This window comes from Panthera onca, chromosome X (assembly GCF_046562875.1).
Source record: "Panthera onca isolate mPanOnc1 chromosome X, mPanOnc1 haplotype 2, whole genome shotgun sequence".
NCBI classification, from domain to species: domain Eukaryota; kingdom Metazoa; phylum Chordata; class Mammalia; order Carnivora; family Felidae; genus Panthera; species Panthera onca.
In genome coordinates this window covers 85,546,727-86,045,509 of record NC_138357.1, presented here as the reverse complement: position 1 = coordinate 86,045,509, position 498,783 = coordinate 85,546,727, and the positions used below count along the sequence as shown (strand labels likewise).

General features: G+C 39.6%; 1 protein-coding gene and 1 pseudogene across 2 annotated transcripts; one reads left to right on the top strand and one right to left on the bottom strand.

Moving 5' to 3' along the window:
• Positions 1-112,460: 112,460 nt before the first annotated feature.
• On the bottom strand, positions 112,461-396,330 carry SHROOM4 (shroom family member 4). Of its 2 annotated transcripts, XM_081793784.1 has the most exons (10): positions 396,033-396,330; positions 271,043-271,194; positions 159,468-159,602; positions 154,611-157,107; positions 148,461-148,522; positions 129,348-130,145; positions 124,371-124,520; positions 123,318-123,498; positions 118,348-118,617; positions 112,461-117,056 (listed from the first exon to the last, which is right to left on the bottom strand). In XM_081793784.1, the coding sequence occupies exons 1-10, from the start codon at positions 396,147-396,149 to the stop codon at positions 116,787-116,789; spliced, it is 4,632 nt and encodes a 1,543-aa protein (XP_081649910.1). In that variant the 5' UTR covers positions 396,150-396,330; the 3' UTR covers positions 112,461-116,786. The 2 variants fall into 2 exon arrangements, with proteins under 2 accessions (XP_081649910.1, XP_081649911.1); XM_081793785.1 differs by lacking the exons at positions 271,043-271,194; positions 396,033-396,330 and adding an exon at positions 164,515-164,954 and having other exon boundaries at positions 112,463-117,056.
• LOC145714746 (U6 spliceosomal RNA) lies at positions 171,813-171,912 on the top strand (annotated as a pseudogene).
• Positions 396,331-498,783: the final 102,453 nt, after the last annotated feature.

The following is a 498,783-nucleotide window of genomic DNA, read 5'->3' as shown; positions in this document are numbered from 1 at the left end:
TGTGTGTGTGTGTGTGTGTGTGTGTTCAGTCCTTGGAAGTACAATTTGCACTCCGCCTCAGTTTTTTGCATTTTTGAGCTTTTGCCAGATCGCAGGGGGTTGTTGTTGGGTACAGGGTTTGGGGTGCTTCGGGAAAGGTGTGTGATGAGAGACGGCTGGAGCCCCGGCTTTCAGCAGCCTGCAGATGTAGCGTCTAGAACAAGGCAAGAGTTCCCAGGGAAGCGGCGCCTGGGCTGCGCGCTCCGGAGCGAAGGTTGCCCTGGTCTCCGCGGTGATTTGGGAGTCCGCCTGGCTCGCCCTGGCCATGGGAGACCGCCCTTTGCTTTTAGGTGGACTTCCCAGGCATTAGCAGGACTTTTTACTGAACTGGTTACTGTGTGTGTGTGTGTCTTGGGCTGGGGGAAATTCACTGCACCACCCACACCTTGTGTGTGTGTGTGTGTGTGTGTGTGTGTGTGTGTGTGTCTTGGGCTGGGGGAAATTCACTGCACCACCCACACCTTTTGCACCTCCTGATAGCACTCTGACGTTAGAGATGTAAGATTCTCTTGAGAAGAGTCAGGCCAGTCCTTGCCGCAGCACCCTTCCCACTACACCGGGAGACTTTAGAACATCCCTAGACTGTTAGTCACGTACACACACATACAAACCATCATCTCAGTCAGACCTAGACTTCAGACGCCAATATACTGCAAAACTGCAATTAAAAATTGAGAACACCACCCGTTAAGCCACTGCTGTGGGGGGGATGGGGAAAGTACCTATAAACCTAATTTGAAATATGACAAGTGAATTTATCTCTGACACACATAATACTGCAGTTGTGGATGGCAGCTCTCCTTCTGCAGCCCCTCCTTTCATCATCTCCTCCTAGACCATATCTTCCACTAATCCCTCTTCTTTTGCCAAATGACACTGACCCACCTGGAATTTTCTAGAACCTGCAGCATTTTTCTGTTTCCTACATCACGTACCAGCAGTAAATAATAGGACAAAAGACAGTCTCACCTAGCCCCCTCCAAAGACCAGAATCTCTGACCGGATCTGCATTTCCCAGATTCTCACTGCAGCATCACAGCCTAAGCCCACCCTTCTGGAGAAGGGTTACATTCCTAGGCAGCTAGTAAGCTAGTGCCAGGACCATCCCTAACCTCTGGGGCTGGGGAAACCCTGGGGAGGTGAGCACTGTCTGTCAAGACCCTCACTGATGGCAGGCCTCCTTCCAGTTAATTCACACAAGGGGCTCATCTTCTTCACCCTCCTTGGGCTTTTTCTCCTCTCTTCTATTCCACACTTAAGCAGCCAAGCTGCTTTTAACCCTTAAGAGTTCAGGACTGAAGCATACAGATGTCAGATCTGACCAGCCATTGCACCTATGCTTGGAACTCACTTCTCAGGCTTTCAGACTTTGGTGAAATCTCTGTCCTTGGAAGGGACCAGTATCTCACATTTAAATCTTATTTTAACCAAACCCTGGCACATAATTAGAAGGGCTGAAGGCAGAGAAGTCACTGAGCAGGATGGCCTCTTGGGTTAGAGTGACAGGGTGGGGTTTGGCATAGACCAGGTGTCATCAAGCAGGACACCACCAGGGGACAACTTGGAGCTATTGTTTTATATATGTTCATTGATACTCTTGTCTATAATTCTATACTCAATCACAAGGAATCCAAAATTTATGATGTAAACTCTTGCTACAAGGTCAGTTTGAAGGTAAATGCTGAAATAGTTGTTTGTGTATGGCTTTTGCTCCATTAGGGTGGGTTATATACTGCCTGGATTATAGTATGATTAATTTAAAGACATTTTTAGTACATCACAAACCGCCTTATTGCTTTATGTTATTGCAAGGTTTTGTTTTGTTTTCTAGTCTCTCCTCAGCCCAAAATTGAATACAATGCTTATATAGGACCACTGTGGAGGAAGGTTAGAGTTTACTGGTGCCTGATTTGGGGAGGCAACTTTGCTATTTCTTATGTATACCTTCCTCTCCACCATAGTCTGCCAGTCACTTAACAAAGAAAGCTTTACTGAGATGCTTGTGGATTTTCCTCAAAACCTAACCTGGGGCTGAGGCCATAGTAAGGATCCAGGAAATGTCTGTTAAGTGGATGATTCATTGCAGGTTACCGGTTAGGGTGTGTTTTTTTCTCCCTGCATGGCTTGTTAGTAGTATTTGATATTTCAAATGATTGATGATCTCTTAAGAGGCTTTTTTCTAATTGAACAATACTGATATAAAGGCCAAGAGCTGCATAAGAATAAGAACGATGACCATTTCCATAGAGGCTTGAGTGGACATGGTTCTGGATGTCCCAGGGCAGACATGGTCCTTAACATAGGACTCTGGCACATATTATATAAGTTACTCAACTGGGATGGATGAAGGATGGATCAGTACAGTGAGCTCAAATCTTATTTTTCAAATTTTTAATGTTTATTTATTTTTGAGAGAGAGAGATAGAGACAGAGACAGAGACAGAGTGCAAGCAGGGAAGGTGCAAAGAGAGAGGGAGGCACAGAATCTGAAGCAGGTTCCAGGCTCTGAACTGTCAGCACATGGGGCTCGAACTCATGAACTGTGAGATCATGACCTGAGCTAAAGTCTGATGCTTAACTGACTGAGCCACCCAGGTGCCCCTCAAATCTTTGAATATGTAATGTGCTACCTCATCCTCATGCCCAGCATTTATCCTAATTATACCCAAAATAAAGCTCATCCAAGCCAGCACAGAGATCCTTTGATTTTAGGCATACTGGGAGTTCTGGAGAGGTAAAGGAAAGAAAACCTGAGAAATGTGGCAAAATTAAAGCTCTTATTTATCCTTTTTTTCCCTTTTCATTTCATTTTTGAATGAGAGAATGACACTACGGAGCTAGAGTGGAAGCCCTTTTTTCCTTGACCAACAGCTTCAATTTCCCTACCACTCCCCCTTTAGAACAATTTAGTAAAAAAAATAGGTGCCTCTCCTGAGTCTTAGCAGCTGCCAACCTCCTCCATTCCTGCCACCTCGGCAATGTGCAAAGCCAAAATAGCAACCTTTATAATATTCTACCAAATAAAATAAAGAGATGGGATGAGGAACAGCATTTACAGAGAAGGTAGAGGATTCAGACAATTAATTTAGATGGGATTAACATGCAAACCTGTTATCCTTTGTTTGCTCTAGTCTCCTAGGATTTAATTGATACATGATTGGGAATTAAAAAGTTAATACCTTGCATTCATATAATGCCTTTTGATTTTTAAAGCACTTTCACATATATTATCTCACTTCAGCCTCACAGCAAATGTGTGAGGCAAAGCAAGTCTGGACTTCCATCCGACACTCCCACCCCCTAACCTTTTACAGATGAGAAAACACAAGTCCAGTGAGATTAAGTGCTATGTCTTAGGTCACAGAGATAATTAATGGTGGAACAGACTTTTAGAACTTGTGTCACTCAACTCCCAGCCAAGGGAGACCAGAGCTAGTGCTGAGTTGGGGGTTGGAAGACAGGGGCTGTGTAAATCCTCTCTATCGCAAAGTGGGAAGTCTGCCTTAACGCCTGTCTATTGCTCAAGCCTGTGAGAGGAGCAGTATTCTTACATTTTTACCTCCAGGTTTCTCAGCTCTCATTCTCTCTCTCTCTCTGGATGGTAGTTAATGATATGTAACCAAGCTCACTATAGGAGGTTCCTGTTTAGAGGAACCTTTTTGAATATGGATGTGATATAATAATCCACCCTGAGTGTACTCATTTTATTGGTTCTGTTTTTATATATTTTTTTGAAGTGAAGCTCTCCACAGTTAAGATGCATTTACCACTAGTCTGAGGTATATACAACCCTTTTACGTGCCATGGAGAAAGAAAAGAGGGGGCAGAAATATTATACACAATCCCTTCCCTCAAGAATTATTAGAACTTGGTGGTTGAGATAAACCAAATACAGGTGAATAAGCCATCCAAACACAGATCTTAGTTTGTGATCATGACACCACACTTTGTACTTGTATGTGTGAGATGGGACAGTGGGGACAAAGTATGACAGTGTGGAAAGGAAAGTGGACAAGGAGTCAGGAAATCTGGCTTCAGATTAAGTTTCTACCACTAAACTCACAGCATGACCTTATACAGATCACTTAATATTGTTGGGTCTCAAGTTTTCTCATCTAAAAAATTGGGGGGAAGTGGTAAAGTTGAATTTGATCAGCGAGCTTTAAAGTCTGTTTTAGCTTTAATTACTGTGAGTGAATTAGGGAAATCTTCTTAGAAGGGAGTATATCTTGAAGTGGGTCTTGAATGATACAATTAATGTGGGTCTGGGAATAGAAAATGAAAGACATTACAAGCAAGGAGAGGAGCAAGAATTGAAACTTGATAGTGAGAATATGCCAGGCTGATTGAGGTAGACAGATCATACCAAGAATTGATGAGAGATAAGGTGAGAGCAGAGTGAGTGGTGGGAAGAAGGGGAGATGTAAAACGCCTTGGATGCCAGACTGAAAGGTTTGAAGATTTGATTTTAAAGGTAATTAGGAGCCAATGAAGACTGCTTGAATATGGGGGTGATATAGTAGAACCAACTGGTGAGAAAAATTATCCTTGATGGTATACTTGGTTCTAGAAGCACCTACAAATCTATGTTGTCCCCCTTGAGCTGGTATCCAGTTAATCCAGGGTCATTTGTGAAATCATGATTCTTTCCTGATTTTTGCTGCAAACTCTAGTTTTGGGTCTGCATTGCCAAGGCTGCTGGCCTGACCTGCTTAACCACCTGCCTATACATTTGGATTCAGGCCATAATGGCTTATTTGGCTTCCATGGACTCAACATGCTGATGGAATTCCTAATTTCAAATTCTAACTGATGATGAATGAACATCATCTAACTGATGATGAAGGTCTTCTTAGGCAGGCAGCAGTGGGATGGTTGTGGACCTGAAAGCAGATTAAGAGATCTAGGACAATTTGAAGGAGGATAAGAAAATGGATCTTTGCAGAATCTTTGACTTACTATGGCTTAGATATGGGAGAAAGCTGATGAGAAGCAGCCATCAAGTTCTGAACTTCCAAGGATCTAAACTGAATTTGGATTAATAGGAGAAAACAGTTTGCTTTAAGGCCACAGAGAAAGAAGTGATAGAATGTGGTGTGACAGTTCACAGGTGTGTGTGTGGGGGGGGGGGGGTGCTAGGGTGGGGGTGAGAGAGTGTGTAGAGCTTATAGGATTCCTGAGGTGATGGTGTTTAGAAAGACTGGAAAAAATCCTGTCTTAGAACCCTCATGGTGTGATGTCAATAATGGAGGCAGGCAGACAACTGAAATATTCATTCTCATTATTGGAATGTGTGTGTTTCCTTATCCAGAAAGACAAAAGGGTTATTTTAATAAGAATTGTCCCTGCACAGGGGCACCTGGGTGGCTTGGTCGGTTAAGCGTCCGACTTCGGCTCAGGTCATGATCTCACGGTCCGTGAGTTCGAGCCCCGCGTCGGGCTCTGTGCTGACAGCTCAGAGCCTGGAGCCTGCTTCCGATTCTGTGTCTCCCTCTCTCTCTGACCCTCCCCCATTCATGCTCTGTCTCTCTCTGTCTCAAAAATAAATAAACGTTAAAAAAAAAAAAAAAAAAAAAAAAGAATTGTCCCTGCACAAATTACTACCCCACCAGTCTTCACCAACACTTCTCTCTGGCGCCAACCCATGGTGGGGTCAGGAGAAGGGGAATGGTAGAGGAGGGAGAAACAGGCAGGGAAAAGAAATTTTTAAAAAAGAGGTTGACGGGCAGAACTGTTGTGATAAAAAGAGTTGGGGATAAAGGCAGCTTTCCTTTCCTCCAAAGACTCACCTACTGTGTTCTCAGATACCCCTTTTCCTCTTCCCCTATTTCTCCCTTACCAAGATTTAGCTCAAAATGCACAATTCATTGGCTCTGTGATAACAGGGAATTTCAGGGAAGAGTCTCTACACAACTGAAGTGACTTGCAAGGGCAAGGTGTCATATGATTCGGTTTTCTTGGACGAAGATTAAAGCATTAAACAGTCCTTTCCAGGACCTCTCCATCATCATTCACCTTTTAGTTTTAAGTCCCTATCCTCTAGTTGTAACCTTTGGGGTCACTGCCATTTCCGATACGTCTTATTCCCTTTAACCACACTCCATATGCCAGAATGAGGCTGACTTCCCTCTACTTTTCCTCTATCAGCTTCACAGGTCTCTGCAATAACAAGGCCCTTTCCCAACTGGGCTTCAGAGTCTTGACCTTAGGGGCAAAATTTGAGCTGCTTGACCATGGTTTATACCCAAGGTTTCTTGGGATTGCTTCATTCATTCATTAATTCATTCCTCAAGTAATTATTAGACAATTACTATGTGCTGGACACTTGTTTGCATGCTGCAAATTTACCAATAAATGCATGCCATCTCTACTCAAATAGCACTTATTGGATAGGAGGTGGGAGAAATATAGACATTAAACAGACAAATGAGTCCATAAACAAAATAATGTTTTAAACAATGAGAAATGCGGTGAAGGAAACAAAATAGGATGATATGATAGAAACTGTCTAGAGGACTACTTTGGTCAATATATTTACTCATCTACTTAATCCTATGACATATCCAAAATAGTTTGCAATTACTTCATCAGTATTGCTATTGATAAACCTACTAAAGTTCAATATTTATTTTCCCACCAACTTTTGATTTGGAAAGTTTTCGAACATTCAGAAAACTTGCAAGAATAATACAGTGAACATATATGTTCTTCATTAATAACCAATTGTTATCATTTTGTTACATTTGCATGATACCTATAACTCTTCTCTCTCTCTCTCTCTCTCTCTCTCTCTCTCTCTCTGTCTTTCTATCTATCTCTCTGGCTGAACTATTTGAAAGTTAGTTGCAGACATCATGACACTCCACCCATAAGCACTTCAGCATCCATCTCATAAGAACAAAACCATTCTTGTACATATACAATATGATTACCATACTCAGGAAGTTTAACAATGATGCATTAATATTATCTAATATATAACACATTATCAAAATTTCTCCAATTGTCCCAATAATGCTCTGTATAATTTTTTTTAAATATAGAGGATTAAATCATAGATTGTGTTTAATTGTTCTTATCTCTTTAGTCTCCTTTCATCTAAAATCGTTCCCAGCTTTGGAGTGCCTGGGTGGCTCAGTCAGTTAAGTGTCAGGTAAGCATCTGACTTCAGCTCAGGTCATGATCTTGTGGTTAGTGTGTTCAAGCCTTGCATCAGGCTGTATGCTGACAGCTCAGAGCCTGAAGCCTGCTTCAGATTCTGTGTCTCCCTCTCTCTCTGGTCCTCCCCTGCTCATGCTCTCTCTCTCTCTCTTAAAATTAAATAAACATTTATAAAATTAAAATAGTCCCCAGCTTTTGTTTTTCTTGAAATTGACATTTTTGAAGTGTATAGGTAAGTTACTTTCAGAACTGTCCCCCAATTTGGGTTTGTCTGATTGTGGAAGACATCTCCAAATAATAAACTTTCAGCTGAGTCCTGAATGAAAAGAAGGATTCAGCTATGAGAAGACCTGGGGAGAGTGATTCCAGACAGAGAGAATAACAAGCACAAGGGCTGTGAGACTGGGACAAGCTCATTATGTTTGAGGAAGAAAAAGTAGACCAGAGTGGCTGCAGCCTAGAGATGGTGGGGGGAATGGTATGAGATGGAGCAAAATAGGCAGGATTTAAATCATGATGAGCTATATAAGTCGTGGAAGACTTAGGATTTGATTCTAAGTGCAGTGGTAAGCCACTAGGTGTTTTAAGCAATTTGGTGACATGATTTGATTTAAATTTTCTTTTAAAAGCAGTTTTTATTTTCTAATTATTTTTTATTTTGTATGCAATTTAAAGAAACAAATAGTTATTTATAACAGCTGTCATCCCCCTCCCCCATTATCAATTCGCCAGAAGCAACTTACTCTGAACTCCTTTAGCTAAATAACATTGTTATAAAGCTAATTTATAATTTTCAGGTTAAATATTCTATGGAAAAGAAAAGTTTAGCTCATTATTACCATTAGCCCCCATGCACACACTTCCCATTCCACCACTCTGTCAGTACAGTTACATTGCAATTTTGATTACATCAATATTCAGAGTTTATATTTTTATGAACATGGAAATCCTATTCACAGATGAGCTATGTAGCATACTATGATGACTTTTCTTTATTGTACATCTGTGTTTTTATGGAGCTGATAATTGTCTTGTTTATTCAATTTATTATTTTTCTATATATTTAAAATTACTTTATCTATAACCTATTCCCCAACTGACTAACTCTTCTCCCAATGTGTGAAGATGGACAGTACTGAAAGCATTGGCTCTTCTATCAATTTCATCTTCTGGGAGACATCCTTCTGAATTGCCTCAGTATGGCCTAATTGTTCTTTAGATTTGTGGCACTGCTCCCACCCTGCCATATCTCTAATAATTTTGAATAATTTTGAAGACTCCTAACTTTTGAGAAGACTAGTTATTTTGCTTCCTGATCTCGTGTAAGTTATCTTTTTAATTTTTCTTCTTTATAAGTTGTTAGGTTCTTTGTTTTGCCCTTATGTGTGCAACGTCACATGGCATACATGTGTCTATTTTCTTCCATTGCACTGGGAATTCTGTGGGCCCTTTAACTCTTAGAACTATCTTTTAATCCTGAGATGTTTTCTTGCATTATTTTTTTTTTCATGTTATTCTCTTCAGTTCTTCTAACCTGTTTTTCTGGAACTCATTCTTACGTTGGACTTTCTGGACTGATCCTGTAACTTGCTTATATTTTATCTTCTATTTCCCTTCTCTTTGTCTGTTTGTCTGCTCTATTTCTGGGATATTTCTTCAGTTTTATATTCTCCAACCCTTTTGCAATACTACAGTGCATTTCTGACACTAACTACCCAGAGTTAGCATAAACTTCACTGGTTAAGTGAGTAGTTCCCAAAAAGATTGCCCACATTTTAAATGCTGGTCACAAATTCAGGGGTCATCGGGACATTCACATTTCTTCCCTGCTGGCTACAAATTTAGGTGTTCCCATGACTCAGGTTTGATTATTCTCTAGAACAAATCATAGAACTCAGGAAAGTGCTATGATTATATTTTCATTACAATGGATGCAAATCAAGACTAGCCAAATGAAGAGACCTGTAGAGTTAATTCTGGGAGGGTACCTAAAGTTGAGCTTCATGCCCTACCTGCACACCCCCCCCCCACAAATGGAGTCAGGATGCACTTTCCTGCCACATCAATGTACTCACCAACCAGGAAGCTCACCTGAAACTTGGTGTCCAGAGATATTTTATGTGTGTGGGGCTTTATTATTAGACATAATTGATTAATTAATTGACCATGTAATTGAACTCAATCTCCAACCCCCTTCTTCTCCTCAGAAATCAAATTGAGCTGATACCATCTGGCTCAAAGCCCTGGTTGCATGATTGGTCTTTCCAGCATGGCCAGCCCCCATCCTGAAAGTATCTAGGTGCCCACCTTGAGTCACCTCGTGAGCATAAATTCAAACATGGTCCCAGAGGCCTAACATGAACCTCAAAGACAGTCCTATAACTCAAGAAATTCTCGGGGTTTAGAAGCTCCCTTCCAGGAACCTGTGATGAAGGCTAGACAAATTCCTTATTACACAACTCTTTATAGGAAATTCAAGGAATTTTTAAGACTAAAATTGTCTTCTCTCAGCATCCTATTTTAAAAATATCATCTTGTTCTTGTTTGGTGGATGCAATATCTTCTTTAATCTTTTTAATGTTAATAGTGGTTATTTTTCATCTGTTTCTTTTTAGTTTTTGGTTTATTTGTTGGTTTATATCTCTATCTTTGATATTGGAAGCATTCCTCAGATAACTCATCACCCTTGGTTATCTTCCCATATTTATTTATTTTTATTTTATTCATGTTTATTTATTTATTTTGAGAGACAGAAAGAGAGAGAGAGAGAGCAAACAAGTGCATGAGTTGGGGAGAGGCACAGAGAGAGAGAAAGAGAAAGGGAGAGAAAATCCCAAGCAGACTCCACACTGTCATCACAGAGCCTAACATGGGACTCCATCTCATGAACCCATGAGACCTGAGCTGAAATTAGAGTTGGATGCTTAACTGAGCCACCCAGGCACCCCTCTGCTCATATTTCTAAGTAGGCTCCTAAAAAGTTGATTAGAAAATCAGAGTGCTTAGTGAGACTTATAGACTATGAGTGCAAGTTTTATTTTGTTGTGTAACAAATTACCACAAAGTTTATGATTTAAAACAACACATATTGATTATTTCATAGTTTTTATGTATCAGGAGTTAAGCCCAGCATAGGATGCTCAGGGTCTCACAGGATGAATAACGGTGTTGTTTAGGATGCATTCCCATCTGTAGATTTAACTGGGGAATGATTTGCTTCCAAGCGCATTCAGGATTTTGGCAGAATTTATTTTTTTGTGGCCATATTACTGAAGGCCCTGGCTTTTTGCTAGTTGTTGGCTACAGGCCACCCACTGTTCCTTAAAGCTACTGGCAGCTCCTTGCCATGTGGGATTCTTCATCATGGCTTCTTATTTCATCAAGCCCACAAGAAGACACCCTGACTACAGTCTGCTAGGGCAGAACCTTATATAATGTAACTTAATAGTGGGAGTAAATACTATTACCTTTTCCATATTCTGTTGGTTAGAAGCAAGTCACAGGTCTCAACAACATTCCAGGGGAGATAATTACACAAAGGCATGAACACCAGGAGGATGGATCACTTTAGTCTACTATAATGGGATTTACTACAAGATGATCTGGTTGGGTTTTTCATTGGGTAACCACTTCTACAAGCATCTTTAGACCTTTTTATCATTTTTTTTATACTCCCAAAGAAGAATATTTCAATACCTTGCCTGGAGGTTGTAAGTCTGGTTGCCAGAATTCTGAGCACCAAGTGGGGTAAGGGGCTAAGAGTCTCAACAATCAATATGTAAACTTCTTAATTTTCCTGTTTGTTTTTCATAGAGTACCTCTGCCTCAACTGTGCTCAATGTTTCCCCAGTCCAGAGACCTTTCTTTTTACTCTCTCCAGACAATAAATCTCACATATTTGATGGGGAGAAGGGCAAAGACAATCAGCCAATTGTGTGAAGTTGTAGACAGGATCTTGGGATCTAACCACTTAATAAAATTTTAAGCAATATTATCCTTTTCAGCCTCAATTTCATCCCCCACTTCCAGAAATACTGGTACCACCAATTGCTGAACCTTTGGAAATTTTTTGTTATGAATTATGTTGCTTATCAACTTTTCCCAATATCAGTCTTGGATTCAATTTCCTCAGGTCTGTTAAGTCAGTTACCCTTGTACTTCTATTTTCTAGCTTCAAAAATTGTATTGTGATCATCATCTCTCCTGAAATTACCATCATTTTAGTGAGATTTGCCAAAAGAATGGAGGTAAATGTGTGTCTTCAAATTGTTCTGGTCAGTAGGATGTCATAATTTGCATGTTAAGATGATTACACTGACCTTTTTGTGAAGAATAGACTATCAGGGAGCAATAAGAAAAGTTGGGAGAACAATTAGGCAGCCAGTCAACAGATATTTGAGAGAAGAAATAAATAGAGCTTGGTGGTAGATTGAGAGTGAGGGGGAAAGAGAGAGAGAGAGAGAGAGAGAGAGAGAGAGAGACAGATGTCATTGATGACTCTTAAGTTCATGTAGTGGGATGGATGGTGCATTTCATCTATCTCTTGATTCATGGTTTCTCAGGTTATTTCCAGGACTGCTATCAGCTTCTTGTCTCCCCTCACTACAATTGCTGTTATGACAAAACTAACTTAGAGAAAACCTAACATTGACAGGAACACAGTTACCATGATAAGGAAACCCTAATTTAACCACCACCAACAGCAATAACAGCAACTATAACAGCTTCCATTTATGGATTGATTACCATAAACCAGGGTCCATGCTAAACACTTTTCATATATTAATTCATTTAATTTACCCAATAGCCTTGTGAGGTAGATACTCATCTGTAGTTCACACCATTGAATCCTACAAGTGAATGCTTTCCAAATCAATCAAGTTCTGGGAAGGATAGTTTCACTACAAATTTTGTCAGGGTCTCTAGAAGTGATAGAAAGGCATATTACATTAACCATTGCCATTCCTACTCATTTTCTGTCCACTCCAAACCTGTGGTAGGAGGCATCTGCTTTTTATCAATACTATCTTCCCCTCCCATTAACCACTTCCTCTCATTATTGCCTGAGAATATTATTTCCTTTCAAAATGCTCTCTTGCACTTGCATTCTTTCCCAAGAATACTGACTTTTCTTCCAACTGCAGCTTTATTCTACTCCAGAAATTTTTCATAGGAGAAATGGAAACTTGGAGTGGAGTTGAGAACTTTGCCCAATCTGCAAGCTTCTTTGAAGTCTCATAAACAAAAGGCATAAGGATGGAAATGTCTAGAATTGTTCACCTGGACATAGCCTTGATGAGAACAAACAAGCGGAGTGAAAAGAAGTTATTTTAATGCAATTTGAAAATTTTCTAGAGCCTTTTTTGAGGAATGGAAGAGCTGAAGGTACTGGGAGCAGATAGTATACACTAAAGTAACTTACCACTAATCACTTGGGGGTGCTAAGTTTAGGGAGAATCCTAGGAGGATGTCTTAGTCAGCTTGGGTTGCCATAACAAAATGCCATAGACTGGGTGGCTTAAACATTGTAAATTTATTTCTCATAGTTCTGGAGGCTGAAAATCTGAGATTAGATTGGTTGGGTTCTGGTGAGAGCACTCTTCCTGACTTGCAGATGGCTGTCTTCTTACTGTGTCTTCATATGATGAAGAGAGTGAAATAACAAGCTTTCTGGTGTCTCTTCTCTTATGGTCACTAATCCCATCACAGGCCCCTACCTTCATGACTTCATCTAAACCTAATGATCTCTCAGAGGCCCACTTCCAAATAACATCACATTGGGGGTTAGGGCTTCAACATATGAATTTTGGTGACATACAAATCAGTCCACAGCAGAGAATCAAACTGCATTGCCAGGTCCTCAGTAAACTTTCTCTGTGGTATTAATTAATATGGTGAGAACATAGGGCATTAACAACAGTGTCAGTCAGCAAACCTCGATGAGATTTGTATGAATATCCATGTTTTCCTTGGTACCATCAGCTATGGTAGTGTCTGTAGAGCTGACTCACTCTTTGCCTTTAATTACTTTCTTTCTGCTGAGTTCGGGTTGGATTTTCACTACTGTTCTGTAAATCTCTTTCTTCTGTGGTATATTAAGCTTCATCAAGACACCCTCTGGTATGATGATAAAAGAGGTGGCTAGATTGACTACATACTGAAATATCATAGACTTCCCTCTCTTGATAAAGGTTCTTTTTTTGTGACAAGTGAAGGTGGGTGAGCATAAGTCAGAGGATAGAGCTCTTAAAAGAGGTTTGACTTCTTTGGAGACAAGAGTGAGGAGGGAAGATTTTGTAGTCTTGACATCACACATGTGCCCTCTCTCTCTCCCATGGAAACCAAAACGTGTGAATGAGACTGAAGAAGTCAGCTAATCCTCACTGCCCCCTCCACTCCCACCTCCATCACTAGCCTAAGGGTTAGTGTTTTTCTTCTTCAGTGTCAAGAATGAATGTACTAAAGAATAGAAAGGGATATCACAGTGCCATAAATAACTAAGTAACTTAGTTTCTTGGTTATTGTAGTTCTGGTTGCTGCTATAGAGTCTTTCATTATTGCTCTAGACACCTTTAGAATAGAGTTCATATAGTCATTAACCATGAACCCAGATATTTGGGATCCGAGTTATCCATGGGTCTCAATGCATGCATGCAACTCTGTGGAGATTTTTTTAAATTACGATTTTATTGGTTTAGTGCCTTTCTAGGCAGCCAACCACACTTATCCTTTCACCAAACTGCTATTAATCATCTTCCATATGCCAGGCACTGTAGTAGTATTGAAGGTATGAAGATACATAAGATACAATTTCTTGCCTTTGTTTCATTTATAGCTCTACACACAGATCTTTCTTCAAGACAAAGGCACACACAAATCATTGAAATACAGAATAATAAGTGTGATGACTAGATGCCTGGACAAAATGCTAACTCAGAAGAAGGATAGTTTCTCTTTGCTCCAGGGAAACTGGGGAAGTGTTCATAAAGGAGGTGACATTTGAGTTATGTTTCAAATATGGAGAGGAAGGGAAGAGTTCTTGTAGGCATGAGGAACAGCATTTGCACAGACACAGAAATATAAAGGGGCATAGAGTGGTGAGGGTCTTGCAAGAAGTTCAGTTTGATTGAAGCAATGTCAGATGATCTTGCTAGAAAAAGGAAATTAGAGTGAATTAGGAAGGACCTCCCTATGCCATGCTAAAGCATTTGGATTTAGCATTGAATATTTGGGGGGCAGGGACATGATATATTACTGGCAATTTACAAAGTTCACTACAACAGCTATGTGGAGGGCAATTTGGAAGGAGGCAAGAATGGGTACTGGGAGACCAATTAGAAGACTGTTGCAAAAATCCAAGTGAGAAGTGATAAGGGTCAGAACACTTAGATGACTTTATGGAAGATGGTGCCATTAATAGAGATTAGTTGAAGAGATTCAGTAGATAGTTGAATAAATGGGTCTAGAGTAGGGGAGAGATGTGTAGGCTGGAGATAAAAAATGTATATATCATCAATGTGATAGCTGAAGCTAAGGGAGTGGAGAAGATTTCCCTAGAAGAGTTTGTGAAATATGAAAAGAGCATTATGAATGGGACCTCTAGAAACAGCAGCCTTTAAGGGATAGGCACAGAAAGAAACATTGTTGAAAGAGCAGAATGAATAATCAGAAAGATAGGAGGAAAACCTGGAGAGATGGAAGGTCTGGTCCACAGTGTCAAATACTGCACAGAAGTAAAAAAAAAAAATGATAACAGGAGCAGGGCCCACTTGTTTCTGTATTTGAGGTATTGGTGACCTTAATGAGAACATATTCAGTAGAATGGTGCCAGAAGAAACCCAAGCCAAGTGGGCTGAGACACAAATTGCAGGGAAGGAAGTAGAGACTAAGAGTACAGATTGTCCCCCCTTTTTACTTTGAAATACAAACTCATAAACATTCCAATAACAATGAATCTTGCCTGAGGGTCTGTTGTACACTGAGCCAGAATGGCTAGGAACAGATGCCTTTTGACTTGTATGTAATATTTAGTATTTCTTTTTGTATATTTACTGTTTTATACTATATATATATACGTATATATATATGTATATATATATATACATATATATATATATATATACATATATATATACGTATATATATATATATATATATATGAGGGTATCTTTTGTTTCTGATAAGATAAGCAATCGATTATAGTTTTAGATATCCCTTTCGGAGAGTAAGGCCCACAGACCTACTGACACTTTTCGTTCTAGAAAAGCTCCTATCAGCCTCAAAGCAGCCCAATCCTTAGCCCAGGGGGAATGTTATTGTGCAGTGCATGAAGCTCTCCTGGAAACATCTGAATTTACACATGCTGGAAACACTCGTCTTTCTGTGTACTTTTACTGAGCATAAAGACATCTCTGCAAATCAAGCCTGGGGAGTGCTCCTGAGTCTATCAGAGATCCTCAAGGCAGTTATGAAGACTAAATTTTGAAATCCATGGAGGCACCATCTCAGGCAGTGGTAGTCAATCCTTTTTTCACTGTAGCACACCCAGTGGGTGTGTTCTGACTTTCATTATTAGTAACAGTTATTCATTGATACTGAGCCAAGGAGTAAAATAATGATGGGCCACTTTTGTTAAATAACCACTGTTCTTAACATTTTACATCAGTTAAGTAAATTGTTATGTACCCAAGATACAGGTGTGGAAACTAAGAGAAGTTGAGTAACTTGCCCTGACAGATGACTGTCTTAAGAAGTGTGGTAGTGAAAGAAGGGAGAAAGTGAAAGGAACAGGCATGGATAATGCAAGTTTAATTTGCCATTCAACTGAATTCTTATCTGAACCCAGTCTTGAAGAAGATATAGGCTGTGTTCCTCACCTAGTATTGGGGAAACACCGGAGAGGGTAAGAGATGAAAATGGTAGGTTCCCTAACTCTTGAGTTGCTTATGGGCTGTTTGATGAGGAAAGAAATAAACACATGGAAAAGTAAATAATAGGTGGCGCCTTTAAAGCTGAGTTGTAAGGCAGTTGCTTGGAACTTGGAGTGCATTTTATATCAGAAACTTGCTAAAGATGGGTGCTTTTATAGATGCATCCATAAATCCAATTTGTTCCATAGCATAGCTGAAACTCTGTATATTTGTTATGAAAATTTATATGACAAATAATGTACTAATAATTAAATAAAATAAACTATAAAATTGAATGAGTTTTAGTGCTGGTACTTTAAGAGAAGCTAGTTTAATTAGGAGTGGGATAAAGTAAGATGAAGGCTTTAGTAGAGATTCTGAATAGGACTTTTGGCACTTTCAAGGACTTTAGAGGATGTTGCACAGGTCTTTTTTTTTTTATCATGTCTAGTTTCACTTTAAAGCATATGGCTCTTCGTTCTTTAATTTGGTTGCATCAGCACTGCTCTTAACATTCATCAACCATAATTAGAGCTTTTGGTTGAAACACAAATGGAACAAAGAATAAAATGTTCAGGCCACCTTAGATTCTTGGCTACCTAAGAGTGGTAAACTTTTCACCTTTTAAACATTTGGCCCCTAGTTTCCAGCCAGCCTATTTTCTCAATCCAAGGACCTAGTTGTGTATCTGCCCCAGTTTCTGCCTTCAGTTTTTCCCCCCTCCCATTTTTTCCCACTGCCTTATTCTCTCCTTTCATTTCTCCATTCATCTCCTTTCATCACTTCTGGGGTGACTTCTACCCATTTTGATACCTAGCCTCTGATATCTTTTGTGAAATTTCCAAGAGCTGTCCAACATGACAAGATCTTTGCTGCTCCCACTTTTCTTGAAGTAGCAACAATTGTACTTGTAACTTCCCACCTGTACCCATTTTGACCCTAATTTAAGCAAGAGAAGATGAGGGAGTCTTTCTGGGTCACTGAAAAAGAGCTAAATGAGCTAGAAGAGAAAGAGTAACTGAAGTTGAGGTTATGAGAATGTTTATTTTAAAAATCCCAGAAGAAGAAATATGAGAGGTAGAAGAGAGACAAAAAGGAGGGAGCACAGTACTTCTAAGTGGAAAGGAAAAAGACGTATGATAAGTATCAGAGAATATGGCGTACTAAGGCAGGGAAGCTTTATTATTCTACAGAGAGGTCTTGATGTGCATGATAAAACTGTTCTAAAGGCTAAAGAGAGAGTATCCACGACCCAAATGAGGAAGTAAAGTGCTGACAGAATTTGTGGAGATTCCAGTGAGGTCAAATGATCACAGATGGTTTCACAGAAGAATGAGGGTATAATCTTGGTCTTAAAGGATGATTAGGACTCAAATAAATACAGAAGGGGCCTAAACAAAAGCAGTATTGTGAATATAGGCAGCAAATTCAGATTTAAGAGAAGGTACTTCCAACTGAAATGGAGTCTCTTTGGGGAAGTAACTGATGGTAAAGTTATAAAGGTAGAATGGGGCTCAATTGTGACCTTAAGTGCCAGGTCAAGGAGTTTATATTTTATCTGATATGGAACGAGGAATTCATGATCTTTTCTTGAGCAATAATAGTGGTATGATCAAAGTGGAGGCTTATGAAACTTGGATCAGCTGTTGTTATGAGGATAAATTAGAATGGGCAGAGGATTGATGCCATGGGATCAGATAAGAGGTTGAGGCCCTGGCCTGGGTTGATATTATAACAAGTGAGAAAGGGAGAAATGCAAGAGATGTTACCAAGTAAAAATTAATAACTTTGCAACTAATTGGGTGGGAAGAAGGGCAAAAAAATGGGAGTAGTTAACAGTGGCCATGAGGTTTGAGTCAGAGAAAATGATAAGTTGTAAGAAAGGAATTTATCATAGGAAAACAGTTGCACACATACAGAAGTCATTCACGGTGGCACTGTTTGAAATAGCAAAAACTTGGAAACAACCTAAAAGTCTGTATTAGTCAAGATAAACAATGAGAGATGTCATAAACGATCCTAAAATCTTAATGACCTAACACCATAAGGATACATTGCTTGTTCACATGGCATTATAATGTGGTCACTGAGGAGAGGGATTATCCTTGCAGTCATTTAGAGATCCAATTTCTCCCATCATGTAGTACCACCATCTTCCACATATTGTCCCCATGGTCATGATAGAAAGGAGAGAGAGCAGAGGAATTTGTTATAGATTTTAGTGCCAGGCTTAGAAATAGGATGTGTTCTTTCCATCCATATTCCATTGGCCAGGACTAGTCATGTTGCCCACCTGTGACTTTGTGTGCCCAGGAGATAATAGAGTGGTTTGCTGAACACACCAGTGTCTCTAACACAAGGTCCATTATTAATGGGAAATGGGTAAGTAAACTATGGATGTCTTTTCTATGGAATACTATTCAGCACTTAAAAAAAGAATGAGATGTATCTATGTGGACTGACATGGAAAGATCTACTGAATATTTTGTTATTGAAAAGAACAATTTGAGAATGATACATTATGATTTAACACTGAGATTTTTAAAAAAGAACTGAACTATGCCCTATGTTTTCTATAAGTTCATATTTTGTATATGTATGCAAATGTGTAGAAAAGGATATAGAATGATACCAAAACCCAAACTATCAACAACAGTCATTCCTGAGGAGGAGAGGAGTAGACCTTGATTGTTGATGGTATAAAAAATTGACTTTATTTTTAACTTTAAAAATGTTTACAAGGAAAATGAATTCATGTATTATGTGTATGATTACAATGTATATAAAAAAGACATATGGAAAGAGCCTAAATGTCCATCAACTGACAAATGGATAAAGAAGATGTGGTTTATATATACAATGGAATACTACTTGGCAATGAGAAAGAATGAAATCAGGCCATTTTCAGCAACATGGATGGAATTGGAGGGTGTTATGCTAAGTGAAATAAGCCAGGCAGAGAAATACAGCTACCATATGTTTTCACACATATGTGGATCTTGAGAAACTTAACAGAAGACCATGGGGGAGGGCAAGGGGAAAAAAAGTTACAGAGAGGGAAGGAGGCAAACCATAAGAGACTCTTAAGGACTGAGAACAAACTAAGGGCAGATCGGGGGTGGGGGAGAAGGGAAAGTGTGTGATGGACAGGAAGGAGGTCACTTGTTGGAATGAACACTGGGTGTTGTATGGAAACCAATTTGACAATAAATTATATTAAAAAAGACATATTTGGAGTAGGTTTGTTTATTTGTATATTTGTGTCTAAAAAAGAATTTCAGGTTTGAGTTTAGTTTTTAACTTGTTGAGCTTAAAGAGCTAATGGAATATCCAGGCTGGTAGTAGTGGTTGGGGTCTGGCAGGCAGCTAAGATACAGGTTTGGAGTCCTGGGAAGAAGCAGGGATTAGAGATGTTGACTTGAATGAACTTTATTTGAATAAAGATGAATACTGAAGTCATAACGGTCTAAAGAACCTTGAAGCACTAGGCCATGACAAGAGGAGACATCTGTGGCAGAATGTAAATCAATACACTGCTTCCTTCATCAAGAAAGCTTTGTTACCAAAAAATGCCAGTGAACTAATCTATGTGCTTAGTGATGTGAGTGATTTGCATTCTGGATAAGCTTCTTATCTCATTGTGGACCAGTAACTAGTGCTGATGGGTATTGGTACAACGACTATAGTTTGATCTGTGAAAGAGATTATGAACTATGTGATCTATGAAAAAAAATCTAGAGAGATAAGGGATTTCAGTTGTGAGTCATTGGATGTGACCACATTTGAAGGAGATAGGGAGAAAAGAGAACGAAGTAATAAGACACTACACTAAGGCATAGTGTCCCTGGAGTCAAGTGTCAGAAACTTTCAAGAATGGAAGGAGAGTAGGGGCGCCTGGGTGGCTCAGTTGGTTAAGCATCCAAATCTTGGTTTTGGCTCAGGTTATGATCTCATGGTTCATGAGTTTGAGCCCAGTGTGAGACTCTGCACTGCCTGTGTGGAGCCTGCTTGGGATTCTTTCTCTCCCTCTCTCTGCCCCTCCCCCACTCATGTGTACACACACTCTCTCTCAAAATAAATAAACTTAAAAAAAAAGAATGGAAGGAGAGTGGTCAACAGTGTCAAACGCCACAATGAAGTAAAGAATGAAAGAGGAAAAGCCATTGGAATTGACCCTGTGTATGTGTGTGCGTGTGCAGATGCATGGGTGCACATATATGCTTGCTTATGTTTGGGAAGACGTACAATGTTATTGAGTACTTATTCTGTGTCAATAACTGTGCCATCTGCTCTACCAATATTATTTCATTTCATGGGTTTACTGATGAAAGTAGAGGAGTATAGAAGAGTGGTGGGGATAGAAGCCAGAGTGCTGGAGGTTAAGGAAAGGGAAAGTAGATGGATATAGGCAGTTGTTGCAGAGAAGATAAGTGATACAAAGAAGGAAATAGAATGTTGGGTATAAATGTAGGGAGAATGGATTTCTAGGGAGCTCACTTAGAGTAACTTTGGTTTCAGTAAGGTGGCAGGTAAGACTGAGTAGAGGGGGCTTGTATGAGCAGAGAAGGTGTATAACAGATACTATGGTGAATGCGACAGGGAGCTAAAAGCTGTGTATAAAGTGACTTCAGCATCAGTTTATAACCTCTTTTATCAAGGCTTAGAATAACAGAAATCACAAATGCAGAAGACAGGGGTTACTTGTGCATTGGCAGAAGTTTAAGGTGGTTGAAAAATTGGTGCTAACAAACCCCCTAGCCACTTTCTTAATGTTGAATTTACAATAGCTTAATTTTGTTTCAGGATCCTATTTCAAATGGAAAATTGTGACAGCCAAAAATCCCTCCTCTAGATTGGGATGTCATTGGTGCATTGGTAGAAAAAGCTTTGGAGGCTTCCAGGTTGCCCCTTCCCCAAATAAATCTGAAAATAAAACAAAATAATGTAAATCAGGTCCATGGAGACATTGTCTCTGCCACTCCATAAGTGGCTTTAATACAGAAAGGATGGATGGGAGCCTGTCTGACCTACAAAGAGACAGAGAATTGGGTAGGACTCAATGTGGGGTGGAAGTATCACATAGCACAGCCTAGGGATAGGGACAATTGGAAAGATTATACTCGGGAATGGAAGACCAAGCCTGGGTGATTAATAGCAATAGAAAGATGACAGCTGCTGAGCTCAGGGATCATAAAATTCCCAATAGTGTTTGCAGTGTGACTCTCAAATAATTTCTGTGCAGATTTTGTCCAGCTAGTAAGCATTGGAAACTTCAGACCTTCACAGGTTCTTATCCCCATCTAAGCCCTTGAGTAGTTTGACATTCTACTGTGCTTTCTTTTTCCCTCTCTCTGTTTTTCCATTATCCCTTCTCTTTGTGTCATTTTTTTTTTTTTTTTTTTTTTTTTTTTTTTTTTTTTTTTTTTACTTTTTTGTCTGGCTTCTTTTCTTTTTTTTTTTTTTTTTTTAATTTATTTTTTAATATATGAAATTTACTGTCAAATTGGTTTCCATACAACACCCAGTGCTCATCCCAAAAGGTGCCCTCCTCAATACCCATCACCCACCCTGCCCTCCCTCCCACCCCCCATCAACCCTCAGTTTGTTCTCAGTTTTTAACAGTCTCTAATGCTTTGGCTCTCTCCCACTCTAACCTCTTTTTTTTTTTTTTTTTTTTTTTTTTCCTTCCCCTCCCCCATGGGTTTCTGTTAAGTTTCTCAGGATCCACATAAGATTGAAACCATATGGTATCTGTCTTTCTCTGTATGGCTTATTTCACTTAGCATCACACTCTCCAGTTCCATCCATGTTGCTACAAAAGGCCATATTTCATTTTTTCTCATTGCCACGTAGTATTCCATTGTGTATATAAACCACAATTTCTTTATCCATTCATCAGTTGATGGACATTTAGGCTCTTTCCATAATTTGGCTATTGTTGAGAGTGCCGCTATAAACATTGGGGTACAGGTGCCCCTATGCATCAGTACTCCTGTATCCCTTGGATAAATTCCTAGCAGTGCTATTGCTGGGTCATAGGGTAGGTCTATTTTTAATTTTCTGAGGAACCTCCACACTGCTTTCCAGAGCGGCTACACCAATTTGCATTCCCACCAACAGTGCAAGAGGGTTCCCGTTTCTCCACATCCTCTCCAGCATCTATAGTCTCCTGATTTCTTCATTTTGGCCACTCTGACTGGCGTGAGGTGGTATCTGAGTGTGGTTTTGATTTGTATTTCCCTGATAAGGAGCGACGTTGAACATCTTTTCATGTGCCTGTTGGCCATCCGGATGTCTTCTTTAGAGAAGTGTCTATTCATGTTTTCTGCCCATTTCTTCACTGGGTTCTTTGTTTTCCGGGTGTGGAGTTTGATGAGCTCTTTATAGATTTTGGATACTAGCCCTTTGTCCGATGTGTCATTTGCAAATATCTTTTCCCATTCCGTTGGTTGCCTTTTAGTTTTGTTGGTTGTTTCCTTTGCTGTGCAGAAGCTTTTTATCTTCATAAGGTCCCAGTAATTCACTTTTGCTTTTAATTCCCTTGCCTTTGGGGATGTGCCGAGTAAGAGATTGCTACGGCTGAGGTCAGAGAGGTCTTTTCCTGCTTTCTCCTCTAAGGTTTTGATGGTTTCCTGTCTCACATTCAGGTCCTTTATCCATTTTGAGTTTATTTTTGTGAATGGTGTGAGAAAGTGGTCTAGTTTCAACCTTCTGCATGTTGCTGTCCAGTTCTCCCAGCACCATTTGTTAAAGAGACTGTCTTTTTTCCATTGGATGTTCTTTCCTGCTTTGTCAAAGATGAGTTGGCCATACGTTTGTGGGTCTAGTTCTGGGGTTTCTATTCTATTCCATTGGTCTATGTGTCTGTTTTTATGCCAATACCATGCTGTCTTGATGATGACAGCTTTGTAGTAGAGGCTGAAGTCTGGGATTGTGATGCCTCCTGCTTTGGTCTTCTTCTTCAAAATTACTTTGGCTATTCGGGGCCTTTTGTGGTTCCATATGAATTTTAGGATTGCTTGTTCTAGTTTCGAGAAGAATGCTGGTGCAATTTTGATAGGGATTGCATTGAATGTGTAGATAGCTTTGGGTAGTATTGACATTTTGACAATATTTATTCTTCCAATCCATGAGCAGGGAATGTCTTTCCATTTCTTTATATCTTCTTCAATTACCTGCATAAGCTTTCTATAGTTTTCAGCATACAGATCTTTTACATCTTTGGTTAGATTTATTCCTAGGTATTTTATGCTACTTGGTGCAATTGTGAATGGGATCAGTTTCTTCATTTGTCTTTCTGTTGCTTCATTGTTAGTGTATAAGAATGCAACTGATTTCTGCACATTGATTTTGTATCCTGCAACTTTGCTGAATTCATGTATCAGTTCTAGCAGACTTTTGGTGGAGTCTATCGGATTTTCCATGTATAATATCATGTCATCTGCAAAAAGCGAAAGCTTGACTTCATCTTTGCCAATTTGGATGCCTTTGATTTCCTTTTGTTGTCTGATTGCTGATGCTAGAACTTCCAGCACTATATTAAACAGCAGCGGTGACAGTGGGCATCCCTGTCGTGTTCCTGATCTCAGGGAAAAAGCTCTCAGTTTTTCCCCGTTGAGGATGATGTTAGCTGTGGGCTTTTCATAAATGGCCTTTATGATCTTTAAGTATGTTCCTTCTATCCCGACTTTCTCAAGGGTTTTTATTAAGAAAGGGTGCTGGATTTTGTCAAAGGCCTTTTCTGCATCGATTGACAGGATCATATGGTTCTTCTCTTTTTTTTTGTTAATGTGATGTATCACGTTGATCGATTTGCGAATGTTGAACCAGCCCTGCATCCCAGGAATGAATCCCACTTGATCATGGTGAATAATTCTTTTTATATGCTGTTGAATTCGATTTGCTAGTATCTTATTAAGAATTTTTGCATCCATATTCATCAGGGATATTGGCCTGTAGTTCTCTTTTTTTACTGGGTCTCTGTCTGGTTTAGGAATCAAAGTAATACTGGCTTCATAGAATGAGTCTGGAAGTTTTCCTTCCCTTTCTATTTCTTGGAATAGCTTGAGAAGGATAGGTATTATCTCTGCTTTAAATGTCTGGTAGAACTCCCCTGGGAAGCCATCTGGTCCTGGACTCTTATTTGTTGGGAGATTTTTGATAACCGATTCAATTTCTTCGCTGGTTATGGGTCTGTTCAAGCTTTCTATTTCCTCCTGATTGAGTTTTGGAAGAGTGTGGGTGTTTAGAAATTTGTCCATTTCTTCCAGGTTGTCCAATTTGCTGGCATATAATTTTTCATAGTATTCCCTGATAATTGTTTGTATCTCTGAGGGATTGGTTGTAATCATTCCATTTTCACTCATGATTTTATCTATTTGGGTCATCTCCCTTTTCTTTTTGAGAAGCCTGGCTAGAGGTTTGTCAATTTTGTTTATTTTTTCAAAAAACCAACTCTTGGTTTCGTTGATCTGCTCTACAGTTTTTTTAGATTCTATATTGTTTATTTCTGCTCTGATCTTTATTATTTCTCTTCTTCTGCTGGGTTTAGGCTGCCTTTGCTGTTCTGCTTCTATTTCCTTTAGGTGTGCTGTTAGATTTTGTATTTGGGATTTTTCTTGTTTCTTGAGATAGGCCTGGATTGCAATGTATTTTCCTCTCAGGACTGCCTTCGCTGCATCCCAGAGCGTTTGGATTGTTGTATTTTCATTTTCGTTTGTTTCCATATATGTTTTAATTTCTTCTCTAATTGCCTGGTTGACCCACTCATTCGTTAGTAGGGTGTTCTTTAACCTCCATGCTTTTGGAGGTTTTCCAGACTTTTTCCTGTGGTTGATTTCAAGCTTCATAGCATTGTGGTCTGAAAGTATGCATGGTATAATTTCAATTCTTGTAAACTTATGAAGGGCTGTTTTGTGACCCAGTATATGATCTATCTTGGAGAATGTTCCATGTGCACTCGAGAAGAAAGTATATTCTGTTGCTTTGGGATGCAGAGTTCTAAATAGATCTGTCAAGTCCATCTGATCCAATGTATCATTCAGGGCCCTTGTTTCTTTATTGACAGTGTGTCTAGATGATCTATCCATTTCTGTAAGTGGGGTGTTAAAGTCCCCTGCAATGACCACATTCTTATCAATAAGGTTGCTTATGTTTATGAGTAATTGTTTTATATATCTGGGGGCTCGGGTATTTGGCGCATAGACATTTATAATAGTTAGCTCTTCCTGGTGGATAGACCCTGTGATTATTATATAATGCCCTTCTTCATCTCTTGTTACAGCCTTTAATTTAAAGTCTAGTTTGTCTGATAGAAGTATGGCTACTCCAGCTTTCTTTTGGCTTCCAGGAGCATGATAAATAGTTCTCCATCCCCTCACTCTCAATCTAAAGGTGTCCTCAGATCTAAAATGAGTCTCTTGTAGACAGCAAATAGATGGGTCTTGTTTTTTTATCCATTCTGATACCCTATGTCTTTTAGTTGGCGCATTTAATCCATTTACATTCAGTGTTATTATAGAAAGATATGGGTTTAGAGTCATTGTGATGTCTGTATGTTTTATGCTTGTAGTGATGTCTCTGGTACTTTGTCTCACAGGATCCCCCTTAGGATCTCTTGTAGGGCTGGTTTCGTGGTGACAAATTCCTTCAGTTTTTGTTTGTTTGGGAAGACCTTTATCTCTCCTTCTATTCTAAATGACAGACTTGCTGGATAAAGGATTCTCGGCTGCATATTTTTTCTGTTTAGCACACTGTAGATATCGTGCCAAGCCTTTCTGGCCTGCCAAGTTTCAAAGGAGAGATCAGTCACGAGTCTTATAGGTCTCCCTTTATATGTGAGGGCACGTTTATCCCTTGCTGCTTTCAGAATTTTCTCTTTATCCTTGTATTTTGCCAGTTTCACTATGATATGTCGTGCAGAAGATCGATTCAAGTTACGTCTGAAGGGAGTTCTCTGTGCCTCTTGGATTTCAATGCCTTTTTCCTTCCCCAGTTCAGGGAAGTTCTCAGCTATAATTTCTTCAAGTACCCCTTCAGCACCCTTCCCTCTCTCTTCCTCCTCTGGGATACCAATTATGCGTATATTATTTTTTTTTAGTGTATCACTTAGTTCTCTAATTTTCCCCTCATACTCCTGGATTTTTTTATCCCTCTTTCTTTCAGCTTCCTCTTTCTCCATAACTTTATCTTCTAGTTCACCTATTCTCTCCTCTGCCTCTTCAAGCCGAGCCATCGTGGATTCCATTTTGTTTTGCATTTCGTTTAAAGCGTTTTTCAACTCCTCGTGACTGTTCCTTAGTCCCTCGATCTTTGTGGCAAGAGATTCTCTGCTGTCCTGTATACTGTTTTCAAGCCCAGCGATTAATTTTATGACTATTATTCTAAATTCACTTTCTGTTATATTATTTAAATCCTTTTTGATCAGTTCATTAGCTGTTGTTATTTCCTGGAGATTCTTCTGAGGGGAATTCTTCCGTTTGGTCATTTTGGAGAGTCCCTGGCGTGGTGAGGACCTGCAGGGCACTTCCCCTGTGCTGTGGTGTATAACTGGAGTTAGTGGGCGGGGCCGCAGTCCGACCCGATGTCTGCCCCCAGCCCACTGCTGGGGCCACAGTCAGACTGGTGTGTGCCTTCTCTTCCCCTCTCCTAGGGGCGGGATTCACTGTGGGGTGGCGTGTCCCGTCTGGGCTACTTGCACACTGCCAGGCTTGTGTTGCTGGGGATCTGGCGTATTAGCTGGGGTGGGTATGCAAGGTGCACGGGGGCTGGAGGGGCAGGCTTAGCTCGCTTCTCCTTAGGTGATCCACTTCAGGAGGAGCCCTGTGGCAGCGGGAGGGAGTCAGATCCGCTGCAGGAGGTTTGGCTCCGCAGAAGCACAGAGTTGGGTGTTTGCGCGGAGCGAGCAAGTTCCCTGGCAGGAACTGGTTCCCTTTGGGATTTTGGCTGGGGGATGGGCGGGGAAGATGGCGCTGGCGCCTTTGTTCCCCGCCAAGCTGAGCTCTGCCGTCCGGGGGCTCAGCAGCTCTCCCTCCCTTTGTCCTCCAGCCTTCCCGCTTTCCGAGCAGAGCTGTTCACTTATGACCTCCCAGACGCTAAGTCGCGCTTGCTGTCGGAACACAGTCTGTCCGGCCCCTCCGCTTTTGCCAGCCAGACTCGGGGGCTCTGCTTGGCCGGCGAGCCGCCCCTCCGCCCCAGCTCCCTCCCGCCAGTCCGTGGAGCGCGCACCGCCTCGCCGCCCTTCCTACCCTCTTCCGTGGGCCTCTAGTCTGCGCTTGACTCCGGAGACTCCGTTCTGCTAATCCTCTGGCGGTTTTCTGGGTTCTTTAGGCAGGTGTAGGTGGAATCTAAGTGATCGGCAGGACGCGCTGTGAGCCCCGCGTCCTCCTACGCCGCCATCTTCCGTCTTTGTGTCATTTTTAAAAATAGTTTTGTTGTGTACATTTAAGTTTGTAAGGTACCCAGAGAAAGAGCAGTTCTGGACAAAGTTGTGAGTTAAGACAATTAATTGGCTATTTCAAGATTGGACTGGGGAGTCAGTCCTGCCACTAATTGGCTGTTTAACCTTGGATGAGTGCCTTCCCTTCCTGGACTTCAGGTTCTACATTTTAAAAATGAAGAGGTTGAATGAGATCAGTTAGGTTTGTGCATTGTAAGCAAAATCTGGATTCCTATGTCCCCCTGTATTGAGACCCAGCCTCAATAGATATAGAGTAGAGCCAGGTATTTGAAGTTTTAAACAGTGACCTAGCTGATTCTAACACATACCTCCAATAGAGAAACATGGGGAATAGATGATTGTTAAGGACTTTCCAGTTGTAACAATACATGACAAGATGAGAGATAGAGGAAGGGAAGGAGGGAGAGAGTGTTAGAGACAGAGAGAGAGAGAGAGAGAGAGAGAGAGAGAGGATATCTTTCACTCTGCAAAAGAAGCTATCTATTGTTTACAAAATTCAAAATCAGGGGCCTGGGACATTAATGTAAAATTTCTACATTTTCAGTGTGCAGATGTGTTTTGAAAGACTTAGCAGCTAATGCATATAGACATTCAACTGCCTTTCCCAAAGAAATAGCAAAATATGAAACAAAACAGAGCATAATAAAAGCAGGGCCTTCTTGGGGGCTGAATATACAGATGTGTCAGTCATAGGCCTAGCCCTCCTCAAGGAGCTTGAGGTTTATGCATCTTCTCCTAACTTGCTGGGAAAGGACTCCCAGAACCACTGACATTCAATTATTAAGACTTATTATGCTTTAAAGTGTTATTCTGCCAGGGATATTTGCATTTTGAGAAGCCTATGCCAAAGAACTGTATTTCAAACTAATGTTTATGGGAAAATTTAAGGAATGATTGCCTATCATGAGATTGAAATCTTGTTTTTGGATGCCTGTGATGGTGTGGGGGGAACTAAATGAGAGTCTACCGTGGAAATAGATGCCTGCTATGTGCATTAAGCATAGAGAAGAGGGCCTTAACAAACAGTGGGGAGAGGGACTTCACATAAGCCCTGTGTGGTGCATTGTTACTTCTGATGGTAGCTACTAGAGATAGGAGTTTAAGAATGTCAATATGGATGCTCCAGGGTGCAGAATTTCTTAGCATAGACTTTAGTTAGTGGGAGAACTGAGAAGGTCCCTGTATCCAAGTTCCATCCTTTTTTGGAATGAATTCTTGGTGAGGCAATATTCTGTAGTCATTTCACTGGAAGGAAAAGTCCATCCCAGCCAAGTGGACTCACTGTTAAAACAGACCTATAGGCTCCATGTCTCCCGTTAGTTCCCAAATACCCAAGATGTGAGCTTGGGCATGAACTAGTGCCAACAGTGTGGTTTGGACATGATTAAAACAACTGAAAACACCCCCCAGGGTTGGCTGTTTGCCATTGTGGCTCTGATGAACTTTGAAGAGGAGATTCTCCCCTAGGGCCTTCTCATGTTGCATATAGTAGCTATATAATCTCTGGATGAAGAACTGTCTTACAACTTTTTATAATTGGAGGGGCAAGTTTCTTGTTCCAAAAAAGCAACCCTACTTTGTGCTTTTCCATAGGCAGAGCTGCAGTCTCTTAGCTACCATAATCCCCTATTTAAAATGCAGTTGCTCTGGAATTGTTCATACCTTATTATCATCTAAAATCTCTTGAGCTGCTTTTAGATGGTCTTTGAGAGTGAAGCTCTACTTTAGGATTTTTGTGCAGTGATCCTTAGTATGGTCCCATAGACCAGCAGCATCAGCATCACACAGGAAGTCATAAGAAATATAAATTCTCAGGATCTACCCAGACCTAAAACTCTAAGGGTGTAGCCTAGTAACCTGTTTTAACAAGTGCTCCAGGTTGTACTGATGCCTGCTATGGCCTGAGAACCCCTGATATAATGGAAGAAATTTGTGCTTTGGGGCCTGAGAGACCTGGGATTGAATCTGATCTCTATACTACCTAGGTAACCTTGGATAATGACAACAGCTAATATTTATTGAGCAATGATGTACTATTTACCAGATAATGTGCTAAGCATTTTCAAGAGACGTGTGTGTGTGTGTGTGTGTGTGTGTGTGTGTGTTTACAATCCCTATGGAGTTATATATATTATTTTTACCCTCACTTTAGAGACAAGGAAGCTGAGGCTCTGAAAGGTTAAGTGAGTTGTCAGATCTCACAGTGATGGAACTCAGCTCAAGTAGTCTGGCTCCAGAGTCTGAGCTTTTAAACTTGTACTTAACTTGAGTCTCAGTTTTCTCATTTGCAAAATGGGGCTAGTATTATCTTAATTTGGAAAATTTAGAGGAATAGAGGTCATATATCTTGGACCAATTCTTAATAGGTAGTCCAGCTCAGCCCTGCTGAACTGATGCTTTTAGAAAGAACTTTCTGTAGAATCTGTAGTATAGATGGTGCTTTTCCATAAAGATGCCACCAATAGTGTAACTAGGGCAGCAGGAGAGAGCTGCAGCTATAGGAAGAGCCCCTGAGGTGGCACAGAGCCTATCTCATGCTTAACAAATTGCAGCTTTAATTCAGGCTAGGCCCCTTCCCCCTTGCCATCCCTACCTTTCACCTAGGCCTAATGGAGCTAAAGGAATCAGCCCTCTCCATGGAAACTCCTCCCCCGCAGTGATTCAGGTAGGCCCCAAGGGATCACCTTACTGGGAAGCTGGCGCTGTGCTGCACTCCTCCCATAAGTGAGCTTCAGTGGGAACAAGATTGATGAAGAAGCCTCTCCCCCAAGCCTACCCTGAAAGCAGTTTAGAGATCCACACCCTGTTAATGGAAAAGAAAGGTGATGTGGGCCTCAGAAAAAAAAAAAACAACACCTCTTCTTTTTTTCATCTTCCTTATAACTTCTATTTGGTCTGGTGGGAAGATACAAGATAGATTCCTTCCTATGCTTTCTATTGAAAGGTTACCATGGAGACCAGGCCCAGCCTCTGCCTATGGCCTGTTGGCAGTCAACAAATGGCTCTTAGGCTGCTTTCCTCATTATTGTGGCCTTTCTTCCCAGTGGCTCTCCCTATCTTAATTTTGCACACAGTAGGTGCACAGCCCTTTCCTTAATTTGATCCTTATTAGTTGAGCATCTACAATGTGCCAGGTGTTTCCTACATTCTGGAAAATCAGAGGTGAATGAAACAAATAAATGCTTGTTGAACAAAATTAAATCGAATCTGAATTTCTCAGCCCTGGGCAAAAAACAGAACTAACTCAGTACTGAAAAGGATCCCAACTGATTTTCACAATAATTTATTTCATGAATATTTATTAAGCACATCCTCTGTGTGAGGCACTATTCTAGCTACTGAGGACACAGCACTGTATAAGGCCTTTGCTTTATTAGAACTGACTTTCTTAAAGAGGAAGACACAAAATAAGTAAATATATAAATAAGATATGATATTAGATGGTGATAAGTGCTATGAAAGTAATGATTTAGGAAGTGACCAATGTTGGAATGGTGAGTTACTTTATAGGAACTTTTTTAACTTGTTTTAATGTTTGTTTATTTTTGAGAGAGAGACAGAGCACGAGAGGGAAAGGGCAGAGGGAGAGGGAGATACAGAATCCGAAGCAGGCTCCAGGCTCCGAGCTGCCAGCACAGACCCCGATGCAGGGCTCAAACTCACGAACTGTGAGATCATGACCTGAGCCAAAGTCAGACGCTTAACCGACTGAGCCACTCGGGTGCCAGAATGGAGGGTTACTAAATAGAATGGTCAGAGAATGATATTTGACTTGAGACCAGAAAGATGAGAAGGCACTGGTCCTGAAAAGATGTATGGGAAGAACATTCCAGGCATGGGGAAGAGTATTTGCAGTCTCTAAGCTGGGAATAGTTTGGCTTGTTCAAGAAACTGAAAGAAAATCAGAGCAAGGTAGAGAATTAGTTAAGAGTGGTAGGTATGGATTGAGTCATCCAGGGCCTGGTAGGTAGAAAGTGTGGATTTTTGTTCTCATGTGAAGTCTTTAGAGAGTTGTAAGCAGTGCACATACATGATATAATTTATGTTTTCATGGAACACTCTGGTAAGCTTTGTACAAAATGGACTGTGCAAGGGAAAAAGTAGATTCTGGGAGATCAGTGGAATAGAGCTGGCAATGTTCCATTTAATTTTTTTAAAGTTGTGACCAGACAAGTATGCAGTATAAGCAACAAAGTAAAAAGACTCAATTTGCATGCCCTGAGTTTAAATTAGTGGCTCGCAAAAGTGTCATGCTATATTCATTATGCTGCCTCTTAATCTTAGTTAACTGGGACCCTCTCAGGTTAGAGCTGAGACCAAAAAGATCTCTCTGATTTACAACCCCTTTTCTGTGTGTGTGTGTGTGTGTGTGTGTGATGTCAGTATCTTCTCATCTAGTTCCCTAAAATTAATTCTGGCTCTACCTAATATATAAATATATATTCCAAGGAGTAAAAACAGTAAAATTGAAAATTTAAAGTAATAACAAGAGTATGTTTATGTTTTCAGGAACAAAACCCCAAAACCCTGTTTATGAAATCTTGGATTTACTAACCAGATAATTAGGAGATAATTATTCACATTACACGTTCCTTTTTTTCCTTTCCCCAAACATTCTCTAACCTGTTGTTTTAAATAGCAATTTCTCTAGTGCAGTTAAAGTTTTGTTTACAGATAATGAACCAATCCTTACTAATCATTAATTGTGTGGCAGTGGGGCTAGAGGGCAGAGAAATTCAATTCAATTCAACAAACATTTATTGAGGTCTACTTTGTACAAATAAGGAAGAAGGTAGGTTCTAAGGAAAATACAAAGATAAGTAAGGTTAATTCCCTGCCCCTGGAAGCATGAAACATTGTGAGGGAAGACATCCAGTACACAGCTAGTTATAACATGAGACAGCCTAGAATAGAGGTCTGTAAAACGTGTTCTGAAACATGGAAAGAGCAATTTGTTCTGACTGGGAGAGGTGGGAAAGGCTTCAGAGAAATGAATTTTCTTTCATTTATTCATTCAACAGCCTTCACTGAGCTTTCACTATGTGGCAGAAACTGTGATAGATGCTGGGACTACCATGACGAGCAAGACTATAAATAAGCCATTATGATTGAGTGTGATCAGGGCTATGAGAAGAGGAGTACAGAGGAATGGCATCAACTCTAGCCTTGGGTAACGTTGGATGGGCTTCTTGGAGGTGTCATGTAAGCTGAGAGAGAAGAGTACAGATTAGCTGAGTCAGAGCTGGGGTAGGAATGGAGGACTGTGTTCTAGGCAGAGGAAGCAGCATGTGGTAAGGCTTTGAAGTATGCATAAGGAGGGAAGGAGTGAGACAGAGAGAATAGGCTGGATGAAAATAACAATTTCCTGCTATTTTATTGGGTAAGCCATCATTTGAATCTGCAACAAGAGATTTTGTATAGCTGCTCCTTAGCAATCAGGTTCTTTTCCACTTAGCAACACTTAGTGAATCATCTTTGGTTAAGACAAAGAAATATCCAATAGCAAACAATGAAGTAACTCTACCACCATTCTTGTATTTCCAACTAGTCTTGGGTAGGTTGGGAAAGAAGTGTAAGATGACCATTCTTAGGTGCTTGTTTCTCCCATGGCAGCATTTTATCTAGTCATTTAGCTTCAGATAATGTCAACAGGATGCTACAGGACAACTACACACACATACAATTTTTTTTTCAGTGATTTTAACCCCAAACTAATTCTTGTGTATCTTCTAGAGGTGATTGCTTTCATTTGGTAGGGGCAAAGTTAACCCTTTAATGAGGCTTTCAGAGTTAATGGAGGTCTTATCACATATGATATGTTGTTCCAGAGATAACAAGGACAACCATTACTTTTACAAATTTCAAAAGCACTGTCTCATAATCATTTATTACATTCTAAGATTTCAAATAATTTCCACAAGTACGTTTCACTGTGTCAATTGGAAACAACAGAAATTTTTAAGAATTTTTTTTGTGAAATATAACACACATACATAAAAATGCATGAAACATAGATGTGCAACTTAACACATTATTTTAAAGTAAACAACTGGCTAACCCCACCCAGTAAAGCCATTGGAAATATGAATTTGGAGTGACCCTTTTTATTATGTGTAAGAGGAAATTCAGCCCTGTAAGATGCATATAAACTCTTTAACATAATATGCAGATATTTATCTGTTTGAAAAAAAATAAGAATGCTTAAAATTGGCTTTGTCCTAAAATGTGAGGTCACACTTTACATGCAACAGAACTGACTTTGTGCAGTAGAAGTATATCAAGGGGTTTTTCCAGCAAGGCAGATTGTTTGCAAGATACAGAGTATTCTGATTTCCAATATTACCCGTGATCTCAGGATGCTCTCTGGAAGGAAAAGGTGGAGGGAATAAGCAAGCTGTCCCATCCACCATGTTCTCCCAGCATATAAGCAACCTTCAGCCACCATTTCTGGGAGGTTGCCATTCCCCCTTTCTACCTTAAGGCTGTTCCTTGGAGAAAAAGATCAATTTGTATTTATCTGAAGAATAGTGGGATTTTCCACTGTTTTTTTTTTTTTTTTTTTTTTTTTTTTTTTTTTTTTTTTTTTTAGCACCTGCTATGTGTCTAGCCCTATTCCAGGCAGTGCTATGGGAAATTGCTCTTTACCCTCAATGAGTGCACAGAACAGGCCACAATCTATATAATCAGACTCCCAGAGCAAGATAGATGCCATAAACAGGGCAGTTGGGGTCCTAAGAAGCAGGGCATTATTAAGGCTTGATGTGATCTGGAGTACCAAGTGTTAGTAGAGACAGAGGTAAAAATAAATTCTGCTAGTTTCATCATATCTCTGAAGAGAATTTTATTTTTTAGCTCACTCTCAACTTTCTTTAGGAGTATTCATGTATATGCATGTGCACGTGTACACACATACATATTTTGAATCATATAAAACATTTGTGAACACTCACAATATGCCAGGCACTAGGCATGGAAGGCACAATGATGACTAAGGCTGTGTCCATTTGGTTCTCCACATCAGGCACCTCTTAAAATAGCTGTACCCTGAGTACTTTTTAGCTTGAATTTTCACCACATGCTTCTCTTTTTACTGGTCCCAGCCTCTTCAGGCCTCCTTTTTCTGGTTTTTCTTTCCTTCATCTTTTCTTCATCACTTCTTTTTACCATTTTTCCCACCTCTTGCTTGTCCTTTTTACTTTGAGACTGTCGAAAAATGAATGCAAATATCTACAGCTCATCCCTGTAGATGTCTCTGAGCTGCCCCTTGCCTGCTACAGTTGCCCCGACTGTGTTCTACCTTGGAATCCCCTTCATGGCCGTGGTCCTGCAGCAGGCAGAAAGTCAGCACTGCTAATTTCTTCTCCATTTAATCATTGTTACTATCAAACATTCCCAGGGTGTCTATAAGTCCCTCTCCAGTCCCTTTTTCTTCTTCCCCTCTTCCTCTCTACCATGTTTGTTAGTTCTTTATCTCTCCACCCCCACCACTTTAGCATCTATAAATCTTTTATTTTCCACTGGCAATGAGCTTTCAGGCCATTATATTCTTTTCTCTGGGGTTTTATCTAGTTCTTTGATTTCTAGCCTATTCTCAGCCAGATATCAAATGTGATCTATGTCTGGACAGCTAAAATATATATAGTGTCTATTTTCACTGCATGGATTTCATCAGGTTACATGTTTCCATGTACCTCAGAGTTGCCTTCAGAGAATCAAGCCTACTCTTAATTATACACACTACTTGAAGTTATCATTGGTCCTGATAAGCTCTGAATTCTCTCCTTTTGGTTTAGAGATGTGTTTAAGAATTTGTTTTATAGTTACCTCTGTTCCTAATTCTATTTTTCTTGGACTGATATTAGAATGAGTTTGCATTTCCTGAGCACACACGAATTGTTGGCAAAGGGAGAGGGGAGCCTGGTGGTTGGGAGTGGAGGTGCCTGGATTCAGCCTCTGCAGTTGGGAGGAGGGGCAAACTAAGGCTAAAAGACCACAGATAATTCACAAAATAAATGATCCACAGGCTGATAATAAAGTGGCGAATGTGCTTTAAACACTACAGCAGGCTTCAAGCCATGATTAAGTGTTTTTTGGAGCTGTTCTTGTCGCAGCTGTGAGGCTGCTTTTCATAACAGAGAGGAGCAGTACTGCAGACACTAACTGAGCTGCAGAGGCCAGCCTTTGAGGGGCCCCCAGTGGGTCTAATGCATAGTGTTTAAAGGGTGGGGCAAGCCTCAGGCTATCAGAAAAAGTGGATTGAAAATCAGAAACCAAAAGGGTAAAGGGGTCCTCAAAGCCAGGGTTTCTGGAAAATTAACTTATTAACTGTAGATTCAATTTGGGGACTGGAAGGTCCAGAGATCTGGGTTCAGCCTCATCCACATGGACTAAGATTTGGAGTAAGACCTTTAGAATGAGGCTATAGAATAGAATTTAAGAAGGAAATGGAGACAGACAGACAGGCACCCTGTTGTAATGCTTGTACTAACACAGAGAAGTAAGAGGGAGTGGGAAAAGGAGAATACAATTATAAAGAAGTACTGCAAGTCAGAGGTTATACAAAAGCTTTGTGTTTAGCCCTAGCATTGCCAATGGGTTGCTAGTGAGGTTAAGTCCCACCAAGTGGTGGGCTAAAGCTTCAGATACTCGTGTTTAATCAACTTTAAGATGCACACTATTCCTTTATTTGTAAACAAGATGGATCTTACAATCAATGGCATTTTACAATGGCCCTCAGCCATTTTTCATTTTGATGTTTTTGAAATTTAGATGTTACTTCCATTTGATGCCATTTTAGACTAGAAATGCACTACATGCCTTGCCTAAGTCAAGATGGCTCATGATGAGGACAGGGCTAAGCTGCAGTGACTCTAGCTGTGAGGGGTTGAACTAATGAGGATTGCTATCCCTTTAGATTTTTGACACCTACATCTCACTGTTGGCTGGAATAGGGGTTATTGTCAAACCACACATCTATATAATTCTTACACTGGCTGGTGTGAAGACAAAGATGCCAATACTGCACTGTACAGCTGGTTCTTGGAACTCAAAGGCAGTCCCTTACATTCATTCCTGGTAAATTTCATTTTGTTTCATTTGACTCATCGTTCTGTTCATTCACTCAGAAAAAAATTTAGTGTACAGGTCTTGTGCTGGATGCTATCATACAGACAGTGTCTGACCTTCATATATTGTGAAAGGAATAGAGAATAAAATGACTGAAAGATAAATGCTAAGTTAGAAGTGTGTTTATGGTTATGTAGAAACACATAAAAAGGGTACCCAGTCTGAGCTTGGGTTTGGGAGGGATGATCCTAGAGTCATAGATTCACTTAGCCTCTTATTAGTTCTGTGATACCACTGTGCCTTATTCTATCAATAAAATGGAAATAATAATATTATCCACCAATTGAATTGTAGGGAAAAATGTTAATGCATATGGAGCTTTTAGCATACTTTCTTGGGCATGATAGGGGTTATGTTAGTGTTAAATAAATCAAGGAAAGATCAGCAGCAGCATAAGCTTGAACATTTGAGCAACTTCTTATAAGATGAGAAGTTGTTTTAAAGGGGCAAGATAAAATCTTCCAGGCAGTAGGAATAGGAAGAACATGGTACATTTTGAAGAATACAACATTCACAAGGAGAGTATAGACAGCATATTACCAATGATAGGGGAGGTTGTGACAGGGAGGGTGTCAAAACATGGGACTAAGCCTTGTTTGCCATGGTAATGGGATTGGAATGGATCTTAAAAAAGAGGAAAAGCCTTTGAGGAATTTTAAGTCATAATAATCTACATTTCAACTTATGAGGTAGTTGTATCCCACCTTACAGATGATGAAGTTAATGCAATGAAAAATTAAATTACTTTGCCCATAGTCATGTAGCTAGTAGTAAACTGTGCTTGGATTTAAATCTAGGCTCCAGAGTGTGCATGCTTAACCACTACATCATACCACCTCTATGAGAATACAGGCAAAAAGTCAGGTTTCAGGTGAAAATGGTAAGCTTAATTTTTGACATGTTAAGTTTGTGATATTTGTAAGGTATTCGATGCTCATGTCCTGTAGGTAATTGGATATATGGATGGGGAGTGACAAAAAGAAATGAGCTTGATATTTAAATTTGATAGTCAATCATGATAGGATATAGAGTGAAAAATTATAAATCTGATAGTGAAACCTGGGAAACCCCAAAATCTATCAGGTAGGCAGGGGAAAAGGAGCTCACAGTGTTGACTAAGAATAAACAGCAAAACAATTAGGAAGAAATGCACAGAGTGAGATAACAGTCAAATAAAGATAATTTCAAGAGGAAAGGTAAAGTCAACAGAGTCAAATGCTGCAAGAAGATCAAATAAATCAAAGATATAAAATGATTATTTGGGATTATGGAACTTCTGCTTCCAGTAAGATGCAGTAGACATACTTTTCCTTATTTCCCCCAGTAAATTATGTATAGAACAAAAATAAGACTCTACAAGGTGAAAAGAAGACCTTAGAGACCTTGGACCCCAATGAATGATACAGGGTGAGGCCTCTGGGTTTACTCTTCATATATCTCAGATTGGATTTTGGATAAGCCAGCAACAATGGACACAGAGTGTCCCCCTCCTCCCTAAAAAAACCTAGGAAAGCCTGCTGTCTTCAGACAAAAGACTGAGAAAGGGAAAAAGTAGCAAGAGAAAACTCCATCTAAACACCACAGAAAAATCTGTGGCCCCACCCTTATCGCTGTCAGCAAAGACCAAATAGGAAGTCCAGACTTATATCTGGTAACAAGGCATCAAACCCTTAACCACTGCCTGCCAAGGAGGTGTCAGAGAATGCTGAGTGGGGATCTGGGATTTTCATCCTCACCAATAGGTAACAAGAACCTTCATCCATGGTGTCAGTGAAAATCACAAGGAGAGCTTAGACTTTCATTTCCACCTCGTGGTACTGAGGGATACTACCCTGTACTTGGGGGAGTAGTGTCAGAGAATGTCTTGTGGACAATTGAAACTTTCAACAGTGCTCCTCCTGATTATCAATAGAGGACTATGGAGAACTTGGACTTTAATTCCAGCATGTCAGTAATGAGGTAGCATCCACTCTTCCACACCAGAGTAGTATTAGAGGAGACCTGCAAAACAAAATATTTAAATAAGAATCAGTCTCATAACAAAATTCCCAAATGTCCAGGTTTCAATAAAAAGTGACTTATCATATCAAGAACCTGGATAATGTCAATTTGAATGAAAAAAGACTATCAGCAAACACTAACAAGATGACACCAATGTTATAACTATCAAAAATTTTTAAGTAGCTATCATAATAGTGTTTCAATGAACAATTACAAACACGTTTGAAAGAAATAAAAAAATAGAAAATATCAGCAAACAAATGGAAATTCTCAGCAAAGAAATGCAAGATATAAAGAAACACCAAATGGAGACTTTAGAACTGAAAAATACAATAACTAAATTAAAAGATTCAGTGGATGGGCTCCATATCAGAATCAAAAAGAAGAGAAAAGAATCTGTAGACTTGAAAATAGAACAACAGAAAATTCCCACTGTGAATAATAGACTAAAAAGAAATAAAGAGAGCCTCACTAATTTCCATGCCATTGGAGTTCCAGAAGGAGAGAGGGAAAAAAGGGTGAGACTGGAAAAGTATTTGGAGAAACAAAAAGGGTGAAATTTCCCCTAATTTGGCATAAGCTATAAACCTATAGATTCAAGATGCTAAGTGAACATAGCACATAATAAAAGAAATGCATGCCAAGACACATCATAATAAAACTTCTGAAAACTAAAGACAAATAAAAACAATCTTGAAAGCAGCCATAGAAAAATGATGCATTTCCTAAAGGGGGAAAAAAAAACAATTAGAATGACTGTGAAATTCTCAAAACAAAACAAAACAAAACAAAACAAAACAAAAACCATGGAGGCTGGAAGGAAATGGCACAAGATTTAAGAGCTGAAAGAAAACAACTGTTGTATCAGAATTCCATAGCTACTGAAAATATCCTTTAGATATGATGGAGAAATCAAGAGGAAATCAGAGGAAAGAAACTAAGAAAATTTGTGGCTAGTAGACCTATTTACCTTAAAAGAATGGCAAAAGAATTTCTCAAAACAGAAAGGAATTTATAAAATAAGGGATCTTGGAACATCAGAAAGAATAGCAGAAAGAGCAAAAATATGAGGAAATACAATACACTTTCTGCTATGGACTGAATTATGTCCACCCCCCCCCCCATTCATATGTTGAACTCCTAACCCCCAGGTCCTAAGAATGTGATTGTATTTAAAGATAAAGACTTCAAGGAGATAATTAAGGTAAAATGAGCTCATATGCGTGGACACTGATCCAATATGACTAGTGTCCTTACAAGAAGAGATTAAGACACAGATATGCATGCACACAAATGAAAAACCATGTGAAGCCACAGTGAGAAAATGTTCATCTGCAAGTCAAGCAAAGAGGTCTCAGAAGATCTCAAACCTAAAAATGTGAATTTAAACTTTTAGCCTCCAGGATTATGAAAGTATAAATTTCTGTTAAAACCACCCAATCTGTGTTATTTTGTTATTGCAGCCCTAGTAACATGCTTTTCTTCTTATGAATTTATACATTATGTTTGGTGGTTAAAGAAAAATGATAACAACACTGATGTTGTTCTCAATGTATATAGAGAAAATATTTAAGACAATTATATTGTAAATAGAAGACAACAAAAGAACATAATGGGAAGTAAGATTTCTATACTTAACTGTAACTGGAAAAATGTTAACACTAGTAAAATGTGTTAAGTTATGCATGTATAGTGGAGTACTAAGATCAGTCACTAAGATGCTATACAAAAAGATCAAAATTAAAAATGAAACTAAACTAAAACTGTTTAAGTAACCTAGAGGGATGCTAGGGGAAAAACAGAAAACAAAAAACAAAACAAAACAAAACAAAACAAAAAAACACCAAAAAACCAAAACCAAAAACAAACAAATCAAAAAACCAAAAACCAAAAACCAAAAAACCACAAAAAAACCAAAAAACCCAAAACCCAAAACCACCCCCCCAACCCAGTACAATAGAAAAACAGATTTGTTAAAAATAAAATCATAGGCTTAAATCCTAACATACCAATAATAATATTAATGCAATTTTTAAAAATGGTTTCAGGAGTAGAATTTAGTGATTCATCACTTACATATAACACCCAGTGCTCATCCCAACAAGTGCCTTCCTTAATTTCCATCACCCACTTAGCCCATTCCCCCACCCAACACCACTCGATTAACCCTCAGTTTGTTCTCTGTATTTATGAGTCTCTTATGGTTTGCCTCCCTCTCTGTATTAAATGCAAACTGTCTAAATACATCAATTCAGAGACAGATTGGCAGAGTAAATTTTAAATTTTTTAAAGCATTCATTTTTTGAGAGACAGAGAGAGACAGTGTGAGTAGGGGAGGAGCAGAGAGAGAAAGACACAGAATCCAAAGCAGGCTCCTGGCTCTGAGCTGTCAACACAAGAACCTGATGCGGGGCTCGCACCCATGAGCCATGAGATCATGACCTGAGCTGAAGTCAGATGCTTAACTGACTGAACCACTCAGGTGCCCCGGCAGAGTAAATTTTTAAAAATGACCAAAATTAATGGTGTCTGTAAGAAACTTGTTTAAAATAAAATGATATATATAAAATGAAAGTAAAAGTATGGAAAAAGATATACCATGCAAACAATAATTTAAAAAAAGCAGGAGTGGCTAATTTTAGATAAAGTAAATTTCAGAGCAAAGAAAATCACCAGAGAAAAAGGAATATTACATAATGATAAAAACATCAATCCACGAAGAAGACGTAAAAATCCAAAATATGCATTAAAAAACCAAAAAGAAAGCAAAAATTGATAGAACTGAAAGGAGAATGTGAATCAAAAATTGATAAAACTGAAAGGAGAAATAGACAAATCCAGAATTAAAGTTGGAAACTTCAATACTCCTGTCTTAGCAATCAAAAGAACAACTTGTCAGAACATCAGTAAGACTATAGAAGAATTGAACACACCATCAATCAACAGAATCTAATTGATATTTATAGAGCACTTCAGCCCAAAACACATTCTTTTCAAGGGCTCAAAGAACATATACCAAGACAGCCCATAGCCTGGGCTATACAGCAAACCTCAACAAATTTAAAAGAAGTGAAATTGTGCAAAATGTGTTCTATGATTGAAATAGAATCAAACTAGAAATCACTAACAGAAAGACAAATGGTGTTTATTTCAGGGGTACAAAGTTGCCTTAATATTCGAAAATCAATCAATATCATCCACCACATTAAGTGGCTTATGTAACAAATATCACATGATTGTATCAAGTGATGCTAAAGTGCATTTGACAAAATTCAACATTAATTAGTGATAACAACTCTCAGGAAACTAAGAATAGAAGAAGACATTCTCAAATTGATAAAGAACATATACAAAAAACCTACAGCTCACACCATACTTAACAAATAATGGCTGAATGTTACCCTAAGATCTAAAACAAGGCAAGGATATCTGTTCTCACCATGACTATTCAACACATTACTGGGAGTTCTAGCCAGTTCAATAAGGAAAAAAAAAGACACACAGATAGGTAAAGAAGAAATAATACTGTCTCCATTTACAGAGGACATGATTGTCTATGTATAAAATCCCAAGAAAGCTGCAAAAACTCATGGAACTAATGAATAAGTACAGAGAAGACACAGGATATGATATTAAATACAAAAATCAATTGTATTTACATATATCAGCAAATGAGCATGTAGAAACTAAAATTGAAAATACAATACCATTTTTAAAATCACTCAAAAATGAAAATTGAATACTTATGTTTGTATCTAACATAGCACGTACAAGATTTGTTTGTTGAATTTACAGACTGCCAATGAAACAATTTTAAAAAGATTTAAATAAATGGAAATATATATGCCATTCATGGATTGGAAGATTCAACATGGTAAAAATGACAATTCTCCCCAAAGGGTTATAAAATTTTAATGCAGTCCCTATCAAAATCCCAGCAAGACGAACTGGGAGGGAAGATGGCGGCGTAGGAGGACGCTGGGCTCACCGCGCGTCCAGCTGATCACTTAGATTCCACCTACACCTGCCTAAATAACCCAGAAAACCGCCAGAGGATTAGCAGAACGGAGTCTCCAGAGCCAAGCGCAGACGAGAGGCCCATGGAAGAGGGTAGGAAGGGGGAAGGGTCCGAGGCGGTGCTTGCACCATGGACTGGCAGGAGGGAGCCGGGGCGGAGGGGCGGCTCGCCAGCCAAGCAGAGCCCCCGAGTCTGGCTGGCAAAAGCGGAGGGGCCTGACGGACTGTGTTCCGACAGCAAGCGCGACTTAGCGTCTGGGGGGTCATAAGTTAACAGCTCTGCTCAGAAAGCGGGAAGGCTGGAGGACAAAGGGAGGGAGAGCTGCTGAGCCCCCGGACGGCAGAGCTCAGCTTGGCGGGGAACAAAGGCGCCAGCGCCATCTCCCCCGCCCATCCCCCAGCCAAAATCCCAAAGGGAACCAGTTCCTGCCAGGGAACTTGCTCGCTCCGCGCAAACACCCAACTCTGTGCTTCTGCGGAGCCAAACCTCCGGCAGCGGATCTGACTCCTGCCCGCTGCCACAGGGCCCCTCCTGAAGTGGATCACCTAAGGAGAAGCGAGCTAAGCCTGCCCCTCCTGCCCCCGTGCACCTTGCCTACCCACCCCAGCTAATACGCCAGATCCCCAGCACCACAAGCCTGGCAGTGTGCAAGTAGCCCAGACGGGCCATGCCACCCCACAGGGAATCCTGCCCCTAGGAGAGGGGAAGAGAAGGCACACACCAGTCTGACTGTGGCCCCAGCGGTGGGCTGGGGGCAGACATCAGGTCGGACTGCGGCTCCATCCACCAACTCCAGTTACACACCACAGCACAGGGGAAGTGCCCTGCAGGTCCTTACCACTCCAGGGACTATCCAAAATGACCAAACGGAAGAATTCCCCTCAGAAGAATCTCCAGGAAATAACAACAGCTAATGAACTGTTCAAAAAGGATTTAAATAATATAACAGAAAGTGAATTTAGAATAATACTCATAAAATTAATTGCTGGGCTTGAAAACAATATAGAGGACAGCAGAGAATCTCTTGCCACAGAGATCAAGGGACTAAGGAACAGTCACGAGGAGCTGAAAAGCGCTTTAAACGAAATGCAAAACAAAATGGAAACGACGACGGCTCGGATTGAAGAGGCAGAGGAGAGAATAGGTGAACTAGAAGATAAAGTTATGGAAAAAGAGGAAGCTGAGAGAAAGAGAGATAAAAAAATCCAGGAGTATGAGGGGAAAATTAGAGAACTAAGTGATACACTAAAAAGAAATAATATATGCATAATTGGTATTCCAGAGGAGGAAGAGAGAGGGAAAGGTGCTGAAGGGGTACTTGAAGAAATTATAGCTGAGAACTTCCCTGAACTGGGGAAGGAAAAAGGCATTGAAATCCAAGAGGCACAGAGGACTCCCTTCAGACGTAACTGGAATCGATCTTCTGCATGACATATCATAGTGAAACTGGCAAAATACAAGGATAAAGAGAAAATTCTGAAAGCAGCAAGGGATAAACGTGCCCACACATATAAAGAGAGACCTATAAGACTCGTGACTGATCTCTCCTTTGAAACTTGGCAGGCCAGAAAGGCTTGGCACAAGATCTTCAGTGTGCTAAACAGAAAAAATACGCAGCCGAGAATCCTTTATCCAGCAAGTCTGTCATTTAGAATAGAAGGAGAGATAAAGGTCTTCCCAAACAAACAAAAACTGAAGGAATTCATCACCACTAAACCAGCCCTACAAGAGATCCTAAGGGGGATCCTGTGAGACAAAGTACCAGAGACATCGCTACAAGCATAAAACATACAGACATCACAATGACTCTAAACCCGTATCTTTCTATAATATCACTGAATGTAAATGGATTAAATGTGCCAACCAAAAGACATAGGGTATCAGAATGGATAAAAAAACAAGACCCATCTATTTGCTGTCTACAAGAGACTCATTTTAGATCTGAGGACACGTTTAGATTGAGAGTGAGGGGATGGAGAACTATTTATCATGCTACTGGAAGCCAAAGGAAAGCTGGAGTAGCCATACTTCTATCAGACAAACTAGACTTTAAATTAAAGGCTGTAACAAGAGATGAAGAAGGGCATTATATAATAATCACAGGGTCTATCCATCAGGAAGAGCTAACAATTATAAATGTCTATGCGCCGAATACCGGAGCCCCCAGATATATAAAACAATTACTCATAAACATAAGCAACCTTATTGATAAGAATGTGGTCATTGCAGGGGACTTTATCACCCCACTTACAGAAATGGATAGATCATCTAGACACACAGTCAATAAAGAAACAAGGGCCCTGAATGATACATTGGATCAGATGGACTTGACAGATCTATTTAGAACTCTGCATCCCAAAGCAACAGAATATACTTTCTTCTCGAGTGCACATGGAACATTCTCCAAGATAGATCATATACTGGGTCACAAAACAGCCCTTCATAAGTTTACAAGAATTGAAATTATACCATGCATACTTTCAGACCACAATGCTATGAAGCTTGAATTCAACCACAGAAAAAAGTCTGGAAAACCTCCAAAAGCATGGAGGTTAAAGAACACCCTACTAACGAATGAGTGGGTCAACCAGGCAATTAGAGAAGAAATTAAAACATATATGGAAACAAACGAAAATGAAAATACAACAATCCAAACGCTCTGGGATGCAGCGAAGGCAGTCCTGAGAGGAAAATACATTGCAATCCAGGCCTATCTCAAGAAACAAGAAAAATCCCAAATACAAAATCTAACAGCACACCTAAAGGAAATAGAAGCAGAACAGCAAAGGCAGCCTAAACCCAGCAGAAGAAGAGAAATAATAAAGATCAGAGCAGAAATAAACAATATAGAATCTAAAAAAACGGTAGAGCAGATCAAGGAAACCAAGAGTTGGTTTTTTTGAAAAAATAAACAAAATTGACAAACCTCTAGCCAGGCTTCTCAAAAAGAAAAGGGAGATGACCCAAATAGATAAAATCATGAATGAAAATGGAATTATTACAACCAATCCCTCAGAGATACAAACAATTATCAGGGAATACTATGAAAAATTATATGCCAACAAATTGGACAACCTGGAAGAAATGGACAAATTCCTAAACACCCACACGCTTCCAAAACTCAATCGGGAGGAAATAGAAAGCTTGAACAGACCCATAACCAGCGAAGAAATTGAATCGGTTATCAAAAATCTCCCAACAAATAAGAGTCCAGGACCAGATGGCTTCCCAGGGGAGTTCTACCAGACGTTTAAAGCAGAGATAATACCTATCCTTCTCAAGCTATTCCAAGAAATAGAAAGGGAAGGAAAACTTCCAGACTCATTCTATGAAGCCAGTATTACTTTGATTCCTAAACCAAACAGAGACCCAGTAAAAAAAGAGAACTACAGGCCAATATCCCTGATGAATATGGATGCAAAAATTCTCAATAAGATACTAGCAAATCGAATTTAACAGCATATAAAAAGAATTATTCACCACAGTCAAGTGGGATTCATTCCTGGGATGCAGGGCTGGTTCAACATTCGCAAATTGATCAACGTGATACATCACATTAACAAAAAAAAAAGAGAAGAACCATATGATCCTGTCAATCGATGCAGAAAAGGCCTTTGACAAAATCCAGCACCCTTTCTTAATAAAAACCCTTGAGAAAGTCGGGATAGAAGGAACATACTGAAAGATCATAAAAGCCATTTATGAAAAGCCCACAGCTAACATCATCCTCAATGGGGAAAAACTGAGAGCTTTTTCCCTGAGATCAGGAACACGACAGGGATGCCCACACTCACCGCTGTTGTCTAACATAGTGCTGGAAGTGCTAGCATCAGTAATCAGACAACAAAAGGAAATCAAAGGCATCCAAATTGGCAAAGATGAAGTCAAGCTTTCGCTTTTTGCAGATGACATGATATTATACATGGAAAATCCGATAGACTCCACCAAAAGTCTGCTAGAACTGATACATGAATTCAGCAAAGTTGCAGGATACAAAATCAATGTACAGAAATCAGTTGCATTCTTATACACTAACAATGAAGCAACAGAAAGACAAATAAAGAAACTGATCCCATTCACAATTGCACCAAGAAGCATAAAATACCTAGGGATAAATCTAACCAAAGATGTACAAGATCTGTATGCTAAAAACTATAGAAAGCTTTTGAAGGTAATTGAAGAAGATATAAAGAAATGGAAAGACATTCTCTGCTCATGGATTGGAAGAATAAATATTGTCAAAATGTCAATACTACCCAAAGCTGTCTACACATTCAATGCAATCCCAATCAAAATTGTACCAGCATTCTTCTCGAAACTAGAACAAGCAATCCTAAAATTCATATGGAACCACAAAAGGCCCTGAATAGCCAAAGTAATTTTGAAGAAGAAGACCAAAGCAGGAGGCATCACAATCCCAGACTTTAGCCTCTACTACAAAGCTGTCATCTTCAAGACAGCATGGTATTGGCATAAAAACAGACACATAGACCAATGGAATAGAATAGAAACCCCAGAACTAGACCCACAAACGTATGGCCAACTCATCTTTGACAAAGCAGGAAAGAACGTCCAATGGAAAAAAGACAGTCTCTTTAACAAATGGTGCTGGGAGAACTGGACAGCAACATGCAGAAGGTTGAAACTAGACCACTTTCTCACACCATTCACAAAAATAAACTCAAAATGGATAAAGGACCTGAATGTGAGACAGGAAACCATCAAAACCTTAGAGGAGAAAGCAGGAAAAGACCTCTCTGACCTCAGCCGTAGCAATCTCTTACTCGGCACATCCCCAAAGGCAAGGGAATTAAAAGCAAAAGTGAATTACTGGGACCTTATGAAGATAAAAAGCTTCTGCACACCAAAGGAAAGAACCAACAAAACGAAAAGGCAACCAACGGAATGGGAAAAGATATTTGCAAATGACATATCGGACAAAGGGCTAGTATCCAAAATCTATAAAGAACTCACCAAACTCCACGCCAGAAAAACAAATAACCCAGTGAAGAAATGGGCAGAAAACATGAATAGACACTTCTCTAAAGAAGACATCCGGATGGCCAACAGGCACATGAAAAGATGTTCAACGTCGCTCCTTATCAGGGAAATACAAATCAAAACCACACTCAGATATCACCTCATGCCAGTCAGAGTGGCCAAAATGAACAAATCAGGAGACTATAGATGCTGGAGAGGATGTGGAGAAACGGGAACCCTCTTGCCCTGTTGGTGGGAATGCAAATTGGTGTAGCCGCTCTGGAAAGCAGTGTGGAGGTTCCTCAGAAAATTAAAAATAGACCTACCCTATGACCCAGCAATAGCACTGCTAGGAATTTATCCAAAGGATACAGGAGTACTGATGCATAGGGGCACTTGTACCCCAATGTTTATAGCAGCACTCTCAACAATAGCCAAATTATGGAAAGAGCCTAAATGTCCATCAACTGATGAATGGATAAAGAAATTGTGGTTTATATACACAATGGAATACTACGTGGCAATGAGAAAAAATGAAATATGGCCTTTTGTAGCAACGTGGATGGAACTGGAGAGTGTGATGCTAAGTGAAATAAGCCATACAGAGAAAGACAGATACCATATGGTTTCACTCTTATGTGGATCCTGAGAAACATAACAGAAACCCATGGGGGAGGGGAAGGAAAAAAAAAAAAAAAGAGGTTAGAGTGGGAGAGAGCCAAAGCATAAGAGACTGTTAAAAACTGAGAACAAACTGAGGGTTGATGGGGGGTGGGAGGGAGGGCAGGGTGGGTGATGGGTATTGAGGAGGGCACCTTTTGGGATGAGCACTGGGTGTTGTATGGAAACCAATTTGACAGTAAATTTCATATATTAAAAAATAAATAAATAAATAAAAATAAAAATAAAAAAAAAAAGAAAAAAAAAAGAAAAAAAAAGAAATTGTGGTTTATATACACAATGGAATACTACGTGGCAATGAGAAAAAATGAAATATGGCCTTTTGTAGCAACGTGGATGGAACTGGAGAGTGTGATGCTAAGTGAAGTAAACCATACAGAGAAAGACAGATACCATATGGTTTCACTCTTATGTGGATCCTGAGAAACGTAACAGAAACCCATTGGGGAGGGGAAGGAAAAAAAAAGAGGTTAGAGTGGGAGAGAGCCAAAGCATAAGAGACTGTTAAAAACTGAGAACAAACTGAGAGTTGATGAGGGGTGGGAGGGAGGGCAGGGTGGGTGATGGGTATTGAGGAGGGCACCTTTTGGGATGAGCACTGGGTGTTGTATGGAAACCAATTTGACAGTAAATTTCATACATTAAAAAATAAATGAAAAAATAAATAAAAAATAAAACAAAACAAAAAAACCCACAAAATCCCAGCAAGATTTTAGATATTAGACATATTTTTTATAAAATATATATGGAAATGCACAGGCTCGAGAATAGTTTTTCAAAATCTTTGTTTTTATCTTTATACAATGCAATACTACTGGGCAATAAGAAAGAATGAAATCTGGCCATCTGTAGCAACGTGGGTGGAACTGGAGGGTATTATGCTAAGTGAAATAAGTCAGGCAGAGAAAGACAGATACCATATGTTTTCACTCTTATGTGGATACTGAGAAACTTAACAGAAGACCTGGGGGAAGGGAAGGGGAAAAAAGTTACAGGGAGGGAGGGAGGCAAACCATAGGAGACTCTTAAATACTGAGAACAAACTGAGGGTTGATAGGTGGTGGGGGGGAGAGGGGAAAGTGGGTGATGGGCATTGAGGAGGGCATCTGTTGGGATGAACACTGGGTATTGTATGGAAACCAATTTGACAATAAATTATATTTAATAAAAAAAAATCTTTGTTTTTCATGGCCCCAAACTGGAAACAACCAAAATGTCATACGCAAGTGAGTGGATAAACTGTGGTATATTCATATGATGAAATAATATTTAGCAATAAAAATGAATGAGCTATTGATACATAAAACAATTTGGATGGATCTAAAAGGAATTATGTTGAGTGAAAAAAGTCAATCTCAAAAAGTCACATACTGTATGATTCCATTTATATAACATTCTCAAAATCACAAAATTATATAGATGGAAAACAAATCAGTGTTTACCAGGAATTAGGGATAATGAGGATAAGGAGGGAAGGTTGGACTATAAAGGGGTAGCATGAGATTCTTATGGTGATTGTATAGTTCAATATCTTGATTCTAGTGGTTATGGCAGGAATCCACACATATGATTAAGTCACAATAAACTGTCCATACATCTCATAACCAGTAAAGAAATCGAATTAAAAATCAAAAATCTCCCAAAAAACAAGAGTCCAGGGCCAGATGGCTTTCCAGGGGAATTCTACCAAACATTTAAGGAAGAGTTAACATTCTATTCTCTTAAAGCTGTTCCAAAAAATAGAAACGGAAGGAAAACTTCCAAACTCTTTCTATGAGGCCAGCATTACCTGGATTCCAAAACCAGACAAAGACTCCACTAAAAAGGAGAACTATAAACCAATTTCCCTGATGAACATGGATGCAAAAATCCTCAACAAGATATTAGCCAACTGGATCCAACAATACATTAAAAAAAAATTATTCACCACAAACAAGTGGGATTTATACCCGGGATGCAGGGCTGGTTCAATATCTGCAAAACAATTAACATGACCCATTACATCAATAAAAGAAAGGACAAGAACCATATAATCCTCTCAATAGATGTAGAGAAAGCATTTGACAAATTACAGTATCCTTTCTTGATAAAAATCCTCAAGAAAGTAGGGATAGAAGGAGCATACCCGAGTTCATAAAAGCCATATATGAACAACCCAATGCTAATATCCTCAATGGGGAAAAACTGAGAGCTTTGCCCCTAAGGTCAGGAACAAGACAAGGATGTCCACTCTTGCCTCTGTTATTCAATATAGTATTTGAAGTCTCAGCCTCTGCAATCAGACAACACAAAGAAATAAAAGGCATCCAAATCGGCCAGGAGGAGGTCAAACTTTTACTCTTCGCAGATGACATGATACTCTATATGGAAAACCCTAACGATTCCACCAGAAAACTGCTAGAACCGATTCATGAATTCAGCAAAGTTGCAGGATATAAAATCAGTGCACAGAAATTGGTAGCATTCTTATTCGCCAACAATGAAGCAACAGAAAGAGAAATCAAGGAAGTGATCTCATTTACAATTGCACCAAAATAATAAAATACCTAGGGATAAATCTAACCAAAGAGATGAAAAATCTATACACTGAAAACTATAGAAAGCTCATGAAAGAAATTGAAGAAGACACAAAAAAATGGAAAAATATTCCATTGCTCCTGGATAGGAAGAACAAATATTGTTAAAATGTTGATACTACCCAATGCAATCTACATATTCAATGCAGTCCCTATCAAAATAACACCAGCATTCTTCACAGAGCTAGAACAAAAAATCATAAAACTTGTATGGAACCAGAAAAGACCCTGAATAGCCAAAGCGATCTTGAAAAAGAAAACCAAAGCAGGAGGCATCACAATCCCAGACATCAAGCTATACCACAAAGCTGTAATCATCAAGACAGTATGGTACTGGCACAAGAACATTCAGATCAATGGAACAGAATAGAGAACCCAGAAATGGACCCACAAACGTATGGCCAACTAATCTTTGACAAAGCAGGAAAGAATATCCAATGGAATAAAGACAGTCTCTTCAGCAAGTGGTGCTGGGAAAACTGGACAGTGACATGCAGTGGAATGAACCGGGACCACTTTTTTATGCTGTACACAAAAATAAACTCAAAATGGATGAAAGCCCTGAATATAAGACAGGAAACCATCAAAATCCTTGAGGAGAAAGCAGGCAAAAACCTCTTTGATCTTGGCCACAGCAACTTCTTACTCAACACGTCTCTGGAGGCAAGGGAAACAAAAGCAAAAATGAACTACTGGGACCTCATCAAAATCAAAAAACTTCTGCACAGTGAAGGAAACAATCAGCAAAACTAAAAGGCAACCAACAGAATAGGAGAAGATATTTGCAAATGACATATCAGATAAAGGGTTAGTATCCAAAATCTATAAAGAAGTTATCAAAATCAATACCCAAAGAACAAATAATCCAGTGAAGAAATGGGCAAAAGACATGAATAGACACCTCCAAAGAAGACATCCAGATGACCAACTGACACATGAAAAAATGCTCAACATCACTCATCAGGGAAATACAAATCAAGACCACAATGAGATATCACCTCACACCTGTCAGAATGGCTAACATTAACAACTCAGGCAACAACAGATGTTGGCAAGGATGCAGAGAAAGAGGGCCTCTTTTGCACTGCTGGTGGGAATGCAAACTGGTGCGGTCATTGTGGAAAACAGTATAGAGTTTCCTCAAAAAATTAAAAATAGAAGTACCCTATGACCAGCAATTGCACTACTAGGTATTTATCCAAGGGATACAGTTGTGCTGTTTCATAGGAACATATGCACCCCTAAGTGTATAGCAGCACTATCAACAATAGCCAAAGTATGGAAAGAGCCCAAATTTCCATCAATAGAAGAATGGATAAAGATGTGGTATATATATACAATGGAATATTACTCGGCAATCAAAAAGAATGAAATCTTGCCATTTGCAACTATACGGATGGAACTGGAAGGTATTATGCTAAGCGAAATTAGTCAGTCAGAGAAAAACAAAAATCATATGACTTCACTCATATGAGGACTTTAAGAGACAAAACAGATGAACATAAGGGGAGGGAAACAAAATAATATAAACAAAAATAATATAAAAACAGAGAGGGGGACAAAACATAAGAGACTCTTAAATATGGAGAACAAACAGAGGGTTACTGGAGGGGTTGTGGGACGAGGGATGGGCTAAATGGGTAAGGGGCATTAAGGAATCTACTCCTGAAATCATTGTTGCACTATAAGCTAACTAATTCGGATGTAAATTAAAAATAAATAAAATTAAAAATAAATTAAATTAAATTAAATTAAATTAAATTAAATTAAATTAAAAAATTAAAATAAATAAACTGTTCACACATGCTGTACCAATGTCAATTTTCTAATTTGGTATTAAGTAAACTGTAACCACTGGGGGGGAACTGGGTGAAGGATACATGGGGTCCCTCCTGAAATATCTTTGCCATTTACTGTGAATTAAAGTGTTTCAAAATAAGTCAAACCACTTTTGAAAAAAAAATGACTGTGTCCAAGTAATCATTGGAGACCTTCAAAAGGACCATTTTAATAGAGAGGGAGATGTAAAAGGTACAGAAAGAGAGAGAAGATAATGGATCAAGGTTTTTGAGGAAGAAGAGTGTGAGATTAAGAGCACAGATGGAGAAATAAACCTTTATTAGGAGACACCTCTTCCTCTGAGGAATGCGGGATCAGGTTAGGGTAGTTGCCAGTGAAGTTTCTCGGTACAGGAATAAAAAGTTGGGAGAGTTTGTGTCCTGATGACCTCTGCTTTCTTAATGAAATAAGAGGCAAGCTCATCTACTGTATGTGTTGGGAAATATGGTGGGTAGAGGACTTGAGATGCTTGGTGAAAATTTCAAATAGCCACTGAGTGTATTGGGAAAGGAACTTGATTAGGGTCACATAGGAGGATTATCTGACTGTTTGAAGATCAAGTTAAAGTTGGACATCAAGATATTATACTGGTAGTTATACACATGCTTGTGTGATTTTTTTTTCTAGTCATACTTTGCCTAAGATAGGTGAAAAAAGGGCAGGTGACCCACATAAGAGTTTGGTTATTAGAGTGCAGTGGAAGGACAAGATGGAAAGGGAGTGCAGAGACAGGATAGTGACGAGGTGAAGTTATTGCTTGGGGGGGGGGTCTATGCTGGTTAAAGAAAGTAACTTAATATCTCAATTAGATTTAAAAAATGATGTCCTAGGAGTAAGGGAGTGAGAGACTTAGAAGGATAGGAAGGTATAATTAGACAGTAGGATATTTGAGTTCAAAGTTTCAGAAATGGAGTAGTTCTAAGTGCTAAAAAAGTCCAAGGTGTGGTTATAGTTGAAGGAGAAAAGAGAAGTTAACCAGAATTAAAGAGAGAAAGAAACTGTGAGAGCACAAGGTTGAATGCTTTAGTGACTACTGAAGCCCTCCAAGGGTGACAGGGAGGCTTATGTGAGAAAAGGAGAGGTTAGGATTCTGAAGTCTTCAAATGAATGTGAAAGAATGACCAAGAGGTTTTTACATGGTACTGACCACGTGCTGAAGATATGAACCTCAGAAGAGGAGGATTTTTACATGAGGAATAATTCTTTGAAAGCTACAGTGGAGAATTAGAGATACTGTTGTATGACTATGCTGTTGCAGTCATACTGTTGCGTGACTATGGCACACTTCAAAAGGATTTAAGGAGAAGTGGTGTTCTTAGAGGAGATTCATCTGTGCACTCATTCATTTCATTCATTCAATACATATAGATCAGGGACTATAAACCCTTGTCTGCCCAGGACAGTCCTGATTTTGCATAGTTTGTTGACATAATTGTTAAAAATGACCCCTGTCACTTCAAAGTGTCCCAATTTGGATAAATTATGTGGTCATTCTTGTTAGACAGCATTTATGACCTGGTTGAGAAAAAAGATTTTTGTAGCTCCTTATTCTGTTTTCCATCATATTTGATATCCTATCATTTGCATGCATGGGGATGGTAATTCACCCCGTTGGAAATCCATCAAATTCTACGATCATCCAGCCTCATTTCTTCAGTTGTGGAAAAAATATCAGGAGAGACTGCCTGGCACTCAGACATGCCCTGCTTATAGCATTTCCCTGAGTTAGTAATCCCATAAATAGGAAAAAAAATAGCCTGCCATCGCTAATACTTGGTGAGTTCTGCTATGTTTTTTCCTTCTTTTTTTAAAACAATGTGTTTTTAAACCAGTCCTTTAACAATACATTTTGAAATGTGGAGCTGGATTAACATCAAATGCACTGACTAATAGTTTTGCAGAATCCTTCTTTCTCCATTTTTTTTAAAGTCAAAATTTATTTGCATACTTTAAGTATTTGGATTTTCTTCCAGACTTTGTTCCCTCTCATCATTCCCCACAAAAGCCTTTAATTTCCTCCCTTTCTTACCTTGTAATATACTTAATATTTGCAACCCACAATTTAACACATAGTTGATATTAAATAACTTCCATATTTTGTTTTCTTGCTTTGGGGACCTTGCACATGCTATTTCCTTTGACAGGAATATCTTTCTGTCCCCTTCCTCACTGTCTCTTTTTGCTTTGTTAATTCCTACTTGCCCTTCAATCCTTACCCTAGCCATCACCTCCTCTCAGAAGTCTTTTCGGTCTCCAGGAGGCATAATATTGTCGCCTCCTCTATGTTCCTATAGTACTGTATGTTTCACTCCATAATAACCCTATCCCATGACCGTAACTGTAGTTAGTTGTCTGTGTCTCTCAACAGTCTGTGAGCTCCATGAAGCCAACAACTGTGTTTTGTTCATAAGTGGATCACTAGCACCTTGTGCAGTGCTTGCCACACAGTAGATACCCAATAAGTATGTTAAATGAATGAGTGACCAAAATTTCTAAACCAAGTAGTTTAAGATGTTGATTTACAACTATGAATATACAAAGGGAATCATGGAGCTGAATATTTTAAATGAGAACTGACCTGAAAAATTCGGGGCTTTTGGTAGCCAAATTCATTTGCTAGAGCTGTTTTCTCCACCCAAATGGAAGTCTCCTTTGAGAAATAAAATATATAAATATCCAAACAGAGCTTAAGTAAATAATATTTTGGAACAAACAAGTTTTGCCAGACATATCTGTAATGTATGTATCGTTTCCTAAGAATACTTTATCACAATTAAAAATAGCATTTGTAATAAAAGTAAACAGAAATAAAAATTGTAAGGCAAAAACATTCTTGTAATTGAATCATGAAGAAACATCCAATTTCCTCAAGTGCCTTTTAAATATTATTATAGCTTGCATAAATTCATACCACTCATTTTTTTGGTTCTCTGTTAGGATATTTCCATTTAAAAGTTTATTTATTATTTATGGATATCTCACCTACTAAAAAAAAAAAATAACTTGTACCAATTCATTTAAATATTAGTCAACTGTTGATGCCTAGGATGGTAGCTATTACATTAAAGTAAAACCTGTCACTGCAGCGTCTTGGTGGCTCAGTCGGTTAAGCGTCCAACTTTGGCTCAGGTCATGATCTCGTGGTTCATGAGTTTGAGCCCCGCGTGGGGCTCTGTGCTGACAGCTCAGAGCCTGGAGCCTTCTTCAGATTCTGTGTCTCTCTCTCTCTCTGCCCTATCTGCCACTCATGCTCTCTATCAAAAATAAAATAAACATTAAAAAAAAATTTTTAAAGTAAAAAAAAAAAAAAAATTAGGAATCAATCCTCACTAATCTCTCACAGCCTCACATACTATGGAATACATAGAAGCATCTCAAAATGTACTTTTCAATTTATAGATGATGCTAGAGCATCATTTTAGCTGCAAGTTATTTGATGCTGTTTCCATTTAATTAATTCAGATAATGAGATGAAGAGCCAATTTCTTTATTGCTATGATGGCCCAGCCTTTCTTACAGGCATTTTTCTCTCTTATTACCCATTTTAATATATATTTACTTTGTGAATCCTGGAGATGGGGGTGGGGTGAGGGATTGCATTTAGTTCCATTGTCTCTTTGTCCCAATTCTCCTCAATTCTGGATTCATACAGATGGCACTAGTGACCAATTGTATGGAGATGAACACAGGTTCCTGGCCTAAAAGCCCAGATCCCATAGTAATTCACTGGGCAAATTCCTCTCCTTTCTGTGCCACAGTGTTTTATCTGTCAAAGGGAGGATTCAGTTAGCTGATTCCTTAGTTCTAAAATTTATCTGATTCTCTCCTTTGTAAGCTTTATTTCTAATCCCACAATATGCAGCTGTCCCTGGGGCCTCCAACTTACATCAAATTCTGTCACGCCTCAGATTTGAATAGGAGCAAATAGATCCTCAGGAAGCATCCCAATGTATGAATTATTAATGTTTCCACCACACAGTCTCTGTGTGAATATTTACTTATATCACTGGGTATCTAATCCTGACAACAAATCATTTGAATGGTTTACTGATGTTTTCTCTTCCCCTCAGTGATTCTGCACGTGTCTTCCTTTCACCTTGAGTATTGTGCAATTCTTTCTTCTCCCATGAGACTCTGACACTAAACAGCACAGAGAATGTCAAGATTTGAGTCCCTCCTTTAATATGTTTTTCCTATTCTCCTACATATTGTTGCATTTTTTCCCTTCCATCCTCTATCCTCCTTCTTCCCCAACCCCTTGAAGTCATTCCCACATCCAGAAGCTTGTCTCTTGCCCTCCCCCACTCCATAGATCCAGCAGCTGTAGCCACAGTTATGCTCAATGAGGTTCTTAATATGCTCACTGATCTGGTTATTTCCCAGAGGAAAAAAAAACTTTCCAAATATCTCAGCTCTGTACTATGGGGCTAGGCCATCAGCTGTTGCATCCTTCACCTTCTCTCTGGTCTTGGCTATCCAGTATTCCACTCACTCTCATACTTCCCTATGTGCCTCTTATTTCCCTTCCTCTACCTCTCCCTTTTCCCTATTTTCTTTCCCACAACAGTTGCTGCAGGCTTGGTTTCAGCCAATACTTTTCTCTGTCTACTGTTTGGAGAAGACCTTTATTCCCTCAGACATCCTCTGAGCTAACTACCCTTTATCATCTCTACTGGGGGTGGGTGCCAAAACATTGACTTAATTAAAGGTGTAATAAAGTCAAGCTGCAGAAAACACTTAGAATGGTAATTCTCTGGCTTGTTACAAACCACTCTCTGTACTGTCTTGCAGATTGGAAACTGGGGCGGGGGGGGGATCAAGTATACGCTTCATTTCTTATTCATGATAGGACTGGGGGGGGTGCCCAATTCAATTAGTATATGCCTTTATGTAAGCAGAGGTATCACAGCCAGCTCAGAGGGGGCTCTGGCATGATAAACTCAGTTCCAAATATGTGGGGAACTTAAGTTGAATGTCTTTGGGTGGCATGCAGTGAGGTATTGGCATGTCAGATAGAAGTGCCTTTAGGAGACAGAGTCTGGGCCAGATTCTTGTCTGCTCTATTTGGCCATCCATTAAAACCAACACTATTAAAACTCATTCACCAAAGTGACATGACAAATGTTGTTGACATAATAGTCACCTACTTGGTCAAAAAACAAGGCAACAAAAAGTAAGTGAAGTGAAAGGTAAGTTGGACAGTAAGGGGTAAAAGGAAACATTTATTTTGACAGCCCATATCAGGACAAATCAACAGGTTTGTTGCTGGAAGGACAGCAGGTTCTCATGGGGCTTGCTCAGGTCTAGAATATTCTTACACTCCTTACTTTGGATCCCTGCAGTTCAAAACTAGAAAATGTCACGCCTCCTCTCCCCTGGACTGTGTTCTATCCCCTAAGAAAGAGGAAACAGGAATCTAACTAAGTTCAGACTTCCTTAAAGGGGACACCCCCATCATGAGTTAGCTGTGGCATTTGTCTTTGGCATGGTACTTATCCTGTGTGGTAAACAGGGTAAACTGAGAAGAAATTTAATGCCCTAACACCAATCGTTGTGAATTCTGTAAAATGAGGTTGAAGAAGTTTAGTCATAGGGAATCTCTGAAAAGATTGACTCTGCCGATCTTTTAGACTCAGGGACAGGGGTGAGGAAGTGGTTTGTGACCTCTATGCCCCTAGGCTGCCACACACCCACCTCTCTGACTTTGGGGTAAAGCAGAGGAAGAAAAGAGATAGAAAGAAATGCTGATTTCTTCTGTTGACACCAAATCTCTTTTCTTACTTTCTATCACACCTCCCCTAATCAGTCACCTTCACAGGAAGAATTTGTGCTAATGGCCTGGTAGAATTCGGAAGGCAAATACCTCATTCTAGCTAACCAGGCCTAACATAATGGAAGCAGTCTAATGTACATAGTTTAAGAGATAGATGACTTGTGTTTGAATTCTAGCTCCATCATTTTCTTTGTTATATGATCTAGGGAAAATTGCTTAATTTCCTTGTGTCTCGTCATTATCTGTAAAATAATATGATAATATTAATGGCTACCTCATTGGGAGTATTGAGAGAATTAAATAATTTAATAAACGTAATATCCTAAGAAACATGCTTTGTGGGGCACCTGATTGGCTTAGTCGGTTAAGCGTCCAACTTCAGTCCAGGTCATGATCTCACAGTTTTGTGGGTTGGAGCCTGGTGTTGGGCTCTGTGCTGACAGCTCAGAGCCTGGAGTCTGCTTCAGATTCTGTGTCTCCCTCTCTCTCTGTCCCTCCCCTGTTCTCTCTCTCTCTCTCTCTCTCTCAGAAATAAATACACATTAAAAATTAAAAAAAACATGTTTTGTAATTAATAAACTCTATATGAGAGTTTGTTACCAATATTCATGAAAGAACACTAAAACAAGTGCAACTGATCTTAACCATTTATAAGTCACTTCACCTTCCTGTCCTCAGAATTGTTACCATAAACTGGGAGGAAAACCTCATTTTCACATGATAACTTGAGGACTAAATGAAATAATACATATCAAACATCTGGTACCTAAGAGGCATTTAATACCTGGGGAATCTTTTTTTATTCCCCCATCTTTTACCTACTAAGAACCTATGCTTTAAGCCCTGGCAAATCCCATGTCCTTAAGCCTCAAGATCCTTTCTCTAACTTGCTTTCACTAAGAATTCTAAAATCAAGTGATCTCTGCCAACTCTATTCCATTTCCATTATTTATTTAGGTAATGGTATTATTATTGCCATTTATTATGCATCCACTTATTGAAATGGTACTACAGTGGCTGCTGAATGGGGCTATGCCACCTTCTCTGAGAAACCTTCCCCAACACCCTCCCTCTGCCCACCCCTCCCCCTAGTTAGTTCTTTTCTCTATGCTCCCTCAGCGCTGTATGCATGCTTTTACGTCTATTATAGCTTGTTGAATGAATGAGTGATGAAAGAAAGACAGAAAGACAAAAAGAAGCTTATCTCAGGTTCCAGAATATGCAGACATCACCCTGCCACTAATGACTAATGGAATTGATGATCAAGCCACACTACCTTGCCAGGTTTCATCCATAAACATGATTCATGTCTGTTTCTGTTTGATTTTCAAGATGAAATTGTGGATTAAGTTGGAAGCTGATTCTTATTATATAGATATTTATGATACCTATTCCTTGCCAAGCACTATGCTACTAGGCACACTGGAACTATAAAGATAAATAAGACATGGAAATCCTGGGAAGATGGCGGCGTAGGAGGATGCTGGGCTCAATGCGCGTCCTGCTGATCACTTAGATTCCACCTACACCTGCCTAAATAACCCAGAAAACCACCAGAAGACTAGCAGAACAGAGTTTCCGGAGCCAAGCACAGATGAGAGGCCCACGGAAGAGGGTAGGAAGGGCGGAGAGGCAGTGCGGGCTCCATGGACTGGCAGGAGGGAGCCGGGAAGCAGGGGCGGCCCGCTGGCCAAGCAGAGCCCACGAGTCTGGCTGGCAAAGGCGGAGGGGCCGGAAGGAGTGTGTTCCGACAGTAAGAGGGACTTGACATCTGGAAGGTTATAAGCTAACAGCTCTGCTCCAAGAATGGGAGGGCTGGAGGACAACAGGAGGGAGAGTTGTTGAGCCCCGGATGACAGATCTCAGCTTGGCGGGGAACAAAGGCACGTGCCAGCGCCATCTCCCTCACCCATCCCCCAGCCAAAATCCCAAAGGGAGCCAGTTCCTACCAGGGAACTTGCTTGCACCCTGCAAACACCTAACGCTGTGCTTCTGCGGATCCATCCCTCCGGCGGGTCTGACTCCCTCCCGGTGCTGCAGGGCCCCTCCCGAAGCAGATCTCTGAATGAAAAGCAAGCTGAGCCTGCCCCTCCCGCCCCTGTGCACCTTGCCAATTCACCCCAGCTAATGCGCCACATCCCCAGCACCACAAGCCTAGCAGTGTGCAAGTAGCCCAGACGGGCCACGCCACACCACAGTGAATCCAGCCCCCAGGAGAGGGGAAGAGAAGGCACACACCAGTCTGACTGTGGCCCCAGCGGTGGGCTGGGGGCAGACATCAGGTCTGACTGCGGCCCCACCCACCAACGCAAGCTATTCAAGACAGCACAGGGGAAGTGCCCTGCAGTCCCGCACCACTCCAGAGACTATCCAAAATGACGAAACAGAAGAATTCCTCTCAGAAAAACGTCCAGGAAATAACAACAGCTAACGAACTGATCAAAAACGATTTAAACAATATAACAGAAAGTGAATTTAGAATAATAGTCATAAAATTAATCGCTGGGCTTGAAAACAGTATAAAGGACAGCAGAGAATCTCTTGCTCCAGAGATCAAGGGACTAAGGAACAGCCAGGGGGAGCTAAAAAATGCTATCAATGAACTGCAAAATAAAATGGAGACAACTACGCCTCGGATTGAAGAGGCAGAGGAGAGAATGGGTGAACTAGAAGATAAAATTATGGAAAAAGAACAAGCTGAGAAAAAGAGAGATAAAAAACTCCAGGAGTATGAGGGGAAAATTAGAGAACTAAGTGATGCACTAAAGAGAAATAATCTATGCATAATTGGTATCCCAGAGGAGGAAGAGAGAGGGAAAGGTGCTGAAGGTGTACTTGAAGAAATAATAGCTGAGACTTTCCCTGATCTGGGGAAGGAAAAAGGCATTGAAATCTAAGAGGCACAGAGAACTCCCTTCAGACATAACTTGAATCGATCTTCTGCATGACATATCATAGTGAAACTGGCAAAATACAAGGATAAAGAGAAAATTCTGAAAGCAGCAAGGGATAAACGTGCCCTAACTTATAAAGGGAGACCTATAAGACTTGTGACCGATCTCTCTTTTGAAACTTGGCAGGCCAGAAAGGATTGGCACAAGATCTTCAATGTGTTGAACAGAAAAGATATGCAGCCGAGAATCCTTTATCCAGCAAGTCTGTCATTTAGAATAGAAGAAGAGATAAAGGTCTTCCCAACAAACAAAAACTGAAGGAATTCGTCACCACTAAACCAGCCCTACAAGAGATCCTAAGGGGGATCCTGTGAGACAAAGTACCAGAGACATCGCTACAAGCATGAAACTTACGGACATCACAATGACTCTAAACCCATATCTTTCTATAATAACACTGAATGTAAATGGACTAAATGCGCCAACCAAAAGACATAGGGTATCAGAATGGATAAAAAAAACAAGACCCATCTATTTGCTGTCTACAAGAGACTCATTTTAGACCTGAGGACACCTTTAGATTGAGAGTGAGGGGATGGAGAACTATTTATCATGCCACTGGAAGTCAAAAGAAAGCTGGAGTAGCCATACTTATATCAGACAAACTAGACTTTCAATTAAAGGCTGTAACAAGGATGAAGAAGGGCATTATATAATAATCACAGGGTCTATCCATCAGGAAGAGCTAACAATTATAAATGTCTATGCGCCGAATACCGGAGCCCCCAAATATATAAAACAATTACTCATAAACATAAGCAACCTTATTGATAAGAATGTGGTCATTGCAGGGGACTTTATCACCCCACTTACAGAAATGGATAGATCATCTAGACACACGGTCAATAAAGAAACAAGGGCCCTGAATGATACATTGGATCAGATGGACTTGACAGATCTATTTAGAACTCTGCATCCCAAAGCAACACAGTATACTTTCTTCTCGAGTGCACATGGAACATTCTCCTAGATAGATCACATACTGGGTCACAAAACAGCCCTTCATAAGTATACAAGAATTGAAATCATACCATGCATACTTTCAGACCACAATGCTATGAACCTTGAAATCAACCACAGAAAAAAGTCTGGAAAACCTCCAAAAGCATGGAGGTTAAAGAACACCCTACTATCGAATGAGTGGGTCAACCAGGCAATTAGAGAAGAAATTAAAAAATATATGGAAACAAACGAAAATGAAAATACAACAATCCAAACGCTTTGGGACGCAGAGAAGGCAGTCCTGAGAGGAAAATACATTGCAATCCAGACCTATCTCAAGAAACAAGAAAAATCCCAAATACAAAATCTAACAGCACACCTAAAGGAAATACAAGCAGAACAAAGACAGCCTAAACCCAGCAGAAGAAGAGAAATAATAAAGATCAGAGCAGAAGTAAACAATATAGAATCTAAAAAAAACGGTAGAGCAGATCAACGAAACCAAGAGTTGGTTTTTTGAAAAAATAAATAAAATTGATAAACCTCTAGCCAGGCTTCTCAAAAAGAAAAGGAAGATGACCCAAACAGATAAAATCATGAATGAAAATGGAATTATTACAACCAACCCTCAGAGATACAAACAATTATCAGGGAATTCTATGAAAAATTATATGCCAACAAATTGGACAACCTGGAAGAAATGGACAAATTCCTAAACACCCACACGCTTCCAAAACTCAATCATAAGAAATAGAAAGCTTAAACAGACCCATAACCAGCGAAGAAATTGAATCAGTCATCAAAAATCTCCCAACAAATAAGAGTCCAGGCCCAGATGGCTTCCCAGGGGAGTTCTACCAGACGTTTAAAGCAGAGATAATACCTATCCTTCTCAAGCTATTCCAAGAAATAGAAAGGGAAGGAAAACTTCCAGACTCATTCTATGAAGCCAGCATTACTTTGATTCCTAAACCAGACAGAGACCCAGTAAAAAAAGAGAACTACAGGCCAATATCCCTGATGAATATGGATGCAAAAATTCTCAATAAGATACTAGCAAATCAAATTCAACAGCATATAAAAAGAATTATTCACCATGATCAAGTGGGATTCATTCCTGGGATGCAGGGCTGGTTCAACATTCGCAAATCAATCAATGTGATACATCACATTAATAAAAGAAAAGATAAGAACCATATGATCCTGTCAATCGATGCAGAAAAGGCGTTTGACAAAATTCAGCAACTTTCTTAATAAAAACTCTCGAGAAACTCGGGATAGAAGGAACATACTTAAACATCATCAAAGCCATTTATGAAAAGCCCACAGCTAACATCATCCTCAATGGGGAAAAACTGAGAGCTTTTTCCCTGAGATCAGGAACACGCCAGGGATGTCCACTCTCACCGCTGTTGTTTAACGTAGTGTTGGAAGTGCTAGTATCAGCAATCAGACAACAAAAGGAAATCAAAGGCATCAAAATTGGCAAAGATGAAGTCAAGCTTTCACTTTTTGCAGATGACATGATATTATACATGGAAAATCCGACAGACTCCACCAGAAGTCTGCTAGAACTGATACATGCATTTACCAAAGTCGCAGGATACAAAATCAATGTACAGAAATCAGTTGCATTCTTATACACTAATAATGAAGCAACAGAAAGACAAATAAAGAAACTGATCCCATTCACAATTGCACCAAGAAGCATAAAATACCTAGGGATAAATCTAACCAAAGATGTACAAGATCTGTATGCTAAAAACTATAGAAAGCTTTTGAAGGTAATTGAAGAAGATATAAAGAAATGGAAAGACATTCTCTGCTCATGGATTGGAAGAATAAATATTGTCAAAATGTCAATACTACCCAAAGCTGTCTACACATTCAATGCAATCCCAATCAAAATTGTACCAGCATTCTTCTCGAAACTAGAACAAGCAATCCTAAAATTCATATGGACCCACAAAAGGCCCCGAATAGCCAAAGTAATTTTGAAGAAGAAGACCAAAGCAGGAGGCATCACAATCCCAGACTTTAGCCTCTACTACAAAGCTGTCATCATCAAGACAGCATGGTATTGGCACAAAAACAGATACATAGACCAATGGAATAGAATAGAAACCCCAGAACTAGACCCACAAACGTATGGCCAACTCATCCTTGACAAAGCAGGAAAGATATCCAATGGAAAAAAGACAGTCTCTTTAACAAATGGTGCTGGGAGAACTGGACAGCAACATGCAGAAGGTTGAAACTGGACCACTTTCTCACACCATTCACAAAAATAAACTCAAAATGGATAAAGGACCTGAATGTGAGACAGGAAACCATCAAAACCTTAGAGGAGAAAGCAGGAAAAGACCTCTCTGACCTCAGCCATAGCAATCTCTTACTCGGCACATCCCCAAAGGCAAGGGAATTAAAAGCAAAAATGAATTACTGGGACCTTATGAAGATAAAAAGCTTCTGCACACCAAAGGAAAGAACCAACAAAACGAAAAGGCAACCAACGGAATGGGAAAAGATATTTGCAAATGACATATCGGACAAAGGGCTAGTATCCAAAATCTATAAAGAGCTCACCAAACTCCACACCCGAAAAACAAATAACCCAGTGAAGAAATGGGCAGAAAACTTGAATAGACACTTCTCTAAAGAAGACATCCGGATGGCCAACAGGCACATGAAAAGATGCTCAACGTCGCTCCTCATCAGGGAAATACAAATCAAAACCACACTCAGATATCACCTCACGCCAGTCAGAGTGGCCAAAATGAACAAATCAGGAGACTATAGATGCTGGAGAGGATGTGGAGAAACGGGAACCCTCTTGCGCTGTTGGTGGGAATGCAAATTGGTGTAGCCGCTCTGGAGAGCAGTGTGGAGGTTCCTCAGGAAATTAAAAATAGACCTACCCTATGACCCAGCAATAGCACTGCTAGGAATTTACCCAAGGGATACAGGAGTACTGATGCATAGGGGCACTTGTACCCCAATGTTTATAGCAGCACTCTCAACAATAGCCAAATTATGGAAAGAGCCTAAATGTCCATCAACTGATGAATGGATAAAAAAATTGTGGTTTATATACACAATGGAGTACTACATGGCAATGAGAAAGAAAGAAATATGGCCCTTTGTAGCAACATGGATGGAACTGAAGAGTGTGATGCTAAGTGAAATAAGCCATACAGAGAAAGACAGATACCATATGGTTTCACTCTTATGTGGATCCTGAGAAACTTAACAGAAACCCATTGGGGAGGGGAAGGAAAAAAAAAGAGGTTAGAGTGGGAGAGAGCCAAAGCATAAGAGACTGTTAAAAACTGAGAACAAACTGAGGGTTGATGGGGGTGGGAGGGAGGGGAGGGTGGGTGAGTGGTATTGAGGAGGGCACCTTTTGGGATGAGCACTGGGTGTTGTATGGAAACCAATTTGACAATAAACTTCATATATTGAAAAAAAAAAACAGTACTGGGTAGCTTTGAATACATGAGGGAAAATATGGTGGAGGGTAGAAATTGGTAAAATGCAAACAGAAAAGTGGTCAGGGACCAGGTCATGAAGGGCCTTCAAGACAAGAAATTTGAATAATATTCTGTTACTGATGAGGAACTGTCATAAAGTTTATACAGAGGTAATGACAACATCATTTGTGTGTTATAAATACATCATCCTGGGTGCTATGTAAAGGATGGGGAGCGGATGGATCTAGACTAGAACATGAAGACCATTAGGTCAAGGCCAGACATGGTGGTTGCTACATTAATGCACGGGCAATAAGACTAGAGATAAAAAGTTGAATTTGAGAGATAGTCGGGGAATAAAATCAATAGGACTTGGTGACCCGATTGAATTGGGAGGGTAATAAGGGAGAGCAACTACGGATGACTTACAGGCTACTCTTTTGGAGGGTTAGGTGGAAATTGTCATAATCTATTGAAAATGAGAATACGAAAGAAGGAACAGGATTGAGGGGGTATAGATGATAAGACCTGGTTTGTAGATAGTAAATTTGAAAAGCCCAAGAAACAGCTGTGTGAAGATTTTCAGCAGGCTTTTGGATACACAAATATCAAGTTCTAGGCAAAGTTACTTAGATGTAAATTTGGAAGACATTTTAATATTTATATCACTTCAACAAGAGGGTGAATTTGATTACCTAGGGAGAGTTCATAGAGGAAGAAACAACAAAGAGGGAGGTCTGAGAATACCCAATATTTTAGAGGCAGGTAGATAAAGAAGAGTCTAAAAGATAGAATATCAAAGCATAGTCTGAGAAGTAGGAGGGCACTCAGGAGAGAATGGCATCATGAAAAGCAAGACTGAGAGTTTCAAAAGGGGATTGGTCCACAATGTCAAATTCTGCAGAGTTTCTCACAAAATTAGAACTGGCAGATAAGAGGTCATTAGGAGTTTTACCACATGGGAATAGTAGGGACAGGAGCCAGACTTCAATAGGTTGAGAAAGGAATAAAAGGAAGGAGTAGAGAGACTATGAGTGTAATGAGTAATGAGTGTAAATAACTCATTATTCAAAAGTGGCTATAAAAGGGAAAAGGAGGATGTTCCAATTCCAAGAATGGTAAGTAAGAAGCTCAAGAAAACTCTCACAGAAAAACATCTAGTAAGCTGATCAAAATTAACAAAATCTCTGGACGTTGATTAACAGGCTTAATAAAGTTGAGATACATTTATTTTTAAAATGTTTAGAAATTCAATAAAAACAGTAGGAAGACATGGCCTTTGAGCTATAGACTGCAGCCATCCCTGACAGCTCTTCCATGCAGAAGAACTATTTCATCAGGCTCAGCTGTCAAGTGGCAAATCCCATTTGCCCAGACCCCTGGGATGGAAAAGCTATTTTGTATGCTTTTGGCAGTTGATAAACATCATCAGGTCCTGTTTTCCACAGCTCTGTTATGTAGAAGGCCTATATAGAGTAGGTGACAGTAGCCAGGAGGTGCCTGTTCTCCACCCCTCAACTCTCACTATGTAGGCAGGATCCAGGCAGGGCATCTGGTGAACAAAACAGTCCCGTGATTGTGTTATGAGAGAAATGCTCCAAAGCACTTTACAGTCTAGTGGTAGCTTCCATCTTGCCAAAATTTCCAAAGTATAAGACCTACTCCAGGGAGAATCAGTAGCCAGAAAACATTGTAGATCCCATCCTTCCCACTGATGAGCTGCAGAAGATCCATAGTAAGTAGTGTCAGAAGCTGGGAGTGGTATCAATGCCTCCTGTACATGCAAATGTGCATACACACATCACTTGCTACAAAGAGATCTAGATAGGACATCTAGTGAATAATGGGTTTTACATTTCCCATTCCTACCCTAACCTCCAGCTCCTGATTTATAACTCAGAGGTTCTTCTTAAGGACAGATCTGAGAAAGCATAAAAGACTGGTAATACTGTGTCCCTGTCGAAGAACCCAACCACAATTGGATCAGACTGTGGAGCAATTTATGCTTCAGAGCAAGGTTGAAAATAAAAGAGCAATCAGCTAACAATTAATAGAGACTAACAGCTAGGTATAATACTAATAGAAGCATACCAGACAGAATTTTAACAAGCACATCAAGGAAAGACACAAAGAGAGACAGGCTAAAACCAGGGTCATGCATGATGATCAGGAAAACTGTGTGCATGCCTAAGGTTGTATCCTCTGGGGAGCAACAGAAACTCTACATCAAGGGGGAAATAGACTTCACTGAAATAGTCCAGCCAAATCACAAAATAAGCAAGCAAGCAAGCATCCAACCAACCAATAAAATCCTAGAAGAAAGAGGGAGAATCTGTAACCAGAGTTGTCTTAATATATTATCTAAAACGTCCATTTCAACAACAACAAAAAAATTGAGACAAGCAAAAAGAAACATAAAATTATGACCCATATACAGAAAAAAATACAATAGAAACTGCTTTAAGGGAGCACAGATCCTAACTTAGTAGACAAAGACTTCAAAGCAGCTATTACAAATATGTTCAAATAAGTAATGGAAACTTTGCTTAAAGAATTAACATAAGCTATGATCACAATATCTTATTAAATAATCAATAAAGAGAGAACAATTATAAAAAGAACCAAATATAATTGCTGGAGATAAAAAGTACAGTAAACAAAATGGAAAAAAGTTACTACAAGGACTCAAAACTAGGCTTGATATGGCAAAAAAAATAATGAATTTGAAGAGAGATTAATAAAGATTAGGCAATCTGAACAGAAAGGAAAAAATAAAATATAGGGATAGGGATTCAGATAAATATGGCACATAATTAAGTATACCAACATATGTATAGCAGGAATACCAGAAAGAGAGGAGAGATAGAAATGAGCATAAAAGTATTTAAAGAAATACTGACTGAAATTTCCTGAATTGATGAAAACTATCAATCTACACATCCAAGATACTCAATGAACTCCAAGAATAAATTCAAGGAGAGCCACACACAGACATATCAAAATGTTGAAAGACAAAGTGAAAATCATGAAGTCAGAAAGTGAAAAATCATATTATGTACAAGGGGGACACAATAGATTTAACAGGTGGCTTCTCATCAGAAACAATGGAAGGTAGGAAGCAGTGGTATGGCATCTTTAGACTGGAGAAAAAAAACTGTCAAGCAAGAATATTATATACAGTAAAACTATCTTTTAAAAATGAAGGGGAATAACAGTGGCAAGAGTGGACATCCCTGTCTTGTTCCTGACCTTAGGGGCAAAGCTCTCAGTTTTTCCCCATTGAGGATGATATTAGTGTTGGGTCATTCATATATGGCTTTTATGAACTCGAGGTATGCTCCTTCTACCCCTACTTTCTTGAGGGTTTTTTTCAAGAAAGGATGCTGTATTTTGTCAAATGCTTTCTCTGCATCTATTGAGAGGATCATATCGTTCTTGTCTTTTCTTTTATTGATGTGGAGAATCATGTTAATTGTTTTGCAGATACTGAACCAGCCCTGCATCCCAGGTATAAATCCCTCTTGGTCGTGGTGAATAATATTTTTTAATGTATTGTTGGATCCGGTTGGCTAATATCTTGTTGAGGATTTTTGCATCCATGTTCATCAGGGAAATTGGTCTATAGTTCTCCTTTTTAGTGGGGTCTGTGTCTGGTTTTGGAATCAAGGTAATGCTGGCTTCATAGAATGAGTCTGGAAGTTTTCCTTCCGTTTCTATTTTTTGGAACATCTTCAAGAGAATAGGTGTTAACTCTTCCTTAAATGTTAGGTAGAATCCCCTGGAAATCCATCTGGCCCTGGACTCTTGTTTTTTGGGGACATTTTTGATTACTAATTCGATTTCCTTACTGGTTATGGGTCTGTTCAAATTTTCTATTTCTTCCTGTTTCAGTTTTGGTAGTGTATATGTTTCTAGGAATTTGTCCATTTCTTCCAGATTACCCATTTAATTGGCATAAAATTGCTCACAACATTCTCTTATTATTGTTTTTATTTCTGCTGTGTTGGTTGTGATCTCTCCTCTCATTCTTGATTTTATTTATTTGGGTCCTTTCCTTTTTCTTTTTGATCAAACTGGCTAGTGGTTTATCAATTTTGTTAATTCTTTCAAAGAACCAGCTTCTGGTTTCATTGATCTGTTCTACTGTTTTTTTTTGTTTTTTGTTTTTTGTTTTTTTTGTTTCAATAGCATTGATTTCTGCTCTAATCTTTATTATTTCCTGCTTCTGCTGGTTTGGGGTTTTATTTGCTGTTCTTTTTTCAGCTCTTTATGGCATAAGGTTAAGTTGTGTATCTGAAACCTTTCTTCCTTCTTTACGAAGGTCTGGATTGGTATATACTTCCCTCTTGTGACTGCCTTTGCTGCATCCCAGAGTTTTTGGGCTGTGGTGTTATCATTTTCATTGGCTTTCATGTAGTTTTTAATTTCCTCTTTAACTTCTTGGTTAGCCCATTCATTCTTTAGTAGGATGGTCTTTAGTCTGCAAGTATTTGTTATCTTTCCAACTTGTTTCTTGTGGTTGATTTTGAGTTTTACAGGGTTGTGGTCTGAAAATATGCCTGGTATGATCTCAATCTGTTTGTACTTGTTGAGGGATGATTTGTGTCCCAGTATGTGATCTATTCTTGAGAATGTTCCATGTGCACTGGAGAACAATGTATATTCTGGTGCTTTAGGATAAAATGTTCTGAATATATCTGTTAAGTCTACCTGGTCCAGTGTGCCATTCAAAGCCATTGTTTCCTTGTTGATTTTTTGATTAGATGATCTGTCCATTGCTGTGAGTGGGTTGTTGAAATCTCTACTATTATGGTATTACTATTGATGAGTTTCTTTACGTTTGTGATTAAATGGTTTATATATTTAGGTGTTTCCACATTTGGTGCATAAATGTTTACAATTGTTAGGTCTTCTTGGTGGAGAGACCCCTTGATTATGATATAATTCCCTTCTTCATCTCTTGTTACAGTCTTTATGTTAAAGTCTAGATTGTCTGATATAAGTATGGCTACTCTGGCTTTCTTTTGGTGACCATTAGCATGATAGATGGTTCTCCATCCCCTTACTTTCAATCTGAAGGTGTCTTTAGGTCTAAAGTGGGTCTATTGTAAACAGCATACAGATCGATCTTGTTTTCTTACCCATTCTGTTACCCTATGTCTTTTGATTGGAGCATTGAGTCCATTGACATTTAGAGTGATTACTGAAAGATATGAATTTATTGCCATTATGTTGCTTGTAGAGTTGGAGTTTCTGGTGGTGTTCTCTGGTCCTTTCTAATCTTTGTTGCTTCTGGTATTTATTTATTTATTTATTTATTTATTTATTTATTATCTTTTCTCCCCTCAGAGAGTCCTCCTTAAAATTTCTTGCAGGGCTGGTTTAGTGGTCACTAACTCCTTTAATTTTTGTTAGTCTGGGAAACTTTTTTATCTGTCCTTCTGTTTTGAATGACAGCCTTGCTGGATAAAGAATTCTTGGTGGTATATTTTTCTTATTCAGCACACTGAATATATCTTGCTACTCCTTTCTGGTCTGCCAAGTTTATGTGGATGAGTCTGCTGCAAACCTGATCTGTTTTCCCTTGTAGGTTAGGGACTTCTTTTCCCATGCCTCTTTCATGATTCTCTCCTTGCCCGAGTATTTTGTGAATTTGACTATGATATGCCTTGTTGATGGTCAGTTTTTGTTGAATCTAATGGGAGTCCCCTGTGCTTCCTGGATGTTGATGTCTGTGTCTTTCCCCAGGTTAGGAATGTTTTCCGCTATGATTTGCTCACATAACCCTTCTACCCATATTTCTCTCTCTTCCTCTTCTGGGACCCCTATAATTCTGATGTTGTTCCTTTTTAATGAGTCACTTATTTCTCTAATTCTTAAATCATGCTCTTTTGCCTTAATCTCCCTCTTTTTTCTGCTTCATTATTCTCAATAATTTGTCCTCTATATCACTGATTCTCTGTTCTGCTTCATCCATCCTAGCTGCCGTGGCATCCATCTGTGATTGCAGCTCAATTATAGCATTTTTTTAAATTTCATCCTGACTAGTTTTTACTTCTTTTATCTCCACAGAAAGGGATTCTAATCTAATTTTGACTTCAGCTAGTATTCTTATTATCGTGATTCTAAATTCTGGTTCAGACATCTTGCTTGTATCTGTGTTGGTTAAATCCCTGGCTGTCATTTCTTCCTGCTCTTTCTTTTGGGGTGAATTCCTTCGTTTTGAAATTTTGAAGGGAGAAAAGGAATTAATGAGGTAGAAAAATTGAAACTAATAAAATATTAAAATTAAAAATTCAACACACACACACACACACACATACATACACACAAATCGAATAGATGATGCTAGATCCTAGGTGTGTTTTGGTCTGGGTGTTGAAAGTGGCTTTACAGATTAGAGAAAAAAAAGGGGAGTGAGAAAAAAAAGGAAATCATTTGAGAATTTGAAAAAATGAATATACTGAGGTAGACTAAAATGAGATAATGGGGCAAAATAGAATTTGAGAAAATATATGCAAAAGTAAAGAATATAGTAGAAAAAAATTAAAGAAAAATAAAATAAAAAATTAAAAATAAATATGAATTTTTTCATTTTCTGTATTTAGGAAAAAAGAAAAGAAACAAAAAAGAGAAAAAAGATTTAAAAAAGAAAAAGAAATGAAAAGAAGAAAAAAAGAAATCGTTTGAAAATTTGAAAAAGTGAATACACTGTAGTAGACTAAAATAAAATGATGGAAGTAGAATATAATTTGAAAAAATTACATAAAACAAAAAATATAGTAATAAAAAGTAAATTAAAATATTTTTAATAGAAATTGAAAGTAAAAATGAAGTTTTTCTCTTTCTGCATTCAAGAAAAAGAAAAGAAACGAAAAAAAGAAAAAGAAAGAAAAAAAGGAAATTGTTTGAAAATTTGAAAAGGTGAGTACACTGAAGGACTAAAATAAAATCTTGGAAGTAAAGTAGAATTTGAAAAAATTTACACAAAAGTAAAAAATATAGTAATAAAAATTAAAAACAGATATTTTTAATAAAAATTGAAAATAAAAATAAATTTTTTTCTCTTTCTGTATTCAAGAAAAAGAAAAGAATTGTAAAAGAGAAATAGGAAAAAGAAAAAAGAAAGAAAGTAAATTGAATAGTTGAATCTGCTAACAGATTGAAGTAGGACTGAAATTGCTTCGTTTTCCCCTAGAAGTCAGTCTATGTTTCTCTTTATAGTCCATAAAGCAAGCCGGCAGTGAGACCTGTGTTCTTGAAGAGTGAAGTTGGCCCTGTTGGGCGGGGCTCAGTGTAACAGCTCCGCTCTCCACTAGATGGTGCTGCTAGCCTACTAGGGTGGATTGTTGTGGCGCTCGTAGGTGCGTATGTACATGCGCGGGATGGTGAAAATGGTGCCACCTAGCTACCCAGTCTGTTCTGGATCAGCAATTGCGCACCCGTCCTCTGTCTTCAGATCTAGTCCACTCCCCGCTTTTTCACTCTCCATGACCAGGCCCCTGGCAGTACCTCTCTCCCAAGTTTTGTATCAGATGTGGCTGTTATTCCCAGCCCATTACTTCCAAAGGACTGTGGCTTTGACCCATTCTGCCCCTCTGTGGGAGGGTCTCACCGAGCAATGGCCGAACAATGGCCGAATTTTGGGTGCACCGAGAAATGCTTGCTGCACCCTGCTGCTGCCAGAGCTCTGAGACTGCAGCCAGGTGCCAGCCCACCCCAGAATAAGTTCTCCAGACAGTGTAGCAGCAGCGTTTCAGGGATTATGGAAAATCACAACATGCATCTGGCACCTGGCTTCACCCTTAATGACTTTGTTCCAGCACCAGAAAATGTGGTCGTTCTCTGGGGTCTGCTGGGACCAGGTGGCTTTAACAATCTCTACCAAATGTCCTTCCAGCAGTGGAACGGCTTTTCCCTGTGTGGTCTGAGAACCTCCCAGGCCCCACTCTGCTCATGGAGATTTGCCCTTCCCACCAGAGCACTGCCAGGTATCGAGCTTCGGAGTTGCAGACTCTGCACTCCCCTTGTTTACAGTCTTAATGGAATTTAAACCCTCTCCTTTCTCCTTTCTCCCTTTTTAGTTTAGTCCCTGCAGCTGTTTCCAACTTTCCATGTTCTCTCTAGCTGCTTTTGGGGAGGGGTGCTTTTCGCGTTTTCCGTCCCCCATATCCATCTTCTCTCTGCCCACAAAAGTGGCTCCCTGCCCTCCGCAGCTTCTCTCTCCCCAAGTTCACCTCTCCACTCCACATACCTGCTGAATTCTGTGGTTCAGGTTGTGCAGATTGTTGTGTTAATCCTCAGATAAGTTTTCTAGGTGTGACATAGGACAAAATCAGTGGTGGCCTCCATTTCCTAACCTTTCCAATGGGTATGTCAGTGCCATTCTGTAAGGTTGCTTTGAGGAACAGGTTGCTCCCCCACTCATGCTCTCTCTTTCAAAAATAAAAAAAATTAAAAAAAATAATTTCTTCTCCTCACAGCTTGTGGACAATTGGGAATTCTATAGCCTTGGGTTGCTGGTGATTTTCAGTTGGCTTGAGTTAGGGTAATTTTTCCACATGTGTGCTCACCATTCCTAAGAGGTAGTGATCCCTTTGGGGTGCTACCATTGGGATGAGGACAGATAGAAGGGAAGGAGGCTATATCTTAACTCTCTTATTGATATTGGTCCATTGGTCACTGCTAGACTCTGGAGATGTCTTCATTGTTTAGTCTCTTTTATCAATATCAGTCCAGTTCTGGGAAGATAGCAGTGAATAATTGTGAAACACATGGTCTGGGCATCTTGCTAGGACTCTGGCTTCTCCCCATTTGCTAGTACACCTCCTTTCCTCTCTAATGAAATGTCATTTTAGTTTTTGGATTTGCTAAGGAAATTGTTAATCTGCCTGATATCTTCTTGGAAATGCAATTGTTAGAGGTTCACAATTGAAAACATGACTAGGATTAGCTCCTATTCTCAAGAATCTTGAAACTGTAAATCCTAGTAGTCAGGACCAAAACTCAGGGAGAGGAGAAGAAAAACCTTTTACTTTTCACATGTCTCCAAATATCTTAATGTACAGCTGTCACCTAAAATAGAAAACCAAAAGATTTTCTCTTTTCTAGGTTCTAAATGTCTGCCACAGGGATCTGAGGGACTTCCTAAAGATGATCTATAACTGAAGTAGGGTGAATTCTTTCCTCTGAGATTTTGTCTGTAACTCTCAGGTAGGTCTCTGATAACCATCTGCAAGAGATTCCAGGAGAGCCACACTATTTCCTGCTCAGGCCATAATGGCTGCCTGACCCAGGAGGCAAATGAGCATGTTTGGCTGCCAATTTCAGGATATTCTCCTTTCTTGCAGTGGTCCTGGGGCAGGTAATGCAGGTTAGGATAGGCCACACGAGGCCAAGTTGCCTCACCTTCAGTATAGTGACTTGATTCTACTGGCTTTAGCTCTTTCCCATGATTTCCTAGAGGGTAGTAATCTCCCTAGAGGATCCATGGAATTGAATTAAAACTGGGACAATAAGAGAGGATGAAAATTAATGGCGGTTGCTTGGTCAAAACAATTCTTGGGCCCAACAGAGAGTGTGATAGAGGAGTGTGAACCAGACATTCTTGACTCCTCTCTCTCTCATACCTCACAACTGTGCTTCCCTTACAACTGCGTAATTTTCTACCTCCAAATTTTCTCATAAATTGATCACTTTTTTAGCCTTTTCACTATTACCACTTTGTTCTAAGCTACTGTTCACTCATTATAGCCTCTGTATTCATACCCCTCTTTCTACCATTGCCCCTCTACCATCTGTTTTTCTTACAGTAGTCAGAGGAATGTTTTTATTTCTCAAGTCAGATTATATCACCCTGCTCAAAATCCTCCAATGACTTATTATCTCATTCAGAGTAAAAATCAAAGACCTTATAGGGGCTTACAAACCCCTGCATTATCTTTTGCTCTATAACATTGAGTCACACTCACTCACTTTGCCTCGCACTCACTCTGTTCTAGCCATCTTGGCTTCCTTGATTGTCCTTGGACATACCAAACTTGCCCCTGCCACAGGGGCTCTGTACCAGCTGTTTTCTCTACCTGGAAAAAATCTTCCCCCAAGTACTTAAATAATTAACTCCTTCACATTCATATATTAGTAAAAATAATGCCCTTTCAGTGAGATCTTCCCTGACTTCTCTATTTAATGTTGCAGCTACCCCATACTCTTTTTTTTCTCTTATCTATTTTATTTTTCTTATAGTACTTATTGACGTTTAGTATACTCTGTTATTTTATTAATTTGTTTATAATCCATCTCTTCCCTACAAAATAAGATTTATTAGGGTAAGAATTTTTGTTGTTTTTTTTTTTTAACTATATATTTCTAGCACCTAGCACAGGGCCTGGCATTAGTAGGTGCTCAATAAATATTTGTTAAATGAATTTTCTTAAAAGATGCCCATGGTTCAGAAAAGTGTTTCTTTCCTTAGCTGGGTCTTAGTTTCCCCCATTGATAACATAAGAGGGTTGGAATGGATGGTTTCTCAGGTCTTTTGCATCTCTATGACAAAGTCTAGAGATCTGGGTATAAAGCAGTCTCTGGAGCCAGATTTCTTAGGATCCTTTACCTACTACTTTGAGAAAAGTTACTTTATCTTTCTCAGACTCTTTGTTTTCTTACCTTAAAAATGAAGATAATAAAAATAGACCCTGTCTCCAAAGGTTGCTTTGGAAATTAAACAAGATCACCCATATATAAGTGCTTTAAGACAGTACATTACATTCAATAAATATTAGCTAGTGTTTTTAGAGCGATCATTAGCAAGTAGCCACATTAACAGCCTTCTAAGGAAGGCCTAAGGGCTCAAAACCAGCTTTAGTAGCTGATGGTATAAATAAAAAGCAAAACACCCTCCATAATAACAAACTCACCTGAGGTTCATATGCAGCTCATATGCAACTCATATGCATACAGCTGGTCTCTTCCCCTTCCCCCAGCCCATTACTAAGACAAGAACAGCTTGTTCTCTTGTAACCTGATGTCCCTGGATAAGAAGGAGGGGGAGAGAGGCAACCTGTGATTGCCATGGCCACCCACTGCATCTCAGATTCCACAGAGGGAAACAGGGCATGGGGGCTTATTCGCAATCACCCACAAATCTGACCATGAGTGGTTTCAACCCAGGGTGTATGGAATATGTGTGGTCCCAGTGTCAGGGACTCTTCACAGAGGTTCTGCTAAGAGGGTAAAGGATGATGTTCAAAACCATCATCAGCAAACATGATTCAGACAGCTGGCCTGGTCTTTGGGGCCAGAGATGCGTGGGCTTGTGAGAGTAAGAGGTTGTGGATAGGTTACCAGAATGGCAACTAGAAAAGGTAACCAATGAATAAGTCTAATAGTAATGATGATAATATTAATAATAGCTTACATTTCTTGTGTATTTATTGTGTACCAGGTGCTTTATACATGCTTTCATTTAATTCTCCAATGAACTCAGTAATTCTCAAACTTAGCTACACATTGGGGAACTTGAAAAACAATATCAGTGTGTAGCCTTCACTGTACCAATTAAATCAGAATTTCTAGCAGAAGTTTTTTTTTTAATATCCACAAATAATCATAATGTATAACCAGGGTTGAGAACCACTGTATGAAAGGTATATATAAAAAACATTTTACAGATGAGAACAATTAAGTTCAGAAAATATGCACCAGGTCACCCAGTTAAGAACCAGCACTAGGCTACACTGCCCTGCATTCAGTACCACACACTGGGCACCACAAGGAAAAGGCTTGCACTCTGGACTTGGAGTTAAACTCAATTTTAAAAGAACAGGTGCATTGTGATAGGGCCAGGTGTGGCTTGGGATGAGCCTCTTGTACCACATAGGCATCCTGAGCTCAAGTCTGGGATGCCATATTCCAGAGACTGGTCATGCAGTACCATGAAAAACTGCTGCTGTTTAGGGACTTCCTGTCTCAGTCAAATACCTACCCTAGTGGCAATTGTCGCAAAGATATCCCACTGCCATTCACCCTTCCCTGCTTCCTCTGCCCATCAGATCCAGGCTTCATGCAACAGCATCAGTATCATTAGATAATTATTTCCTTACGTATGGTATATATACCACTGGAGGTTCACAAGGCTATTTAGGTGGTAAACAGATGAATGTTTTTATTTCAATAGTTATGTATTTATCTTAATACATATATTATTATATACATATATACGTACATATGTATGTATACATACATATATATTATTGTATACATTATATATATTATGTATACATTGTATACATAATATATAGTATTATATTCATACATATGTACATATATATGTATGTATATTTATTATATACATACATATATATGTACGTATATATGTATACATATATTATTATATGTTACACATATATAATATGTGTATATATATGTGTATATCTCCAATACATACAAGCCATAATTTCACAAATATTGCTTAGAACAAGACTAAATTGATTTAAAATATTGCAAGTGACTTGAGTCAAAGAAAAATATTAATCAAATAATCAGTGAAGGCAATTGGCACAAAAATAGGTCTCTAAAATTCAGAACAGGAGAGGTGAATGGTTGGAGAGGAAAAAACACTGCTTAGCATCATTCATTCATTCACTCAATCATTTATTCATTCAACAAGCATTTTCTGGATAACAAGTATGTACCAGGAATCATGTTAGTCACAATATAGATGAATGAGAAATGGTTCTTGCCTTCAAAGAGTTCACATAAAAGTAAATATACACTGACAATTCAATATAAATAAGCACAGGGAATAAGTAGGAGTTATAAGGGTGCACAGATTATGGAGACATGGACAGAGAAGATTTCCAAAAAGAGGTGACTTAGCCATGTAAATGGGAGAGGAAGAGGGGGCCAAATTGACACTAGGAACAAAGCATAGATGTGAGAAACAGTAGGGTATAAATGTCTAATAGTTGGTTGAGGGAGGTAGAAGTTAGACGCTCAAATCCTAGTTCAGCTTCTTTCTTTCTTTCTTTCTTTCTTTCTTTCTTTCTTTCTTTCTTTCTTCCTTTTTCTTTCTTTCTTATGCTATGTGTCAGTGGGCAAGTTACCTAACCTTTCTGAGCTTTAGTTTTTTCATCTGTCAAGTGGGAAAATTACTAGTACTACTTTCTTAGCATTAACTGTAGAAGGTTAAGTGATATCTATCTATCTATCTATCTATTTTAAAATGAAATTTATTGTCAAATTGTTTTCCATACAACACCCAGTGCTCATCCCAACAGGTGCCCTCCTCAATGCCCACCCTCCCCTCCATCCCACCCCCCCATCAACCCTCAGTTTATTCTCAGGTATTAAGAATCTCTTATGGTTTGGCTACTTCCCTCTCTAACTTTTTTTTCCTTACCCTCCCCCATGGTCTTCTGTTAAGTTTCTCAGGATCCACATAAGAGTGAAAGCATATGGTTATCAGTCTTTCCCCATATGACTTATTTCACTTAGCATCACACTCTCCAGTTCCATCCACGTTGCTACAAAAGGCCATATTTCATTCTTTCTCATTGCCAAGTAGTATTCCATTGTGTACATAAACCACAATTTCTTTATCCATTCATCAGTTGATGGACATTTAGGCTCTTTCCATAATTTGGCTATTGTTGAGAGTGCTGCTGTAAACATTAGGGTACAAGTACCCCTATGCATCAACACTCCTGTATCCCTTGGGTAAATTCCTAGCAGTGCTATTGCTGGGTCATAAGGTAGATCTATTTTTCATTTTTTGAGAAACCTCCACACTGTTTTCCAGAGTGGCTGCACCAGTTTGCATTCCCACCAACAGTGCAAGAGGGTTTCCATTTCTCCACATCCTCTCCAGCATCTATAGTCTCCTGATTTGTTCATTTTAGCCACTCTGACTGGCATGAGGTGATATCTGAGTGTGGTTTTGATTTGTATTTCCCTGATGAGGAGCGACTTTGAGCATCTTTTCATGTGCCTGTTTGCCATTTGGATGTCTTCTTTAGAGGAGTGTCTATTCATGTTTTCTGCCCATTTCTTCACTGGATTATTTGTTTTCCAGGTGTGGAGTTTGGTGAGTTCCTTATAGATTTTGGATACTAGTCCTTTGTCTGATATGTCACTTTCAAATACCTTTTCCCATTCCATTAATTGCCTTTTAGATTTGTTGTTTCCTTTGCAGTGCAGAAGGCTTTTATCTTCATGAGGTCCCAATAGTTCATTTTTGATTTTAATTCTCTTGCCTTTGGGGATGTGTCAAGTAATAGACTGCTGCAGCTGAGGTCAGACAGGTTTTCCCTTGCTTTCTCCTCTAGGATTTTGATGATTTCCTGTCTCACATTCAGGTCCTTTATCCATTTTGAGTTTATTTTTGTGAGTGGTGTGAGAAAGTGGTCTAGTTTCATTCTTCTGCATGTTGCTGTCCAGTTCTCCCAGCACCATTTGTTAAAGACACTGTCTTTTTTCCATTGGATACTCTTTTCTGCTTTGTCAAAGATTAGTTGGCTATATGAGCCTCTATTCTATTCCATTGGTCTATGTGTCTGTTTTTTTGTGCCAATACTATGCTGTCTTGAGGATTACAGCTTTGTAATAGAGGCTAAAGTCTGGGATTGTGATGCCTCCTGCTTTGGTCTTCTTCTTCAAAATTACTTTGGCTATTCGGGGCCTTTTGTGGGTCCATATGAATTTTAGGACTGCTTGTTCTAGCTTCGAGAAGAATGCTGGTACAATTTTGATTGGGATTGCATTGAATGTGTAGATTGTTTTGAGTAGTATTGACATGTTAACAATATTTATTCTTCCAATCCATGGTCACGGAATGTTTTTCCATTTCTTTATATCTTTTTCAATTTCCTTCATAAGCTTTCTATAGTTTTCAGCATACAGATCTTTTACATCTTTGGTTAGGTTTATTCGTAGGTATTTTATGCTTCTTGATGCAATTGTGAATGGGATCGTCTTCTTTGTCTTTCTGTTGCTTCACTATTAGTGTATAAGAATGCAACTGATTTCTGTACAATGATTTTGTATCCTGCGACTTTGCTGAATTCATGTATCAGTTCTAGCAGACTTTTGGTGGAGTCTATCGGGTTTTCCATGTATAATATCATGTCATCTGCAAAAAGTGAAAGCTTGACTTCATCTTTGCCAATTTTGATGCCTTTGATTTCCTTTTGTTGTCTGATTGTTTATGCTGGCACTTCCAACACTATGTGAAACAATAGCAGTGAGAGTGGACATCCCTGTCATGTTCCTGATCTCAGGGGAGAAAGCTCTCAGTTTTTCCCCATTGAGGATGATATTAGCTGTGGGATTTTCATAAATAGCTGTTATATCTCATTTATAAATCACTTTTCATGGTGCTTGGCACACAAAGTAAGTCCTGGTCTTTGTTCTTTCCTGGGTTCCTCTTTAGAGAACAGCATGTGTTTATAATATGAACTGAACTGGTCTGTATTACTCTCATTCCGTCTCCACATTCAACAAACTTTTTTTTCCCTTTTTTTTTAATATATGAAGTTTACTGTCAAATTGGTTTCCATACAACACCCAGCGCTCATCCCAAAATCAACAAACTTTTAAAGAACATCTGCCATGTAGCAGAACTTTTACCTATTTTATTTTCACTTAATTTGCACAACAGTCCTGATGACAGGATGACTGTGTGAAGAAAAGTCAAGTGAAAACGGCAGGGCTGCTACGCTACCTTGAGTTCAACTAGAGCAGCCATGCTTTGCTTTTTCCACAACACTTAAGATGCAATGGGTGTCACGTTTCTTTTTTTTTTTCTTTATAGGTAAAAAACCATGAAGAACTATTTTCCCAAATATGTGGGAGGAAAAAGGAGCTAAAGACATAGGGTCTATATGCTAGGAATTTGCTCTAGTGATTTCTGCTAGACTGTGAGTCTGGAGGCATTGTTGGTATTTTTCATAATTTAGTTGTTTTGTCTCCTCCCATATGTTTTTTTTTAATTTGGTAAAAACATAACATAAAATTTACTTTCTTAACCATTCTAAGTGTACAGTTCACTACCATTAAGTATATTCACACTTTTGTGGAATAGATTTACAGATGTATAGAAAGTAGTACTATTAATTTTCCCACTTGACAGATGAAAAAACTAAATCTCAGAAAGGTTTGGTAACTTGCCCACTGACAAATTTTTTAAGCAAACAAAATACTATCTGAGTATGTTCATTTTGTGATGATTTCCTGGTGTGTTAAGATTCTTTCACTTTTCTGTGTGTTATACCTCAAGAAATTTTTTTTTCTTTTTTTAAATGGTAATATTGAGCAAAACCTCAGTGTCTCTCAGTTAACTTATTGGTGAATACTCCAGCTGGCTATAGAATTGGGAGATAATATTAAGTTTCTTAATTGGAAAGCTAGAACAGTATTTTCTAAAATGTTATATACAATTTAGGAGAGTCATGAGATTTGTTCAATGCTTAGACATCTTAAGTAACATAAAAGGGAATATAGAGGTCTTCTGGTCCAAATAAGTTGGAATAGAGTCATTCTCCCTACTCCTACTTACTAGGTACAACTATAAATCATGGAAATGAAACTCGTTATTCCTGTGGTCCTTGAGACTCCCTGTTCTCCACTGAGAGACATTGGGTAGCCAGGGAATGTCCTGCAAGTAGGATCCCTCCAGAACAAATGACCCATCCTGGAAGTTTCTTTGTGTTCAATGGTGTAGTAATCCCTTCTCTCCCCCTCCTCCCAAGAATGGCCAGGCTTCCCTGGGAGGAGGGATTCTGCCACAACAAGTGACCAAGTGCAGAACGTGTTCTCTCATGGAGACTCCCTTTCCCCACCTAGAGGCACCACGCAACCTCGCCTGAGGAAACACCTTCTGCCTTCACAGCCCACCAGCACAGACCAGTGGGAGCCCCAGAAGCACCAGATAGCCTAAGCAGATCAAAGCAGAGCAAAGGCTCTAAAAATTAAAATGTTAATGAAACCACAACACATAAAAGTAGGCCAGGATCTATGTGCTAAACCTAAACAAGGAGATTGCCTGCTAAAATAAAGGATTTATATAGAACTAAAGTTTCCTAACACAATAGCCAAAATATTCAGGATACATTAAAAAATCACCTGTCATACCAAGAACCAGGAAAATAACTCGAATGAAGAAAAGACAATCAAATGACGCCAACACTGAGATGAATCATGTTGGAATTATCTGACAAAGATTTTAAAGAAGCCATTATAAAAATGCTTCAGTGAGCAATTATGAACATGATAGAAACAAAAGACAAAAATAGAAAATCTCAGCAAAAAAATAAGAGTTATAAAAAGAGTCTAAATAAAACTTAAAAATATATTAATAGAAAAAAAGCCAGCAGGTAATCATGTTGAATGAAAAAAAAGCCAATTCACCCAAGTTACATACTGTATGATTCCAGTTATTTAAAATGTTTGAAGTGTGTCATAGAAATCATGTATCATAGAAATTGGGAATAGTTTAGTGGTTTTCAGGGCTTAGGGTTTTAGTTCTGGGGAGGGTTACTGAAAAGATAAAGAGCAAGGTAGCAGGACATTGAGTAGAGTATTGCCTTGCCACACACGTAAACATTTCATTTAAAAAATGGGGGTATCCATCAAAATTGGCAAAGATGAAGTCAAGCTTTCGCTTTTTGCAGATGACATGATATTATACATGGAAAATCCGATAGACTCCACCAAAAGTCTGCTAGAACTGATACATGAATTCAGCAAAGTTGCAGGATACAAAATCAATGTGCAGAAATCAGTTGCATTCTTATACACTAACAATGAAGCAACAGAAAGACAAATGAAGAAACTGATCCCATTCACAATTGCACCAAGTAGCATAAAATACCTAGGAATAAATCTAACCAAAGATGTAAAAGATCTGTATGCTGAAAACTATAGAAAGCTTATGCAGGTAATTGAAGAAGATATAAAGAAATGGAAAGACATTCCCTGCTCATGGATTGGAAGAATAAATATTGTCAAAATGTCAATACTACCCAAAGCTATCTACACATTCAATGCAATCCCAATCAAAATTGCACCAGCATTCTTCTCGAAACTAGAACAAGCAATCCTAAAATTCATATGGAACCACAAAAGGCCCCGAATAGCCAAAGTAATTTTGAAGAAGAAGACCAAAGCAGGAGGCATCACAATCCCAGACTTTAGCCTCTACTACAAAGCTGTCATCATCAAGACAGCATGGTATTGGCATAAAAACAGACACATAGACCAATGGAATAGAATAGAAACCCCAGAACTAGACCCACAAACGTATGGCCAACTCATCTTTGACAAAGCAGGAAAGAACATCCAATGGAAAAAAGACAGTCTCTTTAATAAATGGTGCTGGGAGAACTGGACAGCAACATGCGGAAGGTTGAAACTAGACCACTTTCTCACACCATTCACAAAAATAAACTCAAAATGGATAAAGGACCTGAATGTGAGACAGGAAACCATCAAAACCTTAGAGGAGAAAGCAGGAAAAGACCTCTCTGACCTCAGCCGTAGCAATCTCTTACTCGGCACATCCCCAAAGGCAAGGGAATTAAAAGCAAAAGTGAATTACTGGGACCTTATGAAGATAAAAAGCTTCTGCACAGCAAAGGAAACAACCAACAAAACTAAAAGGCAACCAACGGAATGGGAAAAGATATTTGCAAATGACACATCGGACAAAGGGCTAGTATCCAAAATCTATAAAGAGCTCATCAAACTCCACACCCGAAAAACAAATAACCCAGTGAAGAAATGGGCAGAAAACATGAATAGACACTTCTCTAAAGAAGACATCCGGATGGCCAACAGGCACATAAAAAGATGTTCAACGTCGCTCCTTATCAGGGAAATACAAATCAAAACCACACTCAGATACCACCTCACGCCAGTCAGAGTGGCCAAAATGAAGAAATCAGGAGACTATAGATGCTGGAGAGGATGTGGAGAAACAGGAACCCTCTTGCACTGTTGGTGGGAATGCAAATTGGTGCAGCCGCTCTGGAAAGCAGTGTGGAGGTTCCTCAGAAAATTAAAAATAGACCTACCCTATGACCCAGCAATAGCACTGCTAGGAATTTTTCCAAGGGATACAGGAGTACTGATGCATAGGGGCACCTGTACCCCAATGTTTATAGCGGCACTCTCAACAATAGCCAAATTATGGAAAGAGCCTAAATGTCCATCAACTGATGAATGGATAAAGAAATTGTGGTTTATATACACAATGGAATACTACGTGGCAATGAGAAAAAATGAAATATGGCCTTTTGTAGCAACATGGATGGAACTGGAGAGTGTGATCCTAAGTGAAATAAGCCATACAGAGAAAGACAGATACCATATGGTTTCACTCTTATGTGGATCCTGAGAAACATAACAGAAACCCATGGGGGAGGGGAAGGAAAAAAAAAAAAAAAAAGAGGTTAGAGTGGGAGAGAGCCAAAGCATTAGAGACTGTTAAAAACTGAGAACAAACTGAGGGTTGATGGGGGGTGGGAGGGAGGGCAGGGTGGGAGGGAGGGCAGGGTGGGTGATGGGTATTGAGGAGGGCACCTTTTGGGATGAGCACTGGGTGTTGTATGGAAACCAATTTGACAGTAAATTTCATATATTAAAAAAAAAAATACTGACACTAAAGAAGAAAAATTATGATATTTTCTTGGTGGGAAGAAGAACTGGTGTAAAAATTGATTTGGGGATTCTGTATCAAGCGTCCTGGTGTTTAGCTCAGTTATTTGTATAAAAATGACTCCTTCTTTTCAAGCAATAAAAGCTCAATCTCACATTCAAAAAAAAAAACTGAGAACAAACTGAGGGTTGATGGGGGGTGGGAGGGAGGGCAGGGTGGGAGGGAGGGCAGGGTGGGTGATGGGTATTGAGGAGGGCACCTTTTGGGATGAGCACTGGGTGTTGTATGGAAACCAATTTGACAGTAAATTTCATATATTAAAAAATAAAAAAAAAAATAAAAAAAAAATAAAAAATGGGGGTATCCAATGCCACAGAAATATTGAAAAATATCAATCCTGATGATGCTAAATCTCCATTTGGACTCTTGCACTGCTGGTGGGAATGCAAACTGGTGCAGCCACTCTGGAAAACAGTGTGGAGGTCCTTCAAAAAATGAAAAATAGATCTACCCTATGACCCAGCAATAGCACTGCTAGGAATTTACCCAAGGGATACAAGGGAGTGCTGACGCATAGGGGCACTTTTACCCCAATGTTTATAGCAGCACTTTCAACAATAGCCAAATTATGGAAAGAGCCTAAATGTCCATCAATTGACGAATGGATAAAGAAATTGTGGTTTATATATACAATGGAATACTACTTGGCAATGAGAAAGAATGAAATATGGCCTTTTGTAGAAACGTGGATGAAACTGGAGAGTGTTATGCTAAGTGAAATAGGGAGAGAAAGACAGGTACCATATGTTTTCACTCCTATGTGGATCCTGAGAAGCTTAACAGAAGACCATGGGGGAGGGGAAGGAAAAGAAAAAGAAAAAAGAGGTTAGAGAGAGTGGGACCCAAAACATAAGAGACTCTTAACAACTCAGAACAAACTGAGGTTTGATGGGGGGTGGGAGGGAAGGGAGGGTGGGTGAGTGGTATTGAGGAGGGTACCTGTTGAGATGAGCACTGGGTGTTGTATAGAAACCAATTTGACAATACTTTTCATATTAAAAAAAATAAAGAGGACAACAGGAAATCAAAAAAAAGAGCAGGTTAAGGAGTGTTATGTTAGTGAAATAAGTCATACAGAGAAAGACAGATACCATATGTTTTCACTCTTATGTGGATCCTGAGAAACTTAACAGAAGTCAATGGGGGAGGGGACCAAAAAAAGAGGTTAGAGAGGGAGAGAGCCAAAACATAAGAGACTCTTAAAAACTGAGAACAAACTCAGGGTTGATCGGGGGTGGGAGGGAGGTGGGGGTGGTTGATGGGTATTGGGGAGGGCACCTTTTGGGATGAGCACTGAGTTGTTGTATAGAAACCAATTTGACAATAAACTTCAGATATTGAAAAAAAATAAAATAAAATTTACATCCAAATTGGTTAGCATATAGTGAAACAATGATTTCAGGAGTAGATTCCTTAATGCCCCTTACTCATTTAGCCCATCCCCCCTCCCACAACCCCTCCAGCAACCCTCAGTTTGTTCTCCATATTTATGGGTCTCTTTTGTCCCCCTCTCTGTTTTTATATTATTTTTGTTTCCCTTCCCTTATGTTCATCTGTTTTGTCTCTTAAAGTCCTCATATGAGTGAAGTCATATGATGTTTGTCTTTCTTTGACTGACTAATTTCACTTAGCATAATACCCTCCACTTCCATCCATATAGTAGCAAATGGCAAGATTTCATTCTTTTTGATTGCCGAATAATACTCCATTATATATATACCATATCTTCTTTATCCATTCATCCATCGATGGACATTTGGGCTCTTTCCATACTGTGGCTATTGTTGATAGTGCTGCTATAAACATGGGAGTGCATGTGTCCCTTCGAAACAGCACACCTGTATCCCATGGATAAATGCCTAGTAGTGCAATTGCTGGATCGTAGGGTTGTTCTACTTTTAGTTTTTTGAGGAACCTCCATAGTGTTTTCCAGAGTGGCTGAACCAGCTTGAATTCCCACCAACAATGAAAAGAGATCCTCTTTCTCCGCATCCTCACCAACATCTGTTGTTGCCTGAGTTGTTAATGTTAGCCATTATGACAGGTGTAAGGTGGTATCTCATTGTGGTTTTGATTTGTATTTCCCTGATGATGAGTGATGTTGAGCATTTTTTCATATGTCGGTTGGCCATCTGGATGTTTTCCTTGGAGAAGTGTCTATTCATGTCTTTCACCCATTTCTTCACTGGATTATTTGTTTTTTGGGTTTTGAGTTTGATAAGTTCTTTATAGATTTTGGATACTAACCCTTTATCTGATATGTCACTTACCATGACCAAGTGGGATGTATACCTGGTATGCAGGGCTGGTTCAATATCCGCAAAACAACTAACATGATTCATCACATCAATAAAAGAAAGGACAAGAACCATATGATCCTCTCAATAGATGCAGAGAAAGCATTTGACAAAACACAGCCTCCTTTTTTTGATAAAAACCCTCAAGAAAGTAGGGATAGAAGGATCACACCTGGGGATCATAAAAGCCATAAATGAAAGACCCAATGCTAATATCAACCTCAATGGGGAAAAACTGAGAGCTTTCCCCTAAGGTCAGGAATGAGACAGGGATGTACACTCTCGCCACTGTTATTCAACATAGTATTGGAAGTCTTAGAATCTGCAATCAGACAACACAAAGAAATAAAAGGTATCCAAATCAGCCAGGACAAGGTCAAACTTTCACTCTTTGCAGATGACATGATACTCTATATGGAAGACCCAAAAGATTCCACCAAAAAACTGCTAGAACTGATTCATGAATTCAGCAAAGTTGCAGGATATAAAATCAATGCACAGAAATAGGTTGCATTCCTTTATACCAACAATGAAGCAACAGAAAGAAATCAAGGAATCGATCCCATTTACAGCTGCACAAAAAAACCATAAAATACCTAGGAATAAATCTAACCAAAGAGGTGAAAAATCTATACACTGAAAACTATAGAAAGCTCATGAAAGAAATTGAAGAAGACACAAAAAAATGGAAAAAGATTCCATGCTCCTTGATAGGAAGAACTAAAATGTCGATACTACCCAAAGCAATCTACATATTCAATGCAATCCCTATCATAGTAACACCAGCATTATTCACAGAGCTATAACAAACAATCCTAAAATTTGTATGGAACCATAAAAGACCCCGAATATCCAAAGCAATATTGAAAAAGAAAACCAAAGCAGGAGGCCTCACAATCCCAGACTTCAAGCTATACTACAAAGTTGTAATCATCAAGACAGTATGGTACTGGCACAAGAATGCACACTCAGATCAATGGAACAGAATAGAGAACCCAGAAATGGACCCACAAACATGTGGCCAACTAATCTTTGACAAAGCAGGAAACAATATCCAATGGAATAAAGACAGTCTCTTCAGCAAGTGGTGCTGGGAAAACTGGACAGCGACATGCAGAAGAATGAACCTGGACCACTTTCTTACACCATATCCAAAAATAAACTCAAAATGGATGAAAGACCTCAATGTAAGACAGGAAGCCATCAAAATCCTCGAGGAGAAAGCAGGCAAAAACCTCTTTGATCTTGGCCACAGCAACTTCTTACTCAACACGTCTCCAGAGGCAAGGGAAACAAAAGCAAAAATGAACTACTAGGACCTCATCAAAAGAAAAAGCTTCTGCACAGCGAAGGAAACAATCAGCAAAACTAAAAGGCAACCGACAGAATTGGAGAAGATATAATGTGCAACTTTTAAACCAAAGGAAGAAAATTCCATCTATCCTATAGAAAGCAGGAAAGAAGACAAGATAAATGGGTCGAAAAAGATTTCCAATGTGGACTTCCTCTAGGTGTTGAAAATATCCACTGTGTCTTCATGGGTAACAGTGGCTGGAGTGAAATAGAATTGGGACACTCAACAGAACTGAGAAGCTAAGGTGCTGATTCATGACATGTCTGCATGGATCCCACTGCCAGAGATGAAACATTTTATCTTCTCTTGAGACGTCTGTTTTTGGGTTTTCCCATGCTCCACACTCTTTGCCAATTCTCATAATTTATGGGTAATAAAAAATAAACAGATTTCCTAGAGGGAGAAGTAAGGAAAGGAGAATCTTCAGGGGAATACCAGGTCCCTGTTAAGGAATGATCAATAAAGAGGAGCAACAACACTATTTCTATATATATCCATGGGCTGAGCTTGCTTTACTGTGCAATAAGGTTTCAGGGAGAACTGTGAAAAAGTTTTAAAATTGGAAAGTCAATAATAGGAAGAGAATTGAATAAGGAATCATGATTAGAATTGGAGGGTAGGAAGAGGATAGGTGATGATGCAGGGAGGTGCTTGCCTTTGGGTGGTGTCTGGGGATTATAAGGGATTATCATAGATGAGATTGGTTGCCCATAAACTCTCCAACATTGGTGTACATTGTTTTGTACCCAGAATGAGCTGAATTGTTAGATGCTAAACTACCTGATACCAGTACCTCCAGAACCACTACTCCGACTCCCTTACCCTAGCAAACTTGCTATGTTCGAAGCAGCGATAAAGCCCCCTCCAGCCGTATTTCTCATTCCATCTCTTTTCTTCCTCTCTCATTTCCCACTTCTCTCTCACATCCCTATATCACATTACTACCTACTACTTCTTGCATTTAGGTCACTAGACCAGATATACTTATTGTAACCATTGGTCAACTCAGAGGACTTAAGCAAAGGTTGCCACCTTGTGGTTGGAAACCAAAATAACCAAGATGGGACTTGGGTAAAACAGATGTTATTTGAATTTGGGGTCTCATATTTGAGAGTGCGTCAGAATCACCTAGAGGGCTTGGTAAAACACAGTGTTGGACCCAATCCCCATTGATCCTGATTCAGTAAGTCTGGGTTAAAACTCAAAAACTTGCATTTCTAACATGTTCCCAGGGAATGCCGCTGTTGTTGCTTCAAGGAGTACAATTTGAAAACTGCTTTAGACAAACCTCATTCAGGATAGGCAGACCCCAATTTGACCATCCAAGATTAGTAAAATTAGAGTTTGAACCTAGATCTATTTAATTCCAAAATGCATTAAGTTTTTGCTACACTATTATTAGGAAATTCAGGTGGTACTGCTTGGTCAGCAGTCTGTTTTGTATTCTGTGTCTCTGAGAAGGGTAATTATGTAGTAGAGGAAGAAATGGTATCCATTATTCCTGCGTGGATTAGATTTACCATGGTATTATTAACAATTCCCCTACTGTTGGACATTTAGGTTGCTTCCAAATTTGCACAATTATTATTTAAAAACTGTAAAGTGAATTTCTTTGTTAATAAACACTTCTCTTGCTATTTACTAATCACCTTTGATAGAATAATTTTGATACATTTTTAGGATGTTAACGGTCTCCCTTCTCATGAGGGATGAGGGTAAGTGGGTACAAGGGGAATGTAGGAACTAAGAGTACTATTCCACCGAATGTACTACTATGAGCAAAACTGGACATAGGCTCTTGCTTTTCTGGAGATTAGAGTCTAGCATAAGACTCAAACATTAATCAACTAGTCATACAAATAAATGTAAAATTGCAGCTGTAAAAGTGCTATGAAGAAAAGGTCAATAGTGTGGTAGGCAGTGTGACAGTGCTTGGAAATTTTGTTCCCAGGTTATAATGATAAACTTAAAAATTACTAACATTTTAATAATTTTATTATGATTAATATTTTTATATAATTTCCAATTTATCTTTGTATACCAGAATTTTAATATATAATGAAGATTTTTGGATTTGGTCTTAGCTTTGGCTGAATATTGATTTTGATACCTGTCGAAGCAGCATTTGGCCATATTGTGGATTAGGTGGACCTCTACCACTGACCTGGCTTGACCATGTCTCTCTGTGATGGACAGATTTTGAGGTGGACCCTTACGATCCCCATCTCCTGGTATTCACACCTCTGTATAATCCCCTTCACTTGAATATGAACAGGAGCTGTGGCTTGCTTCTAACCAATAGAAGATGACAAAGATGATGGGATGTCACTCCTGTGAATACATTATGTTATGTGAGACTCCATCTTGCTAGCCAACTTATTTTAGAGTCTCTCTCTCTTTTCATTGCTGGTCTGGAGGAAGCAACCTGCCATGGTTCCTAAAGCCACAAGAAAAGGAACTCTGACAACTTGAGTGAGCGTGGAAATGGATCCTTCCCTAGTTGACCCTTTAGATTAGAGCCCAGTTATGATTATGACCTTGATTGCAACCTTACAGAAAACTCACCCAAACTTTGCCTTGACTCTTGACACATAGAAACTGTGAGATAATGAGTGTTGTTTTAACTATTAAGTTGTGGTAGCATTGTAAGCTAATTCACCTTCCTTGCAACACTTCAGTTCCTCTGATACATATTCCACCTTCCCATTCTTTTATATGCCACTCCTTCTACCTGGGATCTTCCTCCACGTTCTTTACTCCACTTCTGCCTGGACAACTCCTTTGGGTCTTAACTGAATCATCACTTCCCTTGGAAATCTTTCGTTAACCTCCATTTTGTGTATTTTTCTCCGTGAAAAATTTGAGGTGGCAAAGTTGGCTTACAGGTTTTAAGCCATCGTCATAAGATGTGAAAAATTCCCACATAAGTTTTTTTTAAAGAATAATGAAATTAATAACTAAAAGTTAAATATAGATTTAAAGGTTATTTTGTTTAGTGTTATAAATATTAATATCTCAAGTAAGTCTACAGTTTAGAATTATAATATGCTTGGATCTTTGTTTATGAAAATTAAAGACATACTGGCTCAAAATTGATATAGTATTCTTCCTAAGGTTATCTAGTGAGAATTTCTCTCAAAATTTATATTAGCTACCAATATACTTTATTATTTAACTGTTTTTAATGCTTTTAAGTTTCATGGAGATAAAATTAATAGTTCTTATAATTACCATTAATTTTTGATGTGTTTTTATTTAGCAATACTAGATACACATTTATCCTTCAACTGATTGATAGAATTAAAACACATATAGCATATGATGGTATTCTCTTTGCATGTTACCTCTAGAATGTTATCTACATTTGATGTGAATATTAAGATATTAACAATAAATCCAAATGACTTCCTTTGTCCATATCATTGTCATTGCTATGCTAAGAATCAACTGGACCACTTTCTTACACCAAACAAAAAATTAATTAAAAGTGGATTAAAGACATAAATGTTAGACCTGAAACCATAAAAATCCTAGAAGAGAACACAGGCTGTAACCTCTTTGACATTAATCATATCAAATGTGAGATGATAAATATGTGTTGTTGTAAGGCACTGTTTTTGGTAATTTGTTAGATAGCAATATATACCTAATATAGTAGACATAATATACCCCAACATCAAAGCAGGTGTTTTAAATATCATTTCACGGTTTGGTTCTGTATCCCTTGAGCTTTAACTTTCCAACAAGAAAAGAGTGTGCCCAAGAGAGTGGCAGTTACTTTAGCTAGGGTCCTTAAATGAAAAGATTCATGAAGCCACCTGATCCCAACCAAGTTCAGCAAAGCTGTATGTAGCAATTAGCCCTCATATAAGATGAACAGGAAATGTTTGTTGTAACAAAATGAAATCTAGGAGTTATTTGTTTCTGCAACAAAAGCTAAGTAATTCAAAGTTGAAGATGATATTTGGCTATTCAGCCTTTAAATATCAAAGCCACCCTCTTGCACTGTTGGTGGGAATGCAAACTGGTGCAGCAACTCTGGAAAACAGTGTGGAGGTTCCTCAAAAAATTAAAAATAGATCTACCTTATGACCCAGCAATAGCACTGTTAGGAATTTGCCCAAGGGATACAGGAGTGCTGATGCATAGGGGTACTTGTACCCTAATGTTTACAGCAGCACTCTCAACAATAGCCAAATTATGGAAAGAGCCTAAATGTCCATCAACTGATGAATGGATAAAGAAATTGTGGTATATACACAATGGAATACTACTTGGCAATGAGAAAGAATGAAATATGGCCTTTTGTAGCAATGTGGATGGAACTGGAGAGTGTTATGCTAAGTGAAATAAGTCATACAGAGAAAGACAGATACCATATGTTTTCACTCTTATGTGGATCCTGAGAAACTTAACAGAAGACCATGGGGGAGGGTAAGGAAAAAAAAGTTAGAGAGGGAGGGAGCCAAACCATAAGAGACTCTAAAGGACTGAGAATAAACTGAGGGTTGATGGGGGATGGGAGGGAGGGGAAAGTGGGTGGTGGGCATTGAGGAGGGCACCTGTTGGGATGAGCACTGGGTGTTGTATGGAAACCAATTTGACAATAAATTTCATCTTAAAAAAATAAATATCAAAGCCAAAGCTCAGGAATGATGTCACCAAGACAATGAAGTAGGAGACTCCAGCCTCTGTCCTTCCACAAAGATCAATAAATTACCTAGCAGTCCATGAACAAAAACAGCTCTGAGAGACCACCTAAGTCCACTTAAGAAACGTCAGCAACACAGTGGAACAAAAAACCTGAGAATAACCACACCAAAAGGGAAGAAAGAACAGCTTAATGAAAATACTTGAATTGCCTGACAAAGAATTCAAAATAATTTTTCTAAGATTCTCAGAGAGTACAAGAGAACATAGGTAAACAATTCAATGAAATCAGGAAGCAATACAAGAACAAAATGTGAAGTACAACAATAAGAGAAAACATAAGGAAGAACCAAACAGAAAATTTGAAGCTGATAATATAATGACTGAACTGAAGAATTTAATAGAGAGCTTCATCATCAGACTGGAACAATCAGAAGAAAGAATCAATGAGCTTGAAAGCAGATAATTTGGAATTATCCAGTCAGAGGAGCAAAAATAAGAAAGGATGAAAAGGAATGAAAAAAGCCTCTAGGACTTTTGGGACACCATTAAAGGAAATAATCTATGTATCGAGTCTGAGAAGAAGAGAAGAAAAATGTTTATTTAAAGAAATAATTGCTGAGAATTTCCCAAACCCGAAGAAACATTTGGGCATCCAAGTTCATGAAGCTAATGGGTCACCCCATAATTTAAATCTAAATCAATCTTCTCTAAGACATATTATAATAAAATTATCTAAAATTAAATACATAAGAGATTTTAAAATCAGCAAGAGAAAAAAATCTCATACAAGGGAACCCCCATAACACTATCTCAGCAGAAACTTTCCAAGCCGGGAGAAAGTGATATGATCTATTTAAAATTCTGAAAGAGAGGTGCCTGGGTGGCTCAGTCAGTTAAGAGTCCAACTCTTGATTTCAGTTCAGGTCATGATCTCACAGTTCATGAATTCAAGCCCTACATTGGGCTCTGCTGACAGTGCAGAGCCTACTTGGGATTCTTCCTCTCCCTCTCTTTCTGCCAATTCTCCACTTGTTCTGTCTCTTTCTCTCTCAAAATAATAAACATTTGCAAAAATTAAGTGCTGAAAGAAAAAACTGCCAACCAACAGTAATTTAGCCAGCAATGCTGTCCTTCAGAAATGAAGGCAAGATAGACTTTCTCAAAAAACAAAAGCTTACAGTTTGTCACCACTAGACAGGACTTACAGGAAATGCTAAAACTTGAAGACATTGATGAAAGAAACTGAAGGGGATGCAAATAGATGGAATGACATTCCATGTTCACAGATCAGTGTACTTAGTATTGTTAAAATATGCATACTATTCAAAGTGATCTATAGGTTCAATGCAACCCCTATCAAAATTCCAATGGCATTTTTCACATAAAGAGAAAAAAAATCCTAGAATTCATATGGAGTCACAAAAGAGACCAAATAGCCAAAGCAATCTTGAGAAAGAACAAAGCTAGAGGAGCCATCACACTTCCTAATTTCAAACTATATTACAAAGCTTACTATATCAAAATAGTATGGTATTGGCATAAAAACAGACACATAGACCAATGAAACAGAATCAAGAGACCAGAAATAATCCCATGGATATATGATCAACTAATATTTGACACAGCAGCCCAGAATAATCAATAATCATAAACAGTGCTGGGAAAATTGGATATTCACATGCAGAAAAATTAAATTGGACCCCTATATTATACCATTTACAAAAATTAACTTGAAATGATTTAAGAACTAAAACATAAGGCCTAAAGCCATAAAGCTTGTAGAAGAAAACACAGGCAGTCAGCTCTTTGACATCAGTCTTGGCAGTGATATTTTTAGATTTGACACCAAAACCAAAGGCAACAAAAGCAAAAAATAACAAAGGGGACTGTAGCAAACTAAAATCTTCTGCACAGCACAAGAAATAATCAATACAATGAAAAAGCAGCCTATGGAATGCGAGAGAAAATATCTGCAAACCATATATCTGATAATGGATTAATATTCAAAACATATAAGGAACTCATACCACTCAATAGCCCAAAAACAATCTGATTAAAAAATGGACAGAGGGCTTGAATAGACAGTTCTCCAAAGATAACATACAAATGTCCAGCAAGTACATTTAAAAGTGCTCAATGTCACTAATCATGAGGGAAATGCAAATCAAGACCACAGTGAGATATGATCTCACACCTGTTAGAGAGGCTATTATCCAAAAGACAGGAGATAACAAACGTTGGCAAGAATGTGGAGAAAAGGGAACTTTAGTGCATTGTTGGTGGGAATGTAAATTGATGCGGCCATTATGAAAAGCAGTATGGAGAATCTTCAAAAAATGAAAAGTAGAACTACCATATGATCCAGCAATCCTACTTCTAGGTATATATCCAAAGGAAATGAAAACACCATCTTGAAATGATATATGCACCCCCATGTTCACCACAGTATTATTTACAATAGCCAAGACATGGAAACAAACTAATGTCCATTGATGGATACTATGGATACAATGGATAAAGAAAATATGATAGAGTTATATCTGTAGATAAGATATGAATCTTATTAAGCCAAAAAAAGAAGAAAAATATTTCCATTTGCAATAAAATGGATGGATCTTGAGGATATTATGCTACATGAAGAAAGTCAGAGAAAGACAAATTCTGTACGATCCCACTTATATGCGGAATCTAAAACCATCAAACTCATAGAAATAGAGAGTGGAATGGTAGCTGCCAAGGGATGGGAAGCTGAAGAAATGGGGAGATGTTGCTCAAAGGGTACAAACATTCTGTTGTAAAATGAATAAGTTACAGATATCCAAGGCAGAGCATGTTGATTTTAGTTGATAGTGCTATTTTGTATACTTGAAAGTTACTATGAGAACAGAGCTTTAATGTTTTCAGCATAACAATAGCAACAACAAAATGGTAAATGTGTAAGGTGAAGAATGTGTTAACTTACTTTATTGTGGTAAGCATTTCACAATATATAAATGTATCAAATCATCACATTGTACACCTTAAGCTTACATAATGCTATATGTCCATTATATCTTGATAACTTGGTTGTGGGGGGGGGCGGGGAATGAAAGCCATAGCTGAGCCTATAAAGCAGATTAGGCCAGATAATGAGGCTGACGCTGAAGCGATGCATCCTTAGACATAGGAGCATTAAGAGCCTCATAAGTATTGGAAAGGGTTTTGGAAATTATTAAAATTATTTAAGCATGAAAAGGGGTGACATAGTCATATTTAGATTTTGGCAAGTTCACCCTGGCTACAGCATGAAGAATAGACAATAGAGGGCAAGAGATGATATAGGGAAAATAATGAATGTTGTAGTTTAGAAGGTAATAATTGTGGAAAGAGAAGTGAATAGATTTAAGACATATTTAGGAAATAGAATTGATAGCACTTGGTGATGGATTCTATATGGGAGGAGTGTGAGAGAGGAGGATGTGTAGAATCACTCTAAGATGCCTGGCTTTCCTACCTGCCCGGGTAGAGGTATCATTCACTGAAATATAAAGAACACTGGAAAGAATTAGGTTCAGGAGGGAAAGATCACATGTTGCATTTTGGACACACGGGGTTTAAGTGTCATTGAGCCATCCAAATAGCTATAAAGCTTTGGAAACTAAGAGAAGATCTAAACTATAAATATAAATTTGAAAGTCAGCTTTATGTGGGGTGAGGCCAGGCACCTGTGGTATCTTGAAAGATATTCCAACATTTAACAATTGCGTCAAGAAGGAAAAGTTAGCATAAAGTATATCCAGAATATGAAGCCCACGGCAAAGGCGTCATGAATGCATGTCTCTCATAAAATATTACTACCCTATATTTCTGAAATGTTTACAATGAGCCACTAGGCTAAGTGCTAGTGGTGTAAATTAGTTTCTGCCCTCAAGAAACCCATAGCCTAAAGAGACAGAAAACATAAACACTTATCTTACCCAAATATCATATGCTGTTATCAGTATAATAAAAAGATATTTCTGAAGGAGGTGAAGACTTAGTTGACACCAAAGCACAAGCTGGAATTACTTAAATGGGGGAAGTTGGGGCAGGGATTTTCAGGCAGAAGAACTTATGTCTGTGAAAGCAGAGGGATGAGACTGTGTGGTATTATTTGGAGAACTGGCTGGAGCTAAGGATGAGTATGAGGAGGTGTCAAGAGTCATAGCTGGAGGAGTATACAGGAGATAGATCACAAAGTGTCTTGTATGCAAGGAGTCAGGGCTTTATCCTGTGGGCAGTGAGGCCAATTAGAAGAAGTTAGCCTTGGACGCCATTTGGGGGCCAAGTTTGGAGAGGGTTGTTATGTGCACGCTATGCTCAGAGCCTGGAGCCAAGAAGGATATTACTTCTTCACTTTAATAACCACATAAGCATCCCCTTCATAGAATTGAGACACTAGGTCTCAGAGTGAGGGCAGAGATGGTTCTAGGCATGTGTGTTGAGTGCCATTCCAGCAAGGTCCAGAAGACACATGATTTTCTTCATTTTCAGATTTTTTAAGCTATGTTTGGTCAAAACTGGATTTGTTTACAGAAGGTTTTAGTAACTGTGTGATTCTCACAACAGGCTTACTTATTAGCTACCAGGGTCTGGGAAAGTGACCAAAATTGTAGTCTAAATGCATAGCATTACCTAATTTATCCAGTCTCTTTATTCTCCTCTATCTGCTTCTCCTTACTCTTACCACTACTTTTCTAAGAGAAAACTAAAGCTTTCCAATTGGTAAAAAGGCATTTAAATACATAGTAATTTATGAAACTTCTAAACAGGAGCTGTTTAAGCTTAGCCAAAATAGGAGTTTTCTGTCAATTAGAAGTTATCATTTGATGCATCTACTAATGGGTTTGGTCTGCTATTATGCTTTTATCGAACTAAAAAATGTGGACAAATCAGGGTACAAATTGTTATTTTTTAGGCACTTTAACTTATTCACATTTAACCTAATGCATTTTCTTTTTTTTTTTTTTATTTTTTAATATATGAAATTTACTGTCAAATTGGTTTCCATACAACACCCAGTGCTCATCCCAAAAGGTGCCCTCCTCAATACCCATCACCCACCCTGCCCTCCCTCCCACCCCCCATCAACCCTCAGTTTGTTCTCAGTTTTTAACAGTCTCTTATGCTTTGGCTCTCTCCCACTCTAACCTCTTTTTTTTTTTTTTTTTGTTCCTTCCCCTCCCCCATGGGTTTCTGTTATGTTTCTCAGGATCCACATAAGAGTGAAACCATATGGTATCTGTCTTTCTCTGTATGGCTTATTTCACTTAGCATCACACTCTCCAGTTCCATCCATGTTGCTACAAAAGGCCATATTTCATTTTTTCTCATTGCCACGTAGTATTCCATTGTGTATATAAACCACAATTTCTTTATCCATTCATCAGTTGATGGACATTTAGGCTCTTTCCATAATTTGGCTATTGTTGAGAGTGCCGCTATAAACATTGGGGTACAGGTGCCCCTATGCATCAGTACTCCTGTATCCCTTGGAAAAATTCCTAGCAGTGCTATTGCTGGGTCATAGGGTAGGTCTATTTTTAATTTTCTGAGGAACCTCCACACTGCTTTCCAGAGCGGCTGCACCAATTTGCATTCCCACCAACAGTGCAAGAGGGTTCCTGTTTCTCCACATCCTCTCCAGCATCTATAGTCTCCTGATTTCTTCATTTTGGCCACTCTGACTGGCGTGAGGTGATATCTGAGTGTGGTTTTGATTTGTATTTCCCTGATAAGGAGCGACGTTGAACATCTTTTCATGTGCCTGTTGGCCATCCGGATGTCTTCTTTAGAGAAGTGTCTATTCATGTTTTCTGCCCATTTCTTCACTGGGTTATTTGTTTTTCAGGTGTGGAGTTTGATGAGCTCTTTATAGATTTTGGATACTAGCCCTTTGTCCGATGTGTCATTTGCAAATATCTTTTCCCATTCCGTTGGTTGCCTTTTAGTTTTGTTGGTTGTTTCCTTTGCTGTGCAGAAGCTTTTTATCTTCATAAGGTCCCAGTAATTCACTTTTGCTTTTAATTCCCTTGCCTTTGGGGATGTGCCGAGTAAGAGATTGCTACGGCTGAGGTCAGAGAGGTCTTTTCCTGCTTTCTCCTCTAAGGTTTTGATGGTTTCCTGTCTCACATTCAGGTCCTTTATCCATTTTGAGTTTATTTTTGTGAATGGTGTGAGAAAGTGGTCTAGTTTCAACCTTCTGCATGTTGCTGTCCAGTTCTCCCAGCACCATTTGTTAAAGAGACTGTCTTTTTTCCATTGGATGTTCTTTCCTGCTTTGTCAAAGATGAGTTGGCCATACGTTTGTGGGTCTAGTTCTGGGGTTTCTATTCTATTCCATTGGTCTATGTGTCTGTTTTTATGCCAATACCATGCTGACTTGATGATGACAGCTTTGTAGTAGAGGCTAAAGTCTGGGATTGTGATGCCTCCTGCTTTGGTCTTCTTCTTCAAAATTACTTTGGCTATTCGGGGCCTTTTGTGGTTCCATATGAATTTTAGGATTGCTTGTTCTAGTTTCGAGAAGAATGCTGGTGCAATTTTGATTGGGATTGCATTGAATGTGTAGATAGCTTTGGGTAGTATTGACATTTTGACAATATTTATTCTTCCAATCCATGAGCAGGGAATGTCTTTCCATTTCTTTATATCTTCTTCAATTACCTTCAAAAGCTTTCTATAGTTTTCAGCATACAGATCTTTTACATCTTTGGTTAGATTTATTCCTAGGTATTTTATGCTTCTTGGTGCAATTGTGAATGGGATCAGTTTCTTCATTTGTCTTTCTGTTGCTTCATTGTTAGTGTATAAGAATGCAACTGATTTCTGCACATTGATTTTGTATCCTGCAACTTTGCTGAATTCATGTATCAGTTCTAGCAGACTTTTGGTGGAGTCTATCGGATTTTCCATGTATAATATCATGTCATCTGCAAAAAGCGAAAGCTTGACTTCATCTTTGCCAATTTTGATGCCTTTGATTTCCTTTTGTTGTCTGATTGCTGATGCTAGAACTTCCAGCACTATGTTAAACAAGAGCGGTGACAGTGGGCATCCCTGTCGTGTTCCTGATCTCAGGGAAAAAGCTCTCAGTTTTTCCCCGTTGAGGATGATGTTAGCTGTGGGCTTTTCATAAATGGCCTTTATGATCTTTAAGTATGTTCCTTCTATCCCGACTTTCTCAAGGGTTTTTATTAAGAAAGGGTGCTGGATTTTGTCAAAGGCCTTTTCTGCATCGATTGACAGGATCATATGGTTCTTCTCTTTTTTTTTGTTAATGTGATGTATCACGTTGATCGATTTGCGAATGTTGAACCAGCCCTGCATCCCAGGAATGAATCCCACTTGATCATGGTGAATAATTCTTTTTATATGCTGTTGAATTCGATTTGCTAGTATCTTATTAAGAATTTTTGCATCCATATTCATCAGGGATATTGGCCTGTAGTTCTCTTTTTTTACTGGGTCTCTGTCTGGTTTAGGAATCAAAGTAATACTGGCTTCATAGAATGAGTCTGGAAGTTTTCCTTCCCTTTCTATTTCTTGGAATAGCTTGAGAAGGATAGGTATTATCTCTGCTTTAAATGTCTGGTAGAACTCCCCTGGGAAGCCATCTGGTCCTGGACTCTTATTTGTTGGGAGATTTTTGATAACCGATTCAATTTCTTCGCTGGTTGTGGGTCTGTTCAAGCTTTCTATTTCCTCCTGACTGAGTTTTGGAAGAGTGTGGGTGTTTAGAAATTTGTCCATTTCTTCCAGGTTGTCCAATTTGCTGGCATATAATTTTTCATAGTATTCCCTGATAATTGTTTGTATCTCTGAGGGATTGGTTGTAATCATTCCATTTTCATTCATGATTTTATCTATTTGGGTCATCTCCCTTTTCTTTTTGAGAAGCCTGGCTAGAGGTTTGTCAATTTTGTTTATTTTTTCAAAAAACCAACTCTTGGTTTCGTTGATCTGCTCTACAGTTTTTTTAGATTCTATATTGTTTATTTCTGCTCTGATCTTTATTATTTCTCTTCTTCTGCTGGGTTTAGGCTGCCTTTTCTGTTCTGCTTCTATTTCCTTTAGGTGTGCTGTTAGATTTTGTATTTGGGATTTTTCTTGTTTCTTGAGATAGGCCTGGATTGCAATGTATTTTCCTCTCAGGACTGCCTTCGCTGCATCCCAAAGCGTTTGGATTGTTGTATTTTCATTTTCGTTTGTTTCCATATATATTTTAATTTCTTCTCTAATTGCCTGGTTGACCCACTCATTCGTTAGTAGGGTGTTCTTTAACCTCCATGCTTTTGGAGGGTTTCCAGACTTTTTCCTGTGGTTGATTTCAAGCTTCATAGCATTGTGGTCTGAAAGTATGCATGGTATAATTTCAATTCTTGTAAACTTATGAAGGGCTGTTTTGTGACCCAGTATATGATCTATCTTGGAGAATGTTCCATGTGCACTCGAGAAGAAAGAATATTCTGTTGCTTTGGGATGCAGAGTTCTAAATAGATCTGTCAAGTCCATCTGATCCAATGTATCATTCAGGGCCCTTGTTTCTTTATTGACTGTGTGTCTAGATGATCTATCCATTTCTGTAAGTGGGGTGTTAAAGTCCCCTGCAATGACCACATTCTTATCAATAAGGTTGCTTATGTTTATGAGTAATTGTTTTATATATCTGGGGGCTCGGGTATTTGGCGCATAGACATTTATAATAGTTAGCTCTTCCTGGTGGATAGACCCTGTGATTATTATATAATGCCCTTCTTCATCTCTTGTTACAGCCTTTAATTTAAAGTCTAGTTTGTCTGATATAAGTATGGCTACTCCAGCTTTCTTTTGGCTTCCAGGAGCATGATAAATAGTTCTCCATCCCCTCACTCTCAATCTAAAGGTGTCCTCAGATCTAAAATGAGTCTCTTGTAGACAGCAAATAGATGGGTCTTGCTTTTTTATCCATTCTGATACCCTATGTCTTTTAGTTGGCGCATTTAATCCATTTACATTCAGTGTTATTATAGAAAGATATGGGTTTAGAGTCATTGTGATGTCTGTATGTTTTATGCTTGTAGTGATGTCTCTGGTACTTTGTCTCACAGGATCCCCCTTAGGATCTCTTGTAGGGCTGGTTTCGTGGTGACAAATTCCTTCAGTTTTTGTTTGTTTGGGAAGACCTTTATCTCTCCTTCTATTCTAAATGACAGACTTGCTGGATAAAGGATTCTCGGCTGCATATTTTTTCTGTTTAGCACACTGTAGATATCGTGCCAAGCCTTTCTGGCCTGCCAAGTTTCAAAGGAGAGATCAGTCACGAGTCTTATAGGTCTCCCTTTATATGTGAGGGCACGTTTATCCCTTGCTGCTTTCAGAATTTTCTCTTTATCCTTGTATTTTGCCAGTTTCACTATGATATGTCGTGCAGAAGATCGATTCAAGTTACGTCTGAAGGGAGTTCTCTGTGCCTCTTGGATTTCAATGCCTTTTTCCTTCCCCAGTTCAGGGAAGTTCTCAGCTATAATTTGTTCAAGTACCCCTTCAGCACCTTTCCCTCTCTCTTCCTCCTCTGGGATACCAATTATGCGTATATTATTTTTTTTTAGTGTATCACTTAGTTCTCTAATTTTCCCCTCATACTCCTGGATTTTTTTATCTCTCTTTCTTTCAGCTTCCTCTTTCTCCATAACTTTATCTTCTAGTTCACCTATTCTCTCCTCTGCCTCTTCAAGCCGAGCCATCGTGGATTCCATTTTGTTTTGCAATTCGTTTAAAGCGTTTTTCAACTCCTCGTGACTGTTCCTTAGTCCCTCGATCTTTGTGGCAAGAGATTCTCTGCTGTCCTGTATACTGTTTTCAAGCCCAGCGATTAATTTTATGACTATTATTCTAAATTCACTTTCTGTTATATTATTTAAATCCTTTTTGATCAGTTCATTAGCTGTTGTTATTTCCTGGAGATTCTTCTGAGGGGAATTCTTCCGTTTGGTCATTTTGGAGAGTCCCTGGCGTGGTGAGGACCTGCAGTGCACTTCCCCTGTGCTGTGGTGTATAACTGGAGTTAGTGGGCGGGGCCGCAGTCCGACCCGATGTCTGCCCCCAGCCCACTGCTGGGGCCACAGTCAGACTGGTGTGTGCCTTCTCTTCCCCTCTCCTAGGGGCGGGATTCACTGTGGGGTGGCGTGTCCCGTCTGGGCTACTTGCACTCTGCCAGGCTTGTGTTGCTGGGGATCTGGCGTATTAGCTGGGGTGGGTAGGCAAGGTGCACGGGGGGTGGAGGGGCAGGCTTAGCTCGCTTCTCCTTAGGTGATCCACTTCAGGAGGGGCCCTGTGGCAGCGGGAGGGAGTCAGATCCGCTGCCGGAGGTTTGGCTCCGCAGAAGCACAGAGTTGGGTGTTTGCGCAGAGCGAGCAAGTTCCCTGGCAGGAACTGGTTCCCTTTGGGATTTTGGCTGGGGGATGGGCGGGGGAGATGGCGCTGGCCCCTTTGTTCCCCGCCAAGCTGAGCTCTGCCGTCCGGGGGCTCAGCAGCTCTCCCTCCCTTTGTCCTCCAGCCTTCCCGCTTTCCGAGCAGAGCTGTTAACTTATGACCTCCCAGATGCTAAGTCACGCTTGCTGTCGGAACACAGTCTGTCCGGCCCCTCCGCTTTTGCCAGCCAGACTCGGGGGCTCTGCTTGGCCGGCGAGCCGCCTCTCCGCCCCGGCTCCCTCCCGCCAGTCCGTGGAGCGCGCACCGCCTCGCCGCCCTTCCTACCCTCTTCCGTGGGCCTCTCGTCTGCGCTTGACTCCGGAGACTCCGTTCTGCTAATCCTCTGGCGGTTTTCTGGGTTCTTTAGGCAGGTGTAGGTGGAATCTAAGTGATCGGCAGGACGCGCTGTGAGCCCCGCGTCCTCCTACGCCGCCATCTTCCGGAACCTTTCAATGCATTTTCAAGTTGGAAAGATTTTTCACTTATGACCTTTTCTCAAATTATTTCCCCTGCAAAAAAACCACAACCAACTCAGCACCTGAGGAAGTGAATTCCATTAATTACTCTTGTTTAGATACAAAATCAGTAGCTGGGAGGAAAATGGGAATTCAAAACCATATGGTTTTACTCAGTTAACAGCAGCGAGCAATTCCTGGATGAAGGGCCATATTTAAGAAACTTAAACAGTTGACAAATAGAGCGTGGTCTCTGAAGGTTTACATTGCCCAGTTGGAGAGAAATTTTTGCCATAGCTCTTTAGCCTGTGGCCATGTTTGAACCATGCACAAAATAGGAAAGATTTCCACGTGATATAAGTTGGTTGTCATTATCAAGAGTGGAATTCAACCTTTCTGTTTAAGTTATTTTTAAATCCAACTTCTTCAGTGACAAGGGATTGCCATCACTTTGCTACACATTAAAAAAATCCCATTACAAATTCCATTTAGTGAGAAAATCAGAATATCTCTGCTGAAAATTAATGTAAAATATTTTAATTATTGCAATAACAAACTTAGCCTCTTGCTAATAGCTGTGGAATCAAGGAAAAATCTGTTTTGCTGTGATGTACTAGGGTAAAAAATGATTATATATGTGTGTGTATTTTTATACATAAAATATTATGTCATTGTTTAAATCTCTTTCATTAGGACAAAAGCCCCATGAAAGTGGGGCACTTTGCCTATTTTGATTACTTCTGAATCCCCTGAGCAAAAAAAAATACCTGAAATATTAGTTGAATAAATGAATGGATGACATTACACACTTATATCCCTTTTGTTTAATTTACAAACAGGAAAAATGCTGTTACATAAAGTCACAGAGCTGTTGTAAAGATTACATTAGAATTTTTGTTTAAAAAGTTGTGTATTTAGGGGCACCTAGGTGGGTCAGATGGGTAAGAAGCTGACTCGTGATCTAGGCTCAGGTCATGGTCTCATGGTTCGTGGGATTGAGCCCCATGTTGAGCTCTGTGCTGACAGAGTGGAGCCTGCTTGGGATTCTCTATCCCTCTCTCTCTGCCCCTTACCTGTGTGTTTGTGTGTGTGTGTGTGTGTGTGTGTGTGCTCTGTCTCTTTCTCTCTCTAAAAATGAATGAATGAATGAACTTTAAAAATTGTATATTTAGACTTTACCAATAGTGGAAGTAAAGCTATGTGAAAAGTAAGGAATTCAATAACACTTAATTTGACCCCAAATCTAAAGAGGTTTGAGAAAAGTAGAGGATTTCTTTAAACCACCCTCAAATTCAAGCCCAAGTAATATACAGGTGAAATAGTTCTTTCCCTACTGTTTTTGGAACTATAGGTGGTCATCTTGCTGGCAACTAGTAGATGACATTGTTCTAAAACATTTTCTCTGCAGGCCCCCCAAAATCTTGACTTGGTGCACAGAACGGATGGGCAATGAGGGGAATCACCATTTACTGAGAACCTACCACATATCCAGCTTTACTAAGGATCTCATTTGTTTCCTATTTTGGCTTTATAATAATAGTTAATACTCATTGAGTACTTACTCTATGTAGGTACTTTACATGGATTAACTCAATAATTCCTCACACCAACCCAGGGAAGTATTTTTGCCACCTCCAATTGACAGAAAAGGATACCAAAGGCACACAGAAGTGAAATATGCTCTAAGCCACACAACTTGTAATTGGTGGGGCCAGTATTCAAATCCAGGTGGTGTGGATTCCAGAGTGCAGGTTTTAACCTGCCTCCCTAGAGGATAATTATTAGCTTTATTATTACATAGGAGCTAAGGTTTGATAAATCAAGTAACTTTCCAGAGGCACCTGTGTGGCTCAGTCGATTAAGTGTCTGACATCAGCTCAGGTCATGATCTCATGGTGTGTGGGTTTGAGCCCTGTGTTGGGGTCTCTGCTGTCAGTGTAGAGCCTGGAAACTGCTTCACATTCTGTGTCTCCCTCCTTCTCTACCCCTTTCCCATTCACACACACTCTCTCTCTCTCTCTCAAAAATAAATAACATTAAAAAATAAAATTAAAATAAAGTGACTTCCCAAGGTCATATTAAGAGAGCTATCTGGCTCCAAAGTTGAGGGTGCTTTAGTTTTCCTTATATTATTTTGCTTTAATCTCACCTCAATACATATAATAAATCTAGCAGCTAATGTTTATTGACTACTTTATGGAAGGCATTATTTTAAGTGTTTCACATGGATTATCTCATTGAATCTTCATAACAATTTAGGTGGTACTTTTTTAGTCCCTTTTACAGCAAAGATTGAGAGGGTCAAGTAATTTATAAAGGTGACATAGTAAGTTGGTGGAGTCAAGATTTAAAACCTGGTTTATTTGCCTAAAGAACTGAAGTCCTTAACCACTCTACCATACTACATGCCTAGAAAGATTGTCCCTATTCCCCAACAGGGCCTGTCCCTATTATTCATGCTGAAGTCAGGAGACAGAGTTGAGACTACTCTTACTCATTGTCTTGCTTGGTCGGCCAGATCTGAAAGGGGAATAAAGTTATGACAGGCTCCCTCCCAAAATTCAAATGATGTGAATATTGTACCCTTTGGACTCAGGCACGAACTACATGCTTACCATCAATTCAGACTTTGTCAAGAGGAATGAGACTGAAAAATAAACAAAGGGTTTTTTTTTAACACCTTTACTGAGAAACCATATATCATACAGCTCAGCAATTTAAAGTATACAAGTCAACGGTTTATGGTACATTCACAGAGTTGGGCAATTGTGATGACAATCTAATTTTAGAATATTTTTATCATCCCCAAAAGAAACTGTATGCCCATTAGCAATCGCGGCTGATTCACCCCAGCTCTTGAGCCCTTGGCAACCATTAACCTGCTTTCTGTCTTTATACATTTGCCAATTTTAGACACTTCATATCAGTGGAATCATACAACATGTGGTCTTTGGTGACTTACTTCACTTAACATGTTTTCAGGGGTTATCCCTGTTGCAGCATCAGTAATTCATCCCTTTTTATGGCTGAATAACATTCTGCTTTATGGCTAGACAAAAGTTTATCCATTCCTCAGTTGATGGAAATTTAGGTTGTTTCCACTTTTTGGCTCTTATGAGCCAAATGCTGTTTGAGCATTTGTATACATGTGGGTTTTTTTTAATGCCTGTTTTTTTTTTTCATACTAAGCTTTATCTTTTTAAAAAAGTTTTTATTGTTAATTCCGGTTAGTTAACATACAGTGTTATATTAGTTTCATGTGTACAATATAGTGATTCAACCCTTCCATACATCACCCGGTGCTCATCACAACAAGTGCACTCCTTAATCCCCATCACCTATTTCACCCATCCTCCCACTCATCTCCCCACTGGTAACCCTCAGTTTTTTCTAAGAGTATGTTTCTTGATTTGTCTCTCTCTCTTTTTTCCCTTGGCTCATTTGTTTTGTTTCTTAAATTCCACATATGAATGAAGTCACATGGTATTTATCTTTCGCTGATGGATTTATTTTGCTTAGCATTATACTCTCTAGTTCCTTCCATGTCATTTCAAATGGCAAGATTTCATTCCTTTTTATGGATTGTATATACATATTGTATATACATTGTATATACATATACCTCATCTTCTTTATCCATTCATTAGTCAATGGACATTGGGCTGCTTCCATAATTTGGCTATTGTAGCTAATGCTTCTATAAACATAGGGGTGCATGTATCCTTTTGAATTAGTGTTCTTGTATTCTTTGGGTAAATGCTTGGTAGCGCAATCCAGGGGTTACTGGATTGTAAGGTAGTTGTATTTTTTTAAATTTTTATTTAAATTCCATTAATATACAGGACACTTTGAGCATTTGTGTACATGTGGGTTTTTTTTAATGCCTGTTTTTTATTTTCATGCTAAGCTTTATCTTTTTAAAAAGTTTTTATTATAATTATAGTTAGTTAACATACAGTGTTATATTAGTTTCAGGTGTACAGTATAGTGATTCAACACTTGCATACAACACCCAGTACTCATCCCAGCAAGTGCACTCCTTAATCCTCCTCATCTATTTTTCCTACCCCCACCCACTTCCTCTCTGATAACCATCAGCTTGTTCTCTATAGTTAAGAATCTGTTAAGGGGCACCAGGATGGCTCAGTCAATTGAGCATCTGACTCTTGATTTCAGCTCAGGTCATGATCACAGGGTCATGGGATCGAGCTCTGCATCAGGCTCTGTGCTGAGCATGGAGCCTGCTTTAGATTCTCCCGCCCCCCTCTTTCTCTCTCCTTCTACTCTTCTCCCCCACTTGTGTTCTTTTCCTCTCTAAAATAAAAAAGTCTGTTTTTGGTTTGCCTCCTGCTATCTTTTTTTCCCCCCTTGGCTCACTTGTTTTGTTTTTTAAATTCCACATATGAGTAAAATCATACTGTATTTGTCTTTCTCTGACAGACTTATTTCACTTAGCATAATATACTCTAGCTCCATCTTCATCATTGAAAATGGAAAGATTTCATTCTTTTTTATGGCTGAGTAATCCATTTTATATATATACATATATATATATATACATATATATATATATATATATACACATACATACAATTATATATATAATATGTATATAATCCATTATATATGTATACCATATATATATCATAAAGTGTATATATATATACATATATATATATATCACTTCTTTATCCATTCTTCAATCAATGGATACTTGGGATACTTCAATATCTTGGCATTGTAAATAATGCTGCTATAAACATAGGGATGCATGTATCCCTTTGAATTAGTGTTTTTATATTTGGGTAAATACCTACTGGTGCAATTGCTGGATCATAGGGTAGTTGTATTTTTAACTTTTGAGGAACCTCCATATTGTTTTCCAGAGTGGCTGCATCAGTTTGCATTCCCACCAACAGTGCAACTGGGTTCCCCTTTCTCCACATCCTCACCAGCACCTCGTTTCTTGTATTGTTGATTTTAGCCATTCTTACAGTTGTGAGGTGATATTTCATTGTGTTTGATTTGTATTTCCCTGATAATCAGTGATGTTGAGCATATTTTCATGTGTCTGTTGGCCATCTGGATATCTTCTTTGGAAAAATATCTATTTATGTCTTCTGCCCATTTTAATTGGATTATTAATTTTTCTGGATGTTGAATTTTATACATTCTTTATACATTTTGGATACTAGCCCTTTAGTGCATATGTCACTTGGAAATATATTTTCCCATTCTGTAGGTTGCCTTTTAGGGTTTTTTTAAATAGTATTTTTGAGAGAGAGAGGGAGAGAGAGAGAGTGTGTGTGTGTGCAAGTGAGCAAGGGAGCGACAGAGAGAGGGAGAAAGAGAATCCCAAGCAGGCTCTGAGCTGTCAGCTCAGAGCCCAACATGGGTCTTGAACTCACAAACTGTGAGATCATGACCTGAGCAAAAAGCAAGAGTCGGATGCTTAACTGATGGAGCCACCCAGGTGCCCCAGCTTTTAGTTTTGTTGATTGTTTCCTTTGCTGTGAAGAAGCTTTTCATTTTTATGTAGACCAAATAGTTTAATTTTGCTTTTGTTTCCCTTGCTCAGGAGACATATCTAGAAAAAAGTTGCGGCTGATGGGGGGTGGGAGGGAGGGGAGGGTGGGTGATGGGTATTGAAGAGGGCATCTTTTGGGATGAGCACTGGGTGTTGTATGGAAACCAATTTGACAATAAATTTCATATATTTAAAAAATAAATAAATAAATCACCAAAAAAAAAGAAAAAAAAAAGAAAAGAAAAAAGTTGCTATCGCTGATGTCAAAGAGGTTACTGCATGAGTTGAACACTTGTTTTCAGTTCTGTTAGGTATATGTCTAGAAGAAGAATGCTAAACCACATGGAAACTCTGTATTTAACATTTTAAGGAACTGCCAAATTGTTTTCCAATGTGGCCACAACATTTTACATTCTGACCAGCAATGTAGGACTGTTTCAATTTCTCTGCATCCTCACCAACACTTGTTATTGTCTTTTTGATCATAGTGTATGAAGTGGTATCTCATTGTTTTGATTTGTATTTCCTCAGTGTTGAGCATCTTTGCCTATGTTTATTGCCCATTTACATTATTCTTTGTAGAAATGTCTATTCTGATTCTTTGCCCATTTTTTGGTTATTTTTATTATTGAGCTGTAACGGTTCTTTATATGTTATAGATAAAAGTCTAATATTAGATATATGATATGTAAATATTTTTCTGATTATATGGATTATATTTTCACTTTCTTGGTAGTATTGTTTGCAGCATAGTTTTTACTTTTAATGTACTCCAATTTATATTTTCTTTTGCCACTTGTGCTTCTGGAGTTCTAAGTAATCATTGCCTAACACAATATCAAGATGATTTACTCCCATGTTTTCTTTTTAGCGTTTTGTAATTCTTTTGTGAATGTAATTATTTAAATGTTTTATTATTTATTTATTTATTTATTTATTTTTGAGAGAGGGAATGTAAGCAGGGGAGAGGCAGAGAGAGAGAGAGGGAGACACAGAATCTGAAGCAGGCTCTAGGCTCTAAGCTGTCAGCACAGAGCCTGACATAGGGCTTGAACCCATGAACTGTGAGATCATGACCTTAGCCAAAGTCGGATGCCTAACCAAGTTACCCAGGTACCCCATGTAAATGTAATTCTTACATTTAGGTTTATAATCTCTTTTTAGTTGATTTTTGTGTGTTGTAAGGAAGGAGTCTAACTTCATTTTTTTCTATATGGATATCCAGTTGTCCCCCCCATCATTTGTTGAAAATCTATTCTTTATTTTTTATTGTCTTGGAACCATTATCAAAAATTAACTGATCATAAATATAGGGCTTATTTCTGTACTCTCAATGATATTCTATTTACATGTCTACCCTTGTATGTGTACCACACTGTCTTGATTACTGTAGCTTTGTAATAAGTTTTGAAATTGAGAAGTGTGAGTTCTCCAAGTTCTTTTTAAAGATTGTTTTGACTATTCTGGGTCCCTTGCAATTTCATATGAATTTTAGGTTTGGCTTTTCAATTTATGCAAAAAAGACAGCTAAGATTCTTTTAGATTGAATGTGTAGATCAATTTGGGGAGTATTGTTATCTAAAATAGATTTTAGTCTAAGTACTTTTTTAGATTTTAATTTTTTTCAACAATATTTTTGTAGTTTTCAGTATAAAATTGTTACATTTCTTTCATTAAATGTATTCCTGTTTTGTTCTTATTGATGCTATTGTAAGTGGAATTGTTTTATTTTTTATAATTAAAAAAAAGTTTATTCTGAGAGAGAAAGAGTGCACATGTGCTTGAGTGCATGAGTGAGGGAGAGGCAGACAGAGAGGAAGAGAGCATCCCAAGCAGGCTCTGTGCTGTCAGCATGAGGCTCCATCTCAGAACCATGAGATAATGACCTGAGCCAAAATCAAGACTTGGATGCTCAATGGACTGAGCCACCTAGGTGTCCCTATTTTCTTTTTATAATTTTTTAAATGGAATTGTTTTCTTAATTTTGTTTCCAAATTGTTGATTACTAGTGTGTAGAGACACAAGTGGTTTTATGTATCAAACCTGTATCCTCAATGTTGCTGAACTCATTTAGGCAGGTAGTTGGGAGCAGCATGAGAAGATCAAGAATATGCTTGGGAGTAGAAAAGAATGAATTGAATAAATCAGGACTAGAATATAAGGTTGTTACCATGTACTAAGTTTATGATAGGTTAGTGCTTCTCAGCCTTTAATATACATATAAATCCTCTGGGAATCTAGTTAAAATGCAGACTATTAGTGGGCATGGGGTGGAGCTGGGATTCTGCCTTTCTAATCATTTCTCAGTAGACAGCTGGTAACTTTCATTTATTAGTTTCAAGCCACAACTATGCAAGGTACATATTATTATTCCCATTTTACAGATAAAAAATGAACTCAAAAGTTGAAAAAATAACCCAGGTTCATATAATAAGTGGCAAAACCAGGATTTGAACACATTTCATTTTAATGCCAAAACTGGGCTCTTTCCACTCTACCACACTGGATACCTAGAATAGGAGATCAGTTGGAATTTAAACAATGTGTAGACTGAGGGAAAATGTATGCTTTTAAGTGTCAGAGTTGGTTCCTGGAGTGCATTTGGGTCTAAATGAGGTTATTTAGAGAGAGCTGGTCAGTGAGAACCTTGCTTTCCAGGTTGCGAAGAGGGAAGGTATAAGACTGGACTATTAGGTAGAAGATAGTAGAACTCAAGATTGGAGGAGGTGTAGAAGGTGTCTCAGCTCTCTGATTAGGCTAGACTCCAGAAGTGGACTCTGTATACTACTGAGGTCTATACTTGAGATTACACTTATTGTTGAGTCTTCCTGAATTCTGAATTATTTTACTGGGGATAATGAATGGTATAGCATCAATGCTATCCCCAATGGGCCAGGGTAAGAGTTTAGGGATGTGGGTAAGACTCTGGTCATACAGTTACATATGAAGGATTATTGATATGTGACCAAATTGTTTTCCAATATTTTTCAGCAGAATATTAGAGAATTTCCATCACTTCAGTCAAAACACGTGAGATAATTTCTTTTTTTTTTTGTCCTTAGCACCTTTTATTGAAGTATAACCCTTGATGACCATCTGGCAGACATATCAATGTCAGCCAAGAAGGGAATGGTGGAGGACACAATTGCAGAAACTATAAGATTCAGAAAAATAATAACATGGCATAGATGACCCCCAACAGTTGTACAACAAACACTGGTTCTTTATAGAAACTGTCCCCTGCCCCACCCCCCTCTAAAGATCTACTAATCTTCCAAGAATACAATAGTCTGTTAAAGAAATACTATTGGCATAGACAACTCCTTTGGCAAAGACAGTGGGAGTCACCAAGCTCCAGACAGGAGGGAGTGGCCGTAAATGTGCCCAGCTTCCTCCATCTGGGACTTGGTACTACTGACAGAGCAGCACCTTCAGGGAGATGGGGGGTTAAAGGTTATGGCTCTAGTGCCCAGGGCAGCTTTTTGACACGAGGTTAAATGGAAAACAGAACCTGACTCTGGCCTTGAAAAAAACTTTTTGTCTTTCACCCTCTCAGTTCCTCTGCTTCCAGTCTCTCCCTTTCTAGAGCTTTTAGTGTGTCTGCCTCTTTCTCTCAGATTCCCCTTGAGCATTTACCACTATACCCTGGCTGGGTCTGCAATTGGTGGGACTCAAGGAGACTCAATTATCTAGGTGGGGGTGGGGGAGCGAGAAGGGACAAGTGATAGTAACTCTTGTACTGATTCCTCTCTCTAGATCAACCTATTACCCACTGGGGCCTATATGAGTATCTGAAGAGAGACGGCAAAAATTAAGACCAGTAATTGTCTTTGGGGAAATCCCTTGGCCTGCCTTCCAAACTGCTTACTCCTGGCAGGCCTTGCAAGAGGGCTGAGCCCAGGAAATGAGAACAGGGGAGAGACACCACATCACAGCTCTGAAGCATTATGAGGCACGATGGCACTGCTGCCTCAGCAGCGCAGGGCATTAGTTCCCTTTTGGTACTTCACCTGTCTGCCAAGCTTCACTGATCAGTATAGGTTGGTGGTTATTATATTAAGTGTTTTAGAAACTACCCTTCTTCTGTGTGAAAGTGAGCAAGCATCCTTGTGTTCTTGTTTCAACTTTAATTTCAGGTGGGATAAGGGACAAAAATAATACAATCAATAGTACTTTTTTGTGTGAGAAATGTAATGTACAACCAATGTAACACTGACTAGAAAAACCCAGACCACGGTCATCATGCCCAGGCAAGTGACCACTCTTACCTCGGCCTGTGTTCCCAAAAAGCTATTCTGGCCCCAGAAAATCTTAGAATGATGGACTACATTGGCCTCACCCCCCAATATAGGATGTCTCAACTTACTCATTGTTTATCCTAGAGTCTGCTTAAGAAAAAAAAAAGATGGCAACCATAGCTTCTATTCATAGCACTCCCCCACCTTCCTCAAATGTGGCTTGGGTAAGCCTAGCCTTTTACGAGCCATCGGCCTTCCTGAATAGGGTAGACTTCTCCACTTGAGGGGAGAATGGCAGGTTGACATTTTAACAGTGGTTCTGAGAGCAGCAGTGTACTAAGAGCATACCCAGGGCCCCCCTCAGGACACCCTGCTGGCCAAGATTCTTCCATTGTTTCCAAATACAATGAAAAGGAAACAGAAGCTAGAGACCACTATTTGTAGCAGCAGCAAAGTTCTTTGGCAAATCCTTTGGTTGAATGAGGCATCCCTGCTGCTACAATTAACCTCTAAGGATCCTGAGGAACTCAGCAGTAACTAGAAGAGATGCCCAGGTTTGTTGGGCAGAGCTGTGCAGTATGAACCGTGGGTGCCAGTGAGCAAGGAATGGGGAATTGAGCTGGATAACAGGCCAGAGTTTGGCCGCAATTCCCTTCCTGCCATCACCCACCTGAGGGATTTTCCGGGACAGAAACTGGCTAGTGGTGTCAGGGAATTGGCAACAACAGCAGCATTAGTTGTTTGTGTGCCTAAGATCCTGGCTGGATCATAATTTGCTCTGGGGGGCTGGCCCTGGCTGGAGCTTCCAGCTACCATGACTTTCAGTTCCCTGAGTCAGGCCACAGGCTGAGAAAGCAATTGTGAGATAGAGGATCTCCTCCTGAGCTCACTTCTACCCATTTCCTTAGATGGGAGATAGTAGAAAAATGGGTGATGAACTTTTGTCAGTTTCAGATATCTTTGGTTTCGAGAAAAAATAAGTAAAAAACTGAAATCCATTGGGGAATGCTAAGCTTATGGTCATTGCTGACTTCAGTATAGGGCCAGGCCATAGTAAATTAAGTTTAAGGTGAGAACTCCTTTCTTAGACACTTGTAGTGTTTGGTGGGAAGAATTTAAGGCCTTGGCATTCCCTCATCTAGCCATGGTGAATCCAGGCTGATCTGCAGAACACGCTTTCCTTCTAGGATTCCTTTTCCCTTTCCACCTCCCCTCTTCTCACCTTATTAGTTACAAAAGGAAAAAATAAATCAAAAAATAAAAATAAATAAAATCAAAAGACCATTTAAAATACAACAAAGAACCCTTCATCCCAATAATGAAATGGGTATCCAGAAGTCAGCTTTAGTAGAGCTATTAATGGTCCATAGTGTGAAGCCCTTAGGGTAGGCACCGGTGACCACTGGCAATGAAAAGGCAAGATGGAACAGGAAGTGGTAAGCCAGAAGTATGAGGACAGGAGGAAGGCCACACTAGTTGGAGTAGGCCTCTTCCCCCTCAACCAGATGCTGGGGCCAGTGGGGGTGGATCCCATTTGTTTAAACCTAGCTTCGGCAGGGCACCTAGGGATTCCCGATCTTTGCTCACATTCTGTTTAGTGTAATTTCTCCTTCTGTGCTTCCCACTGTAAAGCTTAGGTGAGGCCCTTAAACTGGTGGGAAGTGATGCTCTCAAGACAGCCAGATCTCTGTGGGAAATGGCTGGGCTTTGAGCCTTGGGCAGAATGGAGCTGCACAGGCAGCTTCTCTCTGAGCCTTGAGAGGCTGATTGGGGCATGGGTGGGTGGTGAGTGCATGGTGTCTTTGCAGTCCTTGGACCAAGAAGAATGAAGGCACTTTGTTGGTTCTGTGTGTGGTGAGCACTTGCCTGTGCAAACCGTGGGAAGGGGAGTGTGGTTGTATGATCACCCTTTGCTGCAGGCAGCTCCTAGCTCTTGCATCTATTCCCTAGAGTAGAGGCTTGGGGGCCTCAGCAGGAACTCCTAGCTGGTTGGGAGCAATGCTAGGTAAGGGGCAGTGAGAGATGTACAAGGTAGAGGATATGGAACAAACTGCTAACTAAACTGCTATCTACTTGCTAACAAACTGCTAACGAAGACTGAAAGCACTTCCCGTTGTGGCTGGGCGGGGATGGTGTGACAGTCTGCTGGTGGAATTAGAAATTGCTGGGCCCCAGGAGTAGGCTCTCCCTGAGACATTTGAGCTGTTCTTCCCCAAGCTTGATTTTCTCTTCCAGCTCTCGCTGTTCGATGATGAGAGCAGATTTCATCTTCACAAAGTGCTGGTAATCTTGGAGCTGGTCCTGAGGCAGGTAGCGGGAGACCATGCCAAACACCAACTTCTCCCGGCGGTCCACATGCTCCTTCAGCTCCTTGGCATCTGCCAACTGCCCTGTCAGCTGCTGCTTCTTCTCTATCAGGACCAACTGGGGAATCAGATAGACCAATTAAGAGCCATCCCAGTTACTAGTCATCTCACTAACCCACTGCTCCACAGTGGAGCACAGCAGCTCCCCACTCTACTAACTGATCAGTCCTATATTTCCTGCCCTGAAGTCCACCTTCAGGCAAAAGCCCTTCTGTGCTATGGCAGGGGGAGGATAAACACAACAGTGATACTGGGCGGGGCTATATGCATTCACCTCTTTCCATCTCTAAGCTGTCTTTAATCCATGGACCACCCCTGGGGTTAGGGTGGGGGAAGGCTCTGACAAAGCCAGCTCAGACCCCTTCCACCTGGAGAATAGGTATCACTATGACAGTGCTTTCAAGATGGTATGTGTCTCTGTGTGGGTGTACATGTGTGAGTGTATGTGTCTGTGTGTGTATGCACATGCCTGAGTGCTTCTTATTGTGGATTCAAATTTGTATCCCAAACCACTTGTATATGGAAAGGTGATGTAGGTTTGGTTCTGGAATGTACACAGTATGGCCCAACCCATGAAAATGACAGACTCCCAATTTCAACTACTTGGTGAGACCTCTTCCTCTAACTCAGAGAGAAAGTGAGGTAAAATTGCTGCTGCTGCTACTACCACTACTAGTACTAGTACTAGTACTACTACTACCACCATTATTACCATCAATACCCCCACCACTATTCTACTACTATTACTACCACCATCAGTACCAATACCACTACTACTACTATCACTGCTATCACTACCAATGCCACTACCACCACCACTACTGCTATTATTACCACTATCACTGCCAATACGCACACCACTATTGCTACTACTACTATTACTACCACCATCAGTACAAATACCACTAATACTATTATTACCACTATTGCCATCAATACCACCACCGCCATTACTACTATTACTACCACTATCACTATCAATACCACCATCACTACTACTACTGTTACCACTACTACTGGCAGCTAGAACTGATTCAGTGTTTACCCTATTCCAGGACCTGTTTTAAGTAATTACTGTGGACTAATTTAATTCTCACAATCCTATGAGTTAGGTAATGTGTTCACCCCATTTTTGAAGAGACTGAGGTAGAGTACAGTTGAGTAAGCTGCCCATAGTCACATAGCTAATTATTGGTAGAGCCAGAATTGCAAGGCACTTAAAAGCCAGTGCCCGCACTCTTAACATTATGCTTTACTGTCTCCAAGACAAGCCAAACTTGAAAGAGGGGGCCCTGAGAAGAAACCAATGGCATTTACCTCCATCTATACCCCAGAGACCCCAACTCTACCTTCTCCTGGTTAGCTTCTGAATCAATGCTGTTGAGAGCATTCTCCACTCGGGCTAGTCGTCCAGAGAGTGACAGCAACAGGTTGACCACTTTGTCCAGGTCCCCGATAAACAAGCAGTATTTTTCAAACTCATTGGATTTACAGACAGCTTTCAGGTTGGCCTCCACCTCCTCCCCAAGGGCAGAATTGGCACTGATGTCCTCTAGCAGTCCTCGCTGGGCCTCCCGCAGGACCGACAGTTTTCTGCCAATGCTTTCAATAAGCTGTATCTAGGAGAAATAAACAGGAGAAGGCAAAGGATGAGAATGGGGACTGACAGAAACTGATCTGTGCTTGTAACCTCTGTTTTGGGATCCATGGAACAGATGGCAGGCTCTACCCATTACCAGAAACAAAGGAAACCCAAGCAAGTCATGAGCAATTCAAGTTTTTTGAATAGCCACCCTCCCTCTCATCTCTTCATATCTTGCAGGAGTCAGTCACCACCAAACTTCTTGGCATTAGATAAGTGATACCCATGGGCTAATTCTCATTTGCCAGATGTAACTTAATAAACACTTGCTGAGACTATTTTTTAATAGCTTAGTCTTGTTTAATTTATACTTACTGAAATCTGTATTTTCAAAATAAATTTGAACCAGCATATATGTATGTATATATCCCCCTACCCAACATCCCCACCAGCAACCTTCAGTTTGTTCTCTGTAGTTAAGAGTATCTTATGGTTTGCCTCCCTTTCTTTTTATCTTATTTTTCCTTCCCTTCCCCTATGTTCATCTGTTGTGTTTCTTAAATTCCACATATGAGTGAAATCATATGATATTTATCTTTCTCTGATTTATTTCACTTAAAATAATACACTATAGTTCCATCCACATTGTTGCAAATGGCAAGATTTCATCCTTTTTGAACACTGTACACACACACACACACACACACACACACACACACACACACCACATCTTCTTTATCCATTAGCCAGTCAATGGACATTTGTTTGGGTTCTCTCCATAATTTGACTATTGTTGATAGCACTGCTATAAACATTGGGGTGCGTGTGCCCCTTTGAATCAGCATTTTTGTATTCTTTGGATCAATACCTAGTAGTGCAAATGCTGGGTCATAGGGTAGTTCTATTTTTAACTTTTTGAGGAACCTCCACATTGTTTTCCAGAATGGCTGCACCAGTTTTCATTCCTACCAACAGTGTGAAAAGGATCCTCTTTCTCTGCATCCTCACCAACACCTGTTGTTGCCTGAGTTGTTAATGTTAGCCATTCTGACAGGTGTGAGGTGGTATCTCACTGGAGTTTTGATTTATATTTCCCTGATGATGAGTGATGTTGAGCATCTTTTCATGTGTCTGTTAGCCACCTGGATGTCTTCTTTGGAAAAGAGACTATTTAATAAACAGGAACTGGAATGCTTGTGAGAGCATAGGTTGGAAAAGTATTGTCAAATATTTGCCTATGGCTTCATTCTTTCCCCTTCAATCCACTGAAGTACCTCTGGTGTGTATGACACTGTGCCGGATCTTCCTTCCCTCCCTCCATTTGGCCTCTGAGGCCTTTTGGTTAAGACTGTGAGTTCTGAAGTCCCAATGACTTCAGCTTGGACTACTAGCTCTGCCAACTTCCTGGCTGTGTGACATGTGTGAATGTCTCATGGTGTTTTACTTTTTTTATCTGCAGAGTGGGTACAAATTGTAATAACCACTTCGCTGAACTGTAATAAGGACTGAACGACATGATGCATGCAAAGGACTTAACATGGACTAAGTGTTTAATCAAGGCTGGCTGCTATTGTTATTATGCAGTCTGACCCTGCCCTACCATTCCAATCTCAGGGCTCCAAAACTTTCATGATTAGCTTCTCGTTCTCCTCTGTGTTCACCACACTCACCCTGGTGTTCCTGATTTGCATTATGCAGTTCTACCTGCTCTCAATCTCTTCCTTCACTTTGGCTATTCCCATTCTTTCTTCAGAGCCCAGCTTTGCTCCCACCCTCCCTCATGGAAGCTTCTGCTTCCCTTAATGAGTCTTTCTTTTCTGAACTCTCCTGCCTTTCAGAAATAGGACCTATAGTGTAATTTGAAGTGGCTCATTCCCTGTTTCATGTGGGTACGTCTGATCCCTCTCCTATTGATGGTAAGTTTCTTAAGGGAAGCACTGCCTGTGTCTTCTGATTTGTCTTCCCTGTAGGTATAACCAGTTCTGGAACTCCACTCCCAGGAAGGTAGTGTGGTAGAGTGGATGCTGCTGCTGCTGCTGCTGCTATTGTTATTATTATTATTACCAGGCACTCTGAGATAATAGATGATTGTCTACTGCAAAGTCCTAACGAGAATTGACCTGCCCCAGCAGATCAAGCATCGCATCATGGTTAAGAGCATGAACTCTAGTGCAAGAACTACTTGGGCTTGAACCCTAGTTCTGCCACAAAGCACTGGTGTGACCTTGAGCAAATTACTCAACCTTTCTGTGACTCAATTTCCCCATCTAATTTTTTTAATGTTTATTCATTTTTTAGAGACAGAGAGAGAGAGAGGGAGTGAGAAAGAGAGTGAGAGAGGGAGAGAGAGAGAGAGAGCATGAGCAGGGGAAGGGCAGAGAGAGAGGGAGACACAGAATCTGAAACAGGCTCCAAGCTCTGAGCTGTCAGCATAGAGCCCGACACAGGGCTTGAACTCACAAACCACAAGATCATGACCTGAGTTGGAGTCAGGCTCAACAGACTGAGTCACCCAGGTGCCCCTCAATTTCCCCATCTAAAAAAATAGGACAACAATAGCACCTACCTCATAGTATTGTTCTAATACAGGTTACATGCTTACAATAGTATTCTGTATCTTGTATGTATATACTGAAGTCTGCTTCAGTGCTTGTTTTATTATTATTCCTGCCCATGTACTCTGGGACCATACATAGGTTTGTAGTTTTCTAGCATGTGCTCCTTTCTAGTAGGTTATTTAGATATGTCCAAGGTGACCAAGACCAAGAGAGCCTGATCTGGGTCCAGGGCCTATTATCATATTTCAGAACTGGCCAAAGGTCAGGAGATCACCATGATCTTAAATCTAAAGTGTCATAGGTTTACATTTAGGGGAAATTCTAAAACCTACTAGGAATTAGGAATCAATGATAGAAACAAAGCAACACAATTAGATACCAAAGACTCCCAGTTATATACCTACCCTCTGCTCTCCCAAACAAAAGTCAGTGCCAGGGTCAAGGGAGGGGTGGGGGCCAAACGGTCAACTTGGAAAATCACCTACCCATCCCAGCTCTTCAGTTCCCAAGATCTAGAAGGATGCAAGAAAAGAGAGCCCTTTGTTTCTTGGCACCTGGGCTTTGCAACCTGAACTTCAACCCTGGAGAAAGTGTACTGGATAGATCTGAGGAGTCATCACAGACCCTGTTTGAGTTGAGTTGCTTTTCTAGGATATTGCAAATAGGTGACCTTCTTCACCTGTCCTCAGAGACAAAAACTGTCCTAGCCGCCCCTCCCCCTCATCCCCCCCCCCCCCGCCCCACCCTGATAATCACTTCAAATCACTATCTGCTGTTCTGTCCTTTGACATTTCTGATCATTTTTCTCTTTTCCTGGTCAGACTCTTATTAGGTTTGCTCCTAAAGAAAGGTCCTGAGTAAGCTGGGAGCAGCCTTGCCATGCTCAGGGAACACGGGATCCAAGGAGGTAGGCATCTGGATCAATAAAACTTTGATACCACCATGATTTCAATTACTTCCCTGACATTTTGCTTTGAAAGTGGTGGGGGTGTCTCTTGCAAATGGCCTTCAGTTTTCCTACAGGTCATATCCTGAATGAAAATTATGGGCAGAGGAGCAGTTTATGTTGAGTTCAGTTGTCCACAAAGTGGTAAATTGGGCCTTTGGGGTTGCCATGGAAATCCTATTTGCTTATGAAATAAAATGAATAAGTACAGGGAGGGCAAAGTGATTCCAGGAATTTGATTAGAAAACCAGCCTAGCATAACACTCTCCAGTTCCATCCATGTGAAATAAGCCATACAGAGAAAGACAGATACCATATGGTTTCACTCTTATGTGGATCCTGAGAAACTTAACAGAAACCCATGGGGGAGGGGAAGGGAAAAAAAAAAGAGGTTAGAGTGGAAGAGAGCCAAAGCATAAGAGACTCTTAAAAACTGAGAACAAACTGAGGGTTGATGGGGGGTGGGAGGGAGGGGGAGTGGGTGATGGGTATTGAGGAGGGCACCTTTTGGGATGAGCACTGGGTGTTGTATGGAAACAAATTTGACAATAAACTTCATATATTGAAAAAAAAGAAGAAAAAAAGAAAACCAGCCTAGTGATGCTTAGAGGAAGAATGGGTAGGCTTCAGAACAACATAATTTCTGTTGATCATTCTAGTGCTTTTAAGAAATTATTGATTATTCTTGCAAATAAATACTAAAGTTTACCAGGCCATAATTTCTCCTTCTCTTGCTTAGTCAATCTATTTCATCTCCCAGAAAGTTACAGAGAATACAGTCAGTGGCTGGATTGGTTAGAACTCATTGGCAAAAACTCTGATGTGCCACGGGAGGTGAGTTACTTGCAAGGCTGGCTTATTTCAGAGGGGGATGTCATGATACAGTAGAAAGTGAGACAGTCTTGACTTCAAGTCCTAGATCTACCACTTAGTCTGTAACCCTGGGCAACCTAATCCTCTCAACCAGTAAAAAGGGGATCGTTGTCGAATTATTTTAAAGATTCAAGAGACACAGTGATGATGATTATGATTTCTACTACTATTATTACTAGTATTTGCTGGGTCAAAAGGAGACTGGAGAAACATTTCTGAGAAACACAGAGAAGCTATTTTATTTCCATACTGAAAATATGGGAATATACCAAGTTGTTCTGGAGAAGCGTAGAGGACAGGTCAACTTCCAGATACTTAAACTAAATGCTGAAAATCTAAGTCATATCAAAAAAATGTCACCTTTTTTTGAGCCAGTTCATGGTCAACTTCTTCCTCTCCCAGGCCAGTCTCTGCCATCTCAGGTTGGTCTTTCAACTTGTTCAACAGCTCTGCCTTGGCCACCGAAATATTGTAATAAGCTGAGTAAGAGGTGGGGATCCCTGGGGCCCCTGGAGGAGGTAAGAAGTGCTGAAACTCTTGTCTGTGGAAACAAAGAATGACCATTTGAGCACTTCTGCTGAGAGGCTCTTGACCTTTCTGCTTCTTGATTTCCCCATCTGTAAAAATGGGACCCTGCTTCACCAATGGAGCTATGAAATAAGGAAATAATGGACCAGGAAGCACTGTTGACATGTAAACAGGCCACATGAAGATTACCTAGAAGCCAAGTCAAGGCCAACTTTGAGAACTTGGGAGGCTATTTCTATGCCCCTGACTATCATAGGTAGGGGGACTTCTTTAGAGATGATTTGGTTTGTTCATCACCCTACTAAGATCCAGAAAAACTGGCAGGTCCCCAAAGTTCTGGGCTTCTGATCTTCCATGATGCCCCTGGGTTTATGGCCCCAGTGTATGAATCCCCAGGGAAGGAGGCAGTGATAGGGATATGGCTGAGACCTTACCTCTTCATCCTCCAAGACTGCTGACCTCCCTCCTACCCATCCCAGATCCCTGCCTGCTTCTGCTCTATCTAGTCAGCTTGCTTACAAAAGCACCCTGTGGCTTTCCTGGACACTCTCATTATTTCTTCTTTCCTGATGGTGCCACTCCTGCTTGAAATGGCCCCTCCACTGCAGATCTCCCACAGCAAAGAGGTCACCCATGACCTCAGCAGTGGTCACCATGTTGGAGGCCGGGGTTAAGACCTGTGCCAGGGACTTGTCACGGCCTACCACATATCTCATGAGCTCTTCTGAGACTGCCTGTGAGGCAGGCCTTCGGCCTGGGAAGGGATAGGATCTCTCCACTTCTGGCATATCCCCAGTGGCCCCAGTCTCCTCCATGGTTGCAGAATGAAATGGGGAAAAAATGGGACCAGTGGCACCCAGGGGCTTGACAAGTGGAATGGCAGACCCTGTTGTCTTGGATTCACTGAAGCCCATGGGACTGAGGTGCTGCTTCTCAGAGCTCCAGCCCATGAAAGAGAACTGCTCCTCAGGAAAGAAGTAGCTCTGGCTCCATGCTGGCTTGGGTTTGGACTCTTCTGCCATCAAGGCTTCTGGTCTGGTGTGAGGAAGGAAATAGAAAAGCTTCAATGTCAGGTTTCAGTGATGGAAGGGCAATAATTCCACCCATGGTTTATGTGAGAAGGAGGCCAACACCCCAGTATATTCTTGTTGTCTACCAGCCACCCCTACCCTCCACCTGCCTGTGTCACTGCCCCTTTGCTAACCTCTAGTTGAAAGGAAAAATAGAAGTAACTCATTAGTCATTTTTGCAGCTACTTGCAGCTCTTAGATAAAGGTCAAAAATAATGGTTAAAGGGCTCCACAGCTATTTACTGATTCATGCTATGCTGTCTTCTAATTCATCACACAAAAGAAACTTGGGCATGCCAATATTCCTCATCTGAGGTATTCATTTTACATGTAGGTTTTTAAGCTAATAACACTAATAGACGAGCAATACTAGCTAATATTCACATAGTGCTTACCATGCCCTGGAAGCTGTCTTAAGATGTGTGTGTGTGTGTGTGTGTGTGTGTGTGTGTAGATATATCTATAAAATGTAATGCTCATGACAACCATTTTATAGATAAGGAACATGAGAACTGAGAGGGAAAGTGAGTTCACCAATGTCACCAGCCAGTAAATGACAGATCCAGGATTTAGACCTAGGTAAGCTAACTCCAGAATCTATGTTTTTAGACATAATGCTATATTGCCAAAGGGACAACTTGATATAATATAAAACTTTGCATGTAAGGGCTTTTATGGCTGGACTATATCTATATTAACAGACAAGAGAACATTCTGGAGGGAATATGAATGTATGAACTTAGGGAATTCTTACTTATAAGAAAAATATATTTAGGGTATGTGTGAGAGTTCTGACTCAGAAGTTACTAAAAACACAGAATGAAGAGGAAAAAGGATGTGGCTGTATGCCAATTATATCTCAGTAAAACTGGAAATATATATATGTATATGTATTTTGATGCACCTGGGTGGCTCAGTCAGTTAAGCATCTGACTTCAGCTCAGGTCATGATCTCATGGTTCACTCTGCTGACAGCTCAGAGCCTGGAGCCTGTTTCAGATGGTGTGTCTCCCTCTCTCTGCCCCTCCCCCACTCATGCTCCATCTTGCTCTCACTCTCAAAAATAAACATTAAAAAATTTAAAAAAAAACACCTGGAAATATTTTTAAAAGGGTGTGCTAATTATAGACTGAGTTCACAGCAGACACAGCCCTGCACCATATTACAGTGTATCATATTAGGCACTATATGTCCTAGTGTTCCTTTCCTCATAATCTCCACTAATAGGGCAGAGGGTACAGGAAATCTTTGAGAACATATTCTGCAGTTGATAATGAACATTGAAGCAAAAATCAAATTCCTTCTGCAGAGCACTGAGAGGAAATGCATGGAGTTGAGGAAGCAAACTATACCTATACTTGAACCAGTTTTGAGACTTAAGCAACACTTGGAAATTTCACTAACCTGCTCCTACATGTATCATAGTGTTTTCTAACTGAATAGTAGGTGGGTTACAGAGACACTCTGGTTTGACTTGGCTGAAATTAGGATGTCTTTGGGGTTTTTTGCATTTTAGATTCAAAATATGTATCTACTCGTTCTAACACTTCTCCCTTACAAAGCCTTCTTTTTTAAAAAAAATTAATGTTTATTTATTCTTGAGAGAGAAAGAGAGAGCGCACAAGCAGGGGAGGGGCCTAGACAGGGAGACACAGAATCCAAAGCAGGCTCTAGCTCTGAGCTGTCAGCATAGAGCCCTACACGGGGCTTGAACTCATGGACCGCAACATCATGACCTGAGCCAAAGTTGGACGCTTAACCGACTGAGCCACCCAGGCACCCCAAAATCTTTTTTTAAATTTTTAAAATGCTTATTATTTTGAGAGAGAGAGAGAGAGAAGGAGAGAGCACAAACGGGGGAGGGGTGGAGACAGAGGGAGACAGAATCTGAAGCAGGATCCAGGCTCGAGCTGTCAGCACAGAGCCCAACGTGGGGCTGGAACTCATGGACCTCGAGATCATGACCTGAGCCGAAGTCCGACACTTAACTGACTGAGCCACCCAGGTGCCCCTCCCTTACAAAATCTTAAAGCCACTTCCTTCTGGTTAGAACTCTATGTTCTGCAAGAATCTGGAATAAGATCTCAAGGAGCCCAGAGATCCTATGAGGATGCAATGGGCACAGTGAACCAGACGGCCTGGGTTCTGGCTACCTGTGGTCTTCTGCAGGTTCCTTTAGCCACCTGTAATTCCTCATTCTAAAAGATGTAGCACACCAATGATATCTATTTCATAAGTTGGTTGTGAAGATTAAATCAATCAACACATAAAAGTGCTTACTTTAGAACAATGCTTGGCACATAGTAAGCAGGCCAAAAATATTAGCTATGTTGGGAATAATGCTGTTCCTTAAATCTAAATCATTCAAAGAAGCATCTGTAATTGATTTTTTGCAGCCACAAGCTAAAGCTGTGTGCAAACAAATGTTTCTCCTCGCATCCCAAAGTCATCAAAAGAAATAAATCTCTGGAACAAGTTACAAGATCTCTAGTAATAGCAGTTTCTTTCTCTCTGGCCAAGGGGCCAAGGTACATGAAGGAGGTACATGAAGGAGGAAGGACTAGGAGGCTGAAAGGGGCAAGTCTGGGGCCTGGAACTACTACCTCTTGTACACACTGCCCTACAGGGAACAAGAGGGCCTGGTAAAGGCTCAGCCTATTGCAAGAACAAGATCTCTCTGAGAAAGGCTGCCTAGAATAGCAAATTAAGCATAGGTTTTAGAGTAACAAAGATCTAACTTTGGAATCTTTGCTGTGCAATTCTGAGTTAGTCTCTTATCTTTCTTAGCTTTAGTTTCCTCATCTGTCAAATGGGAGTAATTAATGGCCCGCAGTCATATAAAATGACTACCAGTGTCTGGCACACAGCAAATGCTTAATACATGTTTGACCCTTCATTTTTCTGTTCTTTCTTCTGAAATGTTAAGTGCCTACTGTGTGCTAGGTCGCCTTCCCTTCTCCCTGCTGTGACCAGTAACAATCACAGTCACTTTCCACAAAATGTTTTCTAATTACGGTAAGAACGCTTCTGGCTAGATGGATAGCTTGAGAAGCAGGTGCTAGGGATCTGATAGATTCTCACAGTATCTAGGAGCCAGGCCCTGTAGTGTCTTACTGGTAGCACCTTATGCCAGAAAACTTCTCACTTAGCTCCAGATAGCCCAGATCTCAGTAAAGGATTTGTGTGTCAGTAAAAGACACGATAACAAGGTTCTTCTAAATGTTTTATTTATGTTTGAGAGAGCGTACAAGTGGGGGAGGTGCAGAGAGAGAGGGGGACAGAGGATCTGAAGTGCACTCTGCACTGACAGCACAGAGCCCGATGTAGGGCTTGAACTCACGAACCTCAAGATCATGACCCGAGCTGAAGTCAGATGCTCAACTGACTGAGCCACCCAGGTGCCCCAACAAGGTACTTCTTTTTTTTTAATGTTTTTATTTATTTTTGAAGGAGAGAGAGACAGAGCATGAGCCAGGGAGGAGCAGAGAGAGAGGGAGACATAGAATTTGAAGCAGGCTCCAGGCTCTGAGCTGCCAGCACAGAGCCTGACGCGGGGCTCGAACTCACAAACCGTGAGATCATGACCTGAGCCGAAGTTGGACGCTCAACCGACTGAGCCACCCAGGCGCCCCCCAACAAGGTACTTCTAATAGCAACAAATCTCAGGCAAGTACCTTCTATACAGGGATTTAAAGAAAGCACTTCTGGGATAGATACCAGGCCCCCCCACCCCCCACCCCCATCAGAGCATTGCTTGAGCTCTCAGCAGGATGACTGGCAGAACTGAGGCCCAAGCTCCTCTGCTTCGGAACCAAGCAGACAACCAGGTGCTACAGGGCATGCAGATGAGCACTGGCACAGGGAAGCCAACACGAGCAGTCCTGGGGCTAGACTACACTCCTGCTTTGGTCTCCCTGCCCAGGCAGCTCACCCAATCAACTACCACCTATTGCCCACTGAGGCAAATGCAAAGAGGCGGGGGGACAAGGGTGGGGGGAATAGAGAATGTGGAAGAGGAAAAGAGTGCCCTTACCTATTATAAGGAATAAGCAGGGCATAAAGGGCCCAACTCCAGGTATACCTTTGCTGCTGGGGGTGAGGGAAGAGCTTAGAAGCCCAGGCAGGGCCTAGAATGGAGGTAGGTCAGGTTGTGAGCTGGCCTCTTATTCTAGAGAGCAAGCAAAAGAAAAGGCAGAAAAGGGCCTGAGCCAGGCTTTTGGGAAATGCCATAAGGGAACAAGGGTTTATGCCTTCTGGCTCAGGGGTGCCTGGGTGGCTCAGTTTGTTGAACATCTGACTTTTGATTTCAGTTCAGGTAATGATCTCTCGGTTTGTTAGTTCGAGCCCCACATTGAGCTCTGCGCTGACAGTGCAGAGGCTGCTTGGGATCCTCTCTCTCCTTCTCTCTCTGCCCCTCCCTTGCTTTCTCTCTCAAAAATAAATAAACTAAAAAAAAAAAAGTAATGCCTTCTGGCTCACAAGCCTGAAACTGATGCATACCTTAAAGACAAACTGAGGAAAAATAGTGTATTTTGATAGTGATATTTAAGAACACCAGCAGCTACTATTTACTGAGTACCTACTATGAGCTACACGTGGGGCTCTCGGCTTTATACAGATTATCTTCATATTTACAACTGTGTAGAATAGGTATAATCATGCCCATTTTCCTGGTGAGAAAAATGAAGCTGGGAACAGTTTAATTCATTGATCAAAGGTCACACAGCCGGGAGGTGATATTGCAAACTCATGCTGCAGCCTCTTTGGGGACCTTTGTTTCATAAGCACTTACTTGGAGGAATCAGTGGTCTCCTTCTCTGATGTTCTCCAAAGGCCACCAATACCATAATAGCAAGGGGGCTGAGCCTTCTCAGGTTGAGAGCCCAAGTGTCCCCTTATTGGAGGCAGGAAATTGCTGGAATGGAGACCAAAGGACTCTTGCTCTGCTGAGAGGCTTTCTGATCCCTGCCTTGAATCCTCCAGGTGGCCAAAGCCCGGGGGTTGTGGCTGCTCCAGGACCTCTTCAGGATTGAGGGCACTGGTACCAGTGGTTTCTGAACTGAAATACTGGGGTGGCAGCTCCTCCTCCTCCTCCCCCTCCTCTTCTTCCTCTGCCCCTTCCTCCTCTTCCTCCTCTTCTTCCTCCTCTTCCTCCTCCTCCTTCTGCTGCTGTTGCTGCTGCTTCTGCTGCTGCTGGGCTGCACGGAAAAGCCTGTACTTCTCCCAGTTGGGAGGAGGAGGGCGAGGAGGAGGAAAGGCCTTCTTCCTGGCTCCCAGAGGATCCGGCTGGGTCTCAACCTTAGTAAAGAGCTCTCTCCTATGCTGCCTCCAGGCCAGGGAGCTCTGGGGCTCCAAGCTTATATGGCTTTCGGAGAAGGCACGGTTGCGCAGTGGGTGGGGCATGGAGGCCATGGAGCTCCCCTCCTCATAAACAGAAGTTTCCTCTGTTTTTTTTGAAGAGTGCTTGAAGTCTGCAAGGAGGTCAAGAGAAGAGACTGCTCGGTAGCTTGACAAGCCCAGTGCTGGGTTCTCAAGGCAAGGATCGAACGGAGTTGCCCACGAAAAGCTAGCCTTGGAATGAGCCATTTCTCTGCAAAACAGCAAGATGAGGATTGTGTAAAACAAGCAAGTTGCAGGTGGCCCCCTATTTTGGATAAAATCATTTGTGTAAAATTTACAACGGCCAAAAACAGATGCAAATATTCATAGTAGATGAAATAATAAGAATAGTAATACTAACACATAATATTGATAGCTAACACTTATTGAGTGTGTACTACGTGCCAGGTACTGTTTTAAGTGCTTTCCCAGTGTTAACTTAGTTAATACAATAACCCTAGGAGGTAGCTATTATTATCATCCCAATTTTACAGCCAGGAAAACTGAGGCATGGGCAGTTTAAGTAACTTGCTCAGGGTTGTAAAGCTAGTAAGTGGTAGAGCTGGGATTTGAACCTGGACAGTCTAACTCCAAAGTTGGATACATGCACTACGCCCACTCTGTAGCACTCAGATTGAATGTGCTGTGTACTGGGGCTTACAAATCTGGTTATCCTGTTATATTGTTTTTGTTTGCTTTGTTTTTAATCACAAAAATTTTAAATATTTAGAAACATACAGAGATTGCTATAATAAATATTCATGTTCCCACCTACTGCCCAGGATTAGCACATTTTATTAAAAAAAAATTTTTTTACATTTATTTATTTTTAAGAAACAGAGTGAGACAAAGCGTGAGCAGGGGAGGGGCAGAGAGAGAAGGAGACACAGAATCTGAAGCAGACTCCAGGCTTTGAGCAAGAGGTCAGCACAGAGCCTGATATGGGGCTTGAACCCACAAACCATGAGATCATGACCTGAGCCGAAGTCGGACGTTCAACCGACTGAGCCACCCAGGCACCCCGGATTAGCACATTTTAATACCATGCCATCTATACTTTATGATTTTTTTAAAGAAATGCTAATAGCCTTTGTTTCACTCCCCACTTCTATTCCCCTGATGCCTCTCCAGATGCAAGCTATATCATGAATATGACATGTTTTCTGTCCAAGCTTTTATATTAGCACCAAAAAATATCAAGCAGGAAATTTACAAATGCTTGCTACTTGGGGTTTAGAATAGATCCTCCTAATGCAATTCTCCTCAGAATTCTCAACAGGAATTTTTAACAACAGCATTTTTTATTAACCTGCAAAATAAAGTAAGATATAATATTAAAAAGTATTTTGCTACAGAAGAAATGAGGGTAAGGGATTAAGCATGTTATAAAGCAATTATAATTAAAACAGTGTGTTACTGATTAATATAACAGAATGAAAACTCCAGAAACATATCAAGCTATCTATAAAAACATCATCTATAATTCACCTTCCATAACAAGGAGATAAAAAATGATATTAAAAAAATGTTTTGAGATAACTGCAGAGCAGTGACATTTAGAGCTGTACCTTCTATTATATACCAAAATAAATTGCAGCTTCAAGAGTTAAGGGTGTGTGTGTGTGTGTGTGTGTGTATTTTAATAGATATATGTGTATACATGTATATATAGTATATGTTTATAAGAAAAAAACACTGAGAAAATTAAAAAGACTATCACTTGTGGGGCGCCTGGGTGGCGCAGTCGGTTAAGCGTCCGACTTCAGCCAGGTCACGATCTCGCGGTCCGTGAGTTCGAGCCCCGCGTCAGGCTCTGGGCTGATGGCTCGGAGCCTGGAGCCTGTTTCCGATTCTGTGTCTCCCTCTCTCTCTCTGCCCCTCCCCCGTTCATGCTCTGTCTCTCTCTGTCCCAAAAATAAATTAAAAACGTTGAAAAAAAAAATAAAAAAAAATAAAAAAATAAAAAGACTATCACTTGTGAGGCAAAATGAGATTCTTATAAGCAATAGAAAAAATATTTAAAGAAAGAAGTACAGGTTTATTTAAATATATACAAAAATATGCATAAAAAGGCAAACTTCTGTCTAATAAAGAGTGACCAAAGTCAAAGGACATCTCTTTAGGCTCAGAGTATAAAGAGTTAAGCCCTCTATACCAGAAGATCTGGGCTTCCTGCTGTAGCCTGTGAGCAATCAGCATCATGCTAAGTAAGTACTGCTTAGTGACAGGAAATTCCAGCAGTTTAATTAAATCATCAGACAGAATACCCATTCAATAGTCATGTTGAAAACCGAGAATATTTCTTTAAGAAATAATAATATACATAATGATAGCCAAGCTCAGATAGAATGAAGAACAAAATCTCTTTCACTTAGCTCATCTCCAGTCCCCATCCTGGCTAGCTCATCACTCACATGGATCAGAAATTCACATCCATAATCTCATTTGGGCCTTTGGCCACCTATAGTTCCTTAGGATTATAACAACTCCTTGTGTGCAAACTGTTCCACCTGGCATTTCCTCCATCAGGAAACAAACAAACATGATGGTTATTGTAAAGTAAAAGGATGACAAATGCTATAAGCAGAGGCCTTTCCTGACCACCTTATCTAAAATAGAGATGACTTATCCTTAATTATCCTTTTTCTGTTTTGTTCTTTCTCAGTACATACATCCCCACCTAATATTATATCACATATCTAATTTTACTTGTTTATTTTGTGCTCTACTAACTAAAATGTAAGCTCCATGAGAGCAGAGATCTTGTGTGTCTAATTTATCTAGTACCTAGTGCCTGGTACACAGTGGGTATTTAATAAATATTTGCTTAATAAATAAATTAATGAACAGAAATACCATATTATCCAGTAATTCCACTACTGGGTATTTAGCCAAAGAAAATGAAAACACTAGTTTGAAAAGATATACGTACCTCTATACATTCACTGCAGCATTATTTACAATAGCCAAGTTATAGAAGCAAGCCAAGTGTCATCAATAGATGAATGGATAAAGAAAACAGATAAAAGGATAAAGAAGATGAATGGATAAAAAAGATGGTATGTGTACACACACACACACACACACACACAGAGGAATTGTACACAGCCATAAAAAAGGATGAGATCTTGCCATTTGCAACAAGATGGACCTAGAGGGTATTATGCTAAGTAAACTAAGTCATATAGAGAAAGATAAATATCATATGATTTTCTTCATATGTGGAATCTAAAAAACAAAGCAAACAAACAAAAAGCAGGAATGGACCCATAAATATAGAAAACAACCTGATGGTTGCCAGAAGGGTGCAGGTGAGGGTGGGGGTGAGCTTGATGGGCAAAATTGGTAAAGGGAAATGGGAGATACAGGCTTCCAGTTACCTTTGTGAGCATAGCATAATGTATAGACTTCTCAAATCACCATGTTGTACACCTGAAGCTAATGTAACATTGTGTATCTACTATAATTCAATAAAAAAATAAATGAATTCATGCCAAAAATAAAAAAAAAACAACAGCCATGATATTCATAGCATAAAAAAGTTGAATTAAAGGCAAAAATCAACAAATAAGACAAAGAAGGGTGCTATAAATTAGTGGTTAGAATGCATGATTAAGATCTAACTACTCTAAATCTTTATGTATCAAATAACATAGCATCACAATTCAGAAAGCAAAATCCATAGGAAATGCAAAGGCAGAAAAAAGGAGAAATAAACTATGAGACTGTTTCAGCTGATGACAGACATGACAGTCAAAACAAAGATAATGGGAACATTTCAACTTCTCTATTTTCAAGGGTCCATTTAACCTTTTTAAAATTGACTACATATTAAGCCAAAAAGTGAAATAAGTACAAACTATAGCACCTACTCATAACACAACAACACTAGAAATTAGTAACAAAAATGAGAAAATTTTCTATGTATTTCTAGTACATAGAAAATAAAAGGGAAAAAATATTCTCCTTTCTAGTCAAAGAAGAGCTCTAATCTGAAATTGTAGAATACCTAGAAAATAACAACAAGGAAAATATCAGAAACTAGAGAATATGACCAATTAAAGCAGTAGTCAAAGGAAAATCTGAAGCCTTTGATGCTTACATTAATAAATAAGAATAAATTAAAATCACTGAATTAAGCATTGAGCAAAAGAATCAAGAAAACAGCCACAAAAATCAACCCAAACAAAGCAGAAAGAGAACTGATGGCAGAAATTAACATACTTGGATATAAATGATAGAATTAATAATTAAAGCCAAAAGCTACTTCTTCAAAAGAAAACATAAAACAATAAAAAAGATAAACCACTTGCCAATCTAATTAAAACCCTAAACACACAAAATTAGAAATGGAGAAATAACCACAGTTACAGAGTAAATGAAAAGAATAGGAGAATAATTTGCTCTACTCTATGAAAAGAAATTTGAAAACTTAGAATGGTTTTCTAGGAAAACAAAAATTACCAAAACCAATTGCCAAAGAATGGGGGTATCTAAACCCACCTGTTAACCATTGGAAAAAATGTTGATAAATTTGACAAAAAAGCACACTCACATGGTCTTGCATTAATTCTATCAACCTTCAAGGAACAGACAACCTCAATACTATTTATACTTCCTAGACTCTAGAATCTATTGAGGGAGAAGAAAAGAATCCTGTGTAATGTCAATACCCAAACTCAACAACTAGAACATACATAATGAAAAACTAGAAACCATTTTCACCTAAGAATATGAATGCAAAATCCTCACCATTTTTTTCTATTTAAAAACATAAATATTAGGACATTAGTACATATCAGGAATTTATTTATAAACTACCAACATATATTGAAAGTGCATGCTCAAAAAATTCTTTCTGAAAAGGGTGCATGATCCAGACAGTTGGAAAACACCAGTCTGGAACAGTTGTTCCTAATCAACGTGGCTCCTGATCGAAATTACCTGGAGAGGTTGTTTAAAATGCAAATTCACAGCCCCTCCCCGCCAAATTTGGACTGAGTACCTCTGTGGTGGCGCATAGGAACCTGCCTTTTTAACAACTGCCCCAAGGGATTCTAATACAAGTGGTTCAGGGACCACACTGTGGAAACAAAGTTCCAGGGTGAAAAGGATGGGAGTGCCGTGGTCTGGGGTGGAGGTTTGGGGGCAGAGTTATTTGTTACAGTTAGGTTGGTTTCCAATCTATACAGCCTGACTTCCGTCTCTCACCACACACATTCCCACATCCTTTCCCTGCCTCTCTCCCCCTTCTCCACCTTCATTTCCAATCTAGATCTTATGAAATGCAGGTGGTGGCAGCCACATCTCCAAAGGCTCCTGCTGGGCCTATGTCCTGCAGCTGTGGTAAGAATCCTGCTGCATGATAGTACTCAAATTTACCACTCTTTCCTTTTCCCTCGCAAGGGCACAGGAAAGGCAATAGAGCAGAGTGGAAAGAACAGTGTCAGAAAGACTTGGGTCTGAGTTCCAGTAAAAATTTAAAATCTGGCTCCATAACACAGAAGCTGCATGACCTTGAGCACAGTAATTTATCTCAGTTTCAGTAAAATATTTATCTTGCAAAGCTGCTGTCAGGATTAACTATATAAAAAGGACCTAGAAATGATGCTGGGCACATGGAAAGATGATTAATAATAACAGAACTATGTTTATTGTTAGAACAAAGTCCCTAACTCAGGGCCACAGCATATTGTTGTGCAAGTCGTGCAGTGTACTACCTTCACTGCTGTGTGTTTCAGCCTTTTTCCTCATTCTCATCAAAGGAATTGGACTGCAAGGTCCCCTGGTTAATGTTTAGCCCTGATCAATAGCCAAGAAACCAGGAGATCTTGGGTCTCAGCTCAGCCACATGTCTGCCTAGCCAGGAGGCCCTCACCAACCAAGGATTTTAACCCGAGGCTCATTCACTCACTGTTCTCATCTACTAAAAACGGACATATAATAAAAGGCAAGTTGAGGCTTAAGAGCAGTGTGAAAATCAAAAGGATTAGATATTCTAAGTTATCTTGTTTGGGCACCCATTGCTTATGTCAGCCTTACAGAATTTACCTATAGGTAGCCAACTCCAGAATCAGTTGGAAGAAACATACAGTGCCCTTCTAGACATTTGGTGTCCCAATTCTTGGCACTGTAACCTTATCTGGAGGCACTGGGCTCTGGCAAGGCAACTTGGAAATTTCTATTCTCTGCATCAATACTGATTTTAAAGGCACTCCCCTCTCCCTACTTACAGGGCCAGCATGAGCTTTGCAGAGTCACTTCTGACAGGGGAGCAGAAGTGGGAATGACTCCACAAAGGGAAAGAACCTTCAATGGAATCAGCTGGGTCAATGAGCACATATTCTGTGCAAGGTGACCAGATCAAAGGGGAGCAAAACCGATATAGCCCCTCCCTTCCAGGCACTACAGATGAAGCAGACTGGTGAACAGAAGGCTGCCATTGAAGTGTGTCAGGCTCAAAGAAGGATACTGGCCCCTAGAGGTCCTATTTTCAGCAGGCTCGAGCTGTCTATATGCACAGATATCTACATCTGTGCTTTGGGACCAAGTGGAGTGGAGTGAAGGATAAGGAGTTTCATGAAGGGAAAAAGAACTAGAGTTTCTTTCAAGTGTGTCTTAGGCACTGTTTCAAGCACTTTCATGTATGTACTTCTATTAGTCTTCCCATCAACCCATCAAAGTCGGTGCCATTATTGCCAGTTGGCAGATGAGAATCCCAAGGCTTAGAAGGAGTATATCATTTTCCCAGCTAGTAAGAAACAGTAGTGTCCAGACTGAAAATTGCCTTATCTGACTCCAAGGGACAATCCCATCGAATCAAGGACTCCTAAGGTGAGGCAAAAGGTACTTGCACAGCAGTCATCTCCAGGTGTCCATGGAGACATTAGCTCTTTCCATGGCATCATGAAAGCTAAGTGTAAGAAAGGGCATTGTTGACACCAGCAAGGAGACTACATCTCAAAAACAAAAGCAAGTTGCCTGCCAAGACCTGGGCTGTTCTTCTCTTTTCCTCTTGGCACAGGTTACCTTTTCTTCTGATGAATAGATTTGCCCGTTTTGTTAAAATCTTTCTTTCTTTTTTTTTTTTTTTTGAGCCTAATAATGACTGAAAATGAAACCCAGTATTTGCCGAGATTGAAAAATCTCCCCTGCCTCTTCCTCAGCTCTTCTGAAGTTTTCTTGTTTGGAAATTTTATTTTTAAACCCACCACAATAGCTTGGCATTCCAGGATCTCGGCAGCAAGGGCACACAGGTCAGCCCCTCTCCCCTTTCCCTTTCCTCAGCAGCCAAAAGATAAGGCTGCTCCAAGAGAAACAGCCACTCCCAGGTTATTGCTGAAGGAAATATTTGCAAGATCCAGGAAGTGAGACACAAGGAGGCTTGCACAGGGAGGGGAGAAGGGCCAAAGAGTTTGTTGTTGCCACCCTTCTCTGCCTCTGGCATCACAGAACTTAAAGTAAAGAACAACTCATCTGGAAATGACAAATGCAAGTAGCAAGACTCGTCCTGAACCTTCTACAGCCCCGCAGGGGGCTGTTGTAAAGTGTCCTTTGAAGACATCAGAGAAGTCATTGGATTATTGGGACTGTCCTGGGTAAAGACTAGCTCCCTTTCTCCAATGGCCCCAACTTCGAATTTTGAAGATGTCTTCCCATTACTTCTCTGGATTTTACATAGTGTCATGGACATGGTGGCAAGGGATGATAACAATCGGTCTTGTTTACTGAGAGTCCATCATGCATCAGGCACAGGGCTGGACAGCACACAGACCTGATTTCATTTAACTCTCAAGACATCTTCTGGAATAGGTTTTCTTTTGCCCATGTTAGAAATGAGGCTCAGAGAAGTTAAACAACGGGGTGAACACAAAGGGAATAGGGGCCAGGAGAAGTAACAGCTGAGGTCTGACTCTGATGCCCACACTTTTGCTAATAAAACATGCTGCCTCGCCAGGGTTCTGATAACCCTCTCAAGAGATTTAATAAAAGGCATTTTAGGAATAAATAAAACACTGTCAAGGGACCTGAATGGTCTGATATCCACGAGAACAATTCCGCTGAGGATCAGGCTGGCCAAGGCAATCAAGGTTCTATTCTCTGATATGCAGAGGTTCTGAAACTTGGGCATGCATCAGAGCCACCTAGAGGGCTTGTTCAAACACAGACTGCTGGGTTCTATCCCCAGAATGTCTGATTTAGTGAGTCTGGGGAAGGGTGGAAAATTTTTGTTTCTAACAATTTCCCAGATGATGATGGTACTGCTGGTCTGGGACCACACTTTGAGATCTACTGCTCTAATCATCATTACCTACCAGGTTCCCAACTCATCAGGTTATCTTAAGAGGTATAAAGCCATTTGGAAAAAAAAAAAAACTTCTCAAAACTAAATTCATTCAATTAACTATATATATATATATATATATATATATATATATATATATATACACCATCCATGTGACAACTGGGCTGAAGATTTACAAAATAAAATAATGGGAATACTGGAGGTCCAAAAAGTTCTGGGAATCCTGATGTTATTCAAGGAAATTTGGTGCCCAACCATGGTTAAGCAATGGATGGGTCAGGGAAAGAGAGGGAGTGTTGTCTATTTGAGTCCTCATGTATACCAGATGTTAATGTACTGAATTTTAAAGAATACAATGGGAAAGTTATAAAGAACATGATTCTATCTTGTTTAAAAGTTTAAAAGGCATTTTTGGGGCACCTGGGTGGCTCAGTCAGTTAAGCATCCAACTTCAGCTCAGATCATGATCTCGCGGTTCGTGAGTTCAAGCCCCACGTCAGGCTCTGTGCTGACAGCTCAGAGCCTGGAGCCTGCTTCAGAATCTATGTCTCCCTCTGTCTCTGCCCTTCCCCTGCTCATGCTCTCATGCTCTCTCTCTGTCTTTCTTTATTTCTCTCTATCTCAAAAATAAACATTTAAAAAATAAGAAATAAAAGACATTCTTGTTCAATTATTAATGAGAATTATTATTATGGAGTAGTTCTCTGGGATGCATGTATTTAACATTTAAGAGTAACCTTAAAAATTCAGGAAATGTAGTAACTGGTCATTTTGCAAAGGATATGAATTTGACTTCAAGGCATCACAATACTGGCTTATAGGACAAGTCACCAAAGAAAGGAGAGAGCCTAGTCAACAACTTGGCATTTCAATGTGGCTTGGTGGGTTTCTATTTGCCATTGAGGTACACAGGTGCAGTAACTGTGGCAGAGAGAAAATGTGCTTCTTTTGAATAATGGCACTGAAATGCAAATTATCTGCAAGTTAGTACTGGACACAGAAGTGATGGAAAGTTCTTAAGAAAGTGATGCTTCTCAGCTAGAAAATACAATGTTTATTTGTGGGGTTGGGGAGGTTCTATGTTGGGGTGGTAGTGACAGATTTGGAAATTCGCAAAGGTCTGGTGATGTACACCCTCAGAAACATCAAAGCTCTTACAGATTTAAATAAGCAGAAGTTTTGGTTGATGGAGAATTCTATCAAACTGAATTCTAGGTAACAGTGAGATCAAATGTGTTTAGTAAGTAATATTGTCTATCTGTCATTAGTATGTGGATCTTTCCAAAGTCTTTGATCTTTAACTTCCCAGGCCTAAATCAAACCAACCAGTTCTCTTCTTGAGATTTTCTTTTTCATTATAAAAATCCAGCAATTTGACATATACCCAAAAAACACCATGCACATTCAATTCCAGCTACTTACACTTTACCAGTTGCCTTTCTGAATTTTCTTTGTGTATGGCTACTATCAGATTCAACATGTGATTTAGGATTTAGCCCTTTTTTGGTTAATATTATTACAAATACTCATTTCTGTGCAAGACCCAATATTTGTACACCTGCCATTGTTAATGGCTATATTCTGTTCCACGATGATAATATATTAGCATGGTAAATGTTTTCTCCGATTATAAATAGCACTACTATGAATATATTTAAACAAATCATTTTTTCCTTTCTAGGTTATTCCCTTGGGGGTCTGCTGGGCCAAATAGTATGAACAAATAGCTTTATAACTTCTGTCACATATTTCTGATTGCCCTCCAGAAAAACTGAACCAACTTATACTGCTCCCAGAAACAGTTTCCCCACAGCCTTGTCAAGATAGTGTTTTGTAATTTCTATTGATCATTTCCATTAATTGTTGATAGTTTAATAAGCAAGTTGTGATATGTGGAAGTTGTTTTTGTTTGCATGTCTTTAATTGCTACTAAGCTTGTACTTTTCCATGCAGTGATTTTACTGCCTTTATGTTCTCACGTGTAAAGTGCCTGCCCAGTTTCCTTGCTCTTTTATGAAGCTGAATCTGAAAGCTGACTTTCTATATCTATATCCATTCTTTATATTGTTTGGACAGTCAACTGTTATCAGTGATGCTGGCCGCAGATATTTTCCTCATTCTGTTGTTCAGCTTTTTATTACATTTTGTTGTACAAAGGTCTCCCCCCCCCCCACTTTCATATATTTAAAATCATCCATCTTGTCTCTAATGGTATCCTCCATTTAACAGACACAAATTTATCTTCTATCTAAGCTGAAATAAATATGCTATCTCACTGTCTGCTTTTTGGAATTTACTACAGAGTAAAGTGTGTACTAGTTATCTAAGTTAATCATTCTTGGGTGCCTGGGTGGCTCAGTCAGTTAAGCATCCGACTTTGGCTCAGGTCATGATCTCATGGTCCATGACTTTGAGTCCCGTGGTGGGCTCTGTGCTGACAGCTCAGAGCCTGGAGCCTGCTTCAAATTGTGTGTCTCCCTCTCTCTCTGCCCCTCTCCCACTCGTGCTCTGTCTCTGTCTCTCAAAAATAAAATAAACGTTAAGAAATTTAATTATTCTCCATAATGATACCTACAATTCCAACATTAAAGAAAGAGTGATTCCTTTCCCCAGTTCAGGGATGTTTCCAGTGCTCTATATTCTTAGAATAGCTTGAATCTATTCCTAGAATCTTTAAAAAAAAACATTTCACTGTTTTCCTGTTTTCAACCCACTATCATATGGTTTTGATAATTGTCACTTTATGACAGGCTTTAAAATCTGATAGGGTAGGTCTACCATCATTGCCTTTTTAAATAAATGTATTCTTTGGTATTACTGCCTACTTGTTCTTTCAGATAAATTTCACTATGAATTTGGCAAGTTCTATAAAGTATCCCACAGTGACTCTAATCAGTAGTGCATTACATCTATATATTAACTTAGGGAGTGTTATAATCATTGCTATATTTAGTCTTCCCAAATTGAAGCAGAGTACAGCTATGCATTTATTCAGGTCTTTATTTCTCCCATTAGAGTTTTATAATTTTCCTTGGATAAGTTTTGTGTGCCCAGGATTAAATTAATACCCAGATATTTAAATTCCCTTTGTCACACTTTTGACAAATCCTTCCATGCCTCGGAAGACTGCATTCTTCTTAGATGCAAAGCCTTCCTGAAAAGTGTACTCTTCCTAATACAATGAGATTCAACTCTGAATTATCCATTTTCTTTCACTCAGTCAGCAAATAGGAAATGCTGTCCTATTTGGTTTGTGGTTTGATAAAAGGAAGGAAGAAAGCCCTAGGCTGAGAACTGAAACAACTGGGTAGTAGTCCAGTTTTGTTACGTACTTGCTTTATAATCCCAGAAGCAAAGGGCTTTGGAGTCAGATACCTGTTTGACCTTGGGAAAAGGACTTTAATCTATCTGTAAGTTCCCTTGTCTGTAAAATTGGGTCAATAAATGCTAACTATCTTGTAGGGTCATGATAAATAATGAATAATGAAAGGGAAATGCTTATAGCAGTGACTGACACATAAGAAACACTTAATAAACGTTAGCTATTATACCTTTTGTTGTCGTTGCTAATAATAGTATAATACTACCTTTCCTGAGTCTCAGCTTCCTTCAGTGAAATGGGAAAAAATAAGGCTTAACTGCATAGGGTTGTTGTGAGGATTAACTGTAAATGTAGCCATGTGTACAAAAACACTCTACACACTTTAAAGCTCTGTGCAAAGTGGTAAAATGGAAAAGATCACAGGAAGCAATTGTAGGTACAGAAAACCAAAAGAGATAATCTGGAAAATACTTTCTTTTGGCTTTTAAATACATAGCTTATGTATATAGCTTTTTCTCCCAGCAGAGCTACTCACCGCCGGTTTTCCCTCCTGCTAATATTATAATGCATTTGCATTCTCTGCACACAAACCAAATAACAGTGGAGGGATACAACCAAGAGTGTAACTACCTGGAATTAAAATTCATTGCAGGCTTCCAAGCAAAGAGAGTGGCTCAAGAATATACATTTGATTTTCCCACCTACACCCATCATTCCAATTGAGACAGAAACGACATAAGAAATGTTAAAAATTTGTGTTGTGGTGGTTGGAGGGGTAGGTGAGCGGAAACTCCATCAATATTTCTCTTCTTAAGTGTCATCTCTGCCCTTGACCTTCTCATCTTCCCTGAGGTCATAAACTGTCATCCGTCTTAAGAATCCATACTCTTTTTCCTTCCATTGACCTCTCTCTTCTGGTTTTAAATTTAAACCAGTCTCCCAGATCCTGACCAAACCTTCACTTAAACCAGTGGTTCTCATCAGTAGCTGGAATCAGAATCACTTGCAGGGCTGTTAAAACACAGACTGTGGGCCCCATCCCAGTTTCTGATTCAGTAGGTCTGAGTGGGGCCTTGGAATTTTCATCCCTAACAAATTCAGAGGAGATACTGAGGGTGTTGGTCCTAGGAACACATTCTGAGAACCACCAACTTAAACCTCATTGCTCTCTCTAATTACCACCCCATTTATCTCCTTCCTTTCCCTGGCCAACTTTTTCTTTTAGAGCATTTTGAAGTGTTCAAATTCTTCCTTTAAAATGTTTTTCAAATCACACGGTCACCCTAACACATATTCATTGTATTAAAATTAATGAAAGGAAACTGAAACCTTCCTACAGTGCTAGTGGAAATGTGAAATGGTACAGCCACTTTGAAAAACAGGCTGTTCCTTGGAAAGTTAATAGAATTACCATATGGCCCCCAAATTCCACTCCTAAGTATGAGAGAACTGAAAACATGTCCACACAGAAACTTGTACATGAATGGTCATGGCAGCATTATTCACAACAGCTAAAAAGTGAAAATAACACAAATGTCCACTAAATAGATAAGTGGATACATAAAAAGTGGTATATCCATACAGTGGACTATTATTTGGCAAAGAAAAGGCATGAAATACTGATACAGGCTACAACACAATGAACCATTATAGCACACGAAGTGAAAGAAGCCAGACACAAAAGCCCTCATATTGTATCATTCCATCTACTGGAAGTGTACAGTATAGGCAAATCCACAGGAACAGAAAGTAGATTTGTGGTTGCTTGAGGTTGATGGTGGGAATGGGGAGTGACTGTAAATGGGCACAGGGAATCTTTGTAGGGAGATGGATAGGTCTTAAAATTGGATTGTGGTGATGATTGCATAGCATCATAAATTTACCAAAGCTCACTGAATTCCACACTTAAAATAGGTGAATTTATGATGTGTAAAGCTCTATACATTTTTCTTCTATGAATACCCCTCACAGACCATCATGCCATCTACTTGCTATGCCCACTGCTTTACTAAGTTTGCTTTCTTGAAGGTCACTTGCGATTCCCAATCGTCAGAGCCAGTAGCGATTCTCTCTGTATCTTCTGTGATGGTGCACTGGCCAACCTCTTCTGCCACACCAGCTGCTTGCCCATTCAGTTTCCTTTACTGGTTCTTCTTCCTCATCCTACTCCCTGCCTGGATGATTGACAAACCTCCTGCAAAGAATCCACCTGTCTTCCTCACTAATTTCAAGTTCAACATATCTCAACTCAAGCTTATCTTCTGCACCAAGCTAGCTCCCCTCTCTCACCTGTCCCAGCTACTTCAATAACTTTCTCCAGGTCACCTAGGGCTCAGAGTGTTGTTGTTTTGCCCAGAGTTATTTTTGACTTATTACTTTTCTTTCCCAAATTCCAGTCACCAGTTCTCTCTACTCTTCCCTCAAAATGTGTCACTTATTTGTAAGCAAATCATTTGAACAATTCACTTGAGAAACAATGCAAATATTAAATAAACACACAAAAACATTTCAAACTAGAATAATCAAAGTAAGCCAATTAAAATTATAATAGGTGCCATTTATGCCCATTGCATTAGAAACATTTTCCACAGATGGCAAGATTTGGGGGAAATTGGTATCCTTATATATTGCTAATGGCAGTGTAAAATGCCTCCTGGGAAAACAATTTGGTGAAATCTATCAAGAACAAGAAGAATGTTCATATTGCTTCAACTAGTAATCACAACTCTAGATAATTATTTTTAATGAGATAATTCAAAATGAGAAAAAGGTTATAGCTACTCCAAATTTTTCTGCAGCATTACTTTATAATAGCAAGAAATTTGAAACAACCTAATTATCCAACAATTTGGGAATGATTAAGCAAATCACAGCACATTAAGCTGGTGAAATATGCAGCCATTAAAATTTATAACGATTGAGGAGGCCTGTATAGTAACATGAAAAATTGTTTGCTGAGTAATGCTTAGTGGGGAAAAAAAGAAGCCGGACACACAAAAATCGCATCTACATAGTTTTTATATAACTATGCCAAAAAAATCTCCATACCTATAGATAAAAGTTGGTAGGGAAATAAAAACAATCAGGGTGTTTGGGTGGTAGGAATAAGGCTACTTTTTCTTCTGTTTTTAATTTCCTGTAATTTTGTTTTCACAATAAACATCTCTGCGCCCCCCCCTCCAAAATATCACACATATTTATCTGTCTCTTCTGCTTCATTCCTACTGCACCTCCACCTTCCCAATCCAAGGCCCTCCTCTTCCATGCCTGGATCACTTACCCTAATTTTTCTTCCTTCAACCTATCTAGGCTACAAATGCAGCAAGGTTGCCTCAGTCCCACATTTATCACATCATTTACCTGATCGATAACCTGCAGTATCTTTCGTATTTGTGATACTATAATAGTTTTCAAGGCCTACCTATCCTGGTCCAATATTTCACTCTTCACCCCTTTCCTCTACTGTTACTGCTGCTGCTGCTCCCCGGTATTCCTCTTTATTATTACAACTAACATTTACCGAGGGTTTACTGTGCCAGGTTTTGTTCCAAATGCTTTGTACATATTTTCTAATTTAATCCTGGCAACAATCACCTGAGCTATGTACTCTTACCCCATTTCACAAATAAAGAAACTGATAGGGCAGAGAGAGGAAGAGCCACCCACTTGCCAAGGTTACACAAGCTAGAGAAAATAAGAATCTGGATTTGAACCCAGGCAGGCTGATTCCAAGGCCAGAACCGTTAACCCATGAAGTTTATTTCTCCAACATACTCTGCTTAGCTCCCCTGGGTTTTTCCTCCTGTAGGTCCCAGCCTTCAGTTTTCTTACCCTCCAGCAAACTTAAATAGAAAACAATTTATCATGTATTGGCTCCTTACCACGTGCCAGATACTTCTTGTTTAAACCATGTATTTGACACTTTTCATCTTACAACAACTCATCAGAGTAAGCAAAAGCTAAGTTTAAATCCTGGTTTGTCCCTTTGATAGCCATGAGACCTTCAGTAAACTACTATAACTTCTCTGAGCCTCACATCTTTCTCTGAGTCAGTGGTTCCCAAAGTGTGATCCCAGGACCAGCTGCATGAGCATCACCTGGGCAACCTTGTTAGAAATGCAGATTTTTACTTTTATTCCATACCTACTGAATCACAGTTTCTGGAAGGGGTTGGGGGGTAAGTGTAGGATCCACCTGTCTGTGTTTTAACAAGCCCTCCAGGTGTTTCTAAAGCACATTCAAGTTTGAAAGCCACTGTTCTAGTTATAATACATACCTGACAGGATCTTGGAAAATATAAAACATAACATAATATGTGTAACTTAGCTTGCAGCACATTGTTTTGTAAGTGGTAATTTATGATTATTGCTACTTAACTTTGTGTGGGTTAGTCTTCCTTGCTCAAGCTGTGGGTGGACAGGCATTGTGCTTCCTGATGCTCGCTCTCTAATACTCCCCTGCTTGCCTAGAAAAAGGCAGTGCGTACACTAGGTTTTGAATAAAGTCCTCTTACTTCACAGGCTGACTGGGAAGAGAACCATTTTGTAGAAGCACTGTAGTTGAGTCTAGTGTCTCTAAAGGTAGACCACCTGGGTCTAATCAACTTACTACACCTGTGGGATTTTAGGCAAGTGAATTTATCAGTTTCTTCTGCCAGAGAGACTAATAATAACTACCCCTTTAGGTTATGGTGATAGACACAGTTGACCTTTGAACAATGTGGGGGTTAGGGACACCAATCCCCACCCCCCATGCAGTTGGAAATCCATGTATAACTCTCGACTCCCCCAAAACTTAACTATTAACAGCCTACTGTTGACTGGCAGCCTTACTGATAACATAGTCAATGAGCTCATATTTTGTATGTCTTAGGTATCGTATGCTATATTCTTATGAGGAAGTAAGCTAGGGAAAAGAAAAATGTCATTAAGCAAATCATAAGTTGGGGGGGTGCACCAGGATGGCTCAGTCAGTTGATTTCAGCCCAGGTCACGATCTCATGGTTTGTGAGATTGAGCCCCATGTGGGTGTAGGACTCTGTGCTGACAGTGTGGAGCCTGCTTGGGATTCTCTCTCCGTTTCTCTTTGCCCCTCCCTCACTTGCTCTCTCTCAAAATAAATAAACATTTTGAAAAATCATTAAGGAGAGAAAATATATTTAAAGTACTGTATTGTATTCATTGGAAAAAAAATCCATGTATAAGCAAACCCATGCAGTTCAGACCTGTGTCATTCAAGGGTCAGCTGTAAATATTTGTAAAGTGCTTTGGTGCCTAGAATAGAGCAATGTGCTCAAGAGATGTTAGTTAGCATTATTATTTTTGTGTCATTTCACCCATTCAATGGTGGAGGAGGCTCTGTTTCCTCAGTTGGTAAGCCAACGGCAAATACCTCTTGAGGGACTTCTCTGTGTCAGGCGCTATGTTAGGCACAGAGGATAAGTCTCTGTGGTAAGAAGATAAGGCTGAGATGTGGTCTCCTCTCTCAAAGGTCTCAGTCTAATATGGGAAACTCAGCAGATCCACAGCAGGGAATCAGACCAGCCAGAGAGTTCCAAAGGCCTCAGACTTCTGAGACAGGATGCTGAGGGATCCTTTTGAAAGGTTTCCTTTGGGATCCTAATCGATGAAGTTGTAAGGGGAAAAGCATAAACTTTGGGGCCAGACAAACCTGGGTCCAAATTCTGGCTTCATCGCTTATTGGTTGTGTGACCTCATCTATAAAATATGTAATGAAATGAACTGTTGTGGGGAATAAATGAGATTATGGGTTAAAAAAGATCCAGTCCAGTGACTGACACTTAGTAGATTATTCAAAAATGTTGGGTTCCTCTCTTTTCTCATGGCCAACCAGAAACCTGATGGGTGCCCCATACTTTGGAGTCAAAAGAAAGCCAAAATTATTCCTGCATGTACCACCAAATCACAGGGGGTCAGAAGACCCGGGATTCTAGTCCACTTCCTTGGTGCTCTCTCCATTGGTGCCCCCACAGAGGCACAACTAAGGGCCTTCTTCCTCCTTCATTTCTAGAGTTTGAGTCAAAGAATCAATATAATTTCAGGGTATCTTGTATAATTTGACCCAGAGAAGAACTGGCTAAAAGAACATATCAAGGAATTTCATGAAAAAGAAGGCTGCCAGGCTGATTGATGGAGAGCAAACTGGAAAAACTAACTGTCCACTCCTTCTAGTCACCTATGGCAAGTGGGCTTATCTCTGGGGAGCATAAGCACTGGGTGCCAAGCTCCTCACATTACAGGAGTAGACTCTCTACTTTTTTTTTTCCTTAAGGGTTTTGCCCAAGCAACTCTCTTTCCTTTAGTCCAGGCCATATGTGCCATTTGCAAAAATGTCCCTACCTTCTTCCAGGAATTTTAATCTATCATTAGCATGATCTGCCCCTGGATATGCCTTAAGTTCTTCACAAAGCCCTGTAAAAAGAAAGGTGGCAGAGGCCAAAAACAGGTGGCTCCAACAAAGGAGGCAAAGGCACAGTGGTAGCTGGACAGTCTTATCTCGTCTCTGTCCTTTCCAATTAATTGTTCAGTGGCTGCTGTGGATGTGAGCATACTTTATGCCGTCTCACCTATATTTCAGCATGATCTGCTCCCACATGTCCTTGTGGCTGGGCAAGCCTGCCCCAGGCCTCTGAGCTGAGGGGCACACTTCCCCACAATACTATGGGGAATACTATGTATTCCAAAATGTCATAGTGATCAGTTTGGTCTGTAGCCCAGCTGCCTGGGGAGCAGGCTAGATTACATCTGTGGTATGAAGTTCTTGGTATGGACACACCAGGCCAGGTTCCTCAAAGGAAACTGAGCAAACAGAAGATCTTAGCAATTTCTATAGAAGTCTCAGAGACATCAACACACCCTACTCCCTGAGTGATCACTTACCTCCCTGACTGGCTGGTCTTCCTGTTTCCTGTTATTGGTTTCCATTTATCCCCAGGAAATTCCTGCAAAGCAAAATTGTGATAAATTAGGGAGCTCTGAGCATCCAGGTATCCAGATGTCTTCAAAAATGTGAAGAGGTCAGAAGCCTGTCCCTGGCCAGACCCCGCTCCCCGCACTTGGTTTCTTCTACTTTCTCACACAGGCTAGAGAAATATGCACCTGGAGTGCTGCCTTTCTGTCCAGAGGCCTGGTGAACTGCTGGGGGCATGCAGAGACTAAGAGAGTACTCAGAGACCTGGATCATGTGCTCTAGAAACTCCGTGTTTCCCTCTCTTTCTCCACTCCCCTCCCAAACCATCTTGTAAACCAGTTTAGCACGTTTGCTGTTTGCTCTGGCTCTTGTGAAGGAGGTCTTTTTGTTTATTCTGCTACATGAACCTGCTCATTCCTCTTGCCTCTTCTAACATAGAAAGCATCTTCTTCGAAGCCCTGGCCCTTGAGGGGGCTTTCAGGCCTGAAGCCCCGTGCTGCTCTAACCTTTTCCCAAGGTGAGGCACACACAGAGAATGCATGCCAGCACATCTTTGTACTGCAGGGGCCCTTCCTTCTCCTCCCAGATCCACTAGTAGAGGCTGAGGCGGGCTCATCTCTGGGGAACACGAGTGCCAGGTGCCACGGTCCCCACATTACAGAAGCATGCTCTCCACCCTGGCCATTTTTTCCTTAAGGGCTTTGCCCAAGCAAACTGTAGCTCAAGCCATATGTGCCATTTGTAAAAATGCTCCTCCCTTCCTATTCTAGCTCCAAACCTGATGCAAATTTGCCTTTTGACATTCTCCCTGACTTTGCATCCAGCATTCTCTACCTGGCAACCCAAAGCTTAACTCAACAGGAAAGCACAATTTTTCCTAAACCTCACTGATCTCCCAAATTCCCTCTTCCTCCAATGCTGTCATTAGTCCTATTCAAAGTTTTATTAACCTTTGCCCCAGTAAAAAAAAAATTTTACTCCCTTTTGGGGGTAAGATACTTAGTGTCTGTCATACTGGCTACGACACTTATTAGCTGTGCTGTCTGAGGGAAGTTTTATCACCTCTCTGAACCTCAGCTTCCTATCTAGTAAATAAGGGCTATGCCATCAAGCTTTGCTGGCTTCCCGGGAGTGAGTACAAAATGGGATATGCATAGAGAATGCCTAGCACAATGCTTGGCATGCGAGAGGCTGTAGATGTTAGCAGTCACAAGAAAGATGAGGTTTTATAGCTTTCCCAAGACCAGAGCGGTCCCTGCCTGTACTTGTCATATTAGAGCAGCTCTGACCACTTGTTAGACTTCAAACTCTGCCTCAACACCCTTCTGAGATGTCCCTGCCCTCAAAGACACTATTACTCATTCAGGCACAATGGAAGCCAGGATTTCCTGTCCATGCCCTGTGGAAAGTGCTCAGTAAATAGCAGTGGCCAAACCAAAGTCCTGTCCCAATTTGCAATCTCCTTTTCAGCTCCCCAGTATCACCTTACTTTGTTTCCTTGAATCACTTAAGTTGGTGTAAACTGCCTGTACTCTATGGACCAATGAGGCAGTGATCCCTACAGCTTGTCGCAGATGGGGTTCAATTGTTGCCCCAATCGAAGTTATACTGCTAGAAGGCATCCTGCCATACTGGAGAGGGCCTGGGCTTTCCTTTCTTTTTCTTTTTGCATTCCAATTTTGTCTTTATTTGATTGGCCCAGGTTAAACTTAATGAAAATGCTAAATATTAACAAGGTTATGGGGAAGACAAGCACTGTTTCAGGAGGAGAATTTGACAATATTAACCAAGGCTTTTATTTTTTTACCTTTTAAATAGTATATTCTATTTTTTTTAATATAATTTATTGTCAAGTTGGCTAACATACAGTGTCTACAGTGTGTTCTTGGTTTGGGGTGTAGATTCTCATGATTCATCATTTATATACAACACCCAGTGCTCATCCCAACAATGCCCATCATGCATTTTCCCCTCTCCCCTTTCCCCCCATCAACCCTCAGTTTGGGCCTGGGCTTTTCAATTAGCTTATGGAGAGGCAGTGTAGCACAACTAGAAGCTTGGCCTCTAAAGCTAGATGACATGGATTCAAATACCACACCTGCCCTTCCCTAGTGGTATGACTTCAGGCAAACTACACAGTTTCTCTTTAGCTTATCTCCCCCAGCTATTTAATAGTGAGATCATCATAATAACAGTACCTATTTCCTGATTGCTTCCAGGACTAAATGAGTTGATACATATAAAGTGCCTAGAATAATACTGAGTGCAAAGTGGATACTCAAATGTCAGTTACGGTTATGTTGTTCAAGTTTTGCGTTTGCCACTTGCTAGATGTGTCACCTCTGTGAGCCTCAGCTTCCTTGGCTATAAAATGGGGATTGTATGGGTGCCTGGATGGCTCAGTCAGTTGAGTGTCCGACTTCAGCTCAAGTTGTGATCTTGCAGTTCATGAGTTGGAGCCCCGCATCGGGCTCTGTGCTGACAGCTCAGAGACTGGAGCCTGCTTTGAATTCTGTGTCTCCCTCTCGCCATGCCCCTTCCCTGCTTGCACTCTGTCTCTCTCAAAAATAAATAAACACAAAAAAATAAAAAATAAAAAATAAAAAATAATTTAAAAATGTGGATCCTATTATACCTTAATCTCAAACAATTGTTAAATGAAATAATCTGATAATATGTGAAAAACTAACTGGCATGAAGTATGAGGAATGTAAGTGCATGCTGATTTTAGTTCTCTTAAAGTACTAAGGAGATAATTAGCTCCCTAACCTCTTTCAGGGGCCATAAGGAGCAGAATCTCAACCCTACTTCAGACAGCCACCGACCATCACAACCACCTTGGTCATTTGACCTGGGGTGTCCTATCCCATATTGTAAGTTTTCCTATGTCTGGCATGTACATGTGTGTGTGTTCAGGTGGCAGGGGAAGAACAGGCATGAAGTGGCTCCACATATCTGAAAGCCTAGTGTATAAGCAGACTTGCTGAGCTGGTCTCACTGGCATCGGGAACCCATTGTGTCCCCTTCCTTCAGAGTACAAAAGGAGAGGTATGGTGTGGGCACAGGCACACCTGCATTGCTGCTACCAACTGCTGCAACCTTCACATTTCATCTCCTTCTCTTATGGAGCTACCAGCTCTGGGCCAATACTCCTGCAAGCCATCATGTCCTTTCCCCCAACTTCAGCCTACTTCCTCTACTGTCTACTCGCAGGACCTTCTTTCAGCAAACATTTCAAACTATGCTCAAATCTCCCTTTAGTTTAGGAGACAATAACTCACACTCAAAAGATGATAACTCTCTGGTAGTCACTGTTCTAAGCGCTTTACCCATGTTCTACCATTTAATCCTCTCAACCAACTTATGAAGTAAGTTATTACTTGCATTTTTTTTCACATGGGGAAGCTTAGGAATTTGAATGCAAGCAGTCTGGTTCCAGCATCAGTGATTTTTTAAACATTATTTTATATTTCCTCTCCTCTTTGCTTCAACATTTTGTCTTAAGTATTTCCAAGCATCCAGAAAAGTTGGACAAGTTTACAATCATCTATATACCCACCACTTAGATTTTGCAATGATTATGTTACTACATCTGCCTGATTCCATACCTATTCACTCCTCTACCCATCCACCAATCTATCTTACATTCTTGATGCATTTTTAAAGTGAAAAAGAGATTTATACCCATAAATTTGAAAACTTAAAGAAAATAGACAGATTTTTCTTGATGAATTACCAAAGCTCACTCAAGAAGAAAAAGATAATTGAAACGACCTGTATCTATTAAAGAAATGGAATTTGTAGTTTAAAATCTTTCCACAAAGAAAACTCCAGGCCCCAATGGCTTCGATGATAAATTCTACTAAACATTTAAGGAAGAAATAATACCAGTAGTATGCAAACTCTTTTTGAAGATGGAAGAGGAGGAACAACCTCCCGACATATTTGGTAAGGCCAGCATCTTGTCATGAAAACCAGACAAGGACATTATAAGAAAACTACAGACTAAAATCCCTGATCATCATAAACACAAAAATCCCTAACAAAATATTAGCAAATCTAGTCTTGTTCTTATTTCAAAAATCAATCAATAGAATTCACCGTATCAATAGAGTAAAAGAGAAAACTATAGGATCACTCCACTAGATATAGACAAAGCATTTTAAAGAATCCAGCATCTGCTCCTGACCAAAGCTCTCAGCAAATTAAGAATGAAAGGGAACTTCCTCAAGCTGTCAAAGGGCATCTATGAAAACTTATAGCTAACATCAAACTTAATATGGAGAGATTAGGAACAATGCAACACTAGCCACACTTACTATTTCTACTAAACATTGTGTTGGAGGTCCTAGACAGTGCAAGAAGGCCCCCCCTCCCCTAGAAAATGTATACACAATAGAAAGGAAGATAAAAAACAATTTCATTTGCAGATGACATGATTGTCTATATAGAAAATCTTTTTAAAATCTACCACAAAGCTACTAGAACCAGTGAGTTTGGCAAGGTTGCAAGATACAAGACCAATATACAAAATTAAATTGTATTTCCATATAGTATTAACAACGAATTTTAACTTGACATTAAGAAAACAATACCATTTACAATAGCATCAAAAACATGAAATTCTAGGGATAAATAGCTAAATATTTGCAACATTTGTATGCTGAAAACTATAAGTTGTATACATCAATATACTTCAAAAACATCAGCATACATATTAAATAAAGTTTGATATTTGTTTATAATATTTTTAGGCAAAATTTACTTGCAGGGAAATGCACAAGTATTAAGTGCACATTTGTTGAGTTTCAATGAATGCATACACCTGTGTAACTCAAATGGTTATCAAGATACAGAACACTACCACCATCTGACAAAGTTCCCTCATGCGTTTTCCTGCTCAATCTCTGTGGCACCTTCAGTAGGTAACCAGTGTTTTCTTGTTTCCCACAGAATAGCTGTTATAGAATGTTACATAAAAGGAATAGCATATACTCTTTTGTGTAAGGCTTCTTTCACCCCTAAGTTTCCTTTTTTTTTTTCTTCAAAGAATGTGTATTGAAGAACTCCACACACTAAGTCATTCAGGAGTGTCTGCCTCTGCAACAACAGTTCAACACAGGAATTAACTTCTGATTTGAGTGCACCAGCCAAAAGGTGGTGCTAGGGAAGCCATGGGGAAGGAACCTGGCAGTGAGCTGGTAAGGACATAGGGGATCCTCTCAGGAGTCCCTTAGGGGATTGGTGGTAGCCTGTGTTTGGGGGTGGGGGGTAGGTTATAACCAGAGTATAACAACAGCTAGTCTAGACCTGGGCCTCTGACAAAGATAGGCTGGAGAAGGGCATAAGGATTTGTTCTTTAGAAAACCTGGGGGACATTTACAAATTTTGCAGGTCCAAGTAGATTTTTAAGCAGGATTTGGAAGGGAATAAGTGCTATTTTCTGTCAGGCATTAGACCTGTTTGATCTTCACAACTGATCTATGAGGCAGCCATTATTTTCCTCTACTTTAGAGATGAGGTAATAAGACTTCTCTCAGTACTAGCCATTTTATGAGGTAAAAGTTCTGTTTTTTTCCCGTTTAAAAATCATGTAACTGTGGGGCAACTAGGTGGCTCAGTCGGTTGAGCATCTGATTCTTGGTTTCGGCTCAGGTCAGGATCTCACAGTTTGTGAGTTCAAGTCCCACATCAGGCTCTGCACTGACAGTGTGGACCCCACTTGGGATTCTCTCTCCCTCTCTCTGCCCCTCCCCTGCTCATGTTCTCTCTCTCTCTCTCAAAATAAATAAATAACATTTTTAAAAGGTCATGTAATGCAAGTTTTGGTGGTTGAATGACTTACTTGCTCAAGGTCACTCAGATACCAATTTTACAGTCAGGATATACATCCCAGTTCTGTCCATTTTGTGAGGCAAATGTCATTTTCATCTGAAGATGGGTTAACTGCAACTTTGGTGGCTGAGTGTCTTACCCCAGGTTACTAAGCTACCACTTGGGGAAGCCAGGGCTATACAGTTTAAAGGAATTGTAATCATTATATTTTCCAATGATTTGCCTCACTTTCTCTTCACCAAGAGAATAATGGAAGGAAAACTATCCAAGAACCAAGTTCTCACCTGCACTGTCAGCTTCCTGGGTTTCCAAGTGTTGCTAGGTGCCAAACTGCCATCCTCAGGGCTACTGTGCAGGGGATTATGATAGCAAGCTGAACACCGGATGTATTGGTGATGGTGGCACCGACAGTTGTAGCAGTTTGGCATCATATTTCTCTTTCGCAAAGCAGGGCAGATTTCCCCAGAACAATACATGCAAGGGTCATGGACTATGGCTCCCTGGACACTGCAGGAGTAGGAGCAGGTCCTGTGGTAGTCAAAATCCCCACAGTGCAGTGACTTACAGCACATGGATGGTTCTAGACCTTTGCTTGCAAAACATTCTGAGTATGTAGGAGTTTCTGACTGAAGGGGTGACACCGAATGATATGATTTGTCTGTGGCATGATATGGTTGGTCTGTAGAATGATATGATTGGTCCATTGGATGGCGCCTCAATTCCCTATAGCTGGAGCTCATTGGCTGGAAGTTTTGGTCTATAGGTTTTGGTCTCTGGGTAAAAGTCTTATTGCTATGAGTGGTTAAACCTGGCAAATGTGATGTAGATAAAGATTTGCTACTCTCTTCAAAGAACTTTCTTCTGTCTGCAAAGGGAAGGAGGATGGCTTCCTCCCCAGCTTGGGCAGTAGAAACCTTCAATTCCTTGCTGTCACTTGGGTTAGAAGGGCCTTCCATGGATAGTGCCACATGTGGCTGTAGGTTGTTCTCTGGAGACCATCTCCAGTGACCTCCACAGACTCCATGGTGAACATTTGTTTTCTCAGAGTCTGAGGAGGACAGGTCCGATGCTTTCCACCAGGTGTTCAGGCCAAAAGAGGGCTGGCCAGGCCTCTGGCCGGGGCTTATTTGTCCCTCTAAGACTGTCCTAGATTCATGGCTCTCAGTGGCTTGGGTGAGGCACTCTGAAGACCTAGCCTTGAGTATCATGCTCTTGTTGAAGAGCTTGTCCCTGGGGCTAGGTGGTTTTTTATATGAAGATAGAAGACATGAGTTCGAGGCAGAACGTGGAGTACTTTCTAGGGGCTCCTCAGTCTCTTCCACTGGCTCCTTAGTGTCACACAGCTTTGACAAGGGATTCTTGCTCTTCTGGAGCTGGGCCTTCCTCCTCTGAATCTCATTACGCAGATTGGTAGCAAAACGCTCACTCTTACGCCGGTTTTGGATTGAGCGGCCCCGGGGCCCTCTATTTCGTCTCCCACCTACCTGGCCACATTCCTTGGGTTCACTGTCCCCTTCTTCAGTAGCCTCCATGCTGCCAGCTACTTTAGTGGTTGAATAACAATCTCTGGTTTGTTGAACAAGGGAGCCAGAGGCAGAGGGCTGCTGGCTGGCTAATTCACTGCTTGCTCTACAGGCTCTGTTTGGGTCCTGGAAACTTATCTCTGGAGGGTGTCCATCAGCCTCTCCATGTGGGGAACTGCTTGCGCTCTGGTGTCCTGAACCCAAAGACCTGTCATCCACTTGCCTGGTCTTTCTCTCTTTGCTAGGCTGGTCCTGGGCTCTTCCTGTGGAGGAACATGGACTTTTCTTCCCTGTGTGGCTGCTATGCAAAGGTGACAGAGTCCACTCATGCCCATCCTCCCCAGTTGGGAGCTCCATTCCCTTGATGCCCCTCATATCAAGGTGTACATGCTGTAAGTGGGATGCCAGAAGCTGTTCAGGGGCACTATGACGATGCCCCGTGGGTCCTGTGAGGTGTGGAGGGCTGCCAAGAGAAGCAGCCTTAGTTGGTTCTGCTGAAGCCTTCTTGAGTGGGCTGGAATCTATGCTGGAAGCTTTGTCATACACTTTTGGGAATCCAATGGCTTTGGCTGAGGCCTCCATCAGTAGCTGCTCAGAGTCCTGCTGGCTGGATTCAGGACCTTGGCTGAGCTCACAGTTCTGATGGCCCTCATTTGTCACTTGGTCTTGCCCGCTGAGGCAGCAGAACCTGTTAGGGTTCCTTAGGGATAGCACGGTGTCTAAGCTCACTATCTCCTTCTGCTGCAAGGAGTCCACATGCTCAGAGGTCCAATGCTGCTCTCCATTAAGGAGCTGGGCTCTGGAGGCCTGAAGACTGTCTCGCCTCACTGGAGGCTGTGGTGGGCCTCTGGTAGCCTTGACAGGCCCAGAGTAGTGGGCCTCCTGTGGACGGGATGACATCTGGGAGCTGGGAGTCAGGTGGCCCCCATTGGTGGTGCGCCGGCTACCTCCAGAGGTCTCAGTCACATTGGGCCGGCCACTGGCAGCTTTTGTTGGCCCCGGGCCTAGCATGATGCAGTCTGCAGAGCCTGGCTCTTCTGGCTTGAGGGAAAGGGCACAGTCAGAGGCATTTGAGCTGGTTGAGAAGGAGCTATAGGCTGAGTCACGCTGGTTGGGGTACATGTTCTGATCCATGGGCAAGAGGTGGCCCTCATAGGAAGCTTGGCCTGGTTGCTCCAGGCTCTCCATGCTGCCAATGGAGCTGCTTTTCTCAGTGCTGCAGTGCCGGGAGAGTGGACACCACTGCACACACACGTCACTGCAAGACACAGGGCACACTGGTTAGTTAGCCAAATTACCACATCCCTCTCCCGCCATGGCCAGCCCTGCCGTGGGAGAAGGCAGAACAACCCAGAGGCACCCGTGCCACAAATAAGAAGGAGATAAGGCAAAAAAAGGAAGAAGGGAAACAAAGATATGGATACTGGGGCGCCAGAGAGACGTGGTAAAATGGGAGACAAAACAACATATGGAAACAAGAGAGGGCAAGATCCCAAAGAGTAAAAGTGTAAGAACTCCACTGGGGCTTATGCTCTGTTTCCCTGCTGCCAGTGAGTCTAGAATTGCTTCTGGCCTGTCACTGTCCTTAGGAAGTCAGCATGTGGCTCTCTGCCAGGAGAGACAATCACAGAATATTAGTATTAGAGAGAGACTCTAAAGGATTGATTCAATTTCAGCAAGCCCACTTTGTAAATCACTGGCTGTCAAATTTGAATGTGCATCAGAAGCACAGGGAGGACTTGTCCAAACAACACAGGTTTTTGGGCCCCATCCCCAGAGTGTTAAGTCTGGGTGAATCCTGAGAATTTTTGCCTTTGACAAGTCCCCAGGTGATGTTGGTACTCTTTGTTGGTCCAGGGACCACACTTTTGAGAATTGCTGGAGTAAAGCGAGCCCTGCAAAAGGAAGTGATTTTGTGGAGGTGATTTTCTCAAGATCACCCAGCTGTAGCTTGTGACCCAGACAGGGCTGGAATTTAGGCAGCGTCTGGTTCTCTTCTTGGTAGTAGTGATCCTGACCATTTACCAAGGACCTACAATGTGCCAGGCACTTTACAATGTCTCATTTCAGACTGAAGGGGACAGATTATTATCCCCCCACCAATAACTGAGAAAACAAGCTTAGCAATGTAAATTGACAAACTCACATAGCTGCTAAAGAAGCAAAGCTGGAATTTGAACCCAAGCCTCTGTGAGTCCAATGTCTTAGCTTTTCTGCTATACTATTTGTTAAACTGGAATAATAATAATATCTGTATTAATAATAATAATAATATAATATCAGGTTGCTTTATGGGTGGCATCAGTTAATAAATGTAAAGCTCTTGTCGCAGCCCAGGCCCTAGCAAAGGTTCAATACACAGCTAGCTGCTGCTCTCTTACTTTTTGTTTTAATTGATATTGTTATCAGCACCCTCTGTATCACTAGTGTTGATATTATGGTTGGCCCTGCATACCCATCACTCCCTCATCCCCCATAGCAAAGCCAAACCAGGGAGACCAAGGAAGGAACTGGGATAAGACACAATCTTGAATTTTAAGTACCATTTCCCACAAACAAAGCCAAAGTGAGCCAAGTCATGTCAGTAACTCCCTATGCCTAGAACCCCTGAGGTCACAGACTGTTCTCAGAAAGGCCATAGTTCAGAGACCCAGAACTGAGAGGTGGCAAGGGCTCCCAAGATCCCCAGATCAGCCTCCCTTCATACTTGCTTCCTGCCTTGCCACTTAGCCACTCTGCTCACGTGACTTCTGGACTAAGAATCCATCAATTCCTTGTTAGTAAGGCAACCTGCCACCCACCCTACCACCCTTCCTGCTGCAGACAACCACACCCCCACTCAAACAGAAGCCAAGCTAAGAATGTGTTTCAGTGTATTCTTCCAGAACAGAACTGCCTCTGCCCAGAGCTCCTGTCTTTTGGTGCTAAATAAAGTCATTGACTGGGGGCAAACTCAACCCTTAGCTTCCCTGAGCCTCATCACCAGAAATTCCTTCTTAGAGGGAAGTTCTTGTTGTGGAATGGAAAAGATAGCTGAGGCAAGCAGCCCTTTGGGCTCTGAGTTTGCAGAAAAAGTTCTCTTCCCCTTCTGGGCAGCTGTTTTCACAACAGACAATACTAGGCCCCCTGAATTGAGAGATCCTCATGGCAAATAGACCCTGTTCTTCAGAGAGGTGCCCATTCTGAGGGCTTTGGCCCTGTGACAGAGCTGATGAACTCTGGATGAGATCAGTGAGTCATTGTAGCTAGAGAAGAGAACCAGAACTGAGCCCCAGTGCCCTCCTGAATTGAGACCCGGGGGAATTAGGAGGAACTAGGAGAAAAGACTGAAAATGAGCAGCCACTGAAATAGGATGAAAAGTAGGAGAGTGTGGTGTCTTGCAAGCCAAGTGCAGTATTTCAGGGAAATATTTTCTAGAAGGAAAGGGACTGTCCCAAAGTCAGAGAATTAGCAGTAAGTAGCCTAGGACTAGAACCCAGGTACTATGGATTCCCACTCCATTTTCCATTATAGCACTCTGGGCTCTATAGCATGCATCTGGGACTAGAGCAGAAGGGTAGGAGTGGCCAGATGGTCTACCCTCCAGTTCATCTTGAAGGGGAGGATTCTAGACTCACCTTGTGTTGCAGCTGGAATGCCAGGACAAGCTGAAGGTTTCAGAAGGGAAATGCATGGTGGTAGCCACTTCAGGGCATCCCTCCAGCAGCTTGGCCACATGCCATGAGTGTGGCCTACTGACAGGGGCGTTTCTCCTACATCAAGGAAGGGACAGGAAGTCAGCTTAGGGAAACAGAGCTGAAATCACTTCCCATGCAGCTTCCACCCCCACCCCCTCTTTCCCTTAAATGAAGTAAAACATCTTGCAAGGAGCTGGTATGGGAATCTTAGTGGCCCTCTTTGGCTCCCAGCACTCAAATCTCCTTCGTGCTGAGGATGAGGCATGGATATACAGAATGTCAGTTTCACAAGGCTATCTTGCTCATGGATGTATCCCAGGCACACACAGCAGTGCCAGACCCATAGTAGATGCTCAGTAAGTATTTGTGGAATAAATGAGTACTGCTGCCCAATCAACAGTGAGCCTACCCTAAGTTGTCTTTGAGGAAAAAAATCAATCTGGACAAACTTCCCATTTTTCTCTAAGAAAAGAATAGGCAAGGGGTGCCTAGGTGGCTCAGTTGGTTAAGTGCCCATCTTTGGCTCAGGTCATGATCTTGTGATCAGCAAGTTTGAGCCCCACATCGGGTTCTGTGCTGACAGCTGGGAGCCTGTATCCTCCTTCAGATTATGTGCCTCTCTCTCTCTCTTCCCCTCCCCCGCTCACACTCTGTCTCTCTCAAAAATAAATAAACATTAAAAAATTTTTTAAAGAAAAAAATAGGCCAGTGATTGAGAAGTTCAAAGAAGTCAACACCAGGATGCAAATCCTCCAATTTTCACTTGTTCCTGTGATAAGCATTTGTTATATGTTTACTTCTTCACAATGTACCGTCTGTGTATAGCTCTGGGGATACAGAGATGAATCAAACATAGTCTTTGCTTACAGATTAGTGGGAGAGAGAGCTAATTCGAATAAAGTATGGTGAAGGCACTGAGGGAGTGAAGGATAAGATGGGCACAGAGGTGAGATGCCTGAGTTTGTAGGCAGAGGGGGACAAGGAGCCCCAACTCCTGCCAGGGAAAACAGCACGAAGTGGTGAGTGATGCAGTGCTGGGCTGACAGAGAGACTGTCTGCTCTGCATGGCGGGGGTACATAGAGGCATACAGGTCTGAGGCCAATGCCCTGGAGGCAACCACAAGGTGTCTGGTGCTGGAGGCTTCAGCCATACTCTTGCACTGACTGGCATAGGCAAGACCCATTCCTGTCCTCTGGTATAGTCCCCGTGAATAGATGCCACCCTTACAAGTGGAGAAGAATGACATGGGGAAGAGCACACGTGGGACCTGGGTAATTCACCGGAAGATAAGGAGAAGGTTGATGAGATGGGAGGGGGGGAGGAAACAGAAAAAGAATGAAAGAGAAAGAAAGAAAGAAAAGAAAGAAAGAAAGAAAGAAAGAAAGAAAGAAAGAAAGAAAAGAAAAGAAAGAAAGAAAAGATAAGGGTGAGAGAGGGAGGGAACCTGGGTGGCTCAGTCAGTTAATTGTCCTACTTCAGCTCAGGTCATGATCTCACAGTTCATGAGTTTGAGCCCTGCATCGGGCGCTGTGCTGACAGTTTGGAGCCTGGAGCCTGCTTCAGATTCTGTGTCTCCCTCTCTCTCTGCCCCTCCCCCACTCATTCTCTCTCTCTCTCTCTCTCTCTCTCTCTCTCTCTCTCAAAAACACATAAACATTAAAAAAATTAAAAACAAAGAGTGAGAGAGGAAACAAATGACACAATGGGAGAAAACTGAGAGATTATAGAGGAATACATAGTAGAGAGAAATGGGTGATAGAGAAAGGGATGAATGACAGAGTAAGAGGAGGATAAATTAGTAGATGAGAGACAGAGACAGAGAGAGAGAGAGAGAGAGAGAGAAAGAGAGAGATATGATAGCCCCTTTAATTTATTCAGTCATTTACTGTGGCAGGCTCCATGCTAGACACTAACAGTGCAGAGTTGACTAAGATAATGGCCCCTGTTTTGAACAAGCTTGTAATCTAGTGAGATAAATCAGCTCTCTACCTCCTAGGAGCAGTAGTGGATAGACTTGAGCTGGATTCCATCCTGGCTGGGAATGCCCCTCACCCTAGTGGAAACACAGAAAATCCCAGCAGTACAAGGTTCTAGAGGCCCAAGGCCTAAAAAGGCAGTCCTGAGGAGAACAGCCTTGCTAGGGAAAACAAGGGTTGAGTGGTAACAGGCCAGACATGGACAAGGAGGTGTAAGAGGAAGGGCAAGGGAAGCTGCTTGTCAAAGGTCAGGAACCGGAGCCACAGGTCAGTAGCGCTGGCTAGATTTATGGGGAGGGAAGCCAAGTGAGGCCCCCACTTTTAACTATAGTGTTCCATTATGGGTTTCAGAATGCCCAGCAGGGAATCTAGAGGTACAAGAAGACCTTAGAGCAGGAGGAGGTGGGGTGCCTGTTCCAGAGTTTCACACACAAAGACATGTTGGTAGAAATCTTTCCAGCTAATATTACCTGGTAGTCATCCAATAACAACTGTAGATAAAGCAGCTGACAGAAGTACTGTGTATTGCTACATACTAAGAGTCATGTGTTTCTACTAGGTACTATGCTTCCAGGCGCTGAGATACAGTGGAGAACAAGGCACCTCTCTTATTTTGGGCCCTTTTTCCACATCCAGGATTTCTGAAGAGTCCAGGGTTTAAAATGTGAGTGGTCAGCCTTGATACCACCTTCCCCCAGCCATCTAATCTTTCATTGAGTTCTACTGGGTCTTCTTTTATATCTTTCTGGCTTTGCCTCTCTCTCTCTCTCTCTCTCTCTCTCTCTCTCTCTCTCTCTCTCCATTTTCATTGATTCTATTCTACATAATTACACTTCTCCACAGAACCCACCACCAACACCTTCTGTTCTAGTCCAGGCCCTTAACACCATAATGTCCAAAATACTGTGTCAGTCTGCCAGCCAGTCTCTCATTGTTCCATCTCCAGTCATTGCTTTTGGGTCATATCACGTCAAACACCAATTGAATTGTGGCACTCACCTATTCAAGAATCTTCCCTGACTCCCTGTTTCTTCCCCTGTCCTGCATCAAATATAAACTGGGTGAGATGCTCAAAGCTGTCTATGAGCTATCTTTACCCACCTGGCCCAATCTCCCATATCTGTGATCCAGTCATGTCCTGTAAACAACTTTGCACCTTTGCCATTGGTTCTCCAATAGAATCTAGCACAGGCTCTGTAGATGGACCACCTTGGTTTGAATCCCAGCTCTCCCACTTATGAGCCTGTTATTTTGCACAGGTGACTTCACTTCTCAGAGCTCTAAAATGGGGATAAAATACCTAATTCGTGGGGTTGTAAAGATCACATGAGACAATGTATGTTGACTGCTTAGAACAAGGTCTGGTAAGCCCTCAGCCTATCTTAGTTATTACTCTGACTATTCTCTTCACCTGGAATCCCCCTCTAATTTTGTCAATCTGCATCCCACCTATTCTTTAAGGTGCTGCTCAAGTACCATGTCCTCCAGGGTGCTTGCCCTTAGTAATCTAATCCTCACAATTTATCTTATAATAATATTATGTTTTATATTGCACATCATCATTTCATGTATGACAGTCTCATCTCACCAACTGTATCAGGCCAGTAAGGAAGGAAACTAACATGAATGAGATGGATCTCGGTTCATATCCTAACTCTACCAATTTGGATGTGTGACTGTATGCAAGGCACTTAACCCATCTGAGCTTTGGTTTTCTTATCTGAAAAAGGGAACAATAATCCTTACCTGGCTAGGTTATGGTGAGGATTAGGGATAATATTTTCAAAGCATCTGAGACACAGCCTGATACATAACAAGTGGTCAATAAATAGCACATACTATAATAAAGGTTATCAGTTCAGACTTGTCCTTCTGGATTGTTCAAAAGTACTCCCACCAGATTTGTCTATCTGCTATCAAGGTTTGGCTACACCACTCCTCAGCCACAATTTGAAATGTAGCTAACAAAGGCATCTACTCTCTAGGGTCTCTCCAGGAGTTGGAAACAATCCCAAAGAGACAGAATCAAGGCAATAGGGATTTGGGACCACTGAGAGAAAACCACAAGTTATGGGAAGGAAAATCCTAGCAGAGGAACTGTAGCCAGAGCTGGAGACTTCTAGCCCTAGTTTGGAAAAGGAGAGGAAACTATCAATAGGTTCTAATACTCAGTCTAGTATTATTACTAAACATCCCTAGACTTGGAGACAGTCTACACTGACATTCCACTCCTAGCTGTGTTACCTTGGACAAGTCACTTCTCTGAGTTGTAGGTTCTTTGTCTGTAAAACTATGAAGAGAACCCCTTACTCACGAATTATAGCCTGGATTAAATGCAACTCTGTGTGTGAAACCACTCAGTGTAGTACCTGACATGCCATTAACTTTGCAAAAACAGAACAGGGACCATTAATTGACCACTTAGATGTGCCAGGCACTAAGCACTTTGTATATATTAGTTGATTCAGTCCTCACTCCAACCTTATCAGTAAGAGCTATTATTATCCTCAGTTTACAGATGAGGAAACAGAGACGCAGATAAATTGCTTTGCCAAGAGCACACATAATGAGGATGAGGCTCAGAACCTCCAGCCCTTTCTAGGATACCACAGGACTCCTCCTCCCCAAAGAGGGACTTGACTCAACAAGCTTGTATATCTGAGGCTTCTCCTAGCTGTTTCTACAAGAAGCAGTCATAAAGGGAAAGTCTTGGTGGTCCTTGAGTTTAAACCATACCCTCTTCGGGCAGTGGGGAAGAGTGATGAAGAGAAAGAAGTGGAGAGTTGAGAAAAGCCAACCACCAAACATGCAGCTCCAGGCCTAGCCATGGAAGGAATGGCATCAGTGCCTGCCCTTTCTCCTAAGACTGGCTCAGGTACTGTCATTAACACATACCATACCATTCATTACTCCAAAGTTCCTTTCTTAGAAAGCAAAAATAAAGGGATACTGAAGAAAGAAAGCAGAAGGGGGAAGAGAGGCAGCAGCCATGGCTACCAGCAGCACCTACCATGGAAGTTGCTCCTGGTGGGGAGATGGCTTAGGAGAAAAACTGGGTATCCAGCCAGCTCAGGTGCTCAACAACCCCTCCAGCCAGCTCCTAGGGCTTCTTTCTGCAGGCTGGATCTTCCCTTAGGTGAGACCCATCTGCCTTCCTGTTAAGACCTCCTGAGATGAGGGACATTCAGCCCAAGCTGCTGAGTGTGATGCAAAGGGCTCAGGCACAGTCAGGTCCCAGTTCCAAGAACAGAGAGGAGTCGCATTGAAGGCAGGGTATGGCCATCAACCGTTCGACTCAGATGCAACCACAGCCAGAGGAAGGAAAGCCAGTGTCAAGAGCAGGACAGGAGTGAAGACGCTGCTCCAGAAACCAGCCAGTACCCTGGTGGCAAAGGGAAGGATGAAAGGCAGTTCCAGAAGCATAAACAATCCCCCTGTTCCCTACTCCAGCCTCTTCTGAGCCCTGGCCCACCCCCTTCCACAGCTCAGGGGCCAATAAGGAAGCTGGGCCCCCAGCCACTGCTAGAACTCAGGAAAGGAGCAAGGAAATGATGTTTGGGAAAGATAAAGCGAGTGTCTAAAAAGAATTTTTAAAAATACACGTAAGTAAGAGAGAAAAATACCCCAGACACATACACTTAAAAGAATTCCTGTGCTTCCTGAACTGAGCTGACCCCACCCAGCCATCTCCGTGGGTCCTCTGGGCCCCAGAAAAGGAAAGCCCAGAGCAGCCAAGCCTAGCAGACTCCAGGTCCTGAAGAGCAAGTAGTAAGTACTACAGCTTATTTTACATGGCTGGGGGATAGTGACCTAGAGATTTTCCAAGGTGAATGTCCTGCTGAGCTATACAGACTTACAAACCAGTCTCAGTCATATTTACAGGGTCTGCACTTCCTATGGGCACCTGGAAAGATCCAAAGAAAACTTCATTTTGCAACTGAGATAGTGGTGCTTGGAGTCAGCATCCCTGGCCCTGCCATGAATTCTCTCTGAACTCTGACAACTTACTCCCATTCTCTGAGCTTCTGTTTCCTCTCTGCAAAATAAAACATTGGACTCCATTGTCACAAACAACCCTTCCAGCTATAGCATGTTATGATGTAATAGTCCTAGGCCCCAGGCTGGGGCTTCAAATGATGTCCTCACTGACCTATGTGATAGCCAGAAACCAGAGTGGCCCCACATGATTTTGCTGTATATCCCAAGCCCAAAATCAGGCATCAGGGTTTAATTTCTCTCAGGGATTTAGGGTTGGGGGTTTCCTTTTGTAATACTCCTGATCCCCACTCCAGGTTCCCTTGGCGTCTGGTCCTAATTCCAGCAATTTCTGGCCCAAGAAGGCTTATGTGAGCTCCCTCAGGACAAGAAGTATGCTCAGGCCATTTATCTCTGGGGAAATCATGCCTGGAGGCCCCTTCCCTTCTCTTTCCTCTGTACCACCTAGTGAAGTCTGGGTTGACTTTTTGTCTACTCCCTAAAAGACAGGTGCCATCCAAGTAAGCCCATAGGCCCTCCTTTGGTAGTTAGTACTGTATGGGCAAAGTCTGGGGATTTTATGGGTGTATAATATGGCTTAGAGTCTCAGCTTTACCATTCACTACTTGTTTGGTCTTGGGTATGTCACAGAGCCTTCATTTTCTCATCTGCAGGCATTCAACAAATGGTACCTTCTGTTAATATTATCTTCTACACAAAATAATAATGGGAAAAGTACTGTTAATAGCATGAAAAATGACTTCTTCATTCCAAATGAAGATTAATGAGAAAGGGCTAATTTAAAGAAGGTTCAAAACAGATGGTTACCAGAGGGGAGGTGGGTGGGGGGATGGTTTAAACAGGAGATGAGGATTAAGGAGTGCACTTGTTGGGATGAGCACCGGAAGACATATGGAAGTGTTGAATCACTACATTGTACATCTGAAGCTCACATAAGGATGTATGTTAACTACCTTGGGATTAAATAAAAATTAAAACATTTAAAAGAAGAAAATAATGTTCAAAAGCCAAACCTATACTCTAGAGAAGAGCTTCTCAAACTTCAATGGGCATATTAATCACCTGTGATCTTGCTAAAATGCAGATTCTGTTTTAGCAGGTCTAGAGCAGGCTCCAGATCTAACTTTCTAACAAGCTCTACAGTAATGCTGATGCTGCTGGTGTGATCACCATCCTTTGACAATACACTAGGGAATACAGTACCATTAACAGTATACTAAAGAATAATTCTTGGTCTGAAAAAGCATGGGGATAAACAGTTTCTTCTCATGTCATTCCTCAGGCCTGGGTGCCCAGCCTTCCCTAATCTTCTGGTTATCAAGTACCTTCCTCCTTTCACTCAGCAACCCAGTGCAAAACAGTGCTTTCCTGATGAGATCTGCTGATCCCCACATCCTAAAAAAATAAAGAACAATGAGTTTGATAGGAGTTGGGTCCTTTCTGTAGCCAGGTGAGGCTGAGAAAATTATGAGTAGAGGAGCAAGCATGTTCATGGGACTTCCTGAGGTATAGGTGGGGCAGGCGGAGGAGATGCGGAATCACCAAATGAGGTGATATGATAAGCAGGTGGGCACAGGTGGAATATACTTGAAAAATTCTTGGGCAAAGGAAGATAAAATAGGAACACGAACAGTGTGGCCAATTTGGGATTTGGAAAAGAGGCTGGGGGTTGGGGTGAGGGTAAAAGGGGAATCCTCTCACTTATCAATGCTGAGTTCCAGATTACATTATCAAATATAACCTCCTATGTTTGGGGGAAGGTAAAGATGACTGCTTCTTTCCCAAGCACTCAGAAAATAAGAACTTGGCATGGATGCAAGATGAGGATGGGCACATGAAGGTGAAAGTGGCAGATAAGCCAGAAGCTAGCTCCCAGAAGAGTCCTCTGGTAAACACTTGTGAGAGATGAGGAGAGGGAGATGCAAAAATTCTGGATGGGGTGCCTTAGTGGGCTCTTGCCCCAGTACCTTCTGGCAGCATTACCCATCTCTGATTCTGGCTCCCAGCAGACCCATTAAGCAATACTTAGAGGCACACAGAGAAAGAGAACCATGGCTTTGCCCCAACCCAGGGCAAGAAGGAAAACATGGCCTGTGTTGCTTGGGATTGTGCTTAATCTGAGGTCTGGGATATAACCTATTGCAGGCTCTTTCCTCTTTTGAAAGTATTTAGATAAGAAGAAGCACAAAAGAGTGTCCTTGATTAGCTTTGTTTACTTTCTGTGGTTTTTCCAGCCTCCCCCTGAACAGTACATTCCACTTGCCCCACATGAAGGAGTCCAAGCTTATTCTGGCCAGCTCTGCAGGAAGGGAAGCCTGCATACAGACCGGTGGACAGAACAATGCATGGCTTGTTTATCTGACAAAATAGGGGAAAAGCTGCTTGATCACCATGGAAGGATACAGAGCTATGAAGGTCCACTCACACCCCACTGCTAGTGGGGGACCTTGCGGCCTGGTGATCCAGGGCCCTTTCTTATTACAGACCAAACCAAGGGGGAACGTGTGTGTGTGTGTGTGTGTGTGTGTGTGTGTGTGTGTGTGTAATTTTAAAGACAACTTTTACAACAGTGGCTTTCTTGTCTGTCTGGGAAAGTCATAGTTTCGGCCATCTGAAATGTGGGTATTTTACATAGAGGGTCTTTGGTATACTTCTGTCTCCCCACATTCCCTACCTCCTCCAACCTTCCCTCACCTCTCTGAACAGTCAGGTCAAGCTCTTTCATGTAAATATGCTGGATCCACCTCTCCACCCTCCATCTCGGGGTCCATCCCTGGCTAAAAGGAAACCAAGGGCAGTGAATAAGAAAGGGAATGTTGCAGTGGAAATAAAGACTCCCTCAAATGCTGTTGTATGTGTCAGGGGGTACCTTTGTGCTCTCCAATTAGAGAATGATAACTTTATCTGATAAGGGTCTTTATATTTGACCTTCTGTTTTCATGTATCAATTTTCACATTGAAATCTTTAAAACAGGGGGACACCTATTTTTTTAAAGAAGGCTGGAAAGAGGCAACCTATGACTGATGCAAGAGAGTTTTGCAAATATTAGGGGTTAAAAAATGCTTAGTATTTTAGAAGCACAGTACCTGTAATTCTCTTTCAGAGTGGGATAGAGAGTATATTTTAGTTCTATGTACAGTCTAATAAGACATAGCCATCATAGACTGTTTCTTGTCAACGATCCCAAAGGCAAGAAGGTTGACGGTTCATATTTCACAGCTTCTAGAAGCAAGGTGAGCAAGTCAAGAATCTGAATAATGAAAGAGAGTTTTTCTCACTTCCCTGTATGTACAAAAGCTAAGAGTGCAACACCAGAGGGCTGAGGGAGACTTCAGGAGAGAATATAGGGAAAATGACAATAGGTTCACAGAGAATCATCTGTTGAGCCAGTTTCTGGTGTGATGCCCAATTTCCTAAACCAACACCCAGAGTGATAAAGAAGGTGGAGGATGTTTGTCCTCCAGCTCTGGTTTCTATTAGTAATATTTGTAGTATCCCTTGGGAAGGAAGATATGGGAATAATACAAGATTTCCTTTCTTTTCCCTTTAAGCCAAATATCTTCTTCAGCTTAGACTCAGTACTGGAGATGCCACTTTTTCAAGAGGATGGTGAAACCCACAAAGGTTTTTCCTAAAGTTAAGTCTCAAAGCCCTTAGAATTACTTCTGGCCAGTCTTCAACTCATCTCCACTACGAAGGACATGGAGCCCTACGACAATAGCCAACAATAGTGAGGACCCTGGTAGAACCAACAGTACCCACTCCCTCTGCTTTGTGCAAACATGAAAATGAGGAAGGGTCAATGCTCAGCAGAGCTGGACCACAGTGAGCCAGGTGGAAAGCAGTGGGAGATGAGGTTGGGAAAATGCCAAGACCAGATTGTAGAGTTTTCAAAGGCCAAAGTAAGAGGTATGCATTTAATTCTCAGTGCAATGGGAAGCTGCTGGACATTGTTAAGCAGGGGACTAGCATGATCTACATTTTATAAATATCTCACTTGGCTGATGAATTTAAGCAGGATGAGAGTAGAATCCAAGCAACCAGTTAAAAAGGCTCTCATAGGTAAGAGATAATAGTGGTTTGTTCTAGGGAAGAAGCAGTAGGGTAGAGAAAAGAAGTTTGATTCGAGAGATCTTGAAGAGGTAGAGCTGACAGTACTTGTTGATGGACTGAATGTGGAGAGTGAGGGAAAAAGAAGAAGCCATGATATTTGGGTCATTTGGCATCTGTACCTTCTTAACACAGAGTTCATTCCTGAAATTGACTCATTAGTAGTATATATATATTTTTTTAAAAAAGTTGGCAATCTTCACCATTCTCTTATTCAAGCATTTATGGAGCTTCCATCCACAATTTAAGGTGCTTGGAGAGGTACTACGGAACATGCCAAAATGAAGATGATATAATCCCTGTGCTTAAAGAATTTACAATGTGAGAGGGGATGAATAGAAATACCTAAGTAACCACTAAACCCTAACCGGAAAGTTATGTCATTGAAGGAAATGCTAACAAAATGAGGGTTTTAAAAAAAGAGAAAGCACAGGTTAATTAAGGAAGACTTCACAGTGCCTCTGGGCTAAATCTTGAAGACTCAGTTTATTTATTATTTTTAATACAATTTATTGTCAAGTTAGCTAACTTACAGCGTATACATTGTGCTTTTGGTTTCAGGAATAAATTCCTGTGACTCATCACTTACATAACAACACTCAGTGCTCATCCCAACAAGTGCCCTCCTCAATGCCCATCGCCCATTTCCCCCTCTCCCATACCCCACCACCGCGTCAGCCCTCAGTTTGTTCTCTGTATTTAAGAGTCTCTTTTGGGTTTGCCTCCCTCTCTGTTTGAAACTATTTTTTCCCCTTCCCTCCCCCATGGTCTTCTGTTAAGTTTCTCAAGTTCCACATGAGTGAAAACATATGATATCTGTCTTTCTCTGATTGACTTATTTCACTTAGCATAATACCCTCCAGTTCCATCCACATTGTTGCAAATGGCAGGATTTCATTCTTTCTCATTGCCAAGTAGTATTCCATTGTATATATAAACCTGGCATGACGTCTCCAGTCTCCTCCAGTTTAAACCCAGGCGCCCCAGTCTCGGTTTAAACTGGAGGAGACTGGAGACGTCATGCCAGGTTTGCATAAGTAAGAGTGGGAAAAGAAGGAATATGCTGAATGAAGCACAGTTTATATAAGGCACACAGGAAGTAAAGTTAAAATGATGCAAGAAAACGGTGGGCTTTAAGTGTCAGTGTATTTACCTCACATAACCCAATAGGCAAGAGAGAAGCTTAGGAAGATACAGAATAGGAGAGCAACATGGTAAAAGCAGTATGTTGGGAAGGTTATTTTGGTAGTCATGTGTAGGTTGAATTGTGTGGATAAATACTGAAAGCATGAAGTGAGGAGGCTTACACAATAGATACAATAAAAGGTAGAGCTAGAACATGACAGTGGGGATATGACAGAAGGGAAAGATGGAAAGAGAACACGAGACACAGAACCAACAAGGTTGGACTACTCATTAAATATGAGAACGGGGTTAGCATGATCATGAAGCACGTGGAAGAAAAGTGGTAGTGCCAACCTAGATAGGGAAGTTGGGGCAAGAGCCAGAGAAATGTTTGATTTTAGACATGAATTTGTTTCACACGCTATCAAATTATGTAGATAGACACGCCCAGCAAGCACCTCAATGTCTGGGCCACAGCGCTAGAAAGAGGTTAGGGCAGGGTATGGACATGTGGTCATTATTCTGAGAGGAGGCAGCTGACATGCTTCATTGGCTATGACTGCCCATGGTAAATGTGTGCAAAGGAAAGACCATGGATGACAGGTCCCTGTAGAACAGCTAGAGTTTAGGTGGGAGAAGAAGACATGCTAATCAAAGAGACAAAACAATAAAAATGTCATTTTCTTTTTTTAAATTTTTTAAATGTTTTTTAAATTTATTTTTGATATATATAGAGAGAATGCATGAGTGCAAGCAGGGAGGGGCAGAGAGAGAGGGAAATACAGAATGCAAAGGAGGCTCCAGGCTCTGAGCTATCAGCACAGAGCCCAACATGGGGCTTGAACCGAGGAACTGTGAGATCATGGTCTGAGCTTAAGTCAGATGCCTAACCGACTGAGCCACCCAGGCGCCCCGTCATTTTCAATGATATTGGTAATATATATTTTTAAACTAAGTGTCAGTAAAATTTCAGGGAAATGGGCATTCTTGTACATTCCTGGGTGGGAAGGGATATGGGTATACATTTGCTAGAAAGAAATGTGCCATATCAAGAGACATCAAAATGTTCCTATTGTGCTTGCTTCAGCCAACATACATGAAAATTGGAATGATGCAGAGATTAGCATGGCTCCTGCAAAGGCTGACATGCAAATTTATGAAGCACTCCATTTTTTCTCTGCTGGAATTAGACAGTATTAATGGTTGTGCAACCTTGTGAATATACTAAAAGCCACTGAATTACACACTTGAAGGTAATGCATTTTATGGTATGTGAATTATATCTGTTTTAAAAAATGTTCCTACCTTTTGATACAGTCTTTCCACTCCTAAGATTCTACCCTAAGAGAGCAATTAGAGATGCACACATTGATTTATGTACATGAAGTGTCATCTACTGCAGAGTTATTTATAAAGGTAAAAACAGGAATATCCTAACTGTCCAACATTTAGGAAGAGTTAAGGGAGGTATTGTACATCTACATGAAGGAAAAATAATCTGCCATTAAAAGCCATGTTTCTCAAGACTACTTAATGATCCTGGAAAAGGCTCACAATATAATGGCAAGTGAAAGAAAAAGCATCCAAACCTGTACATAGTATCAGCCCATTTCAAAAAATATATATGGATGTACATATATATTCATATACAAGCCTACACATATTATAGGGCTGAATGCCAATACATCAATATCTTACCAGCAGGTGTTTGTCTCTATGTGGCAGAATTAAGGGTCATTCTTATTTTTTATACCTTTAAAAAATTTCAAAGCTTTCTACACTACACATGTATTAGAGCTGAATGAGAAAAAGTTTTCAAAGAAAAAAGACACCATTCTACATGGGCATATCATTTACCCTGACAACCATCTGATGCAACTGTCTGATACATTCCTAAGTTAGGAATATGCAATACTCATAATACTTGCATAATTGTAATACTCGTATACTTAACTATTTCAAACATCTGTATTTTGCCCTCAGATAAATCAGCCTAGAGCCCACCAACCTAACAAAATGCTTCCCCAACAAATGCTTTGCTCTTTGGTGGTGGATTCCTCTGTCTATTGTACTAATTAAAAAAACCTCCATCTGACAGGTTTTTTTTTACCACAATATTAGCAATGGGAGCTGTTCTTTGCTGTCAGAGGTGGCCAGGGCTGGAAGAACAAGGGGCAAGTTAAAGGAAACCAGGCAAAGGAAAAGAAAGGTCAAGTCAAAGTCAGCATCAAGGCTGTGCTCAGTGGATTGAAAAAAATTGCTACTCAAGGCCTTGTTGGCTATAGTTTTTTCCCAAGTGCCTCATGAACTTGGTGGGACAAAATTGCATGGAGAGGGGAGAGCCACAGGAAAATCTGGTGGGGGTGTGTGGCAGTAAGTACCATCTGTAAAGCCATCTGATTGCTAATATTTGTACACCACATTCACAGTTCACACAGAACTTTCATAGACACCATTCCATTTAATTCTTAAAACAACTTTATAAACTCCACTTCAGGAAAGAAGAAACTCAGGTTCAGAGGTGAAATAAATCACAGAAGGCTTGAACTGAAGTTCTTTGCCTCCAAATTCCTGTGTTTTTTCCCTGAACAGTGGTTCTCAAAGTTTGTTATATAGATCAGCATCAGCATCACCAGAGAACTTGTTAGAAACGAAACTCTGGGGCCCTACTCTGGAACTTCTGGATCATAAACTCTGGGAGTGGGACCCAGCAATCTGAATTTTAACAAGCCCTCCAAGTGATTCTGATGCATACCCAAGTTTGAGAGCCATTGCTTTAAAGAATGCTACCATATATTTTTTAAAACAGATTTTTAAATGGCTTCTTTAAAATACTGGCTGCTGATGCTTTGACTTAAGTGGGTTTTTGTCTTCCAGGGCAGGCTGGGAGACTCTCTTCAACTGTCAGTTGCTGTATACACAATATAGGGGGCTGCCTGAATAGAATGCGGGCTCCAGGGGTGGGTGGGAACATACTACTTCATGGTGAGGAAGGTCCCAGAACCAAGAGGGCAATCCCCTGCTCACATCTTCCCTGTTTGAAGGGGATATGAGCTGGAGAGCAGCTGCCATATATTTATCTCCTCTTCTGAAGTTTCACTTCATAAAAGCTTTCACATGGTTCCACAATGTCCTGCATGAGCCCCTGGGAAATTTCCTGATCTGATGTCTTTACAATTACAAACCTCTTGTTGACCAAGCTTTTCATTTCTTTGGTTTTCATTTTTTTTTTTTACAGGATTTTCAAACAACAATTTAGAAAAAAAATGCAGCAATTGAAACAAAATTATTTTCTTTCTGGGTAACATGAACTCCCCTACTCATGCCTCCCCAACCCACTCCCTATCCAATTTCCTCACTGCAGGTAACTGTTCTCTCTCTCATTCTCTGTCTGTCTCTGTCATACATACATACACTCATGCACTCAATCATACACATTCCTTTCCCTTGGGATGGAGAATAAACAGATCAGGTATTTTTTTTTAAAAATTGGACTTGACTTAAACCGGATTTTAAATTTTGTCAGGGTAATGTTTGTAAAATTGAAACAAAACTCATACATAAATATAGATTTATTCTGAAAATGCTAAAGCTAAAAGAATCATGGAATTAAAATTATAAAGTATTCAAAATTCTAGCAATGAACAGAATTTGTTGTTATTCCCTTTTCTTCATAGGTACTCGCACTAAATTCATTCATTCATTCATTCATTCATTGGTTAGTTATTGAGAGCCAAGCAAGCACTATTCTGGGGTGCTGGGGACAAAGCAATGAAGAAAACAGACAAGATCTCAGTCCTCATGGGGTTCAACTCAAAAAATATGAAATATATGTCAGGTCGTGGTAAATGCTCTGAAGACAGAGAAAGCAGGGTAAAGGTGGACTGACTGACAGGAGTGTGTGGGGGCCAATGCTATTTCAGAGAGTGTGGTCAGTGAAGGCCTCTGTTGGGAGGTGATACTTGAGCAGTGGCCTAAGTCAGGGAAGTAGTCAGGCACATAAGAATGTGCCTGGGCAGAAGGATCAGCAAAGGTGATGGTCCTGAGATAGGATCACTTTGCCATCGTCCAAGAACAGCAGGACAGTCAACGTGGCTGGAATGGAATGAGCAAGACAAAGAAGGGGAGGAAATGAGGTTGAGGAAGGAGCCTGGGGCCAGGTGAGTGGCTCATTCTAAGGACTCTGGATTTAATTTTAAGAGTGATGGAAATAAACCTTGTTTCTACTATGTGTCTAGTGGGGGCCAAATAGTCTAAAAGTCTGCACTATGATCCTTGCCTTCAAGAGGCTTTCAATCCAGGGTGCCTGGGTGGCTCAGTCAGTTAAGCGTCTGACTAGATTTCGGCTCAGGTCGTGATCTCATGGTTCCGTGAGTTCAAGCCCTGCTTCTGGCTCCAAACTGCCAACCGCTTGGGATTCTCTTTCTCTCTCTCTGCGCCTCCCCAACTTGCACTCTCTCACACTCTTTCTCTCTCTCAAAAATAAACAAATAAACATTAAAAAAAAGAGAAGCTTTCAATTCATCCATTTGAGGAAACAAGCCAGAATTACAGGAGACTTGAGAAGGGGTGGGGATTCTTGATTCCTCACCTATACTTGGTCCTAATCTTAAGGAGCCACATTTAGTAGAAAAGAATTCCAAAGGAGAAAGAGGCTTGCCTCCTATGCCAATTTGAGAAGATTCTCCCACTTCATAATTTGGGCATTGTAATCTCAAAAACACAATGTTTACTATGTGTTCCAAATATTAAAACATTTTATACTCATAACAACCCTACGAGGCAGGTACTACTATTGTCATCCCCATTTTACAGAGGGGAATATCAGCAGCTCAGAGAGGCTGAGTAACTTGCTCAAGATCACAGAACTAAAAAGTTAGTATTGAAACCCAGGGAGTCTGGCTCCAGAGCCCACATTTTTAACCACTATTCTCACCTGCCTTGCCTACAGATAGAGACAAAAGGATGGTGAGGGGAGGATGATGAATCTAAAGTTGAGAATTAAAGGGGAAGTCTCTCAAATGTCCCAGACGACCAAGAAGAGTGCTGGAGGTGTAAGGAGACTGGGGAAAAGACCCTGAACTAGCCATGGGGGGAGAGCTAGAGGAGCAGGCTGCAGGATATTGCATCCATGTTGGGAGTCTGCAAGGAGTGTGAATACACAGTGTTCAGGTAGGAGGGCTTTGACATTGGAGATTATTCCTGTGGGACACTGAGATACCATGGGACTTTGGGGGATCCTGACCTTCCCAGTATAGAATACATAATGTCTAATAACCTGCAGGCAGAGAAATCTACATAAAGGACGTCATGCTTGAGGTTTGGTCTTGAAGGAAGTGTAGGGATTGACCCAGATGAAAGGAACTTCTGTAGAAGAAATAGCATGTGAAAATTATGGAAACGTGTGGGAAAAATGGCGTTCTGAGGATAGGATGTGAGAGGAGAGGTGGTGAGAGGTAAGGCTTGAGAAGCAGGCTGGGCCAGAACATGGAAGAACTAAGTTGCCATGTTAATGAGTTTGGACTTTCCCCACAGGCACTGGAGGGCCAGTGTAAGATTTGAAGCACGATGGTGGCAGGACCAGATTTACATTTTGGAAAGATGTTATCAGTTGATGTTTCATAGGGAGAAAAGGGGCAGGTGGGCCACTCAGGAAATAATGTTACAGTCCAAGTTATCTGTAATTCAGGGATAGAGTGGAGAGGTATATCTGAGAATTATCTTGTCTGGGAGGTAGAACCAATAAATCTTGGTGCCTGATTGGACAGATGTGAGGAGTAAAGAAGAGGAGAGAGTCCAGAATGTCTCCCAGATTTCGCACTTCAGTAAATTATTCAGCCTGTCACCAATACCAGAAGAGTGGAGAGAGAAATCAATCCAATTTTGGACAAGTTGATTTTTAGTTATTTCTTTTTTTAAAGCAATACTCACAGAAGGCAAACCATTCAAACAGTACAAAGGCATATACAATAAAAAATGAGTCTCCCACACTCCTGGGGAAACCACTATTAACGGCTTCTTATTTATCCCTGGGTAGCAGTATGGTACAATAGTATTAAAAGCATATGCTCTATAACCAGACTGGATCTGAATCCATCATTGCTAGCTGTATGGGTGCTTTGGGATAGTTATTTAATATCTGTGCCTCGGTAACATCATCTGTAAAATGGGAATTATAATAATAGAGCACAAAAAGCATACTAGAATGCTGTTCAGAAACTTGATGCTTTTGCTAAACAATATATCATGGAGATAATTTCATATCTGTATGTGCTTTTTCACATATTTTTAAATAACTGCATAGTATTTCAGCATGCAAATTTTTTTCAGTTTATTTTACTCTTACCCAATTAATGAATATTGAGATTGTTTCTTTTTTGCTATTACCAATAATGCTGCAGTGAATATCTCTGTACATCTTCACATACACAGATGATTATATCTGTTAGATAATTCCACTACAATTATGGTTCACAGAATATGCGAATATTTGTGATAAAGTCTCCTGAAATCCAAAGAGGTTATGCTAATTTGCACTTCCACCAAGAATGCTTTTCAATGCATTGAATTGCTTTACAGCAATGCTTTTCAAACTTTCATGTACAAACAAATTGCTTGGGGAGCTCATTAAAATGCAGATTCTGATTTAGTAGATCTGGGTTGGGACTGTGTTTCTAACAAACTCTGGGTTGATACAGATACTGCTGGTCCAAGGATCACAGTTTAAGTAACAAGGTAGATAGCAAGGTGTGAGAGTGCATTTCTCTGCATGCTTGACAAAAAAATAGCGTGTGCTAAACGCTCTGATTTTTGCCACTGAGATAGGTGAAGGTTGTATCTTAAGGTAAGAGTTGTTGCTTAAATAAATATTCATTTCTTTAATTATGAGTTTTGTTGAGCATCTTTCCATTTATTTTTATAAGCCGACTTTCTTTTTCTGTGGACTGCCTGTTTAGGTCCTTTTTTCTCATTTATAATGGTTTGCTGGTATTTTCCTTAGTGATTCTCAATCTGAAGAGCTCTTTATATATAAGGCCTTTGCCCATACCAGATGCAAAACATTCTTCTCAGTTTTTTGTCTTCAGATACTGTTTATGTATTTTTGCAGTGCTGTACATTCTTTTATGTAGTCGAATTTAACAATGTTCCCCTTTTTGGCTTCCTCTGTGTCTTGTTTAGAAAGACTTTTAATATTTCAAGATAAAATCATATATTAAAAATCATGTACTAAAATATGTCTTTGGATCAATTTCTAGACCCAATTATGGTCCACTGATCTGTCTACTCATGTGCCAGTTGTAATTAAACTGTTTTAATTACTGTAGTTTTATAATATGTTCCAAAAGGACTGGTCCCTTTCTCCCTTATTACTCTTCTTTTTCAGACCTTTCCTGACTAATCTTACAGATGTATATTTCCATATGTACTTTGGAATCATGGGCATGTTGGATTAGGGCATGTTGGATTAGGATGTGTCTGGGAGACAGTTTTGTGGAGACATGTAATACGCGGTTGAATCTGGAATATGGGAGTGTGGTCTTCTCTGGATACAGATATCTGACAGTTATCAGCGGTACCTGAAGTCTCTTGAGAAAAGTTCATAGAATGAGAAAGAGGGTCTGAGATAGAACTTTAGGTTAGTGGTTCTCAGGGTCCAGTACTCAGACCAATAGCACCAGCACTACCTGAGAACTTCTTGGGCCCTGATTGGATCAGAAACTGTATGGGGAGGAGGGCAGCAATATGATCTTTAAATCCTCCAGAGAATTCTAATGCACACTGAAATTTGAGGACCACTGTTTTAGGGTATACCAGTAGTTAGGAGACAGATTAAGGAAAAAGAGCTGAAAATAAGCAGTAGGAAGAAAACCAGAAGAGAGAGATGTTTAAAAATCAAAGAGAAGAAATTTCCAAAAAGAGGTATTCAACCAGGCTAATATTTATTAAGCAACAAATACTTCCAAAGAGCTCTATACATATCATCTCATTTACTCATATGACTCCATAAGGCTACAGAAATCTTTCAGATGAAGAAATTGTGATTAGGTAAATTGCTAAAGGTTGGCCAGTTGGTAAATGTTTTGGCACCAGTGCTATTATATACTAATGGCTACGTACCTTCCTCTATACTACACTGCTGAAAAACTCAATTGGAAAATTGCCAACTGGAAAAGAAGGAAAGAGGCCCTTCATCTTTTTTCAATCTTGAAGACACTAATTCATCTTGGAACTACACAGAGAAGAGGGTTATGGTAGTGGAAGAAGCCAGAATGCATTGAGGAAATGGGAGGGGGAAAAAGGGAGACAAGTAGTATAAGAATACTTTTCTTTTTTTTTTTTTTTTTATTATTTAATATATGAAATTTACTGTCAAATTGGTTTCCATACAACACCCAGTGCTCATCCCAAAAGGTGCCCTCCTCAATACCCATCACCCACCCTGCCCTCCCTCCCACTCCCCATCAACCCTCAGTTTGTTCTCAGTTTTTAACAGTCTCTTATGCTTTGGCTCTCTCCCACTCTAGCCTCTTTTTTTTTTTTTTTTCCTTCCCCTCCCCCATGGGTTTCTGTTATGTTTCTCAGGATCCACATAAGAGTGAAACCATATGGTATCTGTCTTTCTCTGTATGGCTTATTTCACTTAGCATCACACTCTCCAGTTCCATCCATGTTGCTACAAAAGGCCATATTTCATTTTTTCTCATTGCCACGTAGTATTCCATTGTGTATATAAACCACAATTTCTTTATCCATTCATCAGTTGATGGACATTTAGGCTCTTTCCATAATTTGGCTATTGTTGAGAGTGCCGCTATAAACATTGGGGTACAGGTGCCCCTATGCATCAGTACTCCTGTATCCCTTGGGTAAATTCCTAGCAGTGCTATTGCTGGGTCATAGGGTAGGTCTATTTTTAATTTTCTGAGGAACCTCCACACTGCTTTCCAGAGCGGCTGCACCAATTTGCATTCCCACCAACAGTGCAAGAGGGTTCCTGTTTCTCCACATCCTCTCCAGCATCTATAGTCTCCTGATTTCTTCATTTTGGCCACTCTGACTGGCGTGAGGTGATATCTGAGTGTGGTTTTGATTTGTATTTCCCTGATAAGGAGCGACGTTGAACATCTTTCCATGTGCCTGTTGGCCATCCGGATGTCTTCTTTAGAGAAGTGTCTATTCATGTTTTCTGCCCATTTCTTCACTGGGTTATTTGTTTTTTGGGTGTGGAGTTTGATGAGCTCTTTATAGATTTTGGATACTAGCCCTTTGTCCGTTGTGTCATTTGCAAATATCTTTTCCCATTCCGTTGGTTGCCTTTTAGTTTTGTTGGTTGTTTCCTTTGCTGTGCAGAAGCTTTTTATCTTCATAAGGTCCCAGTAATTCACTTTTGCTTTTAATTCCCTTGCCTTTGGGGATGTGCCGAGTAAGAGATTGCTACGGCTGAGGTCAGAGAGGTCTTTTCCTGCTTTCTCCTCTAAGGTTTTGATGGTTTCCTGTCTCACATTCAGGTCCTTTATCCATTTTGAGTTTATTTTTGTGAATGGTGTGAGAAAGTGGTCTAGTTTCAACCTTCTGCATGTTGCTGTCCAGTTCTCCCAGCACCATTTGTTAAAGAGACTGTCTTTTTTCCATTGGATGTTCTTTCCTGCTTTGTCAAAGATGAGTTGGCCATACGTTTGTGGGTCTAGTTCTGGGGTTTCTATTCTATTCCATTGGTCTATGTGTCTGTTTTTATGCCAATACCATGCTGTCTTGATGATGACAGCTTTGTAGTAGAGGCTAAAGTCTGGGATTGTGATGCCTCCTGCTTTGGTCTTCTTCTTCAAAATTACTTTGGCTATTCGGGGCCTTTTGTGGTTCCATATGAATTTTAGGATTGCTTGTTCTAGTTTCGAGAAGAATGCTGGTGCAATTTTGATTGGGATTGCATTGAATGTGTAGATAGCTTTGGGTAGTATTGACATTTTGACAATATTTATTCTTCCAATCCATGAGCAGGGAATGTCTTTCCATTTCTTTATATCTTCTTCAATTACCTGCATAAGCTTTCTATAGTTTTCAGCATACAGATCTTTTACATCTTTGGTTAGATTTATTCCTAGGTATTTTATGCTTCTTGGTGCAATTGTGAATGGGATCAGTTTCTTCATTTGTCTTTCTGTTGCTTCATTGTTAGTGTATAAGAATGCAACTGATTTCTGCACATTGATTTTGTATCCTGCAACTTTGCTGAATTCATGTATCAGTTCTAGCAGACTTTTGGTGGAGTCTATCGGATTTTCCATGTATAATATCATGTCATCTGCAAAAAGCGAAAGCTTGACTTCATCTTTGCCAATTTTGATGCCTTTGATTTCCTTTTGTTGTCTGATTGCTGATGCTAGAACTTCCAGCACTATGTTAAACAAGAGCGGTGACAGTGGGCATCCCTGTCGTGTTCCTGATCTCAGGGAAAAAGCTCTCAGTTTTTCCCCGTTGAGGATGATGTTAGCTGTGGGCTTTTCATAAATGGCCTTTATGATCTTTAAGTATGTTCCTTCTATCCCGACTTTCTCAAGGGTTTTTATTAAGAAAGGGTGCTGGATTTTGTCAAAGGCCTTTTCTGCATCGATTGACAGGATCATATGGTTCTTCTCCTTTTTTTTGTTAATGTGATGTATCACGTTGATCGATTTGCGAATGTTGAACCAGCCCTGCATCCCAGGAATGAATCCCACTTGATCATGGTGAATAATTCTTTTTATATGCTGTTGAATTCGATTTGCTAGTATCTTATTAAGAATTTTTGCATCCATATTCATCAGGGATATTGGCCTGTAGTTCTCTTTTTTTACTGGGTCTCTGTCTGGTTTAGGAATCAAAGTAATACTGGCTTCATAGAATGAGTCTGGAAGTTTTCCTTCCCTTTCTATTTCTTGGAATAGCTTGAGAAGGATAGGTATTATCTCTGCTTTAAATGTCTGGTAGAACTCCCCTGGGAAGCCATCTGGTCCTGGACTCTTATTTGTTGGGAGATTTTTGATAACCGATTCAATTTCTTCGCTGGTTATGGGTCTGTTCAAGCTTTCTATTTCCTCCTGATTGAGTTTTGGAAGAGTGTGGGTGTTTAGAAATTTGTCCATTTCTTCCAGGTTGTCCAATTTGCTGGCATATAATTTTTCATAGTATTCCCTGATAATTGTTTGTATCTCTGAGGGATTGGTTGTAATCATTCCATTTTCACTCATGATTTTATCGATTTGGGTCATCTCCCTTTTCTTTTTGAGAAGCCTGGCTAGAGGTTTGTCAATTTTGTTTATTTTTTCAAAAAACCAACTCTTGGTTTCGTTGATCTGCTCTACCGTTTTTTTAGATTCTATATTGTTTATTTCTGCTCTGATCTTTATTATTTGTCTTCTTCTGCTGGGTTTAGGCTGCCTTTGCTGTTCTGCTTCTATTTCCTTTAGGTGTGCTGTTAGATTTTGTATTTGGGATTTTTCTTGTTTCTTGAGATAGGCCTGGATTGCAATGTATTTTCCTCTCAGGACTGCCTTCGCTGCATCCCAAAGCGTTTGGATTGTTGTATTTTCATTTTCGTTTGTTTCCATATATTTTTTAATTTCTTCTCTAATTGCCTGGTTGACCCACTCATTCGTTAGTAGGGTGTTCTTTAACCTCCATGCTTTTGGAGGTTTTCCAGACTTTTTCCTGTGGTTGATTTCAAGCTTCATAGCATTGTGGTCTGAAAGTATGCATGGTATAATTTCAATTCTTGTAAACTTATGAAGGGCTGTTTTGTGACCCAGTATATGATCTATCTTGGAGAATGTTCCATGTGCACTCGAGAAGAAAGTATATTCTGTTGCTTTGGGATGCAGAGTTCTAAATAGATCTGTCAAGTCCATCTGATCCAATGTATCATTCAGGGCCCTTGTTTCTTTATTGACTGTGTGTCTAGATGATCTATCCATTTCTGTAAGTGGGGTGTTAAAGTCCCCTGCAATGACCACATTCTTATCAATAAGGTTGCTTATGTTTATGAGTAATTGTTTTATATATCTGGGGGCTCGGGTATTTGGCGCATAGACATTTATAATAGTTAGCTCTTCCTGGTGGATAGACCCTGTGATTATTATATAATGCCCTTCTTCATCTCTTGTTACAGCCTTTAATTTAAAGTCTAGTTTGTCTGATATAAGTATGGCTACTCCAGCTTTCTTTTGGCTTCCAGGAGCATGATAAATAGTTCTCCATCCCCTCACTCTCAATCTAAAGGTGTCCTCAGATCTAAAATGAGTCTCTTGTAGACAGCAAATAGATGGGTCTTGCTTTTTTATCCATTCTGATACCCTATGTCTTTTAGTTGGCGCATTTAATCCATTTACATTCAGTGTTATTATAGAAAGATATGGGTTTAGAGTCATTGTGATGTCTGTATGTTTTATGCTTGTAGTGATGTCTCTGGTACTTTGTCTCACAGGATCCCCCTTAGGATCTCTTGTAGGGCTGGTTTCGTGGTGACAAATTCCTTCAGTTTTTGTTTGTTTGGGAAGACCTTTATCTCTCCTTCTATTCTAAATGACAGACTTGCTGGATAAAGGATTCTCGGCTGCATATTTTTTCTGTTTAGCACACTGTAGATATCGTGCCAAGCCTTTCTGACCTGCCAAGTTTCAAAGGAGAGATCAGTCACGAGTCTTATAGGTCTCCCTTTATATGTGAGGGCACGTTTATCCCTTGCTGCTTTCAGAATTTTCTCTTTATCCTTGTATTTTGCCAGTTTCACTATGATATGTCGTGCAGAAGATCGATTCAAGTTACGTCTGAAGGGAGTTCTCTGTGCCTCTTGGATTTCAATGCCTTTTTCCTTCCCCAGTTCAGGGAAGTTCTCAGCTATAATTTGTTCAAGTACCCCTTCAGCACCTTTCCCTCTCTCTTCCTCCTCTGGGATACCAATTATGCGTATATTATTTTTTTTTAGTGTATCACTTAGTTCTCTAATTTTCCCCTCATACTCCTGGATTTTTTTATCTCTCTTTCTTTCAGCTTCCTCTTTCTCCATAACTTTATCTTCTAGTTCACCTATTCTCTCCTCTGCCTCTTCAAGCCGAGCCATCGTGGATTCCATTTTGTTTTGCATTTCGTTTAAAGCGTTTTTCAACTCCTCGTGACTGTTCCTTAGTCCCTCGATCTTTGTGGCAAGAGATTCTCTGCTGTCCTGTATACTGTTTTCAAGCCCAGCGATTAATTTTATGACTATTATTCTAAATTCACTTTCTGTTATATTATTTAAATCCTTTTTGATCAGTTCATTAGCTGTTGTTATTTCCTGGAGATTCTTCTGAGGGGAATTCTTCCGTTTGGTCATTTTGGAGAGTCCCTGGCGTGGTGAGGACCTGCAGGGCACTTCCCCTGTGCTGTGGTGTATAACTGGAGTTAGTGGGCGGGGCCGCAGTCCGACCCGATGTCTGCCCCCAGCCCACTGCTGGGGCCACAGTCAGACTGGTGTGTGCCTTCTCTTCCCCTCTCCTAGGGGCGGGATTCACTGTGGGGTGGCGTGTCCCGTCTGGGCTACTTGCACACTGCCAGGCTTGTGTTGCTGGGGATCTGGCGTATTAGCTGGGGTGGGTAGGCAAGGTGCACGGGGGGTGGAGGGGCAGGCTTAGCTCGCTTCTCCTTAGGTGATCCACTTCAGGAGGAGCCCTGTGGCAGCGGGAGGGAGTCAGATCCACTGCCGGAGGTTTGGCTCCGCAGAAGCACAGAGTTGGGTGTTTGCGCTGCGCCAGCAAGTTCCCTGGCAGGAACTGGTTCCCTTTGGGATTTTGGCTGGGGGATGGGCGGGGGAGATGGTGCTGGCGAGCGCCTTTGTTCCCCGCCAAGCTGAACTCTGCCTTCCGGGGGCTCAGCAGCTCTCCCTCCCTTTGTCCTCCAGCCTTCCCGCTTTCTGAGCAGAGCTGTTAACTTATGACCTCCCAGGCGCTAAGTCGCGCTTGTTGTCGGAACACAGTCTGTCCGGCCCCTCCACTTTTGCCAGCCAGACTCGGGGGCTCTGCTTGGTCGGCGAGCCACCCCTCCGCCCCGGCTCCCTCCCGCCAGTCCGTGGAGCGCGCACCGCCTCGCCGCCCTTCCTACCCTCTTCCGTGGGCCTCTCGTCTGCGCTTGACTCCGGAGACTCCCTTCTGCTAATCCTCTGGCGGTTTTCTGGGTTCTTTAGGCAGGTGTAGGTGGAATCTAAGTGATCGGCAGGACGCGCTGTGAGCCCCGCGTCCTCCTACGCCGCCATCTTCCGGAACCTCCAAGAATACTTTTCAAGAGCCTAAGCAGCTGAGATGTGAAGGGAAAGACACTGGTAGTTGGAGGAGGATGAAGGTTAAGGTCACGTGATGTTTTTAGGAGGGAGTGCCTACCTAAAGATACTTACATGTAATTGAGACTAGTTTATATTGGGAATAGCATTCTGTGGGTCTAAAACAATCTTTGGTCTTGATCTACCTATGCTGTTCAACTGCCAGTTGAATCTCTACATATCTGATCAATCACCTCAAAGTAAATAGAAAACCGAAAAAACAAACAAACAAACAAACATTGACACCAAGCCCAACTCTTCCTAATTTATCTTTTTTAAAAAATATCTTGTTTATTTGTTTGCTTTAAATCTTTAAAGGTCTGACTGGCTCAAACCTCGTAACCAGTTTACTTCTCCTCTCCTTTAGCCTGTGTATTCAATCAGTCACTAAGTCCTGGCTTTGAAATGTCTCCCCCATTAACTCTTCCTGTCTATTCCTACTGTCACTACTCTATATAAGCAATCACACCACGTGGCCTCCTTACATACAATCCAACCCACACCAATCTTCCACAAACACCAATTTCATTCTTATTCACCTACTCACAATCCTGCAATAGTTGTCTCTGCATAATAGGTAAAGTTTGCTTTTCTGGGCTTTCTATAGATTGCCCAAATTTTCCTCTTACTGATTCCCTACATAAATCTTACGTTGGATGGGCTTCCTTAATAGTCCCCAAACCTACATTTCTCTCTATCTTCTCTTTATGCCTTCCCACATACCATTTAGGAATTTGGCCAAGCTCCCCCTCTTTTTGTTTTTTGTTTTGTTTTAGTTTTAGTTGTTTTTTTTTTTTTTGTTTTGTTTTCTGGTTTTTTGTTTGTTTTTGCAAGCTCCTTGTGGTGTTCTTCCAGCGTTCACAATCACTTGTTGTTGGTTATCACTCATTTTGACAATCATCTATTTCCTTACTCAACCATTTTACCTATACATGTCTCATCTCCCTCCCCTAGAGTTCAGGGCTAGAGCATACTTCTTTTTTTTCTTAATTTTTAATAGTTATTTATTTTTAAGAGAGAGAGACAGAATGTGAGCGGGGAGTGGCAGAGAGAGAGAGGGAGACAGAATCTGAAGCAGGCTCCAGGCTCTGAGCTGTCAGCACAGAGCCGGAGGCAGGGCTGGAACTCATGAGCTGTGAGATCATGACCTGAGCCCAAGTTGGATGCTTAACCGACTGAGCCACCCAGGCACCCCTAGAGTATACTTTTGCTATGATCACCACCACATTGTTTAACATATTGCTAAGTACGTGCTAAATACTCACACTCAAAAATATTTATTAAATCAGTGAAATTGTATCATGGGAACTTGCTATTTAAAGAGATATTTGGTGAGTTACTGTGTAGAAAATGTCTATTTCTTTTTAACTTTCAAATGCCATATTAAAAACAATATACATTCACTGGTAATGTACCTGGTATCAGATATTGTTCTAGGCATTTTCTCATGAAGTACCTGTTTAATCTTTACCAGATCCCCATCAGGTGGGAATTACATCCCTGAATTACCCATAATGACAAGACTACATGATGGTTAGAGGCTTGCCTAGTATTTCCACTATTTTCACTGAGTACTCAGAGTTTATACTTAAAACCCCCAAGTCCATTGCTCTATTCTTCATAACACAGATTCCTTTCTTTCTATTTTTATTTTTTTTTAATTTTTTTTAACGTTTATTTATTTTTGAGACAGAGAGAGACAGAGCATGAACGGGGGAGGGGCAGAGAGAGAGGGAGACACAGAATCGGAAGCAGGCTCCAGGCTCTGAGCCATCAGCCCAGAGCCCGATACAGGGCTCGAACTCACGGACCGTGAGATCGTGACCTGAGCTGAAGTCGGAGGCTTAACCGACTGAGCCACCCAGGCGTCCCTATTTTTATTTTTTAAACACGGTCCCATGGTTCTTAGTTGAATTATAAACAATATTTTTCTAGAGTCTTGGTATAAGAAAAATTCTAATTAACAAAATAGGTAAATAATGAATATATTTACATCTCATTTAGTGTCTAATTACAGTTCCTATGAATAATGAGAGAAAGTACTTTTGTGTCCCCAAAGTAAACCTGTGCCACAACGCAAAGGGAGATGAGATGCAGCAGGGTGCTGTATTAACATTCATAATTATGCATCTTATGTTCCAAAAATGAATTGTTGTTTGACAGCAAGGGAAAATGACAATAATAAAAATTATGGCAAAAGCACATAAGGTTAATCAACATATAATCAACTCACGAATTTTCACATTTTAGATGTTTTCTTTTATTGGTGTTTATGATTTATTATTTAGAAACACCGTAAACTAATCTACCAGAATATATTTCCCTATTAAAGATGCCTGAAATGAAAACATGCACACATAAAGTGAATTAATTTTTTATGACACATAGTAGATATATCACTTAAGGGAGATTTTGTTCCACAAATGCAATAACCTACACATAATGAGGTGTCAACTTCTTCAGTGATACTTAGTCTAAAACACACACACACATACACACACAAACACACACTTTGGGGCAATTTAAACCTATTGGGGAAAAAAGACTAGATTAAAAACTCTTTTTTCTTTTCAGTATCTCCTAATGCGTGCTTTATTAAACAGAGCACACCCCAAAGAAACAGGAGGAATGCAGAATACAAATGACAACATTTTCCCATGGACTGAGACTGACCCAGCTTCAGGTCAGAAAAGAAGATGCCTTCACCTGTCAGATGGCTACTGAATATCTTAAGAAACCAACAGCCATCAGTTTAGTTGCACAGACCCACACCTAGAACTTTAACTCTCACCCTATCCAAGAGCTAATTAACTCAGTTTATTCTCCTTTTGAAACTAGCAAGCATTCCAGGTCAAGGTAAAGCTAAATCCTGGGTGATCGAGAAACACTCAATTATCCTCTCAGGCCAGTTTACACTTGATTTTTCTCTGGGCTTTACTGGGATGCAAGGTTACAGCTGAGGATAATACTCACAGGGTGAGGCAAGGGAGAAAGCATGCACAGCCTAAGGATTTGTAAAGTCATACAAAGATTTCTTGAAGACCTCAACTAAAATATTCAATTTAAGGCCTCTGAAGGTATTACTGAGACAGAAGCAAAGTAGGTAGGTAGGCAGAAACCAACGGAGGTGTTTAGAGAGCAAACTATATCCAGAGTCAGACAGACCTGGTTATAAGATAGTATATGTGCTAGTCACCTCATTTATTTGTCCCCCAATCTCTTCATCTGTACGATGGGGGTATGCTCATCCCAATACCTCATAAGAGAGCTGTGATGATTAAATGACACTATGTACTTGAGAGCTGCTAGCACTGTATCTGATCCATAGTGAGTGCTGGGATAGAAGGACAGAAACTAACATTTAAAGCATGTTTATTAAATCTGAAAGGAATCATATTTCTGCTTCAACCTCTTCAAACTTAGGTGAGAAGGCTCCTTGGTGGGACCTTATCACCTGACTCCAAATTCCTAAAGAGAACGCCATTCTTCCCTTACTAGTATTAACATTTTAAGCCAACTACTCAGGAAAGGAGTAATACAGCACTATCCTATGGAACTATGGAACTATGATAGTCCCAATGACCGGAATTCATAAAAACTCAGCAATGTTGATACAGGGAAAATTGATGGGTTCTGGAGTCACACAGAGACTGGATTTGAGTCCCAGCTCTGATGCTTATTAGTTATTTGGCATTAGACAACTGACACATCCATTCTGAGCCTTGGTTTCCTCAGATGATACAGACTTTGTAGAACTGTGGTGAGAATGTAAGTTGCTATCATTATTATATTCTCATGATCACACAGGGTCTCAGGCCAAGCAAACTAATCAGATCCTGTGATATAATACACAAGCAACACAAAGCTACTTTCCATGTACAGCTGTGACAAACCAATGGCAATTGCAAGTGACTACCCTGATAAGCAACTTGGAGGGGAGAAAAAATTATTTTTACTGTGGCATGAAAAGGGGCCTCTAGAAATTCTTCTTTGGGGGGGATTCATCATAATAGTGATCCTGAATCACATATAAGAGATCAGTAATACTCCTTATCACTTCATGAGTGTCCTCTCCCACTCAACCTTAAATTTTCCTTTATCAAGCACCAAGCTTCTTCCAAGAAGTACAGAGTAGCAAGTAGCAAAGAATCACACACACACACACACACACACACACACACACACACACACAGAGAGAGAGAGAGAGAGAGAGAGAGAGAGAGAGAAAGGGAGAGAGGGAGAGAGGGAGGGATAGGGAGAGAAGGAAGGATTGTCACAAGAAAAAAATCCTAATCTAATACAAAATTCATGCACCAAAACTAGTTTTTAATTTTTATTCAAAATTTATTCCATTCTGTTGGAAGGGGCATGGGTACTTTAAGAAATGTATTCCTGAAGTGCAAAGAGGGTCAACTTCAGGTAAGTAACTTTCACTGTATGTAAATTTACGTCAAACAAATTTTATGACTGAGAAAAAGAGAAGGGCAGGTGATGTTCTACTCCTTCCCTTAGAGAGAAAACCTACACTGTATAACTTCTCAAAGATTATTCAAAGGCATACATTAGCTGTATACTTAACAAAATTGAAGGATATACTGCACCCTCATCACAGGGGAAAATAAGAAAGAATATATCTTTGTATTAGGAGCCAGAGACATAATCATTTTTAGCTGAATAAGCATGCTAGAATGGCCAACCAATGCTTTCCCTTTGATTAGTTGGAAAGCAATCAATGCACTCTTGCTAGATTGGAGATTTCACTCAAAATAGAAACTGGCCTGAAGTCCAGAAAGCTGGCAGTTCAGAGACAAATCCCCAGAAGGGATCTTGACACTTGAACTAAGATCCAGGTTTGGCATACTCATCAGGACCTAAGTTTAAGACTAGAGCTTGAAGAAGCTGTTAAGTAATAAGAGCTGGCAAAACGTACTGACCATCTTTAGGATTCATATGTTTCTTTCATCAGCTAAAAGAAACACCTTTGGTACTTGAGGTTTGTTTAGGTTAGCTGTTTTTAATAATGACATTAGGTTTTTAAGAAGACTATTTTGGGGAGGTGTAGTTTTAGGTTTACACCAAAATTAAGAGAAAGGTACAGAGATTTCCCATATATCCCCAGTCTCCACACATGCATAACCTCCCCCCGTTATCCACATCCCCCTAGAGCGTGGTACATTTTTTACAATTGATGAACCTACATGGATACATCATAATTAACCAAAGTCCATAGTTTACACTATGGTTCACTCTTAGTGTTGTATGTTCTATAGGTTTGAACAAATGTGTAATGCCATGTATCCACCATCAGAGTATCATACAGAATAGTGTGATATTCTACCCTAGAAATCCTCTGTGCTCTGCCTTTTCATCCCTCCCTCCCTTCTAACTAACCCCTGGCAACCATTGATATTTTTACTATCTCCATTTTCTTTTGCCTTTTCCAGAATGTGATATAGATGGAATCATACAATAATGAGACTTTTCAGATCAGCTTCTTTCATTTAGTAATATGTATTTAAGTTTCATGGCTTGACTGCTTATTTCTTTTTTTTTTTAAATTTTTTTTAACGTTTATTTACTTTTGAGACAGAGAGAGACAGAGCATGAATGGGGGAGGGTCAGAGAGAGAGAGGGAGACACAGAATCGGAAACAGGCTCCAGGCTCCGAGCTGTCAGCACAGAGCCTGACGCGGGGCTCGAACTCATGGACCGCGGGATTGTGACCTGAGCTGAAGTCGGCCGCTCAACCGACTGAGCCACCCAGGCGCCCCTTGACTGCTTATTTCTATTTAATACTGAATAATATTCCATTGCCTGGATATACTATGGTTTATTTATCCATTTACCTACTGAAGGACATCTTGGTTGCTTCCAAGTTTTGGAAAATATAAATAAAGCTGCTATAAACACCCATGTGCATGTTTTTGTATGGACATACATTTTCAACCCCTTTGGGTAAATACCAAGGAGTGCAATTGCTGTATCATTTAGTAAGAGTATATTTAGTTCTGTAAGAAACCGCCAAACTGTCTTGCAAAGTGGCTGTACCACGTTGTGTTCTCACTAGCAATGAATGAGTTCCTGTTGTTCCACATCCTTGCCAACATTTGGTATTGTCAGTGTTCCAGATTTTGGCTATTCTAGTAAGTGTGTAATTATATCTCACTGTTGTTTTAATTTGCATTTCCCTGATGACATATGACATGGAGTTGTCTGTTCAGGTCTTTGGCCCATTTCTTAATCAGTTTTTTTTTTAATTTTTTTTATTGTTACGTTTCTTTATTTTTGAGAGGCAGAGAGAGACAGAGCATGAGTGGGGTAGGGGCAGAGAGAGAGGGAGACACAGAATCCGAAGATGGCTCCAGGCTCTGAGCTGTCAGCACAGAGTCTGACGTGGGGCTCGAACCCACAGATCGTGAGATCATGACCTGAGCCGAAGTCGGACGCTTAACCGACTGAGCCACCCAGGTGCCCCTATTTTTTTTATTGTTGTGTTTTAAGAATTCTTTGTATATTTGGAATAACAGTCCTTTATCAGATGTATTGTTTGAAAATATATTCTTCTAGTCTGTGGCTTGTCTTCTCATTGTCTTGACAATGTCTTTCACAGGGCAGAAATTTTTTATTTTAATGAAGTCCACCTTATTAATTATTTCTCTCATGGATCATGCCTTTGGTGCTGTATCTAAAAAGTCACTATACCCAAGGTTATCTAAGTTTTCCTATGTTATATATTAGGAGTTTTATACTTTTACATTTAGGTCTATGATCCATTTTGAGTCAATTTTTGTGAATGGTTTAGGGTCTATGTCTATATTTTTTTAGTTTTATTTTTGTAAGATATTTGATTTTTAATAAAGACATTTATTCAAGTTAGATATTTATTTAATTTTGAATTATTAAACATATGTGGAATTAAGGTTTATAAATATCAAGATGAGGGATTATAATTGAGACTTCTGCTTCTATGAAAATGAAGTAAACTTTTCCCTATTCCTCCCACTAAGTACAACTAAAAGCTTTGGATATTACATGTAAAACAAACATAAGAAGACTCTCATCTGGTTTCCTCTAATACCATTCATTTGGAGAAAATATTTGCAAAACACATGTATGAAAAAGGACTAGTATCTAGAATATATAAAGGATATTTAAAACTCAAGAGTAAAAAATAATCCAATTAGACGAGTCTTGATGTAATGAAGAAGACTTCTACTACATTAAGAAAGCAGACTGGCTAGAAACTCAGTAGTAAGTTCCTTTTTTTTTTTTTTTTTTTGCCTTATGTAGCCAGGTTTGAAACTGAGGAGCAACAACCTGGAAATGCTAATGGACACAGATAAAATAAGTCCCAACAGAAGTTTCCTCTCCCTATCCAGAGAACCAGGAAAGGGGTAGCCTAATAAGAAAGAGAAAAATTTAGACAATAATTGCTCTACTCCAGCCAAACACCACAGAAAAACTGTGGCCTCATCTCCACTCATGCCAAAGGCTGAGTGGGGAGCTTAGACCTCTGTCCTGTCCTGGTCTTTTCTAACATCATCATGGCCAAGATGGTGGCAGAAGAGGCTAGACATGAAGACAAGACTTTAATCCATGCTGGGTGGTAACAAAACCTCCTCTACTCAAATTGTCAATGGAGACCATGTGAGGAGCATGGGCATGTACCCCCACCTTGTGGTAATAAGGAACCACTCCCTCTCCGTACTGAGGTGGTGTCAGACGAGACTTAATGGACAGTCAGAACTTCTACCACTGCCTAGCAGTAAGGAGGCCATATCCTTCTGTGTCAAGGGAAGCCTCAGTGGATATAGCAAGGAAGCATCCTACCCCTCCTAGTAAGGGAGGTATCAGTGGAGACTGATTAGTAGGAAAAGGGAGCCTCCTTCCTTGTTATTAATAAATGCCAAATAGGGAACCTGGACTTCTACCTCCATGTGGCAGTAATGAGGCAGCAAACCTCCTTTCCCTGCCAGAGTGGTGTTAGAGGAAACCAGAAAATATAAATTTTAAGTATGATTCAAAGTTTCATACTATAATACTCAAAATTTCTAGATTTCAATTGAAAATCACTTGTCATACTAATAACAAGGAGGATCTCAAACTACAAGAAAAAAGAGCATCAGAGGAGACCATTATCAAGATAATAGAAATGTTAGAATCATATGACAAAGGAGCCATCATAAAAAAAAAAACATTTCAATGACCAATTACAGATATACATGAAACAAATAAAAAAGTATAAATTTTAAGCCAAGAAGTAGCAAGCCTTGGCAAATAAACAGAAGATATAAATAAGAATAAAATAGGTTTTTAGAATTTAAAAATATAATATGAAAAAAAAAACCTAAGTAAACAGTCTACAGCAAGATGGACGGGACATAAGTATCAGTGGATCTAAAGACAGAACAACAAAAATTACCCAATAAGAAAAGCAGAAAGAAATTAGACTGAAAAAATAAAGAGAGACCCAGGGACCTGTGGGGCTATAATGAAAGATCTAACATTCACAGCACTGGTGTCCCAGAAGGAGAGAAGAAAGTAGGACAAAAAGAAAATATTTGAACAAACAATGCATAAAACTCCCTCAAATTTGGCAAAAGACATAAACCTGCAAATTCAGCAAGCTAAACAAACTCCAATAGGATAAACTCAAAGAAATTCAATACCAAGACACATCTTAGCCAAATGTCTGAAAGCTATAGATGAAGTCTTGAAAGGAGAGAGAGAAAGAGTGAGAGAGATGATACCTTTCCTGTATAGGAAAGGTAATTTGAAAGGCATGATTTGTCATCATGAATCAATGCAAGCAGAAGGAAGTGGCACAAAATTTTCAACTGCTGGAAGAAGAGAACTGTAAACTCAGAATCCTATATCCAGGGAAAATATCCTTCAGGAATGAAGGGGAAATAAAGACATTCTCAAATAAAGGAAACTAAGGTAATTCATCACTGGCAGATGTACTCTTTTTAGAATAAGCTTCCTTTAGAGTGGCTAAAGGAAGTTCTCTAAAGAGGAAATGACAAAATAAGAAATCTTGGAATACCTGAAAGGAAGAACCGACTTGGAACAGTGTGGGTGTGCGTGCACACACACACACTAGACTTCTTTCTCTTCGGTTTTTTAAATTATGTGTGATGGTGGAAACAAACATTATAACAATGTCTTATATGGTTCTAAATGTATATATTTGAGTAAATATTGAAGACAGTTTTATTATAAGTGAAGGAGAATAAATGGATATAAAGAAAGATAAATTTTCTATACTTAACCAAAACTAATAAAATGACAATACCAATAAACTTAAATAGGTTATGTATAAATAACATAATACCTAAAAGCAATCACTAAAAATCTATATGAAGAGATATATCTAAAAACTATAGATAAATAAAAATTTAATTCTAATCCGTTTAAGTAACCTAGAGTAAGGTATGAAAAAAGAAAACAGAGAAACGAAAGACAAAAAGTACAAAGAGAAAACAAAATGAAACGTTAGATAAAATCCTAACATATCTGTAATTACGCCAAATGTGAATGGTCTAAATACATCAATTAAAAGATGGAGACTGGCAGAATGCATCAAAATACATGACCCAACTCTATACTGTACAAATAAATTCACTTGAAATAAAATAATATAGGCAGGTTGAAAATAAAAGGATGGAAAATATATCATGTAAATACTAATCAAAACAAGGAAGGAATGGCTATATTAATAGCAGATAATGCAGGTTCCAAGTGAAGAAAATTACTGGAGAAAGAAAGCAACACTGCAAAATGATAAAAGAGTCAATTCACCAGGACAACATAACAATCCTAAATGTGTATATATCAAACAACAGAACTTCAAAATACATGAACAAAAACTCATAAAACTGGAAGGAGAAATACATAACTCCATAGTTATACTTGAAGACTTTAACACTCCTCTCTCAACAGTTAATAGAACAATTAGACACAAAACAAGGATATAGAAGAAGTCAACATTACCATCAACTACAGTAGGATGCATATTATTTTCAAGTGCCCATGGAACATATGCCAATATAGACTATATCCTGGGCTATAAAACAAACTTGAACAGATTTAAAATAATTGAAATCATATACAGTATATTCTCTGAACGCAATGAAATCAAACTAGAAATGAATAATAGCAAATAAATAGAAACTAAACAACATAGTTCTAAGTAATCTATGAATAAAAGAGGCACTCTCCAAAGAAATCACAAACTACATTAACTAAATGAAAACAAAAGCACAACATATCAAAATTTGTGAGACACAGTTGAAACAGTGTTGAGGAGAATTTATAGCACTAAGTGTTTGTATTTGAAAAGAAGAAAAGGCTCAAATCAACAATCTAAGTTACGATGGCAAAAAGAAGAAAAAGAAGGGTAAGAGAAACTCAAAGCAAGCAAAAGGCAGGATACAGTAAAGGCAAGACCAAAATCAATAAAATTGAAATTAAAAAATTAGAGAAAACCAATGAGAAAAAGCTGATTCTTTGAAAAAGCTGATGAAATTGAAAAACCTCTAGCAAGATGGATAAAGAAAAAAGAGAAAATGACACAGGGGCTATCACTTATAGACTTTGTGGACATCATAAAGACAATGAGGGAATACTATGAGTAATTCTATATGCATAAATTTGATGATTTAGGTGAAATGGACCAATTTCTTGAAAACTACAATCTACCACAGCTTACCCAATATGAAATAAATCATTTGAATACTCCTATAGTTATTAGGGAAATTTAATACATAAATTGAAAATTATCAGAAAAGAAATTCCAAGGTGATATGGTTTCACTGGAGAATTCTATCAAATGACTAAAGAAGAATTAGCACCAATTCTACACATTATATTCCAGAAAATCAAAAAGATGGAACACTTCTCAATTCATTTTGTGAAGCTAGTGTTATCCTGATATAGAAACCAAAGATAGTATAAAATATAAAACTACAGACTTCATGAATAATGACATATTTAACTTAAAAATCCTTAACAAAATATCAGAAAATAGAATTTGGCAATATATAAAAAGAGTTATATTGGCCAAGTGGAGTGGAGTTTATTCCTGTGATATAAAGCTGGTACAACTTCCAAAAATCAAGTCAACATAACACCATATCAACAGGCTAACGAAGAAAACTCATATAATAATACTGATGCAGAAAAGCATTTGACCAAATCCAACATCCTGTCATGATAACAACTCTCAGCATATATGGAATAAAGGGAAACTCCATCAACTTGATAAAGAGCATCTAAAAAAAATCCTATTGTTAACATCATACTTAATAATTAAAGACTGAATGCTTTCCCCCTAACATCAGAAACAAGTAAATGATATCTACTCTTATGCTCTTATTCAACACAGGAATTTATAACTGGAATTATAAGGTAAGTAAAAGCAATAAAAACCATTCAGATTGCAAAGGAAGAAATAAAACTGTCCCTATTTGCAGATGACATATGTAGAAAATGCCAAGGAATATAAAAACAAATACAAACAAGCCAAAGAAACTCGAATAACTCATAAATTCAGCAAATTTGAAGCACACAAGATCAACACACAAAAAGCAATCACATTTCTATACACTAACAATGAGGATATGGAAAAGAATTTTTAAAAATAGCATTTACAATTGCTGCAAAGTAAAAGAAATACTTAGATGTAAATGTAACAGAACATATATAGGACACTCATGTTGAAAACTGCAACAGTGCTGATAAAACAAAGATCTAAATAGAGAGACACACTGTGTTCATGGATTGGAAGACTCAACATAGTAAAGATGTCAACTCTCTCCAAATTCATATACAGATTTAGCGCAATTCCCATCAAAATATCATCAAGATATTTTGTATGTATAGACACAATTATTCTAGAGAGTCAGAGGAAATAGGAACAAACCAGAAAACCCAGAAATAGACCCAGACAGATATGCCCAACTTATTTCTGACAAAGTTGCAAAAACAATTCGATGGAGGAAAGATAGCCTTTTCAACAAATGGTGCTGTAACAATTGGACATCTACTGGCCTAAAATTGAACCTCAATATAAGTCTCATACACATAATAAACCCTCAGAATGGATCATACATTTTATGTAAACATAAAACTATATATGTTTTAGAATCAAAAAATAGGAGAAAATCTGTAGAACCTAAGATTATGCAAAGAGTTCTTAAACTTGACACCGAAAGCATGACCCATTAAAGGAAACATTGATAAATTGGATTTAGGTTACATCATTCATTCTTTATTAACTGTTATCACAGACTATTACATGTTAGGTGCTGCAACTTTAAAGCTGATTAAGATGCAGTCCCAGCCTTCAGAAAGTTTATATTTTAGCAGGGAAAACAGATACTTAACCTGGTAGTCATGATGACATGTGGTAAGTCCACAGACGAGAGAACCATGAGCAATTCTATGGAAATGAGTAATGGCTTGTAATATACAGTAGGGCCCTTTATCGCTGAGTAGGGGCTTACCAGGTAAAGGAGTGGGAGACTATCCCAAGCAGAGAGAACAGCATCTGTAAGGCCAAGAGTCGTGAAAGGATACTGTGTGCTCAGGGAATGGTTAAGATGTTCAAGAGGTTAAAAGCATGAGATGTGAAAGAGGATATATTTGAGGTAGAATCAAAAGGATTTTCTAACTGGTTTGATAAAAGTGAGATGGGTAGCTAAGATAAAGGAGGGATCAAGATGCTTCTCTAAGTCCTACTTTAGGGAAGTAGGACTATTCGATGAGATTGGGAACAGGAAAGCAAGGGGGGCTCTTATTTTTGGGGTGGGGGGTAATATCAGGACATGATGAGGTTTAGAAGCTGTGTTTCTGGACAAAAATGTCCTTTGGACAACTGGAAGTATGCGGTTGGTATTCAGAAAATAGTTCCAGGCTCGAGATGTAAATGTGAGTGGCATCAGTCTTAAGGTAGTTGAAGCCATGGCAGTAAATTATGTTACATATTGAAAAGACAGACTGAGAAGCTGTGTGTGTGTGTGTGTGTGTGTGTGTGTGTGTGTGTGTGTGACAAAAAGAAATTGATGGAAAAAAGTCGAATGTTCTTTTTTGACTACTTGCCAGTCTTCACAAAAGTAGTTTAGATTCCCCTCAATGCATTAACATTTAGAGAACTCTGGATTGAATAAAATAAAGAGATGAAAAGGCTGTAGTTCATCCATTTCTCAGCGATCACTGCCAACTCCTTTCTCCTCTTCAGTCTCAGTGTGGCATCTCTGGGGAGGTAAGGATCTGCTGAGGTCAGTAAAGAAAATTCCATAGCTTTCTTTAGTAAATTATAATTGACTACAGAAAGTAATTTGGAAGTCCTCTAGAAGACCTAGCTAAAATACCCCCTGCTACAAATGATGCCATTTCCTCGTATACTCTCCTTAATGGGGGAAAAACAACAGACATCATGTTGTGTACATCACATAATGTGTTTTCTGGTATGGACAGCATGGGAAAGTAGGTTTTTCAGAAAAATTAAAAATAAAGTGGCTGATGGGAAGTCTTAGAGTTGACAGCAAAAAAGGAGTGGATAGAGGAGACATGGGACTGTAGAAAAGCAGATTTTTTTTCCTGCCTAAAAGCACTTATTAAATCATGTCTTCCTGTCTTACAAAACAAGTATATAAAAAATCCAACACATAGCTTATTTACTTTGCAAGGCAAAAATCCTTCGTGAACATTCAATTTGTTGTGAAATAAATTAAGTTGAAGTGTTTTTTTTAAACTATCCATGGCAAGTAGCTATTTCTAAGGGGCTGAAAACTTTATCTTCTCTGGATTGAATAATCTTGATTATTTTACAAAGCCTTGACTTAGATGAGTTTTCTTTCATTAATCATTTTATAGCACTTCCTGGATTGTTCATCAAACTCTCTGCACTCATCTTTAGCTGTTATGATAGGATCACTTTAATTCTATGATCAAAAACTGTGTTTAAATATTGTTCAAAAAATCCCTTGAAGAAAATATTTCAGAGAAAAAAAGTGTCAGACAGTGTTACTAAGGAAGATAAACTACCTTGGGATATTAATTAAGTCCAGTTATTGTATTCAAATTAATCTGGTGTCTCCTAACTCCAGTTTAAAAAAACAGCAAAGTAGAAGGAAAGAAAGAAATACAAAAGAGAAAAATAGAAAATATTTCCTGCTTAAGGAAAGAGAGAAAAGAGATTTTTATTTATTTAATGAAGTTACTGTTTTCCTTACAAATTCTGTCTGGTATGGAAGGAGAAAAAAAATGATAGAAGGAAATCTAGAAGCAAGGAAGTTGAAAAAGTAATATCGGAGTTTCTCACTGGTTAGCTCCAACGGCTAAGGCTAGGGAAATAGCTTATCTATGGCCAACATAGTGTGAATTACAGCTAATCGCTGAGAAAGGCAGATTGGGTATTTTGGATACTGAGTGAATACCAAGGATGAGAACATGTTGCCAAAGAGCTTTTTTTTTATTTTGTTTGCATTAAGATTTGGGGTTGAGTTGATAAAAACCAAGTAAAGGAGTATCGTACCTGGCAGTGGCTTAGCTATTTATTCTTTTTAAAAATTGCTCTAAAATTGCTTGTGGTGTTAACCTCAGCTGTTCTTTTTAAGATTTTTTTTAAGTTTATTTATTTTGAGAGAGAGAGAGAGAGAGAGCACAAGTGAGCAGGGGAGGGGCAGAGAGAGGGGTGGGGGAAAGAGAATCCCAAGCAGGCTCTGCAGTGTCAGTGCAGAGCCCCACATGGCACTCAAACTCATGAACTCTGAGATCATGACCTGAGCCGAAATCAAGAGTCAGACATTTAACCGACTGAGCCACCCAGGCACCTCAACCTCAGCTGTTCTAACATTAATATTTATTATTATTTCAAGAGAAAGGGCATAATTTTCTCTTTTCCCAATGTGGTAAAACAGAAAGTTTGACTTGTCTGTAGATATTAAATCTGGAAAAATAAAGAGGAAAGACAGCTGTTACCTCTTAAGATGCTAAATCTCAAGTATCTTATCTATATGCTCTCATTTCATCCCTAGAACCCACTGAAAAGATGAGAGACCTGCCTCAGAGATATTAAGGAACAGTTTTAACCTGTCAGCCTACTACTTGGATTACATTGGTGTTCTAAGTTTTCTTCCCAAGGTGTCATTCATTCATTCATCAGTTGTATATTCATCAAATGATATATTCCAGGCTCTGGAGTCATGTCATGAAATTAATGGTGAACAGCAAAAGGTTCTATCTTTAGGGAGGTTTACCTGTTCTTGACCAACTCGCCAAATTAGTTTGAGTCTTCTCTAGTCTGTTGGCCTCCCAGTCCACATTCTGTCACCTGCCTAATCAATGGGATTCTCAAATTTATATCCTTGTGGTCAGTGCAAATATGATTCACTCAACAGGAGGAAAACAAAATGTTCAACCAGACTTTTCTCTTACACAATCAACCAAATTAATGTAGGAAAAAGCTATTAGGTCATATCCAGTCCATCCCTTTGGGAACTGAGTAAAACTGCTCCTTGTATTATGCCACATTATTTCTCAACTACATTGTCTTGCCTAATTGTAAATAATTATAAATGACTCAGTGGCAGGGTTTCCACTATTTCCTCTCAAAGGTTAGCCCACAATCCAGAAATTTTCAGTGTCAAGATGGTTTATCTGATAGCCTAAATAGCCCTTGTCTTGATTTATGCTCTCATCTGCTCTGATCCCAGTCTATACAATTCTTTATTTGTTGTTACATTTATACCCTTGAAATATAGCTACATGGCTATCATACCCTATTCCCTCCCATCTCTAAGAATCCATTGGGTGACTCATGATAACTTTGGCAGAGGAAACTCTGCATCTCTACCACAACTTCTAGCCACCTCAGTATTTCCTACCCTATGCAGAGAAAATCAATACATACTCTGTAGAAACCGTACTTTGAATTTTGAATTTTCATCCTTTCCTGGGTGAGCAATTTACAGTACGATATTTTTCATAATGCTGGGCAGGGGCGGTGAGAAGCAATTCCCAATCGGCCATGTGATCATGAGGATATACAACTGATACACTTACAAACATTCTGTTTTTTCACTTTCAGTATTCAATAAATTATAAGCTACTCAATACTTTATTGTAAAATAGGTCTGATGTTAGATGATTTTGCCAACCTGTAGCCTAATGCAACTGTTCTGAGCATGTTTAAGGTAGGCTGGGATAAGTTATGATGTTTGGTATGTTAGGTGTATTAAATGCATTTTCGACTTACGATGGGTTTATCAGAACATAGCCCATCATAAGTCAAGGAAGGTCTGTAATTTCTTACAGTCCTAGGGTCAGATATTCCAGGTTTCTGTCCATAAGCTGCGCAGTTCTGTGAGTGTCCAGAGACCACAGATTACGTTGAACTACCTCCTCTGTCATCTCTATTCTTCTATTCCTCTAGGGTACAGAAGCACCTCTTTAACCATTTTTTTCCAACTACATTTTTTGAGCACAGAACAGATCCAATTTCTCTAAAAACCATCTTAGAATATTTTGTTGACTCTGAGAGTTCATTTATTTACTCACATATCCAACTTTTATTGGAAACCAGCACACACCGTGTACAAGTCACTAGGTATACCATGTGAATCTGACATATTCTTCTTCTTCAAGGAATCTGCAGTCTAATAAAGGAGATAAATAAATCCTTCTCTTCATCTTCAACTTATACCCCAGCCCCTTTTCTAAAAAATACTATTTTCATATATAATTCCTTACCTCCCATTTACCCTTTATTGAAATTGTGCCTCTGCCCCTAATGTTTTTTTTTTAATGTTTATTTATTTTGGAGAGAGAAGAGATACAGAGTGTGAGCAGGGGAGGGGCAGAGAAAGGGGCAGACACAGAATCCAAAGGAGGCTCCAGGTTCAGAGCTGTCAGCAAAGAGACCAATACAGGGCTCAAACACACAAACTGTGAGATCCTGACCTGAGCTGAAGTCAGATGTTTAACCGACTGAGCCACCCAGGTGCCCCACCCCTACCTAGTATTTTAATGAAGCCTCTTCTGCCAAGGTGAAATAACAATCTAATTAGCAAACCCAATAGCCTCTCTTCAATATTCATACAACCTGAACACAAGAGAATTTAACAGTATTGATCAATGGCCTGTTCCTTCTTGAAGTCTTCCCCCTGCCCTTGGTTTCCATGACACCACTCTCCCATATATCTCCTCCTATATCTCTTATTGCTCTTTATTTCTCTTAATTTATACTCCCTTTCTCCTCTCACACTCAGCTGATGACTTCCCTTCCGTTTGGTTAAAAAAGAGAAGCACTGAGAACATCCCCATCACACACACACACACACACACACACACACACACACATATATAATCCTTTTTTTAAAAAAGTCAAAGTTCACTCCCCTACTTCTGCTCTGACCTCCCGAAGAACCTTACTGCTAAAATTATCCCTTTTTTAAAAAAGTTTATTTATTTTGAGACAGAAAGAGAGAGAGAGAGAACAAGCAGGGGAGGGGCAGTGAGAGAGAAAGAAAGGGAGAATCCCAAGCAGGCTCCCCACTGACAGTTGGCTTGAACACATGAACCGTGAGATCATGACCTGGGCCAACACCAAGAGTTGGAGGCTCAACTGATAGAGCTACCCAGGTGCCCCATCCCTTTTTTTCTATACCATCAACTTCTCCCTCACAACTAGATTATCCCATTAGCAGTCACATAATTAATATACATTATTTAAAAGAAAATATCACTTTCTTGATCCCAATTGCCTTCCAGCTAATACTCTACTTCTCTTTACCCCGTAACAACTAAACACCTAAAACGAGTTACTGTCTTCATGTCTCACTTCTCATTCTTTAAAGAAACAATCCGTTCAGGATTTTGTCTCCAGCATTTTATTGTCAAGGTTACTAATGACCTCCATGTTGCCAAAATCAATAGTCAATTCTCAGAATTAATGTCTCATCAACATTTGACACAGTTGACTACTCCTGTTTCTTTAATCAGTTTCTTCACTTGGACTGTGGGATACCACTCTCTTAGTTTTCCTCCTACCACGCTGGCCACTTCTCAGTTTATTTCTCTGGCTGCTCCTCATCTGCTCTATCTCTAAATCCTGAGCTCAGTCCAAGAACCTCTCCTCTTAGCTGTCTCCACTTAACTCATTAGCCATCTCATCTAGTCTCAAAGCTTTACTTCACAGAGGGTGACTCTAAAATTTATATATTTAATATTGAATTATTTCCTGAACTTTAGACTCAGTTATAATTTCTTACTAAACATTAGCATGTAGCTCCCCAATGAACATCTCAAACTTTACATATACAAAAGACACCTATTTATTTCTTACTTCTTCATACCACTCATTAAACTTGTTCCTCTTACAGTCTTTCTCTCAGTAACTGGCATCATCCAGTTATTTAGGCCCAAACCAAGGAAGTTTTTATTCCTTGCCTACCCACTCCATACTATAACTCTGCCCAAGTCACACTGAATCCATTAACAAGTCTTCCAAAACAAATCCCACATACAACTACTTTTCTCTATCTCTATTACTAAAACCCAAGCCCTAACTCATAACCAGCTCTTGCTTGAATTATTGCAATTAGCCTTCAAACAAATTTCCTCTGCTTTCCTATATCCCTCTTATAGTCTATTCCTTATACAGCAACCAGGGCATTCATCTCCAAGTCCAAAACAAATCATACCACTATCCTGCTTAGAACACCTTCCCTCCACAATTAGAATGAATTTGAACTTTTTACAAGAGCTTATAAGGCCCTAGGGGATTGTGTCCCTGACTACCTCTTCAACTTAATCTGCTTTTATGCTTCTTTTTGCTTACTACACTCCAGTTTCAGTAGCTTTCTTTCTGATCCTTGAATATATCAGGTATTTCCCATTTAAGGGCCTTTATATTTTATTTCCTTCTGTCTGGAATGCTCTTCCTCTCAGATCTTTATATGGCCGCTTCTCTCTCATCATTTAATTCTTAGTTCAAATATCCTCAGAAGGCCTTTAGCTAGTTCAGGGAAGGCCCCTCTGAAGGCCCCCACCATACCCATATTCAGCCATTTTATATGCTTTTATACTGCTTTGGTTTCTTTATAGCACTTATCACTATTATATATTTACTTGTTTATGATTATTATCAACTTCTTCTATCTCCATTAGAATATCAAATCCACGAGGGGAAGGACTATTTGTTCACTGCTATATCCTCAGTTCCTACACGAGTACACCTAACACTGAATATGGCCCTAATAAATATTTTTAGAAGGAAGGAGGGAAGGAAGGAAGAAAGGAAGGCATGAAGGCAGGAAGGAAGGATTCCTCTGCCTATGCTCAGCTCTTAAATATATGTTACCCAAGATCATGTCCCCGTCCTCTTTCCTTCCCTTCTACACTATGCTTTTTGGAAGATCCTCCACCCCTGACCCATGGCTGCAATTACCATCTATCCAAATAACCCCCAGTCTAATTATTGAATCCTTGTTCCTTTCCTGTGCCCAGGAATTAGAGTTACAATCACCTGATGGACACTTCTACTCAGAGGTCTTACAGATGCATAAAACTCCACATGTCTAAAACTAAACACATTATTTTCCTTCCTTCTGATATGATACATATGAAATACTGAGTCAAATGCTCAGTACCTAGTAGGCACTCAGTAAGTGCTAGTTCTTGTAGCTCCATCTAGTCTATTAAGCAGGATTTTTTTGATTCATCTTTGACTTATATGTATTTCTTTTATTGAACCCACCACCTCAATTTTCAAGTATTTGGAAGTCTGACAACCCAACACCCCTGATATTCTCAGCTTTTAATCTTCACTCCAGTAACCCTGATTGCCCTTTCCTGGCACACATTCCTTCAATTCAATTAGCTATTCAATGAGTATTAAGTTTGTAACCCTGTTAGGCACTATGATGGCTATGCTAGAGATATAAGGATGAGTAACACATGGATACTGATCAAATTTTACAGGGGGAAGTAAGCAAGTAAATAGGCTATACAATATAGAATAGACAGTTCTAGATAGAGGAAATTAAAGGATGTTGTTTAGGGGAGGGAAATTTAATATAGTCCAAGGATGAAAGAGCTAAAGAAATAGTCTTACAAGGGATTAAAGCCTTGGTCAACTCTTGAGTGTTAAGTAAGAGTTAGCTAAGCAAAGAAGAGGGAGCAGGGGTCATTCCAGGAATAAGGAGCAGAATGTGAAAAGACACAGATATGAAAGATGATGTTATAGTTGGGAAGGTACACACAGTTGAATATGGCTATAGCATACACTAAAAGCTTGTGTAGAGATAAATAAGGATGATATTTAAAGGGCCTTTTTCAACCAAATTAAAGAGTTTGGATTTTATACTGAACACAGTAGGGAACCTTGAAGGGTTTTAGTGAGTAAGAGTTTCAAGACCAGATTTACATTTAAAAAGAAAACTCTGTTTGCAGAGTAGAGAACAAATTCAGGAAGAAGAAAACATGGCAAGACTGGAGGTAGATAAACTAGTTGAGAGATTACTGCAGTGAACAAACAAGAGAGGAGAAATTTGAAAAATGGTGAATAGGTAAAAATTGCCAAGACTTGATCCACAGATACAAAAGGATGTAGTTAAAAAAATGAGTACACTTTGAAGTAGTAACTTATACAGGGGTAAGTAGGAGGAGAATCACGTGTTGGAGGTAGAGATTAATGAGTTTAATATACATGTGTAGAGATTGAGATAATCAATGGAGATATCTAGAAAGAAGTGGGATATATGGGAGAGTAGCATAGGGTGAAATGAGATTTAGAAGTCTTACTTGCTAAGTAAAATCATGAGAATGAATTAAAATCACCCAGAATGTGTAGTGTGAGAAGAGTAGAGAACCTTGGGCTGAACTTTGGAGAATATAATACTTACGGGAAAGGTGGAGGAAGAGAAACCACAGAAAAAATATAGACAAGAGAAACCAAAGAAACAACAGGGGAAGCACAGTGTTACTGGAGCTAAAGTGTTGGAGAAATGGATAAAGTACACCAAAGATGGCTGATCGGACTAAAACAAACTCTGGCCTCTAGCTTAGAGACCCCTCCTCCAGTTTTTTCTTCCTTTGTTTGCTCTGCATGTGAAAACCCCCACAAATATGGAGGCTGTTGGCTATAAATTACCATCCCCACTTACATTCTGGGCTCAGACCTTTGGAGAAACAGTCTCCTCTGAGACCACCAGTGTTAAATAAATCTCCAATCCACCAAGGTCTCTGAGTGCCACTTGGTTTTTCTGCCAGCATTCCAGCCTGATTACATAACATACTTGGTTCCCTGACCAGGAAACCCAACTGTGCTGGCTTATTGTTGCCACCAGTCTGGGAGAACAGTAAGGCAGTGAAGGAATGATGGATCACAAGGGAGAGCATGCACCCTGCCTAAATTTTGGCAGTCTCCAGCTCTGTCCCCTTCAGGCCGGCCCCACTCTGCCACTCCCACCAGACTCCAGGAGACATGGCAGGTGAGGACCTGGACCTGACATCAGAACTGGTAATGCTGGGGCCCAATCTAGTCAGGACCACTTGCAAGAGTGGAAGGGGGGTTGAGGAGGAGGAAGATGGCAGCGTAGGAGGATGCTGGGCTCACCGTGTCCTGCTGACTACTTAGATTCCACCCACATCTGTCTAAATAACCCAGAAAACCGCCAGGAGACTAGCAGAATGGACTCTCCAGAGCCAAGTGTAGACGAGAGGCTCACGGAAGAGGGTAGGAAAGACAGAGAGGCAGTGAACGCTACACGGACTGGCAGGAGGGAGCCGGGGCGGTGGCAAGGCAGAGCCCCTGAGTCTGGCTTGCAAAAGCAGAGGGGCAGGACGGAGTGTGTTCTGACAGCCAGTGGGACTTAACATCTGGAATGTTATAAGTCAACAGCTCTGCTCCGAGAGCGGGAGGGCTAGAGGACAACGGGAGGGAGAGTTGTAGAGTCCCGGAGGACAGAGCTCAACTTGGTGGGGAACAAAGGCACTCGCCAGCGCCATCTCCCTCGCCCACCCCCCAGCCAAAATCCCAAAAGGAACCAGTTCCTGTCACGGAACTTGCTTGCAGTTTGCAAACACCCAACGCTGTGCTCCATCCCTCCAACAGGTCTGCCTGTTGTGCGGATCCATCCCTCCAACAGGTCTGCCTTCCCCCCAGTGCTGCAGGGCCCCTCCTGAAGCAGACCACCAAAGGCAAAGCAAGCTGAGTCTGCCCTTCCCACCCCTGTGCACCTTGTGGATCCTCCCCGACTAATACACCAGGTCCCATAGAAGTAGCACCACAAGCCTGGCAGTGTGCAAGTAGCCCAGACAGGGGTCACACCACTCCACAGTGAGTCCTGCCCCTGGGAGAGGGAAGATAAGGTACACACCAGTCTGACTGTGGCCCCCAGTGGTGGGCGGGGGGCAGACATCAAGTCTGACTGTGGCCCCGCCCACCAATGCAAGTTACACCAGACAGCACAGAGGAAGAGCTCTGCAGTTCCACACCACTCTAGGGACTACCCAAAATGACGAAATGGAAGAATTCTCCTCAAAAGAAACTCCAGGAAGTAGCGACAGCTAATGAACTGATCAAAAACGATTTAAGCAATGTAACAGAAAAGGAATTAAAATAATAGTCATAAAATTAATCTCTGGGATTGAAAAAAGTATAGAGGACAGCAGAGAATCTATTACTACAGAGATCAAGGGACTAAGACACAGGAGTAGCTAAAAAATGCTAAAAATGAGATGCAAAATAAAATGGAGGCAACCACAGCTCGGATTGAAGAGGCAGAGGAGAGAATAGGTGAATTAGAAGATAAAATTATGGAAAAAGAGGAAGCTAAGAAAAATAGAGATAAAAAAATCCAGGAGTATGAGGGGATAATTAGAGAAATAAGTGACAAAATTAAACGTAATAACATAAGCATAATTGGGATTCGAGAGGAGGAAGAGAGAGGGAAAGGTGCTGAAGGTGTACTTGAAGAAACCATAGCTGAGAACTTCCCTGATCTGGGGAAGGAAAAAGGCATTGAAATCCAAGAGGCACAGAGAACTCCCTTCAGATGTAACTTGAATCGATCTTCTGCATGACATATCATAGTGAAACTGGCAAAACACAAGGATAAAGAGAAAATTCTGAAAGCAGCTACAGATAAACATGCCCTAACTTATAAGGGGAGACCCATAAGACTGGTGGCAGATCTATCTACTGAAACTTGGCAGGCCAGAAAGGAACCGCAGGGAATCTTCAATGTGATGAACAGAAAAAACATGCAGCCAAGAATCCTTTATCCAGCAAGTCTGTCATTCAGAATCCAAGGAGAGATAAAGGTCTTCCCAAAGAAACAAAAACTGAAGGAATTCATCATCACTAAACCAGCCCTACAAGAGGTCCTATGGGGGATTCTGTGAGTGAAATGTTGCAAGGACCACAAAGTACAAGAGACATCACTACAAGCATGAATAGTATAGACATCACAATGACTCTAAACCCATACCTTTCTATAATAACACTGAATGTAAATGGACTAAATGCTCCAACTGAAAGACATAGGGTATCAGAATGGATAAAAAAAACAAGACCCATCTATTTGCTGTCTACATGAGACTCATTTTAGACATGAGGACACCTTCAGAATGAAAGTGAGGGAATGGAGAATTATCTATCATGCTACTAGAAGTCAAAAGAAAGCTGGAGTAGCCATATTTCTATCAGACAAACTAGACTTTCAATTAAAGGCTGTAACAAGAGATGAAGAAGGGCATTATATAATAATTACAGGGTCTCTCCATCAGGAAGAGCTAACAATTATAAAAGTCTATGTGCCGAATATGGGAGCCCCCAAATATATAAAACAATTACTCACAGACATAAGCAGCCTTATTGATAAGAATGTGGTAATTGCAGGGGACTTTAATACTCCACTTACAACAATGGATAGATCATCTAGACACAGGATAAATAAAGAAACAAGGGCCTTGAATGATACATTGGATCAGATGCACTTGACAGATATATTTAGAACTCTGCATCCAAAAGCAACAGAATATACTTTCTTCTTGAGTGCACATGGAACATTCTCCAAGATAGATCACATACTGGGTCACAAAACAGCCCTTCATAAGTATACAAGAATTGAGATAATACCACGCACACTTTCAGACCACAATGCTATGAATCTTGAAATCAACCACAGGAAAAAGTCTGGAAAACCTCCAAAAGCATGGAGGTTAAAGAACACCCTACTAAAGAATGAGTGGGTCAACCAGGCAATTAGAGAAGAAATTAAAAAATATATGGAAACAAATGAAAATGAAAATACAACAATCCAAATGCTTTGGGATGCAGTGAAGGCAGTCCTGAGAGGAAAGTACATTGCAATCCAGGCCTATCTCAAGAAACAAGAAAAATCCCAAATACAAAATCTCACAGCACACCAAAAGGAAATAGAAGCAGAACAGCAAAGACACCCCAAACCCAGCAGAAGAAGAGAAATAATAAAGATCAGAGCAGAAATAAACAATATAGAATCTGAAAAAAAGGTAGAGCAGATCAACGAAACCAAGAGTTGGTTTTTTGAAAAAATAAACAAAATTGATAAAACTCTAGCCAGGCTTCTCAAAAAGAAAAGGGAGATGACCCAAATAGATAAAATCATGAATGAAAATGGAATTATTACAACCAATCCCTCAGAAATACAAACAATTTTCAGGGAATACAATAAAAAAATTATATGAAAACACACTGGACAACCTGGAAGAAGTGGACAAATTCCTAAACACCTACACACTTCCAAAACTCAAACAGGAAGAAATAAAAAGCTTTAACAGACCCATAACCAGTGAAGAAATTGAATCAGTTTTCAAAAATCTCCCAACAAATAAGAGTCCAGGACCAGATGGCTTCCCAGGGGAATTCTACCAGACGTTTAAAGCAGAAATAATACCTATCCTTCTCAAGCTATTCCAAAAAATAGAAAGGGAAGAAAAACTTCCAGACTCATTGTATGAAGCCAGCATTACTTTGATTCCTAAACCAGACAGAGACCCAGTAAAAAAAGAGAACTACAGGCCAATATCCCTGATGAATATGGATGCAAAAATTCTCAATAAGATACTAGCAAATCGAATTCAACGGCATATAAAAAGAATTATTCACCAGGATCAAGTGGGATTCATTCCTGGGATGCAGGGCTGGTTCAACATTCGCAAATCAATCAATGGGATACATTGCATTAATAAAAGAAAAAATAAGAGCCATATGATCCTCTCAATCGATGCAGAAAAAGCATTTGACAAAATTCAGCATCCTTTCTTAATAAAAAGCCTCGAGAAAGTCGGGATAGAAGGAACATACTTAAACATCATCAAAGCCATTTATGAAAAGCTAATATCATCCTCAATGGAAAAAAACTGAGAGCTTTCTCCCTGAGATCAGGAACACGACATGGATGTCCACTCTCACCACTGTTGTTTCACATAGTGTTGGAAATGCTAGCATCAGAAATCAGACAACAAAAGGAAATCAAAGGCATCAAAATTGGCAAAGATGAAGTCAAGCTTTCACTTTTTACAGATGATATGATATTATACATGGACAACCCGATAGACTCCACCAAAAGTCTGCTAGAACAGATACATGAATTCAGCAAAGTAGCAGGGTACAAAATCAATGTACAGAAATCAGTTTCCTTCTTATACACTAATAATGAAGCAACAGAAAGACAAATAAAGAAATTGATTCCATTCACAATTGCACCAAGAATCATAAAATACTTAGGAATAAACCTAACCAAAGATGTAAAAAATCTGTATGCTGAAAACTATGGAAAGCTTATGAAGGAAATTGAAGAAGATATAAAGTAATGGAAAAACATTCCGTGCTCATGGATTGGAAGAATAAATATTGTTAAAATGCCAATACTACCCAAAGCTATCTACACATTCAATGCAATCCCAATCAAAATTGCACCAGCATTCTTCTCAAAACTAGAACAAGCAATTCTAAAATTCATATGGAACCACAAAAGGCCCCGAATAGCCAAAGTAATTTTGAAGAAGAAGACCAAAGCAGGAGGCATCACAATCCCAGACTTTAGCCTCTAGTACAAAGCTGTAATCGTCAAGACAGCATGGTATTGGCACAAAAACAGACACATAGACCAATAGAATAGAATAAAAACCCCAGAACTAGACCCACAACAGTATGGCCAACTAATCTTTGGCAAAGCTGGAAAGAATATCCAAACAGTCTCTTTAACAAATGGTGCTGGGAGAACTGGACAGCAACGTGCAGAAGAATGAAAGTAGACCACTTTCTTACACCATTCACAAAAAGAAACTCAAAATGGATAAAGGACCGAATGTGAGACAGGAAACCATCAAAACCCTAGAGGAGAAAGCAGGAAAAAACCTCTGTGACCTCAGCCTCAGCAATTTCTTACTTGACACATCCCCGAAGGCAAGGGAATTGAAAAAAAAAAATGAACTATTGGGATCTCATGAAGATAAAAAGCTTCTGCACTGCAAAGGAAACAATCCACAAAGCTAAAAGGCAACCAATGGAATGGGAAAAGATATTTGCAAATGACATATCGGACAAAGGGCTAGTATCCAAAACCTATAAAGAGCTCACCAAACTCCACACCCAAAAATCAAAGAATCCAGTGAAGAAATGGGCAGAAAACATGAATAGACACTTCTCTAAAGAAGACATCCAGATGGCCAACAGGCACATGAAAAGATGCCCAACGTCGCTCCTCATCAGGGAAATACAAATCAAAACCACACTCAGATATCACCTCACGCCAGTCAGAGTGGCCAAAATGAACAAATCAGGAGACTATAGATGCTGGAGAGGATGTGGAGACACGGGAACCCTCTTGCACTGTTGGTGGGAATGCAAACTTGTGTTGCCACTCTGGAAAACTGTGTGGAGGTCCCTCAAAAAATTAAAAGTAGACCTACCCTATGACCCAGCAATTGCACTGCTAGGAATTTACCCAAGGGATGCAGGAGTGCTGATGCATAGGGGCACTTGTTCCCCAATGTTTATAGCAGCACTCTCAACAATAGCCAAATTATGGAAAGAGCCTAAATGTCCATCAACTGACGAATGGATAAAGAAATTGTGGTTTATATACACAATGGAGTATTACGTGGCAATGAGAAAGAATGAAATATGGCCCTTTGTAGCAACGTGGATGGAAGTGGAGAGTGTTATGTTAAGTGAAATAAGTCATACAGAGAAAGACAGATACCATATGTTTTCACTCTTATGTGGATCCTGAGAAACTTAACAGAAGTCTGTGGGGGAGGGGACAAAAATAAAAAGAGGTTAGAGTGGGAGAGAGCCAAAGCATAAGAGACTCTTAAAAACTGAGAACAAACTGAGGGTTGATGGGGGGTGGGAGGGAGGTGGGGGTGGGTGATGGGTATTGAGGAGGGTACCTTTTGGGATGAGCACTGGGTGTTGTATGGAAACCAATTTGACAATAAATTTCATAATTAAAAAAAAGAGTGAAAGGGGGACCTGATCACTTCCCAAGACTTCAGAAGTCTCACAGGTAGGGATTCTTTGGTAGGGAATATAATAACCTGTGGTGTGTATGTGAATTTGAATGTGGGATTCGATCTAGCTTGCCTGCAGAGTTCGATTCTGTGGCTCCACAGGCAGGTGGCCTTGGGGTCCTCAGGGGTCCATGGAGTCTGAGTGGGCCCGTCTGCGATTCCATGATGGATGGCGATTGGTCTGTGGTGGTATCAGAATGTTTTTGATCGTGGGTCGCAGGGCTGGGACCTGTGGGCTGAGCATCGCCTGGAATCCTTCAGGACATGGCCAGGCAGGCATCTGGCTTGTCTCCTCATTGGGAGGAGTGCCTCTGTCTCTCTGTCTTTTTGACTCCGCCTCATGGGAGCATTGGGGTTCGGGACGGAGCCATGAGAGCCAGCCAAGGTTTTTGCCGCTTTATCTGGAGACTCACCCAGGGAACCAAAGAAGCGACCCACCACTCCCCTAATGTTCCCCTCTTCATGACTCTTTAGGCTCCCTCCCCTCTCCCCTGAGCTTGAAACTCCTACCTATGGCAGATGCCCATTTCTCCTCCCCTTCCAGGCCAGAAAATCCTCCCCCATAAGGCCCCACAGCCAGATTGTGCCCTCGACCAGGTGCAGGTGCTCTCCAGATACCGGTCCACATCCGTTGATATCAAGAGGCCCTCAGAGGGATCAGAGCAGGGGGCTGAGAAGGCCATAAATATGCCCAGATGCAAGGGGAAAGGACATTAAAAAGAATAAATGCCCCAACCAAGTAAAGTCCCAAAAACCCGGTGGAAATCAGGAGGAACCTTGAGAAGGGGACCTTTTTGGTCTAGCTGAGATAGAACCAGACTAAAAGGGGACACTGACTCTCTCTCCCTGTTCCTCTGCTTAATAGATATGAGGGATTGTCCCTCATTTCCCAGGTTAAGGCTATAATTGGAGCCAACTATCGTTGGTCTACCTCAGGAAAAGGACTTTAAGGAATATTCCCAAGCCGTTGCTGCTTCTGCCTTCCCCTCCCCCTCATGTTTCTGCACCAACTTGGGTGTGGCCCTATACCATCCTCAGTGTCTCAGGCACCATTGGTTCCTCCTCCCACCCTCCAAGTAAAGGAGCAAAGTGCACCCCCACCTTGGACCACCCATTTCAGATATCTCCACTGGTGCCTCAAATGAAAATTGACAACGGGGAAAAATTGACTTTTAGGTGGATGCAGGTGAAACATATTCGTTGTTTAAACTAATCTAAGTTTATTGGACCTGTCTTTATAGTTATCAGCAAAGGTCAAATAAGCTCATGTTATCTCTGTTGCAATTTGTTAATGATAATTAATTTTGTCTGTCTCAAAGTTTTCATGGATAATTGTTAAGATAACGGTCAAGGACCTTGGTAACCTGAAAGTTTCCAAATAGGATGGAATGCTAAAGCTTTGATTATTGAACATAGGTTTGTGTTTTTAACTTCTTATTGCTGAGAAATTAAGGCTATTCGGACCAATTGTAAATCATGCTTTGTACTTAATTGGTTCATGAATTTGCCATCTAAGAAAATTCTTTTTTTTTTTTTATTATAAATTTCTCAAATTTTATTTTTTTTTTTATTTTTTTATTTTTTTTTATTTTTTAATATATGAAATTTACTGTCAAATTGGTTTCGATACAACACCCAGTGCTCATCCCAAAAGGTGCCCTCCTCAATACCCATCACCCACCCTGCCCTCCCTCCCACCCTGCCCTCCCTCCCACCCCCCATCAACCCTCAGTTTGTTCTCAGTTTTTAACAGTCTCTAATGCTTTGGCTCTCTCCCACTCTAACCTCTTTTTTTTTTTTTTTTTTTCCTTCCCCTCCCCCATGGGTTTCTGTTATGTTTCTCAGGATCCACATAAGAGTGAAACCATATGGTATCTGTCTTTCTCTGTATGGCTTATTTCACTTAGCATCACACTCTCCAGTTCCATCCATGTTGCTACAAAAGGCCATATTTCATTTTTTCTCATTGCCACGTAGTATTCCATTGTGTATATAAACCACAATTTCTTTATCCATGCCATCTAAGAAAATTCTGATGTAAACACCTCTCAATTGGTTACTAAGTCCTCAGTTGGAGACTAAGGTTTCCTAAGAGTTTCTGCTAAATGTACTTAAGACTGATAAAAATAAAGAAAACAACTCTGTATGTAAAAAAAAAATAGGAGGTATATAAGAAAGATATAAGGAGTGGAAATACAGTTTTGTTGAGGGTAGAATAAAGTAATTTTGTCCCAAATGAGACTGGCTATTTGGAAAAAAATGGCTTTGGAACAAAATTTAGAAGCAAAAGAAAGTTATAGAAGGTTGAGATGAATGAAATTTTAATAGTACACTGGTATAAGTGTACACTGGTATAACAGTGTAAAATCCTGTTTTTCTCTCTGCTCAAATGACAAAGTTTTCTTGAACTGTTGATCTGCTTTTGATAAGACCATGCAAACAAAGGTTTATCCTCCATGAAAATCAAAGTTTTAGGTCTCATCTCTATCAGGTCTTTGATTACTTAGTTAAAACCTCTAAATGTTAAAGGAGCTAGGTTTTGATAACAACTGTATAATGCTATACATTCACCTTTGGAATCTTTTATTTCCACTTTGGTTGAATATATAAAATTGTAGGATTTTTAATGATCTGTAATCCTATTTAGGATGCACTTATGACTTCTGGGGTTTTAACAAACTTCCCAGGATTTAAATGGTAAATGAAGTCTTCTTGACCAATTAGGCCCTTTTATTTGGGATGTTAAGTTACTTGGAAAAGCTCTGTCATACAATGGTGAACCTTAGATTGTATTGCACAGGTAAATGCTTTAACTGCCTGAATATATGCAATTCCTAAAATTTTAATGTTTTGATATAAGGTCATCACTTAATATTCTGATCACTTGAGATGTTATGTGTCACAGAAATAACCGAATTTCTTTGTCAATTGCATCATAATGAACTCTCATCAGATCTTTAATGATGTCTATTTCTGAGATTTTGCCATTTATAATTGTTCTCATTCTCTCACAAAACATATTTCTTCTTCAAGGAGATTTATAAAAAGGACTTTGGGGATAAATACAGGTATTCGACATCTTTAAGATTAATACTAAAATGGGTAAAAATTTCCAGAACTAAAATGCTGCATTCAAACTGAACAAGAATTAAAAACATGGGATTAAATAAACTGAGGAAGATTATAGTTTTGTGATTCTTGTTGAAAATATTGTTGGTTCCCTAATGTTTCCTCTTCCAGATTAAGGAAACTTTGTCTTAAGATATATATGATATACAAAAATTTCATAAAGTATGCGTTTGTAAACTGAAGCATTTATCTTTTGTCTCTACATAATTCCCATGAAATTCAAAACTCTCAATGAGTATTCTTTCTTTCATGGCAATTACAATTGTTTGCATAAGTTCAATAAGAATCTGTTCATCGGAGTGCCGGAAGATGGTGGCATAGGAGGACGCGGGGCTCACAGCGCGTCCTGCCGATCACTTAGATTCCACCTACACCTGCCTAAAGAACCCAGAAAACCGCCAGAGGATTAGCAGAAGGGAGTCTCCGGAGTCAAGCGCAGACTAGAGGCCCACGGAAGAGGGTAGGAAGGGCGGCGAGGCGGTGCGCGCTCCACGGACTGGCGGGAGGGAGCCGGGGCGGAGGGGCGGCTCGCCGGCCAGGCAGAGCCCCCGAGTCTGGCTGGCAAAAGCGGAGGGGCCGGACAGACTGTGTTCCGACAGCAAGCGCGACTTAGCGTCTGGGAGGTCATAAGTTAACAGCTCTGCTCGGAAAGCGGGAAGGCTGGAGGACAAAGGGAGGGAGAGCTGCTGAGCCCCCGGACGGCAGAGCTCAGCTTGGCGGGGAACAAAGGTGCTCGCCAGCGCCATCTCCCCCGCCCATCCCCCAGCCAAAATCCCAAAGGGAACCAGTTCCTGCCAGGGAACTTGCTCGCTCCGCGCAAACACCCAACTCTGTGCTTCTGCGGAGCCAAACCTCCGGCAGCGGATCTGACTCCCTCCCGCTGCCACAGGGCTCCTCCTGAAGTGGATCACCTAAGGAGAAGCGAGCTAAGCCTGCCCCTCCAGCCCCCGTGCACCTTGCCTACCCACCCCAGCTAATACGCCAGATCCCCAGCAACACAAGCCTGGCAGTGTGCAAGTAGCCCAGACGGGACACGCCACCCCACAGTGAATCCCGCCCCTAGGAGAGGGGAAGAGAAGGCACACACCAGTCTGACTGTGGCCCCAGCAGTGGGCTGGGGGCAGACATCGGGTCGGACTGCGGCCCCGCCCACTAACTCCAGTTATACACCACAGCACAGGGGAAGTGCCCTGCAGGTCCTCACCACGCCAGGGACTCTCCAAAATGACCAAACGGAAGAATTCCCCTCAGAAGAATCTCCAGGAAATAACAACAGCTAATGAACTGATCAAAAAGGATTTAAATAATATAACAGAAAGTGAATTTAGAATAATAGTCATAAAATTAATCGCTGGGCTTGAAAACAGTATACAGGACAGCAGAGAATCTCTTGCCACAGAGATCGAGGGACTAAGGAACAGTCACGAGGAGTTGAAAAACGCTTTAAACGAATTGCAAAACAAAATGGAATCCACGATGGCTCGGCTTGAAGAGGCAGAGGAGAGAATAGGTGAACTAGAAGACAAAGTTATGGAGAAAGAGGAAGCTGAAAGAAAGAGAGATAAAAAAATCCAGGAGTATGAGGGGAAAATTAGAGAACTAAGTGATACACTAAAAAAAAATAATATACGCATAATTGGTATCCCAGAGGAGGAAGAGAGAGGGAAGGGTGCTGAAGGGGTACTTGAACAAATTATAGCTGAGAACTTCCCTGAACAGGGGAAGGAAAAAGGCATTGAAATCCAAGAGGCACAGAGAACTCCCTTCAGACGTAACTTGAATCGATCTTCTGCACGACATATCATAGTGAAACTGGCAAAATACAAGGATAAAGAGAAAATTCTGAAAGCAGCAAGGGATAAACGTGCCCTCACATATAAAGGGAGACCTATAAGACTCGTGACTGATCTCTCCTTTGAAACTTGGCAGGCCAGAAAGGCTTGGCACGATATCTACAGTGTGCTAAACAGAAAAAATATGCAGCCAAGAATCCTTTATCCAGCAAGTCTGTCATTTAGAATAGAAGGAGAGATAAAGGTCTTCCCAAACAAACAAAAACTGAAGGAATTTGTCACCACGAAACCAGCCCTACAAGAGATCCTAAGGGGGATCCTGTGAGACAAAGTACCAGAGACATCACTACAAGCATAAAACATACAGACATCACAATGACTCTAAACCCATATCTTTCTATAATAACACTGAATGTAAATGGATTAAATGCGCCAACTAAAAGACATAGGGTATCAGAATGGATAAAAAAACAAGACCCATCTATTTGCTGTCTACAAGAGACTCATTTTAGATCTGAGGACACCTTTAGATTGAGAGTGAGGGGATGGAGAACTATTTATCATGCTCCTGGAAGCCAAAAGAAAGCTGGAGTAGCCATACTTATATCAGACAAACTAGACTTTAAATTCGGGGCGCCTGGGTGGCGCAGTCGGTTAAGCGTCCGACTTCAGCCAGGTCACGATCTCGCGGTCCGTGGGTTCGGGCCCCGCGTCAGGCTCTGGGCTGATGGCTCGGAGCCTGGAGCCTGTTTCCGATTCTGTGTTTCCCTCTCTCTCTGACCCTCCCCCGTTCATGCTCTGTCTCTCTCTGTCCGAAAAATAAATAAAAAACGTTGAAAAAAAAAAAATTTAAATTAAAGGCTGTAACAAGAGATGAAGAAGGGCATTATATAATAATCACAGGGTCTATCCACCAGGAAGAGCTAACTATTATAAATGTCTATGCGCCAAATACCCGAGCCCCCAGATATATAAAACAATTACTCATAAACATAAGCAACCTTATTGATAAGAATGTGGTCATTGCAGGGGACTTTAACACCCCACTTACAGAAATGGATAGATCATCTAGACACACAGTCAATAAAGAAACAAGGGCCCTGAATGATACATTGGATCAGATGGACTTGACAGATCTATTTAGAACTCTGCATCCCAAAGCAACAGAATATACTTTCTTCTCGAGTGCACATGGAACATTCTCCAAGATAGATCATATACTGGGTCACAAAACAGCCCTTCATAAGTTTACAAGAATTGAAATTATACCATGCATACTTTCAGACCACAATGCTATGAAGCTTGAAATCAACCACAGGAAAAAGTCTGGAAAACCTCCAAAAGCATGGAGGTTAAAGAACACCCTACTAACGAATGAGTGGGTCAACCAGGCAATTAGAGAAGAAATTAAAAAATATATGGAAACAAACGAAAATGAAAATACAACAATCCAAACGCTCTGGGATGCAGCGAAGGCAGTCCTGAGAGGAAAATACATTGCAATCCAGGCCTATCTCAAGAAACAAGAAAAATCCCAAATACAAAATCTAACAGCACACCTAAAGGAAATAGAAGCAGAACAGCAAAGGCAGCCTAAACCCAGCAGAAGAAGAGAAATAATAAAGATCAGAGCAGAAATAAACAATATAGAATCTAAAAAAACGGTAGAGCAGATCAACGAAACCAAGAGTTGGTTTTTTGAAAAAATAAACAAAATTGACAAACCTCTAGCCAGGCTTCTCAAAAAGAAAAGGGAGATGACCCAAATCGATAAAATCATGAGTGAAAATGGAATGATTACAACCAATCCCTCAGAGATACAAACAATTATCAGGGAATACTATGAAATATTATATGCCAGCAAATTGGACAACCTGGAAGAAATGGACAAATTTCTAAACACCCACACTCTTCCAAAACTCAATCAGGAGGAAATAGAAAGCTTGAACAGACCCATAACCAGCGAAGAAATTGAATCGGTTATCAAAAATCTCCCAACAAATAAGAGTCCAGGACCAGATGGCTTCCCAGGGGAGTTCTACCAGACATTTAAAGCAGAGATAATACCTATCCTTCTCAAGCTATTCCAAGAAATAGAAAGGGAAGGAAAACTTCCAGACTCATTCTATGAAGCCAGTATTACTTTGATTCCTAAACCAGACAGAGACCCAGTAAAAAAAGAGAACTACAGGCAATATCCCTGATGAATATGGATGCAAAAATTCTCAATAAGATACTAGCAAATCGAATTCAATGGCATATAAAAAGAATTATTCACCATGATCAAGTGGGATTCATTCCTGGGATGCAGGGCTGGTTCAACATTCGCAAATCAATCAACGTGATACATCACATTAATAAAAAAAAAAAGAGAAGAACCATATAATCCTGTCAATCGATGCAGAAAGGCCTTTGACAAAATCCAGCAACCTTTCTTAATAAAAACCCTAGAGAAAGTCTGGATAGAAGGAACATACTGAAAGATCATAAAAGCCATTTATGAAAAGCCCACAGCTAACATCATCCTCAATGGGGAAAAACTGAGAGCTTTTTCCCTGAGATCAGGAACACGACAGGGATGCCCACTCTCACCGCTGTTGTTTAATATAGTGTTGGAAGTTCTAGCATCAGCAATCAGGCAACAAAAGGAAATCAAAGGCATCCAAATTGGCAAAGATGAAGTCAAGCTTTCGCTTTTTGCAGATGACATGATATTATACATGAAAAATCCGATAGACTCCACCAAAAGTCTGCTAGAACTGATACATGAATTCAGCAAAGTTGCAGGATACAAAATCAATGTGCAGAAATCAGTTGCATTCTTATACACTAACAATGAAGCAACAGAAAGACAAATGAAGAAACTGATCCCATTCACAATTGCACCAAGAAGCATAAAATACCTAGGAATAAATCTAACCAAAGATGTAAAAGATCTGTATGCTGAAAACTATAGAAAGCTTATGCAGGTAATTGAAGAAGATATAAAGAAATGGAAAGACATTCCCTGCTCATGGATTGGAAGAATAAATATTGTCAAAATGTCAATACTACCCAAAGCTATCTACACATTCAATGCAATCCCAATCAAAATTGCACCAGCATTCTTCTCGAAACTAGAACAAGCAATCCTAAAATTCATATGGAACCACAAAAGGCCCCGAATAGCCAAAGTAATTCTGAAGAAGAAGACCAAAGCAGGAGGCATCACAATCCCAGACTTTAGCCTCTACTACAAAGCTGTCATCATCAAGACAGCATGGTATTGGCATAAAAACAGACACATAGACCAATGGAATAGAATAGAAACCCCAGAACTAGACCCACAAACGTATGGCCAACTCATCTTTGACAAAGCAGGAAAGAACATCCAATGGAAAAAAGACAGTCTCTTTAACAAATGGTGCTGGGAGAACTGGACAGCAACATGCAGAAGGTTGAAACTAGACCACTTTCTCACACCATTCACAAAAATAAACTCAAAATGGATAAAGGACCTGAATGTGAGACAGGAAACCATCAAAACCTTAGAGGAGAAAGCAGGAAAAGACCTCTCTGACCTCAGCCGTAGCAATCTCTTACTCGGCACATCCCCAAAGGCAAGAGAATTAAAAGCAAAAGTGAATTACTGGGACCTTATGAAGATAAAAAGCTTCTGCACAGCAAAGGAAACAACCAACAAAACTAAAAGGCAACCAACAGAATGGGAAAAGATATTTGCAAATGACACATCGGACAAAGGGCTAGTATCCAAAATCTATAAAGAGCTCATCAAACTCCACACCCAAAAAACAAATAACCCAGTGAAGAAATGGGCAGAAAACATGAATAGACACTTCTCTAAAGAAGACATCCGGATGGCCAACAGGCACATGAAAAGATGTTCAACGTCGCTCCTTATCAGGGAAATACAAATCAAAACCACACTCAGATATCACCTCATGCCAGTCAGAGTGGCCAAAATGAAGAAATCAGGAGACTATAGATGCTGGAGAGGATGTGGAGAAACGGGAACCCTCTTGCACTGTTGGTGGGAATGCAAATTGGTGCAGCCGCTCTGGAAAGCAGTGTGGAGGTTCCTCAGAAAATTAAAAATAGACCTACCCTATGACCCAGCAATAGCACTGCTAGGAATTTACCCAAGGGATACAGGAGTACTGATGCATAGGGGCACCTGTACCCCAATGTTTATAGCGGCACTCTCAACAATAGCCAAATTATGGAAAGAGCCTAAATGTCCATCAACTGATGAATGGATAAAGAAATTGTGGTTTATATACACAATGGAATACTACGTGGCAATGAGAAAAAATGAAATATGGCCTTTTGTAGCAACATGGATGGAACTGGAGAGTGTGATGCTAAGTGAAATAAGCCATACAGAGAAAGACAGATACCATATGGTTTCACTCTTATGTGGATCCTGAGAAACGTAACAGAAACCCATGGGGGAGGGGAAGGAAAAAAAAAGAGGTTAGAGTGGGAGAGAGCCAAAGCATAAGAGACTCTTAAAAACTGAGAACAAACTGAGGGTTGATGGGGTGTGGGAGGGAGGGCAGGGTGGGTGATGGGTATTGAGGAGGGCACCTTTTGGGATGAGCACTGGGTGTTGTATGGAAACCAATTTGACAGTAAATTTCATATATTAAAAAATAAAAAAAAAATAATAAATAAAAATAAAAAAAAAAAAAAAAAAAAAAAAAAAGAATCTGTTCATCTTATAACAGGTCACCATTTGGAAATACTGGTTACTTTACCAAGGCTTTGACTGGAATGTCATATTTGAGTATAACATTCATAGACTCAGATATGACCAGACAGCTTTAAGGAATTAGGGTTGGCTTTATAAAACATGGAGCCATAAAGCCCCTTGGAAATGTTGGCCTGGTGCCTTGCTTACAGGGTTCCCAGCAGCCTCACCAGGTAAATAAAGAAGGTCACTTCCTGGAAGGTGCAGGAACCTCAGGATATCTTGGGGACCTCAAGAAGAGGAATTTTCCCAATTCTACAGGTATTTCAGGCCTGTCTGATGGCAAGTATTTGGCTTGGTTTCTGGGCTGGAGAGGCTACTAAAAGTTCAACTTGGAGATTCCTTATAAAAGGTTCCATCAAAGCAAACTTTAAAAGATCCTCATGATCAATCGCTATTCTTGCTGAGCTTATGTAAATAATTAGGCCATATTTGTTAAGATTGGATTTATCCTACAAATGCATTGGTCTCAATTTGGCTATCTCTGGAAGGGGGGCGGTTAGAGAGAACAACTATGTTTCAACAGTGCGCCGTTATGGATGTTAAATTCTAGTTATAATTGCCTTTAAATGTTTATTGTTTGCCTAAACTAGACAACTTGAGATAACCTTCAGAAAATTGTCACAGTATTTCATATATAGGCAATCTTCTGTGCTTGTTATACTATGGGGATAATAATAAGACCCCATGGATATATGATTATTTAAACAACTGGAAAACAGGATGGATCTCTAAATATGCAAACCATATCTTCCCTAAACCTGATCTGACAGTTACCAGAAACCCGCCACTTTCAAAGACTTGGAGGTGGACTTTACAGATATACAACCAAATACAGGATTCATTCTCAGGTATCACCCCATGGGTCCATCACTCCAGAGCTAAGAAGGCCAACTCAAAGGAACCCTCAATCTAGCGAAGTGATCCAGATCCAGTCAACCTGCTTAAACTGACCCTCAAAAAGATACTGGCCCCTGAGATCTCCAGCCCTGCTCCAGCCACACCCTGGAAGCTGGCTGGCCTGCGCATGGCAGAGGCTTGAGGAGTCAACACATGGACCGAGCCCAGGGGTTCAGATGTAAATCTGCCAGCCCTTGCCCCTCACTTGTGTCATAGCCCTGATCTTACTTCTTACTGTTGGCTGATAGAGACTGCACCAACAAGCTGGACATGGGACAAAAGATGCATGCTGGATCTCACATACCTCCTCTGGATGGGAGGATTATTAAGTATTGCCTGTATACTATAATAACCTCTCTCACCCTCACAACTGCCGCTTACCCACTTTTCCCCCAGGATTGTTATATGACAATAAGGGGGGTCAAGGGCATTCAGCGCCTTCACCTCCCTCCACAAAGACTGCTACAAGGAAAAAACACCCACTGTCTGTCAGTCACCCGGTGCCCCAAGGACTAAATATTGGATCATAGAGATAACCCCAAATGTCAGGAACCCATGTCACAACAAGGGCCTCCAGAGAGGTAAGCTTGCTACACTTACCTTCCTCAATGGGGGAATCTTGGATAGGAAAGGGATGCAAGACAGGACCCTTCAAAAGGTTATAAAGGATACCCGGGACAGAGTAATATAAGCCATAAAGGCAACCACTACCCCTTGCAGCCTACCAGGATTTGAGCCTTTCAGCCCTCAATCAGATGCTTACCAATTCCCCACTCCAGTGTTGGACTAACACTACTCTACCAGTCCTCCATAAAATAGATAATCACATCCAAACCTGCTGGATGTGCTTCCCCTTAGCTGGAGGGCTTACTTAGTCACTCCTATCCCTTTGACCTGGGAAGCTCCTGAAAATCTCAAAACCAACACTTCTGTCTTAATTGGACCCCTGGCCACTGGGATCTGTCTCAAAAATGCCAACAATCTAATCTGTACAGTCCCTGAAAGTATGAATGGTACCTCTCTATACGGAATAAATATAACCTTAAAGAGGAATACAACCCTTTGTTCAACCCCTGGGGTGTTCTATCTATGTTCTAATTTGGGCTACCGATGCTTAGAGGCCAACTGGACTCAGATATATTATTCCATCTTCCTAACCCCAGAGATATCCGTACACACTGAAGATCAGCTCCTAACAGCCTTTAGCCCCAAGTCTCGGACTAAACAGGACATCCTGCTACCTGTTCTGATAGGAGCAGGAATTGCGACAGGAATAGGAACTTGAATGGGGGGCATAGGTTCATACATAGGACTCTACCATAAACTATCTCAAGAGCTAAATGAAGACATGGAACAGGTGGCAGATTCTCTGGTAACCTTACAAAGCCAAATAAACTCTCTGGTGGCAGTGACCCTCCAAAATAGGCGAGCCCTCGACTTCCTCACTTTATAAAAAGGAGGGACTTGCATCTTTCTGGGGGAGGGATGTTGCTATTTCGTAAACCAGCCAGGAATAGTTACAACAAAGGTTAAGGAACTCAAGGAAAGAATTCAACATAGACAACAGGAAAATATCAATCAATGGAAAGGATGGGATCTCACAGATTGGGCATCCTGGCTTCCTGCCCTGGTGGGGCCCCTCCTCTCCATAATTTTACTTGTATCCATCGGCCCCTGTATACTGAATGCCATTGTACATTTTATTGAAAACACTGTTTCTTGCCAAACTACTGCACATATCTTAGCCTTCCAAGAGTACCAACCTGTAAAACTGAAAGGTGATGCCTACTAATTTTTTTTTTTAAAGGCATCAAACAGGGGGAATGTTGGAGAAGTAGATAAAGTACACTAAAGATGGCTGATTGGACTAAAACAAACTCTGGTCTCTAGCTTAGAGACCCCTTCTCCGGTTTCTTCTTCCTTTGTTTGCTGTGCATGCAAAACCCCCCCATGGATATGGAGGCTGTTGGCTATAAATTACCCTCCCCACTTGCATTCCAGGCTCAGACCTTTGGAGAAACAGTCTCGTCTGAGCCTGCTGGTGTTAAATAAATCTCCAATCCACCAAGGTCTCTGAGTGCTGCTTGGTTTTTACACCAGGCCAGTGTTCCAGCCTGATTCCGTAACAAAAGAAAGAGAATTTTGAGCAGGAAGCAGTGGTAAACAGTGTTAAGCGCTGAGGAAAGGATGTACTGAGTTGAATGTTTTGCCCACCCCCCATTCATGTCCATTCAGGACCTCAACCTCATTTGGAAACAGAGTCTTTGCAGATGTAATTAGGCAAGAGGAAGTCATACTAGATTCAAGCAGGCCTTAAATCCAATGAATGGTGTCTTTATAAGAAGGCCATGCAGATTCAGAGGCCACAGGAAAAACGCTGTGACGCAGATGGTGGGCAAAGATTGAAGTGATGCATCTATGGGAAAAGAAATGCCAAGGGTTGCTGGCAACCACCAGAAGCTAGGAAGAGGCAAGGACAGATTCTTTCCTAGAGTCTTGAGAATGAGAATGGCCTTGTAAATACTTTTCTTTCAGACATCTAGTCCCAAGAACTATGACAGAATTTCTGTTGTTTTAAGGTCCTTAGTTTGTGATACTTGGTTGCGGCAGCCTTAGCACACTAACCTAGAGGTGAAGTAAGATAAGAACTGGAAAAAGTTTATTACTTTAAATAATTAAATAATTGCTAATGTTGACCAGAGTCACTTGAGGGATGTGGTGAGGGGACAGAATTAGATGGTTATGGGTTGTACTTGTGAACAGAAGGTGGTAGAATAAAAACAGTGAGTGTAGACAACTTTTCAAAGTAGTTTAGCTATGAAAGAAGCGAGGGTACTATCTAAAGATGAATACAGGTCTGGGAAAGGTTGTTTTCAAGACTAGAAAGACCTGAGTCGGTCTGTAAACAAAAGGATGGAAGTAGGGCAAAGGAAAGGATAACAGGCTGAGCATACATGAAAAAGGGAGAGTGGGAATCAAAGGAGCAAGATTTCTTCAGGAAGTAGAGGGGAATGAGGTCCAGGCCACAAATGAAAGAATTGGGATATATCCAGGTGAAGAGATAAACTCTTTCAATACATAACCGTTTGGGTTTCAGAAAGATAAGGATAGGGAAAAAAAGTCAGTTAGACCCATCTGTGCAGTGTGTTCAATGCTGGAATGAAGTTTATGGACTTAATTCTGGAGGCAATTGGGGCTTTTTTTTTTCTTTTTGATAAAGGGAATGATATGACCCAGGATAAACACCATCAAGATCTCATAACTCATAAAGTTTACCCAGAGCACAATTACTGCTGATTGAAATGAATACAGAAATGTGCTTTAGGGAGATTCACTTGGCAGAATTGCATAAAATGGATTGGAGGACATCCAGACAAGGGGTAATGAGTCCCTGGCAGTAGCAGGAAGAAGGCAAAGGAGATAGATGAGTGGATAATAGAAACACTCCAGAAGGAGCTCGGAAAGGTCTTAAAGACTGTTTGGGACTTACATAAGAGGAAATTGAAGAGAAAAGGATTCTACAGTCATGAGCTTGACTTACAGGGATGGGAAATATGCTACGGACAGAAATAGAGATATCAGGAGGGAGGTTGGATGAGGGGTAATGCACACTTTGGAATGAAAGTTTGCACCTTAGGAAGAAGATAAGGCTGGGAAGAGCAATCTGGCAGTCTCCTGTATACAGGAGAGGTGAAACTCTTGGAAATGTATCAGTTCATAAAGGAAGAATTGGCAGAAGAAAAAGATAAGGTAAAAGATAGAATCATGAATGTACTTTGAGGTGTAAGAAGAAGACACTTCCCTCAAGTGCAGGAAGGATTCCTAGAGGAGGTAGCAAATGTGAGACATCCCAGAAGCATGGCAAAGAACGCTTGACTGGTAAGCAGAAGCTGCTGGTTTAGTCCTACCCCTATCACTTCCAAGCTGTGTGGCCTTAGGAAAGTTCTTTTTTGTCCTGGGCCTCAGTTTTTTCACCTATAAAATAGGGCCTCTGAATATAGTGACTACAGAAACCCCTTTCATTCTGACATTACATTTGCCTTTGTTGGTGTGCCTGGGTGGCTCAGTTGGTTGACTATCCAACTTCAGCACAGGTGATGATCTCGTGGTCCGTGAGTTTGAGCCCTGCATTAGCCTCTGTGATGACAGCCTCGAACCTGCTTCAGATTCTGTGTCTCCCCCTCTCTCTGCTCCTCCCCGGCTCACACAATATCTCTCAAAAATAAACATTAAAAAAAGATGCATTTTCCTTTGCAACTGGCCTTTAGTGTATGTCCAGTCTTTGGATTGGCAGAGAGGGATGGAAAACTTTCTAGGTCAAGGAAAACATAGAAAAGGTAAAGAGGAGCATTTAAGAAATGAGAAGTAAGCCAACTTGGAACTAGTTGTTTTTCACACCTTGAAATATCCAACCTAACAATTACCCTGATTCACAATTATTAAGGTACTAAATGATTGATAATAATATATAATCTATATTGTCAAAAGTGCTACCATTAATGGGAATTTGTGTAATAAAGTTTTAACCAGTATTGCACTCCCTGCTAAAATCAGTACTGAAGAATACACATTGTCTATCTCTTATTAATTCAGGAAAAGGAAAAGGACAGTTATCAAATGCCTACTTTTTTATTTCAGGTACTTTCAATTATTGGACTAAAAGGCAATTTCTATGAGGGCAAGATTTTCTTTTTAAATCTGTTTTATTAACTGCTGTATCAACAATATCTGGAATAGTGCCTAACACATTAGTTGAAACTCAGTAATATTCTTTGTATGACTTGGAAAAAATATACAAAATCTTGTTTAATCCTTATGACAAATTTACAAAAGAGGCATTAGTATTTTCATTATAAAGTTGGGAAAAGAATGGCTAAAAGAAGTTCTATACACTCAAAGTCACACAGCTAGTAGGGTAGTACCAGGTCAAATACAGTACATTATAAGCTCTATATGGACAGGGAATATGTCAGTTTTATTCTCCATAATATTCCCAGCCGGTATCTCAGTATCTAGATTACAGTAGTACTCAATAAATATATTTTAATAGAAGGAAGCAAGCAAGCAAGTACATACTTATGTGAACACAAATACCACTCATTTTGCCTTATACTAACCACACCATCACCCAAATTCAAAAGAAAAGTACAGCACAAGGAATAGAGTCAATAGTATTGTGAAACTTTTTTGTGGTGGCAGATGGTAACTACATTTATTGTAATAAGTATATTCTATACATGCTAGTGTATACAAGTGTTTAGTCATTATGTTGTACACCTGACACTACCATTGTATGCCAACTGTACTTCAATAAAGAAAAGAATACTAAAATCTCAAAACTTTATTTGTATTCCTCATGTGTTCGTTGGTTTAAATATTCTGTGATTTTTTAATTCCTTCTCACTTATAGACTGTGATGGTTCTCTTTCTGTCTTTTTAGCCTTTATACAGAGTCTCAAGGTCTTCTTTTTGGAGGATGTTTATATCAGAAGCCAGCAAACTTTTTCTGTAAAGGGCCTGGTAGTAAATATTTTCGGCTCTGAGGGCCATATGTTCTGTGTTGCAACAACTCAATTCTTTAACACTGGTATAAAAGCAGCCACACACAACACATGGATAGCAGAGCAAGCCTGTGTTCCACTAAAACTTTATTTACAATAACAGGTGGCAAGCCAGATCTGGCCATAGTTTACCTACACTTGCTTTATAATATTACTTTGATACCTCCACCTATGGCCTTTCCAGGACTTCTCTAAAACTGTGTCAACTATGAAACTCCTCCTATCCATGAAATTATATATATATATATATATATATATATATATATATATATATATTCAATATTACTTTAAATTTATATTAATTATTAATTTCAGGTATACAACATACTAATTTGATATTTGTACACACTAAGAAATAATCATCACAGGATGAGGGCCAACATAGCGGAGAAGTAGGGGGAATCCATATGCCCCGCGTCTTTCAAACAAAGAAGTGTAGAAGCCAAAGGACTTTGAACACTAGAGCCTGGGAGGAAAAGAGACTGAATCTATTAGGAAGAAAATGAGAAAGCTGGAAAAAAGATACATGGGTAACTGTGAACTGGGGGAGATGAAAAAAAGTCTGCATGGGCATGGAGGGGGAGGACCCCCTTCTGAGGAGAGAGAAAAAGGGAAGAAGAGAAAGAGCAGCTAGGCGAGTGCAGGACGCTATCTGGGCAGGAGAAAGACCTTGGACTGAGGCTAAGAGGGATCCGATCTCTAACTGCTGTGCTTTCTTCAGACTGGAACCGGCTCCCTGTTTGCACACCTGGGGAGGAGGGGAGCCAGGCCTGGGTGCGTTGTAGGTCAGGGGCTCAGTCCACAGCTGGAGAAAGTGGTTCCTTCCCTGGAGGGCTGTGTGATAGCACAGAACCTGCCTGTGTCCTCCACCCCCAGGCACAGTGGCTGGGCTGAGGGCTCAGTCTGTAGGAGTGTAAGGCCACCATTTCCCTGGAGTGCTGTGGGAAAAGACAAAGCCTGCTTGCATCTGCCACCCTGGGGGCTCGAGGTGAGGGCAGTGGCTCAGTCCACAGTAGGAGAAAGCGGTCCTCCCTGAAGTGCGGCAGCACAGACAAATCCAGCCAGGACCACATACCGCAGCACTGAGAGGTGCTTCCCCAGGGCCAGAGCACACAGAACAGGACTTTGAATCCTAGCCAAGTCCAGGGTCAGGGGAGTTGGTGGAGACAGAAGGACTGTCCATCTGCGCACATGGCACAGTGAGGACTGCTCAAACTGAGTCCACCGGCAGGGCTCCAAGGAGAAGAGATTAGGGATGCACCATTCTCCCCCCCTCCCCGCCCCACCACCACCAAGGTGGGGCTCAGGGATCACCCCCCCACACCCGCCCCATAGGGGAGGTGGGTTCAGAAAACGCCAAACCACGCCCTTTGCACTGTGTAACCGCATATCCACCGGAGCAGCACAGACCCTGTGGACAGCTACTCCCAACAAGCGCTGCAGCATTGCCTAGACTAACTCCAGGTCAATTCTGGATACATACATATATTCTCCCCTGCCCCATTTCTCCTCCTTATCTCTTCCCTCCCCTAGGCTGGTTACTCTGACTATTGGTCTGTCTAAACACACATATTTAATCCATTGTCTTGATACATGTTTTATACTTCTTTACACTCCTTTCTTTATGGAATAATCAAGCCATATAGTTTCTCTTTATGGGTAATTTTATCTTCGTTTCATTTTCCCTGCCTCCTTCTTTATTTTCCTTTCTCTCTCTCTCTGGATTAAGCCTTTTAGTCTCTCTGAATAATCAACTGCCTGATCAACGTTTATCCCCCGCCCCACTGTTGTCATTTCTCTTTGTATGTGCTCTTCCCTCAGCACTTCCTCCACCCTCTTCTTTACTTGTAGTCTGTGATTTTGGGTTTTTTGTTTTTAGTCTTTAGATTTTTGTTTTTATTTGTTTGTTTGTGTTATTTGTCTGTGTGTTTGCATGTTTTTGTCTCCTGTTTGTCTATCTGTTTTCCTTTACAGAGCTACTCCAAAGAACAAGTCAAAGCACATTTTGTGGAGGGTCCAAAATATTACTACAAGTAGGGTAATAAAATGACCAAAGTCACAACAACAGAGAATATGTAACAATCCCAGAAAAAAAAAAAAAAAAAACCTCCTGAAGGGCCAGGCCCTGAACAGTATATGATTCTCCTTTAATATAGCAGTGCTTACAGGTGCAGAGCACACAAGCATTTAAAAGGCATAAGGGATAGAAAACTAGCTAAAATGATAAAACATAAGAATTCTCCTCAAAAGAAATTCCAGGAACTAGCAACAGCTAACTAATTGATCAAAACTGATTTAAGCAATATAACGGAAAAAGAATTTAGAATAATAGTCATAAAATTAATTCCCTGGGCTTGAAAAAACCATAGAGGGCAACAGAGAATCTATTGCTACAGAGATCAAGGGACTAAAAAATAGTCATGAGGAATTAATAAATGCTATAAATGAGGTGCAAAATAAAATGGAGGTGGCCACTGTGTGGATTGAAGAGGCAGAGGAGAGAATAGGTGAATTAGAAGATAAAATTATGAAAAAAGAGGAAGCTGAGAAAAAGAGAGAAGAAAAAAAAATCCAGGAGTATGAAGGGAGAATTAGAGAACTAAGTGATGCAATCAAATGGAACAATGTACGTATCATAGGAATTCCAGAAGAAGAAGAGAAAGGGGCTGAAGGTGTACTTGAATAAATCATAGCTGAGAACTTCCCTCATCTGGGGAAGGAAACAGGCATTGAAATCCAAGAGGCACAGAGAACTCCCTTCAGACGTAACTTGAATCAATCTTCTGCATGACATATCATAGTGAAACTGGCAAATTACAAGGATAAAAGGAGAATTCTGAAAGCAGCTAGGGATAAACGGGCCTTAACATATAAAGGTACACACATAAGGGTAGTAACAGACCTCTCTACTGAAATTTGGCAGGCCTCAAAGGAATGGCAGGAAATCTTCAATGTGAGGAACAGAAAAAATATGCATCCAAGAATCCTTTACCCATCAAGTCTGTCATTCAGAATCGAAGGAGAGATAAAGGTTTTCCCAAACAAACAAAAACTGAAGGAATTCATCACCACTAAACCAGCCCTACAAGAGATCCTAAGGGGAACTCCGTGAGTGAAATGGTGCAAGGCCCACAAAGTACCAGAGACACCAATACAAGCATGAAACCTACAGATATCACAATGACTCCAAACCCATATCTTTCAATAATAACACTAAATGTAAATGGATTAAATGCTCCAACCAAAAGACATAGGGTATCAGAATGGATAGAAAAACGAGATCCATCTATTTTCTGTCTAGAAGAAACTCATTTTAGACCTGAAGACACCTTCAGATTGAAAGGGAGGGGATGGAGAACTATCTATCATGCTACTGGAAGTCAAAAGAAAGGTGGAGTAGCCATACATATACCAGAAAAACTAGACTTTAAATTAAAGGCTGTAACAAGAGATGAAGAAGGGCATTATATAATAATTACAGGGTCTATCCATCAGGAAGAGCTAAGAATTATAAATGTCTATGCACTGAATTTGGGAGCCTCCAAATATATAAAACACTTAATCACAAACATAGGCATCTTTACTGATAAGAATGTGGTAATTGCAAGAGACTTTAATACTCCACATACAGAAATGGATACAACATCTAGACAGAGAATAAATAAATAAACAAAAGCCCTGAATGATATATTGGATCAGATGGACTTGACAGATGTATTTAGCATTCTGCATCCCAAAGCAACAGAATATACTTTCTTCTCGAGTGCGCATAAAACATTCTCCAAGATAGATCACATAATGTGGCACAAAACATCCCTTAATAAGTATAAGAGAATTGAGATTATACCATGCACACTTTCAGACTACAATGCTATGAAACTTGAAATCAACCACAGGAAAAAGTGTGGAAAGCCTCAAAAAGCATGGAAGTTAAAGAACACCCTAGTAAAGAATGAATGGGTCAACCAGGCAATTAGAGAAGAAATTAAAAAATATATGGAAACAAATGAAAATGAAAATACAACAATCCAAACGCTTTGGGATGCAGTGAAGGCAGTCCAGAGAGGAAAATACATTGCAATCCAAGCCTATCTCAAGAAACAAGAGGGAGAGAGGGAAGATGGCGGCGTAGGAGGACGCTGGGCTCACCGCGCGTCCTGCTGATGACTTAGATTCCACCTACACCTGCCTAAATAACCCAGAAAACCGCCAGAGGATTAGCTGAACGGAGTCTCTGGAGCCAAGCGCAGACAAGAGGCCCACGGAAGAGGGTAGGAAGGGCGGCGAGGTGGTGCACGCTCCACAGACTGGCGAGAGGGAGCCGGGGCGGAGGGGTGGCTCGCCGGCCAAACAGAGCCCCTGAGTCTGGCTGGCAAAAGCGGAGGGGCCGGATGGGGTGTGTTCCGAAAGCAAGTGCGACTTAGCGTCTGGGAGGTCATAAGTTAACAGCTTTGCTCGGAAAGCAGGAAGGCTGGAGGACAAAGGGAGGGAGAGCTGCTGAGCCCCCGGACGACAGAGCTCAGTTTGCTGGGGAACAAAGGTGCTCGCCAGCGCCATCTCCCCCACCCATCCCCCAGCCAAAATCCCAAAGGGAACCAGTTCCTGGCAGGGAACTTGCTCCGCGTAAACACCCAACTCTGTGCTTCTGCGGAGCCAAACCTCCAGCAGCGGCAGCAGATCTGACTCCCTCCCGCTGCCACAGGGCTCCTCCTGAAGTGGATCACCTAAGGAGAAACGAGTTAAGCCTGCCCCTCCTGCCCCCATGCACCTTGCCTACCCACTCCAGCTAACACGCCAGATCCCCAGCACCACAAGCCTGGCAGTGTGCAAGTAGCCCAGACGGGCCATGCCACCCCACAGTGAATCCCACCCCTAGGAGAGGGGAAGAGAAGGCACACACCAGTCTGACTGTGGCCCCAGCGGTGGGCTGGGGGCAGACATCAGGGCGGACTGCGGCCCTGCCCACCAACTCCAGTTTTACACCACAGCACAGGGGAAGTGCCCTGCAGGTCCTCACCACTCCAGGGACTATCCAAAATGACCAAACGGAAGAATTCCCCTCAGAAGAATCTCCAGGAAATAACAACAGCCAATGAACTGATCAAAAGGATTTAAATAATATAACAGAAAGTGAATTTAGAATAATAGTCATAAAACTAATTGCTGGGCTTGAAAACAGTATAGAGGACAGCAGAGAATCTCTTGCTACAGAGATCAAGTGACTAAGGAACAGTCACGAGGAGCTGAAAAGCGCTTTAAACAAAATGCAAAACAAAATGGAAACCACAATGGCTCGGCTTGAAGAGGCAGAGGAGAGAATAGGTGAACTAGAAGATAAAGTTATGGAAAAAGAGGAAGCTGAGAGAAAGAGAGATAAAAAATCCAGGAGTATGAGGGGAAAATTAGAGAACTAAGTGATACACTAAAAAGAAATAATATACGCATAATTGGTATCCCAGAGGAGGAAGAGAGAGGGAAAGGTGCTGAAGGGGTACTTGAAGAAATTATAGCTGAGAACTTCCCTGAACTGGGGAAGGAAAAAGGCATTGAAATCCAAGAGGCACAGAGAACTCCCTTCAGACGTAACTTGAATCGATCTTCTGCACGACATATCATAGTGAAACTGGCAAAATACAAGGATAAAGAGAAAATTCTGAAAGCAGCAAGGGATAAACTGGCCCTCACATATAAAGGGAGACCTATAAGACTCGTGACTGATCTCTCTTTTGAAACTTGGCAGGCCAGAAAGGATTGGCACGAGATCTTCAGTGTGCTAAACAGAAAAAATATGCAGCCGAGAATCCTTTATCCAGCAAGTCTGTCATTTAGAATAGAAGGAGAGATAAAGGTCTTCCCAAACAAACAAAAACTCAAGGAATTTGTCACCACTAAACCAGCCCTACAAGAGATCCTAAGGGGGATCCTGTGAGACAAAGTACCAGAGACATCACTACAAGCATAAAACATACAGACATCACAATGACTCTAAACCCATATCTTTCTATAATAACACTGAATGTAAATAGATTAAATGCGCCAACCAAAAGACATAGGGTATCAGAATGGATAAAAAAACAAGACCCATCTATTTGCTGTCTACAAGAGACTCATTTTAGATCTGAGGACACCTTTAGATTGAGAGTGAGGGGATGGAGAACTATTTATGATGCTACTGGAAGCCAAAAGAAAGCTGGAGTAGCCATACTTCTATCAGACAAACTAGACTTTAAATTAAAGGCTGTAACAAGAGATGAAGAAGGGCATTATATAATAATTACAGGGTCTCTCCATCAGGAAGAGCTAACAATTATAAATATCTATGCGCCAAATACCGGATCCCCAAATATATAAAACAATTACTCATAAACATAAGCAACCTTATTGATAAGAATGTGGTAATTGCAGGGGACTTTAACACCCCACTTACAGAAATGGATAGATCATCTAGACACACGGTCAATAAGGAAACAAGGGCCCTGAATGATACATTGGATCAGAGGGACTTGACAGGTATATTTAGAACTCTGCATCCCAAAGCAACACAATATACTTCCTTCTCGAGTGCACATGGAACATTCTCCAAGATAGATCATATACTGGGTCACAAAACAGCCCTTCATAAGTTCACAAGAATTGAAATCATACCATGCATACTTTCAGACCACAACGCTATAAAGCTTGAAATCAACCACAGGAAAAAGTCTGGAAAACCTCCAAAAGCATGGAGGTTAAAGAACACCCTACTAACGAATGAGTGGGTCAACCAGGCAATTGGAGAAGAAATTAAAAAATATATGGAAACAAACGAAAATGAAAATACAACAATCCAAACGCTTTGGGATGCAGCGAAGGAAGTCCTGAGAGGAAAATACATCACAATCCAGGCCTATCTCAAGAAACAAGAAAAATCCCAAATACAAAATCTAACAGCACATCTAAAGGAAATAGAAGCAGAACAGCAAAGGCAGCCTAAACCCAGCAGAAGAAGAGAAATAATAAAGATCAGAGCAGAAATAAACAATATAGAAACTAAAAAAACTGTAGAGCAGATCAACGAAACCAAGAGTTGGTTTTTTGAAAAATAAACAAAATTGACAAACTTCTAGCCAGGCTTCTCAGAAAGAAAAGGGAGATGACCCAAATCGATAAAATCATGAATGAAAATGGAATTATTACAACCAATCCCTCTAGATACAAACAATTATCAGGGAATACTATGAAAAATTATATGCCAACAAATTGGACAACCTGGAAGAAATGGACAAATTCCTAAACACCCACACTCTTCCAAAACTCAATCAGGAGGAAATAGAAAGCTTGAACAGACCCATAACCAGCGAAGAAATTGAACCGGTTATCAAAAATCTCCCAGCAAATAAGAGTCCAGGACCAGATGGCTTCCCAGGGGAGTTCTACCAGACGTTTAAAGCAAGATAATACCTATCCTTCTCAAGCTATTCCAAGAAATAGAAAGGGAAGGAAAACTTCCAGACTCATTCTATGAAGCCAGTATTACTTTGATTCCTAAACCAGACAGAGACCCAGTAAAAAAAGAGAACTACAGGCAATATCCCTGATGAATATGGATGCAAAAATTCTCAATAAGATACTAGCAAATCGAATTCAACGGCATATAAAAATAATTATTCACCAGGATCAAGTGGGATTCATTCCTGGGATGCAGGGCTGGTTCAACATTCGCAAATCAATCAACGTGATACATCACATTAACAACAAAAAAGAGAAGAACCATATGATCCTGTCAATCGATGCAGAAAAGGCCTTTGACAAAATCCAGCACCCTTTCTTTTTCTTTTTCAACGTTTTTTATTTATTTTTGGGACAGAGAGAGACAGAGCATGAACGGGGGAGGGGCAGAGAGAGAGGGAGACACAGAATCGGAAACAGGCTCCAGGCCCGGAGCCATCAGCCCAGAGCCTGACGCAGGGCTCAAACTCACGGACCGTGAGATCATGACCTGGCTGAAGTCAGACGCTTAACCGACTGTGCCACCCAGGCGCCCCAAAATCCAGTACCCTTTCTTAATAAAAACCCTTGAGAAAGTCGGGATAGAAGGAACATACTTAAAGATCATAAAAACCATTTATTAAAAGCCCACAGCTAACATCATCCTCAATGGGAAAAAACGGAGAGCTTTTTCCCTGAGATCAGGAACACGACAGGGATGCCCACTCTCACCACTGTTGTTTAACATAGTGCTGGAAGTTCTAGCATCAGCAATCAGGCAACAAAAGGAAATCAAAGGCATCCAAATTGGCAAAGATGAAGTCAAGCTTTCGCTTTTTGCAGATGACATGATATTATACATGGAAAATCTGATAGACTCACCAAAAGTCTGCTAGAACTGATACATGAATTCAGCAAAGTTGCAGGATACAAAATCAATGTACAGAAATCAGTTGCATTCGTATACACTAACAATGAAGCAACAGAAAGACAAATAAAGACACTGATCCCATTCACAATTGCACCAAGAAGCATAAAATACCTAGGAATAAATCTAACCAAAGATGTAAAAGATCTGTATGCTGAAAACTATAGAAAGCTTATGCAGGTAATTGAAGAAGATATAAAGAAATGGAAAGACATTCCCTGCTCATGGATTGGAAGAATAAATATTGTCAAAATGTCAATACTACCCAAAGCTATCTACACATTCAATGCAATCCCAATCAAAATTGCACCAGCATTCTTCTCGAAACTAGAACAAGCCATCCTAAAATTCATACGGAACCACAAAAGGCCCCGAATAGTCAAAGTAATTTTGAAGAAGAAGACCAAAGCAGGAGGCATCACAATCCCAGACTTTACCCTCTACTACAAAGCTGTCATCATCAAGACAGCATGGTATTGGCACAAAAACAGACACATAGACCAATGGAATAGAATAGAAACCCCAGAACTAGACCCACAAACGTATGGCCAGCTGATCTTTGACAAAGCAGGAAAGAACATCCAATGGAAAAAAGACAGTCTATTTAACAAATGGTGCTGGGAGAACTGGACAGCAACATGCAGAAGGTTGAAACTAGACTACTTTCTCACACCATTCACAAAAATAAACTCAAAATGGATAAAGGACCTGAATGTGAGACAGGAAACCATCAAAACCTTAGAGGAGAAAGCAGGAAAAGACCTCTCTGACCTCAGCCGTAGCAACCTCTTACTCGACACATCCCCAAAGGCAAGGGAAATAAAAGCAAAAGTGAATTACTGGGACCTTATGAAGATAAAAAGCTTCTGCACAAAGGAAACAACCAACAAAACTAAAAGGCAACCAACGGAATGGGAAAAGATATTTGCAAATGACATATCGGACAAAGGGCTAGTATCCAAAATCTATAAAGAGCTCACCAAACTCCACACCCGAAAAACAAATAACCCAGTGAAGAAATGGGCAGAAAACATGAATAGACACTTCTCTAAAGAAGACTTCCGGATGGCCAATAGGCACATGAAAAGATGTTCAACGTCGCTCCTTAACAGGGAAATACAAATCAAAACCACACTCAGATATCACCTCATGCCAGTCAGAGTGGCCAAAATGAACAAATCAGGAGACTATAGATGCTGGAGAGGATGTGGAGAAACGGGAACCCTCTTGCACTGTTGGTGGGAATGCAAATTGGTGCAGCCGCTCTGGAGAGCAGTGTGGAGGTTCCTCAGAAAATTAAAAATAGACCTACCCTATGACCCAGCAATAGCACTGCTAGGAATTTACCCAAGGGATACAGGAGTACTGATGCATAGGGGCACTTGTACCCCAATGTTTATAGCAGTACTCTCAACAATAGCCAAATTATGGAAAGAGACTAAATGTCCATCAACTGATGAATGGATAAAGAAATTGTGGTTTATATACACAATGGAATACTACGTGGCAATGAGAAAGAATGAAATATGGCCTTTTGTAGCAACGTGGATGGAACAGGAGAGTGTGATTCTAAGTAAAATAAGCCCTACAGGGAAAGACAGATACCATATGGTTTCACTCTTATGTGGATCCTGAGAAACTTAACAGAAACCCATGGGGGAGGGGAAGGAAAAAAAAAAGAGGTTAGAGTGGGAGAGAGCCAAAGCATAAGAGACTGTTAAAAACTGAGAACAAACTGAGGTTTGATGGGGGGTGGGTGGGAGGGGAGGGTGGGTGAGTGGTATTGAGGAGGGCACCTTTTGGGATCAGCACTGGGTGTTATATGGAAACCAATTTGACAATAAATTTCATATATTAAAAAAAAAAAAAGAAACAAGAAAAAACCCAAATACAAAATCTAACAGCACACCTAAAGGAAATAGAAGCAGAACAGCAAAGACACCCCAAACCCAGCAGAAGAAGAGAAATAATAAAGATCAGAGCAGAAATAAACAATATAGAATCTAAAAAAAGTGTAGATCAGATCAATGAAACCAAGAGTTGATTTTTTGAAAAAATAAACAAAATTGATAAACCTCTAGCCAGGCTTCTCAAAAAAAAAAAAAAAAAAAAAAAGGCACAGGACCCAAATAGACAAAACCATGAATAAAAATGGAATAATTATAACCAATACCTCAGAAATACAAGCAGTTATCAGGGAATACTATGAAAAACTATATGCCAACAAACTGGACAACCTGGAAAAAATAGACAAATTCCTAAGCACCCACACACTTCCAAAACTCAAACAGGAAGAAATAGAAAAGTTGAACAGACCCATAACCAGTGAAGAAATTGAATCAGTTATCAAAAATCTCCCAACAAATAAGAGTCCAGGACCAGATAGTTTCCCTGGGGAATTCTAGCAGACATTTAAAGCAGAGATAATACCTATCCTTCTCAAGCTGTCTCAAAAAATAGAAAAGGAAGGAAAAATTCCAGACTCATTCTATGAAACCAGCATTACTTTGGTTCCCAAAGCAGACAGAGACCCAGCAAAAAAAAAAAAAAAAAAAAAAAAAAAAAAAAAAAAAAAAAAAATAGAACTACAGGCCAATATCCCTGATGAATATGGATGCAAAAATTCTCAAGATACTAGCAAATCGATGGGGCGCCTGGGTGGCTCAGTCGGTTAAGCGTCCGACTTCGGCCCAGGTCACGATCTCACAGTCTGTGATTTCGAGCCCCGCGTCGGGCTCTGGGCTGATGGCTCAGAGCCTGGAGCCTGCTTCTGATTCTGTGTCTCCCTCTCTCTCTGCCCCTCCCCCATTCATGCTCTGTCTCTCTCTGTCTCAAAAATAAATAAAAACGTTAAAAAAAATTTAAAAAAAAAGATACTAGCAAATCGAATTCAACTGCATATAAAAAGAGTTATTCACCATGATCAAGTGGGATTCATTCCTCGGCTGTAGGGCTGGTTCAATATTTGCAAATAAATCAATGAAACTGGAGAGTGTTACCCTAAGTGAAATAAGTCAGGCAGAGAAAGACAGATACCATATGTTTTCACTCATATGTGGATCCTGAGAAACTCAACAGAAGACCAGGGGGGAGGAGTAGGGGGTGAAAATTACAGAGAGGGAAGGAGGCAAACCATAAGAGACTCTTAAAAACTGAGAATAAACTGAAGGTTGATAGGGGGTGGGAGGGAGGGGAAAGTGTGTGTTGAGCATTGAGGAGGTCACCTGTTGGGATGAGCACTGTGTGTTTTATGAAAACCAATTTGACACTAAATTTCATATAAAAAAAGGAATGATCATCACAGTAAGTCTATTTACCATTTTTCACCATACAAAATTACAAAAAACTTTTTCTTCTTGTGATGAGAACTTCTAAGATTTATTCTCTTACCAACTTTCAAATATGCAATACAATATTATTGATTGTAGTCACCATGCTATACATTACATCATTATGACTGATTGATTTTATACTGTATATCTTGACTCCCTTCACCTATTTTGTCAAAACCCCAAACGTCTTACCCCCTGACAACCACCATTTTGTTCTCTGTGTACAGGACTTTTTGTTTGTTCATTTGTTTTTTGTTTAGATTCCGCATATAAGTGAAATTATATGGTAGTTGTCTTTCTCTGTCTGACTTATTCAACCTAGCAAAAATACCCTTGGAGCCCATCTATGTTGTTGCAGATAGGAAGATTTTACTTTTTTATGGCTGAGCAGTGTTCTATTGTACATATATACCACTTCTTCTTTTCCATTCATCCACTGATGCTTAAATTGTTTTTGTAGGTTGGTTAGTGTAAATAATGCTGCAATAAACATAGGGGTGCATGTATGTTTTCAAATTAGTGTTTTTGTTTCTTTAGGTTAAGTACTCAGAAGTGGAATTCCTGAAACATATGGGAGTTCTATTTTAAATTTTTTGAGAAACCTCTATGCTGTTTTCCATAGTGGCTACACCAATTTACATTTCCATTAACAGTGAACTAGAGTTCCCTTTTTTCCACATCCTTGCCAATACTTGTTATTTCTTGTCTTTTTGATAATAGCCATTCTAAGAAGTGTGGGGTGATATCTCTTTGTGCTTTCACTTGCATTTCCCTGGTGATTTGTGATGCTGAACAGTTTTTCATATGCCTGTATGTCTTCTTTGGAAAAATGTCCATTCAGATCCTCAGCCCATTTTTTAATCGGATTTGCTTTTTTGCTGTTGAGTTGTATGAGTTATTTATATATTTTAGATATGAATCCTTTATCAGATATATAATTTGCAAATATTTTCTCCCATTTCAGTAAGGTGTCTTTCCATTTAGTTGATGGCTTCTTTTGCTCTGTAAAATATATTTAGTTTGATGTAGTGCCACTTATTTGTATTTGCTCTTACTGCCTTTGCACTTGGAGTCAGATCCAAAAGATCTAGGCAAAGACTGATGTCAAGGAGCTTATCATCTGTTTTCTTCTAGAAGTTATACAGTTTCAGATCTTACATTTGAGTCTTTAATCCATTGTGAGTTAATTTTTGTATATGGTAAAAGATAGTCTAGTTTCATTCCTTTGCATGTGGCTGTCCAGATTTCCCAGCATCATGTATTGAAGAGACTGCCCTTTCCTCATTGTATATTCTTGGTTTCTTTGTCATAAGTTAATTTACCCTATATTTGTGGGTTTATTTCCATACTCTCTATTCTATTCTATTGATCCACGTGTCTGTTTTTATGCCAATACCATACTGTTTTGATTACTATAGCTTTGTAACATAGTTTGAAATCAAGGAGTGTGATGCCTCCCGCTATTATCTTTCTCAAAATTGCTTTGGTTATTCAGGGTCTTGTTGTGGTTCCATTGACTTTTAGGACTATTTTTTTCTATTTCTGGGGAAAAAAGTCATTGGAATTTTGATAGGGATTATAATGAATCTGTAGATTTCTTTGGGTAAATGAACATTTTTAATATTATTAATTATTCTAACCCATAAGCATGAAATTGCTTTCTACTCATCTGTGACATCTTTGATTTATTTCATCAATATATTATAATTTTCATTATATAGATCTTCATTTCCTACATAAAATTTATTTCTATATATTTCATTCTTTCTGATGCAATTGTAAATTAAATAATTTTCTTAATTTCTCCTTCTGATAGTTCATTGTCAATGTATAGAAATTTAACCTATTTTTTGTATGTTGATTTGTGCCCCATAACTTCACTGAATTCATTTAATAGTTCTAACAGTTGTTTGGTAACATCTTTAGGGTTTTCTCTATATAAAATTATGTTGTCTACAAATAGTGACAGTTTACTTTTTCCATTCCAATTTGGATGCATTTTATTTCTTTTATTTACTTATTGTTCTGGATAGGACTTCCAAAACAGGGATGCCTCATTCTATTTTATTTACTTTATTATGCTTCACAGGTACTCGGTTTTTTTCTTACAAATTGAAGGTCTATGGAAATCATGTGTTAAGCAAGTTTATTGGTGTCATTTTTTCCAACAGCATTTGCTCACTTCATGTCTCTGTGTCATAATTTGGTAATTCTTGCAATATTTCAAACATTTTCATTATTATTATATTTGTTATGGTAATATGTGATCAGTGATCTTTAATGTTACTACTGTAATTGTTTTGGGGTGCCATGAACCATGCCCATATAAGACAGCAAACTTAATCAGTAAATGTGTATTCTCTGATTACTCCACCGAGAAGCTGTTATCCACTATCCATCTCCTTGGAACTCCCTACTCCTTGAGACAGCTATATTGAAATTAGGCCAATCAATAATCCTAAAATGGCTTCTAAGTGTTTAAGTGAAAGGAAGAGTCATGTGTCTCTTACCTTATTTATTTTTTACTTTAGACAGAGAAAGAAAGTATGAGCAGGGGAGGGGGCAGGGGAGGAGAGAGAGAGAGAGAGAGAGAGAGAGAGAGAGAGAGAGAGAGAGAATCTTAAGCAGGCACCCTTCTCAGAGCAGAGCCCAACACGCGGCTCAATCCCACAACCCTGGGATCATGACCTGAGTTGAAATCAAGAGTTGGACACTCAACTGCTCAACTGTCTGAGCCACCCAGGCACCCTACGTCTTTCACTTTAAATCAAAAGCTAGAAATGATTAAGCTTAATGAGGAAGGCATGTGAAAAGCTGAGATAGGCCAAAATCTAGGCCTCTTCAAACAGTTGGCCAAGTTGTGAATACAAAGGAAAAGTTCTTGTAGGAAATTTAAAATGCTACTCCAGTGAACACACAAATGATAAGAAAGCAAAACAATCTTATTGCTGATATGGAGAAAGTTTTAGTGGTCTGGATAGAAGATCAAACCAGTCACAACATTCCCTTTAGCTAAAACCTAATCTAGAATAAGACCCAGACTCTCTTCAGTTCTATGAAGGCTGAGAAAGGTGAGGAAGCTAAAGAAAAAAAGTTTGAAGCTAGCAGAGGTTGGTTCATGAGGTTTAAGGAAATTAGCCAACCCTGTAACATAACAGTACAAGGTGAAACAGCAAGTGCTGGTGTAGAAGCTGCACCAAATTATCCAGAAGATCTAGCTAAGATAATTAATGAAGGTGGCCACAATAAAAAACAGATTTTTTGATGTAGATTAAACAGCCTTATATTGGAAGAAGATGACATCTGGGACTTTTATAGCTAGATAGAAGTCACTCTCTAGCTTCAAAGGTTCAAAGGACAGGCTAACTCTCTTCTTAGGGGCTGTTGGTGACTTTATGTTAAAGCCAATTCTCATTTACCATTCTGAAAATTCTAGGGCCCCTAAAAATTATGTTAAATCTACTCTGCCCGTGCTCTATAAATGGGACAATAAAGCCTGGATGACAGCACATCTATTTACAACATGGTTTGCTGAATATTTTAAGCCCACTGTTAAGACCTACTGATGAGGAAAAAAAAAGAAGAAATGAGTCCTTTTAAAATATTACAGCTTATTGACAATGCACCTGGTCAACCAAGAGCTCTGATGAAAATGCACAATAAGATTATGTTATTTTCATGCCTGCTAAAAAAATATCCATTCTGTAGCCCATGAATCAAGGAGTAATTTTGACTTTCGAGTCTTATTTAAGAGATACATTTTGTAAAACCATAGCTGTCATAGATAGTGTTTCCTCTGATGGATATGGGAAAATAAATAGAAAACTTTCTGGAAAGTATTCACCATTTTAGATCATCAAAAACATTCATGATTGATGGGAAGAAGTCAAAATGCCAATATTAACAGGAGTTTGGAAGAAGTTGATTACAACTCTCATAGATGACTTTGAGGGTTTCAAGATTCAGTGAAGGAAGTGAATGCAGATGTGGTAGATATAACAAGAGAACTAGAATTAAAGTAGAGCCAGAAGATAACACTGAATCAGTGTGATCTTATGATAAAACTTGAATGGATGAGAAGTTGCTTCCTATGGATAAGCAAAGAAAGTGGTTTCTCAAGATGAAATCTACTCCTGGTGCAGATACCGTGAAGATTGCTGAAATGAGAACAAAGGACTTAAAATATTACATAAATCTAGTTGATAAAGCAGCAGCAGAGTTTGAGAGGATTGACTCTAATTCTGAAAGAAGTTATACTATGGGTAAAATGTTATCAAACACATCTCATGCTACAGAGAAATCATTCAGGAGAAAAGTCAATCGATGTGGCAAACTTCACTGTTATCTTATTTTAAGAAATTGACACAGCCACTCCAACATTCAGTAACCAACATCCTGATCAGTCAGCAGCCATCAACATTGAGACAAGACCCTCTACAAGCAAAAATGCAACTCACTGAAAGTTCAGATGATGATTAGCATTTTTTAGCAGTAAAGTATTTTTTAAATGTTTATTTATTTTTGAGAGAGAGAGAGAGAGAAAGGAGAGCACAAGCAGGAGACGGGCAGAGAGAGAGGGGGACAGATTTACCTAAATGGGCTCTGTACTGACAGCAGAGAGCCCGATGTGGGGCTCATACTCATGAACCGTGAGATCATGACCTGAGCTGGTCAGACGCCTAACCGACTGAGCCACCCAGGCACCCCAGCAATATTTTTAATTAAGGTATGCACATTATTTTAGACATAATTCTATTACATATTTAATAGACCACAGTATAATATAAACATAACTTTTACATGCACTGAAACTGAAAAATTCAATTGACTTTATTTACATTATTGTGGTGACCTGGAATCATTCCACAATATCTCTGTGGTATGCCTGTATTATGCAGAACAAAATTGTCAAGAGTGGGCATCCTGTCTTAATCCTTATTGTAGAGGAAAAGCTTTAAGCTTTTCACTGTTAAATATGATGTTAGCAGTGGACATGTCATATAAAGCCTTTATTATGTTGATATAGGTTCCCTCTATAACCACTTTGTTGAGAGTTTTTCTTACAAATGGATGCTGAATTTTATTAAATGCTTTTTCTGCATCTATTGAGATGATCATAGGATTTTTACCCTTCACTTTCTGTTTTCTTTTTTTAATAGTTTATTATTTTTTTAAATTTACATCCAAGTTAGTTGGCATACAGTGCAACAATGATTTCAGGAGTAGATTCCTTAATGCCTCTTACCAATTTAGCCCATTCCCCCTCCCACAACCCCTACAGCAACCCTCCATTTGTTCTCCATATCTAAGAGTCTCTTATGTTTTTTCCCCCTCCATTTCTATATTATTTTTGCTTCTCTTCCCTTATGTTCATCTGTTTTGTATCTTAAAGTCCTCATATGAGTGAAGTCATATGACATTTGTCTTCCTCTAATTTTGCTTAGCATAATAGCCTCTAGTTCCATCCACACAGTTGCAAATGGCAAGATTTCATTATTTTTGATTGCCGAGTAATACTCCCTTGTATACATATACCACATCTTCTTTATCCATTCATCCATCGATGGACATTTGGGCTTTTTCCATACCTTGGCTATTGTTGATGCTGCTATAAACATTCAGGTGCATGTGCCCCTTTAAAACAGCACACCTGTATCCCGTGGATAAATGCCTAGTAGTGCAATTGCTGGGCTGTAGGGTTGTTCTGCTTTTAGTTTTTTGAGGAACCTCCATACTGTTTTCCAGAGTGGCTGCACCAGCTTGAATTCCCACCAACAATGCAAAAGAGATCCTCTTTCTCCGCATCCTCACCAACATCTGTTGTTGCCTAAGTTGTTAATGTTAGCCATTAGGACAGGTGTGAGGTGGTATCTCATGGTTTTGATTTGTATTTCCCTGATGATGAGTGATGTTGAGCATTTTTTCATGTGTCGGTTGGCCATCTGGATGTCTTCTTTGGAGAAATGTCTATTCATGTCTTTTTCCCATTTCTTCACTGGATTATTTGTTTTTTGGGTGTTGAGTTTGATAAGTTCTTTATAGATTTTGGATACTAGCCCTTGATCTGATATGTCATTTGCAAATATCTTCTCCCTTTCTGCCGGTTGCCTTTTAGTTTTGCTGATTGTTTCCATTGCTGTGCAGAAGTTTTTATTTTGATGAGGTCCCAATAGTTCATTTTTGCTTCTGTTTCCATTGCCTCTGGAGACATGTTGAGTAAGAAGTTGCTGCGGCCAAGGTCAAAGAGGTTTTTACCTGATTTCTCCTTGAGGATTTTGATGGCTTCCTAACTTACGTTTAGATCTTTCATCCATTATGACTTTATTTTTGTATATGGTATAAGAAAGTGGTCCATATTCATCTTTCTGAATGTCACTCTCCAGTTTTCCCAGCACCACTTGCTGAAGAGACTGTCTTTATTCCATTCGATATTCTCACCTGCTTTGTCAAAGATTAGTTGGCCATACGTTTGTGGGTCCAATTCTGAGTTCTCTATTCTGTTCCATTGATCTGAGTGTCTGTTCTTGTGCCAGTATGTCTTGATGATTACATCTTTGTGATACAGCTTGAAGTCTGAGATTCCAGCTTTGGTTTTCTAAGATTACTTTGGCTATTTGGGGTCTTTTCTGGTTCCATACAAGATTTATGATAGTTTGTTCTAGCTCTGTGAAGAATGCTGGTGTTATTTTGATAGGGATTTCATTGAATATGTAGATTGCTTTTGGTAGTATTGACATTTTAACAGTATTTTCTCTTCCTATTCAGGAGCATGGAATCTTTTTTCCATTTTTTTGTGTCTTCTTCAATTTCTTTCATAAGCTCCATACTTTTCAGTGTATAGATTTTTCACCTCTTTGGCTAGATTTATTCCTAGGTATTTTATCAGTTTTGGTGCAATTGTAAATGGGATAGATTCCTTGATTTCTCTTCCTGTTGCTTCATTGTTGGTGTATAGGAATGAAACTAATTTCTGTGCATTGATTTTATATCCTGCGACATTGCTGAATCCATGGATCAGTTCTAGCGCTTTTTGGTGGACTCTTTTGGGTTTTCCACATAGACTATCATGTCACCTGTGAAGAGAAAATTTGACCCCCTCCTGGCCAATCTGGATGCCTTTTATTTCTTTGTGTTTTCTGATTGCTGAGGCTAAGCCTTCAATACTATGCTGAATAACAGTGGTGAGAGTGGACATCTCTGTCGTGTTCCTAACCTTGGGGGAAAGCTCTCAGTTTTTCCCCATTGAGGATGATATTAGTGTTGGGTCTTTCAAAAATGGCTTCTATGATCTCGAGGTATGATCCTTCTATCCCTACTTTCTTGAGGATTTTTTCTATCAAGAAAGGATGCTGTATTTTGTCAAATGCTTTCTCTGCATGTATTAAGAGGATCATGTGGTCCTTGTTCTTTCTTTTATTGATGTGATGAATCACATTAATTGTTTTGTGGATATTGAACCAGCCCTGCATCCCAGGTATAAATCCCACTTGGCCATGGTGAGTAATTTTTTTAGTGTATTATTGGATCCGTTTGGCTAATATTTTGTTGAGGATTTTTGCATCCATGTTCATCAGGGAAATTGGTCTATAGTTCTCCTTTTTAGTGGGGTCATTGTCTGGATTTGGAATCAAGGTAAATATGGCTTAATAGAATGAGTTTGGAAGTTTTCCTTCCATTTCTGTTTTTTGGAACACCTTCAAGAGAATAGGTGTTAACTCTTCTTTAAATGTTTGGTAGAATTCCCCTGGAAAGCCATCTGGCCCTAGACTCTTGTTTTTTGGGAGATTTTTGATTACTAATTCAATTTCCTTACTGGTCTGGCTGGGTCTTTTCAAAATTTATATTTCTTCCTGTTTCAGTTTTGGTAGTGTATATGTTTCTAGGAATTTGTCCATTTCTTCCAGAATGCCCATTTTATTGCTGTATAATTGCTCCTAATATTCTCTTATTGTTTGTATTCCTGCTGTGTTGGTTGTGATCTCTCCTCTTTCATTGTTGATTTTATTTATTTGGGTCCCTTCCTTTTTCTTTTTGATCAAACTGGCTAGGGGTTTATCAATTTTGTTAATTCTTTCAAAGAACCAGCTTATGGTTTCATTGATCCGTTCTACCACTTTGTTGTTGTTGCTGTTTGTTTCAATAGCACTGATTTCTGCTCTAATCTTTATTATTTCCTGTCTTCTGCTGGTTTTGGGTTTTATTTGCTGTTCTTTTTCCAGCTCTTTAAGATATAAGTTTAGGTTGTGTATCTGGGACCTTACTTCCTTCTTTAGGAAGTCATGGATTGCTATATATTTTCCTCTTATGATCACCTTCGCTGTGTCCCAGTGGTTTTGGGCTGTGGTGTTATCATTTTCATTGGCTTCCATGTACTTTTTAATTTTCTCTTTAACTTCTTAGTTAGCCCATTCATTCTTCAGTAGGATGGTCTTTAGTCTCCAAGTATTTGTTATCTTCCCACATTTTTTTCTTGTGGTTGATTTCGAGTTTCATAGTTTTGTGGTCTGTAAATATGCACGATATGATCTCAATCTTTTTGTACTTGTTGAGAACTGATATGTGTCCCATTATGTGATCTATTCTGGAGAATGTTCCATGTGCACTGGAGAACAATGTATATTCTGCTGCTTTAGGATGAAATGTTCTGAATATATCTGTTAGGTCCATCCAGTCCAGTGTGTCATTCAAAGCCATTGTTTCCTTGTTGATTTTCTGTTTAGATGATCTGTCCATTGCTGTAAGTGGAGTGTTGATGTCCCCTACTATTATGGTATTATTATCAATGAGTTTCTTTATGTTTGTGATTAATTGATTTATATATTTTGGTATATTCTACGTTGGGAGCATAAATATTTATAATTGTTAGGTCTCCTTGCTGGATAGACCCTTTAATTATGATATAATGCCCTTCTTCATTTCTTGTGACAGTCTTTATTTCAAATTCTAGATTGTGTATGTAAGTATGGCTACTTTGGTTTGCTTTTGTTGACCAGTAGCATGAGAGATGGTTCGCCATCCCCTTACTTTCAATCCGAAAGTGTCTTTAATTGTAAAGTGGGCTCTTGTAAACAGCATATAGATGTATCTTGTTTTCCTATCCATTCTGTTACCCTATGTCTTTTGATTGGAGGGTTGAGTCCATTGACGTTTAGAGTACTGAAAGATATGAATTTATTGCCATTGTATTGCCTGTAGAGTTGGAATTTCTGGTGGTTTCTCTGGTCTTCTCTTTCTTTGTTGCCTCTGGTTTTCTTTTTTTCTTTTCTCCCCTCAGAGAGTCCCCCTTAAAATTTCTTGCAGGGCTGCTTTAGTGGTCACAAACTCCTTTAATTTTTGTTTGGGAAAATTTTTATCTCTTCTATTTTAAATGACAGGCTTGTTGGATAAAGAATTCTTGGCTGCAAATTTTTCTCTAATTCAGCACATTGAATATATCCTGCCACTGTTTTGTAGCCTGCGAAATTTCTGTGGATAGGTCTGCTGCAAACCTGATCTATCTTCCCTTGTAGGTTAAAGGCTTTTTCCCCCTTGATGCTTTCATGATTCTTTCCTTGCCTGAGTATTTTGTGAATTTGACTATGTTATGCCTTGATGGTCATTTTTGGTTGAATCTTATGGTAGTCCTCTGTGCTTCCTGGATTCTGATTTCTGTGTCTTTCCCCTGGTTAGGAAAGTTTTCCACTATGATTTGCTCACATAACACTTCTACCCCCTTTTCTCTCTCTTCATCCTCTGGGACCCCTATGATTCTGATGTTGTTCCTTTTTAATGAGTGACTGATTTCTCTAGTTCTTAAGTTGTGCTCTTTAGCCTTAGTCTCCCTCTTGTTTTCTGCTTCATTATTCTCCATAAGTTTGTCCTCTATATCGCTGATTCGCTGCTCTGCCTCATCCATCCTTGCTGCCATGGCAACCATTTCTGATTTCAGCTCAGTGATAGCATTTTTTATTTCATCCTGACTAGCTTTTACTTATTTTATCTCCGCAGAAAGGGATTATAATCTATTTTTTTCAATATATGAAATTTATTGTCAAATTGGTTTCCATACAACACCCAGTGCTCATCCCAAAAGGTGCCCTCCTCAATTCCCATCACCCACCCTGCCCTCCCTCCCACCCCCATCAAACCTAGGTTGTTCTCAGTTTTTAAGAGTCTCCTATGCTTTGGCTCTCTCCCACTCTAACCTCTTTTTTTTTTCCTTCCCCTCCCCCATGGGTTTCTGTTAAGTTTCTCAGGATCCACATAAGAGTGAAACCATATGGTATCTGTCTTTCTCTGTATGGCTTATTTCACTTAGCATCACACTCTCCTGTTCCATCCACGTTGCTACAAAGGGCCATATTTCATTCTTTCTCATTGTCACGTAGTATTCCATTGTGTATATAAACCACAATTTCTTTATCCATTCATCAGTTGATGGACATTTAGGCTCTTTCCATAATTTGGCTATTGTTGAGAGTACTGCTATAAACATTGGGGTACAAGTGCCCCTATGCATCAGTACTCCTGTATCCCTTGGGTAAATTCCTAGCAGTGCTATTGCTGGGTCATAGGGTAGGTCTATTTTTAATTTTCTGAGGAACCTCCACACTGCTTTCCAGAGCGGCTGCACCAATTTGCATTCCCACCAACAGTGCAAGAGGGTTCCCATTTCTCCACATCCTCTCCAGCACCTATAGTCTCCTGATTTGTTCATTTTGGCCACTCTGACTGACGTGAGGTGGTATCTGAGTGTGGTTTTGATTTGTATTTCCCTGATAAGGAGCGACGTTGAACATCTTTTCATGTGCCTATTGGCCATCCGGAAGTCTTCTTTAGAGAAGTGTCCATTCATGTTTTCTGCCCATTTCTTCACTGGGTTATTTGTTTTTCGGGTGTGGAGTTTGGTGAGCTCTTTATAGATTTTGGATACTAGCCCTTTGTCCGATATGTCATTTGCAAATATCTTTTCCCATTCTGTTGGTTGCCTTTTAGTTTTGTTGGTTGTTTCCTTTGCTGTGCAGAAGCTTTTTGTCTTCATAAGGTCCCAGTAATTCATTTTTGCTTTTATTTCCCTTGCCTTTGGGGATGTGCCGAGCAAGAGATTGCTACGGCTGAGGTCAGAGAGGTCTTTTCCTGCTTTCTCCTCTAAGGTTTTGATGGTTTCCTGTCTCACATTCAGGTCCTTTATCCATTTTGAGTTTATTTTTGTGAATGGTGTGAGAAAGTGGTCCAGTTTCAACCTTCTGCATGTTGCTGTCCAGTTCTCCCAGCACCATTGGTTAAAGAGACTGTCTTTTTTCCATTGGATGTTCTTTCCTGCTTTGTCAAAGATTAGCTGGCCATACGTTTGTGGGTCTAGTTCTGGGGTTTCTATTCTATTCCATTGGTCTATGTGTCTGTTTTTGTGCCAATACCATGCTGTCATGATGATGACAGCTTTGTAGTAGAGACTAAAGTCTGAGATTGTGATGCCTCCTGCTTTGGTCTTCTTCTTCAGAATTATTTTGGCTAATTCGGGGCCTCTTGTCGTTCCATATGAATTTTAGGATGGCTTGTTCTAGTTTCGAGAAGAATGCTGGTGCAATTTTGATTGGGATTGCATTGAATGTGTAGATAGCTTTGGGTAGTATTGACATTTTGACAATATTTATTCTTCCAATCCATGAGCAGGGAATGTCTTTCCATTTCTTTAAATCTTCTTCAATTACCTGCATAAGCTTTCTATAGTTTTCAGCATACAGATCTTGTACATCTTTGGTTAGATTTATTCCTAGGTATTTTATGCTTCTTGGTGCAATTGTGAATGCGATCAGTTTCTTTACTTGTCTTTCTGTTGCTTCATTGTTAGTGTATAAGAATGCAACTGATTTCTGTACATTGATTTTGTATCCTGCAACTTTGCTGAATTCATGTATCAGTTCTAGCAGACTTTTGGTGGAGTCTATCGGATTTTTCATGTATAATATCATGTCATCTGCAAAAAGCGAAAGCTTGACTTCATCTTTGCCAATTTGGATGCCTTTGATTTCCTTTTGTTGCCTGATTGCTGATGCTAGAACTTCCAACACTATATTAAACAACAGCGGTGAGAGTGGGCATCCCTGTCGTGTTCCTGATCTCAGGGAAAAAGCTCTCAGTTTTTCCCCATTGAGGATGATGTTAGCTGTGGGCTTTTCATAAATGGCTTTTATGATCTTTCAGTATGTTCCTTCTATCCAGACTTTCTCTAGGGTTTTTATTAAGAAAGGTTGCTGGATTTTGTCAAAGGCCTTTCTGCATCGATTGACAGGATTATATGGTTCTTCTCTTTTTTTTTTTATTAATGTGATGTATCACGTTGATTGATTTGCGAATGTTGAACCAGCCCTGCATCCCAGGAATGAATCCCACTTGATCATGGTGAATAATTCTTTTTATATGCCATTGAATTCGATTTGCTAGTATCTTATTGAGAATTTTTGCATCCATATTCATCAGGGATATTGCCTGTAGTTCTCTTTTTTTACTGGGTCTCTGTCTGGTTTAGGAATCAAAGTAATACTGGCTTCATAGAATGAGTCTGGAAGTTTTCCTTCCCTTTCTATTTCTTGGAATAGCTTGAGAATAATAGGTATTATCTCACTTTAAACGTCTGGTAGAACTCCCCTGGGAAGCCATCTGGTCCTGGACTCTTATTTGTTGGGAGATTTTTGATAACCGATTCAATTTCTTCGCTGGTTATGGGTCTGTTCAAGCTTTCTATTTCCTCCTGATTGAGTTGTGGAAGAGTGTGGGTGTTTAGGAATTTGTCCATTTCTTCCAGGTTGTCCAATTTGTTGGCGTATAATTTTCATAGTATTCCCTGATAATTGCTTGTATCTCTGAGGGATTGGTTGTAATAATCCCATTTTCATTCATGATTTTATCGATTTGGGTCATCTCCCTTTTCTTTTTGAGAAGCCTGGCTAGAGGTTTGTCAATTTTGTTTATTTTTTCAAAAAACCAACTCTTGGTTTCGTTGATCTGCTCTACAGATTTTTAGATTCTAAATTGTCTATTTCTGCTCTGATCTTTATTATTTCTCTTCTTCTGCTGGGTTTAGGCTGCCTTTGCTGTTCTGCTTCTATTTCCTTTAGGTGTGTTGTTAGATTTTGTATTTGGGATTGTTCTTGTTTCTTGAGATAGGCCTTGATTGCAATGTATTTTCCTCTCAGGACTGCCTTTGCTGCGTCCCAAAGCGTTTGGATTGTTGTATTTTCATTTTCGTTTGTTTCCATATATTTTTTAATTTCTTCTCTAATTGCCTGGTTGACCCACTCATTCGTTAGTAAGGTGTTCTTTAACCTCCATGCTTTTGGAGGTTTTCCAGACTTTTTCCTGTGGTTGATTTCAAGCTTCATAGCATTGTGGTCTGAAAGTATGCATGGTATAATTTCAATTCTTGTGAACTTATGAAGGGCTGTTTTGTGACCCAGTATATGGTCTATCTTGGAGAATGTTCCATGTGCACTCGAGAAGAAAGTATATTCTGTTGCTTTGGGATGCAGAGTTCTAAATATACCTGTCAAGTCCATCTGATCCAATGTATCATTCAGGGCCCTTGTTTCCTTATTGACCGTGTGTCTAGATGATCTATCCATTTCTGTAAGTGGGGTGTTAAAGTCCCCTGCAATTACCACATTCTTATCAATAAGGTTGCTTATGTTTATGAGTAATTGTTTTATATATTTGGGGGCTCCGGTATTTGGCGCATAGACATTTATAATTGTTAGTTCTTCCTGATGGAGAGACCCTGTAATTATTATATAATGCCCTTCTTCATCTCTTGTTACAGCCTTTAATTGAAAGTCTAGTTTGTCTGATATAAGTATGGCTACTCCAGCTTTCTTTTGGCTTCCAGAAGCATCATAAATAGTTCTCCATCCCCTCACTCTCAATCTAAAGGTGTCCTCAGATCTAAAATGAGTCTCTTGTAGACAGCAAATAGATGGGTCTTGTGTTTTTATCCATTCTGATACCCTATGTCTTTTGGTTAGCGCATTTAATCCATTTACATTCAGTGTTATTATAGAAAGATATGGGTTTAGAGTCATTGTGATGTCTGTATGTTTTATGCTTGTAGTGATGTCTCTGGTACTTTGTCTCACAGGATCCCCCTTAGGATCTCTTGTAGGGCTGGTTTCGTGGTGACAAATTCCTTCAGTTTTTGTTTGTTTGGGAAGACCTTTATCTCTCCTTCTATTCTAAATGACAGACTTGCTGGATAAAGGATTCTCGGCTGCATATTTTTTCTGTTTAGCACACTGAAGATCTCGTGCCAATCCTTTCTGGCCTGCCAAGTTTCAAAAGAGAGATCAGTCAGGAGTCTTATAGGTCTCCCTTTATATGTGAGGGCCAGTTTATCCCTTGCTGCTTTCAGAATTTTCTCTTTATCCTTGTATTTTGCCAGTTTCACTATGATATGTCGTGCAGAAGATCGATTCAAGTTACATCTGAAGGGAGTTCTCTGTGCCTCTTGGATTTCAATGCCTTTTTCCTTCCCCAGTTCAGGGAAGTTCTCAGCTATTATTTCTTCAAGTACCCCTTCAGCACCTTTCCCTCTCTCTTCCTCCTCTGGGATACCAATTATGCATATATTATTTTTTTTTAGTGTATCACTCAGTTCTCTAATTTTCCCCTCATACTCCTGGATTTTTTTATCTCTCTTTCTCTCAGCTTCCTCTTTTTCCATAACTTTATCTTCTAGTTCACCTATTCTCTCCTCTGCCTCTTCAATCCGAGCCGTCGTCGTTTCCATTTTGTTTTGCATTTCGTTTAAAGCGTTTGTCAGCTCCTCCTGACTGTTCCTTAGTCCCTTGATCTCTGTAGCAAGAGATTCTCTGCTGTCCTCTATACTGTTGTCAAGCCCAGCAATTAGTTTTATGACTATTATTCTAAATTCACTTTCTGTTATATTATTTAAATCCTTTTTGATCAGTTCATTTGCTGTTGTTATTTCCTGGAGATTCTTCTGAGGGGAATTCTTCCGTTTGGTCATTTTGGATAGTCCCTGGAGTGGTGTGGGCTTTCAGGGCACTTCCCCTGTGCTGTGGTGTATAACTGGAGTTGGTGGGCGGGGCCACAGTCAGACCTGATGTCTGCCCCCAGCCCACCGCTGGGGCCACAGTCAGACTGGTGTGTGCCTTCTCTTCCCCTCTCCTAGGGGTGGGATTCACTGTGGGGTGGCGTGGCCTGTCTGGGCTACTTGCACACTGCCAGGCTTGTGGTGCTGGGGATCTGGCGTATTAGCTGGGGTGGGAAGGCAAGGTGCACGGGGGCAGGAGGGGCAGGCTTAGCTCCCTTCTCCTTAGGTGATCCACTTCAGGAGGGGCCCTGTGGCAGCGGGAGGGAGTCAGATCCGCTGCCAGAGGTTTGGCTCCACAGAAGCACAGAGTTGGGTGTTTGCGCGGAGCCAGCAAGTTCCCTGGCAGGAACTGGTTCCTTTTGGGATTTTGGCTGGGGGATGGGTGAGGCAGATGGCGCTGGCGAGCGCCTTTGTTCCCCACCAAGCTGAGCTCTGTCGTCTGCGTGCTCAGCAACTCTCCCTCCCTTTGTCCTCCAGCCTTCCCGCTTTCTGAGCAGAGCTGTTAACTTATGACCTCCCAGATGCTAAGTCGCACTTGCTGTTGGAACCCACTCCGTCCAGCCCCTCCGCTTTTGCCAGCCAGACTTGGGGGCTCTTCTTGGCCGGCAGGCTGCCCCTCCGCCCTGGCTCCCTCCCGCCAGTCCGTGGAGCGTGCACCGCCTCGCCACCCTTCCTACCCTCTTCTGTGGGCCTCTCGTCTGTGCTTGGCTCCGGAGACTCCGTTCAGCTAATCCTCTGGTGGTTTTCTGGGTTCTTTAGGCAGGTGTAGGTGGAATCTAAGTGATCAGCAGGACGCGCGGTGAGCCCAGCGTCCTCCTTCGCCACCATCTTCCCTGCCTCTATAATCTATTTTTTAATCCCAGCTAGTATTGTTATTGTGATTTTAAATTCTGGTTCAGACATCTTGCTTGTATTAAGTCCCTGGCTGTCATTTCTTCCTGGTCTTTCTTTTGGGGGTGAATTCCTTCGTTTCATCATTTTGAAGGAAGAAAAGGAATTAATAAGGTAATAAAAATTAAAATTAACTAATTAAAAACAACACAAAATAATCAAATAATGATGCTAGATCCTAGGTGTGTTTTTGTCTGGTTGTCGATAGGAGCTTGATAGATTGTAGAAAAAAGGGAAAGAAGAGAAAAGAAGAAAAAGAAAAAGGAAAAAGAAAAAATAAGGAAAACATTTGAAAATTTGAAAAAATGAATACAATGAAATAGAATAAGATGACATGATTGAAGTAAAATAGAATTTGAAAAAATTACCATAAAGTAAATATATAGTATAAAAAAATAAAGAAAAATATTTTTAATAAAAATTGAATATAAAAATATTTTTTCTCTTTCTGTATACAAGAATAAGAAAAGGAAAAAAAAGACGAAAAAAATTGAATAGATGGACCAGCAAACAGACTGAAATACTATTGAAATTACATCAGTTTCCCCTAGACGTTAAACTGTGAAGCACTTTATAGTCTGTAAACTAAGCAGGCAGAGAGACATGTGGTGTTCATGAAGAGCAAGGTTGGCCCAGTTGGGCGGGGCTTAGTGCAATAGCTTTGTTCTCCAGTAGATGGCACTGCTTAGCTTACTGGGGCGGATTGTTGTGGTGCTTGTAGGTGTGTATGCACATGTGTGGGAGGGGTGAAAATGGCATCATCCAGCTACTCAGTCTCTAGTATCCGAAATCTGTTCTCCCTGACCATCAATCTGCATCCCTCCTTTGTCTCTGGCTTCCATCCACTCCCTACTTTTATACTGTGACCAAGCTATCAGGTTGCCAGGAGGCACCTCCCTCCTGAGTTTTATCTCAGATGCAGCTGTGTTTTCCAACCCCTCACTTCTTAGGGACTGAGGCTTTGACCTGCTCAGACCATCTGGGGGAGGGTCTCACCGAGCAGTGGCTGGGTGTCTGCACACCACCAGGAACCTTTGCAGAACCATGCTGCTGCAGATGCCCAGAGACTGTGGCTGGGTCCCAGCTCACCCCAAAAAAAAGTACACATGATCATGTAGCAGCAACGTTTCTGGGATTATGGTAAATCACAACACACATCTGGCACCAGGCTTCACCCTTAATGTCTTTTTTCCATTACCAGTGAATGTGGTTGTTCTCTGGGGTCCCTTGGGACCTTTTCCTGTGGGGTGGCTGCACAACCTCTACCAAATGTCCTCCCAGCAGGGGAAGAGTCTCTCCCTGTGTGACCCTTCAGACCTCGCTCTCTGCTCCTGAGGATTTGTCCTTCTCACCAGAGCATCACCAGGTATCGAGCTGCAGAGTTTCAGACTCTGTGCTCCCCCTGTTTATGGAGTCTTAATGGAATTTAAACTCTCTCCTTTATCCTTTCTCCCTTTTTTGTTCAGTCCCTGTGACTGTTTCCACTTTTCCACTTTCTCTCCAGGTGCTTTAGGGGCTGCTTTTCCCATACTTTCCCCCATCTCTGTCCTCTCTCTGCAAGCAAAAACAGCTCCATGCACTCTGTGGCTCCTTTCTCCCACAGTTCACCTCTCTTCGCCGCGAACCTGCTGAGTTCTGTGGTTCATGTTGTGTAGATTGTTGTGTTAATCCTCAAATCAGTTTTCTAGATGTGCAGGATGGTTTAGTGTTGATCTGGCTGTAATTCAGGGACAAGAGAGGAAAACAAGACTTCATGCTGTTCTGTCATCTTGGCCCCTTACCCTTCACTTTCTTAATGTGTTGTATCACTTTGATTGATTTTCAGATTTGCTGAACCATCCTTGCATCCTTAGTATAAATCCTACTTGATCATGATGTAGGATCCTTTTATTGTAGAGTTCAGTTTGCTAATATTTTGTTGAGAGTTAAGGCATTGATCTTTATCAGGAATATTAGCTTGTAGGTTTATTTTTTTGTGTGTGGTGTCCTTATCTGGCTTTGTTATCAGGATAATGCTGGCCTCATAAAAAGAGTTTGAAAGCACCCCTTCCTTTTAAAATTTTTGGAAGAGTCTGAGTAAGATATGTATCAAATCTTCTTTAAATGTTTGGTATAATTCATCAGTGAAGCCAGCTGGTCCTGGAGTTTGTTTGTTGGGAGGCTTTTGATTACTGTTTTTATTACTGTTTGATTATTTTACTCCCTACTAGTAACAAGTCTCTTCAGATTTTTTATTTTTTCATGATTCAATCTTGGAAGATTTTATGTTTCTAGGAGTTTATCCATTTCATCTAGGTTGTTCAAGTTGTTAATGTATAATTGTTCATTGTAGTCTATTATGACCCTTTGTATTTCTGTGGTATCAGTTGTAATTTCTTTTTTATTTCTGATTTTATTTATGTGAGCCCTTATTTTTTTCTTAGTCTAGCTAAAGGTTTATCAATTTTATCTTGTCAAATAATCAACTCTCAGTTTCACTGATCTTTTCTAGTGTCTTTTTAGTCTTTATTTCATCTCTGATCTTTATTATTTCCTTCCTTCTACTTACTTCAAGTTTCATTTGTTCTTTTTTTTCTAAAAAATTTGAATGTTTTTTTTTTTATTTTTGAGACAGAGAGAGAGAGCAAGCAGGGGAGGGGCAGAGATAGAGGGATACATAGAATCTGAAGCAGGCTCCAGGCTCTGAGCTGTCAGCACAGAAACCGACATGGGGCTCAAACTCACAAACTGTGAGATCATGACCTAAGCTAAAGTCAGAGGTTTAGCCAACTGAGAAACCCAGGTGCCCCATTTGTTCTTTTTTCTAGTTTCTTTATGTGTACTGTTAGATTTAAATTTTTTCTTGTTTCTTGATGTAGGCCTTTATCTCTATGAACTTCCCTTACCACTGATTTTGCTGCATCCCATAGATTTTCCTATGTTGTATTTCAATTTCATTTGTCTCAAGATATTTTATTTCTCCTTTGATTCTTTCATTGACCCATCAGTTGTTCAGTACACATTGTTTAATATACATATATGTGTGACTTTTATAGTTTTCTTCTTGTAATTGATTTCTACTTTCATACCATTGCTATTGGAAGAGATGTTTGATATGATTTCAATCTTAAATTTATTGAGACATGTTTTGTGGTTTAACATATCTATTTTGGATAATGTTCTGTGTGTACTTGTGAACAATGTGTATTCTGGTGATTTTGGATGGAATGTTCTGGATATATCTATTAAGTCCATCTGCTATCATTTTTCATTTAAAGCCGATGTTTCCTTATTGATTTTTCATCTGGATGATCTAACCATTAATGTAAGTGGGATATTAATGCCCCCTACTATTATTGTAGTATTGTCAATTTCTCCCTTCTGGTCTGTTAATGTTTGCTTTATATTTATGCACTCCTATGTTGGGTACATAAATATTTACAAATTTTATTTCTCTTCTTGTTGAAGTGATCCCTATTCCATTATATAATACACATCTTTGTCTTTTATTAACTATTTGGTTTTAAAATTTATCTTGTCTGATATAAGTATAGGTAACCCAGCTTTCTTTTGATTCCTATTTGCATGAAAAATCTTTTTCTATCCTTTCACTTTCTTTTTTTTAATTTTTAAAAATTAAAAAAATAATTTCAATATAGTTAACAGTGTTATATTAGTTTCAGGTGTACAATGTAGTGATTCAACACCTGCATACATCACCTAATGCTCATTAACAAGTACACTCATTAATTCCCACCACCTGTTTCACCCATCTCCCCACCCACCTCCCTTCTGGTAACCATCAGTTTGTTCTCTATAGTTAAGAGTCTGTTAACCCTTCACTTTCAATCTATGTGTGTCCTTACATCTGATGTGAGTCTCCTGTAGGCAACATATAAATTTGTCTTGTTTTCTAAATCCATTCAGCCACTCTATATCTTCTTGGAGAATTTAGTCCATTTATATTTAAAGTAAAGTATATATTTACTGCCATTTTGTTAATTGTTTTCTGGCTATTTAGTTCCTTTCTCATCATTAGTTTTCTCTTGCTCTCTTCCCTTGTGGTTTGATGGCTTTTTTTAGTGTTATGCTTATATTCCTTTCTCATCTTTTGTGTATCAACTATAGGTTTTTATTTTGTAATTACTATGAATCTCACATGTAATAGCCTATATATATAAAGTGGTCAATTGTAAGTTGATAGCAAGTTCAGTTTGAACATATTCTAAATGTCTACCTTTTTATTCCATCCCCCCATTTTATATTTTTGATGTTATATTTTACATATTTTTATTTTGTGTCTCTTCACTAATTATTGTAGCCATCGTTATTTTACTCCTTTTTTGTTTTAATCTTCATATTAAGTGATGTATAAGTGATTAATTCACTACCTTTACTATATATTTACTTTTACCAATAAGATTTTTACTTTTATAAATTTTCTCATTACTAATTAGTACCTTTTTTTCAGTTTAAAGAAGTCCCTTAAACTTTCTTATAAGACCAGTTTAGTGGTAATGCACTCCCTTAGCTTTTATTTGTCTAGAAAACCATACCTCTCCTTCAATTCTCCACGATAATCTTACCAGACAGAATATTGTTTGTTGGAAGTTTTTTCCTTTCAGCACTTTGGATATATCATGCCACTCTCTTCTAGTCTGCAAACTTTCTGCTGAAAAATCTGCTGATAGCCTTATGGGGGTTTCCTTGTGTGTGGAAGTTTTTTTTTTTTCTTGCTGCTTTTAATATTTTCTCTTTAAATTTTGACATTTTCATTATAATGTGTCTTGGTGTGGATCTTTGGGGTTCATTTTATTTCAAACTCTCTGGGCTCTCTGGATCTGGATGTCTGTTTCCTTCTTCAGGTTAGGGAGGTTTTTGGCCATTATTTGTTCAAATAAGTTTTCTGCCCCTTTCTCTCTCTCTTCTCCTTCTGGAACCCCTATAATGTAAATGTTATTTTGATTGGTGTTTCCCCGTAAGTCCTTTAAGTAATCTTCACTTTCTAAAGTTCTTCTTTTCACTGTTCTGTTTGGGTGAATTCCACTGCCCTGTTTTCCGGATCACTGATACTTTCTTCTGCTTAGTCTGCCATTGAACTCCTCTAGTGTACTTTTCAGTTCAGTTATTGTATTCTTCAGCTCTGTGACTTGTTTGGTACATTCTCATATTTTCTATCTCTTTGTTGAAGTTCTTGTGTTTATCCATTGTTCTTTAAAGTTTGGTGAACATCTTTATGACTATTACTTTAAACTCTTTATCAAGTAAATTACTTATCTCTATTTTATTAAGATTTCTTTTTGAGGTTTTATCTTGTTATTTTGCTTGGAACATATTTTTCTGTTTCCTCATTTTGCTTGACTGTCTGTTTGTTTCTATGTATTAGGTGAAACAGCTCTAGCTCCCAGCCTTAGAGGAGCAGCCTGTGTAGGTGATAAACTTTATCATTTAACTTTGCCCTTGCTTTTAGTTGTCTCTGAAATGTTTGTGATTATTTAACTAGCCTGATTTATTCTTAATAGTTGCCAGTTTTTGAGGGTATGCCAAGATCTGTCCTCTCAGTCAGCACCTAGTTTCAGGCTGATTGGAAGTCAGCCCCTCAGGCAGCAGGTTTTAATGTATGCAAATATATACAGGCATGTGGGACTGCAGTCATAATCCTTGCTGGCCTGTCCTAGCAATCTGGAGGTTTCCCCTAGGCAACAGTTGCAAAAATCAGGGCTCTGAACAATGTACAAGCTCCTTTCTGGAGGGTACCAGCAAACTGTAACAAGGCAAATATGGCATTCCCCAGCCTATGTTCCCTAAGAGTATCTCCTTAGCCTCTATATGTATGGGAAACCTGACACCTATCCCTAAGGTTGAAGCTCCAGGACAAGTAAATAGGCTTTTTTCATGGGAAGACTCAGGGGGTGCCTGCTGCCTGTGCAATGCCCTGGTAGTAGTAGCCTGACCAGAACTGTGTCTCTGAATTTTTCAGTCCTATTGACCTAGAGATGCAAGGCCCCTGGCCATAATATCCAGGAGATCAAGGGGTTTCTCCTGTGTGGACTACACATGTCCACTGGTTTTAATAAGGCAGAGCAAGATAGTAGGACCAGGTCATGCCCACTGGCTTTAGTGGAACAGTGGGAAGGCACAGGGCTGGGACATGCCTATTGGCTTTAGTGAGGCAGCATATCCCTGGTATATTAATACACAACAGGATAATTACAGTTTTAATCAGTTTTAACAGTTTAACAGCTTCCATTTAATTGTAGATCACATGGGTATAATGAAAACAACAGAGAGAGATCAACTAGGGAAGTTGGCGGGTAGACTGGACAAAGCCCCAAAATATGGTAGTTCCTTTTCATATTCATGTTGATCTAAGATCTGGACATCAGGTTTTCAGGACAAAAACTAGATTTTTTGTTTGTTTTTTGATCAGTGTGTCTAGAGCTGATCAGTTACTGAAAAACAAGAGTCACAAATAAGCATACTCACAAGAGACTGAATACAATCTTACCTACCAGTTCAGGTGACCATGACAATATAACTACCAAGTGGACCAGTTACTCATATTCTCTGCTTCCCTATATCAAGATGTATAAATAAAAAATTCTGAATCCTTCTAATGGGCCATACATATATTAGATGCTAGGGATACAACAATACATACAAAGCAGTGCCTTCTCTCATGCCCCCAAGAGTTGGCAAAATGTTTTATCTGTAGAGGCCCACATAAAAAGCACTTTTAGGCTTTTTAGGTCATAGAGTTTCAATCAGAACTACTAAACTGTACTGTTGTTGAATAGGCATAGTTTTGTTCCAATAAATCTTTATTTATGGACACTGAAATTTGACTTTCATATAATTTTCACATGTCATGAAATGCTATTTTTCTTTTGATTTTTTATCTCCCCAACCATTTAAAAATATATTTTAAAAAACACTCATGGCTAGCAGACCACTCAAAAACAGGTAGTGGGCCAGAATTAGCCCATGGGCTAAAGTGTGTCTACCCCTGTCTAGTCTAATGTGGAAGATTAATACAGAAACAAATTATTTCAATACAATGTGATAAAAGCTAGAGTTCTATGGTTCTCTGGGAGTCAGAAGAAGGCCACCTAACTTAACCTAAGGCATTAAAGAAAGTATCCTATAAACATTAACCCCAGAGCTGAGTCTTAAAGAATGTTAATATGAAGGCATTAAGTAAGCAAAGAAAGGGGAAAGTAGGCTCCAAGTAAAAAGCAGAGAATGAACAGAGTCACATAATTGATAAACAGCATGAAATTCTTGGGCAATGTTATTGCTCTAAAATAAAAGATAAGGAATGCCAGATGAAGTTGTAGGTAAGGGTAGGGATGAAGCTATAAAATATATATACCATGGTGTGTATATATATACCATAGGCGCACACACACACACACACACACACCATGCCTTTGGGCAATGACGACCACTGACAAGTTTTCAGCAGGGGATTGATATAATTGAATCTGTATTTTAGATATATCTCTGTGGCAACACTTTGGCAGACAGATCTGAGACAGCTGAGAGGCTACTGAAAAAGTCCAAGGGTGAGATAATGAGGACCTGAACCAGGGAAAAAGTAATAGAAATGTTGAGAAGAGGATAAATTATAGAAGCATCTGGAAGGTAAAATTAACATGGCTTAGTGAGGAGAGAAAGAAGTCAAGAACGACTTGGGTTTCTCACTTGGATGACTAGGTGGATGAAAGTATCACCAAGTGCTATTGGAAGGAGAGTTTTATAAGCTAGATAATGAATTCAGATTTATACACATTGCAATGCATTTACTGTTGGGTTTTCCCATGGAGATTTTTGCCAGGCTACTGTACATATGAATTTTGGGGACAGATTAGAACTAGAGATACAGTTATGAGCACAGAGGTGGTAGTTAAAACCATGAATGAATGAAGATGCTCAGATTCAGTGAGTAGAGTAAGGAGAGTCATGGGCCATGGTGATTATAGGAGACTGGAAGAATAGGAGAAAATGATATTTGAGACTTTGATGATATTAAAAAGTAGCTGTGAAGAGAATGGAGTATGAGAAAGCTAAAAGGAGAAGAGATTGCTATCAGAAAGGTGAATTTAGTCTTTCACAACAGATTCCTGAAAATCCTTTAATTAATCCTTTAATGCCTTGAGGCAGTCATTCTCAAACTGTATGCTTTTCACCTGGAAAGCTTTGTTAAAACACATTGCTTGGCATGCGCCCCAGAGTTTTGAGTCAGTAGGTCTCTGGTGGTATCCAATAATCTGCATTTTAACAAGTTCTTAAGTGATGTTCACCAGCAAGAATCACAGCCCAAAAGCATCCATTGTATGCAATAAGTTAACTTCTCTTTTATGCATCTAGAATGCTTCTAGTTATGTGTCATCCTTGAGGATACTAAGATAATGGAACTCAACTGACTTTCTTTGTCCTGTGATTCAAGGAACCCTGTCAGAAAGACTGGAAAGTGTCAGAGGCCATGAGAGCAGAGACCATACCTATGTTATTCATGATTGATTCTCCAGATTCTAGCATAAGTTAGATATTCAATTAATACATGTTGACTGAAAGATTGGCAAGGTCCATAGTACAGTCAGAGGAGGAAGCTCCTGCTATAGAGAGTTTATTGCTGAAGTTATAATCAAAGACTCATAAAACTAAAGTTTGTGATCCTTTACAAGGACAATGAAATCTTTCAGTATGACAGTATGAATTGAGGTAGGGAAGATGATGGTGAAGCAAGTGCCAAAGTATAAAATGGAAGTGGGAGAATGACCTGGAGGCTGATAGATGCCAGTGGTAGGGAAAGGAAAATTCCAAAGCCTGCATATTTGGATTTCAAAAGTGAAGAGATTCTGCATGAGGGTGGAGGAATAATGCTTTGGAAGTTGTATATAGAGAGCATGCCTAAATCAGGGCATATGAACACACTGTCCATTAAATTGTGTCTTGGCTTTTTTATTTTATCATTTAATACAATGACCTGAGACTTTACCCACATGATCAAAAATTACTTATACACATTTTCTCATTCTGTATAGTTCTATAATTTTTACCATATACATCCTCTTTCTGTCATACATATTTATTCTTAAGGCCATTCCTAAGAATTTTTTGTGTTTGGTTGCTATCATGAATGGAATGTATTTCTCCTTATAGCTCTTAATTGGTTATTCTGGTCTATTGTTGTTTTAAATTAAATTTGTGCTTCTTTGACTTATCCTTTGAGCTCGTTGTAACACCTTACAATTTCCTCAATAAAATCTTTAACATATGTTCATTTTTATATCATTATGAGTTAAGATTTTTACCTTTTAAAAAATTACCTTTTAACATTTGCTATGAATTGTTATTGTGCAATTTTATTGAAATAGATTTGATAAAATTCATTTATAGGTTTTGTATTTAAGCTTACAAACTGAAGAGAATATTCTTTTTGGAACCGTCCATCAGATATTGGTATTAGAATGATGCTAGTTTCAAAATCAATGTGAATAACTCTGTAAGATTTTCATTTCTATAACAGTGTTCTATAACAATTCTATAATATTGTTATAGAATTAGCTATTCCTAGAAAATGTGAAGAAAAAAACATGTGGCCCTAAAGTATTGTTGGTAGTTTCTCTTTGATAATTGTTTTCAAGGTTTCTACAGTTGCAGGCCCATTTAAGTTTTAAATTTCTTACTAATGCTTGGTGTTTAACATTTTATATTTCAAACTTGGTGAGATTTTCAAATTTATTGAGGTAAAATTACAGTAGTTTCCTATAATTTAAGAAAACTTCTTTGTATTTGTTGTTATATTCCATTTATCATTTAAATTTTATTTATAATTTATCTTTGTTTTCTTAATTAAATTTGCTGGAGGCTTATATACTTAATTCATCTCCCCATAAAAACAACATAGCCCTTGGCTTAATATTATATTGGATTCTTAATCATGTAATCTCATTCTTCATTTTTAATAATGAAATATTTAAGGTTATTAATTTACTTCTGAATATTGCTCTCAAAGTTTTTATAAGTCCTGATCTCATTTTTGTTATTTTTTATTAGTCACTAGAAGCCAGTGTTTCTTTTGTCTAATACTTGCATATAAATGTGTTCTGAAATATTATAGCAATGGAAGACTTTTGTTTAGCTTTGTTTCTAAATTTGTAGAAGTTTTACATTATCATCAGAGAACAGGGCAAGTATGATTTCTACTTGTAACAGTATGCAAAGATTTTCTTTGTTGTATACCATATGATCATTTAAAAAATGTTCTCTGGATATTTGAAAAGAGGGTATATTCACTGTCCATCAAATATAATTTTTGGTATTAATTAAATCTGATGAATTATGTTTTTCATATATTCTAAGTGCTTATTTTTACTTACTTTATATGTCATAGCTAAATTGTGGGAAGTCTTCCATAAAGACATTTCTGTAAGTTTTCTTCTTGTATTGCCAATAGTTATTTATTTAAATATTTGGATGTAAAAATATGTCTCATGAATATAAAATACTTAATTATAAGGATATAAATATAAATGCAAAATAAATCTCTTGGGACCAAAATGATTATATGGTTATTGATCCTGTTTTGTTTTGTTTCCAAATAGATAAATGACATGGTCATTTATTTGGAAAATTTATTTGGCCTTATTTGGAAAATGGACTTATTAGAAGGAGGTAAAACCAAAAGATGAGAAGCCAGTGAAAAGACTCTTACAATAGTCCAGGTAAGAAATCATGAGTAATTGGATTGAGACAGGCTGCAGAGAGGTTTATAGCAAGTAGAATCATCAAGACTTGGAATTACTTAGATTGAAGGGGGTTGGGACAAGTGAGAAGAGTTGAGGGTTAATACCTAGATTTCTGACTTAGTTGACCATTGTCTAAAAAGAAATATAGGAGAAAAAGCTGGCCTGGCTTTTCAGAATAGGCCATTTTCTAAAGTTCTTCTTTCTCATTATATTCATCCCAAAGGGCTCAAGTACAGACCTAAAGCTGAGTGTTGAATCTTTGCCAGTTGATTGCTTACTCAAACCAAAGTTTTTCTACTTTAGTATAAAACACTAGGCTAAATATTAAATCTCAGGGAGATAACATTTCTTTTATGTGCTAAGAGTTCCTTCATAAATCCAAGAAATCATCTGGACTAAGAAAGGGGGAATAAATAAATGCCCTCCCTGTACCATTCCTGGGGTAATCCATACATGAAGTTTCAGTTTTCCACAAGAGGGCAGCATCACCTAATAAATTATGTCATTGAGCCCCTCCTCCAATAGGCGGCTGAGATGGGAGGCTGAAAGGGTAGACAGAGTGGGTTCTGGGAGCCATAGGACCTGCCACACCATGAAAACCAAAGGGCCCTACTATCTCCAAAGCCAGGATTACAACCATTCCTGAGATGTTGCTACAGCAGGAACAAAGAGAACATGGAGCTCACCAGGAGAGATTGAGTAGGTGACACACCCAGATACTCTCATTTTTAGGACTGACTCAGAAGCCACCATGGATGGTATCTACACTCCCTCCAAGTGCTGGTATCTGTGTATAACCAGTATCTCACAGGGACCTCTATTTCATGTCCACATCTTTGTCACCCCTAATGATTTCCCTGTGAATTTTGTGCTTTGAAGGTTAGGCTGCAAAGCACATTAGAGTTCTGATGTTCTCCTTATTTAATAATGCTTAGTTACCCCAATTATGCTTCTTTTATACCCCAGAGAAAGGAATGGGAATGAGATTCCTTGAGAATTCACTACATGAAAGGCATTTTATATAAATTGCCTTATATAATCATCACAACAGTGCCATTACATAGGAACTATTATTTCCCACGTGATGGAACTAGGCAGTGCCATACATGGATCTGACTCTAAAGGAAAAACTACCAAGTGACCTCTCCAAGAAGCCTTATCTAAAACGTAAATCCTGACCAATTCAAGACTGAATCAGTAACAATGTGTCTATTGTGTAAGGCATTTATTAACATGTCCCTTCCTATCCAGGTATGTGAGCAGGGATAGCTTAACCTTAGGTACCAGCAAGTTATCCAATAAATCAATGGGATCCTATGTAACCTCACCCTTACTAACTTAAAACCCTTTCTCCCTTATGTATTCCCTCGAGATAAATCAATTGGATGTAGAGCATGAGAACAGTGGAAGAATTACAGATGGCTTCTGTGTTTCTGGTTTGGTTGAGGGCATAGTTGATCCCAGGCACAGAGATAAGGGGCTTGGAGGAGAAGATTATATGTTAGGTTTTGAGCATATTGTGCTTGAAATGCTTTTGAGACATTCAAGTATAGATGTCTAGTAGGCAGTTGACTATATGGGTCTGGGGCTCAAAAGATATAGTCACAGATACATATAAATGATAATTGAAGCTCTATAACTGAGTGAGGTTTTCCACGGTATATTAATGAAGTTAGAAAGAGTGGAACTAGAGAAAACACCAACATTTAATGGATGATCAGAGGAAGATCAGGTAGTAGAGGAGCCTGGTGTTAAAAAGCAAATGATTTCTCCCGCTATGTTCATCTGTTGAGTTTATCAAATTCTACATGTGAGTGAAATCATATGATATCTGTCTTTCTATGGCTGACTTATTTCGCTTAGCATAATACACTCGAGTTCCATCCAAGTTGTTGCAAATGGCAAGATTTCATTATTTTTCATTGTCAAATAATATTTCATTATATATATATACACCACACCTTTATCCATTCATCAGTCAAACAGAGAAGATGACAAGCCATAAGAGACTCTTAAATACAGAGAACAAACTGAGGATTGCTGGAGATGGGGTGGGGGGATGGGTTAAATGGGTGATGGCCATTAAGGAGGGAACTTTTTGGGATGAGCACTGGGAGTCATATGTAAGAGATGAATCACCAGGTTCTAGTCAAGAAGCCAAGATTATATTGTAGGTTAACTAACTTGAATTTAAGTTAAAAAAACCTGATTACTCTTGAAAGAAATTCAAAAAAAAAAAAAGCAAACCATGGGAGACTCTTAACTATAAAAAACAAACTGAGAGTTTATGTAGGGAGGTGCGCAGGGGATGGGCTAAATGGGTGATGGGTATTAAGGAGGGCACTTGTGATGAGTGCTGGGTGTTGTATGTAAGTGATGAATCACCAAGTTCTACGCCTAAACCAATTTTACCATATATGTTAACTAATTGGAACTTAAATAAAAACTTGAAATAAAAATAAATATTTAAAAAATGAGCTGAGAGGTAGGAAAAGAACAAGAAAATGTGTCGTGCAAGCAAGAAAGGAGAATTTCACCAAGGAGGACATAATCCAGAGCAACAATGTCAAATGTCATATGCCAGTCACACATGATAAAGACTGAAAATAATCCATTGACTTTGACAATTAGGAAGTAATATGTAGCTTTTGACAGAGTAGTTTCAGTGGGGTTCTAGAGGCACAATTCGGACTGCGGTGGGTGGAAAGCTAAACTGTAGATGAAGGTGGTGAGTACACACTCTTCTTTTAAGAGACTAAGTATTAACAAAAGGAGAAAGATGGGGCAGTAGCCAGAAGGGGAAGTATGATGATGGGAAGATGGCTTAAAATATTTTTTTAATAAAAATAATTAAGATGGAGAAACTCAGGCATGTATACAGGATGCAGGAAACTAATAGAAGGGAGAAGTATGAGCTCCAGTAGTACAGAGCAAAGATACAGCAGCAAAATGAAAAAGAAGCCATATGGAAAATTTATCAACAACCAGATATGTAGTAGCAACAGCACAACTATGCTCAAATACGTCTTTACCTTCCTTCTGCTTATGCCACTCTACTTCTCTTGAGTGCCTTTCTCCTCCTGATGTCTTATTTGTCTAATTCTACCTAAAGTTTAGCTCAAATTCCACCTCCTCTCTGAACTTTTACCCTATCAATCTCTTCTGAAGTACTTTCTCTTGAATTATAGTAGGAAATTCTGTCTGAACAATCCATTTGACAATCACCCTTCACCCTGTGAAATCTCCTTTATAGCTTTTTTTCAAAAATGTATCGCTAATTAATTTGTCACACGTGTGTCTTGTCTCCCCTATCAGGCTATATATTCCTCAAGGGCAGCGTTTCTATCTTAGAGGTTGCCACAGCTTCCAGAATGCCTATCATGGCTGGTAGTAGGGTCTCGTTAAATAGGTGTCATTGATTTAAATAAAAAGTTGAAAAAGAAATAAATCTATGTGATTGAGCAGTGGCAGCCTGTTATGAAGGGTACAGAAGAACATCAGGTTAGATAGGCTCTTGGTGTGTATGGAGTCATTTAGTTCTCTCAGTAGCAAATAGGGAGACCAAGTCTTGCAGATGTGAAATAAGTTTAACCAAGATGACACGGGTAGTGCCATCGATGTGAACTAAGGTGACATGGGTAATATGTGGCAGTGTCATGAGTTGAACCAAAGACCCTTTCTCCTATGCCACTCTGCTTCAGCTGTCTGCAAAATTCGGTTTATGAGAAACACCTCTTTCTCTGATGATACTGATAAGAGACATAACTGTATTGAGGCTTTAGTACCAACCAAGTGGTCTCAGCGGTCCCTGTTCCTTACAGAAAATCTCCCTGTGCCTTACCTCCTGACTATCAGCTTGAGGATCCGGAAGGAGCCTTTGATGAGGATGAGGGCCTCTTGGCGGGATCCATACAGTGGAGTGCCATTGATATTCACCAGTTCATCACCGGTTTTCATCTTCTGGGACAAGGCTGCCTTGCCCCCATCTTCAATCTGTGTTGTAGAGAACAAAACAGAAAGCAGGTGGTGAGACAACCCCTTACCCAAAATTCGACATCCTGGTTCCTCCCAACCTCTGAGCCTCAAGTAGTACTGGGGGATGGCTCCAGGAAGCTCCAAGAAACAGCTAAGAAGCTCATCACAGGTCATTACTTACTGAAGGCAAAGCTTGGGCAAACCCTTCAGGAAGGAGACAACACAGAAATAATGCAATTTCTGCTCTGGAGGAATCCATGGTTCATCTGGGAAGACAAGTGCTTCTAAATGAGAATAATGTTTGGAAGGAATGGGACAGTGTGAGCTGAAGGAGCAGCATGGCATAACAAAACATGCCCACAAATTACAGACAGAAGAGCTAGGCTGCAGCAAAATGACTTTTGGCAAGTCCTTTCCTATCTTTGGTCAGCCTTTGAAGTCTGATAAATTTGAGTTTGAATTTTGGTTCTAGTACTTCCTAACTGTGTGACCTGGAGAAAGTTACCTGACCTCTTTGTGTCTCAATTACCTGATATGTGAAGTATAAATAACAAGAGTACCTACCTCACAGGGTTGTCAACACATGAAATATCTGAGAGCAGTTAAGTCCTCAATCATTGTGAGCTCTGATGATCATAGCAAGGGAGTTGACTCTGAAGACCTTGAGCTTCCAGCTCAGTATGCTGTGAGTGGCATTGCAAATTCAAAAAAGTATGTACAAACAAAGTACCTGATCATTTACCTATGTCTCCAACAAGTGCCTAGAAGAGTGCTTCTAGGGTCCTGGAACATAGTGGGAATTCACCAAAATCTGGAAACATGGGTGTTCACTGTTTCACCACAGCCTACAGAATTTCCATTGACCAGGGCAATCTTGGCAGAGAGGTATTCAGGCTGGAGGGCATTGAAAGCAAAGGGATAAATAATAGCAGGTAAGGTAGGCAAAAGAAAAGCAAAGCAGAATGTCCCCGCTGTGGTGGGGGGCGGGGAGGGCTTGATTATGGCTACTTTTATATTCCTTCTACCACTAAGGTGAAGTATACCTATTAGAACATCAGTTCCATCCATGGTGGCAGAAGTCATCTCATCCATCCATTAATCATTCCTCAAGTTTTTAGTAAATTTCTAGCATGCACAGATCAGCATGCTAAGTGCTAGACATACTGAAATGAACAAAGCACACATGGCACTCAGCCTCAAGGTTAGGTTACTGTCTGAAGTTCATATGTCCACAGAGATGGTTAGGTAAAAAAAAAAAAAAAAAATCCACTCCACTGATAAAATCAGGAAGAGATGTTTGCTTGTTTGTTTTTCTCCTCAGGACAAGTGAGGTGAGGATGATTAAGCCATACAGTGTTTAGGGAAGTGGGCAACTAAAGGTTGGTCCTTTCTGCAGGTGTTTTTACATTTCTACTCTTCTTCCAATCTTTTTCTCAGTCTTTTATAGCACCCCTCCAATCTATCCCCCAGCATGCAAGTCAGAATATTGTTGAGGTTTAGGTTGGCCAGCTCATGTACAATTTGGCAGTTGAGACCTCCTGAGTACAGAGAAAAATGTTAATTCAGGATTTTAAATCTCCATCAAATAAATTGAAATTCTAAGTTAAATCACAGACTTATTAAATTTATTGCTGCTAACCCAACATTTGTGTTTTTTTTAATTAACCTTTGTCTGACAAATCATAGGTTAGCCAAGTGACATTGAATATATATATACCTTTGTTCCAGTACCTGGGCCACCACTCAAGATAAAACAAGCCAATATTGGTAAATGGGGAACAACTTTCAGCAAATTAATTAGGATCACATTCTTATTTCCATTGTCATTATCATTATTACTTCACAGTCAGTGCTGCCTGCTGCCAAAAAAAAAAAAAAAAAAAAAAAAAGGCAAAGTGCTGTACTTGAATTTCAGAAGTTCTATTTGAATGACTCATTCCTTTGGCATCTGCAGAAGGCCCTCAGCATCAGGCAGGACTTTCAAAAAGGATCAGCCATCTAAAAGGGCTTCCTTAGGCTAACAAAGCGCCATAAACAGGAGCCTAACTAATGAATACTAATAGATTTTTCCTGTTGATGTACATTAGTCTGCATTCACTCTACCCATTTTTTATTCATGCAACTCAATTATCTATATTACTGTTACCAATAGCAAGTCTTCCCTTCATTAAGTATTGATATTAAGTACCACCTCGAGTTAATTAAGCACTTTGTTACATCAACAAGATCTCTGTTTATTCTAGGCCAGAAAATGAAAGGAGGGGGGACCTTTTAAACTAAAATCTTAATTATTGCTGCAGGAAAAGCTTAAGCATTTTGCATTCCCTTCTGCCACTGGGGCTGGCACTGAGTCCTTGCAGGGACTCTTTCTTGGACTATAAGCCTCAGGTCAACTACGCATGCCGCTTTTCTGTTTACTGCCCTTTCTCAGCCACTAGCAGCATCCTCCTCAGGACAGATGTGTTGAGTGTAATAATACCAATTTAGCACAAGTGCAAGAATCTGCAGACAACAAAGCAGTAAATTATGGGTAGCTGGCACAATCCTAGAGTCCAGATGAGTCTGGATCAGGAGATGAAATTGATTGAAGGTCCCTCGGACTATACTCCAAACCAATTCTTTCCCAGACCCTGGGCACTTACTGATTTATGCAACTGGTTGCTTTTTACTTCTCCTGACTTTTTGATGCTTTTAAAAATTATTGTTTACTAGTCTTTCCTCCACTCCACCTCTTCATTACAGCATGTCTTCCATTTATTGTTTTGCTTCCTGATAGCCAGTTCTCCAGGTCAATGGCTCAACCGCATATTTGTTTACATAGAAGATAAAACAGCTGCTCATTTTTCTATCAAGGAAAAAAAATGAAAAGGGAAGGAAGGAAGGAAGGAAGGAAGGAAGCAAGGAAAGGAAGGAAGGAGGAAGGGGGCGGCAGGGAGAGAAGATGCATATATTCTTTTATAAAATGTTTTGTTTTCCCTTTCCAGCACCCCATTCATAAGTCTGGCTGAGGCCCAGGGAAACTGTGAATCAACAAACTTGCTGAGGATAACATGCCCTGCTTGAGGGGCTGTGTACCATTATTTGATACTGCTTATTCAGTAAGGCTGACAAACATCCCAGCCCTTCCTGAATCAGACTTTTAGGGTGGCTTTCTTGTTTCATTTCAAGTGTTGGGAATTCTCAGATTGGACCCAGACACACTGGAATGTCAGTATAAACACACATCACAAAGCCCAATGTAAATGATGGTTAACTTAGGTGTCATTTTGGATTTTCCAAGCGATTTCTGGGCTAGCAGTGAGTGGCCTGAGTAATTGAAAATGGATTGCATAAAGGTCATATAACCAAAAGCCAGCTCGTGTCTGGAAAATGGGAAGAGCTGACTGACCTTGGACAAGTCCCTTTACCCTCTTGTGGCTTCTTTTACCCTTACTGATAAAACATGGGGATCTGACTAGATGATCTCTGAGGGCCCTTGGAGCTCTGACATCCAGTGACCTGTGAACAGTTAACAAAATCATGCATTATCCTTCTGCTGGCACAGATAATCCCAGCTTTTTGCCCCACTGTACTTTGCCTTCACCCATGTTTCACTCCTTCAAGACTGACTAATTAACATTCATCTCTCATTTCCCTGTGGTCTTTATCCATTGTTTTGGAGCGGGCCATCAAGGTTGGAACACTTTGAAAAGTACAGTTGGGACACTGAGAGAAAGAGATTCCTGAATGAAGCCCAATTTTGTGCTAATGAGCTGGCAACTTGGAAATTTTTAATGCATCTCCAATGAAGCATGAAGTGCTCTGATACCTGTCAACAAAGTGACAAGCTGGCCCCTTGAGAGTCAAGGCAAAGAAAAATGGACTTAGAAACACTTACTGGCTTTTTAGTAGTAGCTTTTATTTAGTCAGATGCTAGCAGGTACTTGCTTGGGGCTTTTGAATAGATTTAGGAGATAGAAGAGAGTGAAGGAAAGAAAAGTTAAATAAGGTTTATCTTTTCAAAGGCAGTCATCAGGAGACACATCATCTGCAACAATAGCCAACATGTATTGAATTCTTATTATAATAGTGTAAGAGCAGCATTAAAAATCAATGGCATGACTGTGAATACCTCAGTTTGCTACACAAAATTTATTGTAAAAAAATAGGTATTGACTAAAACTTTCCTGACCAGTTCTAGGAGTTTCTGGCCAAATTACCAGCCCACACTCCTACTTCCACCAGCTTGTCTATAGTCTAAGAAGGCAAACAACATATTTAAACATAGTTTAATATAGTCAATTGTTTACATTGATTTATTTTTTTGCAAATAGACAGAAAAGGTCCACCTTAAATAGTGGTCATATTGCTTAAAAAAAAGAATCTCCTCTGAATGTCCTATTAACACCCTTCAAAAGATTTTCAAGTTTTTAGTGACACTTTAGACACCAATTCAGTAATTCAGTCTTTTCTGGGGAATCAACTGAGAGAAAATGTAGACAGGGGATAAAAGGTGGATTTAAGAAATTTTGGGGTACCTGGGTGGCTCAGTCGGTTGAGTGTCCAACTTCGGCTCAGGTCATGATCTCATGGTTTGTGAGTTCCAACCCCAGGTTGGGCTCTGTGCTGACAGCTCAGAGCCTGGAGCCTGCTTCGGATTCTGTGTTTCCCTCCCTCACTGCCCCTTCCATGTTCATGCTCTGACTTTCTCTGTCTCTCTCTCTCAAAAATAAATAAACATTAAAAAAAGAAGTTTATTAGGAAGTAGTTATATTAGGAAGTAGGATTATAAAATAATCGATACAGTCCATGCTTATTTTGAAACTTAGTTTGAAATCTTGAGCTATATCTGTTTCTGATCTGCCCTCTCCCATATTGGTATCCCTTAGAATTTGATAATGCTAGGAAAAATTCATCAGAGTGCCCTGGACAGGGAAGACAGAGGCCTTGAAACATCTGCCATCTCTTTGCCATAGCTTTCAACACTCTGATGCCAGGCTGTGGACATACTGGCTGCTGTAACTTCTTTTTCTTAGCAACTCTCTTCCTTCAAAATCCCTCTCAAATTTCCAAAGTAGTTTAGACTGGAAAAACAAGAAACTCTGCTTTTCCTCATCTTCCCTACTTTACCCAAAGGCAAAACAGAAAATATAACCTGTCTCTTAAACAACAATTCAAAAACAACCACCAATTAAAAAGATATAAGTGGGCCTGGTTCTATGTGGTAATCCCTTTATGCAGATAGATTGAGGAGGTGGACACCAAGTGAGGAGATTTTTTTCCCCTCTACTATCTCAGAAGCAGATGCCCAAATCCTACATAGAGCTGCTCCAAGAGTGTAAAGTTCTGTAGATAAGGCCCATGGTCTCCCCTGATCTTGGACCAATGGAACTATGCTATGCCACACAGCATGACCTATCCTTACAGACAGTGCCTTCCTCCCTAGCTGCTTAATCACCATCTAGTTAACTAATCCTTACAACAAAGGTCCCCTAAGCTCTGAATCATTAAATTTCCCTAGGAATTAGCCCAAGTTGAATTCTAAGTATCTTTGCCAAAAACTTAGTCCAGAACCAAGCTCAGTTCTAGGAATTTGGTGATAAAGAAAGGAGTAGAGTCAAAAGCACTGCATCCTACATCAGCAATCAAAAGCAAATTGGTCTTTACTCCTACCAATTCAGATCATCCTGCTATCTCCATAAATCAAGTAAGGGGAAACAAACATCACTGTGCAAAAGTCAGCTCAGGGCTTCTTACATTATCAGCAAATATGCTCATTGAGGTCCTGGTGACACTTTGTCAACTCTAGCTACTTATTTACACTGAAGTCTTTTGCTGACATTAATAATATTCTCAGCGTTCGTCAAAAAAATCAGCCTTTGGTGGTTCAGAACAATGATCTCCAGAGTGGGGTGTATATATCCCAGGTTATGCACAAGATAATCTACTGGAAGGGGAGAGATTTGAACTTCTGTTTATGTTTACCTTTATCTAAAATAATTTAGGGGCACCTGGGTGGCTCAGTCAGTTGGGCGTCCGACTTCAGCTCAGGTCATGGTCTTGCAGTCTGTGGGTTTGAGCCCTGCATCAGGCTCTGTGATAACAGCTCCGAGCTTGCAGTCTGCTTTGGATTCTGTGTTTCCCTCTCTCTCTCTGCCCTTCCCCTGCTCATGCTCTGTCTCTCTCTCTCTCCAAAATAGTCAAAAAATAATTTAAAAATCAAGCATTATTAATATTTAATATCAGTGGTAGTAAATTATATAATTCATAAATAAAATTATGTGCACTGGAAACACAAACTTAAAACATTTTTGCTGGTGTAAATTTTTACTAAAAATTTGGCCAAATCATAGACTTAAATGAGAGGGCTAAAACCAAAAAGCTTTTAGAGGTAAACATAGGAGAATATCTTTGTGACCTTGAGGTGGGCAAAGATTTCTTGGAAAGGATGCAAAAGCAATAACCATAAAAGAATGAGTGCTATATTGGAGTTCATCAGAATAATATATATATATACACACACATATATATTCATCAAAAATGTCACTAAAGAAGTAAAAAGGCAAGTCACAGACTAGGAAAAAATATTCATACTACATATACCTGACAAAGGACTTGTATCCAGAATATGAAAAGAACTCCTACAAATCAAGAAGAAAAACACAGCCAATTAACAATTGGCAGAAGACTTGAACAGGCACTTCACTAACGATAGCCAAATACCCAATAGACACATGAAAAGGTACTCAATATCATTATTCATCAGAGAAATGCAATTTAAAGTATCCATTAGAATACTTAAAAAGACTGAAAATACCATGTATTGGCAGGAACATATAGCATTTGAACTCTACACTGCTGGTGGGAGTATAAAATTGTACATTCAGTGTAGAAATTCTGTACACACTCTGTTGGACCCAGAAATCCCACACTTAGGTATATCCAAGAGAAGGAAATGCAGGTGTCCACAAAAAGATGTGATTGGACATAATAGCTTTATTCACAATAGACAAAAAAAGTAGGAACAACCCTAATGTCCATCAAAACACACACATCCAAGAACTTGGGAAGATGGTGGTGCAGGAGGACCCTGAGCTAACCCCATCCCACATTTACAACTAGTTATCATCTACATCCAAGTCAGTAAACAGGAGAGTGATCTGAAGACTGGCAGAACAAACTCCACAAACAAATATAGAGAAGAATCAGCATCTAAAAGGTTAGGAAGGTCAGAAAGGCAGAGGCAGGAGGTGCCTGGGTGGCTCAGTTGGTTAAGTGGCAGACTTAGGCTCAGTTCATGATCTTGTGGTTCGTAGGTTCAGGCCTCACATTGGGCTCTGTGCTGACAGCTCAGAGCCTTGAGCCTGCTTTGGATTCTGTGTCTCCTTCTCTCTCTGCCCCTTCCCTGCTCATGCTCTGTCTCTGTGTCTCAAAAATAATAAATAAACGTTAATTTTTTAAAAAAAAGAAAAGGCAGATGGGGGTTGCCTGCAGGAGAAAGGGAAGGAGAAGAGAAACAGGCACTTGTACCAGGGAGCTCACACAGGGAAGACTAATCCCCATAACTTTTGGCTTTAAAAACCAGAGGGGATTAATTCTGTGAGTTTGTAAAACCAGTGGAACTTGGAGCCTGGAGCTTTAATATTCAGCTGCCTCAGTACTGGGCTAGCTGGGAGAGCTAGTGATTGTTAAGTTGCTGACTTAAAGAGACAGCAGTCTATGCAGACAGGCAACATAAAAACAGCAGTTTACAAAATGCTGCTGGCAAATGGGAGGTAGACCTATTCATATTGATTTTGGAGAGTGTTTTGGGACTTCTTTGAGAAGGCATGAATTGGTAGGCTCGATTTCCCTCTCCCATCCTCCAGCATAAACACAGAGCCACCTGCAGGAGGCAAGTCTCCACAGACACTTGTAGCCTCGGCTCAGGGCAAATTTATTTTTTTAATACGAAATTTATTGTCAAATTGGTTTCCATACAACACCCAGTGCTCATCCCAACAGGTGCCCTCCTCAATAGCCATCACCCACCCCCACCTCCCTCCCACCCCCCATCAACCCTCAGTTTATTCTCAGTTTTTAAGAGTCTCTTATGGTTTGACTCCTTTCCTCTCTGTAACTTTTTTTTCCCCTTCCCCTCACCCATGGTCTTCTGTTAAGTTTCTCAGGATCCACATAAGAGTGAAAACATATGGTATCTGTCTTTCTCTGTATGACTTATTTCACTTAGCATAACACTCTCCAGTTCCATCCACATTGCTACAAAAGGCCATATTTCATTCTTTCTCATTGCCAAGTAGTATTCCATTGTATATATAAACCACAACTTCTTTATCCATTTGTAAATTGATGGACATTTAGGCTCTTTCCATAATTTGGCTGTTGTTGAGAGTGCTGCTATAAACATTGGGGTACAAGTGCCCCTATGCATCAGCACTCCTGTATCCCTTGGGTAAATTCCTAGCAGTGCTATTGCTGGGTCACAGTGTAGATCTATTTTTAATTTTTTGAGGAACCTCCACACTGTTTTCCAGAGCGGCTGCACCAGTTTGCATTCCCACCAGCAGTGCAAGAGGGTTCCCGTTTCTTCACATCCTCTCCAGCATCTATAGTCTCCTGATTTGTTCATTTTAGCCACTCTGACTGGCATGAGGTGATATCTGAGTGTGGATTTGATTTGTATTTCCCTGATGAGGAGTGACATTGAGCATCTTTTCATGTGCCTGTTGGCCATTTGGATGCCTTCTTTAGAGAAGTGTCTATTCATGTCTTCTGCCCATTTCTTCACTGGATTATTTGTTTTTCGGGTGTGGAGTTTGGTGAGTTATTTCAGGACAAATTTTTTAAAGCTCTGCACATGTCCCACCAAGTCACTGGGAGCACAGTGACCATTGCATTCCCTGCCCAGCGCCTGCACCAAGCCCAGTCACACTTCCCTAGTCACCAACATGTGCTGCACCCACCTTTGCCTCCAGCCACCATAGTGCTTCAGGGGATCCAGCATAGGAATAGTGGCCCAACACAAGTTTTACTAACAAGGCTGCCATGCTCCCAAGTTTTCAGGAGGGCATGCCTCCCTCATAGCTGGCCTGCCATGGTCCCACTAACACTACCAACAGCAAGCACCACAACTGGCAGAGAGTCAGTGCAGATGACTACACTGAAAGGAAAAGTGACTTAGACAAAACACCAGCGTGTAAGCAACACACAGGATACTCTCCTGAAGTGCCAAGTACTGGTGAACAGGGGATGTTACAATGCACGGCATTCCAGGACTCCTCTTCATGAAGTCACTCCTTTCAAGGCAGAAGACACAGCTGACATTCTTAACATAAAGAAACAGACACAGAGAGGCAGACAAACTGAGGAGACAGAGAAATTTATCCCAAATGAAAGAACAGGACAAGACAATGGCCAGATATCTGAGTTAGACAGATGTAAGTAACATGCCTTAGAGAGACTTTAAAGCAGTGATCATGAGAATACTCACTGGACCTGAGAAAAGAGTGGAAGACATGAGAGAGACCCTTAACACAGAGATAAGGAATAACATAGCAGTCATAAAGGACTCAATAAACAAAACTAGAAACATGCTTGATGGAATGAATAGCAAGGTGGAAGAAGCAAGGAATGAATTAGCGACCTAGAAGCCAGAGTAATGGAAAGCAGCCAAGTTGAAAAGAGAGAAAAAAGAATTACACAAAACAAAAGTAGACTCAGGGACTTGAGTGACTCCACCAAAGGTAACAGCATTTGTATTATAGGAATCCCAGAAGAAGAAGAGAGAGAAAAGGAGGCAGAAAATTTATTTGAATAAACACTAGTTGAAAACCTCTGTAATCTAGGGAAGGAAACAGACATCCAGATCCAGGAGGCACAGAGAACTCCCATCCAAGTCAACAAAAGCAGACCAACATCCAGACATACTGTAATTAAATTGGCAAAATATAGTGATAAAGAAAAAAATCTTAAAAGCAGCAAGACAAAAGAAGTCACTAACTTACAACGGAAAGCCTATAAGGCTAGCAGGAGATTTTTCAATAGAAAGTTGGAAAGCCAGAAGGGAGTGGCATGATATATTTAAAGTGCTGAAAGGGAAAAAATCTGCAGCCAAAAATACACTATCCAGCAAGGCTGTCATTCAGAATAGAAGGAGAGATAAAGAGTTTCCCAGAAAACAAAAAATAGTGTTTGTGACCACTAAGCTGGCCCAACAAGAAGTATTAAAGGGTACTCTGGGTGGAAAGGAGAGACCAAAAGTGACACTATAGAGGTAATAACACAAAACCATTAAAAACTGAATATTTCTGGGGCACTTGGGTGGCTCAGTCGGTTAAGCTTCCGACTTTGGTTAAGGTCACAATCTCACAGTTCATGAGTTCAAGCCCCGTGTTGGGCTCTGTGCTGACAGCTTGGAGCCTGGAGCCTTCTTTGGATTCTGTGTCTTCCTATCTCTCTGCCTCTTCTCCACCTACGTTCTGTCTCTCTCAAGAATAAACATTTAAAAATTTTTTTAAATGAATATTTCTATTAAGAAAAGAGTCAAGGACATCACAAAAAAGGATATAAAATATAGTAACATATATCTAAAATGTGGGGATGAGAGGAGAAAAGAATGAGTTCAAACTTAAATGACCATCAACTTAATATAGGCTTCTATATGCACAAGAGGTTATATACAAACCTAATAGTAATCATATATCAAAAACCACTACTAAACATGCAAAGAATAAAGAGAAAGAAATCTAGATACATCACTAAAGAAAATCAGCAGATCATGAAGGAGAGAAAGAAAGGACAGAGAAACAGTTCAGAAACAACTACAAAACAAGTAATAAAATGGCAATAAATACATATCTGTCAATGATTACTTTAAATTTAAATGGACTCAATGGGACAATCAAAAAACATAGGGTATCAGAATGGATAAAAAAGGGGGGCCATTAAAGATGAAGTCAAGCTTTCGCTTTTTGCAGATGACATGATATTATACATGGAAAATCCGATAGACTCCACCAAAAGTCTGCTAGAACTGATACATGAATTCAGCAAAGTCGCAGGATACAAAATCAATGTACAGAAATCAGTTGCATTCTTATACACTAACAATGAAGCAACAGAAAGACAAATAAAGAAACTGATCCCATTCACAATTGCACCAAGAAGCATAAAATACCTAGAAATAAATCTAACCAAAGATGTAAAAGATCTGTATGCTGAAAACTATAGAAAGCTTATGCAGGTAATTGAAGAAGATATAAAGAAATGGAAAGACATTCCCTGCTCATGGATTGGAAGAATAAATATTGTCAAAATGTCAATACTACCCAAAGCTATCTACACATTCAATGCAATCCCAATCAAAATTGCACCAGCATTCTTCTCGAAACTAGAACAAGCAATCCTAAAATTCATATGGAACCACAAAAGGCCCCGAATAGCCAAAGTAATTTTGAAGAAGGAGACCAAAGCAGGAGGCATCACAATCCCAGACTTTAGCCTCTACTACAAAGCTGTCATCATCAAGACAGCATGGTATTGGCATAAAAACAGACACATAGACCAATGGAATAGAATAGAAACCCCAGAACTAGACCCACAAACGTATGGCCAACTCATCTTTGACAAAGCAGGAAAGAACATCCAATGGAAAAAAGACAGTCTCTTTAACCAATGGTGCTGGGAGAACTGGACAGCAACATGCAGAAGGTTGAAACTAGACCACTTTCTCACACCATTCACAAAAATAAACTCAAAATGGATAAAGGACCTGAATGTGAGACAGGAAACCATCAAAACCTTAGAGGAGAAAGCAGGAAAAGACCTCTCTGACCTCAGCCGTAGCAATCTCTTACTCGACACATCCCCAAAGGCAAGGGAATTAAAAGCAAAAGTGAATTACTGGGACCTTATGAAGATAAAAAGCTTCTGCACAGCAAAGGAAACAACCAACAAAACTAAAAGGCAACCAAAGGAATGGGAAAAGATATTTGCAAATGACATATCGGACAAAGGGCTAGTATCCAAAATCTATAAAGAGCTCACCAAACTCCACACCCGAAAAACAAATAACCCAGTGAAGAAATGGGCAGAAAACATGAATAGACACTTCTCTAAAGAAGACATCCGGATGGCCAACAGGCACATGGAAAGATGCTCAACGTCGCTCCTTATCAGGGAAATACAAATCAAAACCACACTCAGATATCACCTCATGCCAGTCAGAGTGGCCAAAATGAAGAAATCAGGAGACTATAGATGCTGGAGAGGATGTGGAGAAATGGGAACCCTCTTGCACTGTTGGTGGGAATGCAAATTGGTGCAGCCACTCTGGAAAACAGTGTGGAGGTTCCTCAGAAAATTAAAAATAGACCTACCCTATGACCCAGCAATAGCACTGCTAGGAATTTATCCAAGGGATACAGGAGTACTGGTGCATAGGGGCACTTGTACCCCAATGTTTATAGCAGCACTCTCAACAATTGCCAAATTATGGAAAGAGCCTAAATGTCCATCAACTGATGAATGGATAAAGAAACTGTGGTTTATATACGCAATGGAATACTACGTGGCAATGAGAAAGAATGAAATATGGCCTTTTGTAGCAACATGGATGGAACTGGAGAGTGTGATGCTACGTGAAATAAGCCCTACAGGGAAAGACAGATACCATATGGTTTCACTCTTATGTAGATCCTGAGAAACTTAACAGAAACCCATGGGGGAGGGGAAGGAAAAAAAAAAGAGGCTAGAGTGGGAGAGAGCCAAAGCATAAGAGATTGTTAAAAACTGAGAACAAACTGAGGGTTGATGGGGGGTGGGAGGGAGGGGAGGGTGGTTGATGGGTATTGAGGAGGGCACCTTTTGGGATGAGCACTGGGTGTTGTGTGGAAACCAATTTGACAATAAATTTCATATATTAAAAAAATAATAAAAAAGGGGGGGCCATCTGTATGCTGCTTACAAGGGACTCATTTTAGACCTAAAGACATGCAGATTGAAAATAAGGAGATGGAGAAACATCTATTATGCAAATTGATGTCAAAAGAAAGCCAGAGTCACAATACATGTGACAATACAGTCTTTTAAAACAAAGACTGTAACAAGAGACAAACAAGAACACTATATAATCATAAAGGGGACATTACAATAAGAAGATGTAACAATTGAAAATATTTATGCACACAACACAGAAGCAGAAGCACCCAAACACATAAAAACAGTTAATAACAAACATAAAGGAACTAATTGATATAATAACAGCAGGGAACTTTAACACCTGATGTACATAAATGAACAGATCATCTAAACAGAATATCTACAAGGAAATTATAGCTTTGAATGACACATGGGAACAGATAGACTTAACAGATATATTCTGAACATTCCATCCTAAAACAGCAGAATATGTATTCTTTTCTTTTTTATCCATTCTGATACCCTATGTCTTTTAGTTGGCGCATTTAATCCATTTACATTCAGTGTTATTATAGAAAGATATGGGTTTAGAGTCATTGTGATGTCTGTATGTTTTATGCTTGTAGTGATGTCTCTGGTACTTTGTCTCACAGGATCCCCCTTAGGATCTCTTGTAGGGCTGGTTTCGTGGTGACAAATTCCTTCAGTTTTTGTTTGTTTGGGAAGACCTTTATCTCTCCTTCTATTCTAAATGACAGACTTGCTGGATAAAGGATTCTCGGCTGCATATTTTTTCTGTTTAGCACACTGTAGATATCGTGCCAAGCCTTTCTGACCTGCCAAGTTTCAAAGGAGAGATCAGTCACGAGTCTTATAGGTCTCCCTTTATATGTGAGGGCACGTTTATCCCTTGCTGCTTTCAGAATTTTCTCTTTATCCTTGTATTTTGCCAGTTTCACTATGATATGTCGTGCAGAAGATCGATTCAAGTTACGTCTGAAGGGAGTTCTCTGTGCCTCTTGGATTTCAATGCCTTTTTCCTTCCCCAGTTCAGGGAAGTTCTCAGCTATAATTTGTTCAAGTACCCCTTCAGCACCTTTCCCTCTCTCTTCCTCCTCTGGGATACCCATTATGCGTATATTATTTTTTTTTAGTGTATCACTTAGTTCTCTAATTTTCCCCTCATACTCCTGGATTTTTTTATCTCTCTTTCTTTCAGCTTCCTCTTTCTCCATAACTTTATCTTCTAGTTCACCTATTCTCTCCTCTGCCTCTTCAAGCCGAGCCATCGTGGATTCCATTTTGTTTTGCATTTCGTTTAAAGCGTTTTTCAACTCCTCGTGACTGTTCCTTAGTCCCTCGATCTTTGTGGCAAGAGATTCTCTGCTGTCCTGTATACTGTTTTCAAGCCCAGCGATTAATTTTATGACTATTATTCTAAATTCACTTTCTGTTATATTATTTAAATCCTTTTTGATCAGTTCATTAGCTGTTGTTATTTCCTGGAGATTCTTCTGAGGGGAATTCTTCCGTTTGGTCATTTTGGAGAGTCCCTGGCGTGGTGAGGACCTGCAGGGTACTTCCCCTGTGCTGTGGTGTATAACTGGAGTTAGTGGGCGGGGCCGCAGTCCGACCCGATGTCTGCCCCCAGCCCACTGCTGGGGCCACAGTCAGACTGGTGTGTGCCTTCTCTTCCCCTCTCCTAGGGGCGGGATTCACTGTGGGGTGGCGTGTCCCGTCTGGGCTACTTGCACACTGCCAGGCTTGTGTTGCTGGGGATCTGGCGTATTAGCTGGGGTGGGTAGGCAAGGTGCACGGGGGCTGGAGGGGCAGGCTTAGCTCGCTTCTCCTTAGGTGATCCACTTCAGGAGGAGCCCTGTGGCAGCGGGAGGGAGTCAGATCCACTGCCGGAGGTTTGGCTCCGCAGAAGCACAGAGTTGGGTGTTTGCGGGGAGCGAGCAAGTTCCCTGGCAGGAACTGGTTCCCTTTGGGATTTTGGCTGGGGGATGGGCGGGGGAGATGGCGCTGGCGCCTTTGTTCCCCGCCAAGCTGAGCTCTGCCGTCCGGGGGCTCAGCAGCTCTCCCTCCCTTTGTCCTCCAGCCTTCCCGCTTTCCGAGCAGAGCTGTTCACTTATGACCTCCCAGACGCTAAGTCGCGCTTGCTGTGGGAACACAGTCCGTCCGGCCCCTCCGCTTTTGCCAGCCAGACTCGGGGGCTCCGCTTGGCCGGCGAGCCGCCCCTCCGCCCCGGCTCCCTCCCGCCAGTCCGTGGAGCGCGCACCGCCTCGCCGCCCTTCCTACCCTCTTCCGTGGGCCTCTAGTCTGCGCTTGACTCCGGAGACTCCCTTCTGCTAATCCTCTGGCGGTTTTCTGGGTTCTTTAGGCAGGTGTAGGTGGAATCTAAGTGATCGGCAGGACGCGCTGTGAGCCCCGCGTCCTCCTACGCCGCCATCTTCCGGAACCTCCAATATGTATTCTTTTCAAGTGCACATGGAACTTTCTCCAGAATAGATCACATGCTAGCTGCAAAACCAGCCACAACAAGTACAAAGAGGTTGAAATCATACCATGCACCTTTTCTGACAACAACACAATAGTGTCAAAACTAGAAGTCAACCACTAGAAAAAATCTGGAAAGGCCACAAATACATGGAGGTTTTAAGCAACATGCTACTAAACAATGAATGGGTCAATGGAAAATCAAAGAAAAATTTGAAAAGTACATGGAAACAAATTAAAATGAAAACACAATGGTCCAAAACCTCTGGGATGCAGCAAAAGCAGTTCTAAAATGGAAGTTTATAGCAATACAGGCCTATCTCAAGAAGCAAGATAAATCTCAAACAACCTAACTTTACACTTAAAGGATCCTAAAGGATCTAGAAAAAGAACAACAAACAAAACCTAAAACTAGCAGAAGGGAGGAAATAATAAAGATTAGAGCAGAAATAAATAATACAGAAACTAAAACAATAGAACAGATCAATGAAACCAAGAGCTGGTTCTCTGAAAATATTACTAAAATTGATAAACCCATATCAAGACTTACAAAGGAAAAAATAGAAAGGATTCAAATAAATAACAAATGAGAGTGGAGAAAGAAAAACAAACACCACAGAAATAACAAACAATCATAAGAGAATATTATGAAAAACGATATGCTGACAAATTGGACAACCTAGAAGAAATGGATAAATTCATAGCAACATATGAACTACCAAAACTGAAACAGGAAGAAATAGACAATTTGAACAGACTGATACCAGCCAAGAAATTGAAGCAGTAATCAAAAAATTCCCAACAAACAAAAGTCCAGGACCAGATGGCTTCACAGGCAAATTCTGCCAAATATTTAAAGAAGAGTTAATACCTATTCTTCTCAAACTATTCCAAAAAACAGAAAAGCAAGGAAAACTTCCAAATTCATTCTATGAGGCCAGCATTAGCCTGATACCAAAACCAGATAAAAACACCATTAAAAAAGAGAAATGTAAGAAACCAATTGGACAATAAATTTCATATTAAAAAAAATAATAAAATGAAATAATTAAAAAATAAAAAATAAAATAAAAGAGAAATGCAGGCCAATATCCATGATGAACATGGATGTAAAAATCCTGAACAAAATAATAGCAAACTGAATTCAATAATACATTACAAAAACCATTCACCACAATCAAGTGGGATTTGTTTCTATGTTGCAAGGGTGGTTCAATATTCACAAATCAATCAACATTATACAGCTAATCAACAAGAGAAAGGATAAGAACCATACCTGATAATTTCAATAGACACAGAAAAAGCATTGGATGAAGTACAACATCCATTCCTGATATTAAAAAAAACCTCAATAAAGTAGGTTTAGAGGGAACATAACTCAACATAATGAAGGTCATATATGAAAAACCCATAGCTAATATTATCCTTAAGAAAAACTGAGAGCTTTTCTGCTAAGGTCAGGAACAAGGCAAGGACGTCCACTCTCACCACCTTTATTCAACATAGTCCTGGAAGTCCTAGCCACAGCAATCAAACAGGAAAAAGAAATAAAAGGAATCCAAATCGTTAAGGGAGAAGTAAAACTTTCATTATTTGCAGATGACATGATATTCTATATAGAAAACCTGAACCACTCCACCAAAAAACTGCTAGAACTGATAAATTAATTCTGTAAAGTAACAGGATACAAAAATCAATGCACAGAAATCTCTTGCATTTCTAAACACCAAAGTGAAGTAGCAGAAAAATTAACAAAACCATCTCATTTACAGTTGCACCGAAAATAATAAGATACCTAGGAATAAACCTAACCAATGAGGTGAAAAACCTGTACTCTGAAAACCATAAAACACTGATGAAAGAAATTGAAGAGGACACAAAGAAGTGGAAAAACATTTCATGTTCATGGACTGGAAGAACAAATATTGTTAAGATGTCTATACTACCCATGGGGCACCTGGGTGGCTCTGTCAGTTGAGCATACGACTTTGGCTCAGGTCAGGATCCCACGGTTTGTTCAAGCCCCGCATCAGGCTTGCTGCTGTCAGCAAGTGCAGAGCCCGCTTCAGATCCTCTGTCCCTCTCTCTCTGCCCTTCCCATGCTTGCATTCTCCCAAAACTAAATAAATATTTTTTTAAAAAGATGTCTATACTACCCAAAGCAATCTACACATTTAATGCAATCCCAATCAAGATGCCAATAGCATTTTTCACAGAACTAGAAGAAACAATCTTAAAATTTGTGTGGAACCACAAAAAGACCCTGAATAGTAAAAGCAACTTTGAAAAAGAAAAGCAAAGCTTGAGGCATCACAATTTCAGACTTTAAGTTTTATTACAAAAGTAGTGCTCACAACAGTACGGTACTGGGGGTGCCTGGGTGGCTCAGTCAGTTGAGCATCTGACTCTTGATTTCACCTCAGGTCATGATCCCAGGGTTGTGGGATTGGGCCCCATGGCAGGCACCATGCTGAGCATGGAGACTGCTTGAGATTCTCTTCTCTCTCTCTCTCTCTCGCTCTTCCTCCCTCCCTCTCCCTCTCTCTCTCCTTCTCTCTCTCCTTTTCTCTCTCTGCCACTCCACCCTGCTCATGTTCTCTCTCTCTCTCAAATAAAAAATAAATACTTTAAAAAAAGACTGTATGGTACTGACACAAAAACAGACACATAGACCCACAACTATGTGGTCAATTAATCCTCAGCAAATCATGAAAGAATGGAAAATACAATGAGAAAACGTCTCTTCAACATATGGTCTTGGGAAAACTGGACAGCAGCATGCAAAAGAATGAAACTGGACCACTTTCTTACACCACACACAAAAATAAATTCGAAATGGATTGAAGACCTTAATGTGAGACCTGAAACCATAAAAATCCTAAAAGAGAACACAGGCAGTAATTTCTTTGACGTTGGCTGTATCAACTTCTTTTTAGATAGGTCTCCTGAGGCAAGGGAAACAAAAGCAAAAATAAAGTATTACGACTCATCAAAATAAGAAGATTCTGCACAGTGAAGGAAAAAAATCAACAAAACTAAAAGGCAACCTACAGAACTGGAGCAGATATTTGCAAGTGACATATCTGATAAAGACTTAGCATCCAAAGTATACAAAGAACTTACAAAAATCAACACCCAAAAACAAATAATCCAATTACAAAATGAGAAGGAATAAACAGATATTTCTCCAAAGAAGACATCCAGATGGCCAACAGACAATGAAAAGATGTTCATTATCACTTATCATGAGGGAAATAGAAATCAAAACTACAATGAGATATCACTTTACACCTGTCAGAATAGCTAAAATCAACGACACAAGAAATAACAGGTTCTGTCAAGGATGTGAAGAAAAAGAACACTCTTGCACAACTGGTGGGAATGCAAACTGGTGTAGCCACTCTGGAAAACAGTGTGGAGGTTCCTCAAAACATTAAAAATAGAACTACTTTATGATCTGGTAACGGCACTATGGGGTATTTACCCAAAGAATACAAGAACACTAATTCAAAGGGATACATGCACCTCTATGTTTATAGCAGCATTATTTATAATAGCCAAGATATCGAAGCAGCCCATGTGCCCATCGATGGATGAATGGAAAGGAAGATGTGGGGTATGTGTGTGTGTATATAAATTTATTATATTATTATATTATTTTATATATATATAAAATGTATTATAAATATATAGAATGGAATATTACTCAGCCAAGAAAAAAGAATGAAATGTTGCTATTTGCAAGACATGGATGGAGCTAGAGAGTATTATGCTAAGCAAAATAAGTCATACAGAGAAAGAAAAGTACCATATGATTTCACTCATATGTGGAATTCAAGAAACAAAAAAAAAAATGAGCAAAGGGCAAAAAAGAAGAGAGACAGAAATCAAGAAACAGATTCTTAATTACAGAGAACAAACTGATGGGTACCAGAGGGGAGGGGGATGGGAGGATGGGTTAAATATGTGATGGGGCTTAATGAGCATACCTGTAGTGATAAGGGCAGGGTATTGTAGGAAAGTGTGAATCACTGTATTGAATCACTATATTGTACTCCTGAAACTAATAGAACGCTGTATGTTAACTGGAATTAAAATAAAAACTTAAAAACCCACACATACACAAAATTATACATTACACAGCAATAAGAACAAGCTATTGATGCATGTAAAAAATTGGATGAATCTCAAAAATATTATGCTTAGTAAAAGAGAGCAGACTACAATAATACATCCTGTGTGATTCCATTTCAGATGTAGGTCAAGAACAGACAAAGCTAATCTATGTTGACAAAACTCAGAATATTAGTTACTTCTGGAGTGGGTGTGTACTGACTGTGAAGGCACATGAGCATTATTTTCAGTGGTGCTGGAAATGTTTCACATGTTGATCTGGGTGCTGATTACCTGGAACATTATACATATCTAAAAATTCATTGAGGGGCATCTGGGTGGCTCAGTTGGCTAAGCATCTGACTTCGGCTCAGGTTATGATCTCACGGTTGGTGGGTTCGAGCCCTGCGTCGGGCTCTGTGGCTAACAGCTCAGAGCCTGGAGCCTGCTTCGGATTCTGTGTCTCCCTCTCTCTCTCTGCCCTCCCCCATTCATTCTCTGTCTCTCTCTGTCTCAAAAATAAATAAACATTAAAAAAAGTTTAAGGGCTCCTTGGTGGTTCAGTCGGTTGAGCATCTGACTTCAGCTCAGGTCATGATCTCACAGTCCATGGGTTCGAGCCCCGCATCAGGCTCTGTACTGACCGCTTGCTCAGAGCCTGGAGCCTGCTTCAGATTCTGTGTCTCCTTCTCTCTCTGCCCCTCCACCACTCACGCTTTGTCTCACTCTGTTTCTCAAAAATAAATAAATGTAAAAAAAATAAAATAAAATAAAATAAAATAAAAATTAATTGAGACTTGTGCATTTTACTCTCTGTATATGTTATTCCTTAAGAATTTTTAAAATAAAGAGCACTAGACTACAGATTATATTTCTAAGGTAGGGACCAACAAGCACCCACTGTTTCTACATACTCATAGCTTTAATCAAGGCAAAGCATTTCACTTTAAAGGGCAATCATTCATGATAGGGCTATAATTTATGAATGTCCTCATTGTTCCTCTCTGCTTTGAGACAGTGCGTGTTCATAAAGTGAATGGTTTCAGTAGGAAATGAAAATGAAGACAAACACTTCATTTTTTAATCTGCCAACTGGTAATGGTGAAGAGTGTTTTTTTTTTTTTAATCACCAACTCATTTCTATCCTGACATATCATAGAAATGGAATCAATCCCTTATCTAGTCTCAGAGACATCTACTTCTGCTCTGCCTATCCCAGATATATCTCTTTCTTGTGGTCCTCAGAATTGCTAATACCCACTGTGAGAACCAGAACTCCTGGTCAGGCCAAGGCCATATAGGAAACTATTTCTTCTTCAGGCATCAATCATTACTGCTTCCTACTGGATTGCCTATGAAGTTGGCTGTCTAATAAACTCTGCATTTCAGTGGTACAAGTGAGCAAAGAACCTTGCAACGGTGATATAGTAGAGAGTTCAGGGAAGACTGGGTGCAAGGAAGGAGAAGAAAGGCTATGGTAGTGTGTTAAAGACTTTGTTCCTGACTTCTAGAAGCAGTAACAGAATTCACTATATACAACCATGATATAAGCTTCCTTGTATAGGGTTAAAACAGTTGAAGACAAACCAGAAGATCCATATGATGGCCCCCAGCATTAAGATAGAACAGTGTGCAAATCTAGTGGGTGAGCCTACATGGGTGGAAACACCAAAAGTCTTTTTCATACCACCTAATATAAAACTGCTAGAAATAGGATATATTAACTTATTGGCATTTATGAACTGTACAATGAATGCTTATAAGAAATGCCCCAATTAAACCAAAAATGGACATTAAATTCCAGCAGATAACTAGAGAGAGATGGAAATAATTCTACTTGGATTAATGTAATTTTTATTTCTCCAGCATCAACCCATGGTTGATGTTAAAACTATTTAAGTTGACCCAAAGAATCTTTTTAACTTTCCAGCTGAATGCAAATGAGTTAGATACAGCCTTTCAGCCCAAGATGATGTGATTAACTATCCAGAATCTGAACTATCCCAAAGCCAGGTTCACTCAATAACTCATTGCTGGTTCCCTGAAGCCATTTATTTATAACCCATTATGCAAAAAGCCAAAGACAGTTTCTAAAGAGTGCACAAATCCAACATTAGTCATTTCTGACTGGAAAAAGACCAAAGGACTAACACCCTTCAGGAAAGGGACAAAATGCTGCCTCTGGAAACCACTCAGCTTGGTCTACTGTCTGGAAACCACTTGTCAAGCTTACTGGGCACCCGCATGCCTTCTACCAGATGTGGACAAAGGAAGAGGGAGTTTGCTTTCTATTTTCCAAAGCTTGGCCCCTGCATTCTGCTCCCAGAACACTGTTTGCCTCTGCCCAGGCCCCCTTTCTCCATCAGTGATTTTAATCTTTGGTCTTCACTGAGCACTCTGAACAGTGTTAGATGAAGAAGGAGGGAAAGGGACATTTAATTTCCTCCCATACTTCTGCATAACTGCTATCAAAGCCAACAGTTCCCACATAAATAACCTACCAAGGTATACATGTATGTTGCAAAGGCAATAACAATAATATGCTTTACTGACCCTAGGGTAGATCCAATTTTAAATTAAACTGGTCCACCTCCTGCTGTTTTCACATAGTGTGCAAATCTGGGAACACATAAGCCATCACACCATTCTGTTCCAGGCTACTGTCCTGTTCACATGGTGACTGAGAAGTGACATATCTCTTACCCCACCCAGCAAGATGTATCAAATAACATAAAACAAAACTGTGCTTCCGCAGTTGAAAAAAAGGGAGAGAAGATACAGTCAATTTTTTGTGTGTTAGTGGAGGGGAGGGACACTTACATCAGAGAGCATTTCCCTTTGCAATGCCAGGATTAGTCTGAGAAGCAAATGAAGCAAGACATGGTGGGCATTTGAGTTCAAGATCTGGGGAATTGATAAGAGTAAAGTAGTATAGAAATCTTTCTCCTGGTAGCAGGTTTGCTTTACAGGTTATGGCTGGATGAAAAGAACCAGCTTTTTAAATTATTATTTGAGTATAGTTGATGCACACTGTTACATTAGTTACATTAGGTGTCAGATGTACAACATCATTATTCAACATTTCTACATGTTATGCTGGGCTTACCACAAGTATAGCTACCATCTGTCACCATACAACACTATTACAAGAATATCGACCATATTCTCTATGCTATGCCTTATTCATTTCACAGCTGGAAGCCTCTACCTCCCATTCCCCTTCACCCATTTGGCCCACTCCACCACCACTACCTCCCCCCACCTCCAGAAGATTTTTAGCTCCTGTCCCTGCTCATCCCCACTTTCTAATCTTAAACACAAGGATAGAACCCTGCATCTTCTCCTGTAATGGTTGACACCTTCTGACAGCAGATGCCACAAACCTTGGCACTGAAGATGTTCCTCATAGCCAAGGTCACTCTGGTGCCTTCCCTTCTTCCTCCAGACTTCTTACACCTCTCCCTAACCACTTCTCCTGAGTACACACTCTCTTCCATCCACACTTCTTTCCCCCGCCAGACATCTGAGCTTGTCTTGTCTGTCTTAGCCTCTCCTTCACCCCCCAGCAGTGCCTCTTCCTGGGGTTCTTATGGGCAAACATGAAGCACCCCTATCATTAACATCTGGCACTTATGTTCACTAATTAAATAAGACAGGGAGACCAAGGAAAGATTCTTGCAATTCAAATAGCAGAAGATTAGAAACACTACACAGTCTGGCCATGCCTGCCGTTTTGGCCTCATTTCCTACACACACTGAAGTCATACTGAACTTTCTGTTCCTCAGAGAGGTCAAAGCCATCCTCATCTAGGACACTGGCCCTTGCATTTCTCTCTGTTGAGAACATTCTTTTTCTAGGTCCTTATGTAGCTCCTTTCATCATGCAAGGGTCAGTTTAAATGCTACCTCCATAGAGAGGCCTTCCCTGACCACCAATATAAAGTAGATGCCTTCTCTCTTTCCCCAGCCCTGATCCTCATCATTCTCCCTCACATTATCTTGTTTTATTTTCTTCACAGAATTTATCATTTTACATTAGCTCATTTATTTCTGGATATGTTTGCTTTCCAGCAGGATACCTACATTATAGTGGGAAACACAGACCATATTTTTATAGCTCTATCGCTGGCACCTACAAAAACAAATGTCTGTATTGAGCTGTGTAGTAGTTGCTCAATAAGTATTTGTTGAAAGTAGAATTGAAATAATTTCAGGATGTCATCCTACTCATTTGCCTGCTTCTGGACAAATAACATTTTCACTTCACTGATCATCTGACTGAGGTTCATGGATGTTCTGTGACTTGCACAAGATAGAGAATCTATGAGGTTTAAGATATTTTCTTCTGTGAGGATGCAACAAAACATTTTTGCTTTCCATAGTTATATTGCTACTCATGATCCTTAACTAGCAATGCAAAGAGCTCTGGTTAAAGAGGGACTTTAAGTCACCAAGCCTTTTAAAAAGCATTATTATTATTGGCTCAGAGTATTCCAAAATAATTATCCTTTGAGCTAACTGTCTCCTGTTTGTGGTGAGTGCCCAGAGGTGACTGTTAGGCTCTTAATTTGATGGGAGGAATGAAGCTTTTAAGTAAACTTAGGTACATGGTAACAATATGTTGTCTTCATATAGGATTCTCCTTAGTTTTTAACATTCTCAGCCTTAAGAAGTTAATTTAAAACACACACAAGCCCTCACAAACAGACCATGAATACTGGGAGATTTAACTGCTCCCAGCATCTGGGAATTCAAAGTAACATCTACTCCACCTTCCTGTGTACAGACAGTACAACAAGGCCCTTTCAGTCTACCATCCTGGAAAATTTTAAGAGCAAATCCAGACGATGGGTTTAAAACAGACTCTAATTTGATTTAGTGCTTAGTTAACCAATTCCTTCAGACCCCTAAAAAGGTGTATGATGGCAGGGGGTGGGGGGCTCACCAATGTCTGAATGGGAGTTTGCACTAACCCAATTTCATGTGACTATAGTTCCTTCCTTAACGGCCATTTGTTCAGTGTTTAAGCGCAGTTTAGTGTTTATGTATTTGTGAGGCTTTTCATATAAACAAATTCATGAGTCAGGGAAAAAAAAATCCTTGGTCAAGGCAGGTTTCCTGATTTGGGGTTTGGATAATATAGCCACCATGATATGACTAAAAAGGTTTAACTGTAGAGTATGCATTTGGCACTAATGGACGCTAAGTGATAGGGAAGTTTTGTCAGGTCTGATTCAGATTACCTGTTGCTGCTGTGAATTATATGGAATTACACAAAGTATAATGGTTCTCTGGCAATTTGCCTTGGTTCAGTGCCAAGGCAGCTGATGCTTCAATCAAACTGCTCTCCCCACCCGCCACCCCAAGACAATTTCTGTTCCTGTCTGTGTCTTGAGTGTATCTGTGATGAAGCCCTCAATGACACCTTAATACAAATGCCAACTTTTTTTTTCTCTGTCACTTTCTCTTCCTTCTTTATGGCCAGGTCTATGAATTGCTTCTGCAGCTTTGCCAAGGCAAACTGCCTGGCTAGCCTTTATGAAGAGAAGACCTTTTAAGGTTTGATTAAAAGGGAGGAGCCAACAGTGAGAAGATGAGAACAGGACAAATAGGGGTTGGCCCTATCCCTTTCCTCTGCAGTGCCATCAGCTAGATCTAGGTCACCCTGATCAGCCTGCAGCGTGACCTAAGATAACATCCCACACCATGCAAACAGTTCAGGAACACATCCCATCAAAGGCAGGTAACCCACCTGACAAAAGAGAATCCCATCGCATGGGCAAGTTACCTCCTCTCTTTAGGAACCCAACAGGCTCTGAGGCTGGACTTCTGCCACAGACTGTAGGCATCACTTTCACTGAGTTGGTACGGTGGACCAAGGCCAAGTCCCCAAACAAAAGCCAGACAAGTTCTCTGCAAACTTGCAAATCTGGCCTGTACAACTCTGAGGTGCAATCATTCTGTAGATGGCAAACATGCTGGGCCCAATTTTTCGCTCATGGATCCCTGTTCACCCCTGTCCCCCCACCCTCTACTAAAATTCATGTGGAGCTTCAGCACTATTAGTACCTCCTGCTTTTTGGCTAAGGTGATTTCTAGACTCCATGCCCAGCTGATTCTAAAGTCACATTTACTGGCCATACTAAGGACAAAGCTCATTTTAAAGAGACTAGCTGCCATTGAACCAGCAGGAGGGAAGGGAAGAAACCACAGGATTCCTACTCTGCACTGATTGCCACTAACTCATTTCAGCTGCTAAGGGGAGGCCCTGTTGGGGGAACTGGGAGAGGAAATGGGTTCCATGTACAGTCCACTTTAAATTGTTCACAATTGTGTGCTCAAAAATAGTCTCTATTAAACATTTAGCACGTCCATTAGCACAAGTCATAAAGCATTAGACTTTGCTGCACTGTTGGCCCAAACTGCCTAAGTTGCTTCCCTATGGCAAAAGATCATTAAATGGTTGGCAAGTCAGATATATGCAGGAAGGAAAAAGGAGTTCCAAGGATGGTTAAACCCGGGCCCAGGAAAGATGGTTTACTAGGTTTTTTTATAAAGAACACATAAAGAACACAGAGGGTGAGGACCAGCTATTGTTAATTTTTATTGAAAGCAGAGCAAGGGAAAAGAAACTGAAATTGCAATGATGGGGACTTATGCTAGCAAGAAGGAAGAGCTTCCTGCCAGAGAAGGTAGGTAAATACTAGGCTGAGCGGTCGGTCAATGAAGGCTGTGGGATTTCCTTCTTTTGAGTGGCTCTTCTGTCTGGGCTATTTCTGTGTGGTCTTTCCAGTGGGTGAGAGTGGAAGTAGGGAGGGGGAGGAAGAAAGAGAGGCAGCCAGAGGTCCAATTCAGTCCTTCTCAGGACTCCAAATCTCACATTTGTAACATACAAGGATCTATAATTGGGATCACTGAGAGATACCTAAAAAAAAAAAAAAAAGAAAGAAAAAAAAAGTAACAAGCAGCTTGTTGCTCATCTAAAATGTTTAGATTTACCCCAGCTTCTAGCCCTTTCCAAGAGCCAAGCTTTTGCCCTGGCCCCCACAATCTTAAGAAAGAAAGCAAAGACTTGGTTTTGGCTCCCTAGGGCCAGGCATATGGGAACAATCTTTTCTGAACCCAAAAGCAGGACATGGTCTGACAATTATATTTATGGGGACAAGAGGACATAATATGTGAAATCAGAGCTGTCCTAGGAAATACGGGACGTATGGTCTCCATGGCTACATATTATCTCTTTCTAAGGGTCCTGACACAGGAGGGAGTTAATTAAAACTATGCCATGTGGTTTGGGGCCTGGGTTCTTTCCTTGTCTGTGGCAAGATGAGTTAGAACTGTGAAAAAAACAGGATCATCATAAGCCAAGCACAAATTCTTGCTGTGTAGTTTGGAGAAGCAGGTAGTGTATATATTCTCCTCCCTAGCATCCCCCAACTCTAAAACTTAGCAGGAACAGGCACATGCTACACAGGGGCTGTCCATTCTCACTCAACTCTAAATAATGCCAAAGGGTTATGGAGGGGAAGAAATGTGGTCTCACACAAGGGATCCTATTCATTCATTCATTCATTCATTCATTCAAGCAGTGGTTCTCAAAAGTGTAGTTTCTGAATCAGCAACAGCATCTCCAGGGAGCTTATTAGCAATGTAAATTTCCAGGGGACACCTGGGTGACTCAGCCGGGTAAGTATCTGACTCTTGGTTTCGGCTAAGAGCATGATCTCACGGTTCAGGAGTTCAAGCCCCATGTTGGGCTCTGCACTGACAGTGCAGAGCCTGCTTGAAATTCTCTCCATCTCTCTCTGTCCCTCCCACGACTCTCTCCCTCCCTCTCTCTCTCTCTCTCTCTCAAAATAAATAAACTTAAAAAAAAGAAATGCAAATTTCCAGGACCCACTCTAGGTCTACAGAGTCACAAACTCTGGTGGGGGGTGGGACAGCAATATGTGTTTTAATCCGTTGGGGGGCAATTCTGATAAACTTTAAATTGTGAAAATCCCTAGATAAAAAGTCCTAGTGACAATGCTCACACTGCCAACCAGCAACAGTACCATTAACCAAAAGGACCAAAGCCACAGGCATGTTTGGTAGGCCCATCATTATCTCTGCCAATTCAACCTATAATGCCTCTCACAGTCCCCAAATCATGGAATAGCCAGATTCTTACTAAATACCAAATTACTAAAATCCTGGGTTTCCAGGAGGTAACACAGCTTATCTGCTCCAATACGCCTTTTTAAAATAGGCGAAAGGTCCTTTTGGTTATCTAAATCCTACTCAGGTACACACTCTCCTTTGAGTGTTGTGTGTATATTTCAGCTCTTAGCCCTGATCTGAGTTTCAATGAACTGAGTGGAGTTCATGGTGAGGACAAAGCTGGAAACATTTTATGTTTAGCAGCATTATTTTTACTTTTAAACAAACACAGATGAAAGAGTCCCTGCTGAAAAAAGCAGCCATTAATGCTAGCATTTGTGCATTTAATGACATTAAATCACAATAAAATAAATTTATTGTTTCACCTCAGTTTAAACTGATAAAGTTAATTGCCGTAATCAACAGGCAATCTTTCACAAATGTTTACTTGAAAGGAGAAGAAATGCTTCCAGGTGAAATTTATCAAAGTGAAAGGCCCTAAGGACCAAATCTTGTTAAATGCCACCTGGTTCTCCCCCAGAGTATCAGTCAATTAAAGAAAAGCAATTTCAACACAGCTTCCCAGTTAGAATCATTGATGACTTCTGGCTGCCAACAGAGCCGCTGGTTCAATTGGGGAAGTTGCACAGCATTTAAGAACATATATGAGGGAAATTTCTGGGTTGACGGTGATGTTCTTTTCTTTTTAATGGTTATTTATTTTTGAGAGAGGAAGAGGAAGGGAGACAGAGTGTGAGCAGGAGAGGGCAAAGAGAGAGGGAGACATGGAATCCAAAGCAGGCTCCAGGCTCTGCACTGTCAGCACAGAACCCGACTCGGGGCTCAAACTCATGAACCTTGAGACCAGGACCTGAGCTGAAGTCCAACACTTAACCAACTGAGCCACCCAAGCACCCCAATAGTGACGTCCTATATACTGATAGGGACTTGGGATATACAGGGGCAGCTTGTGTCAAAACTCACCCAAAGATTTATTAAAAGTTTGTGCCTTTCATCATATGTAAATTTTACCTCAAAAGAAAAAAGAAAGAACTGTAAACAAAAGAACTGTAAACAAATGGTAGTGATATGCATGCTGAAATATTTATAGGGACCTGTACTGATGTCCTCAATTTACTTTGAAATGTACCAGAAAATAATAGGGAGTAATGAATAGACAGAGGGAATCAATAAATGAATAGATAATGTGATAAAGCAAATATAGTAAAATGTTAGTAATAGAATCTAAATGATGGGCATATAAGTGTTTAATGTAAAATTCTTTAAACTTTTCTCTATGTTTGAAAATTTTGTTATGAAGTGTCAGAAACATAAACAGGAAAGAAAAATACTACTGGATATAATTGTCAGAAATACCTTTCATTAATTTATGCATTTCACAAATAATATACATGAGATGAAACTAGTATGTGCTAGGCACTAGTTCAAATCCTGGCTCTGCCATTTAGTAGTATTAACCTTGGGCAAGTCACTCCACCTCTCTGAAACTTGCTTCTTTCTCTGTTAAATGGGGAGAATAACAACACCTTCCTCACAGACTGGTTATTGTTGGAATTACATTAAAATTGCTGAGCTCTTAATGAGAACTATATTGAGTAGGGAACTCTCAATGAAATGCTTCTTGTTCCTCACTCCCTTGAGACCCACAGTGTTTCAACCTTGGAAGTCCTTTTAGGACAGCTTCAACTTAATTGCTGAGCACTTTTTGTTTCTTGGAAATTGTTTGCAGCTTGGGCCAAGACCTTAGATTAGGGTGTTTGTATAGGACTCAAATGTTTTTAACTGATTAGTCTGATATTCAACCATGTTTTGGATTGCAAACTCCCTTTTGCAAAAAAATAAACAAAAAAGCTAGAAAGCAACTTATTTTTTTGAATGGAGTAGAAGACAAATTTAAGAAAAATAGTGAAGTTGGAATGTGGTCTAAGGTAATTCTGCTACACCCATTTGAACCCACGGTCAAAATCCTTTATAGTTAGCTCACTTGTTCATCCTCTCCTACAGCTCTGGCATCTTTTCCAGCTCCTGGATGAGTCCCAAAAGAAAAGGAGCCCCACCATCTGGAGAAAGTGTACACCCCTTCTTGGTTTCTGTTTATTTTCTGGAAGGATTCTCTCAGCCCTCTTCCACTTAATGCAGATCACATCATTCACTAACTGGTGTGCAAGAGGTGAAGTGTTCCACTTTTTAAGGCCAGGCCCCTGCAAGTGGTTGCCTCTGGCTTTTGTGAGTCCCCTCATTGGTCTGGGGCAACAGAGAAAACAACTGTGTCCCCCAGGAAAGTACTGTCAAACTTTGGGCCTGGCGGTGCAACCTGAGAACAGGCAGGTGGCTAGGTACCTCAGGAGGTAATAAAGCACAGTCTGCCAAAGAGCAGAAATTTGGGCCTGAGAAGCTGTCCAGGAGAGTGCTTTATGAGCCTACTGAACAGCAATACTCTTCATAGCACAGGAAACCATGTACCAAAAGCACAGCAGACTTTCTAGTGGTCAAATCCAATCAGACTCTAATTAAGATATTGTAGGAGGCAGCCTTGGGCAGCAAAGATCTCTACAGAAGAGTGATCAGAAAGGCCTCTCATTCATTTATTCCACAAACAATATACATGAGCTGGGACTCTACTATGTGCTAGGCCATATTTTAAATCTTAGTTCTGCCACTTAGTAGAAGTATGACCTTGGGCAAGACATTGTCACTGGGACTCAACATTTACCCCTGAGGTTTGGTTCAAGGATTAGATCCTACAGACTTTATATACCCTATCACCACAGCACCTCCATCAGGGCTTACACAGTTCAAGGAATGGATAAGGTCAATGAGAACAGTATGTGACTAAACTAAAAGCTTGCTTTATATGTAAAGTATATCTTGTTTTAAAAAATGCACAAAAACCATTTATAAATATAGTTTTATTTAGCATTTATTTTTAATGGATATAATTTATTGTCAAATTGGCTTACATATAACACCCAGTGCTCATCCCAAGTGCCCTCCTCAATGCCATCACTCATTTTCCCTCTCCCCCACCTCCCAATCCACCCTTAGTTTGTTCTCTGTATTTAAGAGTCTCTTGTGGTTTGCCTCCCTCACTCTCTGTTTGTATCTATTTTTTCCCCCTTCCCCTCCCCTATGGTCTTCTGTTTAGTTTCTCAAGATCCACATATGAGTGAAAACATATATCTGTCCTTCTCTGACTGACTTATTTCACTCAGCATAATACCTTCCGGTTCCATCCACGTTGCTGTAAATGGCATGATTTATTTTTATTTTATTTTATTTTATTTTATTTTATTAATTTAATTTAATTTAATTTTATATTTATTTTTAATATATGAAATTTATTGTCAAATTGGTTTCCATACAACACCCAGTGCTCATCCCAAAAGATGCCCTCTTCAATACCCATCACCTACCCTCCCCGCCCTCCCACCCCCCATCAACCCTCAGTTTGTTCTCAGTTTTTAAGAGTCTCTTATGGGGCGCCTGGGTGGCTTAGTCAGTTAAGCATCCGACTTTGGCTCAGGTCATGATCTTGCAGTCTGTGAGTTCGAGCCCCGCGTCGGGCTCTGTGCTGACCGCTCAGAGCCTGGAGTCTGCTTCAGATTCTGTGTCTCCCTCTCTCTCTGACCCTCCCTCGTTCATTCTCTGTCTCTCTCTGTTTAAAACATAAAAATAAACGTTAAAAAAAAAATAAGAGTCTCTTATGCTTTGGCTCTCTCCCACTCTAACCTCTTTTTTTTTCCTTCCCCTGCCCCATGGGTTTCTGTTAAGTTTCTCAGGATCCACATAAGAGTGAAAACATATGGTATCTGTCTTTCTCTTTATGGCTTATTTCACTTAGCATCACACTCTCCAGTTCCATCCACGTGGCTACAAAGGGCCATATTTCATTCTTTCTCATTGCCACGTAGTACTCCATTGTGTATATAAACCACAATTTCTTTATCCATTCATCAGTTGATGGACATTTAGGCTCTTTCCATAATTTGGCTATTGTTGAGAGTGCTGCTATAAACATCGGGGTACAAATGCCCCTATGCATCAGTACTCCTGTATCCCTTGGGTAAATTCCTAGCAGTGCTACTGCTGGGTCATAGGGTAGGTCTATTTTTGATTTTTTGAGGAACCTCCACACTGTTTTCCAGAGTGGCTGCACCAATTTGCATTCCCACCAACAGTGCAAGAGGGTTCCCGTTTCTCCACATCCTCTCCAGCATCTATAGTTTCCTGATTTGTTCATTTTGGCCACTCTGACTGGCATGAGGTGATATCTGAGTGTGGTTTTGATTTGTATTTCCATGATGAAAGGCAATGTTGAACATCTTTTCATATGCCTGTTGGCCATCTGGATGTCTTCTTTAGAGAAGTGTCTATTCATGTTTTCTGCCCATTTCTTCACTGGATTATTTGTTTTTCGGGTGTGGAGTTTGGTGAGCTCTTTATAGATTTTGGATACTAGGTAAATGGCATGATTTAAATGTCCATCAACTGATGAATGGATAAAGAGATGTGGCTTATATATTCAATAGAATACTACTTGGCAATGAGAAAGAATAAATATAGTTTTAAAGTATGTTAAGGAACCTCCATACTGTTTTCCAGAGTGGCTGCACCAGCTTGCATTCCCACCAACAATGCAAAAGTGATCCTCTTTCTCCGCATCCTCGCCAACATCTGTTGTTGCCTGCGTTGTTAATATGTTAGTCATTCTGACAGGTGTAAGGTGATATCTCATTGTGGTTTTGATTTGTATTTCCCTGATGATGAAAAATAATATAAAAACAGGGAGGGGGACAAAACAGAAGAGACTCATAAATACAGAGAACAAAGTGAGGGTTACTGGAGGGGTTGTGGGAGGGGGGATGGGCTAAATGGGTAAGGGGCACTAAGGAATATACTCCTGAAATCATTGTTGCACTATATGCTAACTAATTTGGATGTAAATTCTAAAAAATAAAAAAAAATAAAATTAAAAAAAACAATTGTTAAAAAAATAATAAATGAATGAATGAATGAATGAATGAATAAATGAATAAATAAATAAATAATGTTAAAATAGAAATGTGTGATAGGAGATGGTAATTTTTAATGGCAGGATATGTGAGACCCTACAGTCCTAAATAATCTTCTCTGAAAAAAGTTGATACACATGCCCCAGTAAGTTATCAGGGGCCTAATCTTCTGCAATTCCCAGAGGACATGCTATGGAAGATCATGAAGCAACTTCAGAGGATACTGTCCTGCCAGTGAGGATCAATGTTCAGTGACAATCTGAGACCCTATTACACATGGAGATGCTTAGATTTCATACTGTAAATGTGGATGGGAAGCTCTAGGGAGCATGTGTGGGTTAACCACAATATATGGAGAGGAGGGACAAAAGAATTCATCACCCCATTGTTTACTCATTGTTTTTACAGAGTCTACTCCTTAGTTTTCTCCTAAAGTATAAATTAAGAATGCTGTTTGGAGGTTATGCTATACATGTATCTATATTATATGGCACTTTTCTTATCTTCTTATTGCTTTCTAAATTCCTGACACTACCCCTATCCCTTCACTATGTAGCCTGGATAGTTCAGTAACTCCTGTGTACTCCCAATGTACTCTGCACACACCTCTACTGTTCCATGCACTTACCAAATTTTATTGAAACTGTCTGTTCATGGGCCTGTTTCCTGCTCTACTAGAAGCTCCCTGAAGGCAGAGACTAGGTCTTTTCTCGTATCTTTGTCCTCAGCACCCATGGGTGCTTAGTAGATGTTTGTTGAACTGTTTAGGGGAATTTGAGGTTATTTTTTTAAAGTTTTTAATTTTAATTCCAGTTAGTTTACAGTATTATATTAGTTTAGGTGTACAATAGAGTGGTTTAACACCTCCATACAACACCCAGTGCTCATCGACAAGTGCACATTAATCCCCATCACCTATTTCATCACCCCACCCACCTCCCCTCTGGTAACCATGACTTCATTCTCTATGGTTAAGAGAGATGTTTTCTTGTTTTGTCTTTCTCTTTTTTTCCCCTTTGCTCATTGGTTTCTTAAATTCCACTTGAGTGAAATCATATGGTATTTGTCTTTCTCTAACTTATTTCTCTGACTTATTTCACTTAGCATTATACTCTCTAGCTCCATCCATGTCACTGCAAATGGCAAGATTTCATTCTTTTTTATGGCTGAATAATATTCTGTTATATATATATATATATATATATATATATATATATATATATATACATATACATACACACATATATACACACCACATTCTTCGTTACCCATTCATCTATCGATGGACACTTGGGCTGCTTCCACATCTTGGCTATTGTATACTGCTGCTATAAATATAGGGGTATGTATGCATCCCTTTGAATTGGTGTTTTTGTATTTTCTGGGTAAATACCCAGAAACACAATTACTGAATTGTAAGGTAATTCTACTTTTAACTTCTTAAGGAACCTCCATACTGTTTTCCACAGTGGCTGTACCAGTTTGCATTCCCACCCATAACGCAAGAGGGGGAACTTGAGGTTATTAAGTAGATTTTATTCTAACCTTGTAATCTAATAGTCCCTTGTACACAGTAGGTGTTCCATGTATATCTTCTCTGATGATAGTAATTTAAAAAGGTCTCAAAGGTATATGGCACTTTATATGGCTTACCAAATGCTTTCACATTAACTTATATGATCCCCACTGCAAGCCTCTTAGGAGGCAAGTCAGATACTATAATGATTGTCACTTGACACATGCAGACACTGGCTCAGAGCAGTTAATTGACTTGTTCAAGTCCACACAGTTAATATGAACTCATTGGGTACTCTGAGTCTACCCTATTTTCTCCAGTGCCCATGTTTCTCTATTATCTATAAAGATGAAACTGAGTGCATTTGATGCCAATGTGGTTTCCTAGACTACTAGTTATTAGATTCTTCTCTCTCCTGCTAGATGAGAACAAGGTAACTAATCATCCTAGTACCTGCTGACAGTCATGAGCAGGTGAACAACCAACCTCTCCCTGGACTTCCTGTTATGTGAGATAATTTCCAGAGTCAGACTTTTAGTTACTTTCAGCCTAAGTCATACTTGATGTATGAGGCCTGCTTCCTCAGGAAGACTATGTTCTTTGAAGATAGGGCTCACCCATTCTACCCGTCTGAACTTCTCGACAAAACTCACAACCTGGATGGCTACAGTTGACTATTCTTATGGGGGTACAACAGATGGAAAGGTTGTCAGAGATTTCTGAAACAAAAGTTAGCTTGTTGTTCAAGGGACTACCAGTTATGAACCATGTTAATGAGGCAGAAGCTGGCAACTAAATCAAGAGAGACATAATGTATTCTCCACCCCAGCTCCACAAGCCAGTGTCTCTCCTGGCAGTACTAGAGGAGAAGGGGCAAGAACATTTATATCACTTCCAACAGATAGTCCTCGGGTCCCCTTAGAGAGACTGAAAGCTAACAACTCCCCAGAAGGCAGCTGTCTATAATTACTCACATTAGGGCAGCAGTTTTCACCCCCAAATCCCAAAGGGCTTTACCGCACTGTGGGTAAGGAAAAGTTCCAGAGACATGACTTTATGTCTCAGTTCTATTAAGCATTCATTGTGTGGTTGAGACACACTCTTGAAATATTTCCATCTCTCCAGTAATAGAATGGAAATAGTACTTTCTCTTTCTTTCTCTTTCAAGGATACTGGAAATGTGAATAGCATTCATGAGGTACATATTAAGACCAGGAAAGTGCCTTCCACCAGCTTCAGGTCTGGACCCTGGAGTGGTTTATAAGATTACAAACAGAATGGTCCTATCTATTAGCATTCTCTATGTTAAGAAACATAGTTTCCACTATGTGTTCAGTCTTAAGCTGGGCTTTGGTACTACATTGATAAGGAAGCCTGGAAACACAAGGAGTTCCCAGTATAGTGAGAGAGACAGGTGTATAAATCCAGACATGGAATATGAGAATTTCAGTGTTATTGACATCTATCTAGAGAACTTGTTAAATATGAGGCCAGAGGGGTGCCTGGGTGGCTCTGTTGGTTAAACGTCCAACTTCGGCTCAGGTCATGATCTCAGTCTGTGAGTTCGAGCCCCGCATCAGGCTCTGTGCTGACAGCTCCGAGCCTGGAGCCCGCTTCCGATTCTGTGTCTCCCTCTCTCTCTGTCCCTCCCCCACTCACGCTCTGTCTCTCTCCCTTTCTCAAAAATAAATAAACATTAAAAAAATTTTTTAAATAAATAAATAAAGATGAGGCCAGAAAGATAAGCTGGGATAAGAAGAATAATAAATGCAGAGGTAATCCTCAAAATATTAAAAAACCCAAAGAGCGGGAGCACCGAGCAAGCAGTATGGATGCAGGTCAACCCATGGAATAGTGATCACCAGGCTCCCTGCTGTGCTGGGCACTATCCCTTTAGTTGCTGAGTCCTGAAGATGTCAAAAAGAGGTCCGGGAGTGGGGAACAAGGTAGCAGAAGGGGTCTTGAGGGGACTCAGAGGAGAAGCTGGTATCAAAGTATTCCATAATTTTAACAAAATGTGTGACTGTATCCATGTCCTCCTTCAATATCATGTGAATGAGCACGAATGTTACCCATGGCATCCAGAAGCCCAGGAATTCCATGTGTGTTGGAAAGAACACTTTAGCAGCAGTGTGATGGATAGACCAGATTGGAGTAGCATGAAGTCTGGGAGTAGTAGAAAGGCTTTGCAATACACCAAGGAAGACAGATAACGGGGCTTAGTGCAGTTGCAACAGGGCATGTTCTTTCTGTAAGAGGCGCAAAGATGCTTGCACAAATTGCCATCTCTGCCTATCACCTTTGTTCCTAATAGTTCTCCAGTCTTTCTGCTGTTATCGCGCCACTATCCTAGCTCAATGTGAGCTTACACACATTACACACACACACACACACACACACACACACACACACACACACAGGTGTATACTTATGTGACAGATTCTGTTTAAGTATACACACTAAACCAGTGGCTGGCAGGCTATAATTATGGCAGGCAAGAGGCATGCCAAGAAAAATTCATTCAAATACTGAGGTCATCCTATTCCCAGCTGTAGGAGAGTGGCTACAGTATAAACACCTGCCTTCATAATACCACCCTATGTTATGGATAGTCCTGTCTACTATTCCAAGCAGTCACACAATTATCTCATTTGTTTTCTTAACAATGGTCCTAAGAGGTGGGTAAGACTGGTATTATTTAGTTACAATGTATGGTTGGGGAAACTGAGGTTCAGAAGGATGGACTTGCCCAACATCATTCACAGTTAATCAGTGGTGGCATGAGGACTAAGATGCCCTCTGCCTCTTAGTCTCATGTTCCCCTCAATCTTCCATATGGTCCCCTTGAGAATAATTCCAGATCTTTCGTATTCTCACTTCCTGCAAACTAACACTCATTCAATCCATTATTTTTCGAAACGAAGACTTTATTTTTAAGTAATTTCTACACCCAACGTGGGGCTCTAACTCACAACGCTGAGATCAAGAGAAACATACTTCACTGACTGAGCCAGCCAGGTGCCCCTCATTCAATCCATTCTAATTGACATTTCTAAGAGAATACTGCAGATGACTCCAGTCCTGTCCTTCAAAGCCTTGCTCTGGTCTCATCATCCCCTCCAGGAAATTTGCCCTGGGACTCCAGTTCAGTAACCTCAAGCCCTTCTCCTTTAATATTTAGTCTGTATCATTGTCTTAGTGCTTTCTTTATGCTTTCTTGTTGTGTTCTCATTATTCCATCTGTGACTTCTGCTGCCCTGGCTTCTTTTCTTCTTTCTGCCTAGCACAATACTTGGCACACAAAGGAACACTTAGTAAAGTGTTGTTAATGGATGACTTGATCCAATAAAGCCTTACTCCACCATCAGAATGGCTGAAATTCACAACAAAGTACTCGGGATGTGTGTGTGTGTGTGTGTGTGTGTGTGTGTGTGTGTGTGCACCACTCACCTAGTGACGCTGAGGGTAACTAAATCAATGCTGTCAAAGTGCAGCATCAACACATAGTTATTTTACATTCCAGCAGGAACTGAAGCAAGGAAATTTTTTCCCTTAATTTTTAAAAAATAAATACTGCTCTGGTTCCAAGTGGTATATTTTTGACATCTTGTGTACATTTCTGAAATAGAGTCCAGATGAGAAACCAGCTCATGTGCATGTCCATCCCAATCTTAGAATGGTATATTCCTACTCATGGATATTTTCATTTCTGAAATCCCAATTTCAGAAAAAGGACTAGGGAGCCAGGTTGTAGAAAAGAGCAAGGCCAACATTGGAGTGACTGCTAGACAATCTCTTTGAGGCGTGAGGGCAAGACTAGGGCATGAGGAAAAGAATAAAGGGGTGCTAAAATTTCATCTCTCCTCCCTCATACCTACCCATACATATTTCTAAGGGATATGAATGGGAAAGGAGCTGATAGCTGCTCCCAGCAAGGCAGGATACTTACAAAACACACTTTAGACAAGGGTGTGGCCAAAGGCAGGTGAATCCCAAGAAGACAAATAGGTAAAGCAGGTCCCAGTGAACACCACCCAGTGGGTTGCCTGGTGATAAAAGCCTCCTGAGAGTCCCAACTAAGGATTAAAGAATCATTTTTCTATTTCTTTCACAACATGCAACATTACCTAAGTACCTAACATGTATCAGGCACTGTGCTTGGCACTTATCATCAGCTCCTTTGCCCTATTGGGAATCATATTTCCATTTTACAGATGAGGAAACTGAAACTCAGAGAGAGATTAAGTAATTTACCCATTATCACACAGTCTGGCTAACTCTATAATCTGGGCTCTTTCCATGGCACTACTCTGCCTTTCTGAGATATACTCATTGAGCTCTGGCAACAAGAAGGAAAATGAAAACCCCTCCCCAGTAAGCCTAAGGTTTCACAGAGGCACTTGGTCTTAAATGATGAGTGGGACATACCTTATGGGAGAAAAAGAAGAAAAGTTATCCATTACTGGCTGAAGGGATAGCAGATGCAAAGGGGCTGATGCAGGAAAGAAAAAAACATGTTCAGAAAAATGGTAAATAGTCTTGTGGGGTTACCTGAGGGTGAGGATAGGTGATGGAACATGAGGCCAGTTTATACAGGGTCTCATATATCATATTAAGAATTGCAGGTTTTCTCCTGAAGATGAGAGACGAGAAAGGAGTAGAGATTGAATCTCTGTTTCGGAAAGAGCACTTGTGGCAGCCATGTGGGCAGATTCGCTTCAGGGAGGCTGAGTTGGAAATGTATGGCAATAGTGAAAGCAAGAGTCAGAGTGGTGAAGGAAATGGGGGCCCAGCTCAGAAAATGCTGCCTCCAGAGCAGTCACTGCAAGTCAGCCTCAGTTTAACTTCAAAGCTGGGATTCCAGGATTTGCAGCACCTACCCCTATGGCCCTTAAACACTGCTTGTGTAGCTCTGGCCTCAAGACTAGTAACAAGTCTTGCTTTGTCCTTTGGGGCCTCCCCATTTGTCTCCATCTTCTAAGCTAGCAGGTTTGCAGCTCCCCTGGGCTCAGCCTAGCCCAGCTGGCTAGGGAGGGTGGGGAGAAGTCAGGTAGGCTCCAAGCAGAAGGGGCCTTGATTAGCACATGTTTCACATTCCCCACATTGCATGGCAATTCAAAGCCAAATCCTCCAGGATTGTTTTCTTAAAGATTTGGGATGGGTTGGGGCTTCTGCCCTTTCTTTTTCTTCCTCCTCTCCTTCCTCCTCCTCCTCCTCTCTCCTTCCTCCTCTCTTCTTCTTCTTCTTCTTCTTCTTCTTCTTCTTCTTCTTCTTCTTCCTATTATTAAGTGTGTTTCTGTATTGCAGCTATTTCCTCTGTCCTTGAGTTAAGTAATAGCAGAGTGGGGAAAGAAAATGAAGGTTTGCAACAATGCAGAAAAGATGTTTCTGGAAAAGTCCGGAGGAGGGAGAGAAATCCAGTGTGGGGGCCCACAGCAATGTTCAGGGAAGGCCAAGGAATGCTGTTGCAGGGCAGGTTTTCAGGTAGGGCAAGTGTATAGAAGTCAGGCAAAATCTTACCTAAGGGAAGTGGCCCCTGACACCCTGGCCAGCTCCAGCCTTTACTTCCTCTGCCATCAACACTCAGACTGACTTTGCTCTGGTCATCAGCAGCTGCCATAGTGTCAGCACAACCCCAAGGTGTGGGCTCCCAGCCCTGCCCCATTAACCGAGGAAATTAAAGCCCTGAAATGTAGCAAAAGCACTTCATAGGCAAAGGCAGCCAGCAATGCACTCCTGGGAAGCCCACACTCCTAATAGAACAGGAGGGTCTTACAAAAACATCCCAGGCTTCCCTCTTTATATATTTTTACAATTCTGAAATAGAGCCCAAATGAGAAACCTGGTCATGAGTATGTCTATCCCAGACTGAGAACCTACTCACAGACAATTTCAGTTTTGAAATCCCAATTACAGAAGAATGACTAGGGGGGTAGATTTTATTTTCTATCTTGCTCCCTTCCTATCATTTCCTTTCTCGAGAGAGAGAGAAAGAAAGAGAGAGAGATAGAGATATATATCTTAAAGTACAATGAAGTCTTGTGACAATGTGTAGCATTTAGGGGAACAATTATTTATAATATTTTAGTTAACAGCTTTATTGACATATAATTTACATACCATACAATTATACCATACAACTCGTCAATTTTAAGTGCAATTCAATGATTTTTAGTGCGTTTGTAAAGTTGTGCAACCATCACCACATCTAATTTTAGAACATGTCTATCACTCTCAAAAAGAAACCGTGAGCTCATACACACTCCATGTTCCCGCTCCCAGCCCTAGGCAACCACTAATCACTTCTGTCTATATAGATTTGCCTTATAAGTAGAATCATAAAACATGTTTTTTTATGTCCGATTTCTTTCCCTTAGCATAATGTTTTCAAGGTTCATCCATGTTGTGACATGTATCAGTGCTTCAATTCTTTTTATTGTCAAATAGTTCACCATTGTATGGATATATCACATTTTGTTTATCCATTCACCAGCTGATGGATATTTGGGACATTTCCACACTTTGGCTATTAGGAATAACATTCATGTACAAGTTTCCATGTGGACAAATGTTTTCATTTCTTTCTGGGTAGAATTGCTAGATCATATGGTAATAAGCCATAGATGTATGGGTTTATTGCTGGACTCTCAATTCTATTGCATTTATCTATATATGCCTTTCCTTATATTGTCTTGATCACTGTGGCTTTGTACTAAATTTTAATTAAGAGGAGTGAGTCCTTTAACTTTGTTTTTTTTTTTTTTTGTCAAGATTGTTTTGGCTAAAGAGAATACATGTAACAATGTGGATTTCAGAATTAACATTAGATGAATATGAATGAATGAAATGAATATCCAGCTTGTCCATTTCTGCCAAAAAAAAAAAAGGCCATTGGAATTTTGATGGGAATTGCACTGAATCTGCAGATCACTTTGGAAAGTACTGTCATCTTAACAATATTAAGTCTTTCAATCCATGAACATAGAGTGTCTTTCAATTTATTTTAGGTTTTCATTAATTATTTTCAACAACATTCTGTAGTTTTCAGTGTACAAGTCTTGCACTTACTTGGTTAAATTTATTCCTAAGTATTCTTTTTGATAGTATTGGAAATGGAATTTTCTTAATTTCATATGTGGATTGTTCATTGCATACATGTAGAAATACAATTGATATTTTATTTTATCTATTTTGTACTATTGGTTTTTATTTTTTTAATATAATTTATTGTCAAATTGGCTAACATATAGTGTGTAAAATGTGTTCTTGGCTTTTGGGGTAGATTCCCATGGTTTTTCATTAAACAACTGATATTTTAATGTTGATCATGTATCCTGAAAATTTGCTCATTTTGTTTACAATCTCTAATAGATTTTTTTCTTATTACTTAGAATTTTTTATATAAACAATCATGTCATCTGTGTATGGATGACCTATATTTCTTTTTCTTGCCTAATTCTCCTGGCTAAAAATTCTAGAACAATGTTGAATAGAAGTGGCAAGAGTGGACATCTCTGTCTTATTCTTGAATAAAGGATAGCTTTCAGTTTTTCACAATTAGATATGCTGTTGCTTGTGGATTTTTCCTAGATGCCCTTTTATTCAATGTTTTTCTCATGAAAGTTTGTTGAATTTTATCAAGTCTTTCTGAGTCAGTTGAATTAACTGTATGTTTTTCTTCTTTCATACATCATCTGGTCAAAAAATCAATTCACCATAAATGTAAGCATTTCTTTCTGAAATCTCAAATCCATTCCATTATCTTGATTACAGTAGTTTCACAGTAAGTTTTGAGATCAGTAAGTTTAAATCCTCTTCCATCTTTATCAAGATTGTTTTCACTGTTTTGTTTCTCTTTTAAATATGAATTTTGGTATAAATGTTTCAATTTCTAAAAAAAAATCTTGGATATTGATATGGTTTGCATTGAGCCAAACTGTGGACTGCTGCTATCTAACAACTTTGACACTTCTGATCCATTAAATTGGGATGTGTTTATATTTACTGAGGTTTTCTTTAATTTTTTGGTCAACATTTTGTAGTTTTCAATGTGTAATATTTGTACTTCTTTTGTTATATTTATTCAGAAGTTTTTTTTTATTTTTTTGATGCTACTATGAAGAGAATTGTTTTCTTAATTTTACTGTTGAATTGTTCATTGTTGTGTATAGAAATACAATAGACTTTTGTACACTTATCTTGTATTTTGTTACCTTGTTTAACTCACTAGATTTGGGTGCTTTTTAAAGAGTCCTTAGAGTTTTCTATATATAAGACCATGTCATCTACAAACAGAGTTTAACCTCTTCTTTTCAAATATGGATGTTTTTTATTTATTTTTCTTGCTCACTTATTTTGGCTAGAATCTCCAGTGCAATGTTGAATAGAACAGTCAAGTGTTGACATCCTTTTCTCGTTTGATATTTGGGGGAATCAATTAGACATGCCTGGTTATCATGTTAGCTATGGGTTTTTAACAGATTCTCATTATAATTTTGAAGAAAATGTGTTACCCTCCTAGCTTGTTGAGGGTTTTTACATGAGTGTTTCCCATGTTTTTCATATGCTTTGACTTCATCTATTGAGATAATCATGTTTTTGCCCTCTTTTCTACTAATATGTTACATGAGTTGATTTTTGGTGTAGTTTTTAAGTATTTGTGGGCCATGACTTTTCCCTCATCATTGTATTTTTTTCATATTCATCTATGTATTTATTTAAAGTAAGTCATACACCCAATGTGGGGCTTGAACTCACAACCCTGAGATCAAGAGTCACATGCTGTACCAACTGAGCCACCCGGGTGCCCCACATTACTTGATTTTTGAATGTTAAACCAGCCTTGCATTCCTGTTTATATATTAAAACATACACTTTTAAATGTTGCAAACCCAAGAAAATAGTATTATAATGATTGCTTTCTAATCTAGTGTATTTTGAAGAATTTAAGACAAAGAAGGGGAGAAGGGGCCAACACGGCAGAGAAGTAGGGGGATCTGAAGTTCCCTCATCTCTCAACACAGCAGTGTTGAGGCCAAAGGACTTTGAACTCCAAGAGTCCGGGTGGCAGAGTGACAGAGATGCCTCCAGGGACTCACCAGGATAATCTGACAGGCCATTGGCATGTGATTGTGAACTGGGAGAGATAAAATGGGAGGCAGAAGAACTGAGGGGAGGGATCCCCTTCTTCGGAGAAAAAGGAAAGAAAAAGAGGCTGGGAAGCTTAAGACTGTATATGCACAAGAGAAAAACCACGGACCAGGACAGAGAAAGATCCAATCTCTAACTGTGGGGTTTCTCCAGATGGGGGCTGGCTGCCCTGTTCTGCACCTGGAGAGGAAGGGAGCCAGCCCCAGCCCTGGTAACTAGTTCAGAGGTGCAGTCCACAGTGGGTGAAAGCAATCCCCTCCCTGGAGGGCGGTGGGAAGAAGATATCTAACCGTTCAAAGGACAAAGATTTCCTGTGCCTGCCAGCCAGAGGCTATATATCAGTGGCACAGAGCAGCAATCCCCTGGAGCAGGGGTGCATGGAGTGGGAATCTTTAAGACATCGGAGTTTAAATTCCAGTTGAGCACAAGGGAGGCACAGGAGTCAGTGGAGCAGGACAAACCACCTCCTTCACACCCAGGGCACAATGAGGACAGCTTGGAAGGAGGGGTTTGGGATACCTGGTTGGTGGAGGAGAGACTGGGGTGTTGCTATTTCTCTACCCATCACCAACAAGGTGGGGCTTCAGGGAACAGACAGCCCACCCACAGTGGAGGCAGGACCCGCCTACACCAAACCACGCCCCTCTGTGCCTGGTAACTGAGTATCTAATAGAGTGAGATTGACCCTGAGGAAGCAGACAGCCCCTCCTCCAGACCAGTGCTGTTGCATTGCCTGATTTAACTCTGACAATTCTTATTATATAGATATATTTTTCCTTCCTTTTCTCCTTATCTCTTTCTTCCTCTAGTCTGGTTACTCTGGTTGTTAGTTTCTTTAAGCAGACATATTTAATCTATTCTCTTTATACAAGTTCTACACCTCCTTCGTTATTTTCCTTTCTCTCTCTCTCTGGATTAAGCCTTATAGTTTTGCTGTCTGGTCAATTTTGTTTTATTTTATTTTTCCCTGCCCCTGTCATTTCTCTCTTTGTATGGGCCTCTTCCATCAGCACTGCCTCCACCCTGTTATTTACTTGTAGCTGGTGTTTCTGGCTTTTTGTTTTTGTTTTTTGTTTGTGTTTTTGTTTTCTGTTTATTTTCTGTTTGTTTGTTTGTTTGTTTTCCTTTCCTGGGCTACTTCAGTGAACAAACCAAAGCACACCTGGTGGCAGGTCCAAAACATTAATACGAGTGGGGGAGATACAGGACCAAAGTCACAACAACAGAGAGCAAGTAACACTCTCCAAAAAACACCTCCTGAAGGTCCAGGCCCTGGAGAGCGTATGACCCCTTTTAAACATAGTGCTTGCAGGTGCAGGGCACATAGTGAGCTTGTAAAAAACATAAGGAACAGAAAACTAGCCAAATGATGAAATGGAAGAATTCTCCTTAGAAGAAATTCCAGGAAGAAATGATAGCTAAATAATTGATCAAAACAGATACAAACAATATAACTGAACAAGAATTTAGAATGATAGTCATAAAATTAATTGCTAGGGCACCTTTTGGGATGAGCACTGGGTGTTGTATGAAACCAACAATAAATTTCATATATTGACAATAAATTTCATATATTGAAAAAAAATAAAAATAAAAAAATAAAAAATAATTGCTGGGGTTGAAAAGAAGCATAGAAGACAGGAGATAATCTATTGCTGCAGAGATCCAGGAAATAAAAAATAGTCATGATGAATTAAAAAATGCTGTAAATGAGATGCAAAATAAACTAGAGGTGGTGACAATGAGGATTGAAGAGGCAGGGGAGATTAAGTGAAATAGAAGATAAAATTATGGAAAAAGACGAAACCAAGAAAAAGACAGATAAAAAAATTCTGGACCATGAGGGGAGAATTAGAAAACTAAATGATTCAATGAAATGGAACAATATCTGTATCATACATGTTCCAGAAAAAGAAGACAGAAAGAAAGAAGCTGAAGGTGCACTTGAACAAATAATAGCTGAGAACTTCCCCAATCTGGGGAAGGAAACATACATTGAAATTCAGGAGGCAAAGAGAACTCCCATTAAATGTAACTTGAATCGATCTTCTGCATGACATATCCTAGTAAAACTGACAAAATACAAAGATAAAGAGAGAATTCTGAAAGTAGCTAGGGATAAATGGGCCTTAACCTAGAAGGGTAGACACATAATGGTAGTAGCAGACCTATCTACTGAAATTTGTCAGGCTAGAAGGGGTGACAGGAAATTTTCAATGTGTTGAATAGGAAAAATATGCAGCCAAGAATCTTTCATCCAGCAAGCCTGTCATTCAGAATAAAAGGAGAGATAAAGGGTTTCCCAGAAAAAAACAAAAACAAAAACAAAACTGAAGGAATTCATCACCACTAAACAAGCCCTACAAGAGATCCTAAGGGGGGGTCTGTGAGTGGAATGTTGCAAAGACCACAAAGGGCCAGAGACATCACTAAAAGCATGAAACCTACAGATAACACAATGACTCTAAATGCATATCTTTCAATAATAACACTGAATGTAAATGGACTAAATTCTCCAATCAAAAGACATAGAGTATCAGAATGGATAAAAAAAAAAAAAAAAACCAGACCCATCCATTTTCTGTCCACAAGAGACCCATTTTAGACCTAAGGACACCTTCAGATTGAAAGTGTGGGGACGGAGAACCATCTATCATGCTACTGGAAGTCAAAAGAAAGCTGGAGTGGCCATACTTCTATCAGACAAACTAGACTTTGAACTAAAGGCTGTAACAAGAGATGAAGAAGGACATTATATCATAATTATGGGATCTATCCATCAAGAAAAGCTAGTAATTATAAGTGTTTATGCACCGAATTCAGTATCACCCAAATATATAAAACAATTAATCACAAACATAAGCAATCTTATTGTAAAGAATGTGGTAATTGCAGGGGACCTTAATACTCCAGTTACAACAATGTACAGATCATCTCGACAGAAAATCAATAAAGAAACAATGGTCCTGAGTGATACACTGGACCAGACAGACTGACAGATATATTCAAAACTTTTCATCCTAAAGCAGAAGAATACACATTCTTCTCAAGTGCACATGGAACATTCTCCAAGATGGATCACACACTGGGTCACAAAACAGCCTTCAATAAATGTAAAAGAATTGAGATCATACCATGCACACTTTCAGATCACAATGCTATGAAACTTGAAGTCAACCACAGGATAAAGTTTGGAAAACCTTCATATGCATGGAGGTTAAAGAACATCCTACTAAAGAATGAATGGGTCAACCGGGCAATTAAAGAAGTAATTACAAAATATGTGGAAACAAATGAAAATGAAGACACAACAATCCAAACCCTTTGTGATGTAGCAAAGGCAGTCCTGAGAGGAAAATACATTGCAATCTAGGCCTATCTCAACAAACAAGCAAAATCCCAAATAAAAAATCTAACAGCACACCTAAAGGTACTAAAAGCAGAAAAATAAAGAAACCCCTAACTCAGCAGAAAAACAGATATAATAAAGATGAGATCAGAAATAAACAAAATAGATAAAAAAAACAGTAGAACAGATCATTGAAACTAAGAGTTTGTTTTTTGAAAAAATAAACAAAATTGATAAACCCCTAGCCAGGCTTCTCAAAAAGGAAAGAAAAAGGACACAAATAGATAAAATCGCAAATGAAAATGGAGTTATCACAACCAATCCCTCAGAAATACAAGCAATTAATTATCAGAGAATACTATGAAAAATTATATGCCAGAAAACTGGACAACCTGGAAGAAATAGACAAATTCTTAAAACCCACGCACCACCAAAACTCAAATGGGAAGAAAGAGAAAATTTGAACAGACCCATAACCAGTGAAGAAATTGAATCAGTTATCAAAATCTCCCAAAAAATAAGAGTCCTGGGCGAGATGGCTTCCCTGGGGAATTCTACCAGACATTTAAAGCAGAGTTAATACCTCTCTTTCTCAAGCTGTTCCCAAAAATAGAAATGGAAAGAAAACTTCCAGACTCATTCAATAAAGCCAGCATTACATTGATTCCCAAACCAGACAGAGACCCCACAAAAAAGGAGAGTTACATGCCAATATCCTCATGAACATGGATGCAGAAATTCTCAACAAGAATACTAGCAAATCAAATTCAACAGCAAGTAAAAAGAATTATTCACCATGATCAAATGGGATTCATTCCTGGGCTGCAGGGCTGCATCAATATTTGCAAATAAATCAATGTGATACATCACATTAATAAAAGAAAGGATAAGAACTATATGATCCTGTCAACAGATGCAGAAAAAGCATTTGACAAAAATACAGCATCCTTTCTTAATAAAATCCCTCAAGAAAGTTGGGATAGAAGGAACATACATAAACATCATAGAAGCCATTTATGAAAAGCCCACAGCTAGTATCATCCTCAATAGGGGAAAACTGAGAGCTTTCCCCATGAGATCAGGAACATGACTGGAATGTCCACTCTCGCTGCTGTTGTTTAATATAGTGTTGGAGGTCCTAGCTTCAGCAATCAGAGAACAAAATGAAATAAAAGGCATCAAAATTGGCAAAGAGGAAGTCAAACTTTCACTTTTCGCAGATGACATGATATTATACATGGAAAATCTGATAGACTCCACCAAGACTGCTAGAATTGATACATGAATTCAGCAAAGTCACAGGGTACAATATCAACATATAGAAATCGGTTGCATTTTTATACACTAATAATGAAGCAAGAGAAAGAGAAATAAAGAAACTTGATCCCATTTACAATTGTACCAAGAACCATAAAATCCCTAGGAATAAACCTAAGCAAAGATGTAAAAGATCTGTATGCTGAAAACTATAGAAAACTTATGAAGGAAATTGAAGAAGACACAAAGAAATGGAAAAACATTCCATGCTCATGGATTGGAAGAATAAATATTGTTAAAATGTCAATACTACCCAAAGCGATCTACACTTTCAATGCAATCCCAATCAAAATTGCACTGGCATTATTCTCAAAGCTAGAACAAACAATACTAAAATTTGTATGGAACCACAAAAGATCCTAAATAGCCAAAGCAATATTGAAGAAGAAAACCAAAGCTGGAGGCATCACAATCCCAGACTTTAGCCTCTACTACAAAGCTGTAATCATCAAGACAGTATGCTACTGGCATACAAAAACAGACACATAGACCAATGGAATAGAATAGAGAACCCAGAATTGGACCCACAAATGTATGGCCAACTAATCTTTGCCAAAGCAGTGAAGAGTATCCAATGGAAAAAAGACAGTGTCTTTAACAAATGGTGCTGGGAGAACTGGACAGCAACATGCAGAAGAATGAAACTAGACCACTTTCTTACACCATTCACAAAAATAAACTCAAAATGGATGAAAGACCTAAATGTGAGACAGGAAACCATCAAAACCCTAGAAAAGAAAGCAGGCAACAACCTCTTTGACCTCAGCCACAGCAATTTGTTGCTTGACACATCTCCAAAGGCAAGGGAATTAAAAACAAAAATGAACTATTGGGACTTCATCAAGATTAAAAGCTTCTGCGCTGTAAAGAAAACAATCAACAAAACTGAAAGGCAACCAACGGAACGGGAAAATATATTTGCTAATGACATATCGGTTAAAGGGTTAGTATCCAAAATCTATAAAGTACTTACTGAACTCCACACCCGAAAAACAAATAACCCAGTGAAGAAATGGGCAGAAAACATGAATAGACACTTCTCTAAAGAAGACATCCAGATGGCCAGCAGGCACATGAAAAGATGCTCAACGTCGCTCCTTATCAGGGAAATACAAATCAAAACCACACTGAGATATCACCTCACGCCAGTCAGAGTGGCTAAAATGAACAAATCAGGAGACTATAGATGCTGGAGAGGATGTGGAGAAACGGGAACCCTCTTGCACTGTTGGTGGGAATGCAAACTGGTGCAGCCACTCTGGAAAACAGTGTGGAGGTTCCTCAGAAAATTAAAAATAGACCTACCCTATGACCCAGCAATAGAACTGTTAGGAATTTACCCAAGGGATACAGGAGTACTGATGCATTGGGGCACTTGTACCCCAATGTTTATAGCAGCACTCTCAACAATAGCCAAATTATGGAAAGAGCCTAAATGTCCATCAACTGATGAATGGATAAAGAAATTGTGGTTTATATACACAATGGAGTACTACGTGGCAATGAGAAAGAATGAAATATGGCCCTTTGTAGCCACGTGGATGGAACTGGAGAGTGTGATGCTAAGTGAAATAAGCCATACAGAGAAAGACAGATACCATATGGTTTCACTCTTATGTGGATCCTGAGAAACTTAACAGAAAGCCATGGAGGAGGGGAAGGAAAAAAAAAAAAAAAAAGAGGTTAGAGTGGGAGAGAGCCAAAGCATAAGAGACTCTTAAGAACTGAGAACAAACTGAGGGTTGATGAGGGGTGGGAGGTAGGGGAGGGTAGGGGATGGGTATTGAGGAGGGCACCTTTTGGGATGAGCACTGGGTGTTGTATGGAAACCAGTTTGACAATATATTTCATATATTGAAAAATAAATAAATAAATAAATAAATAAATAAATAAATAAATAAACTTTTATTTTAGAATAGTTTTAGCTTTACAGGCAAATTTCAAATAGAGTACAGAGGTTTCCCATATACCCCCATGTCCCCTATTATTAATATATTACGTTAATATATTGAAAATAATTAACCAATATTGATGCATTATCATCAACTAAAGTCCATATTATTCAGATTTCTTTTTGAGGAGCACAAAAGCTTTATTTTTTTTTAATTTTTTAAATTTTATTTTTTTAATTAAATCCAAATTAGTTAGCATATAGTGCAACAATGATTTCAGGAGTAGATTCCTTAATGCCCTTTACCCATTTAGCCAATCCCCCCTCCCACAACCCCTCCAGTAACCCTCTGTTCTTTAGTGTTTATCTAATGTCCTTTTTTCTGTTCCAGGATGCCAACCAAGGATATGACATTACATTTAGTTGGTACATCCCTTTAGGCTCTTCTTTCCTTTGACAGTTTTTCAGACTCCCTTTGTTTTTGATGACCTTGACAGTTTTGAGGGTACTGGTTAGGCACTTTGTAGAATGTTTCTTCACGGGTATTTGTCTAATGTTTTTCTCATGATTAGGCTGGGGTTATGGGTTTTTAAAGGGAAGATCACAGAAGTGAAATTCCCTTTTATCACATTATATCAAGGGACATATTATCAACAAGACTTGTCTGCTGATGTTAACCTTCATCACCTGGCTGAGGTAGTGTTTGTCAGCTTTCCTCACTATAAATTACTCTTATTTTTTCCTTTCCAAACTGTACTTTTACAAAGTGGCTACTATAAACAGACCTTACTTAAAGAGAGGGAAGTTATACTCTGTGGACCTGAAGGAAGAGGATCAACATAAATTATTTGGAATTCTTCCACATGAAAGAGTTGTCTATTCTCCCTATTTATATGTTTGTTCAATCATTTATTTCTACCTGTATAAACTCATGGATATTCATTTTATACCTAGGGACACAGATCATTGCTACCTTATAACTATTATTTTTTATGCTTAAGTTGTTCCAGCTTTGGCCATTGGGACCTCTTTCAGTTGACTCCAGTGTCTCTTTGATATACCCCCTTCATTGCATTTGTGTCTGTGTGAGTGTGTGTGAGTGTGAGTGTGTGTGTGTGTGTGTGTGTGTGTGTGTGTGTGTGTGTGTTAGCACTTTAGCTCTTCTTTATTTTGGGAACTACAAGATTTTCCAGGCTAATCTTGTATGTTTTTTTTTTCCTGGTTCTAGAATCAGCCAATTATCCAAGGATTCTCCAGTTCTTTTTATTGGACAATGGTATACAGTCTGGGTATTAGGAGTGCACATTACTGTTTTAGTATGCTATTGCTTTTAACATCAACTAAGAGAAGAGGGAGAAGGAATATGTATTTATACTGCCTCTTATAGTTATTACATAATTACTTTATCAGCACTCTTTTTCATGTGGATTCAAATTATTGCCCAATGTTACTTGTTTTCAGCCTGAAGGATTTCTTTTCATTTTTCTTATAATGGATGTCTGCTATATACACATTCTCTCTATCTTTGATTATCTGGGAACATCTTTATTTCACTTACATTTTTGAAAGTTAGTTTTTCTACATATAGCATTATTGGTTAATTTTTATAACTTTGAATATGTCATCCATCCTCTCATCTCATGATATCCATGGTTTCTCATGAAAAGTTAGTTTTCTTTCTTTTCTTTTTTTTTTTTAAATAAGACTTATTTATTATAAAAACAGTTTCCAAACTTACTGTGGTTCCTTTTTGTGATGGGTCATTTTTCTCTTGCTGCTTTCAAGACTTGGTCTTTGGCTTTAGATTTAACATTTTGACTATATTTCTAGGTGTGAATCTGTTTAAGTTTATCTTACTTGGAGCTCACTGAACTTCTTGGAAGTTTAGATAAACATATTTTATCATATTTGGGAACTTTTAAGCCATAATTTATATGAAAACTTTTTCTGTCCCTTTCTTTCCTCTCCTTTGTGTATGTCCATTACACCTATGTTGATGAGCTTAATTGTGTTCTACATGTGTCTGTTTATTTTTCTTCACTTTTTTTTACTTCCTCTTCTTTAGAATGTATATTTTCTATTGATCTGTCTTCCAGTTCAGTAATTCTATCTTCTGCCATGTCAAATATATTGTTGATCCTCTCTTATTAATTTTTCATTTAGGTTATTGTACTTTTCTTTTATTATTTATTTATTTAGAGAGAAACAGAGAGCTCACATGCAAGCAGGAGATGGTCAGAGACAGAAAATCCCAAGCAGGCTCTGTGCTGTCAGCACAGACCAAGAGATCATGACCTGAGCTGAAATCAAGAGTCAGACACTTAACTGACTGAGCCACCCAGGTGCCCCTATTATACTTTTGAAATCCAGAATTTCCATATGGCTCTCTGTCTTTTTAAAATATGTTCTGTCTTTTCATTTAATATTCTTTATTTGATTATCATTGCCATCATACTTTTCTTTATATCATAAAACATGCTTTCCTTTAGTTCTTTGAGCATTTTTATAACTGCTTATAGGTCTTTATCTGACAAGCACAACATCTGGGCTCCCTCAGAAGTAATTTCTATTGCCTGATTTACTTCTTTTCCATGTTCATACTTTCCCACTCTTTGTCTTTCATTATTATTGTTATTTTTGACAAGGATCATCATTGTTTCAAACTAGATATTTAAATATATTGTGTAATAACTCTGGATTCTGCTTATCCACCCACAGGTCCTGTTTGTGTTTGTTCTGCTTTGTTTTGCTCTATTTGTTTAATGAATTTCTGTTGTTTTATTTCTCTCTGAAGTCTAGTTTCTCTGCAGTGTGCAGCCTCTGACATCATGCTCATTTTCCCTTTTGTTTTATTTTTAAGTTTGGCTTTCTAGAAGTCACCTGTAGTTCAGTGTAGTGTTTAACCTGTGATAAAATAGTAAGAGGTTTTTCTTAAGCTCCTAGATCCAGTAAAGTTTCTATCCACTGTATCTTTTTATAGCTTGGGGACTGCTTTCACAGTTCAGAGAGTTTTTGATTCTACCCTACATTCAAACAGAGTTTAGCAGTTCACAAATAACATCTCTAATGCATGTGTATAGCCTTCCAGTCTACTAGAGATGAGTTTGATCTTAGCAAGATCTCTTTTTGATGTTTTCTTTCCTTAGGTCTGTCTGACAAGAATCTTGCTGGTCTGCTCTTTTATGTCTGCTATTAATTTGTAATTGATATTCTAATTTTCACTACTATTATCTCTATGGTTTTCAACAACACCTTTAGGCATGAGTTCCTTCATGCTCCGTATTAAAAACAAAAAGCCTCCATAGGCTGTGCCACTATGCTGGAGCTAGATGGGGAGAGGGTGATATGGCAGCCTGCTTCTTCTGGAGTGACAATATGAGCTCTTGAAATCCTTATCTGACAAGCAAATCTGGGTCCTGGCCCTGGAAGGGAGAAAATGGTAGCCCCCAGTCTTCTCTAAATACCACTCAGAGTTTGCTGCATCTTTCAGGATATAGACTCCACCTTAAGAATAGGAGCTTGGCAAAGGATGGGAACCCTCAATGTTCTTGGCCATTCCCACCCGAAATAAATCACCTACAACACAGAACTAGAGGGTGGAATGACAGGCACTAGCAGCCTCCCCATTCTGAAGTGCAACAATAGCCCTACAACCTGGAGCTGGTAAAAAGGAGAACCCCTGTTGGGTTTTTTTTGTTTGTTTGTTTGTTTTTTGTTTTTTGTTTTTGTTTTTGTTTTTTTTTTTTTTTTTTTTTTTTTTTTTTTTTTGCTGCATCCACCTGAAATAAATCTTCTGCAACATAAAGCTAGATGAGGAGTAGGAGCATGTCCTGGCTCAAATGTCACAGATGCCGATTTTTCTTACCAAGATTCCATAAATTTTCTTGAATAAATGCTTTTCAATTTGTTGCATGCTCTTAAACCAATTTCCAGATACTTTAAATGGCTGTTTTTGATAACTTTTACCAGAGTTTAGTGGTTATTTCACTGATAAGAGGCTCTGCTGAGCTCCTCACACAGCTTTTCCAAAAGTTGGACTGTTACAATTATTTAATTCAGCATGTATTTAGCAAACACCTACTATGTGCCAGGTGTTATGTGCACTGAGTTTGCTCTAAGTAACAGCGTTGTTAATGTACAGTTGACATACATTAAACTGAACATAAAGTGTACAATTTGATGAGCTTTGACATATGTATGCACCATCACCATAATCAAGATAGTGAATATATATATATATATATATATATATATATATATATATATATACACACACACACACACACACATTAACCCCAAAGTTTATTTCTGCCCTTTGTACTGCCACCTACCTTTCTTTTCCTCACTTCCTCAGGCAACCATTGATCATCGTTCTGTCACTACTGGTTAGTTTGTGGGCCTATTTTTAATTTAAAAAGATGATTGGTGATGAAGTTTATCCTTCACTAAGAAACCCATATCAGCCAGATTGCTCTTTTCTTGTGAGCAGAATATTTTAGGGATTTTATTTTTGTCTCTAGGTCAAGATTCCTCAACAGGAAACAAATATTCCAGCTACCTTCCTCCCCTCCAAAGGGAGCCTTGGTGACTAGCTCACCAGATTCATGAATATATGTTTATAGACATCTAAAAAGGGCAGCAATGGGGCGCCTGGGTGGCTCAGTCGGTTAAGCCTCTGACTTTGGCTTGGGTTATGATCTCATGGTTTGTGAGTTCAAGCCCCGTGTTGGGCTCTGTGCTGACAGCTGAGAACCTGGAGCCTGCTTCAGATTCTGTGTCTCCCTCTCTCTCTGCCCCTCCCCTGCTCGCTCTCTTTCTCTCTCTCTCAAAAATAATAAACATTAAAAATCATTTTTTAAATAAAAATAAATAAAAATAAAAAAGGGCGGCAGCAACTTCACTCTTGTTTGGGTTGGTAAACCCAAGTTTTTGCATCTAAAGAATTGTGGGCCATAGCTTAAGAGGTGCCTTAACTTTCCAGGGTTCTTCTCACTATCTTTATCCATGTGCCACCAAGGGCTATTAAGCAAACCAGTGTATTCCCATTGCCCTTCAGGGGAATGGTTATAACTTCTAGCAAAATCTGAAGGATCCAGGGATATTCAGTTTCTACATGAACCCAGGAATTAAATCTCCATTCCTGGACATATTACTCCTTTAAGTCTCCAACAGGGAAATGACACTGTAGCTCCAAGTGCTTAGCTGCTATTAACTGGAATTGATCCTAAGAGCAATGATTAATGTTTGCCTACTAGGTGCCAAGCACTGTGTTAAGTGGTACAGAATTGTTAACGCCATTTATAATACTTACAGTAAGCTTCAAGATTGATATAATTGTTTCTCATTTTACATAAGACAAAGCTGTGGTAACATGAGGTCAGAGAACTTGTCCTAGACCATACAACTAGTGAATGGTAGATATAAATTCCAAACTTAGATCTGACACCAAGATGACCCAAATTCTACTATATGTCTGATTGCCAAGCTTAGAGACTTTCCTCCACATCCCCAAATCCTCTCATAGAAGAGAATTCCAGTTATATGACCTTTTATCAGTGTGGCACTGAGTGTCATTTTGTTACCTATATTTTTATTGATTTTACTCAAACCTACATCATCCTTTCAGAGGAATTAAAAGCATCAAGTCATATAAATGTTCCTCCTCAAAAATACAGGAATCACATTATCCAGAAAACCTATGAATGAATTCAGATTAGGGGTGTGATTTTGACTGTTTACATGACAATGAACAACACAAACTGGACTGATTATATTCCAAGCATCCATGATTAGCACCTTGAGATCTTATGATATTAAAAAGTTCTCACCAATAACTATCCATGCAATATAGAACTCTAACTCAGTTGTGCTGTGTCAGAAATTGGCAAAGATACTACCACAATATTTTTATAAGAACTACTTTGCAAAATTGGAGCCAGTCTGTCAGTTTGTGTAATATTTCATGCAAGATTGCCATTCTCTAAAGGGCTAAAAAGAAATTAATTGGAACAGAGCTACTTGGCTCAAACCAGAAATTCAAGTTCAAAATTCAAGTTCAAAGCAGTTACTGACTCTTCTCAGTAGAGGGCAGTGGTGGGTAGGGCAAGGATGGCAGAAAGAAAAGAGGGACATTAACTTCTGTCATGCACCCACTAAGTGTTCAGGCACAGTGCTTAATGCCTTATAGACAATATCTAATGAATTCTGACAATGATCCTATGAAGGAAGGATAATCATCACTATTTTAGTCTCAAAGAGGTTAAATGAATTGAGCATATATCTGGTGCCCTCCAATTCAACTCTACCATGCTGTTTCGTGAGAAGTGCTATTCCAAAGTCCCATAACTAAGAACTTATACTGGTAAACTAAAAAGAGCAAGCTCAACCAAAACATAGTAGGTCCTACATATTATGGGATCCTAAACATATGGACTGGCTGGAAAAAACGGGAAGCATTTAACAAGCGTAACATGAAACAAGTTATAAACTTCGAGCCAGTGACAAGATGGAAATTATCTAGAAGAAGTGATTCAAAGGAGTGGAAACCTGACATATGGGAAACTGTTGAGGGACCTGGAGAAGATTAGACCAGGGTGCCTGGCACTAGAAAAGTGTTCATAAATGTAACAAAACAAAACAAAACAAAAACCTGCACACACAAAAAAAAAGGTCATTAAAATCCAAAGCGTTGCTGGAGGGGTTGTTGGAGGGGGTATGGGCTAAATGGGTAAAGGGCATTAAGGAATCTACTCCTGAAATCATTGTTTCACTATATGCTAACTAATTTAGATGTAAATTTTAGAAATTAAAAGATAAAATTTTAAAAAAGAACATACAGGCTATTTTGTATGGCTCCAAAGGCTAGGCTTTGGACCAGTTGGAGGCAGATTTTAGTTCCTCAAAAGGAATATTCTTCTAAAATACAGAGAAACCTCCAGAAGGCAGCTACTCAAAACTGGCATGAGTTGTTTTGTGAAATTTAGTTATGAATATAACCTCCAGGAACCCTTTCAACTCTAGGATGCTCAGATTTTGAGCTGGTCAGGATTCCCAGAATGGCTCCTTTACCCTTTTCAAGTGAAGGCCTTAACCTTTCCCAAGAAGGAACTAGTTGGTTCGCAACACTTAGGAGCCAAAGCATTCATACTACTGGAACAACTCTACTAAGAGGAACTTGTTCACAGGTCTCCTTAAAAATTAATTATAGGAGAAAATCTGAGCCTGCCTCACAAGAGGGAGCCAGTGGTGTTCCATTGGAATCTGGGCATTGAACCAATTCACTTGAAGCCTACCAACGTACATTTTTCTCAAGGAAACAAACAAAAAAGGTCAAAAAGCCTAACCATTTCATTAAACAAGAGGTCCCTGAAATACACACACAAGGTATGATACCGAATCAAGCCTAAGAATGATAGAACCCAGAAATATGTAACCCAAGCTGAATCTGAATAAATAATTCAATTACTCAATCAGAATTTACTTGGTTCAGCCTGCTGTATGCCAGTCTCTGTTCTGGCTATTGGAGATAACAGAGATAATAAGACATAATTTCCACTTTTGAAAGGGTCACAGTTTAACAGAGAGGTACCCTCATAGATAACTTACTCCCTCATATGAGCAATGCTAGAATAGAGATCTATACAAAAGGCTTTGGGACCACAGAAAGGGTAGGGTGGGAATGAGGGAAAGGTATACAGATGATATATCATTTGAGCTGGACCTCGAAGAAGGTTGAAGAGTGGACCTTGAAGAATGGACATTCTAGCAAAGGGTGCAACATGTGCAAAGACAAAGAAGTGAGAAAGATCTTGGTACATTTGAAGAACACTGCTTTAGCACTCTCAACAATAGCCAAATTATGGAAAGAGCCTAAATGTCCATCAACTGATGAATGGATAAAGAAATTGTGGTTTATATACACAATGGAGTACTACGTGGCAATGAGAAAGAATGAAATATGGCCCTTTGTAGCAACATGGATGGAACTGGAGAGTGTTATGCTAAGTGAAATAAGCCATACAGAGAAAGACAGATACCATATGGTTTCACCCTTTTGTGGATCCTGAGAAACTTAACAGAAACCCATGGGGGAGGGGAAGGAAAAAAAAAAAGAGGTTAGAGTGGAAGAGAGCCAAAGCGTAAGAGACTCTTAAAAACTGAGAACAAACTGAGGGTTGATGGGGGGTGGGAGGGAGGGGAGGGTGGGGGATGGGTATTGAGGAGGGCACCTTTTGGGATGAGCACTGGGTGTTGTATGGAAACAAATTTGACAATAAACTTCATATATTGAAAAAAAAAGAAGACTGCTTTTCAGATATAGATTGGTTAGGGTATAGGATGTGTAAGGATGTGATGAATCAACTTCTTGGTATTCTCATTACAGGGAGATTCTCTCTAAAACTAGACTTTCAGCCAACTTAACAATTGCTGATACAATGACATGCCTTCTACTGGTGATCACAGACTGGGCCACCAGAAATCTGATTTTTAGAAGACAGATCTCCATCATCTATCTCTTTGAGGGTTATCAAAGTGAACTAGTAATGGACAACAGAGATGCTTCTTGAGAACTTTAAGCTGGTCATAAATCATCAACACAAAAGACCTGCCAAGCCATTAAAACACCATTTCATATGATATTCCATATTTAACAGTAAGACTCTTTTTTGAAAATTTAATTTTTATTGAAGTATAGTTGACATATAATTTTACATTAGTTTCAGGTGTGTGACATAGTGATTCCACAACTCTATACATTATGCTATGTTCATCACAAGTGTATCTGTCTTGCTCAGTAAAAATAAGATGAATTTTTAAAATAATTTTTTCTTTAACATTTATTCATCTTTGAGAGACAGAGACAGAGCACAAGCGGGAGAAGGGTAAAGAGAGAGGGAGACACAGAATCTGAAGCAGACTCCAGGCTCTGAGCTGTCAGCACAGATCCCAACGTGGGGCTCGAACCCACGAACTGTGAGATCATGAGCTGAGCTGAAATCTGCTGCTTAACAGACTGAGCCACCCAGGCACCCCAAAATAGGATGAAATTTTAAGACTTGCCTTCATTCATCTTCACCCATGTTTTCATAAAGACAAACATAGAAGAATGTATTTTTGGAAGCATGCTAATTAAACCTGTCTTTATTCATTTATAACAAGGTAATTGTTGTTATCAAGACTTATGAGGCAATAACAGAATCCTGTCACTCTAGGGGTGCCTGGGTGGCTCAGTAGGTTAAGCATCTGACTCTTGATTTTGGCTCAGGTCATAATCTCACAGTTCATGAGTTCGAGCCCTGCATCAGACTTCTCATCGACAATGCAGAGGTTGTTTGGGATTCTCTCTCCCTCTCTTTCTGCTCCTCCCTCACTCTCTCTCTTCTCCCTCAAAATAAATAAATAAACTTAAAAAAAGAATCCTGTCACTCTAACTGAAATCACATACTCCATGCTAAACAGAGTTGAGAATATAGATGGGCCCATGTGGTACCACCACTTTGACCAACTGTGAAATTGTTGCTCCTAGGGTGCTGTGACAATAGAATAAAAGAATAATGGAGCTTTTATCTTCTAGAACTATCAGGCATTAAATCCTCAGCTATAGGTCCTGGGGGAACAATACAAGACTAGTATTTCTCCACCCACTGGTAGAAATCAGACCTAGTGTTACCCAAAGAGTGTCTATCACTATGGCAAAATAGTGTCAGCTAAAGAGCTAATGATACTCTGTCTATCAAGAAAAAGTGGGATTCATTGTTAGATTTTTGGTACAAGTTTGTTTCTGCAGTAGTTTGAGGGGAGAGTTACCATAGTCACTTTCTTTAGGCAACAGTAAGCTGCATTATTGACAGCTCCTTGTCTACTTTTCCTACTACCCAATATAATAGTAACCAGCACTATCAGGGAAATATAAAGTGTTCCCTGCCTGACCTTAGAAGTATTCCTAATCATGTCAAATGTATAGTCTCCACTTTACATTCTTATTAGAGTTTAATTATAGTTAACATAGTACTTTTTTTCCTCTGATTGTTTCTTGAGAATACAAGTTATATCTCCCTAAACAGTAAGATTTAAGACAGGAGCATAGGGCAGTGGGAAGAATGGGCTTTGGAATAAGGCATATTTAGGTTTAACTCCCTTCCTTACTAGCTATAAGTCACATAAGGACTGTTGGTCTTAGTCCCCTTATCTATGAACTGTGGAATATGCCATCTACCCCACAGGATGGCCTTAAGAATATGTAAAGTGCTTGGCACATCTCTGTAAATTAAAGTTACCTCCTTTCTTCTCTATAATCCCTACATCTAGCAAGATAACACAGAATGTTATGATCAGGTGTTCAGTAAATCTTGACTAAACATAGAGGATAAACATTTTGTTTCATGGTTTTTTTTTGTCCAATATTACAAGGATTCCTTGTCCTGATCCCCCTCCAGCTTTAAACCCAGATTTAGTCACTGCTGGATGCACATGGTTCTTCAACAAGAAGACTAATTCCTCTGGGAAATGTGGTCTATAAGCACTTCCTATTCTGATAGAGCAGACAGTGTAAGTCTCACTCATACCTAAATCCTAAGGAATGTGCCTTTTTTCTTCTGTTTTGATGTGCTGACTTACAGCAACGTCTTCTCCCTGGAGAAAGCAGACAACAATCTGTGATTGTGTCTGTTTCAGGGCAGCAAGATGGCCACCTGTCTTACTTTTCAGATGATTAACCCCATTAGCCAAAGTGTCTTCATAAGAAGTCTAAGAGAAGGTCTAATGTAGCTCAAGGGCTGCTTCAAACAATCCCTCCTAAAAAGTATTGCTGTCTCATCACGCCTTTCCATTCTACCCCAAATGGTTAAAAAAAGAAACCCTCCTTCTCAAAGGGCCCTCTTTAAAAACACATTTCTAGGGGTGCCTGGGTGGCTCAGTCAGTTGAGCGTCCGACTTCGGCTCGGGTCACGATCTCACAGTTTGTGGTTTAAGCCCTGTGTTGGGCTCTGTGCTGACAGCTCAGAGCCTGGAGCCTGCTTCGGATTCTGTCTCCTTCTCTCTCTGCCCATCCCCTGCTCATGCTCTCTCTCTCAAAAATAAATAAACATTAAAAAAATGTTTTTAAATAAAAACACATTTCTAGGGTTGTCTGGGTGGCTCAATCGGTTAAGCATCTGACTCTTGATTTCAGTTCAGGTCATGATCTCACGGTTCATGGGTTCGAGCCCCAAATCAGGCTCTGTACTAACAGTGCAGAGTCTGCTTGGGATATTCCCTCCTTCTCTCTCTCTCTCTCTCTCTCTCTCTCTCAATAATAAATAAACATTTAAAAAACACATATCTAAATCTCTAATCAAGGAAGACCTAAGACCACTTAAGACAACTCTAACAGTCCTTTATGTAAGAAAATAGATTTAAAATATTGTCTTCCAAAGAAGAACCCAATTTCAGTTTTGAATCCTCCCTTGTGATAGACAGCCCCTGCAACTATAGGGAGAGTCTATCACTGGAAATTGTCAGGTGAGCTCAGGGTCCAAATTCAGTCTCCATTAACTTGTGTCTCCTGCTTAGAGGACACAAACTAGAAAGAATTTTTTTCCCTTGCTTATTTCTAGATACACTTTGGGCCTATAAACTCATCCATCTACCCATTACTTACAAAGCTGAGCCATGATAGCCCACACACAGTCATACACCCTCACACAGTCACTGTGTGACTGCATACCCTCCCACATACAGTTACACATTCCCCCCCACCTCCCCACACCAGATCATAGAGGAAACACAGGGAGCCTCTAAGAGATGGAATGTCCTGGGAGAAGAGATTGAGCAATGTAAGAGTAGATAGAGAAATGAGAGAATTGTCAGGCTGGTAGGTAGTTCTTTCTTGGTCTTTCTCCTTGATCACTTGAAGGACTTGAGTGGCAGGGGCCTTTTCTTGGATGACCCTTAAGTCCCTACCTTAAATTGCTTCCTGCCTCAGTTCACGGCCACCATGCAGAGGTCTGTGACCTCCATGCCTTGGAAAATGTTTGCAGAATCAAAATGACGTCCTGATTTAAGATAATTACTCTCCCAGAAGCAGTGGAAGAGACTTTGAAAGAACTTAAAAGATTGTTAATGTTAAATGGGATTTTAGCCTCCTGATTTGCAGCCCATCTAGGTAATAATTGAAAGAACATATTTCTGCTAAATAAATTATCAGACTCATTCCAGCTAATGTGCCTTTCCTCATCACTACAGAAAGGTATCTAATACATTTCAGTATCCATGAGAGGAAGGCCTAGCTCTGAGTTGTCCAGTACAGTAGCTACATGCTAGCCATGTGTGACTTTGAGCACTTAAATGTTACTAGGCCAAATTGAAATGTGTTTGTAAGTTTAATATACACACCAGATTTCAAAGATTTAATATGAAAGAAAGGATGTAAAATATCACATGAATAATTTTTTATAATGATTACATGTTGGAATGTTAACATTTTGGATACATTGGGTTAAATAAAATATATTATTAAAATATATCTTACTTGTTCCTTTTTACCTTTTTAATATGATTACTTGAACATTTACAATGGCATATATGTAGCTCTCATTATATTTCTTTTGGGTAACACTAGCCTAGCACCTTGCCTGGCACATAGTTGACATTCTATAAATGTTTGTTGAAGGAACAAAAGAACAACAGCAACAGAAAAAGGACAAGAACCTTAACAGGGGTATCAAGGAACAGTTGGTTCAGCCCTGGGTTTAACCCAATCTCTTCCTACCTCTTTCTGAGTCTCCAAGCCCAAGATGAGGAATTTGTGCTTCTGGACTCCTTATGTGACACTTTAAAGCCCTTTTACTAGCATTAAGAGTATTTAGCATGTTTGAAAGAACATTCTTGAAAGGAAAGGCTGTATTCGTAAGACCCTGACCCCATCGGATAGAAGGTAAATGTTTTGGAGAAGAGCATTTCAAGTTCTAAAAGCAAAAAGAAAACTTTTGGGACTTGGCCATAATAGAGTTTATAAAACCATTGCTTGAGATTTCATTCATCTTCTGGGGCTAAATAAGACACTCTCACCCCAGGGAACTTGCTGAAGCATTTTGGAAGAGGAGGGATGAAGTTATTTAATGATCCCTGGTAACTCCAAATCACCAGGCAATCATTGTTACAGGAAAGAGAAGACATGGTGTTAGAAAATATAAGTGTTTTTTATGACATTTCAGCAAGGCAAGATTCCCCTTTCCCTTAAGTAGGTCTAAGTGTGTGGCATAGAGTAGAGTTTGGGCCTTAATAAATGTTCCCTGAATCACTGAATAAGTAGTAACACAGAAAAGGAGACAATGTAGAATAGTGGAAGAAGATCAGGATTAATGGAAGAATTTGGTTTGATTACTGGCTCTTCCTCATACTAGCTGTGCAGCCTTGGGCAACCTACAAACTCTTCAGGTCTCAGTTTCCTCATCTGTAAAATGTGCCTAATTAAATGTCTATTTCAGAAGGTCATTATGAGGATTTAATGGGTTAATGGATGTAAAGCACTTATCTCTCCACCAGGCACACAGAAACACTCAATAATTGGTAGCTATGCTACTCAAGGAAAATAAAAAGGGCTTTCCAAAGCGATGTTATACATCTCATCACTCAAGTGACATCATTTGTCTTTACATAATTGCTAAAGGGATCCTTAGCTGGAAGAAATGTGAGAAACTTAAGTGTTGGCCTCTTATGGATCTGAGAAAAAACTTGGTTTCAGGTAGTAACCAAAATGGAAAGACCTACAGGCCTGGAGGCAAATCATCTGTTCATCCATCCATTCATCCATGCAACATACTGAGTGTCAAGCACTGTTCTAGACAGCAGGGATATAGCAATGAAGAAAACAAAGATTCCTGTTGTTAGGGAGTTTTGTTTCTAGTGAAAAATAGGCATAGACCTGTCTTCAGAAATTTGCTTCAATCATTTATACCTCCTGACTTGATTTGTAAACCACTACCTCCAGGGACAGCATGGATCTCTCAAATGGACAGGTCTAGGCCTTGCCTGAAGTTGAAAAAGAATGTGCTGCTTCAGAATCTCTTCCACTCCTCCAGAGAAGTCAGGAACTACTAGCCATTCAACTCAGTCCCTCCTTAGACTCAAATCAATCAGAGTTGAGAAGTTCTCTGTCCCACATAATGCATTGGTCTTCACTGCCTTCCTTGCCTGCTGCTCAGAGGGATTGCCCAAATATTCTCTAGCAAGCCAAATTCACCATAAACGATGTCCTGATACTAAATCCTCAGAAGGTGAACAATATCCAGAGCACTATCACTGGAAAAGTGCATTGCCTCATTATCTCCATTGCTAGCTTTGCCCTAGGAAGTATCATGGTTCAATGAAAGTAGCATCAGATTTGGCATCCTAATGATCAGGATTCAAATCTTAGCTTGGAAGTGTACTGTGTGGCTTTGGGCAGACTATTTTAACTCTCTTAGCATCCATATACTCACCTGTGAATTGGGTATCTTCCTCACAGGTATGAAAAAGAGTACTTAAATGGCACATTGCCTAGCACAGAGTTGCTACTATAAAAGCATTAGTTCTCTTCATCCCAAAGTCCTTCCAATACCAGGTTGGGTGGTATCTCGGGGACAGTGTGAAAGTTATTCTTGGGGCATTAGGACTAAACAATTGCATCTTAGTAGAGGGTTCAAACTGGCTAGCTTCCCAACTCTGCATTCAGTAATATCACATTAGTTACTTGAAACTGGCTATGGTGGGAGTATAGCCACTCTGGAAATCGCAAATACTACAAATCAGGTTTTATTTATTTAATTTTCCATGGAAAGCCATTACCAGCACTCCAGTGCCTTAAGCCCTAAGACACAAGGACAACTCAGGGACAAAGAGAAGGCAATTATACTTTTGCCACTTTTATTTTTTTTTTAATATGAAGTTTATTGTCAAATTGGTTTCCATACAACACCCAGTGCTCATCCCAAAAGGTGCCCTCCTCAATACCCATCACCCTTTTGTCACTTTTAAATAGATAACCTTCTATTTGTTGAGCAAAAATTGCCATAAAATATAGCCGTTGTCCTGGCTTCTACACAGAATATTTTACGTGACACATTAAAAATTCATATTCTCCCCAAATATAAGGATCAGCGACATAAGCCACAACAAGTATCATCATGGGGTAAAGCACACAGCACATGTTCAGTAAATGTCTGTCAAATGCATAAATCCAAGAGAAACTATTTACCACTTTTCACCAAAGAGATAGAACCAGCAGTTTGAGAAAAACACTCAGGATTTGGAAATGAAATAAACCTCAAGGAAAAAGGGCTTTAGGAGAGAAGTCAGAGCACAAACCAGGATGCTGGGGGTGAAAGAAGTTTTGGAAGAGTAAATAGGTTCAAGGCAAGTGAAAAGATGGAGCATAAAATCCAAAGCAAGAGGTCTATGGTAGGGTATGGAAAGAGTACATGGGGGAAATTGACAAATGGAACAAGGTCCTGAAAAGGCAACAGGAATTGGAGAGTTATACTCTATCTGGGAATGGACTTAATAGTTGAATTTGTTTTAGTGATCCTATTTTTTATAAAACCATCCAAATTTATTATCTTAAACCACTGCATTTTAACAGCTTTGTTGATATGTAATTTATACATGATAAACTACCCATTTATAATGTACAATTTAATGAATGTTAGCATATTCAGAGTTGTGCAACTATCAGTCCAATCTAATTTTAGAACATGTCCATCACCCTAAAAAATCTTTTTGCCATTTACAGTCTCCATTTCCACACCCAGCCCCAGGCAACCACCAATCACTTTGTCTTTACCGATTTGCTTTTAACAAAAAAACTCAAAACATTTCATATAAACAGAATCATACAATGTGTGACCTTATGTGTCTGGCTTCTTTCATTGAGCATAATGTGTTGGAGGCTTATTCACATTAGTAGCATGTAACAGTGCTCAATTTCTTTTCGTCATGGAACAATATTCCATTGTATACATATACCTATTGTATTCATCTGTTCATCATTTGATGGACATTTGGGGTGTTTCTGCTTTGGGGCTAGTATAAACAATGACATTATGAACACTCTTGTACAAGTTTTGATGAGGACATATATTTTCATTTCTCTTGGATGAACAGGTATGTAGAAGGAGAATTGCTAAGTCACATGGTAATTCTATGTTTAACATTTTGTGGAGCTACAAAACTATTTTCCAAAAACTGCACCATTTTGCATCCCCAACAGCAATGTATGAAAGAAGTCAAAATTTTCCACATCCTCACCAACACTTATTGTCTTTTTTATTAATATAGCCATTCTAGTGAGTGAGAAATGTTATCTAGTTGTGGTTTTGATTTTCATTTCCCTAATGACTAATGTTGAGTATCTATTCATGTACTTATTAGCCATCTGTATGTATTCTTTGGAAAATATTTATTCAAATTCTTTTTTAATGTTTGTTTATTTTTGAGAGAGAGGGGGCATGCGAGTGAGTGGGGAAGGGGCAGAAAGACAGAGAAGACACAGAATCTGAAGAACGCTCCAGGCTCCAAGCTTGTCAGGCTCCAGGCCCAGAGCCCAATGCAGGGCTCGAACTCATGAACTGTGAGATCATGACCTGAGCCGAAGTCAGGGCCCAATTCAAATTTTTATCCTGTTTTTTAATGGGTAACTTGTCTTTTAATTTTTTTTAATGTTTATCTATTTTTGAGAGACAGAGAGAGAGAGCAATCAGGGGAGGGGCAAAGGGAAACAGAAGCCCAAACACATCCGTGCTTCCAGCACAGAGCCTGATGTGGGGCTTGAACTCAGAACTGTAAGATCGTCCTGAGCCGAAATCAAGAGTCAAATCCTTAACCGACTGAGCCACCCAGGTACCCCAATAATGGGTAAGTTGTCTTTTTAGAATTGAGTTGGAAGATGGGGAGCCTGGTTGGCTTAGTTGGTTGAGCGTCTGACTTCGGCTCAGGTCATGATCTCACAGATCATGGGTTCGGCCGGCGTCTGGCTCTGTGCTGGTAGCTCAGAGCCTGGAACCTGCTTCGGATTCTGTGTCTCCCTCTCCCTCTGACTTTCCCCTGCTCACACTCTGTCTCTCTCTCAAAAATAAATAATCATTAAAAAAAATTAGAATTGAGTTGGAAGAGGCCTTTGTATTTTCTGAATCCAAATACTTTATAATATAAATGATTTATAGGTATATTCTCCCAGACTTTGGGGTGAAATTTCACTTTCAGGGTGGTATCTTTTGAAGTAAAAAAAAAATAATTCTGTTTGAATCCAGTTCATTTCTTTTTCTTTTATCACTTGTGGTTTTGGTGTCATGTCTAAAAAGCTTTGTGTAACCTAAGGTCATGAAAAGTTACTCCTATGTTTTCTTCAAAGAGTTTTATAGTTTAACCTCTTATACTTAGGCCTCTTATACATTTTGAATTATTTTTTGTGTATGGTGTGTAAAGGACCAATTTTTTTTTTTTTTTTTTTTTTTTTTTTTTTTTTTTGCATGTGGATATCCTATTAGCTAAACACCATTTGGCTAAAAACCAATCTTGGCCAATCCTATTGGCTAACCCCTATTAGTTAAACACAATTTCTTTCCCTTTGAACTTTCTTGGTAATTTTATCAAAAATCAATTGATCATAAATGTAAGGGTTTATTTCTGGGATCTCAAGTGATCGCCACGCATCTATATATGTGTCACTATGCCAGTACCACACTGAGCTTGACTACTGTAGCTTTGTAGTAAGTTTTGAAATGGACAAGTGTAGGGTCTTCCAAGTATGATCTTTTTCAAGACAGTTTTGTCCCTTGTATTTCCATGTGGATTTTAGGATCAACTTATCATTTTCTGCAAAAAAAAAAAAAAAAAGTAAGTCTTCTAATTCATGGACGTGAGATGTCTATTTATTTAGGTCTTCTTTCTCGTTGCGTTCACTAATGTTTTATACTTTTCAGTGTACAAGTCTTGTACTTTTTGGCCAAATATGTTCCTAATTATTTTATTTTTTGTGCTAGTGTGAATGTAGTTTTTTAAAATTTTGTTTTCAGATTGTTTATTGCTGCAGTAAAAAAAATACATTTGCATTTTAATATCGATGTTATATTCTACAAAGATGATAAACTTGTCATTAGTTCTAGTAGTTTTTAGTGGATTCCTTAGGGTCTCCTATGTATAACATCATGCCATCTACAAATAAAGACAGATTTACTTATTCTTGTCTAGTTGACCTAGCTAGAACCTCCAGTACAATGTTGAAAAAAAACTGGTGACAGCAGACATCCTTGTTTTGTTCCCATCTTAAAACAGAAACATTCAATCTTTCTCTGTTAAATTTGATGTTACCTGTAGATTTTAACAGATGCCCTTTATCAGCTTGAGGAGTCCCTTTCTCTTCTAAATTTAAGGGTTTTTATCACAAACAGGTGTTGGATTTTGTCAAATGCTTTTTCTACATCTATTGAGTTGGTCATGCTCTTGTACTTTATTCTACTAACACAATGTTCACATTGATTTTTTATGTTAATTGAGCCTTGTATTTCTAGGGTAAATCCCACTTGGTCATGATGTATAATCCTTTTTATGCAGTTAGATTCAGTTTAAGTATTTTGTCTTGGATCTTTACATCTATATTCATAAAGGAAATTGGTCTCTAGTTTTCTTTTCTTGTGATATCTTTGGCTTTGGTATCAAAGCAGTACTTGGAGAACACATGGAAATTTGTTCCCTCCTCTATTTTCTGGAAGAGTTTGTGAAGGGTTGTCATTAACTATTCTTTAAGTAGAGCTGATGAAATTCATTGGTAGAATTCACCAGTGAAGCTCCCTAAGCCTGGGCTTTTCTTTGTGAGAAGATTTTTAAATACTAATCACTTTGTTAGAAATCTTTTCAAATTTCCTATTTCTTCTTGAGCAGTTTGGAAATTTTTACTTTTCCAACAATTTGTCCATTTCATCTAAGTTATCTAATTTGTTGGCATACAGTTTTCTCTATGATCTTTTAGTCATTTTTCTGTAAGTTCAGTAGTGATATTCCCTTGTCATTCTTGATATCAGTAATTTCAGTCTTATTTTTCTCAATCAGTATATTTAAGGTTTTGTTAATTGTTACGGCCTGAATTGTGTCTACCCTCAATTCATTTATGGAAGCCCTAACTCCCCATTCCTCAGAATGTGACTGAATTTAGAGGTAAGGCCTTTAAAGAGATAATTAAGTTAAAAGGATGCCCTTAGTGTGACCCCTAATCCAATCTGACTGGTGTCCTTATAAGAATAGGGGATGTGGACACAAAAGAGACACCAGATAAATATACATACACAAAGGAAAGACCATGTGAGGACACAGCAATAAGGAGGCCATTTGAAAGCCAAAGAGTTCAGAAGTCTCAGTAGAAACCAAACCTGTTGACACCTTAATCTTTGACTTTTAGCCTTCCAAACTGCGAAATAATAAATTTCTGTTGTTTATACCACCTAATCTATAGTATTTCATTATGCCAGCCCTAGCAAACCAAAACACCATTTTTTTTTTCATATTTTCAAAGAACCAACTATTGGTCTTGTTGATTCACCATGCTGTTTTTCTGTTTTCTATTTCATTTACTTCCAGTCTAATCTTTATTATTTCTTTCCTGCTTTCTTTGCATTTACTTTGCTCTTAATTTCCTAGTTTCTAAAGGTGGAAGGTTAGGTTTTTGATTTTTAGCTTTTTATTCTTTTTAATATAGGTATTTGCAGCTCTAAATTTCCATGTAAGTATGGTTTTAGCTGCATCCTGTTAAGTATTGATATGCTGTTTTCATTTTACTCATCTCAATGTCTTTTTTAATTTCTTTTGTGATTTATCCTTTGACTTATTGGCTATTTAAAAATGTGTTAATTTACACATATTTTTTAATTTCCCAAATTTTCATCTGTTGTTCATTTCTGAATCGTGGTCTGTGAATGTACTTGGTAAGATTTCTATTATTTTAAGTATTTTGCGACTTTTAAGTGTTTTATGGCCTAGCATATGATGTATTCTGGAAATGTTCCATACACATTTGAGATGAGTGCATATTCTTCTCTTGGGTAGAGTGGCCTGCAAATGTCTGTATAGTTATTCAAGTCCTGTATTTTCTTATTGATTTTTAAGTATTTTATCCATTATTAAAAATGGATTTGGAAGTCCCCAACTATTATTGTTAAACTGTCTGTTTCTCTCTTTAATTCTGTTAGTTTCCTTCATGTATTTTTGGGGCCCTGTTAAGTTCATATGTGTCTTTCATAGTTGTTTACTGATGAATTGACCCTTTTATCATTATAAAATATCCCTTTTTATCTGTAGTATTTTTTCTGTCTTAACGTGTATTTTGTCTGATATTGTATAGCTACTCCTGCTGTCTCCTGATTGAAGTTTGCATGATATATTTTTTTCATCATTTTACTTGCAACCTATTTGGATTTTGGAACTGAAGGTGTATCTTTTGGACAGCATACAATTTAAGTTTTTTTCATCCAGTCTGTGAATCTCTGCCTTTTCATTGCATTTAGTTCATTCATATTTAACAGCATTGTGAATATAGAAATAACATCTGCCATCTTGCTACTTGTTTTCTATGTGTCACATGTCTATTTCTCTGTTCTGTCTTTACTGTCTTGTTTTGTGTTAAATGGGTATTTTCTAATGTACCATTTTAATTCCTTTATTTAATGTTTAACTGTATTTTTAAGTCATTTTCTTATTTGTTCCTCTAAGGATTACAATACAGACCATAACTTATCATATTCCACTTAAATTTTATAGTAACTTAATTCCAGTTAGTTAAAAAATCTGTTCCACTATAGTTCCATTCTCTCCCTCTCCTTTGCATTATTGTCATATATATTGTATCTATATATATTACAAAACCAACAAAATGTTATAACTATTCTTTAATAAGTTTATGCTGTTTAGGTAAACTGGGAAAAGAAATAAATTATACAAAGGGTTTTTTAATATTAAGCTTATTTACTATTTATGATACTCTTTGTTTCTTCCTGTGCATTTGAGGTACTCTCTGATGTCACATTCGTGCTCCACTATCACTTCCTTCCCTTCCCAATACTTCATGCTATCATTATTAAGTATATCTCCGTAGACTGCAGGGCAAAAAATTCAGTTATACAGATATTTTTATGCAAATGATTTTCATATTGGTTGAGGAAAAATGAGAATATGAAATTATATTATTTTATAGTTACTACATAATTACTTTTACCAGCACTCTGTTTTTTTCATGTAGATTTGAATTTCTGTGTGGTGTTGCTTCCTTTCTGCCTGAAGAATTTCCTTTAATATTTCTTGTAATGCATGTCTGTTATCAATGAGTTATCTTCATCTTTGTTTATCAGAGAATATCAAATAAAATTTTGTCTACATTTTTCAAAGACAGTTTTGTTGGATATAGAATTCTTATTTGATTTTTTTCCACTTAAGCATTTTGAATGTCACCCCTCTACCTTCTGGTCTCCATTTTTTTCTGATGAGAAGCCAGCTATTGATCTTATTGGGTGCGGTTCACTTATATTTTTTTTCTCTTGCTGATCTTATGGTTTTCCCTTTTGCTTTCAACATTTTAACTGATATGCCTACATGTAGCTCTGGGAGGTTTTTGCAGGTATAGATTAATGTTTTTCGTCATGTTTTGTAAGTTCTCACCCATTATATCTTTTTTCTGCTCCCTTGACTCTCACCTTCTGGTACTTTCATCATGTGTATGTTGGTGCACTTAATAATGCCTATCCCATAGGTTTTGAGGGCTCTGTTCATTTTTTTCTTCTGTTGTTCAAAGTGTATAATCTCTAATTACTTATTATCGAATTCATTAATTCTTTCTTCTTCCAGCCTAATTCTGATGCTGAGCCCTTCTAGTGAATTTTTCATTTCAGTTATTGTACTTTTCAAATCCAGAATTTTCATTTGTTTCTTTAATATAATTTCTATCCCTTTACTGATATTCTCCTTTGATGACTCATTGTTACATCTTCCTTTCATCATTTTTTTTCAAACTGGCTCCTTCAGTTGTCTGAAAATATTTATAATAGCTATTTTGAAGTGTTTGTGTTTGTTTGCTAAATATATCATGTGCCCCCCTTCAAAAGTAGTCTCTATTGCCTGCTTTTTTCCCCATATTATTCCTATATCATCACATTATTTCTTTGCATTCGTTGTAATTTTTGTTGAAACTGGACTTTTTTATTGTTTATTTATTTTTGAGAGAGAGGCAGAGAGAGGGAGAGAGAGAATCCCAAGCAGGCTCCACACCGTCAGCGCAGAGCCCAATGCAGGGCTCAAACTCACAAACCGTGAGATCATGACCTGAGCCAAAATCAAGAGTTGGATGCTTAACCAACTGAGCCACGCAGGCACCCCTGAAAACTGGACATTTTACATATTTTATAGCAGCTCCAGATTCTGATTAGTACCACCACCAACACCACAGACCTTGTTGTCTGGTGGCTTGCCTGAATTAAGGTTATGAAGTCCATTTCCTCTGCATTGTACCTCTGATGTTACTACTCAGTTTTTCCTCCTTATTTGTGTGTTAACTACCTCAGAGTGGCTCCTAGGTGAGCATAACTTCATAATATTCAGCTAATGATTGGTCAGAGGTTATGCTTATTCCCCTTGAGTTGGTAAGATGCTAGATCTCTGTGTGGCTTGGGAAATGCTTAGAAGTCAGATCCATGTTCAAGCAGTGACTATTAGCTCTCAAATGCCCACTCTGGTTGATTTTGAGTGAATGCAGTGTAGGATATGTGCACAGCCTTCCTGATCTCCAGGGATAAGTCTGATGTTAACATGGCTCTTTTTAGTGCGTGCTCTCTCTCTCTCTCTGGTTCTGTTAAGCTTCTGGCTAGTGTGTCATTTCATTTGTTTGTCCTAGTTTCATGGAACTATTAGCCTTCTAAGAATTGCTCAACACAAAGATCTCTACTGTTTTTGACAACACCTTCTGAAATGAGTTCCTCTGTGTTTTTCCCAAATAAAGTTAGCTCCCTCAACAAAGATGCTGAGCTGCCAATCCTCCCATCTTGCCTAACCCCTAAGCCAGATCTCTGTATTACTTCACTAGAATGAGGGTCTGGTGGTGGCCTGATTATCCCTGAGTGATTCCTTCACTCTATAACCAAGATTTGTAAGGTGGGAATGATAGTCCTCATCTCCTTGGTAGGTCTCTCCTGGTATGGAATCTCTACCCTACAAGCAGGACCTGGGGGAGGCTGGTGCCCTGTGGTCTTCTAAGCTTGCTTCCCCTGGCATGGAACCTCTTATATTACAGCTGGGAGGGGAGACCAATCTTGTCCATGCCAGCCCAAAATAAAGTTTCTACAACATGAAGCTGAGAGAGTGGAAAGAAAGATGCTGATAGACTATTCCCTCCCCACACTGCCTGGGATGAAACCACAACCCTGTGACTGGGACCTAGAGGTAAAGGGAGCTCCATGTTCTTGGCTACACCTGCCCAGAGTAAAGCATCCCATAGCATGGGTCTGGGGAGAAGTGACAACTAGACTCCCATTGTTCTTACTGAGACTTAGCAGATTTCTTGGAATAAATTCTTTTCAATATATTGAATTCCCCTAGGTCAATTTCCAGAGACATTAACTGGTTGTTTATGATAATTATCACCAGTTAAGTACTTATTTCACTGGGAAGAGGGTCTGTCAAGCTCCTCACACAGCCTTTCTGGAAGTCCTGCTCCCAAACCATTAATTTTTAAAGCCTCTGATTAAGCTTTTCTTGGCCTCTGAGAAACAATCAATTTTAAAATTTGTAGATGCCTTGGGCCCATTTACCAAAGGTTTAATTTCTATACTGTAGTCTTCATGCCCACAACAGGAAAGAAAATATTTCACAAATTCACTAAGTATATGTTCATGTGAACAGCCACATTCAAGTTAATTTTGTGTCTCATGATGTATACTGGCCCCTCATTTTTCCAGAAGGTGGGAATGAGCTGTTTTCTCATAACTGAATCTTCTTGATACCTGGACTTTATTCCTTCAAACACCAGTCTCATTATAGCCATCTTGATGTATTCACTCTAAAATGTCTCCTAAATAACTTAGGCAAAAGGCAGAGACTACTTGAAACTACTCCTTGAAACAGAATGAAGAACTGCAGAAAAAAGAACTAGCTGCAATATACAAAAAATGTCACAAACGCTGTCAATTATAGAGAGGTATCAGAAATATCGATAGACTCTATAAAGGGTAGACTTGATACTGTCAAGGAGACCAAATATCAAAATGGTACACACATTTACCTCACTCACATTTCAGAGAACAGTTTGGCAAACAGATAACAACCTTCCAAATGAAATGGACTGGCTTAGAAAACCACTCTGATCCTGGCACTCTTTCATATTCCTAAACCCTCTCCATACAAAAACAAAGGAAGAATCAATGCCTCCTCTTGACCTTTAAGGTCCACCCAAAACCTGCCCCACCCTTCCTTTCTAGTCTCAATCTCTACTGTTCTCCAACTTTTAACTTTCTCCAAAGACATCCATTTCCCTTTGTCCTACCTCCTTCTTCTATGTTTCCTTTAGCAGCACCCTGTCTTGCTAGTCTGAGAGCTCCTTGAGGTCAGGATTAGGTCTTGTTAATCTCTATCCCTAGCAAAAGGATAAGGCCTGGCAGAAGAGATATTCAGTAGGTGTTTTTTGAATGAATGAAATCCTGCTATCTGTGCCCTTCCTTTTTTCTAATTTTTTAAAATGTTTTATTTATTTTTGAGAGAGAGGGAGTGCAAGCTGGGGAGGAACAGAGAGAGAGAGAGAGAGAGAGAGAGAGAGAGAGAGAGAGAGAGAAGGGAACAGAAGATCTGAAGGGGGCTCTGCACTGACTGCAGCAAGCCTGATTCAGGGCTCAAACTCACAAACTGTGAGATCATGACCTGAGTTGATGTCAGACACTCAACCAAGCCACCCAGATGCCCCTATCTGTGCCCTTCTTAAACATCACCTCCATCTTGAGGCTTTTCTTTATGTCAGGTGGAATCTCTTACTCCTTTAAATTCTCACAGCTTCTTGCTTTTAAACTCTCTAATGATACCTATCATAGTCTTCCTTGTACTTTGTTATAATTATTTAAATATCTACCTTATTACTACCACTGCCACCCTTCCCATCTTCAGGGAAACAGGGAGAGTGAGAAACAGACAGATACAGATATGGGATCACACACTTGGAGACCCTGGGCTTTGCGTCATTTTTATTTATTTTTTATTTTTATTTTTTTTAAAGATTTATCAATGATGTTTATTTTCTTAGTGACTTCTACACATACAATCATATCATTTACAAATAAAGAAAGGTTTACTATTTTTTTATTAATGTGTGTAACATCTATTAATTTTCTTGCATTATTCGCTGACAAAGATCTCCGATACAATGTTGCATAAAATGATGAGATTAGTCAACTTCGAACTTTATTTTATTTTATTTTATTTTTTAATTTATTTTTTTCAATATATGAAGTTTATTGTCAAATTGGTTTCCATACAACATCCAGTGCTCATCCCAAAAGGTGCCCTCCTCAATACCCATCACCCACCCTCCCCTCCCTCCCACCCCCCATCAACCCTCAGTTTGTTCTCAGTTTTTAAGAGTCTCTTATGCTTTGGCTCTCTTCCACTCTAACCTCTTTTTTTTTTTTCCTTCCCCTCCCCCATGGGTTTCTGTTAAGTTTCTCAGGATCCTCATAAGAGTGAAACCATATGGTATCTGTCTTTCTCTGTATGGCTTATTTCACTTAGCATAACACTCTCCAGTTCCATCCATGTTGCTACAAAGGGCCATATTTCATTCTTTCTCATTGCCACGTAGTACTCCATTGTGTATATAAACCACAATTTCTTTATCCATCCATCAGTTGATGGACATTTAGGCTCTTTCCATAATTTGGCTATTGTTGAGAGTGATGCTATAAACATTGGGGTACAAGTGCCCCTATGCATCAGTACTCCTGTATCCCTTGGGTAAATTCCTAGCAGTGCTTTGCGTCATTTTAAAAAAACCTTCTTGTGGTACTTAGCACAATATTTAGCACATAGAAGGAGTTCAAGAAATATTTGCCAAATTGAATTGCTAAAACATTTGAATATCAGTATGGAGATTGTACTTTAGATCCATACCTCATACCATACAGTTCAATAAATTCCAGATGGATCCAAGAATTAAACACAAAAAAGAAAAACACCCTGGGGGAGTAGAAAGGACAGAATCACATATTTGTCCCAGCTGTGGGGGAGTGGTAGATTTCTGAATATTGAAAAATGAAAGAAACATCACAGACAGGATAGATGGATCTGAATACATAAATGTGAAAAAGAACACTTTTGCATAGTGAAATATAATAAAGCTCACACAAAAATGAAAGCAATAAAATTGGAAAAACGTGACAAATACAGATGACACAGTTGGACTACCCAAAATATAAAGCATGGATAAAAATATAGAAGGTCAACAGATTTTACATGATAAGTGCTCAAAGAAAATGAAGAAGGGAATTATGACATTAAGAAATGTAAAGCCTCATTAAATAACAATTAAAATGAACAGTATACTCACATACCTATTAAACAAAAATATGAAAAATAATAACATACAGTGTTGTAGGACTGGGAGAAAATAGACATACTTACACAGTTTATAATCTTTGGGGAGTACAATCTGGCAACATGTTGTAACAACAGCTATAAAACAGCTCATACCTTTTGAGCTGGTTATTATACTTTTAGTAAGATACCAGAAAGCAATAACTCTAAATGGAATAGAGGCAATTTGTACAGAAATCATTCACTGCATCACTTTTCATGAGAGTGAAAATTTTTAGAGAACTTAAATCTCCAATACTCACAGGATAGCTAAGCAAAACCTGGCATATCAGTACTACAGAATACCACAATGTTATATTTTTGTGTGGAAGGCTATCTACCTATTCCATACTACCAGGTCTTTCCTTTTGTGGTCTCTCCATCTCAGGTGTCTAGTACACAACTGTCACTGTGCTTACTTCTAGGGTAAACTACCTCCTCAAAACCCAGGCAACTTGCCACCACCAGTTCTAATCTACTGCTTGTATTCTGCTATAACTGAAGGAATACAGGTTTCCTGTTATCTGAAAGTAGACGGTTTCTATGAAACCTTCAATAAGCTGAAATGGTGTAAAGGGAAGAAGCACTTATTATTAATGTACAGCTGATCCTTAAACAACATGGGTCTGAACTGCATGGGTCCACTTATATGCAGAGATTTTTCAATAAATACCGTACAGTACTGTAAATATATTTTCTCCTCCACATGCCTTTCTTAACATTTTCTTTCCTCTAGCTTACTATATTGTAAGAATACACTACAGAATACATATAACATACACAATATGTGTTGATTGTTTATGTTATTAGTAAGGCTTCCACTCAACAGTGGGCTGTTAATAGTTAAGTTTTGGGGGAGTCAATAGTTGTGCACGTATTTTGGACTGCATGGGGATTGGCATCCCAACCCCATGTTGTTCAAGGGACAGCTATATATGGAAAAATGTTTGAGTGTTCACAGACCCAAAAAATAATGTCTCTTAGGCTTTTCTGATACCTTAGGATACATTTTGCTAATGGAGGTACAAAATAAGTTGAGATAAAGTACAGATGCTCGCAGACACGGTTCAACACTATGGCAGTTGATGTTGAAATAGTGTATTTTGTGGGGAAGGAGCTTGGTGGGGCCACTCTTGCTGCCTCTATACTAGCTTGCTGTAAACACACACACACACACATACACACATACACACTGAACACTATTTTCACTTTTCACCTTTTTTTCAAAAGCAAAAATCCGCTTTGAATTCTTTTGAATAGTAAAAATGAGTAGTAATATAAATCTTTCATAAAAGCATGGTGGCATGGTGTGAACTTTTGAAAAGTGGGGAATACCTCTAATAGGCTCTAAGTAAACGAAGGATCAGTGGATCTCTTTAATGTCAAGGCATGGAGGCCTCTTCCCCTATACCATGGGCTTTGTGGTAGCTGTTTGAAAATCTCAAATCCTTATTTTTTAAACTTAATTCCTGGGGCCCAGGCTATGTTCTGAGCTTCCAAATAATTGAGGCATTACTGGAAATGGTTTTGCCTTAATTACAGGCCCTTAGTAACACTGCATTTCATGAACACTGTTTTTGAATAAAACTCTTCTAGTTCATACTAGAAATATTTTCTAATGGAAACACCTCTGATCAGCAAAGATAGCCTTAAACTCTATAGATTATAAGTCTTTACCTGTCAGAATGGTTAACATCAAAAACCTCCACAAGAAACAGCAAGTGTTGGTGAGGATGTGGAGAAAAAGGAACCCTCATGCACTGTTGGTGGGAATGCAAACTGGTGCAGCCACTGTGGAAAACAGTATGGAGGTTCCTCAAAAAGTTAAAAATAGAACTCCCCTATGATCCAGCAATCGCACTACTTGTTATTTACCGGCAGAACACAAAAACACTAATTCAAAGGGATACATGCACACCTATGTTTATAGTAGCATTATTTACAATACTCAAATTATGGAAGTAGTTCAAGTGTCCATTGATAGATGAGTGGATAAAGAAGATGTGATATATATATATATATATATATATATATATATATATATATATATATATAATGGAATATTATTCAGCAATAAAAAGAATGAAATGTTGTTGTCATTTGCATCAACATGGATGGAGCTAGAGTATAATGCTAAGTGATGTCAGAGAAAGAACTACCATATGATCTCACTCATGTGGAATTTAAGAAATAAGACAAACAAGCAAATGAAAGAGAGAGAGAGAGAGAGACCAAGAAACAGACTCTTAACTATAGAAAACAAACTGATGGTTACCAGAGGGGAGGTAAGTTGTGGGGGAAATGAGTGAAATGGGTGATGGGGATTAAAGAGTGCACTTGTGATGAGCACCAGGTGACATAGTGTTGAATCACTATTCGTACACCTGAAACTAATATAACACTGTATGTTAACTATACTGAAATTAAAGTAAAAAATAAGTCTTGAAAATACATATGGTCATGTTGTGATTAAAGAGAAACTTAGGCACAAGTAATAGGAAATTCATTCCTTAGAGTCATGCTTAAATGCCCATTATCAACCAAAATACATTTATTTACACTTAGGTTTCTTTGGCTTATTACAGCTTATTACTGCTTTGAAATAATGGAAACGAATTTCACAAATATGTAAAACACGGTCTTACATTTTTCATCAAGCACCCAATCTCAAACTTATTTTTTAAAGCAAAATGTCACTACTCTGCACGTTATAGGCATTACTTAAAGTCATACATAATTAGCCTTCAAATCTGAAATCAGTGAATGACTCAAATATAGACTATAACATGAACATATTAGAGCATTTTTGTGAAAGAAGTGGATGCCAGCTTCATCAAAGAAGTTAGAAGACACTTTAAAAGCAACTCAAAATAAACAGAAATAACATTTTGGGGTGGGAAAAATGATTGTTGGTGATGTTGAAAGAGAATGACACACATGGAGCACCTGGGTGGCTCAGTTGATTAAGCGTCCAACTTTGGCTCAGGTCATGATCTCACAGTTCATGGCTTCGAGCCCCGTGTCAGGCTCTGTTGTGACGGCTTGGAGCCTGGAGCCTGCTTCAGATTCTTTGTATCCCTCTCTCTCTGGCCTTCCCCGCCCCCCCCCCCCCCCGCCTTCATGCTCTCTGTCTCAAAAATAAACATTTTTTTTAATTTAAAAAAAGAGAACGACACCTTCATTTTGAGCAGCACAACCAACAAAACAAAAACACTTAGAAGAAATTCAAGCTATGATAACTTGGCTGTGATGACAAGAAGATTTCAAAAAGTGAAAAATTTCCCACCTTGGGTCTATTCCCTGGATGGGGAGAGGGGTGTTAATTCTGCTTCTATAATGTTGGAAACAATAATCCTAATAGTTCTGAAAGGAATCCCTGAATGAGAGCCATTCTTTGATTTTGGTCATTCTGCAAATTGCTTTATTTCTGTAAAAACAGTGTTAGTGAATCTATAAATCTCTTTTCTCTACCTATGAACATAAACTGCTTAGTGCTTTGGCCATCTACAAATACTATGTATGCTCTTTTTTTTTAAAACTTTTTTTTAATGTTTATTTTTTTTTTGAGAGAGAGACAGAGAGGCAGTGGGGGGGTCAGAGAGAGAGGAAGACACAGAATTGGAAGCAGACTCCAGGCTCTGAGCTGTCAGCACAGAGCCTGACACAGGGCTTGAACTCACGGACTGTGAGATCATGACCTCAGCCGAAGTCAGACGCTTAACCAACTGAGCCACCTAGGAGCCCCTATACACTCTTAATTCAGCTTTTTTTTTTTTAATTTTTTTTAACGTTTATTTATTTTTGAGACAGAGAGAGACAGAGCATGAATGGGGGAGGGTCAGAGAAAGGGAGACACAGAATCTGAAACAGGCTCCAGGCTCTGAGCTGTCAGCACAGAGCCCAACGCGGGGCTCGAACTCACGGACCGCGAGATCATGACCTGAGCTGAGGTCAGCCGCTTAACTGACTGAGCCACCCAGGCGCCCCTCTTAATTCAGCTTTAGTGGGGTTCAAATATTCCCATATGTTAAGCATGTGAAATAAAAATGCAACTCACGTTGATGGGCAGGAAAGGAAAGAAGAGCTCAAAGAACTGCAGACTCAAAGCCCACTTCCAGAGTCCAGATTTACTGACACCTAACACTGACACTCTATTAGGTTGTCAGATTGATAGATTTCTTCTTACCAAAGTTTGGTTTCTTGAACTCTTAGGACACTGGAAGAGAATATCAACCTAGTAGTAGGGCAGGATGGGGGGACCTGCAGGAGATATTGGCTGAGCCATTTCCTGAGCATATCAGAACAGAATGATTTCAATTATTGTCACACAATGAGCCAAATGCTCTGTCTTACCCTAGCCTCACTATGTTCCCCCTTCCAAAACAAAGAGGAAGGAAGGAAGGAAGGAAGGAAGGAAGGAAGGAAAGAAGACAGAGAAGGAGGAACATTACAATTAAGTCAAAGCAAGGATTAACAATTGTAAGAAATAAAGGTTACTTTTGCATAAAATGAAAATACAAAAGGTCAGTGTTCGAAATGTTAACACACTAGCTCAGTTACTCTCAGTTCATGGGCCTGAGTCATTAGGCTTAAGCAGGCCCAGGGAATAGTACCATAGTTTTGTCACTTGCACTTTTATGAGGCATATCTGTGCTGGTGGCAGCTAGCAGACTGGCAGGGCTACAAACTGACATGCCCTCAGGTCATAAACTAATTATGGCACAATTATTCACTTGTTCTAGCCATTCTGCCAATTATTTCATGAGTACGGAGGGTGGGACCCTTGTTTAAGGCCAGCTCTGGAAACAAGACCTCCCAGGCTTAAGCCTTCCTTCCTAGGTAGTTATGTGGGACTCTGTAAGGCCATCGACAGTCTCACTAAGCCTAGTAGTCTATTCTTCTGTCTTAATAATCCATTCACTGTTTATTAGGCACCTGTGTTATGCAAGGCCTAGAGAGGAAATGCGAAAATATGGAAGAATGTACCTTCAAAGGGCTTAGAGTCTAGAGAGGGTGGGAAACGTTAGAACCACTCAAAACCTTCACCTGTCTTAAGCCCACCTGCACATCTCAAACCCCACATTTTCCTGAGCAGAAGAGGCCTTTTGAATCTAGACCATCCACTCATTACCTGGGTCCACCCCACATGCTCTAGAAAAAAAAAAATAAAAGAAGAAATTTTCTTCCAGAGTCAGTGTAATCTTCCATCTTTTCCCCAACACCGGGAAATAAACTTCCCTGTTATCTAGACTCATAATTCAATTAAGGGCTCAACAAAGTCTGCTTGTCTAAACAAGGCAAATCACTCCCCTCCAATGCAATACCTCTTGCCAAGCATGCATACCCATAAATGCATTTGAACACATGAGAAAAGGTATTATACACAGTTTTGCTTACAGAGTTCAAAGAGAAAATAAACAGATTGTGGAGGGGTAATGAAAGTTCACAGCTCAGTGAGCTGGAGACCTGGGGAGAAAGTAAGAGGATGGAGTCCCAAATGCCCACAGGGTTCTGATTTTCAAGATCGCAGCCTACACATAGCCAGCAGTGATGACCGTTTAGCTGGGATCGGATTGGAAAGAATGGATTTGCAAAGAGAGCTCAGGAAACAGTTGGAGGATCAATAGGTCCCATCAGTATGCCAGTGATATAACAGTAACATAGTCAAGGCCCTAGAACAAATCATTTCCATGCTCATTACTGCTTATGGCAAACATCACCCGAATCAGATCTAGACACACAAAGAGCCCAAGCTCTCTGAAAGATATCACTGAAAACATTCATGCAAAGAGCACCTTTAATAAGGTGAAGCCTGGCCAAGCACATAGGCATCTGCTCGCCTCCATGATCACATATTCTCCTGCTGCCTTCCGCCCCTGTATGGGCCCCCACAGTCTGTATGCATTCCCACACCTGGCCCCACCTTCTAGCAGGGGCCAAAAGCATCATTCCTGGATGAGTGCCCAGCCTTTGAAGTCAGAGAGAATTCAGGCTGTTAGATGAGGAGATCCAGATTCAAGACTTCTCAACACACACTTCCCCCTACTCAACAATGCTTATAATAAAGTTACACTCAAGAGACACTCTGGCTGCTAGAAAAACAGGATGCCAGAGGAGTGAATGGGTGAGTTAGTCTCTCTAGGCTGGACTGAGCTCTGTGGAATGTCAGGCTTGCTGGAAAGTTGAAGGTGTGACCAAGGTAACTTTAGGCTGGGCACTGACCAACCAACCAGTCTTGCCATAGAAATGTATTTCTCCCCAACACCCACCCCTGCCCCCCAACCACCACACATACAGACAAAGCAGGCAGGCCCTCAGGCTTGGTTCTCAAGAGTATAGCAGAACAACTCAGCACAGAAGCAGCTTGGGAGAACTTGTGCTCTCTCTACTCAAGTGCTTTCCTAGAATCTGAGGCTGGCAAAGAACAGGTCTCAACATTTGGCTGGAAGCAGCCGTATTTAAAAGCAATTGTTTCACTTCAAGATTACAAGAGCCTTTGTCCATCTTGGCAGTTTGGGGAGGGAGTGGAGATGTATATCCTTTAGAATAGACAGTAACTATCCACTTATGGATGCAGGTTGATACAGGTGTATTTCACGTTCATACAGGCATATGTCATGGGGAGAAATCAAGCCTTATCCCCTCTCCTAGTCCTTAAGGTCATCAATCTGCTACACCTCTAACAATAACAACCACAATGCAATAATTCACACTTGCACAGCACTTGACAGTTGTAAAGATTCCTCCCATTCAATAATGATTAATCCAGTGTGTGCTGTAATTAATGAAGCGGATTATTTTTAAAGTGTATTCTCTTTGACCTAGCAATTCTTCTTTTATAAATATTTCTTAATAAAATAATTAGACAAGTGTGTGAGGATGTATGTATACAAATGGCTGCTGTAGCATGGTTTATAATAGCAAATCATTAGAAGCAAATTAAATTAATATGGTACTAGATAAAATATTTATCGTACTCATATAGTCATAAAGTGTGATACTATGAAGCCACTAAAATGATCATGTAGATTTGAAAAGACTTCTACAATGTATTGTTAGGTATAGACAAGTGGACTACAAAACAACATATATCATACAACCTCATTTTTTTTTTTTTTAATTTTTTCCCAACGTTTTTTCTTTATTTTTGGGACAGAGAGAGACAGAGCATGAACGGGGGAGGGGCAGAGAGAGAGGGAGACACAGAATCGGAAACAGGCTCCAGGCTCCGAGCCATCAGCCCAGAGCCTGACGCGGGGCTCGAACTCACGGACCGCGAGATCGTGACCTGGCTGAAGTCGGACGCTTAACCGACTGCGCCACCCAGGCGCCCCTACAACCTCATTTTTAATGTGTGTATGTGTGTATATATAAACAGAAAAATAAACTGAGATATGCATACACCTAATTTTTTTTTAATTTTCAATATTCATTTATTTTTGAGAAAGAGAGAGTGAGCACGCACACAGGCAGAAGAGGGGCAGAGAGAGAGGGAGACAGAATCCGAAGCAGCTCCAGGCTCCTGGTTGTCAGCACAGAGCCTGACGCTGGGCTCGAACCCACGAACCGTGAGATCATGACCTGAGCCGATGTCAGACACTTGAAGGACTGAACCACCCAGCCACCCCTGCATACACCTAATTATTAATGCTTGTTATCTCTAGGTAGTAGGCATGTAGGTAATATTTATTTTCTTTAAACTTTAAGATATTGTCTAAGTTGATGTTAAAACAATAGACAGTATTGCTTTTGATGACATGGAAAGTGATCAAACTATATTCATTTTGAAAAGGAGAGTAGATTAGGCATGCAACAACAATAGTAGCTAACATTTATTGGGCAATTATTATATCCATAGCTTTAAGCACACTTATCATATTTTAGCCCTCACACCACCAGCAAGAGGTATTTAATATCATCCCCCATCTTACAGATGAGGAGACTGAGGCTCAGAGAGTTTAAGGGACTTCCCAAGGACACATAGCTAGAAGTGACAAAACTAGGATTTGAACTAAGGTTTATCTTGACTCTAAATTTAAAAAAAAATAATGTTTATTTATTTTTTGAGAGAGAGAGACAGTGTGTGAGCAGGGGAGGGGCAGAGAGAAAGGGAGACACAGAATCTGAAGCAGACTCTAGACTTTGAGCTGTTAGCACAGAGCCTGACCTGGGGCTCAAAGCCATGAACCTCTAGATCATGACCTGAGCTGAAGTCCGAAGCTCAACCGACTGAGCCACCCAGGCATCCTGACTCTAATTTTTTTTAACATTTCTTTATTTTTGAGAAACAGTGTGTCTGTGTGTGTGTGTGTGTGTGTGCGCGCGCACACGTGTGAATGAGGGGGAGAGAGAGGGAAACACAGACTCTGACGCAGGCACCAGGCTCTGCACTGACAGTAGAGAGCCTGCTGGGGGGCTCGAACTCATGAACCAAGAGATCATGACCTGAGCCAAAGTCAGAAGCTTAACCAACTGAGCCACCCAGGTGCCCCAGGGTTCTCTTGACTCTAAATCTCATGCTCTTATTTGCTGCTCTATCACCTTTGTTCTCAAGGGCCATTCTCCCTTGAAGTGCTCAATCTACCACACACAGCTTCTGTACTTTTGAGTACTCATGCCAGAAAGACCCCATTAAGAGCACAACTATTTCCAGCTCAGAGAAAATTTTCAAGGAATATGCAGAACCATCAAAACCTAATTCCAAAAGCCCAGGGTAAACAACAGCCCAAATCAAAGCCTGGTCCCCAAAATCTCACAAAGGCAAGGCAAGTCCTTGTTTGAGTTAAACCCTTGCTTCCTCCATCCATGTATTCCTTCACTGAGCACCTATCATTTGCCAGGAACTGTAGGGGTACCATGATGAATAAGGCAGGCTCTCTACCTTCAGAATTACTTGAGAACAAATTCCAGGTTGTAATGTGACCACTGGCCAAGGGGCCACAGCAGGAAACTTGGAAAGACTGGAAGCAGGTAGCCAAATCCTTCTTTACTACACTTTAAAAGAAGAGTATGGGAGGGAAGATGGTGGCGTAGGAGGACGCTGGGCTCACCGCGCGTCCTGCTGATCACTTAGATTCCACCTACACCTGCCTAAAAAACCCAGAAAACCGCCAGAGGATTAGCAGAACGGAGTCTCCGGAGCCAAGCGCAGACGAGAGGCCCATGGAAGAGGGTAGGAAGGGCGGCAAGGCGGTGCACGCTCCACGGACTGGCGGGAGGGAGCCGGGGCGGAGGGGCGGCTCGCTGGCCAAGCAGAGCCCCTGAGTCTGGCAGGCAAAAGCGGAGGGGCCTGACGGACTGTGTTCCGACAGCAAGCGCGACTTAGTGTCTGGGAGGTCATAAGTTAACAGCTCTGCTCAGAAAGCGGGAAGGCTGGAGGACAAAGGGAGGGAGAGCTGCTGAGCCCCCGGACGGCAGAGCTCAGCTTGGCGGGGAACAAAGGCGCTCGCCAGCGCCATCTCCCCCGCCCATCCCCCAGCCAAAATCCCAAAGGGAACCAGTTCCTGCCAGGGAACTTGCTCGCTCCCCGCAAACACCCAACTCTGTGATTCTGCGGAGCCAAACCTCCGGCAGTGGATCTGACTCCCTCCCGCTGCCACAGGGCCCCTCCTGAAGTGGATCACCTAAGGAGAAGCGAGCTAAGCCTGCCCCTCCTGCCCCCGTGCACCTTGCCTACCCACCCCAGCTAATACGCCAGATCCCCAGCACCACAAGCCTGGCAGTGTGCAAGTAGCCCAGACGGGCCACGCCACCCCACAGTGAATCCTGCCCCTAGGAGAGGGAAAGAGAAGGCACACACCAGTCTGACTGTGGCCCCAGCGGTGGGCTGGGGGCAGACATCGGGTTGGACTGCGGCCCCGCCCACCAACTCCAGTTATACACCACAGCACAGGGGAAGTGCCCTGCAGGTCCTCACCACTCCAGGGACTATCCAAAATGACCAAAAGGAAGAATTCCCCTCAGAAGAATCTCCAGGAAATAACAACAGCTAATGAAATGATCAAAAAGGATTTAAATAATATAACAGAAAGTGAATTTAGAATAATAGTCATAAAATTAATCGCTGGGCTTGAAAACAGTATACAGGACAGCAGAGAATCTCTTGCCACAGAGATCAAGGGACTAAGGAACAGTCACGAGGAGCTGAAAAACGCTTTAAACAAAATGCAAAACAAAATGGAAACCACGACGGCTCGGATTGAAGAGGCAGAGGAGAGAATAGGTGAACTAGAAGATAAAGTTATGGAGAAAGAGGAAGCTGAAAGAAAGAGAGATAAAAAAATCCAGGAGTATGAGGGGAAAATTGGAGAACTAAGTGATACACTAAAAAGAAATAATATACGCATAATTGGTATCCCAGAGGAGGAAGAGAGAGGGAAAGGTGCTGAAGGGGTACTTGAAGAAATTATAGCTGAGAACTTCCCTGAACTTGGGAAGGAAAAAGGCATTGAAATCCAAGAGGCACAGAGGACTCCCTTCAGACGTAACTGGAATCGATCTTCTGCATGACATATCATAGTGAAACTGGCAAAATACAAGGATAAAGAGAAAATTCTGAAAGCAGCAAGGGATAAACTGGCCCTCACATATAAAGGGAGACCTATAAGACTCGTGACTGATCTCTCCTTTGAAACTTGGCAGGCCAGAAAGGCTTGGCACGATATCTTCAGTGTGCTAAACAGGAAAAATATGCAGCCGAGAATCCTTTATCCAGCAAGTCTGTCATTTAGAATAGAAGGAGAGATAAAGGTCTTCCCAAACAAACAAAAACTGAAGGAATTCATCACCACTAAACCAGCCCTACAAGAGATCCTAAGGGGGATCCTGTGAGACAAAGTACCAGAGACATCACTACAAGCATAAAACATACAGACATCACAATGACTCTAAACCCCTATCTTTCTATAATAACACTGAATGTAAATGGATTAAATGCGCCAATCAAAAGACATAGGGTATCAGAATGGATAAAAACACAAGACCCATCTATTTGCTGTCTACAAGAGACTCATTTTAGATCTGAGGACACCTTTAGATTGAGAGTCAGGGGATGGAGAACTATTTATCATGCTCCTGGAAGCCAAAAGAAAGCTGGAGTAGCCATACTTATATCAGACAAACTAGACTTTAAATTAAAGGCTGTAACAAGAGATGAAGAAGGGCATTATATAATAATTACAGGGTCTATCCATCAGGAAGAGCTAACAATTATAAATGTCTATGCGCCGAATACCAGAGCCCCCAGATATATAAAACAATTACTCATAAACATAAGCAACCTTATTGATAAGAATGTGGTCATTGCAGGGGACTTTAACACCCCACTTACAGAAATGGATAGATCATCTAGACACACAGTCAATAAAGAAACAAGGGCCCTGAATGATACATTGGATCAGATGGACTTGACAGATATATTTAGAACTCTGCATCCCAAAGCAACAGAATATTCTTTCTTCTCGAGTGCACATGGAACATTCTCCAAGATAGATCATATACTGGGTCACAAAACAGCCCTTCATAAGTTTACAAGAATTGAAATTATACCATGCATACTTTCAGACCACAATGCTATGAAGCTTGAAATCAACCACAGGAAAAAGTCTGGAAAACCTCCAAAAGCATGGATGTTGAAGAAGACCCTACTAACGAATGACTGGGTCAACCAGGCAATTAGAGAAGAAATTAAAAAATATATGGAAACAAACGAAAATGAAAATACAACAATCCAAACACTTTGGGACGCAGCGAAGGCAGTCCTGAGAGGAAAATACATTGCAATCCAGGCCTATCTCAAGAAACAAGAAAAATCCCAAATACAAAATCTAACAGCACACCTAAAGGAAATCGAAGCAGAACAGCAAAGGCAGCCTAAACCCAGCAGAAGAAGAGAAATAATAAAGATCAGAGCAGAAATAAACAATATAGAAACTAAAAAAACTGTAGAGCAGATCAAGGAAACCAAGAGTTGGTTTTTTGAAAAAATAAACAAAATTGACAAACCTCTAGCCAGGCTTCTCAAAAAGAAAAGGGAGATGACCCAACTCGATAAAATCATGAATGAAAATGGAATGATTACAACCAATCCCTCAGAGATACAAACAATTATCAGGGAATACTATGAAAAATTATATGCCAACAAATTGGACAACCTGGAAGAAATGGACAAATTCCTAAACACCCACACTCTTCCAAAACTCAATCAGGAGGAAATAGAAAGCTTGAACAGACCCATAACCAGCGAAGAAATTGAATCGGTTATCAAAAATCTCCCAACAAATAAGAGTCCAGGACCAGATGGCTTCCCAGGGGAGTTCTACCAGACGTTTAAAGCAGAGATAATACCTATCCTTCTCAAGCTATTCCAAGAAATAGAAAGGGAAGGAAAACTTCCAGACTCATTCTATGAAGCCAGTATTACTTTGATTCCTAAACCAGACAGAGACCCAGTAAAAAAAGAGAACTACAGGCCAATATCTCTGATGAATATGGATGCGAAAATTCTCAATAAGATACTAGCAAATCGAATTCAACGGCATATAAAAAGAATTATTCACCATGATCAAGTGGGATTCATTCCTGGGATACAGGGCTGGTTCAACATTCGCAAATCGATCAACGTGATACATCACATTAACAAAAAAAAAAAAAGAGAACCATATGATCCTGTCAATCGATGCAGAAAAGGCCTTTGACAAAATCCAGCAACCTTTCTTAATAAAAACCCTTGAGAAAGTCGGGATAGAAGGAACATACTTAAAGATCATAAAAGGCATTTATGAAAAGCCCACAGCTAACATCATCCTCAACGGGGAAAAACTGAGAGCTTTTTCCCTGAGATCAGGAACACGACAGGGATGCCCACTGTCACCGCTGCTGTTTAATATAGTGCTGGAAGTTCTAGCATCAGCAATCAGACAACAAAAGGAAATCAAAGGCATCAAAATTGGCAAAGATGAAGTCAAGCTTTCGCTTTTTGCAGATGACATGATATTATACATGGAAAATCCGACAGACTCCACCAAAAGTCTGCTAGAACTGATACATGAATTCAGCAAAGTCGCAGGATACAAAATCAATGTACAGAAATCAGTTGCATTCTTATACACTAACAATGAAGCAACAGAAAGACAAATAAAGAAACTGATCCCATTCACAATTGCACCAAGAAGCATAAAATACCTAGAAATAAATCTAACCAAAGATGTAAAAGATCTGTATGCTGAAAACTATAGAAAGCTTATGCAGGTAATTGAAGAAGATATAAAGAAATGGAAAGACATTCCCTGCTCATGGATTGGAAGAATAAATATTGTCAAAATGTCAATACTACCCAAAGCTATCTACACATTCAATGCAATCCCAATCAAAATTGCACCAGCATTCTTCTCGAAACTAGAACAAGCAATCCTAAAATTCATATGGAACCACAAAAGGCCCCGAATAGCCAAAGTGATTTTGAAGAAGAAGACCAAAGCAGGAGGCATCACAATCCCAGACTTTAGCCTCTACTACAAAGCTGTCATCATCAAGACAACATGGTATTGGCATAAAAACAGACACATAGACCAATGGAATAGAATAGAAACCCCAGAACTACACCCACAAACGTATGGCCAACTCATCTTTGACAAAGCAGGAAAGAACATCCAATGGAAAAAAGACAGTCTCTTTAACCAATGGTGCTGGGAGAACTGGACAGCAACATGCAGAAGGTTGAAACTAGACCACTTTCTCACACCATTCACAAAAATAAACTCAAAATGGATAAAGGACCTGAATGTGAGACAGGAAACCATCAAAACCTTAGAGGAGAAAGCAGGAAAAGACCTCTCTGACCTCAGCCGTAGCAATCTCTTACTCGACACATCCCCAAAGGCAAGGGAATTAAAAGCAAAAGTGAATTACTGGGACCTTATGAAGATAAAAAGCTTCTGCACAGCAAAGGAAACAACCAACAAAACTAAAAGGCAACCAACGGAATGGGAAAAGATATTTGCAAATGACATATCGGACAAAGGGCTAGTATCCAAAATCTATAAAGAGCTCACCAAACTCCACACCCGAAAAACAAATAACCCAGTGAAGAAATGGGCAGAAAACATGAATAGACACTTCTCTAAAGAAGACATCCGGATGGCCAACAGGCACATGGAAAGATGCTCAACGTCGCTCCTTATCAGGGAAATACAAATCAAAACCACACTCAGATATCACCTCATGCCAGTCAGAGTGGCCAAAATGAAGAAATCAGGAGACTATAGATGCTGGAGAGGATGTGGAGAAACGGGAACCCTCTTGCACTGTTGGTGGGAATGCAAATTGGTGCAGCCACTCTGGAAAACAGTGTGGAGGTTCCTCAGAAAATTAAAAATAGACCTACCCTATGACCCAGCAATAGCACTGCTAGGAATTTATCCAAGGGATACAGGAGTACTGGTGCATAGGGGCACTTGTACCCCAATGTTTATAGCAGCACTCTCAACAATTGCCAAATTATGGAAAGAGCCTAAATGTCCATCAACTGATGAATGGATAAAGAAACTGTGGTTTATATACGCAATGGAATACTACGTGGCAATGAGAAAGAATGAAATATGGCCTTTTGTAGCAACATGGATGGAACTGGAGAGTGTGATGCTAAGTGAAGTAAGCCCTACAGGGAAAGACAGATACCATATGGTTTCACTCTTATGTAGATCCTGAGAAACTTAACAGAAACCCATGGGGGAGGGGAAGGAAAAAAAAAAAGAGGCTAGAGTGGGAGAGAGCCAAAGCATAAGAGACTGTTAAAAACTGAGAACAAACTGAGGGTTGATGGGGGGTGGGAGGGAGGGCAGGGTGGGTGATGGGTATTGAGGAGGGCACCTTTTGGGATGAGCACTGGGTGTTGTATGGAAACCAATTTGACAGTAAATTTCATATATTAAAAAATAAAAAAATAAAAAAAATAAAAAATAAAAAAAAAAAAGAAGAGTATGTATATGGATTCAATTACCCCAAACCAGCCAATGTTATTGAGCAATGACTGTGTACCAGGCCCTGTGTTAGGTGTTGTCACATATCTTATTAGCAGTACTATGATTACTACTAAGAAAAATAGCAGCTAACATTTTATTAAGTCCCTACTGGTAGTGGCAGGAACTGGGCTAAATGCTTTACATACAGTATAAATTTTCACAGCCATGATTCTGTTAAGTTGGATTAAGGAACGAGTTTAATATGAAAACAAAATGGAACAAATGCAACAAACCAAGCCTCTAGAATTCTCCAGATTCTTTTTTTTTTAATTTTTAAAAATCTTTATTTATTTTTGAGAGAGAGAGAGAGAGAGAGAGAGAGAGAGAGAGGAGAGAGAGAATGAGCAGGGGAGGGGAAAAGAGACAGGGAGGCACGGAATCCAAAGCAGACTCCAGGCTCTGAGCTTTCAGCACAGAGTCCGACACAGGGCTCAAACTTACGAACTGTGAGATCATGACCTGAGCCGAAGTAGGATGCTTAACTGACTGAGCCACCCAGGTGCCCCTCCATAGATTCTTTATTCACCACTAGAAATTTGATGGTCATCATAGAGGTAGAATGGTTTGAATATCCAGACAACTGGACACTGTCCATTTGTTCTTTTCTGATTTTTAATATTGGATGGACAAAACACACATTTATCTCTCAGCTTCTGTGGGCAAAGAATTCAGACATGGCTTAGTTGGGCTGTTTGCAAGGCTGTAATCAAAGTGTTCGTCAGGGCTGGAGTTTCATCTGACCTTCAACTAGACAAGGATCTGCTACCAAGCTCACATGACTGTTAACATATTTACTCACTCATGTTAAGAAACAAACATCTGGGGATGGCAGATCCTGACTTGGGGGGCAAATAAAAGGAGATATCGTTAGCATCCAAAGTCTCTTCAAGGTGTGAGAAATGGGAGAAGTGGTCCCTAGTACAGGCTAGGAGAGACAGTGGAGTGTGTGGTATTGTAAAAGCCAGGCAGAAATTCCAGTGAGAAAAGAAAGGCACAATAAAATAATTTCACTTAACCATGGATCAAATACAGTCACATCAGCATTATTATTTAATTGAAGTCTTCTTACAACAATCCTGAAACCTAAATATGATGGCCACTTAACAAAATGATGGAACAGAGATACAGGGAGCTGTTTCACAGAAATTATTCAAGGGTACCTGGCTAGAAAAGAAAACTTCCAGGCTTTGGACCCAGATGTCTATGGCTCTACAACTTGTAGTCTTTCAACTCAGCCTGCTGCTGAATAGTTCCAGCCCTGCACAACTAAGGCACTGGGCCCCCAACACTGGTGATGGTCAAGGCAGCAGCAACTTTCCCTTGGCAGCCCAGTACCAGAGAAAAGCTTTCCCTCCTGAAGTAGGAAAGAAAATCAAAACTGAATTTCTAGGCTTCTTTAACCTCCTACCTATTCTGTTGTTTCTAAATATAACTATATATGTGTACGTGTGTATATATAGATAGATACACATACATATACACACATGTTATTTATAGTTATATTTAGAAACAACAGAATAGATAGGAATATAGAAATACATATACACACATGCACACATATTTAACTACATATGTATATTTTAACCTTTTATTTAAATAGTATCCAATAATATTAAATAATAATACTAGGTAGTACTTATTACCTAGTAATAAACATTACTGGGTGCCAGGCACAGGATTAAGCACTCAGTGGCTTAGATCATCTCTTCACATCAGAAAATCTGCATATAAGTAACATTATCATCAATTCACAGATAAATAAATTAGGCTCAGAGAGGTTCAATACCTTGCCCAAGGTCACATAAGGAATAAATGACAGAAATTCAGTTCACCTCTGCCTCCTGACCTATACTACATGCCTTCCTACCTCTTCTCTGTAGATACCACAGAAAATATAGATTAGCAAAAAGTGGGAAACAAATCACTCAAAAATCATTAACATATCTTCTTTCTCTACAGACTTTCAAGCTACATGAGCTGGCATCTTGATTTGCTCTGTCTGGCCTCTCACTCCAAAGAGCTGATAAGGCCCTCACAGGCAGGAAGTAGGCCTTCTATTTACTTCTCTCCGCCCCCCCCCCACCCCCACTGTCGTCTTATGCCATCTTCTATCTGAAGCCCAATGGATACTCATTATCTGTTGCTGATGAACATGAGGAGACCCAAGATCAGCGATGATAACAGAATGCAGCAGAATCTTCCAAAACATGACTCCCTGAAACTAGGGGCCCAGCAAGAGTTCACTGTGTAATCTGAGACAATTAGAGATACTTTGAGAACCTCTTCAAACCCTAGGCTGACCCAATCTTCTAACAAGCATTCAATCATCAGTAAATTTGCGAGTTCATACATCTTTAGGTAAATTATCAGATGCTTGGACAAAGATATATGCACAAAGATGCTTTCCACAGTGTTATTTACAAAAACAAAAACTGGAAAACCTAAATGGACAATTACATGGAAGTAGTAAATTAAATCGTAATTTAAACTTTTCAAAATATTTCTAATGACAACAAAAAAGAAACCTAATAAGTGGAAGAATTTGAGGGAGGAACACAGATAATATAGCCATGTAGTATGATTTCAAATATGCATTACTGGTATAATCAAAATATATTACTCCGTTAATGAGGAAAAGTCAATTTATAAAAGCAAGATGAATAATTGTGACCCTTTTCACAGTGTGTTTTCTCAGACATTAAACTTACCTTTTCTCAGGCATGGTTTAAGTTGCTGCTTGCTACATTATTTCAGTTTCATTTGTAAAAGGGAGGGTGAAAGTAACTACTAAACTCCCATAGTTGCTGTGTTGATAAAATGAGTTAAAGGAGCTGTTGAGCATCCAGCTTTGGCTCAGGTCATGATCTCATGGTTAGTGAGTTCCAGCCCTGCATAAGGCTTGCTGCTGTCAGTGCAGAGCCCACTTCAGATCCTCTGCCCCCCTCCCCCGCCCCTCCCCCGCTCATGCTCATTCGCGCTCTCTCTCTCTCTCAAAAATAAACACTAAAAATGAGTTAATGGAAATGGAAATGATTTTTTTCAAACATTAGAGTACTATTAACTTCTGAGCTATTCTTGAGGACATCCTAAGTATGCTGAATTTTTGGTGATTTATAGAAATCAATCTCTCTTGGAGCCAGGACTTCCTGCCCATTTCCACTAACATAATCACACTCCAGGCCTTGAGCCCCTCATTGCCTGAATTTCCACACCAGTCTCAGAGCTAGACCTCCTCCAGTCTCTGGCACCCTCTCTCCACTCTCCACGAAGCAACAAGAATCACCTTTCTGACCATATGAATCCTTTCCTCAGACTCAAACAGAGATTCCTAAGTACTCTTCACATATACCACAATGATCTTTAAACCAAATCATCTAAGACACTGTCCAACTATCATACCGGTCCCCATACAGTCAACTTTAAAGTCTTCAACATGTCTTTGCTTAACTAGAAAGCACTGTGTTACATTGTAGACCTTCAATGTGTCATACCTTTCTACTCAAAATGTGGTCTCTGGAGCAGAATCATCAGCCTCACCTGGGAGTTTTTTAGACAGACTCTCTGGCTCTTCCCAGACCTCTTTAATCAAAGTCTGCATTAATTTAAGAGTATTCCTGGGCAGCCTGGGTGGATCAGTCATTTGAGAGTCTGACTTAAGCTTAGGTCATGATCTCGCGGTTGGTGAGTTCGAGCCCCACATCAGGCTCTGTGCTTACAGCTAGAGACTGTAGTCTGCTTCGGATTCTGTGTCTCCCTCTCTCTCTGCCCCTCCCCCCTCTCAAAAATAAATAAACATTTTAAAAATTTAAAAAAAAAAGCATTCCCAGGTGATTTGCCTCCACAGTAATGTTTGAGAAGCACTGGCCCAAAAGGCCTTAAAGCTATCAAGGTAAAGCAAAGTGTTGACAACTGTAATTAATTGACAGATTTATATACTCTTTCCAAGCTGTCCTTATGCCTCTCTCATGTGTTTGTCCATCTCCTCCCCTATATGGTAAGATCATTAAAAGAAGTAACATATTTTTCTCTTCCTTTGTCTCAACTTCTATCATCCAGGAGGCCCCCAGGAAGTGCTCATCAACTAAAAATAATTTTAAAGGCCATATTTTAAAGTTACCAGGATCAAATTTGTTTCATATAGCAGACTGGTTAAGAATATGGAATCTGGAGCCTGCCAGCCTGAGATCATAAACCAGGCTTCACCATTTTCCAGCTGAGTAAACATGGGCACTTTTCTTAACCTCTATGTGCCTCAATATCCTCATCTGTGAAATAGTAATACTAATATTGAAAACATTTTTGCAAGGAATTAAATGAGCAAAAGTGATGGGAAGCTTTAAACAGCATCTGCCACAATTATCACAATATAAATTTTAGGTATTATACATGTTTCCTTAGAAGATCATTATGGTAAGTATTTCAAAATTCAGGCCATTAATAATCATGACGACTGAATTATTTCCTTGAGGGACTATGCACTACAGATTTAAAAGGCATAGTCTTAATGAATTATCACAACTCTTCAATGAGATTGATGGTAGTCTTCTTTTACAAAAGGCAAAGCTTACACAGCTATACTTGAACTCAGGTCCAAAGGAGTTCACAGTCCATGTTCTCCAATATTTATAAGCAGGAATCTTGGGGGCGCCTGGGTGGTTCAGTCAGTTAAGCGTCCAACTTTGGCTGAGGTTGTGATCTCCCGGTTCATGAGTTCCGAGCCCCATGTCAGTCTCTGTGCTCACAGCTCAGAGCCTGGAGCCTGCTTCCAATTCTGTGTCTCCCTCTCTCTCTGCCCCTCCCCTGCTCACACACTGTCTCTCTCTCTCTGAAAAATAATCAATAAACATTAAAAAAAAATGTAAGCAGGAGGCTTTATAGGCAATAAAGAAAGAGTTGATGGTTTTAAAAGATAATATAGAATGAGGTTAAAGTTGATGAGACTATTCTGCTTACCCTGATTTTGGAAAAGCAGGATGTGTTTTTGTAAGAGTTCACAAGCTCACTGATACAAAGAATTAAAATAGTGTTGTAGATATTACATTCGGTGACTTAAACATGAAGCGAAGTTTTGTGGAGGGTAAGCAAAAAGTAATAATCTGGACCTCTGGGACTTCTCCTTCAGTGTTCTAGGCCAATAAATGGTTAATGGCAACTTGTCTGCACCCCCAGCTACCTAGACTGCTCCTGGACAGGAATTCAGCACAGATACTCCTATGCTGGGATAAGGGAGTCAGGAACACACAGGAAGAAGAGAGGCCTACAGTGTGCTTCCAACACTCCTCTCCTAGACATTGCTACCACTGGTTTTTCTTTCTTGCCCTAGGGATTCCCCCAGTCACCATAATCCCCAGTTAAGGTAAACCACATGCTACTCTTAAGAGAAATCACAGGGAGATAATGCATGGGACTGGTGGCAGCACTGGGAAAGTAGTATAATGTTCCCTCCCTGATGGAAAGGGGATGTGGCAAGTGGTGGCCTTTGGGAATCTTCCAAACTCCTAGCAAGCAGTGGCAGCATACTGTGAAAAGAAAGGTCCCTGGAACCAGAGGCATAGCTGTGGGGCTCCCAGTAGGGTGTTTGGCACATGGGTGAGGGCCTCAGTGCATGGCTGTTAAGTAATACATCCTTTGGATAAGGAAGTATGCAAAAGAGTCCTGAGTCAGCCCCATGCATACCAAAGGCAGGAAAACAGACAGTAAGTTCTCTGTGTATACATGTGAGAGACTATTTAACCATCTAAATAAGATGATCTTTTTTTCAAATTTTTATTTAAATTCTAGTTAGTTAACATACAGTGCAATATTGGTTTCAGGAGTAGAATTCAGTGATTCATCACTTACATATGACATCCAGTGATTGTGAATAAGAGAACTTTTTAAATGTTTATTTATTTTTGAGAGAAAGTGAGTGGGGTAGGGGCAGAGAAAGAGAGGGAGACAGAGAATCCTAAGCAGGCTCCAGCACTGTCAGCGTGGAGCCTGACATGGGGCTCGAACTCATGAACCCTGAGATCATGACCTGAGCTGAAATCAAGAGTCAGACCCTTAATGGACTGAGCCACCCAGACTCCCCAAGGTAATTTTTAAAAGGCAACCAAAAAGTAGGCAGAGATCATGAGATCTAGAATCAACAATATGTATACCAAACAAAGGGCAAAAATGTGAGGAAGAAGAAGCAATGATTGAACTGTAACCTCAAAGGATGCTGTGGCTGAAAATGAGTCTGTGATGACAGTGATAAGATCCAATTGGAAAACTCAAATGTAAAGAGTTAGAAAAACAAGCAAAATTGAGTCCTATCTGTAAAGGACATTATGAAAAGAGCTTTTAATGAAATCACCTAACATCTAAGTACTACAAAAGGTCCGCATGCTGAGGGAGTAAATGGGCACCTGGGCTCTACTTACCAAGACTGGTGCCTCTACACAGAGGGGTATGCACCTGAAGAAAGGAAAGTCTCTTTGTAAATGGCATAAAAGCACCATCTGGGCTAGCAGAAGCTCAGAAGTCTGTGTCCTCGGGGGCTTTCATATTGATAAAAATCATGATTATACAGACAAGTATTAATGTGTTAACCCCAAACAGATCCAGCTATTTCATCTCTCACTTGATGTCTTTAAAAACATAAAGCTGACAAAGAAACATAGGAGAAAAAAAAAGAGAGGCAAACCAAGAAACAGGCTCTTAACTATAGAGAACAAACTAATGGTTATCAGCGGGGAGGTGGGTGGGGGATGGGGATCAAAGAGGGTACTTGTGAGGATGTGCACTGGGTGTTGTATGTAAGTGTTGAATCACTGTATTTTACACCTGAAACTAACATTACCCTGAGTATTAATTACCTGGAATTTAAATAAAAACTTAAACATAAAGCTGGATAAGAGTTTTACTTGATCGCCTGAAAAGCAAAACTTCTAACAGAGTTAAGATTCAAATAGGTAGTTAAAATTATTTTTTAATCTAAAACTAAACCACCATCATCACAATTCACAGTATTTTGTTATCCCCTATATTGCACTCAAAGAAGGAAAACAAAGGTTGGGACCAGAATGTTCAAGACTGAAAGGTCCTTAGTGTCCCTAGTTTAAATTCTCCACTTTACAGATGGAGAAAATGAGACCTAGAAAATGGTAGTAATTTGTCCAAGGTAACATATCATAGAAGTAATAATGTGAACTGCACACTGTAGGGTATTTTGCTTTACATGACTTAGAAATCTGGTGAGGGTGGGGTGGGGTGGGATAAAGTTCCCTGAAGTCTGGGACCATGCATGTTCTCTATTTCCAATTCTCTACTTGACATGAATTGAATAATCATCTCAAAAAGTCACTTTGCCAAGCCAAGGACCCCTCCAAACAAACAAGCAAATGGACAGAGAAGGAAATAACCCAGATTTCAAAAATGGAAGCCTTGTACATAGCAGGTGGCAAACCATGTTTACTGAATGCATATGTAGTTCGGGGGAAAGGAAGTTAGGAGACAGACAGGGGCCTACCTGTGTAGCTACAAAAGCCATGGGGCAATTTAAATAGCCCAGCTACTCTTGTCCACCCCACAGTAAAGTCTCAAATCAAACTTATGCCTGACCCCAATCCTCCTTCCCTTATTTCCACCCCTACCTGATCCCACCAGCTATCAAAGTTCATTTGAAATGACCTGGGTACATTCTCTTCTCTGGCACAGGGTCATCAAACTATGCCAAGTTAAGCTGCAAAATTTCCTTCATTTTATATCTTTAGGTTCTAAGACATACCAGGAGTATAATAGAAGACTAACATGAAAGGCCAGTCTGATATTAGGCATCTTATTTTCATTTTCTCTAAACCAGAATTCTTCTTTTGCTCCACACTGGTCATGTAAATAGAGCTGAAGTCCACTATGGATTAGGGGTGGGCAGGTAATACTGGCAAGCAGCTCTATAAATATGCATATATTTCCAGTGAGTGCTCTTGGGTAGAAGGGCAGAGATGGGAGTGAAGTGGGAGGTGGGGAGTTTGGATACTTTCAATGAGGCTTTTGTATGACCCTGGATACCTATATTTGTATGCCAGGAGACCAAGAGACCTCCCAGCTACTCCAGATACAGTCTCAGCAGGGACAAGTATAAGGTATTTTTTGTTTGTTTGTTTGTTTGTTTGTTTAGCATAGGGTTCAGCCTCTGGGAATATGCATGCCAAGCTATAAGCTCTGAACAAGGAAAGGGATCTGGAAATCACTGTACACTGCTTCCTAAAGACACCCTTCTAGTTTACTGTTTTAGTGAAAATAATTATTGGTCGTGTGGCTCCTGGTGGCTCAGTCAGTTAAGCGTCCAATTTCAGCTCAGGTCATGATCTCACAGTTCCTGTGTTTGAGCCCCACATCAGGCTCTGTGCTGACAGCTCAGAACCTGGAGCCTGCTTCCAATTCTGTGTCTCCCTCTCTTTCTGCCCCTCCCCTGCTTGTGCTCTTTCTCTATCTCTCAAAAATAAATAAACATTAACAAAGTAATTATTGGTCTAGGCCTGTCAGGAACAGAATAAAAAATAAAATGCTCCATTTCCTCACTATGTCATATCACCCTGTCTCCAATTCATTCTTCTTGGGTTTCCTTTGCCTGGGATATCATGTGTAGGTCTGGTCACCCCATCTCAGGGACAATAACATAAGGCTAGAAAATGTCTAGAAAAAAAGGCATAACAATGGTAAATTTACAATAAATAAAATGAAGTTTTATCCATATGTCATACATATTTCAACTTCATACAATTAGTATACTTATAAAACACATTGCTGGGGTGCATGGGTGGCTCAGTCGGTTAAGCAGCTGACTCTTGATTTTGGCTCAGGTAATGATCCCACACTGGGCATGGAGCTTGCTTTAGATTCTCCTTCTCTCTCCCTCCCCCTCAGCCTTTCCCCCCTCAAAAGAAAACCCACATTGATCCCCAATGTTTAGAACAGTCTGACAATAGAAATGTGGGGGTAAAAAGGTTTTGATAAATTCATTGATGACAGATAGTAAAAAGGAAATTAATGTTTGGAGGACATCCCTTACTATGGATGTTGACTTAGTGAAAGAGGAAGAGGACCCAAAAGATGAGCATTTGGGAGCTATATATTCTGCAAAGTCCTGTACTAGTAACATTATTTACATTATCTTATTGAATCCTCACAATAACCCTATGAGCAGGTACTATATGATCCCCACATTACTGATGAGGAAACAGAGGTTTAAGAGAAGTTACATGACACATCTAACCTAAACACTGCTAGTTAAAACCAGGTTTGGATATGAATTAGAAAGGAAGTGAAGTCATCTTTCTTCATAGACCATATGATCAGCTAGGTGAAAAATTCTAAGGAATCTACAAAAAGCCTACTAGAACTACTAAGTGAGATTAGTACGTTGCAGGACTGAAATATCAATAGATATAAATCAATCATATTTTTTATATACTAGCAATCAGAAAGTGACATTTTAAAATATAAACCATTTATGATAGTTTCAAAAATATGAAATACTTTGGGATAAAGTTGACCAAAGATGTCTAAGAAGCCGTAAACTGAAAGTACAAAACATGACTGAGATAAACAAAACAAGATGTAAATAAATAGAGATGTATACCTTGTTCCTAGATAGGAAGAGTCAGTACTGTTAAGGTGTTAACTCTCTTCAAATTGACCTACAGACATGGCATAACCTCAATCAAAATCCCAGCAGGCTTTTTAAATAGAAATTGACAAGTTGATTCTAAACTTTATATGAAAATTCAAACAACTGAGAATAGTCAAAATGCTTTTGAAAAAGAACAAATTTGGAGAGCTTATACTACTTGATCTCAAGACATTGGAAAGATACAGTAATCAAAACAATGTGGTTTTGGCATAAAGATAAACATATAGGTCAATGGTACGTAACAAAATGTTCAAAAATAGACCCATGTGTATAGGGTCAATTGAATTTTGATAAAGGTGCCAAAGCAATTAAATGAAAAAAGGATAATCTTTTCAACAAATGATACTGGAACAATTGACTGTTCATATGCAAAACAGACAAATAAACAAAAAAAAATTAAAAAAAAAAAGACAAAAAAAACTTGGCCCTAAAAAATTGACCTAAAATAGATCCTAGACCCAAGTACAAGAGCTAAAACTATATAACTTCTAGAAGAATATATAGGAAAAAAAATCATAGTTACCTTGGGTAAGGCAAAGATTTCTTTAAAAGGACACAAAAAAGATGAAACTTAAAATAAAAGAAATCATTACATTGGATTTAATCAAAATTAAAACCTTTAACTTTTCAAAGGATACTGTTAAGAAATGCAAAGGCAAGCCCAGGCTGGGAGAAAATGTTTGCAGATCACATATATCCAACAAGGGACTTATATCTAGAATATATAAAGAACTCTTATACCTCAATATTAGAAGAGAAAAACAAATAAAAATAGACAAAATATTTAAATAGACACTTCACTAAGAAGATAACATGTATGGCAAAGAAGCACATGAAAAGATGCACAACATCACTAGTCATTAGAAAAATATAAACTAAAAATACCAAAAAATTCCAATACAGACCTACCAGAATGGCTGACATTTTAAAAAAATTGACCATAAGTATTGGTGAGGATGTGGAGGAATGAAACTCTCTTATACTGCTGGTGTAAGACATTTTCAACCACTTTAGAAAATAACTTGGAAGCTTTAAAAAATGATAAAGATATACGTACCATATGACTCAGCCATTTCACTTATAGATTTAACCAAGAAAAATGAAAGTATGTGTTCACACAAAGTCTTATACATGAATGTTCATAGCAGTTTTATTCATAATAGCCAAACTATTCATAATAGCCATAACCAATCCAAATGTTCAACAATAAGTGAATAAATGAGCAAACTTGGTACATCCATGCAATGGAATATCACTCAGCAGTAAAATGGAACAAACCGTTAGTATATGCAAGATCTTGAACAAATGTACAAATATTCATGCTGAAGGATATAATAATACTATATTATTATGTAGATAAAATTCCAGAAAATGTAAACTAATCTGTAGCAACAGAAAAGCAGATATATCAGTAGTTTCCTGGGGATTGTTGCGGTGGATTATAAAAGGGTACAAAAAACTTTTGGGGGTTATGGAGATGTTTATTATCTTTATTGTGATGATGGTTTCACAGGCATCACCAAAGCTCATCAAATTGCATATGTACTTGTACATGTATAATTATATACATCACTTATACTACAATAAAGCTATAAAATATAATTCAACCTTGCCTCGACATCATAGTGAATATGCCTGTAAAACAGGGACTGATTTCCCAAGCAAATAAAAATCAGTATCCTTATTCTGTAGTCAAACTTTACACAGTATGTACAGTTCATTCTGGAAAAAGAGACTAAATAATGACTCCCAGACCTTTCTAATCCAAAAAATTGTTAGTAAAAACAATAAGGGGTCATGAAGGCTGCACACTAATGTATATTGCAGTAACTGCTATCCCCCTCCTGTGGAACAGATTTCAGGTGTTAGGTGTAAGAAAAAAGAGGGGCTATTAACTTTTGGCTTTATGAGATGATGAAATTAAGGCAGGGCTACTTGGTAATAAGTTTCTCAATAGTTAAAAACTTGTCTACTAGCCTTGTTTTTTTTAAATTCATTTAAGAAGACATAACCATTATTCAAGAACACAGAAGAAAAAAAAATAAGACGTGTGGTTCCCATATGGTTCAGTAATAATCACAACCAGTCTATAACTCCCTTAGAGTCTGATGAAATATATGAAGGGAGAAAAAAAGGGGGCCCTGTGAAAGGTGCATGGAATGAGGGGGTGTTTGACAAAGATATTATGAGGCCAGAGAGAGAGATCAAGAGCACATTTTTACTTTGCAAAACCAACTTAGAGACCCTTAGGTAGGTGGCTTCTACTCATATAAAATACCAGCCAATCCATCAACATATTTTTTAAAGTACCCACTAGTGATTTATAGTTAATGCTTAGTGAACTGGAACACTGTGACTGGAACTACTTAATTTTTTCTGACTTCTGAAATGTAATTAAATTGGTACACACAGGGAATTAGCAACAGTATCATGATCCTTAAAAGAACAATGTGTTACCCACTGAATTAGTCTGCCTGTCTGGGTAGTAAATCATGTCCTTGTCTAACAAGCTAGATAAGAATATCTCACGCAACCAGAGAGCTTGGAAACTTCGGATGGAAATCATTTACAAAATACAAGTGGGAAACCACAATCACTTCCAAAAGAAGGGAGGAAATAGAGAAGAGGAGAGAAAGGAGAGAGGAAGGGAGGGGGAAATCCTACATCTATAGGATGTAGCATTTTAAAAGAGCTTTCTTAGCACAGAAGACAAGGAACATTTCTACTCCAAAAGAATCACTCCCTGACTACCCAACCACCACCACATCTGTCTGTCTTTCTCTTGTGCACTCACTTGCACTAAACCTCACAATCTCTAGGTCAAGTGGTGACATATTTATCCATCCATCTATGTCAAAAAGAAAATTCATATTAATTTGTAAATAGAATAGCAATAAATGTTAAGGGCAAGGGAGAAGGAAAATGAGAAGTAATAAATATTAAGCTAAAAGCTTTTCCTCTGAAATCAGAAACACGATGAGAAAGCCCACTCTCAAGAATTCTATTGAACATAACACTGGAAGTCCTAGCCAGAGCTACTGGGCAAGAAAAAGAAATAAAAGGCATCCAAATTGGAAATGAAGTAAAATTGTCTCTGTTTGCATATGACATGATCTTATATATAGAAAACCCTAAAGACTCTCCCCCCCAAAAATGTTAGAACTAAATAAACAAATTCAATAAAGTTGCAGGATATAAAATCAACATACAAAACTCAGTTGCATTTCTATACACTAACAACAAACTATCTGAAAAAGAAATTAAGAAAGCAATCCAATTTACAATAGCATCAAAAATACTAAAATACTTAGGAATAACATTAACCAAGGAAATGAAAGACCTGCACACTGAAACTATAAGATATTGACTAAAGAAATTGAAGACATGAATAAATGGAATGATAGCCTGTGTTCTTGGATTGCAAGAATTAATTGTGTTAAAATGTCCATACGACCCAAAGCAATCTACAGATTCAATGCAACCCATATCAAAATTCCAATGGCATTTTTCACAGAAATAGAAAAACAATCCTAAACTTCACATGGGACCAAAAAAGACTATGAATAGACAAAACAATCTTGAGAAAGAAGAACACAGCCAGAAGCACTGCACTTCCTGATTTAAAACTATATAAGCTCTTGAGACAGCCTTTCTGGATGAAAACCCTAGCACTACCATTTACTAGCTATGAGACTCTGGGTAAATCATTTGGACTTCTGTAAACCTCATTTCCCACTTCTGTAAAATGAGGAAGAATAATAGAAACCTACATGGTTGCTGTGTGGATTAAATGAGGTAATACATGTAAAATGACTTGGAATAGTGTCTGACATCCAGTAAGTGCTCAATAAATGTTAGCCATTTTTTATTTGGATGAAGTGCAAAGGAAGTATCCAGGATTTAAGGCTGGAAGAGAAGGTAGGAGCCATATTTTGGAGAACTTGTGATGCCTGACTTGAGGGTTGGTACTTAAATCAAAATGAAGGAAGTACTGAATAACAGAGTGTCAGAAAGGCAGACAAATTTGTGTCACTTTGTGATAGATTTATAACAACTCTAGCTACCTGGCAATGAATGCAAAGGGCTGGTTTGTGAGAGAGTTGTTACCATCAATGGAAGGGTTCAAACACATCCTGTTCAACCAAATTCAAGGGTGTTATAAATGGTAGTCAGGCAGTAGGTCAGTGTTGACCAAACTGAATGGCCTCTAAGATCCCTTTCAACTGTAAGTTGATTTAGGATAAAGAAACTAGGAACAATATGGAGGAAAGACTTGTGCAAGGTACTACTAGGAGTGGCAATGGTGGGAGGTGGGAACACACTGTTTTGGAAGATTGACACTCTAGAGTTTCAGAGCTGGAAAGGACTGTAGAAATCAACCAGTCGATCCAGCTTCCTCACTGTAAAGACAAGGAAACTAAAATTCTCAGATTGGGGAAGTGAGTTAAAGGGTAAATTTAAATGGGGCAAGCCTAGAGGCAGGGGAGCCAGCCAGGAATCCAGAAATCCAGAAATTAAAATAATAGGAGATTCAAAAAGGGTGGAAGTAGCAGGACTTGAAAGAAAGGGAATACATGAGGGCTCTCTTGAAGGAAGAAAGACCACAGGGGTGTTAACTGATTGGATATAGGGAATGAGTAAGCAGTGACTCCATGATTTCAATGCTAGTTTAGTGGGAGGCAGAAGGCTAAGGACAGAGACTCTTTGGCAAGGGGAAGACAACAAGTTCCATTTTAGACATATTGGGGTTTGAGATTTAAAAAGAAAGGATACGAGAGGCAGTTGAATCACAAAGAGAACAGAGAAAACAGTGAGAAAGAGTGGAGAAACAAAATAGTTCAGTGCCACAGAAGAATGCTGGCAGCAGGGCTTTGAGAACACCAGACGGGTACCTTGGAAACAAGGCCAATCACTAGTAATATTAAAGAGTGTTCAAATAATTAAATATAATATGGCTGTTAAAAAATGCAGCAGCCCTGAATATTCTGATAAAGAAAGATCTCCAGTATATGTAAGTTAAAAAAAACGAGGTGCAGAAGATTGGTTTAGTATGCATTAAAGACAAGATAAAGAATCCATACCAGATTTGTTCGTGTGTGTATAGAGATACTCTGGAAAGATGCATTTAAGACTCTTTTTTAAAATGTTTATTTATTTATTTTGAGAGAGGGAGGCAGAGAGAGAATCCCAAGTAGGCTCTGTGCTGACAGCAAAGGCTCGATATCACGAAACTTGAGATCATGATCTGAACTGAAATCAAGAGTCAGATGCTTAACTGGACACTCAAGTGCCCCATTAAAAAAATCTAAGCAAAGTAGGGGGTGAAGAACTTAGGACAGGATGAAGGACAATGAAGAGCAGGACACTATACTCTGTCTACCTTTTCATACTAACTGGCTTTTGAACCATGTGAATGTTACCTATTCAACACATAATTTTATTTATTTATTTATTTATTTATTTATTTATTTATTATTATTTTTTAATCTTTATTTATTTTTGAGAAGACAGAGAGAGACAGAGTGTGAGCAGGGGAGGGGCAGAGAAAGAGAGGGAAACACAGAATTTGAAGCAGGTTCCAGGCTTTGAGCTGTCAGCACAGAGCTCGACATGGGGCTCGAACTCACGAACCACAAGATCAGAAACTGATTCAAAGTCAGCCACTCAACCAACTGAGCCACCCAGGCACCCCTTCATTTTTCTTAATGTTTATTTTTTATTTATTTTCAGAGAGACAGAGACAGAGAATCCCAAGCAGGCTCCACACTGTCAGTGCAGAGCCCAATGTGGGGCTCAGTCTCACGAACCACAAGATCATGACCTGAGCCGAAAGCCAGAGTAAGATACTTAACCGACTGAGCCAGCCAGGTGCCCCTACACATAATTTTAAATATAAAATAATTGTGTAAAGAAGACAAGTGGGATGACAACCATGAAAAGGCCAGTAAATTTGGCCCTCACGAAGACCTCAATGGAAGCCAGATTGGAGAGGACCAAGGAGTACACAGGCTATGAGGAAAACAGACACACTGAGCACACAAATATACAAGCATATGCTACACACTTACATATAATGCACATGCTATCTTTGGAAGGGTAAAGAAGGGATTGATAACAGTGGCTGCTTTTGGGAAGAGAAATTAGGGATAAAGAAACACTTGCCCACCTATATAATTTTAATTCTTTTTCCATGAACATTTATCACTTATCCCCCAAATAACAATTTAAACAAATAGATTGTATTGGGAAGAGGGGAATGAAGGAGGGAAGGAAGGAAGGAAGGAAGGAAGGAAGGAAGGAAGGAAGGAAGAAAGGAAGGACGAATATTGGGCCACTCCTCATTTCACAAAAATTGGTTGCAATGAGGGCAGGTTAACACAGGTCGGTTTTGTAGAGGGCCAAGAGGATCAAGTTTGATTTTTCGTTTATCATTCCCCCCCATCCCAGTATAAGAGTCAACAGGGACACTGGGAAGAACAAACACTCTAAAATGTGATAAATTGAATTTTAGATACTAGCTCTGCCACGTACTGGCCCCATGAATTTTAGAAAGTTAATTAACCCTCTTAACCTCGATTTATGCATCTTAGAATAGGGATACTACTAAGTACCACTCATATATCAGATTATGTAATCGTGAGTCTAATCCAACGTGGGGGTTGGGGGCACCAAACCCCTGCACAATCAAAAATCCACGTATAACTTTTGACTGCCCCCAAACATAACTACTAATAGCCTACTGTTGACTGGAAGCCTTAGTGATAACATAAACAGTCAATGAACATATATTTGTATGTTATGTGTATTCTATATTATATTCTTATAATAAATTAAGCTAGAGAAAAGAATATGTTATTAAGAAAATCATAAGGAAGAGAAAATACATTCACAGTACCGTACACGTATTTATTGAAAAAAATCCTCACATAAGTGGTCCCACATAATTCAAGCCCATGTTGTTCAAGGGTTGGCTGTGTTTAACAAGCTTCCTAGGAAAGCCTGGGAACAAGCAGTCTGTGTGATCCACTTTTCTCCAAGGCTACAACACAAAGAACATGGTCATAGGAATAGCTGATATTGGTATAAGAAGGAGGCACAAAAGGATGATTTTAAAACAAAATTCTAAAGAATAGTGGGACAAACTTAGGATTTGGAGTCAGATAGAGCTGAGTTCAAATCACAGCTCCACCATTTACTGGCTCTGTTACTTTGAGAATGTTGTTTGGCCTCTCTGAGCCTCTTTTGTTTTGTCATCTGTAAAATAGGAACACTTGTCACTTAATTTACAGTAGTGATGAGAAGATTGGAGATTATGCATGTAAGATTCCTAGAACATAATTGGCATTTAGTTAATGGTAGCTTTGATCATCCCAGCCCAGAGCTGGGGCTCCCAAGCACACGAAAACAACAATGCACATTTCCTACTGTGCACTTCCATTCCCTTGTGCCTTCGGACCAGCGCTCAAAAAATAAAAGCACATCGGCCATCCCTTTCATTTTTCAAGCACCTATGAAGTCTCCCAAAGAATTCCCTCCTGCCCTTTGAACTTTCAATTCATTCTCAAATGATTTACTGGCTGCCTGTCCTCCAAATGACCATACTAGCAGTCATGTCCTTCCTCTCTGAAGTTCTTTCCCTTTGATAACAATGGTGCCCCTAATGGGGTTTCCCATTCCCACACTTTAGGAGCATGCTTCCAAAACAAAACTTTCAGCTTTGGAGGACCCTGATGGAAAGGGTGGTAAGGAGCAAGCTAACAGTCTCTGCTTCTCCAACCAATGCCTGCAAAGGCTGAATCATCTCCTCTAAGGCTTTCTCAGGTTGTACTCCTTTCAAACTTACTAGGTGATCCTGATAAGGACAAATGCTTCTGGGGTCCCTTTTGAGCCCTGTTCCCAAAGTTAGCTCCAGTGATTCAAACTCTCCAGCAGTAACCTGGGCAGGAGCAAACTAAGAGAAGGCCCTGCAGTATGTCTTTTAAACTGTCATAGTCCTGCCACTATGAGTTTCAATCTGTCTCCTTTGGTGCCCTGACATGACCCAACTGACTTCCACAGAGACAGTCACCAATTACATTAGACCCCATTGGGAAGAAGAACAGAGATGGTTCTTTGGGGCCCTTTTCAGCATTCTCAGCTTTGAGTAAAATAGTGAGAAAAGGAATGTCATGGTCAAATAATGAGGACACTTAAGGCACTGGGTATAAATACCAGACGATGACTCACATCCAAGGCTAGTCAAACAGAACACGTTAGGGCTTGCTTAAGCAAAAGTGGAAACACACACACACACACACACACACACACAGTATGTTCACATAAAGCTATCTCCTTTCAGCTGAAGCATCAAAAACACTTAAGACAGGCAGAAGACTCACACTATGCCCTCCTCGAACACATAGCAACAGGAGGGGTGGCTGCTGTTTTCAGAGTCTCAAAACAACACTGCCCAACAGCAAGGACAGTGCTGTAATCATCAGCCAGCAGGCCTCGCTCACATGCAAGCCTCAGGAACATAGCTCACACACAAGAGCTGAAACAGCAAGAAACCCAAGTGTTACAAACCAAACTCCAAGCAGCTCTGAGACACGCAGGTAACCTCCCCTATCCCCCACTGCTGCCATTGTCCCTCTCATCCAAGGTTGCCTCTGGGATCCCTCTCAATTTATACCTGAACCACTATTTCTTTCTACATGTTCCCCCTGTCCCTAGCTCACACATGTGTGTCATTTAAGGCTCACCCTACTTACTAGGTGTCACCAAAAGACTAGAAAACTTGGTCAGTATATCCAGCTTTTCAAATCATATCCTCTTTCTAATTTGGGGTTGGAAGTGGGAAGGGGAAAATGACCAATTATTGAGTACAAGACTTTTGCTTGAATCCTCCAGCAAACGATTATGGAGAGTCTATTTGGTACTCAGGGCTGAAGATAATAATAAAGATACAGAAGATATAACCATCATCCTCTAGAAGATCTTGGTCCAGAAAGCCAGACACAAGGCAGCCAAAGTGCCCAAAGATTTCTACTGGAAAAATCAGAACTCCAGTATCCAAAAAAGGGAGCGATTACTTCCTCCAGGAAGACACTGAGATGATGTCCTTGAGGCTTATGGCTACGGCTTGAAGGTTAGGCCCATTTGGAAGGGGCAGAGATGAGAGAAGCCCTTCCAAGTATGCAGTGTAAAGCAAAGCCACTCAAGGAACATCAGGATGGGGTATTTGGAGGTCAGAATTTCCCCAGTGTGTCTGGGGGGGGTGGGCAGAGAGGGAATTATTCTTGCTGAAAACCTGAGTCTTGGAAGGAAGGAATGCCACAAATAAGACTAGAGCCAGATTGAGAATGGTCCATACAGCAAGCTGAAGTAGTTTGGGCTCTATTTTAAAGGTAGCAGGGAACCACTAACTAACTTTAAGTGGCAGGGGGAGGGGATGATCAAAATGACGGAAACTACTAGGGAGGCCACTACAGTAGTAGAGTTGTTCCAGAAGGAGGCTTCTTCCTGCCTGTCCCAGCTCTTGCAAGATCCTCCTTCAAAGTTGCACTCTGAGCTATTTCAAAGCTCATGACTATGCATTTCTTTTAAGCTGGGTGAGATATGAATGACACTTCTTATTCTGAATGAGACTCCTAATATTGTAGTGAAGTTGGGTCATGGACTTAAGTAGAAATAAAAAGTAGAAGCTTCATCTATCCAAGTCTTCCAGTTTAGAAGAAAGGAACTATGATACATCATTTCCATTTCTGTAATAGCATCGGGTGGCTTGACCCCTGGGGTCACTGGTCTCTTGTGAGATCCCAACAGAAAAGTGGGAAGCAGAGAGAGAGGGAGAAAAAGGGAGATAGAGAGAGGAAGAAGGGAGAGAGAGAGAGAAAGAGAGACAGAGACAGAGACAGAGACAGGATAACTGCCAACATAGGGCAAAACCTGATTGTCAAATGCATTTCTAGGGCCTGTTCCAGATCACTGCCACTTATAGGCTTAGACTAGATCTCAGCCCTAAATTAGGGCTCCAACCTAGAAGCTGGGATGGGAGGTGGAAGGGCCCCACCTGGGTCTTAGCAGTGGGAATTAACTCTCCCTGATCCTTAATTCTTTTGGCTTTTAGTAGTGGCTGGAAGAGGAGAGGGATGTAACCTGAACCCTAATGCAGCTGAGAAGGGCTAAGAGCCAAAACCCTCCTTAAGCAGATACAGTATGTGCAGGGCTTGGGCAGGTTTCAGAATACTGCACATTTCTCCAGCCAAAGGCACAGGAAAATATGAAAATTACAAATTTAACCCTTTACATCCAGAGGAGGAGAGTATCATCCTCCCACCAGAACTCACACAGCAGAGAGAAGTTAGCAAGCCAGCTCTTATAAAAGCCAGGGCATTCAGGGAGTCCTTTACACAAAAGAGCCTCAGCAGCTAGATATTCAAGTCAATTTCAAATATAAATTTTAAACTATTTCACCTTGACAGAGAGAACAATTAGGTAAAGGAACCCATGTGCCTGCCCATTAGCCCTTAGCAGGAAGGGAGCTGTGTCTACAAGGAGGTAGGGAGGGAGTGGAGAGACCAAGTTCCACAGCACAAGCATCTTTGGAACATTCTGAATTTTACTTCTTCACCATGCAGAAAAGCAGGTGACACTATCCAAAAATAATGGATCTAGAAAGCAAATCTCAGAAGGATGGAGGCAGAAGAGGAATGGATAAGCCCATCTGCACACGAAATTAACCTCTCCTGAGAATGTAAGTATACATAGCATCAGAGCTAAGGTTTGGGTCAGATAATCACCCCCAAATTTTTAAACGTCTCTTAATAATAAAGTGACATTTTTCAGCCAGATTGGCAATAAATTAATTTTTGAAGCAATTCTCTATTTCCTCCTTATTTTAATATAAGAATCAGGATGAGACTATGGTAAGGACACCACAGAAGGCAGTTAAATCATACTTGCAAGTTTAACAGTGCTTTTTCAAAGATCATATTTAACAACCAATACTACTGTAGAAATATTAAGAATGATATTCACAGATCAATAATATTACACTATGCAGAATAGAAAACGGCTATCAACAAAAATGCAATACAGGGATGCCTGGGTGGCTCAGTGCATTAAGTGTCTGACTCTTGGTGTCGGCTCAGGTCATGATCTCACATTCGTGAGATCGAGCCCTGCATAGGACTCTGTGCTGACAGTGCAGAGCCTGCTTGGGATTCTTTCTCTGGCTCTCTTTGCCCCTCCTCACCTCTTAAAATAAAATAAAATAAAATAAAATAAAATAAATTTTTAAATGCAATACAGACTTGAAATTCCAGAGGTTTGAGGTTTGTTTTACCATGCCTCCACATTCTGTTTTTCATATAGAGAAAACAATCCTTAAACATCTTGGCAAGTCAACTGATGCTTTTTAACAGCCTCAAACCTTTTAACATTTCAAGCTCCATGTCTGAAGTTTGGCATTTTGACATTTTCTTCTATTTTTTTGTTTGTTTGATTTGTGGACTTTCCCATCACTTGAAAGTACTAAGTTAAACAGAAGGAACTTCAGCCAGTAACAACTCAGGTGACCAGGCATCCCACAGATTGAATGAAACAACAAGACAAAGCTATGACCAGAAAAGCCCATTAAATAACAATGCAGGCCTGTGATGTCTGTTGAAGCATGAGATTGTCTGGTAATTAACTAATTTCCAAAAATATCAGCAGATTGGTAAATTGCTTTTGTTAACCATTAGGGTCCTAAAATAATGATTTGTTATTTTAACCTATCAGTGGCCTTAAATAAACAAATCTTTTTTTTTTTCTCCAAACTGTCTATGGAACTTCTTAACTAGATAGTCCCTACAGACCTGTGTCTCAGAAGACCCAAAAATGAACAAAAACTCATTGGCCTCCCAATCCCTAACACCACTTAGAACCTTCTAGTTATACTGGAAGGGGTTCATCTCTAACCCCTGCCTCCCCTTCATTTCTTTAGATCCAAATGGTGTGTATTATCACAAATCTCTGTCAACTTGCTAATGAACATTGCCAAGATGGCTGATTCCCTTAAAATGACCTTTCATGGGGCACCTGGATGGCTCAGTCTGTTGAGTGTCTGACTCTTGATTTTGTTTGGCTCAGGACATGGTTCATGGTCGGTCATGAGATCCAGCCCTGCGTCAGGCTCCATTTGCCCTGGGTGTGGAGACTGCTTAAGATTCTCTCTGTCCCTCTCCCTCTGCCTGTTTCTCTCTCTCTCTCTCTCTCTCTCTCTCTCTCTCTCTCATTCTCTCTCTCTCTCTTAAAAAAAATGCCCCTTCATATTGTTCAGCTCAGGTCTTTCCTCATGGAAGCACTTAAGTGGCTGATACTCTGCTAGGTGCTTTATCTTGAATACATTAACTCTAATCCTCCAAAACAACAAAATGGTTACCTACTTCAAACCTGAATCTATTCTACATCCAACTTTTCTGGGTTCTTCAGAATAGCTGGCTCAAATCCATTCACCTTTATATTCCAGTAGTCTGCAACCCTCAAGCAGATCTCCACTGACTCATTTATCTAACCATACAAGCAGTATGACATTGGGCAAGTTAACTAACCTCTCTATGCCTCAATTTTCATATCTGTAGAATGGTGTTAATAATGAGTTCCTAATTGTTCAATTGGAAAACCACTGTCTGGCTCAGACAATGTACCATGAAAGTTTTACTTGTTAGAAAACAAATAAAAGTGACAGTTATGGAGCTCTGTGCTGGTTTCATAGGCCAGAGGAAAACTAGTTCAGTTCCTAGAACAAACATTCAATAAATTGAATGAATGAATGAATGAATGAACAAACAACACACAACCTGTCCTTGGGGAGCTCATGCTGTTAGTTCACCGTAGGGTGAGCAAACCAACTCAATCTCCTGTCTTTAGGACACACAGTATATATACTAGCATATACTAACTAGAATTAATGCCTTTCTTCCTCCCCAGCCTACCTAAGTCCTATATATCCCTCATGGCCTAGCTCCAATTCTTCTTCCTTTTTCCACAAGGCTCCCTAACCACCTCAGCCCACAGTGAAATTTCTCTCCACTGAATACATGTTGCTCTTAGATCCTATACCATGGTTTCAGCACTTAAAGGTTTTTGTTTCCTGGGCTTGCAGTAGTGGCTCTCCTCACAGAACTGTCACTTCCAGGGAATAGGTCTTCTATGATGGCTATCTCTTGCATTCTCTAGTTTAGAGTTAGGCATTTTAAAAGTACTCAACAAATATGTGTTGACTGGTCGTTTGATTGATTGATTGATTGATTGGAGGCTTAGTTGAGAGCTCTTAGGTAGAGGCCAAACAAGGTTTAGCATAGCCTTTCAAATTGCTGACTGTTCAGACATTAGCCAGAAATTATGTCTGGTCTTCCAACTTCTGGCCGCAGAAGACATCCCATTAATGGTGTCTTGCCACTTCACACCTTCTGAAAGATTCCGTAACTTCATACAATTAATTTTGTAAATTCAAAATTCTCTTAAGAGAATTTTTGTTTAATAAGAGACACCTGTGGAATGCTTTTGCTCTCCTAAATCACATACACGTCTGGTATTTATATGAGATAAAGGATAAAAATCAATCTCCCTTCCTCTTAGGAAAAAAGTGTGAGTTTTATCATTTTCATTTTGCAAAACAGGAAATTGAGACACAGAGAGGGAAATGACTTGCCTAAGAACACACAACTGAGTAGCAAAGCACAGACTAAACTTCAGGCCTTCTGAATAGGAGCCTGCACCCCTTACCCTGATTTGAGATTTAAAACAAAATGAAACAAAATCCTTCCTTTGACCTTGGCCCCTCAGGGGCATATACAGGTAATGTTACTGGTTTTTGCACAAATTTCCATTTCTCTCATTTCTTTCTCCCTCCTTTCCTCTCCCTCTCTCCCCTGCTCCCGCTCATTTTTCTCTTTTCATTTCTATCTTATTTCTCTATCTCATTTCATTCCCCCACCAGGATCATATTCTTATCCAGTTCTTTTTGTCTTTCTTTTTCTTTCATTCACCTATGGTACTGTAGAAAGAATCTGGGATTGGGGGTCAGACAGAAGTAAATTTTGATGCCAGCTCTTGCACTTACTGTGTGACTTAGAATCTATTACTGAACTTCCCTGAGCTTCAGTCCCCTCATCTCTACAGTGGAGACATCAGTATCTACCTCAAAGAGTTACTGTAAAAAATGAAATGAGAATACATGTAAAACACCTGGAAGCAGCAGTATTTGCCACATAGCAGGTCTGTTACCTCTTGTATCCCACCATGTCTAGGCGCTGACTACCCTTTGGATGTGAGAGGTTCCTGAGATCCTTCCAAACTCCATTACCTGCAGCCAGTGAGGCACATCCACACACGTGGAGTACCCAGGTCCTTGCCCAGTCCACTTTTCAGCCTGTTGTCTTGATACTCCCTGATTGCAACTTTAAATTAACACAGAGCTCCAAACTCTCAGTCAAAGCCCTTCAAAGAACATGAGAGTCAAGATCTAGTTACTCACCCCCGAGGCTCCAAGATGTCATCACTCACCCTCTCCGTCAGATAATATGCCATCAAAAGCTGCCTACCTGCAGAAGTTTCCACAGGAGCTTTTACTGACATCAAACACATGCAAAACAAAATGGAAAACAGCAAGGCAGCTCAACAAAGACAAGGCTTTAGCTTGTCATCTTCTCATAAGCAAAGATGAGGCTGCAGCCATGAGATTCTAACCGCTTTCCAGAATAACTAGTTGAACCAGCTTTACTCCCAGGTCTACCTCACATCACCCCCAACCCCCTTCCCCAAAAGAAAAATCAATTTCTGATGGACCGTGAAAGGCAGTATAGGAGAACCATTCAAAACTTCCCTGCCAGAGGCTCAGGAAGAGAGCTGAGCATACCGCTGGGAATCTGCTGAGTGGCATTCGGGTGGGGGCAAGGAGACACCACAAAGGGTCTGTCCCTCACTGGGCTTAACCCTTGATCTTGTCAAATTAGTCCCACCTCTCGCATTCCTCACAGATGTAACATTAAAAGACTTGAGTGAAAGTTAACAGACCATGCCGCATGCCATCCCTGAGAACATACCAGGAAACAGCCACTTCTGGGAAGATGGGAAGTAGTAGCATGGAGAAAAGCAATGCCCTGTAATAACTGCCTGATGTCAGTCAGGCTTCACACTTCCACAGCCCAGACCAAGCAAGGATCCTGGAGCCCTTAACAGACCTTCAATAAAGCAGAAGCTCACCCCACGGAGAGTCTGAGAAGAAAGAGGAGGGTGCAGAGAAGTGAAGCAGCTTGCCAAGATTACTCTGCAAGTTGATGAAAGAGTATCAGTAATGTGATAAAGGTCCTGTCTTCTACTGAAATAGGATAGAGACACAATATAAGACAATATCCCCCCCCATGTGCAGCTATTAATTTGCTGAGTGTTTTCAAACTTTATCAACCTTTACTCTGTGAGCTTCGCACTGGTAGCATGGCTGAGTCAAGAGGGACAACGTTGGTACAGCAGACTAGAAGGGCCCTCTGTGACCAAAGAAGAAAAAAAAGTTGGGTTTTGGACAGAGGGCTGAGTGGCCAATGAATGAACAAAGAGGCAATGGCACTTGAATAAGCCAGTCCAAAGGGTAGGCCTCGAGCAACTGGTGCTGATGGGTGGGGGCTGGGAAGCAAAGATTGGACATGAAAGAAGAGAGAAGCTTGGATACCAGTAAAATGTGTTTCTATTGCTACTAGGCAGTGCTCACTCTGCGACACAGCATAGCCATAGACTTGCACTGATGGAGGAGAGAGTGGATGTGAAGTCAAAGGGGAGGGGTTAGTCACTTTGAGAAACAAAGTCGTCTTGATCTTTGCAACCTTAGTGCCCAGCCGGGATGGCTATGTGCCCAAGTAAACATGCTAGTGTTATGTGAGGAAGAACGGATCATCCCTTGCAAAACTAATGCCCAAGACAATCTTTCCACTTGGCCTATTTACAATGGATGTGGCAAAGGGGTATAAAGAGACAAATTTCTACCCCATCCCAGTCCTTGGAACACAATCTTTAGGCAGGAAAAAATATCTCAAACTATTCATTAATGACTTAACTGAAGTCTGTTTGAAGGGGATATTTCAGGAGAGAGAGCACCAGGAGACAAAATACTGGCTTCACAGAAATTGAGTGAAAGTGATCTAGGTACCAACATAAGCAATATAAAAGGATCAGTTGTTGGTTACAAGGTAACAGGTAAACCTGGAGTTCAATTTCAGAGACAAATTTGACCATACATACACTGGGGACATACATCTGTTCCCAGCATCAAGAAGATGAGCATGTTCAGGGGGGTGCCTGTGTGGTACAGTTGATTAAGCATCCAACTCTTGATTTCAGCTCAGGTAATGATCTGATGGTTCATGAGATCGAGCCCCACGCTGGGCTCTGTGCTGACAACATGAAGCCTGCTTGGGATTCTCTCTCTCTCTCTCTTTCTGCCCTTCCTCCGCTTGTGTACTTGCACTCTCTCAAAATAAATAAATAAATAAATAAACAAAAAAACAAACAAACAAACAAATAAATAAATAAATAAATAAATAAAAGAATATGAACATGTTGGGCACCGGTAGTAGTAGAAACCCCAAACCCACCCAGATCTCTGTAACAGAGATTCTAGAGCACTTGTCCCTAACTTATGAATAAACTGTTTTCTCAAGAATACTTTTTGAAAATAAACAGCTTGGAGCTTTGGATGGTTTCCTGTAGACAGAATATTATAAATGGTCCGTAGGTTCTATAATTTCTTCAGTTACACTATGGATTAAGTAGGCCTCCCCAGAACTGTTGTGAACCTAGGCACTATCAATAACACTGTGTCAGAAAGACATGTTTCCTACTCTTCAATGGTGCCTCCTCCAGGTTTCTCATCCTTCAATAATAATGAGGATTAAGCTCCATCCAATACACTCCCTGATCAGGGCTTTAGTAGCAAGAAAAAATATTTGCCCAACTCAGGTGGCAAACTGGTAGATGTGAAGGGTATGAGGAGATAAGGCCATGGGTGCAAGGCCTCCAGCAGAAGTGACCCTTATGGGTATTCAAGGTATAGACAGAAGACCTCAGAACCCAGGGATGACAGCAACAGCAGGAGCTTTTGCAGTCTGGGCCAGTGGCAATATGCAGGGAGATAAATATCTGACAGGGGTTTGGGATGGGAACTGCTGTGTCTAAAATCCTATATAGGGGCTCTGCAACTTGGAGACTGTATGTCACATATGGTCAGCATCTTCAATCTTGGAGACACCTGTTTTTCTTAGAAAGGGAACATTCCGTTCAGAGAGGCTACTCTTACAAATTCCAAGCCAAAAGTTGATAATAAAATAAAATAAAGTAAAATAAAATAAAATAAAATAAAATAAAATAAAATAAAATAAAATAAATCTGACATTCTGAAGCTCTGGTTTTGACCCTATTCATTAAATGCTGCTTCCTTCTTCTAATATACACCTTCCTTCTCTGTGCCTTTTTGTATAAACATATATGCTCATTGAGGTCAGGGCTTATATCTTCTCTCTCATCTCCCTTAGAACACTTTTCTTAACACTAGCCTGAGCTAGGCATGGGGCTGGAGCAATTCTAACTAAACAATAAGAGATGAAATGTGTTCCTCCCAAATCTATTATGTGGCTATCTCAGATGCCTATGTAGACACCTTGGGCAGGTATGGCTTCACAGCAGCACATGGACTTCCAATAAAAGGTCTTGCTTGACATCGGGCTTTTGTAGGCAAGGACACCAGAAAGAGCCAGAGTGGTCTTCAGCTGTATTTTTTTTTAAGAATCATCCTTCTGGTCAGATTCTCCTCAGCTATTGTATTTGGCTGCAGGGTCCATAATTCAAGAGAAACATGGACAGGCTACATCCAGAGTAGGAGGAGGAAGCAGGAGAGAAGGCTGGATCTCAGATGCCATAAGGAATAGCTGAAGTTGCTGGGGTTCTTTAGCCTAGAAAAGTGAGACAAGGAGACATGGTCTGTGTCTTTGCACCTCCTAAAGACTGTCCTGAGACAAAGAGAAAGCATTCTTGTTTTGTGTGGTCCCAGAAGGTAGGGCTAGGACCCGTGGATGGAAGCTAGAGGGATAATGACTGCAGCTCAATATATGAAAAAGTTGTCTATGGTCAAAACTTTCCAACCAGGAAATGGATTGGCTAAGAAGGCAGTGAACTCCCAGCATAAGCACAGGAGAACAAGCTTAGAGCTACTACATAGAAGGCTAATACGGGGCGCCTGGGTGGCTCAGTCGGTTAAGCGTCCGACTTCAGCTCAGGTCATGATCTCACGGTTCATGAGTTCAAGCCCTGCATCGGGCTCTGTGCTGACAGCTCGGAGCCTGGAGCCTGCTTTCAATTCTGCCTCCATCTCTCTCTGCCCCTTCCCCACTCAAGCTCTGTCTCTCTCAAATATAAATAAAATGTTTAAAAAATTAAAAACAAATAATAAAATACACAGAAGACTAATGGACTGGTTAAGATTAAGACCAGGTGACTTCCAAAAGGCCCTCTTGGCTCTGAGAGTCTGTGATGATTCTAGGCCTCCTCCAACAACAGCATTCGGTTAGCAGCCCTGAGTCAAGTCTGTCCTTTGGTGCTTGATGGGGGTGGGGTAGTGATGAACTCTCCTCAGACGGGTCAGCATCCTTTTGCCCTCCTGGTTCTGAAGAAGCTTAACTATAAAAACTGTGGTGTTCTCTCCAGATAATCGCTCCATAAACACCAATGTCAAGCCTGAGTCTCTTTCCTCTTTAAAAAAAAAATCCTGGGAGAGGGTTGGGAAAAGCAAGAGGGGAAATCATTTTAATTTTTTTTTTTTAAAAGGGACAATGCTCAAGTGTCTTCCAGATGGAATTGAATTATTTTCTTTGTCTGAGGTTTTGGAGGGGGAAAATCCTCTAACAGGCTTGACCTGTTTCACTTTAAGAAGCACATGTATGGATCTCAATAGGGTACCAGGTGTATTATGACAGCCTAGCAGGCCCCAAAATAGTGTGTACTCAAAGCTCAGCCAAGGATTTCCAGACATACCACCCATTCCCCACTCTTTCTGCCCTACCTCCATCCAACCTTCTTTGTATCTCTCTGGATGGATTCCCATTCCATGTGTCTAAATGCCTTCTACTTTCTGGGAGAGGGTAGCAGTTGGGGAACTGAGGCCCTAGATGTGTTTGCTGATTCTAGAGGCAGATGAGGAGGGTATTCATGTAAGTACCCAGACTGGACTAAGCTCCCAAGAAGCACACCCCTTGAAGGTCCCTCTGTGAATGCCAAGCCTTGGTCTGGGGTGGGCCCAGGAAGGTTTCACTGTAACTAATGGTTCTCATAGAACACTATCTTTGCAGCCAGCAAGAACTCAAACTCACAGCCAAATTTACTGCCAGTCACACGAAAGCCTCCATTTTACTTTACCCACGTCCTCTTGAAATCTCAACCACCTCTTTGTGTGCTTCTCCTAGTAATAAGGTCACAGTGGGGATGGGTGAGGGGGAGTTAAAAACAACTTAAAGAGCATGCTCTGCCATCTTTCTAGGCTAAAGACAGCAAACAGTATTAGAGTTTTCCCAATTCATTCTCACATCATCTTTGATAATAAAGATATCTGCCTACTCTCATTTAGCAAATAGACATCTGGGTATACAGAGGGTAAAATGATATAGCAATAGCAATACCCATTAAGTGGAGGAAGTGAAGTTTCCTTCTCCTCCAGGCTACTCCCCCATCCCACCCTACCTTGTTCCACAGTGATAACTAGCCCCCGCTTGCTTCACCATGCCAGATGGAGACTGCCACCAAAAATGGGCCAGGAACATGGCAAATATGTAGGAGGAGTCTGTCTTCTCCTCCCCAAATTTCCTCCTTCTCCTGCATCCCCACTGGTCTCCACTCCTTTTCTTCACCTTTCACTCACCTCAGGGCACATTTGCAAGAACTCAGAATCAGTATAGGAACCTCAAGTTACAGCTCAGTAACTCTCTCTCTCTCTCTCTCTATCTCTGTCCGTCTGTCCATCTGTCTATCTGTCTGTCTGTCTGTCTCTCTCCTACACACACACGCATACACACCCCACAGGAGGATACAATTGAATTTCTGAGGCCTCTGAGAGGTCCTGTTTGATGCAGAATTACTGCTGCCAGAACCTTGGAAGGGTCACCCATCCCCAAAGAAGATCTTTTCCAGTGCAGGGAGCCAACTTCATGGATGGCTGTTTATACTGTAGATGGGACCCCAAATAGCAAAACAGATAAATATGATTAGAAGAGAATTTCCACTTTATCCAAACAGGCCTCCTGGGCCAAGGAGGTAGTAGAAGATGCTAACCAAAGGAATTAATAACACCAAGGTCATGGGCCTAAGGCCCTTGTGGGTTATGTTTCTTTGGAAACATCACAATGTATGGTGAAGTCATAAACCATCCCTTAACACTTGGGATAATCAATAAAACGTGTTTTGTTTTGTTTTGTTTTTAACATTTCTTCTTTTTTTCTCACTTGATTGTCAGAAGACTACACCAATCTCCTAAAACTTGGGCAGTTGAATTCCCATATTCAAGAAAATCACAACAGTCAGTAGGAATTGACCATTTTCCAACCTGATCATGACAAATATGAGATAGACTTTCACACTCAGTGTGATCTTTTCCCACTAATCACCCTTTCTCAAATCCCACCACTCCCTAGATGTCTCCACAAGCTATCTCCAAGCATGTACACCACACCAGATCCATTTTTTTCCCCATGACATAAAAGGAGGTTCTCCAGCATTTCTCATCATGGGTCTTGGACCTTACCCCTCTCTCTGCCTGACCTGAAATGATCACAGTGATTTGGAGGCACTAAAACCATCCTCTCCTACTTCCTGAGCCCAGACTTCAGCAGGGAGTGTCTGCAATCTGGTCCTCACCTACTATGGAGCCACAGGCTGGCACAGAAAGAGTCACTGGGGAAGCTGTCAAGACTAGGTACGTCCCTGAATGGTACTGCCCCATGCCCCTTCACAAACTGCTATACTACCAGAAGAAACAAGAAACTCTCCAAGTAGTAGAAAATATGATAGACTTAGAGCCTACCACTGACTCACTGTATGGCAGACCTAGGCAAGCCATTCAGTGAATCACAGCCTCAGTTTTTCCATCAGTTTCTCCACAACCTTCCCTTGACTGCCTCAGGGGGTGGCGGGAAGAGGCTAATGAAACAAGGGATATCGAAACACAGTATAAACAGTAACACTGTATGCAAATGGAACAAAGCCTCTTCTTCAGTCCACAACCCTTGAGAAAAGGGCCAAAGCTAGCAGAAAGGGTTGCCTACCAGATTGTCATAGTCTTATTTAAAGACCCCCCCCCCAACTTGAACTTTGTTATAGACATGCGGACACCTAAGCCCAGCGTGGCGGGGGGGGGGGGGGGGGGGCGGGGAAGTGATGAACTCAGGACCCCAAAGCAAATAAGCAGGAGAATAAGGATTAGAACCCAAGTTTTCAATCTGCCAATACAATTCTTTCTACTACCTTCCCTCTCATCCACACCAGTGTGTGCAGGCTTAGGCTACTTTCGAGAAGAAAGCTGTATTGTTCTGAAGCATAAGGGGAAACAAAAATAAGTTAGAAAAATGAAAAGGGGACTAATGAACTATGCCACAGAGTGTCTTGGTAAGAAAAAAAAATACCATTGAACTTAAATACCATACTTTTACTGTAAGGTGCCAGGCTATGTGGGAGGGATGGGAGAAATGATTCTACCCCCTGCATACCCAAATGTGTGTAATAATGAGCTTTCATATAATAGGGGTCAACTGTACATTCAGTGGAAAGGGAATCATTAAAAGGCACCCTGCCTCTCAACACACGAGTCACTTCCTCAACCGCTTGGCCAAGGAAACCCTCATCTACCCTCAAATAATCCCCCAGCCAGACCACAAATTGCTGGCTGCCCCATACTTAGTAACACCCCCTGCTATGCTCAGCACTGGCACAGAAAACAATCCAGGGAGGGCCACAGCAATAAGCACTCTCTGGGGCACTTCTCAGGATGGGTCAGCCCTGGGCAGAGGTGAAAACATGATCTCTCCAAGATAGGCTGTTTAGGCAGACTGTGGATATTCTGTGGGTGGTATAAGGAGAAAAAGAAAGGGAGGAACTGCCAGACCCTGGAGGGCTGTATAGCCAATTCGGACCTTGGTGGAAAAGGGGAAGACAGGAGTCTGATTAGAAGAAATTCCTGAAGGTCAGGATTCCCCTCCCCAAAATGGTTGTTTGAGAGTGTTGTTTCATTTTGTTTTGTTGTTTTTTTTTTTTTTCAAAGAAAGCTTATTACTCCCTCAGAAAATATTGGAGGGAGAGTACCTTAAGAGGGGGAGGTGCAGTCGGTGACAAAGGCATCTCAGGCTGGTTAGAAATAACATGGCTAGTATGGGGAAGAGAGAGCTGGGTGACGATATGGGCCCCAAGGCCTGAAGGACCTCTACACTACAAGCTGACCAGCAGGTCCAATGCGAGGGGAAAAGCAGCACTGGTTCCTGGGGAGGGGGGGGGGGCGTGGCAGAACACTAGCCACCCCTTGCTGAGACGTGACCTCCCCTTACAAAGCCAAAACTTAGTGACATTTGTGCCCTGCTGAGAAGCCACACCTTTCTATCTCCAGCCCAAACCCACACCCACAACCCCAACTGCAATCTGCGTGGGCTGGCAGGGGAAGAGTTTCTCAAGATGCGAACGTTTACGAGAAACAAAACAACAACAAAAAAAATGGGATAAAGTTCGTGAAGTCCGTTCACTTGGCAATCTGGGGCCACAAGGTGAGTGGCCCCACAAATCTCTCTTCCCAGGAACGGTCCCCGCAGCCCCCACACTCCCTCACCCCTGCTGACGATGGCTTGTCTGTGGAGTTCTGGAGCACTCAGGAGAGCCCCTCTCCCCTGCCCTTGGCTGCAACTTGGCTTCCAGCGGATCATAGCCTCCTAAAAAACAAACAAACCCTGGCGGCGGCGGCGGCGGCAGCTCCAGCACAGCTGCGCTCCATGGCGCAAAAGTTTCCTCCACACTTCTCAACGTGCAGGAAGTCTCGCCGGCGCTGGGGCAGGACTCCGGAGGGAGGGAAAGGCTGGGCCGAAGCCGCAGGAGCAACGCCTCGCCAGCTGAATGGATGTGCGCGCCTCCGGCCGTGGGAAGTGAGTCCGACGAAAGCCACCAATGCCCCATCTCCGTTCCCACACCAGACCCTTGACCTGCAACCTGCCCTGGTGGGACGACCCCGCTTCCGAGAGAGCTGCCAAGCGGCGCTGCCTGTCCCGCAGGGGCGCGGGAACTTCCAAGGAGAAACCTCCAACAGCCACCACTTCCTCCAGCTCAAACTGAGGGGAGCAGCCGCCCCGACGTGGGGGAGCAAAAACTGTCCCCAGAGCCTCCCGAGTGTGCGCGCACGGGGCTCTCGCCCCAGGGCCAGGCGTGCTCCCGTCTAGTGCTCCAGCCACCCGTCAAGGGTGTCTGACTGGCCTTGGTGGCAAGACTCCTGCGGGCAGCTAAATGCTCCACAGGAGGGCTTTCACGCCCAGCTCCGACCAAGTTTCAGAGTTGGTCTGAGGGCCGCGTCCCACGGCAGCCTGCGCACCCGCTTGCCCATTCAAAGTTGGGCACTGCTGGGACACAGGCGCCAGGTCTTACCTTAGACACTGTGAGCGGTTCGCAGTGTTCCAGACCCCCCTTCAGGGTGAAGCCCCAGGGCGCCCCCCCTTGCAGCTGCACGGGGACGTACTGGAAGGACCCAGGCCGGCTCTCCATCCTCCGCTCTTCTCAGGCGACGCAGAGCTCCTTTTCCTCGGGGGCTACGTTGCCTCCGCCCCCAGCAGCTCCGCCACCATCACCCTCCAGTGCTACGCCACCCCGCACCGCCCTGCTCCGCCTACTCTCCCGGCCCGAGAAGCTCGGGCAGCGGGCGAGCCTAGCTCGAGGAGGAAATGACACAGAGCTGGAGAAAGGGGGAGGGGGGAAGGAGAAGGGGAAAAAAAAAGAAAAGAAAAGAAAGAAGGAGAGGCGGAGGGATAGCGCGTAATGGACAAGAAAACGGAGCAATGGGGAGGGGCAGTCTGTGGGACCTCGCCTATAGGATCGCTGGGGAGCGGGAGCCAGGCGAGGCCTTACATCAATTGTTACATTGTTTCATTCAAGCTCCCCCCCCCCTTTGGTCCTCCTCCTTATGGCCGGGTTCCCCGCCCCTCGGGCCAGCCAAAGCTAGAGGAGGTGAAAGTCGTTAGTGTGGATAGCCCGTGTGGCCCAGTGGGCTGAAACTCTGGCTTCCCGATTAGTGCGTTCATGTTTCTCTGACTGCCTTTTTCTTCTGAGGGTCCCCAAACCGGGTCCTGGGAGGGTTACAAGGCTGCTCATTTGTGGACCTTGCCTAGAGGGATGGAAAGTAAAGCAAGCAGGCCAGCGAACACAGTGGGACTGTGTGTGTAGGCTGCTGTGTGTGTATGCACTAGGTGTGTGGGGTCATTTTGAAACATTGCCCCGGAGCATAGTTTAAATAAAGAAGCACTTTGAGGATGCCCCCTGCCCGGGCTTAGCCGCACCCTGGCTCAGCGCTGGCGTCTATGGGTAGCACTGTGCTTGTGTGTGTTGCAGTCATCTGGAGTTCCTGGCACGGCCATGCACTTGCTCCCACTGAGATGACCAAGCCAGGAATCACTAAACTGCTAGCAGACTAGTACTATTGTTTCCACTCCTAAACAAACCTACAGGAAAGAGCATCCGTTGATAAGCTGCCCAATTAACAATGTGCCTTTTGGAAGAATCAGCTTTTAGACAGGGTCCAGAATATTTCTGCTCATCTATCCATACTTGAGGCTGTAGTTTCTAAGCTGGGCTTTTAGAACAGACCAAACACACACACACACACACACACACACGCACACACACACACACAAGCAAACGCCCAGTAATAGTCTCAAAAAGCGAATCTGTTATTAAATATTATGCTGATTTTATAGTCTTGACCTAGACAAGTTGCCTACCCTCTCTGAGGTATTCACTCTAGAGCCACATGCAGGCAGTGAGTTTTTAAAGGACCTCACACTAGGAGGGAAAGTTTTAACAAGTCAGTTGTGACTCAAGGGGACCTTCCCACTCCCTCTTGCCTGTTCAGTCTCTTGCCCTCTTCCTGTGCAAGTTGTTCCAAATCTCCAAGAAACACACTGTGGCACCCAGCCTTCCACAGTCAGCTTTATGCAGACAAGGTTTCCACTCTCTACTTCCATTCCCTCACTTGTCACTGACTCTCCCCCATGCCTGCTGTGTAGCCCAACAGGCCACTGAAATTTCTCTCACAGGCCCCCCTCCTTCCCCCCAATCCTTTCTTCTGAGCCTTCTAAACTCCTGCATTATATGATGCTGACCAGACTTTTCTTTAATAAAACTGCAATTTCGGTGTTGATAGCCTTCCTTTTCATTTTTTTTTATTTTTTTAACTTCATTTTTTATTTTTTAAAATTTATATCCAAATTAGCAAATAGTGAAGCAATGATTTCAGGAGTAGATTCCTTAATTCCCCTTACCAATTTAGCCCATCCCCCCTCCCACAACCCCTCCAGCAACCCTCAGTTTGCTTTCTATATTTATGAGTCTCTTCTGTTTTGTCCCCATCCCTGTTTTTATATTATTTTTGTTTCCCTTCCCTTATGTTCATCTGTTTTGTCTCTTAAAGTCCTCATATAAGTGAAGTCATATGATTTTTGTCTTTCTCTGACAGACTAATTTCACTTAGCATAATATCCTCCTGTTCCATCCACGTAGTTGCAAATGGAAAGATTTCATTCTTTTTGATTGCCAAGTAATACTCCATTGTGTGTGTGTGTGTGTGTGTGTGTGTGTGTGTGTGTGTGTATACCACATCTTCTTTATCCATTCATCGAGGAACATTTGGGCTCTTTCCATACTTTGGCTATTGTTGATAGTGCTGCTATAAACATGGGGGTGCATGTGTCCCTTCAAAACAGCACACCTGTATCCCTTGGATAAATGCCTAGTAGTGCAATTGCTGGGTCTAGGGTAGTTCTATTTTTGGTTTTTTGAGGAACCTCCATACTGTTTTCCAAAGTGGCTGAACCAGCTTGAATTCCCACCAACAATGCAAAAGAGATCCTCTTTCTCCGCATCCTCACCAACATCTGTTGTTGCCTGAGTTGTTAATGTTAGCCATTATGACAGGTGTAAGGTGGTATCTCATTGTGGTTTTGATTTGTATTTCCCTGATGATGAGTGATGTTGAGCATTTTTTCATATGTCGGTTGGCCATCTGGATGTTTTCCTTGGAGAAGTGTCTATTCATGTCTTTCACCCATTTCTTCACTGGATTATTTGTTTTTTGGGTTTTGAGTTTGATAAGTTCTTTATAGATTTTGGATACTAACCCTTTATCTGACATGTCATTTGCAAATATCTTCTCCCATTCTGTCGGTTGCCTTTTAGTTTTGCTGATTGTTTCCTTCCCTGTGCAGAAGCTTTTTATTTTGGTGAGGTCCCAGTAGTTCATTTTTGCTTTTGTTTCCCTTGCCTCCAGAGACGTGTTGAGTAAGAAGTTGCTGTGGCCAAGATCAAAGAGGTTTTTGCCTGTTTTCTCCTCGAGGATTTTGATGGCTTCCTGTCTTACATTGAGGTCTTTCATCCATTTTGAGTTTATTTTTGGGTATGGTGTAAGAAAGTGGTCCAGGTTCATTCTTCTGCATGTCGCTGTCCAGTTTTCCCAGCACCACTTGCTGAAGAGACTGTCTTTATTCCATTGGATATTGTTTCCTGCTTTGTCAAAGATTAGTTGGCCATATGTTTGTGGGTCCATTTCTTGGTTCTCTATTCTGTTCCATTGATCTGAGTGTCTGTTCTTGTGCCAGTACCATACTGTCTTGATGATTACAGCTTTGTAGTATAGCTTGAAGTCTGGGATTGTGATGCCTCCTGCTTTGGTTTTCTTTTTCATGATTGCTTTGGCTATTGGGGGTCTTTTCTGGTTCCACACAAATTTTAGGATTATTTGTTCTAGCTCTGTGAAGAATGCTGGTGTTACTTTGATGGGGATTGCATTGAATATGTAGATTGCTTTGGGTAGTATTGACAGTTTAACAATATTTGTTCTTCCTATCCAGGAGCATGGAATCTCTTCTCTAATTTTTTTGTGTGTGTCTTCTTCAATTTCTTTCATAAGCTTTCTATAGTTTTCGGTGTATAGATTTTTCACCTCTTGGGTTATATTTATTCCTAGGTATTTTATGGTTTTTGGTGCAGCTGTAAATGGGATCGATTCCTTGATTTCTCTTTCTGTCGCTTCATTGTTGGTGTATAGGAATGCAACCCATTTCTGTGCATTGATTTTATATCCTGAAACTTTGCTGAATTCATGAATCAGTTCTAGCAGTTTTTTGGTGGAATTTTTTGGGTTTTCCATATAGAGTATCATGTCATCTGCGAAGAGTGAAAGTTTGACCTCCTCCTGGCTGATTTGTATGCCTTTTATTTCTTTGTGTTGTCTGTTTGCAGATGCTAAGACTTCCAATACTATGTTGAATGACAGTGATAGCCTTCCTTTTTAAAGTCTTTAGAGATGATTCACGTAGGAAACCACCTTCAATCTTTTAGACTTCTAGACCCACAGGAACCATTTTGATCATGTTCATTGGTTTGCATTTCCCCTCCTAGAAAGTAGAAAGTTTGAGAAAAATGGCATCTCTATATCTTGATTCTTAATTGTGTGTCAACCTATGACATGCATTTGCTTGGTCTCACCTTTAAACTGAACTTTTCTCTTTGCAGGATAAGACTCCTATCTTCATGGTTGTTCCTTGCTAGAACTCAGCATGTTTCAGTCTCAGCACATTGAAATCTGTAAAGTTCAGTTCACAGAATGTGTAGTCATCACTCAAAGTCTACTAGAATTATGTGTCTAGACTAGAGGAAGAAGTTTGGAAATAGGAGACACACATGTGATCCTTGGCCTTGGCACTAATTAGATCAGTGACCTTGGGAAAATCACTGAACTGTTATTAGTCTCATTTTCTTCATCTTTAAACTTCAGCTAGTAAAAACCCTGACCTACATAACCTCCCAGGCCTGTTGAAGACTAAAATGAAATAATACATATGAAAACACTTTGGTAAGTAAAGAGTAAAAATCCTCATAACATGATTATGAAAAAAAATGTTGAGCTAGACTTTAACCAATCTATTTTTATACCAAGACTTATTACACACTATGTCCTCCTGCACTCTTTAGTTTATCCTTTTTATCATTACAACAGAAGAGCCTAAATTACCTTGTCCCTGATGCAAAGAACACATAAGTAGACATTTTGAACATCAGATGGCTGGATAATGTTGCCTTCTTTACCGGTAAAAATCACTGCTAGTAGCAGGGATCTTATTCTTCCTTCCAGTTAGTGGGAGCATGATTATGTAGTGGAAAGGGTATTGGGTAGAACTTGAGATGCCTGGATTCTCAGCTTGTTCTACTGTTAAATTGCCATGTGATGTTAAAAAAAGATCACACCCCCTCTCTGTAAACTGAAGGGTTCGAGCTACTTGATTTCTTAAGTTTCTCTACAGTTTGCAAGTTATGTTAACTACTTCCTGGCAGGTGGCTAAAAAGAGCGTGTGTGGGGGCACCTGGGTGGCTCAGTGGGTTAAGTCTCCAGCTCTTGATTCCGGCTCAGGTCATATCCCAGGGTTGTGGGATCAATCCCTGTGTAGGCTTCCTTGTTCAGTGAGGAGACTGCTTAGGATTCTCTCTCTCTCTCTCTCTCTCTCTCTCTCTCTCTCTCCCCTCCCCTGCTCCCCTCCCCTGCTCATGCATGAGTGCGTGCTCTCTCTCACTCTCTCTCTCTCTCAAAAAATAGAGCATATGTGAAAACAAAGGCTTGATGGATGGAGATGAACCAAGTGAAAATAATACAATGGAGAAAAATCCAAGGATGTATTTCTCTGTGTGGGTGTGCACACGTTGTGTGGCTAAGGGACAGATAATGAATGCACTCTAAAGTATGTTACATTGCCTGTGAGAGTAAAGGTGGAAAGTCCAGTAAGCAGGTAAAAATAGGAAACTGCATATCAAGAGAAGGGTGGTGGTTGATAATACACATTTGGATTATAGTTGAAGCCTTTGGAGTGGATAATCTCACCCAGGGGTACCACAATGATAAGAAAAGGGGGTTTTAGATGGAATCTTGGATTATGCTAATATTTAAAAGTCAAGAAGGATCACAAAGGATCTAAAAAGGAGCAGACAGAGGAGGTGGACAAAGGCCAATCTGCAGAAACAGGGAGAGAAATTAAAAACAGGCTGTTTATTTCCACCTCATTGAAAAAATCCTCACGAGTCTTTTCTTCATTGAAAATCTATTGACCAGTTTATCTTTTTGGAAGGAAGAAGACTAAAATACCAGTCGTTCCCTGAACTTTTTTTTTTAACTTCCTTAGCTCTACTTTTGTAAACTCAAATTTGAGTACAATTTTCCTCAGAGCCGTGCCTCTAGAACCTTTCTGAATTAAGGACTCTTTTGAGGTTCTAGTGAAATCTATGCATTCCCCCCTAGAGAGCTATACATCATCATGCAATGTTATATTCAATTTGGGCTGAGGGTTATAGACCATAGCTTCAGAATCCTTGCTCTAATAAAATATAAGATTTTTTTTATTGTGGTAAAAAACACATAACATGAAATCTACCCTGTTAACAAACTTTTAAGTCTACATTATGGTATTGTTAACTATTTGCACTATGTTGTACAATGTACTGTGTGAATCTCCAGAACATTTTCATTTTGCATGACTGAAACTTTATACTTATTGAACAGCAACACCTGTTGAACAGCAACACCTCTCCCCAGCCCCTAGCAATCACCATTCTACTTTCTACTTCTATGAATTTGACTACTTTCGATACCTCATATAAGTGGAATCATGCAGTATTTGTCTTTTGTGACTAGCTTATTTCACTTGGCCCAATGTTCTCAAAGTTCATCCATGTTGTAGCTTATGACAATATTTCCTTTCCTTTTTAAGGCTAAATAATATTCAATTTCCACTGTCTGTATATACCACACTTTGTTTAGCAATTTATCTTTCAGTGGGCATTTAGGTTGTTTCCACCTCTAGGCTGTTGTGAATAATGATTCAGTGACCATGGGAGTGCAAATATCTCTTCAAGATCCTGATTTAAATTCTTTTGGATAAATACCCAGATGTGGAATTGCTGGCTCATATGGTAATTCTACTATTAATTTTTCCAAGAAACTCCATACTGTTTTTCATAGTGCCTATCCCATTTTTTACTTTCCCACCAATAGTGCACAAAGATTACAATTTCTCAGCTTCCTCACCCACACTTGTTGATATAGATTTCCTTTCTTTAATAGTTATCATCCTAACAGGTATGATGTGATATGTATTGCATTTCCCTGATGATTAGTGATGTCGAACATCTTTTCATATACCTGTTGGATATTTATATGTGTTCTTTGGATGAATGTCTATTCAAGTCCTTTGCCTATCTTTTAATCAAGATTTTTTGGGGGGGAGTTGTTTTTTGTTTTTTGTTTTTTTTCCTATGAAGTTGTAGAAGTTCCTTATATATTTTGGATATTAAGCCCTTAGGAGATATACAGTTTGCAAGTATTTTCTCTTATTATGTAGGTTGCCTATCATTTTGTTATTTTTGTTTGTTTTTCTGTGCAGAAGCTTTTTAGTTTGATGTAGTCCCAATTGTTTACTTTTGCTTTTCTTGCCTATGTCTTTGGTGTCATGTCCAAGAAATCATTGCCAAGACCAATGTCATGAAGATTTTCCCCTATGTTTTCTACTAGGAATTTTATGGTTTCAAGTCTTACATTTAAGTCTTTCATCCATTTTGAGTTCACTTTTGTGGGTGGTGTAAGATAGGGGTCCAGTTTCATTATTTTTGCATGTAGAGGTCCAATTTTCCCAAGAGCACTTATTAAAGGGACTATCTTTTCCCTATTGTGTATTCTTGGTGCCATTTTTAAAGATAAGCTGACCACATATGCTTGGGTTTAACTTCTTGGATTTCTATTCTATTCCATTTATGTATGTGTCTGTTTTTATGCCAGTATTATACTGTTTTGATTACTATTGCTTTGTAATATAGTTTGAAATTAGGAAGTGTAATGCCTCCAGCTTTCTACTTTTTTCTCAGGAATGCTTTGGCTATTCAAGGTCTTTTGTAGTCCCATATAAATTTTAGGATTGTTTTTTCTCTTTCAGTGAAAAATGCCATTGGAATTTTGATAGAGATTGCATTAAATCTATAGATCACTTTGCGTTATATGGAAGTAACATGTGTTCATTTAAAGACTTACATATTTATGGAAACAGTGTTTCAAGAGAAAATTTAACAATATTCATTCAGGTGTGCTTAAGTTGCCCTAGATTGAGGGAACAATTGCTAAGTGCTAGGCATTCTGCAAAGCACTTTCCATTCATTATTGGCAATGATTACAATGACCCTGCAAAATGGGTATTTTTAACTGTTTTCCAAGTGAGAAGTGAGTGACTTTTCAACTGAGGCAAGAAATGGTAAAACCAGGATTACAAGGCAAGGAGGCTGGGAAGCATCCTGTGATAACTGTATTAATCGTGTCTCTGTCATATTTTTCCCTTTTCCAAGGAAGGGGGCAAGTGATTGGAGTCCTCCATTCTGTTCTCTTCATATTTCTACTTCGGAGTACTTCTGCTAGAATAACTCATTTGACCTCTTTCTCCACCCCTGGGGGAATTAGTAATTCTGTCTGGCTAAGTGAGAAGAGTGTTAGGAAGCCTATTATTACTGCCTTTATATTCTCTGTTGACCTATCCAACTTTTAACAGTAATAAACAGATATTTTTCATCTCTGCCTGTTTCCTGTGTTTCTCAGTTGGTTCCGAACTTGAGAGTAAACAAGATAGGTGCTATTTCTACATAGTTTGTGTGTCCTTATATATTCCATATTGTGACCTGAATGTCTATATGGGCCTATTTCTTAACACAGTGCTGATTGACTAGGCATCTCCCTGTGTCTCCAAAGAAGACATCTAGATGGATGACAGACACATGAAAAGATGCTCAACATCACTCATCATCAGGGAAATGCAAATCAAATCCACAATGAGATATGACTTCACACGTTCAGAATGACTAAAATAAAAACCTCAAGTAACAGCAAGTGTTGGCGAGGATGTGGAGAAAAAGGAACCCTCAAACACTGTTGGTGAGAATGCAAATTGGTGAAGCCACTATGGAAAACAGTATGGAGGTTCCTCAAAATTTAAAAATATAACTACCATATGATCCATTAATTCCACTACTGGGTAATTACCCCCCAAATAAAAAAACATTAATTCAGAAAGATATATGCACTCCTGTGTTTACTGCAGCATTATTTACAATAGCCAAATTATGGAAGCAGCCCAAATATCGATTGATATATGATGGATAAAGATGATGAGATACACACACACACACACACACACACACACACAGACACACACACACAGACACACACACACAGGAATATTACTCAGCCATAAAAAATGAAATCTTGCCATTTGCAACAACATGAATGGATCTTGAGAGTATAATGCTAAGTGAAATAAGGCAGTCAGAGAATGACAAATACCATATGATTTCACTTATATATGAAGTTTAAGGGGAAAAACCCTAATGAACAAGGAAAAAAAAAATAGAAAAAACCCCAAACAGACTCTTTCTTAATTACAGATAACAAACTGGTGGTTACCAGAGGAGAGGTGGATAGAGGGATGGGTAAAATAGGTGAAGGGGATTGGGAGTTCACTTATGATAAGCACTGATTAATATATGAAAGTATTGAATCACTATATTGTGCACCTGAAACTAATATCACACTGTATGTTAACTAACTGGAATTAAGAAAAATAAAATAAAACAGGATGGGATTTTTTTTAAAAAAAGAAAGTATGGGAGCACCTGGGTGGCTCAGTTAGTTGAGTATCTGACTTCAGCTCAGGTTATGATCTCATGGTTTGTGAGTTCAAGCCCCACATCAGGCTCTGCTGTCAGTGCAGAGCCAGCTTCAGATCCTTTGTCCCCCTCTCTTTCTGCCCCTGCCCCACTCAAGTGCTCTCTCTCTCTCTCTCTCTCAAAAATAAATAAATGTTGAAAACAAGAGAGAATATAAAAGAGAAAAAATAAAGTGTGTGTGGGTATTAGGCCCAAGCTCCATATGATCCTTAAGGGAGTTTGATCTGAGTGTATGCAGGAAAGAGAGAAAGAATCAAGAACACTCCTTGAATTTGGCTTTGAGGCCATCTTCCCATAGTTACCACAAGTGATTGTTGTCCTTCTCCCATAGAAGCAGGCTTTACCTAGAAAGGCTGCTTAGTCCCATTTCTTTACCTTTTCTTCCATTCTGGAGTCAGAGACTTCCCTCTTTCTGTGTGTGTGCTAACAGTCACCATTTAAGAAACCATTTCTATTCTAGCTCCAAGATAGTTTACAGATTGTTTCCTGACTAGGGGGGTTCTCACTTGTCATAGACAAATGATCAGATTAGAGAAATCTAACCTGCGTTTTGTAATTGTTATCTAGTGCTGTATGGCACATACTCAGTGAATTTTTATCAAGTTCTCTTCTTTATTTCATCAGAACCTTGGGAAAAAAATAAGGTAAGAGAATTGATGTCACCATTTTATAGGTGAAACCAAAGGCAAAATAGATTCATTGCTTTACTAATCATCCATCCATGCTTCCCTGGAAAATCAAATGTTGGTGGGTCCATAATATTCCTGGACCAGTTAACTCATAGGCAAATAGGGACCCAGAGCATTTTTTTAATGAAATGGATTTTGTTATAAATATATCAAAAGTTCTCTTATCAATTAGATATGCTGGACTATTCCTCTTGGACTTCTACAGCCCCTCTTCCTTTATTCCCGATTTACCCTCACCCTGCCCAACAATTACCCTGGCTCTTCTGAATATTTCTCACAGAGGAGAGATCTGGGGCAATGATAATTATCAGTAAAAAGGGAAACATAGTTTAATGTATCAGGTATTATTCATATACAGATTATATGAAAATAATATCAAGCTCTTCCCTCCACCCAAGCTGTGCATCTAAGGGTGTGGTGGGAGGAGTGCAGAAGAGGACAATTTTAAGTAGACTGTCCTATTAAAGAGTCTGATTCCTGGAGAATTTTGCCTAGGGTTAGGGAAAGATTTTATGGTCAAGGACTGTTTCTTTTGAGGTAAAGCTACTATAACATTAGTATACTATCACCTTATTTAACTATTTTAGTTAAATAGGTTGTAGTAAGTACATAGTGCTAAAGACATATGGAATTTTAGTTTCTTCTTGGGTGACTTTATAAAGAATCCTCTTATTGTCAAGGTATCCCATTTGGATCATGCTATACTTTTATCCACTCAGGAAAAATACCAATTGTCTCATGGAATCTCAGAATCTTGACTTGGTATTATGCTTAAGACTATAGATGTAGAGCCTCTTCATCCTTGAACTGACAAATTTAGACAGCTTTTGTGTGTGTGTGTGTGTGTGTGTGCGCGCGCACGTGTGCGTGTGTGTGTGCAAAAGAGGTGGCATCTGTGGTGATCGGTGCTTTCTGAGAAGGCTTGTTGGGGCAGGAGTTGGTTTGTTTGTATTCTAAGTTCACACTAATGTCAGCCCAATTGGAAAACCTCAATTTGCCATTGGCAAAATCAGTCATCTGATACAGGTTCAGATGGTATGTAATGGATGTTTGCCATTGCTCTAGAGGAGTTTCAGCCAGGGATTGACTCCTTTATATCAAGAATGTGAAAATCAAATGAACTGCTCAGATCCAACATGTGGGTTTGGAGGTGGCCTCTTCTTGGTACCCAGTTTGGACAGGGGCCACCCCTTGCTTTCAGTTGTGGGTTAACCAATCTGTTCTACTTTCTCAAATGCTGTTTTCTGTGAGCCATTCATTGCTCCTTAATAAAATAATATTTTTGGTATGTATTAAGCTCTTACCTCAACTCCTCCATCTATGGAAGGAAAAATTCACATGCACAAACATACCAAACCCAGCCTTTTTGCTCTCAAAAAGTTTCCATCATTTTGCTCTCATATAGAGGCAGAGAAGGTACACCAATTCAGAGTGCATTTGAGCAAAACAAAGCCCCTGCTACAGTTTTGATGAAGTTTTGGAGAAGTACACAGCTGACACTCAAAATATAGATTTAGATGTGCTTATTTTTTCTTTTATAGTTTATTTTTACTTTGGATCAAGTAGACATGAACCCATTTATGAAATATTGGCGAAGGAGGAAACCATCTTGCTTTGGCTTGAATCTAAAATGACCTAGCCCAAAGAGAAAAGAATAACCAGCTTCCTTTTTCCAGGAATATCATATGGGCTTCTGAAAAGGAGTCATTTCTCCAACTACCTTCTTTGGGGGAGATAATTCTAGGCAGGTGTACATGTGCTTAGATGTGCACACACACAACCTTTGCTCGTATAGATATATGAACATAACCACACAGAAGAACCAATGTTCACATTTGGAAATGACTGGTTCCTTTGAGAGTCTGGCAGCTCAGATTGGTAAAGAAAGAATATTCTGAAGCAACTTCCAGGAAACTGACAGTTACTTGATGTTCTAATACATAGGGAACTTTCAGTGTTTTCTCTGTCACTGGTTTAGATTAAACTTCAGAAACCTGGCTATCATACTTAAGTCTGTCTTTCTCCCCACATCACTGACATGCATTCAGTCTCAAAGCCCTGTCATTTCTAGTCCTAAAATAGCTCTCAAATCCATCTGCTCTCTCCATATTTACTGCCACTCCATCATTATCTCACACCTAGACCACTAGAACAGCTTCCTAACTGGGTTCTCTGATGCCTGCAGTTCTGCCCAGATGCCTCCAATCCATTCTCCATGTTGCAGCACTTTGCAGCCAGGACACTCTTTCTAAAGCACAAACTCTATGTCACTCCTCTGTTTAATTTTTTTTCAATTGTTTCCCATTGTTTACTGAATAAAATCTAATTCCTTTGACTAAGATCCTTCTTATATGGCTCATGCATACATAGACAGCACCTTTCCCCCATGCCACAACCCTGTCCCAAATTCCTCCACACACACTTGGATCTCCAGAAATACCAAAGTATGGGCAGTTATTCCAGACACAACATGTTTTCTTGTACTTCTAGGCCTTTCCACAAACTTTTATTCTTGTCTGGAATACCCTTCACTTCATCCTTGCCCATTGGCCAATCTCTACTCTTTCTTCAAGTCAGTTCCAAGGTTACACAGGTTGTACTTGTAGAAAAAACACTCCTTGATACTTCTAAGCTGTTCTTTCTTGATGTTACCACTGACACCTTTATATCACTCCATTGTGGGCCTGATCATATTTGATTCTAATTATCTTGGGCTGGATGTTCCTGATTCTTCAATATTCTCCCCAGTGTCTGGCATAGGGTATGGACTTGATGTTCAATCATCACTGACATGTGACCCTAGGTGTGAAAGACCAAAGGAATTTTTGGTCATAGAGAAGGATCTTTATGGTTGGTGTCTTGATATATCTCTTTTTTTGAGTCATAATTAACATATAACATTGTGTTAGTTTCAGGTGTACAATATAATGATTCAATATTTGTATATAGTGATAAATAATCACCACAATAAGTCTAGTTACCATCCACCACCATACATAGTTACAATTATTTTCTTGTAATAAGAATTTTTAGGATTTTACTTTGGCAACTTTCAAAAATGCAATACAGTATTATTAACTATAGTCACCATGCTGTACATTACATACCCATGACATATTTATTTTATAATAAGAAGTTTGTACCTTTGATTTCTTTCACCCATTCCATTCGCCCCACCCCCCTTTCTTCTGGCAACCACCTTGATATGTCTCTTCATCATGGAATAGAAGATAAAAATTGCCTTCCCTAAATATCCAGCAAATAGGACACCACAAACAGGCTCCTCTAGAGGATTCTGAGACTGACCAAATTCCAAGCCCAGAAATCTTTTTACATGGATGCTGTTTATTGGTACATGTTACTGAAGAACTAATAACAAGAAGAGGAAAAAAATGTAAAAATTTTGCTGTGCTATAATAGGAAAAAAGAATATATGAAATACTAATTGCCATATTCTTAACATAGCATTCCAGATGCTCCAAAAACTGGCCCCTGTCCTGCTCCCCAGCTTTGCCTCTCCTTCCTCTCTCACTTTACCCTCTGGCAACACCAAACCGTATCCCCACCACCCTCATTTTCTGGTATATCCTACCTCCATGATTTTACTCATACTGTTTCTCTATCTAGCCTACATTTGCCTTTGCTTTAGGTAACCTCTACCAACACTTTAAGATTTACCTCAGGCCTCACTTCTTCCAGGAAGCCTTCCTCAACTAACCAACATGCACACGTGTGTGCATACACACACTTGCACATACACACACAGTGTCTAGATATATATCTGTATAAATCTGGACTCTTTTGATCACATGTAACAGAAATACAACACAAATAAACTTAAGCCAAAAGAAAAGGGTTCTTTATACTAATTGAAAAGCACAGGAGTAATTTTAGGCATAGATAGATCCCGGTGCTCAAATGATGTCATCAGCAATCTGTTTCTATGTCTTAGTTCTGATCTTTATGTTGGCTCAGTTCTCCAGGAGGCTCTCCCTACATGGTGGCCAAGATAACCACAAAGAGCTACATATTTGTATCTTGCCACTTAGCAACCCCAGTGTAAACACAGACCTGCTTTCTCATAGTCCCAGCAAAACTTCCAGAAATAAGTCCATCCCTGAACCACTAACATCCAGAGAAAGAGAATTAGCCAGGTGTATGAGTCAGGGTTATCAGAGAAACAAACAGGCAAGAAGTCCTATGATCCATCTGCTGCAAGGAGGCTGCAGAACCAGGAGTAATGGTGTAATTCAGTCCAAGCCAGAAGGTCTGAGAACCAGGAGTACATATGTCCAAAGACAGGAGTAAATAGTGATATCTCAGCTCAAGTAAATAGCAAATTTGCCTTTTCTCTGCTTTTTTTTTTTTTTTTGTTCTATTCAGGCCCCTTTATTGGTTGGTTGATGTCTGCAGGCATTGGTGAAGGTGATCTTTATTCAGTCTACTGATAAAAATGCTAATCTCTTCCAGAGTCACCCTCACAGACACACCCAGAAATAATATTTTACCAGATATCTGGGTATCAAGTTGACATATAAAATGGGTGATATACCCATCTAGATTGGATAAAATCTGTTACCAGAAAAAGACATTTGGGGTAACAAGAGCACTATATGTTCACATGTAGTTTTCCTCTTATGTTCTCCCATGCTTCTCTCCCTTTCAATGCTTCTGATCAGATAGTATCATTTGCATTTGTATATATGTGTGTCTCCTCCACTAGATTGTGAGTTATTATGTCTATCTCTATATTGGTAGAGATCACATGGGGGCTTGTTTTCTGGGAAGTATTCTCAATCAATGAAGGATGAATGAATGGTTTCGCTATGCAGTTTGAAAAGATGATTAAATTACATAGAACCATGCTGAAGGAGAATCCAGGCAAATAGTTTGATTTGGTAATTAGACAAATTAATAACATAAGTCTAATTTATTTGATTAAATGCACAATTATTACTAAGTTGCATGGTAAAGAGGCATAAATAGTGAATGGTTCATTCACCATTCCAAAATTATATAATAAATGTCTTCTTTGTGCAAGTCACTGTGCTAGAGACTAAGACTAGCCTCTGCCTATTAATTAGCCCTTTAGCATTAATGAGAGTCAGTAGTGTACAGTTATTGTATGTGTGGACTCCAGATCCTTTGATTAAAATTCTAACACTTGGTGAATGTTGAGAAGATGGCGGCGTAAGAGGATGCTGGGCTCACTGCGCGTCCTGCTGATCACTTAGATTCCACCTACACCTGCCTAACTAACCCAGAAAACCACCAGAAGACTAGCAGAACGGAGTCTCCGGAGCCAAGCACAGACCAGAGGGCCACGGAAGAGGGTAGGAAGGGCAGAGAGGCGGTGCGCGCCGCACGGACTGGCGGGAAGGAGCCAGGGCAGAGGGGCAGCCTGCTGGCCAAGCGGAGCCCCCGAGTCTGGCTTGCAAAAGTGGAGGGACTGGACGGAGTGTGTTCCGACAGCAAGCGTGACTTAGCATCTGGGAGGTCATAAGTTAACAGCTCTGCTCAGAAAGCGGGAAGGCTGGAGGACAAAGGGAGGGAGAGTTGCTGAGCCCTGGGACGACAGAGCTTTTTGGCAGGGAACAAAGGCGCTCGCCAGCGCCATCTCCCTCGCCCATCCCCCAGCCAAAATCCCAAAGGGAACCAGTTCCTGCCAGGGAACTTGCTTGCTCCGCACAAATACCCAACGCTGTGCTTCTGCAGAGGCACCCTTCCGGCGGCGGGTCTGACTCCCTCCCGCAGCCACAGGGCCCCTCCTGAAGTGGATTACCTAAGGAGAAGCCAGCTAAGCCTGCCCCTCCCGCCCCCGTGCACCTTGCCTACCCACCCCAGCTAATATGCCAGATCCCCAGCACCACAAGCCTGGCAGTGTGCAAGTAGCCCAGACGGACTGGGCCACGCCACCCCACAGTGAATCCCGCCCCTAGGAGAGGGGAAGAGAAGGCACACACCAGTCTGACTGTGGCCCCAGCGGTGGGCTGGGGGCAGACATCAGGGCGGACTGTGTCTCCGCCCACCAACTCCAGTTATACACCACAGCACAGGGGAAGTGCCCTGAAAGCCCACACCACTCCAGGGACTATCCAAAATGACCAAACGGAAGAATTCCCCTCAGAAGAATCTCCAGGAAATAACAACAGCTAATGAACTGATCAAAAAGGATTTAAACAATACAACAGAAAGTGAATTTAGAATAATAGTCATAAAATTAATCACTGGGCTTGAAAACAGTATAGAGGACAGCAGAGAATCTCTTGCTACAGAGATCAAGGGACTAAGGAACAGTCAGGAGGAGCTGACAAACGCTTTAAACGAAATGCAAAACAAAATGGAAACGACGACGGCTCAGATTGAAGAGGCAGAGGAGAGAATAGGTGAACTAGAAGATAAAGTTATGGAAAAAGAGGAAGCTGAGAGAAAGAGAGATAAAAAAATCCAGGAGTATGAGGGGAAAATTAGAGAACTAAGTGATACACTAAAAAGAAATAATATACGCATAATTAGTATCCCAAAGGAGGAAGAGAGAGGGAAGGTGCTGAAGGTGTACTTGAAGAAATAATAGCTGAGAACTTCCCTGAACTGGGGAAGGAAAAAGGCATTGAAATCCAAGAGGCACAGAGAACTCCCTTCAGACGTAACTTGAATCGATCTTCTGCACGACATAGCATAGTGAAACTGGCAAAATACAAGGAAAAAGAGAAAATTCTGAAAGCAGCAAGGGATAAACGTGCCCTCACATATAAAGGGAGACCTATAAGACTCATGACTGATCTCTCTTTTGAAACTTGGCAGGCCAGAAAGGATTGGCACGAGATCTTTAATGTGCTGAGCGGAAAAAATATGCAGCCGAGAATCCTTTATCCAGCAAGTCTGTCATTTAGAATAGAAGGAGAGATAAAGGTCTTCCCAAACAAACAAAAACTGAAGGAATTCATCACCACTAAACCAGCCCTACAAGAGATCCTAAGGGGACTCCTGTGAGACAAAGTACCAGAGACATCACTACAAGCATAAATCATACAGACATCACAATGACTCTAAACCCGTATTTTTCTATAATAACACTGAATGCAAATGGATTAAATGCGCCAACCAAAAGACATAGGGTATCAGAATGGATAAAAACACAAGACCCATCTATTTGCTGTCTACAAGAGACTCATTTTAGATCTGAGGACACCTTTAGATTGAGAGTGAGGGGATGGAGAACTATTTATCACGCTACTGGAAGTGAAAAGAAAGCTGGAGTAGCCATACTTATATCAGACAAACTAGACTTTAAATTAAAGGCTGTAACAAGAGATGAAGAAGGGCATTATATAATAATTTCAGGGTCTATCCACCAGGAAGAGCTATGCGCCGAATACCGGAGCCCCCAAATATATAAAACAATTATTCATAAACATAAGCAACTTTATTGATAAGAATGTGGTCATTGCAGGGGACTTTAACACTCCACTTACAGAAATGGATAGATCATCTAGACACACGGTCAATAAAGAAATAAGGGCCCTGAATGACACATTGGATCAGATGGACTTGACAGGTATATTTAGAACTCTGCATCCCAAAGCAACAGAATATACTTTCTTCTCGAGTGCACATGGAACATTCTCCAAGATAGATCATATACTGGGTCACAAAACAGCCCTTCATAAGTTCACAAGAATTGAAATTATACCACACATACTTTCAGACCACAATGCTATGAAGCTTGAAATCAACCACAGGAAAAAGTCTGGAAAACCTCCAAAAGCATGGAGGTTAAAGAACACCTTACTAACGAATGAGTGGGTCAACCAGGCAATTAGAGAAGAAATTAAAAAATATATGGAAACAAATGAAAATGAAAATACAACAATCCAAACGCTTTGGGACGCAGCGAAGGCAGTCCTGAGAGGAAAATACATTGCAATCCAGGCCTATCTCAAGAAACAAGAAAAATCCCAACTACAAAATCTAACAGCACACCTAAAGGAAATAGAAGCAGAACAGCAAATGCAGCCTAAACCCAGCAGAGAAGAGAAATAATAAAGATCAGAGCAGAAATAAACAATATAGAATCTAAAAAAATGGTAGAGCAGATCAACGAAACCAAGAGTTGGTTTTTTGAAAAAATTAACAAAATTGACAAACCTCTAGCCAGGCTTCTCAAAAAGAAAAGGGAGATGACCCAAATCGATAAAATCATGAATGAAAATGGAATTATTACAACCAATCCTTCAGAGATACAAACAATTATCAGGGAATACTATGAAAAATTATATGCCAACAAATTGGACAACCTGGAAGAAATGGACAAATTCCTAAACACCCACACTCTTCCAAAACTCAATCAGGAGGAAATAGAAAGCTTGAACAAACCCATAACCAGCGAAGAAATTGAATCGGTTATCAAAAATCTCCCAACAAATAAGAGTCCAGGACCAGATGGCTTCCCAGGGGAGTTCTACCAGACGTTTAAAGCAGAGATAATACCTATCCTTCTCAAGCTATTCCAAGAAATAGAAAGGGAAGGAAAACTTCCAGACTCATTCTATGAAGCCAGTATTACTTTGATTCCTAAACCAGACAGAGACCCAGTAAAAAAGGAGAACTACAGGCCAATATCCCTGATGAATATGGATGCAAAAATTCTCAATAAGATACTAGCAAATCGAATTCAACGGCATATAAAAAGAATGATTCACCATGATCAAGTGGGATTCATTCCTGGGATGCAGGGCTGGTTCAACATTCGCAAATCAATCAACGTGATACATCACATTAATAAAAGAAAAGAGAAGAACCATATGATCCTGTCAATCGATGCAGAAAGGCCTTTGACAAAATCCAGCACCCTTTCTTAATAAAAACCCTTGAGAAAGTCGGGATAGAAGGAACATACTTAAACATCATAAAAGCCATTTATGAAAAGCCCGCAGCTAACATCATCCTCAACGGGGAAAAACTGAGAGCTTTTTCCCTGAGATCAGGAACACGACAGGGATGCCCACTCTCACCGCTGTTGTTTAACGTAGTGTTGGAAGTTCTAGCATCAGCAATCAGACAACAAAAGGAAATCAAAGGCATCAAAATTGGCAAAGATGAAGTTAAGCTTTCACTTTTTGCAGATGACATGGTATTATACATGGAGAATCCGATAGACTCCACCAGAAGTCTGCTAGAACTGATACATGAAGTTAGCCAAGTTGCAGGATACAAAATCAATGTACAGAAATCAGTTGCATTCTTATACACTAATAATGAAGCAACAGAAACTGATCCCATTCACAATTGCACCTAGAAGCATAAAATACCTAGTGATAAACCTAACCAAAAACGTAAAAGATCTGTATGCTGAAAACTGTAGAAAGCTCATGAAGGAAATTGAAGAAGATATAAAGAAATGGAAAAACATTCCATGCTCACGGATTGGAAGAATAAATATTGTCAAAATGTCAATACCACCCAAAGCTATCTACACATTCAATGCAATCCCAATCAAAATTGCACCAGCATTCTTCTCGAAACTAGAACAAGCCATCCTAAAATTCATATGGAACCACAAAAGGCCCCGAATAGCCAAAGTAATTTTGAAGAAGACCAAATCAGGAGGCATCACAATCCCAGACTTTAGCCTCTAGTACAAAGCTGTAATCGTCAAGACAGCATGGTATTGGCACAAAAACAGACACATAGACCAATGGAATAGAATAGAAACCCCAGAATTAGACCCACAACAGTACGGCCAACTAATCTTTGACAAAGCTGGAAAGAATATCCAAATAGTCTCTTTAACAAATGGTTTTTAACAAATGGGTTTTAACAAACCCTAGAGGAGAAAGCAGGAAAAGACCTCTCTGACCTCAGCCGTAGCAATTTCTTACTCGACACATCCCCAAAGGCAAGGGAATTAAAAGCAGAAATGAACTCCTGGGACCTTATGAAGATAAAAAGCTTCTGCACAGCAAAGGAAACAACCAACAAAACTAAAAGGCAACCAACGGAATGGGAAAAGATATTTGCAAATGACATATCGGAGAAAGGGCTAGTACCCAAAATCTATAAAGAGCTCACAAAACTTCACACCCGAAAATCAAATAACCCAGTGAAGAAATGGGCAGAAAACATGAATAGACACTTCTCTAAAGAAGACATCCAGATGGCCAACAGGCACATGAAAAGGTGCTCAACGTCGCTCCTCATCAGGGAAATACAAATCAAAACCACACTCAGATATCACCTCACGCCAGTCAGAGTGGCCAAAATGAACAAATCAGGAGACTATAGATGCTGGAAAGGATGTGGAGAAATGGGAACCCTCTTGTACTGTTGGTGGGAATGCAAATTGGTACAGCCACTCTGGAAAACAGTGTGGAGGTTCCTCAAAAAATTAAAAATAGACCTACCCTATGACCCAGCAATGGCACTGCTACGAATTTACCCAAGGGATACAGGAGTACTGATGCATAGGGGCACTTGTACCCCAATGTTTATAGCATCACTCTCAACAATAGCCAAATTATGGAAAGAGCCTAAATGTCCATTAACTGATGAATGGATAAAGAAATTGTGGTTTATATACACAATGGAGTACTACATGGAAATGAGAAAGAACGAAATATGGCCCTTTGTAGCAATGTGGATGGAACTGGAGAGTGTGATGCTAAGTGAAATCAGCCATACAGAGAAAGACAGATACCATATGTTTTCACTCTTATGTGGATCCTGAGAAACTTGGCAGAAACCCATGGGGGAGGGGAAGGAAAAAATAAAGAGGTTAGAGTGGAAGAGACCCAAAGCATTAAGAAACTCTTAAGAACTGAGAACAAACTGAGGGTTGATGGGGGGTGGGAGGGAGGGGAGGGTGGGTGAGTGGTATTGAGGAGGGCACCTTTTGGGATGAGCACTGGGTGTTGTATGGAAACCAATTTGACAATAAACTTCATATATTGAAAAAAAATAAAATAAAATTGAGCCTGAATACAACTTCTAGGCTTCGAGAAAAGAAAATAAAACAGAATAGAAGCTTCTTTCAGCCCTGGCAAAGTTTTACTTGGACATAGAGGACATTGGCTTTGTTAGTGTAAAATTACCATTTCCCAGTAAGCCACTAGTCCAAGCTTCATGGACATAGAGAAGGAAGAAGTGGTTTTTTTCTGTTGGGGGAAAAGGTGGTGCTCCACAAGAGCTAGGAGATGAGTCTTAAATCCCAACATTGTCAGTGTATGTGGCTCACTAGGAGAATCAGAGTATAAGCAAACAATTTAGGTGGATCAACAGGGTTTGCTAGTAATATATACAAGTTCTAAGTGGGCTCTTTGATTTAATGGAGACAGGAGGTTGTTTGGAGACCAGCAAACCTGGGTCAAAATCCAAGTTCTCCTCTTTACTCACTGTGCCATCTTTGGAAATAATAATGATCAGACCTCAGAACTTTTGAGTGTTTACTATGTGCCAGTAACTATTCAGAGCACCTTGCATATATTGTTTTCTTCAATCCTTGAAAAGGATTGTTTTCTTCAAACCTTGAAAGGTAGGTTGTTTTATCACTATCTTCCTCTTTTTGTCTATTTTGGAAATATTTATTTTTAATTGCAAGAGTAATAGAAAATCCTTGTAAAAGAAATGTAAACAGTACAGAAGACCTCATATCCTCGCCAACCCCACCCTGAAGTAAATGTGAAAACATTTTGTTCCATATCCTTTCCATACCTGTTTCTATGTATACACAAACATACATATAGATATCCATCTTTAAAAAAAGAAACATTCCATAAATACTCTTCTACTATTTTCTGATTTTGTGATATATCATAGACATCATTCCATGTCAGTACATTTGGATCTATCTTATTATTTCTAATAGGTATAGAGTTTTCCATTGTTTGGTTGAACAATAATTTAATAAATAGACCAGTATTGATGGGCATTGAGGTTTCCAGTTATTTATATTGCAAAATATGCTGCAACACTTTTATACTTACATTCTAGGGTACTTTTATACATATTTCCTTAAGATAGGATAAATTGATAGAGGCATGAGAATGCTGGATCAGAAAGAATAGGCATACTTAATATTTTGATCAAGGTTGTCAAATTATTCTCCAAAGGTCTATCATTTTTTTATGTTTTTGAGTAACATTTACTTAAAAATAATGAATTGCTGAAGATCTATATAAATATGAGCTTCCTTAGGTTGTTCAGTGTAGCTACCTAGTTTTTCAATGGATCCTAAATAATTATTAATAAAGTCACATTAATATCATCTTGATTAAACTCTTCAAAGGAATGAATGGATAAGCAATATTTTTAATTTTTAAGGTTATCTTATTTTATTTCTTATGATTAAACAATTCTATACATTACTCAGAGCTCATCACAATAAGTGTCCTCTTAATCTCCTTTATATATTTTACCCATTCCCCCTACTGATCTACCCTCTGGCAACCACCTATTTGTTCTCTGTATTTAAGAGTCTGGTGGGCTTTTTTGTTTGTCTCTTTCTTTGATTTTTTGTTTTGTTTTTGAAACTGCACATATGAGTGAAATCATATGGTACTTTTCTTTCTCTGTATGACTTATTTTGCTTAGCATTATACCCTGTAGATCCATCCATGTTGTTGCAAATGACAAGATTTCATTCTTTTTTTTATGCCTGAGTAATATTCCATTGTTTATATATACCAGATCTTCTGGTGTTTTTTTTTTTTTAATTTTTTAATGTTTATTTATTTTTGAGAGAGACAGAGAGAGAGAGAGAGAGAGAGAGAGAGAGAGAGAGAACATGAGTGGCAGAAGATCGGAGAGAGCGAGACACAGAATCCGAAGCAGACTCCAGGCTTTGAGCTGTCAGCACAGAGCCCAATGCGGAGCTCAAACTCAAGAGCCCTGAGATCATGACCTGAGGCAAAGTTGGAGGCTTAACCAACTGAGCCACCCAGGTGCCCCTATACCACACTTTCTTTATCCATTCATCAATGAGCACTTGGGCTGCTCGCATATCTTGGCTATTGTAAATAATGGTGCAGTAAACATAAGGGTACATTATCTTTTTGAATTAGTGTTTTCATTTTCTTTGGGTAAATACCCAGTAGTAGAATTACTGAATGATATGGTATTTCTATTTTTAGTTTTTTGAGGAACCTCTATACTGTTTTCCACAGTGGCTGCACCAATTTGCATTCCTACCAGCAGTGCACAAGGGTTTGTTTTTCTTCTCCCATTCAAGTACTAACCAGGTCTGACTCTGCTTAGCTTCTGAGATCAGACCAGATCAGTGTGTTCAGGGTGGTATGGCCATAGACTGTTCTCTTCTTTTATGAGAAGAAACTGAAAGGCAGATAAGTTAAGTAACATGCCTAAGATCACTTACCTAGTAGACAGGGAAGCCAGGTTTCTAACCCAGGCACTCTAGCTCTAAAACTCATGCTTACAAACTCTGTGAGCCTCAGATTCCTCATCTGTAAGGTCAGCTTAATTGTACTCACCTCCTAGGGTTGTTGGACTCCTAGGGTTTGAGATGAACTGAAGCAAGCATTTTGCACAATACTGGACACATGGAAGAAACACTGAATAAGAGTTGTTATTGTGACTTCCATTTTTCCTAGGAACAGCAGGTTCTTTGTTGCCAGTGCTATTTCTTTTTTTTTTTTTTAATGAAATTTATTGTCAACTTGGTTTCCATACAACACCCAGTGCTCATCCCAAAAGGTGCCCTCCTCAATACCCATCACCCACCCTCCCCTCCCTCCCACCCCCCATCAACCCTCAGTTTGTTCTGTTTTTAAGAGTCTCTTATGCTTTGGCTCTCTCCCACTCTAACCTCTTTTTTATTTTTTTCCTTCCCCTCCCCCATGGGTTTCTGTTAAGTTTCTCAGGATCCACATAAGAGTGAAAACATATGGTATCTGTCTTTCTCTGTATGGCTTATTTCACTTCGCATCACACTCTCCAGCTCCATCCACGTTGCTACAAAGGGCCACATTTCATTCTTTCTCATTGCCATGTAGTACTCCATTGTGTATATAAACCACAATTTCTTTATCCATTCATCAGTTGATGGACATTTAGGCTCTTTCCATAATAATATGACACATATTCTTAAATCACAGGCCATGTCATTGTGATCCTGTATAAGATGCATATTGGGTTTAGTGACATGTCCTTACTATTTGAAGGATTTATTTTATTCTTGTTATTCTAATTTTTACCACGTGTCTGAAACTCCAAAATATATTCCATGACTCACAGATAATGGCACCAGCATCCCCTTGCCTTTATCTTGTTAATAACCTTTACAAGCTATCTCTAAATGGGTATGGTGCAGTTCCACTATAGAGACAAAGGTAAGATTTTTTTTTCTGCTGCTTGCCCAATATGGTAGTTAAAAAGTCAGGGGAAAGGGCTAAGAGGGATGGTTGACTACCAGCTATGAACTGAGCCCTCTGCAAGCCACTTCTGGCTCTGCAAAGAGAGGAGATTCTAGACCCTTCCAGGTTTTAAACTTCATCTAGATTTTCTTCTTAGACCAGCCAGTGCTATTTCTTGATTCTAATTAGTCTGACTACAAATTAGTTTCTGTATGAGGGATGTACCACTGGGTTAATTATAGAATAAAGAAACTTTAGTGCCAATGGTCTTCTTAGTTCATTCTCAAACTGTGATTCTGCTTTCTGTGTCTTGGTTACATGTGCCATGTACCAGGTCTCCCAACACTGGCTTACGTCCCTCCCCATTCTCCATGTTACCTTCCCAACTGGGACACCTGCCAGGCTGGGCATATTTCCACCAGTCATCTAATTATGGAAAAATTGATCTGAAAAGAACTGAAAAACCAGCCTGCTGGGAGACCCTCATGGACAAATACACCTGAAAGGGATTTTATTTTATTCTTTGTCATTATAGATATTATTATATGTATTAAGGTACACTTGACATACAATATTATATTATTTTCAGATGTACAGCATAGTTATTTGACACTCAAATAAATTATGAAATGATCATTGCAATAAATCTAGTTACCATCTGTCAACATGCAAAGTTAATACAATATTATTGACCGTATCCCCCATGGTGTACATTACATTCCCATGACATTTATTTTATAACTGGAAGTTTGCACTTCTTGATCCCCTTCACCCATATCACCTTTCAAATTCTTCCTCTCTGGCAACCACCAATCTATTCTCTGTATTTGTGAGTCTGGACTTTGTTTTGTTTTGTTTGTTTGTTTGTTTTATTGTTCCACATATAAGTGAAATCACATGGTATTTGTCTTTCTCTGTCTGACTCTTTTCACTTAGCATAATACCCTCAAGGTCCATCCATGTTGTTGCAAGTGGCAATATTTTATTCTTTTTTTAGATGTGTAGTATTCCATTATGTATATATATCACTTCTTTATCCATTTATCCATCAGTGGACACTAAGGTTACTTCCATATCTTGGCTATTGTAAATAATGGTGCAATGAACATATGGGTGCATATGTCTTTTCAAATTAGTGTTTTCATTTTCTTTGGATAGATAGTCAATAGTGGAGTTGCTGGATCATATAGTAGTTCTATTTTTTTTTCCATTTTTTAAATTGAAGTATAGGGGCGCCTAGGTGGCTCAGTCAGTTAAGCGTCCAACTTCGGCTCAGGTCATGATCTCACAGCTTGTGAGCTCAAGCCGCACGTCAGGCTCTGTGCTGACAGCTGGGATCCTGGAGCTTGCTTCTGATTCTGTCTTCCTATCTCTCTGCTCCTCCCCTGTTCACACTCTCTCTCGTTCTCTCTCAAAAATAAATAAACATTAAATTGAAGTATAATTGACATACAATGTCATATCACTTTCAGGTGTACAACATATTGATTTGACAATTGTATATACTATTTTTATTTTTTTGAATAACTTCCATACTGTTTTCCATAGTAACTTCACCAATTTATATTCCCACAAACAGTGCATGAGGGTTCCTTTTTCTCCATATCCTCACCTAACATTTGTTATTTCTAATGTTTTTGATTTTAGGCATTCTGCAGGAGTAAAGTGATAACTCATTGTGATTTTAATTTGCATTTCCCTAATGATTAGTGATGTTGGGAATCTTTTCATGTATTTGTTGGCCATCTGTTTGTCCTTTTGGAGAAATGTCTATTCAGATCCTCTGTTCACTTTTTAATTAAATTGTTTGTTATTGTTGTTGTTGAATTATATGAGATCTTTATATATTTTGGATATTAAGCCCTGAAAGGGATTTTAAATTGCGACCAGTTATTTCATTCCTTATTGGTAACTTTTATCTTCCTGCCACCTTCACACTATTTTAAGTATATATCAAATCATAGAAACAATAAAGATTGAGACTAAAAGTATGGAAAGAAAAATAGCAGCTAAAAAACCCATCTGCCAGTGATGAGCTTGCACTCTCACAACTGCAATGCAAATAGGTCTGATCCTTTAGGAAAACAATTTGGTAATTTGCATCAAGAGCCATACTTATGTTCCTGCCCTCTGACACTGCAATGCCTCTCTGGGAATCCTATTCTAAAGACAGACTTCAGGAGAAGGAAAACAAAAATCTATAGACACAAAGACTGACAGTGCAGTATTACTTTTATTAGTGAGAAACTGGAAATAATTTTAATGTTGAACAACTTGATGTATACCACATTTCATCAGTAAATGAAACAGGAATGATAAAATGTTCAATTAATAATGCTAAATGAATAAAGCAACATAGAAAATAGTTACAAGGTAAAATTATTTTTATGTGGACATAACCTAGAAAGGACCATAGAACATGAAAATTCTTGCATTAGGACAGTGGGTCAAATTAGTTTCTTCCTTCCCACTTCAGTGTGTTTGATTATTGACTTCAGAAGTTTTAAGGTGTGTTTGGTTTGGGAGTGAGAAGTGGGCAGGAGATGAAGAAGGAATTTTAAATACCAGCCCTCTTAACTTTATTTCCTAATTACCTTACAAGTAAAGCCAACCAAGAATCAGATTAATTTTGTCTTTCAATACAAAGATACACAGCAGCCACACCTACTCATCCTATCTGATATGCAGACTTGGTCAGGCTTTCACTCCCTTGCTCTTCCTTTTCTTGTGTACTGTGGCACACAGCAGGGCATAGAAGCAAACACACTCATATTTCCATCCCCAATCTGCCACTCTCAGCTGTGTGACCTTAAGCATATTACTTTAACTTGTCCAGAGCTTTGTTCATTGGAATAATAGGGTTAATAATGGTACTTACATTTTTTAATGGTATGAGAATTAAATAGGTTAATGTATACAAAGTGCTCAACACAGTACCTGGTATCATGTAAATGTTCAACAAACATTAGTTTCTTGCAATAGAATTGGGATGATACTATCACCTACCTTTTAAGGTTTATAGGGATGAAATGGAAGAATAAATCTCAAGCCCCTTCCCTAATAGGTGCTAAATGTATGGTACTTGTCATCATCAAAAATTGTTGCACTGAATAGACTCACTCAGTAACAAATTATCAGACGATAGATAATTTAATGCTTATTGTGATCCCAAGTAGACTTTTACCTAGAGAGAAATATCTGTTAAAATTCCTTCTAAGCAAGCAGTATGAATCTTGGTGATCTGAAGGTCAAGGGGAGCTTGAGATGGTGACTCATCAGGGAAAATATGTGCAGAATGAAGATGAAGTTCTTTTCAAAACCATGAAGAAACTAGAAAGTAAACAGGATGATTAATGCATATTGTAGAAATTCATGGGGCAGCCCTAGGGGCGCCTGGGTGGCTCAGTCGGTTAAGCGGCTGACTTCAGCTCAGGTCACGATCTCGCGGTCCGTGAGTTCGAGCCCCGCGTCGGGCTCTGGGCTGATGGCTCAGAGCCTGGAGCCTGCTTCCGATTCTGTGTCTCCCTCTCTCTCTCTGCCCCTCCCCCGTTCGTGCTCTGTCTCTCTCTGTCTCAAAAATAAATAAAACGTTAAAAAAATTAAAAAAAAAAAAAAAGAAATTCATGGGGCAGCCCTCAAAAGAGTATGCTACAATGTCAGAGGCAAGTCAGATAGAAAACCTTAAAAGCAAACTTAAAGGAATTGAGTAGAAGTGGGGGGTATGATCTGAGCTTGGAAAAGAAAGAGGTTAATAATAATAGTTAATACTTAATCTATACTTACTGTGTCAGGGATTGTGCTAAGTAATTCATGCACATTAGATCATTTTATCTTCCTTAACATCTTATGAGGTAAATTTTTATTATTACCCCCATATTATAGTCGAGACCCAGGTATGCCTGACTACAAAACTTTAAAGTATACCAAATCTCAAAAAAGTATCTTCTGGAAGTAAGCCATTGAATCATGTTTAGAGTGTCCAAAATTGAATTCATGATGTTTTTTTCAGGGAATTCATCCTTCATTCTGTACTTCTCATTATAGCACTACAATCGACTCAAGCCAGAAACTTGGGAGCCACTCTTAAATCTTCATTCTTTATTGAATCAGCCATTAAGGCCACCTAGTTTTTCTTCCTAAATATTTCTTAAATCTATCTCTTCCTTTCTACCTCTTGCAATCCAAGCTTTCATCTCCTCTCCTACATGGACTATCCTGGTAGTGTCTTATTTGGATTTCCTGTCTAGTTTTGACTTCCTTGTAATCTGTCCTATACACTGCAGCCAACACGATCTCTTTTCTTTTACTTTATCTTTTGTACAAAGTAATCTTTCTAAAAGGCAAATCTGACCATGTAATTTCGCTACCCCCTAACTTCCAGTTGTTTCATTATTCTCCAGTTGTCCTCTGAGTGATGTCCATGACCTGAGTCTCCATGTCTTCCTGACTTGTGCCTACTTCTCTGGCTTCCTCTCCTGCTACTCCACTGAGCTTCATGTAGTTCCTTCTTAATTCACCTCACTAATCCATGGTCTCATGGCTTTGCCTTGATAATTCCTTCTGTCAAGTTTACCCCTTCCAATTCCTTTCCTCTGAGCCTTTGAGTGTCAGGTTAGGCATCAGTACCTCCAGAAAGGCTTTCCTGACCATTAACTGTGCTAACTCTTCTTTACCCTCTGCCTTGCTCGCTCCATGTCTAACCACTTACTACAATATATTTAAATGATTCCTGTGGCTATGGGTTATGCCTTGTTCACCTTTATGCCCCTCAAACCTAGTGAGTCCCTGTTCCATAATTAGGCTTTCATATATGTTTTTGAACTGTTGCAAACACTTGAGTTCTGTATTGAAGTAATGCTTGAAGTATAGTAACCAAAGAGACCTACCAGAGATAACTACCATTTATGAAGCATCTATTGCATGGTGATCTCTAACTCTGGTACTCACTAGTCCCCATCCTGTCTCATTTTTCTCCATAGCTCTTATCACTGTCTGTCACATTATATATTTTACTTACTTTGTTGTCTGTCGAACTTCCCTCACTATAGTATCAACTCCATACAGGTAGTAATATTTGTCTTTGTTCATTGTTGTATCCTCAATGCATATGCCAGTGCCTGGCACAAAATAGATTCTCAGTAAATATTTTTTGAATGAATGTGGAGGGTAAGCACTTTCAGTGTATAATCTAATTTAGTCCTCACAACAACCCTGCAAGTTAAGTACTAATGTTTCTATTTTACTCTTGAGGAAATTGAAATTCATCATCACCTGCATAGAGAATGACAGAGATTTTGAGAAAATCATATATTTGTTGAACCAATAGATTAAAAGATGACTGATTCAGAGATCAGGGTTACAAAGTCTGGTGATGCAACAAAAATATGAGACCAATAAAATACCAGTTAATAAGTGAATCTCTGACAAACTGAGCTAAATAGAAAGACTATACTTTCTTTCCAGGGAGAGACTGTATACTGCCACATTCTACAAAATAAAGTCAGTTTTGCAACCTGAATAGCTAATTCTATATATGCTATTCTAAAAGAATCTGGGGGCCTGTGAGGACTTCCATAGGAAAATTATGAGACAAGGCCATTGGAGCAAGGGTACGATTTTCACAGACAAGCCCCTAAGGATTTGCAGAGAAAAGTTTCTTTGTGATACAGAGAATTAGGGTGCCTGCTATATGGCTTCTGTAGTTACAAACCACACATACCTCCCTAAGGTGAGATGAAAACCAATCACTTTGCAAAAGGCCTTGCAAGGCTGCCTCTAGTCTGGGTATGGAATTTATTGTGTCTACAAATTGGCATCTCAATTCAGATGATATACCTCCAGAAATTTTAAATTCTACCTCAAGTTTTGGCCCCTGTAGGCAAAGCTTAAATTTTGGCTCCTTCCAGCCCATTGAAAATTTACTTTCAAGTTTTGACCTATTTTCAGTTTAGATAAATTAGGAAGGGAGAAAAACACAGGTTTAGGACAGGCAGAGCTGTTCTTATGTATTCTTGAAACTCTTTTTATTGCCTCAGAGGGAAAGAGTTTCCTGAAGTTTCCTAAAAGATTATCTAAAAGTAAAATTTTTTTGTGTGTCAGCCCTCCCCAAAAGAAAAATACCTGGCATTTTGTATCATACTTTATATTTTATTGAGCATTTTCAATTATTACTAGGACATTTTAAAAAATCCTTTTAATGTTTATTTATTTTTGAAAGAGAGAGACAGAGCATGAGCAGGGAAGGGGCAGAGAGAAAGGAAGACACAGAATCTGAATCAGGCTTCAGGCTCTGAGCTGTCAGCACAGAGCCTGCCGCGGGGCTCGAACTCACCAACCACAAGATCATGACCTGAGCCGAAGTTGGACGCTTAACTGACTGAGCCAACCAGGCGCTCCTACACTAGGGCATTTTAATTATTATAATTACTTTATAGTGGAGGAAATGGTGGCTCAGCAAAGGCATATAGCTAGTTGAAGGCCACACAGGTAGAAAATGGTAGAATTTGTTTTGTGAGTCTTCAGTGATAGCAAATCCCAGCCTTGTACATCTTACCTTTTATTAGATGTTTCCACTTGGATGTCCCACAGGCTCTTCAAGCTCACCATGGTGAAAACTCAACTTATCATCTCTATCCCCCACCACAAAAACCTTGCTCTTTCTCTCTTCCTTATCTCAGAATATGGAGCCTTTATCTATTCTGGTGTTCAAGTCACATGTCTGGGAGTTAACCTTGACTTCTACTCTCATGATGACTCTTGAATGTGTTCCCTTCTCAGTGGCACTCTGCCTTACTACCCTATCCCAGATTCTGCTCTTCTCTCATCTGAACTGATGTGATGAATTCTTCATTGGTGTTCTTGCCTCTGTTCTTACCCTGCTTCATTCTCCAAGCCAGAAGTACCTTTCTAAAGGACCAACTAGATCAAGTCATTAAAACTTTCCAATAACTCTCTTTGCCTTTAGGCTAAAGCATGAATTCCTTAGTTTGGCATCACATCTTCCCTCCTTTCTCCTCACATCCCCTGACATGAACCCTATATTCTATTGACTGAAACTTTTAGTTTCCTGAAAGGGACATATTTATTGGGTGCCTATTATGTGTCAGATCGTGGCTAGCCTAAACGTATCATCTCTTACAACTTAATCATCAGCAAGTAACATATGTGGTAGATAATGTCATCACTCCCATGTGACAGATGAGGAAACTGAGACAGGGAGAGGCTAATTAACTTACCCAAGATCATGCAGTTAATAAATAGCAGATTTGAGATTTGAGCCCATGCATTCTGGTTCCAGAGTCTGTGTTCTTAACTCCTACCTTATCTGTTTCATTTCTTTCTATCTGCCAAGAATGTCCTTCCCCACTTCTTGTTGTCCATCTGGCTAACGCCTTTAAGATTTAAGTCAAGAATCTTCCATGGGAAATGTTCCCTGACCTCTCCACATTCCTTTGCTACCTCTGATCTCCACCTCTGGCTGAATAAGATACATCTCTTCTGACTTCTCCTAGAACTTGCGCATTTCTCTAATTATAGCACTTGACACACAGTTTACATGTCTATTTATGAAATTATTGAGGGTGAGAAGTTTGCTGTAGTCACTTTTTAGCCCAGCATGTATGTAACATAGTGTTTGGCACATAGTAAATATTTGTTGAGTAATTATTCTTGTCTTGGAAGATCTCCCACAAATAATTGGGATGAGTTCACATTTGCCAAAACATGCAAATCCACAGGTGACATCCTTCACTATTCTGCAGCCCTGAGAACCTCCACGAAACTAAGCAGGGAAGGTTTTTAAGGATGAGATGGAACATGAACTATAGTTTAAAAATTTTTTTATTTGAATATATTTTCAAGATTATAGAAAAGTTGTAAGAATAAGAACTATACAAAGAATACTCTTATATTTACCTTTACTCAGATTCACCTATTGCTGTTTTCACCATTTGCTGTATCATTTGCTTACTTGCTCATTCTATCTATATGCATGTCTGTATTTATCTGTCTATCATGTATGTATGTATGTATGTATCTATCTATCTATCAATCATCTATCTATCTATCTATACAGTTGATCCTTAAACAATCTGGGTTTGAACTTTGTGGGTCCAGTGGCATGTGGATTTTTTTTTATAAATACAGCATAGTACTGTAAATGCTGTAAATGTTTTTTCTATTCTTTATGATTCTCTTAATAGCATTTTCTTTTCACTAGCTTACTTTATTGTAATAATACAGTATGTAATGCATATAGCATATAAAATCAGGGTTAATCTACTATGTTATCAGTAAGGCTTCCAGTCAACAGTAGGCTATTAATAGTTAAGTTTTTGGGGAGTCAAAAGTTATACTCATATTTTGGACTGTGCAGATGGTGGGAGTTGGTGCTTCTATCCCTATACTATTCAAGTGTCAACTGTACATATATCATAATTGATTTTTCCTGAACCATTTGAGAATATGCATATATCATGGCCCCTTTCCTCATAAATGCTTCAGTATTCTCTTACATAACTACAGTGCATTTATCAACATCATTAAATTTAACATCATTATAATACTTTAACATCATCTACTTTCCATTTTTTATATGTGGAATATTCCATATTTCAACTGTGGCAATTGTCTGTCCTTTTTATTATTTTTGTTTGTTTCGGCTAGTACAGAATCCAATCTAGCTAGGATCAGATATTGAATTTAGTTGTCATGTATTTTTATTCTCTTTTGATCCAGAACATTTCCACAGCATTTCTTTGTATTTTATGACATTGGCCTTTTTGAAGAATACAGTCATCTTCATTTCATACTTTTTAAAGAATATAATGTTTCTCACTGTATTTGCCTGATTTTCCTTCATGGTTAGATTCAGCATATATATTCCAGGCTGGAATACCACATAGATGATACTATGTCCTTCTTAAGGAATCATATATGAAAGCAGATAATATCCATCTGCTGCTTCATTGGTCGTATCAATTTTGATCACCCAGTCAAGATGCTGCCCAATATTTTCACTGTATAGTTACTACTTATCTCTTGAAATATGTGGGAAAACACACTAAGAGCATGTAAATAACCTGATCCTCATTAAAATTTCCTTAGATTTAATATCCATTTACCCTTGCCTGAACCAGTCTTTACCATGATAATTGAAAAATGATGATTTTTCCAACTCTAGCACTTTCTCCACATTTACCAGTCAGTCCTCAGTGTTTGACTATAAGCATAAGTTCTCCCTTCCCCCCTTTATTTATCTATTTGTTATAACTATGAGCTTAAGAATTTATATTTTCCATCAGTGGTTTATAATTTATTACCCTTCTTAATTATTTTGATGCTCAAATAATTCTATATTCTATATTTTCCCCCTCAATCTGGTTTCTGTGTTCTTGTGATATGTTCTATCATTTTCTTGAGCATTTCCTTACTTTCTGGAATAATAAGATGTTCCAGGTTCATCTTGTACCTACACTGCTCCAACTATAGAATCATCCATTTCCCAAAAGAGCTCTGACTCATTTTAGCAGGCAATGATATTAGAGATGAAGATCTGGGCACTACATATGTTGAGTTGAATAACATAAAGCATTATGGAAGCTGGCCAGATGAACAACAGTTGTCCTGGCTATGAGGAAAAGAGAGGAGAACAAGGGTTAGAAGATATTCTCAAGGGGATGTTCAGTTACCATGGCCAACTTTGTAGGTCGCTCACATGATAGCTCCACATGCTCACCCTTTATGCTAAAGACAGAACTCAGAGTTGTTCTTTTCTCAGCCCTGAGAGATGAATCATTATTGGTTTAAGCCAATCATGGCAGTACCATTTCCATTTGTCTAGTGAGGAAAATCTGTTGAGATCTTTCTGAAAAATATTGAACTTTCTGATAAAAGCTGCAGGGCTTGGAAGAAAATGGCTTCTTTGTCCTATACCTCTTTTTTGCTGCCCAGAATGTCATTGAGGATGTGATATTTAGTGCTGTAGCAGTCATCTTGTGGCCATTAATTAATTCAATAAATATTTATTGAGTGCATTCTATGTGCCATGTAATGTTCTAGGTACTGGGAATAAAAGAGTAAACAAAACAGATTAAAGTCCCTGCCTTCATGGAGTTTACATTCTAATGTGGTGGATAAGAAACAAATAAATAAAATATATGGTATGTATGACTATGATAAGTGATAAGGAGAAAAATGAAGCAGGGCATGAAGAGAGGGGATACCAGAAGTGAGGTTGTAAATTTTAATAGGGTTATCAGGGACAGCCCAATTAGAAAGGAGTTGAGAAAAAAAATGTCATGCTTCATGAGTTTAGTTACTTTTATACAGGATCCATGGTAATCTTTTCTATTTTGTTTCATTTTTAGGGGATATGTGCTTTTGAAGAAAAGGGAGACATTGCTAGATGACTATGATGGTAGAGCACAAAGATGGAGAGAGCTTGGGTCTTTAATGACATCATTGAACTGCTGAATTAAGCAACTTTGGAATTGACTTGTTTCCATACTTCTTATTATGTGAGATAATGAAATCTCTTTATTGTCTAAGTGATGATTAGTCAGATATCTGTAGTCACAGCCCAGAGCACTGTAACTGATGCAGGGGTCATTAGAAAGTTTGCTTGGCTCGCTCAGAAAGCAGATAAAGGGACAGCTTTGTGATTTCAGCTATGCAAAATTTGAAAGATGGGAGTGCTAGAGTTGGAAAAAATCATCATTTTGCAACCATAATTGATAAGATTGGTGCAGGCAAAGGTCAATGGACACAAATCTGGGGGACATTTTAATGAAGAGAAGGTTATAGACTGGCTAGAGGGTCAATGTTAAAGGCTGAATGTTACCAGGGGTCCCAGGATGGGAATTATCAATATGGAAAGTTGAAGATAACAATGAGAACATAAAATTGGGAAGAATTGAGGTACTAAAAGAAAGAAAATTATTTGGGAGATGTGAAAGCACACGAGGCAAGAAAGGACAGCCTTTGGCATAAGAGTCTTGGGTTGCAGGTCCAGTTCTGGTAGTTGTTAACTGGGTGCACTTGGGTGAATGACTTCATCTTTGAGCTTCATTTCCTTTGTCTATAAAATGAGGGTGATGATGTCTGCTTTGAGGTAAATGTTGGAGGATTAAATGAGGTAGTTTATATTAAAGTATACTAGCGTATAGCAGGATAATAAGTATTAGGGCTTGATCAACCATATCAGCATAGGACAATGTGTAGACATATGGGCTCTGAGGTCAGTCTGTCTCAGTTAAAAACTGTGCTCAGTCACTTACCAGACAAGTGGTTTGGGCAAGTTAAATAATCTCTGGGTTTCAGTTTCTTCAATATCAAATAGTGATGATAGTGATGTCTACTTGAGCTAGTTTATATCAAATTAGATTCTAGACCTAAATGTGAGACCTAAAACTCCTAGAAGAAAACATAGACAGTAATTTCTCTGATATTAGCTATAGAAACATTTTTCTAGATATGTCCCCTGAAGCAAGGGAAACTAAACCAAATTAAACTGTTGGGACTACACCAAAATAAAAAGCTTTTGCCCAGCAAAGGAAACATTCAACAAAACAAAAAGGTAACCTACTGTCTGGAAGAAAATATTTATAAATGATAGATCTGATAAGGGGTTAATACCCAAAATATAAAAAGAATTTATGTAACTCAACACCAAACAACAGCAACAACAAACAACAAAAACAAAAAGTGTATGGGGGGAAGACAAACAAAAAACCAGACTCTTAAATACAGAGAACAAATAGGTGGTTGCTAGAGGGTAAGTGAGTGGGTCATCTTGATAAGCACTGAGAAGTATATAGAAATGTTGAATATTCTGTATGTATTGTATATCTGAAACTAATATAACACCGTATTACAATTATACTTGAATAAAAAATAACAAAAATTTAAAATGAATAAATAAATACTTCTACTACTATGTTGAATAAAAGTGGTGAGACTGGACACCCTTGTCTTGTTCCTGACCTTAGGAGAAAAGCTCTCAGTTTGCAAAACATAACCAATAAAGGGCTAGTTTCCAAAATATACAAAGAACTTATAAAACTCAACACCCCCAAAAATAAATAATCCAATTAAAAATGGGCAGAAGACATGAACAGACATTTCTCCAAAGATGATATCTAAATGGATAACAGACACATGAAAAGATGCTCAACATCACTCATCATCAGGAAAATGCAAATGCAAACTATGATAAGATATCACCTCACACCTGCCAGAATGGCTAAAATCAACACAAGAAACAACAGGTGTTGGTGAGGATGTGGAGAAAAAGGAACCCTCTTACACTGTGGGTGGGAATGCAAACTGGTGCAGCCACTCTGGAAAACAGTATGGAGTTTCCCTAAAAAGTTAAAAATGGAATTACCTTAGGATCCAGCAATTGCGCTGCTGGGTATTTATCCAAAGAATACAAAAACATTAATTCAAAGGGATACATGCACCCCTATGTTTATAGCAGCATTATTTACAATAGCCAAAATATGGAAGGAAGCACCTAAGCATCTATTAATTGAAGAATGGATATAGACATATATATATGTGTGTGTGTGTGTGTATATATATAATATTCATATATATATGGACATGGACATGTGTATATATACACACATATATATATATGAATATTATTCAGCCATAAAAAAGAATGAGATAGTGCCATTTGCATGGACATGGATGGAGCTAGAGGGTATAGTGCTAAGCAAGAAGAGGAAGAGAAATATCATATAATTTCACTCATATGTGGAATTTAAGGGAAAAAAAAGCAAATGAGCAAAAGAAGAAGAGAGAGAAAGAGAGCGAGAGGAACCAAGAAACAGACTCTTCACTATAGAGAACAAAGTGATGGTTACCAGAGGGGAGGTGGTTGGGAGAATGGGTTAAATAGGTGATGAGGACTAAGGAGTGTGCTTGTGATGAGCACTGGGTGATGTATGGAAGTGTTAAATCACTATATTGTACATCTAAAACTAATATAACACTGTATGTTAACTAATTGGAATTAAAATAAAAACTTAAAAATAAAGAAATTAAAACAAATGAATAAATAAGAGCACATGTAAAGTGCTTAGAATAGTGTCAGGTTAAGTGCTCAGTAAATGTTAGCTGATATTATTAAATGTGACAGACATTTCAAGGAGGATCACTGCATTATGAAAAAAAAAACTGGTGTAATCTGTACTAAGAACTGTCAGAGGTAAAATAATAGTCATTAACAAATCCCAACTTATATATTTAAAGAAAATCTTTCCTGTCCTTTATCAGGAGCTCTTGGAATATATTATTAATCTTTTTAACACTAAATCTACTCTGTCACAAAAAACTTAATTGTCTACCTCAGGTTATGATGTTAAGAATTAGAACTTAGCCCTTCATCAACTCCTCTTCCTGACCTAAATTGCTCTGTATTTCTTCTTTACATATAGTACACTAAAATTCTTCCAAATTTGGGGGTACCTGGGTGGCTCAGTCAGTTAAGTGTCCAACTTCAGTTCAGGTCATGATCTTACTGTTTGTAGGTTCAAGCCCTGCATCCGGCTCTGTGCTGACAGCTCAGAGCCTGGAGCCTGCCTCAGATTCTGTGTCTCCCCCGCCCCTCTCTGCCCCTCTCCTGCTTGCACTCTGTTTGTCTCTCAAAAATATATATGACATTAAAAAAATTTAGGGGCACATGGGTGGTTCAGTCGGTTAAACGTTGGACTTCGGTTCAGGTCATGATCTCATAATTCATGAGTTCAAGCCCCACATGGAGCTCAATGTTGAAGGTTCAGAGACTGGAGCCTGCTTCGGATTCTGTGACTCCCTCTCTCTGCCCCTTCCCCACTCACCTCTCTCTCTCTCTCTCTCTCTCTCAAAAATAAATAAACATTAAAAAAATTAATTCTTCCAAATTTGGCTTCTCACCATTGAAGTGCTTGACCGCAAGTCTCATTTCCCCTCTCTCTCTTAAAAAAAAACACCTTGAATACACACACACACACACACACACAGAGAGAGAGAGAGAGAGAGAGAGAGATGGGGGCAGAGAGAGAGGAAGAGAGAGAGAATCTCAAGCAGGCTCCATGTTCGGCACAGAGCCTGATACAGGGCTCAATCCCATGACCCTGGGATCATGACCTGAGCCAAAATCAAGAGTCAGACACTCAACTTACTGAGCCACCCAGGTGGCCCTAATTAGGAGTAATATTAAAAAATATTTATCCACCTTTTGTCTCAGCAGGATTTGGTCTAGAATACTTCCTGCATGTCAGTCATTTCCCCATAGTAGCTGGATGATAAGTAGGTGTGGCAGGAGCCTTGGGGAGACAGAGGCTGGAGTGGCCAGGGCCAAAGCTATACTTGAGAGGCTTGGGGAAGTGGCTATTTATGAACCAGTACAGAAGTATGTTAATATTTTCACTGTGGAATTTTAATCAGTGCATAACAGCAGTATATCAGTTCTGAGTTTAGGAGAGCACTCTTAGCCATATATTTGGTATTTACCCCTAACACTGCCATAGAGAACTCTTAAATTTCTTGAGATCCTCCTTCCAGCTATAATTAGGCCTACAGCCAATACTATAGCATTGCAAAGAGCTGATTTAAATAAGTCTCTAAAATCTTCTGCCATCAACCTTGTGATGTGTGCTCATGACACTGGCAATACTGAAGTCTTGACCAAATTGCAGACCAGGTGATACCTGTCTTCTTGGCCTTGTCCTGAGTCACACTGTTTTGTTTTTTTTTAATTTTTTAACGTTTATTTATTTTTGAGACAGAGAAAGAGCATGAACTGGGGAGGGTCAGAGAGAAAGGGAGACACAGAATCTGAAACAGGCTCCAGGCTCTGAGCTGTCAGCACAGAGACCAACACGGGGCTCGAACTCATGGACCTCGAGATCATGACCTGAGCTGAAGTCAGACGCCTAACCGACTGAGCCACCCAGGTGCCCCCTGAATCATGCTGTTCTGTTGCTGCTGCATTTATACTTAAAACTAAGATGAGGTTTATTAGATGAGGGAATTACAGCTTGCTAGTGTGGTGGAGTTAAACTAGAGGGTCTTCAACTATATTTTTCAGCTGGAAGGTGTCCTGTAGTTTGAGAATGGTCAGAGCTGTTCACATTTCTCCAGTGTGGCTGCCAAGTCACAGATAGTGCAAAGTCGCTCCTGTTCTGTTTCAAGATTAAATGTTAGATTCAGAGAGCAGGGAAGGAGAGGGGACCCCAGTGTGAACGTGGGACCTTGACCGCTGCAGGAGAAACAGCCCCCATGTCTTTGGGAAGCAGAGGTTTCAGCCTCCCATCCTGCACTTCACAGGTTCCCTTTGGTCACCCAGAAAACATGTGGGGTTAAAGTTGAGCAGCCAAGAGACAGAGCCAACCCAAGACACCACAATGTCAGGTGCAGACAAGCCTAGAGTCCATCTGTCCCACTTCATCAGCCTTTCTCCATCCAGGCACTCACCAGACTTAGGCTAGAAAAGCTTTCAGATCACCTGCTCCCAACTTCTCTACCTGGTGCAAGACTCCCCTCCTCAGCCTTCCTACCAAGTGCTCCCCACCCAACTTCCTAGTGAACTGGGACAGACCTGGAAGCTCCCTGCCTCAGCAGGCACAGGATTCCACTTGACAACATGTTCTTCCTGCTCCCCTGTAACTTCCTCCTGCACACCGATGTTCTGCCCTCAGGACAACCAACCATACAAAACTCTTCTCAGGAAGAGAACACAGCTATTGTGTTCATATTGAACACAGCTATCTCTGCAATTCTTGCTCCCTAACCAGGCTTCTCTTTCTCAAGCTAAATATCCTCATTTCTTTCAGTCACTCTTCATCAATGCCAAAGGAGGTGATGCTTATCTTGATGCCTGAGGCAGCTAATTGCTCAACTTGGGCAACTTGCATGTGATTCACAATTGTGAAACTTTGGGTAAGTCCCTTTGCCTCTGTAAGACTCAGTTTCCCCATGTGTATAATGGAATGCATTTACATTCTATTCCAGGGCTTGGAGAACATAATGGCAGAGGTACACCTGACTATAATGACTTTTTTCTAGAAATCTCAATGTGATGTTAATAGCTAAGGCTATGCATATACTACAAGGAATGCAATAATTGGCTCATCTTGGCTAACATTTATCTAACAAGATGTTGTTTGTGTCATGTCATCTGTTATTGTCATTATTTGTATTCTTAATTGATGAATTGATGAAAAATAATAGGAACTCAAGGTAACATTAAAAACAGTGACCTTAACTTTGGAATAAATACAGAATGTGAAGATATATGCATTAGAACAAATAAATCTGAAAATATGATTTAATGTAGCAGACAAAAAAGCTTTTAATTTACAATACTACTTTTACATGATTAATAGGATTAATATGTGCTTTTCTATGACCAAAAAAAAAAAAAAACCTTTCTGCTAATGTAGCAGCATAAATTAGTAAATAGTAATTAAAACAATGAATATCTGAGCACTGACATTTATTATGTGGAGATCATAGTCTGTTATGAAACTTTATCAAATGATGCCATAGGTCTCAAGTCATTTTAATAGAAAGCACAGGGACCCCTCTGGAAATTGTCTGCCAGTCAAATGTCTCCAGAAAAAAGCAGAAAATAATGCTTTCCAACACTAAATTGATGAATATTATTACTAATAAGAGATAAGAAACACAAATTACAATGACATTAACAAAATTCTACTGCTTAGAATATATGCACTATCTCTGAGACATTTATAATGATAAAGACAAAGTTTGTGGCAACTATCATATTCATAAAAAATTTAGAATGAATGTTTTGCACTATTGTTTTATTATATTTCATAATATCATTGTATTGCACAGTCAAATAACTATTTCTGATATGTGAACATGCTCTGGGATATTTTCAGTTGGCATATTGATAAATATATTCAAGAAAACTACTATGAACTTTTGTTCCATTTATTACTGAAAATCCAGCCTTCAAGAGATGGTAATATTCATTTACTTAAAGACCCCTTTCTGTGTGTGGTAAAGACTGAAAAATAATCAGGCTAAAATAAGTATTGACAAAGCAGCAGCTGTGCATGCAACATGGAAAGATGCTGCAGCCACAAGAATAAAAGAAGTTGTACCTGAATGTCAATTCATATATAGATGTATTAAAAGAAACATTAGTGGTCAAAACTATGCCTCTTGATTCTGACTCATTGTTGAAGAGTCAAGATTGGAAGTATGGTAACATATCTCCCATTGAGTGTCAATCTTTTCATGATGTTAAATGAAGAAATGGGGAGTCAGTACAAGTCTATTTTTCCATACTGGTTTATGAGGCCTATCAACAGGAAATATATTTTCCCAAGTTTTTTGAGGGATGAAACATAAAGCATTTCTTCTTGACTGCAATAACACCAAAGACCATTTGTATTATTTCAATTGAATTGTTCAAATGGTATATCTCAGCAATATATTTCATATTTCAAATAGCCTGAATGTATCACTTCAGGGCTTAAAGACTACCATTTTATGGGGATTGGTGAGGGCACCTGTTGGGCTGAGCACTGGGTGTTGTATGGAAACAATTTGACAATAAATTTCATATTAAAAAAAAAGACAAAAAAGACTACCATTTTATGATATCAGGATTTCTTTCTATGACTTAAATGTATTACAAATGGTTCAATCACCAAGAGTTTGACATAGTGATTTTCTTTGCTCATTAGAGACAAACATTTGGCATATCTTAAAACCACATCCACATGCTATAATGAAACGTGAAAAAATATCTTTCAGAACTGAATGCAACCAAAGAAACGATTAGATCCATTTGCTATTATCTTCCAAGTTGAAATATTCACACTTTCAGCTTGTAAGTATGAATACTTATCATCTTCATGTCTGGTGGAGTGTTTAATGTAGTCTTTAGTGAGAAATAATTCCATAATTTCTAGGTTAATGTTGTATCCAATATGAATACCCAAAACGATCTGCCAGAGCCACCAAATACTTGCTGCCATTCCCAACAAATTTAATTTATGAATTAGATTTTTTTCTTTTAGTAAAACTAGAGGCATGAAAAGAAACCAAAGGGATATCAAACATGACCTATAACTACAGATTTATGTGTCTTGGTTAAATACTGAAAAAAAAATTATTGTTATTCTCACTGTAATAAAATGATTGCTATCATTGATTTTTGAAATTCAGTTTCATTGTGTTAATTAAAGTTTGTAATGGATATTTGTGGTGTGTGTGTGTGTGTGTGTGTGTATCAAAAATATGGAAAACACTATATATAAATAGGAGGCTATATATATATATATAAATTGGAGGCTGGGAAAATGTTCCAACCCAAACATCTCTCCCATGCCTGAATTTCTATCACCAGAGTTTTTTTTTCTTTTTTTCATAATCAAAATATAAAATCCCACTGATGGCTAGCACATTAAGCTTCTATCAGTTATTAGTACCTTATTGCAGATGAAGTTATTAGATCTTTTTTCCAAGTAATTGATAGATGAGAACAAATTTTGACATATTAAAAAGGCAGGGAGGGAAGAGAGACCCCCAAGAATAGAATTAGAACCATCATCTGGGAAGCTGTGAAAAAATACTCATGCCTAAGCTCCACTCTAGACAATTGATTGAAAAACAAAACAAAACAAAACACTTCCCACATGATTTCATTATTCAGTCAGGATTGAGAACCACTGGTTTATAGGTCTCCAGCCAATTATGTTTAATTGGTGGTTTTGGGGGAGGGAGCAGATCCTGGGCTCCTGATAGGACCCTGAAGGGGAAGGACACTGGTCAGCAGACAAGGGCGGGGGCAGTACTGGAAAAAGATGATTCTAATAAAAGGGAAGATAGCAAGGACCCTGTGATAAAACTAGTTTAATTATCTGTTCAAATTTTATTAAAAATAGTCTAGTTAAGATGAGACACATCCAGTCTCTTTCCATTTTCTGGAGCACTTTGTAAGGCATGCCCATTGTTGAGGGGTTTCTAGGGGGACTAAGAAATTTAGCAGTAGCCTCAGAAATGTATGTAAGCAACTCTGCTTGAGGTACTCCTATGGAAGGTGCAATGTAGAGTGAACCCTAACAAGGAAGAAGAGGAAAATTACATACAGGAAAAAACTGCTCAGGCAAAATAGCTATAAAGCTATATGACTGGGGTAAGCCTAGTAAGAGGGGCATTTGATCTTGCTCAAGGAAAAGAAAAAACTGTTAGGGAACAGAGATCATCACTAGTCTTTCTTTCTCCTTCCCCCTTGCCTCCGTTTAAGATGTTCTTTCATACAAATTTTAGGATTATTTGTTCTAGCTCTGTGAAGGATGCTGGTGTTATTTTGATAGGGATTGCATTGAATATGTAGATTGCTTTGGGTAGTATCGACATTTTTTTATATATGAAATTTATTGTCAAATTGGTTTCCATACAACACCCAGTGCTCATCCCAAAAGATTCCCTCTTCAGTGCCCATCACCTACCCTCCCCTCCCTCCCACCCCTCAGTTTGTTCTCAGTTTTTAAGAGTGTCTTAATGCTTTGGCTCTTTCCCACTCTAACCTCTTTTTTTTTCCTTCCCCTCACCCATGGGTTTCTGTTAAGTTTCTCAGGATCCTCATAAGAGTGAAAACATATGGTATCCTTCTCTGTATGGCTTATTTCACTTAGCATCACACTCTCTAGTTCCATCCACGTTGCTACAAAGGGCCATATTTCATTCTTTCTCATTGCCACGTAGTACTCCATTGTGTATATAAACCACAATTTCTTTATCCATTCATCAGTTGACGGACATTTTAACAATATTTGTTCTTCCTATCCAGGAGCATGGAATATTTTTCTATTTATTTGTGCGTCTTCTTCAATTTCTTTCATAAGCTTCCTGTAGTTTTCAGTGTATAGATTTTTCACCTCTTTGGTTAGATTTATTCCTAGGTATTTTATGGTTTTTCCTGCAACTGTAAATGGGATCGATTCCTTGATTTCCCTTTCTGTTGCTTCATTGTTGGTGTGTAGGAATGCAACCAGTTTCTGTGCATTGATTTTATATCCTGAAACTTTGCTGAATTCATGAATCAGTTCTAGCAGTTTTTTGGTGGAATCTTTTGGGTTTTCCATATAGAGTATCATGTCATCTGCAAAGAGTGAAAGTTTGACCTCATCCTGGCTGATTTGGATGCCTTTTATTTCTTTGTGTTGTTGGATTGCAGAGGCTAAGACTTCCAATACTATGTTGAATAACAGTGGTGAGAGTGGATATCCCTGTCTTGTTCCTGAACTTAGGGGGAAAGCTCTCAGTTTTTCCCCATTGAAGATGATATTAGCGTTGGGTCATTGATATATGGCTTTAATGATCTCGAAGTATGATCTTTATATCCCTACTTTCTTGAGTGTTTTTATCAAGAAAGGATGCTGTATTTTGTCAAATGCTTTCTCTGCATCTGTTGAGAGGATCATGTGGTTCTTGTCCTTTCTTTTGTTGATGTGATGAATCACATTAATTGTTTTGTGGATATCGAACCAGCCCTGCATCCCCGGTATAAATCCCGCTTGGTCGTGGTGAATAATTTTTTTAATGTATTGTTGGCTCCAGTTGGCTAATATCAAACTCAACACCCAAAAAACAAATAATCCAGTGAAGAAATGGACAAAAGACATGAATAAACACTTCTCCAAAGAAGACATCCAGATGGCCAACTGACACATGAAAAAATGCTCAACATAACTCATCATCAGGGAAATACAAATCACAACCACAATGAGATACCACCTTACACCTGTCAGAATGGCTAACATTAACAACTCAGGAAACAACAGATGTTGACGAGGATGCGGAGAAAGAAGATCTCTTGCATTGTTGATGGGAATGCAAGCTGGTGCAGCCACTCTGGGAAATGGTATGGAGGTTCCTCAAAAAACTAAAAGTAGAACTACCCTATGACCCAGCAATTGCACTACTAGGTATTTATCCAAGGTATACAGGTGTGCTGTTTCTAAGAGACACATGCACTCCAATGTTTATAGCAGCACTCTCAACAATAGCCAAAGTATGGAAAGAGCCCAAATGTCCATTGATGGATGAATGGGTAAAGAAGATGTGAGATACACACACACACACACACACACACACACACACACACACACATATACATACAACAGAGTATTACTTGGCAATCAAAAAGAATGAAATCTTGCCATTTGCAACTATGTGGATGGAACTGAAAGGTATTATGCTAAGTGAAATTAGTCAGTCAGAGAAAGACAAATGTCCTATGACTTTACTCATATGAGGACTTTAAGAGACAAAACAGATGAACATAAGGGAAGGGAAACAAAAATAATATAAAAACAGAGAGGGGGACAAAACAGAAGAGACTCATAAATATGGAGAACAAACAGAGGGTTACTGGAAGGGGTGTGGGACAGGGGATGGGCTAAATGTGTAAGGGGAACTAAGGAGTCTACTCCTGAAATCATTGTTGTACTATATGCTAACTAATTTGGATGTAAATTTAAAAAATAAAATTAATTAAAAAATAAATTTAAAAAAGGATGTTATTTCAGGCTGAGAGAGGGATAAAAAATATAGGAATACAAGTTGATCTGATAACTGAGATGAAGGTTGAAAAGATTTTTATGTTGAATAATAGGTATAGGCTAAATTGCCAGGAAATGCTTTCCCTTACAAAGTATCACACGGAAAAGGAATTAAGAACAAGAGAAAGGGAACAAAGATGTCCAATTTATCTAATAATTTTGTTTAAAAGTAGCCCTAAATCATCAGCTTTCAAAAGGAAATATTTGTTTGAAGTTCTTTTAAGTTCGGGCATATGTTTGATTTAAGGAAGTGGGACAATTAATTGTACTTCGGAATCTTATGGACCTGACTTCAAAATTCCCATGTAACTCACAAGAAAGACATATCTTTCTACTTACCTTTGACACTGTGCACAGACCATCCTCTCTCCCAAATTAGCCTCTCCAAGGGGAGAGAGAGCTGTTGAGGCAACATGGTGTAGCAGAAAGCCTGTGACACATGAACATCACACACAGCTGGCTTCAAACCCCAAGTGTGCTCTCATGATCTTGAGCAAGGTACTTTGCCTTATTGATTCAAAATTTGCTCATTTATAAAATGGGAAAATAATAGTGCCCACTTCCAAGGGTTTTTTTTTTCTTTTTTTGAGGATTAAATGAAATTATCTATGTAGTATGTTAAGCATGTAGTAGGTGATCAGATAAATTACAATACCAGGTTGAGCTGTATTTCCTCTTTGTTCTTCTCAGTACTGAAAATGTCCTGTTAAGACCAAGAATATACTGTTAAAGTGGGGCATCACAAATATTCCCAATTCAATGCAAAGAGACAACTTGAGTTTGCAAAAGTGAAACTTTCTTGGCACACTATAATCAGTACCATTCTTTTCTGAATGCATAAAATTTGAGCCACTGTCTGGGCACACCAGATGTATTTTTCTTATTTGAGCAAAAGGAGAGTCTTTAAAAAGAAGGCCAAACTATTGGTTGCATAAATTTCAGACAGCATAGTTCTCAACATAGCTCTATAAGCACCAATTCAGTCCAGGGATATTCAGTGGATGATCTCAATGGAGCAAGTTGTTTTTCTCACAGGCTCAATATCAGTTATAAAGACAATTTTTGTGGCTGAATAATATTCCACTATATATATATATATATATATATATATATATATATATGGATATGATATGGATATGTATATCATATCTTTATTATTCAGCCATTAAAAAAAGAATGAAATCTTGCCATTTGCAACAACATGGATGGAGCTACAGAGTATAATGCTGAGTGAAATAAGTCAGAGAAAGACAAATACCATACGATTTCACTCATATGTGGCATTTAAGAAACAAAACAAGCAAAGGAAAAAAGTGAGAGAGAGAGAGAGAATGAGAGACAGAGAAAGTAGGAAACAGGCTTTTAATTATACAGAACAATCTGATGGTTACCAGAGGAGAGGTGGATTAGGGGGTGGGTTAAATAGGTGACAGGGATTAAGTAGTGCACTTGCGATGAGCACTGGGTGTTGTAAGTGTTCAATTACTACATTGTACACCTAAAACCAATATAATACTGTAAGGTAATTAACTGGAATTTAAGTAAAAACTTAAAAATATAAAGACAATTTTCAGCAACAAGTAGATTATTCAATTAACTGGAGGTATTCCTCTTTGGAGTTATCCAGTATTTAAAGCTACCAAGTGTAGTTTCTTCTTTGGATACCAGGAAACCACAGTGTTTATCTATTTGCTGTCTTAGTGTCCAGCACTCGTCCTTTTAGACCTAGCAGACCAGATCCTCTTGATCACACTACAATGACAATGGCCAACAATTCTTATCTTACCTTGGTATATCTCTGTCTATTCAGGTTTCTCTGAGTCCTCAAGTAGCCCAGGGTTACCTACAGTGGTGCACTACTGGGTGGTATGTGCTTATGAGAGCCCAGGAAGTTTGCAATGAACTTGCTAAACACAGCCATCATTAAAAATTAAATTATATACACTTACACTTAAATAAAGGTCATAGATACTCATCATTTATTATTTTACTTTATTTTTCTATTATCTATTATTTTGAAGTTATTTATATCTGTTGTATCTATATAGTGAAAATACTACATAATGGTGTGCTACAGAGCATTTCTTTTCAACTCTGCATTCAATGATGACACACTGATAGCATGAAATTGGCCATCATAGGAGTATTTACAGGAAGAAAATTGGCAAATGTTACAAATTAAGGTCTGTTCCCACCCAGAGAGCAAGTTGTTAAATATTCACCAGCATTCCATTCGACTTACCTCCCTTAAGTCTCTAGAGAATCTAATGGCCATCATCTCAAGTGGAACACTAAGACCTCTCTCAATATTTTTGAGCCCCAAAGAGTATTTCCTTGTACAGCCTTGTAATTGGCTGTTGGTGCTCACTGTCCTCTTCTCATTCACATTCATGCATTCATGCATTCATTCCTCCCCCACCCTGCTTCTCTCTACTTATTGGGAGCAAATATTGGATGAATTTCTCCCCTTTAACCCCTTAAAGGCATGAGCTACAAACCCTTTTATTTTTTAATTTTTTAACGTTTATTTTTTGAGAGAAGAGAGAGAGAGAGAGAGAGTGAGAGAGTGAGAGAGTGAGCAGGGGAGGGTCGGAGAGAGAGAGGGAGACGTGGAATCTGAGGCAAGCTCCAGGCTTTTAGCTGTCAGCACAGAGCCTGACACAGGGCTCAAATTCACAAACAGCGAGATCATGACCTGAGCCTAAGTTGGATGCTTAACTGACTGAGCCACCCATATGCTCCTCTACAAACCCTTTTAAATGAAAAAAGGAAAAGACTCTGGTTTCCACTATAATAAAGTAGATATATTCTGGCACCATTATCCATTCACTTATTCATATACTCAGGAAGCTTTTATTAAGCGTGTACAATGTGCCAAGTAACTAAGTGCTGAGAATCCTGAGATAAAATAAGACATGACTCTGCCCTCAAAATCCTCACAGTCTAGAAGGGATACAGACAAGTAAACATAATCAGATAGTATGGTAAGTGCTGAAACAGAGGTATGTATAAAATGTTAAGGGGGAAGGGCACCTGGGTGGCTTAGTTGGTTGAGCCTCTGACTTCGCTCAGGTCAGGATCTCACGGTTCTTGAGTTCCCGACCCACATCAGGCTCACTGCTGTCAGCCTGTCAGCGCAGAGCCTCAGATCCTCTGTCCCCCTTTCTCTGCCCGTCCCCTGCTTGTGCTTTCTCAAAAATAAATAAACATTTTAAAAAAAGGCTAAGGGAAACTGGAGGAGTAAACAACTAAAGTTTTCTAGAGAGAGTGGGGACTGGAGAAATTTTCACAGAAGTAAAATTTGTATTGGGTATTGAAGGATAAGTAGACATTCTTAAGGCCAAGGAAACATGAAAAAGCATTCTGAGTTTTGGAAACAAGGATTTGATATATGGGGGGAATGGCAAGCATCACTTGTTTTATGGAAGTGTTAAATCACTATATTGTAAACTTGAAACTAAAATTACACTGTATGTTAACTAACTGGAATTTAAATTTAAAAATTTTTAAAAATTTCCAGGCTTAAGCATATGAGAACAAATGAAGGAATTTAATGGAAAAAGTGATAAAGGTTTTGGGGGAAAATAAAATACAAATTAGTGTCTCTGGGGATCTAGATGGATAGTAATACATGCATGTTCTTTTCAAGGTACCACCTATGGCTGAAACAGGTCCAACTATTTTCTGGTCTTGTGCTCAAGATGAAAATTTCTCAGAGAGGATATATTTGGTATATCATGTATCATATGTCCACCCATATCCTGACTAGGTTGGGCAGAGCACCTTGCATGACAGTATCACCAAGACAAACCCAAATGGGAGAAAAGCAGTTCCCTAGAAAGAAAAATCATGGTGTAAATATCAGAAGATATGGAAATGGGTGCTGGTTGAACAATAACAAAATCAACCCAGCAAAGTGTTCTCTAATTCAAGTGGCATCTCTGGCTATAGCTGGTTCTTCTCCTAAGTTCTGGCTTCTGCTGAGGAGCCTTGCTTCAGTTGTTACAGCTTCTAGCTGGGAACTTCTACAATAAATGAGGCACCTGGGCTATAGTAACACTACTTTCCTGTCTTCTTGCAGTCCTAAGGATTGTAGGCAGGTTTCTACTATTTATAACTTTTGGGTTGCCTCACTTTCTTCTGTTTGGTTTCTGAGCTCTCCCAATTTGTTGACCTATCAAATTTCACCTATTAGACACTTGATAAGAACTCTGCTTTCCCGACTAGATTCTAACTGATGTATTTCCTACCCCTTTTGCCAGGTTAAAAACTGACAAAAAGCACAGGGGGCTGCTGGGCTCAGAGGGGCCCACATATCAAAGCTGCAAATAGAGCTATTTTATGCACATACCTGGACTTTAATCTTTGAATCACTAGTGCTGAGCCAGATTGGCAAAAGAAGCTAAAAAATCACAGCAGTGTATCAAGGGCAAAAGAAGTAGTTATAAACTGTAACCAAACATTCACTAAGCTGTTGTTTTGTCCTAAACCTCCATGGGGGGTGTTTTATAAAATGAGTTTTCCATTGACTTAGTTAATTATTATAGGCTTTTTCTTGTGACCTTGTCCCTTTTTTGGGGGGAAATAAATGCTTTGCTGTTGTTGTTTTAGAGTAGAATCATGCTGTGTCTTGGCTCACAGCATATGTGAGGGGTGTGGTATGTTGACTCTTAGGGGAGCACGTGAGTGCAGGGCACTCGGTGTGCATGCCTTCAAGTCTGATGACAAGTTTAGGCTTTTTATCTCTAATCTTATATAGGAGGACCCTGACTCTGGACAAACTGGAGGTTTCTGCTGTCTCATTGGACTCATCCTTTCTCCACCCTTTCAAGTCCATTTCTGCAGATGATTAGTCATTACTTGTCAAGAGAACGTAGGGCCAACCAGGGGGGACACACATGGCTTGGAAACAGGACAAAGGTAGAGTCTTAGACTCCCCATAACCTCCACTAGTTACTCCTAAAACCCCCAGAAAAATATAGTTTAATTCAAAATAGTATGCAAATGTAGTTTCAGAACAGATTCCCTAGTTTGCTCTCACCCTGATCATTTGCAAACTGAACATTATACAAGCTTCTCTTTCATTGAAATTCAGAAGCCTCCACTGCCCACAAAATTATTTGAGATTCACTTGAATTTCCTTCAGTCTCTGGATTTGGGATATATGGCTTTTTGCATGGCTGTTAAAACCAGTAGTAACCCTAACTCTGTAGAGTGGGATTAAAGCAAGATCAAGTCCTAGATTTCATGTGTCCAGTCATAGATGATCTGGCTGTACTCAGATTTTGATTCACTTAGATAAAACTCACTAGTATAAGGGCTGTGGAGCTAATGTTGAGTGGCCATGACTGTCTGCCCTGTTTGGGAGCAGTAGGAAAGGGAGACATGAATGGAGGACAATGCACCACTGGAATCCCATTATGGATTTCTCAAAGAATCCTGACATAGAGATGCCAGAGAGTGCCACAAAGCCCCCAGTTATGCCCCCAGGAAATTAAGCTACTACTTATAGGCCACACACTAAGTTGTCAAATTTGAGCTTGCATCAGAATCACCTGTAAGGCTTGTAGTGACACTGCTCCCACAGAAGCATCAAAAAGCAAGAAAACAAATGTCAAAAATAACTTTGCAAGGGCTCTGGTAAATACTCCAGGGTATCTAGCAAACAGTTAAATGCTTAATCAAGAAAAATGCAATTTCAAAATGGCAGGAAATCCTTGTGGTACCTTAACTTGCTTTTCTCCCATTTCCTTCCCAGAGCAGAAAAAAGCAGTCTTAGCCCATATTCCCAGTGTGAAATGCTGGTCCCTGGTTCCAGAGGAAGAAAAGACATCTGCACATTATGTGGTATGTCTGTTCTAACCTGTCTGGAGCTACCTGAAGAGCTAACACAAAATGCTCATTTCTGTTTTACCTAACTTGGAACTCAGTCTGGAAAAGCATCAGGCATTCCTTTAAAAAAACAAACAAACAAACAAACAAACAAAAAAAACATTGCAAGCTGAACTAACAACCCACAGATGCCTGGGGCAAAACATTACTTTCAAAATATACAATAGTCTGGTCTAAGCCTGGGAACATAAGCTAGGAAGAGTTTCTTTGGGAAATTAGGACATTCAAAAGCACCGTGCATACAGGAGAATTTAGAAGGCCACATGTACGCCTAGGGTAAGACATGCTAAGAAAATACTTGAGAGAACCTTAAATTTTCCCCTCAGGCTGATCTCTAGGCTCTGTACAAGCTTGGCTAAGAGACAATCTGCAAAGACTGAAAGAGGTGTTTGTTTGCTTTAACCTGTGGGCATTCAAGGAAAACTGCCAAAATACTAGCGGAACACAAACTAAGGAACAGATACATTAGTGAACACACACAATATACCAAAACTTTTGGGATGCAGCAAAGGTGGTGTGCAGGGAGAAATTTATAGCTATAAATGCCTATATTTAAAAAGAAGAAATATCTCAAATCAATACCCCAAACTTACACTTGAAGAACTAAAATAAGAGGAGCAAACTAAATACAAAACCAGAAGAATGAAGAAAATAATAAAGACTAGAGTGGAGAAAAATAAAATAGAGAATATAAAAACAATAGAATCTACAAAACCAAAGTTGGTTCTTTGAAAATATCAACAAAAGTAACAAATCTTTAGCTATTCTGACAAAGAGAAAAAAAGAAATAAAATAGAAACTGAAAGTGGGGACATTACTATCATCATTACAGAAATGTTAAAGGATGACAAAAGAATATTATATATAACTGTATGCCAGAATATTTGATAACCTAGATGAAATGGAGAAATTCCTCAAAATACACAAACTACCTAAATTGACTCAAGTGAAAAATCTCAACAGACCTATAAAAAGTAAAGAGATTGAATCAGTAATCAAAAACCTCCCAAGAAAGAAAAGTCCAGGACCAGATGGCTTCAATAGTAAATTCCAGCAAATATTTAAATAAGAATAAACATCAATCTTCTTGAAACTTTTCATAAATAGAAGAGGAGGAAACACTTTCTAACTCATTCTATGAGGCCAGCATTACCCTGATACCAAAGTCAGACAAGGCATCACAAGAAAATAACAGATAAATATCCCTTATGAATTTGGAAGCAAAATTCTCAGCCAATTCTAGCAAACTAAATCCAACGGTATAGTGAAAGGATTATGTACTATGACTAGGTAGGAATACAAGAGTAGTTCAACATAAGAAAATCAATCAATGTAGTACGCCACATAAATAGATGGAAGGAAAAATCCATATGACCATCTCCACTGATGCAGAAAAGGCATTTTACAAAATCCAACACCATTTAATGATAAAAGCACTCAGAAAACCAGGAATAGAAGAAAACTTCCTCAACATGGTTTAGGGTATTTGTGAAAAACCCACAGAAAATACCATACTCAATGGTGAAAAATTGAAAGCTTTCCCCTTCAGATCAGGGACAAGACAAGGATGCCTACTCTTACCACTGCTATTTAACATTGTACTGAAAGTTGTAGTCATACCAATTCAATAAGAAAAAAAGTAAAAGGCATCCAAATTTAAAAGAGAGAAGTAAAATGAACTCTACTTACAGATGACATTGTAAGTACATGTCAAACATACATACCTACAAAATGCCAAAGAATCCACAGGAAAGCTACCAGAACTAAGAAAAGAATTCAGTAAAGTTGCTGGGTACAAGACCAACATAAAAAATAAGTTGTGTTTCTATATACCTGCAATAAGCAGTCTGAAAAAGAAATCAAGAATGTAATTCCATTTACAATAGCATCTAAAAAATAAAATACTTAAGAATTAATTTAACAAGGAAATGAAAGACTTGTATACTGAAAACTACAAAACATAGCTGAAAGGAATTAAAGAAGGCCTAGAATAATAGAAAGCCATCCTATATTCATGGGCTAGAAGACATTGTTAAGATGTCAATATTACCCAAAATGATCTATAGATTTAACACAATGCCTATCAAAATTCTAAAAGTTTTTTTTTCAAATATGGAAAAGCAGATCATCAAATTCATAGGGAATTGCAAGGGGACCCCAAAAACTAGGAACTAATTAATAATAATACAATAATAGTAGCGGATGTTAACACCCCACTTACATCAACAGACAGATCATCAAATATTTACAATTGTTATATCTCCTTTTTGGATTGTCCTCCTTGTTATTTATAGTGCTTTTCTTTGAATATTGTTACAGTCTTTGTTCTAAGGTCTATTTTGTCTATCGGGCACCTGGGTGGCTCAGTTAAGTGTCTAATTCTTAATTTTGGCTTAAGTAATGATTTCATGGTCTGTGAGTTCAAGCCCCGTGTTGGGCTCCACGCTGAGTGTGGAACTTGTTTGAGATTCTCTGTCTTTCTCTCTCTCTACCCCTCACTTGCACACTTGTTAGCTTTCTCTCTCTCTCTCTCTCTCTCTCAATAAATAAACTTAAAAAAATAAAGTCTATTACTCTGGCTTTCTTTTCACGTCTATTTTCATGATAGAAGTTTCTACATCCCATCAATATCAATCTGTAGGTGTCTTCAGGTCTAAAATGAATCTCTTACAGGCATCATATAATGGTTCTTTTTTTTAATCTATTCTATCACCCTATGTCTTTTGATTGGAGTGTTTACTCTATTTACATTCAAAGTAATTACTGACAGATATGTAGTTATTGTCATTTTATTATTTGTTTTGTGGTTGTTTCTGAAGAATTGCTCTGATCATTTCTTGTCTTTCTTTCATGGTTTGCTGATTTTCTTTAGTGATATATTTGGGTTTGTTTCTCTTTACCCTTTGCATATTTATTAGAGGTTTTTAATATATGATTACCACTAGGTTTGTATACAACTCAAAATTCTTCCATACTGATTAGTTAATAGCAGCAATCCAAGAGCCTAAAAGTGCCTCTTCTGTTAGCCCAATGAACCCCTGAACCCTTGACTTCACTTCAGATGTTACAGAGTTAGTGCCTAGCCCAACAGAGTGCCTATAAAACTTGCATCTTTGCTGAGGCCATTCTGATAGGCTATACCTATGCTTTAACAGGCTGCTAAATTTGTTGATTATCACCTAATACTTATAGTATCACTCCAGATCTTTCTCTGCTCCCTTCCATGAGAACAAATCAGTTGAAGGTGAAAGTAATGATTAGAAAAGTCACTTTATAAAAAGAAATATCCTCTACTAAATGTTTTATAATGTATTAGCTCATTTATATGTCATTATTATCATCTGAAGTAAAAACCAATAGTACTATTTTTTATGCTGAGTAAACTGAATCATAGAGAGGTCACATGACTTAGCCAAAGTTCCACAGAGTGTGAATTAAAACAATGCTACTAATCCTATTTAATTGAAATTTCCAGAATAGACAAATCAATAGAGATATGAAGTAGAGAAGTGGATACCTAGGCCTCAAGTGCTGGGAGGAGTTGGTTGATAGCAGGTACAAAATTTCTTTTCAAGGTGATAAAAATTTTCTTGATCCTGGTGATGGTTGCCCAACTCTGTGAATAAACTAAAAAGTATTTAATTTTAAACTTTAAATGGATGGATAATTTTATGGTATGTGGATTATATAACAATAACACTGAGGGGTGGGGAATGGCTGGTTAGGGAGCAGGAATGGCAGAGGTAGCTATGTTCAATATGTGAAGGACATTCCTGAGAATAAGGAGCAGTTTTGCCTGGTTGGTTGTCCTGAGGGCAGAACGTGGGTGTGCAGGAGGGAGTTACAAGGGAGCAGGTTTGGCTCCCCAGCAGGAAGAACATGTTGTCAAGTGGAATCCTGTGCCTGCTGAGGCAGGGAGCTTCCAGGTCTGTCCCAGTTCACTAGGAAGTTGGGTGGGCAGCACTTAGTAGAAAGGCTGAGGAGGGGAGTCTTACACCAGGTAGAGAAGTTGGGAGCAGGTGATCTGAAAGCTTTTCTAGCCTGAGTCTGATGAGTGCCTGGATGGAGAAAGGCTGATGAAGTGGGATAGATGGACTCTAGGCCCATCTACATCTAACATTCTGGTGCCTTGGGTTGGGTGCTCTTGGCTGCTCAGCTTTAGCCCCACCTGTTTCCTGGGTGGCCAGGGAGAACCTGTGAAGTGAAGAATGAGAGATTGAAACCTCTGCTTCCCAAAGACACGTGGGCTCTTTCTCCTGCAGCAGTCAAGGTCCCATGTTCACACTGGGGTCCTATCCTCTGCCCTGCTTCCTGAATCTAAAATTAAAAATAGAATTACCTTTAAATAGATGCAGAAAAAGCATTTGACAAAATACTGCATCTTTCTTGGTAAAAACCCTCAAGAAAGTAGTGATAGAAGGAACATACCTCAACATCATAAAAGCCATATATGAAAAGCCCACAACTAATACCATACTCAACGGGGAAAAACTGAGAGCTGTCCCCCTACGGTCAGGAACACGACAGAGATGTACACTCTCACAACTGTTGTTAAACATAGTACTGGAAGTCCTAACCCTAGCAATCAGACAAAAAAAAAAAAAAGAACTAAAAATAATACATGTTGGCAAAGTAGAGGTCAAACTTTCATTCTTCACAGATGACATGATATTCTATATGGAAAACCCCAAAAATTCCACCGAAAAATACTGGAACTGATACATGAATTCATCAACGTTGCAGGATATAAAATCAATACACAGAAATTGGTTGCATCTCTATACACCAATAATTAAGCATCAGAAAGAGAAATCAAGAAATTGATCCCATTTATAATTGCACCCAAAACCATAAAATGCCTGGGAATAAAAGTAAAGAAGCAAAAGATCTGTGTGCTGAAAACTATAGAAAGCTTATGAAATAAATTGAAGAAGACCCAAAGAAATATAAAAACATTCCATGATCATAGTTTGGAAGAACAAATATTGATAAAATGTCTATACTACCCAAAGCAACCTATACATTCAATGCAATCCCTATCAAAATGACACCAACATTCTTCACAGAGCTAGAACAAACAATCCTAAAATTTCTATGGAACCAGAAAAGACACCTAATAGCCAAAGTAATGTTGAAAAAGAAAACCAAAGCTGGAAGTATCACAATTTGGACTTTAAGTTGTATTACAAAGCTGTAATCATCAAGACACTGTGGTACTGGCACAAAAACAGACACATAGATCAATGGAACAGAATAGAGAACCCAGAAATAGGCCCACAAATGTATGGCCAATTAATCTTCGACAAAGCAATATCCAATAAAAAAAAGACAGTCTCTTTAGCAGATGATGCTGGGAAAACTGGACAGCAACATGCAGAAGAATGAAACTGGACCACTTTCTTACACCATACACAAAAATAAATTAAAAATGGATGAAAGACCCAAACATAAGACAAAAAAATCTTCAAAATCCTAGAGGAGAAAATAGGCAGCAACCTCTTTGACCTTGGCCGCAGCAACTTTCTACTAGACATGTCTCCAGAGGCAAGGGTAACAAAAGCAAAAATGAACTATTGGGACCTCATCAAAATAAAAAGCTTCTGTACAGTGAAGGAAACAATAAACAAAACTAAAAGGAAACTGACAGAATGGGAGAAGATATTTGCAAATGACATATCAGATAAAGAGTTAATATCCAACATCTATAAATAACTTATCAAACTCAATACCCAAAATACAAATAATTCAATGAAGAAATGGGCAAAAGACATGAATAGACACTTCTCCAAAGAAGACATCCAGATGGCTAACAGACATATGAAAAGATGCTCCACATCACTCATCATCAGAGAAATACAAATCAAAACCACAGTGAGATACCATCTCACACCTATCAGAATGGCTAAAATTAACAACTCAGGAAACAACAGATGTTGGTGACGATGTGGAGAAAAGGGAACCCTTTTGCACTGTTGGTGGGAATGCAAACTGGTGCAGCTACTCTGGAAAATAGTATGGAGGCTCTTCAAAAAATTAAAAATAGAAATACCTTATAATCCAGCAATTGCAGTACTAAATATTTATCCAAAGCATACAGAAATGCTGATTTGAAGGGGCACACACACCCCAATGTTTATAGCAGCAGTATCAACATTAGCCGAAGTATGGAAAGAGCCCAAATGTCCACCTACTGATGAATGGATAAAAAAGTGGTACACACACACACACACACACACACACACACACACACTGGAATACTAGTCAGCCATCAAAAAGAGTGAAATTTTGCCATTTGCAACAAAGTGGGTGGAACTAGAGTGTATTATGCTAAGCAAAATAAGTCAGTCTGAGAAAGACAAGTATCATATGATTTCACTCCTATGTGGAATTTAAGAAACAAAGCAGATGGACATAGGGGAAGGGAAGGACAAATAACATAAAAGCAGAGAGGGAAGCAACCCATAAGAGACTCTTAAATACAGACAATGAATTGAGGGTTGCTAGAGGGGAGGTTGGTGGGGGGATGGGCTAAATTGGTGATGGGAATTAAGGAGGGCACTTGTTGGGATGAACATTGGGTGTTATATGGAAATGATGGATCGCTGGGTTTTACTCCAGAAACCAATACTACATTGCATATTAACTACCTTGAATTTAAATAAATAAATTAAAAAGCCATATATGAAAGACCCATGTGATCCAGTAAATCCACTACTGGGTATTTACCCAAAGAAAATGAAAACACTAATTTGAAAACATACATGCACCGCTATGTTTATTGCATCATCATTTACAATAACCAAGGTATGGAAGCAGACCAAGTGTCCATGAATTGATGAATAAATAAAGAAGATGTGATACACACACACACACACACACACACGCACACTTTAATATTACTCAGCCATCAAAAAGAATGAAATCTTGCCTTTTGCAACAACATGGATGGTCCTAGAGGCTATAATGCTAAGAGACAAAAGTCAGTCAGAGAAAAACAAATACCACAGGATTTCACTCATATGTGGAATTTAAGAAATAAAACACATGAACAAAGAAAAAAAAGAAACCAAGAAAACAGACTCTTAAATATAGAGAATAAACTGGGGATTACCAGAGGGGAGGCGGGTAGGGAGATGGGTGTATTGGTAAAGGTTATTAAGAGTACACTTGTCATGATAAGCACTGAGTAATGTATAGAATTTTCAAATAATTATATTGTAACCTGAAACAAATATAACAACATATTAAGTATACACTGTAATTTAAACAAACAATCAAACAGACAGACAAATAAATTAATTAATTAATAAGGTTTAATCCTGAAAGCAAGAGAACAGAATGGGTTCAGACTCTCATGGCTTTGGCTCTTGGTGTGATTGCTTCTGATTAGATTTGGGAAAAACGCTTAACTGTTATTGTCTGGGTTCCTTGGAGTATGCAGCATTGTTGAGTGTGTGGTGAGGAAGAGGCCTATAAGAGGGTGAATCTCCTTCAGGCTAAGAGTTTGTGTGGCTGCCCACATTCTGTTGCAGTTGGAAAAGCAAAGGCCACATATAGTAAATGACCTGTCCAAGGTCATAGTGATTTATTGAATTAGCATACAGTAAGTTAACATAGCTCTATTTCTTGACCTAGGACTATTTACTCTCTGCATCTATCTATCATCTATCTATCCATCCATCCATCCATCCATCCAGCTACCCATCTTTCTATCAGCTATCTGTCTCCTATTGTCTATCCATCTTTCTACGTAGCCAAACCTGTGTTTGATCAGAGTGAAGGAAGTGTCTTGAATAAGGGTCACATGTTATGTCATATGAGAATCATATACCTGGCCCAGACTATGCTTATTTTAACCTCCAAGACTTTATTAAGTTGTTCCCTTGCCGGGAGTATCCTCTCCCCTTTCGTCCCTGCCTTTTCCCTTTCCCACCTTCTCAAATCTAACCATTCTTTAAAGTCCAGCAGCTCCATCCAATTTTGCCTTCCTCGGGTCTCTGAGCCCACTCATTTTGTCCTTTAGTACATTTTGTAATGGAACCCAAGGGTTTGTTTTATCTTTCCAATTAGATAGCAAAGACTAGTTCTTAGCTTATTTGTATCTACTACAATCCCCTTCTGAGGCTAGGCACCAATCAGCTGTTCACAAAATCCAGATTAAGGTCGAATTGATGAGCAGTGGATGAAGTATAAGCCAGTCAAGTAGCTAGCCACGTAGCTGTAGCTGTATATTTTTGTTGAAATACATTAACATTACATAAGTTATGCATAGCTTTCACATTCAGTTTGAGGTATTCTGTATTTTCCAAACCTCACTAAGTTCTCTCCCAGCAGCCCATCTGATATTAAACGGTCAGTGTGGTGTTTGTGTGGCCATCCTTATAAGGTCACTGTCGGCATTATGAAACAATAAAAAATACTACAAGTTCTGTTCTAGCTTCCACATGGTAAAAAATGTCTTCAAATTCCACTCACCATTGTCTAGGCATTGTACTTTCTTATACTCAGCCTCCTTTAGATCAGTCCCTCAGTCCAGTCTGTCCATAAATCTCTCCCTCCCTTCTCTTTCCTTCATACCCTCCCACTCAAACCTCAGTCATCAGCTGCCAGCAGTCAGGGGCTCTGAGAACCCAAATGGGGGTTTCCAAAACACTTTACCTTTTCCTCACTGTTAAAAAATGGATTTTGCTCACTTGAACTGATTGGATTCCTCTTGCCCTCAGTGAGGCTGGGAAGACGAGGCACTTGTCCTAGGCAGACCAAAGAAAGTCACAGCCTGAGCAAAATTTAGCCACTCCTGTCTCAGGAATCTTAGTATGTATAAACCATAATCATCTTCTCAGGCAGGCCCTTCATACCCACTAGTCCAGGATATTTTAGAGAAATGTATGTTTTTTTAGCCCCCTACTCCCTTTCTTCTTCTATACTACCAGGGCTGCTGGACTGCTGCTCAACTTCTTATCCTCCTCCCTATTTCTCTCTGACTCATGGTGTCAAGGTAGACAATTTGTAGCCTGGACTGGGAAACAATGATTTAATCCAAGTCTCCCATTTTCTCCATAACTTTGTCACTCCCCTCTCTCGGAGGAGACTGCAGTACATAGGGTGGAACCTTTTCCTAAGGCTTCACAGGTTTTTATCTCCTTGTCACATCACTTGATCTAGTTGGCTTCTTTCTGTATGCTGGGACTCTTCTTGCCAAATTCTACCACTTCCTGGGCCTATTATAGTGGTAAATAGGAGATATCCAGCAGACTTTGTAGCCCATAGTCTACATGAGGGAAGGGGTCTATTTATACAACATTGGGCTCACACGTGATCTAGGGCCTCTTGACACTGGCAGGGTCAACCCTAGAGGATTTATCCAACCTTCTGAGGAGTTGCTGCTCACCTGTGAGTGTGAAGGTAGGCTACATAAAATCTGTACAAGTGATTTGGGATATTTTCTAAGTTTCAGTTTAGCATCTACACTGTGCTGTTAAGATGACAAGGCGTTGACAATTCCATATCTTTTGCCTCATTTTTTCTAAAAATGTTTAATGTTTATTTATTTTTTGAGAGAGAGACAGAGTGAGCAGGGGAGGGTCAGAGAAAGAGGGAGACACAGAATAAGAAGCAGACTCCAGGCTCTGAGCTGTCAGCACAGAGCCCGATGTGGGGCTTGAACTAATGAACTGGGAGATCATGAACTGAGCCGAAGTTGGACGCTTAACCAACTGAGCTACCCAGGCGTCCTCTTTTGCCTCATTTGATCCTCATGACAACCTAATGAGACATTCTTATCTCCATTTTTGTATAAAAATATTAAAGTATAATAATAACATTAATGATTAACATTTATCAAGCACTTGCTATGTCCCAGATAGTGTTCTAAACACTCTGTATTTACAGCATACCTCAGAGATATTGCAGGTTTGGTTTCAGAGCATTGCAATAACATGAATGTCACAATAAATGTCAAATGAGATTTTTTGATTCCCAGTGCATATAAAAATTATTTTTAGGAGGGCACCTTTTGGGATGAGCACTGAGTGTTGAATGGAAATGTATTTGACAATAAATTTCATAAAAAAATATTTTTACCTGATACTATAGTCTATTAAGTATGCAGTAGCATTATGTCTCAAAATATTCATAACTTAATTCATAACCACTTTATTGCTAAAAGTTCTAGCCATCATCTGAGCTTCAGTGAGTTGTAATCTTTTTGATGGTGGAGGGTCTTGCTTCAATGTTGATGACTGCTGACTGAGCAGGGGTAGTTGCTGATGGTTGGGTTGGTTGTAGCAAGTTCTTAAAAAAGGCAATAAAATTTTCTACATCAATTCTTTCCCAAACCATTTCTCTGTAATATATGATTCTCTTTGATAGCATTTTACCCATAGTAGAACTTCTCTCAAACCTTGCCACTGCTTTATCAACTAAGTTTATATAATCTTCTAAATCATTTGTTGTCATTTCAACAATTTTCACCAGGAGTGGACTCCATTCAATAAACCCCCTTTTTTTTCTCATCCATAAGAAGCAAATCCTCATCTGTTCAATTTTGATCATGAGATCGCAGCAATGCCATCCCATCTTCAGGCTCCACTTCTAATTCTAGTTCTCTTGTTATTTCCACCATATTGCAGTTAACTTACTTCCTTCATTGAACTCTTGAACCCCTCAAAGTCATCCATGAGGGTTGGAATCAACTTGGTACAAACTCCTATTAATGTTGGTATTTTGACCTCTTCCCATGAATCATAAATGCCTTTAATGGAATCTAGAATGGAAAATCCTTTCCAAAAGGTTTTCAATTTACTTTTTCCAGATCCATCAGAAGAATCACTACCTTGCAAACTATATTTCTTAAATAATAAGACTTGATAGTTGAAATGACTCCTTTATCCATGGAATGGATGTTGTGTTAGCAGGCATGAAAACAACATTAATCTCATTGTACATCCCCATCAGAGCTTTTTGGTAACCAGGTGCACTGTCAATGAGCAGTAATATTTTGAAAGCAATAGTTCTCAACAATAGGCATCAAATATTCAGTAAAGCATGTTATAGAAAGATGTGCTGTCATCCAGGTTTTGTTGTTCCATTTATAGAGCACATATTCAGCATAATTCTTAAGGGTCCTACGATTTTCAGAGTTGTAAATGAGCATTGGCTTCAACTTAAAGTCACCAGTTGCATTAGCCCCTAACAAGAGAGTCAGCCTGATACCAGACATTGGCTTCTCTTGTCCAGCTATGAAAGTCCTAGATAGCAACTTCTTCCAATAGAAGGCTGTTTCATCTACAATGAATATTTGTTTAGTGTAGCTACTTTCATTAATGATCTTAGCTAGATGCTCTGGATAATTTGCTGCAGTTTGTACATCAGCACGTGCTGCTTCACCTTATACTTTTATGGAGATGGCTTCTTTCCTTAAACCTCACAAACCAACCTCTGCTAGCTTCAAACTTTTCTTCTGCAGCTTCCTCACCTCTCTCAGCCTTCACAGAATTGAAGAGAGTAAGGGTTGTGCTCTGGATTAGGCTTTCACTTAAGGGATGGTTGTGGTTGGTTTGATCTATCCAGATTCTTAGAACTTTCTCCATATTAGCAGTCAGGCTATTTCCCTTTATTATCATTTATGTATTCACTGGAGTAGCACTTTTAATTTCCCTCAAGAACTTTTCCTTATGCATTCATAACTTGGCTGTTTGGCACAAGCAGCCTAGCTTTCAGCCTATCTTGGATTTCAACATGTTTTCCTCACTAAGCATAATAACTTCTAGGTTTTGATATAAACACATGTGACTCTTCCTTTCATTTGAACACTTAGAGGCCATGATAGGGTTATTGCCTAGCCTAAATTTAATATTGTTGTGTCTCAGGGAATAGGGAGGCCTGAGGAGAGGGAGAGAGATAGGGCCAGGAGGGGCATGGTGGGCAGCCAGTTGGTAGAGCAGACAGAAAATGCACATTTACGGATTAAATTTGCCATCATATATGGGCGTGGTTCATGGCACTCCAAAATGATTACAATAGTAACATCAAAGATAACTGATGGCAGGTCACCATAGAGATCTAATAATAATGAAAAAGTTTGACGTGAGGTGATATCTGAGTGTGGTTTTGATTTGTATTTCCCTGATGAGGAGCGACGTTGAGCATCTTTTCATGTTTCTGTGGGCCATCCGGATGTCTTCTTTAGAGAAGTGTCTATTCATGTTTTCTGCCCATTTCTTCACTGGGTTATTTGTTTTTCGGGTGTGGAGTTTGGTGAGCTCTTTATAGATTTTGGATACTAGCCCTTTGTCCAATATGTCATTTGCAAATATCTTTTCTCATTCAGTTGGTTGCCTTTTAGTTTTTTTGGTTGTTTCCTTTGCTGTGCAGAAGCTTTTTATCTTCATAAGGTCCCAGTAATTCATTTTTGCTTTTAATTCCCTTGCCTTTGGGGATGTGTCGAGTAAGGGATTGCTACGGCTGAGGTCAGAGAGGTCTTTTCCTACTTTATCCTCTAGGGTTTTGATGGTTTCCTGTCTCACATTCAGGTCCTTTATCCATTTTGAGTTTACTTTTGTGAATGGTGTGAGAAAGTGGTCTAGTTTCAACCTTCTGCATGTTGCTGTCCAGTTCTCCCAGCACCATTTGTTAAAGAGACTGTCTTTTTTCCATTGGATATTCTTTCCTGCTTTGTCAAAGATGAGTTGGCCATACGTTTGTGGGTCTAGTTCTGCGGTTTCTATTCTATTCCATTGGTCTATGTGTCTGTTTTTGTGCCAATACCATGCTGTCTTGATGATGACAGCTTTGTAGTAGAGGCTAAAGTCTGGGATTGTGATGCCTCCTTCTTTGGTCTTCTTCTTCAAAGTTACTTTGGCTATTCGGGGCCTTTTGTGGTTCCATATGAATTTTAGAATTACTTGTTTTAGTTTCGAGAAGAATGCTGCCAGTCAGAGTGGCCAAAATGAACAAATCAGGAGACTGTAGATGCTGGAGAGGATGTGGAGAAACAGGAACCCTCTTGCACTGTTGGTGGGAATGCAAATTGGTGCAGCCACTCTGGAAAACAGTGTGGAGGTTCTTCAGAAAATTAAAAATAGACCTACCCTATGACCCAGCAATAGCACTGCTAGGAATTTACCCGAGGGATACAGGAGTACTGATGCATAGGGGCACTTATATCCCAATGTTTATAGCAGCACTCAACAATAGCCAAATTATGGAAAGAGCCTAAATGTCCATCTACTGATGAATGGATAAAGAAGTTGTGGTTTATATACACAATGGAGTACTACATGGCAATGAGAAAGAATGAAATATGGCCCTTTGTAGCAACGTGGATGGAACTGGAGAGTGTGATGCTAAGTGAAATAAGCCATAAAGAGAAAGACAGATACCATATGTTTTCACTCTTATGTGGATCCTGAGAAACTTAACAGAAGACCATGGGGGAGGGGAAGGAAAAAAAAAGAGGTTAGAGTGGGAGAGAGCCAAAGCATAAGAGACTCTTAAAAACTGAGAACAAACTGAGGGTTGATGGGGAGGTGGGAGGGAGGGGAGGGTGGGTGATGGGTATTGAGGAGGGCACCTTTTGGGATGAGCACTGGGTGTTGTATGGAAACCGATTTGACAATAAATTTCATATATTGGAAAAAAATAATGAAAAAGTTTGAAATATTTGAGTTACCAAAATATTATACAGAAATCAAGTGAGCAAATGTACCAAAAATGGTGCCAATAGACTTGCTCAACACAGGGTTGCCACAAACCTTCGATTTGTAAAAAATGCAATGTCTGCAAAGTGCAATAAAATGAAGTATGCCTATATTAACTCATATTTCCCTCACAACAACTGTGTAAGTTTATTACAATTATCTTCATTTTAAAGATTAGAAGACTAAGGCCCAGAAAGGATAAAAGATATGCTCAAGGTCATACAGATCCACGTGCTGACTTCATAATGCTCTGGCATTCACCTGCTCTAGTGGGAAGCAGTAGGTCCTCAGACCCACCAGACATGCTCCAATGCCTGGTGTCTTTCACTGTCCCCATGTGCTCGGCCACCTGGCATGGCCAGCCTTTCCCAGGTACATCCCCCTAGTGCTCTGGGCCTCCCCAGGTGCCCAGTGTGCAGGTGCCTACTGAAACTTAACCTGAAAACAGACAGACTGGCTGACCTGGGAAGCCAGATGTGGTGACACCCTGTACCTGCTGAACTCCAAGCTCCCCAGGATGTTTGTTCTAAGGAAGGTGATCTTCCATACTGTGTCTACATGATAAAATTGAAGAGATGCTGTAATTCTTTATGGCTATATTTGAGGAAAACTTCATGATTACCCAAGGAGTTGAATAATGTGCACTTTGAGTATAAATTTTAAAGGGAAAATAATTAAATGTATTATTTATTGCCCCTTGGGGAAAATAGTGCCTTATGTAGAAAATAGGCAGCCTGGCTCCAGAGCCCACATGTATAAATACTATGTATGCTATTTGGATTTAGAAACGTTGAAAAATTGACTCACTCAGTATAAGCCACAAAAATTGTCAGATGATAGATACTAGGATAGACACTAGGTATTCTTTTTTTTTTTTTTTTAATATATGAAATTTACTGTCAAATTGGTTTCCAGGTATTCTTTTTTTATGTTTATTTATTTTGAGAGAGGGGGGAGGACTAGAGAGAGAAGGTGAGAAGATCCCAAGCAGGTTCCATTGTGTCATCTCAGAACTAGATGCGGGGCTCCATCTCACAAACTGTGAGGTCATGCATGACTTGAGCTGAAATCGAGTCTGACACTTAACTGACTGAGCCACCCAGGTACACCAATACTAGGCTTTCTGACTCCAAATTCTGTGCTCTTTTCACCATGTATTTATTTATTTATTTATTTACTCGCTCAATAAACATTAAGCACTACCATGAGCCAAGCCCTGTACTAGGCCCTGGACATAAAATTCCTCCTCATAGGAAGCAATAGACAAGTAAGCCAAAAGCAAAGCATAGCATGATGATTAAGAGCATAGTTTCCATACTCATTGTATATAGGTTCAAATCATAATTAGCAGTAGGATGAACCTTGATGTCCTCATCCATAAAATGGATATGATAATATTAGTACTCTTAATAGGATTGTCATGGTGATGACTGAATGTATTAATATATGCAATAAACTTAGAAAGTTGCCCAGCATGTAAGTATTAGATGCCATCATCATCATCATCATCATCAATCATCAATCATTGTTGCTGTTTTTGGTGCTAGCTGTTTCTCTGTTCTATGATACAGTGCCAATGGCTAAAGGAAGACCCTAAACCAGTGTTTAAAGAAGAGCCCAAGAATGTCTGGAAGGATGACTGATAAGAGGTAGGCAGGGGTCAGATCATACAGAACTTTGAATGCCATGCACTATGCCAAGCTATTTAGCAGAATGGGATTGGAGAAGGGTCTCCAAAGAGGTGGTTGACCAACACCTACATTTCTGCTATTTCAAGGAAGAATAGGCTGGGTGATCAACCTGTACATGTGGTTTAGTGCCCTTAGCATGCAGCAAACTATTTTTCCCTAAACTATGGTCACAAGATTGAAGAGTTGGGAGTTGCCATATGAACTGCTTGTCTGTTTTGAAAAAAAATTCCACCCTTCTTCAGTTGTCAGCAACCTTTTGCTCCACCTGGTAAGAGCTGTAGGTCATCATTTAATGCCCATGACCTTAGGCAGTGAGTGACTGAGGAGTAATGAGGCTATTGGACAGTGGCTTTTGGATCTGACTTCTATCAAGTGAGGATTTGAAGCATAGTTGGTTGAGAGAAAGGGGATGTGACATTGCACTGGGATCCTGGGTAGTCTGAGGCCAAAGGTGTCAGACACCTTAAGAATCTAGTCAGAATATCTTCCAAACAACTCGAGATATTTTAATCTGATTACAAGGATTGTTCTTCATAAAATCATACATTCCAACATGGGCCTGACAAGTCAGTGTCAGTTTTAAGGGCACTGTAGTTTTTTGGTTGTTTCTCATCTTCTCTATTTCCAAGGTCACCTGCCTGAGCTGCTAGGCCCTGGGGAGTCTGGAAAGAAAAAGAACTATCATTCCTCACATTTGTATAATACTTTATGATTTACAAAGAGCTCCCACATTCATTGGATTCTAAAGAAACCCTAAAAGGGAGACAGGGCAAGCGTTTGCATGGTTATCATTTCCTATTTTACAGATGAGCAAATTGGGGCAAAGAGAGGGGAAGGCCCATGCCCACACAGCCAGTGAGTGGTGGAGCTAGGACTGTGTATTAGCTTTCTATGCCACATAACAAATTATCACAAACTTAGCAGCTTAAAACACCATATATTTATCATTTACCAATTTATTTTGTCAGAAGTCTGGGCATTGCTTAAATGAGCCCTCTGTTTTGGGTCTTGCAAGGCTGCAATCAAGGTGTTGGTCAGGGCTAGGTTCTTATCTGGAGGTTCGACTAATGAACAATCTGCTTCTGTATTCATGTGATTGTTGGTAGCATTCAGTTCCTTGCAGTTGTACAATTCATGGCAGTTTGTTTCTTCAAAGCCAGCAAGGGGAGAGGGAGGAAGTCTGCTAGCAAGATGCTGCCATATATAACACAATGTAATCATGACAGTGACATCCCATCACCTTTGCCATATTCTATTGGTTAGGACCAAATCATAGGTTATATCCCCACTTCAGGGGAAGGGATTACAAGGGACATGGCCACCATAAAGTGGCAATTATGACTGTCATCTTAAAGTTTGTTTGCCATAGATTCCAACCTAGCCTTGTCTGACTCCAAATCTAGTGGTCTTTCTACTGGATCACACTGTTGCTGCCAGGGATGCATGATATCCATTCCTACTACCCCCAGATGTGGGGCATTGAAAGATGCACTTGTCAAGGACAGACTAGAAGAAATCTAAGAAGCCTACTCTGCCATTAAACTTGTGCCCTGTGTCACATAGCCTAGGGTCCTAATCAACTGATGTATGAATACACTCCCATTTTCTTAATTTAGAACAAGACAACTCATCACTTCTAAAGACGGAATGTTGTTTTGAGACAATTTTGTGCAAATCCTGAGCTTGTTAACTTCAAAAAAGGAGGGATGCCTTTTCATTTCAGGAGACTTGAGCTCTTATCCTGACAACTTCCAAATTACGTACAAAGGCAAAGGGAGTCATGCTGTATTTTCTTTCTTTTGCTTTTGTAGCTTAGCCCCATTAGTTTGATCCCATTAATGACTGTCAGAAAAGAAGTGGCCTTGGAGGAAAGGGGTTAAAGAGAACTCTTTAAATCTCCCAGCCAGGACCAGAAAGCTTTTTGTGAATGGTTTCTAAAGTTTAGGCTTGTTTGCAAATAGCCCTGTATCTCTCTACAGAAGCCTGTTCTTAATTGACAGTAGGGGATACCTCAACTATTCATTTTATTTCATTAATTTAGTCAGTCATTCAAGAAGTATTGAAAACTTCTTTGTGTAAGGCACCATTCTAGGTACTAGCAATACTGAGATCACCATCCCTATACTCAAAAAGCCCATAGTAAAGACTCAGATAAGAAAATAGTCAGAAGACTATAGAACTGCTTTAATAGAGGTATGTACTGAACCTGTGAGATTCTTCTGAGGGGGTGAAAAAAGAGAGGTGCTTACTTAAGACTGCAAACTCAAAGCTTCCAGGACCAAGCAAAGGAATCAAACAGGTGGATGCAGGGAGTGGTGGAGTTTGTACTAAACTAGAGGGCATTGTAATTTAAAAATATATATATAAATACCATGTGGTCCTAATAAAACATAGCCTACAAGCTGCCCATTTGTGACCCTAGTTTACACAAAGGAAGTAGTGTTTGTGCTATGATTTAAATGACAACAGCAAACACTTACACAGAGGTTACTGTGTACCAGTTATGCTTATAAACAATTTAAATATATAACTCATTTAATCTCCATAACATCCTATTAGGTAGGTACTTTTATTAGCCCTATTTTATATATGGGGAAGTAGAAATCCAGAGAAGGTAGATAATTTGTCTGAGGTCACATAGCTAACAACCAGAGCTGGAATTTAAAATCAGGCAGCCTGGTTTCAGAGCCCACGCTCCAAACTACATATATGTATACATGCATATATCCTCAACTTTTGCTAAAGTATGATTGTTTGAAAGGTGGTAAGAAAGCATGCCATGCAGAGGAAGTAGCATGTGTGAAGATGGAGGCCTGGAGAGTTTGAGGGATTCCAGAGTCTATAAACAGTGTAGTATTTCTGGAACAGCAAATGTATGTTTTGGGGTGGTGGTGTGGGAAATAGGTGGAGCAAGGTAAGGAGATGAATAGGAATTAGGCTAGACAGAAAAAATCAACAAAATACTTGTAGCCATGCAATTATCATATTCATCCCTTGGATATACATTTATTAAGCACTTGTATGCCAAAACACAAGGCATTGTGCTAGGCAAAAAGTGTTTGAGGACAGTGGGTTCAGAGAAGGGACATTAAATTCAGCACAAGGAAATCTGGGAGCATTTCCCAGAAAAATTGTTAGTTTGACCTAAGTCTTGAAGGAAAAGTAGGGGTTGACTAGACAAAGGATACAGGAGAGGGCATTGTAAAGAGAGGGAACAGGATATACAAAAGTATTTCTGAACTCATGGTAAAAATGACCTTTCTTCTTATCTCAAGTTTTTCTTTTCCCTTCTATCCTCTCACCTATTCACATGTCACAATGGGAAATAGAAAGTCAGAGGACAATTGAACTGGGAGTTGCTCCACAGGATTTCCACATTTTGGCATACCTATCAAAGGCAAGGGGAATAAATTTGGGGTTAGAATAACTGAATCTGGGCTCAGACACTTTATTCACATTAATTCCAATTAGCTCAAATCATTGATCAACCCTGCAAGCTTTTCCTTTTAATCCTTCACCCCTATTTTATAGATGAGGAAATGGAGGCTCAGAGAAGTGATGCCACCTGTTCAAAGTACTCTGCTAGTAACTGGTACAATTTGGGGCTTGAGCCCAGGACTGTCTGGCTTCAAAGCCTGTGTTCTCAGCTTCTCAACCTCTGAGAGTCTTCTTTCAACCAAAAGCAATTCTGTCTCTTAGTAACAATAGCTAAAAATGATTTATTGCAAGCTTAGTCTATAATTCCAAACTGCTTCCTTCAACATGTCATTCCTCTTGGCTTACTCAGCTGTAAAATGAGGCTGTGATGGAAATTACTACTGTTCATCACTAATCAGTTCCTTTCTACTTTCAGTAATACAGGATATTATACTTCTTTGCCATCTTAAAGGGTTTTTTTTTTTTGTTTTTGTTTTTAATTTAAATCCAAGTTAGTTAACATATAGTGTAATAATGGTTCCAGGAGTAGAATTTAGTGATTAATCATGACATATGACACCCAGTGCTCATCCCAATAAGTGCCCTCCTTAATGCTCATCAACCATTTAGCCCATCTCCCCAACCACCTTCCCTCCAGCAACCCTCAGTTTATTCTCTGTATTTAAGTCTCTTATGGTTTGCCTCCCTCGCTGTTTTTATCTTATTTTTCTTTCCCCTCCCCTATGGTCATCTGTTTTATCTCTTAAATTACACATATGAATGAAATCATATATTTGTCTCTGACTTATTTCACTTAGCATAATATATTCTAATTACATGCACATGGTTACAAATGGCAAGATTTCATTCTTTTTAATCACTGAGTAGTATTCCATTGTATATATACCACATCTTCTTTATCCATTCATCAGTCAATAGTTTGCCATCTTAAAGTTAAATGTGGCCCATTGACTTGCTCTGACCCACGGGATATGAGCAAAAGTGATGTGTCACTTTAGGGTGGGAGCATTTAAGAGATCACGTGATTCTTTGGCCTCTCTTGTCCCTGCTACTGGACATTTCAAATGGTAGTGCTTCCATTAACTTGGGTTTCTGTGTGAAGATGACATGGACCAGAGTCCTCTACTGACCAGTAAATAAATACATAGAATGAGTAAAAATACATACTTTCATTGGTTTAAAGCCACTGAAATTCTGGGATCATTTGTTCCCTCAGCATAGCCTAGTATATTCTGAGGAATGCACAGGAAAATGCTTTCTAGCTCATAGATTTATTGTAAAAATCAATGAAATAATGGGAGTGGAAGTGCTTTATAACCTCTGAAGCTGTGTGCTTATGCCATGTATTATTACTTGCCAAGTGGTATATCTGAATGCAGGTCCTATTGAGTTGTGTTCTAATAGATTTTCACAAATAGAACTTTTAGACACTTACACTGTATTTTTTTACATTATAGGCAGATATTTAATTGTTTGCATAATGCTTTTATGTGGGAATTTTCTCTTCTGATAGGGCGGGAACCAACTCTGAGATCTGAAGATTTCTCAAAGACTATGAGTAGCTGATAACCAGTCCCTCCGAGCACAACAGTTACTACTAGTTCCATTTTCTTTCTATCTAGGCTCAAAGAAACAATTGGGGTGGAAAGAAACCCCACTTCTCCCGAAAAGTAACTCTGGATTATACCTGTTCTAGAGCAGAGGAAAGGCTGTTTATCCTGGGCCTGATAGTTCTAAGTCAGTAACTCCACCAGATAATGACTTGCAAACATTAGCCTAAAAGGGCTAATCATGACACTTGTCATGTAGTGTGGCTTGGATCATTTATGAACACGGGAAGAAATCAACCCTTCCCCCAGGGCTTCCTTCACTCAAGCCCAAAAAGGTTGCCATGGAAAAGCTGAGCACTAGAGAGTTTGTAGGCCAGAGACTTACCCAGACCTAAACAACATCTGCCACCAGTTTCTCCCTTGTCCAAGAGACTCTAACAACAATAACTATCTTTTTTCTTTGAACAAAGAAGTTATTCCTAAGAATATTTATGCTTCCTGTTCCCTCTGACTAGAATTCTCTTCTCACAGGTCTTCCCCTGTCTGCCTCTTCTCATCATTCAGATTATAATTCAAAGGTAACTCTTTAGAGAAATCTTTGCCCCTTTTGGTGTTATCCCCACCCCAATTGCTCCCTATGTCCTTACCCTAATTTATTTTACTTTAGATCATCTGTATCAATCTGATGTTATATTTTATATTTATTATTTATTTTGTACAGTTATTTGTTTCTTATACATTTATTTTATGCTTTGTTTTTTGCTTTCTTTTTTAATTAATTAATTAATTATTTTTTAAATGAAATTTATTGTCAAATTGGTTTCCATAAAACACCCAGTGCTCATCCCAACAGGTGCCCTCCTCAATGCCAATCACCCACTTTCCTCTCTCCCCCACCCCCCATCAACCCTCAGTTTGTTCTCAGTATTTAAGAGTCTCTTATGGTTTGCCTCCTTCCCTCTAACTTTTTTTCCCCCTTCTCCTCCCCCCTGGTCTTAATTTTTTTTTAATGTTTATTTTTGAGAGAGAGAGAGAGAGAGAGAAAGAGAGAGAGAAGGGGAGGGGCAGAGAGAGGGAGTCACAGAATCCGAAGTAGGCTCCAAGATGTCAGCACAGAGCCCAATGTGAGGCTCGAACTCACAAACCACGAGATCATGACCTGAGCTGAAGTCGGACCCTTAACCAACTGAGCCACCCAGGTGCCCCAAGTTTGATAAATTCTTTACAGATTTTGGATACTAACCCTTTGTCTAATATGTCATTTGGAAATATCTTCTCCCATTTTGTAGATTGCATTTTAGTTTTGTTGATTGTTTCCTTTGCTGTGCAGAAGCTTTTTAACTTGATTATGTCCCAATGGTTCATTTTTGCTTTTGTTTCCCTTGCCTCTGGAGATGTATCTAGTAAGAAGTTGGTATGGCCTGAGGTCAAAGAGATTGCTGCCTGTGTTATTATAGTTTCCTGTCTCACATTTAGGTCTTACATCCATTTTGAATTTATTTCTGTGTATGGTGTAAGAAATTGGTCTAGTTTCATTCTTATGCATGTTGCTATCCAGTTTTTCCATCACCATTTGTTGAAGAGACCTTCTTTTTTCCACTGGATGTTCTTTTCTGCTATGTTGATGATTAGTTGACCATATTGTTGTGGGACCATTTCTGGATGATGAATGGATAAAGAAGATGTGGTGTATATGTATATATGTGTGTATATACACACATACATACACACACACAATGGAATACTACTCAGCCATAAAAAAGAATGAAATGTTGCCATTTGAAATGATGTGGATAGAGCTAGAGCATATTATTCTAAGTGAAATAAGTCAGTCAGAGAAATATATATATCATATTTTTTCACTCATATGTGGATCTTGAGAAACTTAACAGAAGACCATGGGGGAAAGGAAGGGGAAAAAGTAGTTACAAACAGAGAGGGAGGGAGACAAACCACAAGAGACTCTTAAATACAGAGAATAATTTGAGAGTGGACAGGAGGGTGGGGTAGAGGGAAATGGGTGATGGGCATTGAGGAGAGCACTGGTTGGGATGAGCACTGGGTGTTGTATGTAAGCCAATCTGACAATAAATTATATTTAAAAAATAAAAAAACAAAAAAATTAAATAAAAATAAAAACTCGAAACATTAAAAAATAAAAATAAAAGTTAAAAATATACAGTTCAGTATGTGTTTAAAATCTTCTATATAGTGAAAAAGCACTAAACTAGAAATTAAGGAAGAAACAGGGAAAATATGTGCATTAAATACGATAGGAAAAGATTAATACCTACATGTGTGGGGTATCAAATATACACTAGATAGAAAATAATTCACAGAAGAAATATAAACAGTAAATAAACATATGGGGAAAAGTTAAAGGTTACTAATAACAAAGGAAATGTAAAGTGAATTAGTAAGTAAATAGGAAGCACCTATTAAATTAGTTTAAAATAGTTTGGTCCTTTTGCAAAGCAATTTGGCAATATGGGGAAGCAGTGATCAAAATACTTATATTCTTTTTTAAAAATCAGTTTGTACCTTTTAATCCCCTTTATTTCACCCATCTCCCTGGCCTACTTCCCTTCTGACAACTCTCAGTTTGTTCTCTGTATTTAGAGTCTCGGTTTTTTGTTTGTCTCTTTTTTTCTTTGGTTGCTCATTTGTTTTGCTTTTTAAATTCCACATATCACTGAAATCATATGGTATTTGTCTTTATCTGACTTATTTCACTTAGCATTAAAACCTCGAGGCCCATCCATGTTGCTGCAAATGGCAAGATCTCATTCTTTTCTATGGCTGAGTAATAGTTTATTGTATATGTATATATACAATATATATGTGTATACACACACACACACACACACATATATATGTAATTTCTCTTTTTGCTACTATATATATATATATATATATATCTCACATCTATTCATGTATAAATGGATACTTTGGCTACTTCTATATCTTAGCTATTGTAAATAATGTTGCAATAAATGTAGGAGTGAACATATATTTTCAACTTAGCGTTTTCATTTCTTGAGTAAATACCCAGTAGTGAAATTATTGGATCAAGTGATATTTTTATTTTTAATTTTTTGAGGAAACTCCATATTTTTTCCATAGTGGCTACAAATTTGCATTCCCACCAATAGTAATAGGCATGATGGTTCCTTTTTCTCCACATCCTTGCCAACACTTATCTCTTTTTTATTCTAGCCATTCTAACAGGCATAAGGTGATATCTTACTGTGCCTTTGATTTTCATGTCCCTAATGATTAGTGATGTTGAGCATCTTTCAATCTGTCTTTAGGAAAATGTCTATTCAGGTCTTCTGCTCATTTTTATTTATTTATTTTTGTAATATTTATTTATTTTGGGGAAGAACGCAAGTGGGGGAAGGGGCAGAGAGAGGGGCACGGAGGAGCTAAAGTGGGCTCTGTGCTGACAGGATGACAGCAGTGAGCCCAGTGTGGGGCTTGAACTGATGAACTGCGAGATCATGACCTGAGCCGAAATCAGTTGCTCAACCGACTGAGCCATCCATGTGCCCCTCTTCTGCCCATTTTTAAATGAGATTATTTGTTTTTTTGGTGTTAGGGTATATACATTATTTATATTTTTTGGATATTAACCCTTTACTGGATATATCATTTGCAAATATCTGCTGCCATTCAGTAGGTTACCTTTTCATTTTGTTGATGGTTTCCTTCACTGTGCAGAAGCCTTTTATTTTGATAGTCCCAGTAGTTTATTTTTGCTTTTGTTTTCCTTGCCTGAGAAGGCATATCTAGAAAAATGTTTCCATGGCTGATGTCAAAAAGATTACTGCCTACATTTTCTTCTAATGTTATGGTTTTAGGTATCACATTTAGTTTTTTAATCCATCTTGAGTTTATTTTTGTGTATGATACAACATTCCTTTGCATGTTGCTATCCAGTTTTCTCAGCATCATTTGTTGAAGAGACTGTGTTTTCCCCATTTTATATTCTTGCCTCTTTTTTTTTATAGATTAATTGAGCATATAAGCATTGGTTTACTTCTGTTTGTTCTGTTGATTTTTTTTTTATTTTCTATTTTTGTGTGGGTACCTTATTGTTTTGATCACTACAGCTTTGTAGTATGTTTTGAAATCTGGAATTGTGATACCTCCATCTTTGTCTTCTTTTCTAGATTGCTTTGGCTATTTGGGGCCTTTTGTGGTTACATACAAATTTTAGTATTATTCTATTTCTGCGGAAAATGCTGTTGGTATTTTGACAGGGATTGCATTAAATCTGTAGGTCGCTTTGGGTTGTATGGACATTTAACAATATTTGTTCTTCCAATTCATGAGCATTGAATATATTTCCATTTGTGTCATCTTCAATTTCTTTTGTAGATGTTTTATAATTTTTGGAGTATAGGTCTTTCATCTCCTTGGTTAAGTTTATTCCTAGATATTTTATTATTTTGGTGCAATTATAAATGAAATTGTCTTCCTAATTTCTCTTTTTGCTACCTATTATTTTATAGAAATGCAACAGATTTCTGTATATTAATTTTGTATTCCGTGATTTTACTGAATTCATTTATCAGTACTGATAGTTTTTTGGTGGAATCTTTGGCTTTTCTATATGTAATATCATGTCATTTGCAAATAGTGAGTTTTACTTCGTCCTTACTGATTTGAATGCCTAAAATAGTTACATTCCTTGACCTAGTAATCCCACTCCTGAGAGTCAATCCCAAGAGAACAATTCAATAGAAAAAAAAAGCTATATGTATGAATATTTTTATAAGAGTAAGAATACAGAAATGCCTAAAGCATAACAACAAGGTAAAGACTTTGAAATTTAAAGCTATTATTATTCAAACTATTCAGAAGCATTAAACTATATGTCAGAAGTGAGGAAACTAAGGCATATGAAAGTGAAGTCAGTTATCTAAGTTCACCCAGTCAGTAAGTGGTAAAGCTGGAACTTGAACTCAAGCAATGGAGCAATCAGAGTCTGGGGGTGTCTTAGTCTTCTCAGTCTGCAATGACAAAATACCATAGACAGGGTGGCTTAAGCAACATAAATTTATTTTCTCACAGTTCTGGAGGCTGGAAATGCAAAAATCAAAGTTCTGGCAGAGTTCAGTTTCTGGTGAGAGCTCTCCTCCTGACTTCAGAGAGCTGCTTTCTTGCTGTGCTCTCATGTAGTGGAGAAAGAGAGAGATCTCTGGTGATTCTTTCTCTTTTTTAAGGACACCAGTTCTGTAAGATCAAGGCTCCACCCTTATGGCCTCATTTAGCCTTAATCACCTCCTTAAAGATCCTATCTCCAATACAGTCATCACATGGGGGACTAGGACTTCTACCTATGAATTTTAGACACAATTCAGTCCATAGCATTTTGCTCCTGACCCCCAAAAATTCATTCCATCCTAACAGTCCTCATTTCAGCATTACTCTAAAGTCTAGGTCCAAAATCTATTATCATCTAAATCAGGTATGGATAAGTCTCAAAGAGTGATTCATCCTGAAGCAAAATCCTCCCCAGTTGAGAACCTGTAAAACCAGACCAAGTTATGTGCTTCTAAAATGCAATCGTAGGATAGGCATAAGATAGGCATTCCCAATTGAAAAGAGAGAAATAGGAAAGAAGAAAGAGTGAAGGGTCCCAAACAAGTTCAAGACCTATCAAGGCAAATTCCATTAGATGTTAAAGCTTGATGGGTTTTTTGTTTCTTTTTTATTTGAATATAAATACAACACATGATGTTACATTAGTTTCAAATGTACAACATAGTGATTCAACAACTCTATACCTTAAGCTATGCTTGCCACAAATGTAGTTACCATCTGTCACCATACAACGCTATTACAATATCATTGACTGTATTTTCCATTCTGCACCTTTGACTTATTCATTCCATAATCATAACCCTGTATCTTCCACTCTTCCTTACCCATTTTTCCCATTCCCCCAAACCTCCTCTCCTCTGGTAAACATCAGTTTGTCCTCTGTATTTATAGGGTCTAATTCTACTTATAATTCTTTTTGGCTCAATGACCCACCTTCTGGATACACAAGGGTGATAGTCCCTCCCCCTTGGCTCCAGGCAGCCCTGTCCACACAGCTCTAGTCAAAGGCCATCTGGCTTGTTAAAACTGAGGGGACAGCCCCAGCCTTTGAAAACAAGGAAACAGCCCTGATGTTGCTTTAAGGGTCATTCTTTCCTTCTCTTGAAGAATAGTGTATGTTCACAGTCAAAGAGCTCTAACGTTCAGTCCTGTGGGATCTAACCTTCCTTCATTTTGTCCATTTTTTTTCTGTCTTCTTTAATCCCAGATGTCAGTGTTTCTGTTGGTGTTAACCCATCTCTATTTCTAGCTTCTTATGCGATGGCTAATCAATCAGTTTATAAGTCACACCCATGAACTCTTTATCAAATGCTTATTCAGCCACACCTTTAGTGTTCTCTTCAGGACAAGCTTCCTCATTTTTTAAAAATAAGATACAATATATTGAGAATATAGAATACTGGGAATAGGATAGATTGAAAATTGTCCAAATCTCCAAGTTCTGGTTCCTTTTGGCCTAATAATTTCTTCTTAAATTCATCTTTCTTCTCACATTTTACTATAAAAAGTAAGGATGACCAAAGCTGCATCTTCAATACTTTGCTTATAAATCTCATTTGCTAATATCCAATTTTATCACTCTCAAGTTCTACCTTCCACAAAACACTGGAACACAATTCACCCAAGTTCACTGCCACTATAACAAAGATCACCTTTCCTCCTCTTTCCAATAATAATCTGTTCCTCATTTCTGTCTTAGATCTCACCATACTTGTCCTCAATGTGCATATTTCTACATGCACATCGAAACTCTTACAGTTTCTACCCATTACTTAAGTCCAAAGCCACCTCCACATTTTCAGGTATTTTTTGCATTAGCACCCTACTTCTATGTACCAAAATCTGTATTAATCAGGGGGTTCTCCAGAGAAACAGAACCAACAGAAAGCATATGTGTGTGTGTGTGTGTGTGTGTGTGTGTATACACACACATATGTATATGACATAAGAATTAGTTTATGTAATTATGAAGGGTAACAAGTCCCAAGATCTGCAGTAGGCAAGCTGGAGACCTAGGAGAGCTGATGATGTAGTTCTAATCCTACTCTTAAGGCCTGAGAAACAGGATAGATAATGGTGTAAGTTCCAGTCACAGCCAGAATGCTCAAGACCCCAAAAGAGTTGATTTTTCAGTTCAAGTCCAAAGGCATGAAAAGACATATGTCAGGCAGGAGGAGTTCCTTCTTTTTCACAGCAGAGTCAATATTTTCTTCTATTCAGGTCTTCAATGAATTGTATAGGGCCCACCCACATTAGGGAGAGCAATCTGCTTTACTCAATCTACCAATTCAAATCTTAATCTTATCTAGAACTATCCTCCTAAACACACCCAGAAAAATGTTTGACCAAATGTCTGGACAACCCATGGACCAGTCAAGTTTACACAAAACTGTCACAGTGTGTTTAACCATGGGGTCATTTTAATAGTGCCTGCCTTCCTTGACACTTACTAATTGGCCTTTTGTACCATTTTCTTAATTGTTTTGCTATTTACCTTCCCAAGTGTGTTTCTGTATTCTAAAATTTATTATTAGGATTTGCATTGGAATTGCCTTGTTTAATTCAGCCTCTATGCTACTGCCAAGACAAACTTCTTCAAGTACAAATCAGATAGTGTTCCTTTCTTGATTAAAATATTTTTGGGGTACCTGGGTGGCTCAGTCAAACATTTAACTCTTGAATTGGGCTCAGGTCATGATTTTATGGTTTGTGAGTTTGAGACCCGTGTTGGGTTCTGTGCTGACAGCACAGAGCCTGCTTGAGATTCTTTCTGTCTCTCTCTCCCTCAAAATAAATACATAAATATTAAAAAAATATTTTTATAGTTTCCCAAGCTCTCTAAACTCCTCAGAAGGATACTAGACCTCTCATAATCTGACCCCTGTCAATTAATGTAGCCTCCTGCCCAACCTCTCTTGCTACGCTCTAGTCATCTTTCAAAATTTGCATTTCCCAAAAGTGCACTCTCTCTTTCTCCCCTGCTTTTGCTCATGCTTATCCCTCTGCTTGGAATATTTTACTAATTCTCCTGTACTAGATAAACTCCTATACTTATAAGTTTGTGTTTTCTGTGAAGCTTTTCCTTAACCCTACAATATTAGGGGCTATCCTTCTGTGTCCCATGGTTTTCTGTATTTACATCCACTTTGACACTTATCTCTGTAAGGCTATTTCCTTTTTAGTTGTCTGTTTTTCCTACTGGACTGCATGCTTCTTGAGATTAGATACACTGTTGCATACCCAGCGCACAGCATGCTGTTAGTTTGCTGTATATATGTTTGTTGAAAAAATGAGCTATTGTAGCAATAATGAAATGTATAAAGAGGTTGTTATAATTGTTCAGCAGAGAGGTAATGAGAAACGGACTTAGTGTGACAGCAATGGGAATAGCAAAGAGAAAACATATTTAAGATACTTAAAATCTCACCAAACTCCACACCCAAAAAACAAATAATCCAGTGAAGAAATGGGCAGAAAACATGAATAGACACTTCTCTAAAGAAGACATCCAGATGGCCAACAGGCACTGAAGAGATGCTCAACATTGCTCTTCATCAGGGAAATACAAATCAAAACCACACTCAGATATCACCTCATGCCAGTCAGAGTGGCCAAAATGAACAAATCAGGAGACTATAGATGCTGGAGAGGATGTGGAGAAATGGGAACCCTCTTACACTGTTGGTGGGAATGCAAATTGGTACAGCCACTCTGGAAAACAGTGTGGAGGTTCCTCAAAAAATTAAAAATAGACCTACCCTATGACCCAGCAATAGCACTGCTAGGAATTTACCCAAGGGATACAGGAGTACTGATCCATAGGGGCACTTATATCCCAATGTTTATAGCAGCACTCAACAATAGCCAAATTATGGAAAGAGTCTAAGTGTGCATCAACTGATGAATGGATAAAGAAATTGTGGTTTATGTACACAATGGAATACTACGTGGCAATGAGAAAGGATGAAATATGGCCTTTTGTAGCAATATGGATGGAACTGGAGAGTGTTGTGCTAAGTGAAATAAGCCATACAGAGAAAGACAGATACCATATGTTTTCACTCCTATATGGATCCTGAGAAACTTAACAGAAGACCATGGGGGAAGGGAAGGAAAAGAAAAAGGTTAGAGAGGGAGGTAGCCAAAACATAAGAGACTCTTAAAAACTGAGAACAAACTGAGGGGTGATGGGGGGTGGGAGGAGGGGAGGGTGGGTGATGAATATTGAGGAGGGCACCTGTTGGGATGAGCACTAGGTGTTTTATGGAAACCAATTGGACAATAAATTTCATATTTAAAAAAAATGGGAAATGAAAAAAAGATACTTTTGAGGGGTGGAAGGCTGAAGGAGAGAAAGAAGTCAAAGATGACTAGGTTTCTTGGCAGAGAAAGTGGTAGTGGCAATAATAAAAGGGAATAGATGATGAAGAACTGGCTTGGAAAAGTAGATACGTGTTGTTAGGATAAGTGTAGCAGGTGACAGTACAAAATCCAGGTAGAGATGTCCAGACAGCAGCTAGAAATACTAACTAGAGACTGAGATTGAGATGAGACCAAAATCACCCAGAAAGGATACCTGATATTGTGGGAATATGGTGGCAAAGAAAGAATGTGCAGAAAAGAAAAAAAGAGAATCATGAGGAAAACCTGCTCTGAGTGAGCCAGAGGAAAAATGGAGCCTTGAAAGGCAAAGAAAGACCTGTCAGAAAGGTAATAACAGAACCTGGCATGTGCTGGCTCATGGAAGCCTGGGATGGGGGGAGAGTTTCAAAAAGGAAGAAATCAGCAATGTTAGAAAAATCATAAAAGAGAAGGAAAGAGATTTAGACTATATGGAGGCTGTTGAAACATCTGAGATAATACTATAGGTTGAATGGCAGGAACAGAAGTTAGTGTACAATTATGAATTATGAAACCAGTTTAATGGTAAAAAGATGAAAGAGATAGAACTATATGTCCAGGGAGTAGAAAGATTGAGAGAAACATATTTAATATGGCTACTTGTAGAGTTCCTTACATAAATGATTAAGTAATTAAAAAGTCAACAAGATGATTGCATGGCAAATACTATTTTCTAGTCCTCCCCAGCTATACTCACACCACAAAACCCATATCAATCCTGTAAAAATGCCCATGTCATGCAATATAAACTCATGTTTTCTACCTCAACCCATTTCCACTCTTGAAAAGGAGATAGTTATAAATTATGGTCTCAAATTCCACAAGTTAAATGCAAACCATACCCCTTCCTGTGCAAAACATCTTTCCAGAATACCTCTCTAGACCTCCTTCTTTTGCTGATAATGACACCCTGTCTGCCCCCACAACCTCTGTCTCAATTTTTACCCTCCTTTCCTTTTTTTCACAGGGCATCCAGAGCTTCATAGTTTGTAAATAGTAATTACTCTGTATTACATCTTGATTTCATGGTAGGGATGGAGGCAGGAAAGAAGAGAAAGTGATTAGAACTAGGAAAACAGAATGGTTTATGCAAGACAACACAGGTGCAACGCTGAGCCAGATGGTAAAAAGTCCAGATTTTATGGTATCACAATCCCTGTTACTTACCCCCATACTGAGCTTACTCATATAGAAAGTACTCAGATAATAATTCCCAACTACAGTTGTACTTCATCCATCCAATGACCCTCCCCTCTACATACCCCATCTATAAGATCTAAGCACTTAGCTAATCTCTTTCTGCTCAACCCAGACCTCAGGATTGCAAAATCCTTGTCTCTCAGGAAAAATGTCCCTATAAAATTCCAGGATTTTCATAGTCCTTGTGAATGGATAGGAGAGGTCTGGCTCACAGGTATCGCAAACCTGGTGAAGAGGTCAATAGAAGGAAACTCATAATAGAAGGAACACGAGGCTGGGACTCACTTTGTTGAAACTCCACCCTTGCCAACTTATCAGATACATGACTTTGGAAAAGTCCCTTACTGAGCATCAATTTCCCCACCTGTACCACCTGTAAAGTGAATTAGTAGTGCCAACTTCACCTATATAAGGATTAGATGTCTAGAACCTAAAGATAGTCAATAAATGCTAATTAATTTTCCACCTATTTGTGGGAAACACCTGAATGGTAGGTGATCTATCACTGGAAATGACCTGAAACTCTGCTGCACTCCACTGAGTTCTCTACCTTGAGCATCTGGGATAGGTAGTATAAATGATTTTGATAGACCTTTTATTTCAACAAGATGACTAAAATTGCCCATGGTACGTTTTAGGTTCTAAATCAGTTTTTCTCTGCACTTGGTTATATTTCAGATTGGCTTGTTTCTGCCTCAAGGCCATCACAACATCACTTCTGGGCAAAGTGGTACTGTTATCTGTTTCCCAAAGGCTGCCTCCCACTTCCAACTTCTCTGCCTGGCCCCCTCTTCCCTTTTTAGCACTCCTCCCTCCTTCAGAGACTTCAAGTAACACCCAGCCCTTGCTCAAGGAAATAAAACTCTCATGGAATAAAGTCTAATGATAGGCTAACCGGAGTGATGGTTTAATGAAGTGATGATCTCAATGATTTCCTAAAATCCTATCACATAAGTATCTTCCAACTGCCCCAAATAAATGCCCCATTCATTATCATGTACAGCCATGTAGACCATCTCAAAAATGACCAATGAAACTGAGGTAAATGCATGTATGCATTTGTTCATCCATACACTTATCCATTTATTTAATATTTTTTGTTGAACTCCTTAGCTAAAAGCATTCTTTCTAGCTAGGCAAGGTGAACAGCATGAGAAAAGGCAGAGAAGATTAAGGGAGAGATTGGCTGGTTCAAAGAACTCTTAGTACTTGGATTTAAATGGAGTGAAGGATGCATATGTGCATGTGAATATAGATCAGACCTGAGAAATAGTTGCAGGTCAAATCAGAAGAGGCCTTGCTTCTTCCAGTTATGGAATAAATGAGTCATAGGAATGAAAGACACAGCATAGGGAATCTAGTCAATAATATTGTAATAGCATTGTATGGTGACAGAGGGTAGCTACACTCATGGTGAATATAGCATAATGCATAAACTTGCTGAATCCCTATGTTGTACACCTGAAACTAATGTAATATCATGTGTCAACTATACTCAATTGGGAAAAAAAAAAAAGAAAAAGAGAAAGCCTTGCTTGTCATTCTGAGTAGTCTGGGACTTTATCTTGAAGGTCATGGAGAACAGATGAAATATGTTAAGCAGGACAATGACATGATCAGATGTGTTTTAACAAGGTTACTTAAGTAGTCAGAGTGTGAACAATGCTGAGCAAACTAAACACAGCTTCAAGATATCATGCAAGTGGGGGCGCCTGGCTGGCTCAGTCAGTTAAGCATCCAACTTTGGCTCAGGTCATGATTTCTCAGTCCAAGGGTTTGAGCCCCATGTGGGACTCTGTGCTGACAGCTCCGAGCTTGGAGCCTGTTTTGGATTCTGTGTCTCCCTCTCTCTCTCTCTCTCTCTCTCTCTGCCCCTCCCCCACTTCACTTGTTCTCTCTCTCCCTCTCTCTCTCAAAAATAAATAAACTTAAAAAGATATCATGCAAGTGAAAAACAGGGCCTCAGCCCATAAAAACCCCTCTTCCTTTAGGGGCCATCATAGAAACTAAAGTACAGCTTATTTAAAGGCAATGTAGTTGGGTTTGATCAGGATACCCCAAGAGAATCAGCTTTTGTTGGCAGTGAGCCCAAACTCTCTATCTATGGCCTGACCTTGACTAATTTCTGATCCTTGAATCCTGAAAAATGGAGCTGATATATGATACTTTCCCATCAGCAGTCATAAATTTCTTCCATTTAAAAAATTTCCCGGATCCCACACATTCCTCTAGCTACTACTGAATCTATTTTCTCTTCTTTACAACCACACTTCTGAAAGGATTCTCTAGTCTCACTTTTTCCATTGTTTCACCTCCTATTCATTCTTAAATTTTTTTTCAATGTTTTTGTTTTATTTTTGAGAGAGAGACAGAGCATGAGTGGGGGAGGGGCAGAGAGAGAGGGAGACACAGAATGTGAAGCAGGCTCCAGGCTCTGAGCTGTTAGTACGGAGGCAATGTGGGGCTTGAACGCGTGAACCATGAGATCATGACCTGAGCTGAAGTTGGATGTTTAACTGACTGGGCCAGCCAGGTGTCCTTCACCTCCTATTCACTCTTAAACTCAATACAATCAGATTAGTGCTACCATTTCTTCACCAAACACAAGTCTCACTAAGGTTATCAATGACCTTGATACTAAGTGCAAGGGCCACTTATGGTTCTCATATTCTTTATTTCCATCATAATTCTATACAGTTTATTATTTCCTTCTTAAAACATGATCTTTCTTTAGCTTCTGGGCTCAGCATTCTCCTAGCTCCTCTCCTCCTGCCTCTTTGGCCTTCTCACCTCTACTTAAAATGTTGTACTCATCTAAGTTTTACCCTAAGCCCTCCAGATGAACTCAACTATCCCTATGTCTTCAATAATCATGTATATGCCAACAACTCTAGCTCTGTATTTCTAGATTTCTCTTCTGAACTTTAAAATAATATATCAGTCACCTACTTGACATGCATTTAAAATCATAACATTAAAAATAAAACTCATTATCTCTCCTCCTTTGCAGACTTACTCTTCTACCAGTACTCTGCAATTCAGTAACAAAGGCAATCAGTGGAGCATACCAGAATTCAAATATTCTTGAGATTTTCCTCTCCCAAATAAAAAATCATTGATATAGTCTAAATGTCCACGGCATGGTCTGACCCCTGCCAAATTCTTCAGCCTCATCTTATGTTCTCCATTCATGCCAAATTTGCCTTCTTCCAACTTTGAGAATATTTAGGTCTTTTGTGTTTTGTTTTGTTTTGTTTTGTTTTGTTTTGTTTTTGCCTCGGAGTATTGATATTGGTATATCCTCTTCCTGGGATGTTCTTTTCCCAAATCTTCACCTGGTGAACAACTACTCAATTTTTATATCTCAACTTAAATGAAACTTCCTTGGATGTACCTTCCTGGACCCATCTGATTAAATTGGGTCCTCCAACCTACCTTTGTCTCCTACTGGATTGTGCTCCCAGTGTGGACCATAATTTTCTTTCATAGCATTACATTATAATTTTAAGTATGTATTCATTTTTGAGGTTGTCTACATAATGACTGTCTCCCCCATTTGATTGTAAACTTCACAAAGACAGGAACACTATTATCATTGTTCTCTTTGGTGTCCTCTACATTGAGAACTGACACACAGAAGATAGTTAATGTATATTCACTCAGTGAATATATGAATGACTGAATGAATACAAGTTTTTTTCAAAGAGCATATATTTCTCGATTAAAGAGGAAGTACCTTCTGAATTTGGGGAACTACTTCATGGTCTTCATGAGTGGATAGTCTGAAAGATTGAGAATTGTCTTTGAAAATTCAATGAAGTTTTCAACAAACTTCCCAAACAGTTTTACAATTATTTCCCAAGTTGGAGCTGACTGTTATACTCCCTCATTCTCTTTTTGCCCCAAGGCGTCTCCCTGGGGTTTCCATCAGCTTTTCTTTAACCTGAGAAAAGACAAAAAGAACAACACCATAAAAATTTTCACTAGATTTTCCTGAGAATCCAGAAAACTTGAGGTCTTATTAGCGATTTGGCTGAAATTTGGGATTGTCTTCAAGTTTATGCCAATTTATCAGGGACTAATTCAGGCTTTCACAAGTTTACTTACTTCTTCAGCTTTTAGTTTCAGCATGAGAGATGGAATTGGACTGTCCTCATGGTTCAAGTGAAGCAGTAAAACTCAGGGCCGAAGGCGGAAAGACTGAGACAAGAAATCTGTACTTCCAAACTTTATGACCCACAGTGGTTGTGTCCCAGGTCCATGGGGGTTTATGCAATGGTTTCTCTTAGAAGTCTTACCATAGTAGTAGGGGAAGGGAACACTTGTTATGGACAATGAAGGAGAACATCAACCTGTGCATTTTCCTCCCAATATCAGAAGTGAAATGTAAGACAAAGGCATTTCTAGCCTTGTCTTGCTCAGTAGAACAGTGTCAAGGATTTGTTTAGAGTGAAAGTGACTATTCTAAAAAAACAAACTTCATACATCACACTGTTGGTCTTAAGTGCTCGGCTTAGGTCCAAGTTGTACATCTTCCTTTCTAAGACCAATTTTTACACTGGCTTTTGAGATGAGGGCAGGACTCATTGACCTGTAAAGAAGGAGAATAGCTGCTGAGTCTTTGAAGAGGCTACTTTTAATTTCTTTCTTCTCTGTACCAAGAATCCAGAATGTCTTCCTTATACTGAGTTGTCCTGGCCTAGGATCCATTGATATTTACCTATGCCCAACTACTGGGAACCTGACATCCATGGAAACTGGAATAATACTTATGCAACCAGTTGTTGTAGGACTTTTGGGGGAAGAACTATCTCCCAATAACTAATGTGAGAAGTCAATTACATACTTATTTGCTTTAGTATCATTTTTTTGAAGTTTTTTAATTTAAATTTAAGTTAACATATAGTGTAATATTAGTTTTGGCTGTGTGACTCAACAATTCCATGTAACACCCACTGCTCATCACAAGTGTGCTCCTTAAGCCCCATCACCTACATAACTCATTCTCTCACCCACCTCCCATCTGGTAACCATCTTTTTGTTCTCTATAGTTAACAGTCTATTTCTTGGTTTCTCTAGCTCTCTTTTTTTCCCCCTTGCTCATTTGTTTTGTTTCTTAAATTCCACATATGAGTAAAATCATATGGTATTTGTCTTTCTCTGTTTGACCTATTTCACTTAGCATAATACCTTCTTACCTCCATCCATGTTGCTGCAAATGGCAAGGTTTTATTCTTTTTCATGGCTGAGTAATATTCCATTGTATGTATATACCACATCTTCTTTATCCATCCATCAGTCAATGGACACTTGGGCTGTTTCCATAATTTAGCTATTGTGGACAAAGAAGGAACGAATATCCAATGGGAAAAAGAGAGCCTCTTCAACAATTCTGTGGGGAAAACTGGACAGCAACACACAACAGAATGAAACTGGACCACTTCCTTATACCATACACAAAAATAAATTCAAAATGGATGAAAGACCTAAATGTGAGACATGAAACCATAAAAATCCTACAGGAGAACATAGGCAGTAAGCTCTTTGACATCAGTCATAGGAACATTTTTCTAGATATGTCTCCTGAGGCATGGGAAACAAAAGCAAAAATAAACTATTGGTACTACATCAAAATAAAAATGCTCTGCCTGTTTCCGATTCTGTGTCTCCCTCTCTCTCTGCCCCTCCCCCGTTCATGCTCTGTCTCTCTCTGCCCCAAAAATAAATAAAAACGTTGAAAAAAAAATTAAAAAAAAAAATAAAAATAAAAATGCTCTGCACAACAAAGGAAACAATCAACAAAAATTAAAAGGCAACTTATGGAATTGGAGAAGATATTTGAAAATAACAGATAAAGGTTAGTATCCAAAATCTGTAAAGAACTTATCAAACTCAACACCCAAAAACCAAATAATCCAATTAAAAAATGGTCAGAAGACATGAATAGACATTTCTCCAAAGAATTCATAGAGATACCCAATATACACATGAAAAGATGCCAACATCAGTCATCATCAGGGAAATACAATCAAAACTACACTGAGATATCACCTCACACCTGTCAGAATGGCTAAAATCAACAACACAAAAAACAACAGGTGTTGGCAAGGATGTGGAGAAAAGGAAACACTCTTGCACTGTTGCTGGGAATGAAAACTAGTGCATCCACTCTGGAAAATAGTATGGAGGTTCCTCAAAAAGTTAAAAAGAGATAAATGGATAAAGAAGATGTGGTATGTACAATGAAATATTACTCGGTGATCAAAAAGAATGAGATCTTGTCATTTGTAACAACATGAATAGAACTAGAGTGTATTATGCTAAATGAAGAAGTTAGAGAAAGACAAAATATCACATGATTTCACTTCTATGTGGAATTTAAGAAACAAACCAGATGAACATAGGGGAAAGGAAGGACAAATAAGATAAATATAGAAAAGGAAGAAAACCATAACAGACTCTTAAATACAGAGAACAAACTGAGGTTTGCTGGAGGGGAGGTGGGTGGGGGATGGGCTAAATGGGTGATAGGCATTAAGGAAGACACTTGTTGGGATGACCACTGGGTGTTATATGAAACTTATATGTCACTGGGTTCTACTCCTGAAACCAATACTATACTGTATGTTAACTAATTTGAATTTAAATAAAATAAAAGAACTACCATGATCCAGAAATTGCACTACTAGACATTTACGCAAAGAATACAAAAATGCTGATTCAAGGGATACATGCACCCAATGTTTATAGCAGCATTATCTGTAATTGATTTAATATCAAATTTTGAAAGCACAAGTGATTACTAGGACCAGAGGGAGGGAAGCCAGAGAATGGGAACATGGTCAATTGTTTATCGATGACTTGATCCATAAATTACTGAAAACTCCAAAGGCTACACCAGCTAATGCCAAAGGGATCTTCAGAGTATATTATGCTTAGCTCTTGCTTGCTTACTTGACTAAAAGAAAACATAATATTCTGATTGCCTAGGACTGATATGGTCGATAACCAATGATAAGAGTTAAAATTTTGCACACTTATGCTAAGGTTTACAAGGTTATATTTCAGATCCCTGTCCCCAGAGATTCTATCTTGAACATTCCTTCCAGACCAAGGATCCCAGAAGCACCATTAGGAGCTCTTGTAGAGACCATTTGGATAGAAGCTTCTCTACCCCTACACTAAAAGCCAAGTTCTAGAGACCTAGAATGGGAAGCCAAGCCTTTAGTATGGTAGATAAGTACAGACTCTTTTAAGGTATGATAAAAGCTCTGGACCTGGAGTCAGGAGATCTAACTGAAAATCTGCCTGGATCCTATGTGATCCAGGATAAGTCATTTAACTGCTCTGAACTTCAGTTTCTCTTTCTGTAAATCAGAAACCTGTAATTAATGAAATAACACATGCACAAAGGATCCAGTATATACTCGGTATGTGTGACTTGTATCTGAATTTGTTCCTTACAGCTACTTCCCAACTCTTCCTAAGTATCCCGTGGTAGGGAGGACACCATTCTTCAGGTCCTGCTTTAAGGGACCTTTCAAGGTGCCTTCAACCCATCCTTCTTACTATTTTCAAGGCAATATTTGAAAAATTCTGAACTGATCCTGGAATGGTATATCTTCTTTTCTCTCCCTATTAAAATCCTACTCATAACTGAGGACCTAATTGAAATCATTCTTATTGTAAATCTTCTTTAAATACTCCTTAGATCTAATCTAGAGACTCAGGGAAAGCTTTCTCAAGGAAGTGATGTTTGGGTTGAGATATGAAGGTTCAGTGGGGGTACCCTAGCGAAGGAGAGGGTAGAAAGCATTCTGAGCACCCAGATGATATTGAAACTATACCCCACCTACCTAAACTGGTTAATGCTGTCAAGGAAGTCCCATTTGGGCTACTCCAAGGAACATATCAAAGCACATCTGGTGGAGGGTCCAAAGTATTACCACAAGTAGGGTAACAAAATAACCAAAGTCACAACAACGGAGAGCAAGTAACAACCCCTGAAAAAACATCTACTGAAGGGCCAGGCCCTGGACAGTGTATGACCCTCCTTTAATACAGCAGAACTCACAGGTACAGAGCATACAACAAGATTTTAAAATGCATAAGGGACAGAAAACTAGCCAAAATGATGAAATTGAAGAATTCTCTTCAAAAGAAATTCCAGGAATTAGCGACAGCTAATGAATTGATCAAAACCAATTTAAGCAATATAATAGAACAAGAATTTAGAATAGTCATAAAATTAGTTGATGGGCTTGAAAAAAGCATAGAGGACAGCAGAGAATCTATTGCTACAGAGATCAAGGGACTAAAAAATAGTCATGATGAATTAAAAATGCTATAAATGAGGTGCAAAGTAAAATGGAGGTGGCTATGGCATGGAATGAAGAGGCAGAAGAGAGAATAGGTGAATTAGAAGATAAAATTATGGAAAAAGAGGAACCTGAGAAAAAGGGAGATTAAAAACATCCAGGAGTATGAGGAGAGAATTAGAGAACTAAGTGATACAATCAAACAAAACAATATCCATACCTTAGGAATTCCAAAAGAAGAAGAGAGGAAAAGGGGCTGAAGGTGCACTTGAACAAATCATAGCTGAGAACTTCCCTGATCTGGGGAAGGAAACAGGCATTGAAATCTAAGAGGCACAGAGAACTCCCTTCAGACGTAATTTGAAGTGATCTTCTGCACAACATAGCATAGTGAAACTGGCAAAATGCGAGGATAAAGAGAGAATTCTGAAAGCATCTAGGGATAAACAGGCCTTAACATACAAAGGTAGATACATAAGGGTAGTAGCAGACCTATCACCAGAAACTTGGCAGGCCAGAAAGGAATGGCAGGAAATCTTCAATGTGGTGAACAGAAAAAAATATGCAGTCAAGAATTCTTTATCCAGCAAGTCTGTCATTTAGAATAGAAGGAGAGATAAAAGTTTAAATATAAACAAACAAAAAATGAAGGAATTTATCACCACTAAACCAGCCCTACAAGAGATCCTAAGGGGGACTCTTGAGAGAAATGTTGCAAGGACCACAAAGTACCAAAGACACCACTACAAGCATGAAACCTACAGATATCACAATGACTCCAAAACCATATCTTTCAATAATAACACTGAATGTAAATGGACTAAATGCACCAACCAAAAGACATAGGGTATCAGAGTGGATAAAAAAAAAAAAGACCCATCTATTTTCTGTCTACAAGAGACTCATTTTAGACCGGAGAACACCTTCAGATTGAAAGTGAGGGAATGGACAATTATCTATCATGCTACTGGAAGTTAAAAGAAAGCTGGAGTAGCCATACTTATATCAGACAAACTAGACTTTAAATTAAAGGCTGTAAAAAGAGTTGAAGAAGGACATTATATAATAATTACAGGGTCTATCCATCATGAAGAGCTAACAATTATAAATGTCTATGCGCTGAATATGGGAGCCCTCAAATATATAACACAATTAATCACAATCATAAGCAACATTATTGATAAGAATGTGGTAATTGCAGGGGAATTTAATACTCCACTTACAACAATGGATAGAACATCTAGACACAGAATAAATAAAGACACAAGGGCCCTGAATGATACATTGGATCACATGGACTTGACAGGTATATTTAGAACTCTGCATCCCAAAGTGACAGAATATATTTTCTACTCAAGTGCACATGGAACATTCTCCAAGTTAGATCACATACTGGGTCACAAAATAGCCCTTCATAAGTATAAAATAATTGAGATTATACCATGCACACTTTCAGACAAAAATGCTATGAAACTTGAAATCAACCACAGGAAAAAGTCTGGAAAACCTCCAAAAGCATGGAGTTTAAAGAATATCCTACTAAAGAATGAATGGGTCAACCAGGATATTAGAGAAGAAATTGAAAAATATATGGAAACAAATGAAGATGAAAAGACAACAATCCAAACACTTTGGGATGCAGCGAAGGCAGTCCTGAGAGGAAAATACATTGCAATCCAGGCCTATCTCAACAAAGAAGAAAAATCCCCAATACAAAATCTAACAGCACACCTAAAGGAAATAGAAGCAGAACAGCAAGTATACCCCAAACCAGGCGGAGTAAGAGAAATAATAAAGATCAAAGAAGAAATAAACAACATAGAATCTAAAAAAACAGTAGAGTAGATCAATAAAACCAAGATTTGTTTTTTTTTTCTTAATAAACAAAATTGATAAACCTGTAGCCAGGCTTCTCAAAAAGGGGTATGACCCAAATAGATAAAATCATGAATTAAAATGGAATTATTATAACCAATCACTCACAAATACAAGCAATTATCAGGGGAAACTAGGAAAAATTATATGCCAACAAACTGGACAACCTGGAAGAAATGGACAAATTCCTAAGCACCCACACACTTCCAACACCACACACTGGTTATGGGGAACCGACCCATAACCAGTGAAGAAATTGAATCAGTTATCAAAAATCTCCCAACAAATGGAAGTCCAGAACCAGATGACTTACCAGGGGAGTTCTACCAGACATTTAAAGCAGAGATAACACCTATCCTTCTCAAGCTGTTCCAAAAAAGAAAGGGAAGGAAAATTTCCAGACTCAATCTATGAAGCCAGCATTACTTTGATTCCCAAACCAGACAGAGACTCAGCAAAAAAAGAGAACTACAGGCCAATATCGCTCATGAATATGAATGTAAAAATTCTCAACAAGATGCTAGCAAATAGAATTCAACAGCATATAAAAATAATTATTCACCATGATGAAGTGGAATTCATTCCTAGGCTGCAGGGCTGGTTCAATATTCACAAATCAATCAGTGTGATACATCACGTCAATAAAAGAAAACATAAGAACCATATGATCTTGTCAATCATTGCAGAAAAAGCACTTGACAAAATTCAGCATCCTTTCTTAATAACCCTCAAGAAAGTCGGGATAGAAGGAATATTCTTAAACAACCCAAAAGCCATTTATGAAAAGTCCACAGCTAACATCATCCTCAATGGAGAAAAACTGAGAGCTTTTTCCCTGAGATCAGGAACACGATAGGGATGTCCACTCTCATTGCTGTTGTTTAACATAGTGTTGGAAGTGCTATCATCAGCAATCAGACAACAAAAGGAAATCAAAGGCATCAAAATCGGCAAAGATGAAGTCAAGTTTTCACTTTTTTCAGATGACATAATATTACATGGAAAACCCGACAGACTTCACCAAAAGTCTGCTAGAACTGATACATGAATTCAGCACAGTCGCAGGATACAAAATCAACGTACAGAAATCAGTTGCATTCTTTTTTTTAATATATGAAATTTATTGTCAAATTGGTTTCCATACAACACCCAGTGCTCATCCCAAAAGGTGCCCTCCTCAATACCCATCACCCACCCTCCCCTCCCCCCAACCCCCATCAGCCCTCAGTTTGTTCTCAGTTTTTAAGAGTCTCTTATGCTTTGGCTCTCTCCCACTCTAACCTCTTTTTTTTTTTCCTTACCCTCCCCCATGGGTTTCTGTTAAGTTTCTCAGCTCCACATAAGAGTAAACACATATGGTATCTGTCTTTCTCTGTATGGCTTATTTCACTTAGCATCACACTCTCCAGTTCCATCCATGTTTGTGAGTAATTGTTTGATATATTTGGGGGCTCCTGTATTCGGCACATAGACATTTATAATTGTTAGCTCTTCCTGATGGATAGACCCTGTGATTATTATATAATGCCCTTCTTAATTTCTTGTTACAGCTTTTAATTTAAAGTCTAGTTTGTCTGATAGAAGTATGGCTACTCCAGCTCTCTTTTGACTTCCAGTAGCATGATAAATAGTTCTCCATCCCCTCACTTTCAATCTGAAGGTGTCCTCAGGTCTAAAATGAGTCTCTTGTAGACAGAAAATAGATGGTTTGTTTTTTGATCCATTCTGATACCCTATGTCTTTTGGTTGGCATATTTAGTCCATTTACATTCAGTGTTATTATAGAAAGATATGAGTTTAGAGTCATTGTGATGTCTGTAGGTTTCATGCTTGTAGTGATGTCTCTGGTACCTTGTCTCACAGGATCCCCATTAGGATCTCTTGTAGGGCTGGTTTAGTGGTGATGAATTCCTTCAGTTTTTGTTTGTTTGGGAAGACCTTTATCTCTCCTTCTATTCTAAATGACAGATTTGCTGGATAAAGGATTCTTGGCTGCATATTTTTTCTCTTTATCACATTGAAGATTTCCTGCGGTTCCTTTCTGACCTACCAAGTTTCAGTAGATAGATCTGCCACCAGTCTTATGGGTCTCCCCTTATAAGTTAGAGCACGTTTATCTGTAGCTGCTTTCAGAATTTTCTCTTTATCCTTGTATTTTGCCAGTTTCCCTATGATATGTCATACAGAATATCGATTCAAGTTATGTCTGAAGGGAGTTCTCTGTGCCTCTTGGATTCAATGCCTTTTTCCTTCCCCCGATCCGGGAAGTTCTCAGCTATTATTTCTTCAAGTACACCTTCAGCACCTTTCCCTCTCTTCCTCCTCTGGAATACCAATTATGCGTAGATTATTTCTCTTTAGTGCATCACTTAGTTCTCTAATTTTCCCCATATACTCCTGGATTTTTTTATCTCTCTTTTTCTCAGCTTCCTTTTTCCATAATTTTATCTTTCAGTTCACCTATTCTCTCCTCTGCCTCTTCGATCTGAGCTGTGGTTGTCTCCATTTTATTTTGCAGCTCATTTATAGCATTTTTTAGCTCCTCCTAGCTGTTCCTTAGTCCCTTGATCTCTGGAGCAATAGATTTTCTGCTATCCTTTATACTGTTTTCAAGCCCAGTGATTAATTTTATGACTATTATACTAAATTCACTTTCCGATTTATTGTTTAAATCCTTTTTTATCAGTTCATTAGCTGTCGCTAACTCCTGGAGTTTCTTTTGAGGAGAATTCTTCTGTTTCGTCATTTTGGATAGTCCCTGGTGTGGTGAGGAACTGCGGGGCACTTCCTCTGTGCTGTCTTGAATAACTTGCGCTAGTGGGCGAGGCCACAGTCAGACCTGATGTCTGCCCCCAGCCCACCACTGGGGCCACAGTCAGACTGGTGTGTACTTTCTCTTCCCCTCTCCTAGGGGCGGGATTCACTGTGGGGTGGCGTGGCCCGTCTGGGCTACTTGCACACTGCCAGGCTTGTGGTGCTGGGGATCTGGCCTATTAGCTGGGTTGGATTGGCAAGGTGCACAGGGGCGGGAGGGGTAGGCTCAGCTCACTTTTCCTTCAGTGATTCGCTTCAGGAGGGGCCCTGCGGCACCGGGGGTGAGTCAGACCCACCGCCGGAGGGAAGTATCCGCAGAAGCACAGCCTTGGGTGTTTGCGCTGTGCAAGCCAGTTCCCTGACAGGAACTGGTTCCCTTTGGGATTTTGGCTGGGGGATGGGCGAGGGAGATGGCGCTGGCAAGTGCCTTTGTTCCCCACCAATCTGAGCTCTGTTGTCTGGGGTCAACAACTCTCCCTCTCATTGTCCTACAGCCCTCCCACTCTCGAGCAGAGCTGTTAGCTTATAACCTTCCAGATGTTAAGTCCTGCTTGCTGTCCAAACACACTCCATCCGGCCCCTCCACTTTTGCAAGCCAGACTCGGGGGCTCTGCTTGGCTGGCAGGCCACCCCTCTGCCCCGGCTCCCTCCCGCCAGTCCGTGGAGCGCGCACCGCCTCACCACCCTTCCTACCCTCTTCCGAGGGCCTCTCATCTGCGCTTGGCTCCAGAGAGTCCATTCTGCTAGTCTTCTGGTGCTTTTCTGGGTTATTTAGGCAGGTGTGGGTGGAATCTAAGTGATTCGCAGGACGCAGTGAGCCCAGTGTCCTCCTACGCCACCATCTTCATGAAAGCCTCTCAGTTGCATTCTTATACACTAATAATGAAGCAACAGAAAGACAAATAAAGAAACTGATCCCATTCACAATTGCACTAAGAAGCATAAAATACCTAGGAATAAACCTAACCAAAGATGTAAAAGATCTGTATGGTGAAAACTATAGAAAGCTTATGAAGGAAATTGAAAAAGATATAAAGAAATGGAAAAACATTCCATGCTCATGGATTGGAAGAATAAATATTGTTAAAATGTTAATACTACCCAAAGCAATCTACACATTCAATGTAATCCCAATCAATACTGGACCAGCATTCTTCTCGAAGCTAGAACATGCCATCCTAAAATTTGTATTGAACCACAAAAGATCCTAAATAGCCTAAGTAATATTGAAGAAGAAGACCCCAGCAGGAGGCATCACAATCCCAGACTTTAGCTTCTACTGTAAAGCTGTAATCAAGTAGCATGGTATTGGCAAAAAGCAGACATATAGAGCAATGGAATAGAATAGAGACTCTAGAATTGGACCCACAAATGTATGGCTAACTAATCTTTGACAAAGCAGGAACGAGTATCTGATGGAAAAAAGACAGTGTCTTTAACAAATGGTGTTGGGAGAACTGGACAGCAACATGCAGAAGAATGAAACTAGACCACGTTATTACACCAATCACAAAAACAAACTCAAAATGTATAAAGTACTGAATGTGAGACAGGTAGCCATCAAAACCCTAGAAGAGAAAGCAGGAAAAAACCTATGTGACTTCAGCCACAGCAATTTCTTACTTGACACATCCCCAAAGGCAAGGGAATTAAAAGCAAAAATGAACTATTGGGACCTCATGAAGATAAACAGCTTCTGCACTGCAAAGGAAACAATCGACCAAAACTAAAAGGCAGCCAACGGAATGGGAAAAGATATTTGCAAATGACATATTGGACAAAGGCTAGTATCCAAAATCTATAAAGAGCTCACCAAACTCCACACCCGGAAAACAAATAATCCAGTGAAGAAATGGGCAGAAAACATGAATAGACACTTCTCTAAAGAAGACATCCAGATGGCCAACACTTACATGAAAAGATGCTCAGTGTCATTTCTCATCAGGGAAATACAAGTCAAAACCACACTGAGATACCACCTCACGCCGGTCAGAGTGGCTAAAATGAACAAAGCATGAGACTGTAGATGCTGGCGGGGATGTGGAGAAATGGGAACCCTCTTGCACTGTTGGTGGGAATGCAGAATGGTGCAGCCACTCTGGAATACAGCGTGGAGGTTCCTCAAAAAATTAAAAATAGATCTTACTCTATGACCCAGCAATAGCACTGCTAGGAATTTACCCAAGGGATACAGGAGTACTGATGCATAGGGGCACTTGTACGCCAATGTTTATAGCAGCACTCTCAACAATACCCAAATTATGGAAAGAGCCTAAATGTGCATCAACTGATGAATGAATAAAGAGGATGTGGTTTATATACACAATGGGATACTATGTGGCAATGAGAAAGAATGAACTATGGCCTTTTGTAGCAACGTGGATGGAACTGGAGAGTGTTATGCTAAGTGAAATAAGTCATACAGAGAAAGACAGATACCATATTTTCATTCTTATGTGGATCCTGAGAAACTTAACAGAAGACCATGGGGGAGGTGAAGGAAAAAAAAGTTAGACAGAGAGGGAGCCAAACCATAAGAGACTCTCAAAAAGTGAGAACAAACTGAGGGTTGATGAGGGTGGGAGGGAGGGGAAAGTGGGTGATGGGCATTGAGGAGGGCACCTGTTGGGATGAGTACTAGATGTTGTATGGAAACCAATTTGACAATTAATTTCATTTAAAAAAATTCATTCATTCATTCATTCATTCCAAAAAAGAAAGCCTTCTGAGCAGAGGAGACAGTATATACAAATGTGTTGAGGCAAAAATAGTGTGGTTTGTTGGAAAAATTGAAAGATACCCATAAAGCCAATATGGCTAAAGCACTGAGAAAGCCAAAAGCCTTACAAAAAAGGCTGCCCCAAAGAGTTGTGTAGTTAGTGTACTACACAAATTGCCGTGTCAAAGGGGCTGAAATCCAGCCTGTGTTCTGCATGTTAGAGTTATTTCCATCCAGAAAGAATATCTTTTTCTAACTTGTGCATTCTTGTTTTAAATTTCTGAAAGATGCAGAAAATCTAGCAGCAGTCCTTACAAGGCCGTGAATGTTTTGGCTCCTACCCATTATACCATCCTTTCCTGGAATTCTTTCCCTCAGTCTCTGTGTTCTGGCTACACAGGTATTTTGCACCTTCAGGACCTTTGCACATGTGTTCCTTGTTATACTGGGTTCCATTATCATACACTCCAAACAATGCTTGGTAACACTGTTGAAGTTTGTTAAGTATTTTTTACTGCAGAGACCATGACCCAAGGCTGATTTGGCTACATTTGAGTATGAATCTGAATGAATTACAATTGAGTTAGAATTTCCGTAGTTTTCAGGATAGGAAGGGTGGTGCAATGCCCATTTCCAAGTGCTCTGAGCACTGACTCTTGTTACCCATTCATGGCAAAGGGAATCCTTTCTTTTCCTGGGGCCTCTGGCATCTTTAGGGATGGAGAAAGCACAAGAACTTCTTAGCACGGGTAATAATGATTTTTTTTTTCCAAAAAGAGTTGGAAGCACAGGGGAAAGTTGTTTCAGACTTTGTTCTACCTCAAAACTCAGGATAGCCTTCTCTGAGGACACATTACAACATCCCACCAGAATATGCCCATCAGCCTAGATTTCTGAAAGAATGATAGGCTCCTATTATACAATGATTTGTTCTACAGATATTGATTGAGCACCTATAACAGTGAATAAGAAAGGCATGATCCTTTACTTCACAGAGCTTATATTTTGGCATCTTGTTCAGGAACATCTGTAGGATTACTTTATAGGAGAACTGAGTCTTCTTAAGGGGATAATGTTCATTGGCAGCTTGTATAACAAACTTACAGGATATGGAAAGGGGCTCTGAGGTCAGCCTGACTTGGGTCCAAATACTAATAGATTTCACCATCTGAGAGCTGTTTAATCTTGGATAAGTTTCCTTTTATGATCTTCAATTTCTTTACCTGTAAATGGGAATAATAATAATACTTAACTCATGGAGTTAATATGAAGACAAAATTATATATAATATGTAAAAGGATATATTCTAGTGTCAAATTAATAAGTATTTATATATAATACATCATATTTCCTGTTTCATGGAAAATGATCTTTTTAAACAAAACACATCTAGAGAAAAGATCCAGTTTTCAAAGACTCAGAATAGTAATCAGAGGAAATGTCATAGTTATAGGAAATATTTCCTATCTTTTATGTCCCTATCAAGGTTGTTATCTACTTCATATTGAAACTATCTGTTTTATTTTGCCATCTCCCAACCTATCTCAGTGACTGGGAGTGCTAAGGATAGAAGACTCCTCTTATTCATTTCTGTACTCCCAGGGTCTAGTATAGTGTCTAGAACATCGTATGCTTATTATATGCATTAAGTCACTTAATCCTCACAACACTCCTCTGAAGTAGTGCTCTTATTATCCTTATTATTAAATGAGGAAACTGAGGCATAGAGAGATTAAGTCAATTGCCCAAAATTACCAAGCTAGTTAAGTGGTAGAGCTAGAATTTGAACCCAAGCAGTCTGGCTATAGGCCTGCACCCTTAACACCTAACACAACCACATAGAAGATGCCTATTAGGTATTTCCCAAATGAATAAAATTGCAAGAAAATGTGAATTATAATCATGTAAAACAAGGAGTGCATTACACATGTATATTTTATGGAACAGCCATGCTCCCCAAAGATGGATAAGAATCTATTCTTTTGTAAACATCATGCATTTTACCAGTGTACCATCACATTATTGTTTGAAAAGTTAACCCTCACTGTACATTAAGAGGGGTTTCTGCTGCTTAAAGCAACTTGTGGTGGCTCATTTTGCTATGTCAAGAACCTCTTTTGTCATGTCAGTAATAACTTCCTAAACTCTCCAATCTATAACAAAAATCATGTTTTCACATACTGGCTTCCTGCTAAAACAGAAGGGGCTGGTAAATATGTTTAGAAGATTCTGTTCCAATCACCTATAATCTGCCCTTTCACCCCATCCTACTTCTCCAATCATAAGGCTGGAAAGACAGTGGGTGCCCTCTTCTGGGGTTTTGGGGAAGTAGCATACATTGGGCCCAGCAGGGGGGTATTTCTAGAAAATAATCACATCAACTTCTTTCAATTTTGGTGGTAAGAATGGAGTTGATTTTTGGATATTTTTCTGAAATAAGAAATTGAATCTGTTTCTGAAAATGGGAAAGCTGACCTGTTCAATCAGGTGAGTCTCCTGAGGCCCTGGTAGAGAGAGGAATGGAATAAAAATTCAGCTGAACTTTAGAAGGATGCTGACCAGATATTTCCTTTGGTCAAGTATGCTTTACATATACTTCAAAAATCACAGGCTATTAATGATAAAATTTACCATTTATTTAGGATTATATATGTGCTAGATACTTAATATATACTGTCTCATTTAAATTGCACCACAACTCCAGAAGGTTAAAGAATATCTCCAATTTATAGTTAAGAAAGCTGAGATATAGAGAAGGTTAAGCAATGGCCAAAAAATAGCAGAACCAGAAATTCAAACCCAAATAATGCTCTTCTCTGTGTAATATGTTGTCTCTTTTTATTTCTTTTGGTCCTGTATCAATATTTCACTAAGAGATGTCAGAAAAATGTTCTTGACGGATGTAATCCCAATGCAATACCACTGAAACATCAAAGAAAACTGTGCCCCAAACCCTTAGATAGACCCTTTGCTAGTTGTCCTGACAACTTGTTTTATTTAGTTATGTTGGATAGAAAGATAGGAAGTTTAAAGTGGTAGCAAACAGAGGTCAAGGGCCAAAGAGAATGCTGGGGAGGCAGAGAAGGGCATAAGAGAGCAAGAAGAAGTAGTTAGGACATGGAGGGCAGGGAGGCTTTATAAAGCCAGAGCTCCATAGCTCATAAAGCCAGAACTAGGCCATCAGGGTGAGCCCCGCTTTCTGGAGAGCACAAATTGCATCAAATGTAATAATTAATCTGTGTCTAATACTTTGTGCCAGGCACTGTTTTAAGTGCCTTACATGTGTTAACTCATTTAATCCTCAAAAAAAAAAAAATCTTGTGAGGCAAGTATTTTTATTACTCCCATTTTATATATTAGAAAATTGAAACAATGGAGGGGCTATTGTTTCCAATTAGCACATGAGGAAACTGAGACACAGAATTGAGTAACTTGCCCAAGGTTAGACTAGTAAGTAGTGGAGGTGGATTTTAAACTTAGGATTCTGGCTCCAGAGCCATATTCTTACCCATCATGATATACTACCCTTCCCACTATGTTGTAAGGATACGTATTGTTTCAGGAAATGTTTACAGCAGGTATATGTGAGTGTGTGTGCTTATGTTTGTATTGGGTTGCAATATAAGATGTAATTATTCCTGTGAGTCACAGACAAAAATGTCTAAAAGCTACTGCTCTATCAATAGTATTGCTGAATTATACATCTTCAACCTTACTAGAGATAATGCCAAATTACTCTCTAAAATGATTGTACCAAGTCACATCCCAGCCAGCAGTGTAAGAGAGTTAACAGTGTTCTATATTCTCACCTGAACTTAACAGCATCAGTCTTTTAATACGCTGCCAATCCAAAGGGTGTGAAATCATATCTTACGTGGTTTTAAATTGCATTTTTCTGATTTGCATTACATATTTTCATATATTTTGACTATTCATGTTTTGCCTACTGTGAATCATCTGTTTATATCTTTTACTTATATATTATTGCATACAATACAAATGTACACAGTACAACACACAACACCAA

Bases quoted from the DNA above. Each gene is read 5' to 3' on its own strand.
- SHROOM4 (XM_081793784.1), bottom strand. From the start codon at position 396,149: ATGGAGAGCCGGCCTGGGTCCTTCCAGTACGTCCCCGTGCAGCTGCAA. The intron at 130,146-148,460 runs GTAAGTGATCAC...GCTGTTTTGCAG, and splicing joins AAGACCAGCCAGTCAGGGAG to AGAAATGGCTCATTCCAAGG. The intron at 124,521-129,347 runs GTAAGTGCTTAT...TCCTCACACCAG, and splicing joins GAGACCACTGATTCCTCCAA to ACCAGAAGCCTTGATGGCAG.